The 533,673-nt window shown below is 57.1% G+C and overlaps 46 protein-coding genes, 8 long non-coding RNA genes and 21 other non-coding genes across 130 annotated transcripts in view; 43 read left to right on the forward strand and 32 right to left on the reverse strand.

Annotated features, from left to right (window-relative positions):
• Positions 1-44,258: 44,258 nt before the first annotated feature.
• On the reverse strand, positions 44,259-44,331 carry TRNAV-CAC (transfer RNA valine (anticodon CAC)). Its single transcript has one exon. It is a non-coding gene; the product is annotated as a tRNA-Val (tRNA).
• Positions 44,332-44,788: 457 nt separating this feature from the next.
• TRNAL-CAA (transfer RNA leucine (anticodon CAA)) lies at positions 44,789-44,896 on the reverse strand. The gene is made up of 2 exons: positions 44,859-44,896; positions 44,789-44,834 (listed from the first exon to the last, which is right to left on the reverse strand). It is a non-coding gene; the product is annotated as a tRNA-Leu (tRNA).
• A 211-nt stretch (positions 44,897-45,107) lies between these two features.
• TRNAK-CUU (transfer RNA lysine (anticodon CUU)) lies at positions 45,108-45,180 on the reverse strand. Its single transcript has one exon. It is a non-coding gene; the product is annotated as a tRNA-Lys (tRNA).
• Positions 45,181-45,579: 399 nt separating this feature from the next.
• On the forward strand, positions 45,580-45,652 carry TRNAV-CAC (transfer RNA valine (anticodon CAC)). The gene has a single exon. It is a non-coding gene; the product is annotated as a tRNA-Val (tRNA).
• Positions 45,653-45,876: 224 nt separating this feature from the next.
• On the reverse strand, positions 45,877-45,948 carry TRNAE-UUC (transfer RNA glutamic acid (anticodon UUC)). Its single transcript has one exon. It is a non-coding gene; the product is annotated as a tRNA-Glu (tRNA).
• Positions 45,949-46,522: 574 nt separating this feature from the next.
• TRNAE-UUC (transfer RNA glutamic acid (anticodon UUC)) lies at positions 46,523-46,594 on the forward strand. The gene has a single exon. It is a non-coding gene; the product is annotated as a tRNA-Glu (tRNA).
• Positions 46,595-46,963: 369 nt separating this feature from the next.
• TRNAV-AAC (transfer RNA valine (anticodon AAC)) lies at positions 46,964-47,036 on the forward strand. Its single transcript has one exon. It is a non-coding gene; the product is annotated as a tRNA-Val (tRNA).
• A 378-nt stretch (positions 47,037-47,414) lies between these two features.
• On the forward strand, positions 47,415-47,487 carry TRNAV-CAC (transfer RNA valine (anticodon CAC)). Its single transcript has one exon. It is a non-coding gene; the product is annotated as a tRNA-Val (tRNA).
• A 428-nt stretch (positions 47,488-47,915) lies between these two features.
• On the forward strand, positions 47,916-47,988 carry TRNAV-AAC (transfer RNA valine (anticodon AAC)). Its single transcript has one exon. It is a non-coding gene; the product is annotated as a tRNA-Val (tRNA).
• Positions 47,989-48,391: 403 nt separating this feature from the next.
• TRNAV-CAC (transfer RNA valine (anticodon CAC)) lies at positions 48,392-48,464 on the forward strand. The gene has a single exon. It is a non-coding gene; the product is annotated as a tRNA-Val (tRNA).
• Positions 48,465-50,484: 2,020 nt separating this feature from the next.
• On the forward strand, positions 50,485-50,556 carry TRNAE-CUC (transfer RNA glutamic acid (anticodon CUC)). Its single transcript has one exon. It is a non-coding gene; the product is annotated as a tRNA-Glu (tRNA).
• A 316-nt stretch (positions 50,557-50,872) lies between these two features.
• On the forward strand, positions 50,873-50,945 carry TRNAK-CUU (transfer RNA lysine (anticodon CUU)). The gene has a single exon. It is a non-coding gene; the product is annotated as a tRNA-Lys (tRNA).
• A 2,225-nt stretch (positions 50,946-53,170) lies between these two features.
• TRNAK-CUU (transfer RNA lysine (anticodon CUU)) lies at positions 53,171-53,243 on the forward strand. Its single transcript has one exon. It is a non-coding gene; the product is annotated as a tRNA-Lys (tRNA).
• Positions 53,244-56,030: 2,787 nt separating this feature from the next.
• Positions 56,031-70,607, forward strand: LOC106049931 (E3 ubiquitin-protein ligase TRIM7-like). 4 transcript variants are annotated; one of them, XM_066986730.1, is made up of 9 exons: positions 57,460-57,690; positions 59,691-60,117; positions 60,901-60,996; positions 61,725-61,955; positions 64,040-64,062; positions 64,719-64,834; positions 65,628-65,663; positions 65,834-65,906; positions 67,768-67,905. In XM_066986730.1, exons 1-8 carry the CDS (start codon positions 57,635-57,637, stop codon positions 65,878-65,880), a joined length of 1,032 nt encoding a protein of 343 aa, XP_066842831.1. In that variant the 5' UTR covers positions 57,460-57,634; the 3' UTR covers positions 65,881-65,906; positions 67,768-67,905. The 4 variants fall into 4 exon arrangements, with proteins under 4 accessions (XP_066842830.1, XP_066842829.1, XP_066842831.1 ...); XM_066986729.1 differs by lacking the exons at positions 57,460-57,690; positions 65,834-65,906 and adding an exon at positions 56,031-56,051 and having other exon boundaries at positions 67,768-70,607; XM_066986728.1 differs by lacking the exons at positions 57,460-57,690; positions 65,834-65,906 and adding an exon at positions 57,379-57,431 and having other exon boundaries at positions 67,768-70,607.
• On the reverse strand, positions 56,057-59,796 carry LOC106049933 (uncharacterized). The gene is made up of 4 exons (XR_007160257.2): positions 59,517-59,796; positions 59,307-59,398; positions 56,923-56,975; positions 56,057-56,229 (listed from the first exon to the last, which is right to left on the reverse strand). It is a non-coding gene; the product is annotated as an uncharacterized lncRNA (long non-coding RNA).
• An 814-nt stretch (positions 70,608-71,421) lies between the features above and the next one.
• Positions 71,422-71,494, forward strand: TRNAT-UGU (transfer RNA threonine (anticodon UGU)). Its single transcript has one exon. It is a non-coding gene; the product is annotated as a tRNA-Thr (tRNA).
• A 164-nt stretch (positions 71,495-71,658) lies between these two features.
• Positions 71,659-71,730, forward strand: TRNAP-UGG (transfer RNA proline (anticodon UGG)). The gene has a single exon. It is a non-coding gene; the product is annotated as a tRNA-Pro (tRNA).
• Positions 71,731-72,948: 1,218 nt separating this feature from the next.
• On the forward strand, positions 72,949-73,021 carry TRNAV-AAC (transfer RNA valine (anticodon AAC)). The gene has a single exon. It is a non-coding gene; the product is annotated as a tRNA-Val (tRNA).
• Positions 73,022-73,394: 373 nt separating this feature from the next.
• On the reverse strand, positions 73,395-73,476 carry TRNAL-AAG (transfer RNA leucine (anticodon AAG)). Its single transcript has one exon. It is a non-coding gene; the product is annotated as a tRNA-Leu (tRNA).
• A 938-nt stretch (positions 73,477-74,414) lies between these two features.
• TRNAT-UGU (transfer RNA threonine (anticodon UGU)) lies at positions 74,415-74,487 on the forward strand. The gene has a single exon. It is a non-coding gene; the product is annotated as a tRNA-Thr (tRNA).
• A 948-nt stretch (positions 74,488-75,435) lies between these two features.
• TRNAN-GUU (transfer RNA asparagine (anticodon GUU)) lies at positions 75,436-75,509 on the forward strand. Its single transcript has one exon. It is a non-coding gene; the product is annotated as a tRNA-Asn (tRNA).
• Positions 75,510-76,851: 1,342 nt separating this feature from the next.
• Positions 76,852-82,428, reverse strand: IL4I1 (interleukin 4 induced 1). 2 transcript variants are annotated; one of them, XM_048055390.2, is made up of 7 exons: positions 82,331-82,428; positions 80,479-80,693; positions 79,724-79,836; positions 79,167-79,368; positions 78,716-78,784; positions 78,197-78,333; positions 76,852-78,003 (listed from the first exon to the last, which is right to left on the reverse strand). In XM_048055390.2, the coding sequence occupies exons 1-7, from the start codon at positions 82,341-82,343 to the stop codon at positions 77,175-77,177; spliced, it is 1,578 nt and encodes a 525-aa protein (XP_047911347.1). In that variant the 5' UTR covers positions 82,344-82,428; the 3' UTR covers positions 76,852-77,174. The 2 variants fall into 2 exon arrangements, with proteins under 2 accessions (XP_047911347.1, XP_066842811.1); XM_066986710.1 differs by lacking the exon at positions 82,331-82,428 and having other exon boundaries at positions 80,479-81,374.
• Positions 82,429-87,523: 5,095 nt separating this feature from the next.
• Positions 87,524-87,946, forward strand: LOC136788319 (uncharacterized). The gene has a single exon (XM_066986605.1). The coding sequence runs from the start codon at positions 87,524-87,526 to the stop codon at positions 87,944-87,946; it is 423 nt and encodes a 140-aa protein (XP_066842706.1).
• Positions 87,947-88,138: 192 nt separating this feature from the next.
• LOC136788396 (uncharacterized) lies at positions 88,139-92,339 on the reverse strand. The gene is made up of 2 exons (XR_010827192.1): positions 92,201-92,339; positions 88,139-90,311 (listed from the first exon to the last, which is right to left on the reverse strand). It is a non-coding gene; the product is annotated as an uncharacterized lncRNA (long non-coding RNA).
• On the reverse strand, positions 88,584-88,655 carry TRNAE-CUC (transfer RNA glutamic acid (anticodon CUC)). The gene has a single exon. It is a non-coding gene; the product is annotated as a tRNA-Glu (tRNA).
• On the forward strand, positions 88,908-95,536 carry LOC106049926 (zinc finger protein CKR1-like). 5 transcript variants are annotated; one of them, XM_066986732.1, is made up of 3 exons: positions 88,908-89,841; positions 93,313-93,442; positions 93,862-95,536. In XM_066986732.1, exons 1-3 carry the CDS (start codon positions 89,308-89,310, stop codon positions 95,232-95,234), a joined length of 2,037 nt encoding a protein of 678 aa, XP_066842833.1. In that variant the 5' UTR covers positions 88,908-89,307; the 3' UTR covers positions 95,235-95,536. The 5 variants fall into 5 exon arrangements, with proteins under 5 accessions (XP_066842833.1, XP_047911354.2, XP_047911353.2 ...); XM_048055397.2 differs by lacking the exon at positions 88,908-89,841 and adding an exon at positions 90,598-90,706 and having other exon boundaries at positions 93,288-93,442; positions 93,859-95,536; XM_048055396.2 differs by lacking the exon at positions 88,908-89,841 and adding an exon at positions 92,273-92,412 and having other exon boundaries at positions 93,288-93,442; positions 93,859-95,536.
• On the reverse strand, positions 88,989-89,096 carry TRNAL-CAA (transfer RNA leucine (anticodon CAA)). Its single transcript has 2 exons — positions 89,059-89,096; positions 88,989-89,034 (listed from the first exon to the last, which is right to left on the reverse strand). It is a non-coding gene; the product is annotated as a tRNA-Leu (tRNA).
• A 346-nt stretch (positions 95,537-95,882) lies between the features above and the next one.
• Positions 95,883-101,101, reverse strand: LOC106049927 (zinc finger protein 135). 3 transcript variants are annotated; one of them, XM_066986681.1, is made up of 5 exons: positions 100,813-101,101; positions 100,356-100,475; positions 99,151-99,259; positions 98,883-98,981; positions 95,883-98,443 (listed from the first exon to the last, which is right to left on the reverse strand). In XM_066986681.1, exons 3-5 carry the CDS (start codon positions 99,236-99,238, stop codon positions 96,468-96,470), a joined length of 2,163 nt encoding a protein of 720 aa, XP_066842782.1. In that variant the 5' UTR covers positions 99,239-99,259; positions 100,356-100,475; positions 100,813-101,101; the 3' UTR covers positions 95,883-96,467. The 3 variants fall into 3 exon arrangements, with proteins under 3 accessions (XP_066842782.1, XP_047911327.2, XP_047911329.2); XM_048055370.2 differs by having other exon boundaries at positions 99,151-99,261; positions 100,357-100,472; positions 100,813-101,098; XM_048055372.2 differs by lacking the exons at positions 100,356-100,475; positions 100,813-101,101 and adding an exon at positions 99,371-99,474 and having other exon boundaries at positions 99,151-99,261.
• Positions 101,102-103,965: 2,864 nt separating this feature from the next.
• Positions 103,966-111,348, forward strand: LOC106049932 (E3 ubiquitin-protein ligase TRIM7). The gene is made up of 7 exons (XM_066986708.1): positions 103,966-104,568; positions 106,924-107,010; positions 107,112-107,339; positions 107,975-107,997; positions 108,395-108,510; positions 108,897-108,929; positions 109,754-111,348. Exons 1-7 carry the CDS (start codon positions 104,056-104,058, stop codon positions 110,278-110,280), a joined length of 1,527 nt encoding a protein of 508 aa, XP_066842809.1. The 5' UTR covers positions 103,966-104,055; the 3' UTR covers positions 110,281-111,348.
• Positions 111,349-112,461: 1,113 nt separating this feature from the next.
• Positions 112,462-121,191, reverse strand: ZNF692 (zinc finger protein 692). Of its 2 annotated transcripts, none has more exons than XM_066986694.1 (12): positions 121,128-121,191; positions 119,746-119,943; positions 119,602-119,633; positions 118,755-119,165; positions 118,186-118,234; positions 117,829-117,975; positions 117,411-117,539; positions 114,800-114,862; positions 114,499-114,577; positions 113,941-114,055; positions 113,568-113,667; positions 112,462-113,130 (listed from the first exon to the last, which is right to left on the reverse strand). In XM_066986694.1, the coding sequence occupies exons 2-12, from the start codon at positions 119,931-119,933 to the stop codon at positions 112,782-112,784; spliced, it is 1,662 nt and encodes a 553-aa protein (XP_066842795.1). In that variant the 5' UTR covers positions 119,934-119,943; positions 121,128-121,191; the 3' UTR covers positions 112,462-112,781. The 2 variants fall into 2 exon arrangements, with proteins under 2 accessions (XP_066842795.1, XP_066842794.1); XM_066986693.1 differs by lacking the exon at positions 121,128-121,191 and adding an exon at positions 120,990-121,120.
• Positions 121,192-122,198: 1,007 nt separating this feature from the next.
• LOC106049928 (killer cell lectin-like receptor subfamily B member 1B allele C) lies at positions 122,199-125,351 on the reverse strand. Of its 2 annotated transcripts, none has more exons than XM_048055409.2 (6): positions 125,237-125,351; positions 123,363-123,485; positions 123,146-123,277; positions 122,876-123,030; positions 122,521-122,636; positions 122,199-122,413 (listed from the first exon to the last, which is right to left on the reverse strand). In XM_048055409.2, exons 2-6 carry the CDS (start codon positions 123,427-123,429, stop codon positions 122,290-122,292), a joined length of 594 nt encoding a protein of 197 aa, XP_047911366.2. In that variant the 5' UTR covers positions 123,430-123,485; positions 125,237-125,351; the 3' UTR covers positions 122,199-122,289. The 2 variants fall into 2 exon arrangements, with proteins under 2 accessions (XP_047911366.2, XP_013057811.3); XM_013202357.3 differs by lacking the exon at positions 125,237-125,351 and adding an exon at positions 123,876-124,970.
• Positions 125,352-126,598: 1,247 nt separating this feature from the next.
• Positions 126,599-130,284, forward strand: LOC106049925 (early activation antigen CD69-like). Its single transcript, XM_013202354.3, has 6 exons — positions 126,599-126,712; positions 127,381-127,578; positions 127,793-127,876; positions 128,313-128,488; positions 128,630-128,730; positions 128,866-130,284. The coding sequence occupies exons 2-6, from the start codon at positions 127,389-127,391 to the stop codon at positions 129,038-129,040; spliced, it is 726 nt and encodes a 241-aa protein (XP_013057808.3). The 5' UTR covers positions 126,599-126,712; positions 127,381-127,388; the 3' UTR covers positions 129,041-130,284.
• Positions 130,285-131,476: 1,192 nt separating this feature from the next.
• On the forward strand, positions 131,477-137,301 carry LOC136788376 (killer cell lectin-like receptor subfamily B member 1B allele B). Its single transcript, XM_066986843.1, has 6 exons — positions 131,477-133,524; positions 134,836-134,934; positions 135,313-135,441; positions 135,755-135,909; positions 136,348-136,466; positions 136,849-137,301. Exons 1-6 carry the CDS (start codon positions 133,440-133,442, stop codon positions 137,042-137,044), a joined length of 783 nt encoding a protein of 260 aa, XP_066842944.1. The 5' UTR covers positions 131,477-133,439; the 3' UTR covers positions 137,045-137,301.
• A 5,659-nt stretch (positions 137,302-142,960) lies between these two features.
• LOC136788378 (killer cell lectin-like receptor subfamily B member 1B allele B) lies at positions 142,961-147,169 on the forward strand. The gene is made up of 6 exons (XM_066986845.1): positions 142,961-144,005; positions 145,000-145,098; positions 145,489-145,617; positions 145,941-146,095; positions 146,472-146,590; positions 146,971-147,169. Exons 1-6 carry the CDS (start codon positions 143,933-143,935, stop codon positions 147,164-147,166), a joined length of 771 nt encoding a protein of 256 aa, XP_066842946.1. The 5' UTR covers positions 142,961-143,932; the 3' UTR covers positions 147,167-147,169.
• Positions 147,170-147,255: 86 nt separating this feature from the next.
• On the reverse strand, positions 147,256-189,600 carry LOC125181876 (C-type lectin domain family 2 member B-like). 7 transcript variants are annotated; one of them, XM_066986866.1, is made up of 7 exons: positions 189,463-189,597; positions 173,014-173,223; positions 160,762-160,924; positions 160,318-160,428; positions 148,554-148,735; positions 148,069-148,172; positions 147,256-147,773 (listed from the first exon to the last, which is right to left on the reverse strand). In XM_066986866.1, exons 3-7 carry the CDS (start codon positions 160,847-160,849, stop codon positions 147,632-147,634), a joined length of 627 nt encoding a protein of 208 aa, XP_066842967.1. In that variant the 5' UTR covers positions 160,850-160,924; positions 173,014-173,223; positions 189,463-189,597; the 3' UTR covers positions 147,256-147,631. The 7 variants fall into 7 exon arrangements, with proteins under 7 accessions (XP_066842967.1, XP_066842966.1, XP_066842964.1 ...); XM_066986865.1 differs by lacking the exon at positions 148,554-148,735 and adding an exon at positions 159,819-160,000 and having other exon boundaries at positions 189,463-189,593; XM_066986863.1 differs by lacking the exons at positions 160,318-160,428; positions 160,762-160,924 and adding exons at positions 149,053-149,163; positions 149,499-149,661 and having other exon boundaries at positions 189,463-189,589.
• LOC136788375 (killer cell lectin-like receptor subfamily B member 1B allele B) lies at positions 154,108-158,217 on the forward strand. Its single transcript, XM_066986842.1, has 6 exons — positions 154,108-154,588; positions 155,914-156,012; positions 156,395-156,523; positions 156,837-156,991; positions 157,382-157,500; positions 157,883-158,217. The coding sequence occupies exons 1-6, from the start codon at positions 154,504-154,506 to the stop codon at positions 158,076-158,078; spliced, it is 783 nt and encodes a 260-aa protein (XP_066842943.1). The 5' UTR covers positions 154,108-154,503; the 3' UTR covers positions 158,079-158,217.
• Positions 175,809-179,713, forward strand: LOC136788379 (killer cell lectin-like receptor subfamily B member 1B allele B). The gene is made up of 6 exons (XM_066986849.1): positions 175,809-176,138; positions 177,459-177,557; positions 177,939-178,067; positions 178,381-178,535; positions 178,974-179,092; positions 179,473-179,713. Exons 1-6 carry the CDS (start codon positions 176,054-176,056, stop codon positions 179,651-179,653), a joined length of 768 nt encoding a protein of 255 aa, XP_066842950.1. The 5' UTR covers positions 175,809-176,053; the 3' UTR covers positions 179,654-179,713.
• Positions 189,601-190,450: 850 nt separating the features above from the next.
• LOC106029346 (C-type lectin domain family 2 member D-like) lies at positions 190,451-195,540 on the forward strand. Of its 8 annotated transcripts, none has more exons than XM_066986876.1 (7): positions 190,451-190,469; positions 192,251-192,476; positions 192,850-192,903; positions 193,325-193,417; positions 193,825-194,000; positions 194,112-194,215; positions 194,511-195,540. In XM_066986876.1, exons 2-7 carry the CDS (start codon positions 192,452-192,454, stop codon positions 194,650-194,652), a joined length of 594 nt encoding a protein of 197 aa, XP_066842977.1. In that variant the 5' UTR covers positions 190,451-190,469; positions 192,251-192,451; the 3' UTR covers positions 194,653-195,540. The 8 variants fall into 8 exon arrangements, with proteins under 8 accessions (XP_066842977.1, XP_013026076.2, XP_047912212.1 ...); XM_013170622.3 differs by lacking the exon at positions 190,451-190,469 and adding an exon at positions 190,476-190,914 and having other exon boundaries at positions 192,850-192,970; XM_048056255.2 differs by lacking the exon at positions 190,451-190,469 and adding an exon at positions 190,476-190,914 and having other exon boundaries at positions 192,850-192,950.
• Positions 194,177-201,657, reverse strand: LOC125181495 (killer cell lectin-like receptor subfamily B member 1A). Of its 2 annotated transcripts, none has more exons than XM_066986873.1 (7): positions 200,055-201,657; positions 199,725-199,971; positions 198,014-198,805; positions 197,207-197,296; positions 196,787-196,930; positions 196,290-196,444; positions 194,177-195,991 (listed from the first exon to the last, which is right to left on the reverse strand). In XM_066986873.1, the coding sequence occupies exons 3-7, from the start codon at positions 198,090-198,092 to the stop codon at positions 195,872-195,874; spliced, it is 588 nt and encodes a 195-aa protein (XP_066842974.1). In that variant the 5' UTR covers positions 198,093-198,805; positions 199,725-199,971; positions 200,055-201,657; the 3' UTR covers positions 194,177-195,871. The 2 variants fall into 2 exon arrangements, with proteins under 2 accessions (XP_066842974.1, XP_066842973.1); XM_066986872.1 differs by having other exon boundaries at positions 197,207-197,445.
• A 3,229-nt stretch (positions 201,658-204,886) lies between these two features.
• LOC106029345 (C-type lectin domain family 2 member B-like) lies at positions 204,887-209,446 on the forward strand. The gene is made up of 6 exons (XM_066986860.1): positions 204,887-205,067; positions 206,892-207,054; positions 207,315-207,425; positions 207,767-207,948; positions 208,322-208,425; positions 208,721-209,446. Exons 2-6 carry the CDS (start codon positions 206,967-206,969, stop codon positions 208,860-208,862), a joined length of 627 nt encoding a protein of 208 aa, XP_066842961.1. The 5' UTR covers positions 204,887-205,067; positions 206,892-206,966; the 3' UTR covers positions 208,863-209,446.
• Positions 209,312-214,623, reverse strand: LOC125181494 (killer cell lectin-like receptor subfamily B member 1B allele B). The gene is given in 7 exon segments (XM_066986606.1): positions 209,312-209,918; positions 210,299-210,417; positions 210,856-210,969; positions 210,971-211,011; positions 211,335-211,463; positions 211,870-211,968; positions 212,889-214,623. Coding segments are annotated over 7 exon segments (771 nt in total). The 5' UTR covers positions 212,962-214,623; the 3' UTR covers positions 209,312-209,722.
• A 1,399-nt stretch (positions 214,624-216,022) lies between these two features.
• Positions 216,023-224,425, forward strand: LOC106029343 (C-type lectin domain family 2 member B-like). Of its 4 annotated transcripts, XM_066986829.1 has the most exons (6): positions 216,034-216,405; positions 217,127-217,218; positions 218,383-218,481; positions 219,009-219,181; positions 219,590-219,696; positions 220,009-224,425. In XM_066986829.1, exons 1-6 carry the CDS (start codon positions 216,149-216,151, stop codon positions 220,172-220,174), a joined length of 894 nt encoding a protein of 297 aa, XP_066842930.1. In that variant the 5' UTR covers positions 216,034-216,148; the 3' UTR covers positions 220,175-224,425. The 4 variants fall into 4 exon arrangements, with proteins under 4 accessions (XP_066842932.1, XP_066842931.1, XP_066842930.1 ...); XM_066986831.1 differs by lacking the exon at positions 219,590-219,696 and having other exon boundaries at positions 216,023-216,405; XM_066986830.1 differs by lacking the exon at positions 220,009-224,425 and having other exon boundaries at positions 216,025-216,405; positions 219,590-219,702.
• On the reverse strand, positions 221,932-227,330 carry LOC106029344 (C-type lectin domain family 2 member D-like). 3 transcript variants are annotated; one of them, XM_066986883.1, is made up of 6 exons: positions 227,012-227,330; positions 226,003-226,171; positions 223,645-223,761; positions 223,309-223,466; positions 223,091-223,200; positions 221,932-222,993 (listed from the first exon to the last, which is right to left on the reverse strand). In XM_066986883.1, exons 2-6 carry the CDS (start codon positions 226,052-226,054, stop codon positions 222,876-222,878), a joined length of 555 nt encoding a protein of 184 aa, XP_066842984.1. In that variant the 5' UTR covers positions 226,055-226,171; positions 227,012-227,330; the 3' UTR covers positions 221,932-222,875. The 3 variants fall into 3 exon arrangements, with proteins under 3 accessions (XP_066842984.1, XP_066842982.1, XP_066842985.1); XM_066986881.1 differs by lacking the exon at positions 227,012-227,330 and adding an exon at positions 226,772-226,873; XM_066986884.1 differs by lacking the exon at positions 227,012-227,330 and adding an exon at positions 226,768-226,853.
• Positions 227,331-227,869: 539 nt separating this feature from the next.
• On the reverse strand, positions 227,870-231,543 carry LOC106029341 (E3 ubiquitin-protein ligase TRIM7). The gene is made up of 3 exons (XM_013170610.3): positions 231,424-231,543; positions 230,613-230,711; positions 227,870-229,625 (listed from the first exon to the last, which is right to left on the reverse strand). The coding sequence occupies exons 2-3, from the start codon at positions 230,686-230,688 to the stop codon at positions 229,114-229,116; spliced, it is 588 nt and encodes a 195-aa protein (XP_013026064.3). The 5' UTR covers positions 230,689-230,711; positions 231,424-231,543; the 3' UTR covers positions 227,870-229,113.
• Positions 231,544-231,997: 454 nt separating this feature from the next.
• LOC106029347 (E3 ubiquitin-protein ligase TRIM11-like) lies at positions 231,998-238,725 on the forward strand. Of its 8 annotated transcripts, XM_066986805.1 has the most exons (9): positions 232,126-232,265; positions 232,531-232,623; positions 232,703-232,793; positions 232,898-232,965; positions 233,135-233,347; positions 233,450-233,472; positions 233,693-233,796; positions 233,877-233,936; positions 234,031-234,239. In XM_066986805.1, the coding sequence occupies exons 1-9, from the start codon at positions 232,194-232,196 to the stop codon at positions 234,237-234,239; spliced, it is 933 nt and encodes a 310-aa protein (XP_066842906.1). In that variant the 5' UTR covers positions 232,126-232,193. The 8 variants fall into 8 exon arrangements, with proteins under 8 accessions (XP_066842904.1, XP_066842903.1, XP_066842907.1 ...); XM_066986800.1 differs by lacking the exons at positions 233,450-233,472; positions 234,031-234,239 and adding an exon at positions 237,224-238,725 and having other exon boundaries at positions 232,531-232,626; positions 232,718-232,793; XM_066986799.1 differs by lacking the exons at positions 233,450-233,472; positions 234,031-234,239 and adding an exon at positions 237,224-238,725.
• A 1,322-nt stretch (positions 238,726-240,047) lies between these two features.
• On the reverse strand, positions 240,048-243,806 carry LOC136788394 (uncharacterized). 2 transcript variants are annotated; one of them, XR_010827190.1, is made up of 3 exons: positions 242,776-243,806; positions 241,911-242,543; positions 240,048-241,406 (listed from the first exon to the last, which is right to left on the reverse strand). It is a non-coding gene; the product is annotated as an uncharacterized lncRNA (long non-coding RNA). The 2 variants fall into 2 exon arrangements; XR_010827189.1 differs by having other exon boundaries at positions 241,911-242,013; positions 242,776-243,796.
• Positions 243,807-245,224: 1,418 nt separating this feature from the next.
• Positions 245,225-251,376, reverse strand: MGAT1 (alpha-1,3-mannosyl-glycoprotein 2-beta-N-acetylglucosaminyltransferase). Of its 5 annotated transcripts, none has more exons than XM_066986759.1 (3): positions 250,814-251,376; positions 249,543-249,706; positions 245,225-246,985 (listed from the first exon to the last, which is right to left on the reverse strand). In XM_066986759.1, the coding sequence occupies exon 3, from the start codon at positions 246,942-246,944 to the stop codon at positions 245,598-245,600; it is 1,347 nt and encodes a 448-aa protein (XP_066842860.1). In that variant the 5' UTR covers positions 246,945-246,985; positions 249,543-249,706; positions 250,814-251,376; the 3' UTR covers positions 245,225-245,597. The 5 variants fall into 5 exon arrangements, with proteins under 5 accessions (XP_066842860.1, XP_066842861.1, XP_066842859.1 ...); XM_066986760.1 differs by having other exon boundaries at positions 250,802-251,376; XM_066986758.1 differs by lacking the exon at positions 250,814-251,376 and adding an exon at positions 250,546-250,658.
• Positions 250,484-254,806, forward strand: POLR1H (RNA polymerase I subunit H). Its single transcript, XM_066986607.1, has 6 exons — positions 250,484-250,541; positions 251,454-251,548; positions 253,227-253,359; positions 253,466-253,569; positions 254,369-254,478; positions 254,611-254,806. Exons 1-6 carry the CDS (start codon positions 250,484-250,486, stop codon positions 254,633-254,635), a joined length of 525 nt encoding a protein of 174 aa, XP_066842708.1. The 3' UTR covers positions 254,636-254,806.
• A 1,198-nt stretch (positions 254,807-256,004) lies between these two features.
• On the forward strand, positions 256,005-260,130 carry PPP1R11 (protein phosphatase 1 regulatory inhibitor subunit 11). Of its 3 annotated transcripts, none has more exons than XM_066986822.1 (4): positions 256,005-256,239; positions 257,627-257,735; positions 258,891-259,240; positions 259,326-260,130. In XM_066986822.1, the coding sequence occupies exons 1-4, from the start codon at positions 256,171-256,173 to the stop codon at positions 259,461-259,463; spliced, it is 666 nt and encodes a 221-aa protein (XP_066842923.1). In that variant the 5' UTR covers positions 256,005-256,170; the 3' UTR covers positions 259,464-260,130. The 3 variants fall into 3 exon arrangements, with proteins under 3 accessions (XP_066842923.1, XP_066842921.1, XP_066842922.1); XM_066986821.1 differs by having other exon boundaries at positions 256,014-256,239; positions 258,891-259,012; positions 259,115-260,130; XM_066986820.1 differs by having other exon boundaries at positions 256,013-256,239; positions 258,891-260,130.
• Positions 260,131-268,463: 8,333 nt separating this feature from the next.
• TRIM39 (tripartite motif containing 39) lies at positions 268,464-279,668 on the reverse strand. Its single transcript, XM_066986737.1, is given in 10 exon segments — positions 268,464-268,555; positions 268,558-269,028; positions 270,886-270,927; positions 270,930-271,003; positions 271,123-271,145; positions 272,593-272,823; positions 272,911-273,006; positions 275,946-276,169; positions 276,172-278,474; positions 279,592-279,668. Coding segments are annotated over 9 exon segments (1,425 nt in total). The 5' UTR covers positions 276,359-278,474; positions 279,592-279,668; the 3' UTR covers positions 268,464-268,478.
• Positions 279,669-279,705: 37 nt separating this feature from the next.
• On the forward strand, positions 279,706-281,319 carry RPP21 (ribonuclease P/MRP subunit p21). Of its 2 annotated transcripts, XM_066986890.1 has the most exons (5): positions 279,706-279,854; positions 280,535-280,626; positions 280,730-280,800; positions 280,912-281,016; positions 281,182-281,319. In XM_066986890.1, exons 1-5 carry the CDS (start codon positions 279,732-279,734, stop codon positions 281,208-281,210), a joined length of 420 nt encoding a protein of 139 aa, XP_066842991.1. In that variant the 5' UTR covers positions 279,706-279,731; the 3' UTR covers positions 281,211-281,319. The 2 variants fall into 2 exon arrangements, with proteins under 2 accessions (XP_066842991.1, XP_066842992.1); XM_066986891.1 differs by lacking the exons at positions 280,535-280,626; positions 280,730-280,800 and having other exon boundaries at positions 279,728-279,854.
• On the reverse strand, positions 281,287-289,253 carry GNL1 (G protein nucleolar 1 (putative)). Its single transcript, XM_066986608.1, is given in 19 exon segments — positions 281,287-281,588; positions 282,449-282,466; positions 282,469-282,498; positions 282,501-282,587; positions 282,664-282,725; positions 282,727-282,809; positions 282,885-282,949; positions 282,952-283,065; positions 283,862-283,997; positions 283,999-284,068; positions 285,916-286,012; positions 286,094-286,163; positions 286,165-286,198; positions 286,200-286,285; positions 286,390-286,461; positions 287,428-287,603; positions 287,683-287,812; positions 287,862-288,007; positions 289,097-289,253. Coding segments are annotated over 19 exon segments (1,746 nt in total). The 5' UTR covers positions 289,173-289,253; the 3' UTR covers positions 281,287-281,394.
• A 51-nt stretch (positions 289,254-289,304) lies between these two features.
• On the forward strand, positions 289,305-304,647 carry ABCF1 (ATP binding cassette subfamily F member 1). The gene is made up of 26 exons (XM_066986901.1): positions 289,305-289,560; positions 290,282-290,328; positions 290,431-290,517; positions 290,768-290,900; positions 291,079-291,122; positions 292,235-292,336; positions 292,432-292,506; positions 292,602-292,673; positions 292,773-292,847; positions 293,462-293,557; positions 293,658-293,780; positions 294,279-294,379; positions 294,465-294,550; positions 294,634-294,773; positions 294,848-294,996; positions 295,080-295,163; positions 295,439-295,563; positions 295,651-295,763; positions 295,874-296,045; positions 297,313-297,387; positions 298,443-298,513; positions 299,840-299,872; positions 300,279-300,447; positions 302,306-302,370; positions 303,211-303,283; positions 303,377-304,647. Exons 1-26 carry the CDS (start codon positions 289,320-289,322, stop codon positions 303,541-303,543), a joined length of 2,718 nt encoding a protein of 905 aa, XP_066843002.1. The 5' UTR covers positions 289,305-289,319; the 3' UTR covers positions 303,544-304,647.
• Positions 304,443-328,328, reverse strand: PPP1R10 (protein phosphatase 1 regulatory subunit 10). Of its 3 annotated transcripts, XM_066986664.1 has the most exons (20): positions 328,238-328,328; positions 327,086-327,735; positions 322,553-322,670; positions 322,377-322,463; positions 322,148-322,283; positions 321,099-321,150; positions 320,911-320,988; positions 320,655-320,825; positions 319,357-319,459; positions 319,160-319,269; positions 318,963-319,063; positions 318,716-318,863; positions 318,488-318,643; positions 317,262-317,508; positions 315,172-315,247; positions 314,575-314,805; positions 314,200-314,311; positions 311,684-311,785; positions 309,178-309,613; positions 304,443-306,649 (listed from the first exon to the last, which is right to left on the reverse strand). In XM_066986664.1, the coding sequence occupies exons 3-20, from the start codon at positions 322,657-322,659 to the stop codon at positions 306,334-306,336; spliced, it is 2,769 nt and encodes a 922-aa protein (XP_066842765.1). In that variant the 5' UTR covers positions 322,660-322,670; positions 327,086-327,735; positions 328,238-328,328; the 3' UTR covers positions 304,443-306,333. The 3 variants fall into 3 exon arrangements, with proteins under 3 accessions (XP_066842765.1, XP_066842766.1, XP_066842767.1); XM_066986665.1 differs by lacking the exons at positions 327,086-327,735; positions 328,238-328,328 and adding an exon at positions 325,335-325,410; XM_066986666.1 differs by lacking the exons at positions 314,575-314,805; positions 328,238-328,328 and having other exon boundaries at positions 327,086-328,024.
• On the reverse strand, positions 308,018-309,168 carry LOC136788399 (uncharacterized). Its single transcript, XR_010827195.1, has 2 exons — positions 308,496-309,168; positions 308,018-308,444 (listed from the first exon to the last, which is right to left on the reverse strand). It is a non-coding gene; the product is annotated as an uncharacterized lncRNA (long non-coding RNA).
• A 354-nt stretch (positions 328,329-328,682) lies between the features above and the next one.
• Positions 328,683-330,767, forward strand: MRPS18B (mitochondrial ribosomal protein S18B). 3 transcript variants are annotated; one of them, XM_066986833.1, is made up of 7 exons: positions 328,683-328,840; positions 329,375-329,486; positions 329,612-329,709; positions 330,008-330,076; positions 330,189-330,255; positions 330,334-330,393; positions 330,485-330,767. In XM_066986833.1, the coding sequence occupies exons 1-7, from the start codon at positions 328,760-328,762 to the stop codon at positions 330,724-330,726; spliced, it is 729 nt and encodes a 242-aa protein (XP_066842934.1). In that variant the 5' UTR covers positions 328,683-328,759; the 3' UTR covers positions 330,727-330,767. The 3 variants fall into 3 exon arrangements, with proteins under 3 accessions (XP_066842934.1, XP_066842936.1, XP_066842935.1); XM_066986834.1 differs by having other exon boundaries at positions 328,704-328,840; positions 329,384-329,486; XM_066986835.1 differs by lacking the exon at positions 330,008-330,076.
• A 637-nt stretch (positions 330,768-331,404) lies between these two features.
• On the forward strand, positions 331,405-339,340 carry ATAT1 (alpha tubulin acetyltransferase 1). Of its 3 annotated transcripts, XM_066986763.1 has the most exons (10): positions 331,438-331,653; positions 333,213-333,273; positions 333,383-333,474; positions 333,598-333,658; positions 333,787-333,900; positions 334,900-335,001; positions 336,201-336,246; positions 336,674-336,745; positions 336,831-337,017; positions 338,577-338,738. In XM_066986763.1, the coding sequence occupies exons 1-10, from the start codon at positions 331,556-331,558 to the stop codon at positions 338,599-338,601; spliced, it is 858 nt and encodes a 285-aa protein (XP_066842864.1). In that variant the 5' UTR covers positions 331,438-331,555; the 3' UTR covers positions 338,602-338,738. The 3 variants fall into 3 exon arrangements, with proteins under 3 accessions (XP_066842863.1, XP_066842865.1, XP_066842864.1); XM_066986764.1 differs by lacking the exon at positions 336,674-336,745 and having other exon boundaries at positions 331,436-331,653; XM_066986762.1 differs by lacking the exons at positions 336,674-336,745; positions 336,831-337,017 and having other exon boundaries at positions 331,405-331,653; positions 338,577-339,340.
• Positions 339,341-339,536: 196 nt separating this feature from the next.
• On the forward strand, positions 339,537-344,159 carry C35H6orf136 (chromosome 35 C6orf136 homolog). The gene is made up of 6 exons (XM_066986609.1): positions 339,537-339,912; positions 340,933-341,246; positions 342,685-342,773; positions 342,897-343,097; positions 343,753-343,822; positions 343,921-344,159. The coding sequence occupies exons 1-6, from the start codon at positions 339,537-339,539 to the stop codon at positions 344,122-344,124; spliced, it is 1,254 nt and encodes a 417-aa protein (XP_066842710.1). The 3' UTR covers positions 344,125-344,159.
• On the reverse strand, positions 344,154-367,910 carry DHX16 (DEAH-box helicase 16). Of its 2 annotated transcripts, none has more exons than XM_066986663.1 (20): positions 367,665-367,910; positions 366,890-367,113; positions 365,396-365,549; positions 364,289-364,345; positions 363,945-364,199; positions 362,245-362,469; positions 360,522-360,710; positions 359,426-359,536; positions 358,868-358,983; positions 357,648-357,858; positions 355,896-355,994; positions 354,307-354,459; positions 353,183-353,323; positions 351,808-351,970; positions 350,846-350,964; positions 350,510-350,577; positions 349,626-349,788; positions 347,392-347,553; positions 345,241-345,414; positions 344,154-344,444 (listed from the first exon to the last, which is right to left on the reverse strand). In XM_066986663.1, exons 1-20 carry the CDS (start codon positions 367,884-367,886, stop codon positions 344,316-344,318), a joined length of 3,135 nt encoding a protein of 1,044 aa, XP_066842764.1. In that variant the 5' UTR covers positions 367,887-367,910; the 3' UTR covers positions 344,154-344,315. The 2 variants fall into 2 exon arrangements, with proteins under 2 accessions (XP_066842764.1, XP_066842763.1); XM_066986662.1 differs by having other exon boundaries at positions 366,890-367,125; positions 367,665-367,909.
• A 212-nt stretch (positions 367,911-368,122) lies between these two features.
• PPP1R18 (protein phosphatase 1 regulatory subunit 18) lies at positions 368,123-373,572 on the reverse strand. Its single transcript, XM_066986679.1, has 3 exons — positions 371,983-373,572; positions 369,930-370,134; positions 368,123-369,183 (listed from the first exon to the last, which is right to left on the reverse strand). Exons 1-3 carry the CDS (start codon positions 372,769-372,771, stop codon positions 369,164-369,166), a joined length of 1,014 nt encoding a protein of 337 aa, XP_066842780.1. The 5' UTR covers positions 372,772-373,572; the 3' UTR covers positions 368,123-369,163.
• A 6,386-nt stretch (positions 373,573-379,958) lies between these two features.
• Positions 379,959-383,102, forward strand: LOC125181603 (loricrin-like). The gene is made up of 2 exons (XM_066986668.1): positions 379,959-380,132; positions 381,037-383,102. Exons 1-2 carry the CDS (start codon positions 380,051-380,053, stop codon positions 383,040-383,042), a joined length of 2,088 nt encoding a protein of 695 aa, XP_066842769.1. The 5' UTR covers positions 379,959-380,050; the 3' UTR covers positions 383,043-383,102.
• Positions 383,103-384,272: 1,170 nt separating this feature from the next.
• LOC136788387 (eukaryotic translation initiation factor 3 subunit F-like) lies at positions 384,273-385,669 on the forward strand. The gene is made up of 2 exons (XM_066986892.1): positions 384,273-384,407; positions 385,206-385,669. The coding sequence occupies exons 1-2, from the start codon at positions 384,341-384,343 to the stop codon at positions 385,532-385,534; spliced, it is 396 nt and encodes a 131-aa protein (XP_066842993.1). The 5' UTR covers positions 384,273-384,340; the 3' UTR covers positions 385,535-385,669.
• Positions 385,670-387,113: 1,444 nt separating this feature from the next.
• On the forward strand, positions 387,114-388,827 carry LOC136788406 (uncharacterized). The gene is made up of 2 exons (XR_010827202.1): positions 387,114-387,409; positions 387,899-388,827. It is a non-coding gene; the product is annotated as an uncharacterized lncRNA (long non-coding RNA).
• A 157-nt stretch (positions 388,828-388,984) lies between these two features.
• LOC136788323 (5E5 antigen-like) lies at positions 388,985-392,229 on the reverse strand. The gene is made up of 4 exons (XM_066986610.1): positions 392,130-392,229; positions 391,164-391,402; positions 389,364-390,626; positions 388,985-389,291 (listed from the first exon to the last, which is right to left on the reverse strand). The coding sequence occupies exons 1-3, from the start codon at positions 392,227-392,229 to the stop codon at positions 389,781-389,783; spliced, it is 1,185 nt and encodes a 394-aa protein (XP_066842711.1). The 3' UTR covers positions 388,985-389,291; positions 389,364-389,780.
• A 322-nt stretch (positions 392,230-392,551) lies between these two features.
• On the reverse strand, positions 392,552-395,849 carry LOC136788324 (putative surface-exposed virulence protein BigA). Its single transcript, XM_066986611.1, has 4 exons — positions 395,100-395,849; positions 393,682-395,020; positions 393,446-393,546; positions 392,552-392,712 (listed from the first exon to the last, which is right to left on the reverse strand). Exons 1-4 carry the CDS (start codon positions 395,847-395,849, stop codon positions 392,638-392,640), a joined length of 2,265 nt encoding a protein of 754 aa, XP_066842712.1. The 3' UTR covers positions 392,552-392,637.
• A 253-nt stretch (positions 395,850-396,102) lies between these two features.
• Positions 396,103-415,952, reverse strand: VARS2 (valyl-tRNA synthetase 2, mitochondrial). Its single transcript, XM_066986612.1, is given in 28 exon segments — positions 396,103-396,503; positions 398,414-398,554; positions 398,722-398,845; positions 399,598-399,794; positions 400,603-400,714; positions 400,812-401,012; positions 402,858-403,053; positions 403,099-403,225; positions 403,331-403,409; positions 403,516-403,584; positions 404,397-404,501; positions 404,606-404,731; positions 404,822-404,892; positions 406,510-406,615; positions 406,657-406,711; positions 407,843-407,919; positions 408,003-408,084; positions 408,183-408,286; positions 409,379-409,404; positions 409,407-409,505; positions 410,123-410,213; positions 410,587-410,675; positions 413,147-413,258; positions 413,340-413,459; positions 413,558-413,639; positions 414,132-414,229; positions 414,720-414,786; positions 415,591-415,952. Coding segments are annotated over 28 exon segments (3,519 nt in total).
• Positions 415,953-418,347: 2,395 nt separating this feature from the next.
• On the forward strand, positions 418,348-428,760 carry GTF2H4 (general transcription factor IIH subunit 4). Its single transcript, XM_066986613.1, is given in 17 exon segments — positions 418,348-418,502; positions 419,360-419,428; positions 419,430-419,480; positions 419,703-419,807; positions 421,050-421,117; positions 421,120-421,180; positions 422,152-422,248; positions 422,360-422,416; positions 423,200-423,307; positions 423,409-423,477; positions 424,555-424,638; positions 426,557-426,620; positions 426,623-426,688; positions 426,781-426,911; positions 427,536-427,583; positions 427,700-427,778; positions 428,469-428,760. Coding segments are annotated over 17 exon segments (1,485 nt in total). The 3' UTR covers positions 428,642-428,760.
• Positions 428,761-433,710: 4,950 nt separating this feature from the next.
• LOC136788393 (uncharacterized) lies at positions 433,711-434,573 on the forward strand. The gene is made up of 2 exons (XR_010827188.1): positions 433,711-433,905; positions 434,330-434,573. It is a non-coding gene; the product is annotated as an uncharacterized lncRNA (long non-coding RNA).
• A 2,529-nt stretch (positions 434,574-437,102) lies between these two features.
• On the reverse strand, positions 437,103-439,941 carry LOC136788370 (protein S100-A9-like). 2 transcript variants are annotated; one of them, XM_066986836.1, is made up of 4 exons: positions 439,841-439,941; positions 439,662-439,732; positions 438,507-438,685; positions 437,103-437,429 (listed from the first exon to the last, which is right to left on the reverse strand). In XM_066986836.1, the coding sequence occupies exons 2-4, from the start codon at positions 439,702-439,704 to the stop codon at positions 437,118-437,120; spliced, it is 534 nt and encodes a 177-aa protein (XP_066842937.1). In that variant the 5' UTR covers positions 439,705-439,732; positions 439,841-439,941; the 3' UTR covers positions 437,103-437,117. The 2 variants fall into 2 exon arrangements, with proteins under 2 accessions (XP_066842937.1, XP_066842938.1); XM_066986837.1 differs by having other exon boundaries at positions 439,662-439,729; positions 439,841-439,905.
• Positions 439,942-445,072: 5,131 nt separating this feature from the next.
• On the forward strand, positions 445,073-446,873 carry LOC136788404 (uncharacterized). The gene is made up of 3 exons (XR_010827200.1): positions 445,073-445,181; positions 446,534-446,670; positions 446,761-446,873. It is a non-coding gene; the product is annotated as an uncharacterized lncRNA (long non-coding RNA).
• Positions 446,874-447,087: 214 nt separating this feature from the next.
• Positions 447,088-450,783, forward strand: LOC136788327 (C-type lectin domain family 2 member B-like). The gene is made up of 4 exons (XM_066986614.1): positions 447,088-447,092; positions 447,752-447,905; positions 449,195-449,298; positions 450,675-450,783. Exons 1-4 carry the CDS (start codon positions 447,088-447,090, stop codon positions 450,781-450,783), a joined length of 372 nt encoding a protein of 123 aa, XP_066842715.1.
• Positions 450,784-464,563: 13,780 nt separating this feature from the next.
• Positions 464,564-466,564, reverse strand: LOC136788398 (uncharacterized). The gene is made up of 2 exons (XR_010827194.1): positions 465,435-466,564; positions 464,564-464,613 (listed from the first exon to the last, which is right to left on the reverse strand). It is a non-coding gene; the product is annotated as an uncharacterized lncRNA (long non-coding RNA).
• Positions 466,565-470,990: 4,426 nt separating this feature from the next.
• DDR1 (discoidin domain receptor tyrosine kinase 1) lies at positions 470,991-495,797 on the forward strand. Its single transcript, XM_066986900.1, is given in 25 exon segments — positions 470,991-471,063; positions 474,116-474,178; positions 475,703-475,795; positions 477,079-477,181; positions 478,203-478,431; positions 479,098-479,245; positions 480,692-480,794; positions 481,714-481,900; positions 482,628-482,756; positions 482,758-482,875; positions 483,846-483,968; positions 484,300-484,457; positions 484,572-484,684; positions 484,686-484,747; positions 486,266-486,373; positions 486,486-486,649; positions 486,797-486,843; positions 486,845-486,922; positions 489,312-489,457; positions 489,460-489,478; positions 491,531-491,718; positions 491,721-491,764; positions 493,972-494,088; positions 494,715-494,742; positions 495,517-495,797. Coding segments are annotated over 23 exon segments (2,637 nt in total). The 5' UTR covers positions 470,991-471,063; positions 474,116-474,178; positions 475,703-475,713; the 3' UTR covers positions 495,660-495,797.
• Positions 495,798-506,998: 11,201 nt separating this feature from the next.
• On the reverse strand, positions 506,999-530,302 carry LOC106029562 (zinc finger protein 420-like). The gene is made up of 4 exons (XM_066986902.1): positions 530,219-530,302; positions 528,105-528,230; positions 524,913-526,015; positions 506,999-508,904 (listed from the first exon to the last, which is right to left on the reverse strand). The coding sequence occupies exons 2-4, from the start codon at positions 528,202-528,204 to the stop codon at positions 507,138-507,140; spliced, it is 2,970 nt and encodes a 989-aa protein (XP_066843003.1). The 5' UTR covers positions 528,205-528,230; positions 530,219-530,302; the 3' UTR covers positions 506,999-507,137.
• A 32-nt stretch (positions 530,303-530,334) lies between these two features.
• Positions 530,335-533,673, forward strand: part of LOC125181578 (zinc finger protein 271-like) — a 5,451-nt gene continuing 2,112 nt past the window's right edge. For both annotated transcript variants that reach the window (XM_066986682.1, XM_066986683.1), the window contains exons 1-3: positions 530,335-530,424; positions 531,642-531,742; positions 532,647-532,721. In XM_066986682.1, the coding sequence (XP_066842783.1) occupies positions 531,709-531,742; positions 532,647-532,721 (109 nt within the window). In that variant the 5' untranslated portion in view covers positions 530,335-530,424; positions 531,642-531,708. The remainder of the gene's footprint in view (positions 530,425-531,641; positions 531,743-532,646; positions 532,722-533,673) is intronic.

The following is a 533,673-nucleotide window of genomic DNA, read 5'->3' on the forward strand; positions in this document are numbered from 1 at the left end:
GAAATGGCAATGAAAGAAAAAAAAAGAAAAAAAAAGTCTAAACTATTACCCATTCCTCTGCTCTGCAATGCTCACTGGAATTTATGAATTTATGGCTGTGTTGCACCTAAAGTCAACACATTCGATCTGCTCTGTTGCAATTTCCCCCAAGCTATTTCTCCCTGCCTCTCCCTTGCGTGCATTTCTTGCAGGAAAGGGTAGAAGCGGAGAGGCAGAAGGTCGTGGCCGAAATCAAGCAGCTGCACCAGTTCGTGGAGCGACAGGAGCAGCTCCTCTTGGGCCAGCTTGCAAAGCTGGACCAGGAGATCGTGAGGAGGCAGGAGGAGAACACGGCCAAGCTCTCGGAGGAGATCTCCTCCGTGGGCGAGCAGATCCGTGAGCTGGAAGAGAAGTGTCAGCAGCCAGCGTACCAACTCCTGCAGGTGAGAGCCCCGGGGCAGACTGCTGGCCTTCAACATCACCGCTGTCACCAGCCCAGGGGGCAAATTCATCCTAAATGCTCCTTTTAAACTATTATCCTTCAAAGCTTTTTAAAAAAAATGAAATAAGTTTCTTTTCTTCAATGGCCCAGCTGTCCGTCTGAACATTTTAACCCAAGCCCAATTTATTTAAATCACTACTTAACGATGATGGCTATGGCACTCATCCATCTGACTGGACGTGCCTACATGCAGAAAGATGGTCTAAATCCCAACAATACAGCGTGGAGAAACAAAAAGCAGTGCCTAGCTGTGGCTCATCTCCTCCTTAAGTAGTCATCAAACCAGGCACCTGAGCCCAGCTGCAGGCTCTGGTTAACTCCTGCTTTCAAACAGCTGGCTATGCCAAAGCAGTAGTGTGCATTAGCAATAGTAACACCCGTGCCCCAGGAGAAGGGACACGGAGGGTGATGGCAGGTAACTACAACGAGCAGCTCGTTCAATGGTGCTGCCATGACCTCGCCAAACCCCGCAGCACATCTGCAAACAGCGTGCAGGCAATGCAGTACTATTTTAGACCCGTCAGTTTAGAGTGATTTTTAAACCTCTCTGTTGGAGAACAGCGACAGAGCTGAGCCAAATCTCCAACTGATCGCGCATCCCTGCTGTTTGCTGGAGCCTTCACCTGCACTTTTCATCCCACTGAGCGTCGTGACTGAGCATAGACGCCATGGACCGAGATGCAAAAGCCTTTAGGACTTGCTGACTGCTTCGAGTTTTCCTACCTTTCTGCCGACAAGAAGGCAATAATCTCATCAACGGGTGAGATAACCTAATCGATGCACAACGGTGGCAATTTCTACGGTATCTCATTTACAAAGAGCTCAACAAGTCCCCGCACGAGTCCTCCAAGTCCACAGGAGCCTCGACTGACTAGGTGGCATGCAAACACATCTCTCCGTGCCTAAAGCCAAGAGAAAGAAATCCTTCCCAAGCAGAGCTGGCTTCAGCCTCTCCTTGAGCAAGAGCCTCGGGCTGAGCTGGTGCCTAAGGGCAAGTTGGGCATGGAAGAAGGAAGCCAGAGGGGCTGGAGGCTGCTCGCCAAGCACTTGGCAGCTTGCCTGGCACTGCATGGCGGCAGCGGTTTGGGCTAGGCAAAGCAATTGGAGAGCTGTGCCTTTGGTGCTGCGCAAAGGTTTCTTTGCGTGAGGCGCTGAATGGCAAGGGGCCAAGTGGCAAGAAGCAAGTGGCTCCTTTGCAGCGTGCTCTCGGGCTTGTCTCTTGCTGCCACTTGCTGGCCATGCCGCTGGCAGCTGGCAACGGCCAAGAGCCCGCAAACAGCCCCTCCCCCCGTGCTCCCTGGATAGCCGAGGGGGTAGGGCCAGCGCACGCAGTGGTTGGGGGCCCGGGTTCAAGACCCGGCCAGGGAGGTAACGTTTTCCTCCCCCGACACCCTCCTCTCCCTTTTCACAAACTCACCCCTCACCCAAAAAACACACGCTTCCACAACTTCCCTTCCCCTCCACGGCCTTTTGCAGCGCGCCTCTTCACAACCCACGCACGCTTCGCTTTTGCTCACCGCTCCACGCACCACAACCGCCCACCTTGCACCAGCCTCACCTCTTTTACTTACCAAAGCGCCCGTGCTAAATGCCGACAAAGAAAGAAAATACAAGCAAATCGCCCAAAGCGCGCCGTCACACGCGGGGGGAACTCGGGCAGGTGCTGCACATTTCCCATTAGTTAAGGGGAAGGTCTGTTTCGCGCAGTGGGCTGTGCTTGTGACAACCGCTGCAAGACCTGGGAGAGATTGGAAACGCTTGCAAGAATATTTGTAATATTTCTTTTTCCAAAAAGGGGGAATACAGAAGAAAATAAGATAAAAATAAAAAATAAAATAGAAATAAAAAACGAAAATAAAAATAAAATCAAGTAAAGGAAAATAAAAATAAAATCAAGTAAAGGAAAATAAAAATAAAATCATGTAAAGTAAAATAAAGTAAAATAAAATAAAAGTAAAAGAAAATACATAGTTGATATACATAATACATATATGTATACATATACACGTAGATGCATAATATACAATAAAATACATATTCCCTGACTTACCTGCTTCTGGTGTTGGTGTGTATCTTTCCCTGCTGTTCAGAGGTCTGCAGCATTTTAGGTACAAAGATTACAGTCCATGGCAAATGCTCTCTGCCAGCACCTTCGGCCTAGAAATGGCAATGAAAGAAAAAAAAGAAAAAAAAAGTCTAAACTATTACCCATTCCTCTGCTCTGCAATGCTCACTGGAATTTATGAATTAATGGCTGTGTTGCACCTAAAGTCAACACATTCGATCTGCTCTGTTGCAATTTCCCCCAAGCTATTTCTCCCTGCCTCTCCCTTGCGTGCATTTTTTGCAGGAAAGGGTAGAAGCGGAGAGGCAGAAGGTCGTGGCCGAAATCAAGCAGCTGCACCAGTTCGTGGAGCGACAGGAGCAGCTCCTCTTGGGCCAGCTTGCAAAGCTGGACCAGGAGATCGTGAGGAGGCAGGAGGAGAACACGGCCAAGCTCTCGGAGGAGATCTCCTCCGTGGGCGAGCAGATCCGTGAGCTGGAAGAGAAGTGTCAGCAGCCAGCGTACGAACTCCTGCAGGTGAGAGCCCCGGGGCAGACTGCTGGCCTTCAACATCACCGCTGTCACCAGCCCAGGGGGCAAATTCATCCTAAATGCTCCTTTTAAACTATTATCCTTCAAAGCTTTTTAAAAAAAATGAAATAAGTTTCTTTTCTTCAATGGCCCAGCTGTCCGTCTGAACATTTTAACCCAAGCCCAATTTATTTAAATCACTACTTAACGATGATGGCTATGGCACTCATCCATCTGACTGGACGTGCCTACATGCAGAAAGATGGTCTAAATCCCAACAATACAGCGTGGAGAAACAAAAAGCAGTGCCTAGCTGTGGCTCATCTCCTCCTTAAGTAGTCATCAAACCAGGCTACCTGAGCCCAGCTGCAGGCTCTGCTTAACTCCTGCTTTCAAACAGCTGGCTATGCCAAAGCAGTAGTGTGCATTAGCAATAGTAACACCCGTGCGCCAGGGGAAGGGACACGGAGGGTGATGGCAGGTAACTACAACGAGCAGCTCGTTCAATGGTGCTGCCATGACCTCGCCAAACCCCGCAGCACATCTGCAAACAGCGTGCAGGCAATGCAGTACTATTTTAGACCCGTCAGTTTAGAGTGATTTTTAAACCTCTCTGTTGGAGAACAGCGACAGAGCTGAGCCAAATCTCCAACTGATCGCGCATCCCTGCTGTTTGCTGGAGCCTTCACCTGCACTTTTCATCCCACTGAGCGTCGTGACTGAGCATAGACGCCGTGGACCGAGATGCAAAAGCCTTTAGGACTTGCTGACTGCTTCGAGTTTTCCTACCTTTCTGCCGACAAGAAGGCAATAATCTCATCAACGGGTGAGATAACCTAATCGATGCACAACGGTGGCAATTTCTACGGTATCTCATTTACAAAGAGCTCAACAAGTCCCCGCACGAGTCCTCCAAGTCCACAGGAGCCTCGAGTGACTAGGTGGCATGCAAACACATCTGTCCGTGCCTAAAGCCAAGAGAAAGAAATCCTTCCCAAGCAGAGCTGGCTTCAGCCTCTCCTTGAGCAAGAGCCTCGGGCTGAGCTGGTGCCTAAGGGCAAGTTGGGCATGGAAGAAGGAAGCCAGAGGGGCTGGAGGCTGCTCGCCAAGCACTTGGCAGCTTGCCTGGCACTGCGTGGCGGCAGCGGTTTGGGCTAGGCAAAGCAATTGGAGAGCTGTGCCTTTGGTGCTGCGCAAAGGTTTCTTTGCGTGAGGCGCTGAATGGCAAGGGGCCAAGTGGCAAGAAGCAAGTGGCTCCTTTGCAGCGTGCTCTCGGGCTTGTCTCTTGCTGCCACTTGCTGGCCATGCCGCTGGCGGCTGGCAACGGCCAAGAGCCCGCAAACAGCCCCTCCCCCCGTGCTCCCTGGATAGCCGAGTGGTCAAGAAACGGCACGCACAAAGCCGGCGGCGCGGGTTCGATTCCCGTCCAGGGAGGTAACGTTTTCCTCCCCCGACACCCTCCTCTCCCTTTTCACAAACTCGCCCCTCACCCAAAAAACACACGCTTCCACAACTTCCCTTCCCCTCCACGGCCTTTTGCAGCGCGCCTCTTCACAACCCACACACGCTTCGCTTTTGCTCAACGCTCCACGCACCACAACCGCCCACCTTGCACCAGCCTCACCTCTTTTACTTACCAAAGCGCCCGTGCTAAATGCCGACAAAGAAAGAAAATACAAGCAAATCGCCCAAAGCGCGCCGTCACACGCGGGGGGAACTCGGGCAGGTGCTGCACATTTCCCATTAGTTAAGGGGAAGGTCTGTTTCGCGCAGTGGGCTGTGCTTGTGACAACCGCTGCAAGACCTGGGAGAGATTGGAAACGCTTGCAAGAATATTTGTAATATTTCTTTTTCCAAAAAGGGGGAATACAGAAGAAAATAAGATAAAAATAAAAAATAAAATAGAAATAAAAAACGAAAATAAAAATAAAATCAAGTAAAGGAAAATAAAAATAAAATCAAGTAAAGGAAAATAAAAATAAAATCATGTAAAGTAAAATAAAGTAAAATAAAATAAAAGTAAAAGAAAATACATAGTTGATATACATAATACATATATGTATACATATACACGTAGATGCATAATATACAATAAAATACATATTCCCTGACTTACCTGCTTCTGGTGTTGGTGTGTATCTTTCCCTGCTGTTCAGAGGTCTGCAGCATTTTAGGTACAAAGATTACAGTCCATGGCAAATGCTCTCTGCCAGCACCTTCGGCCTAGAAATGGCAATGAAAGAAAAAAAAGAAAAAAAAAGTCTAAACTATTACCCATTCCTCTGCTCTGCAATGCTCACTGGAATTTATGAATTAATGGCTGTGTTGCACCTAAAGTCAACACATTCGATCTGCTCTGTTGCAATTTCCCCCAAGCTATTTCTCCCTGCCTCTCCCTTGCGTGCATTTTTTGCAGGAAAGGGTAGAAGCGGAGAGGCAGAAGGTCGTGGCCGAAATCAAGCAGCTGCACCAGTTCGTGGAGCGACAGGAGCAGCTCCTCTTGGGCCAGCTTGCAAAGCTGGACCAGGAGATCGTGAGGAGGCAGGAGGAGAACACGGCCAAGCTCTCGGAGGAGATCTCCTCCGTGGGCGAGCAGATCCGTGAGCTGGAAGAGAAGTGTCAGCAGCCAGCGTACGAACTCCTGCAGGTGAGAGCCCCGGGGCAGACTGCTGGCCTTCAACATCACCGCTGTCACCAGCCCAGGGGGCAAATTCATCCTAAATGCTCCTTTTAAACTATTATCCTTCAAAGCTTTTTAAAAAAAATGAAATAAGTTTCTTTTCTTCAATGGCCCAGCTGTCCGTCTGAACATTTTAACCCAAGCCCAATTTATTTAAATCACTACTTAACGATGATGGCTATGGCACTCATCCATCTGACTGGACGTGCCTACATGCAGAAAGATGGTCTAAATCCCAACAATACAGCGTGGAGAAACAAAAAGCAGTGCCTAGCTGTGGCTCATCTCCTCCTTAAGTAGTCATCAAACCAGGCTACCTGAGCCCAGCTGCAGGCTCTGCTTAACTCCTGCTTTCAAACAGCTGGCTATGCCAAAGCAGTAGTGTGCATTAGCAATAGTAACACCCGTGCGCCAGGGGAAGGGACACGGAGGGTGATGGCAGGTAACTACAACGAGCAGCTCGTTCAATGGTGCTGCCATGACCTCGCCAAACCCCGCAGCACATCTGCAAACAGCGTGCAGGCAATGCAGTACTATTTTAGACCCGTCAGTTTAGAGTGATTTTTAAACCTCTCTGTTGGAGAACAGCGACAGAGCTGAGCCAAATCTCCAACTGATCGCGCATCCCTGCTGTTTGCTGGAGCCTTCACCTGCACTTTTCATCCCACTGAGCGTCGTGACTGAGCATAGACGCCGTGGACCGAGATGCAAAAGCCTTTAGGACTTGCTGACTGCTTCGAGTTTTCCTACCTTTCTGCCGACAAGAAGGCAATAATCTCATCAACGGGTGAGATAACCTAATCGATGCACAACGGTGGCAATTTCTACGGTATCTCATTTACAAAGAGCTCAACAAGTCCCCGCACGAGTCCTCCAAGTCCACAGGAGCCTCGAGTGACTAGGTGGCATGCAAACACATCTGTCCGTGCCTAAAGCCAAGAGAAAGAAATCCTTCCCAAGCAGAGCTGGCTTCAGCCTCTCCTTGAGCAAGAGCCTCGGGCTGAGCTGGTGCCTAAGGGCAAGTTGGGCATGGAAGAAGGAAGCCAGAGGGGCTGGAGGCTGCTCGCCAAGCACTTGGCAGCTTGCCTGGCACTGCGTGGCGGCAGCGGTTTGGGCTAGGCAAAGCAATTGGAGAGCTGTGCCTTTGGTGCTGCGCAAAGGTTTCTTTGCGTGAGGCGCTGAATGGCAAGGGGCCAAGTGGCAAGAAGCAAGTGGCTCCTTTGCAGCGTGCTCTCGGGCTTGTCTCTTGCTGCCACTTGCTGGCCATGCTGCTGGCGGCTGGCAACGGCCAAGAGCCCGCAAACAGCCCCTCCCCCCGTGCTCCCTGGATAGCCGAGGGGGTAGGGCCAGCGCACGCAGTGGTTGGGGGCCCGGGTTCAAGACCCGGCCAGGGAGGTAACGTTTTCCTCCCCGGACACCCTCCTCTCCCTTTTCACAAACTCGCCCCTCACCCAAAAAACACACGCTTCCACAACTTCCCTTCCCCTCCACGGCCTTTTGCAGCGCGCCTCTTCACAACCCACGCACGCTTCGCTTTTGCTCACCGCTCCACGCACCACAACCGCCCACCTTGCACCAGCCTCACCTCTTTTACTTACCAAAGCGCCCGTGCTAAATGCCGACAAAGAAAGAAAATACAAGCAAATCGCCCAAAGCGCGCCGTCACACGCGGGGGGAACTCGGGCAGGTGCTGCACATTTCCCATTAGTTAAGGGGAAGGTCTGTTTCACGCAGTGGGCTGTGCTTGTGACAACCGCTGCAAGACCTGGGAGAGATTGGAAACGCTTGCAAGAATATTTGTAATATTTCTTTTTCCAAAAAGGGGGAATACAGAAGAAAATAAGATAAAAATAAAAAATAAAATAGAAATAAAAAACGAAAATAAAAATAAAATCAAGTAAAGAAAAATAAAAATAAAATCAAGTAAAGGAAAATAAAAATAAAATCATGTAAAGTAAAATAAAGTAAAATAAAATAAAAGTAAAAGAAAATACATAGTTGATATACATAATACATATATGTATACATATACACGTAGATGCATAATATACAATAAAATACATATTCCCTGACTTACCTGCTTCTGGTGTTGGTGTGTATCTTTCCCTGCTGTTCAGAGGTCTGCAGCATTTTAGGTACAAAGATTACAGTCCATGGCAAATGCTCTCTGCCAGCACCTTCGGCCTAGAAATGGCAATGAAAGAAAAAAAAGAAAAAAAAAGTCTAAACTATTACCCATTCCTCTGCTCTGCAATGCTCACTGGAATTTATGAATTAATGGCTGTGTTGCACCTAAAGTCAACACATTCGATCTGCTCTGTTGCAATTTCCCCCAAGCTATTTCTCCCTGCCTCTCCCTTGCGTGCATTTTTTGCAGGAAAGGGTAGAAGCGGAGAGGCAGAAGGTCGTGGCCGAAATCAAGCAGCTGCACCAGTTCGTGGAGCGACAGGAGCAGCTCCTCTTGGGCCAGCTTGCAAAGCTGGACCAGGAGATCGTGAGGAGGCAGGAGGAGAACACGGCCAAGCTCTCGGAGGAGATCTCCTCCGTGGGCGAGCAGATCCGTGAGCTGGAAGAGAAGTGTCAGCAGCCAGCGTACGAACTCCTGCAGGTGAGAGCCCCGGGGCAGACTGCTGGCCTTCAACATCACCGCTGTCACCAGCCCAGGGGGCAAATTCATCCTAAATGCTCCTTTTAAACTATTATCCTTCAAAGCTTTTTAAAAAAAATGAAATAAGTTTCTTTTCTTCAATGGCCCAGCTGTCCGTCTGAACATTTTAACCCAAGCCCAATTTATTTAAATCACTACTTAACGATGATGGCTATGGCACTCATCCATCTGACTGGACGTGCCTACATGCAGAAAGATGGTCTAAATCCCAACAATACAGCGTGGAGAAACAAAAAGCAGTGCCTAGCTGTGGCTCATCTCCTCCTTAAGTAGTCATCAAACCAGGCTACCTGAGCCCAGCTGCAGGCTCTGCTTAACTCCTGCTTTCAAACAGCTGGCTATGCCAAAGCAGTAGTGTGCATTAGCAATAGTAACACCCGTGCGCCAGGGGAAGGGACACGGAGGGTGATGGCAGGTAACTACAACGAGCAGCTCGTTCAATGGTGCTGCCATGACCTCGCCAAACCCCGCAGCACATCTGCAAACAGCGTGCAGGCAATGCAGTACTATTTTAGACCCGTCAGTTTAGAGTGATTTTTAAACCTCTCTGTTGGAGAACAGCGACAGAGCTGAGCCAAATCTCCAACTGATCGCGCATCCCTGCTGTTTGCTGGAGCCTTCACCTGCACTTTTCATCCCACTGAGCGTCGTGACTGAGCATAGACGCCGTGGACCGAGATGCAAAAGCCTTTAGGACTTGCTGACTGCTTCGAGTTTTCCTACCTTTCTGCCGACAAGAAGGCAATAATCTCATCAACGGGTGAGATAACCTAATCGATGCACAACGGTGGCAATTTCTACGGTATCTCATTTACAAAGAGCTCAACAAGTCCCCGCACGAGTCCTCCAAGTCCACAGGAGCCTCGAGTGACTAGGTGGCATGCAAACACATCTCTCCGTGCCTAAAGCCAAGAGAAAGAAATCCTTCCCAAGCAGAGCTGGCTTCAGCCTCTCCTTGAGCAAGAGCCTCGGGCTGAGCTGGTGCCTAAGGGCAAGTTGGGCATGGAAGAAGGAAGCCAGAGGGGCTGGAGGCTGCTCGCCAAGCACTTGGCAGCTTGCCTGGCACTGCGTGGCGGCAGCGGTTTGGGCTAGGCAAAGCAATTGGAGAGCTGTGCCTTTGGTGCTGCGCAAAGGTTTCTTTGCGTGAGGCGCTGAATGGCAAGGGGCCAAGTGGCAAGAAGCAAGTGGCTCCTTTGCAGCGTGCTCTCGGGCTTGTCTCTTGCTGCCACTTGCTGGCCATGCCGCTGGCGGCTGGCAACGGCCAAGAGCCCGCAAACAGCCCTTCCCCCCGTGTTCCCTGGATAGCCGAGTGGTCAAGAAACGGCACGCACAAAGCCGGCGGCGCGGGTTCGATTCCCGGCCAGGGAGGTAACGTTTTCCTCCCCCGACACCCTCCTCTCCCTTTTCACAAACTCGCCCCTCACCCAAAAAACACACGCTTCCACAACTTCCCTTCCCCTCCACGGCCTTTTGCAGCGCGCCTCTTCACAACCCACGCACGCTTCGCTTTTGCTCAACGCTCCACGCACCACAACCGCCCACCTTGCACCAGCCTCACCTCTTTTACTTACCAAAGCGCCCGTGCTAAATGCCGACAAAGAAAGAAAATACAAGCAAATCGCCCAAAGCGCGCCGTCACACGCGGGGGGAACTCGGGCAGGTGCTGCACATTTCCCATTAGTTAAGGGGAAGGTCTGTTTCACGCAGTGGGCTGTGCTTGTGACAACCGCTGCAAGACCTGGGAGAGATTGGAAACGCTTGCAAGAATATTTGTAATATTTCTTTTTCCAAAAAGGGGGAATACAGAAGAAAATAAGATAAAAATAAAAAATAAAATAGAAATAAAAAACGAAAATAAAAATAAAATCAAGTAAAGAAAAATAAAAATAAAATCAAGTAAAGGAAAATAAAAATAAAATCATGTAAAGTAAAATAAAGTAAAATAAAATAAAAGTAAAAGAAAATACATAGTTGATATACATAATACATATATGTATACATATACACGTAGATGCATAATATACAATAAAATACATATTCCCTGACTTACCTGCTTCTGGTGTTGGTGTGTATCTTTCCCTGCTGTTCAGAGGTCTGCAGCATTTTAGGTACAAAGATTACAGTCCATGGCAAATGCTCTCTGCCAGCACCTTCGGCCTAGAAATGGCAATGAAAGAAAAAAAAGAAAAAAAAAGTCTAAACTATTACCCATTCCTCTGCTCTGCAATGCTCACTGGAATTTATGAATTAATGGCTGTGTTGCACCTAAAGTCAACACATTCGATCTGCTCTGTTGCAATTTCCCCCAAGCTATTTCTCCCTGCCTCTCCCTTGCGTGCATTTTTTGCAGGAAAGGGTAGAAGCGGAGAGGCAGAAGGTCGTGGCCGAAATCAAGCAGCTGCACCAGTTCGTGGAGCGACAGGAGCAGCTCCTCTTGGGCCAGCTTGCAAAGCTGGACCAGGAGATCGTGAGGAGGCAGGAGGAGAACACGGCCAAGCTCTCGGAGGAGATCTCCTCCGTGGGCGAGCAGATCCGTGAGCTGGAAGAGAAGTGTCAGCAGCCAGCGTACGAACTCCTGCAGGTGAGAGCCCCGGGGCAGACTGCTGGCCTTCAACATCACCGCTGTCACCAGCCCAGGGGGCAAATTCATCCTAAATGCTCCTTTTAAACTATTATCCTTCAAAGCTTTTTAAAAAAAATGAAATAAGTTTCTTTTCTTCAATGGCCCAGCTGTCCGTCTGAACATTTTAACCCAAGCCCAATTTATTTAAATCACTACTTAACGATGATGGCTATGGCACTCATCCATCTGACTGGACGTGCCTACATGCAGAAAGATGGTCTAAATCCCAACAATACAGCGTGGAGAAACAAAAAGCAGTGCCTAGCTGTGGCTCATCTCCTCCTTAAGTAGTCATCAAACCAGGCTACCTGAGCCCAGCTGCAGGCTCTGCTTAACTCCTGCTTTCAAACAGCTGGCTATGCCAAAGCAGTAGTGTGCATTAGCAATAGTAACACCCGTGCGCCAGGGGAAGGGACACGGAGGGTGATGGCAGGTAACTACAACGAGCAGCTCGTTCAATGGTGCTGCCATGACCTCGCCAAACCCCGCAGCACATCTGCAAACAGCGTGCAGGCAATGCAGTACTATTTTAGACCCGTCAGTTTAGAGTGATTTTTAAACCTCTCTGTTGGAGAACAGCGACAGAGCTGAGCCAAATCTCCAACTGATCGCGCATCCCTGCTGTTTGCTGGAGCCTTCACCTGCACTTTTCATCCCACTGAGCGTCGTGACTGAGCATAGACGCCGTGGACCGAGATGCAAAAGCCTTTAGGACTTGCTGACTGCTTCGAGTTTTCCTACCTTTCTGCCGACAAGAAGGCAATAATCTCATCAACGGGTGAGATAACCTAATCGATGCACAACGGTGGCAATTTCTACGGTATCTCATTTACAAAGAGCTCAACAAGTCCCCGCACGAGTCCTCCAAGTCCACAGGAGCCTCGACTGACTAGGTGGCATGCAAACACATCTGTCCGTGCCTAAAGCCAAGAGAAAGAAATCCTTCCCAAGCAGAGCTGGCTTCAGCCTCTCCTTGAGCAAGAGCCTCGGGCTGAGCTGGTGCCTAAGGGCAAGTTGGGCATGGAAGAAGGAAGCCAGAGGGGCTGGAGGCTGCTCGCCAAGCACTTGGCAGCTTGCCTGGCACTGCGTGGCGGCAGCGGTTTGGGCTAGGCAAAGCAATTGGAGAGCTGTGCCTTTGGTGCTGCGCAAAGGTTTCTTTGCGTGAGGCGCTGAATGGCAAGGGGCCAAGTGGCAAGAAGCAAGTGGCTCCTTTGCAGCGTGCTCTCGGGCTTGTCTCTTGCTGCCACTTGCTGGCCATGCCGCTGGCGGCTGGCAACGGCCAAGAGCCCGCAAACAGCCCTTCCCCCCGTGTTCCCTGGATAGCCGAGTGGTCAAGAAACGGCACGCACAAAGCCGGCGGCGCGGGTTCGATTCCCGGCCAGGGAGGTAACGTTTTCCTCCCCCGACACCCTCCTCTCCCTTTTCACAAACTCGCCCCTCACCCAAAAAACACACGCTTCCACAACTTCCCTTCCCCTCCACGGCCTTTTGCAGCGCGCCTCTTCACAACCCACGCACGCTTCGCTTTTGCTCAACGCTCCACGCACCACAACCGCCCACCTTGCACCAGCCTCACCTCTTTTACTTACCAAAGCGCCCGTGCTAAATGCCGACAAAGAAAGAAAATACAAGCAAATCGCCCAAAGCGCGCCGTCACACGCGGGGGGAACTCGGGCAGGTGCTGCACATTTCCCATTAGTTAAGGGGAAGGTCTGTTTCACGCAGTGGGCTGTGCTTGTGACAACCGCTGCAAGACCTGGGAGAGATTGGAAACGCTTGCAAGAATATTTGTAATATTTCTTTTTCCAAAAAGGGGGAATACAGAAGAAAATAAGATAAAAATAAAAAATAAAATAGAAATAAAAAACGAAAATAAAAATAAAATCAAGTAAAGAAAAATAAAAATAAAATCAAGTAAAGGAAAATAAAAATAAAATCATGTAAAGTAAAATAAAGTAAAATAAAATAAAAGTAAAAGAAAATACATAGTTGATATACATAATACATATATGTATACATATACACGTAGATGCATAATATACAATAAAATACATATTCCCTGACTTACCTGCTTCTGGTGTTGGTGTGTATCTTTCCCTGCTGTTCAGAGGTCTGCAGCATTTTAGGTACAAAGATTACAGTCCATGGCAAATGCTCTCTGCCAGCACCTTCGGCCTAGAAATGGCAATGAAAGAAAAAAAAGAAAAAAAAAGTCTAAACTATTACCCATTCCTCTGCTCTGCAATGCTCACTGGAATTTATGAATTAATGGCTGTGTTGCACCTAAAGTCAACACATTCGATCTGCTCTGTTGCAATTTCCCCCAAGCTATTTCTCCCTGCCTCTCCCTTGCGTGCATTTTTTGCAGGAAAGGGTAGAAGCGGAGAGGCAGAAGGTCGTGGCCGAAATCAAGCAGCTGCACCAGTTCGTGGAGCGACAGGAGCAGCTCCTCTTGGGCCAGCTTGCAAAGCTGGACCAGGAGATCGTGAGGAGGCAGGAGGAGAACACGGCCAAGCTCTCGGAGGAGATCTCCTCCGTGGGCGAGCAGATCCGTGAGCTGGAAGAGAAGTGTCAGCAGCCAGCGTACGAACTCCTGCAGGTGAGAGCCCCGGGGCAGACTGCTGGCCTTCAACATCACCGCTGTCACCAGCCCAGGGGGCAAATTCATCCTAAATGCTCCTTTTAAACTATTATCCTTCAAAGCTTTTTAAAAAAAATGAAATAAGTTTCTTTTCTTCAATGGCCCAGCTGTCCGTCTGAACATTTTAACCCAAGCCCAATTTATTTAAATCACTACTTAACGATGATGGCTATGGCACTCATCCATCTGACTGGACGTGCCTACATGCAGAAAGATGGTCTAAATCCCAACAATACAGCGTGGAGAAACAAAAAGCAGTGCCTAGCTGTGGCTCATCTCCTCCTTAAGTAGTCATCAAACCAGGCTACCTGAGCCCAGCTGCAGGCTCTGCTTAACTCCTGCTTTCAAACAGCTGGCTATGCCAAAGCAGTAGTGTGCATTAGCAATAGTAACACCCGTGCGCCAGGGGAAGGGACACGGAGGGTGATGGCAGGTAACTACAACGAGCAGCTCGTTCAATGGTGCTGCCATGACCTCGCCAAACCCCGCAGCACATCTGCAAACAGCGTGCAGGCAATGCAGTACTATTTTAGACCCGTCAGTTTAGAGTGATTTTTAAACCTCTCTGTTGGAGAACAGCGACAGAGCTGAGCCAAATCTCCAACTGATCGCGCATCCCTGCTGTTTGCTGGAGCCTTCACCTGCACTTTTCATCCCACTGAGCGTCGTGACTGAGCATAGACGCCGTGGACCGAGATGCAAAAGCCTTTAGGACTTGCTGACTGCTTCGAGTTTTCCTACCTTTCTGCCGACAAGAAGGCAATAATCTCATCAACGGGTGAGATAACCTAATCGATGCACAACGGTGGCAATTTCTACGGTATCTCATTTACAAAGAGCTCAACAAGTCCCCGCACGAGTCCTCCAAGTCCACAGGAGCCTCGACTGACTAGGTGGCATGCAAACACATCTGTCCGTGCCTAAAGCCAAGAGAAAGAAATCCTTCCCAAGCAGAGCTGGCTTCAGCCTCTCCTTGAGCAAGAGCCTCGGGCTGAGCTGGTGCCTAAGGGCAAGTTGGGCATGGAAGAAGGAAGCCAGAGGGGCTGGAGGCTGCTCGCCAAGCACTTGGCAGCTTGCCTGGCACTGCGTGGCGGCAGCGGTTTGGGCTAGGCAAAGCAATTGGAGAGCTGTGCCTTTGGTGCTGCGCAAAGGTTTCTTTGCGTGAGGCGCTGAATGGCAAGGGGCCAAGTGGCAAGAAGCAAGTGGCTCCTTTGCAGCGTGCTCTCGGGCTTGTCTCTTGCTGCCACTTGCTGGCCATGCCGCTGGCGGCTGGCAACGGCCAAGAGCCCGCAAACAGCCCCTCCCCCCGTGCTCCCTGGATAGCCGAGTGGTCAAGAAACGGCACGCACAAAGCCGGCGGCGCGGGTTCGATTCCCGGCCAGGGAGGTAACGTTTTCCTCCCCCGACACCCTCCTCTCCCTTTTCACAAACTCGCCCCTCACCCAAAAAACACACGCTTCCACAACTTCCCTTCCCCTCCACGGCCTTTTGCAGCGCGCCTCTTCACAACCCACGCACGCTTCGCTTTTGCTCAACGCTCCACGCACCACAACCGCCCACCTTGCACCAGCCTCACCTCTTTTACTTACCAAAGCGCCCGTGCTAAATGCCGACAAAGAAAGAAAATACAAGCAAATCGCCCAAAGCGCGCCGTCACACGCGGGGGGAACTCGGGCAGGTGCTGCACATTTCCCATTAGTTAAGGGGAAGGTCTGTTTCGCGCAGTGGGCTGTGCTTGTGACAACCGCTGCAAGACCTGGGAGAGATTGGAAACGCTTGCAAGAATATTTGTAATATTTCTTTTTCCAAAAAGGGGGAATACAGAAGAAAATAAGATAAAAATAAAAAATAAAATAGAAATAAAAAACGAAAATAAAAATAAAATCAAGTAAAGAAAAATAAAAATAAAATCAAGTAAAGGAAAATAAAAATAAAATCATGTAAAGTAAAATAAAGTAAAATAAAATAAAAGTAAAAGAAAATACATAGTTGATATACATAATACATATATGTATACATATACACGTAGATGCATAATATACAATAAAATACATATTCCCTGACTTACCTGCTTCTGGTGTTGGTGTGTATCTTTCCCTGCTGTTCAGAGGTCTGCAGCATTTTAGGTACAAAGATTACAGTCCATGGCAAATGCTCTCTGCCAGCACCTTCGGCCTAGAAATGGCAATGAAAGAAAAAAAAGAAAAAAAAAGTCTAAACTATTACCCATTCCTCTGCTCTGCAATGCTCACTGGAATTTATGAATTAATGGCTGTGTTGCACCTAAAGTCAACACATTCGATCTGCTCTGTTGCAATTTCCCCCAAGCTATTTCTCCCTGCCTCTCCCTTGCGTGCATTTTTTGCAGGAAAGGGTAGAAGCGGAGAGGCAGAAGGTCGTGGCCGAAATCAAGCAGCTGCACCAGTTCGTGGAGCGACAGGAGCAGCTCCTCTTGGGCCAGCTTGCAAAGCTGGACCAGGAGATCGTGAGGAGGCAGGAGGAGAACACGGCCAAGCTCTCGGAGGAGATCTCCTCCGTGGGCGAGCAGATCCGTGAGCTGGAAGAGAAGTGTCAGCAGCCAGCGTACGAACTCCTGCAGGTGAGAGCCCCGGGGCAGACTGCTGGCCTTCAACATCACCGCTGTCACCAGCCCAGGGGGCAAATTCATCCTAAATGCTCCTTTTAAACTATTATCCTTCAAAGCTTTTTAAAAAAAATGAAATAAGTTTCTTTTCTTCAATGGCCCAGCTGTCCGTCTGAACATTTTAACCCAAGCCCAATTTATTTAAATCACTACTTAACGATGATGGCTATGGCACTCATCCATCTGACTGGACGTGCCTACATGCAGAAAGATGGTCTAAATCCCAACAATACAGCGTGGAGAAACAAAAAGCAGTGCCTAGCTGTGGCTCATCTCCTCCTTAAGTAGTCATCAAACCAGGCTACCTGAGCCCAGCTGCAGGCTCTGCTTAACTCCTGCTTTCAAACAGCTGGCTATGCCAAAGCAGTAGTGTGCATTAGCAATAGTAACACCCGTGCGCCAGGAGAAGGGACACGGAGGGTGATGGCAGGTAACTACAACGAGCAGCTCGTTCAATGGTGCTGCCATGACCTCGCCAAACCCCGCAGCACATCTGCAAACAGCGTGCAGGCAATGCAGTACTATTTTAGACCCGTCAGTTTAGAGTGATTTTTAAACCTCTCTGTTGGAGAACAGCGACAGAGCTGAGCCAAATCTCCAACTGATCGCGCATCCCTGCTGTTTGCTGGAGCCTTCACCTGCACTTTTCATCCCACTGAGCGTCGTGACTGAGCATAGACGCCGTGGACCGAGATGCAAAAGCCTTTAGGACTTGCTGACTGCTTCGAGTTTTCCTACCTTTCTGCCGACAAGAAGGCAATAATCTCATCAACGGGTGAGATAACCTAATCGATGCACAACGGTGGCAATTTCTACGGTATCTCATTTACAAAGAGCTCAACAAGTCCCCGCACGAGTCCTCCAAGTCCACAGGAGCCTCGACTGACTAGGTGGCATGCAAACACATCTGTCCGTGCCTAAAGCCAAGAGAAAGAAATCCTTCCCAAGCAGAGCTGGCTTCAGCCTCTCCTTGAGCAAGAGCCTCGGGCTGAGCTGGTGCCTAAGGGCAAGTTGGGCATGGAAGAAGGAAGCCAGAGGGGCTGGAGGCTGCTCGCCAAGCACTTGGCAGCTTGCCTGGCACTGCGTGGCGGCAGCGGTTTGGGCTAGGCAAAGCAATTGGAGAGCTGTGCCTTTGGTGCTGCGCAAAGGTTTCTTTGCGTGAGGCGCTGAATGGCAAGGGGCCAAGTGGCAAGAAGCAAGTGGCTCCTTTGCAGCGTGCTCTCGGGCTTGTCTCTTGCTGCCACTTGCTGGCCATGCTGCTGGCGGCTGGCAACGGCCAAGAGCCCGCAAACAGCCCCTCCCCCCGTGCTCCCTGGATAGCCGAGGGGGTAGGGCCAGCGCACGCAGTGGTTGGGGGCCCGGGTTCAAGACCCGGCCAGGGAGGTAACGTTTTCCTCCCCCGACACCCTCCTCTCCCTTTTCACAAACTCGCCCCTCACCCAAAAAACACACGCTTCCACAACTTCCCTTCCCCTCCACGGCCTTTTGCAGCGCGCCTCTTCACAACCCACGCACGCTTCGCTTTTGCTCAACGCTCCACGCACCACAACCGCCCACCTTGCACCAGCCTCACCTCTTTTACTTACCAAAGCGCCCGTGCTAAATGCCGACAAAGAAAGAAAATACAAGCAAATCGCCCAAAGCGCGCCGTCACACGCGGGGGGAACTCGGGCAGGTGCTGCACATTTCCCATTAGTTAAGGGGAAGGTCTGTTTCGCGCAGTGGGCTGTGCTTGTGACAACCGCTGCAAGACCTGGGAGAGATTGGAAACGCTTGCAAGAATATTTGTAATATTTCTTTTTCCAAAAAGGGGGAATACAGAAGAAAATAAGATAAAAATAAAAAAAAAATAGAAATAAAAAACGAAAATAAAAATAAAATCAAGTAAAGGAAAATAAAAATAAAATCAAGTAAAGGAAAATAAAAATAAAATCATGTAAAGTAAAATAAAGTAAAATAAAATAAAAGTAAAAGAAAATACATAGTTGATATACATAATACATATATGTATACATATACACGTAGATGCATAATATACAATAAAATACATATTCCCTGACTTACCTGCTTCTGGTGTTGGTGTGTATCTTTCCCTGCTGTTCAGAGGTCTGCAGCATTTTAGGTACAAAGATTACAGTCCATGGCAAATGCTCTCTGCCAGCACCTTCGGCCTAGAAATGGCAATGAAAGAAAAAAAAGAAAAAAAAAGTCTAAACTATTACCCATTCCTCTGCTCTGCAATGCTCACTGGAATTTATGAATTAATGGCTGTGTTGCACCTAAAGTCAACACATTCGATCTGCTCTGTTGCAATTTCCCCCAAGCTATTTCTCCCTGCCTCTCCCTTGCGTGCATTTTTTGCAGGAAAGGGTAGAAGCGGAGAGGCAGAAGGTCGTGGCCGAAATCAAGCAGCTGCACCAGTTCGTGGAGCGACAGGAGCAGCTCCTCTTGGGCCAGCTTGCAAAGCTGGACCAGGAGATCGTGAGGAGGCAGGAGGAGAACACGGCCAAGCTCTCGGAGGAGATCTCCTCCGTGGGCGAGCAGATCCGTGAGCTGGAAGAGAAGTGTCAGCAGCCAGCGTACGAACTCCTGCAGGTGAGAGCCCCGGGGCAGACTGCTGGCCTTCAACATCACCGCTGTCACCAGCCCAGGGGGCAAATTCATCCTAAATGCTCCTTTTAAACTATTATCCTTCAAAGCTTTTTAAAAAAAATGAAATAAGTTTCTTTTCTTCAATGGCCCAGCTGTCCGTCTGAACATTTTAACCCAAGCCCAATTTATTTAAATCACTACTTAACGATGATGGCTATGGCACTCATCCATCTGACTGGACGTGCCTACATGCAGAAAGATGGTCTAAATCCCAACAATACAGCGTGGAGAAACAAAAAGCAGTGCCTAGCTGTGGCTCATCTCCTCCTTAAGTAGTCATCAAACCAGGCTACCTGAGCCCAGCTGCAGGCTCTGCTTAACTCCTGCTTTCAAACAGCTGGCTATGCCAAAGCAGTAGTGTGCATTAGCAATAGTAACACCCGTGCGCCAGGAGAAGGGACACGGAGGGTGATGGCAGGTAACTACAACGAGCAGCTCGTTCAATGGTGCTGCCATGACCTCGCCAAACCCCGCAGCACATCTGCAAACAGCGTGCAGGCAATGCAGTACTATTTTAGACCCGTCAGTTTAGAGTGATTTTTAAACCTCTCTGTTGGAGAACAGCGACAGAGCTGAGCCAAATCTCCAACTGATCGCGCATCCCTGCTGTTTGCTGGAGCCTTCACCTGCACTTTTCATCCCACTGAGCGTCGTGACTGAGCATAGACGCCGTGGACCGAGATGCAAAAGCCTTTAGGACTTGCTGACTGCTTCGAGTTTTCCTACCTTTCTGCCGACAAGAAGGCAATAATCTCATCAACGGGTGAGATAACCTAATCGATGCACAACGGTGGCAATTTCTACGGTATCTCATTTACAAAGAGCTCAACAAGTCCCCGCACGAGTCCTCCAAGTCCACAGGAGCCTCGACTGACTAGGTGGCATGCAAACACATCTGTCCGTGCCTAAAGCCAAGAGAAAGAAATCCTTCCCAAGCAGAGCTGGCTTCAGCCTCTCCTTGAGCAAGAGCCTCGGGCTGAGCTGGTGCCTAAGGGCAAGTTGGGCATGGAAGAAGGAAGCCAGAGGGGCTGGAGGCTGCTCGCCAAGCACTTGGCAGCTTGCCTGGCACTGCGTGGCGGCAGCGGTTTGGGCTAGGCAAAGCAATTGGAGAGCTGTGCCTTTGGTGCTGCGCAAAGGTTTCTTTGCGTGAGGCGCTGAATGGCAAGGGGCCAAGTGGCAAGAAGCAAGTGGCTCCTTTGCAGCGTGCTCTCGGGCTTGTCTCTTGCTGCCACTTGCTGGCCATGCCGCTGGCGGCTGGCAACGGCCAAGAGCCCGCAAACAGCCCCTCCCCCCGTGCTCCCTGGATAGCCGAGGGGTCAAGAAACGGCAGCGCACTCAGCCGGCGGCCCGGGTTCAAGACCCGGCCAGGGAGGTAACGTTTTCCTCCCCGGACACCCTCCTCTCCCTTTTCACAAACTCGCCCCTCACCCAAAAAACACACGCTTCCACAACTTCCCTTCCCCTCCACGGCCTTTTGCAGCGCGCCTCTTCACAACCCACGCACGCTTCGCTTTTGCTCAACGCTCCACGCACCACAACCGCCCACCTTGCACCAGCCTCACCTCTTTTACTTACCAAAGCGCCCGTGCTAAATGCCGACAAAGAAAGAAAATACAAGCAAATCGCCCAAAGCGCGCCGTCACACGCGGGGGGAACTCGGGCAGGTGCTGCACATTTCCCATTAGTTAAGGGGAAGGTCTGTTTCGCGCAGTGGGCTGTGCTTGTGACAACCGCTGCAAGACCTGGGAGAGATTGGAAACGCTTGCAAGAATATTTGTAATATTTCTTTTTCCAAAAAGGGGGAATACAGAAGAAAATAAGATAAAAATAAAAAATAAAATAGAAATAAAAAACGAAAATAAAAATAAAATCAAGTAAAGGAAAATAAAAATAAAATCAAGTAAAGGAAAATAAAAATAAAATCATGTAAAGTAAAATAAAGTAAAATAAAATAAAAGTAAAAGAAAATACATAGTTGATATACATAATACATATATGTATACATATACACGTAGATGCATAATATACAATAAAATACATATTCCCTGACTTACCTGCTTCTGGTGTTGGTGTGTATCTTTCCCTGCTGTTCAGAGGTCTGCAGCATTTTAGGTACAAAGATTACAGTCCATGGCAAATGCTCTCTGCCAGCACCTTCGGCCTAGAAATGGCAATGAAAGAAAAAAAAAGAAAAAAAAAGTCTAAACTATTACCCATTCCTCTGCTCTGCAATGCTCACTGGAATTTATGAATTTATGGCTGTGTTGCACCTAAAGTCAACACATTCGATCTGCTCTGTTGCAATTTCCCCCAAGCTATTTCTCCCTGCCTCTCCCTTGCGTGCATTTTTTGCAGGAAAGGGTAGAAGCGGAGAGGCAGAAGGTCGTGGCCGAAATCAAGCAGCTGCACCAGTTCGTGGAGCGACAGGAGCAGCTCCTCTTGGGCCAGCTTGCAAAGCTGGACCAGGAGATCGTGAGGAGGCAGGAGGAGAACACGGCCAAGCTCTCGGAGGAGATCTCCTCCGTGGGCGAGCAGATCCGTGAGCTGGAAGAGAAGTGTCAGCAGCCAGCGTACGAACTCCTGCAGGTGAGAGCCCCGGGGCAGACTGCTGGCCTTCAACATCACCGCTGTCACCAGCCCAGGGGGCAAATTCATCCTAAATGCTCCTTTTAAACTATTATCCTTCAAAGCTTTTTAAAAAAAATGAAATAAGTTTCTTTTCTTCAATGGCCCAGCTGTCCGTCTGAACATTTTAACCCAAGCCCAATTTATTTAAATCACTACTTAACGATGATGGCTATGGCACTCATCCATCTGACTGGACGTGCCTACATGCAGAAAGATGGTCTAAATCCCAACAATACAGCGTGGAGAAACAAAAAGCAGTGCCTAGCTGTGGCTCATCTCCTCCTTAAGTAGTCATCAAACCAGGCTACCTGAGCCCAGCTGCAGGCTCTGCTTAACTCCTGCTTTCAAACAGCTGGCTATGCCAAAGCAGTAGTGTGCATTAGCAATAGTAACACCCGTGCGCCAGGAGAAGGGACACGGAGGGTGATGGCAGGTAACTACAACGAGCAGCTCGTTCAATGGTGCTGCCATGACCTCGCCAAACCCCGCAGCACATCTGCAAACAGCGTGCAGGCAATGCAGTACTATTTTAGACCCGTCAGTTTAGAGTGATTTTTAAACCTCTCTGTTGGAGAACAGCGACAGAGCTGAGCCAAATCTCCAACTGATCGCGCATCCCTGCTGTTTGCTGGAGCCTTCACCTGCACTTTTCATCCCACTGAGCGTCGTGACTGAGCATAGACGCCGTGGACCGAGATGCAAAAGCCTTTAGGACTTGCTGACTGCTTCGAGTTTTCCTACCTTTCTGCCGACAAGAAGGCAATAATCTCATCAACGGGTGAGATAACCTAATCGATGCACAACGGTGGCAATTTCTACGGTATCTCATTTACAAAGAGCTCAACAAGTCCCCGCACGAGTCCTCCAAGTCCACAGGAGCCTCGACTGACTAGGTGGCATGCAAACACATCTGTCCGTGCCTAAAGCCAAGAGAAAGAAATCCTTCCCAAGCAGAGCTGGCTTCAGCCTCTCCTTGAGCAAGAGCCTCGGGCTGAGCTGGTGCCTAAGGGCAAGTTGGGCATGGAAGAAGGAAGCCAGAGGGGCTGGAGGCTGCTCGCCAAGCACTTGGCAGCTTGCCTGGCACTGCGTGGCGGCAGCGGTTTGGGCTAGGCAAAGCAATTGGAGAGCTGTGGCTTTGGTGCTGCGCAAAGGTTTCTTTGCGTGAGGCGCTGAATGGCAAGGGGCCAAGTGGCAAGAAGCAAGTGGCTCCTTTGCAGCGTGCTCTCGGGCTTGTCTCTTGCTGCCACTTGCTGGCCATGCCGCTGGCGGCTGGCAACGGCCAAGAGCCCGCAAACAGCCCCTCCCCCCGTGCTCCCTGGATAGCCGAGGGGGTAGGGCCAGCGCACGCAGTGGTTGGGGGCCCGGGTTCAAGACCCGGCCAGGGAGGTAACGTTTTCCTCCCCCGACACCCTCCTCTCCCTTTTCACAAACTCGCCCCTCACCCAAAAAACACACGCTTCCACAACTTCCCTTCCCCTCCACGGCCTTTTGCAGCGCGCCTCTTCACAACCCACGCACGCTTCGCTTTTGCTCAACGCTCCACGCACCACAACCGCCCACCTTGCACCAGCCTCACCTCTTTTACTTACCAAAGCGCCCGTGCTAAATGCCGACAAAGAAAGAAAATACAAGCAAATCGCCCAAAGCGCGCCGTCACACGCGGGGGGAACTCGGGCAGGTGCTGCACATTTCCCATTAGTTAAGGGGAAGGTCTGTTTCGCGCAGTGGGCTGTGCTTGTGACAACCGCTGCAAGACCTGGGAGAGATTGGAAACGCTTGCAAGAATATTTGTAATATTTCTTTTTCCAAAAAGGGGGAATACAGAAGAAAATAAGATAAAAATAAAAAATAAAATAGAAATAAAAAACGAAAATAAAAATAAAATCAAGTAAAGGAAAATAAAAATAAAATCAAGTAAAGGAAAATAAAAATAAAATCATGTAAAGTAAAATAAAGTAAAATAAAATAAAAGTAAAAGAAAATACATAGTTGATATACATAATACATATATGTATACATATACACGTAGATGCATAATATACAATAAAATACATATTCCCTGACTTACCTGCTTCTGGTGTTGGTGTGTATCTTTCCCTGCTGTTCAGAGGTCTGCAGCATTTTAGGTACAAAGATTACAGTCCATGGCAAATGCTCTCTGCCAGCACCTTCGGCCTAGAAATGGCAATGAAAGAAAAAAAAAGAAAAAAAAAGTCTAAACTATTACCCATTCCTCTGCTCTGCAATGCTCACTGGAATTTATGAATTTATGGCTGTGTTGCACCTAAAGTCAACACATTCGATCTGCTCTGTTGCAATTTCCCCCAAGCTATTTCTCCCTGCCTCTCCCTTGCGTGCATTTTTTGCAGGAAAGGGTAGAAGCGGAGAGGCAGAAGGTCGTGGCCGAAATCAAGCAGCTGCACCAGTTCGTGGAGCGACAGGAGCAGCTCCTCTTGGGCCAGCTTGCAAAGCTGGACCAGGAGATCGTGAGGAGGCAGGAGGAGAACACGGCCAAGCTCTCGGAGGAGATCTCCTCCGTGGGCGAGCAGATCCGTGAGCTGGAAGAGAAGTGTCAGCAGCCAGCGTACGAACTCCTGCAGGTGAGAGCCCCGGGGCAGACTGCTGGCCTTCAACATCACCGCTGTCACCAGCCCAGGGGGCAAATTCATCCTAAATGCTCCTTTTAAACTATTATCCTTCAAAGCTTTTTAAAAAAAATGAAATAAGTTTCTTTTCTTCAATGGCCCAGCTGTCCGTCTGAACATTTTAACCCAAGCCCAATTTATTTAAATCACTACTTAACGATGATGGCTATGGCACTCATCCATCTGACTGGACGTGCCTACATGCAGAAAGATGGTCTAAATCCCAACAATACAGCGTGGAGAAACAAAAAGCAGTGCCTAGCTGTGGCTCATCTCCTCCTTAAGTAGTCATCAAACCAGGCTACCTGAGCCCAGCTGCAGGCTCTGCTTAACTCCTGCTTTCAAACAGCTGGCTATGCCAAAGCAGTAGTGTGCATTAGCAATAGTAACACCCGTGCGCCAGGAGAAGGGACACGGAGGGTGATGGCAGGTAACTACAACGAGCAGCTCGTTCAATGGTGCTGCCATGACCTCGCCAAACCCCGCAGCACATCTGCAAACAGCGTGCAGGCAATGCAGTACTATTTTAGACCCGTCAGTTTAGAGTGATTTTTAAACCTCTCTGTTGGAGAACAGCGACAGAGCTGAGCCAAATCTCCAACTGATCGCGCATCCCTGCTGTTTGCTGGAGCCTTCACCTGCACTTTTCATCCCACTGAGCGTCGTGACTGAGCATAGACGCCGTGGACCGAGATGCAAAAGCCTTTAGGACTTGCTGACTGCTTCGAGTTTTCCTACCTTTCTGCCGACAAGAAGGCAATAATCTCATCAACGGGTGAGATAACCTAATCGATGCACAACGGTGGCAATTTCTACGGTATCTCATTTACAAAGAGCTCAACAAGTCCCCGCACGAGTCCTCCAAGTCCACAGGAGCCTCGACTGACTAGGTGGCATGCAAACACATCTGTCCGTGCCTAAAGCCAAGAGAAAGAAATCCTTCCCAAGCAGAGCTGGCTTCAGCCTCTCCTTGAGCAAGAGCCTCGGGCTGAGCTGGTGCCTAAGGGCAAGTTGGGCATGGAAGAAGGAAGCCAGAGGGGCTGGAGGCTGCTCGCCAAGCACTTGGCAGCTTGCCTGGCACTGCGTGGCGGCAGCGGTTTGGGCTAGGCAAAGCAATTGGAGAGCTGTGCCTTTGGTGCTGCGCAAAGGTTTCTTTGCGTGAGGCGCTGAATGGCAAGGGGCCAAGTGGCAAGAAGCAAGTGGCTCCTTTGCAGCGTGCTCTCGGGCTTGTCTCTTGCTGCCACTTGCTGGCCATGCTGCTGGCGGCTGGCAACGGCCAAGAGCCCGCAAACAGCCCCTCCCCCCGTGCTCCCTGGATAGCCGAGGGGGTAGGGCCAGCGCACGCAGTGGTTGGGGGCCCGGGTTCAAGACCCGGCCAGGGAGGTAACGTTTTCCTCCCCCGACACCCTCCTCTCCCTTTTCACAAACTCACCCCTCACCCAAAAAACACACGCTTCCACAACTTCCCTTCCCCTCCACGGCCTTTTGCAGCGCGCCTCTTCACAACCCACGCACGCTTCGCTTTTGCTCAACGCTCCACGCACCACAACCGCCCACCTTGCACCAGCCTCACCTCTTTTACTTACCAAAGCGCCCGTGCTAAATGCCGACAAAGAAAGAAAATACAAGCAAATCGCCCAAAGCGCGCCGTCACACGCGGGGGGAACTCGGGCAGGTGCTGCACATTTCCCATTAGTTAAGGGGAAGGTCTGTTTCGCGCAGTGGGCTGTGCTTGTGACAACCGCTGCAAGACCTGGGAGAGATTGGAAACGCTTGCAAGAATATTTGTAATATTTCTTTTTCCAAAAAGGGGGAATACAGAAGAAAATAAGATAAAAATAAAAAATAAAATAGAAATAAAAAACGAAAATAAAAATAAAATCAAGTAAAGAAAAATAAAAATAAAATCAAGTAAAGGAAAATAAAAATAAAATCATGTAAAGTAAAATAAAGTAAAATAAAATAAAAGTAAAAGAAAATACATAGTTGATATACATAATACATATATGTATACATATACACGTAGATGCATAATATACAATAAAATACATATTCCCTGACTTACCTGCTTCTGGTGTTGGTGTGTATCTTTCCCTGCTGTTCAGAGGTCTGCAGCATTTTAGGTACAAAGATTACAGTCCATGGCAAATGCTCTCTGCCAGCACCTTCGGCCTAGAAATGGCAATGAAAGAAAAAAAAGAAAAAAAAAGTCTAAACTATTACCCATTCCTCTGCTCTGCAATGCTCACTGGAATTTATGAATTTATGGCTGTGTTGCACCTAAAGTCAACACATTCGATCTGCTCTGTTGCAATTTCCCCCAAGCTATTTCTCCCTGCCTCTCCCTTGCGTGCATTTTTTGCAGGAAAGGGTAGAAGCGGAGAGGCAGAAGGTCGTGGCCGAAATCAAGCAGCTGCACCAGTTCGTGGAGCGACAGGAGCAGCTCCTCTTGGGCCAGCTTGCAAAGCTGGACCAGGAGATCGTGAGGAGGCAGGAGGAGAACACGGCCAAGCTCTCGGAGGAGATCTCCTCCGTGGGCGAGCAGATCCGTGAGCTGGAAGAGAAGTGTCAGCAGCCAGCGTACGAACTCCTGCAGGTGAGAGCCCCGGGGCAGACTGCTGGCCTTCAACATCACCGCTGTCACCAGCCCAGGGGGCAAATTCATCCTAAATGCTCCTTTTAAACTATTATCCTTCAAAGCTTTTTAAAAAAAATGAAATAAGTTTCTTTTCTTCAATGGCCCAGCTGTCCGTCTGAACATTTTAACCCAAGCCCAATTTATTTAAATCACTACTTAACGATGATGGCTATGGCACTCATCCATCTGACTGGACGTGCCTACATGCAGAAAGATGGTCTAAATCCCAACAATACAGCGTGGAGAAACAAAAAGCAGTGCCTAGCTGTGGCTCATCTCCTCCTTAAGTAGTCATCAAACCAGGCTACCTGAGCCCAGCTGCAGGCTCTGCTTAACTCCTGCTTTCAAACAGCTGGCTATGCCAAAGCAGTAGTGTGCATTAGCAATAGTAACACCCGTGCGCCAGGAGAAGGGACACGGAGGGTGATGGCAGGTAACTACAACGAGCAGCTCGTTCAATGGTGCTGCCATGACCTCGCCAAACCCCGCAGCACATCTGCAAACAGCGTGCAGGCAATGCAGTACTATTTTAGACCCGTCAGTTTAGAGTGATTTTTAAACCTCTCTGTTGGAGAACAGCGACAGAGCTGAGCCAAATCTCCAACTGATCGCGCATCCCTGCTGTTTGCTGGAGCCTTCACCTGCACTTTTCATCCCACTGAGCGTCGTGACTGAGCATAGACGCCGTGGACCGAGATGCAAAAGCCTTTAGGACTTGCTGACTGCTTCGAGTTTTCCTACCTTTCTGCCGACAAGAAGGCAATAATCTCATCAACGGGTGAGATAACCTAATCGATGCACAACGGTGGCAATTTCTACGGTATCTCATTTACAAAGAGCTCAACAAGTCCCCGCACGAGTCCTCCAAGTCCACAGGAGCCTCGACTGACTAGGTGGCATGCAAACACATCTGTCCGTGCCTAAAGCCAAGAGAAAGAAATCCTTCCCAAGCAGAGCTGGCTTCAGCCTCTCCTTGAGCAAGAGCCTCGGGCTGAGCTGGTGCCTAAGGGCAAGTTGGGCATGGAAGAAGGAAGCCAGAGGGGCTGGAGGCTGCTCGCCAAGCACTTGGCAGCTTGCCTGGCACTGCGTGGCGGCAGCGGTTTGGGCTAGGCAAAGCAATTGGAGAGCTGTGCCTTTGGTGCTGCGCAAAGGTTTCTTTGCGTGAGGCGCTGAATGGCAAGGGGCCAAGTGGCAAGAAGCAAGTGGCTCCTTTGCAGCGTGCTCTCGGGCTTGTCTCTTGCTGCCACTTGCTGGCCATGCCGCTGGCGGCTGGCAACGGCCAAGAGCCCGCAAACAGCCCCTCCCCCCGTGCTCCCTGGATAGCCGAGGGGTTAAGACGCAGCGCTCTCAACGAAGAGGCCCGGGTTCAAGACCCGGCCAGGGAGGTAACGTTTTCCTCCCCCGACACCCTCCTCTCCCTTTTCACAAACTCGCCCCTCACCCAAAAAACACACGCTTCCACAACTTCCCTTCCCCTCCACGGCCTTTTGCAGCGCGCCTCTTCACAACCCACGCACGCTTCGCTTTTGCTCAACGCTCCACGCACCACAACCGCCCACCTTGCACCAGCCTCACCTCTTTTACTTACCAAAGCGCCCGTGCTAAATGCCGACAAAGAAAGAAAATACAAGCAAATCGCCCAAAGCGCGCCGTCACACGCGGGGGGAACTCGGGCAGGTGCTGCACATTTCCCATTAGTTAAGGGGAAGGTCTGTTTCGCGCAGTGGGCTGTGCTTGTGACAACCGCTGCAAGACCTGGGAGAGATTGGAAACGCTTGCAAGAATATTTGTAATATTTCTTTTTCCAAAAAGGGGGAATACAGAAGAAAATAAGATAAAAATAAAAAATAAAATAGAAATAAAAAACGAAAATAAAAATAAAATCAAGTAAAGAAAAATAAAAATAAAATCAAGTAAAGGAAAATAAAAATAAAATCATGTAAAGTAAAATAAAGTAAAATAAAATAAAAGTAAAAGAAAATACATAGTTGATATACATAATACATATATGTATACATATACACGTAGATGCATAATATACAATAAAATACATATTCCCTGACTTACCTGCTTCTGGTGTTGGTGTGTATCTTTCCCTGCTGTTCAGAGGTCTGCAGCATTTTAGGTACAAAGATTACAGTCCATGGCAAATGCTCTCTGCCAGCACCTTCGGCCTAGAAATGGCAATGAAAGAAAAAAAAGAAAAAAAAAGTCTAAACTATTACCCATTCCTCTGCTCTGCAATGCTCACTGGAATTTATGAATTAATGGCTGTGTTGCACCTAAAGTCAACACATTCGATCTGCTCTGTTGCAATTTCCCCCAAGCTATTTCTCCCTGCCTCTCCCTTGCGTGCATTTTTTGCAGGAAAGGGTAGAAGCGGAGAGGCAGAAGGTCGTGGCCGAAATCAAGCAGCTGCACCAGTTCGTGGAGCGACAGGAGCAGCTCCTCTTGGGCCAGCTTGCAAAGCTGGACCAGGAGATCGTGAGGAGGCAGGAGGAGAACACGGCCAAGCTCTCGGAGGAGATCTCCTCCGTGGGCGAGCAGATCCGTGAGCTGGAAGAGAAGTGTCAGCAGCCAGCGTACGAACTCCTGCAGGTGAGAGCCCCGGGGCAGACTGCTGGCCTTCAACATCACCGCTGTCACCAGCCCAGGGGGCAAATTCATCCTAAATGCTCCTTTTAAACTATTATCCTTCAAAGCTTTTTAAAAAAAATGAAATAAGTTTCTTTTCTTCAATGGCCCAGCTGTCCGTCTGAACATTTTAACCCAAGCCCAATTTATTTAAATCACTACTTAACGATGATGGCTATGGCACTCATCCATCTGACTGGACGTGCCTACATGCAGAAAGATGGTCTAAATCCCAACAATACAGCGTGGAGAAACAAAAAGCAGTGCCTAGCTGTGGCTCATCTCCTCCTTAAGTAGTCATCAAACCAGGCTACCTGAGCCCAGCTGCAGGCTCTGCTTAACTCCTGCTTTCAAACAGCTGGCTATGCCAAAGCAGTAGTGTGCATTAGCAATAGTAACACCCGTGCGCCAGGAGAAGGGACACGGAGGGTGATGGCAGGTAACTACAACGAGCAGCTCGTTCAATGGTGCTGCCATGACCTCGCCAAACCCCGCAGCACATCTGCAAACAGCGTGCAGGCAATGCAGTACTATTTTAGACCCGTCAGTTTAGAGTGATTTTTAAACCTCTCTGTTGGAGAACAGCGACAGAGCTGAGCCAAATCTCCAACTGATCGCGCATCCCTGCTGTTTGCTGGAGCCTTCACCTGCACTTTTCATCCCACTGAGCGTCGTGACTGAGCATAGACGCCGTGGACCGAGATGCAAAAGCCTTTAGGACTTGCTGACTGCTTCGAGTTTTCCTACCTTTCTGCCGACAAGAAGGCAATAATCTCATCAACGGGTGAGATAACCTAATCGATGCACAACGGTGGCAATTTCTACGGTATCTCATTTACAAAGAGCTCAACAAGTCCCCGCACGAGTCCTCCAAGTCCACAGGAGCCTCGACTGACTAGGTGGCATGCAAACACATCTGTCCGTGCCTAAAGCCAAGAGAAAGAAATCCTTCCCAAGCAGAGCTGGCTTCAGCCTCTCCTTGAGCAAGAGCCTCGGGCTGAGCTGGTGCCTAAGGGCAAGTTGGGCATGGAAGAAGGAAGCCAGAGGGGCTGGAGGCTGCTCGCCAAGCACTTGGCAGCTTGCCTGGCACTGCGTGGCGGCAGCGGTTTGGGCTAGGCAAAGCAATTGGAGAGCTGTGCCTTTGGTGCTGCGCAAAGGTTTCTTTGCGTGAGGCGCTGAATGGCAAGGGGCCAAGTGGCAAGAAGCAAGTGGCTCCTTTGCAGCGTGCTCTCGGGCTTGTCTCTTGCTGCCACTTGCTGGCCATGCCGCTGGCGGCTGGCAACGGCCAAGAGCCCTCAAACAGCCCCTCCCCCCGTGCTCCCTGGATAGCCGAGGGGTTAAGACGCAGCGCTCTCAACGAAGGGCCCGGGTTCAAGACCCGGCCAGGGAGGTAACGTTTTCCTCCCCGGACACCCTCCTCTCCCTTTTCACAAACTCGCCCCTCACCCAAAAAACACACGCTTCCACAACTTCCCTTCCCCTCCACGGCCTTTTGCAGCGCGCCTCTTCACAACCCACGCACGCTTCGCTTTTGCTCAACGCTCCACGCACCACAACCGCCCACCTTGCACCAGCCTCACCTCTTTTACTTACCAAAGCGCCCATGCTAAATGCCGACAAAGAAAGAAAATACAAGCAAATCGCCCAAAGCGCGCCGTCACACGCGGGGGGAACTCGGGCAGGTGCTGCACATTTCCCATTAGTTAAGGGGAAGGTCTGTTTCGCGCAGTGGGCTGTGCTTGTGACAACCGCTGCAAGACCTGGGAGAGATTGGAAACGCTTGCAAGAATATTTGTAATATTTCTTTTTCCAAAAAGGGGGAATACAGAAGAAAATAAGATAAAAATAAAAAATAAAATAGAAATAAAAAACGAAAATAAAAATAAAATCAAGTAAAGGAAAATAAAAATAAAATCAAGTAAAGGAAAATAAAAATAAAATCATGTAAAGTAAAATAAAGTAAAATAAAATAAAAGTAAAAGAAAATACATAGTTGATATACATAATACATATATGTATACATATACACGTAGATGCATAATATACAATAAAATACATATTCCCTGACTTACCTGCTTCTGGTGTTGGTGTGTATCTTTCCCTGCTGTTCAGAGGTCTGCAGCATTTTAGGTACAAAGATTACAGTCCATGGCAAATGCTCTCTGCCAGCACCTTCGGCCTAGAAATGGCAATGAAAGAAAAAAAAGAAAAAAAAAGTCTAAACTATTACCCATTCCTCTGCTCTGCAATGCTCACTGGAATTTATGAATTTATGGCTGTGTTGCACCTAAAGTCAACACATTCGATCTGCTCTGTTGCAATTTCCCCCAAGCTATTTCTCCCTGCCTCTCCCTTGCGTGCATTTTTTGCAGGAAAGGGTAGAAGCGGAGAGGCAGAAGGTCGTGGCCGAAATCAAGCAGCTGCACCAGTTCGTGGAGCGACAGGAGCAGCTCCTCTTGGGCCAGCTTGCAAAGCTGGACCAGGAGATCGTGAGGAGGCAGGAGGAGAACACGGCCAAGCTCTCGGAGGAGATCTCCTCCGTGGGCGAGCAGATCCGTGAGCTGGAAGAGAAGTGTCAGCAGCCAGCGTACGAACTCCTGCAGGTGAGAGCCCCGGGGAAGACTGCTGGCCTTCAACATCACCGCTGTCACCAGCCCAGGGGGCAAATTCATCCTAAATGCTCCTTTTAAACTATTATCCTTCAAAGCTTTTTAAAAAAAATGAAATAAGTTTCTTTTCTTCAATGGCCCAGCTGTCCGTCTGAACATTTTAACCCAAGCCCAATTTATTTAAATCACTACTTAACGATGATGGCTATGGCACTCATCCATCTGACTGGACGTGCCTACATGCAGAAAGATGGTCTAAATCCCAACAATACAGCGTGGAGAAACAAAAAGCAGTGCCTAGCTGTGGCTCATCTCCTCCTTAAGTAGTCATCAAACCAGGCTACCTGAGCCCAGCTGCAGGCTCTGCTTAACTCCTGCTTTCAAACAGCTGGCTATGCCAAAGCAGTAGTGTGCATTAGCAATAGTAACACCCGTGCGCCAGGGGAAGGGACACGGAGGGTGATGGCAGGTAACTACAACGAGCAGCTCGTTCAATGGTGCTGCCATGACCTCGCCAAACCCCGCAGCACATCTGCAAACAGCGTGCAGGCAATGCAGTACTATTTTAGACCCGTCAGTTTAGAGTGATTTTTAAACCTCTCTGTTGGAGAACAGCGACAGAGCTGAGCCAAATCTCCAACTGATCGCGCATCCCTGCTGTTTGCTGGAGCCTTCACCTGCACTTTTCATCCCACTGAGCGTCGTGACTGAGCATAGACGCCGTGGACCGAGATGCAAAAGCCTTTAGGACTTGCTGACTGCTTCGAGTTTTCCTACCTTTCTGCCGACAAGAAGGCAATAATCTCATCAACGGGTGAGATAACCTAATCGATGCACAACGGTGGCAATTTCTACGGTATCTCATTTACAAAGAGCTCAACAAGTCCCCGCACGAGTCCTCCAAGTCCACAGGAGCCTCGACTGACTAGGTGGCATGCAAACACATCTGTCCGTGCCTAAAGCCAAGAGAAAGAAATCCTTCCCAAGCAGAGCTGGCTTCAGCCTCTCCTTGAGCAAGAGCCTCGGGCTGAGCTGGTGCCTAAGGGCAAGTTGGGCATGGAAGAAGGAAGCCAGAGGGGCTGGAGGCTGCTCGCCAAGCACTTGGCAGCTTGCCTGGCACTGCGTGGCGGCAGCGGTTTGGGCTAGGCAAAGCAATTGGAGAGCTGTGCCTTTGGTGCTGCGCAAAGGTTTCTTTGCGTGAGGCGCTGAATGGCAAGGGGCCAAGTGGCAAGAAGCAAGTGGCTCCTTTGCAGCGTGCTCTCGGGCTTGTCTCTTGCTGCCACTTGCTGGCCATGCCGCTGGCGGCTGGCAACGGCCAAGAGCCCGCAAACAGCCCCTCCCCCCGTGCTCCCTGGATAGCCGAGTGGTCAAGAAACGGCACGCACAAAGCCGGCGGCGCGGGTTCGATTCCCGGCCAGGGAGGTAACGTTTTCCTCCCCCGACACCCTCCTCTCCCTTTTCACAAACTCACCCCTCACCCAAAAAACACACGCTTCCACAACTTCCCTTCCCCTCCACGGCCTTTTGCAGCGCGCCTCTTCACAACCCACGCACGCTTCGCTTTTGCTCAACGCTCCACGCACCACAACCGCCCACCTTGCACCAGCCTCACCTCTTTTACTTACCAAAGCGCCCGTGCTAAATGCCGACAAAGAAAGAAAATACAAGCAAATCGCCCAAAGCGCGCCGTCACACGCGGGGGGAACTCGGGCAGGTGCTGCACATTTCCCATTAGTTAAGGGGAAGGTCTGTTTCGCGCAGTGGGCTGTGCTTGTGACAACCGCTGCAAGACCTGGGAGAGATTGGAAACGCTTGCAAGAATATTTGTAATATTTCTTTTTCCAAAAAGGGGGAATACAGAAGAAAATAAGATAAAAATAAAAAATAAAATAGAAATAAAAAATGAAAATAAAAAAAAATCGAGTAAAGGAAAATAAAAATAAAATCAAGTAAAGGAAAATAAAGTAAAATAAAATAAAAGTAAAAGAAAATACATAGTTGATATACATAATACATATATGTATACATATACACGTAGATGCATAATATACAATAAAATACATATTCCCTGACTTACCTGCTTCTGGTGTTGGTGTGTATCTTTCCCTGCTGTTCAGAGGTCTGCAGCATTTTAGGTACAAAGATTACAGTCCATGGCAAATGCTCTCTGCCAGCACCTTCGGCCTAGAAATGGCAATGAAAGAAAAAAAAAGAAAAAAAAAGTCTAAACTATTACCCATTCCTCTGCTCTGCAATGCTCACTGGAATTTATGAATTAATGGCTGTGTTGCACCTAAAGTCAACACATTCGATCTGCTCTGTTGCAATTTCCCCCAAGCTATTTCTCCCTGCCTCTCCCTTGCGTGCATTTTTTGCAGGAAAGGGTAGAAGCGGAGAGGCAGAAGGTCGTGGCCGAAATCAAGCAGCTGCACCAGTTCGTGGAGCGACAGGAGCAGCTCCTCTTGGGCCAGCTTGCAAAGCTGGACCAGGAGATCGTGAGGAGGCAGGAGGAGAACACGGCCAAGCTCTCGGAGGAGATCTCCTCCGTGGGCGAGCAGATCCGTGAGCTGGAAGAGAAGTGTCAGCAGCCAGCGTACGAACTCCTGCAGGTGAGAGCCCCGGGGCAGACTGCTGGCCTTCAACATCACCGCTGTCACCAGCCCAGGGGGCAAATTCATCCTAAATGCTCCTTTTAAACTATTATCCTTCAAAGCTTTTTAAAAAAAATGAAATAAGTTTCTTTTCTTCAATGGCCCAGCTGTCCGTCTGAACATTTTAACCCAAGCCCAATTTATTTAAATCACTACTTAACGATGATGGCTATGGCACTCATCCATCTGACTGGACGTGCCTACATGCAGAAAGATGGTCTAAATCCCAACAATACAGCGTGGAGAAACAAAAAGCAGTGCCTAGCTGTGGCTCATCTCCTCCTTAAGTAGTCATCAAACCAGGCTACCTGAGCCCAGCTGCAGGCTCTGCTTAACTCCTGCTTTCAAACAGCTGGCTATGCCAAAGCAGTAGTGTGCATTAGCAATAGTAACACCCGTGCCCCAGGAGAAGGGACACGGAGGGTGATGGCAGGTAACTACAACGAGCAGCTCGTTCAATGGTGCTGCCATGACCTCGCCAAACCCCGCAGCACATCTGCAAACAGCGTGCAGGCAATGCAGTACTATTTTAGACCCGTCAGTTTAGAGTGATTTTTAAACCTCTCTGTTGGAGAACAGCGACAGAGCTGAGCCAAATCTCCAACTGATCGCGCATCCCTGCTGTTTGCTGGAGCCTTCACCTGCACTTTTCATCCCACTGAGCGTCGTGACTGAGCATAGACGCCGTGGACCGAGATGCAAAAGCCTTTAGGACTTGCTGACTGCTTCGAGTTTTCCTACCTTTCTGCCGACAAGAAGGCAATAATCTCATCAACGGGTGAGATAACCTAATCGATGCACAACGGTGGCAATTTCTACGGTATCTCATTTACAAAGAGCTCAACAAGTCCCCGCACGAGTCCTCCAAGTCCACAGGAGCCTCGAGTGACTAGGTGGCATGCAAACACATCTCTCCGTGCCTAAAGCCAAGAGAAAGAAATCCTTCCCAAGCAGAGCTGGCTTCAGCCTCTCCTTGAGCAAGAGCCTCGGGCTGAGCTGGTGCCTAAGGGCAAGTTGGGCATGGAAGAAGGAAGCCAGAGGGGCTGGAGGCTGCTCGCCAAGCACTTGGCAGCTTGCCTGGCACTGCGTGGCGGCAGCGGTTTGGGCTAGGCAAAGCAATTGGAGAGCTGTGCCTTTGGTGCTGCGCAAAGGTTTCTTTGCGTGAGGCGCTGAATGGCAAGGGGCCAAGTGGCAAGAAGCAAGTGGCTCCTTTGCAGCGTGCTCTCGGGCTTGTCTCTTGCTGCCACTTGCTGGCCATGCCGCTGGCGGCTGGCAACGGCCAAGAGCCCGCAAACAGCCCCTCCCCCCGTGCTCCCTGGATAGCCGAGGGGGTAGGGCCAGCGCACGCAGTGGTTGGGGGCCCGGGTTCAAGACCCGTCCAGGGAGGTAACGTTTTCCTCCCCCGACACCCTCCTCTCCCTTTTCACAAACTCACCCCTCACCCAAAAAACACACGCTTCCACAACTTCCCTTCCCCTCCACGGCCTTTTGCAGCGCGCCTCTTCACAACCCACGCACGCTTCGCTTTTGCTCACCGCTCCACGCACCACAACCGCCCACCTTGCACCAGCCTCACCTCTTTTACTTACCAAAGCGCCCGTGCTAAATGCCGACAAAGAAAGAAAATACAAGCAAATCGCCCAAAGCGCGCCGTCACACGCGGGGGGAACTCGGGCACGTGCTGCACATTTCCCATTAGTTAAGGGGAAGGTCTGTTTCGCGCAGTGGGCTGTGCTTGTGACAACCGCTGCAAGACCTGGGAGAGATTGGAAACGCTTGCAAGAATATTTGTAATATTTCTTTTTCCAAAAAGGGGGAATACAGAAGAAAATAAGATAAAAATAAAAAATAAAATAGAAATAAAAAACGAAAATAAAAATAAAATCAAGTAAAGAAAAATAAAAATAAAATCAAGTAAAGGAAAATAAAAATAAAATCATGTAAAGTAAAATAAAGTAAAATAAAATAAAAGTAAAAGAAAATACATAGTTGATATACATAATACATATATGTATACATATACACGTAGATGCATAATATACAATAAAATACATATTCCCTGACTTACCTGCTTCTGGTGTTGGTGTGTATCTTTCCCTGCTGTTCAGAGGTCTGCAGCATTTTAGGTACAAAGATTACAGTCCATGGCAAATGCTCTCTGCCAGCACCTTCGGCCTAGAAATGGCAATGAAAGAAAAAAAAGAAAAAAAAAGTCTAAACTATTACCCATTCCTCTGCTCTGCAATGCTCACTGGAATTTATGAATTAATGGCTGTGTTGCACCTAAAGTCAACACATTCGATCTGCTCTGTTGCAATTTCCCCCAAGCTATTTCTCCCTGCCTCTCCCTTGCGTGCATTTTTTGCAGGAAAGGGTAGAAGCGGAGAGGCAGAAGGTCGTGGCCGAAATCAAGCAGCTGCACCAGTTCGTGGAGCGACAGGAGCAGCTCCTCTTGGGCCAGCTTGCAAAGCTGGACCAGGAGATCGTGAGGAGGCAGGAGGAGAACACGGCCAAGCTCTCGGAGGAGATCTCCTCCGTGGGCGAGCAGATCCGTGAGCTGGAAGAGAAGTGTCAGCAGCCAGCGTACGAACTCCTGCAGGTGAGAGCCCCGGGGCAGACTGCTGGCCTTCAACATCACCGCTGTCACCAGCCCAGGGGGCAAATTCATCCTAAATGCTCCTTTTAAACTATTATCCTTCAAAGCTTTTTAAAAAAAATGAAATAAGTTTCTTTTCTTCAATGGCCCAGCTGTCCGTCTGAACATTTTAACCCAAGCCCAATTTATTTAAATCACTACTTAACGATGATGGCTATGGCACTCATCCATCTGACTGGACGTGCCTACATGCAGAAAGATGGTCTAAATCCCAACAATACAGCGTGGAGAAACAAAAAGCAGTGCCTAGCTGTGGCTCATCTCCTCCTTAAGTAGTCATCAAACCAGGCTACCTGAGCCCAGCTGCAGGCTCTGCTTAACTCCTGCTTTCAAACAGCTGGCTATGCCAAAGCAGTAGTGTGCATTAGCAATAGTAACACCCGTGCCCCAGGGGAAGGGACACGGAGGGTGATGGCAGGTAACTACAACGAGCAGCTCGTTCAATGGTGCTGCCATGACCTCGCCAAACCCCGCAGCACATCTGCAAACAGCGTGCAGGCAATGCAGTACTATTTTAGACCCGTCAGTTTAGAGTGATTTTTAAACCTCTCTGTTGGAGAACAGCGACAGAGCTGAGCCAAATCTCCAACTGATCGCGCATCCCTGCTGTTTGCTGGAGCCTTCACCTGCACTTTTCATCCCACTGAGCGTCGTGACTGAGCATAGACGCCGTGGACCGAGATGCAAAAGCCTTTAGGACTTGCTGACTGCTTCGAGTTTTCCTACCTTTCTGCCGACAAGAAGGCAATAATCTCATCAACGGGTGAGATAACCTAATCGATGCACAACGGTGGCAATTTCTACGGTATCTCATTTACAAAGAGCTCAACAAGTCCCCGCACGAGTCCTCCAAGTCCACAGGAGCCTCGAGTGACTAGGTGGCACGCAAACACATCTGTCCGTGCCTAAAGCCAAGAGAAAGAAATCCTTCCCAAGCAGAGCTGGCTTCAGCCTCTCCTTGAGCAAGAGCCTCGGGCTGAGCTGGTGCCTAAGGGCAAGTTGGGCATGGAAGAAGGAAGCCAGAGGGGCTGGAGGCTGCTCGCCAAGCACTTGGCAGCTTGCCTGGCACTGCGTGGCGGCAGCGGTTTGGGCTAGGCAAAGCAATTGGAGAGCTGTGCCTTTGGTGCTGCGCAAAGGTTTCTTTGCGTGAGGCGCTGAATGGCAAGGGGCCAAGTGGCAAGAAGCAAGTGGCTCCTTTGCAGCGTGCTCTCGGGCTTGTCTCTTGCTGCCACTTGCTGGCCATGCCGCTGGCGGCTGGCAACGGCCAAGAGCCCTCAAACAGCCCCTCCCCCCGTGCTCCCTGGATAGCCAAGGGGTTAGGATGCAGCGCTCTCAACGAAGAGGCCCGGGTAAAGACCCGTCCAGGGAGGTCACCTTTTCCTCCCCCGACACCCTCCTTTGTTTTTCCCAAACTCGCCCCTGCCCCAAAAAACACACGCTTCCACAACTTCCCTTCCCCTCCACGGCCTTTTGCAGCGCGCCTCTTCACAACCCACGCACGCTTCGCTTTTGCTCACCGCTCCACGCACCACAACCGCCCACCTTGCACCAGCCTCACCTCTTTTACTTACCAAAGCGCCCATGCTAAATGCCGACAAAGAAAGAAAATACAAGCAAATCGCCCAAAGCGCGCCGTCACACGCGGGGGGAACTCGGGCAGGTGCTGCACATTTCCCATTAGTTAAGGGGAAGGTCTGTTTCGCGCAGTGGGCTGTGCTTGTGACAACCGCTGCAAGACCTGGGAGAGATTGGAAACGCTTGCAAGAATATTTGTAATATTTCTTTTTCCAAAAAGGGGGAATACAGAAGAAAATAAGATAAAAATAAAAAATAAAATAGAAATAAAAAACGAAAATAAAAATAAAATCAAGTAAAGAAAAATAAAAATAAAATCAAGTAAAGGAAAATAAAAATAAAATCATGTAAAGTAAAATAAAGTAAAATAAAATAAAAGTAAAAGAAAATACATAGTTGATATACATAATACATATATGTATACATATACACGTAGATGCATAATATACAATAAAATACATATTCCCTGACTTACCTGCTTCTGGTGTTGGTGTGTATCTTTCCCTGCTGTTCAGAGGTCTGCAGCATTTTAGGTACAAAGATTACAGTCCATGGCAAATGCTCTCTGCCAACACCTTCGGCCTAGAAATGGCAATGAAAGAAAAAAAAGAAAAAAAAAGTCTAAACTATTACCCATTCCTCTGCTCTGCAATGTCACTGGAATTTATGAATTAATGGCTGTGTTGCACCTAAAGTCAACACATTCGATCTGCTCTGTTGCAATTTCCCCCAAGCTATTTCTCCCTGCCTCTCCCTTGCGTGCATTTTTTGCAGGAAAGGGTAGAAGCGGAGAGGCAGAAGGTCGTGGCCGAAATCAAGCAGCTGCACCAGTTCGTGGAGCGACAGGAGCAGCTCCTCTTGGGCCAGCTTGCAAAGCTGGACCAGGAGATCGTGAGGAGGCAGGAGGAGAACACGGCCAAGCTCTCGGAGGAGATCTCCTCCGTGGGCGAGCAGATCCGTGAGCTGGAAGAGAAGTGTCAGCAGCCAGCGTACGAACTCCTGCAGGTGAGAGCCCCGGGGCAGACTGCTGGCCTTCAACATCACCGCTGTCACCAGCCCAGGGGGCAAATTCATCCTAAATGCTCCTTTTAAACTATTATCCTTCAAAGCTTTTTAAAAAAAATGAAATAAGTTTCTTTTCTTCAATGGCCCAGCTGTCCGTCTGAACATTTTAACCCAAGCCCAATTTATTTAAATCACTACTTAACGATGATGGCTATGGCACTCATCCATCTGACTGGACGTGCCTACATGCAGAAAGATGGTCTAAATCCCAACAATACAGCGTGGAGAAACAAAAAGCAGTGCCTAGCTGTGGCTCATCTCCTCCTTAAGTAGTCATCAAACCAGGCTACCTGAGCCCAGCTGCAGGCTCTGCTTAACTCCTGCTTTCAAACAGCTGGCTATGCCAAAGCAGTAGTGTGCATTAGCAATAGTAACACCCGTGCCCCAGGGGAAGGGACACGGAGGGTGATGGCAGGTAACTACAACGAGCAGCTCGTTCAATGGTGCTGCCATGACCTCGCCAAACCCTGCAGCACATCTGCAAACAGCGTGCAGGCAATGCAGTACTATTTTAGACCCGTCATTTTAGAGTGGTTGCCTGAGGTCACCCCAAGGCAGCCTCTTGTTGTTTATTGTCAGGTTGATGTTGCTCTGTCCTAATGCTCCTTCTCTAATCCTTTCCTTGTAGGACAGCAGGAACATCCTGAGCAGGTTTGTGGCTTCTCCCACACGTTATTACGATGTTAATGTTGTTTATTTCTACGGTGGTGACACTGATGGACTCCAAAATCCCAGTCCCATATGACCCTCCCAGAGACTGCATAGACACATAGGATAAAGCTAGGACACTGCAAAAAGTGCCCTGGTCCCAGTTGGATCCTGAAGACCAGGAAAAGCTGTCAGACGTCCACCATAAATTACAACCCAGCAGCTAAAACTATCCGGGTGTTTAAACACCCAGGAGTGCATTTGGGTGAAAGGGGAACTTGAGTATGAACTTCCACCCCTATAATTGACCTCTTTGTGAATAATGCTCTTTGGACATGGACCAGGAAGGTGGGTTATTTTAAAGGTAAAACCAGGCAAGGAAAGGCATCTTTTATTGTTTGTATTTCCCTTGATGTAGAGCATTGCTGATCGTGAGAGAAGCTCTTCACTGCTTGGTGTTTGGGACAAAATAGTGCTCTGGGTCAGCAGATGCTTCTTGGGGAGTTCATTAATGACTACCCTAGTACCCGTCCTTTGCTCCAGCCCCACTATTATTTCTTTGTAATAAATCCCACTTGAAAATCAGTCAGAAATTCTCATCATGAGAATAAGAAGCAAAGGCAGTATTATGAGCCAGCTTTCCTTTCCTTCCAGGCTTGAGAGAGAGAGCGCCCAGAAGCCACTGGAGGCATCGCCTGAGCTGGCTGAGACACCCACCAGTCTTCCCCAGAAGAACGTTGCCCTCAAGGAGATGCTGATGAAATTTCAAGGTAGAGAGGAACCGGGGAGGAGAGGGCTGGAGGTTGCACCTGGGTCTGTTTGCAGTGGATTTCAGGAAGATCTCAGCAGAGTAGAAGTCCTGGTGCAATGTCACAAAGAGATACCTCCAACATGCCCCGTGTATTAGCATAGCAAGGTGCAATTACTCTGGCTGATTGCATGAGGGAGGACGAATTTGCCTCCTGGCAGGACCTGGGGAGCCAGGTCAGCGTTGGGATGCCTGTGGGATGTCACGTGGAGTCCTGCACAGCAGCAGCTCTCCTAACAAGGTGAACGTTGCAAACATTTCCCTGTGAAGCTGCTGGGAACATTGGTGATCTTAAAAAAACAAAGATCATGGGACAATGGAGGATTCCTGTCTTCTTTTCAATGGCCTGGAGACTACCAGAAAAAAAATATCCACACTTCAAAGCCTTGCTTTTCTAGATCAATTTCCCTTCGTGCAGTCACATTTCTCTTCCTTTTCTTTGCTCATGGGCATAAAACAATTCTTCCATCACTCCAGCAAACAAGGAGAGCCCCTGGACTGGGAGCTGGAGTGTCCCAGTCAAGCCAGGCTGGGGAAAATAGACATTACATAGACAAAACATGACGTTAAGGTCATTTAGGACCATGCCTCTGATGCTCATCTTCTCTTTGTCCTCAGTAAGCCTGACGCTGGATCCGGAGACGGCGCATCCCCGGCTGGTCCTGTCCGAGGATCGCAAACGCGTGAGATGGGAAGACACCCGCCAGCCCGTGCCCGATAACCCCAAACGCTTCGATTCATCCCGCTGCGTGCTGGGCTGCGAGGGTTTCAGCACAGGGAGGTACTACTGGGAGGTGGAGGTGGGTGACGGGGAAGCCTGGGCCGTTGGGGTGGCCAAAGAGTCGGTGAGGAGGAAAGGACGGATCAGCGTCAAGCCCGAGGTGGGCATCTGGGCGGTGGGGCAATGTGGGAGCCAGTACCAGGCTCTCACCTGTCCTACCAGCCCCATCTCGCTGCTTGCTGCCCCCAGGGTGATTGGGATTTACCTGGACTACGAGGCAGGGCGCGTGGCATTTTTCGACTCCCACAACCAGGCGCCCATCTTCACCTACCCGCCGACATCCTTTGCAGGGGAGCAAATCCTCCCTCTGCTCTGCCTGGGGAGGGGGTGCCAGTTCACCCTGTCCCCCTGACCCTCCCCATGCCTCAAGTCTCACTCACCCAAATCTGGGGACACGGTGGGGTCTCATCACCCCAGAGATGGCTTTTGAAGGCATGAAGAAAACCTCTCTGTTGGAGAACAGCGACAGAGCTGAGCCAAATCTCCAACTGATCGCGCATCCCTGCTGTTTGCTGGAGCCTTCACCTGCACTTTTCATCCCACTGAGCGTCGTGACTGAGCATAGACGCCGTGGACCGAGATGCAAAAGCCTTTAGGACTTGCTGACTGCTTCGAGTTTTCCTACCTTTCTGCCGACAAGAAGGCAATAATCTCATCAACGGGTGAGATAACCTAATCGATGCACAACGGTGGCAATTTCTACGGTATCTCATTTACAAAGAGCTCAACAAGTCCCCGCACGAGTCCTCCAAGTCCACAGGAGCCTCGACTGACTAGGTGGCACGCAAACACATCTGTCCGTGCCTAAAGCCAAGAGAAAGAAATCCTTCCCAAGCAGAGCTGGCTTCAGCCTCTCCTTGAGCAAGAGCCTCGGGCTGAGCTGGTGCCTAAGGGCAAGTTGGGCATGGAAGAAGGAAGCCAGAGGGGCTGGAGGCTGCTCGCCAAGCACTTGGCAGCTTGCCTGGCACTGCGTGGCGGCAGCGGTTTGGGCTAGGCAAAGCAATTGGAGAGCTGTGGCTTTGGTACTGCGCAAAGGTTTCTTTGCGTGAGGCGCTGAATGGCAAGGGGCCAAGTGGCAAGAAGCAAGTGGCTCCTTTGCAGCGTGCTCTCGGGCTTGTCTCTTGCTGCCACTTGCTGGCCATGCCGCTGGCGGCTGGCAACAGCCAAGAGCCCTCAAACAGCCCCTCCCCCCGTGCTCCCTGGATAGCCAAGGGGTTAGGATGCAGCGCTCTCAACGAAGAGGCCCGGGTTCAAGACCCGGCCAGGGAGGTCACCTTTTCCTCCCCCGACACCCTCCTCTCCCTTTTCACAAACTCGCCCCTCACCCAAAAAACACACGCTTCCACAACTTCCCTTCCCCTCCACGGCCTTTTGCAGCGCGCCTCTTCACAACCCACGCACGCTTCGCTTTTGCTCAACGCTCCACGCACCACAACCGCCCACCTTGCACCAGCCTCACCTCTTTTACTTACCAAAGCGCCCGTGCTAAATGCCGACAAAGAAAGAAAATACAAGCAAATCGCCCAAAGCGCGCCGTCACACGCGGGGGGAACTCGGGCACGTGCTGCACATTTCCCATTAGTTAAGGGGAAGGTCTGTTTCGCGCAGTGGGCTGTGCTTGTGACAACCGCTGCAAGACCTGGGAGAGATTGGAAACGCTTGCAAGAATATTTGTAATATTTCTTTTTCCAAAAAGGGGGAATACAGAAGAAAATAAAATAGAATATAGAAGAATATAAAGAATATATAAAGAATATAAAGAATATAAAAGAATATAGAAGAATATAAAGAATATAAAGTAAAGAATATAAAGTAAAATGAATAAATTAAAGTAAAAACGAAGTAAAACAAAGTTAAATAAAGTAAAATAAAGTAAAATAAAATAAAATATATATAAAACATTAAAATATAGTAAAATAAAATAAAATATATATAAAATACAGGGGAAATATAAGGTGTTTCTGCCCGGTTTCGAACCGGGGACCTTTCGCGTGTGAGGCGAACGTGATAACCACTACACTACAGAAACTCTCCTGCCTAGTTTGTTTCCCTGCCCGCACCCTGGCATGACCCTACCTCCTTCCAGCACCTAAATCGGACCCCGGGCACCCCCAAAAACCTCCTCTCTCTCAACAACAACAACAACAAAAAACGGATTCCTCTCCCAAAAAAACACTTTTTAAAAGCAATTTGGCTTGCAGAAAGTCAAAGTGCATAGTGCAAAGCCCCCCCTTAAAGCAAAATTGCTTTAAGTGAGTAGTTTGCTCAAAAGAAGCTTGCTGAATACGAGAGAATTGAAAATAAAAGTGAAAGAACCCTTTTTCGGCAGTTCCCAGCCCAAGGCGGAGCCCAGCTTTGGGGAAAACTCCCTTTAGTCAGCCATTTGCGGTCAGAAATCATGCAGCACCGGGGGATTTTCGGTCTCATGGTGAAATGAGCATTTCTTTGGGGAAAATAACTGAAAAAAAAAAATAATAAAATATGTGTGTCAGGAGTGGGATTTGAACCCACGCCTCCATTCGGAGACCAGAATACCCAGCTGTGGGAAGGCAGAGTCTTGAGTCTGGCGCCTTAGACCACTCGGCCATCCTGACTGTGATAAGCGTAGGGCTTAAATGGGATTATAAAGACCTTAAAAATTAATTTAGAGGGTTTTTTTTTTTGTTGTTGTTGGTTTTTTTTCCCCCTTCTTTTTTCTTTCTTCGTGGGGTTTCGTGGTGATTCGTCACTAGTGCGGGCACTGGGAAATCGGGGATGGTTTTCAGCTGATAGCTTGTGAAAATAAAGAAAATAAAGGAATGCAGGCGCCCAACGTGGGGCTCGAACCCACGACCCTGAGATTAAGAGTCTCATGCTCTACCGACTGAGCTAGCCGGGCCCTTGCTTTTAATCCTTTTCATCCTTATTTTGGTGATGGTTTCCGGTGTTTCAGCCTCCTTTTCTTCAATGTTCTCACAGATCTGCTACAAAGAAAAAAAAAAAAAAGCACAAAGATTCTTTGGAAGGACTGAAAACTCCCCTCACCCTTCCCCAGCAGGTGATTTATGCATTTTTTTTTAACACCCTATAATTAATTAAAAATGGGATCGGCCGGGAAGGACCACATAAATAAAACTCTTCCTGCTTGGATGAATAATAGCATTAGGAGCACGTAGGTGCCTTTTGATGTGTAATCTTAGGAAAAAGTCTTATTTTTTTCTTTTGTCACATTTTTAGCCCAAATCAAATTTGGTGTCTAGGTGAGGGGAGAGGGAGGGCAAAGGGCTTAAAACATAGGGTTTCTGTAGTGTAGTGGTTATCACGTTCGCCTCACACGCGAAAGGTCCCCGGTTCAAAACTGGGCAGAAACACTGTAAAAATCTTAATATTTATTGTTTTTCTTGTCCTTTAAGCTGGTCAGGAGGTCGAAAAGCCAGGGCTGCAAATAAAATCTCTACTTACAGCACAAGTTTGAGGCAGATCATGAGTTTATGCTTGGATATTTTCCTTGGGGTCACGGTGGCAGGTGGGGCAGGGAATATCAGTGCAACCAGAATTTAAAAATATAGATTAATTAGGGAAAATAAATACTCTTTTCCCTGACCGGGAATCGAACCCGGGCCGCGGCGGTGAAAGCGCCGAATCCTAGCCACTAGACCACCAGGGAGCCGATGTCTTGTTTTATTATCCCAGTCTCATCTTTTATTGTTGCACAGTTTTGACAACATCTGAGGGGGTTTGTGATAGCACCGGTGTCAGCTGCCGGGCTCTGAGCGAAGCTCCCAGGGTGAGATAAATCCCTGGGATCGAGGATGAAAAGCCATTAAAAAAAAAATTTCCACCCATTCTTTTGCACAAATTCATAGCACTGTGCCCTCCACCCCAAAATTCCTCGCATGAACCCAATAGAAGCTGCTTTGCTCAGCATCCCCCTGAGATGACTTCCCAGGCTCTTAATCCGGACAGAATTAAGTAAAAAAAAAATAAAAAAGAGCCTAAAAAGCACATGCAAATGGTGTGGGACACAGGGGGGCAGCCCTGACTGTGATTCTTGCAGGGTCTTGATTGCATCGAGGACAGAACCAAGCCACTAAAGGTTTGGCCAGGTGCTTGCATATCACCTTTTGTAAGGATAATAAATAAAATAGAAAAAAAAAATATATATATATATATATATATATATATATATATATATAAAAATAGCAAAATTGATTAAAACAATTATGATGTTACAATATCTCTCCCTGGTGGTCTAGTGGCTAGGATCCGGCGCTTTCACCGCCGTGGCCCGGGTTCGATTCCCGGTCAGGGAAAGCAAAGTCTGAGAAAAAAATCAGAATTTTTCCTGTTCCCTCTTTTCCTCCCCTCTGGCAGAGGGGACCCCTCCGGACTTCTCTGCAAATTGGTGTGGAAAGTATTCCCCTTAGTTTCCATCATCGGTGTGGAAAGCATTCCCCTTAGTTTCCATCCTCATGTTGCTGCTTTGGGGCTTTGTCCAAAATAAAACTGTTTCTTGCTCTTTTTCCCAAACTTGGCTGGTTGTAAAAATGGTCTTTTTTCTAAAGCTAATAGCAAATCCGAGGGGTTCAGTGAAGAATTGCGGTAGTAAAGGAGCTGGAAAAGCTGGAGGAGAACTGGGTGCATCCTACCAGAATTATGGCATTTTTTAGGCTATTTTATGTGTTTCTGTAGTGTAGTGGTTATCACGTTCGCCTAACACGCGAAAGGCCCCTGGTTCGAAACCAGGCAGAAACAACTTTTATGGGACTTTCTTCAGTTTTCAAGGGTCTCCCTGCTTTTCTCCCTCCATCACCTCCTGCACCAAAGCAGGGCTTGCAAACACCAGAGCAGCGATGAGGAAAATCCAAACTCTAAACCAGCCATAATGCACAGCAAACTTTTCCTTTTCAACCGCACGTATTTATTTAACTCTAAAGAGTTGCATATGCATGTTATGTGTAGAAATGCAGTGTCTTTTTATTATTATTATTATATTTTTCAGGCAAATCTGTGTCTTTTGGCAGAGCTGAGCCCTTTGCTTTGCTCGGGCTGTTGGCGTGGATGAAGGAAAAGGAAACCCAATGGCAATGGGGTGGCTATAGGGGAAATGGGGCACATGATTTTCTTCACCCGGTTTCTGTAGTGTAGTGGTTATCACGTTCGCCTCACACGCGAAAGGTCCCCGGTTCGAAACCGGGCAGAAACAACTTTTAAGGGACTTTCTTCAGTTTTCAAAGGTCTCTCTGCTTTTCTCCCTCCTTCACCTCTTGCACCAAAGCAGGGCTTGCAAGCACAGGGCAGAGACGAGGAAAATCAAAGCTCTAACATATTTCATTTCTTTGCTGTTCAGTACAGCAAAGCCTTCATTTTCTCCACCTCCACCATGCACACATTGATCCACAACATCTTCTGGATGCGTGTGAACATCTCCGTGATGCTGTATAAATGTCTGTGTGTAGCATGGGTGTAAATGTTGTGCCCTGCTCCTTGAAAACATGGCCAGGGGCTGAACACAAGAGCTGACTCCTTTGCTGTGAGCGCGGAGGAGCCAAGGCATAATGGAAGCTCTGCAAAACCTGTGCAGATGGACCTTGGGATATTGGAGAAATGAGTCAAAATCTACCTACACATCCAGTTTCTGTAGTGTAGTGGTTATCACATTCGCCTAACACGCGAAAGGTCCCTGGTTCGAAACCAGGCAGAAACATGGTTCTATTCATTTTTTTTATTTTTGAATGCATCCTGTGGATTTTCTCCATCCTTCAACTCCTGCACCAAGGCAGGGCTTGCAAAGGCAGAGAGAGGGAAGAAGGGAAACCCAAAATCTAAAGCAGCTTGTCCTCACTGTCGTTCTGCACAGCACATCCTTCATTTTCTGCACATCGTTAATACTGACCTCTCAAGAGATGAGTATGTATGATAGCTCTATAAATGCAGTGTCTTGTTAAAAAAAATAAATAAATAAAGCATAAAAGAAGCATGAATTGTCAAGAACAGAAGTGAAAGCCCTTGCTTTGCATGTAGTTTTAGTGCAGATAAACCTAAAATAAACCCAGCGCAAACAGGCTTCAGGCTATTGCAGAAATAGGGGAATATACATGTTCCATCCAGTTTCTGTAGTGTAGTGGTTATCACGTTCGCCTCACACGCGAAAGGTCCCCGGTTCGAAACCGGGCAGAAACACCCCTTTTCCTACTCTCCTCGAGTTTTTTACACCCCTCTCTATAATATGATTGTGCATTTTAATAATTTAATAATTTCCATTCCCACCCTGCTGCTTGGCAAGGTTTTCAGGGATGCTGTTTTGGCAGCCAAGAGAAAGGGTCGTTCTTGCACGAGCTGCTTCGGAGGCTCCCAATCCCTTCTTCTGCTCCCCACCGGTTCAGATAAAGAAGATTTTGTGCTGCTGTGTCCTCAGCTCACACAGCTGATACTCCAAACCCGTAAGCTAATGTGGGAAGACCGACTGCCCAGCTGAGGGCACTAATGAGGGCTAACAACCCTGACCAGCCCCACCTCAGACCCCTCAAGCCATGCCCATGCCTCAGGGGCTCTACTTAAGCTCAGTGGTGGAGGGTTCATCCTTTTTCAAGCTGCTTTGATGAAGTATCTGTGTATGGCTGTGGATCCTGCTGCTCCACCCCATGGGCTGCCTTTATGGCTGTCTCTGTCCTTCTTCCCATCCTAAGGTACAGTGCAGCCACCCCAAACAGAGGTAAGGATTATCCAGCACTGGAGGTCATGCCAAGGGGGCAGAGTTTTTTGGCTGTCTATTGGTGAATAATGTGGTGCCATCCCCACATAACATAGGTTTCCTTCTTGGGATGCTGCTATTTCTTTGGCCTAAATCACCTTAACCTTGCTAGGAACCCACAAAGCTTTTTGTATCTTCCTCCTGTGTTTTTATTCTTATACTCAGCTTCTCCCTTGCCCAGGTAAAGTTTCTTCCCATGTTCATCCCAGGGCTCAGCTCAATTCCTGGACATCACCCCCAAATTTATGGTTCTGCTGTGTCAAAACTGAGCAGTGAATCTGCTCCAGTTTCCCTGAGCATATTTTGCATTTACTCATGGCCCATATAAGCTAAAAAAAAAAAAAAACTGAGAGTGGGTGAAGGGGGGAGACTTTGCAGTCATGCATTCCTGCTCCTGGATGCATGTATTTGTTTTTTGGGACATGACCTTGAATAGCAGCCAAAAATTTCAGGCTCCACATTCAATTAACTCTCTGGAGCACAGCTCCTTGTCATTAAACGTGGATTTTCCCCTCCTTGCTGCATCTATGCTGACCCACATTTCCATGTAGCTTTTGTTAAAGTCCTTTGCTCTTCATATTTCCATTCTTCCAGGAATTTAGGCATAGTCTGGAGAGTGAAAATGTAGTATTTTTTCTGTTGAACTGCTTTCAATCTCCTACAGTCATATTTCTATTCTACATGTAGATTCATTCTAATATGATGTTAGTTGTGGCATATAAGGAGTAAAACTGAATTTTTTTCTAGAAATGGGGGTTTCTCTGTAAAATGTGATCTAGCAGTAGGAGAGAGTCCTGTGTAGTGACTGAACTTTGTTCATCTTCCAGTAACAACACAGGAAAAATGCCTAAAGAACAGGCGAAATCAGTAAGTGGACTGAAATTCTTGTGAATGTCAAGGATTAAACTGATCCCCTTACCAGAAATCTATGGTCCACTGTTGTGCATCTTTCCATAGAGCTGCTGAGGCAGCAGTTACGTGCTTATTTTCACCCTTATCACCTCCAAGAAATGGAGGGATCTGGGGTTCCTGGGGTGCTTCCAACTGAATTGAATGCATCAAGATGAATCCAGCGGCTGGCTGGGAATGCCTTCGGTCTCCTACTGAAGCAGACAAACCCCATGTGTTTGGGGACACTAGGGGGTAGGAAAAAAACATTTGGTGGCTTCGGGACCTTCTGGGATATCCCAGGAGAGCAGAAGGACTCCCAGGTGTTGGAGAAGCCACCGCTGGATGGCAGCAGAAGATAAACCCAAGGGCCTGCTTGCTTGGGAGGATTTTCCCATGCAGATCCCAAAGGAAGGAGGAGGAAAATAGCCGCCGCATTCAGCGCGGAGCTGCTTTTTTTTTGCTCTCAGATCGGTAAAAGGCAGCGCCGAGTCCCCCAAATTAAAGCACCGGGCATTACCTTTACTCCATATTAAATGCGGGCAACTTGCCTTACGGCGCTCCCTGGTGGTCTAGTGGCTAGGATTCGGCGCTCTCACCGCCGCGGCCCGGGTTCGATTCCCGGTCAGGGAAAAACCGAATTCTCTGTTTTCATTTTTCTTTTTTTATGTACCCCCTGCTAATACAATACGAAGCATCTCGGTCTTCGCCGCCTCTGAGCTCTGCTGCGGGGTCTTCCCCCGGCGTGGGCGCATAACCCGGCTGCACGTTTCCCCCGGGCAGAGCAAAGTACACTTGGCACTGCAGCAGGCACGGCAAAAAAAGCGAAACAAACCCAGCAATCCAGAGCTTTTCCTGCTGTTTTCTGGTTCCTGCTGCAATCCTGTATCCTCCCACCTCCCTATGCCTATTGCACAGGTTCTAGTTTCCAAAACAGCCAAACCAGGTGGCCCGGCTAGCTCAGTCGGTAGAGCATGAGACTCTTAATCTCAGGGTCGTGGGTTCGAGCCCCACGTTGGGCGATGAGTTTTAACACTTTCCCTCACGTTTTGCAAAAGAAAAAGTATCTGGGGCTGTTTTGTGAAACTCTCGGCCAACTCCATCCACAGCCCCCAAAATGAGAAATGTCTAAAAAGAGCTAAGAGGTGCCTCTCTGCTTAATCAATTTGCTCAGTGTCACACAGGGATATTTGGGTTGTTCTTCCCTTTTTCCAGGAGGAAAATGCCTTTTAATCATCCCTCTTTCTCACCCCTTCCACCACTTTCTTCTCATTTCCCCTTCAAAATTTTCCTTCATCCCCTGGCATTGCAGAGTGAATCCTACTCATTTCCTTAACCTCTACCACTGCTTCATATATATATAAACATATATATATAACTATTATTATTATTATTATTATTATTACTGCTTTATGTTGTTTTTGAGTCATGTAAACCTCTCCAGCCTGGAAGTGGTTTGGAAACAGGAGGGCATCCAGCCATATAGAAACAGTGGGGTCCTGTAGTAGGTGTTACTTGCTGGTACCGATAAAAATAAATTCCAGGGAACCCACATTCTTCAATTCTTCAAGAAATATATATATATATATATACACACACACCCTGTTTCCATATATGTAATATCATAGATTGTGAGCATCTTTTTTGATTTGAAACAGCCTTTTGCTCAACATTGTATGGAAAAGCACAGCAAAGAGTCGAGATAAGAACAAGTTGAGGTTTTGGGCCAGCAAAGCATTGCACCGTGCTCCTCTCCGGAGTTCTCTGGACCAGTGGATCCCAGCAAGAACCCAGCACTGCAAGAGCTTCTTCCACTCACTTCTGGCTGCCTGGAGGAGTTAAGCTTGGCTTCATGCTTGAAGAAATGTAGGTGTTATCGGGATTTGTGCCGTCAGCCCAAGCACAGCTGCATAAACATTGTGCTGGGTTGATACAGGTGAAGCCAAAGCACTCAGAAGTCACTTGGAGCAGGTAGGCAGGATTCTTGGAATCACGTCCTAATTAAACATGTAATTCTTTCAGGCCATAATCTTGTAATTTAAGCCCTCCAGAACAGAGATCTGACCATGGCCATGGGGCTCTGCACGAGCCACGTTTCCCAAGCACAAGAGGTGCACGAGTTGGGTGGGTTTCTTGAGCACTTCTGGCTGCTCACTTCATGCAAAAACTGCTGGGGATTGTCAAGTGGGTTTTCAGGCTGCAGGCTTTGGCTTGCAAGGCACTGAGATGAAAAAGATTTGGTTCTTCCATGTGCCATGCATGAGCTAGATCAGCTAAGGAAAAGGTGGATAAGGTAAAATTGAAACAACAAAAATACAGGTGAGAAAATGGGAAGTGCTGAAGCTTTTGTTTTTTTGCAAATTCCTGCTTGCTAGCTTAGGACAAAGAGGATCCAGGATCAATTGAAGGTTTCCCGGCATTGGTCTGGGTCCGTCCTTGTTTTTTTTCAGTCTTTTTGTTCCACGAAAAAAAATGCAGAAGTCACAATGAGATTAAATGTGATGCAGAACAGGGAGGGGGATAGAGAGACGGTTTGCTTTTTGCCCAAAGTGGATGATGCTCGCACATCTACCCCTTTTATTGGTGTTTGCATATTAAAAATAGATATAAAAAATCAAGTAATGGGGCTCCAAAAGCAAAGGGCTGCCCAGGTTGCAGTGACAGCAGAGAAAGGCTCTAGGCTTGCATGCAGGTCTAGTGAATCTGGGTTTTTCCTATGGAGATAACCCAGGGCTCACTGCAAAGCGGGGAGCTGGGGGGTTTCTCTGCACAGAGGGAGATTAAAGGGTCTGAGAGCCTGCAGGGACTCACCCAGGGAACAAATATCTACATGTCCTGGAAGGACGACCGGAGCTCTGTGAGCTGTTTGCCCAGGTGTGAGCAGAAGCATTGTTCCCACCAAACAATATCCCCCGGTGGCTCTGAGGTCGTTCAGGTCCTGGCTCGGCCCAAGCAAGGGGAAACATCATATAAAGGCAGTGGGGATGTGAAGACAGGATGCTCAGACCTCGGAGCACGACCCCGGTAAGGGACCTTATTTGGGGGTTTTATTCTGGGGTTTCTGCTGCAGCACATCTTCATCCTGCTGCTCTTTGTGTCATTCTGATGCACCCTCTAAATACCCTGGGGAAGAGCTTCTGCTTAATCTTCCCATTTTAAAACTCGAAAATTTTCTCTTCTTTTCATTAAATCAGTACCAAATTCACTTTTTGCGTGAGAAAAAGAGCAGAAATAACCTCCCAAACAAGCCCGGCTAGCTCAGTCGGTAGAGCATGAGACTCTTAATCTCAGGGTCGTGGGTTCGAGCCCCACGTTGGGCGGCTGAATTTCCTCTCTTAATTTACATTTTTCCAAACAGCTTTATCTGTAGGTATGGAAAACCACCGTTGCTATCTCTAAGCAAGAGAGGGAATTATCTTAAGAAATAGAAATGTGATTTTTTTGCTTGTAAAACCAATTTTATTTTTCCAGACAGATTTTTTTTCCCCCCCAATTCAAGAAAAAGCAAGGAATTTATTTCTCATCAGGAGCAAATAGTTCAAGGTGGGAAAGGCAGTAAACAAACTGGAGGTGTGTGTGGGAGGGAATTAGATAATAACCAAGTGCAAAATGAATTAGCTGGGGAATCTGATGCAGAAAAGTTGTCCAGTGCAGTAATTTTTCTCCCCAAATGAAGTCCCCCAGCAAAATTCATTGTATTGTTATTTATATATAGATTTATACTTTTATATTTTTGTATGTTAAAATTATATTTTATGTCTTATATATATTTATATTTATTATTATGTATATTTTAGATTTTCAGGACTGGAAATGTGTTATCTGACCCCTGCAGTGATATTCTCTTGTTTAGCAAAGAAAATAAGTTTTTTGGGGCCCTCTTATGCAGATATGGGTTGTCGATGATTTTTTTTTTAACTACAGTGATGACTTATCTCACCTTGAAGAAAAGATTTGCATGAGAGAAGTGGCTGAAAGTTTTCTCCCGGCACAGCAATTTAATTGGAAATAGGTTTTGGAAAGGCTAAAAATAGGTGTTTAGAGCAGAAAATGCATTAGAAATGTATTGAGGATCTGTCTGATGCTGCCTTGAAAACAAAGATATTGAAGTAATGGAGCAGGAAGGTGGAATTGCCTGTATTTCAGGGTATTTATGTGCTGGGAGATTCTCTAATAATGTACTTCAAATTTCTCTACTTTTTGCCCCCAAAGGGACATCACAAACACCTGTACCTTGTTTTTTGATCTGCTTTGCCCTTGCTAAAGGGCTGATCATCCATGATCATGAAGGTGCTTTTCGTGGGGCTAACCCTTGTCCTGTGCATCGGAGTGGGTAAGTGGAGGGCTGCAGTGAAATTGGATTTAATTGGGGCAGGAGAAGATCTGGTGGCGGTCGGAGGCATCTTGTTGAGCTCTTGATGCCTGCAGTGCTTTTTCTGTGTGCACTGGACGTTCTCAGGTCTGAATCTATGATCTCTCAAGGGCAACGTCTGCAGTTTTCCCAATCTCTTGAATCATCCCACTCTAAAAATTACTTTCTCTCCTCTGTATTCCCAGCAGAGCTATTAAATGCAAAGAGATCTCCTCTGGGCCAGGAGCTTCAGCTGTAGGTAGCTGGATCCTGGGCGAGATGTGAAACCTGCTTTATCCTGGAGAGCTGTTGGGATGGTCTTATTTTATATTATCCTCTTTCAGCCAGATGAATCCACCCCAAAGCCCATGTTTGAATTCATTCTCCGTGGGTCTGTGGTTTGATTTTTTCACATCTGGCTGGAAAAGTCTAAATTGGGTTGTGTCCATAGGCACCATCTGCCTCTCCTACACGAGGATTATCCTTAGAGGGTCTGGAAGCAAAGGTGATGCTTGCACCCTTCCCTAGTGGTCTCTAAATCATCTCTGGGGTCACCACTATCTTGTCCTAGGGCCACTTGGAGCAAAGTTCTCCATGGTCGTACAGAATAGGTTCATTGCTCCTTGTGTCTTCTCCATCCACTGCAGTCGAGGCTCTTCAGTGCAAAGTCTGCAAGTACAAGCTCCCCTTACTCGGATGCTTCCGTGGGGCAAACGAAACCACCTGCGAGCGGAGAGAGAAATGTGCCATCATTAAAACCTCCCTAGGTAGGTGGGGAGGGTCAAAATTGCATATTTTTGGTTCAGACTGGGTCTTGCGTATCTGCCTGCCTTTGGGAATCCAGGTTGATTTGGAGAATGAAGGAGGGTGCAATATGGAGGCAAATGTGGGAAAGGGCGATAGCAAGGGGTCAAATATCTTAGTGGAGGTTGCTTTATGTTTGCTTTAAAAACCACCTTTTTTAGGTGAAGGAGATAATCTCCCACAGAAGCCATGTGAATTTCCTCTGGTGCCTTTTTTAGTATTTTTCTCCTAATTAATCCAAGCAAGATGATTATTTGGATGAGCTGTTTAAGGGGCTGACTTCTTGCCTGGCAAGAAGCCCCCCACTGATTTTTTTTTTTCCTTCGTTTAAAGCTGGTTTCTAACCGTGGCTTCTCTCTACAGGGAAGGTGACCCTCTACTACCAGCAAGGCTGCACCTCCGCGATGAACTGCGGCCGGGCACGGGCAGCCGATGTCGAATCCCGCCTGACATCCCACTACTCCTGCTGCGAGACCGACCTCTGCAATGAGGAGTGGGATGAGGACCCCACAGATTAGCCCTCGGTGGGGTCAGGATGAGGTCTACCAGCCCTTTCGATGCTCCGAGCCCTCGATTTCATCCTGAGCAAATATTGCCCTAAATTGGGACGGTTGGACGCGGTCTGTCTGCCCGCAGGGCTTCCCGGCGTGTCTGGCCTGATTCTGTTTCAGCTCTAGCAATAAACCTGCGGGCCTATAATTGGCAGCCGAATTTGGCTCGTGTGCATGTTTTCCTTCTCCAGACACTCCTACTAACAGCCCTTCAGCCTCAGCATTCCTGGTGGTCCCGAACATAATCCTGGCACTAAAACCCCAAGGGCAGGCCAAGGTGCTTTCCCCTGCTTGCATCCCATTTCTCCTAGCTGGGAATTTCCCTTTGAAGCTTTATCTAGCACTGACTTTTGCAAACAAGAGCATCAGGGAGCTGCTGGATGCCGAGAGGAATAGAGGACATGTACACCTGATAGACACAGGTATTTATTTCACCCTGAATTCCTTCATTTGCCAAGAGATGTTGAGTCATCCACCTAATACAGACAGGTAAAAGGACTTCAGGAGGCACCAAAATCCTGCTGTTGACTTCAGATAAAATCTGAAGGGGTGGCTGGAGCTGTTGTGGACACTTGCAGTCCCTGAGAACAGCCAAAGGCCCTGAAGAAGAGAGGATAATGCATGATGGGCAGTATTAAAATAAATGGGTTTCTTTTTTTAGCCTTATCCCCACCTCTGACAGCAAAAATATTATGGTGGGAGGAGAAAACATAATTATAGTGTGGAGTTCGTGTAACAGTGGAGATCCAGCTGTTATCACTGCTCTAGAAAAATAGGTATTTGGGACATTTTATTTCTTCTTACAGCACAAGGGAGAGGCAAAAAGGGCAAAGTTTTTGTCTGATGCATTGGTAACTGGGAATCTCAATGTTGTGAGCAGTCATTTAGCTAAGTAGTAGATCATTTAAAAAAAAAATGGGGATAAAATCATGGCCACTGCATTGGGCAGCAGAGGGAAAGAATGTTCCTTGTGATTATTACCCCCTTGAGGAGTTTGTTTTGTAGCTGCCTGCAGAAATTTCGTGGTGGCTTGGTGTTATAGGGTCTTTTTCCTTGGGTGGATACAGGTATCCTGCTTCTGGAGCCAGTTTCAACTTCCAATCTGTTCCTGGAGTGAGAAGTTTGGAGGAAAATCCTTCCAGCCTTGGGACTGAGAGCAAGTCTCTGTCCATCCAGCTTTGTTGCTGGCTCCAGTTTTGGGGTGAGAAGGGGCAACTCCATTGCAGGGCAGTGATTGCACGCATGTCCTACCTGCAAGCATGGGCATGAGAGCTTCAATGTGCTTGGACCCACCTAATATAGGATGAAACGTCAGGATGCTCATTTTGGTTTGGTACCAAAAAGACCTGCAAGAAAACATGATATCAGGATTGAACTTTCCTTCCCTTACTTGAACCCTGCTGTTTGGGATGCCCAAACCTCTCTTTACCCTAAGCAAGCCACCCATGGAGGGTGGAGGTGTCCTGCAGGAGATGTTTCTGCCCTTTTTTTGCAGTTTTTTTGCAGGGTGCTGCCCCAGATATGAGCTTGAATCATTCAATGTCAGGAAGAGATGAAAGATCTCACTCCTCCTTGGTTCCTCACATCTCTGGGCATCGGAGAGGGTTAAATAGGGTGCAGAGACCCTCTGGACAGGGTTTGGGTTTGGAGACAGGTGGAGGGAGGTGCTGGAAATGTGATCCTGGCTCTGGGCAGGGAAAAACGCTTTGGCACGGGGGGGGAGAGCAGAGCTGGGGAGGAGGAGGAGGGAAGAAGAGCGGTGGGTGCCCAGGATAGCTGCAAATGGGGGAGGGGAAGGAATGGTAAGTGAGACGGGGGATGACAGGGGACAAACGGGGAGACTGAGGGCTGGAAAGGGGCAGGAGCTGAGAGGCGTTGAAATCTCCGTGGTGTCCAGGGCTTGGGCTGGTTTCCTCCATCGCAGTGGCCAGCAGTGGTCCCACGCTGCCTCCTGCTGTGCCCCTGGGTGCTGGGACCCCTTGGGATCCCTGCTAACACCTTCCAGATGCAAAAGGCTGGGAGATTTGGGAGGACACCCCTTTCCTACACCTCTGTTGCGAGGTACGTGGGGGCTCAGATGGGATTTGGGCACAGGGAGGGCAGTGGGATGTTTGTCTGTCTGTCTGCTTTTCCTGTTCCCAACAGGCTGCTCATTTTTTTCCATCAAGGTGTCTCACTATTTTTCCTTTTTTCTTCTCTTCCTCTTTTCTCCTCCTTTCCTACTTTTGCAGCTCCAGAGTGTGGATTGCTCAGCAGCTCATGGGCCACCACCTCTTCCTTTCCATAGATTTAAGATGAAAAATATATACGTGGCACAGGAAAAAAATATCAATACAGTTGTTTGTTTATAGATCAGCAGAAATGCTAGCTGGAAGAGAAAGCAAGTTCCAGCCCATAGGGAGTGATGTGGGTATGAATAAAAATCAATATATATGAGAATTAGAAGAACACTTACTGAGGTGGAAATCCCTTTCCCTTAGGGAACTGCACACATAACTTGGTATTTATTGCATTTATAGGGATGTATGTGTGTACATATATATATGCACCCATATATATATATATACAAGCTTGTGTGAATATATACATATAAATATATATGTATTCTGCCGTTCTCCTGAGTCATTTGTTGTGTGTTATTTCTGTTCACAAACTAACGTGGGTCATAGCAAGCATAGGTATGTAGATTTTATTTTCCAACAAGAAGTGGGATTCCTTACCAAAAGTCCAAGAAAGCCCAGCACAGAGTTTAAACCAACCTGAAAAAGTGCATTTCTAGTTCCAAATGAGCAAGTCTGGAATAGAGTAAATGAAAACTTTGGCTCCTGCTTTGCAGCTGTCACCCAATGCTGGGATATGCATTCACCATAAAAACTTTAACATTGCAAAAAAAATCAAGTGGAGGCTGGATGCCTCTCATCAGGGGTTTTCCCCAACTGTAAAGGCATCAGGATGAACTCCATCCCTGTTATAAATCAGAAACCCTTTGCAGAACCCTGGCATCAGGGCAAGATTTATTTTACCAATGCAATGTCTGGGGTTGGGGTTCGTTTCCCCCTGGCTCCACACATCTCCAAGGGAAGAATCTCAGCTTGGAGATGTCAGCTCAGCTGGCCTGCCTTGGTCATGAGCTGGCTTGTATGGATAGGATCACTTGACCTGTTTTCGTGTCCTCATTAGGAAAAGATGAATCACCCCCCAGAAGTGCCTACTTCTCTGTGTTTTTGTTAATGTGAACCCAAATAACAAGATTTTATTAACCTTTTACCTCCCTTCTCCCTAACAAGAGCTTTGGTGAGCTGCTTGTGTGGAGACAGCCATAATATGGACAATCCCCAACCTGCAAACCCACCCAGGAAAGGCCATATATAATCATTCCCCATTAATGTAAGGCTTTGAAAGTTTAACATGGGATTCCTAGAAGGCAAAAAAACTGTTTTTGAGACGCAGGATCCCCCCATCCAGTGCATAATCTTTATGGATTTAGGAAACTTATTGCCAGATTTTGATACAGACTTTGTATCTCTGTATTCCCTTTCTCCTGTTGCTTTTTATGGCCCCTGTTGAGCCCTGGAGCTCAACCAAGTCATCTGAAGCACTAGAGGGTGAAATGGGGCTCTAACAAGAGCTCAGATGGTTAGCTGGATCGGGGCCTAGAGCAGCTGCTAAACACCCACCTCGGGACTCGGATCTTGCATTTTGCACTGGCTCGGCCAGAAGGCAAAGAGATCTGACGTCAGCATCTGTGTCCTGAACAGTTTCCCTTTTCCTGGAGGGAAAAAAAAAAAAAAAAACACAACAAAAAACACACACAAGGAGCTTAGATGCAATGTTTTTTGGAGGAGCAGAGAGCCGGGCTGTCTTCTTGCTGTGTTTTTTTTTCCTACCTCTACGTTGTGCCCTAAAGCTGAGGTCTTCATTACCGGTTTAAAGAAACCGAACACTGCAGAAGTGACCTCGGGCGGCGGGCTTGTTCCAGGAAAAGGAACGCCCACACAGGGCCGGGTGCCAAGCATTCATGCTCTGCGTCCAACCCCGCTGAAATCAGTCTTTGCCCGCAGGAGAGAGGCCATGGCGGCGATGTTCCTGCCCGGCAATCTCCAGGACGAAGCCACTTGCTCCGTCTGCCTGGAGTTCTTCAAAGACCCCGTGTCCATTGAGTGCGGGCACAACTTCTGCCGGGCGTGCATCATCAAGAGCTGGAAGGACCTGGAGATGGACTTCCCCTGCCCGCAGTGCAGGGAGGTTTTCCAGCAGAAGAGCTTCAGGCCCAACCGGCAGCTGGCAAACATGGCCGAGATCATCAGCCAGTTCGCCCTCCGCGGGGCCAAGGGGGCCGAGGAGGACGGGCTGTGCGTGAAGCACAGGGAAGCCCTGAAGCTCTACTGCAAGGACGACCGCAGGACCATCTGCGTGGTGTGCGACAGGTCCCGGGAGCACCGGCCTCACGCCGTGGTGCCCGTCGACGAGGCGTCCGAGGAGTACAAGGTAGTTGTCTTGGCTGTTTGTCTGCCCACCCTCCTGGTGTCCGTGTGGTCCTTTCCACCTCCGTCTCACTGTTTGTCCTCACTCGAGGCCCTGAGATGCCACCTGGACGGGGTCTCCCCAACCTCGGTGCAGGGAAATGTTGAACCCTGCGAGGAGCCGGGTGCTGCTTTCTCCCTCAAATTCCAAGAACTTGGAAAATCCCCCTCTTGTCTAGATAACCCAAACCTCTCGTGCATTACTGCTCTGCAGAAGGGAGAGGGCAGAGTGGTGGAAAAACTGCTCCTGTGAAAGCTCCAGGCTTGAGCCATGCTGCCGACAGCCCCCGCGGGCACCCACCTCATTGGCAGAGCAAACACCCACGTCTATTTTGGGTGCAGGCAGGTAGCCAAAGACATTGCCTGAAAGCAAGGTTGAGTTCGTGTCAGGAGCAAAGCTTGCCGAGGTGTGGACGCAGCATGAAAGCAGCCCACGTACCCTCCCTTTGCATCCTCCGTCTCCCCTCGGAGGTTTCTTTGTGCTCGCTGCAAGCACGCGAGCTTGTGGCTGCCACCGAGGGCTGCGAACATGGGTGCCCAGCTGCACGTGGGCAGAGCTGAGCTAGCAAATTCCCCCAGTGAAAGGTTTTTGTTTGTTTTTTTTTCCTTGCAATCCTGTTTGCATTTGCATGGCTGGAAGAACAAATTGTGCGCAGGCAGAATAAGATAGTAAAAAATAAATAAATAAAAAATAGCAGTAATAAGGAAAAGCAACAAAATGGTAATATCTTCGTGCTTTGTTTCCTAGGAGAAAATCCAGGGCCGCTTAGATTTCCTGAAAAAGGAGAGGCAAGAGCTGCTGGAATTTAAAGTGAACGATGATAAGAAAACGCAGGAGCTTTTGGTGCGTGCAGTGCAATGCTCCAGGGTCGTGGGGATGAGGGTCTGGGTTGGGATGCTTGGAGGGGGCTAGGGTATGTTGAACACTCCCGTCCTGTACAGCCTTGTCTGTGCTTTCAGAGAGTGCATTCATTGGGGTAAATCCTTCCCATTTGCCCCTGGGTTTTGTCTCAGAGGGGATTTGGTCTACTTCGGATGACGATCCAAGCAGGACCTGGGATTTTGACAGAGCTCCCAAGCAGGAGATGATGGGGAGGCAGGGACTGGGGTTTATCTGACAATGTAGATGCCCCCAGAGAGGGAAAAATCTGGATGTGATCAGGTTTTCCTACACAACCCCTTCTCCCAATTTGGGCTGTGGGAGCAGCAGGTGATGACAGGGACTGGGGAAACCTCTTGGGCACCATCAACACTTGGAGAGTGTTGCTTGAGTCGCTACCACCCCAGGAGAGAAAAGGAAAGCCCAACTGTTCAATGCAGAAGGGAAAAAACACCTGATATCTTCCATGGTGGTGAGACACCTGCCCCAGGTGTGGTTTTTTTTTTAACTCAGTGCTGAACAAAAATCATTTCATATGGAGCAGGGAGATGAAGAGATACAATAAGGTCTTGCACTAGCTGAATGCTGTTGACTTCAAGCCTCCATCACTCAGCAATGTGATGTCACATGGGAAAAAACAAGCCACCCTTTTTCTAATTTTTTTTTTTTTTTTTGTGATTTTTCACTCCCAGAAAACCATTGAGAACGAGCGGCAGAAGCTGCTGGTGGAGTTCGAGGGGCTACGGCAGTTCCTGCACGACCAGGAGCACATCCTCTTGGGGCAGCTGGAGAAGATGGAGAAGAGCATTGCCAAAAGGCAGAACGAGAACATCTCTGACCTCTCCAAGGAGATCACGCTCCTCAACAAGCTCATCACAGAGCTGGAGGAGAAAATCCAGCAGCCCATGCTCGAGTTCCTCAAGGTGAGGTGTTTGCAATGAAATGAGCATTCAAGTTTGAGTCTTGACATCCCTATCACCTTTATTTTAATGTGTTATTGGAGCCTGTAGAGGTGGTTTGAGGATATTTGTCCTTTTTAAGGGCTTTTCTTTTGCACCTTTAATGAACAGATAGTGCATGGCAGTGTCTGAGTGCCCCAGGCTCTGTTAAAATAACAGAACAACTATCTTTGGCTGAGAAACATCCTGAAAAAGAGGTGTGCTTTTCATATTTAATAACCTTGGATAAATCTTCCTGCCGTAAATTTCTCTGGACCTTTCTATCACCCATAAATTCCTGTTCTGAGCCATGTCAAACCTGAATTAGACCTTGCATGACCAGCCACCACAGTGGTACTGCCTGGATCCTTACACCTTTTGCAAATCCTGGCTTTGATGGGTTTTCAAGGCACAAGGTTTTGTGGCTTGCCAAGTTACAGACGTCCGCTCCTCTAGCTTAACGGAACTGGCGAGGGCTCAGGATGGAGTCTGTGGGGAGGCACGTGGAGCCCAGCAGGACACAAATCCTCACCAATTATCACAGCGGAGCCCTGGCTGCAAAAGGTTGGCTGGGACCTGAAAACAGAGAGGGGGTTTTCTGGTCAAAATGAGCGATTACAAACCTGGAAGGCATGAAGAAGAGAGCAGATGGAGTCCAGGCTTGGGTTGCATTGCAAAGAAGCTACCCCAGCCTTCTGTGTTACCCAAATTCTCCTTTCCCATTGATGTGGGATTCGAAAATCTAATCCAAACTGCCCACCCCAAAACCAGGCAGCCCAGTTCCTCACCAAATGGCAAAAGGTTAATGGGCGTCCTTTTAATTGCTCATGACTTTAATTAGAGTAGGTATATGGTGCGCACACAGATCTGCTTGCTGAGATGATACTTGCTGTGCAAGATTTCTTTCTTTTAAATCAAAACCAGATTTTCAAGCTCTGCTCTTTCAACCAAATCAATTGTCCCCTTTTGCTCCTCTATTTAAATTCAGCTGCGTGCCATATGGTTGCTTAAATTTATTTTTCTGTATTAAACAGCCTTTGTCAGAGTGGGACAGAGAGCGACCCATCCGACTCCCAAATATTTTGGGGTGAAATTCCCCCAGTGGGGTTAAATTCCCCTCCAAGCACACGGGGTTAAACTCCCTCCCAGGCAGCATTGAGAGCACTGTAAATATTTGCAGAGCTTAAGCAGGGTGATGGCTCCAGTACTTGGCCATGGGTGAGAAATTTCACATGGTCTTTGCTCAGCCCCCACCAATGCACATGAAAACAATCCTATAACAATAGGTGATTTTTTATTTTTTTCCTAAAAGGTCACATTGGAAATCCTCAGCCATCCCAAGAGTCCTTTCCCATTCCCTCATTATGGCTTTCTGTTGCCTTGGGAGTGGGTCTGATGTGCTTTCCGTGGTTTATGCCTTTTTTTTTACATTATTTCAAAGCGATCAGAAGGGGCAAATAAATAGGGCTGAGCACAGTTTTCATCCCTGTGAATTTTCTCCAAGCAGCAACTAGGTAGTAAGGGTATTTCAACCTATAATTTGCCTCCATAATTAACCCTTCCCGAGGGCAAATAATTTCACCCCATGGAGATATCTGTCCCAGGATGGGACAAATCAACCCTTGGAGACACCCTAAACTCTTGGTGGTGACTACATCATGGGAGACCAGGTATCTCCAGATATTAGGGAGAAATGGGTGTGCAAGATGAATGCAGACCTCCAAAGGCAACCTTCCAACCCAAACCACATCACAACTACAGGCAAAAAGCTGGAATATTGTACATTGTACAATATTGTACAATAATGTACATTTGCAAGGCTGCTTGCTCCCCCCAGAAACAGCTGGGTCTTTAGTTGCTGCAGACATTTGGGTGGGATTTGGTGGGTCTGTGGTCCTCTGGAGCTGAAAGCAAACATTTGGGACATGGATCCATGCCTGCTTGTTGCAGCCATAAGGGATGGGATGTCCTGGATAGGTTTGATGAAGGGGAATTGCTCGCACCGGGCCATATGGGACATAGCATGGGTTGCACAGGTATTTCACTCCGTCTCTCTTTTTCCTTTCTAGGATGTAATGAGCATCATAAGCAGGTATGGAGCACTGCTTCTCCCCTTCTTCTATGTTTTCTTTTCCCCTCCAGCCCTGTTTAAAGGTCACTGCTCGCAGTCCAGATGCCAGAGAGGGGCACCAGGGTAGACCTGGATAAAGCTCTGGGTCCAGCTTTTTGGAAAAGAGCATTATCACAAATTCTTTTCCTAGCAGAAAGCTTCTTCAAATGTCAAATGAGACCAGAACCCTTGAAGTGATTTATTTCTGATCCATAATTCACCCCAGGGCAATGGTTTGGGCACTGCTTAAGCCCTAAAAGCTGTAGTAGGAGCAGCTAGGTGGGGGTAACGTAGCACTGACACACTTTACAACCAGACAAGGGGATTTAACAGGGTGACATGCAAACCCTGGTGTCCTCAGCCTGCATGAGGTTCACCTAAATCACTCAGATTTGGGATCTGCCCCTTCTGGCAGCCAGAAATCACCTGCACGTGTGATGGGAGAAGAGGAGGTGAATGCACCAGGGCCACGCTAGACCATGATGGAAGTCATTCTCCAGACTTGCCACCAAATTATCTGCAGTTCCTCCCTTCTAACAAGATTTGGGGTGGGCATTGCACGTTGCCAGCTACAAATAAAAGAAGAAAGAGGGGGAATAGCAACGATTTCCTTCCTGCTTTCTCTTTTTTCTTTGCAGAAGTGACGATGTGAAGAGCCACAAGCCTGTACCTGTGTGCACAGATATGAAAATGCACGTCTGCAATTTCTCTCTCAAGACCGTCGTCCTTGAGAAAGTCTTAAAGAAATTCAAAGGTACGTGGAAACGAAACCGGGGGGGTTTTAAATAGGCCTGGCCTTTAGCAGAAAGGGCTGAGGAGTGCTGGGGATGCTGCAGATGTCTTGAGGCGCCTTAGCACATGCCTGGCCAGTGGTACCAAAATAGGAGAATAAATTATGTTGGAAGGGACTTCTGGAGATGTGAAAGGACAGAAGAGACGCCAGGGTCACAAGTGAAGAAGATAAAGGGTTTATTTCAAAGAGGAACAAAAAGATGAACCTGAGCACATCCATTTTAGGACAAACAGCCCACGTTTTGCAGCTCCAATAGCCAGGCTTTGCATTTAAAACCCAACCCCTTGCAGCAGCGCAGCAAAGCCACGAGATGGTGCTGAGGGATTTGGAAAGAAACCGAAGGGCAGGAGAACCAGAAAGAGCAGGTCTGAAAGAAAAAAATCCCTAAATGCAAATTATGCCCGAGAGCAATAATAATAGGCAAGGATTGTGCTGGAAGGTCACACGTCATAGTACAACGAGGAGAACAAAATATTGCAGGGCACAATAACAAAATATTTTTAATAAATCCTTTAATAAAATAGGATATTATTATACTCCCTTTTAAAACAATAAATACATAAATCTACTTAGCAGGAATTTCCCCTCTTGCTTGTCCCCATTGCACAAACTGGCTGGGAGCTGGGATGCTCCATTCTCAGCACTTGCTTCTAGCTGAACGTGGCGTGGGTGTAAATGTCCCCGTAAAGGAGATTTTACATTTTTTTCCTGTCTTTCTCTACTTTGCCATTTACTGCCTGTCTCTTCTTTTCAGAAAACCTGCGGGATGAACTGGGAAGAGGTGAAAAAGGTAAAAGGCAAATGGTTAGGGAATAGCACCCTGGAGCAAAGACTTGAAATTGTGGTTGTAATTTGCAAAGCTGGTTTTGCAAAGCCAAAGAGAGCGGGGAAAAAAAAAAGAGAAAAAGGCACTCTTTTTTTTTTTTTTTTTTTAATTTCTTCTCTCTCAATGATTTTCAGATCCAGCCTGCTCAGTTCAAGAGTCAAAAGCCGATTTTTCTAGCTGACGCCGGGGATCTGACAGCTAAGCTAGGTCCTTTCTGCCTCTTTACACTTAACAAACCTACAGTGTGGAACACACAGAACAGATTTTGAACCCCCCCAAAAAATAGATTCATGCCCTTTCCAGCCACAACCTGCTTTAATTCTGCCATATTTGCTCTGTGGCCAGGTTTCAGAGCAAGCTGTGGTTGGCGTCTTATTTCCTCCAGAGTTTGGGATGGAGAAGGTGTGGATGCTCCACGATCTTCTCCAGTGCAAAGTCAAGTGATTTAAAGTCCTGCTGAAAGCTGTTGGAATCATGGCTGTGGGCAGATGGCCTCTTTCAGATGGTGTCAGGAGGAAAAATTGCTCACTGGCTCCTCAGGGAGAGCAAAGGAGCAGGTTCACATGAGAAGTCGTGGATTTTCATCCACTCAAACCATGTGAGTTGGCCCAGATTGACTCTTTAAATGATGAACCTGGCTGGTTTTCCCCCAAAATGTTACAGGGGGCATCTGTTGTTTTGCTGGTGGTGGTGAGGTTGAGAAAAAACAGGAAAACACAGCTATGGGCTCTGCAGCCTTGAGCCCTCTGACTTTGCACTGTGGTGGGTGTGGGGCACACCCTAAAAATCAACCCCTGTCCTCCAGCTGGCTTGGCCATAACGCAAGGGTCGCATAGCTAGAGTTCTGCCAGCAAAGCCCTCTTGTTGCAGAGAAGGCTTATTCTTGCTTTTAAGGTGGTGTTTTTCAGCATGGGGCTTGCAAACCCCTTGGGGAAGGCGCAAGAGGACGTTGGTTGGATCCTCTCCAAGCGCAATCCAGCTGAGAGGGGCCAGGGTCTGCCCACAAACCTCCCCAGCCCCATCCTGAAAAATGCCGAGGGGTTGGCAAAGCAAAAAATAAGGAAGGTTGGCAACGACTGCTTAAAAGCAACACGGCAGAACAACCCTTGCTGCATGTCCAGGGTGGTGTGTGTGCATGTGTAGAGGTAGAACTTGGCTGGTGCAGTTGCACTTTCCCCCTAACTTTTGTGAATGGACACACACTCTTTGAAAGCACCTCTCTCGTGTTCTGATATAATAGTGCAGCACATAGGACATGTTATTTTAAAGCCAATCGCCCTTTTTTTTTTTTTTAATTTTTATTTCTTTGAAGAGGAATCTGCTGCTTGATCTTTGAAGGAAAAAAAGAAACCTTTCTGTGTTGTCACTTTTCCAACACCTATGAAATGCCATGGAGCTTTCAACCACATCATGGATCTTTTTGGACTTCATATCAAATTTTCAAGCCTCAAATTAATGAATCTTGATAGAGCATAAGGGCCTTTAGCTAAAGAAACTCTGGCACAAAATCCACCATGTTTCTGCTCTTTATGTCCCATCTTGGAGGCCCCCAAAGCCACAAAGGGTCTCGTTCAGACACGGCGACTTTGCTGACTACAACCACAATTTGAGGTCACTAAAGTGCTCACGGTTTCCTTTGAGCTTGATTTTGGAAGGGGAAAAGACATTAGGATCAAAGTTCATCTACATGCATGCTCTGTTTGGGCTGCTTGGATGTGACAAGGTGTGTAAAGGTGCCCTTAGGTCACGGCTTTCTATGGGAATGTGTCATTGCGGGGCAGTTTGGGGAAAGATACTCAAAAATTTATCAGATAGGGGGGTGCATATAACCCATCTTGTGTTGTACATTAGATAAACCAGAAACAAAAAGAAGAAACAAAAATATCAATATCTTTTTTGGGAAAAAAAAAGGCTTGATCTAAGGTCCATTTTTACTGTATATAATTACTAATTATTTGCATGTGGTTTCACCATGGTTCAGCAACCAATAAGCACATCCTCAGTCCTTGGCTTTTTGTTTCATAAATCCTTGCTGAGTTACTATCACTGTAACTGCTGTCACCAACAGAGGACCTGACCCTGGACCCCGAATCGGCGAACCACCTCCTCATCCTCTCCGCGGATCTCAAGAGCGTGAGGATGGGCTGCAGGAAACAGGAGCTGCCCGACAACCCCAAGAGATTCGACACGAACTCACGGGTCCTGGCTAGCACGGGCTTCAAGTCGGGAAGACATTACTGGGAGGTTGAGGTGGGGGCCTCGGACGGTTGGGCCTTCGGGGTGGCCAAGGAGTCCGTCAGGAGGAAAGGGCTGACGCAGTTTTCCCCTGAAGAAGGGATCTGGGCAGTGCAGCAAAATGGAGGCCGCTACTGGGCGGTCACCTCGCCCCAACGCACGCCGCTGTGCCTCAGCCAGAAACTCAACAAGGTCAGGGTGTACCTGGATTACGAAGGGGAAGAAGTGTCCTTCTACAACGCTGACAACATGCAGCACATCTTCACCTTCAATGTTGCCTTCCAGGAAAAGGTGTTCCCCCTCTTTTCTGTTTGTTCCACGGTTACGTACATCAAACTGTGCCCCTGAAACATCTCATGGGCTTTGCTTGGGGCCTCTATCCATGGTTGAGGCCTGGTGGGCCACGATGAGCACAAGGAACTCTCAAAACAACCATGCAGCCTGGGTCCTCACTATATGGGGACCATATATCAAATCAGCTTAAAACAGAGAATAGCTATTAAAACCTAAAGCTATTATAATCAGCTGTCCCCAGCAGTTTGCAGCCACCATCTTAAACCTATCCCTGAAGCAATCCAACTCCTCAGCGAGAAGGAAACCACTGGTAGCTGGATTGGGGCTCCGAGTCTGATAACAGACGGGTATCTTTTTTTCTTGGGTGGGTCTAAGGATGGATATTATGACTGGGGTGTGGAAGTTTTGGAGTAGAACTCCCCTTTGAAAGCATCATTGCCTCAAAAATGAAATATTCAGTGGGTAAGGGTCCTGTGGGAAAGGTGAAGAGAGTGGGCAGGACACTTTGGACTTCCATCCAAAGCCAGAAAAAGGAAAGCTCCTTTCTGTTTGATCAAGTAACATCAACTGGAAAGCTCAGCTGGGGGTTTTGCCTCTTTCCTTCTTGCTGGGAAGAAAAGCCCCACAGTAAAGGGCAGGTTACTTATTTTAGGTTCTCCTTCTAAAATTTGGTATAATGCACTCCAAAGCCTGTTTTGTGCTGTCTCGTTGGTGGTCTCATCTGCCCTGGGTGATCTGAACCGTGTGGCCACAAAGATCTGACCTCTCCTGGATAGATACCATGGCCCTTGGGTTGCTTTTTCCATTGGCTTGTATTAGTGCCCTCTGCTTTGTTTCTCTGTCCATGGCCCTTCTGGGCAGGTAGTGCTGCTATTCTGCAAAAGGCCAAAAAAACACAAAAACAAACAAACAAAAAAAAAAAAGTGCTTTTCTTGGGAAGCAACAAATGTTAACATTTCTCAGGTGTGTTTGACCTGCAACACCTGTTTTTCTGAATTGTGGTGCTCCTGTGTAGCTCCTCCAGAGCTCCCCTCTCTGCCAGAAAAATGCCATTTGCAAAATAACGTGGTAAGGTTACTTTTCTCGTAGCGATGTGGTGCTGAACCTCCTTTATTTCCTCAGTCTCTGTTTACATCTCACCAAAATCACCCATTTATCTTCACTTTGTTTTTCTTTTTCATGGAAGTCCTCATTCTTTGCCAAGACAGCAAATGCTCAACCTGTGGCTTCGTTTGTCCTCTGTTGCTTTTGCCAAGACAAAAGAGTACCTAAAAGATAATAAGTAGCAGTCTGAACAGATCAAAAATATGGTTTCTGGGTTTGAGGCATTATTATTATTATTATTTATTTTTTTTGGAAAACATGTTAACAGCTGCCCCCCAGTTAATCAAGAACAGAATTTCCTGGCCAGCTTTAGGATGAGAAAAAGACATTTCTATGGAAAGCTGATCTTAATATGGACTCAAACCTGCTGGCAAACCCCTGGTCAACACCAATACCAAGAAATTATGGGTTGAACAAGTGCATTTACCATGTCTTTGGGTTTCTTGGAAGTTGTGTCCTTGGTTATGAAGATGTGCTGTCGATCAAAGGCCACCTTAGAAAGATTTCTGTGGCCCAAATTGTGCAAAGAGTGTCATAAAACCCCAGAGAGAGCAGAAATTGAGAGAATCCACAAGAAAACATCTCTGTGTTGTTTCCTCAGTGGAGAGGTGCTTTGGTGCTTTTTTTTTTTTTTCCCCAGGTGTACAGGATTATCTTCCCAATGCATCATTAGAAGCTTTTTCTATGCACAGCTGAGCCCTCAGCTCTGTCCCAGGTAATGGAAATTTGACCAGTGACTACTGGAGATGAAGCACAATCCATTTCCTCTGAGGTGCATTAATGCAGGTGAATTTAAGATGCCTTTCCATTAGTCATAAAAAGAGCTGAGGATGACCAGCCGAGGTGTGACCATCTCATTTTTTTTTTGGCTGCAGAGTTTTTTCCCATCCTGAGAGTCTTTTTTTTTTTTAATTATTATTTATTTTTAATGAGTTTGGCTTTAAATACACATCATTTAAAGCTGCAGCAGCTCTTGAATAAGTGAGCAAAATGCCTGGATTTTCTAAGCTCTGTCCACTGCAGAAGCGATGCAGCTGTAGAGGTAAAAATACCAGCAAAATAGCAATCCCTGGAATAAAAAAGGTAATAGCAGGAGACGTGGGATTTGTTTTATTGCAACTTGGTGTTTTTCCTATCTGTACATGAGAAATGCTGCTTTTCCCTCAAAATGTGCAAAATCCTGTGGGAAGCAAAAACGTTGCATAAATGGATTTGAAAGCTTCCAAGTTGTTCCTAGGCTGCGTGCTGCAAATAAAATGTGAAGGTGCTACCCGAGCTCAGCTTCCGTTTATTATTCCCAACTGCAAAGGGTCTGGAGTATATCAAAGTTGTGGGCTGAAGGGCTGCCCTGCCCAGAATTTGGAACGGGGTATAGGGAAATAATTTAATAGTAGCATGTGTGTGTATATGTATTTATATATATATTGTGTGTGTATGTATATATATAGCGGGCATACATATAGAGGGCTTTTCCACATCTGTTTGTGTGAAATACAAACCCAGTGTTTACATATTCCCTCTAATAGGAGTGCAATAAAGAAATGACATTAAAGACCTAGAAATTTTTTGCAGAAGGGGGAGAGGTGGGCATGTCTACCTGAGCTATTCCAGCAGCGACGTGGAGGTTTTTTTCATTGCCTGCATTTCAGCCAAATCCACTCAAATAAATACATAAATAAATAATCATTACCTGCATTTTAGCCAAATCCACACAAATAAATAGATAAATAAATTCTGCAAGTGCTACTCCAGTAGTGACGTGGAGGTTTTTTCTTTGCCTGCATTTTAGCCCAATCCACTCAAATAAATAAATAATTGAATAGATAAATAAGTAAATTAATTAATTAATTAATTAACTAATTCTGCAGGTGCCATTGTGTTGGGGTGCATAACATACCGGTGATTTTTGGGGTGTGCATCTCTCCTTGCTGCTGCAGTTTGTCCTCATGTTTAGAGTCAATTCTAACTAGAAGAGGATGGTGCTGAGAGGGGGTTTGAGGCAGAGGAAAAGGCTTTGGGGAGCATTTTGAAGGGGAAAGGCTGCGCGATGCTGTCTGCAGACGTCTGCAGGACTGCCTTCCGCAGTCCTGGCTCCATAGCTCAGGGGTTAGAGCACTGGTCTTGTAAACCAGGGGTCGCGAGTTCAAATCTCGCTGGGGCCTCTTTCCTTTAGCTTTTTTATATATTTATTATTTTCCTCTTCCCCGGGGGCGCCCCCGGCTCCATCCCGTTTTCATCCCCGCTGGGAAGGAGGAAAGGGGTGCAGGACAGAACCGCTGAATGAGCACAGCACCAAAAGCCTCACCGGGAACACTTCAAACAGCTCGGCTCGTTGGTCTAGGGGTATGATTCTCGCTTTGGGTGCGAGAGGTCCCGGGTTCAAATCCCGGACGAGCCCTCCTTTTACTTTTTTTTTTTTTCCCTCACCTATTTTCTCCCTCCCCCTTTTCTTCTCTCTCTCTCTCTCTTTTTTTTTTTCTTAATTATTATTATTTTTCTCCCTTTCGCAGCTCTTTTGGAGTCCCCTCCGAGCTTTTTCTCGCTGCAAAGGGGCACTGCAGCTTGCTGGGGGAGACACATAAAGTGAGTTAAAAAAAAAAAAAAAAAAGGAAAACAAAAAAATGGACCTTTTCACTCACCGAATCCCCGGATTTTCCCTGTTACTCGCAAATTAACCCTTCCCTGCTCATACCTTGCATCACCCTCTCAAACAACATGCGTGTACACACACGTAAAAAAAAAGGTGATTGCTTTTCTTTTTTTTTTTTTTTTTTTTTGGTTTTGCTCCTTCCAGCTGGCTGCATGAATCTCAGAGTTTGTGCACACCAACATAGAAATCCAGCAGTTTGTACCACGTAAGAGCCGCATATAAGCACTCCAGATCTTTCCGTCGTGGGCTGTTCCTCTCTGCTGAATTTGGCTCAGTCCCCGGGGGTAATAAAAGAAAACTTATTAATAGAAACCATGAATAAGCAGCTCCTGCTGGGTGTAACCCTAGAGAGAGTAATAAAAATCGGAGTTGTTCAGGAGCTGCGGTAAATCAAGGTCAGGACAGGAGGTGTGTAAGCAAAATGGGGTAATAAGAAATAAGAGAATTTATTTTTTCCACCGGAGGAACACAGAAAGCGTTGGCTCATTTTAACTCCTTTGCAGAAGAAGGACGTGAAAGAGGTAGTTGCATTATAATCCTCTCTTTTTTTCCCATAAGAAATATGCTATTATTTCTCAAGCAATCTGCAGGGAGCAATGAAGGATATAAAGTTACTCAAGGAGGGGTGCAAAATGCACACAATAACCGAGGGCTTGCGTGCGCACGCCCTCGCCAATGCAAGCCTTGCAAGAAGGTGGAGACTGCACGGGGATAACGACCAGAAATCGTGGAAAATAACACGAAACTAATGCAAAATAGTAAGAAAACAATGCAAAATAATAAGAAAATAATGCAAAAAAAAATGCAAAAGGAAAAAGATTTAATCAGTTTGGAACTTGGATCAGTTTGGAACTCGGATCAATTTGGAACTTTGATCAATTCGGAACTTTGATCAATTTGGAACTCAATTTGGGGGGTTGCAGGAGGCTGGGGAGGGCGTTATAGCGAGTATACCTCCCCAAGTGGGTTTCTGTAGTGTAGTGGTTATCACGTTCGCCTAACACGCGAAAGGTCCCCGGTTCGAGACCGGGCAGAAACACCTCGTTTTTATCCTTCCCCTGCGTAAAAATCGATTTAGGCAGTGCCAAAAACCTCCAGTTTTTGACCCAAACGCCGTTTTCTTGCAAGCTGTCCTGTGAAACGCACCCAGATAAGGAGAAGTGATTGAAGGCTCTTTTTTATTTTATTTTAATTTTTTTTTTCTGGCTTCTTTTGCATTTTGCTTCCCTGTAAAACGGGGAAGGAGGCAGCTCCAGGGTGTCTCTGCAGGGATGGGAGATTAAAATGAGGTGGGAAAGCGGGAGAGGAAGCAGTCAGCGAATGAACGGCTTGATTTCCCTGCGGAGAGGGGAGGGGAAGAGACAAGGAGGACAAGGATAAGGGAGAAAAATGGATATTAAAGAAAATATCCTTGGCAGCGGTGGGATTCGAACCCACGCCCCCGAAGAGACTGGAGCCTTAATCCAGCGCCTTAGACCGCTCGGCCACGCTACCTCGGTGTTTGGGCTCCCTGCACCTTCCTCTGCTGTCGGGCTCCTTCCTCATCCTCACCTTCATCTTCATCCTCACCTTCATCTTCATCCTCATCCTCATTCCTATCCCCATCCCACCCCCCACTAAATGGAAATAAAGCTGGGAAGGATTTCAGGGCTGGTTGGGGCTCAGAGGGGTGCTTCTCGAGGGACATATATTTTTGGGTCCTTTTGGTATTCTGAAAACCGGCTGTTTTTGTCTGGGAAGGGGACACAGAGCTGTCACCCCACAAGAATAAATAGGAATGGGGTATAGAACATGGAGAAGGAATAAGGAAAAAGTCCTGCAAAGAAAAGAGGGAAGAGGCAGAGCTCCCCTTCCTGCATGCACCCAGATAGCAAAGATCTGGGGAAAAAGAGCCCTGGATCTCATCCCCTTTTACCCAGGTCCCACAGGAGAGCATGGTTTCAGGTGCTGCTTAATCCCATCTGACCCCGCATCGCTCCGCCCCATCTGCCCACCCTCAGGGCCACATTCGTGCCCTTTCCTTTGCATCAGATCCGGAGTTCTTGCAACTTCAGGCCAGCCAGACCAGCCGAATCACCCATCTCCCATATCAACTGTTCTGAGAGTAAATAAATCCTGTCTCTAATCCTTACCAGCAGGTTATATGTTATTTTTTTTCATCCTTTTTTTCCAAAGATGAAGGCAACGGCAGCGCCGTGGAAGAGGCAGCTTTTATTTTCTTGCAAAACCTTTTCCTTCATCCCAATCACATGGTGGCATCCACAAAGATCCCATCTGCAGGTGCAAGAAACGAGAGGATGCAGAGTCACAAGACAGAGTGAATTCACCTTTAAATGCATTTCTTTTATCAGTTGCATTCACCAGACTTAGAGTGGCACAGTGGGGGTGCTCAGCTTTTGGGGTGAAAAGGGAAAAAAATGATGCTTTACCATGGCTCCATAGCTCAGGGGTTAGAGCACTGGTCTTGTAAACCAGGGGTCGTGAGTTCAAATCTCACTGGGGCCTCCCCGGGCTTGGCTTTTTACCCCTCATTTGGGAAAATGAGGGGTAAACCACCAAGAAATGGGGTTTTCCAGCTCTGCCATAAAAAGTTGCTCCTCTAGGGAGCAGGAGGTGGAGAAAAAAGCAATGTCCTGGTGGTTTTCTGGGGGCTGTGTGCGGCTGGATATTGGGGTTTGGCTTCTGTCACTGGTGGGTCTGGAGGTTTGGGGTGGGATTGGAGGCTTGGGGTCTTATTGCGGGAGCATCCGAGACCCCAATGTTCAGCCCCATCCCTTCTCCTTCCCATTTCCCAGCCCACCCCATGAAAATTTGGAGATGGGCTTTGTGGAGGCAGCAGCACTGGCCTTAAATAGGAGCAAGTGTGATCATGGATAGCCCCTTTTTGGGGTGATTTACACATTATTTCTCGTGCCAACCAATCCCTATAAAACCCACAGGTGCCAACAGATGCTGCAGATGATTTTGGGCAGGGATTTAGGTTTTTTTGGGGGTGTCATTATTTTCTGGTGTCACTTTGAAAACTCTCTGGCTGCGATTTCTGCTGCTTGGTTTGGCCAAAATAATAAAGGTGATTTGGGGGTTGCTTTTCCTTCATGGAGAAGGTGAAGGAAGGGGGAAGCTGTTGCAGGAAATGGGGTCGAGCCCTGGGGGACCCAACCCCAGTTCTAGGGGGGGTAGCAAACAGCATCCCATGTTTCTGTGCTTATCACATTCACCTGACACAGAAAAAGCTCAAAACCAGGCAGAAACGTTAATATTATCTTTGCTTTTTTTTAATCCTTGCAAGGATGTTTTAATTATTTTTTTAATTTTGGAGCCACAGACCTTTCTATCATCACATTTTCCAAGACCAAACCAGGACCTCATGCTGATGAAGCATCCCTAATTCCCAAACACACTCTGACCAAATGCCTTGGCATCATTTTTCTGTGTTTTCAACAGTTTTCCCATGTCTCTGTGGCGCAATCGGTTAGCGCGTTCGGCTGTTAACCGAAAGGTTGGTGGTTCAAGCCCACCCAGGGACGTAGAAGGGCTCTTTTGGAAAACAACTGCACAGAGGACAGAGGCTGCTAATTAACGCTCATTATTCTAAGGAGCCGCACACGGAATCCCCCCACCCCTCCCCAGTGGCTCGAGGGATTTATTTAAGCCCAGCCCTGGTTATTTGGGCACTTGGCTCTGGGGTAGTGTATATGTTATGGGACTTTATCTTGCTTGGGGTGGATACAAAGCCCTTCAGGAGCCACCAATTCTTGCTGTGTCCTGATATAATACCCATGACAAGGGCCTGCAGGTTGGAGTTAGGCTGAAAATGCGAGCCTAAAGGTTAAATAAAGCATCTGCTTTTGCTAAAACAATTTTGGGGAGAATTGAGTTAATTTACCCCTAAAGGATGGGAACAACACGTGAGAAACAAAATCAGAAGTGCTGCAACAAAACAAGCAGGTGCAATCTCCCTCTTTTCTCCCTTTTTGCAGTGCTTCAAGTTTTAAATATACTTTTCTTAATGAAATTGATACTCCACATCGTGGCCAGCTCTTTTCTGAGCTCATGAAGGTGCTGATGACCTTTTTGGCCCAATTTCTGCCGTGACACAACCCCTCACTTGCTCTGATTTGAGAGTACATGCATGTTATTGCATTAGACTGAAAGAGCGAGTTTGCATCCCTCATCGTGCTGCTTATCTTGGTACAGCACGGTTATTTGTTATAGCTCTTGAGGAGGTGGAGGAAAGCGGCTATCAATTAGCAATGGAGTTCTGCATTTCAAAGCATTATTGATTGTGGTTGGGTCTTGCCCAGTCTTCCTAAAAGCACTCTGAGCTCATTGCAAGGAGCCTCCTGGCCTTTTATGCAAATGCAGCTGGTGTAAATCTTTGTTTTGCCTTTTATTTATTTATCAACATCCTTCCAATAATCTGAAAAGACACAGATTGAGTTTGCAAAGCTACAAAACTTAGAACAAGAGTCACTACAGAAAGAAGAAACTACTGAAAATCAATTTGCCTATCTGGGTGCATAGGCTGTACAGCTCCTGGGCTTGCTCTTTATGTTCACGTTGTTAAATTTATTTGTATAATGAAGTGTTGGCCATGCTTTTAGCTCAGCTGGCAAGAGATTAGAAGGTTAGAAGAGGCCATGGAGGCAGAGATCATCCTGACTCTGGTACCCATGGGGGATTTGGAGCAGTTGTGTTGGGCTACAAAGGAGAAAATGGCTCAGAAGCAATGAATTAGCTCCCAGATCCTGGAAAGAGAGCAAGACCCAGATGAAGGGTGGTGGGTTTCTAAATGGCTGAAGGAAGGCGAGACGAAGGGAGGCCAAGACCTCTCTCTACTGGGAGATGGAAGCACCTGAGACAAGGGGCTGAGAAATACCGGCATTTATTCTGTCTTAGTCATTCCCTGAAGTATTGTATACATAAATAAATCAGAATATACCACAGCACACCTGAGCAGGGGTAATATCGAGTCATGAAACCTACGAAGAGATTACTTCTTGTATTCCCTTTTCACCTCATAAGTGTTTAACCAGGTAGCTATTAGTCTTTTGTCTGAGGACAGACACTTTTTTACAGTTTTTGTTTTCTTTGCTGCTGCAGAGTTGGAAAGAGGAAACCCTGGGAAGAGGTTTGTGCCACCAAGAATGAATTCAAAGCATGCTGGTGGCATGTAGTAAGGTTGGAGCGTCTCACAGCTCATCCTTCTCCAAGAAATCCTCCAGCAGCTCCTCGTTTTCGCTGAGCGTCCGGACCTCGTTGTCGTCATGGATGTTGCTTGCGGCCCTCACGGCGGCTTTCATGGAGGTATCGATCCAGGCGTGAGGCTGGGCAGCGTGCTCTCCCGCGAAATGCACCCTGCCCTCATGCTCAAAGAGAGCCCGCGAGAAGTCGGTGAACTGGTAAGGGGTGAAGGCCGCAAATGCCCCCATTGAGTGCTTGTCCAGCTGCCACTTCTTTATCACGTACTGGCTGCAGGTGCGCTGCAGGTACTCCTTTCTCACCTGGTGGATGTCCGCCAGGTCCTGGAGCACCACGTCCAGGCACTTTTCATCCGTGAGGGGCAGGAAGAACGTGGAGTCATCGTTCCAGGTGTAGGAGGCTATGATCACCCCTACCCCACTGGAGAAGTTGTGGCTGGGGTAGTAGATAAACCTGGAAGGGCGGTCAGTGATGGAGTGCCCTCCTCGAATGCCATCCTTCTCCCAGAACTTCTCAGTGCAAGCCAACACTATTTTGGAGGCACTTGCATAGTGGATGGAGCGAAGGGCATGGGTCTTGGGAGAAGAGAGAGGTGGGAAGAATTGGATATGCCTGGTGGCTTTGGCAGACGAAGTGACGAGGACGTAATCTGCATTTGCTATACTCGGGACCAGGGTGTCCGGAGCACGGTAAAACACCTGGACTTTGCCTCCCTCCGTCATGATTTTCTCCACCGTGCAGTTGAATTTGACGACATCTGGCAGGGCTTCATGGAAGGCTTTAGGCAGTTGGTCAAAACCCCCTGTGATTTCGTCAAAGCTGAAAGGAAGAAAAGGGAGGTGAGGGAAAGATGATGAGTTTCAGTAAATGTAAAACCTGACTTCTCCTAGAGGTAATAACAAAGCTTGGAATTAGGATTCTCATCCGATGTCTAAATGCCACTGAAATTTTCTCTTCCAGTGGCTTTCTGTGGACAAGCACAAAATAGAGTTTCCTATAAGAGACACCTTACCTTTTCTCATCAGAGAAGATATCAAAATCCCACAGCGAGGCAAGGAAAGACAGATAAAATCCGGAGTCCTCATTCAACAAGTCACCGATCATCTGAACAGCTCCTCGGCTCAGATTTCCTACTTTGATCAAATATTCCTAGAAAGGCCAGGAAGAAAACAGGGCCTGTTTTTATTACCTCAGGCAGTGCGTGCATCCCCTATATACCCCAAGGCAAAATTCATGCCCTGTTGCTTGATACTCCATCTGATTACAAGACCCACGATGGAGGAACATGAGGAGAGAGAAGCTTCTCTCCTCTTTGAAAATAAGACAACTCTAACAACTCCTTGCAAGTCATGATTGCTTTTTCTATCTTTTTTTTTTTTTTTTTTTTTTTTTTTTTAAGCAGAAGGCAGAATTGGTTAGGAAAAAATCACTTTAAAGTGTTGACAGAGGAAGGGACTAGGGCACTTCAGACCCTTTCTTCAAGAAGTTTTATCATCAGCAGGGAAATTAAATTTATTCTCAAGCCACTAACCTTGGTGGAGAAGGAGTCATATTTTGTCAGATATTCCTTGCAGTCCATAGTCTGGAAATTTTTGAAAGCCTGGAGAGGAAATATTAATATACTCATGAGAGAAAACACATTTCCCAAAGCATTGCCCCCTGCTCTGTTCTGGTAGGATTCGTCCAGGGCATTCAGTCCTAGGGATTTAGGAACCCTGGGGCTGGGCTAGAGCTAGCAGATCCTGCCCCACCTTTTAGGAATTTATTTCTTGGCGTGGCATTTTCTATTTCCTCCAACTCCTGGTGAATTCTTCCCAGAGAAATGAAGGCGTATGAAAAGACTCTGCATTCAGCTAGCCTAGATTCTTTCTGCTTTTCACTCCAAAAAGACCATAATCTTCCCCAAATATGATGGCAGGTGAGGGTACACTGTTACCCAGAGGGATGGGTGCTAGTGCAATCCCTTCCTTGTGGCCACGTACCTTATGTAGTGCCTCCCTATAAAGCTGGCTGGCACTTTTGCCCCTCTCTGAGGGATGCAGTGTGTAGTTTAGGATGTTGGGGTTTCTATCCACTTCCCCGGCTCTCACCCGGACGCCATTCACAAAGTACCAGGTGTTGTTGTCTGTGAGGAGGAATGGGTTTAGCTTCAGGTTGAACTGCCTAATAAATTCACGGACCAGCCTAGAAAAGAGAAGAGGAATAGGGAGGTGCTTGCAAACACCCAAACCCTGCCACTGAAGCATTAAAAACCTGGAAAGGAAACTTTCTCATCGACCATGGGAAAGCCCCTATGTCCCTTTGTAAGTGCAGATAGGCATTATCATCTTTGATAATTGTCAAAATTATCAAACACATGTGGCCAAGTGTTTTTTTGGCCATTTTTATGCAGCTGCTAAGCTCTGGGGGAGAGATGGGGGAAATAGCTTTTTCCTCCTGCTCTTCTCCATCCATTTCCAAGCACAAATCCTTGGCCTCGTCTCCATCCTCAGCCTCGTTCCTCCTCTTTTCGGGGCATGGAAGGAGGACACCACCTTACCTGTGCTTGCCTGGCAGGCGCATGGCTCCCAGCTCCACGTACCAGTCCTGTCCCTCCTCTCGGTAGGTCCTGATCCGTCCCCCGATCCGATTGCTGATTTCCAAAATGGTAACCTGAAAAGCAATTTGGGGTGGAGGTTGCAGGTTTTCAGGCTTTGGGGATTTCATGCAAACCAAGCAAGCTCACAGGCAAGCAGTGTGTGTGTCCCATGGAGCAGGATAGGTCCCCTCCAAATAACAAAAGCGCTGTCTGTAGGTCCAAAATGCTTTGTGTTGGCCAAGATCCCCTCTGCCTACAGCACAGTCCCTAATTTCTGCATCACATTTGTGCACCCACTCTCTGCTGAAAGAGTCCTAGCGTTGGTTCAGCTGCTCGATGTGCTAGAAGGGTTTGGAAAACAGCCAGAGAAAGGCAGATCGTGTCTTTCCCACCTCCAAACCCCTCAGAAAGAGAGAAACAAGCACCCAACAGACACAATCTCTTTACTTTTTGCTGCTTGCATTCATTTGGGGGAACATCTGAATGAGCTGCTTTGCATATACCTTCACTTTTTTCCCCCCCATCGCCTCTTGTCCTTGCTTGTAGTTTTGAAAATCGCTCCTGAATCAAGGGAAATTCCTGGAGCCTGCTCGTTTTTCTTTCCTTCCCCCACCACTGCATCCACTCCTGCATTTATTCCCCCTGAAAATAAATTTATTTCCCTCTCCAGGCTGGAAATTCCTTACAGTAGGAAAATAAGATGTGCTGTCGCTCACCTTGTGGCCGGCATCATGGAGCAGCTTCGCTGCCGTAAGTCCGCTTATTCCTGCACCGACAATGACCACATTTGCTGGCTTAGTTGCACGTCCTAGCCCATGCTTGACTATATACAGTAGCTCCTCGTAGTCTTCGTCGTGAAGACAATATTCAGGGAAAGACGAAAATCTCTTGGCACTTACGAGCCCCACGAGCAGGAGGATTTGGAAGAGGACTAGGGAAGGAAGAAAAGAAGAGAGGAAAATAATGCAACAAAGACGCTCGGCAATCAGCATGCAAGTTCATTCCTGAGAGCCAGGGAGGGAGGTGGCAGCACAAACCGGTGCCCAAACCTCAAAGAGGAATGAGCAGCAAATCATTTTTCAAATCCACTTGCGCGATTGTGAAATCCATGGCATCAGCAAGGCTCTCACAACCACAGCCAGATGTCAAGCAGGGCCAGTGAATGCAAATTTTGTTTCAAGGAAAAAAGCAAGCCCGGAGAGATTTTATTTCATATGTTCTACTTGTATAGCTCTTGTAGTGAGTTTCCAAAATGAGTTTGACATTTTTGAATAAGCTCGAAAGGCGCCGTAATGAGGAATGGTAATTAAATTGCATACATGTGCAAGGAATTAAGGAAGTTTATTAAAAATATATTGTTGTGCTAACTGCCCTGTCCCTTGTCTCTGTGACATCACAATTTTAATGCACTAATATTGTCTTCTCCCACCACCACACTATTACATTAGAAATAGGAAGAGATTATCTATATTAGGTAGATGATGACAGGTGATGGGAAAGGAAGCTTGGTGACCAGAAACCACGCTGATTCTTTCTAATTTTTGTTGTTTCTAGTCTCAAAAATAGCTACAGGATAGCTTTCATTTTCTTTTCCTTCCCCCAGCTGTTGCTAGTTTCCTTCCAGGGAAAAAGAGGAAGGGAGAGAGAAAAAAAAAAAATAAGCTTTTGAAACCACACCTTGAGTAATTCTTATTCATAGGGAAAATCCCTCTTGGAATCGCTGCTTTTGTTGGATCAGCCCCAGGTCTGCCGACAATCTGGGACAAAATGCAGCTGCTGCAAATGAGCCTCAGAGCTGTTGGAAGCAGGACTTTCTATCCACCTCCCTGACGATGCTGATTGTGGCCATAAAATAAAGAATTAGAAAGCACCTGCTATGTTTAGGCCGTTGATCAACAGGCCTGCCATCCTAAAGCATGGCAGGAAGTGGTATCGTCCTAAGAAAATTGCGTTAACCTTCTTGATGCAATGTTGCCACTGCCCTGGGCAGCCTTGAGGACCAGGGACGTTGTCTTGAGTTGTGGTTTTGGTGGGCTGTGTAGCAGCAAAGAGATAGTAGTTGGTTTTGTTGCCTCCATCCCACCCAACGTGACCACCCCAACTAGCCCTGGCCGATGCAGAAGGCAAAGGAGATCCTCTGGATGGAGATCGGGGTCCCCATGGGAGGAGAGCAAGCATGTTGGGGCGAGCTCTTGGAACCATCTGCTGGATTTTCGCCTTCCACCAGCCCTTATGGTGGGGCTGGAGCTGGAGAAACAGCGAATGTGATGCAAGGAGGTGTCCTTCAGGAAGGTCCCCGGGGGAAGCTGAGCTTGCAGATGGGTTTCCATCGCTCCCTACGCACCTGGGCACGTCCCAGTCCCCTTGCAAGGGAGATCTCCCACTGCCAGGGCAAGTTCAACAGGATCATGAAATACTTTTGCTGGAGAAACAGAGATTTGAGGCTGGTGCCCTCAGGAGGTGATACAAAAGGCACCCACCAGACACAGGCAAACCCAGCCACCGAAGACAAAAGGAAAGCAGGAGAAAGCAGCACGACACCCCAAAGTCCAGAGGAGAATCACTCACCTGCCCCAGCCATGGTTCCTGGAGGAAGACAAGTCTTCCGCTGAGATTAGCTTTCATTTTATACCCCGGCTTAAAAAAAAAAAAAAAAGAGGTAACACAGCGGTGGTGGCTCAAAAAAAAATCTGCCAATCAGTTCACCCCGGAAGAGAGCAATGTGTGGTATGCCATAAGAAGGGAAAGAAGCAATTACATGTACACTCAGTTCCCCTGTATGTTTTTTTTTTTTTTTTTACTCCCTGCTTTTGCCACCTCTTTGGTCATGAGCCATCAATTTACGGGACGTTATGGGAAGCATTGTGATCGTCAGAACAGACAAAGGGTGACCGCACCCTTCTCTGTGGTGAACAGGGAGCTTCCTACTGGGAGAATATCTGGCTTGGGTTTTTTTCCCCTATACTGCAGCCCCCATAAAGTATACTTAGATATTATCATTCATCTCTCGCCGCATGGAGACCTGCAAGGTAACATCCAAAATATCCTTTCTGGTGGTATTTCCACGTGGTAGTTCATCGATCTCACACTCTTAATTACTGCATAATTTTGGTTATGTTGATCCTGGCCCTGTTAGCATAGAGGGAACCAAGAGATGCCTGAAATGGTAAAAACACTGAGTTGTAATGGTATTTTTTTTTCCATAATCAAGAACTTTGCCTAGCTAAGAGACCATACACCATAAACCAGCCCAAGAAAAGGTCCCTCAGCTGGTTCATCACGCCTTGGTATGGATGGACTCCAATCTTGGCACCTTGACTGGACATCTCCTTAAAAATAATGATAATAAACCCACAGCAGACTACTTTTGCCCTATAAACTTGGTCTTTTCCTTCGTCTTATGCCTAACCTCTGCCTTTTCCAGTCAACGGGGCGATTTGCTGTTTCAGTTACAGAAACAAAACGCAGAACCGGTACTTCCCAGTCTTGTGGCCCTTGGGGTGAGCTCAGCACTGGGTAGAAGCAATCCCCTTTGCTGGGACTTCCTTGCAAAACCGCTTTGCTGGAAGAGCCCTGCAAGCCTTGCTAGTGATTGAGTCATCTTAGTGTTTTTTTCATGTTAAAAACCTCCCATTTGTCTTCTGCAGTGCTTTCGGTTCTCCTTGTGCTGCACCAACTACATGCAACCAAGCAGAAGTGACAGTAAATCATTCCCTACTGCTATTAAAAGTCTGGCTTTTAGATTTTCGAGTGTATTTCCCTGGCCATCGAGACAGGGAGGCTGAGAGCTTGGTGTGGCTTTGTCTGGTCCTCTCTCTGGCTTCTTTCAGTACTGCTTTTTTTTTTTTTTTTTTTTTTTTTGTTCTTCCTTGATTGCAACAGTTGGAGTCTCCTGCACCGAGCTGACCTCATCACCATGCATTTTCCCACCCTAATCTCAACAATATTGCAGGTTTCTCTGAGGTTTAAGCAGAATTTAGAAGAATTGTGGTAAGGGGGTTGGGGCTCTGGTGCTGGCGCTCACCCGTGCTGTTATGTTGGTCAAAATTAAGGCTCTAAATACAGCCTCAAAAGAGTAAATTGTGGATCCATGGGGTAAAACATGGATCAGGGGTGGGTGTTGAGTGGGCTTTCCATATGTTACCCCATTCACGAAGTCAAATTTGGGGGATGTTTTAAATTATGATCCCACTGGATGAGCTTGCAGGCTTTCTGGGACCAGTGCTTATAAAATTCCTTAAGCATGGATAAGAAAATTGTGGAATTGCTTGGGTACAAAAGGAACTTAAAGCCCATCTGGTTCCAGCCCCCTGCCATGGTCAAGGACACACTCTCCTGGACCAGGTTGCTCCAAGCCCCATCCAACCTGGCCTTGAACTCTTCCAAGGACAGGACATTCAACAGCTTTCCTGGGCAACTCGTTCCAGTGCCTCACCGCCCTCTGAGTAAAGAATTTCTTCCTCATATCTTACCTAAATCCACCCTTTTTTTTGTTTAAAGCCATTACTCCTTGTCATCACGCTTCCTGATGAAGACTCACTCCTGAAGCTCCCCTTTAGGTGTGGGGAGGCTGCTCTCTTCTCAGGACTAAATAACCCCAAATTTCTCAGCTTTTCTTCAAAAGAGAGGTGCTCCAGCCCTCTGATCATCCCTGTGATTTCCTCTGGACCCATTCTAACAGGTCCATGTCCTTCTTGTGTTGAGGTCCTCATGGGTTGATGACCAGGGTGCAATCTTTGTCATGCAGCAGGAATTAGAGAAGAGATTTGCATCTGTGAGTTCTCTTGCTTCGTATGAACTTGTCACGTAGCTACAAGAGTTTTGCAACGCTGTGCTCAAAGGGTCTTCCTGGAAGAAGGCAGGGTGTGCGTTTTTCCCTGTAAAAGTCATCGTTGTGGCAAGCTGGATATTTCCTGGTGCTCTTTCTTCTTCCTGTCCCTGCAGCAGCCCCGTCATGGAGATTTAATCTTCCCCAACACCATATCCTCAGTGTCACTTCTGGGATTGCCAATGAAGTTCATAGTGCTTTTAAAACAGCCTCAGACCTTGGCTATGCCCCCAAAGTGGTGTTTTTTAACAAAATTCCAACAAACATCTCTGCCTGCTGGCACGTCAAGACAAGACTACAAATTAAGTCTTTGCAACCAGCTTTATGTCCACAAGTTCCTTTCTGTTCCCATTAAAACTGGATGAGGAATGCCCAAGGTTAATTTCCTTCTAAGAAAAATGAAAGAATTGCATGCTTTTCTTCCATTTCTTTTCTTCCATGTCTTTTCTTTTTCCATTTCTTGCTTCTTTGGGCTTTTTGGCCCAGAGCACATCCCCATTTAAGAAAATCCACCCACTTGCCTCTTCCAAATGTTAAACCCAAATCAAATGCATCATCATCATCATCATCATCATCATCATCATCATCATCATCATCATTATTGTTATTATTATTATTATTGCAAACCACAGCTGATTTTGTCTTGGTTTTTCTCTACTTGCAATCCCCAGGCTGTTTTCTTGACACCTACTGGCATCTATGATGGCAGCCCACAACACGAGGCGTCTGCTAAATGAAGCAACGACTTCTTGAGTGATTTGAGAACGTGACGAAACCAGCACTTACCCGTGTTCCCAGGACTGACAGATTTTTCGAGGGCGGTTTGTTTTGATAAGGCAGAGCTTAGCGCATGTCCTAGCAAGTCGCTTTATGATGGGCCTCAAATAACAGGTTTTATTGTCTGGGGATAAGCAGCTCGCTATTAATTGCAAAAGGAGTTCCTCCCATGTTCCTGCTTCCGTGAGGATTACTGGAAGTCCAGCTTCCACCTGAAACTTGAGGCTTGGAGAGGGACAGCCGAGGGAAAGACAACCCTATTGAATCAGCCAGGATAGGATGGGGAAAAAAAGGGTCCATTACTTGGGCCCTGGTGTCAGTGGGTTTCTTCCTTCTCGTTACAGTGACCTCTTTGTCCTGGGGTGTTGAGTAAGAAGTCAGAGGAATGGTGCAAAGTAGAGAACTTCGCTTAAAAAATGAAATTTTAAATTGCTTCATTCTCTCATGCAACTGCTTGGCTTGGCTTTGCTCCCCGCATTGCAGCTCTGGGTATTTATGGGGGAGGAACCACCATGAGGCCATAGGAAGGAAATGAGTGATCTAAAGGGAATTTGGATAAATTAGAAGGGAGAAGAATTATTTTAACCAGCCAGGCTGCAGGAGGGGATGAGCAGAGGCCCCAAGGGCTGTGATGCTGCAGCTGCTTGCGCTGTGGGTTTGTGGGACATATGGGAAAAGCTCTTTATTTGTGCCCAGGGAGCATATTCTAAATTTATGACACCCCAAAAAAATGATTAAGCTTGGGGGGGGGATTTCGTGCAAATACCAGCTCACTGCTTTACGATGGGGATTTCCCATCAATAGGCAAAGGTGAGAAAAGGTGTATGAGAAGTAGGATTGGCATCCATGCTTCCATTCCCAGACCAGAAATCCCCAGGGAAGGCCAGGCAGAGCCTCGAGTCTGGTGCTTTGGACTGTGCATCCATCCTGGCACTGCCCACTTGTGTTTTACACCCATTTATTTTCCCCTCCAGCTCTTTGCTGACATCTATCTCACACTAATTTCTGCTTCTCGCGAGCAAGAATTTATATTGAGTTACTGCTCCGAGTCAGCAAACAGAACTGGGACAATAGGATATATTCTAAGGGCTTTTTTTTTTCAGGGCTGAAATGCAATTTGCAGGTGCTAAAGCAGCATCAAATACCCAGAGCATTGGGTAGGGTGAAGAAATAATTCTATTCTTCTAAATAATTGCCTTATGGTTTTAACAGTGCTGTTTTTGTTTTGTTTTGTTTTGGTTTTTTTTTTTTGAGAGAGAAACTCAGGTTTTGGAGAGTTTGGAGTTGGAGCAGGACATAGCACGCAGGGGGATTTGAGCATCTAAGAAAATATAGGTGATGAGCATGTGCATTTGCATGCGGGTATGAAAAAGGAGCTGCGCTGGAGAGGAAAAACCTGGGGATTGTATTGGGCTTAAGTGGCAAGGTTTTGGGAGCAGGTAGAAGAGGGTGGATGGGGCGGAAATTGGTTTTGGTTTGCTTTGAGTTCCCACTGCTGCAACCTGTTATTAGCGGGCAATAAATTCCATTCACCAGCTTTCTGCTGAGTCTGTTTTGCTCGTGCCAGCAATCACTTGAGTGATCTCCCTGATTTAGTAAGGCTCGGCTAGCCCCGGAGCTTAGCTGGCCATTGCTGTGAAACCACCATAGGTGGATCTGGGTGGACTCATTAAGTAATTAGTCATCGCCTTCCAGCTGGCAGGCAGATTTGCTGGCGGTTTGAGCCAAGGAAAGATGTTCTTCCAAAGAATTTTCTTTTCCTTCGTTTCCTGCTCGCCCTGAAATCTCCCATGGCATGTGCTGCACGTACGGAGCAAACGTTTGGGGATGGGGTTGGTATTCCTGCCCCCACCCCAAAAATAAATGCTAATTTTTGATAAGTGGAAGATTTGTGCTGCGATTTGCACTACTATTGTGGTTTAATATCACGGTGGGGTCAAAGGGGTGAGGGACACGGGGGGTCTTGAGGTCTTTTGGGGTCCCATTATACCTGGGGGTCCCGGGGGGGGCAGTGACCTGCATCATTCTATTGTGAAGTGTTGGGGGCATTGTTCTCTTGGCCAATGGGGGGCTCCATCCTGTCCCTAATTTGCTTAAAAGGGGGTGGGCAGAGGTATTGGCAGGTTCGAGGGCTCCAGGCAGGGCAGGGTTGAGCCATGGTGTCTGCTGGGGGAAGAAAGAGATCCCAAAGGAGGAGACAACCCCGGCAAAGGAGGAGGCAAAAGAATCACGCTAGAAGGCCTCCATCCAAGCCCAGGAAGCCCCATGGGAAGGCGAAGCGGAAACCCACAAAGCCACAGAAGAAAGTGGCCATGAAAGGCTCCTTCGACCTCATCAGTGCCAAGGCGCTCAACCAGATGAAGCGAGACGGCAAGCTCCTGTCCCCCGAGGCCAAGGGGCTCATGGTGCGCTTCCTGCAGGACGTCTACAAGCAGGTGTCGAAGGAGGCCGACCGGCTGCGGAGGGAGAGCCGCCACCCCATCGCCGGCCCCACGCACGTCCAAGCCGCCCTCCGCCGCGTGATGCCGAAGCGATTCAGGCACGCGACAACCAGCGTGGCCGCACGAAGCGGGCACTAAAAGCAAGACCCTCCCTTCTTTAACCCCTCGGGAGCAAGATCCAAAGCCCAAAGGAGAGGGATTAAAAACCAGAAAAGCTGCTGGGAAGACCTGTGCGACCACCAGCGTATGGTGGAGAGATTGCAGGGAAGGAAGTATTAAAATCGGCATTGCAATAAAGCACAAACTTAGCAGCATTTGGTGGTGTCAGAGTTGTTTGTTTGTTTTTGTTGGTTTTTTTTTATCATGAGGTTCACAATTTCATTAATGAGAAGCTGTAGGTGTTATGTTAGAAACCTCAGGGCTTCCATCCTCATTGCTGCAAGGCGATGCTTATATATACCGGAGTCTATATAAATTCCTGATGATTTAAATGGCTGTGTGCAGGAAAAATGTCACAACACCCTAAACTGCCCCAGGATAGCGGTGGTGCTAGCCCGGCCCTGCCCTTGTCAGGATATTAAAGCAGTGATTCTTCGAAAGAAAAATCAGCCCGACCACGCATCCGCTTTCAGAGGGTAAATGTGAGTGCGTGCTTCTAGGGTTGAATTTGAGGAGAAAAAAAAAAAAAAGATTAATAATAATAAAAAAAATCTATTGTGGTTGTTATAAAAAATAAAATAAAAAAACTTTTGGAGTTGGGGGGGAAAAAATGAGTTTCCCTGACCGGGAATCGAACCCGGGCCGCGGCGGTGAGAGCGCCGAATCCTAACCACTAGACCACCAGGGAAGCGCTGGGGAGACCTTTACGGCGCGGCCCCACGCGTGACCCCGTCGCGGGGGGACCCCAGCCCACGGGGGGGGGGGGGGCGGTTTGTCCCCCCCGTCAGCCGGGACCCCCCCAAAGCAGCGTGTCCCCACCCCGTTTTCTCGTCGTAACCCACCCGTGCTTTCTGCCCACGCGCGGGTGCAAAGGGCTGGGCGGGCAAACGGGAACAGGAGCAAGTTTTAGCGCCGGAAAAAATAAAAAAATAAAAAAAAAGGGGGGGAAAATCGGCCTTTTTTTCCCCAAATCGCGTGCAGGAGCTCTCGAAAATTATTAAGATCGCAAAGGAAAAAGGTGTGTCAGAAGTGGGATTTGAACCCACGCCTCCATTCGGAGACCAGAAAACCCCAGGGAGGGAAAGCAGAGCCTTGAGTCTGGCGCCTTAGACCACTCGGCCATCCTGACACCCGCATGAGCCTTCCTCCCCCTCCTCATCCTCAAGAATTAACTTTCAAAATGAGCAAGCGGGTCTGGAGGGGAGGTTTTTTGGGGCTTTTCTTGAGATTAAGCCGTGTAAATGCATATATATTATATGTATTTTAGATATATGTGTGTGTTTTTATACATTTCTGTATTTTCTTTGCCCTAATTGCGGGTTTTCCTGGCTCAGCTCTTTATGCAAATTACGCATAATGTCACAGGAGCCCTGTCTCACCCAGCCAACCCCGGGCTGCGGTGTCGAGCCCTCATTTGCCTACGCCCACCCCTAAAAAAGCTCTGGGACACCCCTGCAGCGAGGACCACCGAGGCCAAAGGCGACCCCATGGCGGCGGCCACCAAGAAACGAGGGCAGCCTCCAAGAAAGAGGAGGAGGAGGAAGCAGGAAACCCAGCAGACAAAGCCTCCCCTTAACCAGAGAAGGTCGAGGCGCTGGAAACCAGTTCCCAAGGGATTCAATTCCCGGTTGAAGAAGAAATCCAGCAAGAGGTGCATCTCCAGGCTGGCCAGCCGCACGCCACCGGCAGCCGGGCGCATGTCGGTCAGGGCGAAGAGGTTGATGAAATCCTCCATGGGCATCCTCTGCAAGGGGCTGGTGAGCGAGGCAGACCGCTGGAGGAAGCAGCGCCGCGGGTCCTTCATCGGCACCTCGGAGCTGCGGGCTGCCGTGGGCAAAGTCACGGGACGAGGTGGCGCGAGGTTTCCTTCCCTCGTGCCCCGCAGGTCTTCTTGCACGAGTTGAATAACGCCTCTCGCCACGATGCCTTGCCTCTTCTCCCTCGTTTCAAGCCCAGGGAAAAGAAGAAAGAAAAAGGGGGAAGGAGAAGTAGAAAAAAAAAAAAAAAAAAGAATAAATTCAGAGCTTTTCCCCACACTCTTGGTTCAAGAGCATTCCTGCAGGGATGGCCACCAAGCCTAGCACCCCGTGATGCCAACGCGGGGGATATTTGGGGTTGGCTCCTGGGTGGGAGCATCTTCAGCATCCTGCAGATGTGGGGTGACACAAATCAGCTTGCCACGATGCTGGTGGGAGACCACGAAATGCTCCGAAGAGCCTCCGGTGGGAGCTGCGACCACACCAAATGTCTGGCTGGGGGCTGGAAGCCCCACTGGGGACATTTGGAAGCAGGGTGATTGCTCCTGGACATCCTGAAGTCACATTTGTCCCGGCGTGGTAGTGAGCTGGGGAGAGAAATGATGTTTTTTGCCCACGATTCTCTTTATTTAGGGCTGGGCTTATGGGTTTGGCGTGATTTTGCAGAGGCTGTAGGAGATGGGACAGGGGTTCAGCAGCCAAGGCCAGTGTCTGGAGCTCCCTAACCACGTTCCCCAGACAAATCCCAATGAATGTAGAGCCTAAATGTGAAAATATATGGGAAAAGGAGCACGCAGCACCTGGGGAGAAGTCCCAGGTGTTTTCCTTTCCTCCTTTTTTTTTTTTTTTTTTTTTTTCTGGGTTATTTAAGCCACTTTCTCAGCTGTGCAAGGGCTGCTTGAGAGGGATCTTGTAGCTGAGTCTTGAAGCTTTGGTGCCCAGATCTTCTCATCCAGCTCCAGGCAAGAAGAGATCCCACCAGGTAAAGCAGAAAACTGGGTGCTTTTGGGGAGCCCCTACGAGATTTGGGGGCTCTGGTGGAGAGAGGAAGCCCCAAGGCTCCCTACAGCCCATCTCCTTCCACCACTGCCCCAGAAAATACAGGGCATGGGGCATTCTGCCTTCTTGAACCACCTGAAAAACAGTTTTGGGGTCTCCCCGTGCCCTCTCATGGAGCTACGTGCAAGGACTGGTGCCCCCCTCTCTGCTCCTTGCACTGGTCCCAGTATGGGGACTGAACTGGGATGTAGGGCAGCCCATGTGGGTCTCTTCCTCCCTCCCCGCGCCCATCACCCGGAGGCTCTGGCTTTGGGGCAGAGAGCAGCCCCTTGGCCTCAATGGACCTGGGCATGGTGGGGATGAGGGTAGAGATCCCCCAAAACTGGGGCTTGGTCCCCTTGGGGTCATCCATCTGCTGCTGAGGAGGGATGGAGAGGGGAGAAGAAGGGGGGGGAGGCTGCAGCAGTTGGCTCTGGGGAGGAAGGGGTTAAACGCCTATGCGTTGGGGGGGGGGGGGCAGGATTTAGGATAATCCCCCAGCCTCGAGCTCTTGGTGAGGGAAATTAAAAGAAAAATCGCTGCTTTCCCACCCAGGGAGGGGTTAAATCACAAAAAAATAATAATAATTAAAAAAATAATAATTTAAACTTTTTTTTTTTGGGGGGGGGGGCAAGCTGTTTTTGCCAACCACGTGATGAAAAGGGGGGGGGTCTGGTGTGGTGTCCCCCACTGAGCCCTGATGTCCTCGGGGTGACAATGGGACCGGTGTCCCCATAAGCACCAGATGCCACCCAGCTCCATATCTTGCCCCCCAATTCTCCCCCAAAAACCAATTTTTGGGGGTGCTGCCCCCTCTTTGGGGGGGTCCTGGGCCGTATGGCACACAATGGGACCTGTGGTGCCCCCCCTTAATATGTGGGACCTGTCCCATATGCCGGGACCCCATAGCCAAACCGTGCCCCCCCACACACCCTGCAGTCTCCTTTAAAATCCCAGTTGCCCCCCAGTACACCCCAGTTCACCCTGAGCCCCTTCCCCATTTTATCCTTCCTCTTACAGACCCCAAAAGGTGAGGGGAAAAGCAGCTTTTCCTTTCCTAGATCCCATCCCTTTACAATTTTATCACAACCCCCCCCAGCTTCGGGTCCCCATTTCCAGGTGAAAACCCCAATTTCTTGCCCCCAGCTCCCATCCCCGATACCGGCAGAGCAACCCCCCCGTGTGCCCCTTGTCCCACCTCACCCCATTCCCCCGCTGCACCCCAAGCTTGCAAAACCCTAAACCCCCCCCCCACACCTCGATGACCCAGGAAGGAGGGATTTCGGCCGGGCCGACGAGCTGGGGGGTCCCCCAAAAAACCCTTTGGAGATGCTTGGGGAAAGGAGGTGACGGAGCGGGACCTGTGGCCGTCCCTGGGTGTCCCCCCCCCGGGTATTTGGGGACAGTGGGATGGGGGGGGGAGCCGGGTTTGGGTTACCTCTAGAGGGCTCTGGGTAAGAGCTGAGCTTGTTCTTGGCGTCTCCTTTCTGCCGGATGCCGGCTTGGGCTTCCGGAGCAAAGCCATGCCCGGCATCGCCTCCATTGTGCCCCGCTGTCGGGGGGGGGTTCTGCGCACCCCAATAACACCCTAAAAAGCAGGGGGGTGTCGATGGGGGGGACGTTTCCCCCAGCGAAGGGCAGAGATTGCAGGTAACGGGGTGTAAAGGGGGCGATTTGGGGAAGGGAGGAGGCCGCGCGCGGGTCCTGAGCCGCGTCGGGGCTTGCAGGATGCGGCCCTCGGGGGTGCTCACTGGGAGCGGCGGCTTCTTTTTGGGGGAGAGGATGGGGGACCCCCGGTTAGTGGGATGTGGCCACCCCCCCAGTGTGCTGTCACGCCAGGAGGGCCGATTCCCAGTGGGATGGGGACTGGGGGAACTGGGATGGTGGGAGGGGAGGAAGGCAGAGGTTGCTGCGGGATGTGGTTTGGTGGAAAAATGGGGGGGGGGGGAAACAGGCAGCAGGGCGAAATAATTTTTTGGGGAAAGATTTTGAGGGCGACATTTTATTATGGGGAGGGCTGTGCTGGGATATGGGGAGGGAAATGGAATTATTATGGGGGGGGAAATGGAATTATTATGGGGGGGGAAATGGAATTATTATGGGGGGGGAAATGGAATTATTATGGGGGGGGAAATGGAATTATTATGGGGGGGGAAATGGAATTATTATGGGGAGGGAAATGGAATTATTATGGGGAGGGAAATGGAATTATTATGGGGAGGGAAATGGAATTATTATGGGGAGAGCTCTGCCTCCCAAACCTCCTTTGCCCCTTTGCAGCTGTCTGCAAAAGCTCCCATTTCATCATTTCTCCCCCCAAATCCCTCTCGAGGCAATGGGGACCCTCCTGCTCCCCCGTCCCCAAGCAGGCTGGGGTTTAATCCTGCGGGGGGGACCCTGCGTGCGCTGCAAGAGGGAGGGAGAAAACCCCAAATTCAGCCCAGAAAAAAAAGCATCAAAACCCCAAGCGAGGAGCGTTTCTGGGGGGGATTTCTCCCCGTTTTAGGGATTTCTCTTCCCCGCAGGAGGTTTTGAGGAGCCGTGAGCGAGGTCGGGAGGCACAAACCTTTGCTCCCGTGGCCCCCGCGCGCCATGGAGCCCTGGGTGATACTGGACCAGCGGCAGAAGGCGCTGTACCGGGACGTGATGCAGGAGAGCTACGAAACGCTGATGTCCCTTGGTAAAACAACCCCCCCCAGATCCCCTTTTTTTTTCCTCCTCAGACACCCCCCTGCCTTTTCACCCTGCCCCATTTTTATTTTTTTTCCCCTTCCCAAAAGGCAAGGAAGCGGGACGGGAACGGGGCGGAGGAATCCAGGCAGGTTTCAAGGGGGATTTCCCCAAAACCCCAGCATTTTCCTTAATTTTTAATTTTAAAACAGGAAAATATTGTGGGTCTCTGCATGTTATTTAACTGAAAAACAGCTCGTGGGGTACTCGTGCGTATCCGTGTCCCCAGTTCCTTCCTCCTCTCTTCCTCCCCTTCGGGACGCCGGATTTATAGGGGAAACCTGCTCCATCCATTTAAATGCCCCCCCCCTTGCTCCAGTCGAGGCCATGCTCTCCCCTTTTTTCCCCCCCCGCCAATCTCCCCAGCAGCACAGGGGCTGGTGAGCGAAAAAGCAGCGGAGGAAGGCGCCGCGGAGCAGATCCCCGAGGAGCTCGAAGAGCGCCCGTCCCACAGCCCGGAGAGGGCCAAAACCCTGGGCTCCAACAGGAGGAAAACCAAACGGCCCGACAAAGCCGTGCCTCACGGCATCGCGAAGACGCCCAAAACCACCCCGGCCCCGAAATTAGACTGCGCGAAGCCTCTCTGCGGGGCGAGCAGCAAGGGCTCGGCGCGGGAGCGGCCGTTCGGCTGCGCCGACTGCGGCAAGAGCTTCCCGTGGGCTTCGCACCTGGAGCGGCACCGGCGGGTGCACACGGGCGAGCGCCCCTTCGGCTGTCCGGAGTGCGGCGAGACCTACAGCCAAAGCTCCCACCTCCTCCAGCACCGCCGCACCCACGCCAGCGACCGGCCCCACAAATGCGGCGAGTGCGGCAAGCGTTTCGCCGGGGCGGCCGAGCTGGCGGCGCACGGCCGGGGCCACGCGGCCGACAAGCCCCACAAATGCGGCGACTGCGGCAAAGGCTTCGTCTGGGCCTCCCACCTGGCCCGCCACCGGCGCGTCCACACCGGCGAGAAACCCTTCGGCTGCCCCGAGTGCGGCGAAGCTTTCACCCAAGGCTCGCACCTCGCCAAGCACCGCCGCAGCCACACGGGCGAGCGGCCCCACCGGTGCCCGGCGTGCGGCAAGACTTTTTGCCAAAGCTCCGACCTGGCTCGCCACCGCCGCACCCACCTGGGCAAGAAAGCTTTGCGCTGCGGGGACTGCGGCAAGCTTTTCCGAGCGGGGCCGGCGCTGGCCAGGCACCAACGGTGCCACCGGCAAGAGCGCGTCCACCGCTGCAGCGACTGCGGGAAGGGTTTCGTTTGGGCGTCCCACCTGGAGCGGCACCGGCGCGTCCACACGGGCGAGCGCCCCTTCCCCTGCGGCAGCTGCGGCGAGAGCTTCGCCCAGAAAGCCCACCTCCTCCAGCACCGCAAAACCCACTCCCCCGACCGGCCCTATAAGTGCGGCGAGTGCGGGAAGCGTTTCGGGGAGGCCCCCCCTTTCCTCGCCCACCAGCGGGGCCACGCAGCCCAAAAGAGCTACATGTGCGGCGAGTGCGGCAAGGGCTTCGCCTGGGCGTCCCACCTGGAGCGCCACCGCCGCGTCCACACCGGGGAGAAACCCTACGAGTGCCCCGAGTGCGGCGAAGCCTTCAGCCAGAGCTCCCACCTCACCAAGCACCGCCGCAGCCACCTCCCCAAGGTGGATTTCTCACCGGCAAGGACCTGGCTGGCGGAGGAAATGTCCCCCCCCGCTGCGCCCCACTGCGTCGGGGGGTTGGCAGAGTCGCCCGGAGCCAGCAGCGGCGAGGAGCAATGAAGGACCCTGAGCGCCCCAAAAGAAAGCTTTGGGATGGGGACAAGACCAAGGGACAGCAAGTGACGCTTTTCAGGAGGGTGGCGGGGCTGCTCCACGGGGTTTTATCCTTCCTGATGTCTCCTAGAAGCCATGGGGGAAACGTTGCCTGCACCCTTGGTGGAGGGGACTCCAAAAAGGGACATTTCTGGGGGGACACGAAGCCCCTTCCCGGGGGACACACGGTGCCCTTCTCCGCTTGGAAGGGCTGACGCGGATTGCTGGGGCTGTCCTTGTGCCAAAATACGCGGTTATTTGTGCCTGCTCCTTCGGGTCTGCTTTTTGGGGCTGGAGACGGGGACACGGTGGGGATAAACCAGACCCCGAGGGTGCAGCAAGCGGGGAGGGAGGTTTGAGGGGGGATGGGAAAGAGGGGGAAAAAAAAAGGGAGCCCCATTCCCCATAGCCACCTGTGCCTGGCTCTCCTTGCACCACAACCCCAAACCCCATCGGTGCTCCTGGTGGGAAACGCGTGGAGGGGTTTTAAAGCACACGGACCCTATGGGATGTGGCTGGGGATGGATCCTACGGGGAAAAAATCCCCGGGCAGGAGCTGGGCTTGCTGGGGAAATCGTGCTCCGGGGACAAAAGACGCCGAGACACACGGAGAGGTGTTTTTGGTGAACTACCCTCTATTTTATTACCTGCTAAGCCGGCCTCTCCATCCCTGCCCGAGCCCCTGGCACATCCCAAACCGGCTTTGGCGTGACCCAAGCGTATTTTGGGGCGGTTGGGGCAGGTCCCCTCGGCTCTTTCCTGAGCCGTTTCTCCCCAAAATCCCCAGGCAGCAGGGGGTTCCCCCAGTGAACCCTGTTTTGTTTTTTTTTTTTTTTGCTGCTGGGTCCCCTCCCATGCACCCGAACCCCCCCCAAAATGGAAGATGGAGAGGGTTATAGGGGGATCATCTCCTCACTGTGCTCAGTGATCACCCAGCCCTCCCCAAATCCACCCCCCACCCCGCTCTCCCTCTGTGTGCCCCCTCTCCCTACCTCCACATCACCCCCCCACTTCCATCCTAACCCCCCCCCACGTGCCAGGGTGTCCTAGACCCCCTCCCCAGCTCCCAAACAGCCCCTTTGCACCCCTTGCCAGGGGATGGGGGGGGGACAGGCGAGCCCCCCACCCCAGCACCGGGGCGTCCCCAAAGGCAGAGGGTGGCTCTGTCCCCCCCCACACACCCCAAATTTTGACTCCGTCTCAGGAGCTGGGGGGAGGCAGGGACGCCCAAGGCTCTTGGGGGGCTGTGGCATCACTTTGCAGGGCGTCCCCCTCCCCAGGCCTCCACGCCACGCTGGGGGGCAGGAGAGCTTTGGCAGCCCAGCCCCTGGGGGCCGTGGAGGAGGAGGAGGAGGAGGAGGAGGAGGAAGGCACTGGGTGCTGCTGGAAAATGGAGCCGGTCTCCTCCGGCCAGAGCTCGGGGGGTGTTGGCGTGCCCCCCGCCGGCCTCTCTCCTTCCCACCACGAGGGCGGCAGCAAGGAGAGGCTGCTGCGGCCCCCGCTGCCGGCGGCATGCAGTCGTTGGTGAGCAGCCAGGGCGGTGGCGAGGCCGAAGGCTTTGCCGCACTCGGGGCAGACGTGGCGCTTCTCGGGGCCGCCCTGGGCATGGGCCCGCTGGTGCCGGTTGCGGTGCGAGCTGCGGCCGAAGCGCTTGCCGCAGTGGGCGCAGGAGAAGGGCTTCTCGCCGGTGTGGGTGAGCCGGTGCCGGTCGTAGTGGGAGCTCCAAGCGAAACCCTTGCCGCAGACGCCGCACTGGTAGGGTTTCTCGCCGCGGTGGAGCCGCCGGTGCCTCTCCAAGCTGGCCGGGGTGCTGAACCCCTTCCCGCACTCGGGGCAGGCGTGGGGCCGGCCCGGTTGGGCGGCATGGGTGCGGCGGTGGGCCAGCAAAGTGGAGCTGACGGCGAAGCTCTTGCCGCAGTCGCCGCAGCGGTACGGCCGCTCGCCCGTGTGCACCCGCCGGTGCCGCTCCAGGTGGGAGCTGACGGCGAAGGCTCGCCCGCATTCCCCGCAGCGGAAAGGTTTCTCCCCGGTGTGGACGCGCCGATGGCGCTCCAGGTGCGAGACCCAGCCGAAACTCTTGCCGCAAGCCCCGCAGGGGTAGGGTTTTCCTCCAGCGCCGCTCTCCCCGGCGCACGGTTTGGCAGCCTCGCCGCTTTGCTGCTGCCGGGCGTGCGTGCGCCGGTGCTTGGCCAGGGCCGAGCCCCAACGGAAGCAGCGTTTGCAATCCGGGCAGGGGTAGGGCCGCTCGCCGGTGTGGACGCGCTGGTGCTTGAGGAGGTTGGAGCTGTGGCCGAAGCTTTTGCCGCACTGCTCGCAGCGGTAGGGCCGCGGCGGGCTGCCGGCGGGCTCGTCCCCGGCCGGCGGCGTCTGGGTGCCCTTGTGCTTGAAGCGCTGCGGGTCCGTCTGGTGGTTGAGGCGCTTGCCGCAGTCGGCGCATTTCTGGGGGGGCGGCGGCGGCGGGGGCTCTTCCTCCTCCTCCTCGCCGTCCTCCTCCTCCTCGGAGGCGGCGGCGTGGGTGCGCATGTGGCGGTCGAGGTGGGAGCTCCAAGCGAAGGCTCGCCCGCACTCGGCGCACTGGAAGGGCTTCTCGCCCGTGTGGATGCGCCGGTGGCGCTCGAGGTGGGAGCTCCAGGCGAAGGCTTTCCCGCACACCCCGCACTCATAGGGCTTCCCACCCAGGTGGCTCTTCTGGTGGCGGTCGAGAGCCCCCGGGTCGGCGAAGCTGCGGCCGCACTGGGGGCACCGGTTGGGTTTTTCCCCGCCGGGAGCGTGGGTGCGCTGGTGGGTGAGCAGCGAGGAGCTGACGCTGAAGCGGCGGCCGCAGTCGGGGCAGGCGTAGGGCCGCTCGCCCGTGTGGACCCGCTGGTGGATGGTGAGGTCGGAGCGCTGGATGAAGCCCTTGCCGCAGTCGGGGCACTCGTGCGGGCGGTCGCCGCTGTGGATTTTTTGGTGTTTCACCAGGGCCGACTTGTGGCTGAAGCTCTTGCCGCACTCGCCGCACGTGTTGCTGGGCTGGGGGTCCCGCTGCGGCGGCGGCGCTTCCCCGCTCCTGCCCGCCTTCGCCGCGGCCTCGGCCGGGCTCGAGGGATGCTCCTCACCCGTGGGTTTTGCAGCTTCGGGCTCTTTCTCAGCAGTTTCTTCTCGGGTGGGTTCCTGCTCCGCTCGTGCTCCGTCCTCTGTGGGGCACAGGGAAAGACAGACAGGACCCAGGCAGGAGATTTTGTCTCTGCCGGGGCTGGGGAGATGAAATGGAGGGCAGGGAGGGATTCCTCCTCGTTTTATTTCACACCTTCTTCTGGGGAAGCATCTCCGTGGGAGCTGATCCCCATCCCACCCCCCTGCCACCAGCATTAATGCAGTAATTAAATCACCGTCACCTCCACCGCACCGCCATTTCTCTCTGGGCCACCCTAAAAAATGCCTCTTCCTCTCGGCTGACTGCAAAGGGGCTTTGGCATTGCCATTTCGTCCAGGACATCCCACTGGCATTGCAGTCTGGCCGTCCCAGCATCTTTCTCCCCAAAACGGAGATGTCCACAGGTAGGTGAAAGCCACCAGCAGGAGCCAACCCCAAGGTTTTTTGTGCCACGATCAAGGCGCAGTGCGGGGGCTCACCTCCAGACGGGGCGTCCTTGGGTATGTGGAGATCCAGGGCTGTTGGTTCATCCTCGTGGGCCAGGCGGGACAGCAGGTCGGGCTTGGAAACGGGGAATTCTGGAAAAAAAAGGAGGGGGAGAAACACGGATCAGCAGGGCTCACCCTCCCCAGGAGCCCCCCAGCCCCTCGCACGAAGACGAGCGGATCCAGCGAGCCAGATCCTGTGCCCCTCCCCAGATATTTTGCCCATCCCCAAATTTTCTCCATTATTTTGGGGTCTCCTCACCCAGCGCCATCAGCGTCTCGTAGCTCTCCTGCATCACGTCGCGATACAGCGCTCGCTGTCGCGGGTCCAGCAGCACGTAGGGCTCCATGGCCGGCGTCGCGAGCCCCCCCCCTGCAACGAGGAGGTGACACCACCGTCAGCAGAGCCCGGCGTCGCATTCGGCAACAACCAAACCCCAAGGATTTGCATGCAACCACCCCCCCCGCCCCGTTTTATTAACCTGTGGATTCTCTGCTGGCTGATAGAAAGGCTGAGCCTTCACTGCATCGCAAAAATGGGGACGAGTGGCTAATAAACCTCTGTCCCTTAACCCACCACTTATTTTCCCAGATCTTTCAGCATGATTCTTAAAAAAGAAAAAAGAAAAAAAGAATAAACCCCATTCCATTAAGAACACACATTTCAGTAACCTGCAGACAACATCCTCACCCTAAAACAAACTGACATATCACTTATCACTAGAGATGCATTTTTTTTTACTGCACAAGCAGACTCTACACTCAATAACTCAGCTAAATCCTTTTTTATTTTTTATTTTTAATATAGGTAAAGGTATTTTTTTTTCTGAGGAATGCAGACAATTAGGTTAGAAGCACTTAAATCTGAGTGGCTGAATTACTGGATGCAAGAGTTTGCTTTCTAGTAGGTGGAACAGGTCCAAGAAACGCTCCGTGCACACTTTTCAGTGCACACGCTTTCACAGCAGCGTTCGGGTGATTTTTTCACTCAAATCTTATCAAAGTTAATTCCTACTGTACCAAATCCTGAAATCCTGAGTGCTCCTCCACAGGTTCCTTCAACTTCATCAAGACTCCTGCCCCAAACTTTCCAGAAATGCCCCCCCCCCCCCCAAAACACACAGCAATTGCTCCCCACCCCTGCAAAAAGGATTAATGAGATATTTCTCTACCACGCCCCGAGGAGCCATAAATTTCGGGTGCTCAGCACCGTCTCTAACCACGCTGGGGGAAAAATGAGACTTTTCCCAAGCGGAGGAACCAGGTTTGGCGCTCTCCGCTGCAAAACCATTTAAAAAAATCAAATTGCTCCCACTCCTCCCTCCTTTCGCTCATCCTCCTCTGCGAGCAGCATTTAGGATCCCGCTTTATTTCTATTTTCCAGCTGCTGTAGCTGCAGAGGATGGAGAAGGGAGGACTGATGGGGAGACAAGAAAGAAAGATTTGGGGCAGGCTGTACCCGACTTACTGATGTCAGGAATAAAAGGGCGATTTCAGGCGCACACCGCGGATCCCTCCTACATTTTTTTTTTTCCCTGGCAGTTCATCCTGCTTCATTTATTTTCCCCGGGTGGTTTTTCCATCCTGCTAAAAAAAAAAATAAAACAAAAGGGGGGGATCAGCACTATCAGCACTCAAAGGCACCCGAACGAGACGCGAAATGAATCCCACCCCGTGCAAACAAAACAAGGGGGAAGGACGGAGGGACGCCAGCACCTCCAGAAAGACAATGGGAAGAGCTTTTTTTTTTTTTTTTTTTTTTTAACAGGGATGGAGAGCATCTGGCGAGCTGAGTGTGCGGGTGGCGAGGTGGATGGGCTGGGAGGGGAGAAGAAAGGAAGGACGGAGGGGAGAAGGAAGGGGGATGGAAAAGGAGCCATTTTACACTCCCGCTCTGCATCCAAAGACCAAGCCTCCCCGTTACCTGTGGTCTCCGGCTTGGGAGGTGCTGGCGACAAAGCCTGGAGGTGCCCCACTTTCTGCCCCCCACCCTGCCTTGAAAAAAAAACCCTTCTTCTCCCCCAAAAACACAGCACAGAGGGGCAGGGGGCTGGGTGTCCCCCCCCGGGGTGCGAGGGCCACAGGGAGCGGTGGCCGCCAGCCCAGCCCCTCCGCTATCCTGGGCAATAAGAGAGTTAAAAAAAAAAAAAAAAAAAAAAAAAGGAAGGAAGGAAGGAATTAAAAAAAAAAAGAGAGAGAGAGAGAAGGGAAAAGAGCTCTGCACAATTGCCAGGGCCCTCTGGCGGCAATAGCTACGGCATGGGCGGAAATAGAAATCTAAAAAAATCCTTTGGGAGAAAAAAAAAAAAAAAAAAAGGGGGAAAAAAAAAGCCAAATAAAAAAATCGTGCGGACGCACAGTTTCCCTTGCAACACCTCCCCAAAATAACAACACATCTGGATGCACAATGTCACCAGCAAAATCAGAGCAGTTCTTTGGCTGGCAGCCACTTTCACCCCCATGATGCAGCCAGCATGGTTTGAGGAGAAACAGTGAGATATTCTTCCCAAAATTATAGAAAATATGACAATTTTGGGGTCCCACAGTGACATTTCCTCATGAATGGCTGTAGTTCACAGCGGAGCTCCTCACTGCAGGCCTCTGCCAGCCCAAAGCAGGACCCCCTGAATTTATGGGTGATAAATCTGTTAGGGACCACTTTGAGGGCAAATATCCTAAATTTGGAGATAGGGGAAGGTATCGTGGGACATTTTAGCAAACCTGGAGTGAAGGGAACGGGGCAGCAGCTGTCCCAATTCTTTCCAAGGGCCTCTTCTGTGGAGAAAAGGGGGGGGATCTGTCAATGGGGACAGCTGCATGCATATCCTGCTGGCAAGGAGCACAGTTCTGATGTGTTTAAGAGCCCTGTGAGGATTTAGGGGCTCGCAGAAGCTGCAAAATGGCCCCATTCCCCCTTTCAGCCACACAGGTGTTGTTTTTTTTTTGGGGGGGGGGGGGGCATCCTCAAAGGACCCATCACCGTGGCAATGGCTGCCCTCGCCCAAGATGGACACCGGAGTCTCATTCCCCCCAGGGGACCATCTTGAGCAAGGCTTTCCTCAAGCAAAAGGGAGGAAGCAGCCATCTCGCCCTACTCGCCCCGACGGCCCTTTAGGGAGGGGGAGGCCGCAGCCATCTTCTCCTTTTGCCCTGCCTGAGGGCGAGGCGGCCATTTTGGAAAAGGGCACAGGGACGCCATTTTGGAAGCGGGCACGGCGCCGCCATTTTTTAAGCGGGCACCTCCTCCCTGAGGAGATCCCAACACGCAGGCCCCAAATCTGCAGTTTTTCACCCCAAATTCTAGCCCACCCCATCCAAACCACCACCAGAAAGTAACCTCTCCCGCAGCTACTTCCTCCTCAGAGCAAATTTCACCAGAGACAGTGAGGAAAATGTAAAGAAAGGCAGGGAAATCGTGGTATTAAATCCTCCATCTGTCTCATGCATCTCCCACAAAATAAAAGGTCCACAGGGAGTTTCTCCAACTTTTACTTTGCAATCTTTAATCATTTGCACAGGGAACCTGGTTGCTGGGTGACAGGGATGCAAACCTAGTGCCAAATTTCCCCAAAAGACTTAATTTTGAGGTGAAACAGGATACCCCAAGAGTCTGCTGTGACCCAGCATGGCTCCAAACGCTCCTCGCTGGACATGGTGTCTCCTTTTGTTATAAATAAAAGCTGGTTTAAAAATGACAGAAAGCAAAGCCAAGGCATGCAAATGGCTTACAGTACTATTAAGGCTTAATTACATCTGTGAAGATGCGTTTGAAATTAAATGTCACTGGGGTGGTTGGGGCAGGTTTCGAGCACCCACCTCAACACTCCAGGATGCTTCTCTGCGCCATAGGCACCCCAAAACCGGGACCTCGCTGGCATCAGGGCCAATTAACCTCTTTTAATTTTCCATCCCAAAAAAAACATGCTTTCCCTCCGGCATTTCCTGTGGTGCCAACTGAGGGGAAAAAATCAAGAAAAAATGGAAGAATGTGACAGCGGAAGAGGGGAACAGCTCCGGCCCCACGTGCCCTGTGGTGACACTGTCGGCAAAGAACCCTGAACATCAAAAAAAAAATTAAAATTGCCAGTGTCAAGTCTACCAAAGTCACTTTGTAGTTGGAAGTTGAGACACAAAGACGATAATTGTGATTACTAATGCGTGAGTTAATAGTAGCTGTTTCACAGGGACGGGTTAAGATGTGGATAAATTGACGTGCATTTGAAGAGTATTTTCAGGGAGTGAATGGAGCATTTGGGGACTGTGGAGCTGGATGCAGCATGATGCTACACTATAGACACCAAGTTGCTGGGGGGGTGTGTGCACATCTTGTATAGACCCTATAGACACTAAGGCATGCCCCCTCAGCACCCTATAGGGACAGAGGCATTCCCCTCTCCCCATATCATATAGGGACCCCCCCTCAGCACGCTATAAGAAGCCATGCATACACCCCGCCACCAGCACCTTAGTGTCTATAGGGTGCTGTGTGTATGCATGGCTTCTATAGACCCTATAGTCACTAAGGTGCTAGAGGGGGGGGATGTGCAGGGCTTCTATAGACCCTATAGACACTAAGGTGCTGGGGGGGATGTGCATGGCTCCTATAGACCCTATAGACTCTAAGGTGCTCAGGGGGGATGTGCAGGGCTTCTATAAACCCTATAGACACTAAAGTGCTGTGTGCATGACTTCTATAGACCCTATAGGCACTAAGGTGCTCGGGGGGGGATGTGCATGGCTCCTATAGCCCCTATAGGCGCTAAAGCACACACCCCCAGAACCATATAGGGTCAGAGGCATGTTCCCCACACCCACCACCCTACAAGGCTCCAGCACCCTATAAACGACCCCAAATCTCTTCCAAATTCCCCTCAATAGGGGTCCTTAGGGTCCCCCCCCCCGACTCTATAGGCACCAAACCGCCCCGCCCCCCCTCACGGCCCCGCCCCCCTCACCCCCGCTAAGCCCCGCCCCTCCCCCTCCGCGCAGGCGCACTCCCCCTCCCGCCGGCACCCCCCCGCGCACCGCGCATGCTCGGCACCGCCCCCTCGCGGCACGCATGCGCGGCCCCGCCCCCGGCGGCCGGCAGTCGGGGCGGCGGCGCGGAGGGGAGCGGAGCTCGGAGCGCAGCGCTGCTCGTGGGCGGAGGGGGGGGGGCGAGTCCGGCATGGAGGCGCCGCCAGCTCCCCCCGCCGTGCCGCCGGCTCCCTGCAGCGCCGCCCGCAGCCTGCAGGACGAGCTGACGTGCCCGGTGTGCCTGGAGTACTTCACCGACCCGGTGCTGGTGGCCGAGTGCGGCCATAATTTCTGCCGGGCCTGCGTGACCCAGTGCTGGGAGGACTCGGCGCGGCGCCTCTGCTGCCCGCAGTGCCGGGAACCGGTGCCGCAGCGGCTCTTCCGCCCCAACCGCTCCCTCGGCAACATCGTCCACATCGTCCGCCAGCTTGGGCTGCCCCCCGGCCCCGCCGAGCCGCCTCCGGGGCCTCCCGCCCCTTCTCCGCCTCTGCCCGCCGCAGCTCCGCCGGGTCCCCCGGGGCCTCCGCGGTGTCCCCGGCACGGTGAACCCCTGCGGCTCTTCTGCGTTCAGGACCGCCGGGCCGTCTGCGTGGTCTGCCACCTCTCCCGGGAGCACCGCACCCACACCGTGCTGCCCGCCGAGGAGGCGGCGCACGCCGCCGAGGTGAGCGGGGGGAGCACCCTAGGGGCACCCCACAACCACCGTGGGAGGGGGGGGTGCAACGGGGAACACCCCCCGGGGTGTACTTGGGGTCTCCTGGGGGCGAGGGTGCGGTGGGGGGCTCGGTAGAGGAGCCCCCCTGTACCCTAACAAAAAGGGGGGTGCAGCGAGGATCCTATTTTTGGTGTAATAGGGCCTGTTGGGGGTGGGGGGTGCGATAAGGATCCCCCTTTCTGTGAAGGGGAAGCACCCCTGTTCAACGTGGGGGTGTAACACGGGCACCCCACGTGGAGCAGCGCACCTTGAATCCCATGGGACCCCCCCCTTACACGCACAGCGCAGTCTAAAAGGGGCCCCCCCCAGGTTTCAGATGCAATAGGGAGCTTTTACAGGGGATATGGAACCCACAACTCACATCTATGTAGGGCGTAGTGCTCTGGGGCTGCCCCCCCGTGCATAATGGGGACCCCCACAGGGCTGTTGGGATTTATTGGGGACCCTTTTCCAGGGTGGGTGCTGCCCCACGCGGTGGGGCAGGATATGGGGAGCAATAGGGTCCCAAAAGCCCCCCCCCAAGGTGGGGAAATCTTGGGGTGAGGGCTGACCTCGTGCAGTAGGATAGGGCCGGGGGGGGCGGGGAACGTCCCCCATTCAAAATGGAGCTGGGTTTAACTGGGAGGATACTGGGAGGGTCTGTGCTGCTGCGGGGCTGGCTGGTTGTGCCTCCCGTGCAAAGTAACACTGGGATGAAGTGGCACGGGGTCGCCTTTGTGCGGGTGTGAGTGTGCAAAATAACGCCAGGCACCCCAAAATCCTCACCTGCCACGTCCCCGTGCAGAAATCCCCCTGGAGCAAACGTGGAGCTGGCCCCCTTAGGATGGGGGTAGGTTTTTTTTTCCAGTATTGAGCGTGATGTGGGGCAAAAACGCAGCAGGAATCCCGCAGGAGAGCTTTTTTTTTTCCCCTGCAAATAAAAGAAAAAAAAAACAACAGCCCAGGGCGGTCGGGGAACGTGACGCAGGGCGAATACGCAGGCGGACCTCAGCCAGCACCACCGTGGTGGAGAAGGGGACGCTCCTCGTTACCCTTGGGGAGGGCTTTTTGGTGAGAATAACGAGGGATTTGGGGGCGGGCGAGCTGAAAGCGAGCGGCCAGGCCTCGTTTCTCGGTCGGGGAGGAGAAAAAAGCAAGATGCCGGCCGGGCAGCGGGCGCTTACTGCGCAGCGGCAGCTGGAGGAGGAGGAAGGGGAGGGTGGCACCGGGGAGATCTTGCACCACAGAGCGTTAAAACCACCCGATAATTCTTACAATTCCCGTTTTTATACCGTTTTTTTGTGCTGGTTTTTTTTTTTTTGAACCAGATCGAGCGCAGGGTCTTTTCCATCTTCACCCCTGGGGGGGGGTTTAGGGGGAAGCTGGAGCTCGAGCCGACGTCGCCGCTCACCCCAAATTTGGGATCTTGTCCTTTTTTAGCACGGCGACATCTCTAGGCAGCTCCACCGTCGTCGAGCGCTGCCCTGTTTTTTTTTTTTGCCTTGTTAATCTGCCTTTGTGCTTTTTTTTAAAAAAAAAAATGGTTTCCCATCAGGCGCAGCCTGCAACCTGCGCCCTGTTTTTCTGCCCTTGGCTTTAATCTCGCTCCCAAACCGTGCGTTACCACGCGGTGCTGGGCGGCGAGCCCGCGTTCGTGCGCTCGCTCGCCGCACAGCACGTAGCAAAAACCCTTTTTTTAGGGTTTTATTTCCCCTAAAAGACCTGCCGCGGCGTCTTCCGTGCCGCTTTTCATTCAGCGTTGCTAGGAGCTGCTTCGTCGGGGGGGGGTCAAGTGACTTAAACGAGGCCGGGCGCTGCGGTTTGTTTTGCATTAAGCCCTTAACGAACTTAGTGTGGCGGCCAAAATCCCCCCCCCCCAGACCCCGATGGGGCTGGGAGGTGAAAGCTGATCCCTGCGGAAGGATTTTTTTTTGGTGGGGGGGTGGGACTTGGCGGTTTGCATTTACAGGGAGCTAAAAACTGGTTTATTTCCCCCACCCCGTGCTCGTTTCTCTTTTTTCTTCCTGCTGTGCCTGGCTCTGAGCTGCTCAAGCTGCTTTTTAGTGTTTTTTTTTTTTTTTTGGACCTGGCTTTCTTGGTATGCCCAAAACAAAAGGGTGAGGGTAATAGGGTGAGAGGGAGGATGTGGTGCAGAGCTGGTTTCACCCCAGTTTGGGTTAATGGTGCCTTCAGCTGCAAAAAAACACCGCGTTTGATGAAATTTAGCCACGTGTGGCTGCAGGACCGGAGGGAATCCCCTGCCATCTCTTTCCTCCGTGTTCCCAATCCCCCCGAAATTCTCATCAGATCTCTTCTGCCTTCCAGGAGGTGCCGCAGGAACACTTGAGCTCCCTGCGGAAAGGGCGCGAAGAAGCCAAGGCTGAGAGGGAGAGGCAGAGCGAAGACTTGCTGGTGAGCGCCTTCGGGGGGTGAGGGACTTCCCAAAACCTTCCCCAGCCCCCCCGGGGCCGCCTGTCTCACGCAGCTTTTCCCCTCTGCTGGGGTTTTTGCAGAAGCAGACGGAAGTGGAGAGGCAGAAGATCGTGGCCGAGTGCAAGGAGCTGCGAGGCTTCCTGGAGGAGAAGGAGCAGCTCCTGCTGTCCCGCCTGGAGGAGCTGGACAGGGACATCGTGAAGAGGAGAGACGAGAGCGTCTCCAGGCTCTCCGAGGAGATCGCCCAGCTCGATAAGCTGCTGGGGGAGCAGGGAGGAGAAAACGGCCCAGGAAACCAGTCCGGGCAGGTGAGACTCTCGGGACGTGTCCTCCCAGCCTGGAGGTTATGGTATAGAAGGCTGTAAAACTCCAAAGAGCTCGGGTCCGGCACCCTTGGGGTAAAAAAAAGCCCCGTAACGGAGACCGCAGGGTGGCGACGTGCTCTGCTGGGGAGCAGTTTTGGGGTTGGGGCTCTTAATCACCTCTGAGTAATGCGAAGTTTTTTCCCCGACCTCCTGCAGAGCTGCTGTGCTCATCTTCTGCCCCCTCCCAAAACTCCCCACAGCTGTGGGGATAAAACTGACCCTCAAAAATCTTTTTTTTGGCCCTTTTTGGTGCCAGGGACTAAAAAAGAATATCAGATCTCCCAGATACTTGTTCGTCTCTTAATGCATCACCACGGTGAGCTCCTGAATCTCGGCAGCTTGATGGCAGTCGCGATTTTTCTTAATTTTTAAGATTTGTGGGTTTGTTTTTCCCCCCCCCCGCTCACCCTAAAAAGGAAAAAGGGGGTGAAAAACACAAATTCCGCCGTTCCTGTGAGTCCCTCTGGTCCCTGCCCTTGAAACGGCAGCTGGGAGCTGACCCCTTAAGCAGGAGGGTTGTTTTTGGGGTGGATTTTGGAGGTTGTGGGACTGACTGAGGCTTCTTTTCCCCTCTCCAGGTTGTCACCACGGCTGGGAGCAGGTGAGCGAACTGGGCCCTTGCTGGGTTAACTGGGAGGTTCGGCCCCCACCCGAGCGTCACCCTCAGGGCAAAACCCAAATCTTTTGGGGGTTTTGTGGCAGGGCGCGCGTGAGCGTCCCGCTGAGGAGTAACTCGGTCCCTGAAGGACCTCAGGAGGTCTCCGGTCCAAACAGGACCGGTATCAAAAGCAGGATCGGGGCTGAACCCAGCCGAGGTGCGGAGATCCCCCCCACATCTCCCATTTTCCTCGTACTGGGCAGCCCCAAACTGGTCCCAGTCCTCCCGAGGACGCACGGAGGGGAGGAATCATCCAACGCGAAACCCGAGCGCGTTCCTTCCTTGCCCGCGCGTCGGAGGTTTATCCGGGGGATCCTAATGCTGCTTTCTCCTCCCCCAGCTTCGAGAGCTGGATGTTTTGCAAGCCGGAGGCTGGCTTTGCCGAGCTGGAGAAGAAACTCAAGAGCTTTTCCCAGAAGAGCGCGGTGCTGAAAGAGGTCTTGCTGGAGTTCAAGGGTGAGCACTAGAGGAAAAAACAAACAAAAAAACCCAAAAAACGTCCTTTAAAAGTGTTTCCCCTGTGCTTAATTCGACTTAAAAGACGGCTGGAGCTGTGCTCTTGTTTATTTTCTCCCTTGGGCTTATTGGGAAGAGCTTCGGGGGAGAGCTTTTATTGTTCGAGGAGCTTCTCGTTGCGAAAAAAAAAAAAAAAAAAAAAAGGAAAAGCTCTCTTTGCTCGAAAATCACATTTCCTTTGGGTTTCTGCCCGGAAGCTTGTTGTGGGTTCGCGCAGTCGTGTTCGGTGGCTTGCCGCGAGGCAGGCAGCAAGGACGCGTGCTCGTAGGTAGTCCTCGAGGATTGCCCACGCGTAAAGGAACCTAAATTTCTTTCTTTTCCCGCAGAGAACCTTCGGTTTGAGTTGGAGAACGATACAGGTGAGCAGTTCGGCTTTTTTTGGGTGGGGGGGGAGTCTGACCTTTATTTTTGCAACTCTGAACTCGATTTCAGCTTCTCAGAGGGGGAAAATCTTTGAGGTAAGGCCTTCGAGCTAGCCTGAGAGGCCAGGAGAGGAGAAAACTATTGCTGGTGCTGCTGAAGAAGGGGCAAAGAAACGAATCCAGCTGCTGGAAGAGCCCAGGAGAGGCACAGTTCTCAAATTTATTAGGAAACTGCAGGGTTAAGAGGACTCCTGAGCTGATCTGCTCTGTCCCGAGCACGGAGACCTTTGGCACGGCTCGTGGGGGGTTGATTTTTGCTCCGAGGCGGACTTTGAAACCTCCGCGTTCGGTTCGGGGATGGAGCTGCAGTCTCCCCGCCTGGCTGCGTGGTGGCGGGGAAAGGAGAGGCCCGAATTGAGCAGCCTCTGCTCCTCCCGTCTCGGGGCGGCCCTCAGGATCTGCAGCCCCGGTTCCTCCCAGGGCAAGAAAAGCGGCCCTTAAACCCGAGGATATTTATGCTCTTTCCTCTCGGGCACCGGCTAAAAATGTCCATTTTTTGCCCAGAATTTTCTATTCTGGGGTCAGCCAGCCCCGGGCTGGCAGGCTTGCAGGCTGGCACGCCCAAATTTCTCTGTTTTTAATTACTGGGGGGGGGGCTTGACCTTTGCTCCCACGTGGCTTTTTGTGCTTAAAGCCGCCTGAGGTGACGTCCCCGCTGCTGTTTGGGGACATAAATCCCAATCCACGTGGTGGGGGGGGGGGGGTTGGAAAGGGCTTTTTTTTTCTTCTCGCAGGTGCTCACGTCCCCCGTCTCTTTCCAGGTGATCTCTCTCTGGATCCGGACACGGCCAACCCTTACCTGGTGCTGTCGGAGGACAAGAGGAGCGTGCGGCTCAGGAGTGCCCCCCAGGAGCTGCCGGCCAACCCCAAGAGATTCGATTACTCCTTCTGCGTCCTGGCGGCCGAGGGTTTCGTAGCTGGGAGGCATTACTGGGAGGTGGAGGTGGGCGATGGGGAGAGCTGGGTGCTGGGGGCGGCCCGCGAGTCGGTGCGGAGGAAGGAGAAAATCGACTTCGCTCCCGAGGAGGGGATCTGGGCGGTGGGGTTGAACTGGAAGGGGAAGAATTGGGATCAGTACCAGGCTTTCACCTCCCCGGAGACGCCCCTGTCCCTGTGCGAGAGGCCCAGGAAGATCGGGGTGTACCTGGACTACGAAGGCGGGTGGGTGGCGTTCTACAACGCCGATAACATGGCTCCCATCTTCACCTTCACGGCCGCTTTCACCGAGAAGATCTTTCCTTTCTTCTGGCTCTTCTATGTGGGCTCCTCGCTCTCCCTTTGCAATTGACCTGTCCGGTTTCTTTCTTTCCCCCCCAAAACCCCTCTCCCCCGAGGTGACCTGCAAGTAGTGCCCCGACCCCGTTCCCTTTTTCCCCTTGCTTTCAGACAAAAAAGCCCCGAAACTCGTCCGCGTCCCTAGTTCAGCTTTGGGGGTTTCCTCTTTTTTTCCCCTTGTTCTTGCATTTAAAAACTTCAGGTCTCTTTTACCCCGAAAAAAGGTTTTTCTGGAGGGGGGCATCAACCGTCGAGGGTGGACAAACCCGGCTGCTTCAGTAGCCCCCCCGTATAGGGTTTTCTCCTCTTCACTCGCGCTCCGGCCCGCTCTGTAAGCAGCCCTCTTTTCCTTTTTGTCGTCTGAAGTTGGCCGCCCCCGTGGCAAACCGGGGAGAAAAAGCTCCCTTGGGGGGGGTTTCTCGCTTCCTGCCTTCAGCCGTAGCAAAGCCGCCTGCTTCGTGCACCCCCGGAAAGCTCTCGAGGGCTAGAAAAAAAAACCTGTGTGAGGAGGAAAGGTCCCGTACCCAACCCCTGGTTTTCTGACACCGTTGCTCTGCAGGTCACCTTTTTAGCATTTTTCCGCCCCCCCACCTCCCATCCTCGCTTCTCCCTTCCCCGGGAAGGGGCCGAGCCTGTCTTTTGCTGCCACTAGAGAGCAAAAAACCCCCCCCCCGCGATCTTTTTTCCCCCCCCTCCCCGCCCTTCCTGTTGTTGCCGAGGGTTTTGTAGGGCCGAGCGCTGGGATCCCGCGGCCCAGGAGCGAGGCAGGGCGAGCTCGGGGTGCCGGCCGCCGACCCAAAAAAGCCGTGGCGAGAGCCGTGGGCGTGCTGCCGAGCCGGAGTCTCCGTGCGCCCAGGTTTTGGGGTCGGATTTGGGGGATTTTGGTCCCAGTGCAGGTGGGGAAGTGGGGGGGAGGAGGGGGGGGGAGAAAGCCTCGTTTTAGGTGTGATCTCGCGCGTGCTTACGAAACCCCTGCCGGCCCTCGTGTGACCCCGCGATGCTGTTATGTCTCTTTGCCCTGTTACTCTGTTTAGTGGGGAAATAAAAGTTGCTGTGCAAAAGTTAAAAAAAAAAAAAACAATCCAGCGACTCCTGCCGTGGTTTTTGGTGCCCGACGGATGGGACAGGAGGGAAAAACCGCTCTCCGTGGGCGTGCTGCTGCTGTCTTCTCCCTTCCACGGTGAGCAAATGGAGCTGGGGTGGCCTCTCCTCCAGGGGTGGGGGCTTTTTGAAGCCCCCCCATCTCCTGCTTCCTGTTTAAAACCTCAAAAACCTCAGCTCCCCCCCAGGCATGGGGGATTTTTATTGGGGGTGCGTGCAGCACCTGGCGCTCGGAGGCTTCAGCGCCGCACAGGGGCTGAGTTAAATATTCAACATTATTGCCCAAAGATGTAAATTTTAAGGGGGGGGGGACACTTTGGGGGCTCTTTTTTGGGCCTCAAGCTGTGTTTCTGCTGCTGTGGGACTGGAAGAGCTCCTGCCACGGTGCTGTTCAGCTCTACGTGGGGCTCAGCATCCCCCCCTTGCTGCTCCTCCTGGGAAAGGAGAGGCCAAAGTGAGCCCTAATTCTGACAGATTTGGGTCTAGCTGCTTAATATATTTCACCAAGCCCCCCCCCCCCCCCGGGAGCGTCTCATCGCTGTAGGATGGATCCTGTATCCCGAAACGAGAAGTTCCTGGAGATTTTACGCTGTTTTTTGGGGGGCCCGGGCTGAATTTCTACAACCAGCCCCATTTCAAGTACCGCGGATGCTCCAGCAGCCCCTTTCCACATCAGAAAGAGAGAAACCTGCACCAAAATAAACTTCTATCCTTAAATACACCTTTTTTTCCCCCAGCTTTCTTGGGCTGAGGATCTTCTAGGATACGTAAATACTGCGATTACTGCTGGGCTTGGGGGGGAAAAAAAGGGAAAAATACAGAAAAGGTGCAGGGAGCTGCAGTTTTCAAGCCCTGTGGGATAAGTTGGGGAGGGTAGAGCTTGCTGAAGCTCAACAATCAACGATTTTTAACAGGGCCTACAAAAACGTGCCCCTAATTACCATGTCGTGGCCAAAACCAATCCAGTCTGGATCCCCTCCAGCAACCTTTGGCTTCCCAGCCTAAATTTTATTGCCCTGAACAGCGACAACCTTTGGCCTTGGAAATAAAAACCCGTGCAAAGTCGGCGCCCCAGCGGAGCGGGGAATTTGTATGATTTTATACAAAACGACTCTTTATTGAGGATCCTGCCGTGGAAATCGGGCAAGGAGGGGATGGGGCGATGAGGGGAAGTCCTTGCTGGAGGAGCAGGGAAGCCCCTCTGCCAACAGGTCCTGGTTTGGCCCCTTGGTTTTCGGCGCTGGGACACGAGGTCGGTGCCTCCTGGAGGATCCGGCTTCATTTTCGGCCCCCGTGCTCCTCCAAGGAGGGTCTGGTCCCGTTGACAGGACTGGAGGATGAGTCCTGATAGGAATTTTGCTACCGACCTTGTCCCTCATCCAGCATCACCCAGATTCTGCCCAAAACCCGCTGTTATTCAGCCAAGGCGGTGACAGGAGGCGGCTGCTCCTTGCTTTTCTCCTCTTCGCCTCGACCGTCCCCGCCTGGGAGCTCCACGTGCTCTGCGGCAAAGGCACCGGGCGCCTCCGTGTGCCCCATCCCAGTCCCCAGGAGGCTCGGAGGTGAGGACGGCATGGCTTGGGGGGGTCCGCTGGGGGCTTCGGGGTGGCTTTTGCTCTTGTGGGCAGTGACGTTGTCCCTCTTCTCGAATTTCTTGCCGCAGATGTCGCAGGAGAACTGGTAGAAGGAGTCGGCGTCGTGCTTCTTCATGTGCCAGTTGAGGGAGGCTTTCTGGCGGCAGGTGAAGCCGCAGATCTCGCACCTAGGAGAAAACAGGATGGGGTGTAACAGGAAAAAAAAAAAACTACACGGGAATAAAGCAGGGAAGAAGCGGAAAGAGCATTTCTATTCGTGCTCAGGGAGCAGAGCCATCCCCTGGTGAGTGCAGAGGGAGCTCGGCTCTGTCGCATCTTGATGCTGCAATTTTTATCAGCTGAGCAACGTCAGGGCCGCGCTAGCCGGCTCTGCGTGGCTTCAGCACACCCTAGAGGGAAGGAAATGCATTGCTCTCATGAAAACCCTAACGAAAAACCTAATCTGAGCTTCTTCCGATCAACCCCATGCCTGCGCCCTGAACTTTGCATCGAGGTGCCGTTCGCTGGAGCAGGAAACCCGATGTGGAGCAGGAAACCCGATGTGGAGCAGCGCTGATGCCAGCGAGGTAATCCCAAATCCCTAACGGATGGGATTGGAACTCACTGGAGGGGCTTCTCCCCCGTGTGGATGCGCCTGTGGATGATCAGGTTGCTGCTGGTGCGGAAGGAGCGGGCGCAGAACTCGCAGATGTAGTCCCGCTTGTCTGCAAGGCAGAAGAAAAAAAAAAATGGTTTAGGGGCTGCTCCAGCCTCGAAGAGGAACCAGGATGCTTTTGGGACGTATTTTAGGAGCCAGGATGCTTTGCCAGCACAAAAACAGAGATGAATGAGAGACGGAGAGACCTCCGGAGTGGAAAACAAACTGATGTGGTAGCCTACAAGGTGACCGGGTCAGGAAAAGGAGCAAATAGGAGGTGGGTATGGTCAGGAGCAGCCCAGGAAAGGCCTCTAACAAGGGATGGAGGCAGCTGGCTCACCGCTGTGCAGCTTCTCGTGCTCCTTGAGGTGCTTCTTGAAGTTGAAGGACTTGCCGCAGCTGGGCTCCGAGCAGGTGAAGGTCTTCTGGTGAACGTGCTGGTACTTCTTGTGGTGCTGCCGTTTGGGGGGGGGGGAAAGGACAGGAGTTAGGATCGCCAGCCCGACCAAGCCCTCGCCAAGAACCTGCACTTGGAGGAAGCCCCGTGGCATCTTCTAACTGCAATATTCATCTCCTTGATCCAAAGGAGAAGGTGGGACTTGAAGCAGTCCCCTGGCTGCCAGGCACCGAGCTGCTGGTTAACATACAGAGTCACGAATTCCTGCTTAAAAAAAGTTTGGACAAGCCAGGATGTCCAAATCCAGCTCCGAGAAGAGCTGAGGTGTCAAAAATTGAGCTCAAGAGACAAAAATCTGGCTCACTTCCAGTTCAGAGGTGGCCACGCAGAGGCTCAAAGCAGGGAGCAGGAGGGACGAACGCGCTCAGCCGAACCTCGCGTGCACGGAAAAGGGGATTTGGGCCAAAATGCTCCCTCCCACCCCACCACCACAGGCCTCACGTTCAGGTACTGGCGGTTGGAGAAGATCTTGCCACAGCCTTCGAAGTCGCACAGGAGGATTTCGCGTTTCGCTGCCTTCCTGGAAGAGAGGGGAAAATCAGGGGTGAGCGAGGAGAGCTGAGAAGGCAGCGGATCTCCCTCCTTCCCCCATCTTTTCTATCCATCAGAAGCTTAATATTAGCCAAATAAGAGCCTCCCACCACAGCAAGAGCTGCTGGAGGGACAGAAAAGTGTCCCACCACGTGGCCCAAAAGGGCCAATCTGCACCTTCTCGTCCTCCCCTTCCCAGGGCCCTCGCTACCTGATCCTCTTGGGGCCGATCTGGGCCACGTCCTCGTCGCACGACCGCGTTCGCCGCTTGCAGCTGGAAGAGGAAAGAAAAGTCTTGAGCGAGGCTCTTGTCCCCAACGTCCCTTCTCCTTGCCTCAACACGGAGCTGAGGAGCTGGAAAGCAGTCACAGTTGATGGCTTCCAAAAAGACCACGGCATTCAAACCATCCTTTGGACAACTCTTCCTCTTTCCCTTCTAACATTAGAAAGTCTAAAAAACTTTAGAAAGCCACTTAAATATTCCTCCCCCCCTCGCAGCAGGCAACGAAGTTAACAAACGCACCTTTCAGACACTGTAAATAGAAATATAATCTTTATTATTCGTTACAAAGTCTTTAACAGGGTTTTGGAAGTGTCCTAGTACGTTTACGATTGTCGTCGTCCTAGTGTCAACCTCACTGATTGCTCGTTCCCATCAACGTAGATTTGAGCTAGGCTTTTTTTTTTTGGCTTTATCCATGGCTTTGTGGAAGGAGCAGCTATTCTTGGCTGATGTCCTGCAATTAGAGAGAGAGATTTTAAAAAAAAAAAAGGTATGTTTTTCTGGGGCAAGACATAGAGATTGTTCATAGATGGCCACGCCAAGCTGCATCTGAATAAAAGCACGGGCTGGGCATCTTTGTCTACAATCTCCTCTAAGAGTTTTTATCAGCTCAGGATGGCATTACCGTAGGGCAGCGAGAAGAGGCTGTGCAGGATGAACCATCTTTTCCTCTTAAAACAGTCTTTGATCTCCATTCTTCCAGTTGCTGCTACAAAACTGGAAAAAAAAAAAAAAAGGCAAACTTTCTAAGTCCGAGGACGACATCTGTAATCAAACCCATCCTTTAAGCCTTCAAAAGCTCACCACTGACCTAAAGGTTAGTTTGGAGGGGTGTTAAAAGCTTCCCCACCCCCCTTCCTGCACAGGCAGGTCAGGGTCTACTTTTATCAGCCACATCTGAAAATCCCAAGAGGTTTTTGGGTCAAACTTGAGGAACCGAAGTACTTTTTGGAGGTTTGAACGTGAGGGTGACAAGTGGGGAGCGTGCAGAACCCCAAAATACCACAGAGGTGTGAAAAAATCCCTCTCTTACTTCACTTTTGGTGTCAACAAGAGACCAGCTAAACCAAACCTTTCCTGTCAAATTGAATTTGAGTGCTTGGTGCCCCTTGGTGTAACCCAAAAAGGAGAGAAGAAAAGCAAGTGCCAGATTTACCATTCCATTTCGCTTTCTGGAACGACTTTTTGGGAACACATCCTCTCTTCCAGCAAACTGCTAGGTGGCTTCTGAGCTCCTGCAAGAGACAGGAAGGGCGTTGAGAACCAAAATGAAGTGGTAATAGCATGCCAAAGCGAAAAATAAATACAAAAACCTTTGTGGAAGCGTGCAATACTTACCTGCTAAGGTTTGGGGGGGTGCGTTTTGGTGTCTTCTCTCAAGGGCACACAAAGGTAAGAGCAGCTAAGTGGTCGCTCCAGCTAACTCCAAATAAAAAGTTGTGTGTTTTTTTTTTTTAATGCCCTTGTATTGGAAGAAAATCCAGAAAGGTGATGGATGACTCCTTGTGTGTCAGACCCGAGAGGCAAAGCACGGGCCCATCCCTTTGGCACAGCATCAAGACCAACCCTCACAGAGGTGGACGGGATGTTCTTGCTTAAAGGCGCCTGGAACTGAGCAACTACTTGACCTCCTGTCTTATTTAGAGTGAAAAATGGAATTTTGAGCCCATGTGGCTGGGGAGGAGTGGCTAAAACATAACTCGGCCTCAAACAAAGGTAACGAGTGCTTGCAAATTAAACAATTGTGGTCCTTAGAAGGATGTCCTTAGGCCAACGCTTGAGGCTGGCAGTGCTGCCATCGCTGTGGGCTCCGTTTCGTTTATGGTGACAACACAGTGACGTTTCTGACAGCCAAGAAGCACGGCCACACGTGTGGATGACAAAAACCAAGCAACACTGCCCTGTGCGTAGAGATAAAACGCGGGATTCTGGGCCGTATAGAACCATATGGACGGTCCCTGTGCCTGTGCGAGGAGAGGAGGGATTGCACGCATGGATTGCAAACTTCTAGCAAGGCCAGGCTGCTTGGAGGCTGTAGGGAGGTGGAAGAAGGTCTTCACCACCAACCAGACCACCTCCAGTGGTTCTGGAGGTGGTTCTCCCCCTCTGGGGGCCACCACATCCCTGCTCCATGGCCACCCACGGTCGGGGCCAGCTCCAGGCTGGGTGCTGAAGCACCCAAAGCAGCAGGCACATGCGTGGCCACAGGGGGGACATGGTGGATGACCCCCTCCCAGCAAGACCAGTGGCCAGACCCCTCCTCTCAAGCTCCAGCACAAGATGAGGCCAGGTGACAGCACCGAGCAGCTCTGCCCCGGTGAGGATTAAACCCTGATGCCATCTCCCCATCGTGCACTTTGTCACCTCCCTTTGCAAACATGCAGCCCTCTCCCTGAAAGACCTCAGGGCTTGAACTTCATTTATTCTTACAACTTTTGGGTCGCTTTCCATATGGTTTCTCAGCCCAGAAAGCAGCAGCATGTCCAAGGTGCCCCCAAATGCTCATTCAGTAGCCACCGCCGTGGTCTTCCCCGCTCACCTGACTCGCCCACCCCTCTCCTCTGCTGGGCTGGAGTCGATCGGGCTCGGCTCGCTCAGGCTCTGATCCTCTTTCACGGGTTTCTTACGGGATTTTGGCTGGCTTTGGCGTCTCTGCAGCTCCGAGTCGCTGGAGGAGAAGAGAGACATGGGATGGGCAAGATGGTTTAGGTGGTTGGGCGCAGATGGGCCCCATTGGGCACGGTTGGCCACCGTTGGGCAAGGTTGGGGCCCCGTTGGCCGCTGTTGGGGCACGGTTGGGCCCCATTGACCATGGTTGGGGCACGGTTGGCCGCTCTTGGCCACCACTGGGCCCTGTTGACCATGGTTGGGGCCCGTTGACCACGATTGGGGTATGGTTGGGCCCCATTGGCCACTGTTGGGGCACGGTTGGCCACCAGCCTCTAAGCACTCCTCACCTGTCCAGAGAAGGGTGGTAGTTCTCATCACGCAGGTCATCGGTGTAGGCAAGGTCATCTTCCTCGACAAAGTCCTCGTCCTCCTCTTCCTCCTCTTCTTCCTGAGACGCGCTGCCCTGCTCCGGTTTCTCCTCCAACACGGGTGTGCTGCCGGAATGCAACGGCCAAAGTCAGCTCTGCTATGACCCAGCGGTAATTTTATTACGGAAACTTCGTTAAACAGCGGCGCTGCTGTCACAGGGTGCCACGGGTGCAAAGAGCTCAAGGATGATTGGGTCCAGGTGCAACCTTCAGCTCAGGAAACCCCAATTTTTGGCGTTTTGCACTGGGGGAGAACCGCACAGGGCCACCACTCACCTCTCATGATCTGGTCCTGTAGCTGCTGTCTCTGTCTGCCCTCGTGGAGCTGTGAGGAAATAAAAGGAGCGGTGGTAAGGTAAGGCAGGGCTCTTTCACCCGAGGTCTCGGAGATGCAGAGGAAGGAGGACAGGATTTGGCAGCAGGACCGGGGAACCTGCCGGTGTTGGAAAGCCGATTGTGCCCTTCTGCTGGCCAAGTCACTCCAAAATCCTCTCCTGGAAGTTCAACCTCTTGAGTAGCAAACAAAGGAAAGAAAAAGGTTTCCTCCTTGATCTTCGGTCTGGCTAAACGGAGAAACTTCCGAGAGCTCTACCTACGTGGGGTCAGCAAGATCTTCTGCTTTGGGACTACAAGAGACTTAGGACCACCCAAAGATGATCTACTTTTGGACTACAAGAGACTTGGGACCACCCAAAGATCTTCTGCCTTGGGACTACAAGAGACTTGGGACCACCCAAAGGTCTTCTACTTTGGGACTAAAAGAGGCCAACAGTGAAATGAGAGCAGAGAACGGGAGCCCACCTTCCTCCCAGGTGAAGACGAGGAGGAACACCACCCAACCTCACCTGCGTCGCTACTTTCACCCGCCTCTTCCCTCTGGTTTCCATCGCCAGCGGGTGACCAAGCTGCCACCTCCGGTTCAGCACCGTCCTTCCTGGGGCCGGATTCGTCCACCTTGGTCTCGGCAGCGAGCCCTGCCCGCCGCAACGACCGCCGGCGCCCGGGGACCGGTGGGGAGCTGCGCCCCGAATCCTCCTCGGTGACTCCCCACGGCTGCTGGCCATCGGCCACGGTGGGGACGCCCCAGGAGAAGCTGTGTCCGGCCACGCACTCCCACACCAGCTGGGCTGGGCTGCCCAAGGCTGGGGGCTTCACATCGGGGACGAAGCCGCACTCCTGGCCGTGGCCGTGGGACAGGACGACCAGGCGCTGTAAGGCATCGGTGTGGAGAAGGCTGGGTTCTGGGGTGTTTGGTCCTGGGTTTGGGCATAAAAAGCAAGCAATTCGGTGATAAACAGCTCCAAAAATTTGACTTCTAGGTTGATTTTGGTTCTGTGAATCCAGGTAAGGATTTTCTGGTGGTGGGACAACGTCAAAGGTCTCCTTCTACCATCTCCCCACCTCCAACCTCCTGGTGTCCCCATCGCATGAGCACCCTCACAGCTGCTTCTTCCCTTCTTCCACAACCCCAAAACCTCACACAGACCCCAAAAAGCAGCTGGGGGAGGGGACCAACATCCCAAACAATCCAACGTAGCAAGAGCCACCCCCCTGGCGACCCCACTGGCGGCCGCATCTCCTCCCACGAAAGCACATCATGCAATGCGAATTTTCACAATAAATGCCTTTTGGATGAAAAAATATGAAAGAAAACGTAGATGCGGGGTAGCCAAGGGGAAAAAAGGCACCTACCTGGGCTCAAAACACAACCCTGGGAGCTGTACCTGCGAAAGGAGGAGGCAGCGTGATCTACCTGAAGGTTGCCCGACCCCAAAGGTTGCCCGACCCCAAAGGTTTTTAAGGCTACTTTGGGGGTTTCTCGGTGGACCTACGGACCTGTCGAGGAGGAATTTGGCCAGCTGGGAGTGCAGGGCGAAGCCCAGCTGCTCCTTGAGGCGACACCACTGCTCCAGGTGGCCCCCCAGGCGGATGCGGCACTTGCTGCGGCGGGCGTCCAGCTCCCGGCGCTTCTGCCTGCGGACGCAGTCGGGGGCCCGCTGGCGGCCCGGGCGGCCGGGATCCATCGGGGGGAGTCTAGGGGGGGATAAGGGGGTGAGGAAGGGGCTGGGGTGAGAGGGGCATTGGGGCGATGGGGGGGTGGGGAGAGAGGGACGGGGGTGAGGAGATAATGGGAGGGGGATGGGGAGGGATGGGGGGACAGGGGGGTGAGGAGATGGGGAGAGGGGGCCAAGGAGGGATGGGGGAGAGGGAGATGGGGGGGACAGGGGGCTGGGGAGAGGGGGAGATGGGGCCAAGGAGGAATGGGGGAGAGGGAGATGGGGGGGACAGGGGGGTGAGGAGACGGGGAGAGGGGGACAGGGGGGTGAGGAGATGGTGGAAGGGGGTTGGGGAGGGATGGGGGGGACAAGGGGGTGAGGAGATGGGGAGAGAGGGACAGGGAGGGATGGGGGAGAGGGAGTTGGGGGGGAGAGGGGGGCGAGGAGAGGGGGAGATGGGGCCAAGGAGGAATGGGGGGGACAGGGGCGTGGGGAGAGGGGGACAGGGAGGGCTGGGGGGGGCTGGGGGGGGTCAGGAGGGGGGAGAGGGAGGTGGGGAGAGGGGGACAGGGGGGTGGGGAGGGAGCGGGGGAGAGGGGGCCGGGGATATGGGGTCAGGGGCTGGGGGCTCGGGGGGGGGGGGGGGGGTCACGGGTCCAGGGAGACCCCGAAGGGCAGGAGGGCGCCCCCCCAGCTGCTTAAGCCCCGCCCCCTCCGGACCACACCCCTCTAGGCCCCGCCCCCATCCTCTTGACCCCGCCCCCACCGCATCCCTTCGCGTTGCCCCGACCCTGATTGGCCACGCCCACCCCCGTAGCCCCGCCCACTCCTCCTTTTGGCCACGCCCCATCGCCAAACCCCTCCCGCTCTGTCGCAAACCACGCCCCCTTCCCACAAGCCACGCCCCCTCACCCACTAGCCCCGCCTCCCCGCTTCCCGCCATTTCCCCTCGCGACGCCCCCCGCCCCCCCCCCCGGCCCGACCCCGCTCCCGCCGCCGCTCCTTAAAGCGGGCCCCGCAGCGGGAGAGGCGGGGCCATGATGGAGAAGGGGCCAAGCTCCGGTGAGCCGCCGGGACCCGCACCGGAGCCTCCTCGCCCGCCGCTCAGCCCGCTCCGCCGGGCCCTTCTCCACCGTAACCCGAGGGGGACCCACCCTTGGGGCCGTGCCCCCTTTAAGAGCCGAGAACCAACCCCCCCCCCCCGCCCCCCCCATCGCTCACACTGCTCAGGGACCGGCACAAAATGGCGGACGGCCCGCTTCCGCCTCCCCGCCGCCGCGCATGCGCCTTGCGCCGCGCCCGCCCGGCCTGAAGCCGAGTCCCGCGCGCAGGGGCTGACGGGGGTTGTAGTCCTGGGCCCTGTAATGGCGGAGGCCTGAGGCTTCTCCAAGGGGCTGAAATAGGGGTAAATATTCCCAATTTCGGGCATTTGGGTGTGAAATATTCCACATTACGTGCAATTTAGGCGTCATCACTGCCAGTTTTGGGTGGGAAGCTCTTCAAGAGCAGTCATGAGGCAGTGTCTGCCTCCCTCCCCAGCAGCCTGCCCCACACCACTCCTTTTTTGACCAAATTGCTCCTTTCTCACTTTTTTCTAACCTCAACTTATTTTGCACGCAGGTCAGGTCCCCGGTACAGCTCTTGGCATCGTTACAAAGGCGGGAGCAACAAATATCTTCAAATACGGCTTTTTTTTCCCCACCACTTTCCGTCTCCTTCCTCCCCTCCCAGTTCTCCTCAGGGGATTTCATTGCTTTTAGGACGGCTTCTTCCCCCCCCCAGAGGACTCTTGAAGTTGTCAGAGGCAACTTTTCCTGTTTTATATACATTTAATACACCCAAAGGAGTTGCCACCTCAAAATACAGAAAATGAATCATAGTGCTTCAGTACGCCCACGTTCATTGTGGTTTATACCCCTGGGGATTTTTTTTGCCAGAAACCCTGGGAAAACATCGGCCTGCGCAACCCCAATCCTATAAACCACCAGCCACAACGAGGAGAAGGTGGCCAAGGGCTACAGAAAGAAAAAAAGGCATTTATTCTGCAGGTGGGATGAGCTCCAGCTCCTCTGGAGCTCACAGGGTCGGGGTTGCACAAGCCGACGTTTTCATAGGATTTCTGGGGAAAAAAGGAAAAAAAAAAAAAAAAAAAAGCTGCCTTTTCACCTGCCTTTTCACCTGCCTCCCCAAAATCCCAGAACCTCATTTCCCCCTCTTCACACCAGCCATCCCTTCCAAAATACCCCCTGCACGCTGAAATTACAGCAGCCCTAGCAGAGAACACGAAGCCCACAGGGGTGAGACTTTATTTTGAAAGCAAAGTGGATTCTTTTTTGTTCTTTTTTTTTTTTTTTCCCAAGTGGCCGCCCAATTTCTGCCCCGCTCAGAGCAGGACGGCCTCTTTCTGGCAGATCCACGCCAAGGCGGAGCCGCAGGTTTCGGAGATGATCCTGTCCTCCCTCAGCACCCCGCAGGCTCCGCTGGCGTTCAGGGTGCTCAGGTTGAACCTGAGGGTGCAAGAGAGAGCCCGTGTCACCTCCCGAGGGTCCCCGAGGGGACATCGGAGGTGTCCCCCCCGCCACCCGTCCCCTCCAGGCCTCTCCTAGGCTCTCACCGGCTCTGGTCCAGGCGGGAGCCATCCAGCCAGGTCCAACCCGTCCCCACGGAGGGCCGGGAGAGGCCGATCCAGAAGTAGCGCGTGGGTTTCTGTACGACTCGATTTAGGAAGTCCTACAAAGGGAAGCGGGCTGGTGACTACGGTGTCGTCGCTTGCCGTCCCCAAAACAGGCTCCCCCCCCCAAAGCCAGGATCCCCGCTGGCATCCCCAACGCTAGCCCAGAGGTTTGGGCACCCATCCTTGCACCCTATGGGCGCAGACCCCAAATTTCTGGGTGTCTCCGAGCGCCACCAGCCCCTCGGGTGCAATCCTGAGCCCCGTCCCACGTCCCCGCCGGCGTCGGCCCCGTTACCAGCTCGCCCTGGTCCTCTGGCACCAGCAGCTGGGCGCTCTGACGGCTGCAGTTCTCCCGGCTCTCCCTCCAGGAGCTGCTCTTGCTGGCGACCCAAAAACACTTGCTCCTGTGCAGCGTCCACCCCACGGGACAGAGCTTGCAGCCCCCACCGTCTGCAGACAGACGGACAGACGGACAGACGGCCACGCGTACGGCCCCGCCACAGCGCCACGGGGTGGGTGATAGCCGGGTTCAGACATGGGGGATGCGATATTTTAGGGGGGTTACCTCCGGGGGGGCACAGGCTCGTCCTCAGCCCCAGGTGGCTGCAGTCCAGGGTGGCAAAGCTTTGTCCCCGCGACGCGTTCCCGCACCCCACGGCCCCCGGGGGCCGTTGCCTCTCCACCAGCAGCCAAGACACTGGGGGAGAGGGACACTGAGCCCAAACGGGGGTGTCCCCAGTCCGCAGCACCCCCAAAAAGGACACCCATGGGTGTCAACTCACCGCATATCACAAAGGACAGCACCAGAACGGTCATCAGGGCCCCGAGGAGGCAGCGGGGGGTTCGCATGGGGATGCGAATCCAACGTGGGGCAAACCCCGTCTCGGGGTCTTTCGTGGCAGGTCCTGCAGTCAGGGGAAGGGACACAAACGGAGAAGTGGGGGGGCCCGAGAGCATCTGTCCCCCCAATCCCCTGTCCCAGGGGGTGCCCCAAAGTCCCTCTGCTCCTTTTCTTCAGAGCAAAAGGGTTTTGGGGTTGTAGCCAAGCCTGATGGCATCAGGATAGGAGCAAAATGGGGGCGCCAGCAGCCAGCGTCTGGGTGCCGGGGGGTGTCCAAAAATCACAGGCAAGCGTCCCCCCCCCAAGCCCCCTCTCAGTTTCCCCAGCTTGAACGACTCTCTGCGACCCCAAGAGCTGCGCCACCCCGGTTCTTCCCCTGCCAAGCAATCGCCACCCGGGGTATCCTCTCGCCACCACAAGCCCGTGGTGGGGACGGAGGACCGGACCCCGCTACCTGCGTCCCGGAGGGGTCCCGGCCTCTCCGCAGCACCCCGCTTGCATCGCCTGTCCAAGGCCATGTAGCCATCCTCATCCTCCATGGCGTGGAGGAGTCGGGAGGACACGCGGCAGGCGCAGGGGACGCGACGGGGTCCGGAGGACAGGAAACCAAAACGCTCAGAGCTGCACTGGTGAAGTGCGAACCAGCGGCGGGGCCGGAGCTTCCTGCCACAGCTCTCGGCCCTTCAATGCCCCTGAAAGCTTTTGGGGTCACCAGCACCCTCGCCTGGTGCCCAGGGGAGGGGCACAAGGTCCTCCTGCCTCCTCCAGGCTCACGGCCCACCCTGTAAATGACATCCCTAATGAGAAGGTAGGGGCAGACTTGGGCCTTACGCTATCTCACGGCCAAAAAAAAAGGTGCTTTTGTGTCTTTTATCATTTTACCCCATCTTTGTGCAAGCCCAGATAAATCCCTTTGACGGATACAAGGCATTGCTTCGTTGTGATTCCAGTAAGAAAGGCACGCGTGCTTGAAAGCAGCTAAGAAAGTGTCTTATTCATTTATTTATTTGCATTTTTTTATTAACACCAGCATCTTCACTGCTCTGCCAGGTGCTGGCAGAAGCCTTTGCTCAGCCCCTGCCTGCGCACAGCTTTCCTGCTGTGTTCTTCCAGGATTTTCTTGCAACAAAACAAAAACAAAACAAAACAGATAAATAAACCACAGTTCTTTGTTCTCCCTGTTGCTATAGGAAGCCACAGCTACAGATTGGCTTTTCACGCCGTGAAAAATCATCTTGATCATCTGGGATTTTTTGTCGCCCTGTCTCCCCCTTGCCCTCTCCACCCTCAAGGAAAAAAAAAAACAATAATAATAATCCTGTGTTGAGGGGAAAAAAGGCTATTTGGACATGCACCCTAAAGGATATGCGCCCTAAAGGGTATGCGCCCTAAACGATATGCACCCTAAACGATATGCACCCTAAAGGATACGCACCCTAAAGGGTATGCGCTCTATGGCCAACCAGACCTCAAAGAGCCTCAAAAACGTGAGTTTTGCCCCGAGAAGAGGGGAGTTGAAGCCACATTTCCGTGCTCCCCCCGCTTTGAAGGAAAGTTTCATCAGCCCAGCTGAGAAAAAAAAATGCTGCATCCGGAGCTTTCACCATTATTCCTCCCCCCCCCCCCCCTCCCAGCCCCCGCTCCGCGGGGATGTTGAAAATCTTCCCGTGAGCTGGGTTTCTTCAACAAAAGTAACAGTGATTTTGTTACTTCCTCTTTTGGCACCAGGATAACATCATTAAGAGAACTCCAAGCGGCGAGCAGTGAGCTTTTGAGTTATTTCAGTTTACCGATTTATTTATTTATTTATCTTACCTATGCGTCGTGAGGGCGTAGTCAGGGCAGGGATTGGTTAATACGGCGACAGCTGAGCCACAGACACGGGATCATAAAAGTGCTGGTGTTCTTCCTGCCCCCCCCCCAATTCATTAAATCTCCTCGCAGCCAAGAATTCAAAACGCTCCAGGGGAAGACACGCTGCTCTTAGGGTAAGTCCACGTCCGAGCAGCAAAATTTGGGGCTGCCTGAGCAAGCAACGCTCGGCTAGGGGCTGAAACGGGGAGGGAAGGAGCAGCGAGCCACGGCGGGCTTCCCAACTTTTTTCTTTCATTTTTTTAAAAGTTTTTTTTATTGATTGATTTGTTCCTTTGCCTGTTTTCCCACCCTCTTTGTCTCTTTCTCGCCTTTCTTTTCGCGTTTGCACTTCTTTTTTCACGTTCTCCTCTCGCTCTCTCCCTCTCTTTTTAACGCCGAAACTTTGCACCCGATGAGCTCACGCGGCACCGCGGCTCCGTGAGGAGAGCCACGAAAGCCTCACGTTCCTCCCCAGAACGCTTCCTTTTCAGCTGGCTTTATTAAAGTTTCCGCTGTCGCAGTGCTATGTGAATTTTCTTGCAGTTCCCCTTCTCCTTCCCCCCCCCCCCCCCCGGTGCCTTCACCCCGTGACTCTTCCTGTCCCCTCTCCCTTCCTTTCTCCGCGCCGATATCTCGCACCGGTGGGATGGGCACCGGGCAGGCTTTTTGGGTGGGTGAGGACAGGCTCTGAATTTTACCATGCAGCCACCTCTAAATCCAGCCAGAGGTCCCCAGACATGTGCAGGTGCCTTCGGAGGACACGCATCAGCCCTGCGAGCTCTCCCCATCCTCCCAAGACCCCGGAGCTACGGGGTACCGTACAGCAGAGGTCCCCCAAATGCTTCCTTTCCCTCTCCTTTCTCACACTTCATCCATCTCCAGCCCTCACGGAGCAATGGAACCACCTCTCTGCCATCTCCTCTGCTTGCTCATGTTCCCAATTCCGGTGCAAAAACCATTTTTGTTCCGCGATACCGAGTTTAGCCCAAGGGCACGTGCACAGCATGAGTTCGTCGCCTGTCCTGCTCAGACACTGAACGCTGAGAGGGTCACTTGTTTTGTACACATTATTAGTAGTAGTGCTATTACCATTATTATTCTTTTCCCTTCTTTTCTGTCCTAATAAACCGTCCCTATCTCAACCCGCAGGCTTCTTTTTTTTTTTTCTGATTCTCTCCCCCACCCCAGAGAGGGGGGGGAATGGTGTGAGCTCAGCGCAGTGCCGAGCTTTGGAATGGGTTAAAGTGCTGTGACGCGGGATCACAGTCCGGTGCTGCTGCCCCTCGCCGTCTGATTCATAAGCTTTGGAATGGGTTAAACTACTGTGACGTAGGATCACAGTCCGATGCTGCTGCTGCCCCTCGCCGTCTGATTTATAAGAGTCGGTGCACAAGCACAAGTCACTAAGTGACTACGACTTTGTGCGCTGCTGGGGAAGTAAGTCCGCGTCCGAGCAGCAAAATTCGGGGCCGGCTGAGCAAGCAACGCTCAGCCAGGGGCTGAGATGGGTAGGGAAGGAGCAGCCAGCCAGGGCGGATTTCCCAACTTTTTTCTTTCTTTTTTAAGATTTTTTTGTTTTTGTTGTTCCTTTGCCCTCTCCCGTTTTTCCACCCTCTTTCAATTCTTTGCCTCTTTCTCGCCTTTCTTTTTTTGCGTTTGTGGTGGTTTTTTCTCATTCTCCTCTCGTTCTCTCCCCTTTTTTTAATGCCCAAACTGCGCCGGGTGAGCTCACGTGTCGCAGCGTGTCCTTGAGGAGAGCCATAAAATCCGCACGTTGCCCGAATTGTTCCTTTTCAGCTGGCTTTATTGAAGCTTCTGCAGCCACAAGGGCTGTGTGAATTTTCTTGCAGATGTTGGAAAGTCCTTCCAAGTTCTTCTTTTCTGGAGATATTCAACCCCCCCCCCGGGTGGGATCCTGCACGATATGCTTGGTGTTTCTCATGGGTGCACACTGCTGGAGCTACGGGGCCAAGCCCCGCGGCGCTGCTGTCTGCAGCCGACCAGGGCTCGCTCCTTCAGCCTCGCTTTTCCATCTCATCACCTCGCTTGCTGGGCTTGTAGGGGAGGGGAACCACGTCCAAGCCTTGCCTTGTATGTTTTTTCAGCAACACCGATGCCTTCTGATGTGCTAAGCCCTGACGGATCGCTGAACACTATGGTGCAAGACGAGGAGAGTGGACTCACCTCCCGCTACGAGGACCCGGACCAGCCCCAGGACCCCCAGGACACGGTGGTGCCCCTCCACCCAGAGATGCCCACGGATGCTGCGCCCACGGGCAGCAACAGGACCCGAAGATGCCTGGGTGAGTGCGGGGCCAACACCCAGCTGGGCTCTGAGCTGTCCTCCTGCCGCTGCAGCACGTGTAGGGGTGAACCCCATGCCAAGGAGGAGGGGAACGGGGTCGCAGGGGTGCCCATGATCCCCCTGGCATCGCCTTCTGGTCATGCTGGTGATGCGAGGGCTGTGCTGCTGTGGGACAGCACCGTCCTCACCACAAATATTTCCTTCTGCTGCAGGAAAAATGTGCACAGCCAGAGAACTGTGTGTCCTGGCCGGAATTTTGATCCTGATGTTCTTTTTTCTCTTTGCTGGGCTATCAGGTAAGGGCAGAGTGGCCGCCTCCATCCCACCCCTCTACACAGAGCTGGCTGTGCCACCTACAGCTGGGTTATAGAACCAGCCGGGGTTGCAACTGGATGATCTGTAAGGTCCCTTCCAACCCGAGCCATTCTATGCAAAGACCTGTGAGATCATCCAGCCCAACCTTTAACAAGTCCACCACTAAACCATGCTACTGAGTTCTACACCTACAAGTTTCTTGAAGACCTGTAGGGATCGTGACTCAACCACTTCCCTGGGCAGCCTATTCCAATGCCACAACCCCTTCAGTAAAGAAATTTCTCCTAATACACAACCTCAACCTCCCTTGGCTCCACTTGGGAGAATTTCCCCTTGTCTTACCGCTTGGGGTTGGGAGAAGACCCCGATCCCCGCGTTGCTATAAGCTCATTTAAGGTCCTCTTTGCTCTGCAACAGCTGTGCTCGGGCAGAAGGCAGCCCCGGTGCTGGCGTGCCCTTACGAATGGGTTGGGTACCGCAACGTCTGCTACTACCTGTCGGGGCGGCAGGAGCAAGGCAGCTGGAACTGGAGCCAGGAGCAGTGCACGACACACGGGGCCTCGCTGGCCACGGTGACGAGGGACTGGGAATTGGTGAGTGCAGGGTGATGGGTGGCTGTGGGGCTGGGACAGCCGGGCGGGATGTCCCGCAGCGGGGCAGCGAGTCCCGTGGGGCTGACGGGAGCGTGGTGCTCCAGCAGCTTCTGACCATCTGCCTCTCTCCTTGCCGCCCAGAACTTTCTGAGACAGCTAAAAGACAGCGCGGATTCCTGGCTTGGGCTGCGGAGACAGGGAGAGCGCCTGCTGTGTGTGGATGGCAGCCCCTTCAAGGAGACGTGAGTTCTGCGAGCGGGCAGAGCCCAGCGGCTCCGGTGTGCTGGGACCATGCCTTGCAGGCAGCCCTGGCCATGCACTGCTGCCGGAGGGCACGGGGAGTGGTGAGGTTGCAGTGTCATTCCTTGTCGTCGCAGGTTCCTGGTGCAGGGCCATGCAGAGTGCGTCTACTTGAATGGCGAGGACGTGGCGACCTCAAGCTGTCAGCAGAGCCGGCCATATATCTGCAGCAAGGCTGTGGGGGCAGCTCCTGAGAATGGTGGCGGAGAAAGGACCTTCCCCGTGCTGGACACTGGCGGCTCCTCTCATTGATGAAGGGCGATGCTCTCCAGCAATCCTTTAAAGGGTTTGTGTCCCTGGTTTTGAGGTCAGAACTGAAGGTCGATGACTAAGGGGGGAACTGTGAGATGCAAGAGGTGCTGGCTAACATCAGAGCTGAACAAGACCCAAACCTTATGGACCAGACCTGGGGCTGCTGTTCTCCACAGCAGCTGGAAGAGCATCGACAACACCACACTTTGTTGTGCCCCTTGGCACTTGTTATTATTTATATATGGGCTAAATGATTTTTCAAGGTACCTTCCAATTCCTAACATCCTGTTATTCTGTGAAATGTATTTATATACTTATATACCTGCATATGTTCCGTTCCCATGGCCTTAGGGACAGTTTCTCAGGGGATCCCAGCCTTGAGCAGAAGGAATTTTGCTCTCCTGAAGTTCAGGGTCCTGACTCTGATTTTGCCAGACCCATATTCCTCAGGATCACAAACTCCACCAGAGCATGGTCGCCACCAGGCAATCGTAACCTCTGTAATGCTGTCTTCCACTTTGCTGAGCACCAGGTCTAGTAAGGCTTCACCTTGTGTCGGTCCGTCTATTACCTGGACCAGGACGTTGTCCTCAACAGACGCCAGGAATCTCCTGGATTGTCTGGAACCCGCCGTGCTGCTATCCTAGCAGATATCCGGGTGGTTGAAATCCCCCATCAGGACAAGAGCTTCTGAGCCCAACAGTTCTTGCAGCTGAAGGAAGAAGCTCTCACCAACATACTCATCAGGTGGCCTGTAGCAGACCCCAACCACTAGACATCCTTTACCAGGCCGATCCTTGATTTTCACCCACGAGCTCTCAACCTGGTCATGGCTGTTTCTCAGGCACAGCTCTTCACAACCTATCCAATTCCTAACACAGGGAGCAACTACTCCCCTCCTTCCTCCCTTCTGAACAGTTTGTAGCCATCAACAGACACACTCCAGTCATGGGAATCATCCCACCAGGTTTCCGTGATCTACATCCATGGTTCCCTACTAGCACGGTGGCCTCCAACTCCTCCTGTTTGTCACCCATACTGCGTGCATTGGTGTAAATGCACCTCAGCTGGGCCACCTTTTGGGAGGGAGAAGAACCTGCTCTAGTGGTTGGCATCCCTGCCCGGAGCAGGGGGGTTGAAACCAGATGATCTTTAAGGTGCTTTTCAACTCAGGCCATTCTATGATTCTGTGATACGTAAACATGTTTTATTTAAATATATGAAAATAAATATTTATATATATATATATATATATAGTCTGATTGAAAAGGTGAATAGAAAAAGCTTCTGGGGGTGACTTGTAGGCAAGCGATGTCTTGCAAGCAAGTGGTGTTGCTTGATGGAAACGGCAGGTGGCAACATCCCCACGAGGCTGCCGGGGCCAGCCCTCTTGGCAGAGCCCCAAGGTCACTCGCTCTCAGTCCAAACATGCTCACCCGGTGCTTGCTCTGTAGCTGCTATGGTGCTGTGTTTGGGATTTAGGAGGAGAACGATGGTGATACCTCGCTGATGTGGCTGGCCGGGGTCAGGGGACCGGCTTCTCGGAGGGCATCGGTCAGCGGGTGGTGAGCAATTGCATTGTGCATCACTTGTTTTGTATACATTAGTAGTAGTAGTACTGTTACCATTATTAGTATTATTATCCTTTCTTTTCTGTCCTAATAAACTGTCTCTGTCTCAACCCACAGGCTTTCATTTTTTTTCTGATTCTCTGCCCAATCCCAGAGAGAGGGAGGGGGGAAGGTGAGCGAACGGCTGTGTGGTGCTGAGCTGCCAGACAGGTTAAATCACAACAGTCCTTTTGGTGCCCAACGTGGGGCAAACACAACACTCTGTCATAGAATCACAGAACCATTAGTGTTGGAAAAGACCTCCGAGACCAGCTCGTCCATGTGTCCCCCTACCACCAATGTCACCCACTAAACCACGTCCCTAAGCATCACGTCCAACCTTTCCTTAAACACCCCCAGGGACGGTGACTCCACCACCTCCCTGGGGAACCATTTCCAATGCCTGACCGCTCTTTCTGAGATGAAATGTCTCCTCATTTCTAACCTGAACCTCCCCTGGGGCGACTTTCCTTCAGATCCTACCACTAATTATCTATGAGAAGAGGCAGACCCCCAGCCTCCCACACCTTCCTTTCAGGTAGTTGTAGGGAGCCATAAGGTCTCCCCTGAGCCTCCTCTTCTCCAGACTGAACAACCCCAGTGCCCTCAGCCACTCCTCACAGAACTTCTGTTCCAGGCCCTTCACCATCGTGAGGTATTGAGGTGTCTTCCATGAAGTGCGGGGCCCAAAACTGAACACAGCACTCGAGGTGCAGCCTCACCAGCGCAGAGCACAGGGGGACGATCACCTCCCTGCTCCTGCTGGCTGCACCATTCCTGCCACAGGCCAGGATGCCGCTGGCCTTTGTGGCCGCCTGGGCACACAGCTTCTCCAGAAGAATGCTGTGGGAGACAGTGCCAAAGGCCTTGCTGAAGTCTAGGCAGACTACGCCAACGGCCTTTCCCTCATCCGCCAGGCGGGTCACCCGGTCGTAGCGGGGGATGAGGTTGGTCAGGCATGGTTGCCTTTCATGAACCCATGCCGACTGGGCCTGATCCCCTGGTGGTCTTGCACGTGTGATTGCATTCAAGATGACCTGTTGCATCCACCACCTCTCCTGGCACCGAGGCCAGGCTCACAGGCCTGTAGCTCCCCGGGTCCTAGAGGGGAAGACATATGAGGAGCGGCCGAGGTCACTTGGCCTGTTTAACCTGGAAAGGAGGAGGCTGAAGGGAGACCTCATCACAGCCTACAGCTTCCTCACAAGGGGGAAAGGAGGGGCAGGCACCCTTCTATTCTCTTTAGTGACTAGCGATAGGACCCGAGGGAATGGAGTCAAGCTGAGACAGGGGAGGTTCAGGCTGGACAGCAGGAAGAGGTTCTTCACCGAGAGGGTTGTCACGCACTGCAACAGGCTCCCCAGCTCCTGAACTCGAGGGGACGAGGAGCGTGGTTTCTGGTGGTTTGGGTCAATTGTCCCAGCTGTGCTCCTCCGGGGGACACAGAGGAAAGGAGAAAGCTTTGGCACAGCGCAGACACAGCTCAGACACACACAGAGCGTGGTGTTGTCGATGCTCTGCCATCTGCTGTGGAGAACAGCAGCCCCAGGTCTGGTCCGTAAGGTCTGGGTCACGTTCAGCTCTGACGTTAGCCAGCATCTCTTGCACCTCATGGTTCCCCCCTTAGTCATCGACCTTCAGTTCTGACCTCAAAACCAAAAATAACTCAAAAGCTCACTGCTCGCCACTTGGAGTTCTCTTAATGATGTTATCCTGGTGTCAAAAGAGGAAGAGGAGCAAATCTGTGTTACTTTTGTTGAAGAAACCCAGCTCACGGGAAGATTTTTAACACCCCCCGCGGCGGGGGCAGGTGGGGGAAAGGAATAATGGCAAAAGCTCCGGATGCAGCATTTTTTTCTCAGCTGATGAAACTTCCCTGCAAAGGGGGAGCCGCGGAAATGTGGCTTCAACTCCCCTCTTCTTGGGGCAAAACTCACGTTTTTGAGGCTCTTTGAGGTCTGGTTGGCACTAGGGCGCATATCCTTTAGGGTGCGTATCCTTTAGGGTGCATATCCAAACAGCCATTTTTCCCCTCAATACAGGATTATTTATTTATTTTTTTTTCCTTGGGGGTGCAGAGGGCAAGGGGGAGATGGGGAGACGACAACTGCTAGTTGGTCAAGATGGTTTTTCACAGTGTGAAAAGCCAATCTGTAGCTGTGGCTCGCTGTAGCAACAGGAAAAAGAAACAACAGGTTTTTTTGTTTGTTTCTTTGTTTGTCTTTTTGGTTTCGTTTGGTTTGTTTTTGGTTTTTTTTTTTTTGTAAAAAAATCCTGGAAGAACACAGCAGGAAAGCTGTGCACAGGCAGGGGTTGAGCAAAGGCTTCTGCCAGCACCTGGCAAAGCAGTGAAGACAGGATTAAATGCTGGCGTTAATAAAAAAAAATAATAAAAAAAAGTAATTAAAAAATAAACACTTTCTTAGCTGCTTTCTAGCAGGTGTGCCTTTCTTACTGGAATCAGTACGAAGAAGCGCCCTGTGCACATCAAGGGGATTTGTCGGGGCCCACACAAGGATGGGGTGAAACAATAAAAGATACAAAAGGGTGGGCCGTGAGCCTGGAGGAGGCAGGAGGACCTTGTGCCCCTCCCCTGGACACCAGGCGAGGGTGCTGGTGACCCCAAAAGCTTTCAGGGGCATTGAACGGCCGAGAGCTGTGGCAGGAAGCTCCGGCCCCACCGCTGGTTCGCACTTCACCAGTGCAGCTCTGAGCGTTTTGGTTTCCTGTCCTCCGGACCCCGTCGCGTCCCCTCCGCCTGCCGCGTGTCCTCCCGACTCCTCCACGCCATGGAGGATGAGGATGGCTACATGGCCTTGGACAGGCGATGCAAGCGGGGTGCTGCGGAGAGGCCGGGACCCCTCCGGGACGCAGGTAGCGGGGTCCGGTCCTCCGTCCCCACCACGGGCTTGTGGTGGCGAGAGGATACCCCGGGTGGCGATTGCTTGGCAGGGGAAGAACCGGGGTGGTGCAGCTCTTGGGGTCGCAGAGAGTCGTTCAAGCTGGGGAAACTGAGAGGGGGCTTGGGGGGGGGACGCTTGCCTGTGATTTTTGGACACCCCCCGGCACGCAGACGCTGGCTGCTGGCGCCCCCGTTTTGCTCCCATCCTGCTGGCGTCGGGCTCGGCTGCATCCCCCAAAACCCTTTTGCCCTGAAGAAAAGGAGCAGAGGGACTTTGGGGCATCGCCTGGGACAGGGGGTGACGGATGCTCTCGGCCCCCCTCAATTCTCCTTTTGTGTCCCTTCCCCTGACTGCAGGACCTGCCACGAAAGACCTCGAGACAGGGGGGTCAGCACCAGGCTGGGTTCGATCACACCATTCCCCCCCTCTCTGGGATGGGGGAGAGAATCAGAAAAATGAAGCCTGTGGGTTGAGATAGAGACAGTTTATTAGGACAGAAAAGAAAGGAAAAGAATAATAATGGTAATAGCACTACTACAAATATTGTGTACAAAACAAGTGACCCTCTCAGCGTTCAGTGTCTGAGCAGGACAGGCGACGAACTCATGCTGTGCACACGTCCTTGGGCTAAGCTCGGTATCGTGGAACAAAAATGGTTTTTGCACCGGAATTGGGAACATGAGCAAGCAGAGGAGATGGCAGAGAGGTGGTTCCATTGCTCCGTGAGGGCTGGAGATGGATGAAGTGTGAGAAAGGAGAGAGAAAGGAAGCATTTGGGGGACCTCTGCTGTATGGTACCCCCTTGCACGGCAAAGTGCTCAGCAGTACACCCCCATTTTCTAGAACCATAACGTTGCTGTGTGGTACCCACTGGTGTAACTGGGAAACCGCAGCCCGGCTTCTCCCCGTCCCCTCCAAGCTCCTGGAGGCTTTGCTCCAGCCAAAGCTTCCCCACGTTGAGCAGCGGGACCCATGCAAGGAGGGTCCTGTGGTGGGAGATGCAAAGAGAAGGTTGCGATCGTTGGGTTTTCACTTGTTTTTTTGGTTTTTGTGGAGGTAGCAAAGCAGCTGTCAAGTTCTGCTCAAACAGAGGGGCTCTATTTTATTTTATTATTTTATTATATTTTGTTATATTTTATTATATTTTACTATTTCATATGTATTAATTAATTTATTTATTTTATTGATTTATTTAATATTATTTCATTTCATTTCATTTCACTGTATTTAAATTTTAATTTACAAGAAAGTACTTTCTGAACAAAACCATGGCCTCTTTCAGCTCCCGCCGCGTGCCCACGGTGGCACGGAGTCCTCCTGAAGCTGAGTGGATTGAGCCACGTGGTGCTGCTGGTGCTGCTGGCAGTGCTCAGCGTGCAGGGTGAGTAAAACCCAAGCGACCACAAGGGAAATTGTTCTCTTTTTTTTTTTATCCCCAAGGGGAGGTCAGGGTTTTATCCCAGCAACCATCTCCATTTGGATGGGGACAATTTTGCCCCATGCGGATGCCACGGGACGCATCCAACAAGTGTAAATCCCCTCTGAAATCGAACCAACAAACAAAAACCACAAAAAAAAGGCTTTTAAAACAAGGGTGGAGGACACAAGCAACATTTTTATGCTATTGAAGAAGTTGGGTGCAATCATGACCAAAAAAGGAGGTTGCACAATAGCTTGGGGAACCCAACTCAGCCCTGCTCGGTTTTCACAGCGTTGCCTCCAAACACCCTCAATCTCACCCCAAAATTTTGCCTCCAAGTTTTTCAGAAGGCGCCGATGCCTCCGAGTGCTCTGCAGAGCAAGAGCGAGGCCGGGGGAAGGAGCAGGACGGATGCGTGCGTGATTCGCTCCCTGCTGCACTACGTCTGCCGCTGGAACGGCTCCGCAGGTAACCCCTTCCCCGGGGGGGTCCCCGGGGTGGGATGGGTGCCCCCGGGGGGCTACGAGCCTGGCTTGCTGTCGATGATCATGGCGAGGAAGAGCTCGTTTTGCTGATCATCTCCAGCCTCTGTGGGCCTCCAGGAGGAGAAGACACCTCTCCGCCTTCACCGAGCTTGCCCCACCATGGTCCTCCTCGTGGTGGATGAGTGGGAAAAGCGGGCAGGAAAAATAGAGAGCCCCACTCCCCGGTGCCTCTTGGCTTGGTTGAGCGAGACCTCGAGCACTTTTTGGGGTTTCTCACAGCTCCGTCTCCTCTCCAGGCCACGGGGGCTGCAAGCTGTGCCCCCAGTCTTGGCAGCTTTTTGGGGACCAGTGCTACCAGGTTCCCAAATCGAGTGGGACTTGGATGCAAGGCAAAAAAGACTGTGAAAGTCGGGGGTCCCATCTGGCCGTGCTCCGAAACACCGCCGATATGGTAAGTGCAGAGTGGAGAAGGCTTGAAAAGGACCCAAAAGTCCTTGATTTTGGTGGGTAGAGGGGCAAACACGGCCCCGGAGCTGCTGGGTGGCGGCAGGAGGCTTGGTAGCTCCGAGCCACCTCGTGCTAAGGGCTGGGAATGGGGCTGAATCACCACCTAAAGGGCTTTGGAGGCCTCTTCCCACCTTTGGCACGGGAGGAAGGAGGGACACGGAGCTCGGGGGGAGCCTTTGGTGTCTCAGGCTCTGAATTTAAGCTCTTTCCACCCACTGAGCTGCCTTCAGAGCAGGCAGCGAGGCAGCACCCAAGGCATGGGTGGTGTTTAGGGCCCGTCTCTTTGAGGATGAACCAAATGGGTTCAAAAAGCCGGCTTTGCACCCCAACGAGCCTCTTGCTGAAGGCCCCCGGAAGCCACCGCTCCTCTCCCATTTCCCAGGAGCACTTAAATGAGAGGATCCTGCAGGGCAGCAAGGAGAAGCTAACAGTGTGGATCGGATTAAAGGCAACCAACAACACATGGAAATGGGTGGACAACTCCTCCTTCGATGCCACCACGTGAGTACAGCTGCAACCCGCGGTGTGTGGAGCAGCTTTGACCCATTTCAGCCCCAAGATCTCCAATATTTGGTGTCCGCAACAGCCTTGTAATCCCCCAGCAAGGCTTTTTGTAGCCCAAAGGTTGGCTGTACGGAGGACTCTAACCCAACATCTCATCACACCTATGCAGCCAACGTGGTTTTAATGCCCTGGGCATGCTCCAGTGGAGGAAGGAGCCAGATGTTAGTGCAAGCACTGCAATGTGCACGCGCATCTGGGCAAGCCCGCAGCAAGAAGCCACCTGGAGCCCAGTGAGACAGGCTGGGGGAGAAGCTCCCGTTGCCCCCTCTCCCAAGAGGAAAAGGAGCTGCTTTTGGGTGCTGATGGTTTTGGTTTGCAGGTTCAGTTCCCTTTGGAATGTGGAGAACGGCTGTGCGACCTTCAGAGACAAGAGGCTGGAAGATGATGGCTGTGAAAGCGACCACAAGTGGGTTTGCCAGAAAGAAGCTTTCCATCTCCTTTCAAAGACTGCAGGAGACGGAGAGCTGTGCGATGTCTGCCCCGAAAAGCCCAGCCTGCAGGATGCTTGCTGCTAATATTTGGGGTGAAGCCAATCCTCCTTGTTACAGCTCTGCGAGGAATTTCAGGGTTTGAACCCAACCAAGCACAGCCGAGAGTATCAGTGTAGGCTTTGGTGCAATTAGCTTCCAATTTATATTTTTTTTATTAAAAAATCCATCCAGATATGTACATCCAGACTGTATCTGTTCCAATCTTACTTTGTCCTCCTTCCTATAGGAAGTGTAGAGTAAAAAAATAGCACAATTCCATAGCACATCAGATTCATAGGTTTCAGGTTTGTTATTACAAACATGCCTTTTGGAAATGTAGAAAAAAAATAAAACACAATTTTCTGCTGTACAATCAGAGAGACAAACAGGAATGTTGCTCATTTGAATACAGAAGATTGACCAAGCCTGCACGAATCTGAGCAGAAAGGAAACTCAGCAATACAGTTGCTGCAAAGATGCAGATTTAAGTAAGCTTTTACCGTTTTTTTGTGCTGTTTTATCTTGTGGCTCTGGTATGAGCTGCATTCTTCCTTTTCATTCCCTCCCAGGAAAAACACAAAGAAAGCAGCCAGCTGCCTTAGCTAGAAGAGAGACTGGGAAAGCCCTCCCAAAGAAACGAACAGGACAAAAAAAAAAAAAAAAAAAAAAAAAAAAACAGATGGAAATGTTTAAAAACAGCTTAATAAAAAAATACCCTAGGAGTTCTAAACATCTGCAAGAAAATTCACACGGCCCTTGAGGCAGCAGAAGCTTCAATAAAGCCAGCTGAAAAGGAACAATTTGGGCAACGTGGGTTTTTTTTTTTTTGGCTCTTCTCACAGAAACACACGAGTGGCATGTGAGCTCACTGGGTGTGCAGTTTTGGCATTAAAAAAGAGAACGAGAGGAGAATGAGAAAAAAACAGCGCAAACGTGAAAAGAAAGGTGAGAAAGAGACACAGAGGGTGGAAAAACGGGAGAGGGCAAAGGAACAAAAAAAATCTTAAGGAAAAAAAAAAAAAGAAAGAAGATGGAAACCCGCCCTGGGTGGTTGCTCCTTCCCTCCCCATCTCAGCCCCTAGCCGAGTGTTGCTTGCTCAGCCGACCCCAAATTTTCCTGCTCAGATGTGGACTTACCCTAAGAGCAGTGTGTCTACTCCTGGTGTCTTACGTCTTCTTGCTTCCGCTCCAGTTGAATGAATGAGAGGATAGACACTGCTCGTGCAGGAGTGTCACCTAAGAGCAAGGGGAGGGGTATCGCTCAGCCTATGATCCTGCAGAAGAGCAGAAGTAGGAACGCCTCTCTTGACCGAAAAGGCAAAAGAAGTCAAAACCTCCCTGGTTGGCGCTTGAACTTCTATTTTAAATGTTTTGCTGTTGACAAAAGAGGAAGGAAAACAACCTTCTGGGTTTTTTTATTGAAGAAACCCAGTGGGAGGAATATAAGGAATATATGCTCCTCATCCCGGACACCCCTTGGCACAGCTCTTGGAGGCACAGGAGCTCTGCAGGACATGCAGCACATGATGAGAAGGCATTGGAAGTAGTTTTCCATCAAATGCCGTGTATTCAGGCCAAAGAAATGCTTTTAAAGCAGCAGAAAAACAGAGCACCAAATTCCTCTGCAGTCAAGGCAGGAAGTGTTTCTAGAAATTTGGTTTTTGTTGTCCTTCAAAAATGTCAAATTTTGCAAGAAAGCCATCTTTCAGATGATTTTTATTTTAAGCTAGAGCAGCGTCACTTCACACTTGGCTTTGAAAGAGCACCATTAGGCTGGCCACAGTCTTTAAAAAATATCGCTTTGATGGAGAAAAAAGGTTTTTTGCATGTGCTGGGTGGCAGCTTTATAGCTGGTTTGTTCCCTGCAAGCACAAATGTATTTTGCCCAGCTCAATTCCCCTGCTCTCTGCCCTTTGCAAACCCAAACCTGAATTTTAATCCGCTCATTTTTGAAGTTTTCCAGAATTAGGACCCATGCCTGGAGGGAGCTTTGGCTGAGCTGGAACAAAGCCTCCGTGATCCGGAGCAGGAGTAGTATTTGTGTAGTGCTCCCTCTACCGGAGAAAATAAGATAATAATAATGTGCTTTGGGTTCGGAGAGGTGGTTTGAGGTGGGCAAATAAAAAAGGGATTTATAGGTTAGTTTTGGGCAGCTGCAGTCCCAAATGAGAGAGGATGGACCAGGAAAGAAGGGGTGGGCCACTGGGATGGACCAAGCCCTGGGTTTTGGCTGAAGGATGGGGTTTGGAGGAGGAAACTATTTACAAAAAAAAAAAAAAAAAAAAAAAAAGATTGGATGCAAAATTATTTGAAAACAAAAATCAACAAAAATCCTTTCAACAAAAACCCTTTTTGTTGAAAGGATGCCTAAAAATCCCCAACATGAATTTGCACAGACACAAAACGTAGGCAAAGGATAACGGGATGGACGCATCCTTTCTGCTGTGCCCTAGGATCCCTGTTTGGGGCTGTCTGGTAGAGAATGATGATTTCTCATCTCCTTTGTTTGACCAAAAAACATCGTTCAGAGCAAAGCCACATCCTCCGCTGCCTCGCAGAGCAGGAGGGAGAGCAGGGCGCTGCTGCAGGAGGAAACCTCAGGGCTTCAGTTGTTTTCCCCAGCCTAAGAGGGGACAAGAAGGGCCTGGGGGGTCCGTGCCATGATGAGGGGAGCCGTCACCTAGTTGGCATTGGTTGCTGAGTGAAGGTGTTGATTGGTGTTGGTTGATTGGCATTGGTTGGTGAATGAACTCACCCCGGAGGCTTGTGCAACCCCTTCTCCATGAAAACCTCCTCTCCATCATTAATTCCACCAATTTTGGTCCTCTCCACCCCGAACAGAGCCAAACTCTGCTTTCTGTGCAATTCACAATTTTTTGCTCCCTTCTGTCTTTATATTTTTCCTCTTCCACCTTCTGGAGCCCTTCCAAGATCCCAGGAAGGCAGAAGATGGTGTGAGCCTTGGTGGGGGCATCCTGCATGGCCAACAACCTGTCCATGAGTGGAAGTAAAGGGAGGGAAGGGGGAAAAATGAGTTTAGATCTGTTTGGAGATGGGACGGGATGGAGAGAAAGGGAGAAGAAAATGTAGAAATTAAAAAAAAATAATAAAAAATAAAATGAAGGTGCTCAGCCATGGGGTGAAAAGGAGCAAAAATAGAACAGCGCAAAAAGGAATGCTAGGTATTAAAAGATAGAATCATAGAATATGCCAAGTTGGAAGGGACCCATAAATGAAAATAAAGAATAAAAATAGGAAGAAAATTTCATCCTGGCTTGGATGTCTTGCTGCTGCAAAGTGCTTTAGTATGAAAAGAATCTCTCTTGGGGGTTATTTAAAAGATAAAGCCAAGAGTCCAAGAGAAAGCAAGAAAATTCAAAAGGCCAGACTCAGGAAGAGCTGCGAACAGAGAGGCCTGGTTGTTCTGGGGTTTGATGGCTTAAAAATTAAACAAAGACATAAAACAAAACGAGGTGTTGATCTGTTACATATTGTCGTGGATGAGTTTCTGAAAAGGTGCTAAAGCACCGGCTGCTGCAGCTGCGGGGAACATTTTTAGAATCATAGACTCGCAGAATATCCCGAGCTGGAAGGGACCCATAAGGATCATCAAGTCCAACTCCTGGCACCACACAGGTCTACCCAAAATTTTAGACCATGTGACTAAGTGCACAGTCCAAACGCTTCTTAAATTCAGACAGGCTTGGTGCAGTGAGTACTTCACTGGGGAGCCTGTTCCAGTGTGCGACCACCCTCTCTGTGAAGAGCCTCTTCCTGATGTCCAGCCTAAACTTCCCCTGCCTCAGCTCAGGAGTTCCTTCTCTTCTCTATTTTTCTTTTTTCTCTTCTCTTCTTTTCCCTTCCCCATGCACCGAAATAGAAATCATTTTAGACGATAATTCTGACACCAAATATGCCAACAGAAAAACCATGGCTCAAAGTCAATTGGGACAACTGGAAAGTTGCGCAACCAGCAGTCGCGCACCATCAGAGTGGCAACCCTGGATGAGAAAAAAACTAAATGCCCATGTGGCATAAGAAACCAAAACACAGAAAAAAAACATCACCCCCAATTTGTGGGGGGAATTAAATACCCCCCCTGCAATCACAATTCTCCCCCTGCAATTAGAGTTTTCCTCTTGCAATTAGAGTTTTCCCCCTGCAATTTCCCCCCCCCAAGCAATTAATTCCCCCCTGCAATTAATTTTTCCCCTCTAATTAGCTTTTCCCCCTGCAATTAATTCCCCCCTTTGCAATTTATTTTTTCCACTTGCAATTTTTTTCCCCCCTGCAATTGATTCTCCCCCGCTTGATTTTCCCTCCTTTACAACTGAGTTTTTCACTACAATTCATTTTTTTCACCCTGCAACTCATTTTTTCCCCTTGCAATTCACTTTTTCCATCCTGCAAATCATTTTTTTCCACCCTGCAACTCATTTTTTCCCCTTGCAATTCATTCTCCCCCCATTTCCAAGCCTGAACCCCCCCCCCAGCCCCGTACCTGTGTCCTGCTGATGGGAGCACTGCGCGCTCTCCTGCTGTGTGAAGTGCGAAGCCTTGTGTCAAAAAAACTTTTTTCTGAGGGATTTTCCAGAGGATCCAGCTGGCGACAGGGCCGTGCAGTAGGTGGGGAGATGTCCACGAGCCCCATTTGAGCTGCTGCTCAAGCAGCTGCTCTCCTGGCCCACTTCCAGCTCTGCTCTCGCCACCTTCACCCCATGGGGGTTGCTCTAAATGTATATGTATATATTTATATATATAGTATATATTTATATAGTATTTTAATCATAGAATTAATATATTATTTATAGGATTTAATATATATATCATAGAATTATAGATATATACACATAGTATTTACATAGTATTATACAGAGATATATATGCACATAGTGCTTAGATAGATATACACATAATATTTATATATATAGTATTTATATATATATCCATATTTATATAGAGATATGCATAGAATTTATATCTATGTAATATCTATATATGCTATTTTAATTAATATAGGAAATCAATTCATAAAATTATATAAATATTATATATTATATATTAATTATCTATTATATTCTTATATTTATATATTATATGTATTTTACATATATAATATATATTATATATTGTATTATATATTATATACTATTATATATAGGTAGTGTTTTTATATGTATAGGCAGTATTTTTATATATGTAGTATTTTTCTATATATACACATAGTATTTCTATATATACATGTAGTATTTCTATATATTAATGTAGTGTCTGTATATACACACACAGTGTTTATATATATAGGGTTTTATATAAATATGTGTAGTGTTTTATATATCTATATAAATGCTACATATATAGAGATGTATAGCATTTATATAGAAATATATACAGCATATAAATATATAAATGATAGAATTAGTGTGTGAATCAGCGCAGGCAGCAGGAACAACCCCAGACTTGTGGCTGAAGTTAAACGAGCAGCTTGAGTCTTATCACCTTGCCAAACGGGGAATCCCTGAACGGAGGCACCCAAGCGGAGGCCCAGGAGTGGAGGCCCACGAGCGGAGGCAGCCAAGCGGGGACGCAGGAACTGCTGAACAGGGCCGACGCGAGGAGATCACCAGCCTGCTGGTTTCACCTGGCTGTACCACGGATTTGCACTGGTGCAGTTTTTACACACACACATATATATACAAACACATATATGTAACATATGACATATAGAATATATCAAATGCACGCAAGGGGAAAAATGCAAAGAAAAAGGTGCAGTTAAGCTGTCAAAAATAGGTGGGTTTGCGATTAAGCTATCCCCCAAAGGTGTTGCCATTAAGCAATCAGAAAATAGGTGCTTGGGAAATTAAATTATCCAAAAAAAGGTTTCTCCAATCAAGCAATCAAAAAGGAGGTTCTTGCAATCAAACTATCCAAAATAAGTCTTGCAATTAAGTTATCTGAGTGCCGGTTTTTACAAAAAAAAAAAAAAAAATTTTTTTTATTATTTTTTTGCAAACTATGGTCAGGATGGAGGCAGAGCCTTGTGCAGCCTTTGTTGTTGTGTGTTCTTTTTTTTAGCGCTGTGCAGAAAGAGAAATGTAAAAGCTCACCGCAGAAAATCGAGTACAAAACTTTCCGTGAGGTCAATGAGATCTGAAGGCAGAGTAACAACGAACAGCAAAATGGACTGGTGGTGCTTTTTCCCCAGTCCTAGGAATTGTCAGTTGCTCCATGCAGCAGAGGCTAGGTCAAGCTGGCATAAGAAAATAAAATTAAACATCACGATAATATATATATATATAAAAATTTGCTGCAGAAAATAGGAAAGGAAAAAAAAAAACCTCTTCTGCCTCTTCTGGTGCAAAAGTTATGGGATAAATTACTTGGCATGGAAGAAAAAGTGATAAACTACAATCAAAACCATCCCCTTCCAGCTTTTGGGTAACACCGACGCCCAAGCCGTAGTCCGGGGAAGACCCACCAAATATCACCTTTCTCCTCCTTCCCTGACTATCCGCTGGTACGTGTTGGCCTTCCCCCCCGCCCCAATAAAAAACAAAACAAAACAAAAAAAACCACTCATTTAAGAGCTTTTATTTTGTCTTTTTCACCACTCTGCTCTCCTGGTAGCTCAGCACCACAGTGCTTGCTGCGATCGCTAAAGCCAAAAGGTGTTTCTGCACCTCGAGAGGTGCGACATCCTCCTGCCTCAAGGCCGTCTGCCTACATGCCAGCCTTCAGTTGAAAGGAAAGGCTATATCTAGAAAGGCTATATCTAGAAAGGAAAGGATATATCTAGATATCTATAAAAAAAAGACGAAAAAAAGCCATTTCCTGGCGCTGGACGCAGGCGCAAGAAGGTTGGTCACAACGCAAAGGTTGCCCAGGGACTTTGTTTCTCCTGGGACGCTTCTGCAGGCTGGCGAGCTGACCATGGCTGGGGAAATTATTTACGTCGATTTAAGGCAGCCCGGAGGGCGCTCTTCGCCTGCCGAGAGGCATCACAGTAAGTGCGATTTTGGGCGGTGGGCGCTCACGGCGAGCTTCGTTTCCTCCAGGAAGAGCTGGCGCTTGGGTCCGCTCACGTCTTGGCCAAGAAACACGGCCAAACGCCGGTTGGGTTGCGGGGTTGATCCCGGTTCGTGCGGGCAACGAAAGGAAGGAAGGAAAGAAGGAAGGACGGGGGAGAAGGAAGCTTGCAAACGGCCAGAGCTTGAACGATTTCGCTGCCGGGGCTGCTCTGCCCGCAGCAAAAATCAGCCCCAACGCCAGTGAATGGAAGTCAAAGCTTGGTGAAACGCACCCAGGACCCTGGGGGAAAGGAGATCTGGAGGGACCCGAGTCCCACCAGCCACCATCTGCTCTAAATGAGGCCAATTTCCCAAGGGTTTGGGTCTGTCCCCCCTGCTCTTGAGGACCCCCACCGCCTCCCAGAACACCTGGAGGTGACGGCCTCACTTCCGAGCCCAACCTCTGTACCCAGCCTCCAACAGGAGCAAAGCCCGCCACCGGGACTCCTTCCCCACTGGGACCCACTGGTGCAACTGGGAAGCCGCAGCCCAGCTTCTCCCCATCCCCTCCAAGCTCCTGGAGGCTTTGCTCCAGCCAAAGACGCCCCACGGCAAGCGGCGGGACCCATGATAAGGGGTTCCTGGGGTGGGAGATGCAACCAGAAGTTTGCAGCCATTGGGGTTTTGCCTGTTTTGGGGGGGGGGGGGGGGGGGGGGGGGGGGGGCGGTTGTGGAGGTAGCAAAGCAGCCATTAAGTTCTGCTCAAACAGGGATCTATTTAATTTTATTTGATTGTTATGTTATGTCATGTTATGTTATGTTATATTGTTATATTATTTCATATTATTTCATTTCATTTTATATTATTTCATTATTTCATTTCATTTCATTTCATTTCGTTTCGTTTCATTTAATTTCGTTTCGTTTCGTTTCGTTTTAATTTTATTTTACAAGAAAGTACTTTCTGAACAAAACCACGGACTCTTTCAGCTCCCTCCGCATGCCCATGGTGGCACGGAGTCCTCCTGAAGCTGAGTGGGCTGGGCTACCTGGTGCTGCTGGTGCTGGTGGCAGTGCTTAGCGTGCAGGGTGAGTAAAACCCGACCGTAAACACATCCAAAACACAGCAAGCACAAGGGAAATTTTTCTTTGATGGTTTTTTTTTCCCGAAAGGGGGGTCAGGGTTTTATCCCAGTGACCATCTCCATTTGGATAGGGACAATTTTGCCCCACGAGATGCATCCAACAAGAGTAAATCCCCTCTGAAAACAAAACAACAAACAAAAACCACAAAAAAAGGCTTTTAAAGCAAGGGTGGAGGACACAAGCAACATTTTTATGCTATTGAAGAAGTTGGGTGCAATCATGACCAAAAAAGGAGGTTGCACAATGGCTCGGGGAACCCAGCTCAGCCCTGCTCGGTTTTCACAGCGTTGCCTCCAAACACCCTCAATCTCACATCAAAATTTTGCCTCCAAGTTTTTCAGAAGGCGCCGATGCCTCCGAGCGCTCCGCAGAACAAGAGCGAGGCCGGGGGAAGGAGCAGGACGGAGGCGTGCGTGATTCCCTCCCTGCTGCGCTACGTCTGCCGCTGGAACGGCTCTGCAGGTAACCCCTTCCCCGGGGGGGTCCCCGGGGTGGGATGGGTGCCCCCGGGGGGCTACGAGCCTGGCTTGCTGTCAATGATCATGGCGAGGAAGAGCTCGTTTTGCTGATCATCTCCAGCCTCTGTGGGCCTCCTGGAGGAGAAGACACCTCTCCGCCTTCACCGAGCTTGCCCCACCATGGTCCTCCTCGTGGTGGATGGGTGGGAAAAGCGGGCAGGAAAAATTTGGGAGGGGAGACAGCCCCCCTCCCCGGTGCCTCTTGGCTTGGTTGAGCGAGACCTCAAGCACTTTTTAGGGTTTCTCACAGCTCCGTCTCCTCTCCAGGCCATGGGGGCTGCAAGCTGTGCCCCCAGTCTTGGCAGCTTTTTGGGGACCAGTGCTACCAGATTCCCAAATCGAGTGGGACTTGGATGCAAGGCAAAAAAGACTGCGAAAGTCGGGGGTCCCATCTGGCCGTGCTCCGAAACACCGCCGATATGGTAAGTGCAGAGTGGAGAAGGCTTGAAAAGGATCTGAAGTCCTTGGTAGCTCCGAGCCACCTCGTGCTAAGGGGTGGGAATGGGGCTGAATCACCACCTAAAGGGCTTTGGAGGCCCCTTCCCACCTTTGGCACGGGAGGAAGGAGGGACACGGAGCTCGGGGGGAGCCTTTGGTGTCTCAGGCTCTGAATTTAAGCTCTTTCCACCCACTGAGCTGCCTTCAGAGCAGGCAGTGAGGCAGCACCTAAGGCACGGGTGGTGTTTAGGGCCCGTCTCTTTGAGGATGAACCAAATGGGTTCAAAAAGCCGGCTTTGCACCCCAACGAGCCTCTTGCTGAAGGCCCCCGGAAGCCACCGCTCCTCTCCCATTTCCCAGGAGCACTTAAATGAGAGGATCCAGCAGGACAGCAAGGAGAAGCTAACGGTGTGGATCGGATTAAAGGCATCCAACTACAGATGGAAATGGGTGGACAACTCCTTCTTCGACGCCACCACGTGAGTACAGCTGCAACGCTCGGTGTGTGGAGCAGCTTTGACCCATTTCAGCCCCAAGATCTCCAATATTTGGTGTCCGCAACAGCCTTGTAATCCCCCGGCAAGGCTTTATAGCCCAAAGGTTGGCTGTACGGAGGACTCTAACCCAACATCTCATCACACCTATACAGCCAACGTGGTTTCAATGCCCTGGGCATGCTCCGGTGGAGGAAGGAGCCAGATGTTAGTGGAAGCACAGCAATGTGCACGCGCATCTGGGCAAGCCCGCAGCAAGAAGCCACCTGGAGCCCAGTGAGACAGGCTGGGGGAGAAGCTCCCATTGCCCCCTCTCCCAAGAGGAAAAGGAGCTGCTTTTGGGTGCTGATGGTTTTGGTTTGCAGGTTCAGTTCCCTTCCGAGTGTGGAGAACGGCTGCGCGACCTTCAAAGACAAGAGGCTGGAGGACGATTGCTGTGAGTGCAATCACAAGTGGGTTTGCCAGACAGAACCTTTCCATCTCCTTTCAAAGACTGCAGGAGACGGAGAGCTGTGCGGTGCCTGCCCTGAAAAGCCCAGCCTGCAGGATGCTTGCTGCTAATATTTGGGGTGAAGCCAACCCTCCTCGTTACGGCTCTGCGAGGAATTTCAGGGTTTGAACCCAACCAAGCACAAATGAGACTATCAGTTTATGGACTGGTAGAGTTAGCTTACAGTTTATTTTTTTAATTAAGAAAAACATACAAATTTGTACATCCTGACTGTTCCAGTCTTGCCTTATCCTCCTTCCAATAGGAAGTGTATAGTAAAAAAACAGCATAATTCCATAGTATATCAGATATATAAAAGATATATAAAAGACTCAATTTTCTGCTGTACAATCAGAGACAGAAACAGGAATGTTGCTGTCTTGAGTACAAAAGATTGACTGAGCCTGCAAGAATCTGACCATAAAGCAAACTCAGCAATACTGTTGCGGTAAAAAGCAGATTTAAGTAAGTTTTTACCAATGTTTGTGCTATTTTATCTTGTGGTACTGTCACGATCTTTATGTTTATGGGATCTTTTATTTGGGGTAAATCTTTTGCCTCCAGAGGACGTAGTTGTTGGGTCTGCTGCAGATCCAGTATTTCTCCGTGTGGCAGAGGGCTGAGCTGATCTTCTCCTGGTTTAGGTATGCACAATCGCCACCTCCCCACATCTCAAACCTGCAACGCAGACACTCTTGAGTGAGCAGAAGGGAGGAAAGTAGGAAAACTACCCTAAAAACTGGAAGAAAAGCCGGGATTTCCTCTCCTGGGAAGGTCAGAAGGGGCAGTGTTCAATGTTTAATAGGGGTTCAGAGCACAGCATCCTTGGTCCACCCAAGCTTCTCGTGGTAAACCAGGGCTGCGGTGACAGGAGAAGGTCCCTGTCCCAAAAGAGGCCATCCCAGACCCTATAAGAACTCCTGCCCTAATTGCCAACCTGAAGCACCCAACCCCAACAGGCGGAGATACTGACCAGGTGTTGAAGGCTGTGCCGTTGGTCCACCTCCACTGGCCGTCGCCTTCCTTGTGCAGCCCGAACCAGTGGTTTGCTTGGCCCCTGTAGTGCTTGATGAAAGCCTTTAGAGAAAAAAAAAAAAAAAAAAAGGGGGTTTTGGGTGATCCTGTCTTCCCAAAACACTACTCAGCCAGGTTCCACCTCCAGGCTGCAGAGCACCTTGCGATAGGAAGGTGATTTCATTTGAGAGATGTGAATATTCTACAATTTCACAGAAAAAGGAAGCCCCCAAAGCTCAGGACAGCACCCAGCTGGACGTAGGGAGGGGGTTTTGGAGAAAATAATGTGATATTGCTCATCCCCCAGCCTGGGCTGTTGCTTTCCCCAGGGCATCTTCTCCTGGCTTTGTCAGTGGGTGAAATTCGGGGGAAAATGGGTTTTTGGTCTGGTCCCACACATTTTCCACATCAGAGCTGGCGTGGGGGCTCGTGCCCAGTTCTCACCAGTTCGTCCAGGCTGTCTATGGAGGTCAGGGAGGCTTCCAAGGCCTTGCACTTTTCCAAGCTGGTGTTCCAGTTGGTTTCATTCTCTGAGAAATAGTAGCACTTGCCTTGGAAGCCGATCCACATGTCTGGGCACACGTGGGAGAATTGGGGATGTGATGAGTGAGACTGCGGCTGCACAACTGGAAAAGGAGAAAAACAAGCAGGTTAGATACATGGACAGCCACAATAAAAAAAAAAATGCATTTTTTGTAATTATGTGTATTCCCCTCCAGCAAATGTAGGGGGGTTGGGATGCGCCAAGATGGGGCACCCCCTTGGAAAGGTTGAGTAGAGCCTGGTTTAGGGGGCAAAAGGGGGTGCCCCATGAAGCAGGCTCAGTGCTATGCTTGGGGGGGGCTTCTCATCCCGCTGGAAAAACCCCGGAATTCCCCACTCCATCCCCAGAACAGGTCCCTGGCCCATCTCCCTGCCGTGGGGATGCTCCGGTGGGACTCACCAACCAAGGCCACCAGCAGAACGATGACAAGGACACTCAGCACCACACACAGTGGAGCGAGGAGCCTTTGTACATGATGGCATTTCCTTCCCATCCCATGGGGGCTGCAGTCTGGTGGAGAAGAGAGCAGGAGATGTGGGCTGGGTCTTTGCACCCCCCATTTGCCCATTTTCTGCTGGATCCACGGTTGATCCTATAGCCCCCCCACCCCCTTTGGGATAGGAGCTCCCTTTGTTGGTTCCTCGTGGCAAGAGTAGGTTTTGGCAAGGCTTGGAGCTGCTGCGTGGCCTCTGAAGGCACCTGCACTTGTTTGAGGTCCTCCAGATGGATTTAGAGGTGGCTGCATGGTAAAATTCAGAGCCTGTCCTCACCCACCCAAAAACCCAGACCGGTGCCCATCCCACCAGTGCCCACCAGAGATACATCTCACTTTCCCCCAGCATTACCGCATTTGTATTGTTTTTCCTCATCTCTTGGAGGGTTCAGCACTTCTTCTTGGTCGGGGTGAGTATTTTCACAGGCTCCTTTCCCCATGGCAGTCAAGAAAGTGTCGGGTCTCACTGATCACATCCACCCGTCCTGTCCTGATGCCACAACTGCCGGAGCACGCTGTGATAGCAAGGAGAGGGTTGAGTGCTGGGGGGCCAGCAAAGCCCCCTAGGTGTGAGGAGTTGTGGGGACCTGGGGGGATATGGGGAAAACGTGGGTGGGGAGGGGGCTTGTGGTCTGTTGGAGGGAAAGGGAGGGGAGATGGAGAAGGGGGGGGAGAGGGAGAGCGGGGGGGGGGGGGGAGGGAGAGCGGGGGGGGGGGGGGGGAAGGGAGAGCGGGGGGGGGGAAAGGGAGAGCGGGGGGGGGAAGGGAGAGCGGGGGGGGGGAAGGGAGAGAGGGGGAAAAAAGGGAGAGAAATGGAGCATGAAAAAGAGAAAAGAAAGAAAGAGACAGAAGTTTAAACTGACTTTAAATCCCCAAAGAAATTAAAAGAAAAATACTGCCTATCAGCACTCAAAGCTCAAAGGGAGTTAAGTGTCTGGGACATGACACCCTCCCCCAAGTGGCTTCAGCCCAGCAAGCAAGAGGGAAGCTGAATTTGGAAAAAAACAGAGGAGGAAATAAGCCAGCAGCTGGTCTTGCTGACATTCTTGGTGTGCAGCCATCCCTCATCTCAGTTCCCCCTGCAATCTTTTCTGCTGGCTGCTGTTCAAACAGAGCAGCTCTGGTCCCACAGATCTTTGGCACTGTTATTTATTGGAAAATAATCAACAAGGAAGGACTCTGTCCCACCTGGATGATGGATTTATTGTTAAACCAAACATCTAGGAGTAAGCTCTTAAGGAGAAAGGATTTGGTTTCGAGTGAATACAGCAGCACGCAGGGAAAAATTGCAGGAGGAACATTCAGTGCTGGGGGTCGTGCTGGGAAACAGAGTTCCGGAAGAAGTTTTAGGATTCAATTTGGTAGGGGGGAATAAAAAGTGGTAATAAGGGTGGGCTGCAGGTACCCCAAACTCTGTAGGACAAAGCCTGGCTCAGCTTCAAAGTTGGCTGGCGTGAGCTAAAACTACCCAAACCCAACTGAGCACGTCTTTCGTAACCAAAAATGTCAGTTTCTGAGACCAAAAAGGAAACCGATAGTAAACCACGATTTTGTTTCTCCATTCCAAGAGAAGAAATTCTCCTCTTCTTTTGGTTAGGCTTCCATTTTGTAACAACTGTAAAATTAACCAAAATTCCCTTGAAAAAAGCACACAGGGTTTTGCACCCTGCAGGCTCAAAGCAGCCTGAGCTTGTACCCAGGTTTTATCCCTCTCCCCACAGTCTGTTTTTTTTTACCGCAGCTCCCCCCAGATGATTAATCCTACTGTTTATTATTATTATTATTATTATTTGCTTCATTTCACCTTTATTCTTCTTTTCATTCCCTCCCAGGAAAAACACAAAGAAAGCAGCCAGCTGCCTTAGCTAGAAGAGAGACCGGGAAAGCCCTCCCAAAGAAACAAACAGAAAAAAAAACAAACAAACAAACAAATTTTTAAAAACAGCTTAAAAAAAAACCCTAGGAGTTCTAAACATCTGCAAGAAAATTCACATGGCCCTGGAGGCAGCAGAAGCTTCAACAAAGACAGCTGAAAAGGAACACTTTGGGCAACGTAGGTTTTTTTTTTTTGGCTCTTCTCACAGAAACACACGAGTGGCATGCAAGCTCACTGGATGCGCAGTTTTGGCATTACGAAAGGGAGAGAATGAGAGGAGAATGAGAAAAAAACAGCGCAAACGCGAAAAGAAAGGTGAGAAAGAGACAACGAGGGTGGAAAAACGGGAGAGGGCAAAGGAATAAAAGAAGTCTTAAAGGAAAAAAAGAAAGAAGATGGAAACCCACCCTGACTGGCTGCTCCTTCCCTCCCCATTTCAGCCCCTAGCCGAGCGTTGCTTGCTCAGCTGGACCCAAATTTTCCTGCTCAGATGTGGACTTACCCTAAGAGCAGTGTGTCTAGTCCTGGTGTCTTAGGTCTTCTTGCTTCTGCTCCAACTAAATGAATGAGAGGAGTAGACACTGCTCGTGCCGGTGTCACCTAAGAGCAAGGGGAGGGGTATCGCCCAGCCTATGATCCTGCAGAAGAGCAGAAGTAGGAACGCCTCTCTTGACCGAAAAGGCAAAATGACTCAAAACCTCACTGGCTGCCACTTGAACATATGTTATAAATGTTTTCCTGTTAGCAAAAGAGGAAGGAAAGCAACCTTCTGTTACTTTTATTGAAGAAACACAGTGGGAGGAGTTTAAGGCCCCCGGGGGTAGTAATGCTGCATGTACTGCAGTAACACTGAAAGCACCAATACCACGTTTTTTTGTTTACGTGGCGAGGTTTCAGTAGCAGGCCTCCATGTCCCAAAGGGCATCGAGACCCATACGATGCAGCCGAGTCTCTGCACATTTGGGGGACCTGAAGGACCCTGCCAGGAGCACGAGGGATGGAGCCGATGGGGAAAAATGCTTGGGGGGGGAGGGAGGATGAAATCATCTGGGCAGCAAAGAGCTAAATGGGCGTGATTTGCACAGCACTGAGCAAGATAACCACAACCTTTTTGAGGAAACTCAGTGATAAGGAGGCGGAGCAAGCGGCTGTGTGCATTTGTGTGCCCTTGGCTGCCTTCCCTTCAGATAATCAGAGAATCATTAAGGCGAGAAAAGACCCCCAAGATGGAGGCCCACCCATCCCCCTACCACCAATGTCACCCACTAAACCATGTCCCCAAGCACCATGTCCAACCTTTCCTTGAACACCCCCAGGGACGGTGACTCCACCACCTCCCTGGGGAACCCGTCCCAATGCCTGACCACTCTTTCTGAGAAGAAATGTCTCCTCATTTCCAACCTGAACATCATTGGAGTCATTGGAGTCCTGCACCCTACTTGAAAAAAGCACACACATTGGTGGGTTTTGCACCCTGCAGGCTCAAAGCAGCCTGAGCTTGTACCCAGGTTTTATCCGTCTCCCCCCTCTCCCAGTCAACTTTTTTACTGCAGCTCCCCCCAGATTATTAATCCTGTTTATTATTATATTTTTGCTTCATTTCACCTTTATTCTTCTTTTCATTCCCTCCCAGAAAAAAGCACAAAGAAAGAAGCCAGCTGCCTTAGCTAGAAGACAGACTGGGAAAGCCCTCCCCCCCCCCAAAAAAAAAAAAAAATCAGCAAAACCAGATGGAAATGTTTACAAGCAGCTAAAACCCTCCTTAGCAGTTCTAAACATCTGCAAGAAGATTCACACAGCCCTTGTAGTAGCACAAGCTTCAATAAAGACAGCTGAAAAGGACCAATTTGGGCAATGTGGGGTTTTTTTTGGCTCTTCTCACAGACACAGGAGTAGTGTGCAAGCTCACGAGGTGCAGTTTTGGCATTAAAAAAAGAGAGAGAACAAGAGGAGAATGAGAAAAAAGCGTGCAAATGTGAAAAGAAATGCAAGAAAGAGACAAAGAGGTTGGAAAGGCAGGAGAGGGCAAAGGAACAACAGCAACAACAACAAAAAAAAACTTAAAGAAGAAAATGAAAGAGAAAAGATGGGAAACCCGCCCTGTCTGGCTGCTCCTTCCCTTCCCATTTCAGCCCCTAGCCCCGTGTTGCTTGCTCAGCCAGCCCCAAATTTTGCTGCTCGGACGTGGACTTACCCTAAGAGCAGTGTTTCGAGTGCTGGTGTGTTTTGTCTTCTTGATTGCGCAGAGATTTAATGAGTCGGAGGGAAGCACAGCAGCCCAGATCATATGGTCCCATGTGTCAGTTATCACCTTTAACCAATCCCTGCCACGACTGCACAGACGAACGCCCTCACGACATGTATGGAAATAAATAAAAATAAACTCAAATAACTCAAAAGCTCACTGCTCGCCGCTTGGAGTTCTCTTAATGATGTTATCCTGGTGCCAAGTGAGGAAGAGGAGCAAATCTGTGTTACTTTTGTTGAAGAAACCCAGCTCACGGGAAGATTTTTAACATCCCCTGGGGTGGGAGCAGAGGGAGGGAAATATAATGGTGAAAGCTCCGGATGCAGCATTTTTTTCTCAGCTGGATTCATGAAAACTTCCTGCAAAGGGGGGCCGCGGAAATGTGGCTTTAACTCCCCTCTTCTTGGGGCAAAACTCACGAGGCTCTTTGAGGTCTGGTTGGCTGTTGGGTGCTTATCCTTTAGGGTGCATATCCAAATAGCCATTTTTCCCCTCAATACAGGATTATCAAATTTTTTTTTTATTTTCCTTGGGGGTGCAGAGGGCAGAGGGAGATGGGGAGACAACAACTGCTAGTTGGTCAAGATGGTTTTTCACAGTGTGAAAAGCCAATCTGTAGCTGTGGCTCGCTGTAGCAACAGGAAAAAGAAACAACAGGTTTTTTTGTTTGTTTCTTTGTTTGTTTGTTTGTTTTTTTTTTTTTTTGTAAAAAAATCCTGGAAGAACACAGCAGGAAAGCTGTGCACAGGCAGGGGTTGAGCAAAGGCTTCTGCCAGCACCTGGCAAAGCAGTGAAGACAGGATTAAATGCTGGCGTTAATAAAAAAAAAAAATAATAAAAAAAGTAATTAAAAAATAAACACTTTCTTAGCTGCTTTCTAGCAGGTGTGCCTTTCTTACTGGAATCAGTACGAAGAAGCGCCCTGTGCACATCAAGGGGATTTGTCGGGGCCCACACAAGGATGGGGTAAAACAATAAAAGATACAAAAGGGTGGGCCGTGAGCCTGGAGGAGGCAGGAGGACCTTGTGCCCCTCCCCTGGACACCAGGCGAGGGTGCTGGTGACCCCAAAAGCTTTCAGGGGCATTGAACGGCCGAGAGCTGTGGCAGGAAGCTCCGGCCCCGCCGCTGGTTCGCACTTCACCAGTGCAGCTCTGAGCGTTTTGGTTTCCTGTCCTCCGGACCCCGTCGCGTCCCCTCCGCCTGCCGCGTGTCCTCCCGACTCCTCCACGCCATGGAGGATGAGGATGGCTACATGGCCTTGGACAGGCGATGCAAGCGGGGTGCTGCGGAGAGGCCGGGACCCCTCCGGGACGCAGGTAGCGGGGTCCGGTCCTCCGTCCCCACCACGGGCTTGTGGTGGCGAGAGGATACCCCGGGTGGCGATTGCTTGGCAGGGGAAGAACCGGGGTGGCGCAGCTCTTGGGGTCGCAGAGAGTCGTTCAAGCTGGGGAAACTGAGAGGGGGCTTGGGAGGGACGCTTGCCTGTGATTTTTGGACACTCCCAGGCACGCAGACGCTGGCTGCTGGTGCCCCCGTTTCGCTCCCATCCTGCTGCCGTCAGGCTTGGCTGCATCCCCCAAAACCCTTTTGCCCTGAAGAAGAGGAGCAGAGGGACTTTGGGCACCCCCCGGGACAGGGGATTGGGGGGACAGATGCTCTCGGCCCCCCCACTTCTCCTTTTGTGTCCCTTCCCCTGACTGCAGGACCTGCCACGAAAGACCTCAAGACAGGGGGGTCAGCACCAGGCTGGGTTCGATCACACCATTCCTCCCCCTCTCTGGGATGGGGGAGAGAATCAGAAAAAAAAATGAAGCCTGCGGGTTGAGATAGAGACAGTTTATTAGGACAGAAAAGAAAGGAAAAGAATAATAATGGTAATAGCACTACTACTAATAATGTGTACAAAACAAGTGACCCTCTCAGCGTTCAGTGTCTGAGCAGGACAGGCGACGAACTCATGCTGTGCACACGTCCTTGGGCTAAGCTCGGTATCGTGGAACAAAAATGGTTTTTGCACCGGAATTGGGAACATGAGCAAGCAGAGGAGATGGCAGAGAGGTGGTTCCATTGCTCCGTGAGGGCTGGAGATGGATGAAGTGTGAGAAAGGAGAGAGAAAGGAAGCATTTGGGGGACCTCTGCTGTATGGTACCCCCCTTGCACGGCAAAGTGCTCGGCAGTACCCCCCCATTTTCTAGAACCATAACGTTGCTGTGTGGTACCCACTGGTGTAACTGGGAAACCGCAGCCCGGCTTCTCCTCGTCCCCTCCAAGCTCCTGGAGGCTTTGCTCCAGCCAAAGCTTCCCCACGTTGAGCAGCGGGACCCACGCAAGGAGGGTCCTGTGGTGGGAGATGCAAAGAGAAGGTTGCGATCGTTGGGTTTTCACTTGGTTTTTTGTTTTTTGTGGAGGTAGCAAAGCAGCTGTCAAGTTCTGCTCAAACAGAGGGGCTCTATTTTATTTTATGATTTCATTATATTTCGTTATATTTTATTATATTTTACTATTTCATATGTATTAATTGATTTATTTATTTTATTGATTTATTTAATATTATTTTATTTCATTTCATTTCATTTCACTGTATTTAAATTTTAATTTACAAAGAAAGTACTTTCTGAACAAAACCATGGCCTCTTTCAGCTTCCGCCGCGTGCCCACGGTGGCACGGAGTCCTCCTGAAGCTGAGTGGATTGAGCCACGTGGTGCTGCTGGTGCTGCTGGCAGTGCTCAGCGTGCAGGGTGAGTAAAACCCAAGCGACCACAAGGGAAATTGTTCTTTTTTTTTTTTTTTTCCCCCAAGGGGAGGTCAGGGTTTTATCCCAGCAACCATCTCCATTTGGATGGGGACAATTTTGCCCCATGCGGATGCCACGGGACGCATCCAACAAGAGTAAATCCCCTCTGAAATCGAACCAACAAACAAAAACCACAAAAAAAAAGGCTTTTAAAGCAAGGGTGGAGGACACAAGCAACATTTTTATGCTATTGAAGAAGTTGGGTGCAATCATGACCAAAAAAGGAGGTTGCACAATAGCTTGGGGAACCCAACTCAGCCCTGCTCGGTTTTCACAGCGTTGCCTCAAAACACCCTCAATCTCACCCCCAAATTTTTGCCTCCAAGTTTTTCAGAAGGCACCGATGCCTCCAAGCGCTCCGCAGAACAAGAGCGAGGCCGGGGGAAGGAGCAGGATGGAGGCGTGCGTGATTCCCTCCCTGCTGCGCTACGTCTGCCGCTGGAACGGCTCCGCAGGTAACCCCTTCCCCGGGGGGGTCCCCGGGGTGGGATGGGTGCCCCCGGGGTGCTACGAGCCTGGCTTGGTGTTGATGATCATGGCGAGGAAGAGCTCGTTTTGCTGATCATCTCCAGCCTCCATGGGCCTCCTGGAGGAGAAGACACCTCTCCGCCTTCACCGAGCTTGCCCCACCATGGTCCTCCTCGTGGTGGATGAGTGGGAAAAGTGGGCAGGAAGAATAGAGAGCCCCCCTCCCCGGTGCCTCTTGGCTTGGTTGAGCGAGACCTCGAGCACTTTTTAGGGTTTCTCACAGCTCCGTCTCCTCTCCAGGCCACGGGGGCTGCAAGCTGTGCCCCCAGTCTCGGCAGCTTTTTGGGGACCAGTGCTACCAGCTTTCCAAGTCGAGTGGGACTTGGATGCAAGGCAAAAAAGACTGCGAAAGTTGGGGGTCCCATCTGGCCGTGCTCCGAAACACCGCCGATATGGTATGTGCAGAGTGGAGAAGGCTTGAAAAGGACCCAAAAGTCCTTGGTTTTGGTGGGTAGAGGGGCAAAAACTGCCCCAGAGCTCCAAGCCACCTCGTGCTAAGGGGTGGGAATGGGGCTGAATTGCCACCTAAAGGGCTTTGGAGGCCCCTTCCCACCTTTGGCATGGGAGGAAGGAGGGACACGGAGCTCGGGGGGAGCCTTTGGTGTCTCAGGCTCTGAATTTAAGCTCTTTCCACCCACTGAGCGAGGCAGCACTCAAGGCACGGGTGGTGTTTAGGGCCCGTCTCTTTGAGGATGAACCAAATGGGTTCAAAAAGCCGGCTTGGCACCCCACCGAGCCTCTTGCTGAAGGCCCCCGGAAGCCACCGCTCCTCTCCCATTTCCCAGGAGCACTTAAATGAGAGGATCCAGCAGGACAGCAAGGAGAAGCTAACGGTGTGGATCGGATTAAAGGCATCCAACTACAGATGGAAATGGGTGGACAACTCCTCCTTCGACGCCACCACGTGAGTACAGCTGCAACGCTCGGTGTGTGGAGCAGTTTTGCTCCATTTCAGCCCCAAGATCTCCAATATTTGGTGTCCGCAACAGCCTTGTAATCCCCCAGCAAGGCTTTTTGTAGCCCAAAGGTTGGCTGTACGGAGGACTCTAACCCAACATCTCATCACACCTATGCAGCCAACGTGGTTTCAATGCCCTGGGCATGCTCCAGTGGACGAAGGAGCCAGATGTTAGTGCAAGCACAGCAATGTGCACGCGCATCTGGGCAAGCCCGCAGCAAGAAGCCACCTGGAGCCCAGTGAGGCAGGCTGGGGGAGAAGCTCCCATTGCCCCCTCTCCAAAGAGGAAAAGGAGCTGCTTTTGGGTGCTGATGGTTTTGGTTTGCAGGTTCAGTTCCCTTCCGAGTGTGGAGAACGGCTGCGCGACCTTCAGAGACAAGAGGCTGGATTACGATGGCTGTGAAAGCGACCACAAGTGGGTTTGCCAGACAGAACCTTTCCATCTCCTTTTAAAGACTGCAGGAGACGGAGAGCTGTGCGGTGCCTGCCCCGAAAAGCCCAGCCTGCAGGATGCTTGCTGCTAATATTTGGGGTGAAGCCAACCCTCCTCGTTACGGCTCTGCGAGGAATTTCAGGGTTTGAACCCAACCAAGCACAGCCGAGAGTATCAGTGTAGGCTCTGGTGTAATTAGCTTCCAATTTCACAGAAGCACAATTTATGTTTTGTAATTAAAGGAAAATATTTTTTATTAAAAAATCCATCCAAATATGTACATCCAGACTGTATCTGTTCCAGTCTTACCTTGTCCTCCTTCCAATAGGCAGTGTATAGTAAAAAAATAGCATAACTCCATAGCAAATCAGATTCGCAGGTTTATTGTGTATTATTATAAAAATGCCTTTTGCAAGTGTAGAAAAATATAAAACAATTTTCTGCTGTACAATCAGAGTGTTGTACAAACAGGAGTGTTGCTGACCTGAGTAGAATCATAGAATAGAATCATAGAATATACCTTACTCTGCAGGCCCTGCACAGGTCTACCCAAAAATTCAGACAATATGACTAAGAGCACAGTACAAGCGCTTCTTAAACCCCCACAGGCTTGGTAGAGTAGAGCGGGACTGACCAGCGATGCGGTGCTTGATGCACCCCAGGGTATGGTTGCCCCTCCTGGCTGCCAGGGCACCCTGCTGGCTCATGTTTAGCTTGCTGTCAACTAAAACACCCAGATCCCTCTTGTGGCTGGACACTACATATGATTGACTGAGCCTGCAAGAATCTGAGCAGAAAGCAAACTCAGCAATACTGTTGCAGTAAAAAGCAGATTTAAGTAAGTTTTTACCAATGTTTGTGCTATTTTATCTTGCGGCACTGGCACAAGCTTTATGTTTATGGAATCTTTTATTCGGGGTAAATCTTTTGCCTCCACTCAACGTAGTTGTTGGGTCGGCTGCAGATCCAGTATTTCTCCGTGTGGCAGAGGGCTGAGCTGATCTTCTCCTGGTTTAGGTACGCACAAGGGCCACCTCCCCGCACCACAAACCTGCAATGCAGACACTCAAGAGTGAGCAGAAGGGAGGAAAGTAGGAAAATTATCCTAAAACCTGGAAGAAAAGCTGGGATTTCCTTGCCTGGGAAGGTCAGAATGGGCAGTGCTCAATATTTAATAGGGGTTCAGAGCACAGCATCCTCGGTCCGCCCCAAGCTTCCCGTGGTAAACCAGGGCTGCGGTGACAGGAGAAGGTCCCTGTCCCAAAAGAGGTCATCCCAGATCCTATAAGAACTCCTACCCTAATTGCCGACCCAAAGCACCCAACCCCAACAGGCGGAGGGACTGACCCATTGTTGAAGGCTGTGCCGTTGGTCCACCTCCACTGGCCGTCGCCTTCCTCGTGCAGCCCGAACCAGGAGTTTGCTTGGCCCTTGTAGCGCACGATGAAATCCTTTAGAGCAAAAAAAACAAATGGGTTTTAGGTGATCCCATCTTCCCCAAACACAACTCAGCCAGGTTCCACCTCCAGGCTGCAGAGCACCTTGCAATAGGAAGGTGATTTCATTTGAGAGATGTGAATATTCTACAATTTCACGGAAAAAGGAAGCTCCTTGAGGGCAAAGCTCAGGACAGCACCCAGCTGGACGTAGGGAGGGAGTTTTGGAGAAAATAATGTGATATTGCTCATCCCCCAGCCCGGGCTGTTGCTTTTGCCAGGGCATCTTCTCCTGGCTTTGTCAGTGGGTGAAATTTGGGGAAAATGGGTTTTTGGTCTGGTCCCACACATTTTCCACACCAGAGCTGGCGTGGGGGCTTGTGCCCAGTTCTCACCAGTTCGTCCAGGCTGTCTATGGAGGTCAGGGAGGCTTCCAAGGCCTTGCATTTTTCCAAGCTGGTGTTCCAGTTGCTTTTATTTTCTGAGAAATAGTAGCACTTGCCTTGGAAGCCTATCCACGTGTCTGGGCACACGTGGGAGAATTGGGGATGTGATGAGCGAGACTGCAGCTGCACAACTGCAAAAGGAGAAAAACAAGCAGATGAGATGCATGGACAGCCACAATAAAAAAAAAAATGCATTTTTTTAATTATATGTATTCCCCTCCAGCAAATGTAGGGGGGTTGGGATGTGCCAAGATGGGGCACCCCCTTGGAAAGGTTGAGTAGAGCCTGGAGAAAAGGGGGACAAAAGGGGGTGCCCCATGAAGCAGGCTCAGTGCTATGCTTGGGGGGCTTCTCATCCTGCTGGGAAAGCCCTGGAATTCCCCACTCCACCCCCAGAACAGGTCCCTGGCCCATCTCCCTGCCATGGGGATGCTCCGGTGGGACTCACCAATCAAGGCCACCAGCAGAACGACGACAAGGACACTCAGCACCACACACAGTGGAGCGAGAAGCCTTTGTACATGACGGCATTTCCTTCCCATCCCATGGGGGCTGGAGTCTGGTGGAGAAGAGAGCAGGAGATGTGGGCTGGGTCTTTCCACTCCCCCCATTTGCCCTCTTTCTGCTGAATCCACGGTTGATCCTATAGCCCTCCCCCTTGGGATAGGAGCTCCCTTTGTTGGTTCCTCGTGGCAAGAGTAGGTTTTGGCAAGGCTTGGAGCTGCTGCGTGGCCTCTGAAGGCACCTGCACTTGTTTGAGGTCCTCCAGATGGATTTAGAGGTGGCTGCATGGTAAAATTCAGAGCCTGTCCTCACCCACCCAAAAACCCTGACCGGTGCCCATCCCACCAGTGCCCCACCGGAGCCAGATCTCACTTTCCCCCAGCATTACCGCATTTGTATCGTTTTTCCTCATCTCTTGGAGGGTTCAGCACTTCTTCTTGGTTGGGATGAGTATTTTCACAGGCTCCTTTCCCCATGGCAGTCAAGAAAGTGTCAGGTCTCACTGATCACATCCGCCCATCCTGTCGTGATGCCACAACTGCCGGAGCTCGCTGTGATAGCAAGGAGAGGGTTGAGTGCTGGGGGGCCAGCAAAGCCCCCCTGGTGTGGGGAGTTCTGGTGACCTGGGGGGATATGGGGAAAACGTGGGTGGGGAGAGGGCTTGTGGTCTGTTGGAGGGAAGGGGGGACGGGGGGACGGGGGGACGGGGGGACGGGGGGACGGGGGGACGGGGGGACGGGGGGACGGGGGGACGGGGGGACGGGGGGACGGGGGGACGGGGGGACGGGGGGACGGGGGGACGGGGGGACGGGGGACGGGGGGACGGGGGGACGGGGGGACGGGGGGACGGGGGGACGGGGGGACGGGGGGACGGGGGGACGGGGGACGGGGGGACGGGGAGACGGGGGGACGGGGAGACGACGGGGGACGGGGGGACGGGGAGACGGGGGGACGGGGAGACGGGGGGACGGGGAGACGGGGGGACGGGGGAGACGGGGGGACGGGGAGACGGGGGGACGGGGAGACGGGGGGACGGGGAGACGGGGGGACGGGGAGACGGGGGGACGGGGAGACGGGGGACGGGGAGACGGAAGGACGGGGAGACGGAAGGACGGGGAGACGGAAGGACGGGGAGACGGAAGGACGGGGAGACGGAAGGACGGGGAGACGGAAGGACGGGGAGACGGAAGGACGGGGAGACGGAAGGACGGGGAGACGGAAGGACGGGGAGACGGAAGGACGGGGAGACGGAAGGACGGGGAGACGGAAGGACGGGGAGACGGAAGGACGGGGAGACGGAAGGACGGGGAGACGGAAGGACGGGGAGACGGAAGGACGGGGAGACGGAAGGACGGGGAGACGGAAGGACGGGGAGACGGAAGGACGGGGAGACGGAAGGACGGGGAGACGGAAGGACGGGGAGACGGAAGGACGGGGAGACGGAAGGACGGGGAGACGGAAGGACGGGGAGACGGAAGGACGGGGAGACGGAAGGACGGGGAGACGGAAGGACGGGGAGACGGAAGGACGGGGAGACGGAAGGACGGGGAGACGGAAGGACGGGGAGACGGAAGGACGGGGAGACGGAAGGACGGGGAGACGGAAGGACGGGGAGACGGAAGGACGGGGAGACGGAAGGACGGGGAGACGGAAGGACGGGGAGACGGAAGGACGGGGAGACGGAAGGACGGGGAGACGGAAGGACGGGGAGACGGAAGGACGGGGAGACGGAAGGACGGGGAGACGGAAGGACGGGGAGACGGAAGGACGGGGAGACGGAAGGACGGGGAGACGGAAGGACGGGGAGACGGAAGGACGGGGAGACGGAAGGACGGGGAGACGGAAGGACGGGGAGACGGAAGGACGGGGAGACGGAAGGACGGGGAGACGGAAGGACGGGGAGACGGAAGGACGGGGAGACGGAAGGACGGGGAGACGGAAGGACGGGGAGACGGAAGGACGGGGAGACGGAAGGACGGGGAGACGGAAGGACGGGGAGACGGAAGGACGGGGAGACGGAAGGACGGGGAGACGGAAGGACGGGGAGACGGAAGGACGGGGAGACGGAAGGACGGGGAGACGGAAGGACGGGGAGACGGAAGGACGGGGAGACGGAAGGACGGGGAGACGGAAGGACGGGGAGACGGAAGGACGGGGAGACGGAAGGACGGGGAGACGGAAGGACGGGGAGACGGAAGGACGGGGAGACGGAAGGACGGGGAGACGGAAGGACGGGGAGACGGAAGGACGGGGAGACGGAAGGACGGGGAGACGGAAGGACGGGGAGACGGAAGGACGGGGAGACGGAAGGACGGGGAGACGGAAGGACGGGGAGACGGAAGGACGGGGAGACGGAAGGACGGGGAGACGGAAGGACGGGGAGACGGAAGGACGGGGAGACGGAAGGACGGGGAGACGGAAGGACGGGGAGACGGAAGGACGGGGAGACGGAAGGACGGGGAGACGGAAGGACGGGGAGACGGAAGGACGGGGAGACGGAAGGACGGGGAGACGGAAGGACGGGGAGACGGAAGGACGGGGAGACGGAAGGACGGGGAGACGGAAGGACGGGGAGACGGAAGGACGGGGAGACGGAAGGACGGGGAGACGGAAGGACGGGGAGACGGAAGGACGGGGAGACGGAAGGACGGGGAGACGGAAGGACGGGGAGACGGAAGGACGGGGAGACGGAAGGACGGGGAGACGGAAGGACGGGGAGACGGAAGACGGAGGACGGGGAGACGGAGGACGGGGAGACGGAAGGACGGGGAGACGGAAGGACGGGGAGACGGAAGGACGGGGAGACGGAAGGACGGGGAGACGGAAGGACGGGGAGACGGAAGGACGGAGACGGAAGGACGGGGAGACGGAAGGACGGGGAGACGGAAGGACGGGGAGACGGAAGGACGGGGAGACGGAAGGACGGGGAGACGGAAGGACGGGGAGACGGAAGGACGGGGAGACGGAAGGACGGGGAGACGGAAGGACGGGGAGACGGAAGGACGGGGAGACGGAAGGACGGGGAGACGGAAGGACGGGGAGACGGAAGGACGGGGAGACGGAAGGACGGGGAGACGGAAGGACGGGGAGACGGAAGGACGGGGAGACGGAAGGACGGGGAGACGGAAGGACGGGGAGACGGAAGGACGGGGAGACGGAAGGACGGGGAGACGGAAGGACGGGGAGACGGAAGGACGGGGAGACGGAAGGACGGGGAGACGGAAGGACGGGGAGACGGAAGGACGGGGAGACGGAAGGACGGGGAGACGGAAGGACGGGGAGACGGAAGGACGGGGAGACGGAAGGACGGGGAGACGGAAGGACGGGGAGACGGAAGGACGGGGAGACGGAAGGACGGGGAGACGGAAGGACGGGGAGACGGAAGGACGGGGAGACGGAAGGACGGGGAGACGGAAGGACGGGGAGACGGAAGGACGGGGAGACGGAAGGACGGGGAGACGGAAGGACGGGGAGACGGAAGGACGGGGAGACGGAAGGACGGGGAGACGGAAGGACGGGGAGACGGAAGGACGGGGAGACGGAAGGACGGGGAGACGGAAGGACGGGGAGACGGAAGGACGGGGAGACGGAAGGACGGGGAGACGGAAGGACGGGGAGACGGAAGGACGGGGAGACGGAAGGACGGGGAGACGGAAGGACGGGGAGACGGAAGGACGGGGAGACGGAAGGACGGGGAGACGGAAGGACGGGGAGACGGAAGGACGGGGAGACGGAAGGACGGGGAGACGGAAGGACGGGGAGACGGAAGGACGGGGAGACGGAAGGACGGGGAGACGGAAGGACGGGGAGACGGAAAGGACGGGGAGACGGAAGGACGGGGAGACGGAAGGACGGGGAGACGGAAGGACGGGGAGACGGAAGGACGGGGAGACGGAAGGACGGGGAGACGGAAGGACGGGGAGACGGAAGGACGGGGAGACGGAAGGACGGGGAGACGGAAGGACGGGGAGACGGAAGGACGGGGAGACGGAAGGACGGGGAGACGGAAGGACGGGGAGACGGAAGGACGGGGAGACGGAAGGACGGGGAGACGGAAGGACGGGGAGACGGAAGGACGGGGAGACGGAAGGACGGGGAGACGGAAGGACGGGGAGACGGAAGGACGGGGAGACGGAAGGACGGGGAGACGGAAGGACGGGGAGACGGAAGGACGGGGAGACGGAAGGACGGGGAGACGGAAGGACGGGGAGACGGAAGGACGGGGAGACGGAAGGACGGGGAGACGGAAGGACGGGGAGACGGAAGGACGGGGAGACGGAAGGACGGGGAGACGGAAGGACGGGGAGACGGAAGGACGGGGAGACGGAAGGACGGGGAGACGGAAGGACGGGGAGACGGAAGGACGGGGAGACGGAAGGACGGGGAGACGGAAGGACGGGGAGACGGAAGGACGGGGAGACGGAAGGACGGGGAGACGGAAGGACGGGGAGACGGAAGGACGGGGAGACGGAAGGACGGGGAGACGGAAGGACGGGGAGACGGAAGGACGGGGAGACGGAAGGACGGGGAGACGGAAGGACGGGGAGACGGAAGGACGGGGAGACGGAAGGACGGGGAGACGGAAGGACGGGGAGACGGAAGGACGGGGAGACGGAAGGACGGGGAGACGGAAGGACGGGGAGACGGAAGGACGGGGAGACGGAAGGACGGGGAGACGGAAGGACGGGGAGACGGAAGGACGGGGAGACGGAAGGACGGGGAGACGGAAGGACGGGGAGACGGAAGGACGGGGAGACGGAAGGACGGGGAGACGGAAGGACGGGGAGACGGAAGGACGGGGAGACGGAAGGACGGGGAGACGGAAGGACGGGGAGACGGAAGGACGGGGAGACGGAAGGACGGGGAGACGGAAGGACGGGGAGACGGAAGGACGGGGAGACGGAAGGACGGGGAGACGGAAGGACGGGGAGACGGAAGGACGGGGAGACGGAAGGACGGGGAGACGGAAGGACGGGGAGACGGAAGGACGGGGAGACGGAAGGACGGGGAGACGGAAGGACGGGGAGACGGAAGGACGGGGAGACGGAAGGACGGGGAGACGGAAGGACGGGGAGACGGAAGGACGGGGAGACGGAAGGACGGGGAGACGGAAGGACGGGGAGACGGAAGGACGGGGAGACGGAAGGACGGGGAGACGGAAGGACGGGGAGACGGAAGGACGGGGAGACGGAAGGACGGGGAGACGGAAGGACGGGGAGACGGAAGGACGGGGAGACGGAAGGACGGGGAGACGGAAGGACGGGGAGACGGAAGGACGGGGAGACGGAAGGACGGGGAGACGGAAGGACGGGGAGACGGAAGGACGGGGAGACGGAAGGACGGGGAGACGGAAGGACGGGGAGACGGAAGGACGGGGAGACGGAAGGACGGGGAGACGGAAGGACGGGGAGACGGAAGGACGGGGAGACGGAAGGACGGGGAGACGGAAGGACGGGGAGACGGAAGGACGGGGAGACGGAAGGACGGGGAGACGGAAGGACGGGGAGACGGAAGGACGGGGAGACGGAAGGACGGGGAGACGGAAGGACGGGGAGACGGAAGGACGGGGAGACGGAAGGACGGGGAGACGGAAGGACGGGGAGACGGAAGGACGGGGAGACGGAAGGACGGGGAGACGGAAGGACGGGGAGACGGAAGGACGGGGAGACGGAAGGACGGGGAGACGGAAGGACGGGGAGACGGAAGGACGGGGAGACGGAAGGACGGGGAGACGGAAGGACGGGGAGACGGAAGGACGGGGAGACGGAAGGACGGGGAGACGGAAGGACGGGGAGACGGAAGGACGGGGAGACGGAAGGACGGGGAGACGGAAGGACGGGGAGACGGAAGGACGGGGAGACGGAAGGACGGGGAGACGGAAGGACGGGGAGACGGAAGGACGGGGAGACGGAAGGACGGGGAGACGGAAGGACGGGGAGACGGAAGGACGGGGAGACGGAAGGACGGGGAGACGGAAGGACGGGGAGACGGAAGGACGGGGAGACGGAAGGACGGGGAGACGGAAGGACGGGGAGACGGAAGGACGGGGAGACGGAAGGACGGGGAGACGGAAGGACGGGGAGACGGAAGGACGGGGAGACGGAAGGACGGGGAGACGGAAGGACGGGGAGACGGAAGGACGGGGAGACGGAAGGACGGGGAGACGGAAGGACGGGGAGACGGAAGGACGGGGAGACGGAAGGACGGGGAGACGGAAGGACGGGGAGACGGAAGGACGGGGAGACGGAAGGACGGGGAGACGGAAGGACGGGGAGACGGAAGGACGGGGAGACGGAAGGACGGGGAGACGGAAGGACGGGGAGACGGAAGGACGGGGAGACGGAAGGACGGGGAGACGGAAGGACGGGGAGACGGAAGGACGGGGAGACGGAAGGACGGGGAGACGGAAGGACGGGGAGACGGAAGGACGGGGAGACGGAAGGACGGGGAGACGGAAGGACGGGGAGACGGAAGGACGGGGAGACGGAAGGACGGGGAGACGGAAGGACGGGGAGACGGAAGGACGGGGAGACGGAAGGACGGGGAGACGGAAGGACGGGGAGACGGAAGGACGGGGAGACGGAAGGACGGGGAGACGGAAGGACGGGGAGACGGAAGGACGGGGAGACGGAAGGACGGGGAGACGGAAGGACGGGGAGACGGAAGGACGGGGAGACGGAAGGACGGGGAGACGGAAGGACGGGGAGACGGAAGGACGGGGAGACGGAAGGACGGGGAGACGGAAGGACGGGGAGACGGAAGGACGGGGAGACGGAAGGACGGGGAGACGGAAGGACGGGGAGACGGAAGGACGGGGAGACGGAAGGACGGGGAGACGGAAGGACGGGGAGACGGAAGGACGGGGAGACGGAAGGACGGGGAGACGGAAGGACGGGGAGACGGAAGGACGGGGAGACGGAAGGACGGGGAGACGGAAGGACGGGGAGACGGAAGGACGGGGAGACGGAAGGACGGGGAGACGGAAGGACGGGGAGACGGAAGGACGGGGAGACGGAAGGACGGGGAGACGGAAGGACGGGGAGACGGAAGGACGGGGAGACGGGGAGACGGAAGGACGGGGAGACGGAAGGACGGGGAGACGGAAGGACGGGGAGACGGAAGGACGGGGAGACGGAAGGACGGGGAGACGGAAGGACGGGGAGACGGAAGGACGGGGAGACGGAAGGACGGGGAGACGGAAGGACGGGGAGACGGAAGGACGGGGAGACGGAAGGACGGGGAGACGGAAGGACGGGGAGACGGAAGGACGGGGAGACGGAAGGACGGGGAGACGGAAGGACGGGGAGACGGAAGGACGGGGAGACGGAAGGACGGGGAGACGGAAGGACGGGGAGACGGAAGGACGGGGAGACGGAAGGACGGGGAGACGGAAGGACGGGGAGACGGAAGGACGGGGAGACGGAAGGACGGGGAGACGGAAGGACGGGGAGACGGAAGGACGGGGAGACGGAAGGACGGGGAGACGGAAGGACGGGGAGACGGAAGGACGGGGAGACGGAAGGACGGGGAGACGGAAGGACGGGGAGACGGAAGGACGGGGAGACGGAAGGACGGGGAGACGGAAGGACGGGGAGACGGAAGGACGGGGAGACGGAAGGACGGGGAGACGGAAGGACGGGGAGACGGAAGGACGGGGAGACGGAAGGACGGGGAGACGGAAGGACGGGGAGACGGAAGGACGGGGAGACGGAAGGACGGGGAGACGGAAGGACGGGGAGACGGAAGGACGGGGAGACGGAAGGACGGGGAGACGGAAGGACGGGGAGACGGAAGGACGGGGAGACGGAAGGACGGGGAGACGGAAGGACGGGGAGACGGAAGGACGGGGAGACGGAAGGACGGGGAGACGGAAGGACGGGGAGACGGAAGGACGGGGAGACGGAAGGACGGGGAGACGGAAGGACGGGGAGACGGAAGGACGGGGAGACGGAAGGACGGGGAGACGGAAGGACGGGGAGACGGAAGGACGGGGAGACGGAAGGACGGGGAGACGGAAGGACGGGGAGACGGAAGGACGGGGAGACGGAAGGACGGGGAGACGGAAGGACGGGGAGACGGAAGGACGGGGAGACGGAAGGACGGGGAGACGGAAGGACGGGGAGACGGAAGGACGGGGAGACGGAAGGACGGGGAGACGGAAGGACGGGGAGACGGAAGGACGGGGAGACGGAAGGACGGGGAGACGGAAGGACGGGGAGACGGAAGGACGGGGAGACGGAAGGACGGGGAGACGGAAGGACGGGGAGACGGAAGGACGGGGAGACGGAAGGACGGGGAGACGGAAGGACGGGGAGACGGAAGGACGGGGAGACGGAAGGACGGGGGGAGACGGGGAGACGGAAGGACGGGGAGACGGAAGGACGGGGAGACGGAAGGACGGGGAGACGGAAGGACGGGGAGACGGAAGGACGGGGAGACGGAAGGACGGGGAGACGGAAGGACGGGGAGACGGAAGGACGGGGAGACGGAAGGACGGGGAGACGGAAGGACGGGGAGACGGAAGGACGGGGAGACGGAAGGACGGGGAGACGGAAGGACGGGGAGACGGAAGGACGGGGAGACGGAAGGACGGGGAGACGGAAGGACGGGGAGACGGAAGGACGGGGAGACGGAAGGACGGGGAGACGGAAGGACGGGGAGACGGAAGGACGGGGAGACGGAAGGACGGGGAGACGGAAGGACGGGGAGACGGAAGGACGGGGAGACGGAAGGACGGGGAGACGGAAGGACGGGGAGACGGAAGGACGGGGAGACGGAAGGACGGGGAGACGGAAGGACGGGGAGACGGAAGGACGGGGAGACGGAAGGACGGGGAGACGGAAGGACGGGGAGACGGAAGGACGGGGAGACGGAAGGACGGGGAGACGGAAGGACGGGGAGACGGAAGGACGGGGAGACGGAAGGACGGGGAGACGGAAGGACGGGGAGACGGAAGGACGGGGAGACGGAAGGACGGGGAGACGGAAGGACGGGGAGACGGAAGGACGGGGAGACGGAAGGACGGGGAGACGGAAGGACGGGGAGACGGAAGGACGGGGAGACGGAAGGACGGGGAGACGGAAGGACGGGGAGACGGAAGGACGGGGAGACGGAAGGACGGGGAGACGGAAGGACGGGGAGACGGAAGGACGGGGAGACGGAAGGACGGGGAGACGGAAGGACGGGGAGACGGAAGGACGGGGAGACGGAAGGACGGGGAGACGGAAGGACGGGGAGACGGAAGGACGGGGAGACGGAAGGACGGGGAGACGGAAGGACGGGGAGACGGAAGGACGGGGAGACGGAAGGACGGGGAGACGGAAGGACGGGGAGACGGAAGGACGGGGAGACGGAAGGACGGGGAGACGGAAGGACGGGGAGACGGAAGGACGGGGAGACGGAAGGACGGGGAGACGGAAGGACGGGGAGACGGAAGGACGGGGAGACGGAAGGACGGGGAGACGGAAGGACGGGGAGACGGAAGGACGGGGAGACGGAAGGACGGGGAGACGGAAGGACGGGGAGACGGAAGGACGGGGAGACGGAAGGACGGGGAGACGGAAGGACGGGGAGACGGAAGGACGGGGAGAGACGGGGAGAGGAAGGGGGAGACGGAAGGACGGGGAGACGGAAGGACGGGGAGACGGAAGGACGGGGAGACGGAAGGACGGGGAGACGGAAGGACGGGGAGACGGAAGGACGGGGAGACGGAAGGACGGGGAGACGGAAGGACGGGGAGACGGAAGGACGGGGAGACGGAAGGACGGGGAGACGGAAGGACGGGGAGACGGAAGGACGGGGAGACGGAAGGACGGGGAGACGGAAGGACGGGGAGACGGAAGGACGGGGAGACGGAAGGACGGGGAGACGGAAGGACGGGGAGACGGAAGGACGGGGAGACGGAAGGACGGGGAGACGGAAGGACGGGGAGACGGAAGGACGGGGAGACGGAAGGACGGGGAGACGGAAGGACGGGGAGACGGAAGGACGGGGAGACGGAAGGACGGGGAGACGGAAGGACGGGGAGACGGAAGGACGGGGAGACGGAAGGACGGGGAGACGGAAGGACGGGGAGACGGAAGGACGGGGAGACGGAAGGACGGGGAGACGGAAGGACGGGGAGACGGAAGGACGGGGAGACGGAAGGACGGGGAGACGGAAGGACGGGGAGACGGAAGGACGGGGAGACGGAAGGACGGGGAGACGGAAGGACGGGGAGACGGAAGGACGGGGAGACGGAAGGACGGGGAAGACGGACGGAAGGACGGGGAGACGGAAGGACGGGGAGGGAGACGGAAGGACGGGGAGACGGAAGGACGGGGAGACGGAAGGACGGGGAGACGGAAGGACGGGGAGACGGAAGGACGGGGAGACGGAAGGACGGGGAGACGGAAGGACGGGGAGACGGAAGGACGGGGAGACGGAAGGACGGGGAGACGGAAGGACGGGGAGACGGAAGGACGGGGAGACGGAAGGACGGGGAGACGGAAGGACGGGGAGACGGAAGGACGGGGAGACGGAAGGACGGGGAGACGGAAGGACGGGGAGACGGAAGGACGGGGAGAAGGAAGGACGGGGAGAAGGAAGGACGGGGAGAAGGAAGGACGGGGAGAAGGAAGGACGGGGAGAAGGAAGGACGGGGAGAAGGAAGGACGGGGAGAAGGAAGGACGGGGAGAAGGAAGGACGGGGAGAAGGAAGGACGGGGAGAAGGAAGGACGGGGAGAAGGAAGGACGGGGAGAAGGAAGGACGGGGAGAAGGAAGGACGGGGAGAAGGAAGGACGGGGAGAAGGAAGGACGGGGAGAAGGAAGGACGGGGAGAAGGAAGGACGGGGAGAAGGAAGGACGGGGAGAAGGAAGGACGGGGAGAAGGAAGGACGGGGAGAAGGAAGGACGGGGAGAAGGAAGGACGGGGAGAAGGAAGGACGGGGAGAAGGAAGGACGGGGAGAAGGAAGGACGGGGAGAAGGAAGGACGGGGAGAAGGAAGGACGGGGAGAAGGAAGGGGAGAAGGAAGGACAAGATTAAGAAAGAAAGAGAGAAGGAAAAGAGAGAAAGAAATGGAGCAAGAAAAAGAGAAAAGAAAGAAAAAGACAGATGTTTAAACTGACTTTAAATCCCAAAAGAAATTAAAAGAAAAATACTGCCTATCAGCACTCAAAGCTCAAAGGGAGTTAAGTGTCTGGGACATGATGCCCTCCCCGAAGTGGCTTCAGCCCAGCAAGCAAGAGGGAAGCTGAATTTGAGAAAAAAACTGGTGTACACATGTAAATATGTCAGCAGCTGGCCTTGCTGACATTCTTGGTTCCCAAACACCCATTATGCCAGTTCCCCCTGCAATCTTTTCTGAGCAAAGGATGTGCTGTCCGCTGTTCAAACAAAGCAACTCTTGTGCCATGTACTTTGTCACTGCTGGTGGAAAACAATCAAGAAGCAAGGATTTTGCCACACCTGGCTGACAGGTTTGCTGTAGCAATAAAGTTCTAGCAATAAGCTCTTGAGGAGGAGAAAGGATTTGGTTTCGAGCGAATACAGCAGCACGCAGGGAAAAATTGCAGGAGGAAAATTCAGTGCTAGGGGTCATGCGGGGAAATAGTGTTTTGGAAGATGTTTTAGGATTCAGTTTGGCAGGGGGGAATAAAAAGTGGTAATAAGGGTGGGCTGCAGGTACCCCAAACTCCGTAGGACAAAGCCTGGCTCAGCTTCAAAGTTGGCTGGCGTGAGCTAAAACCACCCAAACCCAACTGAGCACTGCTTTGAAAACCAAAAATGTCAGTTTCTGAGACCAAAAAGTAAACCGATAGTAAACCACGATTTTGTTTCTCCATTCCAAGAGAAGAAATTCTCATCTTCTTTTGGTTAGGCTTCCATTTTGTAACAATTGTAAAATTAACCAAAATTCCCTTGAAAAAAGCACACAGGGTTTTGAACCCTGCAGGCTCAAAGCAGCCTGAGCTTGTACCCAGGTTTTATCCCTCTTCTCCCCAGTCTGCTTTTTTACTGCAGCTCCCCCCAGATTATTAATTCTACTGATTAATACTATTCTTTCACCTTTATTCTTCTTTTCATTCCCTCCCAGAAAAAGCACAAAGAAAGCAGCCAGCTGCTTTAGCTAGAAGAGAGACTGGGAAAGCCCTCCCAAAGAAACAAACAGAACAAACAAACAAACAAACAAAACAAAACAAAAAAACAGATGGAAATGTTTAAAAACAGATTAAAAAAAACCATAGGAGTTCTAAATATCTGCAAGAAAATTCACACAGCCCTGGAGGCAACAGAAGCTTCAATAAAGCCAGCTGAAAAGGAACAATTTGGGCAACGTGGGTTTTTTTTTTGGCTCTTCTCACACAAACACGAGTGGCATGCAAGCTCACTGGATGCGCAGTTTTGGCATTAAGAAAGGGAGAGAATGAGAGGAGAAAGAAAAAAACAGCGCAAACGCAAAAAGAAAGGCGAGAAAGAGACAAAGAGGCTGGAAAAACGGGAGAGGGCAAAGGAACAAAAAAAATCTTAAGGAAAAAAAGAAAGAAAGAAGATGGAAACCCGCCCTGGGTGGCTACTCTTTTCCTCCCCATTTCAGCCCCTAGCCGAGCGTTGCTTGCTCAGATGGCCCCAAATTTTTCTGCTCAGATGTGGACTTACCCTAACAGCAGCCTCTCTGCTCCTCGTGGCTTATGTCATCCTGTTCGTTGAGCAGCGTCCTGTATGAGCGAGGGAGGGGCAGCACTCAGCCTGTCAAGGGCTGTTGCAGCAGCAGCGTCACGTAACAGCGACGGAGGGGCAGCACTCAGCCTGCAAAGGGCTGTTGGAGCAGGAACGCCTTCAGAAATAGTCCTCTCTTGACCGATAAGGCTAAAGAAGTCAAAACCTCCCTGGTTGGCGCTTGAACTTCTGTTTTAAATGTTTTGCTGTTGACAAAAGAGGAAGGATAGCAACCTTCTCTTTTTTTTATTGAAGAAACCCAGTGGGAGGAATATAAGGAATATATGCCCCTCATCCCGGACACCCCTTGGCATTGCAAATTGCTCCCTAAATGTGGTGTACTGCGGCTGCGTTGCTAGGGGGTCGTCTCTAGTCGCACGGAGGGTGTAAATGCACCTCAGCTGGGCCACCTTTTGGGAGGGAGAAGAACCTGCTCTAGTGGTTGGCATCCCTGCCCGGAGCTGGGGGGTTGAAACCAGATGATCTTTAAGGTGCTTTTCAACTCAGGCCATTCTATGATTCTGTGATACGTAAACATGTTTTATTTAAATATATGAAAATAAATATTTTTATATATATATATATATATATAGTCTGATTGAAAAGGTGAATAGAAAAAGCTTCTGGGGGTGACTTGTAGGCAAGCGATGTCTTGCAAGCAAGTGGTGTTGCTTGATGGAAACGGCAGGTGGCAACATCCCCACGAGGCTGCCGGAGCCAGCCCTCTTGGCAGAGCCTCAAGGTCACTCGCTCTCAGTCCAAACATGCTCACCCGGTGCTCGCTCTGTAGCTGCTATGGTGCTGTGTTTGGGATGTAGGAGGAGAACGATGGTGATACCTCGCTGATGTGGCTGGCCGGTGTCGGGGGACTGGCTTCTCGGAGGGCATCGGTCAGCGGGTGGTGAGCAATTGCATTGTGCATCGCTTGTTTTGTATACATTAGTAGTAGTAGCACTATTACCATTATTATTATTATTATTATCCTTTCTTTTCTGTCCTAATAAACTGTCTCTATCTCAACCCACAGGCTTTCATTTTTTTTCTGATTCTCTGCCCGATCCCAGAGAGAGGGAGGAGGGAAGGTGAGCGAATGGCTGTGTGGTGCTGAGCTGCCGGCTGGGTTAAAACACAACAGTCCTTTTGGTGCCCAACGTGGGGCAAACACAACACTGTCATAGAATTACAGAATCATTAGTGTTGGAAAGGACCTCCAAGACCAGCTCGTCCATGTGTCCCCCTACCACCAACGTCACCCACTAAACCACGTCCCTAAGCACCACGTCCAACCTTTCCTTAAACACCCCCAGGGACGGTGACTCCACCACCTCCCTGGGGAACCATTTCCAATGCCTGACCGCTCTTTCTGAGATGAAATGTCTCCTCATTTCTAACCTGAACCTCCCCTGGGGCGACTTTCCTTCAGATCCTACCACTAATTATCTATGAGAAGAGGCCGACCCCCAGCTTCCCACACCTTCCTTTCAGGTAGTTGTAGGGAGCCATAAGGTCTCCCCTGAGCCTCCTCTTCTCCAGACTGAACAACCCCAGTGCCCTCAGCCACTCCTCACAGAACTTCTGTTCCAGGCCCTTCACCATCGTGAGGTATTGAGGTGTCTTTCATGAAGTGCGGGGCCCAAAACTGAACACAGCACTCGAGGTGCAGCCTCACCAGCGCAGAGCACAGGGGGACGATCACCTCCCTGCTCCTGCTGGCTGCACCATTCCTGCTACAGGCCAGGATGCCGCTGGCCTTCGTGGCCACCTGGGCACGCAGCTTCTCCAGAAGAATGCTGTGGGAGACCATGCCAAAGGCCTTGCTGAAGTCTAGGCAGACTACGCCAACGGCCTTTCCCTCATCCGCCAGGCGGGTCACCCGGTCGTAGCGGGGGATGAGGTTGGTCAGGCATGGTTGCCTTTCATGAACCCATGCCGACTCGGCCTGATCCCCTGGTGGTCTTGCACGTGTGATTGCATTCAAGATGACCTGTTGCATCCACCACCTCTCCTGGCACCGAGGCCAGGCTGACAGGCCTGTAGCTCCCCGGGTCCTAGAGGGGAAGACATATGAGGAGCGGCCGAGGTCACTTGGCCTGTTTAACCTGGAAAGGAGGAGGCTGAAGGGAGACCTCATCACAGCCTACAGCTTCCTCACAAGGGGGAAAGGAGGGGCAGGCACCCTTCTATTCTCTTTAGTGACTAGCGATAGGACCCGAGGGAATGGAGTCAAGCTGAGACAGGGGAGGTTCAGGCTGGACAGCAGGAAGAGGTTCTTCACCGAGAGGGTTGTCACGCACTGCAACGGGCTCCCCAGCTCCTGAACTCGAGGGGACGAGGAGCGTGGTTTCTGGTGGTTTGGGTCAATTGTCCCAGCTGTGCTCCTCCGGGGGACACAGAGGAAAGGAGAAAGCTTTGGCACAGCGCAGACACAGCTCAGACACACACAGAGCGTGGTGTTGTCGATGCTCTGCCATCTGCTGTGGAGAACAGCAGCCCCAGGTCTGGTCCGTAAGGTTTGGGTCACGTTCAGCTCTGACGTTAGCCAGCATCTCTTGCATCTCATGGTTCCCCCCTTAGTCATCGACCTTCAGTTCTGACCTCAAAACCAGGGACACAAACGCTTTGTGTTGGTTTTACCTTCCTAGGCAGCTGAATTCCACCACAACCGCTCTCTCACTGCCCCTCCTTAGAATAGGAGGGCCCACACAAGGATGGGGTAAAACAATAAAAGATACAAAAGGGTGGGCCATGAGCCTGGAGGAGGCAGGAGGACCTTGTGCCCCTCCCCTGGACACCAGGCGAGGGTGCTGGTGACCCCAAAAGCTTTCAGGGGCATTGAACGGCCGAGAGCTGTGGCAGGAAGCTCCGGCCCCGTCGCTGGTTCGCACTTCACCAGTGCAGCTCTGAGCGTTTTGGTTTCCTGTCCTCCGGACCCCGTCGCGTCCCCTCCGCCTGCCGCGTGTCCTCCCGACTCCTCCACGCCATGGAGGATGAGGATGGCTACATGGCCTTGGACAGGCGATGCAAGCGGGGTGCTGCGGAGAGGCCGGGACCCCTCCGGGACGCAGGTAGCGGGGTCCAGTCCTCCGTCCCCACCACGGGTTTGTGGTGGCGAGAGGATACCCCGGGTGGCGATTGCTTGGCGGGGGAAGAACCGGGGTGGCGCAGCTCTTGGGGTCGCAGAGAGTCGTTCAAGCTGGGGAAACTGAGAGGGAGCTTGGGGGGGGGACGCTTGCCTGTGATTTTTGGACAACCCCCGGCACGCAGACGCTGGCTGCTGGTGCCCCCATTTCGCTCCCATCCTGCCGCCGTCGGGCTCGGCTGCATCCCCCAAAACCCTTTTGCCCTGAAGAAGAGGAGCAGAGGGACTTTGGGCACCCCCCAGGACAGGGGATTGGGGGGACAGATGCTCTCGGGCCCCCCCACTTCTCCTTTTGTGTCCCTTCCCCTGACTGCAGGACCTGCCACGAAAGACCTCAAGACAGGGGGGTCAGCACCAGGCTGGGTTCGATCACACCATTCCCCCCCTCTCTGGGATGGGGGAGAGAATCAGAAAAAAAAATGAAGCCTGCGGGTTGAGATAGAGACAGTTTATTAGGACAGAAAAGAAAGGAAAAGAATAATAATGGTAATAGCACTACTATGAATAATGTGTACAAAACAAGTGACCCTCTCAGCGTTCAGTGTCTGAGCAGGACAGGCGACGAACTCATGCTGTGCACACGTCCTTGGGCTAAGCTCGGTATCGTGGAACAAAAATGGTTTTTGCACCGGAATTGGGAACATGAGCAAGCAGAGGAGATGGCAGAGAGGTGGTTCCATTGCTCTGTGAGGGCTGGAGATGGATGAAGTGTGAGAAAGGAGAGAGAAAGGAAGCATTTGGGGGACGTCTGCTGTATGGTACCCCCTTGCACGGCAAAGTGCTGGGCAGTACACCCCCATTTTCTAGAATCATAACGTTGCTGTGTGGTACCCACTGGTGTAACTGGGAAACCGCAGCCCAGCTTCTCCCTGTCCCCTCTAAGCTCCTGGAGGCTTTGCTCCAGCCAAAGCTTCCCCACGTTGAGCAGTGGGACCCACGCAAGGAGGGTGCTGTGGTGGGAGATGCAAAGAGAAGGTTGCGATCGTTGGGTTTTCACTTGGTTTTTTGTTTTTTGTGGAGGTAGCAAAGCAGCTGTCAAGTTCTGCTCAAACAGAGGGGCTCTATTTTATTTTATTATTTCATTATATTTCATTATATTTTATTATATTTTACTATTTCATATGTATTAATTAATTTATTTATTTTATTGATTTATTTAATATTATTTCATTTCATTTCATTTCACTGTATTGAAATTTTAATTTACAAGAAAGTACTTTCTGAACAAAACCATGGCCTCTTTCAGCTTCCGCCGCGTGCCCACGGTGGCACGGAGTCCTCCTGAAGCTGAGTGGATTGAGCCACGTGGTGCTGCTGGTGCTGCTGGCAGTGCTCAGCGTGCAGGGTGAGTAAAACCCAAGCAAGCACAAGGGAAATTGTTGTTTTTTTTTTTTTTTTTTTCCCCAGGGGAGGTCAGGGTTTTATCCCAGCAACCATCTCCATTTGGATGGGGACAATTTTGCCCCATGCGGATGCCACGGGACGCATCCAACAAGAGTAAATCCCCTCTGAAATCGAACCAACAAACAAAAACCACAAAAAAAAGGCTTTTAAAACAAGGGTGGAGGACACAAGTAACATTTTTATGCTATTGAAGAAGTTGGGTGCAATCATGACCAAAAAAGGAGGTTGCACAATAGCTCGGGGAACCCAACTCAGCCCTGCTCGGTTTTCACAGTGTTGCCGCCAAACACCCTCAATCTCACCCCAAAATTTTGCCTCCAAGTTTTTCAGAAGGCGCCAATGCCTCCGAGTGCTCTGCAGAGCAAGAGCGAGGCCGGGGGAAGGAGCAGGACGGATGCGTGCGTGATTCGCTCCCTGCTGCGCTACGTCTGCCGCTGGAACGGCTCTGCAGGTAACCCCTTCCCCGGGGGGGTCCCCGGGGTGGGATGGGTGCCCCCGGGGGGCTACGAGCCTGGCTTGCTGTCGATGATCATGGCGAGGAAGAGCTCGTTTTGCTGATCATCTCCAGCCTCTGTGGGCCTCCAGGAGGAGAAGGCACCTCTCCGCCTTCACCGAGCTTGCCCCACCATGGTCCTCCTCGTGGTGTATGGGTGGGAAAAGCGGGCAGGAAAAATAGAGAGCCCCACTCCCCGGTGCCTCTTGGCTTGGTTGAGCGAGACCTCGAGCACTTTTTGGGGTTTCTCACAGCTCCGTCTCCTCTCCAGGCCACGGGGGCTGCAAGCTGTGCCCCCAGTCTTGGCAGCTTTTTGGGGACCAGTGCTACCAGGTTCCCAAATCGAGTGGGACTTGGATGCAAGGCAAAAAAGACTGCGAAAGTCGGGGGTCCCATCTGGCCGTGCTCCGAAACACCGCCGATATGGTAAGTGCAGAGTGGAGAAGGCTTGAAAAGGACCCAAAAGTCCTTGGTTTTGGTGGGTAGAGGGGCAAACACGGCCCCGGAGCTGCTGGGTGGCGGCAGGAGGCTTGGTAGCTCCGAGCCACCTCGTGCTAAGGGGTGGGAATGGGGCTGAATCACCACCTAAAGGGCTTTGGAGGCCTCTTCCCACCTTTGGCACGGGAGGAAGGAGGGACACGGAGCTCGGGGGGAGCCTTTGGTGTCTCAGGCTCTGAATTTAAGCTCTTTCCACCCACTGAGCTGCCTTCAGAGCAGGCAGCGAGGCAGCACCCAAGGCATGGGTGGTGTTTAGGGCCCGTCTCTTTGAGGATGAACCAAATGGGTTCAAAAAGCCGGCTTTGCACCCCAACGAGCCTCTTGCTGAAGGCCCCCGGAAGCCACCGCTCCTCTCCCATTTCCCAGGAGCACTTAAATGAGAGGATCCTGCAGGGCAGCAAGGAGAAGCTAACAGTGTGGATCGGATTAAAGGCATCCAACTACACATGGAAATGGGTGGACAACTCCTCCTTCGATGCCACCACGTGAGTACAGCTGCAACCCGCGGTGTGTGGAGCAGCTTTGACCCATTTCAGCCCCAAGATCTCCAATATTTGGTGTCTGCAACAGCCTTGTAATCCCCCAGCAAGGCTTTATAGCCCTAAAGTTGGCTGTACGGAGGACTCTAACCCAACATCTCATCACACCTATGCAGCCAACGTGGTTTCAATGCCCTGGGCATGCTCCAGTGGAGGAAGGAGCCAGATGTTAGTGCAAGCACAGCAATGTGCATGCGCATCTGGGCAAGCCTGCAGCAAGAAGCCACCTGGAGCCCAGTGAGACAGGCTGGGGGAGAAGCTCCCAATGCCCCCTCCCCCAAGAGGAAAAGGAGCTGCTTTTGGGTGCTGATGGTTTTGCTTTGCAGGTTCAGTTCCCTTCGGAATTCAGAGAATGGCTGTGCGACCTTCAGAGACAAGAGGCTGGAAGATGATGGCTGTGAAAGCGACCACAAGTGGGTTTGCCAGAAAGAACCTTTCCATCTCCTTTCAAAGACTGCAGGAGATGCAGAGCTGTGCGATGCCTGCCCCGAAAAGCCCAGCCTGTAGGATGCTTGCTGCTAATATTTGGGGTGAAGCCAATCCTCCTTGTTACGGCTCTGTGAGGAATTTCAGGGTTTGACCCCAACCAAGCACAGCCGAGAGTATCAGTGTAGGCTTTGGTGCAATTAGCTTCCAATTTATATTTTTTTTATTAAAAAATCCATCCAGATATGTACATCCAGACTGTATCTGTTCCAATCTTACCTTGTCCTCCTTCTTATAGGAAGTGTATAGTAAAAAAATAGCAGAATTCCATAACACATCAGATTCATAGGTTTCAGGTTCGTTATTACAAACATGCCTTTTGGAAATGTAGAAAAAAAAATAAAACACAATTTTCTGCTGTACAATCAGAGAGACAAACAGGAATGTTGCTCATTTGAATACAGAAGATTGACCAAGCCTACAAGAATCTGAGCAGAAAGGAAACTCAGCAATACAGTTGCTGCAAAGATGCAGATTTAAGTAAGCTTTTACCATTTTTTTGTGGTATTTTATCTTGTGGCTCTGGTATTGTTAGCGTTCATGAAGACACATAATCCACAAAGTGATTATATGAAGGTGCTTTATTAGGCGCCGGAAGTTAGGGGCATGCCTGCCCAAATCTAACTTCATCTGATTTGTTCTCTTAGTTCTCTCTCTGGTGGTCGTCCGGGTGGTCGTCGGGATGAAGTAAGATGTCTTCATCAGAGTTGAACTTTTTAACCTTTCCTTTTCACGCATGCTCTCTGAGCCCTTGGTCTCAGTCCAAACCGCAAGGTTGGTTTGACCCAGTTCCCAGAGTCCAAGAAGCCCCAGTTATCTAGATGTCTTGCAAATTGAGCATTCTTTTAATCCTCCTTACTCCTCATCATGAATTGGTGCATTCTCCCTTGCACATATATTTTGTATCTTCCAAGCGCAGCCTCGGAACAGTACATCGCAAATGTAACATACTAAACAATATTGTATTATTTCTTCTTCTATTACTAACATTTCCCCCCTTTGAAAGCATTTCACTCCTTTCGAGGAGGGCAAATGCTTTCACTAACTAACTAAAATATTTTACACTCAGTGCTCACCAATAATATAACCACGGAAAATTACATCATTAAGAATCAAGAAAATTACAAAGATTAGGATTGTCACAACATTTCATAAGTCCACCACTTCTGCTTTATGTTACGTTCACTCTTCTGGTTGGGTTCACTTGATCTGAAACTGATCTTGTCTATTCGGTTTTCATTCCATTTCACCTCCTGGGTTCCTCAGATTCTTTCTCTGAAATCCAAAGTCGTTAGATGCCAGTGGAGGATATTGAGGATGTGGTTCCATTTGCCGAGCAATAGTTTGCATCACTGTCCGGTTCCAGGTTGTCTTCCTTAGAATCAGACTTTTCAGCATTATAAATGTTAACCAAATTAGTACCCCTACAATCACCAATATAATTATTGTCTCCAGTAAGGACTTAACCCAATTACTAATATTCCATCAGCTAAAAATTTTATCCAACCAGCTTGTTGTCATATCTTTCTCTTCCTGTTCTGCATCTTGTTCCACTCGAGCCAGTTGTTCTATGTCATGTTCTACATCAATAGTCACATTTGGAATGTGGATGCAGCAATGATCAATATGATCTTTTAGAAATCCACATACTCCATGTTCCTTTAATAACAGTGTATCTAATGCCAATCGATTTTGTAGCACCATTTTAGTTGTAGATTGTAGTTGGATATTAAGGTCTCTAAAGCCTTCTTTTGTGGCTCTCGTGCCTACTCACTTGTCCTGTAAGTTTATAAATCATTTCCCTATTTCGATAAGTAGCTACCTTTGCAAATAGAGGTTCTAATGCCCAATTGAATTTTACTCCATCCGAGGGTTCATGCCATATATCTTCATCTGCCCCTTCTTCTAAACTTCTTTTTGCCCTACTAATTTGTAGGGTTTCCAACTTTCCCTTAAAAGGAGACTTTTTCCATATTGGACGCAGTGTGGGGAGGGAGTCCTAGAGTTCTTTCTTTTACTTCCCCATCTATCGGCGGGTGTGTAGTCCAAGTTCCATTACTGGCTGCCCATACAAATTGTCCTGGACTTTTTATGGTACTATAGCTACAACCCACTGCGACTTGACTAGCCTGGCTATTTCTTTCCGAATTGTACTTAATTCCTCGGCAAGCACATCCTGCCCTAAGAGCTATCAATACCGGAAGTAAGTGCTCAACATCTTCATTATTACTGTCGCAAGTATATTTCTTCTCACAAGTCCACCAAGCTTTGTTGACTCTTGTCTACCACTACTGTCAACCCAGCTTACTGTATAAAACTGATCAGTTCCATTCTGCTTTCCCTGCCATTTAATACACCATGATGTATTCCCTCCATACTGGAATTTCTGCAATAAACTTACTGTCCAATCACTATCCCACCCTTTCATTCCTTTTGGCTCATTTTTCTCTTGACATTCCCAAACAATCTTTTCTCTAACTCCTTCTACTACACGTAGTTCATCGTAATAACACTGTCCCACATTCTTAAATCTGCCTATCGTTATGAAATGGTAGTTCTTCTTCTTTTCACATTCAGACCTTGATGTTGGGGGCTCAGTTTCCTATAGTATTGTGTAACATTTATCCTCTCTAGAACTTTCACTTCTTTACATTGAATTGTTTCATTTCCTTTTACTTGGGGCAGTGGCAGGTGGTTATTATACCCCACTCAAGCGGGTCCCCCGTTGCTTTTGGGATGGGCAAACAAGCAGTAATTCTATCAGTTCCTTTCATTATGGCAAAATCTTTAATCAATCCTACCAGTAAATTCTCTGATGGTTGCCTAGGTGGGATCTGTACCACTTGTGTCCATGGTGCCTGGCCCTCTCTTTTTCTTCTAGATCCTTTTCAGTGGGCTACCAATATTCCTTTATCCAATTTCGGATATACCAATATCTCTCTTATCCCGTAATCTGTGCTATTTTCATGTGTTACCACGCACCGGTAGTTTCCTTTGTTGACTTTAGTAACACTAAACAGGGTTAAGGTGGTAGCTCCTCTCAGTTGTTGGCCCAATTCTATGGTTATACTTACGTACGCCTTCCCCTCCCATCCAGCCTTCAATCCTGTATTGTCCCTAGTTGTGTCTACGTATATTTCCTGGCTCTGTCCGGAGTCATTTATTTTTTTCCCAGACCACCTGTAGAGAGCTAATTGTTATTGGTTTACTGTTGTGCATTCCACATTCCAAAGTAACATTTTCTCCTCTGAATATTTCCTCTTTCTTATATTTTTCTGGTATTTCTAGGAACCCAATTACAAGGTATTTACACAAAACAATTACTGTTATCGTTACTGTTGTTAAGAACCCCAACATTGTATGGTTATACGCGCTTCATCTGTAGTTTTGTATCTCCGATTGCTCGCACTGACCAAAATTCGGGAACCTTTTTCACCCAAGTATAATGAATCCAAGCATCCACCCCTTCTAACCTTTACAGCTGTAAAAGTAGTCAATAATACTTGATAAGGTCCGGCCCACCGTTCTCTCAGGGGTTCTTCATTCCAGTTTTTAATGTACACTCGGTCACCTGGCTGAATGTCGTGGACAGGATTTTCCAGTGCCAACGGTCGGTTCCACACCAGAACACTTTGAAGTTGAGCTAAAGTTTTACCAAGAGACAATACATAATTATAAACATCCTGGCTCCCTGTTATATGCATATTAGGATTTGGTTCTGGGGATTCATAAGGCTTTCCACACATAATCTCGTATGGGCTTACTGACATTCCATTCCTTGGCTTTATCCTTATTCTCAGTAAGGCTATAGGCAAAGCTTGTGGCCATTGTATTTTGGCTTCCTGGCAGATTTTACTGATCTGTCCCTTTAGAGTTTGGTTCATCCTTTCTACCTGTCCACTAGATTGGGGTCTCCATGCAGTATGTAAATTCCAAGAAATTCCTAATAGCCGACTTACGTCTTTAACCACAGATGCAACAAAGTGGGGTCCCCTATCCGAGGATATTCCTAATGGTACCCCAAACCTCGGAATGGTTTCCCGCAGTAACTATTTTACTGTCTCTTTAGCTTGATTGGTGCGACAGGGAAGGGCTTCTGGCCATCTGAAAAAGGTGTCAACCCCTACTAACAAATACCTATATCCCCTAGTCCTAGGTAACTCTACAAAATCAACTTGCCAGTAATCTCCTGGTTCTATTCCTACTCTAACTCTTCCCATTTCAGCATGTTTTCTTGCTACTGGATTATTTTTCAGACAAATCTCACACTTTGACATTACTGATTTTGCCATTGTTAACATATGTGTAGAGATAATGCTACGTTTTAAAATGTTACCATTGCCTCTGCACCCCAGTGACACTCATTATGTCTTGTCTGAAGTATTTCTCGCATCACCAAGGGGGGTATTACTACCTGGCCCACAGCAGTTACATACCGTCCATCAGAGTTCTTTCGGGCCTTTAGGAGATGTGCTAATTTCTCATCCTCTAGTGAATATCTTGGTTCCTTGGGAAGATTAAGACAAGTGGGGCCTACCTTGAGTGGTACCAAAGCCATTACATTCCACACCTCCCGAGCAATTTGTCGAGCTGCTCGATCTGCCAGCCGATTCCCTTCTGATATTTTCAAGGTTCCTCCTTGATGAGCTTTACAGTGCATAATAGCCACTTGTTTTGGTTTTTGTACCGCATTTATCAAATTTAACACCTCCTCTTGATATCTTATATTGGCTCCTTGTGAGGACAACAGCCCTCTTTCTTTCCATAATGCTCCATGAACATGGACTACTCCAAAAGCATACTTTGAATCTGTCCAAATATTTACCATCTTCCCTTTACTCAGTTCCAGTGCTCGAGGTAGGGCTATCAGTTCCGCTCGCTGTGCTGATGTTTCAGGTGGTAAAGGTTTTGCTTCGATTACTGTCTTCAGGGTTGTTACTGCATACCCTGCATATCGTGTTCCATTCTCCGCAAACCTACTACCATCAGTAAAAAGTTCCCAGTCATACCTTTCAAGGGGTACATCCTTCAAATCCTCGCGGCTCGCATGGGTATGTTCGATTATTTCCACACAATTGTGTTCCAACGGTCCTTCTTCTGGAACAGTTCCTAGAAATACTGCTGAATTTAACAGGTTAGTTGTTTTCAAGGTTACGTCATCTTGTTCAGTTAGTATTGCCTGATATTTCATCATTCGGCTGGGTGATAACCAGTGGCCCCCCTTTTGTTCTAAAACAGTTGTTACCATATGTGGTACAAAAACTTCAATATGTTTTCCCATTTGAAGGCAAATAATTTTCTACTATCTTTATCAAGAGGTATGCAAAAGAAGGCATCCTTTAAATCTATCACAGTAAACCATTTATATATCTCTCTCACAGATGTTAACAATGTGTAAGGATTAGCCACTACCGGGTGAATGTCCTTTGTTATTTCATTTATTGCTCTAAGATCTTGTACCAATCTATACTCACCATTCGGCTTCCTTACTGGAAAAATTGGAGTATTGTATTCCGATTTACATTCTTCCAGAATCTGATGTTTGAGAAATTTGTCAATAATTTTCACTGTCCCCTGCCTAGCTTCTATCTTAAGTGGATATTGTTTGATTCGAACAGGTTTGGCTCCTTCCTTTAATTCCACCTTTACCGGTTGTGCCAGTTTCGACTTCCCTGGTATATCTGTTTCCCATACTGTTGGTATAACTGCATTTTCTACTTCTCTTGGAATATTAACAAAGGGTTTATCTTTGATCATTAGGATTTGTCCTACTTTGGACTCAGGTACCTTCATTATTAATTCTCCATCCTCAAAGGTTATTGTTGCATCTAATTTAGCTAATAGATCCCGTCCCAAGAGTGGAATCGGGCATTCTGGTACATACAAAAATTCATGGGTTAGTTCCTTACCCCCAAAACGCAAATCAAGGGGTTGTAAGAATGGCCGTTCCTCCTCCTTCCCTGTGGCTCCAATTATTGTAGTTGTCTTAGTTCCCAATCGTCCTTTTAAACTATTTAACACTGAATATGTTGCTCCTCTTACATTTACAGACTAATTAACACAGAGAAAGAAGCTCCTGTAACCAACAACAACAAAAATTCAAGCCTCTCTCTTCGTTTCCTAGCTTTATTTCAACTAGTGGACCTGCTAGGGTAGATGCCCCAGGTCCCCGTCATTTCTGACTGTTGTAAGTTTATCCTGCAGCCTAAGACAAATTCTTTCTGATATCAGGGGCCGATTGCCCTAGAAAGAGGCTAGCCAATTGCCTCTGTTTGTTTTCTGAAGCCAGGTCCAAATTTTCTGTCTTTTTTTTTTTTTTTTCCATTGCATTTCAAAGTTGGTCCAAAAATTCAAAAATTCCATAGGGTTTTCTTTTGGACCTTGTTGGAACAGATTCTCAATTCCCAATTTAACCAGATTTTGGTATTTACATAATTTCCGGGGTGGTAAGGGTCTGGGGGGGGGGGGTCGGTCAGGGGAATGCAATGGTTGAAAGTTCCCTGAGCGGTCCCATTGGCAATCTGAGCTCACACATGAACTCAGGTTGTTTTAAGAGTTAGCTGCTTTTCTGTTTCCATGACAACTCTCTCCCGGACCCATCATGGTCCCTCCGCCCCAGAGGGCTCACACCGCGATTTTGAGATCTCAGCCTCGGGTTGAGGCGGAACTATTAACATTCCTACATCCTCTTCCCCTGCTCATTCAACTTCAAACAGCTCTGTTAAATACTACATGCCACACAGCCTTTAACACCTTCAACAACCCTTTTAACACTTCCTTTATCTTCACATGCCACACAGCCTTTAACACCTTCAACAACCCTTTTAACACTTCCTTTATCTTCCTCCAGCCTGTACTTTTCTAATGCCAACACCAAAGGCTCAGTCAGGGACCAACTTAATTCCATACCTTTTCCCTCCAAGATGCTGAAACAACATATCAGTATACAACATTTCATCCTATTTTCCTTCTCTCCTCAAAAACAACATTAATTGCAAGACACTGTTATAGTCGATTGATCCATAAAGTGGCCATTTAGTTTATATAGTGGCCACAATTGATTGCAATACTTAGTGGAAATCCTCTTGCTTTCCGCGCCCCCCCCCACTCCCCCTTCCGACAATATCCTTGCAATGTGCCAATATACACCCAAGGAGGCTTTCTTTAAAACGTCTTTGTTTTGGATATTACCCATTTCCTTGATTTCCCATTCCCTTTTATTTATTTATATTAATTACTGTCCCTTGTTTCAATTTCCACGCAAACCTTTTTATTGCAGGTTTTTACTATGTTTTCCTAGTCTTCTCAAATGTCCCAATTCTCTGGGATTAAACTCCACATACAAACTTCACTATTTCAGATTATTAATGAGCCCCGTTCCAATCATAAATCCACAGGACTTCGGAAAAACACCTGAAGCACTCAGCCTTCCGTCTTCTAGACAAACAATACCACCTTTTCCACAAAATTTACATTTCAACAAGGCCGAATTTCAAGCCGAATGCTAATTTTTCTCATGCACTTTGTTAGTAAGCCTACACAAAACAAGGAATCACTCCTGTGTATCCATCAAGATGGGGGTTTAAAAGGTATTGAGGCCTAAATAAATTCGCTCTCCCCCTTCTTACCAAATTCCCAGGGCTCAGGCCCGAACCACCAAAGAAGTGGCTCTCCGTTCTACCGCTTTGATAATCAGTCAGCCCCCCCTCCCCCGATACTTGGGAAACTGACCAAACACCACCGCAAATATACCGAAACTTTTAAACTGTTACTTAGATAATGCTCCCACCTTCCTCGTTGTCACACTCAAAACATTTAAGAACGAAACAGGATTGCAAGATGCACCGCCGGGCCCGTGTATTGGGCACCACCAATCAACATTTGGATAAAACAGCACTTCTTTTCGGTCTGTCATGCGCTTCGTTCGTCTCCGGCCGCTCCCCTCGCGGAGAATACGGAACCGCGGATCGGAACTCCGCACTCACTTCGCAGCGATGCTGCGTCTCACTCACAACACAATCACGCAATCACACAGAGAGGCCCCTTGCACTCTCGCTCACAAAATAACATTAATTGTAAGATAGTATTGTACTGTAAGGTTCCGTTTTCTGGCCAACTTTCTTGATCTTCTAGTTCATACTGTGGCCACCAAACATTACAGTAATCAACCAGTTTACCCTTTCGTAACTCCTGCCCGAAACACCCCTCCTTCCAGTGTGCTAGTAAACAGCCCAAAGGGGAGGATCGCGGTACCGAAGCATTACCGCCCAGAATACTTTTAAGTTTTTCCATTATCAGCTATAGCTTTTACCAAACCGAACCAGATGCTGAGCCTGCAGCAAAACCAGACCACTGATGCTGAACCTGCAGCGCTTTCGCGACTGTCTGACGGACGGCGCCTAGGCTTACCACGGGAATTCCCTAGCCCAACCGTGCGTGGCTTTCGCCGCGTCTGACCGGCAGGCTCCCAGACCAGATCGGTACCGATTACCAGAAAGCGCCTTTTTCTTACCCTTTCAGAGGTACGTTGTGAGCAGCGGGGGTCGGTCGCGGCCGATGGCTCCCCGAGAAACTGCTCGGTGCCGGCTGGAGCGTGATCAGTTCGCGAGCCGCCTCAGCAGTGCCCACGAGGTCCCATCTGGGTCGCCAAAATGTTAGCGTTCATGAAAACACATAATCCACAAAGTGATTATATGAAGGTGCTTTATTAGGCGCCGGAAGTTAGGGGCATGCCTGCCCAAATCTAACTTCGTCTGATTTGTTCTCTTCGTTCTCTTTTATCTCCTAAGATACTACATATGCATTAGGTTTCACAACTCATCTATGCATATTCATTTCCTAGCTCCGCCTAGCCTCGCTTCGTATGCTAATTATCTTATCAGTCCTTCTGCGCTTGCGTACTACTCTCTGGTGGTCGTCCGGGTGGTCGTCGGGATGAAGTAAGATGTCTTCATCAGAGTTGAACTTTTTAACCTTTCCTTTTCACGCATGCTCTCTGAGCCCTTGGTCTCAGTCCAAACCGCAAGGTTGGTTTGACCCAGTTCCCAGAGTCCAAGAAGCCCCAGTTATCTAGATGTCTTGCAAATTGAGCATTCTTTTAATCCTCCTTACTCCTCATCATGAATTGGTGCATTCTCCCTTGCACATATATTTTGTATCTTCCAAGCGCAGCCTCGGAACAGTACATCGCAAATGTAACATACTAAACAATATTGTATTATTTCTTCTTCTATTACTAACAGTATGAGCTGCATTCTTCCTTTTCATTCCCTCCCAGGAAAAACACAAAGAAAGCAGCCAGCTGCCTTAGCTAGAAAAGAGACTGGGAAAGCCCTCCCAAAGAAACGAACAGGACAAAAAAAAAAAAAAACAGATGGAAATGTTTAAAAACAGCTTAATAAAAACAAACCCTAGGAGTTCTAAACATCTGCAAGAAAATTCACACGGCCCTTGAGGCAGCAGAAGCTTCAATAAAGCCAGCTGAAAAGGAACAATTTGGGCAACGTGCGTTTTTTTTTTTTGGCTCTTCTCGCAGAAACACACGAGTGGCATGTGAGCTCACTGGGTGTGCAGTTTTGGCATTCAAAAAGAGAGAGAACGAGAGGAGAATGAGAAAAAAACAGCGCAAACGTGAAAAGAAAAGCGAGAATGAGACAACGAGGGTGGAAAAACGGGAGAGGGCAAAGGAACAAAAAAAACTTAGGAAAAAAAGAAAGAAAGAAGATGGAAACCCGCCCTGACTGGCTGCTCCTTCCCTCCCCATCTCAGCCCCTAGCCGAGTGTTGCTTGCTCAGCCGACCCCAAATTTTTCTGCTCAGATGTGGACTTACCCTAAGAGCAGTGTGTCTACTCCTGGTGTCTTACGTCTTCTTGCTTCTGCTCCAGTTCAATGAATGAGAGGAGTAGACACTGCTCGTGCCGGAGTGTCACCTAAGAGCAAGGGGAGGGGTATGGCTCAGCCTATGAGCCTGCAGAAGAGCAGAAGTAGGAACGCCTCTCTTGACCAAAAAGGCAAAACAAGTCAAAACCTCCCTGGTTGGTGCTTGAACTTCTGTTTTAAATGTTTTGCTGTTGACAAAAGAGGAAGGAAAACAACCTTCTGTTTTTTTTTATTGAAGAAACCCAGTGGGAGGAATATAAGGAATATATGCTCCTCATCCCCGACACCCCTTGGCATTGCAAATTGCTCCCTAAAGTCCCCCAAAATGTATTATTATTTTTTTCCCCAGGCATGTCCCAGCACCTCTGTGGTTAAAGGCGGCTGTGCTGCTGCTGCCCAGTCTCCTCCCAGTCTCAGCCATGATTGTTCAGAGCATCCAGGGCGAGTTCTGCCCGTGCCAGCAGGGTGTGGCTTTCTCGCTGGACCAAAACCCGGTTGTTTTGCCCCAGAAAATTATTGCGTGCCGTGTTGTTCCTAATCTCTCTTCTCCCTGATTCCTCCAATGCTGCGTGAGTGGGGACGTTACCAAAGGTGTGGATCAGCGATCGGTGTGCTGAGAAACCTTTTTTTTTTTTTCCCCTTCTAAATACTCCCCCTGCTCTAACCACTCCCCCTTGATAATGACGATATTTAGGAGAAGTGGCCAAAAAATAAAAATAAAAATAAAAACCTTTTTTCTTTAAGCAAATATTTTCCTTTGACCTCGCGGAGCTAAAAATAAATGGGAGGCTGCTGCCTAGAGCTGTCGTAAGAGAGAAAACCACCAGCTTTCCGGTACAAAACATCTTATTTCTGCCCGCTTACTTCTGGCTGTCGAGCCCAGAAGCAGCTTTGTTTTCCTGTCTTCTTTCCTTTGTTTTCGTCTGAGACAGAGAGGCACCAGCAGTGCCAAATAATGTAAATAACCTTTTTTTTTTTTTCTGATGCTGGTGGGGGCAGAGAGTACTTGCTTTGTGCCCATGACTCGGAGGCAGCTACGGACACCCCGCGCTTGCTGATTTTTATTCTCTAAGCAGACACCGCAGAGTCTTTGCTGTTTTTCTGTAGGAGTTTCATGGAGCTGGAAAAAAAAAACAAAACAAAACAACAAAAAAAAAAACGCTGTGGGCAGATTGTGCTGCCATCCTCGGGAACTTTTTACATTTTTGGCAACAGGGCTCAAAGCCCCACGGGCAACCCAGCCTCTGTCCACTCAGTTCTGTGGCAATGCCACGTCTCGGCACGGGGTTGAAAAGCCTCCAGCTGGTCCGCAGAGGGTCGAAAAGCCTTGAGTCGAAGAGCCGGGGAGCTGAAATTGGGTTTCCAGATACCTGCACGTGCTGCCCTTCCCTTGGACCAAGCGGTGAGCTACAGGGACGCGAGCCCTGCGAGGTTTGGGCAAAGAATGTCTGAGCCTAATTCCAGGGATTTTTTGAGCTAAAAACAAAAGAAGGGAGTTAACCTGTGCAGCTGCACAGTGACCAGCTGGAGTAATTTATTAAACCACCATTTGCTTGCCAGCAGCTAATTTAATTTAATGGGGGGGGAGGAGAGTGCCTGCAGAATGTGCTGGAGGATGCGGGTGAGCTACGATTTGGGCACAGGGCGGCTGCTGCTGCTGGGTGGATTTGGCTTATCCGAGCTGTTGTGTTGAGCTTATGGGGCAAGATTTGGGGAGCAGGGGGTGCCCACGAAGGAGCAGCAATGATGAAGAGTTAGGGACCAGCCTCAACCCCATTCCCCTGCCCAGCTCATGGGGAGCAGGTAGAAGAGGGTGGATGGGGCGGAATTTGGTTTTGTTTTGCTTTTAGCCCTCCCTGCTGCAGTCTGTTATTAGCAGGCAATAAATTACAATCTGTCTGTGCTGAGGCTGTTTTCGCTGTGTTGGTGATCCTTTCTCCTTTTCTCAACCCTTGAGCTTTCTTTTCATCCTATTTTCTCCCTCATCCCTTTGAGGATGGGGAGCAGGAGCAGCCTGATGGAGCCGAGCTGCCCATCAGCACCAAACAACCAGGCATGGGGTTTCTGTCCTTTTTTTTTTTTTTTTTTCGCTTGGATTCCTCTTTCCTGGACAAAGAGCCTTTGTTTTCCTTGCCACGTGTTTGGTGAGGGTGCTGCTGGATCAGGCAGTAAATTCCCTTCCCACTGGAGCCATGAAACTGAGACCAGAGTTTGCTCCTACTGATTTCAGCGTCCTATCTGATGTGAAAACAGCCTTTATTGCCTTTCTTTTTTTTTTTTTTTTCCTCCAAAACACACCAAGCTGTAGTCTGGAGCAGGAGCAATTTGGCTTTTGGGGACGAGTTGGTGCTGAGGAGGGTGGCAAAGAGCTGCTGCAAGGCAGCAAAGCTCTGCCTAGGTCCAACTTTATCCAAAATGGAGCAATTAAAACACAAACAAACAAAAAAAAAATACAACTTTTTATTCTTCCCCGTGGAAATAAAGAGCCAGCCTGGTTTTGCCTGGAAAATTCTTGTTGTGAACTGAAGGAGAAAAAACAACCAGATGTTCTGGATCTGCGCAGTGTTTTGCCTCTGTTTACAGAAAACAATCAGCTGGGCTTTGTTCAGCACACCTGGAGGCTCTTCCTTTAAAAAGCCTGAGCTCTTTTTGAGATGCAAATGATTCGGTGGCAATAGCTTCATCTGTGGGTTTCTTGTTTTATTGTTAGTTTTTCTTTTTCATTTATGTATTTTCAGTTGTGAGCTGGGACATTTTCTGCAGCCTGTGGGGTTGAACGAAGCTTGGGGTAAATATAAACAGCAAGAAATGAGGATGTTTTCCCGTGGACTTTAAGAAAACGGTGTGTCCGGGCCTAAAATAGCATTTCGGATATTTTTTACAAGAACTGGCTGGAAAACAAAAACAAAAACAGAACAGGAAAGAAAGTGACTTTGAGGATGGCAGAAGCCCTTCCTGATGCAGGTAAATAACCCCCATGCCCTTTTCTTAGGGGTTTTAGGGGGTTGCCCTGCATGCAATGGGTGGTTTGGGGGTTGCTCGGATTTTGGGGTTATGTTGCTCAAGTGGGTTCTGGTGGGCTGTCAAGTGGAGTGGGGGCTGGAGCCAAAAAAACGTTGAAGAAATGGGGAAGTTATTGGGACAGCACTTCCCCACGACAAACAGAAGGTGCTGAAATGGTTTCCTGGCTTGGATAAGGGGATGAGCTGCTGCTGCTGCCTTTGGGCTGGCCCTAATGGGTGCAGAGGGGTGTGTGGGGCCAGATCCTGCTCACGGGGCCAGGCAGGAGGTAGAGGGGCTCCTCCACGTCCTTACCAGCCCCTTGGCTTTGGTGCAGGTGAGGACCCCGCTGCTGCGATGATGCCCCCGCGCCGAGGAGCGAAGGAGATGAGTGAGCACCGGTCCTGTTTTGGGGACGCCGCGGTGCTTCTGGAGGTCGTGGCAGGGCTTAGAGCTACGTGGGCATAATTTAATTTAATTAAAATAGCTGGGGAGAGGGGCGTAAGGAAGGGAAAGCTGTGAGAGGCATGGGCTGGCCCGAGCTGTGGGTGTGGGTGCAATGCCCGTCTCCAGAGCTCAAAGGGGATGGAGGTGATGCAATGAGCTCAGGCAGCCCTAAAAAAACTCGGAGGCCAACGGCAGCCTCTGAGCTGAGCCTTTTCCCCCTGATATGTGCTTTCTGGGTGTATTTTCAGGTGCTGGGGGGAATAGAGGGGCAGTGGGGAGCTCGGGGGGGCTCTTGGAGGCGCTCGCACCCTGTGTTTGCTGACCGTGCCTCTCCTCCATGCTCTGTTGCCTTGTTCTCCCTCCAGCTTTTAGCCTCAAGTGCCTTAAGGACAAAATGGTCCCCATCGGGGTCACCGTGCTCGTGGCAGCGTTGCTGATCTCCGTCATTGCCCTGGCAGGTAAGAGGATGGAGGTGGCCCCCCCAAAATCCTCTCCTCCCCTTTAGAAAACCCAGCAGTGAGCATGGGGCAGGGGCTGGGCATGGGATGCCAAGGGAAAACCTGGAAGGGGAAAAAATTTGTCCCTAAAGGGGCCAAAACAGCCCCGAAACACTCAGCTCCAGGAGGAAGCTGCGGAAAGACCTTTATGGAGAGGGAAGGAGGTGTTTATTTCAGCCCCAAGTGGCTTCTGGAGCTGAAAATGAATATTTTGAACGTGAACAGGAAAATGAAAACGACAGAAATAAAATGAGAAGTGAAAATGAACGTGTTTTTTTAACACGAGGGGTTGGACCTCACAAATCATCACCACCGATTAAAATACACCGGGCAAGGGTTTCACCAGAACTCCTCCTGCTTATTTCCAGCCAGGAAATGTCCGTCCTGCCCCTCTCCCATCCTTCCCAGCTGCTCGGAGAACGGCATCGGGTTCGGGGAGAAATGCTTCTACTTCGTGGAGGAGGAGGCCGACTGGAACAGGAGCCAGAGCTTCTGCCTTTCCCGACGAGCCCAGCTGGCCACCATCGACAGCCAGGAGGACTTGGTTAAATGAGGGATTTGCCGGCTGCTGGGGTGGCTTTTTGGGAAGCAGCTGTGGGGTTCCTTGGAGGGTGTCAGGTGAAGATGGGCACAACATTTCTTTTTTGCTTTCCAGCACTTCCTATTGCGCTACGGGCGTGCTTTGCACTACTGGGTCGGTCTGCAACGGGAGGGATCCAACCCCTGGAGATGGTTCAACGGGTCTCTCTTCAACAACCTGTACGTCCTGGCTTCTTTTTCTTATTGTTTTTTTAATGGGCTGGGAGCAATTAACCGCCCCTTTTTCTAATGCTTGGTCTTCGCGAAGCAGCTTGTGGATGCAGAGGGCATCCCTGGATGAACCCATATGGGATCGAGCAACCAAAAATATTCCTTCCTTCGTGGAAGGAGGCAGATTTGGCTTTGCATGGGGGTCATTGTCCGCTGGAAAGGATTCTTCCTGCCCCTTCCAGCACCGTTTGCTTGTATGGGAGATGCTCAGCCCCTTGACTTCTCCTGCTGCTGCTCTGTGCAGGTTCGATATCCGGGGCAATGGCCAATGTGCCTACATCAACCTCGACGGGGTCAGCAGCGACTGGTGCTCCCAGCTGAAGTATTCGGTCTGCAGCCACCCCTTGAAGAGCCCCAGGGGAGCGTGGAGGGGAGGAGAGCCCTGAGCTGCCCCCGCAGCATCCTCCTGAGTCCTGGAGTCGCCTCCGAATTTCCACCGTGAAGATGACGAAGAGAAAGCTGCTATCATTAAACCCCCTTGTGTAGGGTTCCTGACGGTACATTATTTAAAAAAAAAAACAAGTCTTAATTTATTTTAACTTCAGCTTGCAGAAGTAGAAACTCCTCGAAGCAACAGCGTGGAGCTCTGGGATCAAAGGATCCTTCAACCGCTGGTGTCTTTGCGGCAGTTGCAGAGAGACTTGGGAATACCCAAGAGGTTTGGAAAAAATATTTGTCCAGCACTCTGAAGCTTAATCCTGAGGGCTTGGTGCCCTTGTTTGGGGGATTCAGAGGTAGGGGGAGAAAGGGAAAGCAGAGGAGTGAAGCAGAGCTGGGAGAAGCCACCAGCCTTGAAGCTCTGGAGCTGCTTTTTGGCATCCCGGTGCCGTGTCCCATCCCGTTTGTGCCTTGTCGTGGCTCCCTCGGGCGAAGCTGTGCTTAAATCTTGGTGGCCTCTTTCTGGCAAATCCAGTGCAACGGCGTGCCGCACGTGTGGGAGCGGAGCTGCCCCTTCCACATCGATGCACAGGCGTTCGCCCTCCTTTCCCCCATCACCTGCAGCCTGGGGAGCACCGTAAGCACGATTTTAATCAGCCCAACAAAAAGCGCTTGGATGCTGCTTCCAGCAGCAACGTTTCAGTTCATCAGATGTTTTTTTTCCCCAAAAAAGACCCTTAAAACGAGTCAGCTGTTCAGCTTGGAGCGTACCACCCCGTTTGCCTCCTGTTTCTCCAGAGAAAGCAATTTTCCAGCTTCTGCCCCACAAAAAATCACTCGTTTCTCCTCCCCACACACCATCTGCTTTGTCTAATAAATATTTATCTCTCCCAAAAGCTCTTCTTTTTTTTTTTTTTTTTTTTAATATCGGAGACACTGTGGCTACAGCAGGACCCCAGCTGCAAAATATCCTGGATTGGGGCATCTCATTTTAACTAGTTGAAATTTCCCTGCCTGAAATCGCAGGGAAAATACGTAGGAAAAATGCTTTAATCGCTTCTTCCTCCCCTTGCCGAGCAGCTGGGGGCTGTGGACCTGCACTGCCCAAATTTCATTTGCTCCCCACCAGCTCTGGAAGGATTTCTGGGGGAGTTTGCTGTTGAGGAATGGGATGAGCAACCCAAATTTCCCCCGGGATGGGGTTTTTGCACCGGGCTCGGGAACAACTCACAAATCATCCTGCAAAGGGGATCCATCCATCCACGTCCACCCCTCGCCCTGAGTCGGGATGGTGCTGAGTCCCATCCAGCTCCCCGCTATTTCTTTGCTCATGGCCCCGATGAAATCCTAGGGAAAGAGGAGGTGGGTCCCTTTCCCCCTTTTTCCCCCCCTTTTCTTCCCCCCTTCTCCCCCTTTTCTTCCCCCCTTTTTCTCCCTTTTCCCCCCCTTCACCCCTCTTTTCTCCCCCTTCTCTTATTTTATTATTTTATTATTATTTTATTATTTTATTACTATTATTTCCCCCCTCTATTATTATTATTTATTTTTCCCCGACATCCGTTTGTCTCTGCAATCCGGGCAGGCAGCACCAGCTGCAAAAATGTATCCGATTTGGGGTCGCGATGCTTCCTCTTTGGTCCTTTACCTTCTCCTCCACGCTCTTCAGCATCACCAGCTCTGCCCTCCTGTCCTTGCAGTCACCTCCTGCCTCTTTCCAGGGCAGGGTTTTTGCAGAAATCCGGTAGCATTTGGTGGCGAAGGGTTGCCAGCCCGTAGGGCAGAGCCAGCAGCCCTCGGCACCTGGGGCAGGGGTTGGGGATGTGAGCTGGGTAAGGGGCAAAGCTGGGGGACCCCTCCCCAGGACCCTCCCAAGCTTTTCTCAACCCCCTGGGTGTTGTTTTTTTTTTTTTAGGGGAAAAAAAATCTTTATGAGAACTGGGGGGAAAGCCGGGGTTGGAGGGATAGGAGCAGAGGTTGAAGGTACAAAGAGGGGTGCACGGAGAGGGGAAGGATAAAGGTGACAACACCGACGGAAAGCAGCAGGGTGGAGGGGTCCGGGGGGGCTTTCCCTCGCCGTCGTGCCCCGTTTTCTGCGTGGAGGGGCCCAAAGCAAGCCAGCACCCCCCTAACAGCGTGGGCTACCTGGTGCCTGGTGGCTCTCAGCCTCGCACAGCCGCTCTCTGAGCCCCAGCTGGAAGCAGTTCAGGGAGCGGTTGGAGCTGGAGGTGCCCTTGCCTGGGCAGGGTTCCCAGGAGCATGAACCAGTGGGGTTGAGGCCGTTTCCATCTGAAATTAGGGGGGCGGGATGGGTTTGACCCCAGGATTGCAAGCAGCGGGGTGAAACCCTTGCGCGGAGCCACCCTCGGGGTGGGATGGAGCAAGGTGCTGCCTGGGGGAGCAGGGATTTGTGGCAGCACAGGCATCAAACCCACAAAAAAAACCAGCCTGGTGGGGCCAGGAGCTGTTTTCTTGCTCTAAATACAGGCGAAATACGGAGCTGCCATGGCTTTTGGGGGGGATTTGATTTGTCTTCCCCCCACCCCACGGCACCCCGCCGCTCACCGTGTCGCTGCAGCAGCCACAGCACGATGCCTGCCAGGACGGCAGCCCCAATCCATCCGGCTCCCAGTATCGCCCAGTACCACCGGCGACCTGCAATGGGACCCAGACTAGGCGCGAAAACCGCATCGTTGCCGTCCCTGCCTTGTTTTAACGCCCTTTGGTTTGGTGTCCGCGTCATGGGGACGGTCACGTCTGTCACCCCCCTCGCCCTGCATCCTCCAAGGCGGCTTGGAGGGGAGCTGAGAAGCGAAAAATAAACACCCACAAGCTGCCTCCCTCGCTTGGCCGAGGCGATGAGCAGCAGCTCAGCTCCTCTGCACCCCGTGCTGCACCTGGGAGGGGGTTTGGGGGGTCCTGGCTCAAGGGAAGAACACAAAATTAAGCCTTGGGGTGCTCAAAGCCACGATTTCTGCTTGGTTGCACCCCGCCTGCAGAAGCCCTTGAGCTACGTAAGGAAGGGGAGCGTGCAAAAGCTCTGCAGGTAGCGGTGTCCTCGGGGGAATCCTCCTTGCAGCACGTTTCCCCCCCTCGTTTCTGAGAGATTTGGGGAAAGAAATCTGCTCGTGCAGCAGCTCTGAGCCTTAGCGGAGGCGGGCAGCAAACATCCTCGAGGAAAATGAGGATTTGGGCTGGAAAAAACCCTTTTCTCCCTGTGTTTTCCCCCCGTTAGGGTCCAGCAGCTCCGGGCTGGCATCAGGGACACCACCAGCACCGTTTGTAGGGCGTCCAGCCCACCTCCCCTAAAAGATATAGGGCCAAAGCCCAGAGGGACCCCAGCACCCACGGGTACGAAGCAAATCCACTCACCGGGAGGCTTTGGGAGCTGTGGGATGCCACCGGGACCCTGTGGCATCTCCAGGTCGGTGTAAACCGTTGTCACCGCCATCGCCGGCGGTCCCCAGGGAGCAGCAGAGCCAGGTCCAGGGGCAGAAAAACGAAATTATTATTATTTTTTTTTTTAATTATTTTTTCCTGGAGTTTAAGCTGGGTGAAGCGGCGCTGGGTGTCTGAGCCTCGCCTGCCGCCCTCTGCTCCTCGACCTGCTGCGGCCGCCCACAAAAAGCGGTTTCCAAAAGCGAAGCAGCCTCTGAGAGGTGCAAAAGGAAGGGCATATTGTTTAATTAGCATTAATTTTTTAAAAAAAAAAAAAAAAAGAAATATCAAAATAGAAAACATTAAAAAAGCAATAGCAACCCCTTCTTCGCTGGGAGAGGAGGGTCAGGGCAGGGCTTTCATCTCATTTATTATTATTTTTTAATGCAATTATCTTCTTGCATAGAGGTTTCTGCACCTTGGCACCAAGCTGGGGAGGGGACCGGGGGGGTAACGGGTGCTGCTCGCCCCCGCTGTGTCCCCACACCCCTCCACCACTTGCTGCAGCCCCAATTTTAATTCAGCTCCTGTCTCCTCCGGGCAAACCCCTCCATCCTCTAAGGGATGAGCATAATTCCCTTTTCCATGCAATTATCCCCAAAATTCCACTTCATGATCACTACCTCTCCCTTTCCCACCTTTGGAGGTGAGGATAAAACCTTGGAGGGGGGAGGGGGAAGAAGAAGCAGAAGCCACCAGTGCTCAGTCCCTCGGCCTCCAGCACCCCTGCAAGCCAGGGACAGGTATAAGAGACAGGTATTTTAGCAAAAATAAATATAATGAAATAGACTTTAGGGTAGAATTTGTGCGGCTGCTCCCTCTCTAACATTTTTTGCACAAGTGCTGCAAAAATGTGTCGTTGTCCCCCCCCAGCTGCAGCAGCCTGTGGTTTAGCACCTTTTCAGAACCTCATCCACAAGATGTAACAGATCAACACCTCGTTTTGTTTTGTGTCTTCTTTTTTTTTTAATTTTTAAGCCATCAAACCCCAAACCTCCCTGTCCTCAGCTCTTCCTGCCTCTGGGCTTTTGAATTTTCTTGGTTTCTCTTGGATTCTGCGCTTTCTCTCGTAAATAACCCCCAAGCGAATTTCTTTTCATGCTAAAGCACTTTGCAGCAGCAAGAAATCCAAGCCAGGATGAAATTTCCTTCCCATTTTTATTTTTTATTTTAATCTATGGGTCCCTTCCAACTCAGGATACTCTACGATTCTGTTTTTTAATTAATTCCTAGCATCCCTTTTTGCTCTGATTTATTTTTGCTCCTTTTCACCCCATAGTTTAGCACCTTCATTTAATTTAATTTAATTTAATTTAATTTAATTTTGATTTATTTTATTTTATTTTATTCTTTTATTTTATTTTATTTTATTTTATTCTATTTTTCATTTTATTTTATTATTTTATTCCTGCATTTTCTTCTCCCTTTCTCCTATTCTCACAAATGCTGGGCAAGCACGAAGAGATGCTTCACCCCAAACATCACCCCTATCATCGTCCTTCATTTAGATGGCTGGGGCTTTGGAGGCGCAAAATTTACATTTTCCATAAATTTCTTCAGCAAAAAATATTCCCATATTTGGGAATATGGGCAGTGAAGAGCCACCTCATTACGAAGGTTGGATGTAATGATTTCATCAACGAACCTTGCTGGATTTATCAGCCAAATTCAGGTTTGAGATATCCGAGCCCACGTCGCAGCCTCTCCACCCCAACTATTGCTCCAGAGAAAAGAGTACAAGGGTTGCAGAGCAAAGTGGTGGAAACGTCTCCTCTGTTTGGGGTGGAGAGGACCAAAATTGGTGGAATTAATGACGGAGAGGAGGTTTTCATGGAGAAGGGGTTGCACAAGCCTCCGTGGTTGGTGGTGGTGAACCAGCTGGAGAAATGCTCCTGGGGAAGAAAGGGGTGAAAAACCTGCAACTTTTCCCACTTTTACTGCCACCCATCCCAAAATCCAAAACACCTTCACTCACCAACCAACGCCAACTAGGTGACGGCTCCCATCATCGCAGCACGGACCCCCCCAGGCCTTTCTCGTCCCCTCTTAGGCTGGGGAAAACAACTGAAGCCCTGAGGTTTCCTCCTGCAGCAGCGCCCTGCTCTCCCTCCTGCTCTGCGAGGCAGCGGAGGATGTGGCTTTGCTCTGCACGATGTTTTTTGGTCAAACAAAGCAGATGAGAAATCATCATTCTCTACCAGACAGCCCCAAACGGGGATCCTAGGGCGCAGCAGAAAGGATGCGTCCATCCCATTACCCTTTGCCTACATTTTGTGTCTGTGCAAATTCATGTTGGGGATTTTTTAGGCGTCCTTTCAACACCCAAAATTTTGGTTCAAATTATTTTGCATCCAATGTGTGTTTTTTTTTTTTTTTTTTGTAAATTGTTTCCTCCTCCAAACCCCATCCTTCAGCCAAAACCCAGGGCTTGGTCCATCCCAGTGGCCCACCCCTTCTTTTCTGGTCCATCCCCTCTCTTTTGGGGCTGCAGCTGCCCAAAACTAACCTACAAACCCCCTTTTTATTCGACCACCCCAAACACAACCTTTCTGAACCCAAAACACATTATTATTATCTTATTTTCTCCGATAGAGGGAGTACTACACAAATACTACTCCTGCTCTGGATCACGGAAGCTTTGTTCCAGCTGAGCCAAAGCTCCCTCCAGGCATGGGTCCCAATTCTGGAAAACTTCAAAAATGACCGGATTAAAATTCAGGTTTGGGTTTGCAAAGGGCAAGGAGTAGGGGAATTGAGCTGGGCAAAATACATTTGTGCTTGCAGGGAGCAAACCAGCTATAAAGCTGCCGCCCAGCACGTGCAAAAAACGTTTTCCTCCATAAAAGTGATGTTTTCACCAGTCTGTGGCCAACCTAAAGGTGCTCTTTCAAAGCCAAGTGTGAAGTGACGCTGCTCTAGCTTTAAAAAAAAATAAAAAAAAATTTTGAAAGATGGTTTTCTTGCAAAATTTGTCATTTTTGAAGGAAATGGGGGTTGGACCTGATAATTCCTTGAGGTCCCTTCCAACCCTTACAATTCTGTGATTCTGTGAAAACAAAAAGCAAATTTCTAGAGACACCTCCTGCCTTGACTGCAGAGGGATTTGGTGCTCCGTTTATCTGCTGGTTTAAAAGCATTTCTCTGGCCTGAATATATGGCATTTGATGGAAAGCTTCCAGTGCCTTCTCATCGTGTGCTGCATGTTCTGCAGAGCTCCTGTGCCTCCAAGAGCTGCCCACAGCTTCAGCTGGGAGAAAACGTGTTTTTGCAAACGGGCAGGTGTCCGTTTCCAATGGAAATGTGTGCTTCCATTTTTATTTTTATTTTTTGGCCACTCCTCCTAAATATCATCATTAGCAAGGGGGAGTGGTTAGAGCAGGGGCAGTATTTAGAAGGGGAAAAAAAAAAAAAAAGGTTTCTCAGCACACCGATCGCTGATCCACACCTTTGGTAACATCCCCACTCACGCAGCATTGGAGGAATCAGGGAGAAGAGAGATTAGGAACAACAGGGCACGCAATAATTTCCTGAGGCAAAACAACCGGGTTCTGGTCCAGCGAGAAAGCCACACCCTGCTGGCATGGGCAGAACTCGCCCTGGATGCTCTGAACAATCATGGCTGAGACTGGGAGGAGACTTGGCAGCAGCAGCACAGCCGCCTTTAACCACAGAGGTGCTGGGACATGCCTGGGGAAAAAAATAATAATACATTTTGGGGGACTTTAGGGAGCAATTTGCAATGTCAAGGGGTGTCCGGGATGAGGAGCACGGTTCTTGTTGTCTCTGGGTGCTTTGTGCTTATTTTGCTGGGGCAATGTTAAATGAATGACCACGGTGGGAATGGATTTTGGGGTGCCGGGACAATGCCTTTGATTGGGAGGGTGCTGGGGTCTTGGGGACTCTCTACCACCAAGAAGAGGTTGGAGACCCACCCCTGTGCAAGGTGAGGAAGCTCAAGATGGAAAATGCTGGATGCTCAAGGTGAAAGGACCTCGATTTGGGAGCTCTCCTCCTCCTTCTGCACTCAACCAGGTGGCTCTACAGTGCCGTGGTGGAGGTTTCAATGAACGTTAGATGCTCTTGCGACAAGAATGAAAGCAGCAAGACCTGGTCGTGTCCTGTGTAATGACCACAAAGGGCTTGTTTTTCAGTCCTAGACCAACTGGTCCAGGGCAAGAAACCTGTGGCCATCTACCGATGGCTTTGCTGTCACATCTACCCATGCAGAAATGATTTTCATGCCCCTTCCCATAGGGTGGTGGGCTGAGACCTATCCTGGCACCTTACCGATAGGATCTTGTGTGTCCGTGACACAGAAAGGAGGTGGGATGGGGATCCTGCTCCAGCAGCTTTCAGTCCTTCTCCCCCTATACTTTGTGGGAAGCTCAAAAACCTGGCTGGGCTCAGCCAGCTCGAAGCAGGTGATGGATTCAACCCCGGCCCTAAAACCAGTGCGTTCCCCCTTTCCCAAGAAATGAACATGGTTGTGCTCTCAGTGCCCCAGTGGAGAGCTTTCCAATGGGCAAAAATGCAGTGAAAAGAGGGGGAAAGCACCAAAATGTATCCCAAAGGGTTGGCAGTGCCAAGCTGCCCCTGGATGCTGGAAATTCTGTGGAAGGCTGAGCCATATCCTCTACGCAACTACCATGATGAGCTGTATCCTCTTTGAAACTATCTGAAAGGAAGTTGTGGTGAGCTGGGGGTCGGCCTCTTTTCACAGATAATTAACGATAGCACTAGAGGAAATGGCTTCAAGTTGTAGTAGGGGAGGTTCAGGTTGGAAATTAGGAGACATTTTTTCCTCAGAAAGGGTGATTAGGACTTGGAAAAGGTTGCTCAGGGAGGTGTTGCAGTGACCATGAGATGGTGGAGTTCAGGATCTGATGTGGCAGGAGCAGAGTACCGAGCAGAATCACAACCCTGGACTTCAGCAGGGCCGATTTTGGCCTTCGCAAGCATTTGCTAGAGGATATCCCATGGGACAGGGTACTTGAAGGAAAAGGGGCCCAGGATAGCTGGTTAGCATTCAAGGACTGCTTCTTCTGAGCTCAAGATCAGAGCATCTCGACAGGTAGGAAGTCAGGAAAGAGAGACAGGAGACGGGCAGGTTAACCTGCATGATTAACCAGGGAACTGCTGGGCAAACTTGAGTGGAAGAGGAGAGTCTAAAGGTGATGGAAGGAGGGGCTGGTCACATGGGAGGAATATAAGGTTGTTGTCAGATACTGTAGGGAGGCAACTAGGAAAGCTAAGGCCTCCCTAGAATTAAACCTTACGAGAGGGGTCAAGGACAACAAAAGGGCAATACGTCACAGATAAAACTAACACTAGAGGCATTGTAGGCCCACTTTGCTTCACCAAGGGGAAGTTGTGCTCGACCAACCTGACAGCCTTTTATGAGGACATGACTGGGTGGATAGATGACGGTAAAGCAGTGGACGTGGCCTGTCTTGATTTCAGTAAAGCCTCTGACACCGTTTCCCACGGCATCTCAGCAGCTAAACTGAGGAAGTGTGGTCTGGACGATGGGGTAGTGAGGTGAACTGGCTGAAGGGAAGAAGCCAGGGGGTTGTGGTCAATGGGACGGAGTCGAGTTGGAGGCCTGTATCTAGTGGGGTCCCTCAGGGGTCTGTACTGGGAGACCTCGACAGGTTGGGGAATTGGGCAGGGAGACCCTACAACTACCTGAAAGGAAGGTGTGGGAAGCTGGGGGTCGGCCTCTTCTCACAGATAGCTAGTGATAGGACCCGAAGGAACGGCCTCAAGGTGTGCCAGGGGAGGTTCAGGTTGGAAATGAGGAGACATTTCTTCTCAGAAAGAGTGGTCAGGCATTGGGACGGGTTGCCCAGGGAGGTGGTGGAGTCACCGTCCCTGGGGGTGTTCAAGGAAAGCTTGAACGTGGTGCTTAGGGACATGGTTTAGTGGGTGACACTGGTGGTAGGGGGATGGGTGGGCCTCCATCTTGGGGATCTTTTCCCGCCTTGATGATTGATTCTTTGATTATCTGAACGGAAAGCAACAGTCAGACAAGAGCGCACGAATGCACACGGCCGCTTGCTCCGCCTCCTTTCCACTGAGTTTCCCCAAAATGTTGTGGTTTTCTTGCTCAGTGCTGTGCAAGTCACACCCATTTAACTTTTTGCTGCCCGGATGGTTTCATCCTCCCTCCCCCAGCACACTTTTCCCCATCTGATCCATCCCTCGTGCTCCTGGCAGGGTCTTTCAAGTTCCCCAAATGTGCAGAGACTCGGCTGCATCGTATGGGGCTCTATGTCCTTCGGGACGTGGAGTCCTGCTACTGAAACCCTGCCACGTAAACCCACAACAGATGGAGACAGGCTCCCCTTTCTGAGCCTCCAACCATGTGTTTGCACATCCCAAGGGGGAAAATCATCTTGATCTCCTGGGAGTCGTCCTTGCCCCATCTCCCCTTTGCCCTCTGCACCCACAAGTGAAAAAAAAAAAAAAAAAAAAAAAAAAAAAAAGATAATCCTGTTTTGAGGGGGCAAAAGGTTATTTTGGGCAGCCAACCAGACCTCAATCACCCTCAGAAACTTGAGTTTTGCCCCAGTGAGTCAAAGCCACATTACCACAGCCCCCGCTTTGCATGCAAGCCTTTGCAAGCCAGCTCAGACAAAAAAACGTTGTACTGTATAATGCAGCATTACTCCCCCGCGGGGGCCTTAAATTCCCCCCACGGGGGCCTTATATTCCCCCTAGTGGGTTTCTTCGATAAAAAAAAAAAAAAACAGAAGGTTGCTTTCCTTCCTCTTTTGTCAACAGGAAAACTTTTAAAACAGAAGTTCAAGCGCTAACCAGGGAGGTTTTTGACTTCTTTTGCTTTATCGGTCAAGAGGACTATATCTGAAGGCGTTCCCACTGCAACAGCCCTTGACAGGCTGAGTGCTGCTCCTCCCTCGCTGCTACACAACCCTGCTCAACGAACAGGATGACATAAGCCACAAGGAGCAGAGAGGCTGCTTTTACGGTAAGTCCACGTCTGAACACAAAAATTTGGGGCCAGCTGAGCAAGCAACGCTCAGCTAGGGGCTGAAATGGGGAGGGAAGGAGCAGCCAGTCAGGGCGGGTTTCCATCTTCTTTCTTTCTTTTTTTCCTTTAAGATTTTTTTGTATTACTTTGCCCTCTCCTGTTTTTCCACCCTCTTTGTCTCTTTCTCTTCTTTTTTTTTGCATTTGTGCTGGTTTTTTTTCCTCATTCTCCTCTCATTCTCTCTCTTTTTTAATGCCAAAACTGCTCACCCAGTGAGCTTGCATGCCACTCATGTATTTCTGTGAGAACAGCCAAAAAAAAACCCCACATTGCCCAAACTGTTCCTTTTCAGCTGGCTTTGTTGAAGCTTCTGCTACCCCAAGGGCTGTATGAATTTTCTTGCAGATATTTAGAACTCCTAGCTGTTTGTTTTTTTAAGCTGTTTTTAAACATTTCCATCTGTTTTTGCTGTTTTTTCTTTCTGTTTGTTACTTTGGGAGGGCTTTCCCAGTTATATAGCTAAAGCAGCTAAAGCAGCTGGCTGCTTTCTTTGTGCTTTTTCTGGGAGGGAATGGAAAGAAGAATAAAGGTGAAATGAAGCAAAAAATAATATTGATCAGTATAATTAATAATCTGGGGGGAGCTGAAGTAAAAAAGCAGACTTGGGGGGAGAGGGATAAAACCTGGGTACAAGCTCAGGCTGCTTTGAGTCTACAGGGTGCAAAACCCACCAAGGTGTGTGCTTTTTTCAAGGCAATTTTGGTTAATTTTACAGTTGTTACAAAATGGAAGCTTAACCAAAAGAAGAAGAGAAGCTCTTCTCTTGAAATGGAGAAACAAAAGCATGCAGCTATCGGTTTCCCTATTTGTCTCAGAAACTGACATTTTTGGTTACCAAAGCAGTGCTCAGTTGGGTTTGGGTGGTTTTAGCTCACGCCAGCCAACTTTGAAGCTGAGCCAGGCTTTGTCCTATGGAGTTTGGGGTACCTGCAGCCCACCCTTATTACAAATTTTTATTCCCCCCTGCCAAATTCAATCCTAAAACGTCTTCCAAAACTCTATTTCCCAGCATGACCCCCAGCACTGAATGTTCGTCCTGCAATTTTTTCCCTGCGTGCTGCTGTATTCACTCGAAACCAAAACCTTTCTCCTTAAGAGCTTACTCCTAGATGTTTGGTTTAACAATAAATCCATCATCCAGGTGGGGCAGAGTCCTTCCTTGTTGATTATTTTCCAACAACAGTGCCAAAGATCTGTGGGACAAAGCTGCTCTGTTTGAACAGCAACCAGCATGCTCTTTGCTCAGAAAACACTGCAGGGGGAACTGAGATAAGGGATGGATGCACACCAAGAATGTCAGCAAGACCAGCTGCTGGCTTATTTCCTCCTCTGTATTTTTTTAAATTCAGCTTCCTGCTTACTTGCTGGGCTGAAGCCACTTGGGGGAGGGCGTCATGTCCCAGACAGCTCAACTCCCTTTGAGCTTTGAGTACTGATAGGCAGTATTTTTCTTTTAATTTCTTTTAGTATTTAAAGTCAGTTTAAACTTCTGTCTTTCTCTTTTCTCTTTGTCCTTTTCTTTCTCTTTTTTTTCCTTCTCTTTCTTTATCTTTTTCTTTTCTTTCTCTTTCTCCCTTTCTTTCTCCCTTTCTTTCTGCCTTTCTTTCTCCCATCGCTTCACCCTTTCTCCGTTCCCCTGCAGCAGACCACAAGCCCTCTCCCCACCCACATTTTCCCCACGTCCGCTCCAGATCCCTGTAAGTCTTCACACCCGGGGCTTTCCTGGCCCCCCAACACTCAGCTCTCCCCTTGCTATTGCAGTGTGCTCGGGCAGCTGCGGCCAGAGCACTGTTTACGTGGATGTGATCGGTGAGACACGACATTTGCTTGCCAGCCATGGGGAAAGGAGCCCAAGAAAAAACACACCCCAACAAACAAGAAATGCTGAACCCTCCAGGAGACGAGGAAAAACAATACAAATGGGGTAATGCTGGGGGAAAGCGAGATCTGGCTCCGGTGGGGCACTGGTGGGATGGGCACTGGACAGGGTTTTTGGGTGGGTGAGGACAGGCTCTGAATTTTACCATGCAGCCACCTCTAAATCCATCTGGAGGACCTCAAAGAAGGGAGCTCCTATCCCAAAGGGGGTGGGGGGGCTATAGGATCAACCGTGGATCCAGCAGAAAATGGGCAAATGGGGGGTGCAAAGACCCAGCCCACATCTCCTGCTCTCTTCTCCACCAGACTCCAGCCCCCATGGGATGGAAAGGAAATGTCGTCGTGTACAAGGGCTCCTCGCTCCACTGTGTGTGGTGCTGAGTGTCCTTGTCGTCATTCTGCTTGTGGCCTTGATTGGTGAGTCCCCCTGGAGCATCCCCACGACAAGGAGATGGGCCAGGGACCTGTTCTGGGGGTGGAGCGGGGAATTCCAGGGTTTTCCCAGCAGGATGAGAAGACCCCCAAGCATAGCACTGAGCCTGCTTCATGGGGCACCCCCTTTTGTCCCCTAAACCAGGCTCTACTCAACCTTTCCAAGGGGGTGCCCCATCTTGGCACATCCCAACCCCCCTACATTTGCTGGAGGGGTATACGTATAATTAAAAAAATGTAATTTTTTTTTATTTATATTTTTTTAAATTTTGTTTTTTATTGTGGCTGTCCGTGCATCTCACCTGCTCATTTTTCTCCTTTTCCAGTTGTGCAGCCGCAGTCTCACTCATCACATCCCCAATTCTCCCACGTGTGCCCAGACACGTGGATTGGCTTCCAAGGCAAGTGCTACTATTTCTCAGAGAATGAAACCAACTGGAAGACCAGCTTGGAAAAGTGCAAGGCCTTGGAAGCCTCCCTGACCTCCATAGACAGCCTGGAGGAACTGGTGAGAACTGGGCACGAGCCCCCACGCCAGCTCTGGTGTGGAAAATGTGTGGGACCAGACCAAAAACCCATTTTCCCCCAAATTTCACCCACTGACAAAGCCAGGAGAAGATGCCCTGGGGAAAGCAACAGCCTGGGCTGGGGGATGAGCAATATCACGTTATTTTCTCCAAAACTCCCTCCCTATGTCCAGCTGGGTGCTGTCTTGAGCTTTGGGGGCTTCATTTTTCTGTGAAATTGTAGAATATTCACATCTCTCAAATGAAATCACCTTCCCATCGCAAGGTGCTCTGCAGCCTGGAGGTGGAACCTGGCTGAGTTGTGTTTGGGGAAGATGGGATCACCTAAAACCAATTTGTTTTTTTGCTCTAAAGGGTTTCATCATGCGCTACAAGGGCCAAGGAAACCACTGGTTTGGGCTGCATGAGGAAGGCAATGGCCAGTGGAGGTGGACCAACGGCACAGCCTTCAACACCTGGTCAGTATCTCCGCCTGTTGGGGTTGGGTGTTTCGGGTTGGCAATTAGGGTAGGAGTTCTTATAGGGTCTGGGATGGCCTCTTTTGGGACGGGGACCTTCTCCTGTCACCGCAGCCCTGGTTTTCCACGAGAAGCTTGGGTAGACCAAGGATGCTGCGCTCTGAACCCCTATTAAACATTGAACACTGCCCCTTCTAACCTTCCCAGGAGAGGAGATCCCAGCTTTTCTTCCAGTTTTTAGGGTAGTTTTCCTACTTTCCTCCCTTCTGCTCACTCAAGAGTGTCTGCGTTGCAGGTTTGAGATGCGGGGAGGTGGCCCTTGTGCGTACCTAAACCAGGAGAAGATCAGCTCAGCCCTCTGCCACACGGAGAAATACTGGATCTGCAGCAGACCCAACAACTACGTCCTCTGGAGGCAAAAGATTTACCCCGAATAAAAGATTCCATAAACATAAAGCTTGTGCCAGTGCCGCAAGATAAAATAGCACAAACATTGGTAAAAACTTACTTAAATCTGCTTTTTACTGCAACAGTATTGCTGAGTTTACTTTCTGCTCAGATTCTGGCAGGCTCAGTCAATCATATGTAGTGTCCAGCCACAAGAGGGATCTGGGTGTTTTATTTGGCCTCAAGCTGAACATGAGCCAGCAGGGTGCCCTGGCAGCCAGGAGGGGCAACCATACCCTGGGGTGCATCAAGCACCGCATCGCTGGTTGGTCCCGCTCTACTCTACCAAGCCTGTAGGGGTTTAAGAAGCGTTTGGATTGTGCTCTTAGTCATATGGTCTGAATTTTTGGGTAGACCTGTGTGGGGCCTGCAGAGTAAGGGATATTCTATGATTCTATTCTATGATTCTACTCAAGTCAGCAACATTCCTTTTTGTACAACACTCTGATTGTACAGCAGAGAAACAGCACAGCAGAGAGCAACACTCTGATTGTACAGCAGTAAATTGTTTTATATTTTTCTACACTTGCAAAAGGCATTTTTATAATAATACACAATAAACCTGCGAATCTGATTTGCTATGGAGTTATGCTATTTTTTTACTATACACTGCCTATTGGAAGGAGGACAAGGTAAGACTGGAACAGATACAGTCTGGATGTACATATTTTGATGGATTTTTTAATAAAAAATATTTTCCTTTAATTACAAAACATAAATTGTGATTCTATGAAATTGGAAGCTAATTACACCAGAGCCTACACTGATACTCTCGGCTGTGCTTGGTTGGGTTCAAACCCTGAAATTCCTCACAGAGCCGTAACAAGGAGGATTGGCTTCACCCCAAATATTAGCAGCAAGCATCCTGCAGGGTGGGCTTTTCGGGGCAGGCATCGCAGAGCTCTCCGTCTCCTGCAGTCTTTGAAAGGAGATGGAAAGGTTCTTTCTGGCAAACCCACTTGTGGTCGCCTCCACAGCCATCGTAATCCAGCCTCTTGTCTTTGAAGGTCGCGCAGCCGTTCTCCACATTCCGAAGGGAACTGAACCTGAAACCCAAAACCATCAGCACCCAAAAGCAGCTCCTTTTCCTCTTGGGAGAGGGGGCAACAGGAGCTTCTCCCCCAGCCTGTCTCACTGGGCTCCAGGTGGCTTCTTGCTGCGGGCTTGCCCAGATGCGCGTGCACATTGCTGTGCTTGCACTAACATCTGGCTCCTTCCTCCACTGGAGCATGCCCAGGGCATTGAAACCACGTGGGCTGCATAGGTGTGATGAGATGTTGGGTTAGAGTCCTCCGTACACCCAACTTTAGGGCTATAAAGCCTTGCTGGGGGATTACAAGGCTGTCGCAGACACCAAATATTGGAGATCTTGGGGCTGAAATGGAGCAAAGCTGCTCCACACACCGCGGGTTGCAGCTGTACTCACGTGGTGGCATCGAAGGAGGAGTTGTCCACCCATTTCCATGTGTTGTTGGTTGCCTTTAATCCGATCCACACCGTTAGCTTCTCCTTGCTGTCCTGCAGGATCCTCTCATTTAAGTGCTCCTGGGAAATGGGAGAGGAGCGGTGGCTTCCAAGGGCCTTCAGCAAGAGGCTCGTTGGGGTGCAAAGCCGGCTTTTTGAACCCATTTGGTTCATCCTCAAAGAGACGGGCCCTAAACACCACCCATGCCTTGGGTGCTGCCCCGCTGCCTGCTCTGAAGGCAGCTCAGTGGGTGGAAAGAGCTTAAATTCAGAGCCTGAGACACCGAAGGCTCACCCTGAGCTCCATGTCCCTCCTTCCTCCTGTGCCAAATGTGGGAAGAGGCCTCCAAAGCCCTTTAGGTGGTGATTCAGCCCCGTTCCCACCCCTTAGCACGAGGTGGCTTGGAGCTACCAAGCCTCCTGCCGCCACCCAGCAGCTCCGGGGCAGTTTTTGCCCCTCTACCCACCAAAACCGAGGACTTTCGGGTGCTTTTCAAGCCTTCTCCACTCTGCACTTACCATATCGGCGGTGTTTCGGAGCACGGCCAGATGGGACCCCCGACTTTCGCAGTCTTTTTTGCCTTGCATCCAATTCCCACTCGACTTGGAAAGCTGGTAGCACTGGTCCCCGAAAAAGCTGCCAAGACTGGGGGCACAGCTTGCAGCCCCCGTGGCCTGGAGAGGAGACGGAGCTGTGAGACACCCCAAAAAGTGCTTGAGGTCTCACTCAACCGAGTCAAGAGGCACCGGGGAGGGGGGCTCTCTCCCCTCCCAAATTTTTCCTGCCCACTTTTCCCACCCATCCACCACGAGGAGGACCATGGTGGGGCAAGCTCGGTGAAGGCGGAGAGGTGCCTCCTCCTCCTGGAGGCCCACGGAGACTGGAGATGATCAGCAAAACGAGCTCTTCCTCGCCATGCTCATCGACACCAAGCCAGGCTCGTAGCCCCCCGGGGGCACCCATCCCACCCCGGGGACCCCCCTGGGGAAGGGGTTACCTGCGGAGCCGTTCCAGCGGCAGACGTAGCGCAGCAGGGAGGGAATCACGCACGCCTCCGTCCTGCTCCTTCCCCCGGCCTCGCTCTTGTTCTGCGGAGCGCTCGGAGGCATCGGTGCCTTCTGAAAAACTAGGAGGCAAAATTTTGGGGTGAGATCGAGGGTGTTTGGGGGCAACACTGTGAAAACCGAGCAGGGCTGAGTTGAGTTCCCCAAGCTATTGTGCAACCTCCTTTTCTGGTCATGATTGCACCCAACTTTTGAAATAGCATAAAAATGTTGCTTGTGTCCTCCACCCTTGCTTTAAAAGCCTTTTTTTTCATGGTTTTGTGTTTGTTGTTTTGTTTTCAGAGGGGATTTACTCTTGTTGGATGCATCTTGTGGGGCAAAATTCTCCCAAATGGTGACGGCTCCTGGGATAAAACCCTGACCTCCCCTTCGCGAAAAAAAAAAAAAAAAAAAAAAAAAAACAACCAAAGAACAATTTCCCTTGTGCTTGCTTGGTTTTAAATGTGTTTACGAGCGGGTTTTACTCACCCTGCACGCTGAGCACCGCCACCAGCACCAGCAGCACCAGGTGGCCCAGCCCGCTCAGCTTCAGGAGGACTCCGTGCCACCGTGGGCACGCGGCGGAAGCTGAAAGAGTCCGTGGTTTTGTTCAGAAAGTACTTTCTTGTAAAATAAAATTAAAATACAGTGAAATGAAATAATATGAAATAAAATACATCAACAAAATAAATTAATATCATATCACATCACATCATATCATATCATATCATAATAAAATAAAATAAAATAGAGCCCCTCTGCTTGAACAGAACTTGACGGCTGCTTTGCTACCTCCACGGAAACAAAAAAAAACAAGTGAAAACTCAACGATCGCAACCTTCTCTTTACATCTCCCACCCCAGGACCCTCCTTGCATGGGTCCCGCTGCTCAATGTGGGGCGGCTTTGGTTGGAGCAAAGCCTCCAGGAGCTTGGAGGGGACGGGGAGAAGCTGGGCTGCGGCTTCCCAGTTGCACCAGTGGGTCCCAGTGGGGAAGGAGTCCTGGCGGTGGGCTTTGCTCCCGTTGGAGGCTGGGTACAGAGGTTGGGCTCAGAAGTGAGGCCGTCACCTCCAGGTGCTCTGGGAGGCGGTGGGGGTCCTCAAGAGCAGGGGGGACAGACCCAAACCCTTGGGAAATTGGCCTCATTTAGAGCAGATGTTGGCCGGTGGGACTCGGGTCCCTCCAGCCCTCCTCTCCACCAGGGTCCTAGGCACATTTCACCAAGCTTCGACTTCCATCCGCTGGCGTCGGGGCTGATTTTTGCTGCGGGCAGAGCAGCCCCGGCAGCGAAATCGTTCAAGCTCTGGCCGTTTGCAAGCTTCCTTCTCCCCCGTCCTTCCTTCTTTCCTTCCTTCCTTTCGTTGCCCGCACGAAGCGGGATCAACCCCGCAACCCAACCGGCGTTTGGCCGTGTTTCTTGGCCAAGACGCGAGCAGACCCAAGCGCCAGCTCTTCCTGGAGGAAACGAAGCTCGCCGTGAGCGCCCACCGCCCAAAATCGCACTTACTGTGATGCCTCTCGGCAGGCGAAGAGCCCCCTCCGGGCTGCCTTAAATCGGCGTAAATAATTTCCCCAGCCATGGTCAGCTCGCCAGCCTGCAGAAGCGTCCCAGGAGTGGCAAAGTCCCCGGGCAACCTTTGCGTTGTGACCAACCTTCTTGCGCCTGCGTCCAGCGCCAGGAAATGGCTTTTTTTCAGTCTTTTTTTTTTTTTTTTTTATAGATATCTAGATATATCCTACAGCCTTTTCCCATCAATTGAAGGCTGGCATGCAGGATGACAGCCTCGAGGCAGGAGGATGTCGCACCTCTGGAGGTGCAGAAACACCTTTTGGCTTTAGCGATCGCAGCAAGCACTGCGGTGCTGAGCTGCCAGGAGAGCAGAGTGGTGAAAAAGACAAAATAAAAGCCCTTAAATAAGTTTTTTTTATAACGGGGGGCAGGCCAGCGCGTACCAGCGGATAGTCAGGGAAGGAGGAGAAAGGTGATATTTGGTGGGTCTTCCCTGGAATACGGCTTGGGCATCGGTTGCGTGTAACCCAAAAGCTGGAAGGGGATGGTTTTGATTGTAATTTATCACTTTTTCTTCCATGCCAAGTAATTTATCCCATAACTTTTGCACCAGAAGAGGCAGAGAGGTTTTTTTTTTTTCCTTGCCTATTTTCTGCAGCAAATTTATGTATGTGTATGTATAATCTTGATGTTTAATTTTATTTTCTTATGCCAGCTTGACCTAGCCTCTGCTGCATGGAGAAACTGGCAATTCCTACGACTGGGGAAAAAGCACCACCAGTCCATTTTGCTGTTCGTTGTTACTCTGCCTTCAGATCTCATTGACCTCATGGAAAGTTTTGCACTCGATTTTCTGCGGTGAGCAGTCAGAACCGCTTTTACATTTCTCTTTCTGCACAGCGCTAAAAAAAAAACCACACAACAACAAAGGCTGCACAAGGCTCTGCCTCCATCCTGACCATAGCTTGCAAAAAAATAAAAAAATAAATTAATTAAAAAGTGGTGGTTTTTTTTTCTTTTTTTTTTTTTTTTTGTAAAAACCTGCATTCAGATAACTTAATTGCAAGACTTATTTTGGATAGCTTGATTGCAAGAACCTCCTTTTTGATTGCTTGATTGGAGAAACACCTTTTTTTTGGATAATTTAATTTCCCAAGCACCTATTTTCTGATTGCTTAATGGCAACACCTTTGGGGGATAGCTTAATCGCAAACCCACCTATTTTTGACAGCTTAATTGCACCATTTTCTTTGCATTTTTCCGCTTGTGTGCATTTGCCTGGCAATCCCATTCCTTGGAGGCAGGAAGGGATAGAAATCTGCATATTTTTGCATAGGATCGGAGGCATTAAGGAGAGAGGGCACAGCCCAAATAGGCGTTGTTGGAACAAGTCAGCTTCAGAGCGAGTTTCTGGGAAAACAGAAACCAGCAACGGTCCAAGGACAACACCCCAAGCCACTCCTAGAGCAAAATATACATTATCTATACATGCAGTACCTCTATCCAAACTGCATACATACTTGCAAATATAAATACGAATATGTAAGATAAAATTATATGTAAGTATATAAACATTTAAAAGTAAATATATAAATATATATAAAGTAAATATATAAATAGATACAAATATATATGTTTATGCTTATGAATATATCATATGGGTATGCTTATATATATAATTTATATGATATATAAAATTTGCATTATATATATCATATGTTGCATATATATAATTTATAATATATATATTTATATAAATATAAACATACACATATATAAAACATACTGCATACATACAACTTAGAGAGAATATATAGTATGCAGTATATGCACCCTGCATATATACTGCTTATACTATATTTATTTCATGTATTTCTATATGTTACTACATCTATGTAGTACGTGTATAGTATGTATGCAGTGTGTATATATATATGCACTACATGTATGTATTATACATGCATACTACATATATATAATATGTATATGGTACATATACATTGAGTGCACATGTATTTCCTACAAGTTACTACCAGGAAATATGCAAGTTTCCTAGAAATTACCTAAAAAATCCTACAAATTACCACTAGTATGCATATATACTATATAAATATATATGTGTGTTTGTATATTTGTGTGTGTGTGTGTGTGTAAAAACTGCACCAGTGCAAATCCTTGGTACAGCCAGGTGAAACCAGCAGGCTGGTGATCTCCTCGCGTCAGCCCTGTTCAGCGGTTCCTGCGTCCCCGCTTGGCTGCCTCCGCTCGTGGGCCTCCACTCCTGGGCCTCCGCTTGGGTGCCTCCGTTCAGGGATTCCCCGTTTGGCAAGGTGACAAGACTCAAGCTGCTCGTTTAACTTCAGCCACAAGTCTGGGGTTGTTCCTGTATATATTTCTATATAAATGCTATACATCTCTATATATGTAGTATTTATATAGATATATAAAACACTACACATATTTATATAAAACCCTATATATATAAACACTGTGTGTGTATATACAGACACTACATTAATATATAGAAATACTACATGTATATATAGAAATATTATGTGTATATATAGAAAAATACTGCATATATAAAAATACTGCATATACATATATAAACACTACCTATATATATTAAATTCTATGAATTGAATACATATTTTAATTCTCTGATTAAAATAGTATATATAGATATTACATATATAGAGAGAAAAATTCTGTGTATGTGTAAATCTGAATGTGTATATATATATATAAATACTGTGTATATATCTCTATAAATATTATGTGTATATCTCTATATAAACACTATGTGCATATATCTCTATATAAATACTGTGTATATCTCTATATAAACACTGTGCATATATCTCTATATAAACACTATGTGTATATATCTATGATTCTATGATATAAAAGCTATGTGTATATATATAAATACTATATAGAGAGAATACTACATATTATATAGGGAGAAATAGTACATATATCGTATGTATATACGTGTATATACGTATATACTTAGTCACATGGTCTGAACTTTTGGGTAGACCTGTGCGGTATCAAGAGTTGGACTTGATGATCCTTAAGGGTCCCTTCCAACTCAGGATATTCTATGATTCTATGATTCTATATATATATATAGAAAAATACTACGTATATATAAATTACTACATATATATAAAAACAGTACATATATATTAAATTCTATAAATTAAATATATCTATATAAATTCTATGATTAAAATGCTATATAAATATATATTATGTATATAAATAGATACATATCTATTTATAGCAACCCCCATGGGGTGAAGGTGGCGAGAGCAGAGCTGGAGGGGGGGCCAGGAGAGCAGCTGCTTCCTGCTCGAAAGGGGCTCGTGGGCATCTCCCCACCAGCTGCACGGCCCCGTCGCCAGCTGGATCCTCTGGAAAATCCCCCAGAAAAAAAGGTTTATTTGACACAAGGCTTCGCACTTCACACAGCAGGAGAGCGCGCAGTGCTCCCACCGGCAGGACACAGGTACGGGGCTGGGGGGGGGGGGTTCGGGCTTGGAAGTGGGGGGAGAACGAATTGCAAGGGGAAAAAAATGAGTTGCAGGGGGAAAAAAAAAAAAATGAACTGCAGGGTGAAAAGATCAATTGCAAGGGAAGGGGAATCAATTATGGGGGGGGGGGAATCAATTGCAGGGGGAAAAAAATAATTGCAAGTGGAAAAAAATTAATTGCAAACGGTGGAATTAATTGCTGGGTGGAATTAATTGCTGGGGGAAAGCTCTAATTGCAAAAGGAAAACTCTGATTGCAGGGGGAGAATTGTGATTGCGGGGGGGGGGGATTTAATTCCCCCCACAAATTGGGGGTGATGTTTTGTTTTTTTTTCTGTGTTTTGTTTTCTTACGCCACGTGGACATTTAATTTTCTTCTCATCCAGGACTGCCGCTCTGATGGTGCGCGACTGCTGGTTGGCGGGGGGCGAAGGGGGGGATTGATTTTGGTGCTGAATGGAACAAAATTCTTCCTTTTGCAAAGCCTTCACCCATCCCCGGCAAGGCTGAGGTGTAAAGGCAGTGTAAAATTATCAGAGGGAGAGGAAATCGCGCTTTTTCTTTGAATCGTTGCAATGAGTTTGGCTTGAGCTTGGATGGACCTCGAAGACGACCACGATTTGAGAACCAGAGAGCCCCCCCAAAAAACGTGTCCTTGGGTCACAGCTTCTGATGGGTGAAATTTTCTGGTTTTCAGGTGCCCCATCGCCACCCCACCTGCATCTCCCAAAATGAAGGAAATGAGGGAATATCCCGGCTTTTTGGGCACGGAAAGAAGCAAGCGGGGAGGTAACTGCAGAGCACTGGCCCGAACAAGGCTTTCTTCTGCCTTCTATAATCTGAGAACAAAAACAAGCTGATGTAAGGGTGACGGGGTGGTAAGAAAAACTGAGTCTTGGGTTTTCTAGCACTTCCCTCAAGGGGAAATTTTTTGTAGCTCAGCAAGCACCAGGTGGAATTTTGCTAAGCAGTCACATTTTGGAAGATTTTAGTTATGAATCCTCCGTGAGTCAGTGTTTCTTTTGTGTCTTCACCCCCTGGTTCTCAATTAAAGAATAAAGAGATGTTGGTAGAGATATTGGTAGAGAAGAAGGGTGAAAAGACCAAAAAAAAGAGCGTGGCATTAGATAAATTAGCATAATATTAACGAACCTCTGCCTTCCTTTCTTCAACACTGCCTTATTTTGGTTCAGTTGACTGTTCCTCCCATCTCCACCATCCTCTTGGTAGACCAAAGCAGGTGGGAAAGGGGATTTGGGGTCTTTCCAGTTGTCCCAATTGACTTTGAGCCATGGTTTTTCTATTGGCATATTTGGTGTCGGAATTATCGTCTAAAATGATTTCTATTTCGGTGCACGGGGAAGGGAAAAGAAGAGAGGGAAGGAGGGCTTGTTGCATGAGATGTGGTTCATGTGATGACACGCAAGGAGGAGGAAGCGAAGGCAAACCCCATAGCAAACAGAAGTTTCTTTGAGCAGAGGTTAAGATAAGAGCGTGTTCGAGATCAGAAGACCCAGCGATGGGCTGAGCGTGACTCAAGTCATTGCAAGACCCAAAGCATCTCGGTTCGGGTTGCGAAAGAAGTCCCTCGAGCTGTAATGACAGAAATTCAAACGAAATCGCTTGTGCGTATGGTGCAATGCCCACAGGCATTACAGAGCAGAGGTTTGCAGCTAGAGCTGGGGAAAAGACAATGTTCCCCTCCTAAAGAAGAGTATCCAAGAAGGAAAAACCCATGATTTTATTCCTCATGGGGAAGAATTCAAAACTTCTTGCTGTTTCTCACCCCAAGTGAAAGTGAGTACACCCAACGTAGGGGAGAGACTGACCCCTTCCTCTTCCTCCTTGAGCAAAAAGAGGCAAAAAACACCTTTGGGGTCAATTCCCTGGACCTGGAGTGTGCTGTTGCCCTCGGTGCTCCCATGAAGATGTTGAGGGTCTCTTCTCCTGCAGGTTCCAGCCTGGAGATGAAGCCGGGGGCACGCGTTGCCTGCCAGGTCACCGTGGCAGTGGTGTTCCTGGTTCTGCTCGTCACCGCCATCGCTTTTGCAGGTGAGTGTCGAGGTGCTCATCACAGGGACAACGTCTCTGTGCCCTCCCCAAGACGCTTTGGGTCATTGCACTTGTGCCAAGTCCATCTCCGTGCTCCTGACGAAGACAAAATCAAGGCCAGGAGGTGTCCCCTCCAGGTGAGGGACATTTCAATGAGTGCAGAAACCCTTCTCCAGAAAGCCAAACCCATCTCCTCTGCGGCATCATTCTTTAAAAAACAGATCGTCAGACTTTACCCAAAAAGTTTTTTTTTTTTGGTAAAGAAGGGGCTGCTGGTTGGCCAAGCATCAAGAGATGTTGGCACAAGTCCCACCAAGCCAAGAAGGCTGCAGGAACAAGAGAAACGCTTTCTCTCTGCTTTGCCCATCGCTGCTTTGGCATTAATGATGGATAGCGATACCTTAGGGCACGTTTGGGCATAGGACTTTTTGGAAATCCTCCTAAAACCCGCGTCCTTGGTGGCCTGTTTTCTGCTTTGAAAGTACAGCCCCCACACTTCCTGCCCCCCTTTGCTCTATCCATGACAGTGCACGCTTTTCAACCTCGACCCCAGCCCTGTGCTCGGTGTCCGTTCGACTGGATCGGGTATAGAGGAAAATGCTACCATTTTTCGGAGGCTGAGAGGAACTGGACGTCCAGCCAGGACAACTGCTCAGCTCTCGGTGCTTCCCTGGCCATGTTCGACAGCGTGGAAGACTTGGTATGGAGCCCCCCAGAAAAGCCACCACCGTTTTTGCCACCTTTTGGTTTCCTTGCCTGCTATTTCAGTATCTTCTTCCCAGTCCTGGGGAGAGGAGATGGGGAAAATGGTTGTTTTATGGGTCTTCTCCTCGAGCTTCTCACCAAAGCCAACCAATGCAAGACCTGTAGCAAAAAGGGGAAAAAAAGAAAAAAAAAAAAAAGGAAAAAAAAATTCTAGACAACAGTGAAGTAGGTCTCTGCCTTAAAGATTATTGTTTTTTGGTAACAGACTGAATAATTCAAGCACCAAAGGAGCGCAGGCAACTCATAAAATGTAGATTATTGGTTGGAGGGAGGTTTCTACAATGACTTGCTGGGCATGTCCCAAAACCCTGAGAGCTGCCCTAAAGTCTTTGGTCTTTTCCAGAGCTTCACAATGAGATATAAAGGCATCTCGGAGCATTGGGTTGGCCTTTCGCGGGAAGGGGAGGAGCAACCATGGAAATGGGTGAACCACTCACGTCCGTCCCACCTGTGAGTCTGGGGGGTTTTCGTCATTATCGTGCTGGCTGTTGGTTCTCCGGCCCTGAAACTTGCGTTTCTTCTGGGATTCGGGACCAGCTCTAGAGGTGGATCCAGAGGTAGCGGTGGGGCGATGAGACCTGGAGAGGGCCACGTTGCTTCCACAGCCGTTCTTTGCTTTTCCCTTTGAGTTGAGAGGTGGAAGCGGGGCCAAAACGCTGTTAGATTCCTACTTTTGGTTATTTTTTGTTCTCCTTGGACTATCATCAGTGTGATTTTTCTCCCTTTTCCCGTCTGAGGCCGGCTGTTTCTTCTGCCCTTCAGGTTTCAGGTCCAAGGAGGTGGCTTCTGTGCCTACCTGGGTGACACCGGGCTCCGCTCCTCCCAGTGCAGCACGGAGAGGAACTGGGTTTGCACCAAGCCCGCGCTGAACAGCCCAGGCAAAGGCAACAAGACGAGACGAGCTCAAAACCTTTGCATCAGCTCCTAAACACCCGAAACAAACAGGGGAAACGAGACAAAAGCTCGGAAACTTTGAAGGAAACTCAGGGGGGGAATTCAGCCGGAAACTGCTGAATAGGAACTAAAGTTACTATTTAAATTTGCAACCCAATTTTGCCACACAGTGGCCGACAGCTGATGATTTCTCACGGCAGCACAGTCATACGTGGCAATGACTCATTCGCAACGGCACTGAAACGAAATTTCAGAGCACCAGAGAAGTCACAACGCTGCCAGCGAGACCATGCGTGTGCGCGCGGAGGATTCACTCTAAGGAGACATCAACATGCAGCCCTGCACAGGGGAAAAAAAAGGTCGAATGGCATCGGATTTGAGTTTTTCCTAATTTTTGGCAAGTTAAATCAGCAGTTTTCAAGCTTGCTCGGCTGGGAAAAGCTTTCCAGTTCCTTATGAGCACGTGGAAACGGTGCAAGGATGGACCTCCAAGGATTTTCTGGAATCTTTTGCTTTGGGAATCTTTGGCTTTTAGGGTCTGCAGGTGAAACATGGGACATTTGCACGGCTAACTCCATCCTGGGAAGACGTTTTTTGAGGAGCACCTCAGCTCGGAGATGGCTGGTGAAGGTGTGACGGTGAGGATTGTAGGGTTTTTAGCAGCGCTTTTATTTTTGGTTGTATCTGGAAAAAAAATAGCATGAGAAACAGACTCCGGGAGCTTCAAGACCTGGCTCCTCCCAGCAAGCAGCCATCTCCAAATCAAGTCCACCAGTGCCACCTCCAGGACTGGGGACATAGAAGCAAATCCCCTGGAGGAGCCTCCTCGTACAAACACCTCGTGAGAAACGCGACCTTTTAGCCTTGCCTGGCTTGACGTCGACTCGATCCTGTATTTTGAGGGCTTTCGACGCACTTTGAGCTGTTTGCAAGATTTTCACGAGATGAGGTGCCGTCGGAACCGGTGAGCAACGTGTTCGGTAATGAGTAACGACGTTGTAATTACTTCTCAAAAACAGAGCCAGCCTTAATCTGGGGTTTTCTGTTCTCTCATTATTTTGCACACTGAGAGCTACAGCCTGCATGCCTCTCCTGCTACACGCATGCACCAAATGTTGTCATTAAGTCTCTCTTCCTCAAACATAGGTAATTTAGCTTTAACTTGCTCTTGCAGCCCAAACTGGGAGAATTTTGCAGCGATGAACTTGATGCATTGCCTCTAGCTAAGCGCATAAATTCAAGGTTTGTTGTTATTCCTCCATCCGTTACAGGCAGGGCAATTCCATGCAATAAAAATGTACTTTTGGTTAACAAATCCAATTCACTGGCCTGAAATATTGCAAAAACCTGTTCACTAAGGTGCCACTTCCTGCTGTTGCAGTCTTTCCTCCAGACTTCACACACCTAAATGTCAGGAAGTCTGGTTTAGGTCAGCAAAGAACGAGGAGTTCCTGCACAAAACCCTTCTGCATCCCACCCTGAAGCATCATTTAGCATTGTTGAGCTCTTCCAGGATCCAAAAGCAGAGAATTTCTTATTTTTTTGGTAAAGATTATCTGCTTTTTCTCTAAGGTGCTGTCCTAAAAGCAAGATTTGGGTGAACTGCAGTGAAGTGTCCTGGGTTTTCTTAGGAAATGCTTAATATTTTCAGGAGATGTGGCACAGGATGTAGCTGTGGTCTTACAATGAGGGAGTTTTCATGGAAGGGCAAGAAAGGAGTGGGGTAACACTGTCACCTCACAGTGGATCTCAGGGTAACGCAAGAGGAAAAAATAAAAGTCAGAGCCAGGCTTCAAAAAAATATATTTTATTTGGAAATCACATATAAACGAAAACAGCACACAGAAAAACACTGCCGATAAAGTGCAAAGACACAGAGGAGCAGAAAAGCAAGAGAAAGGCACCGTTTTCCTCCACAGGCAGCGTTTGAAATTAACGTAGACCTGACACCAGACTGCCTCCACAATCCAGCCTGGGAGGCATTGAAATGTTTGTTCAAGTACAGGAGGAACTGCAAGCACGAGAAGTTGCTCCTTGTTAAAGCAACTCACCCGCTACTCGCATTTCTCAGGCTAGCACCAGCAGAGGTGATGGGTTACAGCTGCTTCCTCCCCAAGCAGGACCTCAGGGACCTCAGCCCAGGGCAACGAGGTTGGAACTAGACAATCCTGAAGCCTTCTTCCAGCCCAAACCATTTCCAGGATCGTGTGTTTTGAAATATTCCCATCCACCCTGCGATATCTTCTGCCTACGCACAATACTGATATCTCTTTCGCAAAACACTGTGTTTTAAAATGCCCCTCCGTTATAAAAGTTAGCACCTCGCCCTGTGCTAAAAAAGTGCAAATTCCTTGAGGAAAGAGTTTTAAAATCTAAAAATGAAATGGGAGTGCCTGTTGGCAGTTGGACAACGTACTACATCGCTGCTTTTCCTGATGCAACCTTGCCTCTGCTATCAATCTTAATGCTAGGCATCGATAAAGACGAAGCAAAAATGTAGTGCAGAAGAGGCTGAGATGACAAAAACGTTTCGCAGAAGCAAGGAAACTCGCTGGTTGGAGACAGAAAACGTGAAAAGGCTCCAAAAGCGCGTCAGCTGTGACAAAACGCCACCTGCAGGCCTGAGAAATGAACCCTGGGCCTTGTCCCGCGATGTCAAGTTCTCGAAACGTCCGCCAGGGCACCAAGATGTGAGGTATTTTCTGCGCGACCCGGAGGCGCCGTGTCTGCTGGCCTCAGGGCTGCCTGCTCTGCGGCTTGGTGCAGATCCAGTGCCGCTCGCCGCTGCTGCGAGCGCTGGTGACTTTTTGGTCGTTCAAGAAAGCGAAGTCCTCGCCTCCTCCGACGAGAAACCTGCAGGGGAGGCAGTGGGGGGGTGAGCTTCCCGCACGCTTCCTGCCTCCTCGCCCCAAAAATCCCCCCCCCGGCGCGCACGGCACGACGGACTCACAACGAGCTGTTGAATTTGGTCCCATCTTCCCACTCCCAGCGCTGCCTCGGGTTTTGGCGGCTCAGCCCGATCCAGTGGTCAGGAAAACCTTTGTAGCGCAGCACGAAGTCCTGAGAGCAGAGGGGGAGCAGGGTCGCACGTCACCCCCAGATCTCTGCCCCCTCCTCCCCCCCCCCCCAAAAAAAAAAAGGGGCCAGGAGAAAACCCCCCAGTCTCACCAGCTCGTCCTTGGACTGGATCACGGCCAAGCTGGCGCGGCGCGTGTGGCAGTCATCCCGACTCGACGTCCAGTTCCTTTCCACTTCGGAGAAGTAGAAACATTTCCCCTCGAACCCGATCCACAAAGGGGGGCAGGAATACGCATGTTGAGAGAGCCCTAAGGAAAAATACATCGAGGGGTTTGGAGGAGCAAAGAAGGGGGTAGTCCTTGGGGCAGCTGGGTTGGATACGGGCTCCCCCTCCATGCACCGAGCCCCCCCCCCCCTTTTTTTTTTCCCCCCGTCCTGCAGCTGGGGCCGCAGGGCAGAGCCACAAAACCACCTGGGAACACTCACAGATGATAATGGGGAGGAAAAGCAGCGCCCCTCCTACAACGTTGGCGACGAGGGCGACAAGCAGGTATTGCTTCCAGAGCGCAGCTCTTCCCTCCTTACGCTTAGCAGTAAAAAGATCTGCAACGAAAAGTGTGCGGGGGGGAGAAGTCAGGGGTCCCAGCGCTGTGCAGACCCCTGGCAGCGGGGCTGAGAGAGGCTAGGCCCTCCCCACCCCCTGCGGGTGATGTTGGTGCGAGGGGGACGGCTGGACCTCCACGGAATCACAGAACGTTAGGGACTGGAAGGAACCTTGGAAGATCATCTACAGGCCAATCCCCCGATGGAGCAGGAGCACCTAAACCACGTCACGCAGGAGTTTTTGAATATCTCCAGGGAAGGAGACTCCACGACCCCCCCGGGAAGCCTGTTCCATGCTCTGTCACCCTCACCCTAAAAAGATTTCGTCTCATATTTAAGCGGCACCTCCTATGTTCCCGCTTGCACCCACTGCCCCTTGTCCCATCATCGGCTGGCTCCACCCTCCCGACACTCGCCCCTTCCGTATTTTTGAACATCTGCTCTTTTTTTGAAGTGGAAAATTCCACTAACCTCGCATATTCAAAAGCCATCGCGTGCTATAGAAGTGGGGAGTGCATTAAGCAGGTAAGCAGAAGGGCCCGCCGTCCCGAAATAAGGAGGACAGCTAAGAAAAACAGGATGAGGAGTACGAGATCGGTAAAAACAAAAGTCACGAGCCCTCTAGTCACGAGAAAAGGTGGTAAGAAAAAAAAAAGAAAGAAAAGAAATTTAGGGCGGGTCAAATAAAATCGTACATATATGGTATAGAAGCGCGTCAAGGAGGTTGTGAACCTGCAGCACTCAGCAAGTAAGTAAACAGGGGAGAAAGGTGTCGGGTAATACAGAATAGAAGGTTACGATGAACTTTCACTGTGAGCTCCTGCTCGCAGGACGCCCGCCATTGCAATCGCGACTCGAATAGCTTCAGAGAAGATCCCGTCTGAAAATACTATTGAGATTTTATGGAGATTTTTCTCACAGCGCCGTCAGCAAACTTGCTATTCCCTCATCCAAGTCATCGAGGAATGTATTAAACAACACCGGTCCCAGTACCGGCCCCTGAGGGACTCCACTAGATGCAGGCCTCCAAAACTCGACTCCGTCCCATCAACCGCATCCTCTGACAACAGCTAACCAACCATCCTGGGCCCCTTTTCCTTCAAGTACCCTGTTCCGTGGGATTTCCTCTAGCAAATGCTTGAAAAGGCCAAAGTCGGCCCTGCTGAAGTCCAGGGTTTGCGATCCTCTGCTCCTGCCACAAGAGATCCTGAACTACACCATCTCGTGGCCGCTGCAACCACGGCTGCCCTCAACCTTCACCGCTTCGACCAGACCCTCCTTGTTCGTGAGGGCAAGCTCCCCGTCCTCTGTCACTGCCGCTAGATCACAGCCTCCTGGCCGAACGCGGATTTCTAACTCCTCCTGCTTATTCCCCGCGCTACGTGCGCTGGTGTCCAGGCGCTTCGGGGAGCGAGCCGAGCACGCCGATTTCACCCTAGGGATCTTCATCGCTGCTAGGGCGCTGCCCCACCGCTGCAAGCCTGGCTACAACTCTCCCCTCTTCGGATCTAGTTTAAAGCTTTGCAAACGAGCCCTGCTAATTGCTGTCCTAGAACCCTTTTACCCCTGCGAGATAAACCTTTCTCTTGCGTTAGTTGTGTCTTATAAAATCAGCCATAAACAAAGAACCCAAAGTCCTGCCTGTAGCACCAGTCACGGAGCCAAGCGTTTATGGACCGGATCCTTCTATTCCATCCCACGCCATCGCCCCGGGATGGAAGGAGGGAAGAGAAAAGGACTTCTGCCCCAGACTCTTTCACCAACCACCCCAAGGCCTTGAAGTCACAGACTGTGATCTCACAGACTGCCAAGAGTCGGTGCAGAGGCCCCGTGTAACTGCCGCAACGGCTGCACACCGCTGCCGGCCCCTCCCTGCTCACGGCACTCCCCTCCCAGAGGTTGTTTGCAGTCACAGGACGTGCGCGCAGTCACCGGGGCCCTGGAGACATCTCCTCCTCGTCAGCCTCTCTCGTGAAAGCTGCTGGGCGCGGCCCGGTCGCGCCGCTCTCCCGGGCCACGCGCGGTGAAGCAAGTGCCTGAAATCCCCCCTGTAACTCACGATCGGGCGCTGGGGCTGCAGCTGCACCGGCTCCGAGGCTGCAACCTCGGCTACTGACCTCCACCTCGGAGGTCTTCTGCAGCCTCAGTGACTCTCCGATTCCCCACGGATCTGTCGCCCTTCAAACAGGGAAAGATCCTTACCCGAAACCCACTTCTTCACGCTTGTCCCAATGCACCTACCCTCCAACACAGAGTCGTTGTCCGCGTTATTGTTCTCCTCCAGGCTCAGCATCACAGCCGTATCTCAGGAGCCCCCCCTCAGCAGCCTCCCAGGGCCAAAATCGCCAAGGGTCCTCCGAGGGCAGCTTGCGGCTGGGAATGCAGCACCCTGGGGGAGGCGCAACGGAGGCTGCAGAGAAGAAAGAACGGAGAAAGGCAGAAAAGACGCGAAAGTGAGAAAGGAAACGTGTGGGGAGGTGACGCCGCGGTGAAAAGGTCACGTAGGGAGGCTCCGGGGGCTGGGAGGGGCCGGGAGAAAACCAGGAACACAGCCTGAGGAAAGGGGAGGCCAAGTTTGGCTGCCTATAGCACCCCAATCCCAGCATCAATCCCGATCTCAGCATTAATCCCAATCTCAGCAGCTATCCCAATCCCAACCCCCATCTCGATTCTAGCCCCAACCCCAAATCCAGCCCCAAGCCCGACTCCAGAACCAATCCCAATCCACAGGCCCCCAGCCCAATCCCCCCCAGCCCCCCAGCCCAATCCCCATCCCAGCCCTAATCCCAGCCCCAATCCGTCCCAGCCCCAAAACCCAATCCCAGCCCCCATCCCGAGCCCGAGCCCAGCCCCGGACCTAATCCCAACCCAAACCCCCTCCCGACCCCGGCCCTAATCCCAACGCCAACCTTAATCCCAGCCCCAATCCCAACGCCAACCTTAATCCCAGCCCCAATCCCAACGCCAACCTTAACCCCAGCCCCAATCCCAATCCCCTGCCGCTACCCACGAGGTCCTAGGCCGCAGCCCGAACAAACGGAACCGCACACTGCGGACCTCCACCCTGCGTCCTGCAAGTCCACGCCTCATATCCGGCCGGAGCCGGCCGGAGCCGGCTTATAAAGCGGTGGGCGGGGCTTATCGGGGCGGGACTTCCGGCCCCCCCCCGAGCCCTTAAAAGGGCTACACAAAATGTGGACCCCCCCCCCCCCCCCCCCACCTGCAACGCTCCCCCCAAACCCGAACTCACCGGGCGCCGGCGGTCCCTGTCGCGGTCCCCATCCCTGCCGCGATCCCGATCCCCGTCGCGATCCCGATCCCCGTCGCGATCCCGATCCCCGTCGCGATCGCGGCCCCGCGGAGGTCCCGAGGGTCCCGCTGCCTCCGCGGCGGCGCAGAGCGGACGAAGGGAGCGGTGACAGCAGCTCCACGCGCTCACCCGCGCGCAACGCTGCAAGAACGCGCGTAGAGCGGTAGAAAAAAAGGCAAAAAAAAGCCAAAAAAAAAAAAAAAGCGATTTTTTTTTCCCCGTCCCGCTCCATAACGACAGCATCCACGCTAGGAGCGGGAAGCTCGCAGGCGGGAGCCAATCAGCAGCAGGCAAGGGCGGGACAACGGAGCCGGCCAGCCAATCAGCGCCCGGAGCGAGACGCCCCGCCCCCGTGGCCGCTGTGAGGGGAGCCCGCGGCCGCCATTTTGTGGGGGGCGTTTTGGAGCTTTTATTTTATTTATTTATTTTTTTCCCGTTAAATCACAACCCAAACGTATTCCGCCCACACACTTCCTCCTTCTAACAATAAAACCTGTTAATTTGGGTCTGAACCCAGTGATATTCGCACATTAATTGCTCAAAAAAAAAAAAAAAAATTACAGTGGGAAAAACAGTGAAAGGGAGGAGAGGGGCAAATTCCTGTGAAAAAAAAAAGATTTTAAACAATATCAATTAAAACTCAATTCTGTTATCAGGGAGCTGCAGGTGGTATTTAAGCGAATTCTGCTGAAATTAGGACAATAGTATTAGAGTTCTGCTGAAATTCAGGAGTTTAATTAGGTGTGGAATTCAGCATGGGTTTGGGGGGAAAAACAAAGATTTCAGCTCAACACCAGCTCGGTAAAACTATTAACACGCTTTTAATAACCCTAAAACCCGCAACTTTCAGCTGAGACTGGGGGTTCCGGCTCAAACCGCCACGAGACCCAAAACCTCCCAGATTTAACCCGTAACAGAGACATCGGACCCGAGGCAGACCCACGAGCGGTGGAAATCACTCCAAATCCTGAAGAAAATTATTATTAATAAATAATAGTCATAATCATAAAAGGAGGTGAGGCAGACCCACAAGCTACACGTGGTGGAAATGTCCCCAAATCCTGAAGAAATAATAATAATAGCAATAATAATAAAATGAGGTAAGGCAGACCCACGAGCTACGGGGTGGTGGAAATCACCCCAAATCCTGAAGAAAAATAAAAACAATAAAAATAAAAACAATAAAAATAAAAATAAAATAAAAATAAAATAAAAATAAAATTAAATTAAATTAAATAAAAATAAAATAAAAAAAAATAAAAATAAAAATAAAAATAAAATAAAAATAAAAATCTAGCAGACCCATGAGCTACAGGCAATGGAAATCACCCCAAATCCTGAAAAAATAATAATAATAATATTGATAACAATAATAAAATGAAGTGAGGGAGACTCATGAGCTATGGGTGATGGAAATCACCCCAAATCTTGAAGAAATTATTATCATTATTATTATTATTATTTTACGAGGTGAGACAGACCCATGGGCTATGGGTGATGGAAATAACCCCAAATCCTGAAGAAGAAGAAAAAAATAATAATAAAATGAGGTGAGGCAGACTCATGAGCTATGGGCGATGGAAATCACCCCAAATCCTGAAGAAATTATTATCATTATTATTATTATTTTACGAGGTGAGGCAGACCCGTGAGCTACAGGTGATGGAAATCACCCCAAATCCTGAAGAAAAAAATAAAAAAAATAAAAATAAAATGAGGTGAGGCAGACCCGTGAGCTACGGGTGATGGAAATCACCCCAAATCCTGAAGAAATTATTATCATTATTATTATTATTTTACGAGGTGAGACAGACCCATGGGCTACGGGTGATGGAAATAACCCCAAATCCTGAAGAAAAAAATAAAAAAATAATAATAAAATGAGGTGAGGCAGACCCGTAAGCTACGGGTGATGGAAATCACCCCAAATCCTGAAGAAAAAAATAAAAATAATAATAAAATGAGGTGAGGTGCGTTGAGGAGCGTTTCCATTTCTCCTGGAAGCACCGAAACGGTTTCGGGGGGACCCCGTCGCCGCCCCGTCAGCCCCTGGGGGGCAGCTTGATGGTGGAGAGCAGCACGCAGAAGTAGGGGAAGACCCTCTCGCCGCTGAAGGAGGCCACGCGGAAGGTGAAGACGCGCCGGCGGGTGCCGAGGGCGTAAAACGAGACCTGCCCCACCTCGTAGTCCAAGTAGACCCCGATCTCCCCGCCGTGGAGCGGGACGGAGGTGTTGGAGGGAGCCGTGAGGGCCACGCAGAGCTCGTCGTACTTCTGCAAGCCCCAGATCTCGGCGTTGGGTTTGAAGAGGATCCGGCCTTTCCTCCGCACCGATTCCCGAGCCACCCCCACGGTCCAGAAGCGCCCGCTCGCCTCCACCTCCCAGTAGTGGCGGCCCGAGGTGAAGCCCTGGCTGCCCAACATGCACGGATCCGTGTCGAAACGGCCCGGGCCCGCTGGCCACCGGCGCCCCGGTCTGCCCCAGGTGGCCTCCTTGAGGTCCTCGGAGAGGATCACCTCGGGGCCGGCCGTGGTCGGATCCAGGGTCACATCCACTGGAAAGGAAAAGAGAGAAGGAGTCGGGAACAAACGCGAGCACAGAGGATGAACTGCCCCCCAAAATCCGCTCCCGTTGCTTGTTTTTCAAGGAGAAAGGGAGAGGAGATGGAGGCACAAGGATGTGGAGGGCCTCCAGGTGAGGCTGGAGGTGGAGAACTTCCAGGTAAGGCTGGAGGTGAAGGTGCAAGGAGGTGGAGAACGTATAGGTGAGGTTGGAGATGGAGGACCTCCAGGTGAGGCTGGAGGTGGAGAACCCAGGAGATGGAGGTACAAGGAGGTGGAGAACTACCAGGTGAGGCTGGAGATGGAGGACCCAGGAGGTGGAAGACTTCCAGGTGAGGTTGGAGATGGAGAAACCAGGAGATGGAGGACCTCCAGGTGAGGCTGGAGATGGAGAACACAAGAGATGGAGGCACAAGGAGGTGGAGAACCTCCAGATGAGGCTGGAGATGGAGGTGCCAGGAGGTGGAGGATCTCCAGGTGAGGTTGGAGATGGAGGACCCAGGAGGTGGAAGGCACAAGGAGGTGGAGAACCTCTAGCTGAGGATGGAAATGGAGGCACAAGAAGATGGAGGACCTCCAGGTGAGGCTGGAGATGGAGGGCACAAGAAGCTGGAGAACCTCTAGGTGAGGATGAAGATGGAAGTGCAAGGAGGTTGGGGAGCTCCAGGTGAGGTTGAAGATGGAGGCACAAGGAGTTGGAGGACCTCCAGGTGAGGTTGAAGATAGAGAAACCAGAAGATGGAGGACCTCCAAGCGAGGCTGGAGACAGAGGATCTCCAGATAAGGCTGGAGATAGAGGCATGAGAAGGTGGAGGACCTCCAGGCGAGGCTGGAGATGGAGGAACAAGGACAAGGAGGTGGAGGTTCTCCAGGCGAGGCTGGAACTGGAGGAGCCTCACCCCCAACAGACCTCTCAGCCGACGGAGCCCAGAAGACACCAGAAATTGGTGCTTGGCTCCTCTTCGACCATTTTCTGTTACCTTGAAACTGTTTCGCTGCGTTGTAGTCCACAGCCAAGTCCCACGTGCACGGCCGGGGTTTGAGGCAGAAAGCCATCGCGCCCACCGTGTCCTCTCTTCCTGTCCAGAAGAGCCAAAAGAAGGGAAAAAAAAAAAAAGAATAAAATAAAATTACCCCACATAATTGGCTCATCCACCATCCGTAGTCAAAACGATCGAAAAAAATTGCTATTTTTCTCCAGCAGCCATCAAGGAGCCTGGTTTATTTATGGCAAAACCCACAGATTTAATCTCTCAGATTAAATCAGATTAAATCCCTCGACTCCCTCTCACTACGAAGGGAACACAAGGAGTGAGCCCGGACAGAGCGATCTACCGCCCAGATATGATTTATACCCCAAAATTTCCCCCTTCTTGGGTCAATTCAGCGATGAATCTGCCTTAAACCCACCCCTGCCTTCTCCCTGCTCTTTGGGCAACAAAATTGAACTCGTTTTATTTCAGAGGAGCAAGAAACGTCCTTAAAAATCGAGCTAAGCTGACTCCGAGTCTCCCGAGAAAAGCATTTTGTGAGAAATGTTGCCAGAAGTGGAGAAATTTGCTTCCAGCCCCAGGGAAAAAGCGTGCACGGGGAGATAAGGGCTGGCACCGAAGGCTTCGAATCCCTCTTTTGAAGCCCAAAGCGGGGCTTTGCCCACAAACAAACGAGGGCCTGCGGTAAACGGCCGCAGTTCTGAGCTGGAAAACGGTAATAAAAGCCCCAAATAGTTGCAGAAACGCTACAAAGCTCAAAAAAAAAAAAAAAGGAAAAAAAAAAAAAAGCCAGACCCACCTTGCAGCGCTGGGATTTTCTCCTCTCTCAAAACTTTTTGGTTTATTCTTGGCCGTTTCCAGCGCTGTTTTGGGGTTCCTCCGGCTGCTTTTTCCCCCCACTTGTTTCCCCTCGCTTGGTTTTTCCCCCGTTAGGGTTTTTTCCCCCCCGTTTCTCTGGCAGAGGCTCAGCGAAAGCTCAGTCCCGTCTCTGTCCCCGCCAGCTTTTATCAGCCGGGGAGGGAGGAGAGCCCCAATCTCCCGGCTGCAGACGGGGCCACGACGCGCGCAGCCGCCTCCTGCCCACTCCGATTGTGCCCTTTCCTCCGCTTCACGGCTGCGTTTTATTTTTTCGATGCATTTATGAGGTTACGGAGGGAAAAAAAGAGGGAAAAAAACGAGAGAGAAGGTGCTAAAAACGCGTGTTCTTGCACCGAAGCAGAAAGGAGGAATTTGGTGAACCGGCTGCATTTCCATCAGAGGGCAAAGCCTGGAAACGCGACGATTTAGTAAAACACGTGCTTAAAAGTTGTCTGGGGGCAGGATGAGGATGCCAAACGCTGCTCTTCCCACCCGGGGAAGGTGGCGCCGGGATAATGGGAACACCCCGGGGCGGATCGCGGGAGGGCGGCTTCGCCCCGCGCCGCTGCGAACCTCCGGCGACGCAGCATGGCAGCGGCGAGAAGCCTCCGCGCCGAGGCCGACCGCACGCAGCATTTCCTCGCCGCCGCCTCCTGGCTCTGAAGAAACCCCGCGGGGCGAAAATCCTCCGGGTTGAGGCTGTCGGTGGCAATGGGCGAGCGGCTGCGGGCTCCGGCCGCGAAGCTTTTTGGGAAACACGAGGAGGAGGAGGCCGCCGGGGAGGTGAGGCCGGCTGCGGGCATCCCGTTGGGTTTCTCCTCCCTGAGTTCGGCGGCTGGACGAGCCTGGCGCAAAGAGAAAATATTTTCGTTTTCTGCTGCAAAAGCAAAAAGATTCGGCTCCTTACAAGAAGCGGAAACCCGGAGCCGATTCCAGAGACGGATTTTTGGGAGCTGCTTTCCTCTCCCAGATAATTTAGGATTTTAAAGCCAACAAGCCAAGCTGATCGCTTCATTATTTTTATTTTATTTTTTTGGGGTATATTCAGGAGAAAATCCAATCTCATCTACAATCTCTACGGAAAGTGTTGGCAGAGTTCCTGGAATGGAGGGCGGCCGACGAGAAGCGCCGCCAGGACTACCTGGTAAGGGCCCCTTGGTGCTTCAGCAGCTCCGATGGGTGCTTTGGTTTTTTTTTTTTCTTTTTTTTTTCCTCTTTTTCTGACCGAAACGCAGGGGAACATCCCCGCGACGCGCCCTGCAAAGCCCCACACCCGGTCGGGCCCGACCGCGCGGATCCCGGGCAGGTTTGGTGAGTGCTGCCTCCGCGCCCAGCTGTGATTCCGTGCGCACCCGCACATCAGCCTTTCAAATCGCTTTAATTAACGGCATCGCTCCTTTAACTTCCGTATCAAGCCCCAAAAAGGAAGTTTATTCGTAAGGAATTAAAACTTTCCCCTCGACGCTCGCTTTCCAAGGCTCTGGTTTGTATTTTTTTTTTCCGCTAACTATAAAGAAAGAGTGGTGATGAGAGGGGGAAAAGAGCACTTTGTCCTTAGCTTAAAAAGGAGGAAAAATAAAAAGAAATGAGGTCTGGGGGGGCGACGCGCGGTGGCGGGGGGGGGAGGTTTCCTCTCCCGCTTCCTTCCCCAGGAGACGAGCGAGGCCGAACGGCGGCGCGTCGGCGGCGAGTTCGAGCGGCTGCGCCGGCTGCTGGACGAGAAGGAGCGCGGGGTGCTGCGGCGCCTGGCCGAGCTCGACGCTGCCTTCGAGGCCGCCCAGGCGGAAAAAGCCTCGCGGCTGGCCGAGGAGATCGCGCGGCTCCACGGCCTCATCGGGCAGCTGGAGGCCGGGCGCCTGCCCCAGGTGAGGCTCCCGCTCGCCAGGCCGAAGGCGAAGCCCCCGGAAAACCGCACGCGGGGTCCTTAACCCCATTTTCCCCCCCCCCCCCCCCCCCCCCCCTTTTAGGATACCGGGAGCAGCCTGAGCAGGTAACGTGGCGCCCCGTCGCTTCCTCACCTCATCGCCCCGCTTCGAAGCCAACAAAACCCCAAAGCTTCACCCTTCAGGGACGAAACCAGCGCCACCACTTCCACTTTCCGCTTTCTGAGCGCTGCGAAACCCTCAGCCCCCAGCATTTCGGGTTTGTTACCCGCGCGGGTTTAGCCCCATCCCTCACGCCGAGTCCGCCTCTGTCGTTTCTCTCCCCAGCTGGAACGAAGCGAGGCTGCAGCTTCCCCCCGAGCTGGAAAAGAGCCTGCGCTCCTGCCGCCGCCAGCACGCTGCCCTCGAGGAGGCTCTGAAAGAACTGCGAGGTAATTTTAGGAGGAAAAGGGGCTTGGGGGAAGGAGGCAGCGACTGAGGCGCATCCACCACCCTGCCTCCTTCCTTCCAGACCCAGGGAGATCCAAACCGAGGCCGGGAACGGGGAAAACCCTGAGCACGGAGGAAAAGGGTAAGGCAGCTATTAGTATTATTTTTTAAAGCTTTTCTTCTTACTTCAGCTTTTCCTGGGCTTTGCCTCTGACCTGCGCGGGGTCTCCCCTCAGCAAAAGGGACTCCAGATCCCGGCTCGGCCCCCCCGCAGGTTTTGGCAGACAGAAAAAGCGTGCGGTGGGACGAGGAGCAGGCTAAGGGCAGAGAGCCCCGGCGATGCGAGGAGGAGGAGGAGGCGCCGGGAGCCCTGGGCTGCGAGGGGGCCGCCCCGCGGCGGTGCTCGTGGGAGGTGGAGGAGAAGGCGCGGATCGGCGGACTCTGAGAGGGATCCCGCCTCTTGGGACGGCCCCCCCCGCCCCTTTCTCAGCCGTAAATGGGGTTTTAAACCGGCATTTTTCCGTGCAGGTGGTGGGTTTGTTAAAAAAAAAAAAAAGAAAAAAAAAAGGGCAATTTATTGATTCTTTTCTCCTTCCCGGTTGTTGTGCAAGGGGCCGGAGGGGGGGGGAGGAGGGAAGGAGTTGGGTCCCGCTGCCGCGGCGGACCGGATTGAGAACTGCGCCCGGCAGGTCCGTCCCGCACATAAAGGAGGTACGGACCTGATTGAGAACCCCGCGCGGGGCTGCGCGGCGGCGCGCTCCCTGCTCCGCCGCCCCGAGGTCTCCGGGCTCCGCCGGTGGAGGAGCCGCCGCCGGAGCCGCCGCCGTTCCCCCGGGGCTCTTTGGAGGGACCGCGGGCGGCGCCTCCCTCCCTGCACCCCGCGCGAACAGCCCCTCTGCTGAGCTCTCTGGGGTGGCTCTTAAAAGAGCCTTTGGGTTTAAGGTTTTATTGCTTTCTCCGCCGCGCTCCTAACGCTCCTCCTCAGCCGCCGCCGCTGCTGTCTCCGGGCGCTCGGTTGCCTCCGGACCCTCGGCCGCCGGTTCCGCCGGTGCCGCCGCGGCCTTGCCCCGCGGTCTCCTCGGCTTCTTCAGCCGCTGCGGGGTGGCTTTGACAGCGCGCCTCGGGCCCTTCGTCTTCCCCGCGGGGCGCTGGCGGGTTTCGCCGGCCGCCCTCCCGCGCCGCGCGGCTCCCTCCACGCGCTCCTTACCGACGCGACCGATACGGAACGAGCCGGCGATGCCCGTGCCGGTCACACGCTGCAGGAGCCCCTTGGTGACCAAAGCGCCGAGCGCCGCCTTGAGGCGGCCGCCGTTCCTCACCACATCGTATCCCTCGGTGGCCAGCGTCTTCTTGATGAGAGCCAGCGAGGCGCCTTTGCGAGCCGTGGAGACGCAGACGGCGCGGAGGATGAGGTCCGACAGCGACGGCCGCCCCCGCTTCTTCGGCAGCTGCACCTCTAAGGCCGCCCGGGAGGTGGAAGGCTGGGACAGCGCGTTGCCCCGAGGCATGGCCGGTGCCCTTACCGCTGCCGGCGCCCCCGCACGCCGGCTTCGAGGCGCCGCTCCCCCCCGCTCCGCTCGGCGCCGCTCCCGCTCTCGCCGCCGCCGAACTCCGACTGCGGGGTGGCGGGGCCCCCGCGGCCCCTTTATATAGCACCGGGCCGGACGGAACCGAATCAACGTCCCCCCCCTCTCCCCTCATCCCCCCTCCCCTCCCCGGCGGACGCAACAGGGTCAACCGCCGCGCGCCCCCTCCCCCCCCCCTCCCGAGCTGGGCTCCCGCTGCCTCCAAAAAGCATTTTTCCACCCAAAAAACGGGTATTTCCCCCCAAAAAACGCATCCCCTAGTCCTGGGAAGGGAACAGCCAGAGGCAGGTTCACCCCTTCTCCATAGCTCCCCGGCGGTACAGCTCCAGAAAAGCTGTTTTTTTTTTTTTCCCCCGGCTCCAGAAAAGCCGAGTGAAAGTCTCCTAAAACGCAGGAATTTGCCCCAAAAAGCCAAACCACGGCGGCAAACATCCGGCAGGTGCAACACATCCTTGCCCCAAGACACCGGAACTCCAAGACCCGTTTATAAGTGAAAAATAAACCTCACGTAAGAAGTGACGCTGGCTTGCTTCCGCATGCAATTTAATTTCCTTCTGGAAATTAAAAAGTAGAGATGGACAGAAATAACAGTTTCTGGAGGAATATTTTCATCCAGCACGGCTCTGGATTCCCCTGCTGCCCCTTGCAAGCTGGGCTCCCTCTTGGGAGGGAGAAGTAGCTGAAGCAACCAAGATTTAATTAAGCTTGAAATTAGCATCCTGTTGATTAAAGCCCTGTGCCAGGCGTTTCCTGGAGGAAAGGAAAGGAAAAAATGAAAAAGGGAAAAGGAAAAGGGAAAAGGAAAGGAAAACGGAAAAGGAAAGGGAAAATGAAAGGGAAAACGGAAAGGAAAGGAACTATCTTTTTCCTTTCCATTTTTTTTTTCTGCCTCGAGATCTGCCAGGATTTCTTTCCCTTTCTTATTTTTAATTTTATTTTTTTTCCGTTTTCTCGCGCCCCATCACCGCGCACCAACGGCCCCTCGAGTCCCCCCCAGCGCGTGTGCGGCGCGGGAAAGGGGATCAGAAGCTCCTCCTCCTATTGGCTGCCCGCCGAGCTGAGCTTTCCTATTGGCTGCGTGCGACCAACCAATGAGAACGCGCCTTTCCGATCCGTTAAGGTGAGCCTAGCTCGGCCCCTCCGGCCCCGCCTCTCAATGGGGCGCTTTTGGGGTTTATTAACGGGATTTTGCAGCATTTTTATTATTCTATTTATATTTTATTTATATTTTATTTCTATTTTATTTTTATTTTTATTTTTATTTATTTTTATTTAATTTTAATTTTAGTTTTTATTTTTATTTAATTTAATTTTATTTTATTCTATTTTTAGCAAATGCCCGCTGGGTTTTTGCATCGCTCCTGCCTCTTTTTACCCTCGCTGCGAGCCAACTCCGGGGAGCTGCTGTGGTTTGCCTGGGGAAAAAAAAACAAAGCAGATTAATTTGGGGCTCAGACCCTGGTTGTTTTTACAACCCTGTTTGAGAACACTGCAGTTATTTTACTTTTTTATCAGTGCAATTCGTAACTGTCAAAACCTCTGGATAAGACTTTAAAAAAAAAAAAAAAGGTTACGATCTCTACACGTGAATATTCCACATCAGAAACCCTTGTTCAGTTTGGTTCACTGAATAAATTATTAAATAAATGAATTTATCGCATTCTTTTTTTGGGAAAAAAGAGCCTGACGGCCTCAGCTCAAGGCCGCCGTAACGCCGCCTCCAGCTCGAAACCCTCGCAGCGCTTCTCCTTCCTCTCCCTTTTCGCTTCCGACTTGGGTGGGGTTTATTTCTTTCTTTATTTTTTTTTTCTTTCGCTTTAAACCCCGCTGCATTTACTTCCAGGAAAACCAGCGCCCGAGGCCCCTCGGCGCGGGGCGTTCCTCCGCCTGGCCCCGACAACTCCGACGGATCACAGCCGAGGGAAAGGCTGCGAGAAACCTCCGGGACGAAGCCGACCTGCGCCGTCTGCTTGGATTTCTTCCGCTGGCCCGTGATGCTCCTGGCCCAAAAATTGACTTCCCTTAAAGCTCAGCCCCAAAAATTGATTTCCCTTAAAGCTCAGCCCCAAAAATTGACTTCCCTTAAAGCTCGGCCCCAAAAATTGATTTCCCTTAAAACTCGGCCCCAAAAATTGATTTCCCTTAAAGCTCGGCCCCAAAAATTGACTTCCCTTAAAGCTCGGCCCCAAAAATTGATTTCTCTTAAAGCTCAGCCCCCAAAATTGACCTCCCTCAAAGCTCGGCCCCAAAAATTGACTTCCCTTAAAGCTCAGCCCCAAATTCTCCCTTCCCACCACGGGGCGAAGCCCTCTGCCTTCCCTCCCGGCATCCGAGAGAGAAAATTGGGCTGAAACGCTGCAGTTTGTAGGGTTTTGAGCGAGTTTGGAGGAAGCGGGAGGGGCGGCAGCGGGAAACGAGGGCGGTTTAAACCCCAGCGCCCACACCAGGGGGGGAAAAAAGGGGGCCCCAAAAGGGGCTCACAGATGGAGGGAGGGAAAAGGGGGGGGTGTTTAATGGGGCGGGGGGGCTTTTTAGGGGGATTTCGGGAGTTCGTACAGCTCAGCCAAGAAGAGGAGCCCGATGGGTGAGCCGAACGGCCCCCCTAAAAACCCGATTTTTAGGGTTTTTTTTGCACGCAAACAGAGCCTGAGCGTCTTTTTCCTTTCCTCCCCCCCAGGATTCCAGCATCGCCCCGAGCAGGTACCGGGGGGTTTCTCTCCGCTGGGCAAAAATCGTCGCTGGGAGCACGGCTTCGAGATGCCACTTCTGGGCCGAAACCCTCTGTTTTGGGGCACAAAACGCCGCTACTTTGGGGCCACAAAAAACAACTCCACTTTGGGGCAAAAATCCCTCTAATTTGGGGCATAAAATCCTCTGTTTTGGGGGCACAAAGCTCCTCTACTTTGGGGTGTGCCCAAAAACCCTTCTATTTTGGGGCAAAAAAAAAAAACTATTTTAGGGGCACAAAGCTCCTCTACTTTGGGGCACAAAACTCCTCTATTTCTGGGGGCACACAAAACCTCTACTTTGAGGCAAAAAAATCCTCTACTTTGGGGGCACAAAAAGCCCTCTATTTTTGGGGCACAAAAAACCCTCTATTTTAGGGGCACAAAAAACCCTCTATTTTGGGGGCTTAAAAAAATCTCTATTTTTGGGGCACAGAACTCTATTTTGGGGGCATGAAGCTCCTCTATTTTTGGGGCACAACCTCCCCTATTTTTGGGCCCCAAACCCCTCTATTTTGGGGCACAAAAAAAAAAAAAAAGAAAAACACAACAACTCTACTTTGGGGCCATAAAACCCTCTATTCTGGGGCTATAAAACCCTCTATTTTGGGGCACAAAATCCTCTATTTTTGGGCCATAAAATCCTCTATTTTTGGGGCACAAAACTCCGCTATATTTCGCTTTCCCCCTGGATTTGCAGCACACTGGGGGTGGGGGATTTGGGATTTCCTGGCCAGGAGCCGCGGCGTTAAATTCTGATTTTTTCCCCCCAACGAGGAGCACGGAGCGGAGGCTGCGGCCGCTGGAGCTCGAAGCGGAGCTCGAGGACTTCTCCCAGAAGAACAACGCCCTGGCGCGCGGCGGTGGAGCGGCTCAAAGGTGTCTGGAGGGGAAAATGGGGGGAAAAGCGGTGATTTAATGAGCGGCAAACGAAGCCTGGGCCGGGGGGCAGGCATCCCAAGAGCTTGCAAAATTTGGTTGGAAAGTCCGAATGCACCAAACACCCGTTAATTGAAAAAAAAAATAATCAATTTTCACCCTAGAGACCCATTACAGCACCCTTAAGGGATGGAGAGCTGCGGGTGGGAGGTGCAGACTATTAATTAGCAATTAAATCAGGGTATTAATGAGGTGCGGAGGGAGCTGGGTGCCCCAGCTGTACCACGGGGTTGTTCTCCAACCCTCTTTATGTCCAGAAGAGGTGGGGAAGGAGCGGCCGGATGCAGGGGTGTAAATCTCCGGGGTCTTCTCTGCTTCCAGATGTCCTGGCTTGCTCCCTGGAGGAAGACCTGGAGGGATACCAGAAAGGTAAATCCTGCTTCAGTGGCACGTTTAGACCCCACGTTCCAGTGCAATAATCAATATTCGGAGCTGATAATTGGGTTCAGCTCCCAGAGCTGATAATCTGAATCTGGAGCAAGATTTGGAGCTGACAATTGGGTTCAGCTCCCAGAGCTGATAATCTGGAGCAAGATTTGGAGCTGACAATTGGGTTCAGCTCCCAGAGCTCATAATCTGGAGCAAGATTTGGAGCTGACAATTGGGTTCAGCTCCCAGAGCTCATAATCTGGAGCAAGATTTGGAGCTGATAATTGGGTTCAGCTCCCAGAGCTGATAATCTGAATCTGGAGCAATATTTGGAGCTGATAATTGGGTTCAGCTCCCAGAGCTGATAATCTGGAGCAAGATTTGGAGTTGATAATTGGGTTCAACTCCCAGAGCTGATAATCTGGAGCAAGATTTGGAGTTGATAATTGGGTTCTACTCCCAGAGCTGATAATCTGGAGCAAGATTTGGAGCTGACAATTGAGTTCAGCTCCCAGAGTTGATAATCTGGAGCAAGATTTGGAGCTGATAATTGGGTTCAGCTCCCAGAGCTGATAATCTGGAGCAAGATTTGGAGCTGATAGTTGGGTTCAGCTCCCAGAGCTGATAATCTGGAGCAAGATTTGGAGCTGATAATTGGGTTCAGCTCCCAGAGCTGATAATCTGGAGCAAGATTTGGAGCCGATGCTCTAGTGCAAAATCCAGGGCTGATATTCTGGAGTGATATTCGGAACAGGTGCAACACCCAGAGCTGATAGAATACGCAATATTTGGAGCTGATAATTGGGTTCGACACCCAGAGCTGATGATTTGGAGCACTATTTGGAGCTGACGCCCTTGTACAACACCCAGAGCTGATATTTGGAACTGATAATTGGGTTCAAGACCCAGGGCTGATATTGGGGTGCAATATTTGGAGCTGATAATTGGGTTCAACTCCCAAAACCGATATTCCGGTGCAATATTTGAAGCTGATGCTTCAGTGCAACACCCGGAACTGGTGTTCTGGAGCGATATTTGGAGCTGAGAATCGGGTTCAACTTCCAGAGCTACGTTTTGCCCCTAAAAATCCCCCAAACCCTCACATTTTGCCCCCAAACCGACTCCCCGGGACTTCTCCCCACCGCCACCTCCTGCCCACCTTGGCAGAAGTCCCCACGCACGCAGCCCCCGAGCTCAATAAACCACGCTAAAAAACCATCCCCAGCCCCATTTGGTTTTTCTTTCACCCCTCTTTTCGATGCGGAAAGGATTCACCCCACTTAAATTTCACCCTCCTGCTCCACGCCAGGTTTGGACAGACCCAAAACTCCCCTTAAATGCAAGGTAACGGACCCAAAACTCCCCTTAAATGCAAGGGAACGGACCCAAAACTCAACGCAATTGCTTTGAGTTTCAGAATTTGCCGAAATAAGTCCTAAAACCTGCAAATAGGGGAAATATCCTCAGCTCCCACAGCTATGGTTTCCCTCGCTTCGCATCTCCCACCTTCGCCGTAGGAAAAGCCGCGCCAAGATTCCCATTTTCATTTTAATATTTTACAGAAGGAGGAGGGGAAAAAAAAAAAGCACTTTCCCAGAGAAAATGTTAAATCAAGTCTGTTTGAGGGAAAAATCCACCTCTTGCTTGTGCTTTTAGTATCCTGGAAGAAGAAACTGGTGCTGAATGAGAGCTTCTAATTAGGACTGAGAGCAAAAGGTGGGGGAAAAAAAAAAAAGAAAATGAGGTCCCAAAGCTCAGCACCGGGGGGGTTTCCCCGCCTGGAGCATCCTGATATCAAGCTCCTGGCATTTTCTGTGTAGCACTGTGGCCATTTGGGCCAAAATTGTGGTTTTTTTTCTCCAGTATTTTGACGATTCTGGCCTCCAGGCTGACCAGGATGCCCTCCTCCTCCTCCTGCAGGCGTCGCAGCTCTGCCCTCCGCAGGTTCTGGTGGATTTCTCGAACTCTCAGATTATTTCCCACTAGCACTTGCTTGGAAAAGGGCGGAAAAACAGAAAAAAAAGGAAAAAAGAAGGAATTAGCACGTTTGTCCGCACATTCAGCCTCTCTTGGTGGGTTTTCTCTCTAGGCTGAGGCATGCACCTCCCAGCTGTCCCCTTCCTTGGGGAGTTTTTTCACTATTTTGTTAAAAAAAAGGATCAGGAGCTGGTTCATCATCACCTGGAACATCAGATTCTCCACAGGAGCAGGCACAGGGACGGTCAAATCCTTCCCAGCACAGCACTGAGCCCAGGTCAGGTCACACCCAGCCAGGTGCAACCTCGTGCATAGCCAAAAAATGGGGAGAAATGCCCCCAAAAAGGAAAAATTCGGTATGGAGGAGATATTAGATGTGTTGTAGTTTTTTTTTTAATTATTATTTTAAAGTGAAAAAATCCGTTTATGGATTGTGAACTCACACAGCCCTGAAAAGAAGGTTTTCTCACCAGAAAAAAAAAAAGGGGGGGATTTATAATAAAGTTTTCCGCTTCTTACCTGGTAATCCCGCGCAGCTTGCTGGAGGGGGACAAGGCTCTGGCGCAGCGCTGATAACACAGCTCCACCCTGGGGGAAAATCCTTTAAAAGCCGCCTCAGGCCCTGGAAAAGCAAATTCATTTATTTTCCCCATTAAAATGGGTATTGCCCGGAGCTGTATTACAGTAAACGCGTGTGGATATTGGGTGGAATTAGCGTGAGATCGGGGCTATTTGCTATACTGATATTTTAAGGGGGTTTTACAAGGTAACAGATGCCCAGAGACAGGAGGAAAGGCAATTATTAAGGGGAAAACTGTGAGATTTAACGGAAATTTATGGGATTGAATGGAAAATAAACACCACGAGGGTGGGTAAATGCGGTAACAGGGACCCAGAGCCCTCAGGGATCCCTTCCGTGGATCTGGTCCGAGGTCGGAGCGGGGAACATCGGGGGAAAGGTCCCCTGGCACCTCCCCAAGCGCCAGCCTGGGGCCGGGGAGGGGACTCGGGTTATTTTTAGCTTGAGCCGAGCGCTTTTAACCCACGGAGAAGAAATTGTATAAAAACCACGTCCTGTTTCTGCCTGGGTTGCTCGGGGCCTTCACACGGCGCCACGATCATCGCTGGCATGCGGGGACAGGGTTTTGTCACCTGTGAGTGAATGGGAGGGGAAGGAGCAGGCTCAAGGGAGGAAAATAAAACATCTCGAGACAGCAGGAGGGCATTATTCCAGTTAAAGCACGTAATAAATTGCTCTCATCGCCGGCTGGTTGGGGTGGGGCCAACAGCCCAGGACTCAGCAGGGTTACAACCCTCCTCGCAGCCCAAATTGCTCTGCATGCTCACCTCCTTGCTGTGCCCCGCTCCCAAAAACCCAGCTTACCGGGCTAGGAGAGAGCGCAAAACCCCAGCAGAGGCACCGAGGAGGGCGGCCGGTTTCATCCCCAGGGCCCCAACAACTTAAATCAGGCCATCGACAAGCCGCAGCGGCGCGGATCAGCGCCAAACCGAAATTACAGCCCGGCGCGGCCTCGGTCGCGGAGGATTTGTAATTCACTCTTCTCCACGAGGTAGTTTTTTCCATCAGGCTGCTTTCAAAACTTAAGAGGTTGTTACAGCACGCCTTCTGGCACAAGCAACGCGCTTCCACCACGCCATCCAACGGCTCCCCACGTGAATAAATTAAAGCGCTTCTTGGCAGCGCCGTGCTCTGACAACAGACGAGCTCCTGAGGCTCTCGTTTCTTCCCCTTTTCACCACAAAAGTTTCGCAGAGCTTCAACTCGTAAGTCCACGCATCAAAGCCAAAACAAACACCAAACAAGCGCAAACAAAAGAAAAAGCTGCCCGTCTGCACAGCTCCGCAGGCCCTGAGTCAGCTCGCTGGCGCTGACCCCGCGCCGCCGCAGGGAAAAAAAAAAAAAATTAGACTCTTTTTCTCTGAATGCACCTCACCAGCCTCACATCGGCAGCTTCGACAGCAACCCGCTTGGCGTGGCGGGCGCACAGCCCCCAGGCTTCGAGCAGAGCCAGGAGGTGAACCTCGCAGCCCACCTGCAACGCCGCCAGGGCGGCCGCGTGGATCCCAAAGCCCCCCAGCAGCCTGCGAAGGAACGCCGCAGGGAGCCGCAAAAACGAGCGCTTCTGGGAAAAACGAAGCTTTTTACGCAGCGCCGAGGCCCGAGGAGCCGGAGATGTCGGAGAAGGCTTTAACGCAGATTTTTTAGCTGCTTTTTTAACAGGCACCGCCTGCGCCTCCACCACCTGCTTCACCCTCGCCATGGCTTCCACCACCAGAATGACCCCGAACCCCCGCCGCGCTGCCTTTTATAGGCGCCAGGCTCCCTCTGATTGGCCGCTGCCCCCACAGCGGCGCCCCCATTGGTCGCTCCACCACCCGGCGGCTCCCCCCTCCCGCCCGGCCCTCCGGAGCGGACCTGATTGAAGACCGCGAGCGAACGAAGCGCGGCGGGCAATGGGGGGAGCGGACCTGAGTGAGGACTGCGCCGCTGCTTCCCCCCCCCCCCCCCCCCCCCCCAGTGGCCGCTCGGAAGCGTTGAAATTGTTTTTTTTTTCATTTTTGCTCGTTTTCGGGGGGTTTTTAGCGAAAAAGGCAGGAGGGGGGAAGGACGGGATTGCAGGGGACGCCGGTTAAATGTGGGATCTCTATAAAAAATAGACGGGGTTGCCCCCAAAATGGGCTCAAAAGGCTCATTTTGGGCTGCAGCGGGTAAACGATCTAAATTTACGAGTTCCCCCTCAAACCGAGTGAATAAAATTTACTCAGAAATTCACCCCTAACCGCAGCTCCTGGCCAAACCGCGGCTGCAAGGCTGCGCGCCCTCCCTGCCTCATCCCCGGGGGTGTTTTCTGCTAATTAATTTATTTTATTTGCGCCTTTCCCTGGCACAGGAAACCCCAAGCTGGAGGCGGGGGGGGGGGGAAATCGCTGCGGCCTTTTCGGTGCCCCCAGCGCCTCCCGCCCCTCTTCTCGCGCCACCCGGGGTGAGAAAAGAGCCCCAAATATCCCCCAAAAAATCACCCCGATTTAACCCAAAGCCCGTTGGGGAGCAGCAAACCCCCAGCTCGCTGCATCAGTTTCCCCTCCCTAGTTTCACCCCTTCACCCGGTCCCTCCCGCTGCCCTTTCCCCCTCTTTTTATCCCAATTTAATCGTTCCATTTCGTAACCTTCCCTGCTCCAAAAACAGGCGTTTTTTTCCCTAAAAAAAAAAACAAACCAAGCAGGATGTTTTTCTCGTCCCAAACCCTCACCGCCCGCTTCAGCACGGGGCAAACCCCCGGGCCTCAACAAAGCCACGGCTCGGGGTTTATTGAAAATAACATTAAATAAAAAAAAGGGGGCTTTCGTAAAATAAAAAGGGCTTTCGTAAAATAAAAAGGGCTTTTTGGCCGCAGAAATGACGCCCCCCAGACCCAAATATAAATCCTCCATGCAAAAAGGACGGTGCAGAACGTATAGAACGTATAGTGGGGTGTAGGACGGGGCAGATAGAGCGAGGGGAGCAGGATATAGGGCACGGCCCCGTGTATATGGGATCCAGGCCATACGAAATATAGGGACCAGAGCGCAGAGCCTGATGCAGGTCCCAGACCATATGGGGCTTAAAAGATAGCACCGAGGCCCTATAGGCACATATAGGGACCCGGCCCTACATATAGGGACCGTGACCCCAGGTCAGTTGACCCATATAGACCAGTTTATGGCCCGTAGCGCCCGGGCAATATAGGGCCCAGGCCATATATAGCCCAATATAGGGCCCAGGACGCACCGCGAGCCGCAGCGAAACAACAAAAAAATCGAGGCTTTTGGGTTTGTTTTCTGTTTTTTTGTTGGTGTTTTCTTTTTCCTTTTATTCTGGAAAATAATTTCGGGCGGCGGCGGCGCTGCTCCGGCTGTCAACGCAGAGCCCCGGTTTGGGGTAAATCCCCGTGGATTTGGGTGCAGGGACGTTTCCCCCTTTGCTCCCGTCCTCCCCCCGAAAAAATAAACTTGGGGGAGGGGTGGCACGAGGCGGCTGCCCCCCCCCAAAAATTAAGTCCCAGGGGTGGCGCGAGGCAAGGTGGCTGCCCCCCGCGCGGCTAAAACCTTCCCCACCCGGAAAAAAAAAAAACACCAAAAAAAAAAGAAAAAAAAGCAAATTAGGGGGAAATAACCCCCCCAAAAAAAGAGGATAAACGGAGCCGCTAACTCCAGCTGGGGTCGTAGCCCGTCCAGTCCGAGGGGGGCGCGAGGTAGACGCGCCGGCCGCGGTAGACGAAGCTGACGATGCCGCGGTAGCCGGCGCGGGGCACGCCGGATTTGAGGTCGTCCATGAGCCCCAGGGCTTTGGCGAAGGCTTTGAAGGAGTCGCGGCCGGTGTACTGCACGCGGACGGTGCCCAGCTCCCGGCGCTGGTTGCCCTGCAGCTCCTCCACCCGCACCTCGGGCGCCGCGTAGACGCGGGGCAGGAAGGAGCGCTCGTACTCCTCCTTTTTGAGGTAGGAGAGGTCCAGCCGGGTGAAAGGCACGAAGCGGTCGTTGAGCTTGATGAACTTCAGGTACTGGTCGAAAAACTGCCCGTGGCTCACCCCTTTGCGGCCGAAAGTCATGGTGCGCGACACCTCGGGGCGGATGCACGAGCGGCCCCGCCGCTGCTCGGGCTGCCGCATCCAATCGTCCCAAAAAGCCCGCGGCCACTTGGGCTCCAGCTCGTCCCACAGCTCGGCGAGGAGGAGCCAGCCCAAACCGGGGAAGAAATCGGTGCGGTAGAGCAGCTCGGCCTGCCCGGCGTCCACCATCTGCTCCTTGCCGTTGTCGTTCCAAGCCGAGACGCACCAGAGGCTGCGGTCGGCGAGGAGGAGCGGGAAGGCGGCCTGGAAATACTCGAAGAAATCCGGGGCCACTTCCAGATCGTCCTCCACCACGATGGCGGCGCGGTAGCGGAAGGTGCGGAAGACCTGGCCCAGCGCCCAGCGGTAGTGCCGAGCGATTTTGTAATAGCCCTGGAACTTTCGGTGCTCGGGCGGCACCGCGACGTCGCCGAGCTCGGGCTGCCGGATGTGCGCCACGGCGTCGCCGTACGAGGCGATGACCCGCGCCGTCTCGGCGTGCCCGCAGTCCTGGCTGACGATGACGGGGAAGCGTTGGGCCGAGGGCCGGTAGCGCAGGAGTTTATCCAGGCACCGGCGCACCGTGCTGCGGTCGCAAGCCATCACCAGCACCGGCAGCACCGTGGTGGCGGCGGCGTTATCGGGCGCCGGGGGGGACGGGGAAGGGGCTGGGGGTTTCGTCGCGGAGCGGCGGCGGTTCCAGAGCCCGCTGTAGCGGTGGATTTGGCGCAGGAGCTCCTTCTGGCGCTCCAGCTCGGCCTCGGCATCCTGCGCCAGGCGGATCACCTCCTCCGTCAGGCGGCCGCGCTCGGCGGCGGAGGAAGAGGAGGAGGAGGAGGAGGCCGGGCCGGGCGGGCGGCTCCAGAGGAAGAGGAGGAGGAGGCCGTTCCAGGCGACGAAGAGCGCCGCCCCCCACAGCACCAGGCTGCTCTTCTTCAGCATCCTTCACCCGCGCCGCCGCCGCTCACTCCGCCGCCATGGACCTGTAGGGGGGGGACACGCACGAGGGGTTAGCGAGCCCTAAAAGCCCACCCCAATTTGGGAAACCCCATAAAAAGGGGGAAAAAGTGATTTTAGGGGGGGACGAGGCACTGGGAAAAGCTCACTCTGCCACCATGGACCTGCGGGGGGACACGCACACGAGGGTTTTGAGCCCCAAAAGCCCACCCCAATCCGGGAAACCCCATAAAAAGAGGGGAAAAGTGATTTAAGGGGGGGACAACGCAGCAGGAAAAGCTCACTGCGCCGAAACGGACCTGGAAGAGGGGTAAGCGAGCCCCAAAAGCCCACCCCAATTTGGGAAACCCCATAAAAAGGGGGAAAAAGTGATTTTAGGGGGGGACGAGGCAGCAGGAAAAGCTCATTCTGCCGCCATGGACATGCAGGGGGACATGCACGAGGGGTTAGCGAGCCCTAAAAGCCCACCCCAATTCGGTCAACCCCATAAAAAGGGGGAAAAAGTGATTTTAGGGGGGGACGAGGCAGCAGGAAAAGCTCACTGCGCCACCACGGACCTGGAAGAGGGGTTAGCGAGCCCTAAAAGCCCACCCCAATTTAGGCAACCCCATAAAAAGGGGGGAAAAAGTGATTTTAGGGGGGGACGAGGCAGCAGGAAAAGCTCACTGCGCTGCCACAGACCTGTGGGGGGACACACACGAGGGTTTTGAGCCCCAAAAGCCCATCCCAATTTGGGCAACCCCATAAAAAGGGGGGGGGAAAAGGGATTTTAGGGGGGACGCGAGGCAGCGGGAGAAGCTCAGCCCCCCCAAAAAGCCCCTTTTAGGCCCCCCGGCACCACGAGGGCAGCGGCGGCCGGAGGAAACCCCGAGAGGAAGCGAAACCGAACTCACCCGGGAGCCTCCCCCCCCACCCCGAGAGAGACGTGGCGCCGAGGCCGGGCGGGGGGGGGAAAAAAGGCAAAAAAAAGGGCAAAACACCAAAAAAATAAAGTCTAAATAAATGAAATAAGGCCGAAAAAAGGGCCGAGATCCCCGGCGCGGGGCCGAACCCCCACTCGGAGGCGAGGGGCAGAGTCCGCTCGGGGGAAACATTAACCCAGCGGGGTTGGGTTCGGGAGGAGGGAAGGAAACGGGGGCCAGTTTGGGGTGAAAAAGGGGGAAAAAAGGATTTAAAAAAAAAAAAAAAGGCCAAAGCGAAGCCCCCCGAAGCTTCCCGGGGCCGCGTCCCGCGCGAGTTTTTACTCACCCGGCTCCTGCCGGCGGAGGGAACACGTCAGCAAGGGGAGGGAAGGGGCGGAGAGGGGGGGGAAAGAGGGGAAAAAACAAATAAAAAGGGGGGAAAAATAAAAAAGGGGGGGGAAATAAATAAAAAGGGGGGAAAATAAGCAGATAAAGGATTGTTCAACCCCCGCGGGGGGAGGCGGCCCCGGCAGCTCAAGGGTTAACGGCACAGGGCCGGAAAAGAGGGGGAAAAAGGGAAAAAGGGGGGGAAAAAGGAAAAAAAAAGGGAGGTGTGAGCGCGGGGAGGGGGAGGGAGGCCGCTCGGTGCCGGGGGTTGCGCCCCGATCCCGAAGGGAGGGGGTCGGGGTGACCCCAACGCCCCCCTCGTGCTAAAAAAAGGGGGGAAAAGGTTAAAAAAAATAGCTAAAAAATCCCCAAATTCACCCTTATTTGGGGTCCCTGAGGAAGTAAAGCAGCCCCCGGGGGGGGGATTAACCCCCCGCAGGGTTATAGGGTCGCCGCAAACCCGTAGGGGAAAAAGCAGCGTACCTGTAGGGGGTGGGGGGGGGGAAAGCAGGCGGCGTCGCTATCGGCCAGCCCCCAAAATCGCCTTTTTTTGGCTCAAAAAGGGGCCGGCGAGGACGAGGGGGAAGAGGCGTCGGCGCTGAGTAAGCACGGCCGGGGATTTTCCCTGCCCTCGCGCCCGCCCGGGGAAGGGGGATTAGGGCCGGCGGGCTCCCGCCCGCCCCAAACGGCACGAGAACCTCGTTCCGGCCACCCCCAAATCCTTCGTTTTTTTCACCCAAATCGGGCAACGGGGCACCGCGGGGTCCCGGGACGGGGAAACTTCCCGGGACGGCCCGAGGGAGCGGCGTAAATCAGCGGCGGCATCGGGAAATCCCAAACGATTCCCCCTTTTCTCCCCTCGTTTTTGTATTTTTCCCCCCAGTCCTTTCTGTTTTGCTTCAGGAACGAGGGAAAATAAAGCAATTTTCGCCGGATTTGGGCAAAACAGAGAGATTCAAGTTCTTTTTTTTCTGCTCGTCCAGGCTCTTCACGCAGAGCCTAAAGCCGGAGCTCGATACGAACACCTGAACGGGGTCCGAGGCATCCCATAAATTAAAAAACACTCAATTAATAAGAAATTTAATATTTAATTTTGCATTTTTTGGGGGGGGCGTAGCTTTTTTCGCGAGGTTCTCGACGGCGGGTTTTTGCCGCACCGCCGTCGAGCCCCCGTTTCCCTAAAAATCCCGATTTTTTCCCCCCGTTTTACGAGGGATTAAACCCGTTCCGGGACGGGGAAAGCGAGGAAAACGTTTCCTTTTTGGGGAAAAAAAAGGAAAAATTTGGCGCTTACCTGGCTGCGGGGCCAGGGGGAGGGGGGTCGCTGGGGTCCACCCCCCCCCCCCTTTTTCAGGGCCCCCCCAAGGGCTCGATCCCTCGGGGTTTTGGGGCGAGGGCTCGCTGCGGGGTCGGCTGGGAGCTGCGGGCTCTGCTGCCTCCGTCCGGCCGTGGCAAGCTCTAAAAAGTGGGGAAAAAAAAAAAAAAAAAGGAAAAAAGAGGGAGAAAAGTTAAAAAGTTGGGTTATTTTCGCGCAGGAGCCCCCTCAAGCCCTTCTTCCTCCTGTCCCCCAAATCCCTCGGGCATGGTGCGGCCCCAAAACGTCCCTACGGGATAAATCGGCCCCAAAATATCCCTTTGGGGTAATAAATTGGTCCCAAAATGTCCCTTTGGGGTAATAAATTGGCCCCAAAACACCCCCATGGGATAAATTGGCCCCAAAACATCCATATGGGATAAAACGGCCCCAAAATGTCCCCATGGGATAATAAATTGGCCCAAAAATGTCCCCATGGCATCAATCGGCCCCAAAATATCCCCCAATATACCCCCCCCCGGTATCCCCATAGGGAAAAAAGGGGTAAAAGAAGGGGAAAAAGGGAAAAGGGTGAAAAAAGAGGGGAAAAGGGAAAAGAAAAAGGGAAGAAAAGGGGAAATGGGGAAGAAAAGGGGAAAAGGAGCCCCCGTAAATCCCCATAGGGAATAAGGGAGAACCCCCCAGCCCCCATAGAGGGGACAGGGGAGGGCGCCTGGTATTCAAATGGGGCAAAAGAGGGGAAAAAAGAGGGAAAGAGGGGAAAAGTGGGGAAAAATGAGGAAAATAAAGGGGAAAAAGGAAAAAGGAGGAAAAAAGGGAAAAAGGAGGGAAAAAGGAGGGGGAAAAAGGGGGAAGGGGTAAAAGGGCCCCCCAAGCCCCTGGAGGGTATAGGGGAGCCCCCCGGCCCTATAGGGCCCGCTATGGGGGGGGTCCCGGCCCCCCTCAGCCCCGGCCCCCCCCGCCCCGGGCCCCGCTCCGGTACCGCGGCGCCTCCCGGCAGCTGCCGCCACTTCCGCCCCGCCGCGCCGGAAGCGACGCCATGGCAACGGCGAGGCCCCGCCCCCAGCCCTAAGCCCCGCCCCCAACCCGCGCCCTCGCCCTCAAGCCACGCCCCCAGCCCTCAAGCCACGCCCCCAGCCCTCAAGCCACGCCCCCAGCGGTGCCTCCCCTTCAATCCCCCCCCCCCCCCCCCCCCCGCTAAAAACAGCTTTTAAAACCCATTTTTTCACGAAACGGACCCAAAATTTCACCTGAGGCCCGCGCCACGCTGCGGAGCGGAGCCGGCGACGCCCCCAGCGCGGCCACGGAGCGATTTTTGCCCCCCAATTTGGATAAATTTAGCCAAGTTGGATGAAAGAAAACGGTTAAATTAAGCGATTTGGGGAGTTTTCAAATTTTTTTGCCCCATTTCATCGCTCCCCACCCCTCCTGCCGCTGAGCTCAGAGATTATCGTCTAATTACGGGCTAATTAATCAACGTAACGCCGCATTTTCAGCGCTTCACGGTGAAAATCCTCCATCATCAGCACCAGCGCAAACTCCAATTTCCCAAATGAAACAAAAATCAACTCCGAAACACTAAATCTGGGGCCACAAGCTGCGATTTTGGTCCATTTTGGTGGAGAAAACACCGTTTAGAGGCTGCGCCTGCGCGCTCCCCCATCAACCCCCACTGCTTCCTGCAGAAAACCCGCCCTAACCGCGCTAACTCCCTTCCCACCGCCACCATTAAATAATAATTAATTATTTAATAAATAAACGTAATTAATTTTGGAAATAAAGGCGGTTTGCGGGGCGTCGTTTCGAAGGGAGAGGCGCGTTTTGCCGGCGAACTCCCGCAGGGGGTTCCCGCCGCGCCTCCCCGCCGCCATTTTGTGGCTAGGCGGTGAGGGGGGGCAGGATGTGACGTAGCGGAAGGGGGCGGGGCGACGCGAGGCGGCCGCTCTGGGCAGCGTGGAGGACGTTGGACTTGTCTGCTCCGGGCGGTGGGGGGCTGTGGGGGGCTTATGGGGGGCTATGGGGTATGGGGGGGGGGGCAAAAGGGGGAGCTGAGGGGGTGGGGGGCGGTGGGGAGGGGAATGGGGGGTGGTTGGAGGGGTGTAATGGGGGGAGGGGGGTGATGGGGGAGATTTGGGGGAAATGGGGGGATTTGGGGGTGATGGGGGGCCAATGGGGGGTGATTAGGGGTAATGGGGGGGAATGGGGGAGATTTGGGGGAAATGGGAGGGATTTGGGGGTGATGGGGGGCCAATGGGGGGTGATTAGGGGTAATGGGGGGGAATGGGGGAGATTTGGGGGAAAGGGGGGGGATTTGGGGGTGATGGGGGGCAATGGGGGGTGATTAGGGGGTAATGGGGGGGAATGGGGGAGATTTGGGGGAAATGGGGGGGATTTGGGGGTGGTGGGGGGCAAGAGGGGGGTGGTTGGGGGCAATGGGGGGGATTTGGGGCGATTAGGGGTAATGGGGGGACAATAGGGGGATGTTTTGGGGTGATTGGGGGTGACTGGGGGCAATAGGGGTGATTTGGGGTGATGGGGGGCAATAGGGGGGTAGTTGGGGGGATTAGGGGGTGAATGGGGGCAATGGGGGAGCACTGGGGGGGATTTGGTGGCACTGGGGGGTGATTTGGGGTGATCGGGAGCGATTGGGGGTAATGGGGGAGATTTGGGGTGATTGGGGGCAGTAAGGGGGCAATAGGGGTGATTTGGGGCTATTTGGGACTGTTTGGGGCAATGGGGGTGATTTGGGGTGATTAGGGGCAATTGGAGGGTAGTTGGGGCAGTGGGGGGTGATTTGGGGTAATTAGGGGTAATGGGGGGCAATAGGGAGATGTTTTGGGGTGACTGGGGGCAATGGGGGGTGATCGACAGCATTGGGGGGTGATTTGGGGCAATTGAGGGTGATTGGGGGCAATAGGGGGGATTTGGGGTGATTTTGGACAATGGGGGGGCAATGGGGGGGTGATTTGGGGCAATGGAGGAATGATTTGGGGTGATGGGGGGCAATGGGGGCGACTGGGGGCAATAGGGGAGGATTTGGGGTGATTGAGGGCAATGGGAGGTGATTTGGGGGCACTGAGGGCACTGGGGGGGTGACTTGGGGTGTTGGGGGGATGATTTGGGGTGACTGGGGGCAATTTGGGGTTGATTGAGGGCAATGGGGGGGATTTGGGGGTGATTGGGGGCAATGGGGGGCAATTTGGGGCACTGGGGGGCTGATTTGGGGTGGTTAGGGGCAATTAGGGGCTGACTGGGGGCACTGGGGGCTGATTTGGGGTAATCGGGGGCAATGGGGGGGGCAGTTTGGGGCACTGGGGGGGCGATTGGGGGCAATGAGGGGGGTGGATTTGGGGCGATTGGGGGCAATGGGGGGGTGATTTGGGGAGGATTTGGGGGAAATGGGGGAGGATTTGGGGGTAATGGGGGAGGATTTGGGGCGACTTGGGGTAATGGGGGGGCAATAGGGGATGTTTTGGGGGGATTTGGGGCAACGGGGGGGATTTGGGGCAATTTGGGGGGGGGGGGATTTGGGGGCGTACGGAGGGCTATCGCGCAGCAGGAGGAGGGATTTGGGGTGCTGGGGCTAACGGGGCCAAAAGACAAGGATGGGGGGGGGGTAACGGGGGGGAATTAACCCCATAACCCCCCCCGTGTCCCCCCCAGCCATGGAGGCGCCCCCCGTCGTGCTTCCAGTCCTGCCTGGATTTCTGCCCCGAGTGCGGCTCTGTCCTGCCCCGGCCGGGGCCCCTCAGCGCCGTGCGCTGCCCCCGCTGCGCCTTCGCCCTCGACATCGCCGGTGGGGAGTTGTTTGTTTTTTGGGGGGGGGGGCACCTTGGAACCCCCCAGACCCTTTCGACACCCCCTGACCCTAAATTTTTGCCCCCTCCCCTCCCTTGGTGCAGATTTTGAGGGCAGGGCCGTGCGCACCACCCTCGAGTTCAACCGCCTGGAGGCCGCGGGGGGGGGGCGAATGCCCGATCCTGCACCCCAAGCGGAGGGGCCGGTGGTGAGTTTGGGGGGGCACCCCAAATCCCCCCCCCCAGAAAAAAAAAAACCCGCCCTGAAACCCCATTGGGATGGCTGGAAACCCCCCCCAGAATGCGACCCCTACCCCCAAAATCCCCCTGGGATGGGTTTGAAGCCCCCCATTTTGGGACCCCCACCCCAAAATCCCCCTGGGATCCCTATAAAGCCCCCCAAATTCGGGACCCCCACCCCAAAATCCCCCCGGGATCCCTATAAAGCCCCCCATTTTGGGACCCCCACCCCAAAATCCCATTTTGGGTTATAAAGCCCCCCATTTTGGGACCCCCACCCCAAAATCCCATTGGGTTGGGTATAAAGCCCCCCATTTTGGGACCCCCACCCCAAAATCCCCCTGGGATGGGTATAAAGCCCCCATATTGAGACCCCCACCCCAAAATCCCCCGGGATGCCTATAAAGCCCCCCATTTTGGGACCCCCACCCCAAAATCCCCCTGGGATGGGTATAAAGCCCCCCATATTGAGACCCCCACCCCAAAATCCCCTTTTGATGCCTATAAAGCCCCCCATTTTGGGACCCCCACCCCAAAATCCCCCTGGGATCCCTATAAAGCCCCCCCATTTTGGCACCCCCACCCCAAACCCCCCCCCCAATCCCCATAAAGCCCCCCCCCGACACCACCTCTACCCCAAACCCCCCCCGGGATGCCATCCCCAACCCCATAACCACCCCACGCGGGGTTCAAACCCCTTCAGGAGCCGGATTTGGGGGGTCGCAGCCTCAGAGCCCCCCAAATTTTTATTTTGGGGGGGGGGTCCAGGTGGAGCGGCGCTGCCCCCGCTGCGGCCACGAGGGCATGGCCTACCACACGCGGCAGATGCGCTCGGCCGACGAGGGCCAGACCGTCTTCTACACCTGCACCCGCTGCCGGTGAGGGACCCCCCTCCAAAAAAATCCCCCCCGTAACGGGGACCCCCCAAAAAAGCGGGGACCCCCCCCCAAAAAAGCAGGGACCCCCCCGAAGAGTCTCGCCCCATAACCACCCCCTTCCTCTCTTTGCAGGTTTCAGGAGAAGGAGGATTCGTGATGGGGATATTTCCCCCCGCCGTGAATATTTGCCCCTCCATGAATATTTGCCCCCCTCACGTCGATATTTGCCCCCCCTCTCCGTCAGTATTTGCCCTTTCTGTGGTGTTATTTGCCCCGCGCCCCTCCCCGGAGGGGTAATAAAAGCCCCCATGGGGCCGTTTTTAGGGTTGTTGGGAGAGTCTCAATAGCCCCCCTGCCCAAAAATGCCCCCCGCCACAATCTGCCCCCTTCACCCCTATTTACCCCCCCCAAATTGCACCCTTACCTCATATTTACCCCCTAAGACCCTTAACTGCCCCTTTGACACCTCAATTGCCCCCTTACCTCATATTTACCCCCCTACCTCTTTAATTGCCCCCTGAGCTGCCCCCCCGGCCACCAACTGCCCCCATACCCTGTATTTACCCCTCCCAAGCTCCTTAACTGCCCCTTTGACACCTGAATTGCCCCCCTACCCCCCTATTTACCCCCGAAAGCCCCTTAACTGCCCCTTTGACACCCCTCCAGCCCTAAATCACCCCCCTACCTCTTTAATTGCCCCCTGAGCTGCTCCCCCGGCCACAAACTGCCCCCATACCCTGTATTTACCCCCCCAAGCCCCTTAACTGCCCCTTTGACACCTGAGTTGCCCCCCTCACCCCCTATTTACCCCCAAGCCCCTTAACTGCCCCTTTGACACCCCCCAACCTCTTTAATTGCCCCCTGAGCTGTCTCCCCCGGCCACCAACTGCCCCCATACCCTGTATTTACCCCTCCCAAGCTCCTTAACTGCCCCTTTGACACCTGAATTGCCCCCTTACCCCCTATTTACCCCCGAAAGGCCCTTAACTGCCCCTTTGACACCCCTCCAGCACTAAATCACCCCCCTACCTCTTTAATTGCCCCCTGAGCTGCCCCCCGGCCACAAACTGCCCCCATACCCTGTATTTACCCCAAGCCCCTTAACTGCCCCTTTGACACCCCCCAACCTCTTTAATTACCCCCTGAGCTGCCCCCCAGGCCACCAACTGCCCCCTTTGTCCCTATTTACCCCCCAAGCCTCTTAACTGCCCCTTTGACACCCGAGTTGCCCCCCCACCCCCTATTTACCCCTCAAGACCCTTAATTGCCCCCAAATCCCCTTAATTTCCCCTAAAAAAAAAAAAATCCCCCAAAAAATCTTAATTGTTTCCCTCAAAACATTAATTGCCCCCCTATTCCCTTAATTACCCCCCACACCCCCTTAGTTCCCCTCTCCTTAGCCGGTATCTGCCCCTTTAAGAACCCCCGCCCCAAGGCTCCGAGCATGCGCACTCCGCGCCGTACGGCGGAAGCGCCGCGCGTAGGGGACCACATTGAGGAACGGGCCGACCGGAAGTGCCCCACCGGAAGTGTCCGCGGTGGGGGGGACCGGCGGAAGCGCTGCACCGCGGGCTCGGTACCGGGGACGGGGGGCGGCACCGGAAGCGGAAGCGGCGAGGCCTCGGCCCGGCCCTTCCCGGCCCGTGACGGGGCCTCGGCGGCGGCGGCGGCCCCGGGGGCCGGGCTGGGGCCATGGCGGAGACGGCGGAAAGCGGCGGCTGCGGCACCGCCACCGTCACCGAGACCGGCACCGCCGAGCCGGTGGGGGGCCGTAATTACCGGGAGGGGCTTTAATTAACGGGGGGGGCTTAATTACCGGGAGAGGGGCCTTAATTACCGGGGCGGGGCCTTAATTACCGGGGGGAGGGCCATAATTAACGGGGGGCTTTAGTTACCGGGGGAGGGGGCCTTAATTAACGGGGGAGTGGCCTTAATTAACGGGGGAGGGGCCTTAATTAAGGGGGAGGCCTTAATTACCGGGGGAGGGGCCTTAATTAACGGGAGGGAGGCCTTTAATTACCGGGGGAGGGGCCTTAATTAACGGGGGGCTTTAATTACCGGGGAAGGGGGGCCTTAATTATCGGGGGGCGGGGGCTTTAGTTACCGGGGGATGGGCCCCAATTAACGGGGGGGCTCAACGGGGGGAGGGGCGTTAATTAACGGGGGCCTTAATTACCGGGGGAGGGGGACTTAATTACCGGGGAGCAAATTAATTAACGGGGTGGCTTTAATTATCGGGGGAGGGGCCTTAATTATCGGGGGAGGGGCATAATTAACCGGGGGGAGCCTTAATTAACGGGGGAGGGGCCTTATTTACCGGGGGAGGGGCCTTAATTAACGGGGAGAGGGCCTTCATTACCGGGGGGGGCCTTAATTACTGGAGAGGTGGGCCTTAATTACCGCGGGAGGGGCCTTAAATAACGGGAGGGGGGCTTAATTATCAAAGGGGGGGCTTAAAATACTGTGAGGGCCTTAATTACCGGAGGGGGGGCCTTAATTACTTGGGGGGGGGGCTTTTATTACCGGGGGGAGGGGGGCTTAATTACTGGAGGGGGTGGTTAAATACTGGGGGGCTTAATTAACTGGAGGGGGCCTTAATTAACCGGAGGGGGGCTTAATTAAGGGGGAGGGGGCTTTAATTACCTTGGGGGGGCTTTAATTACCTTAGGGAGGGGCTTTAAAGACCCGGGGGGGGGGCTTTAATTGCAGGAGGGGGCTTTAAATGGGGGGGGGGGTTAATTAACGGGGGGCCTTAATTACCCGAAGGGGGGGCTTTGATTAATGGGGTGGGGGGGGTTAATTACCGGGATGGGGCTGTGAATAACGAGGGTGGTGGGGGGGGGGTGTTAAATGGGGAGCGGTGATTAAATATGGGGGGGGGGGGATAATTTTGGGGGGGGGGGGGGCTGTAAGGGCCAGGGGGTGGCAAAAAATGGGGAGGGGGGGCAATAAATGGGAAGGGGGGGCAAAAAATGGGGGGGGGGAAATAAATGGGGGGGGGGCTTTTAAATGAGGTTTTAGGGAGGGGCTGTAAATTAGGGGGCAATAAAACCCCCCGGGGGGGGGGTAATTAAGCCCTGGGGGGGGGGTAATTAAGCCCCGGGGGGGGTAATTAAGCCCGGGGGGGGTTAATTACGCCCCCCCCCAGGAGAACCGCAGCCTGACGCTGAAGCTGCGCAAGCGGAAGCCGGACAAGAAGGTGGAGTGGGCGAGCGGCACCGTGGACAACGAGCACCTGGGCCGCCGCTCCTCCAAGTGTGAGCGCCCCCCCCAAAAAAAATCGGCCCCGGCCCCCCCCCCCAAAAAATCGGCCCCGACCCCCCAAATTGTCCCTGACCCCCCCAAATCGGCCCCGACCCCCCCATTTCCCCCTGATCCCCAAATTTTCCCCAATACCCCCCAAATTATCCCCAGCCCCCCAAATTGTCCCCAGCCCCCCATTTCCCTCCTGACCCCCCCAAAATTGTCCCCCAGCCCCCCATTTTCCCCCTGACCCCCCCATTTTCCCCCTGTCGCCCCCAAATTAGCCCCAGCCCCCCCCAAATTAGCCCCAGGCCCCCCAAATTAGCCCAGGCCCCCCATTTCCCCCCTGCCCCCCCCAAATTGTCCCCAAGCCCCCTAAATTGTCCCCAGCCCCCCTTTTTGTCCCCCAGCCCCCCATTTCCCCCTGACCCCCCATTTCCCCCTGCCGCCCCCAAATTTTCCCCAACCCCCCCATTTCCCCCCTGACCCCCCCAAATTGTCCCTCAACCCCATTTCCCCCCAACACCCCCAAATCGTCCCCGAACCCCCATTTCCCCCCCAACACCCCCCAAATCGTCCCCGAACCCCCCCATTTCCCCCCAACACCCCCCAAATCGTCCCCAACCCCCCCATTTTCCCCCTGACCCCCCGAAATTATCCCCAGCCCCCCAAATTGTCTCCAGCCCCCCCATTTCCCCCTGAACCCCTAAATTTGTCCCCCAACCCCCCTTTTTGTCCCCTAGCCCCCCCATTTCCCCCCCTGACCCCCCCCATTTCCCCCTGCCGCCCCCAAATTGTCCCCAACCCCCCATTTCCCCCCCCTGACCCCCCCAAATCGTCCCCAGCCCCCCATTTCCCCCCTGACCCCCAAATCGTCCCCAGCCCCCCCATTTCCCCCCTGACCCCCCAAACCGTCCCCAACCCCCCCATTTTCCCCCTGACCCCTCCCGAAATTATCCCCAGCCCCCCCATTTCCCCCCGACCCCCAAATTTCCCCCCAACACCCCCCCCCAAATTGTCCCCAGCCCCCCAAATTTCCCCCCCCCAACACCCCCCCCAAATTATCCCCAGCCCCCCCATTTCCCCCCTGACCCCCCCAAAATTGTCCCCAGCCCCCCCATTTCCCCCCTGACCCCCCCCAAAATTGTCCCTGTCCCCCCCCCCCGCAGGCTGCTGCATCTACGAGAAGCCGCGGGCGTTCGGGGAGAGCTCGACGGAGAGCTCGGAGGACGAGGAAGAGGAGGAGGAGGAGGACGACGACGAAGGCTGCGGCAACGTGCACTGCGTGCGGGGCCACAAACGGGGCCGGGGGCGGCGGGGAGGGGGGGGACAACGGGGGCGGCGCCGGGGGGGGGGGACCCCCAAACGTTGCCCCCGGGGACTCCGGGGCCCCGGCCCCGATGGAGCACTGAGCGGCCCCCGCGGATGCCCCGAACAGCAGGATCCCGACCCCAAACCTCGGAATCCTGACCCCAAACATCGAGATCCCGACCCCAAACATCAGGATCCTGACCCTAAACATCGAGATCCCGACCCTAAACATCGAGAATTCAGACCCCAAACATCGGATCCTGACCCCAAACATCGAGATCCCGACCCCAAACCATCGGATCCTGACCCTAAACATCGAGATCCCGACCCCAAACCTCGGAATTCTGACCCCAAACATCAAGATCCTGATCCCCAAAAATGGGATCCTGACCCCAAACATCGAGATCCTGACCCCAAAAATCGGATCCTGACCCTAAACGTCAAGATCAGGACCCCAAGCATCGGATCCCGACCCCAAACATCGGATCCCGACCCTAAACATCGAGGTCCCGACCCCAAACATCGGAATTCTGACCCCAAGCATCGAGATCCTGAACCCAAACATCGGATTCCGACCATAAACATCAAGATCCTGACCCCAAACCTCGGAATTCTGACCCCAAACATCGGATCCTGACCCTAAACATCGAGATCCTGACCCTGAACATAGGAATTCTGACCCCAGACGTCGAGATCCCGACCCCAAACATTGGAATTCTGACCCCAAACATCGGATCCTGACCCTAAACATCAAGATCCCGACCCCAAACAAGATTCTGACCGTGAACATCAGAATCCGGACCCCAAACCTCGGATCCCAACCTCAAACTTTGGCATTCTGACCCCAAACCTCCGGATCCCGACCCCAAACCTCGGAATTCTGACCCCAAACCTTGGATCCTGACCCTAAACATCAAAATCCCGACCCCAAACATCGGAATCCTGACCCCAAACCTCGCATCCTGCCCCCCCGTCGGATCTCAGTCCCCCCCCGGCACTGACTTTGGGTTTGTCACCCCCCCCCTCCGTCCCCATTTCCACCCCAAACTCCGGCTTCCAGCCCCAAATATCACCTTGGGGGGCGGCCCCAACCCCGAATGTCGGCTCGTGGCTTCACCTTAACCCCCCCAATTTCTCCTGACCCCCCCCCAAAATTTTCCTGACCCCCCCACCTCCACCACGTTCGCTGTGGGGCTGCCCCCAGCCCCAAATCTTGACCCCAACCCCAAATACCCCCTATCCCCACCTTACTGAAGGGGGGGGACACTCCTGCCCCCAAGGGGGTATTTTTGGGGCTGGGGGGGGATTTGCCCCCCCAAATCATTCCCCCCTTCACCCATTCCCCATGGCACCTGTGGGCATTAAAGGTGGCACCGAGCGCTTGTGGGGTGCGGGGAGATGGCGTTTATTGGGGGGGGGGCTTCACCCCGGGGAGGGGGAGGGGGGCGGCTGCCGGGGCCCCCCCCCCCCGCCCCCGAGGGTCCTCGTCGGGCGGCGGCGTGGAGCGGGGGGGCGGTGTCGGCTCGGAGCTGGGCCCCCAGGCTGCGGGGAGAGGGGAGAGAGGTGGTTAATGGGGGGGGGGGAAGGGAAAAAAGGGGGAAAAGGGAAAAAAGGGGGGAAATGGGAAAAAAGGGGGGGAAACGGTACTGAAATGGGGGCAATAGCAAAAAAAATGGGGGGAAAAGGGCAGAAAATGGGGGGAAAAGGGCAATAAAATGAGGAAAAAGGGAAAAATGGGGAAAAAAGGAAAAAATGGGGGAAAAACGGCTCTAAAATGGGTGGGGAAAGGCAAAAAATGGGGGGGGGAAGGCAAAAAGGGGGAGCACAGGCACTAAAATGGGGAAAAAGGGAAAAAATGGGAAAAAAAGCAAAAAATGGGGGGAAAACGGCTCTAAAATGGGGGGGGGAAGGGCAAAAAGGGAGCACAGGCAATGAAATGGGGAAAAAGGGAAAAAATGGGGAAAAAGCATAAAAATGGAGGGGGAAAACGGCTCTAAAATGGGGGGGGGAAGGGCAAAAAAGGGAGCACAGGCAATGAAATGGGGAAAAAGGGAAAAAAATGGGAAAAAGCATAAAAATGGAGGGGGAAAACATGGAGGGAAAATGCACTAAAATGGGGAAAAATGGCAAGAAATGGGAGGGAAAAGGCACTAAAATGGGGGAAAAAAGGGCAAAAAATGGGGGAAAACAGCTCTAAAATAGGGGAAAATGTGGCAAAAAGTGGGGGAAAAGGGTAAAAAATGGGGGAAAGGGCTCTAAAATGGGGGGAAAATGGCTCTAAAACGGGGGGAAAATGGCAAAAAATTGGAGAAAAGGCACTAAAATGAGGGAAAGGGGAAAAAATGGGGGAAAGGCTCTAAAATGGGGGGAAAGGTGCTGAAACAATGAGGATAATTTCACCGAAACACAAAAAAAAGTCACCAAAATGGGGGAAAAGGCACCAAAATGGACAAGAAAAGACACTAAAAGGGGGGAAAAGGGACAAAGATGGGGAAAAAGCACCAAAACAAGGAGGATGATGTCATCAAGACAGAAAAAGTCCTCAAAACAAGGGGGAAAGGCACCAAAATAAGGTGGAAAACACCAAAATGAGGGGAAAATCACCAAAACAAGGGAAAAAACACTAGAAAGAATGGAAAAACACTAAAACGGGGGGAAAAAAACACCAAAAAGAGGGGGAAAGCCTCAAAACAAGGGGAAAATCCTAAAATTGGGGGGAAAGGCACAAAAATAAGGGGGAAAACACCAAAACGAGAGGGGAAAATCACCCAAAAAAGGTGAATAAACACCAAAATAATTGGGGAAAATCACCAAAACAAGAGGAAAAAAATACCAAAAAGAGAGGAAAAACACTAAAAAGAGGGGAAAGACACTAAAATGGGGGGAAAAGCACCAAAATAAGGGGTAGAATCACCAAAACAAGGGGAAAAACATTAAATTGAGGGGAAAAAAGCACCAAAACAAGGGGAATAATCACCAAAACAAGGGGTAGAAATCACCAAAACAAGGGGAAAAACATTAAATCAAGGGGAAAAAAGCACCAAAACAAGGGGAAAATCACAAAATTAAGGGGGAAAACATTAAATTGAGGGGGAAAGACACCAAAATAAGGGGGAAAAGCACCAAAACAAGGGGAAAATTCACCTAAAACAAGGGGAAAACAACACAAAAACAAGGGGAAAAAACACCAGAACAAGGGGGGAAAAACACCAAAACAAGGGGGAAAAGCACCAAAATTAGGGAAAAAACACGAAAACAAGGGGAAAAATCAGCAAAATGAGGGGAAAAGCACCAAAACAAGGGAAAAAAAACATGAAAACAAGGGGAAAAATCACCAAAACAAGGGGAAAAGCACCAAAACTAGGGGGAAAAAACACAAAAACAAGGGGAAAAACCATGAAAACAAGGGGAAAAATCACCAAAATGAGGGGGAAAAGCACCAAAACAAGGGGAAAAAGCACCAAAATGAGGGGGAAAAGCACCAGAATTACAAGGGGGAAAAACATGAAAACAAGGGGAAAAATCAGCAAAATGAGGGGAAAAGCACCAAAACAAGGGGGAAAAAACACCAAAACAAGGGAAAAAAATACACCAAAACAAGGGGGAAAAGCACCAAAACAAGGGGGAAAAGCACCAAAACAAGGGGAAAAGCACCAAAACAAGGGGGAAAAGCACCAAAACAAGGGGGAAAAGCAGCAAAACAAGGAAAAAACACCAAAATTATGGAAAAAACACGAAAACAAGGGGGGAAAGCACCAAAACAAGGGAAAAAATCCATCAAAATTAAGGGAAAAAAACACGAAAACAAGGGGAAAAAATCACCAAAATGAGGGGAAAAGCACCAGAATTATGGAAAAAAAAACACGAAAACAAGGGGAAAAATCAGCAAAATGAGGGGAAAAGCACCAAAACAAGGGAAAAATCACAAGGGGAAAAACCACTAAAACAAGGGGGAAAAAAACACTAAAATTATGGAAAAAACATGAAAACAAGGGGGAAAAGCACCAAAACAAGGGGGAAAAGCACCAAAACAAGGGGAAAAAGCACCAAAATGAGGGGAAAAACACCAAAATGAGGGGAAAAGCACCAAAACAAGGGGGAAAAGCATGAAAACAAGGGGAAAAATCAGGAAAATGAGGGGAAAAGCACCAAAACAAGGGGGAAAAAACCATGAAAATAAGGGGAAAAATCAGGAAAATGAGGGGAAAAGCACCAAAACAAGGGAAAAAAACACCAAAACAAGGGGGAAAAGCAGCAAAATTATGGAAAAAACACGAAAACAAGGGGAAAAAAGCACCAAAACAAGGGGAAAAAGCACCAAAACAAGGGGGAAAACCATGAAAACAAGGGAAAAAACCACGAAAACAAGGGAAAAAAGCCACCAAAACAAGGGGCCGGGGCCGTCCCCAGGCCACGTCAGGCGGTGTCACCCCAGGGCGAGCGCGTCACCGCGGGGGGCACGCGAAAATGCCACCCGGCCGGCTGTCACCCCGAAATATCGTCACCCAGCAATGTCACCCGGCCGGCCGTCACCCCGAAATCGTCACCCAGCAATGTCACCCGGCCGGGTGTCACCCCAAAATCGTCACCCAGCAATGTCACCCGGCCGGCCGGCCCGCACGTGAGCCCTGGGTGTCGTGTCCCCCCCCCGGGGACAGGGGCGGGTGTCACCGCGGGGCCAGCAGCGGGTCAAGGAAGGTGACAAAAAGGTCCCTGGGGACCTGGGGGTGTCCCCCCACCCCCCCGACCCCTCCGACCCCCCAAAATCCCCCCCCCAGTGCCCCAAATCCCCCCCCCGGTGTCCCCACGCTCCCTAACCCCCCCCCCAAAGTCCCCTAACCCTTTAATCCCCCCTGAAATCCCCCATATCCCCCTTAACCCCCCAAAGCCCCCCCCCCCAAACCCCCTTTAACCCCCAAAAACCCCCTTAAATCCCCCCTCAAAAACCCCCTTTAACCCCTTTAAGTCCCCCAAACCCCCTTTAAGTCCCCCAAACCCCCTTAAACCCCCCAAAAACTCCCTCTTAAACCCCCAAACCCCCTTCAACATTCCAAAAACTCTCCTTTAACCCCCCAACCCCCTTAAGCCCCCAAACCCCCAAACTCCCTTTAAAACCCCACAAAACCCCCCCCCAAACTCCCCCTTAAAGCCCCACAAAACCCCTTAAACCTCCCCAAACCCCCTTTAACCCCCAAATCCCCCCAACCCCCTTTAAACCCCCCAACACCCCCTTAAACCCCCTAGCATCCCCAAAACTCCCCCTAACAATTCCCCTTAAACATCCCCCAAACCCCCTTTAAGCCCCCCAAACCCTTTAGCATCCCCAAAACTCCCCCTTAAGCCCCCCAAAATCCCCTTAAAACCCCCCAACACCCCCTTTAACCCCCAAGCTCCCTTTAACATCCCCAAAACTACCCCTTAACCCCCCAATTCCCCATAAACATCTCCCAAACCCCCTTTAACATCCCCCAAACTACCCCTTAAGCCCCCAAACATCCCCCAAACCCCCTTAAACCCCCCAAACCCCCTTTACCTCCCCCAAACCCCCTTCGACTCCCCCAAACTCCCCCTTAAGCCCCCCCAAAGCCCCCCCAACCCCTTAACCCCCTCAAACCCCCCGAACCCCCTTAAACTCCCTTTAACCCCCCAAAACCCCCTTAAACATCCCCCAAACCCCCTTAAACATCCCCAAACCCCTTTATCTCCCCCAAACCCCCTTCGACTCCCCCCAAACTCCCCTCTAAGCCCCCCCAAAGCTCCCCCCAAACCCCTTAAACTCCCTTTAAGCCCCCAAACCCCCTTCAACTCCCCCAAACTCCCCCTTAAGCCCCCCCAAACCCCCTTTAACATCCCCCAAACCCCTTAAGCCCCCAAACCCCCTTTAACATCCCCCAAACCCCCTTAAGCCCCCCAAACCCCCTTTAAGCCCCCCAAACCCCCTTTACCTCCCCCAAACCCACTTCGACTCCCCCGAACTCCCCCTTAAGCCCCCCAAACCCCCAACTCCCTTTAACCCCCAAAACCCCCCTTTAACATCCCCAAACTCCCCCTTAAACATCCCCAAACCCCTTTAACATCCCCCAAACCCCCTTAAACTCCCCCAAACTCCCCTTAAGCCCCCAAACCCCAAACATCCCCCAAACCCCTTAACCCCCCCAAAACTCCCTTAAGCCCCCCAAACCCCCTTAAACATCCCCAAACTCCCCTTAAGCCCCCCAAACCCCCTTTAACATCCCCCAAACCCCTTAACCCCCCCCAAACTCCCCTTTTAAGCCCCCCAAACCCCTTTAACATCCCCCAAACCCCCTTTAACTCCCCCAAACCCCCTCAAACATCCCCAAACCCCTTTACCTCCCCAAACCCCCTTCGACTCCCCCCAAACTCCCCCTTAAGCCCCCCCAACCCCCTTTAACATCCCCCAAACCCCCTTAAACCCCCCCAAACCCCCTTTATCATCCCCCAAACCCCCTTTATCTCCCCCAAAGCCCCTTCGACTCCCCCAACCTCCCCCTTAAGCCCCCCAACCCCCCTGAGCCCCCAAACCCCCCAAACCCAACCCCTCACCTGCAGCGCTGCGTCCTCCTCCCCGACCTCTTCTCCCTCGCCTTCTCCTCCTCCTCCTCCTCCTCCTCTTCCTCCTCCTTCCCGGGACCCTCGGCGGCGGCGGCGGCCACCAGGCGCTGGGCGATGCGAGCCTCGACGGCCAAGGCCACCGAGGTGCGAAGGCGGCGCCGGGGCCAGCGGCGGTGGCAGCGGGGGCAGGGGACGGGGTCCCCGGGGGGACGCAGCGGCGGCAGCAGCCGTGCTCGCAGCCCAGCAGCACCGGGTCCCGCAGGGGCCCCCCGCAGCCCACGCAGCGGGTGGCCGAGGCCAGGAGGGCCAAGGGCCCCCGCCGCGGGGGGCGCGGGGACGACGGGGACATCTCTGGGGACCTTCGGGGACGAGGACGAGGACGAGGAGGAGGAGGAGGAGGAGGAGGAAGGACGAGGCCGGCGGCGGGAACGGGGTTAGGGTGTGGCCCTCGAACGGGGTGGGGAAGGGCGGGGAGATGGAGGGGGTGGGGATACCTGGGGGGGGGCACTGGGGGGGTTGGGACATGGGGGGCACGGGGGAACACATAGGGGGCATGGGGGGACAGAGGAGGGACATGGGGGGGGGACACGGGGGGACACGGGGGGACATGGGGGGGACATGGGGGGGACAGAGAGGGACATGGGGGGGACATGGGAGGACACGGGGGGACATGGGGGGCATGGGGGGACATGGGGGGACAGAGGGACATGGGAGGGACACAGAGGGATAGAGAAGGGCATGGGGGGGACATGGGGGGACACAGAGGGGGCATGGGGGGGCACGAGGGGACATGGGGGGGCATGGTGGGGACACAGAGGGACATGGGGGGGGACATTGGGGGGGTTGGGACACATAGGGGGCATGGGGGGGGACACAGAAGGGACATGGGGGGGACACAGAAGGGCATGGGGGGGACAGGGAGGGACATGGGGGGGCATGGGGGGGACAGAGGGGGACACAGAGGGACATGGGGGGACACAGAAGGGACATTGGGGGGACATGGGGGGACATGGGGGGGACACAGAAGGACATGGGGGGGACACGAGGGGACATGGGGGGGGACACAGAAGGGCATGGGGGGGGACACGAGGGGATGTGGGTGGACATGGGGGGGACATGGGGGGACATTGGGGGGCTGGGACACGTGTGGGGACGTGGAGGGACGTGGGGGGGACACAGAAGGACATGGGGAGGACACAGAAGGGAACACAGAGGGACATTGGGGGGACACAGAAGGGACATGGGGGGGGACATGGGGGGGACACGGGGGGACACGAGGGGATGTGGATGGACATGGGGGGGACATTGGGGGGGCTGGGACACGTGTGGGGACATGGGGGGGACATGGGGGGGACACACAGAAGGACATGGGGGGGACATGGGGGGATATGGGGGGGTTGGGGACATGTGGGGACGTGGAGGGACGTGGGGGGGACACAGAAGGACATGGGGGGGACAAAGAAGGGACATGGGGGGACATGTGGGGGACACGGGGGGACATGGGGGGACACAGAGGGACATGGGGGGACATGGGGGGGACACAGAGGGACATGGGGGAGGGACATGGGGGGGACACAGAGGGACATGGGGGGGACATGGGGGGGACACAGAAGGGACATGGGGGGGACATGGAGGGGATGTGGATGGACATGGGGGAGGACATAGAAGGGACACGGGGGGACACAGGACACAGAAGGGCATGGGGGGACATGTGGGGACACACGGAGGGACAGAGAAGGGCATGGGGGGGACACAGAAGGGACACGGGGGGGACATGGGGGGGACAAAGAAGGGACATGGGGGGGACACAGAGGGACACAGAAGGGCATGGGGGGACAGGGAGGGACATGGGGGGGACACAGAAGGGCATGGGGGGGACACAGAAGGGCATGGGGGGGACACAGAGGGGATGTGGATGGACATGGGGGGGACATGGGGGGAAATTGGGGGGCTGGGACACGTGTGGGGACATGAAGGGACATGGGGGGGACACAGAAGGACATGGGGGGGACATGGGGGTGACACGGAGGGACAGAGAAGGGCATGGGGGGGACATGGGGAAGGGACACAGAGGGACACGGGGGGACATGGGGGGAACACAGAGGGACATGGGGGGGACATGGGGGGGACACAGAAGGGCATGGGGGGGACACAGAGGGGATGTGGATGGACATGGGGGGGACATGGGGGGGGGGTGGGGGGGGGCTGGGACACGTGTGGGGACATGAAGGGACATGGGGGGACACAGAAGGACATGGGGGGGACATGGGGGTGACATGGGGAGGGACATGAGAAGGGACATGGGGGGGACATGGGGGGAACACAGAGGGACACGGGGGGACATGGGGGGGACACAGAAGGGCGTGGGGGGGACATGGGGGGAGTTGGGACACGAGGGGATGTGGATGGACACACGGGGGGACATGGGGGTGACACAGAATGACATGGGGGAGTCGGGACATGTGGGGCCACAGAGGGACGTGGGGGGGCCACAGAAGGACACGTGGGGGGGCCACGAGTGGGGGGTGAACGGACACTGGGGGGACCACAGAGCGACATGGGGGGGGCAACTGGGACACACGGGGGCCACAGGGGGGCCAGACACGGGGCCAGCGAGGGCCACAACCCAACCCGGGGGGTGGGGGGGGGGGCACAAACCCAGAGGGGGCCCCCCCCTTTGGTCTCGGGGCGCGGCACCGGGGGCAGGTCCCGGCACGGGTTTTTATTTTTTTTTTTTTTAGGGCCGGCGCCGTAAACAGCCCCAGGGGCGCGTGCGCGAAGCTGGGGGGGGGGCCTTCCTCCTCCTCCTCCTCCTCCTCCTCACCCCGGGGGGGGCACAGAGGGCTGGGGGGGGGAAAGGGGGGGGTACGCTCTCACTCCCAGTCGGTGGGCGAGCGGATGACGAGGGGCGCGGCGTTTTTCCTGCCGGCCCTGATGCCGGGGTAAAAAGGGGCCAGATCTTTTCGGTGAAGGTGGCGCTGAAGGTGTAGATGTGCGAGCGGTCGGTGACGTTGTAGAAGGCCACCTCGCCCTCCTCGTAGTCCACGAAGACCCCCACCCTTTTGGGCTTCACCCGCAGGCTCAGCGGCGTGAAGGGGCTGGTGGTGGCCGCGTACTTGTCCCCGTTCCAGAGCCTCACCCGCCAGTAGCCGGCCTCCGGCAGCGGCGTGGTGGGCTCGCCCTTGCGGCTCACCGAGTCCTTGCACACCCCCAGGGCCCAGTGGGTTTTGTCGCCCACCTCCACCTCCCAGTAGTGGCGCCCCGACGTGAAGCCCTGAGCCCCCAGGACGCACGGGTAGACGGTGAAGCGGCGCGGGCTCTCCGGCACCTCGCGGGCCCGGCACTCGACGAAACGCACGCTCTTCAGGTCGTCCGACAGCAGGAGGTTGGGGTGGGCGGTGGCGGGGTCCAGCGTCACGTCGCCTTGGTTTTTTTTTGGGGGGGGGGGAGGAATTGATAAGGGGTCACGGGAAGGGGGTTTTGGGGGGTTTTGGGGGGGTTTTGGGGGGTTTTGGGGGTTTGAGGGGGTTTTAGGGGGATTTGGGGAGGGTTTGGGGGGCGGGAGGGGGGTAAAAGGGATGGGAGAGGGGTTTTGGGGGTCAGGAGGGGGGTTTGGGGGGTTTGGAGGGCGGGAGGGGGGTAAAAGGGATGGGAGAGGGGTTTTGGGGGGCAGGAGGGGGGTTTGGGGGGGGGTTTGGGGGTTTTGGGGGGTTTGAGGGGGGTTTTAGGGGGATTTGGGGGGTTTGGGGGGCGGGAGGGGGGGGGGGTAAAAGGGATGGGAGAGGGGTTTTGGGGGGCAGGAGGGGGGTTTTGTGGGGTTTTGTGGGGTTTGAGGGGGTAAAAGGGATGGGAGAGGGGTTTTGGGGGGGGGGGCGGGAGGGGGGGTTTGGGGGGGTTTTGGGGGGTTTTGGGGGGTTTGGGGGATGGGAGGGGGGTTTGGGGGGCAGGGGGGTAAAAGGGATGGGAGAGGGGTTTTGGGGGGCAGGGAGGGGGGGTTTGGGGGGGGGGTTTTGGGGGGTTTGGGGGGTGGGAGGGGGGTTTGGGGGCGGGAGGGGGGTTTGGGGGGCGGGAGGGGGGTAAAAGGGATGGGAGAGGGGTTTTGGGGGGCAGGAGGGGGGGTTTGGGGGGGGGTTTGGGGGGGTTTTGGGGGGTTTGGGGGGTGGGAGGGGGGTTTGGGGGCGGGAGGGGGGTTTTGGGGGGTGGGAGGAGGTTTGGGGGCGGGAGATGGGGTTTGGGGGGCGGGAGAGGGGGTTTGGGGGGCGGGAGAGGGGGTTTGGGGGCGGGGAGAGGGGGTTTGGGGGGCGGGGAGAGGGGTTTGGGGGCGGGGAGAGGGGTTTGGGGGGCGGGAGAGGGGGTTTTCGGGGCAGGAAAGGGGGTTAAAAGGGATAGGAGAGGGGTTTGGGGGGACGGGAGGGGGTTTGGGGGCGGGAGAGGGGGTTTTGCGGGGGTGGGAGTGGGTTTGGGGGCAGGAGAGGGGGTTTGGGGGGTGGGAGAGGGGAGTTTGGGGGGTGGGAGAGGGTTTGGGGGCAGGAGATGGGGTTTGGGGGGCGGGAGAGGGGGTTTTGGGGGGTTTGGGGGGCAGGAGGGGAGGTTTTGGGGTGGCAGGGGGGTTGGGGGGTGGGAGGGGTTTGGGGGGGGTGGGAGGGGGTTTTCGGGGCGGGAGAGGGGGTTAAAAGGGATGGGAGAGGGGTTTGGGGGGGACGGGGAGGGGTTTTGGGGTTGGGAGGGGGGTTTTGCGGGGGTGGGAGTGGGTTTGGGGGCAGGAGAGGGGGTTTGGGGGGCGGGAAAGGGGGGTAAAAGGGATGGGAGAGGGTTTGAGGGGACAGGAGAGGGGTCAAAGGGGCTGGGAGAGGAGTTTGGGGGGATGGGAGGGGGGGTCAAAGGTTTGGGAGAGGGGTCGGGGGGCAGGAATGGGGTTTTTAGGGATAGGAGGGGGGTCAAAGGGATGGGAGAGGGCACAAAGGGGATGGGACAAGGCACAAAGGGGACAGAAAAGGGGTCGGGGGGACGGGAGAGGGGTCAAAGGGGGTGGGAGAGGGGTCAAAGGGGACAGAAAAGGTCGGGGGGACGGGAGAGGGGTTGGGGGGGGTGGGAGAGGGGTCAAAGGGGTGGGGAAAGGATCAGAGGAGACGGGGGGGCACAAAGGGGACGGGAGAGGGGTCAGGAGAGGGCTCAAGGGGACGGGAGAGGATTTGGGGGGGGACGGGGAGAGGGCTCGGGGGGGGGACGGGAGGGGGGTTTTGGGGGCGGGAGAGGGGTTTGGGGGCGCGGGCGGCTCACCGAGGAGGCGCCGGGCGATCTTGCGCAGGGCGAAGTACTGCCGGGGAAGCCGCCGAAATTCTTCTCCAGCTCGCTGGGCACCGAGGCCGGCTCAGCCCCCGCCGCCGCCGCCTCGCACCTGGGGGGGGACACGCAGAGCTCGGGGGGGGGGGCGTCCCGCAGGGCACCCCCGAAAAGGCCTTTTTCCGCCCCAAAATCGGAGCTGGGGGGGGGTCGAGAGGCCGGCGCGGTGCTTACCTGGCCAGGGTGTCCTTGATGTCCTGAAGGGGGGAAGCAGAAAAAATGGGGGGGGGCGGGGGGGAGGTTTAGGCGTGAGAGATCCCCGAAAATAGGGCACGGGGGTGGGATCGGGTCCGACTGCGGTGCTCCTGGGCGAGATCCCAGGCCCCGGCCCCGATCCCAGTCCCGACCTCACGCCCGGTGTCAGTCCGGTCCCCGTCATCCCAGTCCTGGAGATCCCGTCCCCCAAAAACGACCCCGTTCTTGATGACCCCATCCCTGAGCAACCACCCCACTCCTGGTGCTCCCAACCCCAAAAAACGACCCCATTCCCAGGGGTCCCCTCCCCACACAATGACCCCATTCCTGCTGACCCCAACCCCAAACAACGACCCCATTCCTGGAGATCCCCTCCCCAAGCACTGATCCCAAAATTCTTGGTGGTCCCATTCCCAAGCATTGATCCTGTCCCTGGAGATCCTGTCCCCAACAGTCCCCTCCCCAAACAACGACCCCATTCCTGCTGATCCCATCCCAAACAACGACCCCATTCCTGCTGATCCTATCCCCAAACAACAATCCCATCCCTGCTCATCCCGCCCCCAAACAATGATCCCATTCCTGATGATCCTACCCCCAAGCATTGATCCTGTCCCTGGAGATCCCGTCCCCAACAATCCCCTCCCCAAACAACGACCCCATTCCTGATGATCCCAACCCCAAACAACGACCCCATTCCTGGTGGTCCCAACCCCAAACAGTGATCCCATTTTTGATGACCCCATCCCTGAGCAACCACCCCATTCCTGGTGCTCCCAACCCCAAAAAATGACCCCGTTCCCAGGGGTCCCCTCCCCACACAACGACCCCATTCCTGCTGATCCCGTTCCCAAACAAGAATCCCATTCCTGGTGGTCCTGTCCCCAAGCATTGATCCTGTCCCTGGAGACCCTGTCCCCAACAATCCCATTCCCACACAACGATCCCATTCCTGCCGCTCTCCTCCCCAAACAACGACCCCATTCCTGGTGGTTCCAACCCCAAACAGTGATCCCATTCCTGCTGATCCTATCCCCAAACAACAATCCCATCCCTGCTCATCCCACCCCCAAACAATGATCCCATTCCTGATGATCCTACCCCCAAGCATTGATCCTGTCCCTGGAGATCCCGTCCCCAACAATCCCCTCCCCAAACAACGACCCCATTCCTGCTGATCCCATTCCCAGACAACGACCCCATTCTTGATGACCCCATCCCTGAGCAACCACCCCATTCCCGGTGCTCCCAACCCCAAAAAATGACCCCGTTCCTGACGATCCCCTCCCCACACAACGATCCCATTCCTGCTGGTCCCATCCCCAAACACTGATCCCGTTCCTGCCGATCCCATCCCCAAACAACGCCCCCATCCCTGCCGATCCCACCCCAATTCCCCCACCCCAATTCCACCCCACCCCGGCCCCAAAACCTGTCCCCGGGTCCCACCTTGAGCATCTCGGCCCCCGGCTGCAGGCACTTCTCCTCCAGCTCGGCCACGAGGGCGCCCAGCGCCCGCCGCTGCTCCCCGAGGAGCGCCAGGTTGGCGTGGAGCCGCTGGAGGATCTCGCGCTCCTCTTCCTCCAGGCGCCCCAGCAGCAGCCGCTCCTCTTCCTCCAGCAGCTGGTGAAGCTCCTGGAACTCGCGGGCGATGCGCTCCCGCCTCAAAGCCACCTTCCTCTGCCGGGGACGGGGCCCGTGAGAGCCTCGGGACCCTAAAACCCCGTCCCCGGGGTGTCCCCCCCCCAAAAAAAACCCCGCACTTGCCTTGAGCTCGCCGGGTTTCTTCTCCTCCCGCGCTCGGCAGCTGGCCACGGCTTGGAGCCTGCGCTCCAGAGGCTCCAGGAAACGTTGCAGCTTTTCCTGAAATAGGGGGAAAAAAATAAAAAAAAAAGGGGGATGGGGGCGAGGGAGGGGAAGGTCGAAGCCTCCCCTCGCTGATAAAGGGCGGGGGAGATAGCAAAATTGCCCCGCAAACAGCCTCCGGGATGGGTTTTGGGGCTGAAAAATAGAGAAAAGGAGGAAATGGGGCCAGAAATCCCTCCATAAACACCCTCCAAGAACGGTTTTGGGGCTTAAAATAGAGAGAGGGAGACAATGGTGCCAGAAAACCCTCCATAAACAGCCCCATGGAGAGGTTTTGGGGCTGAAAACAGAGAAAAGGAGGAAATGGGGCCAGAAATCCCTCCCTAAACCCCTTCCAAGAACAGTTTTGGGGCTGAAAATAGAGAGAGGGAGAAAATGGGGCCATAAATCCTTCCCTAAACCCCCTCCAAGAACGGTTTTGGGGCTGAAAACGGAGGCAGGAAGAAAATGGTGCCAGAAAACCCTCTATAAACAGTCCCATGGAGAAGTTTTGGGGCTGAAAACTGAGAAAAGGAGGAAACGGTGCCATAAATCCTTCCCTAAACCCTCCAAGAACGGTTTTGGGGCTGAAAGCGGAGACAGGGAGGAGGTGATACCAAAATTGCCCTGCAAACAGCCTCCGGGATGGGTTTTGGGGCTGAAAATAGAGAAAAGGAGGAAATGGGGCCAGAAAACCCTCCATAAACACCCTCCAAGAACGGTTTTGGGGCTGGAAACAGGGAGAGGGAGGAAATGGGGCCAGAAAACCCTCCATAAACAGCCCCATGGAGAGGTTTTGGGGCTGAAAACTGAGAAAAGGAGGAAATGGGGCCAGAAATCCCTCCCTAAACCCCTTCCAAGAACAGTTTTGGGGCTGAAAACGGAGATGGGGAGGAGGTGATGCCAAAATTGCCCCGCAAACGGCCTCTGGGATGGGTTTTGGGGCTGGAAACAGGGAGAGGGAGGAAATGGGGCCAGAAATCCCTCCATAAACAGCCCCACGGAGAGGTTTTGGGGCTGAAAACTGAGAAAAGGAGAAAATGGTGTCAAAAATCCCTCCCTAAACCCCTTCCAAGAACGGTTTTGGGGCTGAAAATAGAGAGAGGGAGAAAATGGTGCCAAAAATCCTTCCCTAAACCCCCCTCCAAGAATGGTTTTAGGGCTGAAAACAGAGGCAAGGAGGAAACGGTGCCAAAATTCCCCCATAAACAGCCCCGAGGGGAGGGTTTGGAGCTGAGCCCCGTCAACGGGCTCTGCAAAAATAAACAGAGCTGGGGATAAACCACGGCTGAAACCCGGCCAAAAACGGTCCCGGGGAAAGAATTTGGGGCTGAAAAGGTAAAAGGGGGGGGAAGTGCTGCCCCGAAACCCCCTGCGGATGGCCTCGCGGAGGGGTTTGGGGCTAAAAGTAGGGACAGGGAGACCTCGGTGCCTGAAATCCCGATGTAAATGGCAGCGGGGGGAGGGTTCGGGGCTGAAACCCATCGAAAGGGGCTGGAAAAGGGAGACAGCCCCAGCCCAAAGCTGTCCCCAGGTGGTTTTGGGGAGGAATTGGGCTGAAAATAAGGAGAAACCACGACCAAGTCCCTCTGTGAATGGCCCCAAAAGGAAGATTTGGGGCTGAGCCCCATCAAAAGGGGCTGAGAAGTGGAGATGGGGACGAGCCACAGCCCAAATCTGTCCCCAAATGATTTTGGGGAAGAATTGGGCTGAAAATAAAGACGAGGCACGACCAAACCCCTCTACAATTGGCCCCAAAACGAAGATTTGGGGCTGAAAAATGGGGATGGGGAGGAACCACAGCCCAAACCCATCTCCAGGTGGATTTGGGGAAGAATTGGGCTGAAAATAAGGACAAACCACGACCAAATCTCTAGGAATGGCCCCCAAAAGAAGATTTGGGGCTGAAAACAAGGAGATGGAGATGAGCCACAGCCCAAACCCATCTCCAGGTGCTTTTGGGGAAGAATTGGGCTGAAAATAAAGACAAGGCACGAGCAAAGCCCTCTATGAATGTCCCCAAAACGAAGATTTGGGGCTGAAAAAAAGGAGATGGGGATGAGCCACACCCCAAATCCAGCTCCAGTTGGCTTTGGGGAAGAATTGGGGCTGAAAATGGAGACAAACCACGACCAAACCCTTCTATAAATGGCCCCAAAAGAAGATTTGGGGCTGAGCCCCATGAAAACGGGCTGAAAAATGGAGATGGGGACGAGCCACAGCCCAAGCCCATCTCCAGGTGATTTTGGGGAAGAATCTGGGGCTGAAAATAAAGACAAGGCACGACCAAACCCCTCTATGAACGTCCCCAAAACGAAGATTTGGGGCTGAAAAAAAGGAGATGGGGATGAGCCACACCCCAAATCCAGCTCCAGTTGGCTTTGGGGAAGAATCTGGGGCTGAAAATGGAGACAAACCACGACCAAACCCATCTATAAATGGCCCCAAAAAGAAGATTTGGGGCTGAGCCCCATGAAAAAGGGCTGAAAAATGGAGAAGGGGACAAGCCACAGCCCAAGCCCATCTCCAGGTGCTTTTGGGGAAAAATTGGGCTGAAAATAAAGACAAGGCACGACCAAATCTCTATGAACGTCCCCAAAACAAAGATTTGGGGCTGAAAAAAAGGAGATGGGGATGAGCCACACCCCAAATCCAGCTCCAGGTGGCTTTGGGGAAGAACTGAGCTGAAAATGGAGAAAAACCACGACCGAACCCTTCTACGAACGGCCCCACAAAGAAGACTTGGGGCTGAAAACGGAGACAGGGCCGAGCCGCGCCCCCAAATCCACCTCCAGCTGCCTTCGGGGAAGGCCCCAAAGCTGAAAACGGAGCTGAGCCGCAACCCAACCCCACCTTGAGGACCGTTTCGGGGCCGAATCGGGGGTCACAGACCGGGTCGGGAAGCAGCGAGCGCCCCCAAAACCCCACGTAGCGACCCCAATAATGTCCCCCCTCACCTTATACTCGCGGGCCGCCTCCTCCAGGGGCACCAGGCGGTGGGCGCGGTGGGCGCAGGAGATCTCGCAGGCCAGGCAGGCGGGGGCTTGGTCGTCGCGGCAGAAGCGGGCCAGGGCTTGGCCGTGCGCGGGGCAGCAGAGCTCGTCGCGGGCCTTGCGTTTGGCGGCTCGGAGCTGCCGGGCGGCCTCCACCATGTTGGCGAGCTGGCGGTTGGGGCGCAGGCGCGGCGGCGCGAGGTCTTGCGGCAGACGGGGCAGGGGAAGTCGCGGGCCAGCTCGGCCCACCAGCGGGTGATGCAGGAGCGGCAGAAGTTGTGGCCGCACTCGAGGAGGACCGGGTCGCGCAGGTAGCCCAGGCACACCGAGCAGCTCGCCTCCACCCGCAGCGTCTCCAGCGGGTCGGCGGACGCCATGGCGAGGCCGGAAGCGGGGTTTTGACGGGGGGGGGGGGGGGAAAGGGATGGATTCGGGCGAGAAAATGAAAGGTTTTCGGCGTCGGGAGGTGAGAAAATGGCCGCACGGCTTCGAAGGTGTTTTGAGGGCGAAACGGCTCAATTCGGTCAAAGCCGCGGTGTGATTTGGGAAGGAAAGGGCCACCGTGGTTCAAAAGCGCTTTTGGGGGAAAAACAGCTCGATTCCGTCAAAGCCACAGTGTGATTTGGGGAGGAAAGGGCCACCGTGGTGTCAAGGAGGTTTTGGGGGAAAACCGGCTCGATTCTGTCAAAGCCACCGCGTCATTTTGGCAAGAAGGTTCCAAAGTGGATTCAAAGCGGTTTTAGGGGAAAACTGGCTTGATTCAGGCAAAAAAAAAATAAAAGATTTTCGGGGTCGGGAGGCGCTACAATGGCCACACGGCTTCGAAGGTGTTTTGAGGGCGAAACGGCTCAATTCGGTCAAAGCCGCGGTGTGATTTTGGAAGGAAAGGGCCACCCTGGTTCAAAAGCGCTTTTGGGGGAAAAACAGCTCAATTCCGTCAAAGCCACCGCGGGATTTTGGAAGGAAAGGGCCACCGTGGTGTCAAGGAGGTTTTGGGGGAAAACCAGCTCGATTCTGTCAAAGCCACTGCGTCATTTTGGCAAGAAGGTTCCAAAGTGGATTCAAAGCGGTTTTGGGGGAAAACTGGCTTGATTCAGGCAAAAAAAAAATAAAAGATTTTCGGGGTTGGGAGGCGCCAAAATGGCCACACGGCTTCGAAGGTGTTTTGAGGGCGAAACGGCTCAATTCGGTCAAAGCCGCGGTGTGATTTTGGAAGGAAAGGGCCACCCTGGTTCAAAAGCGCTTTTGGGGGAAAAACAGCTCGATTCCGTCAAAGCCACAGTGTGATTTGGGGAGGAAAGGGCCACCGTGGTGTCAAGGAGGTTTTGGGGGAAAACCGGCTCGATTCTGTCAAAGCCACCGCGTCATTTTGGCAAGAAGGTTCCAAAGTGGATTCAAAGCGGTTTTAGGGGAAAACTGGCTTGATTCAGGCAAAAAAAAATAAAAGATTTTCGGGGTCGGGAGGCGCCAAAATGGCCACACGGCTTCGAAGGTGTTTTGAGGGCGAAACAGCTCAATTCGGTCAAAGCCGTGGTATGATTTTGGAAGGAAAAGGCCACCGTGGTTTGAAAGCACTTTTGGGGGAAAAACAGCTGGATTCTGTCAAAGCCACCGCGTCATTTTGGAAGGAAGGTTCCAAAGCGGATTCAAAGTGGTTTTTGGGGAAAAAAGCTCGATTCTGTCAAAGCCGCAGTGTGATTTTGGAAGGAAAGGGCCACCGTGGTTCGAAAGCGCTTTTGGGGGAAAAACAGCTCGATTCTGTCAAAGCCACCACGGGATTTTGGGAGGAAGGTTCCAAAGCGGATTCAAAGCGGTTTTGGGGAGAAAACGGCCGGGTTCCGTCCGGGCGATGACGTCATTTGGGGGCGAGGGCGGCGGCGGCGTTCTGGGGGAAAATCCGCTCAGTTTGGGGAAAATCTGCCTGATTTTGGGGAAAATCCGCTCGGTTTTGGGGAAAATCCGCCCGATTTCAGGGAAAATCCTCTCGGTTTTGGGGAAAATCCACTTGGTTTTGGTGAAAATCCACCCGATTTCAGGGAAAATCCGCTCGGTTTCGGGGAAAATCCACCCGATTTCGGGGAAAATCCGCTCGGTTTTGGGGAAAATCCACCCGATTTCAGGGAAAATCCGCTCCGTTTTGGGAAAATCCACCCACTTTTGGGGAAAATCCGCTCGGTTTCGGGGAAAATCCGCTCGGTTTTGGGAAAATCCGCTCAGTTTTGAGAAAATCCACTCGGTTCTGGGGAAAATCCACCCGATTTTGGGGAAAATCCACCCGGTTTGGGGAAAATCCACCCAATTTTGGGGAAAATCCGCTCGGTTCTGGGGAAAATCCACCCGATTTCAGGGAAAATCCACTTGGTTTTGGGAAAAATCCACCCAATTTTGGGGAAAAATCTGCTCGGTTTGGGGAAAATCGACTGGGTTTTGGGAAAATCCGCCCAATTTGGGGAAAATCCACTCGGTTTTGGGGTCGTGCCGGTGAGAGGAGCCCTGTAGGAGAGACCGTATGGAAAAGGCCCTATAGGGGAACTGTCCACAGGGGGTGCCCTATAGGAACGGGGCTGGCCCCAAATTCCCACAGGGGAGCCCTAAAAGGGGCCCTATAGGGGACGTCCATAGGGGACACCCTATGGGAAGGGGGCTGGGCCCAGAGTCCCATCAGGAAGCCCCTAAAGAAACCCTATAGGGGACATCTATACGGGACACCCTATAGTGGACCCCATAGGAAGGGGTTGTGCTGAGAGTCCCACAGGGAAGACCCTAAAGGAAATAAGGCCCTATAGGAGACACCCTATAGGAAAGGGGCTGGGCCAAGATCCCCACAGGGAAGCGCCTAAAGAAACCCTATAGGGGACACCCCATAGGGGACCCCTATAGGAAGGGGGCTGGGCCCAGATTCCTATAGGGGAACCCTAAAAGGGACCCTATAGGGGACATCCATAGGGGACACTCTATAGGGGACACCCTATTGGAAGGGGGTTGTGCCCAGATTCCCACAGGGAAGCCCTAAAAGGGGCCCTATAGGGGACATCCACAGTGGACACCCTATAGGGGACACTCTATAGGAAGGGGGCTGGGCCCAGATCCCCATAGGGAGGCCCTACAAGGAACCCTATAGGGGACTTCCATGGGGACACCCCATAGGGGGACATCCCATAGGGCCCTATAGGGGACATCTATAGGGGACACACTATAGGGGACACACTATAGGGCCCTATAGGGGACATCTATAGGGGACACACTATAGGGGACACACTATAGGGCCCTATAGGGGTCATCTACAGGGGACACCCCATAGGGCCCTATAGGGGTCATCTACAGGGGACACCCCATAGGGGACACCCTATTGAGCCCTATAGGGGACATCTACAGGGGACACCCCATAGGGGACACCCCATAGGGCCCTATAGGGGACATCTATAGGGGGCGCCCCACAGGAGACGCCCCATAGGGGCCCCTATAGGAAGGGGCCGTGCCGGCAGCCCCACAGCGGCGCCCCTACAGGGACGGGGGCGTACAGGAGCCCTATAGCTCTGTAGGGCCGCTATAGGGCCCGGTCCCTATAGGGGCCGCCGGCGCCCCCCCCTTCCCCCCCGCCCTCACTCACCGCCGCCACACTCTCCCCGCCGCCGGAAGTGTCGGAGCGATCGGCGCCGGAAGTGACGGAGCGAAGCCTGCCCGGCGCCTGGCGGAAGTGACCTGAGGTCGCTCTTCACTCGCCCCGCCCCCTCAGGGCCGAGGGGACCAATGGGGAGCGTCGGCCCCGCCCACCCGGGGCGGCGCAGCCAATGGGAAGCGGGGCCGGCGGCGATGGCGGCGGCGCCGGTGCGGGACCGCGAGGCGCTGCAGCGGCTCAACTTCCTGTTCCAGGTGGGGGGCCTTGGGGGGCCCTATAGGGGGGTTTGGGGGGCCCTATAGGGGCTGGGGAGGGTGCAGGGGGGCTGTGGGGGGTTTTGGGCTCCTATGGAGGCCAGGGATGAATTGGGGGGGGGGGAAGGGGGGACTATGGGAGGGGTTTTGGGGTCCTATAGGGGGTTTTGGGGGTCCTATAGGAGGGTTTGGGGGTCCTAGAGGGGCTGGGGAGGATTCAGGGCGGGCTGTGGGGGGTTTGGGGTCCTATGGGGGCCAGGGATGAATTGGGGGGGGGAAAGGGGGATTTGGGGGCTCCAGTGGTGGTTTGGGGGTCCTATAGGGGATTTTGGGGGTTCTATAGGGGATCTTGGGGGTCCTAGAGGGGCTGGGGAGGATGCAGGAGGGGCTGGGGGGGGTTGGGGTCCTATGGGGGCCAGGGATGAATGGGGGGGAAAGGGGGGACTATGGGGGGGGTTGGGGTCCTAAAGGGGCTGGGGAGGATTTGGGGAGGCTGTGGGTGGGATCGGGGGGGCTCCTGGGGTGGGTTTTGGGGCCCTACGGGACCGGGGAGGACCTCCTTGGGGGGACAAAGAGCGGGTTATGGGGCCACCCATATGGGCCGTGAGGCGTGTTGAGGGCGCGTAGGGCGCTATGGGGTGTCCCTGACCCCCCCCCCAACCCCCCCAAATCGTCCCCAGGCCGCCCACTGGGTGCTCCCCCACAGCCCGGCCCTCGCCCGCTTCTACTGCAGCACCCAGCGCACGGCCGCGCGCCGCCTGGTCCTGCGCATGTGAGATTTTGGGGTCCCCAAATTTGGGGGGTCCCCAAATTTTGGGGGTTGGGGGGGGGGCTCTTTATAGGGCCCTGACCCCCCCTCCTTTTATCCCCTCTAGGGCCCCAGCGGTGAAACGCGCTGTGTGCCGCCGCTGCTGCTCCCTGCTGCTGGGCTGCCAACGGCTGCGGGGTGTGTGTGCGGGCCCCCATAAAGCGTGGGGGGTAAATTTGGGGAGGGGGGGGCGTAATTTTGGGGTGAGAGTGCCAGATTTTGGGACTTTTCCGGCCCCGTGTCCCGCAGGGGGAGGCCAGCCCCGCACCGTGCTGCGCTGCTGGGCCTGCGGCCACCACCGCCGCCTCCTCTGCCCGCCCAGGCCACGCCCCCGCCGCCGGGACACGCCCCCAGGTGCGTAAAGGGGGCGGGGCTTGGGGCAGTTATGAATGGGGTATGGGTGGCAGGGGGCGGGGCTTCGGCAAAACTGAGCTCTCATTGGGTGAGGGTAGCGCTGGGGGTGGGGCTTAGTGCGTGGGGGTGTTAAAGGGGGCGGGGCAATGGTGTCACTTCACGCAGGCCACGCCCCCGAGTCCGGCCCTGCCTGAGTTCTACCCGGCAACAGCGTGGCGACGCGGCTCCCCATTGGCTGGCTGTGGTTTGCAAGAACCAATCGGAAGCCGGTTGCGGAAATAAAGCTCTTTATTCTATACACGAGACTGTAGTGATGTGCACCTGGGCCTCCTCCCATTGGCCCGCCCCCCAGAAAAGGGGCGGGGCTAACACTCATCCTCACCCAGGAGGGCAAAGGGATTGGCTGCCGTGCTGCCGGGGGCGGGGCTTCCCCGGGCCCCGCCTCCTCCCCGCTGTCCCCCTCCTCCTCCTCCTCAGAGGTGGAGCCCCCGGGGGGGCGCCCCGGTTTTCGGGGTCCCTTTGGTCCTGCAGGGCCGCCAGCGCCGCCGTGTCGGGGTGCTGCTCCCAGTGCTCTGCGGGAAGATGGGGGGGGTGAGGGACCCCAAAAGGGGGAGCTGGGACCCCAAAAAGGGTTCGGGACCCCAAAAATGGAGCCAGGACCCCAAAAAGGGGGCCAGGACCCCAAAAAAGGGGGCCAGGACCCCAAAAACCCCACCCCAAAATGACCCCGAGGTCCCCTGGGTGCTCCCAATGCTTTGGGGACAGAAGGGGGGACATGAGGGGACCCCAAAAGGGAGTTAGGACCCCAAAAAAGGGGCCAGGACCCCAAAAAAAAACCCCACCCCAAAATGACCCCGAGGTTCCCTGGGTGCCCCCAGTGCTTTGGGGACAGAAGGGGGGACATGAGGGGACCCCAAAAGGAGGCTGGGACCCCAAAAAGGGGACTTGGACTCCAGAAAAGGGGCTGGGACCCCAAAAACCCCACCCAAAAATGACCCCGAGGTCCCTTGGGTGCTCCCATTGCACTGGGAATAGAAAGGGGGGACATGAGGGGACCCCAAAAGGGGGCTGGGACCCTAAAAGTAGGGCCAGAACCCCAAAAGGGGGCTGGGACCCCAGAAACCCACCCCAAAATGACCCCAAGCTCCCCTGGGTGCTCCCTGTGCTCTGGTGTTAGAAGGGGGAGACATAAGGGGACCCCAAAAGGCAGTTAGGACCCCAAAAATGGGGCCAGGACCCCAAGAAAGGGGGCTGGGACCCCAAAAACCCCACCCAAAAATGAGTCCGAGGTCCCCTGGGTGCTCCCATTGCTCTGGGGACAGAAGAGAAGCACATAAAGGAACCCCAAAAACGAGGTTAGGACCCCAAAAAGGGAGCTGGGACCCCAAAACCCCCACCCCGGGAAGGCTCCCCCGTATTTTCGGGCGCTCACCCTTCTGCGCGGCGTAGCCGGGGGCCGCAGGCAGAGGCGGAGGCGCCCTCGGCCGCCAGGCGCAGGATGCTGTTGGCCGCCCGGTAGACGTCGTTGCGAGCCGCCTTGGCCGTCTTGTAGCCGCGCTTCTCCGCCCAGGCTACGAATAAAAAATAACTATAAATAACTTTAAAAAGCCCCGATTCTGCCGGAATTCGCCCTGAAAATGCGCCTACCCTCGCAGATGTCCCAGGCGGTCCAGCCGGCGGCAGAGCTGGGGGGCGCAGCTGGAGGAGATCGGGGAGGGGAGGCGCGAGGCCAGGTAGCCCACGGCCGAGTAGGGCTCCTGCAGCTGCGAGATGGGGTAGACGCCCGCCAGCACCTTGGGGGGGGGGGGGAAGGGTGAAATTTGGGGGGAAAAAGGGTAAATTTGAAAAGGGGAGGGAAGGGAAGGGGCTCACCTGCAGGGCCGGGGGGCGCGGGAGGGGAAGACGAGGCCGGGGCAGTCGCAGAGGCGGACGCGGGGGTGAGGAAGTGGGTCTGGAAGTAGCGGGTGCGCCCGGGGGCCCGCGAGACGCTCACGGCGCTGCGCCCCACCAGCGCGTTCAGCACCGACGACTTCCCCGCATTGGGCAGGCCTGGGGGGGGGGGGGGGGGGGGCGGGGGGGGGGCTGTAGGCCCCGCTCCTCGCGGCCCAGGCCCCGCCCCCCCCCTCGCAGGCCCAGGCCCCCGCCCCCTCGCGGCCCAGGCCCCGCCCCCTCGCGTGGGCCCAGGCCCCGCCCCCTCGCGGCCCAGGCCCCGCCCCCCTCGCGGCCCAGGCCCCGCCCCTCGCGGCCCAGGCCCCGCCCCCTCGCGGCCCAGGCCCCGCCCCCTCGCGGCCCAGGCCCCGCCCCCTCGCGGCCCAGGCCCCGCCCCCTCGCGGCCCAGGCCCCGCCCCTCGCGGCCCAGGCCCCGCCCCCTCGCGGCCCAGGCCCCGCCCCCTCGCGGCCCAGGCCCCGCCCCCTCGCGGCCCAGGCCCCGCCCCCTCGCGGCCCAGGCCCCGCCCCTCGCGGCCCAGGCCCCGCCCCTCGCGGCCCAGGCCCCGCCTTCGCGGCCCAGGCCCCGCCCCTCGCGGCCCAGGCCCCGCCCCCGCGGCCCAGGCCCCGCCCCCTCGCGGCCCAGGCCCCCCCTCGCGGCCCAGGCCCCGCCCTCGCGGCCCAGGGCCCTCGCGGCCCAGCCCTCGCGGCCCAGGGCCCGCCCCCTCGCGGCCCAGGCCCCGCCCCTCGCGGCCCAGCGGCCCAGGCCCCGCCCCTCGCGGCCCAGGCCCCGCCCCCTCGCGGCCCAGGCCCCGCCCCTCGCGGCCCAGGCCGCCCCCTCGCGGCCCAGGCCCCGCCCTCGCGGCTTGCCCCTCCTCCCCCAGGCCCCGCCCCCTCCTCCCCCAGGCCCCGCCCTCACCGACGCAGCCCAGGGTGAGCACCCCGTGGCGGTAGCGCTCCCACTGCCTGGGCGGCCCCGCGGGGCCGTCCTCGGCGGCGTCACCGGCGTCATCGTCATCGTCCCCCCCGGCGGCGGCCTCCTGCTCTTCCTCTTCCTCCTCCTCCTCTTCCTCCTCGCCCCGGGCCGCCGCTCGCTCCAGGCGGGCCCGCCAGCTGCTCAGGTCCACTGCGGGGAGGGGGGCAGCGTGGGGCGGGTGCTGGCACCCCACGGGGCCACCCTACAGCACCCACGGGGCCACGGGACGCCCCCCAGCGCCCCCACAGCCCCCCTACGGCACCGCCGGGCACCCCGAGGTGCCGCCATACCCATATGGCCGCCCTACAGCACCTATAGGACTAGAGAATGCCCTATACGGCCCCGCTACAGCACTCCAAAACACCCCACAGCCCCTATATGGCCACCCTATACCACCTATAGGACGCCCTAACGCAACCCCACGGCCACCCTACAGCATCTATAGGACCACAAAACACTCTACAGCACCTATATGGCCACCCTACAGCGCCTACAGGACCACAGGACACCCTGAAGCACCCACACACCCACCCTACACCACTTATAGGACCACAGCACACCCTAAAGCACCCACACAGCCACACTACAGCACCTATAGGACCACAGGACACCCTACAGCACCCCATGACACCCCATAGCCCCTATATGGCCACCCTATACCACCTACAGGACCACAAGACATCCTACAGCACCCATATGTCCACCCTACAGGACCTATAGGACCACAGGACACCCCACAGCACCCTCATGACCACCCTACAGCACCTATAGGACCACAGAATACTCTAAAACACCCACCCAACCAACCTACAGTGCCTACAGGACCACAGGACACCCTAAAGCACCCATATGGCCACCCTACAGCATCTATAGGAGCACAAAACACCCTAAAGCACTCACACAGCCATCCTACAACACCTATAGAACCGCAAGACACCCTAAAGCATTTATGCAGCCACACTACAGCACCTACAAGACCACAAGACACCCTACAGCATCCATACAACCACCCTACGGCACCTATAGGACCACAGGACATCCTAAAGCATCCATATGGTCACCCTACAGCTCCTATAGGACCACAGGACATCCTAAAGCACCCACGCGGCCACCCTACAGCACCTAAAGGACCACAGAACACCCCACAGCACTCTCATAGCCACCCTACAGCACCTATAGGACCGCAGGACACCCTAAAGCACCCACACAGCCACCCTACAGCACCTATAGGACCACAGAATACTCTAAAACACCCACACAACCAACCTACAGCGCCTATAGGACCACAGCACACCCCACAGCACCCATATGGCCACCCTACACCACCTATAGGACCACTAGACACCCTAAAGCACCCCTATTGCCACCTTACAGCACCCACAGGACCACAGGACACTCTAAAGCACCCATAGCACTAAAGGATGCCCTACACGGCCCCACTACAGCACCCCAAAACACCCCATAACCCCTACAAGACCACCCTATACCATCTACAGGACGCCCTACAGCACCCATACAACCACCCTACAGCCCCTGTAAGACTGCAGGACACCCTAAAGCACCCGTATGATCCCCCTACGCCACCCATAGAACTACAAAACACCCTGAAGTACCCCTATAGCAACTGTACGGCACCTATAAGACCACAGGACACCGTCCAGCACCCATATGGCCACCCTACAGCACCCCACGGTCCCCCTACAGCACCTATAGGACCACAGACCACCCTACAGCACCCCCACAGCCCCACTACAGCACCCCAGAACACCCCACAGCCCCTATATGGCCCCCCTACAGCACCTATAGGACCACGGGACACCCCGACCCCCCCTCCACCCCCCCAGCACCCCCACCCCGCCCCGAAGCTAAGCAGGGCCCGCCCCGCGCTGCTCGCGGATGGGAGACCCGAGTCGCCCCCTCCCCCCAGCACCCGGGGGCACCCCGAAAAACACCCAAAAAATAAAAAACCCCAAAAAACTTTTGGGGTCCCCGCTCACCTTCGCCCCCCACGATGCTCTCGCAGGCCTCCAGCAGCTGCCAGGGCCCCACGGCGCGTCCCCAACCCCCCCCCTCGCCGCTGCCGCCGCTGCAACCCTATTTGGGGACGAAACGACGCGGGTTTGGGACCGCCTCACCCCAAAAGTGGATTTTCGGGGTCCTTTTTCAGGTCCCTACCTGCGTTTTGGGGCCGTCGGGGGGAGGAGGTGAAGGGGACGATGCGGGCGGAGGGGAAGCGGGCGCGCAGGGAGGCGGCTCCAGGCGGTGGCGACGGCGGGGGGTGAGGTCCACCTTGTTCAGGACCAGCACCAGCCCCTTGCCCAGCTCCTCCGTCACGTGCGCCGCCAGCGCCGGGGGCACGTTCAGCGCCTGCGGTGGGTTTTTTTGGGGAAAAAAACCAAAATTAGAAGCGTGGGGGTCTGTAGGAGGGTTTCAGCCCGCCCCCAACCCCTCCGCGGGGCGGGCGCGCTCACCGGGTGCCGGGCGTCCGTGATGAGCAGGATGACGTCCGACATCTCCAGCACGCGCCACAGCTGGCGCCACGTCTGTTCGGGGGGCAAAAGAGCGGGTTTTTCCCTCAAATAGAGTTTTTTTTTGGTCATCCCCAAACCCTTTTTGCGTCCTTAAGTCATCCGCACCGCTAAACGTACCCCAAAATGTATCATTTTGGGGCCAATATCTTGTTTTTCCCCTTATTTTCTTTCCTTACCTCACTGTTTTCTACGTCGGCTCTTTCCGGAGTTCTTCGAAACCCCCAAAAATCCCCCAAATACCCTCAACGCCCCAAAAACCCCCAAATCCCCTCGCCCCGCTTCCCCCAAACCTTTCCAAAACTCCCTCAATGCCCCAACCCCCCCCAAATCCCCTCAACACCCCCAGAAATCCCTCAAGTCTCCACACCCCGCTACCCCCAAACCTTTCCAAAACAGCCAAAATCCCCGAAACCGCCCCAACACCCCCCAAACCCCCACCAAATCCCCTCACCCCACTCCTCCCCGACCTTTTCACCCCACTCCTCCCAAACCTTTTCAAAACCCCAAAGCCCCCCAAACGCCCCTGACATCCCCCAAAACCCCCCATCTCCTCACCCCGCTCCTCCCAAACCTTTCCAAAACCCCCAAACCTCCCCCAAATCCCCTTGACACTCCCCAAAAAACCCCCCAACCCCCCCCCCCCCCCGACGCCCCCAAACCCCCCCAAATCTCCTCACCCCGCTCCTCCCAAGCCCCCTGATACCCCAAAACCTCCCCCAAATCCCCTTGACGCCCCCTAAAACCCCCCCAAACCCCCCTCAGTGCCCCCAAAACTCCCCCCCAAATCCCCTTGACACCCCCCAAAACCCCCCCAACCCCCCCCAAAACCCTCCTCAACACCCCCAAAACCACCCCAAATCCCCCTCAACCCCCCCCAACCCCTCACATTCCCTCCTCCCACCCTTCCCCTAAACCCCCCCCGCATTCCCAACCCCCCCCCAGCACCCCTAAAACCCCCTTTTTCCGCCCCAAACCCACCTCCAGGTTGTGCTCGAAGGGCGCCACGTCGCCGCCGTCGTCGTCACCGTCCCCGTCACCGTCCCGTCGCCCCCGCAGGGCCCCGAGGAAAGCCCCGAAAGCCGCCTCCTCCCGGACCCGCAGCTCCTCGGGGCTCATCCCGTAGCTCCAGGGCGGCCGGCGGGGAAAATCCAACCCTGATCGCCAAAAATCTTAACTCCCGGACCTCCTCCCGCCCCTAAAACCCCCTTTTTTCACCCCGTTTTCTGCTCTCACCCGGCCCGTAGACGGCGTTGGGGTCGAGCTCGAGCGCGGTTTCGGGGAGCAGCTCCACCAGCTCCTCCTGCGCCCGGCGCCGCCGCCGCGCCAGCGCCTCGGCCCGCGGCCCCCGAGCTGCAGCCGGAACCTACGAAGGATTTAGGGTCTCGGGGGTGCTCTGGGGGTCCCGTCGGCACCCCCGGGGGGGTTTTGAGGTACCTGGTGGGGTCATGGCGGCGGGGGGGAGCGGCCGGGTCGCCCGTGTCGGCTGGGGGAGCGTCGCTGCCCCGCTCCCGGCTCCCGCTGCGGCTGTCGGGGTGGGGCTCCGGCCCCGCGGGGGCATCTGGGGAGGGAAGGGAGGCTGATCCCAAACCTCCCGGGTCCCCCAAAGTACCCCCCGGGACCCTCAACCCCCCCTCCAGGACCTCCAGCCCCCACCCCAGACCACCAAAGCCCCTTTCTGGGGGGCCCTGACTCCCATACACTGACCCCCAACCCCCAAACCCCAACTCCCAGCCCCCAAATCCCCAGATCCCCGACAACCCAGACCCCAAACCCCCCGACCTCTTGAGTCCCAGCTCCTAGACCCCCCCCCAAGCTCCCAGACCCCCCCCAAAGACCCCCAAACCCCCCTGAGCCCACCAAACCCTCCGCAAAACCGCCTTCAGAACCCCCATACCTCAACTACTGACCCCCCAAAACCCCCCAGGACCCCCCAACCTCCCCATGATGCACTAAAAAGCCCCTGGGACTCCCACCCCCTCCAGGACCCCCAAAAGCCCCTAAAGCACCCCCAACCCCCCAGAACCCCCAAAAGCCCCCAGAGCACCCCCAAAGGCCCTGGATTCCCCCCCCCCAAAAGCCCCTTGGGTCGCCCCCAAGAGGCCTCAAAGCCCCCAGGACTCCCCCAGAAGGCCCCGAGACCCCCCTAGAAACCCCTGAGACCACCCCAAAACCCCCAAAGCACCCCCCAAACCCCCAGGACTCCCCAAAACACCCCAGGACCCTCCCCCATAAGGCCCCAAAGGCCCCCTCCCCCCTCCCCCAAAACCCCTCCCAACTCCCCCTCCCCAAAATCCCCTAAGGCCCCCCAAACCCCCAAGGACACCCCCAAAAGCCCCCAAAGCCCTCCCAGAACCCCCCAAAGCCCCCCAAGTTCCCCGAAGCCCCCTGGACACCCCCAAACCTCCCCGAAGTCCCCCCCAAAGCCCCCAGGACTCCCCCAAAAGCCCCCGAAGCCCCCTAAAAACCCCTCAAAGCCCCCCAAACCCCTGGGGGTTCCCCAAAAGCCCCCGGGACCCCCGAAACCCCTCGAGGCCCCCAAAAATTCCCCGAAGCCCCCTAAAAGCCCCCGAAGCTGCCTAAAAAGCCCTCAAAGGCCCCCAAAAGTACTCAAAGCCCCCCCAAAAAAGACCCCCCCGCTCCCCCTCACCGCCCCGCCGCCGCTCCCGCTTCTCCCGCAGCTGCAGCCGCTTCTGCTTGGCGCTGAACGGCCGCTTGCGGGGCATGCCGGGAAGCTTCGGGGGCGGGGCCCGCTTCGGCCAATGGGAGCGCGCTCTGGAGGCACGTGGCCGCACGCGGGCCAATGGGAGGGCGGGGAGAGGGAGACTGGAGGTCAGCCAATGGGAGGCGAGAGCACCTCAGGGAGGGGAGGGATGAAGGGGAGGGAGGGCCAATGGGAGGGAGGCTCGCCTCACGAGGGGGGCGGGACTTCGAGGCAGGCAGCCAACGGGGGAGGCGGAGCGCCCCGGAGGACCGGAAGAGCCGGGAGGCGCTCTGGTCTCGTCTCGCTGGCCGCGCAGGCGCAGTGCGCAGGCGCCCGGCCATGCCGAAGGGAGCTCGGCCGCCGGCGGGGGCCCGGCAGGAGGAATGGCGGGGGGGAGGGCGAGGGGCACGGTGAGGCCGGGGGAGGGCCGGGGGGGATCGGGGGGGGGGCGGTCCTGAGGGGGGTTGGGTGCGGGAGGGGAGCCCTAGGGGGGAGGGGGGCTTAAAGGGGGAGGGAGGGGGTCTGGGGGGAGGGGCAGGGGATCCCTATGGGGGGAGCGAGGGGGGGGTAAAAAGGGGGTTGGGTCCCTATGGGGGGGGGGGGGCAGGGGGTCCCTATGGGGGGGGGGCAGGGGGGTCCCGGGGGGTGAGGAGGGGGAGGGGAGCACGGGGAGGGGGAGGGGAGGGGGTTGGGGGGTGAGGAGGGGGGAGGGGAGCACGGGGAGGGGGAGGGGAGGGGGTTGGGGGGTGAGGAGTGGGGAGGGGAGCACGGGGAGGGGGAGGGGAGGGGAGGGGTTGGGGGGGTGAGGAGGGGGGGAGGGAGTACGGGGAGGGGGAGGGGAGGGGGTTGGGGGGGTGAGGAGGGGGAGGGGAGCACGGGGGGGTGAGGGGAGGGGGTTGGGGGGTGAGGAGGGGAGGGGAGCACGGGGGTGAGGGGAGGGGGTTGGGGGGTGAGGAGGGGGAGGGGAGTACGGGGAGGGGGAGGGGAGAGGGTTGGGGGGGTGAGGAGGGGGTGGGGAGCACGGGGAGGGAGGGGAGGGGGTTGGGGGGGGCTGGGGGATCCCTGGGGGGGTGGGGGTGGATCCCGGGGGGTTCCGTGCCGCTGACCCCGTTCTTCCCCCTCCGTCCCCAGAGCAACCGGTGAAGAAGGGCCGGAAGGACCGGCGGGGCAAGAAATCGGTGAGCTCCGCCCCCTGACCTCTGACCCCTGACCTCTGACCCCTGGCCTTGGCCCCAAGGCTGACCTCTGACCTTTGACACCCCCCCCCCCAACCCCAAAAGTTCTTCGAGGAGCTGGCGGAGGACGAGAAGCTGGCCCCCCCCAGCGAGGCCCCGCAGGCGCCTGAGAAGGAAGGGCAGCCCCAGCAGGTTCGTTAGCGTCGTGTTAATTAGGGGGGGCGGGGCCAAAGGGGGTGGGGCAAGAAGGGGGAGGAGCCAAAGGGGCGTGGCCAAAAGGGGGTGGAGCCAAAGGGGGTGGGGGGAGAATGGGTGGAGTCAGAGGGGGTGGGGCCAGAAGGGTGGGGTCGGGGGGGGCTGGGAGAAAAGGTGGCTTTCCGGGGTCCTTAAGGGGGTAATTAGTGGGCTAATTAGCGGGGTAATTAACGATCCCCCCACCCAGGCCTCCCGGCGGAAGCAGCGGGAGCGGCGCAGGGAGCGGCGGCGCCCCGGGGCCGAGCCCGAGCCCGAGGAGGAGGAGCTGAGCCGGCGGCTGCGGGAGCTGGCGGCCCCCAGCCGCGAGGAGGAGGACGAGGAGGAGGAGGAAGGTGAGGCCGAAGGCTCCCCCCACCCCCCCCCCCCCCAACCTCCGGGAGCAGCGAGTCCCGCCTAGAGCGGCCCCCCAGCCTGGGGGGGGCCGCTCTAGGCAGCGGGCGCAGCTCTATGGTCTGTCGCTGACGCCCCCCCCTTTCTATATTTTTTTTTTGGGGTCCCCCCCCCAGCGCCGCCCCCGAGGAGAGGGGGGGAGGAGGAGGAAGGTGAGTGGGGGAGGGGAAGGAGACAAAAATACTGGGGGGGGGACCCCAAATATCAGAGGGAGGGGACCCTAATTGTCGGGGGGGTGGGGCAAAAATATTGGGGGGGACCCCAAATGTCAGGGGGGGGACAAAAATGTTGGGAGGGGACCCCAAATATTGGGGGGAGAGGATCCTAAATATTGGGGGGGGCAAAAATGTTGGGGGGGACCCCAAATGTCGGGGGGAGGGGACCCTAAATATCAGGACCCCAAATATCGGGGGGAACCCCAAATGTCGGGGGGGGGGGCAAAAATATTTGGGGGGGACCCCAAATGTCTTGGAGGGGGGATAAAAATGTTTGGGGGGGACCCTAAATGTTTGGGGGGGACCCCAAATGTCGGGGGGGATCCCAAATGTGGGGGGTGTCAAAAATGTTGGGGGGACCCCAATATCAGGGGGGGCCCCAAATGTCTGGGGAGGGGGACAAAAATGTGGGGGGGACCCCAAATATCAGGGAGCACCCCAAATGTTGGGGGGGGTAAAAATATTTGGGGGGGACCCCAAATATTGGGGGGGGGACACCCCAAATGTGTGGGGGGGGGGCAAAAATGTTGGGGGGGAGACCCCAAATATCGGGGGCAGGGGACTTTAAATATCGGGGGGGGCCACAAATGTCTTGGGGGGGGTAAAAATATTGGGGGGGACCCCAAATATCAGGGGGAAGGGACTAAATACCGGGGGGGACCCGGTATGGGGGGGAGGGAACCCCAAATATTGGGGGGGACCCCAAATATCAGGGAGAGGAAACCCTAAATATTGGGGGGGGGGGAACCCGAAATCAGGAGAGGAAAATCGGGGGTAAAAAGCCAGAATTTGGGTAAAACCAGGGATATCCTACAGCTGGGAGAAGGGGTCAAGGGGGGGGGGGGGGGGCCTAAAACCCTAAAAGGGGGAGCGGGGTGGGAAAAGGGGCCCCAAAATGGGGGAGAATCCGTCAAAACGGGGAAGAATCCGTCAAAATGGGGAAAATCTTCTCAAAACGGAGGGAATCGGGTCAAAATAGGGGGGTTTTGGGGAGACCCAAAAACGGGGCGAAAAAAGGCGGTTTTGGGGTTTTTGGGGGTTTGTCGTAGGGCGGCAACGTCTTCGCGGCGCTGAGCCAGGAGCAGAGCGAGGAGGAGGAGGAGGAGGAGGAGGCCGAAGGGCCCCGGCCGGGCAAAGGCAGGAGCACCAAGGTGGGGGGGGGGGGACACGGGGGGGTCAAGAACCCTAAAAATATAGGGTTTTTTTTTTGGGGCGGGGGGCGCAAACGGCCCTATTTTCGTGGCAGGTCCGGCAGGAGGAAGAGGAGGAGGGGAGGAAGAAGAAGAGCCGCAAGGACGAGAGGAACAAGGGCAGGAAGCCGGTGAGGGGGGGCGCGTTTAGGGCCGGGGGGGCACATTTAGGGTCGGGGGGACCCCGAAAGGGGGGTCTGACCCCATAAATCCCCCCCACACACAGCAGGGGAAAGCCCCCAAGGAGGAGGAGGAGGATGAAGGCTCCGAGGAAGACGCCGGCCCCAAAGGGGGGAAAGTGAGACCGGAAGGGGGGCGGCCCTATAAAAAAGCCCTACAATTTTTGTTGGAGGGGGGTGGGGGGCAAATTTGACCCCAAATTTCCCCCCCCCCCCAGAACAAATTTGCGGCTCTGGGGGATGACGATGAGGAAGAGGAGGAGGCCGAAGAGCGCCGGAAGGGCGACGAGGCTGTAAGGGGGGGAGGGATTTTGGGGGTCAGGGGGGGATTTTGGGGGTCAGGGGGGGATTTTGGGGGTCAGGGGGGGATTTTGGGGGTCAGGGGGAGGATTTTGGGGATTGGGGGGAGGATTTTGGGGTTGGGGGGATTTTGGGTCAGAGGGGATTTTGGGGCCTGGGGGGTGATTTTGGGGTCGGGGGGGTTGGGGGTTTGGGGGGGTGATTTTGGGGGTTGGGGAGGGATTTTGGGGGTTGGGGAGGATTTAGGGGTCTGGGGGGGCGATTTTGGGGTCTGGGGGGGTTTGGGGTTGGGGGAGGATTTTGGGGTGGGGATTTTGGGGTGGGGGGGTTGGGGTTGGAGGGGACTTGGGGATTTGGGGGATGATTTTGGGATCGGGAGGATTTGGGGGTTTGGGGGGGGGAATTTTGGGGTCGGGGGGATTGGGGTTTGGGAGTTTGGGGGGGAATTTTGGGGTTGGGGGGTTGGGGTCGGGGGGGGGATTTTGGGGTCGGGGGGGATTTTGGGGTCGGGGGAGGATTTTGGGGTCTGGGGGGGAGGATTTTGGGGTGTGTGTGGGGATTTTGGGGTGGGGGGAGGGCTCCTGATGCCCCCCCCCCTTCCCCCCAGGTCTCCGAGGAGGAGGAGGAGGAGGAGGAGGCCGGGAGGAAGGCTGAGCCCGACGCCCGCGTGAGCAAAAAAGAGAAAAAGAAGCTCAAAAAGCAGGTGGGCGGGGCTTAGCCCCGGGTGGGCGGGGCTTGGGGACGAGTGGGCGGGGCTATGCAAATGAGGGGGTGGGGCTAAACGTCTTGGCTCCGCCCCCCAGATGGAGTATGAGCGGCAGGTGGCCACCATGAAGGCGGCGGCGGCGGGCGAGAACGACTTCTCCGTGTCCCAGGCCGAGCTCTCCTCGCGCCAGGCCATGCTGGAGAACGCCTCCGACATCAAGGTGACCCCTTTTGGGGCAAAAACAGCCCTTTTTGGGGCAAAACCGCCCCTTTTTTGGGGTAAAAATGCCCCTTTTTGGGGCAAAAATCACCCCGCCGGGTGCCCCGGTAGTTCGTTAGGGTGGCTTCCCCCTCCGCGGTTTTTTTGGGTTTAAATAGCGGGAACGGGGGTGTGTTTTAAAAAATAAAGGGTTTGGGGTCGCGGGTTTATAGCGGGGGCATCCCGTTAATGGTTTAGGGTCGGGGCTGGGCGCTGTTTTCCTTCAAAAAGCCCCAAATTTGGGGGCGTTTCACGGGGAAAGCGGCGCAAAATTGAATTTCGCCCTTTTCGCTGCGGAACGACGCGGAATTAGGTTGCGACGTCGGCGCTGGGAGCCCCCTTGGGACGAAATTAAGGGGGATTCGGGGTTCCGCGGTGTGACGGGAAGGGGAAATGGGGTCGCTGGGGGGGGGGTTTTGGGGTCCCCTGACCCCCCCCTTCCCCCTTGTCCCCCCCGCAGCTGGAGAAGTTCAGCATCTCGGCGCACGGCAAGGAGCTCTTCGTCAACGCCGACCTCTACATCGTGGCCGGCCGCCGCTACGGCCTTGTGGGGCCCAACGGGTGAGGGGATGATTCAGGACCGTGGGCGAGGGGGGGCATAAAAAACCCCCAAAAATGGATTTTTAACCCCGTTCCTCGCCGCCAGGAAGGGCAAGACGACGCTGCTGAAGCACATCGCCAACCGCGCGCTCAGCATCCCCCCCAACATCGACGTGCTGCTCTGCGAGCAAGGTGAGCCCCCCGAAAGCCCCGAAACCCTCAAGAACTCCCCCTCAAAACCCCAAAATCTTCTTTTTTCCCCCCAAAAAAAAAAGAGGTGGTGGCCGACGACACGCCGGCGGTGCAGGCAGTGCTGCGCGCCGACACCAAGCGGCTGCGCCTGCTGGAGGAGGAGAAGCGGCTGCAGGCGCTGCTGGAAGCGGGCGACGACGGCGCTGCCGAGCGCCTCGAGAAGGTTTTTTGGGGCGGGGGGGACCCCGGGGAACCCCGTGGGGACCCCAAAAAAAAACCCCAAACCCCTCCCCATAGGTGTACGAGGAGCTGCGGGTGATCGGGGCGGCCGCCGCCGAGGCCAAAGCGCGCCGGATCCTCGCCGGTTTGGGTTTCAACCCCGAGATGCAAAACCGAGCCACCAGGAAGTTTTCGGGGGGGTGGCGCATGAGGGTGTCCCTGGCCCGGTAAGGGGATGTAACGGGGTCGGGGGGGGGGGCGTGATTTTGGGGTGAAACCCCCCCCCGAAAGTGACGCTCGCGCCCCGCAGGGCGCTGTTCATGGAGCCGACGCTGCTGATGCTGGACGAGCCCACCAACCACCTGGACCTGAACGCCGTCATCTGGCTCAACAAGTGAGGGGAAAAGGGCCCCGATTTGGGGCCGGGAGGGGGCCGGGAAGCGGCGTCCCCAAATGGGGGGGGCGATCCTAAAAAGGGGGGTGGCCCTAAAGGGGTTTTTTTTTGGGGGGGGGGGAGGTTGGGAAAAGCGGCGTTTTCTTCGCGCGGCGTTTTCTTCGCGGGGCGGCTTCGCGCGCGGGGCATCCCCTTTGCGGGGCGTCCCCTCGGTCGGGGGGGGCTCTTAACGACCCCAAAGCACCCCAAAATTTCCCTGTCCCCCCCCTTTTTAGCTACCTGCAGACCTGGAAGAAGACGCTGCTGGTGGTGTCCCACGACCAAGGTTTCCTCGACGACGTCTGCACCGACATCGTCCACCTCGACGCCCAGCGCCTCTTCTACTACCGGGGCAACTACAGTGCGTGGTGGTGGGGGGGGGGGGGCAAACGGGGCTCCTCGGGGTAATTTTTGGGGTAAAAAAGCCTCTTTTTCGGTCCCCCCGCAGTGACCTTTAAGAAGATGTACCAGCAGAAGCAGAAGGAGCTGCTGAAGCAGTTCGAGAAGCAGGAGAAGAAGCTGCGCGACCTCAAAGCCGGCGGCAAATCCACGAAGCAAGCGGTGAGCCGAGGCTGGGGGGGGGGGGTCCCGAGCCGTAAATCCCACCCCCCCGACCCCCTTGGGATCCTTGTGAGCCCCCCCCGACCCCTCGGCGGCCCCGAAATCTGTAGGAGAAGCAGACGAAGGAGGCGCTGACCCGCAAGCAGCAGAAGTGCCGGCGGCGGACGGCGGCCGAGGAGGCGGCCGAGGTGCCGGAGCTGCTCAAGCGCCCGCGCGAGTACACCGTGCGCTTCACCTTCCCCAACCCGCCCCCCCTCAGCCCCCCCATCCTCGGCCTCCACGGTCAGCACCCCCCCGGGGGCCTGCGGGGGGGGGAATTGGGGGGGCGTGGGGCACGGTTTGGGGGGGGGTTTGGGGGCGTTATGGGGGAACTGGGGGTGGTTTTGGGGCGTTACGGGGGAACTGGGGGCACGTTTGGAGGTGTTACGGGGGAACTGGGGGGATTTGGGGGGACAGGGGGCACATTTTTGGGGGGGGTTTGGGGGGGGTTGGGGGTGTTATGGGGGAACTGGGGGCACGTTTGGGGGCGTTACGGGGGAACTGGGGGCATTTGGGGGCGATTTGGGGGGGCAGGGGGCACATTTTGGGGTGGTTTGGGGGGGGTTTGGGGGCGTTACGGGGGAACTGGGGGTGGTTTGGGGGGGGCGTGGGGCACGTTTTGGGGTGGCTTGGGGGGGGTTGGGGGCATTGGGGGAAACTGGGGGCATTTGGGGGCGGTTTGGAAGGGGTTATGAGGCGTTTTAGGGACAATTGGGGGGGTGTGGGACACGTTTTGGGGGGGGTTGGGGGTGTTATGGGGGAACTGGGGGTACGTTTGGGGGGGTTTGGGTGTGCTATGGGGGAACTGGGGGCGGTTTGGGGGCGATTTGGGGGGGTGGGGGGCGGGGTTTGGGGGCGTTATGGGGGAACTGGGGGCATTTGGGGGCAGTTTGGGGGGGCAGGGGGCACTCTGGGGACAAATTGAGGGGGCAGGGGGCACGTTTTGGGGTGGTTTGGGGGGCGTTGGGGGGAGGGGCATTTGGGGGCGGTTTGGGGGGGTTATGAGGCGTTTTGGGGACAATTGGGGGGGTGTGGGACACGTTTTGGGGGGGTTGGGGGCGTTATGGGGGAACTAGGGGGCACGTTTGGGGGCGTTATGGAGGAACTGGGGGCATTTGGGGGAGATTTGGGGGGGCAGGGGGCACGTTTTGGGGTGGTTTGGGGGCGTTGGGGGGAACTGGGGGCATTTGGGGGCAGTTTGGGGGGGCAGGGGGCACGGTTTGGGATGGTTTGGGGGGGTTAGGGGGGACCTGGGGACATTTGGGGGTGTTTTGGGGGGCATGGGGAGCTTTGAGGACAATTGGAGGGGTTTTAGGGACAATTGGGGGGGGTATGGGGCAATTGGGGGGGCTATGGGGCAATTATAGGGACAATTGGGGGGGGTGGGAAAATCTGGGGGCATTAGGGGGCAATTAGGTGGGACATGGGGGCAGTTGGGGGGCGTTTTGGGGTCCGGGGGAATTTGGGGGGGCCCCGATTCCGCCCCCCCCCAGCCCCTTTGTGGCCCCAGGCGTCGATTTCGGCTACGAGGGGCAGGAGCTGCTCTTCCGCAACCTCGACTTCGGCATCGACATGGACTCGCGGGGTGAGTCCCGGCGTCAACGCGGGCACAGGGCGGGCCCTACAAAAACAAACGGGGGCCCTCCGGCACCCCCGGGAGGGGGCAAGGCCCTGCAGGAGCGGAGAGGGGGGGAGAGACCCTACAAAAACAGGGGACGTGGGGGGGGAGACCCTATAAAAACAGGGAATATAGGGTGGGAGACGCTATAAAAACATAGGATACAGGGTGAGAGACCCTACAAAAACAGGCAATACTGGGTGGGAGACCTTACAAAAATAGGGAATATTGGTTGGGAGACTCTAGAAAAACATGGAATGTGGGGGGGGGAGACCTTATAAACACAGGGAATATAGAGTGGGAGACCCTATAAAAATATGGAGTATAGGGTGGGTGGGAGATCCTATAAAAACAGGGAATACTGGGTGGGAGACCCTACAAAAACATGGAGTATAGGGTGGGTGTGGGAGACTCTACAAAAACAGGGAATACTGGATGGGAGACCCTACAAAAACATGGAATATAGGGTGGGTGGGAGACCCTATAAAAACAGGGAATATAGGGTGGGAGACCCTGTAAAAACATGGAATACAGGGTGGGAGACCCTACAAAAACATGGAGTATAGGGTGGGTGTGGGAGACCCTACAAAAACAGGAAATACTGAGTGGGAGACCCTACAAAAACAGGGAATATTGGTTGGGAGACCCTATAAAAACATGGAATATTGGTTGGGAGACCCTACAAAAACACGGAATGTGGAGTAGGAGACCCTATAAAAACATGGAATGCGAGGTGAGGCACCCTGCAATAACAAAGCTTGGGTGTAGCCTGTAACAACACTGAATTAGTAGGCCCTACAGTAACACAGGGTGGAGTCTCGGCGTAAACAAAGCCACACGACCCTACAATAACAGCAGGGTTTTGCACGGCTCCTACGACGAAACGCGGAGGTTTGGGGGAACCCTATAAATCAACGGGGTTTGTCGGAGACCCTACGCTAACGGGGGGGGGGGCCCTGGGAGACCCTACAATAACAAAGGGCACCGGGGGGCCCCCCCGTGACGTGTTTGTGCCCCCCCAGTTTGCATCGTGGGCCCCAACGGCGTGGGCAAGAGCACGCTGCTGCTGCTGCTGACGGGGCAGCTGACGCCGGTACGGACACCCCAAAAAGGGCCGGGAACCCCAAAAAGAGGGGACGGGACCCCAAAAAGAGGGGACGGGACCCCAAAAAGGGGCTGGGACCCCAAAAAAAGGGATGGATACCCCAAAAAAGGGGCTGGGAATCCTAAAAAAGGGGCTGGGAACCCCAAAAAGGGCTGGGAACCCCCAAAAAAAGGGCTGGGAACCCCAAAAAAGGGCTGGGAACCCCAAAAAGGGCTGGGAACCTAAAAAAGGGACTGGGAACCCCCAAAAAGGGACGGGAACCCCCAAAAAGGGACGGGAACCCAAAAAAAAGGGGACGGAACACCAAAAAAGGGGCTGGGACCCCAAAAAGGGGCTGGGACCCCCAAAAAAGGGCTGGACACCCCCAAAAAAAGGGGACGGGACCCCAAAAAAAGGGCTGGGAACCCCCAGAGAAAGGGCTGGGAACCCCCCAAAAAAAGGGATGGACATCCCCATAAAGGGGACGGGACCCCAAAAAAGGGGCGGGAACCCTATAAAAGGGCCAGGAACCCCGAAAAAAGGGGCTGGGAAACCCAAAAAGGGCCAGGAACCCTAAAAAAGGGCTGGGAACCCACCAAAAAGGGCTAGGAACCCCCAAAAAAGGGCCGGGAACCCCAAAAAAGGGGCTGGGAACCCTAAAAAAAGGGCTGGGAACCCCCAAAAGAGGGATGGACACCCCCAAAAACGGGATGGACACCCCCAAAAAGGGGCGGGAACCCCAAAAAGGGCCGGGAACCCTAAAAAAGGGCCGGGAACCCCAAAAAGAGGGGACGGGACCCCAAAAAGGGGCTGGGAACCCTAAAAAGGACTGGGAACCCCCCCCAAAAAGGGGACGGGAACCCCCAAAAAAAGGGCTGGGAACCCCCCAAAAAAGGGCCAGGAACCCCAAGAAGGGGACAGGACCCCAAAAAGGGCTGGGAACCCCCCAAAAAGGGCTGGGAACCCTAAAAAAGGGGCTGGGAACCCTAAAAAAAGGGCTGGGAACGCCAAAAAGGGATGGGAACCCAAAAAAAAGGGGCTGGGACCCCCAAAAAAGGGCTGGGAACCCCCAGAAAAGGGCTGGGAACCCCCAAAAAAGGGCCGGGAACCCCAAAAAAGGGGCTGGGAACCCCCAAAAAAGGGGCGGGAACCCCAAAAAAAGGCCGGGACCGCCCCAAAAAAAGGAGGGATTTGGGGTTTTGGGGAGGGGGCTGGGGGATTGGGGCCCCCCTGGGAAGCCGAGGGGGTTTTGGGGGACCCCTGGGATGTTGGGGGGGGGGTGGGGGGCAGGATTTTGGGGACCCCCCCCCCCCCACCGACCCCATTCTCTTGCAGACGCGGGGGGAGATGCGCAGGAACCACCGGCTGGTAAGGGGGGGGGCTTTGGGGGCGTGGCCTCTAGTGGGCGTGGCCTCCACGGGGGCGGGGCTTGTGTGGGCGGGGCACCTGGGGGCGGGGTTTCTATGGGGGCGGGGCTTACGGGGGCGGGGCTTTTGGGGGAAAGGGGGCGGGGCTACAACAAGGGGGTGTGGCTTTACGATGGGGGCGTGGCCTGAACTGAAGGGGGCGTGGCTTCCCAGAAAAGGGGCGTGGCTTCCCAGAAAAGGGGCGTGGCTTCCCAGAAAAGGGGCGTGGTTTCACCAGCTGCCCTCCCGCACCACCACCCCCGCCAACCTGAACCGGGGGGGGGGGTGGGTGGGTGGGGCAAAGGGGGCGGGGCCTCCGGCTTGGCCCCGCCCCTAACCCCGCCCCCCCGGCCCCACCCCCCCCGCAGAAGGTGGGCTTCTTCAACCAGCAGGCGGCCGAGCAGCTGCGGCTGCAGGAGACGGCGGCCGAGTACCTGCAGCGCGGCTTCAACCTCCCCCACCAGGACGCCCGCAAGTGCCTGGGGCGCTTCGGCCTCGAGGGCCACGCCCACACCCTGCAGATCGCCAAGCTGTCCGGTGAGGGGGGGGGGAAGGGGGCGGGGGGCGTTGTCAGAGCGAAGGGGGCGGGGTTAGAGGGCTGGAGGCAGAGCTTGTACCCCCACACGCCCCCCGAGATAGGTTAAGGGGGAGGAGAGGGGTTGCGTAGGGCTGGGGGGGGGGTGTGGTTTATTGGGGTGGGGTGTGGTTTATCGGGGGGTGGTTTGTTTGGGGGGCGGTTTGTGGGGGGGTGGTTTATTGGGGGTGGCTTATTGGGGGCTGGGGTTTATTTGGGGGGTGGTTTATTGGGGGTGTGGTTTATTGGGGGTGTGGTTTGGGGGTGTGGTTTATTTGGGGGTGTGGTTTATTCAGGGCGTAGCTTATTGGGGGCGTGGCTTGGTGGTGGTTTGTTGGGGGTGTGGTTTGTTGGGGGTGTGGTTTATTGGGGGTGTGGTTTATTTGGGGTGGTTTATTTGGGGTGTGGTTTATTGGGGTGTGGTTTATTGGGGTGTGGTTTGTTGGTGTGGTTTGTTGGGGGGTGGTTTATTGGGGTGGTTTATTTGGGGGGTGGTTTATTGGGGGGTTTGTTGGGGTGTGGTTTATTGGGGGTGTGGTTTGTTGGGGGTGGTTTGTTGGGGGTGTGGCTTGGAGGTGGTTTGTTGGGGTGTGGTTTATTTGGGGTGTGGTTTATTTGGGGTGTGGTTTATTTGGGGGGTGGTTTATTGGGGGTGGTTTATTGGGGGCGTGGCTTATTGGGGTGGTTTATTGGGGTGGTTTATTGGGGGCGTGGTTTATTCGAGGCGTGGTTTATTGGGGGGCATGTTTTTTTGGGGCGTGTTTTTTTTGGGGGCGTGTTTTGGGGCTGTGGCTTGGAGGTGGTTTGTTGGGGGTGTGGTTTGTTGGGGGTGTGGTTTGTTGGGGGGTGGTTTATTGGGGTGGTTTATTTGGGGGGTGGTTTATTGGGGGGTTTGTTGGGGTGTGGTTTATTGGGGGTGTGGTTTGTTGGGGGTGGTTTGTTGGGGGTGTGGCTTGGAGGTGGTTTGTTGGGGTGTGGTTTATTTGGGGTGTGGTTTATTTGGGGTGTGGTTTATTTGGGGGGTGGTTTATTGGGGGGTGGTTTATTGGGGGCGTGGCTTATTGGGGTGGTTTATTGGGGTGGTTTATTGGGGGCGTGGTTTATTGGAGGCGTGGTTTATTGGGGGGCATGTTTTTTTTGGGGGCGTGTTTTTTTGGGGCTGTGGCTTGGAGGTGGTTTGTTGGGGGCGTGGTTTATTTGGGGGGTGTGGTTTATTGGGGTGTGGTTTATTTGGGGGGTGTGGTTTATTGGGGGTGGTTTATTGGGGGGGTGGTTTGTTGGGGGGTGGTTTGTTGGGGGGGTGGTTTGTGGGGGGGGTGCCTTGGAGGTGGTTTGTTGGGGGTGTGGTTTATTTGGGGGGTGGTTTATTTGGGGGGTGGTTTATTTGGGGGGTGTGGTTTATTGGGTGTGGTTTATTGGGGGGTGGTTTGTTGGGGGTGTGGTTTGTGGGGGGGGTGCCTTGGAGGTGGTTTGTTGGGGGTGTGGTTTATTTGGGGTGTGGTTTATTTGGGGTGTGGTTTATTTGGGGGGTGGTTTATTTGGGGGGTGTGGTTTATTGGGTGTGGTTTGTTGGGGGGTGGTTTGTTGGGGGTGTGGTTTGTGGGGGGGGTGCCTTGGAGGTGGTTTGTTGGGGGTGTGGTTTATTGGGGTGGTTTATTGGGGGTGTGGTTTATTGGGGGGCTGGTTTGGGGGGTGTGGTTTATTGGGGGTGTGGTTTATTTGGGGGTGTGGTTTATCGGGGTATGGTTTATCGGGGGTGGGGTCTCTCGGGTGGGGGCGGGGTTTCTGTGGCTCTAAGCCCCGCCCCCTTCCCCCCCGCAGGGGGGCAGAAGGCCCGGGTGGTGTTTGCGGAGCTGGCGTGCCGTGAGCCCGACGTCCTCATCCTGGTGAGCGCGGGGAGGGGCCCGGGGACAGCGGGGGGGTCCCCAGCGGGGTCCTGGGGACAGCGGGGGGGACACTGGGGGTCCCCAATGGGGTCCTGGGGACACTGGGGGGTCCCCAACAGGGTCCTGGGGACAGCGGGGGGTCCTTTGGGGGTCCCCAGTGGGGTCCTGGGGCCATCAGGGGGTTGTGGGGACATTGGGGGTCCCCAACAGGGTCCTGGGGACATTGGGGGGGGGTCCTGGGGACATTGGGGGGTCCCAATGAGGTCCTGGGGCCATCAGGGGGTCATGGGGACATTGGGGGGGGGGTCTCCAATAGGGTCCTGGGGACATTGGGGGGTCCTGGGGCCATTGTGGGGTCCCCAGTGGGGTCCTGGGGACATTGGGGGGGGGTCGTGGGGACATTGGAGGGTCCCCAATGGGGTCCTGGGGCCATCACGGGGTCCTGGGGACATTGTGGGGTCCCCAGTGGGGTCCTGGGGACATTGGGGGGGACACTGGGGGTCTCCAAGGGGGTCCTGGGGACATCGGGGGGTCCTTTGGGGGTCCCCAATGGGGATGGGGTCCTGGGGACATTGGGGGGGGTCTCCAATAGGGTTTTGGGGACATCGGGGGGTCCTTTGGGGGTCCCCAAGGGGGTCCTGGGGACATTGTGGGGTTCCCAGTGGGGTCCTGGGGACATCGGGGGGCCCTTTGGGGGTCTCCAAGGGGGTCCTGCGGACATCGGGGGGTCCTTTGGGGGTCCCCAGCGGGGTCCCGGGGACACTGGGGGGGTCGCGGGGACATTGGGGGGGGGTCCCCAACGTGCTCCCCGAGCCGCCCCCCCCGTCCCCGTCCCCTCAGGACGAGCCCACCAACAACCTGGACATCGAGTCCATCGACGCCTTGGCCGACGCCATCAACGAGTACCGGGGAGGTGAGGAGGCGGGGGGGGTGGCGTGACGTCACCGTGACGTCACCGTGATGTCACGGTGACATCACGGTGACGTCACGGCCCCCCCCCCCGCAGCCGTCATCGTGGTGAGCCACGACGCCCGGCTGATCACGGAGACGGCGTGCCAGCTGTGGGTGGTGGAGGAGCAGGGCCTGAGCCAGATCGACGGCGACTTCGACGACTACAAGCGCGAGGTGCTCGAGGCCCTGGGGGAGGTCGTCATCAGCCGCCCCCGCGAGTGAGGGGGCGCCCCGGGGCCGGGGGGTGGGGGGTGGGGAGCGAGGGGACGGCGGCTGCGCTCCCCCCCCCCACAAACCCCGACCTTTTCCCTTCCTCCCTCGCGGGTTCGGGGCAATAAAACGGGAGCGGCACAAGAGCGGCTGCGTGGCGCGGTCGGAGTTAACGGGGTGGGGGGGGGGTATTCACATCTCGGGGGGGTGCAGGGACCCCAAAAAGCCCCTCATGGGGACCCCGTTAGCCTCTGTGGGGTCCCCGTGAACCCTCGTGGGGTCCCCAGAACCTCCAAACTCTCTCCTGGCTGATGGCGCAACCGTGGCCATCAGTAGGTTCCAGAGTTAACGCGGGTGTATTCACCTCTCGTGGGGTGCAGGGACGGGGGCTGGACCCCAAAAACCCCCTCATGGGGACCCCGTTATCCTCCGCGGGGTCCCCGTTAGCCCTTGTGGGGTCCCCGTTCCCTCCAAACCCTCCCCTGGCTGGCAGCACGGCCGTGGCCGTCAGTAGGTTCCAGAGTTAACACGGGGGTATTCACATATTAGGGAGGGCATGGATGGGGTTTGGACCCCATAAACCCCCTGTGGGAACCCCATTATCTTCTGTGGGGTCCCCATTGTGCTTTGTGGGGACCCCGTAACCCCAAACCCTCTCCTGGCTGCCGGCACAACCCCAGCCATCACTAGGTTCCAGAGTTAACGCGGGTGTTTTCACATATTCGGGGCTGCAGCGAAGGTGTCTGGACCCCATAAACCCCTCATGGGGACCCCATTATCCTCTGTGGGGTCCCCGTTACCCTTTATGGGGACCCCAAACCCCCTCCTGGCCCCGGCCCTCAGTAGGCTCCAGAGTTAACGCGACACGGAAGGGCGCCAAACCCCAATTAACGCTCGGCGACGGGCTCGGCTCTTTTCCAACAGTTTATTACTAATGTACAAAATATACAAAAGGGGGGGGCGGGCGCTGCCCCCCCCGGCCAAGTTTTCACAGAAAACAGCATCCGGCGCGGCCTCCCCCACCCCCACCCCCCCCCTCCAAAAAAAAAACCCAAAATATTCTTTTTTCCCCCCAAAAAAAAGAATAAACATGAGAGCGGCGCAGCCCCGGGCGGCGGCGTGTGTCGCACGTGTGTCTGGGACCCCAGGCGCAAGGAGAGGAGAAAGGGGGGGGGAGGGGGTAAAAAGGGGGGGCAAAGAAAGGTGGGGGGGAGGATTTGGGGGTGCCGGGGAGGGGGGCACCCCCAAAAGTGGGAGGAGGGGGGGGGATTTGCCCCCAGCAGGGGCAGGTTTGTGCCCTGGGGGGGGTGTTTGCGCCCTGCTGGGGGGGGATTTGCCCCTCCTAGGGGGGTATTTGCCACTGCTGGGGGCTATTTGCCCCTCCTGGGGGGGGGTATTTGCCCCTCCGGGGGGGGGTATTTTCAATGCTGGGGGGGATTTGGCCCCACTGGGGGGGGTATTTTGATGCTGCTGGGGGGTATTTGCCCCCGCTGGGAGGTATTTGCCCCCGTGGGGGGGTGTTTTCACTGCTGGGGGGGTATTAGTGCAGTACTAGGAGAGTATTTGCCCCCCCCCGTGGTTATTTGCCCCCGGGGAGTGGGGTAATTGATGTCCCGGGGCAGTTTCTTGCCCCCCCCCCCCCCCAAGGGGGGAGTTTTGCCTGGAGATGGATCCGATTTACCCCCGAGGGGGGGGGCATTCTGGCCCCCGAGCTGGGATCTTTTTGCCCCTGGGGGGGTTATTTACACCCCGGCAGCGGGGGTTTTGCCCCCTCAGGGGTATTTACAGCCCGTGGCGGGGGGGGAGATTTGGGCCCTGGAGTAGAAGAGTTTTGCCCCAGGAGGAGGAAAAACACCCGGGCAGGGGGCATTTACACCCGGGGGGGGCATTTACACCCCTGACAAGGGCAATTACACCCCTGCAGCAGCATTTGCACCCTGGGGGGGGTATTTGTACACTGGGGGGGGGTAAATTTGCCCTGGCCGGGGTAGTTACCCCCTTGTGGGGAGGGGAGGAAAGGGATTTACCCCCCCCCCCAGAGGGGTATTAGCACCCAGGGGAGGGGTATTTACCCCTACAAGGGGGTATTAGTGCCTGGCAGGGGGGGTATTTTTGCCCAGGGGGGGGTATTTTGTTACCCCCCGGTAGGGGGATGTGCGCCTGAGAGCCTGGGGGGGGGGGAGGCAATTACCCGCTGCCAGGGGTATTTAGTCCCTGTGGGGGGGGCATGTGCAGTCCATGGGGGGCAGTTACACCCCGCGGGGGGGCAGTTACGCCCTGCAGGGGGCAGTTACGCTGTGCTGGGGGGGGTAGTTACGCCCTGCAGGGGGTAGTTACACCCTGGGAGGGTTATTTATGCCCTACAGGGGGGTATTTATGCCCTGGGGGGGTTATTTATGCTCTGTAGGGGGGTATTTATGCCCTGGGGGGTGTATTTAAGCCCTACAGGGAGGCATTTCTGCCCTGGAGGGGGCTATTAATGCCCTGTAGGGGGTTCTTTGTGCCCTGCAGGGGTATTTACGCCCTGCTGGGGGGGGGTATTTATGCCCTGGTGGGGGTATTTATGCCCTGGAGGGAGTATTTGTGCCCTGGAGGGGGGTAGTTAAGCACTGCAGGGGGGTATTAACACCCTGCAGGGGGTATTTATGCCCTGGGGGGGGTATTAGCACCCTGCAGGGGGTATTTATGCCCTGGGGGGGTATTAACACCCTGCAAGGGGGTATTTACGCCCCACAGGGGGGTATTTATTCCCTGCTGGGGTACTTATGCCCTGGAGGGGGGGGTATTTACGCCCCGCAGGGGTTACTTGCGCCCTGATTTTGGGGTGAAATTAGGGGGGGGGGGGGGGGGAGGTGGGATTCGGTGCCGGGGCGTCATGGAGGCCTCACAGAAGCCATAAAAGTGGCGGCTGCAGCGCGAGTCCGAGAGGAGGAGGAGGAGGAAGAGGAGGAGGAAGAGGAGGAGGAGGAGGAGTGAGGGCGGCGCGGGAGGAAGGGCGGCGGCGGGCGCTACGGCAGCGGCGGCCCGTTGACGCCGGGGTGGTAGAAGGCACAGTTGTTCTCGTACCTGCAGCTGCCCTTCAGCATGAAGTGGCGACACACGGCGCGGCTCGACATGTCTGCGTGAGAGAAAACGGGGGGGGGGGGGCGCGTCAGGCGCCGGCGCCCCCCCGGCGGCCCCCCGGCGGCGGTGGCGGCCCTGGGGGAGGACGAGGACGAGGAGGAGGAGGAGGAGGAGGAGGAGGAGGAAGAAGGGGGGTGGGGGGGGGACGCACACACGGGGTGGGCTCCGGCTTTCGGCCCTGCGCTGGCGTTGGGGGGGAATGGGGGGGGCCGTGGGGCGGCGCAATGGGGCCCCACGGTGCCCCTCGGCTCCCCGGGTTTTGCCCCAAAAAGGCCTTCGAGGGGGGGCAGGGGAAGCGGCTGCGGGGTGGGGTTGGAGCCGGGGGGGCGCCCCCCAAAAGGGTCCTGGCCCTGCCCTGACTCCTGCTGCCTCCGCCGGGGGGCCGGGGGCCGCTTGGGGGGCAGCCCCATGGTGCCCCCGCTCCCTGCCCCGTAGCCTGGCAGCGGGGCTGGCCCCTCCTCGTGGCCCGCTGGGGGCTGCGGGCGGTGGAACTACAATTCCCAGCGTGCTTTGTGGCAGCTGGAGCTCCCAGCGTGCCTTGCGGCCCCATCCCTGAAGTGCTGGGTGCGGGACTACAACTCCCAGCATCCCCCACTGCCTCCTCTAGAGCCGCTGGGGTCAGGACTACAACTCCCAGCATCCCCCACTGCCTCCTCTAGAGCTGCTGGGGGCAGGACTACAACTCCCAGCATCCCCCACTGCCTCCTCTAGAGCTGCTGGGGGCAGGACTACAACTCCCAGCATCCCCCACTGCCTCCTCTAGAGCTGCTGGGGGCAGAACTACAACTCCCAGCATGCCCTGCTGCCCTCCCGTAGCCACAGGAGAGCAGAACTACAACTCCCAGCATTCCTTGCAGCCTCTTCTAGACCAGCTGGGGGCGGGACTACAGCTCCCAGCGTGCCCTGCTGCCACGATAGAGCCATGTTAAGCTTAAGCAGGCCACGCTGCCCCTTCTAGAAGTGACTTGGAATGGGACTACAACTCCCAGCATGCCTTGCTGCCTCTTCTAGAGCAGCTGGCAGTAGGACTACAACTCCCAGCATGCCCTGCTGCCTCTCCTAGATCCCCTGAGGGCAGGACTACAGCTCCCAGCATGCCTTGCTGCCATGCTAGAGCCCCCAGCCGGCGCCCCTGCTGGCCTACAACTCCCAGCATGCCTCACTGCCCTCCCAAGTGTTGGCCTACAACTCCCAGCAGGCCTCAGGGCCAACCCTACGCCCACCAGGAGGCACCGCAGGACTCCCAGCATGCCCTGCTGCCTGCCCTGGGGCTGCTGAGCGTGGGACTACAACTCCCAGCACGCCTTGCTGCCACGCTAGAGGCCTTGGCAAGCTTCACAAGGCCTCCCCAGCCCTCCTCGTGCTGGCCTACAGCTCCCAGCATTCCCCGCTGCCTTTTCTGGAGCCAGCTTGAAGCTGGACTACACCTCCCAGCATGCCCTGCTGCTTCTGGAGCCGTCTTGATGCTGGACTACGGCTCCCAGCATGCCCTGCGGCCTGATCTGGAGCCGCCTCCGTGCTGGACTACAACTCCCAGCACACCCTGGAACCCGTGGGGGCAGGACTCCACTTCCCAGCATGCCTTGCTGCCTGTTCTGGAGGCCGCTAGGTGCCAGACTACAACTCCCAGCATGCCTTGCTCCTTCTCCTAGAGCCACCAGGACTCAGGACTACAACTCCCAGCCTGCCCCACTGCCTCTTCTAGAGGCCTTTAGGTGGACTACACCTCCCAGCATGCTTCACGGCCTGGTCTAGAACCACCAGGGGGAGGACTCCACTTCCCAGCATGCCTCACTCCCACTCCTAGAGCCATGGGGGCAGGACTACACCTCCCAGAATGCCTCACTGCCTGCCCTAGATGCCACTAGGTGCAGGACTACACCTCCCAGCATGCCCTGCTGCCTCTTCTGGAGGCCTCTAGATGGACTACACCTCCCAGCATGCCTCACGGCCTGCTCTAGAGCCACCGGGGCCGGGACTACACCTCCCAGCATGCCCTCCAGGCGCAGGACTACAACTCCCAGCCTGCCCCGCTGCCCCTCCGGCTCCCTGCCCGCCCTGCAGCCGCCGCCGGGGCCCGGGGGGGGGCCCCTGGAGCCCCTTGGGGGGGGCCCCCAAAACCCCTTGGGCTGCCCAAAAACCCCTTGGGGGGGGGCCTAAAACCCCTTAGGGGGGCCTCAAAGCCCCGGGGGGGGCCCTAAAACCCCTTGGGGGGGCCCTAGAGCCCCATGGGGGGCCGGCGCCAGTCGGGGCCGCGCCCCCAGGGCCCGGGGGCTCGAGGGGCTGCAGCGGGTGGGGGGGTTCCCCGGCGGGCCCGTGGCCGCCCCCCCGCCAGCGGGGCAGGAAGGGCGGGGGGGGGCGGCGGCGGGGGCGGCGAGGGAGCCCCCACCGGCCCCTCCCATGCCGGCGGCGGCCCCCCGGGCCCCGGGGGGGGGGGAGGGCCGCCCCAAAGCCAGGCCCCCCCGCCGCCGCCGCCGCCGCAGCCCCCCCGCGAGGGCGGCGCCGGCGCCCCCCCGCATTTACCTCCTCCGTGGCCTCCGCCGTGGCCCCGGGGGTGCTCGCCGGGGTGGCCCCGCGGGTGCTCGCCGGGGTGGCCTCTGCCGTGCTCGCCGCCGTGGCCGCCGTGGCCCCCGTGGCCGCCGGAGGGGCCCCGGCCGCCGCCGCCGCCACCGGGGGGGCCCCCATTGCGCCCCCCGCCGCCGCCGCGGGCCCGGTAGGGGGCTTCGTTGCCGCCGCCGCGGCCACGGGCCCGGTGGAAGGGGCCACCGCCGCCGCCGCCACCACGCATGGGCCCCCCCCCCGCCGCCGCCGTGGGGGCTGCCCCGTAAGCCGCCGCCGCCGCCGTCAGGGGGGTCCCAGAAGTCGCCGCCGCCGCGCTGCTGCTGCGGGGGGGGCGGCCCCAAAAGGCGGGGGCCGCCCGGGAGCGGGGGCAGGCCGGGGCCCCCGCCGCCGTGAGGTCCTGAAAGAAAAAAGGGAGGGGGGGAAAAAGGGTTAGTGGGGGGGTTTGGGGTGTTAAAGGGGGCATTTGGGGGGCCTAAAGGGGGGTTTAGGGTCGGGGAGGGGGGATTTGGGGTGCGGAAAAGGGTGTTTGGGGGTCCTAAAGGGGCTTTTGGGGTTCGAAAAAGGCTGTTTGGGGGTCCTAAGGGGGCTTTTGGGTCCGAAAAAGGGTATTTGGGGGTCCTAAGGGGGCTTTTGGGTCCCGAAAAAGGGTATTTGGGGGTCCTAAGGGGGCTTTTGGGTCCCAAAGGGGGGATTTGGGTCCCGAAAAAGGCTGTTTGGGGGTCCTAAAGGGGCTTTTGGGGTCCAAAAAAGGGTGTTTTGGGGTCCTAAAGGGGCTTTTGGGTCCCAAAGGGGGCATTTGGGGGTCCTAAAGGGGCTTTTGGGGTCTGAAAAAGGCTGCTTGGGGGTCCTAAAGAGGCTTTTGGGTCCCAAAAGAGGGATTTGGGGTCCAAAAAAGGGTGTTTGGGGGTCCTAAAGGGGCTTTTGGGGTCCGAAAAAGGCTGTTTGGGGGTCCTAAAGGGGCTTTCGGGTCCCAAACGGGGGGATTTGGGGTCTGAAAAAGGGTGTTTTGGGGTCCTAAAGGGGCTTTTGGGTCCCAAAGGGGGCATTTGGGGGTCCTAAAGGGGCTTTTGGGTCCCAAACGGGGAATTTGGGGTCCTCAAGTGGGGTTATTCTGGTCCTAAAGGGAGGGTATTTGGGTCCTAATGGGAAGTTTTGGGGTCCTACAGCAGGGGTTTGGGGTCCTAAAGCTGAGGTTGCGTGGTCCTAAAGGGGGATTTGGCATGGCGGAGGGAGCGTTGGGGTCCTAAAGGGGGTATTTGGGGACCTAAAGGGGGATTCTGGGGGTCCTAAAGGGGCGTATTTGGGTCCTAAAGGGGATTTGGAGGTCCAAAAGGAGAATATTCGGGATTAGAGAGGGGTACTTGGGGTCCTAAAGGGGGTTTTGGGGTCCTACAGCAGAGGCTGTGGGGTCCTAAAAGGGGATTTAGGGTCTAAAACGGGGATTTGGGGTCCTAAAGCAGGTTCTGGGGACCTAAAGGGGGGTTGGGGATCCTAAAGAGGGTATTTGGGGGTCCTAAAAGGGAGTATTCGGGTCCTAAAGGGGTGATTTGGGGGACCTGAAGGGGGTATTCAGGTCCTAGGAGCAGGGGTTTGGGGTCATAAAGGGGAGTTTTGGGTCCTAAAATGGGGATTTGGCAGCAGGAAGGGGGGTTTCGGGTCCTAAAGGGAGGTTTTGGGGTCCTCAAGGGAGTATTCGGGGTCCTAAAGAGGGGTATTCAGGTCCTAAGGGGTGTATTTGGGGTCCTAAGGGGAGGTATTTGGGTCCTAAAGGATGTTTTAGGGACCTGAAGGGGGGTATTCAGGTCCTAAAGAGGGATTTGGGGGCGGGAAGGAGAGATTTGGGGACCTAAAGGGGGTTTTGGGGTCCTAAAGGGGGGTATTCAGGTCCTGAAGGGGGTTTTGGGGTCCTAAATGGGGATTGGGGGTCCTAAATGGGGGGTTCTGCAGTCCCAAAGGGGGGTATTCAAGGTCTTAAAAGGGGATATTCGGGATTGGGGAGGGGGATTTGGGGTCCTAAAGGGAGGTTTTCGGGTCCTAAAAGGGGTATTTGGGGACCTAAAGGGGGTATTTGGGGACCTAAAGAGTACTTTTGGGGTCCTTAAGGGGGGATTTGAGGTCTAAAAGGCATATTTGGAGGACCTAAAGGAGGTTTTGGGGTCTTAAAGGGGACATTTGGGGGTCCTAAAGGGGGGATTCGTGATTGGAGTGGGGGATTTGGGGTCCTAAAGAGGGTATTCAGGGTCCTAAAGAGGGTTTTTGTGATTGGGGAGTAGGATTTTTGGCCCTAAAGAGGGATTGGGGGGTCCTAAAGGGGGATTTTGGGATTGGGGAGCGGGATTTTGGGTCCTAAAGGGGGATTTGGGGTTCCTAAAGGGGTTCAGGGAGAGGTTCTGGGGGTCCTAAAGGGGGATTTGGGGATTGGGGAGGGGGATTTGGGGTCAGGCCCCCCCCTCGGAGCGCCCCTTACCTGGCATGGGGCCCGGGCCCCCCGGCGGGAAGTGCTGCATGGCTTTGGGGCCGGGCGCGAAGCCGTTGGCCATGGGGCCGGGACCCAGCAATCCGTGGGGCACTGCGGGGAGGGGGGGGAGATTAGTGAGGAGGGGGTGGTGCCACCCCAAAAGAGGGGTTTTGGGGTCCCTAACAGCACCTGGAGCTTGTCCCCTATAAAAGGGGACCACAAAACCCCACAGTGTTACCCCAAAAAAGGGGTTTTGGGGTCCCAAACAGAGTTCTGAGCTTGTCCCCTATAAAAGGGGACCCCAAAACCCCACAGTGTTACCCCAAAAAAGGGGTTTTGGGGTCCCTAACAGAGTTCTGAGCTTGTCCCCTATAAAAGGCGACCCCAAAACCCCCCAGTGTCACCCCAAAAGTAGGGTTTTGAGGTCCCTAACAGGGTCCGGAGCTTGTCCCCTATAAAAGGGGACCCCAAAAAACCCCTGGTGTCACCCCAAAAGAGGGGTTTGGGGGTCCCTAACAGCACCCGGAGCTTGTCCCCTACAAAAGGGGACCCCAAAACCCTACGGTACCACCCCAAAAGTGGGGTTATGGGGTCCCTAACAGCACCCAGAGGTTGTCCCCTATAAAAGGGGACCCCAAAACCCCCCAGTGTTACCCCAAAAGAGGGGTTATGGGGTCCCTAACAGGGTCCTGTGACCTTGTCCCCTATAAAAGGGGACCCCAAAACCCCCAGTCTCACCCCAAAAAAGGGGGTTTGGGGTCCCCAGTAGGGCCCGGAGCTTGTCCCCAAAACGAGGGGACCCCAAAACCCTACGGTGTCACCCCAAAAGTCGGGTTTTGGGGTCCCCAGCAGGGTCCTGAGCTTGTCCCCAAAACGAGGGGACCCCAAAACCCCTCGGTGTCACCCCCCAGGCATCCTGTCAGCGGGGTCCCCAAGCTTTGGGGTGCCCCATGCCCCCCCCCTTGTCACCCTACATCCCCCTCGTATCACCCCAAAGCCCCCCCCCCCCCGTCACCCCAAATCCCCCCCCGTGCCACCCCCGTCCCCAAACCAAGGTGACAGCCGCGTCACCCCCAGGCAGGGGGCGAAGACCCCAAAAGGTGTCCCCAAAAGGCCAGGGGGACCCCAAAGTGTCCCCAAAAGGCCATGGGGACCCCGCTGTCCCCCCCGTGTCCCCCCCCCGGCACAGGGACGGGTCCCTGGCGGTGTCCCCGATGTCACCGCAGGGGACAGGACCCGGAGAGGGTCCCCGAGTTGTGGGGACCCCAATAACCCGTCCCGTCACCCCAAAAAGCAGCCTCAGAGCCCCCCCGAAGTGCCACGGGGTTTGTCACTTGTCCCCAAACCCCTGCGGCCCCCCCCCTCCCCCCCCCCCGTGTCACCCCCGGGATGTCCCCAAAGCAAGGGGAAGGTGGCACGTCCCCAAAACGGAGGCGACCCCGAATGTCACCCCTGGGGACCCCAAATGTCACCCTAAAGCACAGGACATCACCTGGGGGGTGTCCCCAAGGCCAGGGGACCCCAAATGTCACCCCCAGGGACCCCAAATGTCACCTGGAGGCTGTCCCCAAGGCCAGAGGACCCCAAATGTCACCCCCGGGGACCCCAAATGTCACCTCGAGGTGCAGGACATCACCTGGAGGATGTCCCCAAGGTGAGGGGACCCCAAATGTCACCCCCGGGGACCCCAAATGTCACCCTAAGGCACAGGACATCACCTGGAGGGTGTCCCCAAGCAGAGGGGATCCCAAATGTCACCCCCAGGGACCCCAAATGTCACCCCAAGGCACAGGACATCACCTGGGGGGTGTCCCCAGGGCCAGGGGACCCCAAATGTCACTCCAGGTGACCCCAAAAGTCACCCCCAGGGACCCCAAATGTCGCCCCAAGGCACAGGACATCACCTGGGGGGTGTCCCCAGGGCCAGGGGACCCCAAATGTCACCCCGGGGACCCCAAATGTCGCCCCCAGGGACCCCAAATGTCACCCCAAGGCACAGGACATCACCTGGGGGGTGTCCCCAGGGCCAGGGGACCCCAAATGTCGCCCCCAGGGACCCCAAATGTCACCCTAAGGCACAGGACATCACCTGGGGGGTGTCCCCAAGGCCAGGGGACCCCAAATGTCACTCCAGGGGACCCCAAAAGTCACCCCCAGGGACCCCAAATGTCACCCCAAGGCAGAGGACATCACGTGGAGGGTGTCCCCAAGCAGAGGGGACCCCAAAACCACCCGAGGGACAACAACACGGGGGCCCAAACCTTGGGGACACCCCAATCTCCGCGAAAGGGTCCCTAAAAGCGTCCCCAAAGCGCCCCCAAACCCCACAGGACCCCCCCGGTGTCGCTCGGAGGCGGCGCCCCCCCCCCAAAGCCACGTGGGCCAGGAACCGGCCCCAAAACCACCCCCGGAGCCCCCTTTTTCGGGGGGTGGCGATTTGGAGGGAAACGGGGTGGGGGGGCAGGGCCCCGACCCTATAAATGACCCCAAAAGAACGGGGGGGTGCGAGGGGGGGGGAAGCCCACCTCCGGAGGGTCCCGGCGGCTGCCCCTGCAGGTTCCCGAGGAGGTGTTTGATTTTCTCCGAGTAATCCGGCTGCTTCAGCAGCTCCTCCGCCTTGTGGTTGTTAGGGCCGCCCTACAGGATCGAAAACAAATTGGGGGGGGGAAAAATAAATAAATCGTCACGGGGAACGGCCCTAAAACCCCCCCCCAAAACCCCAAACCGCCCCCCCCGCCCCCTTCCAACGCCGCCGCCGCCGCCCCCTCCCCCTTTTTTTCTCTAGGGTTTTCTTTTTGGTTTTGGGGTGCGTCCCCCCCCCTTTTTCTGTTGTTTTTTTATTTTTTGGGGTGTGCCCCCCCCCCCCCCATCATTCCCCGCCCCCTCCCCGCGCCGTTTACCATGATGGAGGTGAGGATCTCCTGCATGTTGATGGGGGCGGCGGGCGCCGGGCCCTGCGGGGTCTTGCCCGCCCCCACGCTCCCCATCAGGTTGGCCAGCACCGGGGGGAGCTTGGAACCCCCCCCGGGGGCCTCCGGGACCGGCGAGGAGGAGGAGGAGGAGGAGGAGGCGCAGCCGCCGCCGGGCTCGGGTCCTCCGTCGGGGTAGGGGCCCTCCTCGGCGGAGCAGTCCTGGGGAGGGCAGAGATCGGGGCGGGGGGGGGCGGGTTTTAGGGGGTTTCGGGGGGGTTTTAGGGGATATTTTTTTTTTTTAGGGGATTTGGGTTTTTTTTTTAGGGCATTTGGGGGGTTTTTAGGGCATTTGGGTGGTTTTTAGGGCATTTAGGAGATTTTTAGGGGATTTGGGTTTCTTTTTTAGGGGATTTGTTTTTTTTTTTTTTAGGGGATTTGGGGTTTTTAAGGGCATTTGTTTTTGTTTTTTTTTTAAGGGGATTTGGGGGGGGGTTTAGGGGATTTGGGGGGGGGGGGTTTGGGGTTTTTTTCGGGGGGTCCCTGCTGTGGCGGCGCGGCGGGGAGCGGCGCGGCTCGGCGGCTCACCTCGTCCAGCGGGATCAGCTTGGGGGGCAGCGGCTCGTAGGGCTCCAGGTCGGGCTCGTGGGGGCTGTCCGGGACCCTATAAAGGGGGGGGGGAAAAAGGCTCGTCAGCCCTCGGTCGATCCCCTCAGTGGATCCCAACCCCTCCCCCAGGGGATCCCAACCCCCCCCCAGAACATCCTCACCACCCCGAAGGGGACCCCAACCACCCCCCAGAGGATCCCAGCCACCCCCCCAGGCGTGTTCCCGATCCCCGCCCGCCTGCTCGAGATCCCAAAGGATTCCCCTAAAGGATCCCCCAGGATCCCGGGAGAGTCGAGGCCCCGCCATCGGCCTCCCCCCCAGATTTAGGATCCCTCTGGATCCGCAGGGATCCGGTTGCCCGAAGCCCCCCTCCGTGGTTCTACGTCCCCACTGGGAGATTTGGGCCCCGGAATCTGGTTCGGGATTCCCCCCCCACCCCCATGGGATCACGGCCTCCGGATCCTCGCAGATCCCAAGGGATCCCAGCTCTGGATCCCCAGCGACCCCACAAGATTCAGGCCCCATCACTCTGCCCCCCCACACACTCCTTCAGATCCCCCAAGCTCTGGGATCCGCTGACTCCACACCCTTGGGATCCAGGCTCCTTTAAGGGGATCGGGGATCTGCCCTGCCCCCCCCCCAGCAGATCCCCAGGAATCCCGAGGATCCACACCCCATAACCACCCCCCAAACCCCACAGCAAGGATCCACAGGATCCCGCAGGACCCCTCACAGCAGGGCTCAGGGTGCCCCCAGCCATTCAGGGGCCCTGCTGCCCAGTGGATCCCAAAGGATCCTGAGGGATCCGGGCCCCAGAGAGTTCCCCCCAGGCTCTGGGTTCCTTAGGGCTGCCATGGGATCTGGCCTCCCCCAGTGGATCCTCCCGCTGGATTTGAGGAAACCCCCGGTGACCCCAAGGGATCAGGGATCCAGGGATCCACTCCACAACCCCCAGCCTCCAGGAACCCTCCAGATCCACCCCAAGCAGCCCTGGGGGGTGAATCCAGCCTCCCCCAGTAGATCCTCCCCCTGGATTTGAGAACCCCCCGGTGATCCCAAGGGATCAGGGATCTACTCCGCAACCCCAACCCAGCCCCCAGGATCCCTCTGGATCCACTCCAAACGGCCCTGGGGGTGGATCCGGCTTCCCCCAGTGGATCCTCCCCCAGTGGATCCGAGGAACTCCCGGTGGTCCTGAGGGACCAGGGATCCAGGGATCCACTCCACGACCCCCAGCCTACATGATCCCTCCAGATCCACCTCAAACAGCCCTGGGGGGTGGATCTGCCCCCCCCCCCCCCAGTGGATCCTCCCCCAGTGATCCCGAGGGATCGGGGATCCAGGGATCCACTCCACAACCCCCAGCCTCCAGGATTCCTCCAGATCCACCCCAAACAGCCCTGGGGGGTGGATCCGGCCTCCCCCAGTGGATCCTCCCACTGCATTTGAGGAACCCCCGGTGATCCCAAGGAATCAGGGATCCAGGGATCCACTCCACGACCCCCAGCCTCCGGGATCCCTCCAGATCCACCCCAAACAGCCCTGGGGGGTAGATCCGGCCTCCCCCAGTGGATTTGAGGAACCTCCAGTGATCCCAAGGGATCAGGGATCCACTCCACAACCCCCAGCCCCCAGGATCCCTCTGGATCCACCTCAAACAGCCCTGGGGGGGGATCCAGTATCCCCCAGTGGATCTGGCCTCCCCCAGTGGATCCTCCCCCAGTGGACTTGAGGAACCCCCGATGATCCCGAGGGATCGGGGATCCAGGGATCCACTCCACAACCCTGAGCCCCCAGGATCCCTCTGGATCCACCTCAAACAGCCCTGGGGGGTGGATCCGGCCTTCCCCAGTGGATCCTCCCCCAGTGGATCCTCCATCTGGATTTGAGGAACCCCTGGTTATCCCGAGGGATCACGGATCCAGGGATCCACTCCACAACCCCCAGCCTCCGGGATCCCTCCGGATCCGCCCCAAACCCCTCCAGGGAGTGGCGAATCCGTCCCGAAACGACCCCGGGATCCTCCGGGAAGGGGCGAGAAGAGGGATCGAGGGGGGGGATCCGCTCACCGATCCTTGGAGAGGAAGATCTCCTGCAGGATCCCCTTCTCCCGCTCGGCCTGGGTGAAGCGCTCGCGGCTGCCGCTGCCCGGCACGACGAGGGGCGCGGGGAGCTCGAGGAGCTTGGGGTAGACCCAGGGCACCTTCTCCTCCATGGCGTCGTGGCTGAGGCGGCGCGCCGTCTCGAAGGCCTCGCGGTCCTTCAGCATCTCCCGCTTGGCCGCCTCGCCGAAGTCCTTGATCTTGTTGACGTTGACTGTGGGGCGGGAACGGGGTCAGCGGCGCGGGGATTAACGGGGTCAGGGCCGCGGGGGCAGCGGGGTGAGGGACGCGGGGGCAGCGGGGTGAGGGACGCGGGGTTAGGGACACGGGGACAGCAGGGAAAGGGACGTGGGGGCAGCGGGGTGAGGGGCACAGGGATAACGGGGTAAGGGACGCAGGGGCAACGGGGTCAGGGGCACGGGGACAATGGGGTTAGGGGCACGGGGACAGCAGGGAAAGGGACGTGGGGACAGCAGGGTGAGAGACGTGGGGGCAAGGAGGAAAGGGACAGGGGGACAATGGGGTCAGGGACACGAGGGCAATGGGGTCAGGGATGTGGGGACAGTGAGGAAAGGGACAGGGGAAAGCAGGAAAAGGGACACGGGGACAATGGGGTCAGGGACACGAGGGCAACGGGGTCAGGGATGTGGGGACAGTGAGGAAAGGGACATGGGGACAATGGGGTGAGGGGCACAGGGACAGCAGGAAAAGGGACGTGGGGACAACGGGGTCAGGGGCATGGGGATAGCAAAGAAAAGGGACATGGGGACAATGGGGTCAGGGACGTGGGGACAGTGAGGAAAGGGACGCAGGGGCAACGGGGTCAGGGGCACGGGGACAGTGAGGAAAGGGACACGGGGACAATGGGGTGAGGGACACGGGGACAGCAGGAAAAGGGATGTGGGGACAGCGGGGTGAGGGACGCGGGCACAAGGAGGAAAGGGAGACAGGGACAATGGGGTTAGGGACACGGGGACAGCAAGGAAAGGGACGTGGGGAGAATGGGGTGAGGAACGCGGGGACAGCAGAAAAAGGGACATGGGGACAATAGGGTCAGGGGCACGGGGACAGCAGGAAAAGGGACGTGGGGCCAACGGGGTCAGGGGCACGGGATCAGGGACGCGGGGGCAGAGAGGAACGGGACACGGGGGCAACGGGGTCAGGGCCGCGGGGCCGCACTTTTTGGGGCTCACCTCGCTCGGTCTCGTCCAGCTCGAAGTAGAAGTACTCCCGCAGCTTGCCCTCGTCCGCCCAGCTCACCGTTTTCTTCTTCCGCCCTTTTTTCGTCAGCTGCGCCCCCTCGGCGGGGCTCTCGGCCGCTTTGGCTTCGCCTCCCGGTTCCGCCGAGCCTTTTGGGGTCAGGGATTGAGCACCGCGGGGTCGCCACAGGCCCCGGGAGCCGCTTTCGGGGTCGCGCTCACCTGGATCGAGAGGCTCCGGCACCTCCACCGCCGGCACCGGCGTGCCCGGCCGCTCCGTCTCCATCGGCTCCGAGGCGGCGGCGGGCTCGGGGGAGGAAGGTTTGGCAGAGCTGCTTTCGGTCGCCGGCTTCCCCTCGAAAGGACTGGGCTGAAAACGGGGTTGTGGGGGGAAAAAAGGGGGATTTTAGGGTTTCGCATCACCCCCGCGAGCCCTTTCAGCTCTCGGCCAGCCCCGAAACCTCCTTACTTTGGCCGCCGTGGGGGACAGCACCTTCTTTTTCTTCTTGATTTTGATCCCGGGGATGGGAGCGGAGTTGAGGGCGTCGAGGAAACCGAGCCCCTCCATGGCTAAAAAAAAAAAAAGGGGGGGAAATAAAAGGGTTATCCCAAAAAGATCGGGGCCGCCCCGCCGGCCCCGGCCCCGTTTGCGCGCCCCCCACTCACGCTGCGGGGGGATGATTTTCACTTTGATCTCCTTGGTGGCGTTGGGGGTGGTGTTGAGGGGTTTGTATTTCTTCTCGGCGGGGGGGTTGTCGCCGGGGAGGGACGAGGCGCTGCGGGATAAAGGGGTGGAGGTGAGGAACGGCCCCAAAAACGCACCCCAAAGCCCCCCCGGGAGGCCGAAAGCCCCCCGGACTCACTTTTGCCTCTTGATGGGCATGGGCTTCAGGTTGTATTTGTCGGCCGCCGAGGAGGAGTTGGCTTTCTTGGAGGGGGCGAGCGAAGGGGTCTCCATCTCCAGCCCTGCGCGGAGCCAGCGTTAGTGGGGGACGGGGCGGGGTGTTGGGAGCTTCCCATGGCCTCTGAAACCCCTAAAAACTGCATCCCAGCCCCCAAAACCCCTAAAACCTGCATGCTGACCCCCAAAACCTGCATCTCAACCCCCAAAACCCAACAAAACCTCCATCCCCGACCCTGAAAACCCCTAAAACCAGCATCCTGACCCCTAAAACCTGCACCCCCGACCCCTAAAACCCCTAAAACCTGCATCCCCCAACCCCTAAACCCCATAAAGCCTGTGTTCCCTGACCCCTAAACCCCCATCCTTTTATCCCTAAACCCTCAAAACCCCCATCCCATTACCCGTAAAACCCCTAAAACCCCCAAAACCGGCATCCCATCACCCCTAAAACCCCTAAAACCTGCATCCCCTGATTCCTAAAATCCCTACCCCATGACCCCTAAACCGCCCCAAACCCCCAAAACCTGCATCCCCTGACCCCAAAACCCCCACCCCACTACCCCTAAACCCGTAAAACCCCCATCCCACTACCCCTAGACCCCCAAAACCCCCATCCCACTACCCCTAGACCCCCAAAACCCCCACCCCATTACCCCAAAACCCCCAAAACCCACACCCCATTACCCCAAAACCCCCAAAACCCCCACCCCATTACCCCAAAACCCCCAAAACCCCCACCCCATTACCCCAAAACCCCCAAAACCCCCACCCCATTACCCCAAAACCCCCAAAACCCCCACCCCATTACCCCAAAACCCCCGAAACCCCCAACCCCATTACCCCAAAACCCCCAAAACCCCCACCCCATTACCCCTAAACCCTTAAAACCCCCATCCCATTACCCCTAAACCCCCGAAACCCCCATCCCATTACCCCTAAACCCTTAAAACCCCCATCCCATTGCCCCTAAACCCCCGAAACCCCCACCCCATTACCCCAAAACCCCCATCCCATTGCCCCTAAACCCTTAAAACCCCCATCCTATTACCCCTAGACCCCCAAAACCCCCATCCCATTACCCCTAGACCCCCAAAACCCCCATCCCATTGCCCCTAAACCCCCGAAACCCCCATCTCATTACCCCTAAACCCCCAAAACCCCCACTCGATGACCCCCAAAACCTCCAACCCCCCCCTAAAACCCCCCAAAACCCCAAACCCCACAGCCCCAAACGGGGCGGGGGGGGCCGAACCCTACCGGTGGAGCGGAACTTGGCGTGGCTGGGGGCGGTGGTGCGCAGGGATTTGGGTTTCTCCCTCTTCTTCTCGGGCGCCTCCTCGGCTTTCGCCTCCGATTTGGCCTCCTGGGGTTTCTCCTGGACGGGCGTTTTGCTTTTACTTTCCTCTTTCCGCTTCTTTTTGTCCCGTTCTGGGGGGGGAAAAAGGGGAAAATGAGTCTCGGGGGGGGGGTTTGGGAACAAGGGGGGGGAATAGGGAACGGGGTCGGGGCTCACCTGCGGGCTGGGCGCTGCTCTGGGAGCGGATGACGCCCATCCAGTCGCTGACCAGGATGGAGGCGAGGCGGCGAAGCTCTGGGGGGACGGGGAGAGGGGTTAGGGGGGGTCCTGGGGGGGTTTTGGGGTGGTTTGGGGGGGTTTCGGGGAGGGTTTTGGGGTTTTGGGGAGGGGGCGCTGCCGCTCACCTTCGTCGTCGCTCGATTTGCTGAGCTGCTTCACCAGCTTGGCGGTGTTGTTCTGGGAGAGGGGGGAGAGGGTGATGGGGGGTCACAAAAACCTCCCCAGGGGGGCACAAAAACCTCCCCAGGGGGGCACAGACCACCCCGGGGGGGACAAAACCCTCCCTCGGGGGACAAAAACCACCCCAGGGGGCACAAAGAGCACCTGGGGGGTCACAAATCTCCCCAGAGGAGACCCGAAATCACCCCGGGGGAACCCAAACCACCCCGGGGGGGACAAAAACCTCCCTGGGGGGACATAAACCACCCTGGGGGGGGGGAAAGACCACCCGGGGGGGGCAGAAAGACCACTGGGGGACACACAACGACCACCCCAGGGGCACAAAGTACCCCTGGGGGGACAAAAACTACCCTAGGGGACACACAGACTGCCCTGGGGGGGGCAAAAACCTCCCTGGGGGGACACAGACCACCCTAGGGGGGTTCAAAACCACCCCGGGGGGGCCAAAAACCATCCCGGGGGGACAAAGACCACTGGGGGGGACACAAAAACCACCCCAGGGAGGCCAAAACCACCCTGAGGGGGCACAAAACCCACTTGGGGGGCCCCAAAGCACCCCAAGGGGGCCCCAAAGCACCCCAGGGGGGGCAAAAACCATCTGGGGGACCCAAAAACCACGCCGGGGAGGCCAAAAACCGCTGGGGGGGACCTCAAAGCACCACTGGGGGGGGCACAAACCACCCCAGGGGGGACAAAGACCACCGGAGGAGACCCAAAAACCAGCCCGGGGAAGGCCAAAACCACCCCAAGGGGGCCAAAAACCACCCCAAAGGGGCGCAAAAACCACTTGGGGGGGCACCCAAAGCACCCGGGGGGGGCCAAAACCACCACAGAGGGGACAAAGCCCACTGGAAGGGACCCAAAAACCACCCTGGGGAGGCCAAAAACCACCCCGAGAGGACATAAAAACCACTGGGGGGGCCCCAAAGCACCCCAGGGGGGCCCAAAAAATTCCTGGGGGGGGCCAAAAAATCCCGGGGGGGGCTTCTCTCACCTGTTTGAGGTGGTCCACGGTGAGGGGCAGGTGCTGCAGGGTGAGCAGGATCTGCTGCAGGAAGGGGACGTTGTTGGAGGCCTTGGAGCTGGTGAGCCAGGTGTTGAGGAGCTTGTAGCCCCCCACCCGGATAAATCTGGGGGAGGGAGAGAAAAATAAATAAAAATTCGTTAAAACAGCTCCCCCGGGGAGGAGTTTTGGCTCGGGAGGGGGTGTGGGGGGGTCTTACTTGGCGAGGATGTCGTGCGCCCGCGTCTGCAGGAGGATGTTCAGGTAGATGCAGCGGCTCACCAGCTTCTGCGAGTCCTTCATCAGGCTGGGGGGGGGGAAAAAGGGGGCGTGAGACCCCCTTTTTGGGGTCGGGGGGGGGGCACGGGGAGGGGGCAGGACGGGGCCGGGACTCACTTGAAGATTTTGGTGATGCCCTCGGTGCTCTTGACCTCGCCATCGCGGCCCAGGAAGCAGTCCAAGCCCTTGAGGAGCTCCTTGGGGTCGATGGGGCCGGAGCCCATGGCAAAAAGCCCTAAAAAAAAAAAGAGAAAAAAGGGGGATTAGGGCGAGGATGAGGATGGTACGAACCCCCCCCCCCTCATTTCGCTGACGACCCCCACCCCAAAAGACAAAAACATCAACGGAACCACTCACACACATCCGCTTAGAGGACAAAAAACAAGGTTTTTTGCCCCAAAATGCCATTTTCCCTACAAAAACGTAGCCATGATGCACGGGGGGGTCCACGGGACGCCCCAAAATGACACCATCGGAGCCAGCATCAACCCCAAACCCAACCCCCAAAAAGCTTCCAGAAGCTGGTTTGGGGCTCGGGGGGCCGCTGGTCCCCGGGGGACAAAACCCTAATGGGGTGCCCCGACCCCACGGGCGGCTTAAGGTCTTGATCTCACACCCCAAAAGCCCCCTTTTGGCCCCAAAAGCGCCTTTTTCAGCCCAAAAGCCCCCCTTTTTGCCCCCAAAAGCCCCCTTTTCAGCCCAAAAGCCCCCCTTTTAGGCCCAAAAAGCCTCCTTTTGCGCCAAAAGCCCCCTTTTTGGCCCCAAAAGGCCCTCTTTTCGCTCCAAAATTCCCCTTTCGGCCCCAAAATTCCCCCTTTTCACCCCAAAACGACGGGTCCGAAGGTTGCAGCGGGGGCGAACGGATCCATCCCGTAATGTTTCACCACGGGGACTCCCGGTGTCCCCCAATCCCCCATTTCTCGCCCCAAAAAGCGCCCCTAAAGCAGCACCGGGGCCGCCGTGCGTCACCCTGGCCATGTAATTAATGGCCGAGGCTGTAATTAAGCCTAATTAGCACTCGTTAAGCCAAGCTAGCTCAGCTCCAAAGGGGTTTTTTCCCCCTCTGTCCCTTTTTGGGGTGCTCACACCCCATTAATGACCCGGCCCTGCCCTCGATCCGAGGGGATTTCGGCCTGGCTGACGTCAAGCCGCCTCCTAATTAGCGCTAATTAAGAGCTTCACCGGCTTACTGCCGCCCTCGTTACGTGCGGGGTTGGCTAACGAAGGGGAACCAGGAGGAAACACGGCCCTAAGGAAGGCCAGGAAGAATTCAGTGTGGTTCTTTTTTTTAATCTTTTGGGGTTTTTTGGGGGGTAAAACCCCAAAGCCCCTCCAATTAATGAGCCAAATTAACGAGCCGCGCTTCGTTAAGCCTCGTGGTAAAGGATACAGGCGGCGGAGCCCCTCGCCGGCCACGGCCCCCTCTGCAAAGACACAAGAAAAGTTAAAATCCAGCACAAAAAACCCTAAAAGTGTTCCTCCCCCGCTGAAAAAACGGGGGTGGGGACGAGTTTAACCCAAACCGGGGCTTTTTAACCTAAAATTTAGGGGTTTAGGGGGGCCGACAGCGGTCGCGCCCCCGTGTTCGGGGTCCCTGGGGGCCGCGGCCCTGTTTGGGGGGGAATTTTCCACCTGGAAAATGCCCTAAAATGAGAAATTTGGGGGGGTTACCCCCATTTTTAGGGTGGTTTCCCCCATTTTTAGGGTTTTTCCCCCCACTTTTGGGGGGTTTTCCCCGTTTTTAGGGGGGTTTCACCCCTTTTTAGGGTTTTTTCCCCCATTTGGGGCGATTTTCCCCCCTTTTTAGGGTTTTTCCCCCATTTTCAGGGGCAGGCACAGAAGCCAACACCAAGCACAGCCCCACCACCACCAAGGGGGGGGGCAAAAACACCACTGGGGGCCCCAAAATGACCCCAAACCCCCCAAAACGGGGGAAATCACCCCTGGGGGGGCAAATCACCCTTGGGGGGGCAAATCCCCCCCAGGCCCTGGCCAGGGGGTTTGGCTCAGCCTGGCCCCACCTCACCCCATTTTTTAGGCCTTTTTTTGCCCGTTTTTCCCCCAAAACGCTCAGTTTGGGGACACAAACACCCCCCCCCCCCGACCCCCCGCCAACAACAGGAACCACCAAAATCCCCGTTTCTGCCTTTTCCAGCCCGGTTTTGCCCGATCCCGAGCCGGAGGCCGGGCTGCAAAACCGCCTCACCCCACAGAGAAAGGGGGGGGACCCCAAAAAATGGGGCTGGGGGGGGCACGGGGGCTGCCCCCCCATTTCGCTCCCACCCCCCTTGGGAAATGCTACCACTGCGCCGGGAGGGGCTCTGCCGGTATTTTGGGGCGAAATATTTTAAAAAGATTAAAAAAAGGGAAGGAATATCGAATTTTGGGCACTTTTTAACCAAAATCCTTCGGATTCGGGCTCTTTTTAACCAAAATCCTTCGGATTCGGGCTCTTTTTAACCAAAATCAGGTGCTGAGGGTCTGCCACGGGAGCCGTTGCTGCGCGGAGGAGGGCGATGGCAGAGAGAAAAAGATCAAAAGATATCAAAAATTATTAAAAGATACCTAAAAGTATATCAAATATATTAAATATATATATAAATGTAAAAAAATATATACAAAATGTATAAAAATATATATAAAAATGTCTAAAAATACTTATAAAGATGTATAAAAATACATATAAATTTATAAAAATACATGTAAATATACAAAAATACATATAAACATATAAAAATATATATATAAATGTATAAAAACCTATTAAAAATATAAAAAATATACAAAAGTATAAAAAATATCTAAAATATATTACAAACACACTAAAAAATATTAAAAAGGGGGGAAGTAAATTAAATTTTAGGAACAAAGGTTGTGAAATGTTTGGTTTTTGGCTTACCCGGCGGGTTGTGGCTGTTCCCCTCCCTTTTGCTGGTTAAAAAAAAAGGCAAAAACGGTCAAAAACGAGGCTGGGGGAGGCTGAGCCCCCAGCCCCAAAAAAGGGTATTTTGGGGGGTCTGGGGGGGGGGGCACGGCCCGGTGGTAGCATTTCCCTCGTGGCGCAAGAAATCCCGGGTTGCGAGACGGCTGGCGGGGGAGAAAATAGGGAAAAAAAATTAATAAATGGTTAAAAACGTTTAAAAATATAGTTTTTGGGGTCGGGGGGGTGGGGGGCAAAGGCTGGATCCTAAAAGGTGCCGGGGTCCTGCAGACAAAAGCAGGGGGGGTGGTTAAAAGGGGGGGGGGGGGGGGGGGGGGGGGTCTTGGGGGATTTGGGGGGGTCTTGGGAAGGGGGGGTCTTAGGAAGGGGGGGGGGGGGAAGGGGGGGGGGGGGGGAAGGGGGGCCCCCCCCCCGGGCGAGGGCGGCCGCAGTGGGAGGGGTTTTGCTGGGAGCGGCGGCAGCACGGGCAGGGCCTCGGGGAGGCCCCCGGCGCCATTTTAAGCGGAAAAAGAAGGATTTTGGGGTCGGGGGGTTAGGCGAGAAAACAAAGAGAGGGGAGACAATAAAAAAAGAAAAATACGGGTTTAAGAGCGACAGCACGACCCCCCCCCCCCCCCCCCATGTCCGTAATCCTATTTTTTTTCCGCCCTACACCAAAAAAAAAAAACAAAAAAATCAAGTTAAATCCAAAGGGGGGTCCCAAAAGAAGGGGGGGGGGGGGGAGCGAAACCGAGCCCGGAGGGGGGGGAGCGGGGGGCGAGAAACCTGCAAGGAAATAAATAAAAAATAAGGGAAAAAATAAAAGAGAAGCAAGAGGGGACAAAGAGCGGGCGCGCGGCCGCGCCATGTTGGGGCCGAGCGCGTGCGGAGCGTCGTTTTTTTTTTAAAGCCACCTTTTTTTCCCCCCCCCGCCCCGTTTTTGGGGCATTTTCTCCTCGTTTTTAAACCCCAAACGGGTCATTTTTAGGCCTAAAAACCTGCCTAGCAATCTTTATTGCTAGATTGCAACCGCGAATTCCCACCACCACCACCACCCCCCCCTCCAATCTCCCAGCACCATTTTGGGGTTTTTTTTTTACCCTCCCCACCCCGTCCACCCGACGCCATTTCCCCACGCGCAAAAAAAAATCCTAAAAAAAAAATAATTGGAATTTAAAAAAACAAAAAAAAAAGGATTAAATCAACAAAATTCCAACATTTCGAATTTAAATTAAAACCCGCAGAGCTCGCTCCCGCCCCGGCGCTGCCTACCTCGGCGCAGCCCCCTCGCCCCTTAAAAAAAATAAAAAATAATAATATAAAAAAAAAAAAAGCTGCCGCAATCTTTATGTACAGATTGCTCCCTTTTTCGGCCCAAAAAACTGGGGTCTCCCACACAAAAAAAAGCGAGTTTTTGGGCTCAAAAACACCGCCAGCTTTTGCGTGGGAGCTCATGAACCCTTCAGCAAGCGCCCGGAGCTCGCTACGTGCTCCTTTTTTTCCCCCCCTAAACCTTATTTTTTTTCCTTTTTTTCGGTGTTTTTTTTTTCTTTTTTAACCAAAACGCCCCCGATTTTAAGGGTAAACCACCTGAAACGAAGCCTAAAACGCCCTCCTCGAACCACACACTCGGGGGCTCTTCCTCCCCTCCTTTGGCACCAAGGAGGGCTTCTTTTTTTTGGGGCGCTTTTGCCCCTTTTTCGGGGCTTTTTGTAAAAGGCAACACTTACTATCCAATTTTTTTTCTCGGCGACAGCGCTTCAAGGTTTGGATTTTGGCATTAGTGGTGTATTAGCGAAAAAAATTCTTTGTTTTTGCTCATGGCTTTAAAAAAGAAAAAAAAATACAGCAACTTTTTTTTTTTTCTCTCCTGGTGGTGGTCCTTGGTTTTGTTTTTTTTTTTTTGTATTTATGTTTTTTTTGTTTTTTTTTTGGAGGAGGGAGAGAGGAAGGAGGTAAATTGCGTATTTCTGTCGAGCTAAACCTTGGGGGGTGGGGGGGGAAAAAAACCAAAAAAAAAAGTTGCTTTTTCCCAAAAAGAAAAAAAAAAGAGAAAAATCTGATCGAGGAAAGGGAGGGGGGTAAAGGAAAGGGGAGGGGGGGGGAGAGGTTTGTTTGTTTTGGGGGGAAAGAGAGGGAATTATGTTTAAGTGGCGAAGTTTCCTTCACAAAGGAGAGTTTGCGACGGCTTCCCCAAGACGGTCCGAGGCTTTTTTTTTTTTTGGGTTGATTTTTGGGGTCTTCGGGGGCAGCAGGGGGGGGTTCGCTTTGGTATTTTGGTCCCCGGGCTTTTCTCGTGGCAAAGGCGACGGCGGTTTTTTGAGATTTTTTTTGTTTTGTTTTGTTTTTTTTTTTGTTTCTCTCTCGAGAGCAGCCAAACCTGGAGCGGGGAGAACAAGCGAGGGGGAAGGGGGGACACGACAGTGAGTAAAAATCGAAATTAAAAGGAAAAATAATAATAATTAAAAAAAAAAAAAACACGACACGATTAGCAGTCAGCATCCCCGGCGTGGCTTTAAAATTAATGGGGCGGGGTGAGAAATAAAAAAATAAACGACGGGAAGCGTCGTTTGAAGGCTGTGAAAGCCGGAAGAGGGGATTCGGGGCATTTTTAGAGGGTTTTCTCCTCAGTTCTGAGGTAATAAAAGCCTGGAAGCCCTCCCCCCCACCCCCCCCCGCGTGGCTAAAAGGGGGGGAACGCGCTAGAAGGGGGGGGGGGGGGGGCCGCCGCTTGGTGAGGGGGAAAAGAACGCTGGCCCTACAGTGGGGGGGGGTGGCCCCGGGGCCCTCCGCAGCCCGGGAGGGGGGGCGCGGAGCCCCCCCCGCCGCTGCCCGCCGCCCCCGCCGCCCCGCCGCCCCCGCAGCGGGAGCTCTGTACTCACCTCTAACCAGACCCCAGAATGGCGGCGGGGCGGCGCGGGCGGCGCCTTTTATACCCGGCCCCGCCCGCCGGCGCGCGCCGCCCGGCCACGCCCCCCTCCCGCCCGCCCTTCACGAGCCGCCGCGCGACCTTGAGGCCGGCGGCGCGTGCGCGGAGGGGGAGGGGGCCCGGCGCGGCGCGCATGCGCGGCCGACGCCCGCTATTGTTCCCCGGGCCGTGTGGCGCAGTTTTTATTCGGGGGCGCGCAGTGCGCATGCCCGGGGAGCAGCTCCCCTCCCTTCACCGCAATCCGCGCACGCGCACTGTCTGTTTTCCGTTTTTCTATCTTTTTTTAGTCAATAATCGGCGTAAAGCCCTGGGGGGCTCCTGAGGGGAGGAAAAGGAAATGAAACAAGGAGAAACAAACCTGCTGGAAGGGATATTAAAAGAAGGGCGGGCGACTTTCAACCTTGCCGTACAACAAAATGGCGGCCCCCACGCCCCTCCCTCGCCGCGCCCTGCGCATGCGCGCGGCGGCGGCAAGATGGCGCTGGGCGGGGGCCTGGCGCTGCTGCGGGCGGCGGCGGGGGCCCTGCGGGGACCGGGGCGGCCGCTGTGGGGCCAGGTGAGGCCGGGGGGGGACCGGGGAGGGGGCCCCGGGGCTTCACGGGGCCGGGGGGGGCCGCGGGGGCCGCGGATGTGGCGTCAGCGCGCTGCCCACGTGCGGCCGTGACGTCACGCGGCGGGCCCCGCCCGGGCCGCGTGACGTCAGCGGCGGGGTTACATCATCTCTTGTTTATTTGCTTGTTTATTTATCTATTTATTTATTTGACCGGGTTTGCTAAGGTGGAGGGAGGCTGAGGGGGGCGTGGTGACGTCAGAGTGGGCGTGGTTATGTCACAGCGGGCGTTATGATGTCTCAGCGGGTGTTATGATGTCACCAGGGCTTGCTGACGTCATCGCGCGCCCCGCGTGACGTCACACGGGGGCTTCTGAAGTCACCGCCGTCGTCCCCCAGCAAGTCCCACGACGTCACAGCCCTAAAATGCCCCCCTGCCCCGTGACGTCACCGCCACCCTAGGGTGCCCCCCCCATGACGTCACCACCACCTTAGGGTGCCCCCCCATGACGTCACGGCCCCCCCCTCCCATGTCCCCAGGGTGTCCCCGGTGTCCCCCCGTCGAGGCCCTGCAGCGCCGAGGCGCCCCCCAAGCCCTCTGAGCCCCCGTCACCCTACAAGGAGAAGCCCTGGGAGTACCTGGAGAGCGCAGGTACGGGGGGCTGTCCCTAAATTTTGGGGTCTTCCCCCAAATTTTAGGGGGGGTTTCCCCAATTTTGGGGTGTCCCCAATGTTGGGGTGACCCCGATCTGAGGTCCTCTGCCCCCTCCCCCGCAGAGTACCAGGAGGCGTATGGGGACAAACCCGTCTGGTTCGGCTACCGGCGCCACCACAAGGGCGCCGTCCCGCCCCGGCACACCCGGAAGGCCTGTCTGGTGAGTGGGGGGGGGACTGGGAGGGACTGGGATGACTGGGAAGGACTGGGAGGGGGCTGGGGGACTCTGGGAAGGACCTGGGGGGAATTGGGCGGGGACCTGGGAGGAATTGGGGGGACCTGGGGGACAGTGGGGGACACTAAAGGGGACCTGGGAGGCATTGGGAGGGACGTGGGGGGAACTGGGGGACACTGGGAGAGAACTGGGGGGAACTGGAAGGGCACTGGGGGACATTGGGAAGGAACTGGGGGACACTGGGCAGGAACTGGGGGCAATTCCTGGCGTTTTCTCCTCCCAGCGCAAGGGGAAGCGGGTGGGGAACCCGTGCCCCATCTGCCGGGACCGCCACCTCTTCGTGGATTTTCGGGTGAGATTTAAGGGAATTTGGGAGCGGGGGGAACCCCCTTACCCCTTCCTCCCCCTCTCCCCCTCCTCTTTCTTCCCCTCTCATCCTCCTCTTCCTCTCTCCCTCCCCGCAGAACGTGAAGCTCCTGGACCAGTTCATCTGCCCCCACTCGGGCTCCATCTTCCACCCCACCCACACAGGTGAGGCGGCACCCGTGGGTGCTGCGGGGACGCCCTGACGGCCTCGGACACCCGTTACCCCTCCGCTTCCCTCCCCAGGGGTCTGCATGAAGCAGCACAAGCTCTTGCTGAAGGCCATCGCGCAGGCACAGGACCACGGTGAGGCACGGCACCCCCGAGGGACAGCACCCGAAGGTGCCAGCACCCATGGGTGCCCTCCCGAGGCCTTTAACCCCACTTCTCCTCGCAGGCCTGCTGTGGCTGCGCATCCCCTTCGTGCCGGTGCCTCAGGACGACTTCGCCGCCCGGCCCCCGGCCGTGGGGAAGACGCCGCCGGCCCCGCAGCTGACGGCCGGCCGCGCCTGGTACCCGTGGTACGACTGGCAGCAGCCGCCCCCCGACGCCGTCGCCCGCCTCAGGCGTCTCTACAAGGACTACCTCCGGCAGGAGGAGGGCGGCCCGGCCCCGGGAGGAGCCCCCGAGGCTCAGTGAAGGGCTCGGAGGGGGGAATAAAGCGGCTGCCGCCCCGCTGAGTGCGCTCCTTTGTTGGCAGGAGCGAGGGGAAACAGGGCACAAAATGGCGGCCGGGCGCACAAAATGGCGGCCGCGCTCACAAAATGGCGGCCGTCTTCTTCGTCGGGGAGCTAAGGGGGCGGGGCTTGTTGCTAAGGGGTTGCTAGGGGGCGGGGCTTGATGCTAGGGGCGGGGATTGGTTGGGGAGGGGTTGCTAGGGGCGGGGCTTGGTGGAAAGGTTGCTAGGGGGCGTGGATTGGTTGGAAAGGGGTGGTTAGGGGGCGTGGATTGGTTGGTGGGGTTGCTAGGGGTGGGGCTTGTTGCTAGGGGCGGGGTTTGGGTGAAGGTTGCTAAGGGGCGGGGCTTATTGGTAAAGGACTGCTAGGGGGCCGGGGATGGTTGCTAAGGGGCGGGATTTGGTTGCTAAGGGGCCGGGGTGGTTGCTAAGGGGCGGGGCTTATCGGTAAAGGGTTGCTAGGGGGCGGGTGGTTGCTGGGGGCGGGGCTTGTTGCTAAGGGGTTGCTAAGGGGCGGGAGCTTATTGGTAAAGGGTTGCTAGGGGGCCGGGGTGGTTGCTAAGGGGCGGGACTTGGTTGCTAAGGGTTGCTAAGGGGCGGGAGCTGGTTGCTAAGGGGCGGGGCTTCCCTTGCGAGGGGTGGGCTGCGGTTGGCCCAGCGGCCCGGGGGGGTGGGCGTGGCCCGTTGCTAAGGGCGGTTGCTAAGGGCCGGGCCTGGCGCCGGCCGGGCCTGGCGGCGGCGGCGGCAGCACCGACGAGGCCCGGGGCCAGGCCCGGCGGCGGCGGCGGGGCCATGGAGTTCCCGTTCGACGTGGCGGCCGTGCTGGGCGAGCGCGTCTCCGTGGTGGACCAGCACCTGCGGCCCGCCGGGCGCCGCGGGCCCGCCCATCGGTACCGGGCCGTGGGCCTAGGCCTTAGGCTCGGGCCTGGTCTGGGCCCGCCCGGTGCATGCTGGGAAAAGGGGGGGGGTGGAGGCCAGGGGCATGCTGGGAAAGGAGCAACGGGCCAGGGCGGTTAACGGGGGCTGGCTGCGGGGCATGCTGGGAAGGGTGGAGACCCATTGGCCTCACCCCAGGGCATTCTGGGAAGGATGGAGGCCCGTTGGCCTCGCCCCAAGGCATTCTGGGAAACATGGAGGCCCCCATTGGCCCTCCCGAAGGCATTCTGGGAAGGATGGAGGCCCGTTGGCCTCACCACAAAGCATTCTGGGAACAATGGAGGCCCATTGGCCCTGCCCCAGTGCATTCTGGGAGGAATGGAGGCCTGTTGGCCTCACCCCAGGGCATTCTGGGAAACATGGAGGCCCATTGGCCTCACCCCAGGGCATTCTGGGAAGGATGGAGGCCTGTTGGCCTCACCACAAAGCATTCTGGGAAACATGGAGGCCCCCATTGGCCCTCCTGAAGGCATTCTGGGAAGGATGGAGGCCTGTTGGCCTCACCCCAGTGCATTCTGGGAACAATGGAGGCCTGTTGGCACTGCCCCAGGGCATTCTGTGAAGAGTGGAGGCCCGTTGGCCTCGCCCTGGTGCATTCTGGGAAAAGTGAAGACCCATTGGCCTTGCCCCAGTGCATTCTGGGAAGGATGGAGGCCCATTGGCCTCACCCCAGTGCATTGTGGGAAAGATGGAGGCCCCATTGGCCCTTCCAAAGGAATTCTGGGAAGGATGGAGGCCTGTTGGCCTCACCCTGGTGAATTCTGGGAAAAGTGGAGGCCCATAGGCCTTGCCCCAAGGCATCGTGGGAAGGATGGAGGCCCATTGGCCCTGCCCCAGTGCGTTCTGGGAGGAAGAGAGGCCTGTTGGCATCACCCTGGACCATTATGGGAAAGATGGAGGCCCCTTGGCCTCACCCCAGTGCATTCTGGGAATAATGGAGGCCTGTTGGCCTCACCCTGGTGAATTCTGGGAAGGATGGAGGCCTGTTGGCCTCACCCCGGGGTATTATGGGAAAAGTGAAGGCCCATTGGCATCACCCCAGTGCATTATGGGAAGGACGGAGGCCCACTGGCCTCACCCCAGGGCATGCTGGGAAGGATGGAGGCCCAGTGGCCTTACCCCAAGGCATTCTGGGAAACATGGAGGCCCCCACTGGCCCTCCAGAAGGCGTTCTGGGAAGGATGGAGGCCTGTTGGCCTCACCCCGGTGCATTATGGGAACGATGGAAGCCCATAGGCCTTGCCCCAAGGCATTGTGGGAAAGATGGAGGCCAGTTGGCCTCACCCCAGGGCATTCTGGGAAGGATGGAGGCCCACTGGCCTCATCCCGGTGCATTGTGGGAAGGACGGAGGCCTGTTGTCCTCACCCCGGTGCATTCTGGGAAAAGTGGAGGCCTGTTGGCCTCCCCCCAGTGCATTCTGGGAAGGATGAAGGCTCTCTGGCCTCCCCCCGGTGCATGCTGGGTAGCCACCATGGCCGCCCACTGACCCCCCCCCCCCCCCAAATGCCGCAGGGGGGACCTGGAGCAGCAGCTGCGGACGGTGATCGACGAGCTGGGCAAAGCCTCCGCCAAGGTACTGGGGCGGGGGGGGGGGGGAATAAAAACGGGGCAAAAAAAGGCAAAATCGGGTCATAACGTTGCCCCCCCCCCCCCCCCTTTTATTTTTTGTCCCCCCCCCGCAGGCTCAAGGGCTGCCGGCCCCCGTCACCAGCGCGGCGCGCATGGAGACCAACCGCCACGTCCTCTACATCCTGCGGGACGCCGACGGACGGGGGTGAGCGGGGGCAACGTCCCCCCCCCTTTATGGGGAGGGGGCTCAGCAACCCCCCCGACCCCTTTTTGCCCCCCCCGATCCCTTTTTGCCCCCCCCGACCCCTTTTAACCCCCCCCCCCCCAGGACCACCAAAGCGGCGGTGATCGGGTTCCTCAAGGTGGGCTACAAGAAACTCTTCCTCCTGGTGAGTTTTTTTGGGGGGGTTTTGGGGTCGTATCCCCCCGTATATGGCCGTATAGCCCCCTTATATGGCCGTGCCCCCCCCCTTATGGCCGTGCCCCCCCCCCACGTGGCTGTGGACCCCCCCCCCAGGACCACAGCGGGGCGCACAACGAAGCGGAGCCGCTCTGCGTCCTCGACTTCTACGTCCACGAGTCGCTGCAGCGGCACGGCTACGGCAGGGAGCTCTTCCAGCACATGCTGAAGGTGCCCGGGGGGGGGACAAAAATGACCCGGGGGGGGGCAAAAATGACCCGGGGGGGGGCAAAATGACCCGGGAGGGGGGCAAAAGGCCCCGGGGGGGGGGAAAGGGACCTGGAGGGGCTTGAAAATAACCCGAGGGGGCTCAAAAGTGAGCCCAAAATGACCCTGGGGGGGGGCAAAAATGAGCCGGGGGGGGCAAAAGTGACCTGGGGGGCCCCAAAAATGATCCGGGGGGGGCAAAATGACCCGGGGGGGGGGGCAAAAGGCCCCGGGGGGGGGGGCGGGACCTGGAGGGGCTTGAAAATAACCCGAGGGGGCTCAAAAGTGAGCCCAAAATGACCCAAGGGGGCCCAAAATGGCCTTGGGGGGGGGCAAAATGACCGGGGAGGGGCAAAAGTGACCCGGGGGGGGGCAAAAATGACCCTGGGGGGGCAAAAGTGACAAAATGACCCGGGGCGGGGGGGGAAAGGGACCTGGAGGGGCTTGAAAATAACCCGAGGGGGCTCAAAAGTGAGCCCAAAATGACCCAAGGGGGCCCAAAATGACAAAATGACACGGGGGGGGGGGCTGAAAAGGACACGGGGGGGGCAAAAGTGACCCTGGGGGGGACAAAATGACCCGGGGAAAAGGGACCTGGAGGGGCTTGAAAATAACCCGAGGGGGCTCAAAAGTGAGCCAAAATGAACCCGGGGGGGGGGCAAAATTGACCCAGGGGGCCCCAAAAATGACCCAAGGAGCCCAAAAATGATCCGGGGGGGGGCAAAAATGATCGGGGGGGGGGGGGGGGCTAAAAATGACCCGGGGGGGGCCATAAATGACCGGGGGGGGCCCCAAAAGTGACAGAGAGGGCCCCGACCCAAAGGGCCCCAAAAACGACCCAAAGGGCCCCAAAAATGACCCCAGGGAGCCCCAAAATCCCCGGGGGGGCCCCAAAACGCCCCGGGGGGGACCCCAAAACGCCCCGTGGGGGGGTCCCAAAACTGTCCCCCCCCCCCGGGTCAGAGCGAGCGGCTGGAGCCGTGGCGCCTGGCCGTCGACCGCCCCTCGGAGAAGCTGCTCGCCTTCCTGCGCAAGCACTACGGCCTCTGCCACCCCATCCCGCAGGTGCGTTTGGGGTCAGCCCCCAACCCCATAACCCTTTTTGGGGTCCCCGACCCCCCCCCCTTCATCTTTTCGGGGCTCTTTCCCCTCCCCACGTTCTTTTTCGGGGGGGCTCTTTGTCCCTGATAACGCCCCAGAGAGCAGCAAACAGCTTCAAAGCTTCGTTTATTTGGGGTAAAGTTATAGGATTCGCCCCAAAAAGCCCCCAAAGCTTGGCCCCTCGCGCCCCAAAAAATCCCTGAAAATGCCCCAAAAAGGAGTAAATGACTCCAAAATTTGCCCCCAAAGGGGTATTGGTCCCTGATTATACCCCAAAGGGGAGCAAACAGCTTCAAGGCTTCATTTATTTGGGGTAAAGTTATAGGATTCGCCCCAAAAAGCCCCAAAGGCTGGCCTCACACCCCAAAAAATCCCTAAAAATGCTCCCAAAAAACCCAAATCCTGGCCTTTCACCCCCAAAATCCCTGAAAATGCCCCAAAATGGAGTAAATGACTCCAAAATTTGCCCCCAAAAGGGGTATTGGTCCCTGATTATACCCCAAAGAGGAGAAAACGGCTTCAAGGCTTCATTTATTTGGGGTAAAGTTGTAGGATTCGCCCCAAAAAGCCCCAAAGGCTGGCCTCACACCCCAAAAAATCCCTAAAAATGTCCCCAAAAAACCCAAATCCTGGCCTTTCATCCCCAAAAATCCCTGAAAATGCCCCAAAAGGAGTAACTCACTCCAAAATTTGCCCCCCAAAGGGGTATTGGTCCCTGATTATACCCCAAAGAGGAGAAAACGGCTTCAAGGCTTCATTTATTTGGGGTAAAGTTATAGGATTCACCCCCAAAAAGCCCCAAAGGCTGGCCTCACACCCCCAAATATCCCAGAAAATGCCCCCAAAAGGGGCAAACACACCAAGATTTGACCCCAAAAAGGGGCAAATGCCCCAAAATTTGACCCCAAAGAGGGGTAAACTCCTCCGAGATTTGCCCCCCTTTATAGGGCCGACCCCAAAACGGGACAAAAACCCCCAAACTTCGCCCCCGTATGGTCCCGAACCCCACAAGGACCCCTTGGGGTTGTTTTTTTGGGGGGTAAAAACCCACAAATTCTGCCCCATGGGGGTGCAGAGCTCCGAAACCGCCCCGGGGGTGGGGGGAAAAACCCTATTAATTTTTTTGGGATCGCCGCCCCCACGTCCCCCTTTTTCCCGTTTAGGTGAACAACTTCGTCATCTTCGAGGGCTTCTTCAGCAACCAGCCGGGTGAGCGGGGTGGGGTTGTAGGGGATTTAGGGGGGGTTATAGGGGATTTAGGGGGGTTTAGGGGATTTAGGGGTTATAGGGGATTTAGGGGTTGTAGGGGATTTAGGGAGGTTTAGGGGATTTAGGGCTTATAGGAGACTTAGGGAGGGGTTTAGGGGATTTAGGGGGGTGTAGGGGATTTAGGGGGTTGTAGGGGATTTAGGGGTTGTAGGGGATTTAGGGGGGTGTAGGGGATTTAGGGGGGTTATAGGGGATTTAGGGGTTGTAGGGGATTTAGGGCGGTTTAGGGGTTATGGGGATTTAGGGGGGTTGTACGGGATTTAAGGAGTTATAGGGGATTTAGGGGGGGTTATAGGGGATTTAGGGGTTATAGGGGATTTAGGGGGGTTATAGGGGCACCCCCACCCTATAACCCTACCCCTTGCAGCCCCCCAGCGCCGCCCACCCCAAAAACGCCCGGAGGAGGAGATCAAACCCTACTCCTTACCGGAGCGCGACTGTAAGGCGCGGGACCGGGGTTGGGGGGGGGGGGTTTTGTGTCGTCCCCACCCCCCACCCCATTATTTTATGGGGCCGCCCCGTAGTTTTAAGGGAAGAAGCGGAGCCCCCCTGGCCCTTCAACCTGACGGCGGGGCGCGCGGGGGGGTCCCCGGTGCGGGGCAGCCTGCGCCCCTTCCTGGCCGAGCGGGGGCCGCGGCGGCCTGCGGGGACGGACGGCGCCGACCCCATAAGGACCCTCAACGGCGAGGGCGAGCGGCAGCGCCGCGCCAGGCGAGTTTTGGGGGCGTTTATTGGGTTTTGGGGTCTTTTATGGGGTTTTGGGGGTCGTTTATTGGGTTTTGGAGTCTTTTACTGGGTTTTGGGGTCTTCTATTGCGTTTCGGGATCGTTTATTGGGTTTTGGGGGCGTTTATTGGGTTTCGGAATCTTTAATTGGGTTTTGGTGGCGTTTATTGGGTTTTGGGGGCCTTTATTGCGTTTGGGGGTGTTCATTGGGTTTCGGGGTCTTTTATTGGGTTTTAGGGGCGTTAATTGGGTTTTGGGGCCTTTTATTGGGTTTTGGGGGCGTTTATTAGGTTTTGGGGGCGTTTATTGGGTTCTGGGGGCGTTTATTGGGTTTCAGGGTCTTTCATTCGGTTTGGGGGTCTTTTATTGGGTTTGGGGGCGTTTATTGGGTTTCGGGGTCTTTTATTGGGTTTTAGGGGCGTTTATTGGGTTTTGGGGTCTTTTATTGGGTTTTGAGAGCGTTTATTGGGTTTTGGGGGCATTGGGTTTGGGGGGCATTTATTGGGTTTTGGGGGCATTTACTGTGTTTCGGGGTCTTTTCTTGGGTTTTGGAGGCGTTTATTGGGTTTCAGGGATGTTTATTGGGTTTCGGCGTCTTTTATTGGGTTTCGGCGTCTTTTATTGGGTTTCAGGGGCGTTTATTGGGTTTCGGGGGCGTTTATTGGGTTTCGGGGGCGTTTATAGGCTTTTTTTTTATATAGGCTTTTCTTTTCCTTTTATAGGGTTTTGGGTTTTTTTTTTGTAGGTTTTGGTTTTTTTTTTGTAGGGTTGGGGTATTTTTGTAGGGTTTTAGGTTTGTTTTGTTGGGTTTTCGGGTCTCTCGTTGGGTTTTGGGGTCTCTCGTTGGGTTTTATTGTTCTTTTCATTGGGTTTTGGGGTCTCGTTGGGTTTTTGGGTCTCTCATTGGGTTTTTGGGGTCTCTCGCTGGGTTTCAGTGTTTTTTTCATTGGGTTTTCGGGTCTTTCATTGGGTTTTATTGCTTTTCTCATTGGGTTTTGGGGTCTCTCGTTGGGTTTTATTGTTTTTTTCATTGGGTTTTCGGGTCTTTCATTGGGTTTTATTGTCTATTTTCGCTGCGTTTTTGGGTCTCTCGTTGGGTTTTCGGTGTTTATTATTGGGTTGTGGAGTCTTACTGGATTTTGTTTTTTTGGGGGGGGGGTTGGGTCTTATTTATTGGATATTGGGGTCTCTTATTGGGTTTGGGTTTTATTTGTTGGGTTTTCGGGTCTTTTATTGGGCTTTGGGGTTTTCTATTGGGCTTTGGGGTCTTTTATTGGGTTTTGGGTTTTATTTATTGGGCTTCGGGGTTTTTTATCGGGTTTTGTTTTTTTTTGCCTCTCATTTTGGTCTCTCATTGGGGTTTCGGTCTTTTATTGGGGTTTGGGTTCTTTTATTGGGGTTTTGGGGTCTTTTATTGGGGTTTGGGGTCTTTTATTGGGGTTTTGGGGTCTTTTTGTTAGGTTTTGGTTTTTCTTTGCTGGGCTTTGGGGTTTTTTATCGGGTTTTGGTTTTTTTTGCCTCATTTTCCTCCTCCTCTCCCCGCAGCTCCCTCGGCCGGGCTGGCCACTGAGCCCGACGCCGGGTCCCCCCCGACCCCACAGAGGGGATTTGGGGGGCCCTGGGGGGTCTGGTCCCTCCCACGGCCCCCCATGGGTGCTCGCCCCCCCCGTGGGTGCCCGTCCCCCCCCGTGGGTGCCCGTCCCCACCCCACTGCCCCCGTGGGTGCCTGTCCCTGCCCCATAAGTTTTGGGGGTGCCTTTCCCTGCCCCGTGGGTGCTTGTCCTCCCCCCCCAGCACCCATGTGTGCCCTTCCTCACCCCGTGGGTGCCCTTCCCAGCCCCATGGGTGCCAATCCCCACCCCGTGGGTGCCTCCCCTTGCCCTGTGGGTGCCTCTCCCTGCCCCATGGGTGCCCATCCCCGCCCCCCAGCACCCATGGCTGCCAATCCCCACCCTGTGGGTGCTGCCCCTCCCCCCCCAGCACCCATGGGTGCCCCTCCCCACCCCGTGGGTGCCTGTCCCCGCCCCATAGGTGCCTCTCCCCACCCCCCAGCACGCGTGGGTGCCCTTCCCCACCCCGTAGGTGCCAAAACCCAACCCCGTGGGTGCTGCCCCTCCCCCCCAGCACCCATGGGTGCCCTTCCCCACCCTGTGGGTGCCCTTTCCCGCCCCGTGGGTGCTGCCCCTCCCCCCTCAGCACCCATGGGTGCCCTTCCCCGCCCCGTGGGTGTTGCCCCTCCCCCCCCGACCACGTGGGTGCCGCCCCTCCCCCCCCGTTCGTTACCGTTTCAATAAAGCCGCTCCCTCTTTGGTTTCCCGCGTTTTCTCCGTGCGCGCCGTGACGTCACGGGAGGGGGCGTGGCCTCGAAGCGCCACGCCCCTTTAACCACGCCCCCCTCCAATACGCGCCGCGGGGTGCTGCGGGGCCACGCCCACGGGGCGCTGCCAATCAGCCAAGCCCCGCCCCCCCTCCGCTCCCATTGGCCGCCTCTCGCGAAGCGAATGAATGAGCCCCACCGCGCATGCGCGCCTCCCCCCCTCCCTCCCCCCGCCTCCCTCCCACCGCGCATGCGCCCCCACCCTCCCCTCCCGGTCACCTTCCGGAGCCTCCCGCCGCTTTCGCCGCGCCTGCGGCGTGTGCGCGCCGCCCCCCCCCCGCCCCACCGGCGGCGCATGCGCGCCGGGCCCCGGCGGCGCCGCGCATGCGCAGGCCGCTCGCCGGCTGGCTGAGGAGAGGCGAGGGGGGCAGCGGGGCGGTTCCGCCAATGTTCCGGCACGGCCCCGCCGCCGCCGGCCTCCGCCTCCTGCCCGCCTGGCCCGGGGCCGCCGCCTCCTGGGCCGGGCCGGGCCCCCAGCGCCGCCGTTACCGGGCCAGGCCGCAGGTGAGGGCGGCGGTGGGGGCGGGGCGGCGGAAATGGTGGGGCCGCGAGGGGGGCGGGGCTATGCAAATGGAGCGCGGGGGTGGGCGTGGTTATGTAAATGCGGCGGGGTGTGGGCGGGGTTATGCAAATAGGGGGTCGGGGAGGGGGGGGCTGTGGGGTGGTGTGTATGGGGAGCGGGGGCGGGGTTATGCAAATGAGGCGGGGAATGGGGCGGGGCTATGGAAATGAGGGGGCGGGGCTGAGCGTGAGGAGGGGTCCGGCTGAGGGCCCTGTGGGGCGGTTCTGGACCCCATAGGGCAGCCCCAGCCCCCTGTGGGTCAGCCCCCCCCCGCTATGGGGCAGCCCCACACCCTCCTATAGGGCCACCCCACACCCCGCTATAGGGCCGCCCCCCACCCTCCTATAGGGCAGCCCCACACCGTGCTATAGGGCAGCCCCACACCGTGCTATAGGGCAGCCCCACACCCTCCTATAGGGCAGCCCCATATCCCCCCCTGCTATGGGGCAGCCCCACACCCCCATGGTGCAGCCCCACACCCTGCTATAGGGCAGCCCCATACCCCTCCCCTGCCATGGGGCAGCCCCACACCTCCACGGTGCGGCCCCACACCCTGCTATGGGGCAGCCCCCACCCCCATGGCGTATCCCCACCTTGCTATGGGGCAGCCCCCCACACCCTGCTATAGGGCAGCCCCACACCCCCATGGTGCATCCCCCCACCCCACTATAGGGCAGCCCCCCACCCCTATGGCGTATCCCCACCCTGCTATAGGGCAGCCCCACATCCCACTTTAGGGCAACCCCATACCCCCATGGTGCAGCCCCACACCCCACTATGGGGCAGCCCTACACCCCCGTGGTGCAGTCCCACACCCCTATGGGGCCGCCCCACACCCCCATGGTGCATCCCCCCACCCTCCTATGGGGCAGCCCCCCACCCTCCTATAGAGCAACCCCAAACCTTCTGTGGGGCCGCCCCCCACCCCGCTACGGGGCCGCCCCACACCCCGCGTCCCGCAGGACCCTCAGCCGGGCCGAGGCCGCTGCTCGCTGCTCCCGCTCCTTCCCCCTCCGCCACCGCCGCTGCCGCCGCCTCCTCCGCCGCCCCCCCGGGCGCCCCCGGGCTCCCCCGGCCCGTTCCCCCGCCGCCCCCCGGCTCCCCGAAACCCGGACCCCGATCCCGATCCCACCGGAGGGAACCGTCCTCGACGCCGCTGCCGTCCTCCTGCTTCGAGCCCCCCGAACCCCGCGCCTCGCCCCCGGCGGCCCCCCAGGCCCCCCCGCCCGGCATGGAGCAGCACCTGGCCCTCATGCACCAGAAGCTGCGGCACGAGGTAAAAGCTCAGCAGGCGACCCCAAAAGGCGCCCCGAAAGTGTGTCGTGTGTCCCCGCCCCCACCAACGGTTGCGGGGTTTGGGGGGCTCCGGGCCTGGGCGCTGGGGGGGGGGGGGGGCGTAAAGGGGGTGGGGTGGTTTTGGGGTGGGTTTGGGGTGCTGGGTGTACCCATAAAGGGGGCGGGGTGGTTCTGGGGTGGTTTTGGGGTGGGTTTGGGGTCCTGGGTGCCCCTATAAAGGGCATGGGTTGGGTTTGGGGTGGTTTTGGGTGCCCCTATAAAGGGGGTGGGGTGGTTTTGGGGTGGTTTTGGGGTGGTTTTGGGGTCCTGGGTGTCCCCATAAAGGGACTGGAGTGGTTTTGGGGTGGTTCTGGGGTCCTGGCTGCCCCTATAAAGGGGTGGGGGTGGTTTCTTGGATGGTTTTGGGGTCCTGAGTGCCCCCATAAAGGGGGTGGGGTGGGGTTTTGGGGTCCAGCGAGGTGGGTGACGAGGCTGGGGGAATCCCCAGTGCTTTTGGGGCCGGTTTGGGGTTTCGGTTGTGGGTTGGGGCCGCACGGGGAGGGCAGTGACGGGGTTTGGGGTCCGGCCCTTGGGCGCTTGTCCCCTGTCGATGACACCAGGGTGGCCTCGGGGCTCTGTCCCCGTCCCCTTTTCCTGTCCCCGTCCCCTTTTCCTGTCCCCGTCCCCTTTTCCTGTCCCCGTCCCTTTTCCTGTCCCCGTCCCCTTTTCCTGTCCCCGTCCCCCTTTTCCTGTCCCCATTCCTTTTCCTGTCCCCGTCGCCCATTTCCTGTCCCCTTCCCATTTCCTGTCCCCGTCCCCTCTTTTCCTGTCCCCGTCCCCCATTTCCTGTCCCCGTCCCCCATTTCCTGTCCCCCGTCCCCTTTTCCTGTCCCCGTCCCCTTTTCCTGTCCCCGTCCCCCTTTTCCTGTCCCCGTCGCCCATTTCCTGTCCCCGTCGCCCATTTCCTGTCCCCTTCCCATTTCCTGTCCCCTTCCCATTTCCTGTCCCCGTCCCCCATTTCCTGTCCCCGTCCCCCATTTCCTGTCCCCGTCCCCCATTTCCTGTCCCCGTCCCCATTTCCTGTCCCCGTCCCCTTTTCCTGTCCCCCTCCCCTTTTCCTGTCCCCGTCCCCTTTTCCTGTCCCCCTCCCCCTTTTCCTGTCCCCGTCCCCTGTCCCCGTCCCCATTTCCTGTCCCCGTCCCCTTTTCCTGTCCCCCTCCCCTTTTCCTGTCCCCCTCCCCTTTTCCTGTTCCCGTCCCCATTTCCTGTCCCCATTTCCTGTCCCCCTCCCCATTTCCTGTCCCCCTCCCCATTTCCTGTCCCCTCCCCTTTTCCTGTCCCCGTCCCCTTTTCCTGTTCCCGTCCCCTTTTCCTGTCCCCTTTTCCTGTCCCCCTCCCCTTTTCCTGTCCCCGTCCCCTCTTTTCCCGTCCCCCCCCAGCTCCCCAACTTCTTCCTCAAGATCCCCGACTACGCCCTCTACTCCCCGGACGTCGGGTTCGTCAACCGCCCCCTGCGCCTCCGCACGCGGTGAGGACCCCCAAAACCCCCCCGAAACCCCCCCCAAAACCCCCCAAACCCCATCTCCGCGGGGGCCCGCCGACTCCCTCCGGGGAAGCGAGGTGACGTCCCCGCGTCCCCGCGTCCCCGCAGGGGCCGGGCCATGTACCAGGTGGCCGTGGCCCTTTGCCGCGCCGCCGCCTGGGGCTACTTCGCCAGCCTGCGCCTGGAGGTGCTGGCCCTCACCCAGCACCCCGAGGACTGGAGCATCCGCGCCCGCTGGCGCCTCACGGGGCTGCCCTTCCACCTCTGCCTGCTGCGCTTCTACCGCCGCGACAAGCGCGAGCTGCTGCGGTCAGCACCCCGCTGTCCCCTCTTGTCCCCCATTGTCCCCTTTTGTCCCCTTCTCCTCCTCTTTTGGCCCCCTCTCGTCCCCTTTTGGCCCCCTCTCCTCCCCTTTTGGCCCCTCTCGTCCCCGTTTGTCCCCTTTTGCCCCCCTTTCGTCCCCTCCCGGCACCCTTGGTCGTCGCCGCAGCCCTCGGGGGGGGGGGGGGTTTAGCGCCGTGTCCCCTCGGCCGTTGTCACCGCGTCCCCGTTGTCACCGCGTCCCCGCTGCCACCGCAGACCCGACAGCCCCAGGACCGCGGCCCCGCTCCCCCCCATGTTCCCTCTCCCCCCATGTCCCCTCTGCCACCGAGGTCCCCACCCCTGTCCCCCCTTGTCCTGCAGCTCCCTGCCCCCCTGTCCCCAAATCTTGTCCCCACACCCCATTGTCCCCAAACCCCATTGTCCCCAAACCCCATTGTCCCCACACGCCCCCCCTCCCCGTCCCCACCGCTCCCCGGGTCGGGCTCCCAGCCCCGCGTCCCCAAATCCCTGTCACTTCCCAGGGTGGGATCCCAACCCCCTGTCCCCAACGTCCCCATGTCCCCAACATCCCCCTCAACGCCCCCACGTCCCCAACGTCCCCCCCGTGTCCCCGCATCGTCCCCGTGTCCCCCCCCCCCAGGTCCTACGACGCCTTCTCCACCTTCTTCCTCGACTCCCACGGCCTCATCCGCTGCCACCACGTGGACAAGGTAAGGGAGGGGACCCCAGGGGACACGAGGGGACATCGCCGGGCCCCTCCTGCCCCTCCCAAACCCCCCCCTTTTTTTTTTTTTTGACCCCCCCCCAGCTGATGCCGGCCCCCCCGGCCGTGTCCGAGGCCAAGAAGCTGCTGGTGGCGGCGGCGGCGGTGGCGGCGGCGGCGGGGCTGGCCGAACCGGGGACGGGGCCGGCGCTGCGCCTCGCCCTCAAGCCCCGGGACCCCCGGGACCCCCGGGGGCTGCATGAAACCACCCCCCTTTCCCCCCCGGGACTCCCCCCCCCCATAACTTAATGTACAGAATAAAAAAGAAATCTATGGGATCGTTTCCCCGAGGGGCGCTGCGGAGGCGACCCCAAGAGCCTTTTTGTCACCCAAAGCTGCGTTCGGGACACTCGGGGTCCCCCGGGACGTCCCCGCGCCCCACCCCGTGTCCTCAAAGCCCCCAGGGACGTCCCCGCGTCCCCTCCCCGCGCCCCCGGGGCTCAGCCCAGCTCCTCCCGGCTCTTGCCCACTTTTTTGGGCATCTTGCGGGCGCCGGCGTCCTCCAGCTCCTTGGCCTGGTAGTAGTGCGGGGCCACCTCCAGCAGCCAGGCGCTGTCGATCTCGATCACCTGGGGACAGGGACGAGGACGGGAGGGGGACAGGCAGGGTCACCGGGGGGTCCCCGGTGCTGCCCCGGGTCCCTAAAACCCCAAAAGTGCCACCCCCGTCCCCGTCCCACCGCCCTCCTCGTCCCCGTACCCCGTGCGGTTATCCCCGTGGGCCATGCCGTTATCCCCGTAACCGCACCCCTCAGCCCACCGCGGTGTCCCCAGCCTTGTCTCCTTTATGTCCCCATGTCCCTAAAACCCCACAGTGCCACCCCGTCCCCGTCCCACCGCCCTCCTCGTCCCCATAACCATGTTATCCCCGTACCTGTGCCGTTATCCCCATACCCGTGCGGTTATCCCCATAACCACACCCCTCAGCCCACCGCGGTGTCCCCAGCCCCATCCCCTTTTGTCCCCATGTCCCTAAAACCCCAAAGTGCCACCCCATCCCCGTCCCACCACCTTCCTTGTCCCCATAACCATGTGGTCATCCCCATAACCGTGCGGTTATCCTGTACCCGTGCCATTATCCCCGTAACCGTGCCGTTAGCCCCGTAACCATGCGGGTATCACCGTAACCGCACCCCGCAGCCCACCGCAGTGTCCCCAGCCCCGTCCCCTTTATGTCCCCATGTCCCTAAAACCCCAAAATGCCACCCCATCCCCATCCCACCGCCCTCCTCGTCCCCATAACCATACGGTTATCCCCGTACCCATGCCGTTAGCCCCGTACCCGTGCGGTTATCCCCGTAACCGCACCCCTCGGCCCACCGCGGTGTCCCCAGCCCCGTCCCCTTTTTGTCCCCGCGGCCCCCACCTGCCGCATGAACTCCTTGGTGGTGAAGACGAGCTCGTGGTAGAGCACCCAGCGGGGCTGCTCCTCGAAGAGGGAGCTGTTGGGGTGCACGAACACCGTCTGCTGGTGCTTCACCGTCCGGTAGCCGCCCCGCGTCAGCCGCGCCGTGTGGTAGAAGAAGCCGGCGGTGATGGCCTGGGGAGGGGGGGAATGGGGGGGGGCATTACGGGGGGGGGAATGGGGGGGTCCCGAGGGGGGAAATGGGGGTCCTGGGGGAGCCAGGAGGGGGGAAATGGGGGCCTGAGGGGGAAAATGTGGGTCCTGGGGGGGAAACGGAGGCCTGAGGGGGGAAATGGGGGTCCTGGGGGGGGAAATGGGGTCCTGGGGGGGGAAATGGGGTCCTGGGGGAGCCAGGAGGGAGGAAATGGGGTCTTGGGGGGAAAATGGGGTCCCAGGGGGGAAAATGGGGGTCCTGAGGGGGGAAATGGGGTCCCGGGTGGGAAATGGGCGCCCTGGGGAGGGGAAATGGGGATCCTGGGGGACCCAGGAGGGGGAAATGGGGGTCCTGGGGGGGGACCCAGGACGGGGGAAACGGGGGTCCCAAAGGGAGAAATGGGGTCATGGAGGGGGAAATGGGGTCCTGGGGAGGGAAATGGGGGTCCTGGAGGGGAAATGGGGTCCTGGGGGACCCAAGAGGGGAGAAATGGGGGTCCCAAGGGGGGAAATGGGGTCATGGGGGACCAAGGAGTAGGGTAACGGGGGTCCCAAGGGGGGAAATGGGGGTCCTGGGGGAGCCAGGAGGGGGGAAATATGGGTCCCGAGGGGGAAAATGGGGTCTTGGGGCTGAAAGTGGGGTCCTAGGGGGAGAAATAGGGGTCCTGAGGGGGGAAATGGGGGCATTTGGGGGGAAATGAGGTTCCCAAAGGGGGAAATGGGGGTCCCGGGGGAGCCAGGAGGGCGGAAATTGGGGTCCCGAGGGGAGAAATGGGCGTCCTGGGGAGGGGGAATGGGGGTCCTTGGCGGGGGAAATGGGGTCCTTGGGGGGGAAATGGGGGGTCCCAAGGGGGAAATGGAGGTCCCGAGTGGGGAAATGGGGTCCTAGGGGGAAAAATAGGGGTCCTGAGGGGGGAAATGGGGGCGTTTGGGGGGAAATGAGGTTCCCAAAGGGGGAAATGGGGTCCTGGGGGGACCCAGGAGGGGGGAAATGGGGGTCCCGAGGGGGGAAAGGGGGGTCCTGAGGGACCCAGGAGGGGGGAAACAGGGGCCCCAAAGGGTCCCTGGAGGGGAAATAGGGGCCCAAGAGTGTCCCTGGAGGGGAAATGAGGGGGTTCCTGGGGGGATCTCAGAGGGTCCCAGGAGGGGAAATGGGACCCCGAAGGGGGAAATGTGGGCCCTAAAAAACTCCAAGGGGAATTCGGGGTCCTGGAGGGGGGCTCCCAAAGGGTCCTGGGGAGACCCGGGGGTCCCTGGGTGGGGTTTTCGGGGTCTTTGGGTGGGTTTTTTGGGGTCCCTGGGTGTGGTCTTTGGAGTCCCTGGGTGGGGTTTTTGGGGTCCCGGAGTAGGTTTTTGGAGTCCCTCGGTGGGTTTTTGAGGTCCCTCAGTGGGGTTTTGGGGTCTTTGGGTGGGTTTTTGGGATCCCTGGGTGGGGATTTTGGGGTCCCTCTGTAGGTTTTTGGAGTCCCTCGGTGGGGTTTTGGGGTCACTCGGTGGGGTTTTGGAGTCCCTGGGTGGGTTTTTGGGATCCCTGGGTGGGGTTTTGGGGGGTCCCTGAGTAGGTTTTCTGGAGTCCCCTGCTGGGTTTTTGGGGTCCCTCAGTGGGTTTTGGGGTCTCTGGGTGGGTTTTTTGGGGGTCCCTGGGTGGGGTCTTTGGAGTCCCAGGGTGGGGTTTTGGGGGTCCCTTGATGGGGTTTTTGGGGTCCCTGGGTGGGGTTTCGGGGTCCCTGGGTGGGGTTTTTGGGGTCCCTCGATGGGGTTTTTGGGGTCCCTGGGTGGTTTTTTTTGGGGGGGGGGGTCCTTCAATGAGTTTTTTGGGGTCCCTGGGTGGGTTTTTGGGGTCCCTCGGTGGGGTTTTGGGATCCCTGGGTGGGGTTTTTGGGGTCTCTGCCTGTTTTTTTTTTGGGTGGGTGGATCCCTGGGTTGTTTTTTTTTTTGGGGGGGGGGTTGCGGGGGCACCTTGCGGACAGGGACGAGGTCTCCGGCGCAGGAGGAGGGGGCGATCTCGACGCGCTCCATCAGCCCCTCCAGCTGCTCCCGCACGTCCCGCGCCCGCCGCAGCGACCGCGCCTGCACGAAGTGCTCGTAGCACCACTGCACCGAGTGCCCGCTCGCCACCCACTGCGGGGACACGGGGACACGGAGAGGGACATGGGGACAATAAGGGACATGGGGACAATAAGGGACACGGGGACGTGGGGACATGGGGACAGGGAGAGGGACACAGGGACAATAAGGGACATGGGGACACGGGGACGTGGGGACAGGGAGAGGGACACGGGGACAGTAAGGGACACAGGGACATGGGGACATGGGGACAGGGAGAGGGACATGGGGACAGGGAGAGGGACATGGGGACAGGGAGAGGGACATGGGGACAATAAGGGACACGGGGGCATGGGGACAGGGAGAGGGACATGGGGACACGGGGACAGCAGGGGACACAAGGACATGGGGACAGGGAGAGGGACATGGGGACAATAAGGGACATGGGGACAATAAGGGACACGGGGACGTGGGGACATGGGGACAGGGAGAGGGACACGGGGACAATAAGGGACATGGGGACACGGGGACGTGGGGACAGGGAGAGGGACACGGGGACAGTAAGGGACACAGGGACATGGGGACATGGGGACAGGGAGAGGGACATGGGGACAGGGAGAGGGACATGGGGACAATAAGGGACACGGGGACATGGGGACAGGGAGAGGGACATGGGGACATGGGGACAATAAGGGACATGGGGACATGGGGACAGCAGGGGACACAGGGACATGGGGACAGGGAGAGGGACATGAGGACAGGGACATGGGGACAATAAGGGACGTGGGGACATGGGGACAGGGAGAGGGACATGGGGACAATAAGGGACATGGGGACACGGGGACGTGGGGACATGGGGACAGGGAGAGGGACATGGGGACAATAAGGGACATGGGGACATGGGGACAGGGAGAGGGACATGGGGACAATAAGGGACACGGGGGCATGGGGACAGGGAGAGGGACACGGGGACAACAAGGGACAGGGGGACACGGGGACAGCAGGGGACAGCAGGGGAGACAGGGACAAGGGGACAAGGGGATGGGGACGTGGGGACAGCAGGGGGAACGGGGACACGAAGGAGATGGGGACATGGGACACGGGGACACAGGAGGGGACAAAGACAGGACAGGTCAGAACCTGGACCTGGATCCCCCAGGCCACCCCAAACACCCGTCCCCACGTCCCCAGGACAGCCCATTCCCCCCACCTGTGTCCCCAAGGTGTCCCCAAGTGACCCCAGAGTGTCCCCAAGCATCCCCGGTGTCCCCAAAGTGTCCCCAGAGCATCCCTAAAGTGTCCCCAAAACATCCCCAGTGTCCCAAAGTGTCCCCAAGGCATCCCCAAGCATCCTAAAGTGTCTCCAAACATCCCCAAAGCATCCCCAGTGTCCCCACAGTGTCCCCAAGCGTCTCCAAAGTGTCCCCAAGCGTCCCCAAGCATCCTCAAAGCGTCCCAAAGCATCCCCAGTGTCCCCAAAGTGTCCCCAAGTGTCCTCAAAGCACCTCCAGTGTCCCCAAAGCATTCCAAAGCATCCCCAGTGTCCCCAAGCAACCCCCAAGCAACCCCAAGTGTCCCCAAGTGTCCCCAAAGTGTCCCCAAGCATCCTCAAAGCGTCCCAAAGCATCCCCAGTGTCCCCAGCCGTCCCCAAAGCATTCCCAAAGTGTCCCCAAGCAACCCCAAAGTGTCCCCAAACAGCCCCCAAGCACCTCCAGTGTCCCCCAAAGTATCCCCAAACATCCCCAAACATCCCCAAAACGTCCCCAACGTGTCCCTAAAGTGTCCCCAAGTGTCCTCAAAGCATCTCCAGTGTCCCCAAAGCATCCCAAAGCATTCCCAAAGTGTCCCCAAACATCCCCCAAGCACCTCCAGTGTCCCCCAAAGTATCCCCAAACATCCCCAAAACGTCCCCAACGTGTCCCCAAAGTGTCCCCAAGTGTCCCCAAAGCATCTCCAGTGTCCCCAAAGCATCTCCAGTGTCCCCAAAGCATCCCAAAGCATTCCCAAAGTGTCCCCAAGCAACCCCGAAATGTCCCCAAACAACCCCCAAGCACCTCCAGTGTCCCCCAAAGTATCCCCAAAGTGTCCCCAACATGTCCCCAACGTGTCCCCAAGCGTCCCCAACCGTCCCCCAGCCCCGCCGTGCCTGGTTGTAGACGTTGAGCAGCACGAGGTGGTCCCCGCCGGGCACGTGGAAGCCGACGCGGGCGCTGTCGGCGTGCAGCACCTTGTCCTTGGGCCGGTAGAAGACGGCGTTGTTCACCGACAGCATGGCCGCCACCGTCAGCACCTCCTCCGTGCACCCGTACCTGCGCGGGGACGGCAGCGGGGCGCCTTGGGGACAGCCCCGGGGCACCTCGGGGACAGGCCCGGGGCGCCCCGTGGTGTGGGGATGGCACCGGGGCACCTTGGGGACAGTCCTGGGGCACCCCATGGTGTGGGGACGGCACCATGGCACCTTGGGGAAAGGCCTGGGGCACCCCATGGCGTGAGGATGGCACCGTGGCACCTTGGGGACAGTCCCGGGGCACCCCGTGGTGTGGGGATGGCACCGTGGCACCTTGGGGACAGGCCCAGGGCACCTTGGGGACAGCCCCGGGGCACCCCGTGGTGTGGGGATGGCACCGGGGCACCTTGGGGACAGTCCCGGGGCACCTCGGGGACAGCCCCGGGGCACCCCGTGGCGTGGGGATGGCACCGGGGCACCCTAGGGATGGCCCCGGGGCACCCATGGGGACAGTACGGGATGGGGATGTCACCGAGGGGATGTCACCAAGGGGATGGGGACACCGAAGGGTTGGGGACACCGAGGGGTTGGGGACACCGAGGGGTTGGGGATGTCACCAAGAGGACGGGGACACCATCAAGGGGATGGGGATGTCACCAAGAGGACATCACCGAGGGGACGGGGACACCCACGGTGGGGCCAGGGGTGACATCGGGGCACCGGGACACCCAGGGGACACCCGGGGGACACCCAGGGGACACCAGGGGACAGGGGACACCCAGAGGACACCAGGGGACACTCACTGCTCCGAGGCCAGGATCATCTTGGCCAGCATGGGCTCCACGGGCAGCTCCGCCATGCGCCGGCCCAGCTGGGGACAGCGCGGGGACACCGTCAGGGGACCAGTGCTCCCAGTAACCCCGCCCCAGTGCTCCCAGTAACCCTGCCCCGGCGCCCCCAGTTCCTCCCAGTGCTCCCGGTACCGTGGTGAGCTCACCCACAGGATCCAACACCACCACCCCACTCCCTCCCAGTGCTCCCAGTACCAACGCGACCCCACCCACAGGGTCCAGCCCCACCACCCCAGTCCCCCCTGGTGCCCCCCAGTCCCTCCCAGTCCCTCCCAGTGCTCCCAGTACCGTGGTGAGCTCGCCCAGGTGGTTGAGGGCGCCCAGGGCGTAGAGCTGCTCCAGCGCCAGCACCAGCGTCTCGTGGGGCGGCGGGTCCAGGAAGTCGAAGTGGATCAGGTCGTTGATGCCTGGGGACGGGGACGTCACCCGCCGCTACCCCGGGGGGATGTCCCCACCCCAAAACGTCCCCCGTGTTCCTCAGGCCCTGCCCCGAGGTCCGTCCTGTCCCCAAATGTCCCCAAATGTGCCCTAAAAGTGCCCAAGATGTCCCGAACGCCCCCCGAGATGCCTCCTAAGATGCCCCAAAGCCCCCTGAGATGCCCCAAAGCCCCCCGAGATGCCTCCTAAAATACCCTAATGGCCCCAAAGATGCCCCAAAGCCCCCTGAGATGCCCCAAAGCCCCCTGAGATGCCTCCTGAGACACCCTGATGGCCTCTAGGATGCCCCAAAGCCCCCCTGAGATGCCACCTGAGATACCCTAATGGCCCTTAGGATACCCCAAAGCCCCCCTAGATGCCTCTTAGGACACCCTGATGTCCCCTAGGGTGCCCCAAAGCCCCCCTTAGATGCCTCCTGAGATGCCCCAAAGCCCCCCTAGATGCCTCCTGAGACCCCATGATGGCCTCTAGGATGCCCTAAAGCCCCCTGAGATGCCCCAAAGCCCCCCGAGATGCCTCCTGAGATACCCTAATGGCCCTTAGGATACCCCAAAGCCCCGAGATGCCCCAAAGCCCCCCGAGATGCCTCCTAAGACACCTTGATGGCCCTTAGGATACCCCAAAGCCCCCCTAGATGCCTCCTGAGACACCCTAATGGCCCTTAGGATGCCCCAAAGCCCCCCTAGATGCCTCCTAGGACACCCTGACGCCCCCTAAGATGCCCCAAAGCCCCCTGAGATGCTCCAAACGCCCCCCAAGGACGTCCCTCCGGGTCCCCGGCCTCCCGACCCACCCCCATCCCCGGGTCTCACCGAGGCTCTTGAGCAGCAGGACGAGGGCGCCCAGGTCGGCGCGCTGGATTTCGGGCACCGGCGTCTCCTCCAGCTCATGCTGGAAGGCCCAGGCCGTGTAGAGGCGGAAACATTTCCCCGGGGCCACCCGGCCCGCCCGGCCCGCCCGCTGGTTCGCCGAGGCCTGCGGGCACCGGCACCTGGCGTCACCCACGGGGGACGTGGGGACACGGGGAGGGACATGGGGACACCAGGGGACAGGGGACACCAGGGGACAGGGGACACCAGGGGCAGGGGACACGGGGATGTAAGGATATAGGGTCTACGGGGTGTGGGGACGTGGGGATATAAGGATGTGGGGACATGGGGACTAGGATGTGGGGACATTGGGGACGTGGGGACGTGGGGACCAAGGGATGTGGGGACATGGGGACCACGGAATGTGGGGACGTGGGGACACAGGGACCTGGGGACACAGGGACCTGGGGACATGGGGACACAGGGATGCAAGGACATGGGGACACGGGGACCAAGGAAAGTGGGGACACTGGGACCAAAGGATGTGGGGACATGGGGACCTAAGGACCTGGGGACATGGGGACTAAGAGATACGGGGACACTGGGGACGTGGGGACCAAGGGGATGTGGGGACATGAGGATATAAGGACCTGGGGACAGGGGGACCAAGGGACAGGGGGACCTGGACACCAAGGGATTTGGGGACAGGAGGACCTGGGCACCAAGTGACACGGTGACACGGTGCCGTATGGCTCTGGGACACGGGGACAACGGGACGGGGACCATGGGGACATGGGGACGGGATCCGTGGGGACACGAGGACGAAGGCCATAGGGAAACGGGGACGGGATCCATGGGGACAAAGAGACAGGGTCCATGGGGACATGGGGACGGGGTCCGTGGGGACACGAGGACGAAGGCCATAGGGAAATGGGGATGGGGCCATGGGGCCATGGGGACCGGGGCCATGGGGACACGAGGACGAGGTCCATGGGGAAATGGGGACGAGGTCCATGGGGAAATGGGGACAGGGACCATGGGGACACGAGGACAGGGTCTGTGGGGACACGGGGATGAGGTCCATGGGGACACAAGGATGAGGTCCATGGGGACACAGGGACGGGGACCATGGGGACACGAGGACAAGGTCCCTGGGGACACAAAGACGAGGTCCATGGGGAAATGGGGATGAGGTCTGTGGGGACAAAGGGACGAGGTCCATGGGGACACGAGGACAAGGTCCATGGGGAAATGGGGACGAGGTCTGTGGGGACAAAGGGACGGGGTCCATGGGGAAACGGGGACGGGGACCATGGGGACACGGGGACAGGGGCCATGGGGCCACGGGGCCGGGGGCCGGGGGGCCACGGGGCCGTACCCGGGAGCAGGGGGTGACGACGAGGGACTCCATGCCGGTGCGGGCGCTGTAGCTCTTCTGCTTGCAGAAGCCGGGGTCCAGCACGTAGACGATGCCGTCGATGGTCACCGACGTCTCCGCGATGTTGGTGGCCACCACCACCTGGGGGCGGGGACCTCGTGGGACACGCCCCCCCCGCCCCCACCCCCTTCTGCCCCGCCCGGGGCACGCCCTGCTAAGCCCCGCCCCCTTGAGCCCACCCAGACCTACCCCGGGAGCCCCACCCCCGTGCCCCGCCCTCTTAAGCCCCACCTCCATCGACTCCACCCCCTTGGACCCCACCCTATTAGGCTCCACCCCCTCCGATCTCCACCCTATTAGGCTCCACCCCCCTCTGACCCCACCCTATTAGGCTCCACCCCTTTACTACCACCCAATCAGGCCCTGCCCCATTAAGCCCCTCCCCCTTAAGCCCCACCCAAACCCCATCAGCTCCACCCCCTTAAGCTCCACCCCCTTAGACCCCACCCTATTAGGCTCCACCCCCCAATCAGACCCCACCCCATTAAGTCCCACCCCTCGGGCTCCGCCCTAATAGACCCCACCCTGTTAGGCTCCACCCCTCCAACCCCGCCCTATTAGGCTCCACCCCCTTAGACCCCACCCCCTTAGACCCCACCCTAGTAGGCTCCACCTCCCTCAGACCCCACCCTAATAGGCTCCACCCCTTAATCAGACCCCACCCTCTTAGGCTCCACCCCCTCGGACCCCACCCCATTAGGCTCCACCCCCTAATCAAACCCCACCCAATTAAGCCCCGCCCCTCCGACCACACCCTATCAGACCCCACCTCCCTCAGACCCCACCCTATTAGGCTCCACCCCCTCCGACCACACCCTATTAGACTCCACCCCCTAACCAGACCCCACCCTATTAGGCTCCACCCCCTCCGACCCCACCCCATTAGGCCCCACCCCCTCGAACCCCACCCCATTAGACCCCGCCCCCTCGCACCCCACCCCGTTAGGCTCCACCCCCTCCTACCCAGCCCTCCCAGGCCCCGCCCCCTCCCAGGCCCCGCCCCCTCCCGAGGCCCCGCCCCTTCCCGAGGCCCCGCCCCCCCCTCTTAAAGGGGCGGCGCGCACCTTGCGGGCTCCGGGCGGGGTGGGTTCGAAGATGCGCGCCTGCATGTCGGAGGGGAGGTTGGCGTAGATGGGCAGCACCAGCAGCTCGGCCAGCTTGGAGCCCAGGCGGCGGCAGCGCTCCTGCAGCAGCTCCACGCACGCCTCGATCTCCTCCTGCCGCGGGGGACAGCCCCGGGGGGCGTCAGGGACAGCGGGGGGGCGCGGGGACACTCAGGGACAGCGGGGGCACCGGGGGCACGGGGACATCGGGGACATGGGGACACTCGGGGACATCGGGGGCGCGGGGACGCTTGGGGACGTCAGGGACATCAGGGGCACGGGGATGCTCAGGGATGTCGGGGGCATGGGGACATCGGGGACATGGGGACACTCGGGGACATCAGGGGCATGGGGACACTCGGGGACAGCAGGGGCATGGGGACACTCGGGGACAGCAGGGGCACCAGGGGCACGGGGACATCGGGGGCACCAGGGGCATGGGGACACTCAGGGACATCAGGGACACCAGAGGCACAGGGACATAAGGGACACCGGGGGCACGGGGACATCAGGGACAGCGGGGGCACGGGGACACTCGGGGACATCAGGGACACCGGGGGCACGGGGACGCTCGGGGACACCGGGGGCATGGGGACACTCAGGGGCATGGGGACATGGGGACACTCGGGGACATCAGGGGCATGAGGACACTCGGGGACAGCAGGGGCACCAGGGGCACGGGGACATCGGGGGCACCAGGAACACCAGGGGCACGGGGACATCAAGGACACCGGGGGCACGGGGACATCAGGGACACCGGGGGCACGGGGACACTCGGGGATGTCGGGGGCATGGGGACACTCGGGGACACCGGGGACACTCAGGGATGTCGGGGACATGGGGACACTCGGGGACATCAGGGACACCAGGGGCATGGGGACACTGGGGACATGGGGACACTTGGGGACATCGGGGGCATGGGGACACTCGGGGACATCAGGGAGACGGGGGGCACCAGGGGCATGGGGACATCAGGGACATGGGGACACTTGGGGACATTGGGGGCATGGGGACACCTGGATGGACAGGGGCACCGTGGTGATGGGGACACCTAGGGGACATCAGGGACACCAGGGGCACGGGGACACCTGGACATATGGGGACACCATGGACACGAGGAGGATGGGGACACCGAGGGGACACCAGGGGCATGGGGACACTCGGGGACAGCGGGGACACCAGGAGGATGGGGACACCTGGATGGACGGGGACACCATGGACACAGGGAGGACCGGGGACACCCGTGGTGATGGGGACACCCAGGGGACACCCCGGGGACATCAGGGACGCCGGGGACACCCAGGGGACATTCAGGGACATCAGGGACGCTGGGGGCACGGGGACGCTTGGGGACACTGGCGGCACCCAGGTGACACCAGGGACACGAGGGCGGCACGGACGGCGCGGACGCAGCGCGGCGGCAGGGGGGTGACACCGGCCGCCCCCTCCCACACGCCACCGAGGTCGTCCCCGGGGGGCTGGGGTGACGGGGGGGGGGGAGGGGACCCCCAGGGGGGTGACACGGGGGGTGACACGGGGGTGGCACCCACCTGGCCGGTGAGGAAGACGAGGATGTCCCCGGGGGGCTGGGTGACGTGGATCTGCAGCACCGACACCACGCACGCCTCCAGGTAGTCGGCCTCGGGCGCCTGCGGGGGGGGACACGGGGGAGGGGGACACGGGGGTGGGGACACGGAGGGGGGGACACGGGGGGTGGGGACATCAGCACCCGGTGTCCCCGAGTCCCTCTGTCCCCTCCCTGAGGTGGCGTCCCCCCGTCCCTCAGCGCCACGCCTTCTCTGGGCCCCGTGGCGACCCCACGGCGCCTGGCGTCCCTGTGTCCCCCCGTGTCCCCCCCGTGTCCCCCCAGTGTCCCCCCCGTGTTCCCCCCGTGTCCCCATATCCCCCCCCGGTCCCCTTGTCCCCACATCCCCCCTGTCCCCCAATGTCCCCGTGTCCCCTCGTCTCCCCATGTCCCCCTGTCCCCCTGATGTCCCCCCACGCCCCCGTGTCCCCCAATGTCCCCGTGTCCCCCAATGTCCCCCTGGGTCCCATAATGTCCTCGTGTCCCCAGTGTCCACGTGTCCCCATGTCCCCCAATGTCCCTTTGTCCCCCAGTGTTCCCAGGTCCCCCCATGTCCCCGTGTCCCCATGTCCCCATCTCCCCCGTGTCCCCGTGTCCCCCAACGCCCCCAACATCCCCGTGTCCCCCAACATCCCCCTGTCCCCATCCCTGTCCCCATGTCCCCCTGTGTCCATGTCCCCCAACGCCCCCAACGTCCCCGTGTCCCCCAACGCCCCCATGTCCCCCAATGTCCCCATGTCCCCCAATGTCCCCATGTCCCTGTGTTCCCGAACACCCCCAACGTCCCCATGTCCCCCAATGTCCCCAACGTCCCCGAACGTCCCCATGTCCCCCAATGTCCCCCCGTGTCCCCCAATGTCCCCCAACATCCCCAACGTCCCCATGTCCCCCAACATCACTATGTCCCCATGTCCCCCAACGGCCCCAACATCCCTGTGTCCCCCAATGTCCCCGTGTCCCCATGTCCCCCAGTGTCCCCATTTCCCCCCGTGTCCCCATCTCCCCATCTCCCCCCGTGTCCCTGTGTCCCCCAATGCCCCCAATGTCCCCCATCGTCCCCAACATCCCCGTGTCCCCCAATGTCCCCGTGTCGCCATGTCCCCGTGTCCCCCAATGTCCCCGTGTCCCCATGTCCCCGTGTCCCCCAGTGTCCCCATCTCCCCCCGTGTCCCCGTGTCCCCCAATGCCCCCAACGTCCCCGTGTCCCTCAACGTCCCTGTGTCCCCATGTCCCCATCTCCCCCCATGTCCCCCTGTCCCCGTGTCCCCCAACGCCCCCAACGTCCCTGTGTCCCCCAATGTCCCCGTGTCCCCCAACACCCCCAACATCCCCATGTCCCCTATCGTCCCCATGTCCCCGTGTCCCCGTATCCCCCCATGTCCCCATGTCCCCCAACGCCCCCAACATCCCCATGTCCCCCCATGTCCCTGTGTCCCCAACGTCCCCGTGTCCCCCAGTGTCCCCATCTCCCCCTGTGTCCCCATCTCCCCCTGTGTCTCCGTGTTCCCCAACGCCCCCAAGGTCCCCATGTCCCCCAATGTCCCCATGTTCCCATCTCCCCCCATGTCCCCCAACATCCCCATGTCCCCCCGTGTCCCTGTGTCCCCAACGTCCCCGTGTCCCCCAATGTCCCTGTGTCCCCATGACCCCCAACATCCCCATGTCCCCCAACGTCCCCGTGTCCCCCCGTCCCCCCGGGTCCCCCCCCGCGCCCCACCTTGGTGTAGTAGATGTCGACGGGGAAGCGCCGCCCGGGGATGCGGAAGACGGGCGCGTGGTCGAAGAAGGCGGAGAAGCGCTGCGTGTCCAGCGTGGCCGAGGCCACCAGCACCTTCAGCTGCGGCCGGAACCGCGCGATGTCCTTGATCAGCCCGAACAGCACGTCCGTGTGCAGCGTGCGCTCGTGCGCCTCGTCCACCATGATCACGCTGCCGGGGGGGGACGCGGGGGGACAGGGGGGGACACGGGGGGACATGGGGGGACATGGGGGGACATGGGGACACAGGGGGATACAGGGACACGGGGGGACATGGGGACACGGGGGGACATGGGGACACGGGGGGACATGGGGACATAGGGGGACATGGGGACATGGGGACACGGGGGAATATGGGGGGACATGGGGGGGTACGGGGTCACGGGGGGATACAGGGGACACGGGGACATGGGGGAACATGGGGACACGGGGGGACAAGAGGACATCGGGGGAGATGGGGACACGGGAGGACATGGGGATGTTGGGGGACGTGGGGACACGGGGGGACACGGGGGGGTATGGAGACATGGGGGGACATGGGGACATAGGGGGACACGGGGACATGGGGGGACACGGGGACACGGGAGGACATGGGGATGGGGATGGGGATAGACATAGGGACAGACATGGGGACATGGGGACACGGGGACATAGGGGGACACGGGGGGATACGGGGACATGGGGACACGGGGACATGGGGACACGGGGGGGGTACGGGGACACGGAGGGATACAGGGGGACACAGGGACATTGGGGGACAAGAGGACATTGGGGGAGATGGGGACACGGGGGGACATAGGGATGTTGGGGGACACAGGGACACGGGGGGACACGGGGGGACATGACGGGGACAGGGTGACCGCACCAAGGCCAAGAGGGGACAGCGAGGGGACAGCAATCAGACGAAGGACGAGGCCAGCGCACCCTTACGTCCCCAAACCCGCGCCCCCGGTGTCCCCGGTGTCCCCAAAGCCCCTTCTACCCAAGTGCCACCAACCCCCCAACGTCCCCCCCGCCACCACCCTGCTGCCTCTCCCCCGACACCCCCACACCCACATCAACCCCGACGCCCCCTTCAGTCCCCCCAGCGTCCCCGGTGTCCCCTCGCGTCCCCGGTGTCCCCTCGCGTCCCCCAATGTCCCCCGGTGTCCCCCGATGTCCGCCGGTGTCCCCAAGGCCACCTGTAGGAGCCGAGGTCGGGCTCGGTGAGGAACTCCCGCAGCAGCATCCCGTCCGTCATGTACTTGAGCACCGTCCGCTCCGACGTGCAGTCCTCGAAGCGGATGCTGTACCCCACCTGGGGACGGGGACGCGTCACCCGGGGGTCCCCGACGTCCCCTCACCCCCCCCCCAGCGTCCCCCACGGTGCCCCTTCGGTCGTTCGGGGTCCCCAAATGCCCCCCGGGGGACCCTAAAAAAGGGGACGGGTCCCCCGGAGCGGGTCGCGGCCCTGGGGTCTTCAGGATTGGGGGCGCGTCCCCGAGGTCCCCGAGGACAAGGACGTGTCCCCGAGGTCCCCCCGGGGGGTCCCCAAAACGGGGGACACGTGTCCCCAGGGTCCTTAAGGTGTGGGACGCGTGTCCCTTTAGACGGGGACACGACCCCAAAATCCCCCCCTGGGGCCACCCAAGCCGCCCCTTGGGGCGCCCTGTGTCCCCGTGTCCCCCCCCCACCCCCCGATGTCCCCACGTGTCCCCAAGTGTCCCCAAGTGTCCCCAGGCGTCCCCCCCCCGCCTCACCTCGTTGCCCAGCTTGGTGCCCATCTCGACGGCGACCCGGGCGGCCACGCTCATGGCGGCCACGCGCCGCGGCTGCGTGATCCCGATCTTCAGCCCCTGCCGCGTGTAGCCCTGGGGGGGGGGGGACACCGGGATGGGGGGGGGGGTTGGGGACAGCTCGGGGGGGTCCCCCTGCCCCCTACCGCCCCCCCAGCTCCTTCCTATTGCCCCCCCCCCCATGCCCCCTTATTTGCCCCCCAGCTCCCCTATCCCCCCAGCGTCCCCTATAAACTCCCAGCGCCCTATTGCCCCCCCCAGCCCCATTATTCGCCCCCCACCTCCCTTATCTGCCCCCCAACCCCTTTATCTACCCCTCTAATTTCCTCCCTATTGCCCCCAAACCCCATTATTTACCCCCTACCCCTTTATCTGCCCCTCTAATTTCCTCTCTACTACCCCCAACGCCCCAAAACCCCCACATTTACCCCCCCAGCACCCCCCAACCCCTTTATCTACCCCTCCAACTTCCTCCCTGTTGCCCCCAATGTCCCCAAATACCCTAATTTACCCCCCCACCTCCCTTATCTATCCCCCAACCCCTTTATCTACCCTTCTAATTTCCTCCCTATTGCCCCCGATGCCCCAAAACCCCCTCATTTACCCCATCACCCCCCAACCCCTTTATCTACCCCTCTTATTTCATCCCTATTGCCCCTGATGCCCCAAAACCCCCTCATTTACCCCCCCATCACCCCCCAACCCCTTTATCTACCCCTCTAATTTCCTCCCTATTGCCCCCGATGCCCCCAAACCCCCTCATTTTCCCCCACATCACCCCCCAATCCCTTTATCTACCCCTCTAATTTCTTCCTTATTGCCCCCGACGCCCCCAAACCCCCTCATTTACCCCCCCAGCACCCACCCGATGCCCCCCAACCCCTTTATCTACCCCTCCAACTTCCTCCCTGTTGCCCCCAATGCCCCAAAATCCTCTAATCTACCCCCCTACCCCTTTATCTACCCCTCTAATTTCCTCCCTATTGCCCCCGATGCCCCCAAACCCCCTCATTTCCCCCCCATCACCCCCCCGACGCCCCCCCAAGCCCGTCGCCCTCACCTCCTCGTGCAGGTACTGGGGGATCTGGGTGGTTTTCCCCGAGCCCGTCTCGCCCTCGATGACCAGGATCTGGTGGCGGGCGACGGCGGCCACCAGCTCGTCGCGGTAGGGGAAGATGGGGAGGCTGCGGCGCACCTCCTGCGCCGACTGCCGACGCCGCTCCGCCTCCGGCACCGCCGCCGGCGCCTCCTGCGGCCCCGATGTCACCGACGGCCCCATGGACCCCTCCCCGTCATCGCCCCGGGTCACCTCCGAAGCCCCTTTGTACCCTTTGCCACCCCAAATCACCTCTTGCCACCTAAATCCCCTCTTTTCCACCCCAAATCCCCTCTTGGCCAACCCAAATCCCCTCTTGGCCACCCCAAATCCCCTCTTGGCCACCCCAAATCCCCTCTTGGCCACCCCAAATCCCTTCTTTTCCAGCCCAAATCCCCTCTTGGCCAACCCAAATCCCCTCTTAGCCACCCCAAATCCACTCGTGGCCACCCCAAATTTCCTCTTTGCTACCCCAAATTCCCTCTTTACTATCCCAAATCCACTCTTGGCCAACCCCAAACCCCTCCTAGCCAACCCCAAACCCCTCCTGGCCAACCCAAATCCCCTCTCGGCCACCCCAAATTCCCTCTTGACTGCCCCAAATCCCCTCTTTACTACCTCAAATCCACTCTCGGCCAACCCAAATTCCCTCTTGGCCAACCCAAATCCACTCTTGGCCAACCCAAATTCCCTCTTGGCTACTCCAAATCCCCGCTTTGCCACCCCTAGATCCCCTCCAGCACCCCAAATCCCCTATTTATGGCATCCAGGATCCCCAAAACTCTCCTCCGACACCCCAAATCCCCTCTTGGCCACCTAAATCCCCTCTTTTCCACCCCAAATCTCCTCTTGGCCAACCCAAATCGCCTCTTGGCCACCTAAATCCCTTCTTTTCCAGCCCAAATCCCCTTTTGGCCAACCCAAATCCCCTCTTAGCCACCCCAAATCCACTCGTGGCCACCCCAAATTTCCTCTTTGCTACCCCAAATTCCCTCTTTACTACCCCAAATCCCCTCTTGGCCAACCCAAATCCCCTCTTAGCCACCCCAAATCCACTCTTAGCCACCCCAAATTTCCTCTTGGCCAACCCAAATTCCCTCTTGGCCAACCCAAATCCACTCTTGGCTACCCCAAATCCCTGCTTCGCCACCCCTAGATCCCCTCCAGCACCACAAATCCCCTATTTATGGCATCCAGGATCCCCAAAACTCTTCTCCGACACCCCAAATCCCCTCTCGGCCACCTAATTCCCTTCTTTTCCACCCCAAATCCCCTCTTGGCCACCCCAAATCCCCTCTTCGCTACCCCTATTCCCCTCTTGTCCACCCCTAGATCCCCTCCAGCACCCCAAATCCCCTATTTATGGTCCCCAGCACCCCGAAAACCCCCTCCAGCACCCCAAATCCCCCCTGCATCACTCCCAGGTGCCTCCCAGTGCCCCTGGGACCCCCTCCAGCACCCCAAATCCCCCCTCCATCACTCCCAGATGACCCCCAGCACCCCTGGGACCCCCTCCAGCACCCCAAATCCCCCCTCCATCACTCCCAGATGACCCCCAGCACCCCTGGGACCCCCTCCAGCACCCCAAATCCCCCCTCCATCATTCCCAGGTGCCTCCCAGCACCCCGGGACCCCCTCCAGCACCCCAAATCCCCTCTCCATCACCCCAACCCCCCCCCAAGCCCACCTTGTCGGGCTCGGTGCCCTGCATCTGCACGGCACTGACGAACTGGATCATCTCGTCCTCCTCCAGCACGAAGTCGTAGTCGCGGGAGGGCTGGCGGCGGGCGGCGTCGCGCGCCCCGAACCGCAGGGCGGCCGCCCCCATGCGCTCCTCCTCCCAGCGCCGCTGCTCGTCCCGCGGGGCCAAGCGCTCCTCTTCCGTCCCCGGCTCCTCGCGTTCCGGGATTTTCTACGGGAAGGGGTAAAAAGTGAGAAAATGACCCAAAATCGGCGCAGCTGGGGCTTTGATGGGGGTGGAAGAGCAGCGAAAACGCCGCAGAAAAGGCGTGTTCCAGGGTTTTGCTATGGTGAAAGACATGAAAGCGACCCAAAACTCACGCATCCCATGGATTTTCTGCGCCAAGAGCCCCCAAACCACTCCAAAACCCAGTCATCCTACGGATCTCCTGTGCTGAAACCCTCAAACCACCCCAAACCCACTCATCCCATGCATTTTCTGTGCCAAGGGCCCCCAAACCACCCCCAAACCCACCCACCCCATGGATTTTCCGTGCTGAGAACCCCCGAACCACCCCAAAACCCACTCGCGCCACGGATTTTCTACGCCAAGAGCCCCAAAACCACCCTAAAACCCACCCGCCCCATGGATTTTCTGCACCGAGAGACCCCAAACTACCCCAAAACCTACACATCCCTTGGGTTTTCTGTGCCAAGAGACCCCAAACCATCCCAACACATACAAATCCCATGGATTTTCTGCGCCAAGAACCCCAAAACCACTTTGAAAGCTACTCATCCTGTCGATTTTTGATGCCGTGAGCCCCCAAACCACCCCAAGACCCACTCATCCCATGGATTTTTTGTGCCAAGAGCCCCCAAACCACCTTGAAACCCACATATCCCTTGGGTTTTCGTTGCTGAGAGCTCTAAAACCACCCCAAAACCCACTCACCCCATGGATTTTTTGTGCCAAGAGCCCCCAAACCACCTTGAAACCCACATATCCCTTGGGTTTTCGTTGCTGAGAGCTTTAAAACCACCCCAAAACCCACTCACCCCATGGATTTTTTGTGCCAAGAGCCCCCAAACCACCTTGAAACCCACATATCCCTTGGGTTTTCATTGCTGAGAGCCCCCAAACCACCCCAAAACCCACTCATCCCATGGATTTTCCGTGCCGAGAGCCCCCAAACCACCCCAAAACATACAAACCCCATAGACTTTACGCGCCAAGAACCCCCAAACCACCTTGAAGCCTACTCACCCCATGGATTTTCTTTGCCTAGAGCCCCCAGCCTACCTTGAAATCCACCCATCCACTCACCCCATGGATTTTCTGTGCCGAGAGCCCCCAAACCACCCCAAAACATACAAACCCCACGGATTTTCTTCGCCTAGAGCCCCCAACCTACCTCGAAATCCCCTCACCCCATGGATTTTCTGCGCCGAGAGCCCCCAAACCACCCCAATAACCACTCATCCCATGGATTTTCCATGCCAAGGGCCCCCAAACCACCCCAAAACCCACTCACCCCATGGATTTTCTGTGCCGAGAGCCCCCAAACCACCCCAATAACCACTCATCCCATGGATTTTCTGTGCCGAGAGCCCCCAAACCACCCCAAAACCCACCCACCCCATGGATTTTCCGTGCTGAGAACCCCCAAAACCCCCCAAAACCCCCCCAAACCCCCTTCTTCCCACCTTCCCCCGCGTCTCCTCGGGCATGTAGTAGCGGTTGCTCTTCTCCAGCTTCTCCTTCTCGCCTGCCCGCTTGTACTCGCGCGCCAGGTCCCGCACGCGCCGCTTGTACTCGAGCTCGCGCCGCTCGGCGCCCGTCAGCGTCTCCTCCCCGAAGAGATATTCCTCGTCGGCGATCTCCGCCTCCAGCTCCTCGAGTTTATCCCGCTCCCTCTTGGCCAAATATTCCCGGCGGGATTTCTTCCGCAGCTCGGGGACCTGGGGACGAGCGGGGAAGGGGTTTGCGGGGTGGTAGGGTTCCTGGGGGGGGACACACGTCCCCTCGACAGGGAGTTTCGGGGGCTCACCATGGTTTTTTGGTCTTCTTCGGCGACTTTGAGGCGTTTCTGAGCTTCTTCGTAAGCCTGGGGAGGAGAGGGAAAGGGAGGGAGAAGGGGATCAAGGGGACGGATTTGGTTAAGGAGAGAAAAAAACCCTAATAAGACCCAAAAAACGTCAGGTCGCACACCCAGGGACCCCAAATCTTAAGCGGGAGGTGGGTGAGAGCCCCCAGTCCAAAGAAGAGACCCTAAAATCCCAACCAGGACCCCCAGTCCCAACCAGAGACCCCCAAAATCCCATCCAAAAACACCCAGTTCCAACCACAGACACTCGAAATCCCACCCAGGAGCCCCAAAATCCCATCCACAAGCCCCAAAATCCCATCCAGGAGCCCCAGTGTCAACCAGAAACACCCAAAAACCCATCCAGGAGCCCCCAAATCCCATCCAGGAGTCCCAGTCTCAAGCAGAGACCCCCAAAATCCTATCCAGGAGCCCCCAAATCCCATCCAGGAGCCCCCAAATGCCATCCAGGAGCCCTAATCCCAACCAGAGACCCCCCCAAATCCCATCCGAGACCCCCAAAATCCCATCCCGGAGTCCCAGTCTCAACGAGAAGCACCCAAAATCCCATCCAGGAGGCCCAAAATCCCATCCAGGAGCCCCAATCCCAACCAGAGACCCCCAAAATCCGAACCAGAGACCCCCAAAACCCCATCCAGGACCCCTAGTCCCAAGCAGAGGCCCCCAAAATCCCATCCAAGAGCCCCAGAATCCCATCCAGGAGCCCCGATCCCAACCAGCGACCCCCAAATCCCACCCAAGGACCCCAAACCCACTCCAACGACCCCCCAACTCCCCCCAGACGCCCCAAATCCCACCCAAGGACCCCAAACCTACTCCAGTGACCCCCAAATCCCACCCAAGGACCCCAAAGGCCACCCAAGGACCCCAAAGGCCACCTAAGGACCCCAAAACTCACCCCGAAAACCCCCAGAAGCTCATCGGGACGCCCCCGCGACTCCCCCAAACCCCCCTAAAGGAACCAAAACCCACCCCAGGGACTCCACAACCCACACGGGGGACCCCAAAACGCCCCCCTGACCCCATAAGGACCCCTCCCGGGGGGGGCACCTTGGCGTCGGGGCGGGCGAGGACGTGGCGGGTGCGGTCGCGGTCGCGGCGGCGGAGGCGCTCGGCGAAGGCGTCCCGTTCCTCCAGGTCCCGCAGGCGCTCGCGCTCCGACGCTTCCCATTCCGCCTCCGGCTCCTCGGGGGGTTCCGGAGCCCTGTAAAAGGGGGGACCCCAAAAGTTTCGGAGGGTCCCGGATCAAAGGGAGGACCCCGAAAGGGTTAGGAAGAGAGGGAGACGTCCGTGGGTTTTGGACGGGGTGAGAAACCCTAAAAGGTGGGGAGGAAAGGAGCCGAAAAGGTAAAGGGGAGCCTAAAAGTTTAAGGGGACCCCAAAAGCTCAGGGGAATCCTAAAAGTTCAAGGGTGACCCCAAAAGTTTAAGGGGGACCCCAAAAGTTTAAGGGGACCCTAAAAGTTTAAGGGGACCTCAAAAGTTCAAGGAGACCCTAAAAGTTCACGGGGGACCCCAAAACTTTAAGGGATCACCAAAAGTTTAAGGGGATCCTAAGAGTTTAAGGGGATCCTAAGAGTTTAAGGGGACCCCAAAAGGCTGGAAGGGGACTTGACATTGGAAGGGGGACCCCAAAGAGCCCCCAATAACTGGGGGGGACCCCAATAACCTGGGGGAAAACCGATAACTGGGGGGGATCCCAAACACTGGAGGGACCCCAACAGCCATGGGGGACCCCAATAACCATGAAAGGACCCCAATAACCAGGGGAAACCCCAATAACTGGGGGGACCCCAATAACCTGGGAGGGGCCCCAATTAATGGGGGGGACCCCAATTAATGAGATCAGCCCTCATAAACAAGGGGGGGACCCCAATAATGGGGTCAGACCCAATAACTGGGGGGACCTCAATAACTTGGGGGGGACCCCAATAACCAGGGGGGGTCTAATTAATGGGGGGGGACCCCAATTAATGGGGTCAGACCCCAATAACCTAGAGGGGCCCAATTAATGGGGGGGGCCCCGATAGCCATGGGGGGACCCCAATAATGGGGTCAGATCCCAATAACAGGGGGGGGAGGACCCCAATTAATAGGCTCAGACCCCGATAACGGGGGTGGGCATCAATTAATGTGGATCAGACCCCAAAAACTGGGGGGACCCCAATAGCAGGGGGGGACCCCAAAACCAAGGGGGGACCCCCAATAATGGGGTCAGATCCCAATAACGGGGGGGGGAGGACCCCAATTAATAGGGTCAGACCCCAATAACTGGGGTGGGCATCAATTAATGGGGGTCAGACCCCAATAACCGGGGGGACCCCAATAACAGGGGGGGGACCCCAAAGCCAAGGGGGGGACCCCCAATAATGGGGTCAGATCCCAATAACGGGGGGGGGGAGGACCCCAATTAATAGGGTCAGACCCCAATAACGGGGGTGGGCGTCAATTAATGGGGGTCAGACCCCAATAACCGGGGGGACCCCAATAATGGGGGGGGACCCCAATAACCGGGGGGACCCCCCAAAAACCGGGGGCTACTCACGGGGCCGGCGGCGGGGGCGAGGGGCTGCTGGAGGCCTCGGGGGACTCGGAGCGGCGGCGCCGGAGGTGGTGGCGGCGGCGGCGGCGGGCGGCGGCCATGTCGGGGGCGGGGCCGGGCCCGGGCCCCGCCTCCTCGTCGCTCTCCACCAATCGGTAGCCTTGGCTGCGCCGCTGCAGCTCCAGCGCCGCCCGCTCGGCCGCGCGGCCGGGGGGCTCCCGGGGGGGCTCCCGGGGGACCTGGGGGGGGGGGAAAGCGTCAGGGAACGGCCCCTGGGCGAGGCCACGCCCCCTTGGTGAGGCCACGCCCCCTGGGCGAGGCCACGCCCCCCTGGGTGAGGCCACGCCCCCTAAACGTGGCCACGCCCCCCCCCCCAATAACCACCCCCAGCATTGGTTGTCCCCCTCTGCCTCGGCGCTGCTCTGGCCCGCAAGCCCCGCCCACTCTCAAAGAGGCCACGCCCCCCTCGTGTGAAGCCCCGCCCACCACCCTACAGGCCACGCCCACCTCCCCATAAGCCCCGCCCCCAGCCCCATAGCCCCTCCCACTCCCTCAAGCCCCGCCCACTCCCTCAAGCCCCGCCCACTCCGCAAGCCCCGCCCACTCCGCAAGCCCCGCCCACCCAAGCCCCTCCCCCACCCCACCACCCCCTCCCTCCTCTTCCTCCCCCAAGCCCCGCCCCCGCTTCCTCCTTCCCAAACCACGCCCCCCCCGCCGAGGCCCCGCCCACCGGAAGCCCCTCCCGCTTTAAGCCCCGCCCCCCGGAAGCCCCGCCCACCTTCCCCCAGAGCTCCCTGGCGAAGGCCCGCACGCGCGGCTCCTCCACCCGCAGCGCCTCGGTGTCGCGCAGCCGCTCCAGCAGCTCCTCGGCGCTGCGGCTCCGCCGGGCCAGCGCCACCAGGAAGGCGGGGACGTGGCGGCCGCTGAGCCCCAGCAGCTCCTGCAGCTCCCCGGACACCCAGCGCTCCAGCGCCGCCTGCCCGCCCCCCGCCGCCGCCATCACGAGAGGCCGCCGCAGGCTGCGCATGCGCCGCCCCCCTCCCCCGCCCCTTTCGCGGCGCCGCGCGCACGCGCGGCGCTCTCCGCCGCTACCGTAATACCTCGTGTAGGCGCGCAAAGCTGCTCGACCGTAAAAACCGAGCGCCCCCCCCCCCCCCCCCCCGCTGTAAATCCGACCCCCCCCGTACCGTAAAGACCGACCCCAACCCCCGCCGTGTCACCCCCCGACTCGTCACGGCCACCATCGTCTCTTTTTTATTGTCGTTTTTCAGGGTACAGGACCGCAGGCTGCGTTGCTACGGCGACAGGGATATGCCATGGCTTCGTTGCCATAGCAACAGGACTAGGCCGCAGGCTGCATCTCCATAGTAACAGGACCAGGCCTTGGGCTTGGTTTCCATAGCAACAGAACCAGGCCGCAGGCTTCGTTTCCATGGCAACATCACCAGGCCTCTGGCTTCGTTTCCATAGCAACAGGACCAGGCCGCAGGCTTGGTTTCCATAGCAACAGAACCAGGCCGCAGGCTTCGTTTCCATGGCAACATCACCAGGCCTCTGGCTTCGTTTCCATAGCAACAGGACCAGGCCGCAGGCTTGGTTTCCACGGTGACAACACCAGGCCTCAGGCTTCATTTCCATGGCAACAACACCAGGCCCCAGGCTTCGTTTCCATAGCAACAAGACCAGGCCGCAGGCTGCGGCCTACCCCTGCCGGCCATTTTGTGCCCCCTCACCCTCCTCTTCCTCGCTCCCCCCCCCCATCGTCCCCTCTCCCCCCCCCCCCCCAAACCGCATCATGAAGCCCCCCCAGCCCCCCCCAAATAAACCAGGAAGCCCCGCCTCCCTCCGTGGCCCCGCCTACAAAAAAAGGCCCCGCCCACAAGCCCCCCCCCCCCCCCATTACCCCCCCCCTCCATTAATACTGCTTGGCTTTGGCCCCAGTTGGCCCAGTCACAAACTGGGCCTGGCCCAGTTCCTAACTGGGCCACCTCCGGCTGACCCAATACTGACAAATCCCCCCCCCCAGCTATAAAAAGCCCTTAATTAGGTTAAAAACCTCGTTAAGGAAAATCCCCCCCCTCCCCACCCCCCCCCACCCCCGATGCTGCTAATTTAAAAAAAAGCTATAAAAAAAGGGGGGGGGGGGGGGAGCTGGCAGCCCCCCCCCCCCAGCCACGTCTTGGGGTCGGGGTCCGTGCGTCCTGCCCCGCTGTGTGGGGGGGGGTCCTGCCCCGTTAGGGGGGGTCCCACCGGCGAGACCCCCCCCCAGGGCTGGGGTTACCGCCGGCAGGACTCGTCTGGAGGGGGGGGGGGGGGGGGGAACAGGGGTGAGCGCCTCAGAAACCCCCCGGGACTCCCCCTCAAATCCCTCCAGGGACACTGAGACACCCCCCCCCCCCCCCCCAGGGCACCCCAATACCTCCCTGGGCCCCCCCCAGCTCTCCCAGAGGACGCTGGGCCCCCCAAAATCCCTCAGGGCACCCCAGGACCCCCCCAAAAAAAGCCCCCAGGGGACCCTGACCCCCCCCAAAGGACCCTAACCCCCCCCCAAGGGACCCTAACCCCCCCCCAAGGGACCCTAAACCCCCCTAGGGGTCCCTAAACCCCCCCCAGCGGACCCTAAACCCCCCCCAGCGGATCCTAAACCCTCCCAGGACCCTTCTGCCCCCCCAGGGGACCCTGAAACCCCCCCAAAAACCCCTCAGGACCCCCTCTGAGAACCCTGAGACCTCCCCCAAACCCCCCTAGGGACCCCCAGCCCCCCCCAGCCCCCCCAACCCCCCCCCTAGGGACCCCCAGCCCCCCCCCAACCCCCCCTCAAAACCCCCTAAGGACCCCAAGCCCCCTAAAAACCCCCCTCAAACCCCCCTAGGGACCCCCAGCCCCCCCAAACCCCCCCTCCAAACCCCCCCAGGGACCTCCAGCCCCCCCCAGCCCCCCCCCCCAAACCCCCTATGGACCCCCAGCCCCCCCAACCCCCCCCCAGAGACCCCCAGCCCCCCCCAAAACCCCCCCCAGGGACCCCCCCCCAGCACCCACTCACCCACAAGCAGGGCGCGGGCCCGCAGCCCCCCCGGCAGCCCCCGTGCCAGGGGGGGGTCGTCTTCGTCCTCCTCTTCCTCGGGGGGCCCGGGGGGGGCCGGGGGGGGCGAGGGCTCCTCGGGGGGGCCCCAGGCCGCCAGCAGAGCCCCCTCGGAGGGGTAGCAGAAGGTGCGCTCCAGCTCCCGCTCGCTGAACCAGATCTTCAGCTGGGGGGGGACACGGGGGGGTTGGGGACGTTTTGGGGACATTTGGGGATGTTTTGGGGATGTTTTGGGGGTTTGGGACGTTTTGGGGACATTTTGGGACGTTTTGGGGACGTTTTGGGGACGTTTGGGGGACGTTTGGGGGACGTTTGGGGGGGTGGGACGTTTTGGGGATGTTTGGGGACGTTTTGGGGACGTTTTGGGGGGTTTGGGGACGTTTGGGGGACATTTTTGGGACGTTTTGGGACATTTTGGGGACATGTTGGGACATTTTGGGACATTTTGGGACACCATGAAGACCCCATGGGGATGGGGATGGCATGGGAGAGGGACCCGGGGGGGTCAGCATGGGGTTGGGGACGGTTTGGGGACATTTGGGACGTTTTTGGGACATTTGGGGACGTTTTTGGGACGTTTTGGGGTCGTTTTGGGGGTTTGGGGATGTTTTGGGGACATTTTGGGGCGTTTGGGGACGTTTGGGGGACGTTTGGGGGACGTTTGGGGGACATTTTGGGGACGTTTTGGGGTTTTGGGGGCACCCAGAAGACCCCATGGGGATGGGGATGCCGTGGGACAGGGACCGGGGGGGGGGTCAGCAGGGGGTTGGGGACGTTTTGGGGACATTTTTGGGATGTTTTGGGGGACATTTTGGGACATTTTGGGGTTTTGGGGACACCCAGAAGACCCCACAGGGATGGGGATGCTCCGGGGACAGGGGGTGGCTTGGGGACATCGTGGGGACGTGGATGCCACGGGGGTGGGGACACCACGGGGGCGGGGACACCCTAAAAACGGGGTCACCGTGGGGTTGGGGACACCGCGGGGACAGGGACACCGCGGGGACCAACAGTGACGTGCCCCCCCCCCATAAGGATTCCCATGGCAATTAATCCCCTCCCGGCTTAATCGCAATTAACGGGAGGCTATTAACGAGCGGGGGGGTGGGGGTGGGGGGGGTCACGCGGCCCTATAGGGAGCGGGGGATGGGAAGCGGAAGGGGGAGGGGGGCAGGGGACCCCCGTGTCCCTGCCCTGCCACCACCGCAACCGCTTCCTTCCCCCCCCCCCCCCCACCCCGTGTGGGTTCCTGTTTTTGGGGTGCCCCAAAGGATTCTGGGTAATGGGGGGGAGTGAGGGGGGGGCCAACCGCCAGCCCCCGCTGCCCCCCCCCACCCCCCAAAAAAATTGGGGGACCGGAGAGGGGGTACAGGGCGGCGAGGATGGGGACAGAGATGGGGACACGGGGGTGTCAGGGAGGGGACAGGGACAAGGGGGGGCGTGGCATGGGATGGGGACAAGGGGGGGGGCGGGGGGGGACATGGGGGGGTCCAGGAAGGGATGGGGACAAGGATGGGGACGGGGGGGTGGGCAAAAGGGGACAAAGATGGGGACGGGGATGGGGGAACCGGCAAGGGACGGGGATGGGGACAGCGGCCACTGAGGGGACGGGGACGAAGGGGACAAGGATGGGGACGGGAAGGTCCAGGAGGGGACAGGGACCAGGGACGGGGGGGGGGGCGTCCAGGAGATGGGGGGGCTCGGGGACATGGGACGGGCTTGGGGACATGGGATGGGGACACGGGATGGGGTTGGGGACACGGGACAGGGTTGGGGACATGGGATGGGGACACGGGATGGGGTTGGGGACACGGGATGGGGACACGGGACGGGGATGGGGACAGGGACAGGGACATGGGGATGGGGTTGGGGACATGGGGATGGGGACACGGAGGAGGACCTCAGGGGACATCGGGGGGGGCACAAAAGGCACCACGAGGGGACCCGGGATGGCTCGGGGGGACACGGGGGGACACGGGGCGGGGGACACGGGGGGGGGACGCGGGGACCCTACCTTCTTGCGGTGGGGGTCGTTCTTGGCCAGGCAGGAGCGGGGCAGGGCCAGGTAGCCGCCGATGACCTGGATCTCCTCGGCCGTGGGGTACCGCTTCTTGGGGGGCCCCGGGGGGGCGGCGGGGGGCGCGGGAGGCGCGGCAGGAGCCGGGGACCCCCCCTCGGCGGTCCCCCCGCGCCGGGGCCGCACTGTGATGGTGTTGCCGCTGCGGCGTTGAAGGGCCGGGTGGGCCGGCGGCGGGGGGCCGGGCTCGCGGCGGGGAGCCCCTCGCATGGCCGCCGGCCCGCTGGGCCCCCCCGGCGTTGGGCCCTCCCCGGCGCCGCCCTCCGCACGCCCCTGCGCGGGCGTCACGGCCGACGGGGGCGTCACGGCCACCGGGGGTGTCGCCGATGGGGGTGAGGGCGTCATGGCTGCCGTTGAGGGCGTCATGGCCGCCGTTGAGGGCGTCATGGCCGCCGTAGGCCTCGCGGCCGCCGTTGAGGGTGTCGTGGACGTTGTCGAGGGCGTCATGGCTGTCGTTGAGGGTGTCATGGACACTGAAGGTGTCGTGGACGTTGAGGATGTCATGGACGTCGTTGAGGGCGTCATGGCCGCTGTTGAGGGCGTCATGGCCGCCGTAGGCCTCGTGGCTGCCGTTGAGGGCGTTATGGACGTTGTTGAGGGCGTCATGGCCACCGTTGAGGGCGTCGTGGCCGTTGAAGGTGTCACGGCCGTTGAGGACGTCACGGCCACCGTTGAGGGCGTCACGGCCGCCGTAGGCCTCACGGCCGTTGTTGAGGCTGTCGTCATGGCCGCCGTGGTGGCCCCCCCACCTCCCCTGCCCGTCCCCTGTCCCTCAGCTGTCCCCACACCCTCGTGGCCACCCGCCGTCCCCCCCCGGCCCTCGGCCACCTTCCAGGACCTCACCAGCCCCCTCACCGTCCCCTCGGCCGTCCCCAGCTCCTTGCTCGGGCCACCAGATGTCACGGGGCTGGTGGCCACCTCGGGGGGCTTGGGGACAGCCGCCTGATGGCCCTCGGCTGTCCCCTGTCCCTCGGCTGTCCCCAAGCCCTTCGTTGTCACCTGGCCCTCAGCTGTCCCCAAGCTGGTGGCCAACCCTTGGCCCTTGCCCACCCTACAGCCCTCGGATGTCCCCTGTCCCCCAACCGTCCCCTGTCCCTTCACCGAGCCCCACCCCCTGACTGTCCCCAAGCCCTTAAGTGTCCCCCGTGCCCCAGCTGTCCCCAACCCCTTGGTTGTCCCCTGTCCCTCCGCCGTCCCCGCGCTGGTGGCCACCCCTTCCCCCTTGCCCGTCCCGAGGGTCTCCACCGTCCCCTGTCCCTCAACTGTCCCCAAGCCCTCGCTTGTCCCCAAACCTTCAACTGTCCCCAAACCCTCAACTGTCCCCAAACCTTCAGCTGTCCCCCGTTTCTCGGTTGTCCCCCGTCCCTCAATTGTCCCCAAACCCTTGCTTGTCCCCAAACCCTCAACTGTCCCCTGTCCCTCAACTGTCCCCAACCCCTTTTTTGTCCCCAAACCCTCAATTGTCCCCCTTCCCTCACTTGCCCCCAACCCCTCAACTGTCCCCAACCCCTCCCTGGTCCCCCCGCCCTCGTTGTCCCCCACCCCCCCTCCCACCCCTTGTCCCCCTCCGACCCCCCGTCCCCCGGTCCCCTCTCCGTCCCCGTCCCCCCGCTCGGGGGAGCTCTCGGGGACCCCCTCGGTGCTGAGCGAGCGGCCGGGGGGCCGGGGGGCAAAGCGGCCGAGCAGGCGGCTGACGCGCCCCCCCGGGACCGCGGTGGCGGGGGTCTCCTCGCCGGCCCCGCACTTCTCCAAACCCTCGGCGCTCCGGCTCAGCCCCGGGGCCAACGCCGCCGCCGGGACCCCCCCTCCGGTCCCTCGGGACCCCCCCGGGCCCCCCGTTTTGGCCCGGCGCCGTTCCAGCAGCTCCCGTTTCCAGGGGGGGAGCTGCGCTGCCCGCTCCCGCTGCTCCCGCTCCCGGCGCCGTGCCGCCTCCTCCTCGCGCCGCCGCCTCTCCAGGAGCTGCAGCTTCCAGCCCGGCACCGCCATCGCTGCGGGGTCACCGGGGGTTGGGGTGAAGGGTTTGGGGTCACCGGGGGTTGGGGTGAAGGGTTTGGGGTCAACGGGGATTGGGGGTGGAGGATTTGGGGTCAACGGGGATTGGGGGTGGAGGATTTGGGGTCAACGGGGGTTGGGGGTGGAGGGTTTGGGGTCAACGGGGGTTGGGGGCGGAGGGTTTGGGGTCAACGGGGGTTGGGGTGAAGGGTTTGGGGTCAACGGGGGTTGGGGGTGAAGGGTTTGGGGTCAACGGGGATTGGGGGTGAAGGATTTGGGGTCAACGGAGGTTGGGGGTGGAGGATTTGGGGTCAACGGGGGTTGGGGGTGGAGGATTTGGGGTCAACAGGGGTTGGGGATGGAGGATTTGGGGTCAAAAGGGGTTGGGGTGGAGGATTTGGGGTCAACGGGGGTTGGGGGTGGAAGATTTGGGGTCAACGGGGATTGGGGGAGGAACGTTTGGGGTCAACAGGGATTGGGGGTGAAGGGTTTGGGGTCAACAAGAGTGGGGGTGAAGGGTTTGGGGTCTATGGGGGTTGGGGGTGAAAGGTTTGGGGTCAACAGGGGTTGGGGGTGAAGGGTTTGGGGTCAACAAGAGTGGGGGTGAAGGGTTTGGGGTCAACGGGGGTTGGGGTGAAGGGTTTGGGGTCATCAACGATTGGGATGAAGGTTTTGGGGTCATCAAGGTTTGGGATGAAGGTGTGGGAGATTATGGGGATGGAGGTTTTGGGGCTACCAAGGAAGGGGATGAAGGTTTTGGGGTCAACAAGAGTGAGGGTGAAGGGTTTGGGGTCATCAAGGGTGGGGGTGAAGGGTTTGGGGTCATCAGGGATGGGGAGGAAGGGTTTGGGGTCATTGAGGAAAGGGACGTAGGTTTTGGGGCTACCAAGGATGGTGGGACCACCAGGGATGGGGATGGTGGGGCCACCAAGGATTGGGACGGAGGTTTTGGGGTCACCAGGGATGGGGGTGAAGGTATTGGGACTTACGGGGGTGAAGGTTTTGGGGTCACCACGGGTGGGGGTGAAGGGTTTGGGGCCATCAAGGGTTGGGATGAAGGTTTTGGGGTCACCAAGGAAGGGGATGAAATTTTGGGGGCTACCAAGGATTAGGATGAAGGTTTTGGGGTCACCGGGGATGGGGGGCCACCAGGGATGGGGGTTTTGGGGCCACCAGGGATGGGGACAAGGGCCACGAGGATGGGGACAAGAGCCACCAGGAGGGGGACAAGGGCCACTATAACAGGGACAAGGGCCACCGGGATGAGGACGAGGGCCACCAGGACAGGACAAGGGCCACCAGGATGGGGACAGGGATGATGGAACCACCGGGGATGGGGACAAGGGCCACCAGGAGGGGACAGGGACCACCAAGATAGGGATGAGGGCCACCAGGATGGGGACAGGGACCACCAGGAAGGGACAAGGGCCACCAGGAGGGGACAAGGGCCACCAGGAGGGGGACAGGGACCACTATAACAGGGACAGAGGCCACCAGGAAGGGACAGGGGCCACCAGGATGGGGACGGGGACCACTATAACAGGGACAAGGGCCACCAGGATGGGGATGGAGGCCACCAGAATGGGACAGGGACCACCAGGAGGGGACAGGGGCCACCAAGATAGGGATGAGGGCCACCAGGATGGGGACAGGGACCACCAGGAGGGGACAGGAACCACTATAACAGGGACAGTGACCACCAGGAGGGGACAGGGGCCACCAAGATAGGGATGAGGGCCACCAGGATGGGGACAGGGACCACCAGGAGGGGAAAAGGGCCACTATAACAGGGACAAGGGCCACCAGGATGGGGACAGGAACCACTGGGAGGGGACAGAGACCACTATAACAGGGACAAGGGCCACCAGGATGGGGACAGGGGCCACCAGGATGGGGACAGGGACAACTATATCAGGTACAAGGGCCACCAGGATGGGGCAAGGGCCACCAGGATGGGGATGGGGACCACTATAAGAAGGACAAAGGCCACCAGGATGGGACAAGGGCCACCAGGATGGGGACAGGGACCACTGTAACAGGGACAAGGGCCACCAGGAGGGGACGGGGGCCACCAGGATGGGGACGGGGGCCACCGTGGCCACCGGGATGGGGCCAGGGGCCACCAGGGCCACCAGGAGGGGACGGGGGCCACCAGGACGGGGCCGGGGGCCACCAACCCGGGACTCCCGCAGCCAAACCGGATGCTCGGCAGCGTGGCGGCACCCGGGGGGGGGGGGGGGACACAAAACTGGGGGGTGGGGGGGGGGACACTGTGACAACGGGACCCCCCCTCCCCTCCCCCCCTCTTCCCCTCCCCCCCCCCCCAAATTTTAGCCTGGGGGGGGGGTCCCCAAAACCCTCCCCCCCCCCCCCCTACATCCAGGGCGTGCCTTGGGAGGGGGGGGGGGGGGGCACCCTGAACGCCCCTCCTTTGTCGGGGAAAGCCGGGGAGGGGAAAAATTTGGGGACCCCCCCCCCTCCCCCCGGGACCCCCCCGGGACCCCCCCCCGCCCCCTGCCCCCCCCCGGCCCCCCCCCCCTGCCCCCCCCCCGCCCCGTAACTCACCGGCGGGGAGCGGCGGGACCCGGAGCTGCGGCGGCGGCTTGGGGGGGGGGGGGGGGGGGGGGGGATAAAAGCGGCTTTTCCCCCGAGGGGGGGGGACACAGGCGGCGCCCCCCCCCTTCGTTCCCCGCCCTTGGACGCGGGGGGGGGTTAAAAAAAAAAAAAAATTTAATTTTTATTTTTTTTTAAGGGGGGGGGGGGCGGGGTTTTAACGCCCAAAAAAATCCGCCCGGAACCCTGCGGGGGGGGGGGGGGAAGCATCCGGGGGGGGGCCGCGGGCATCCGGGGGGGAGGGGGGGGGCCGAGGGGGGGGGGTCCTGAGCCCAGCTGGGGACCCCCGACCCCTGCCCGCCCCCCCCCCCCCGGGATGGGTGGGGGGGGGTCCTTTGTGTGCGGGAGGAAAAGGGGAGGGGGGGGGAGGGGAAAAAAAAAAAAAAGGGGGGGGGGGGGGGGGCGATGGGGGGGGCGATGGGGGGAGGGGTTTTGGGGGGGGAGGGGTTTGGGGGGGTGGGGTTTGGGGGGAGGGGTTTGGGGGGGGGGGCGGGGTTTGTTGTTGTAGGGTCGCCCGCGCAGCGCCACCGTGGGGTCGTGGGGGGGTGGCGCAGGGCTAAGGGGGGGGGATTTGGGGTTTGTTCCCCCCCCGGACCCCCTCGGGACCCCCCCAAGACCCCCCCGACTCCCCAGGATCCTCCTTGACCCCCCAGGACCCTCCTTGACCCCCCAGGACCCTCCTTGACCCCCCGGGACCCTCCTAAACCCACCCAGGACCCCCCCTAAATCCCCCCAAACACCGTAGATCCCCCAAGACCCCCCCCCCCCCCCAGATCCCCCAATTCCCCCCCTGCCCCCCCCCAGACTCCCCTTAACCCCCCCCCCCCCAACACGCTTGGGACCCCCCCCAACCCCCCCCACCGATCCCAAGACCCCCCCCAAAAAATCCCAAGACCCCCCCAAATCCCAAGACCCCCCCCAAATCCTAAGCCCCCCCCCAAAAAATCCCAAGACCCCCCCCCCAAATCCCAATACCCCCCCCCAGATCCCTGGGACCCCCCCAAATCCCAAGACGCCCCCCCGAAAAAATCCCAAGCCTCCCCTCCCAGATCCCTGGGACCCCCCCCAAAAAAAATCCCAAGACCACCCCCAAATCCCAAGACCCCCCCCCAAAAAAAATCCCAAGACCCCCTCCCAGATCCCTGAGACCCCCCCCCAAAAAAAATCCCAAGACCACCCCAAATCCCAAGACCCCCCACCAAATATCCCAAGACGCCCCCCCCAAAAAAAATCCCAAGACCCCCCCCAAAAAATCCCAAGACCCCCCCCCAAAAAAATCCCAAGACCACCCCCAAATCCCAAGACCCCCCCCCCAAAAAAAATCCCAAGACCCCCCCCAAAAAATCCCAAGACCCCCAATCCCTGGGACCACCCCAAATCCCTGGGATCCCCCCAAATCCCAATCCCGCCCCAAATCCCAATCCCGCCCCCAAATCCCTGCCCCCCCCCGCCCCGTTAATCCTGCCCCCCCCCCCCCCCTTTAATCTCCGGCTTCCGGGCGTCGGGGCCCCGCCCGCGGTGACCAATTTTTTGGGGGGGGGGGACGGGGACGGGGCACGGGGCCAGGGGGACGGGGCCACCCCGCGTCCTCCGTCCCCACCCCAGCCCCAGGGGACCCCACCCTGGGCGCTGCCGGAGCCGCCCTGGCCCCAATCCGGGGGGGGGGGGGGGGGGGGCACGAGTCCGGGGGGGGGACACGGGGGCTGTCCCCAAAAGGGACACGGGCCCTTGGTGGCCTTGGGGTGACCCTAAAGGGAACTTGGGGTCCCCAGAGGGGACACGGGCACTTGGTGGCCCTGGGGTGGTCCTAAAGGGAATTTGGGGTCCCCAAAGGGGTCTTGGGTGCTTGGTGGCCCCCAGGTGGCCCCAAAAGGGACATGGGCATTTGGTGGCCCCCAGGTGGCCCCAAAAAGGACACGGGCACTTGGTGGCCTTGGGGTGGCCCTAAATGGAATTTGGGGTCCCCAAAGGGGTCTTGGGTGCTTGGTGGCCTTGAGGTGGCCCTAAAAGGGGCATGGGCATTTGGTGGCCCCCAGGTGGCCCCAAAAGGGACACGGGCACTTGGTGGCCTTGGGGTGGCCCTAAATGGAATTTGGGGTCCCCAAAGGGGTCTTGCTTGGTGGCCTTGAGGTGGTGGCCCCCAGGTGGCCCCAAAGGGGCCTTGGGTACTTGGTGGCCTTGGGGTGGCCCAAAAGGGCACTTGGGGTCCCCAAAGGGGTCTTGGGTGGTTGGTGGCCTTGGGGTGGCCCTAAAGGGCAATTGGTGGTCCCCAGGTGGCCCCAGAGGGGACACGGGCACTTGGTGGCCTTGGGGTGGCCCTAAAGGGAATTTGGGGTCCCCAAAGGGGTCTTGGGTGCTTGGTGGCCTTGAGGTGACCCTAAAGGGCAATTGGTGGTCCCCAGGTGGCCCCAAAGGGGACATGGGCACTTGGTGGCCTTGGGGTGGCCCTAAAGGGCACTTGGGGTCCCCAAAGGGGCCTTGGGTACTTGGTGGCCTTGGGGTGGCCCTAAAGGGCACTTGGGGTCCCCAAAGGGGTCTTGGGTGCTTGGTGGCCTTGGGGTGGCCCTAAAGGGCACTTGGGGTCCCCAAAGGGGTCTTGGGTGCTTGGTGGCCTTGGGGTGGCCCAAAAGGGCACTTGGGGTCCCCAAAGGGGTCTTAGGAACTTGGTAGCCCTGAGGTGGCCCCAAAGGGGTCTTGGGGTCCCCAGGTGGCCCCAAAGGGGTCTTGGGTGCTCGGTGGCCTTGGGGTGGCCCTAAAGGGCACTTGGGATCCCCAAAGGGGTCTTGGGTGCTTGGTGATCCCCAGGTGGCCCCAAAAGGGTCTTGGCCACTTGGTGGCCCTGAGATGTCCCCAACGGGGTCTTGGGCACTTGGTGACCTTGAGGTGGCCCCAAAGGGGTCTTGGGCATGTGGTGGCTCTGGGATGTCCCCAAAAGGCACCGGTGACCCCCAGGTGTCCCCAAAGGTGACATGGGCACCCAGTGACCCCAATGGGTCCCCAAAAGGGACATGGGCACTTGGTGACCCTGGGATGTCCCCAAAGGACACCAGTGACCCCAATGGGGACACGGGCACATGGTGGCCCTGGGATGTCCCCAAAAGGCACCGGTGACCCCCAGGTGTCCCCAAAGGTGCCACCTCCGGAGGGGGACACGGGCACAGGTGACCCCCGATACCACTGGGGGACGGGGGGGACACATCGGGGTCCCGGGGGGGACACGTCGGGGTCCCCGGTGTCCCCCGGGGGGGACAGGGGCGGCCGGGTGGCCCTGCCAAGCGGGTCAAGCCCGGTGACTCAGGTGTCCCCCGCCGTCCCCTCCCCGGGCGGTGGCACCCAAGGGTGCCCCACCCCGCCCCGGCCCCTATTTAAGGCCGTCCCCGGCGTCCCCGCGGTGTCCCCGATGTCCCCGACGGCCCTGGCCATGGCCGGGCCCCGGCTGCCCTCGGCCCTCGGGCTCCTGCTGCTCTGCCTCTGCCTGCCAGGTGGGACTGGGAGGGACTGGGAGGGACTGGGAGGGACTGGGAGAGACTGGGAGGCTGCTGGGGGGCACTGGGAGGGACTGGGAAGGGACTGGGAGGGTGTTGGGGGGCACTGGGAGGGACTGGGAAGGGACTGGGAGAGACTGGGAGGGTGCTGGGGGGCACTGGGAGGGACTGGGAAGGGACTGGGAGAGACTGGGAAGGGACTGGGAGAGACTGGGAAGGGACTGGAAGGGTGTTGGGGGACACTGGGAAGGACTGGCAGAAACTGGGAGAGACTAGAAGGGACTGGGAAGGGACTGGGAAGGGACTGGGAGGGATTGGGAGAGACTTGGAAGGGACTGGGAGGGACTGGGAGAGACAGGGAGAGATTGGGAAGGGACTGGGAGAAACTGGGAAGGGACTGAGAAAGACTGGGAAGGGACAGGGAGGGACCGGGAGAGACTGGGGGAGAATGGGAAGGAAACTGGGGGGACTGGGAGGAACTGGAGGTGACTGGCAAGGACCGGGATGGGGACTGGGAGGGACTGGGAGTGACTGAGAAGAACTGGGATGGAGACTGTGAGGGACTGGAAGTAAAGCCTAGATGGATGGGGAGGGACTGGGCTGGGAACTGGGAGGGACCGGGATGGGAACTGGGAGGGACCAGGATGGGAACTGGGAGGGACTGGAAAGGGAACTGGGAGGGGCTGGGCTGGGGATTGGACAAACTGGGAGGGACTGGGGTGGGAACTGGGAGAAAAAGAGATGGGTGGGAACGGACTGGGATGGGGACTGGGAAGGGCTGGGATGGACTGGGGTGATCTGGGAAGGACTGGAATAGACTGGAAAGGATTGGGATGAACTGGGATGGACTGGGATGAACTGGGAAGGACTGGGATGACCCCCCCTATGATCCCCCCCCCAGATCCAGGCGCTGCTGACGACTGCGACTCGGGATCCCGCTTGGCCCCGCTGATGGCCGGAGTGGATCCCTGCAAGGATCCCGCGGGATTCCTCAGCCCCCAGCTGCCCGGAGACGGGGCCGGATCCCCCGGGGGATCCTACAGCGACTCAGGATCTTATGGGGGCGGCCCGGGATCCTCTGGAGGATCGGGATCCTACGGGATCAGCTCGGGATCCTATGGGGGCAGCTCGGGATCCTCTGGAGGATCGGGATCCTACGGGATCAACTCAGGATCCTACGGGGGTAGCTCGGGATCCTACGGGGGATCGGGATCCTACGGGGGATCGGGAGCATTCCCAGGACGAGGGAGCGGATCGGGATCCTACGTGTCCCCGGGATCGAGCGGAGGCAAGCCGGGATCCTATGGCAGCAGGCCGGGATCTCCCGGGGACGGCTCGGGATCATTTGTCTCGCCGGGATCCGGTGGGCCGCCAGGATCCTACGGACTGGTGCCCTACGGGAGTGGATTCGGATCGGGGAGCTACGGCCCGCAAGGGGGAAGCGGATCGGGATCCTATGGGGGATCCAGTTCAGGAGCCTATGGAAGCGGCTCAGGATCGGGCAGACCGGGATCCCAAGGGGGATTTGGATCTGGATCGGGATCGGGCAGACCGGGATCCCAAGGGGGATTTGGATCCGGATCAGGATCAGGCAGACCAGGATCCCAAGGGGGATTTGGATCCGGATCAGGATCAGGCAGACCAGGATCCCAAGGGGGATTTGGATCGGGATCGGGCAGGCCTGGATCCCAAGGGGGATTTGGATCAGGATCAGGATCAGGCAGACCGGGATCCCAAGGGGGATTTGGATCCGGATCGGGATCAGGCAGACCAGGATCCCAAGGGGGATTTGGATCGGGATCGGGCAGGCCTGGATCCCAAGGGGGATTTGGATCAGGATCAGGATCAGGATCAGGCAGACCTGGATCCCAAGGGGGAAGTGGATCGGGATCAGGCAGACCTGGATCCCACGGGGGAAGCGGATCGGGATCAGGCAGACCTGGATCCCAAGGGGGATTTGGATCAGGATCAGGATCAGGATCAGGCAGACCTGGATCCCAAGGGGGATTTGGATCAGGATCAGGATCAGGCAGACCTGGATCCCATGGGGGAAGCGGATCGGGATCGGGCAGACCTGGATCCCAGGGGGGCAGCGGGTCCCAAGGAGGCAGCGGATCGGGATCCTATGGGGGCAGCTCAGGATCCTACGGGGGCAGCTCAGGATCCTATGGAGGCAGCTCAGGATCCTACGGGCTCCCTGAGTCCTACGGGGATGATTCGGGTTTCTACGGGGGATCAGGATCCTACGGGGGGGATTCGGGGTCCTACGGGGGTGGATCAGGGTCCTATGGGGGCGGATCAGGATCTTATGGGGGTGGATCGGGATCCCATGGGAGACCAGGATCCTATGGGAGACCGGGATCCTACGGGGGTGGATCGGGATCCTATGGGGGATCGGGGTCCTATGGGGGTGGATCAGGGTCCTACGGGGGTGGATCGGGATCTTATGGGGGAGCAGGACCTTATGGGGTTGGATCAGGCTCCTATGGAGGATCAGGATCCTACGGGGGTGGATCAGGATCCTATGGGGGGTCGGGATCTTATGGGGGAGCGGGATCTTATGGGGGATTGGGCTCCTACGGGGGGTCGGGGTCCCAGGGGGGCTCCCAGCGCCCCGTGTACAAGAACCCCGGGATCCCCTTCGTGCCGGGGCTGCGGGATCCGGCCCGGATCGGGGGCTACATCCCCGTGCGCCGCGGCCCCACCACGGGATCGGGATCCGCTCACGGCTCCGGCGCGGGATCCAGCTCGGGGACGGCGACCGGGACCTACGGCTCGGGATCCCAAGGGGGATCCCAAGGGGGATCCCAAGGGGGATCCGGGGGAGGATCCGGGGGGGGATCTGGGGCGGGATCCGGGACGGGATCTGACCAAGCCCAGTCCGGCTGCGGGGGCTGTGATGAGTAGGGGGCACCCGGAGCCCCCCCAGTCCCGCTCACGCACCCCAATAAAGTCCTTGCAGCTCGGCACCGGCCTCGTCCTTGTCCCCACGCGTGTCCCCATGGCCACACGTGTCCCCAACGTGTCCCCACACGTGTCCCCAACATGTCCCCACACGTGTCCCCAACATGTCCCCACGTGTCCCCGCACGTCCTGGCACCGGCTGAGCTGGCGGGGCCGGTCCGCACCCACGCCCGGGGACAGGGACGTCAGGGACGGGACGGGGACGCCCACGGGGATGGGAATGGGGTCATCGGGGTGGGACATCAGGGATGGGACGGGGACGCCAACTGGGGTAGGAATGGGGACACCGGGGTGGGACACTGGGGATGGGATGGGGATGCCAACTAGGACAGGAATGGGGACACCAGGATGGGGACACCCACAGGGACAGGAATGGGGACATGGGGATGGGGACTTCGGGGACAGGACGGGGACTTTGGGGCCATAAAGGGGACACCCGCAAGGACAGGGATGGGGACACCTGGGACCAGTATGGTCCCATAGGGGCCAGCCTGAGCCCTACACGGAGGAGTGTGAGCCCTAAAGGCACCGGTATGGCCCCACAGACACCAGTATGAACCCTAAAAGACCATTAAGCCCCCAAAGGGACTGGTGGGAGCACTATAGGGACCAGTAAGACCCCATAGGAACCAGTAGAAGCCCCATAGGCACCAGTAGGAGACCTATAGGAACCAGTATGGCCCTACAGAGACCAGTGGAAGCCCTACAGAGACAAGTACAATGCCATGGAGACCAGTAGGAGCCCTATAGGAACCAGTATGGCCCTATGGGGACCAGTAGGAGCCCTACAGAGACAAGTACAGCCCCATAGGGACCAGTAGAAGCCCCATAGGGACCAATAGAAACCCCAAAGGCACTAGTAGGAACCCTACAAAGACCAGTATGGCCCTACGGGGACCAGTGGGAGCCCTATAGGGACAAGTAGGAGACCTAAAGACACCAGTAGGAGCCCTACAGAGACCAGTATGGCCCCACAGGGACCAGTAGGAGCACTATAGGGACACATACAGCCCTACAGGGACCAGTATGGCCCCATAGGGCCCAGTAGGGCCCCAAGAGGGCCCTTGGGACCAGGACCAGCTCCATCCCCGTGCCACCCCGGTCCCCACCCTACTGTGGGCGGCCGCACCCAGGCTGGGCCGAAAACAGGGGCGGGGGGGGGGAGGGGGGCACCTCCCGGCCGCCCTTAAAACCAGTGCTCCCAGTGCACCCAGTGCTCCCCGCGCTCCCCAGCAGCACCCATGGGTGCTCCCAGGCCCCTCGGCATCCTGCTCTGTCTGCTCGCCCTGCTGGGGCCCGGCCGGCTCGGTAGGTTCCCAGTCCCCTCCCCAGTCCGGGTCCCCAAACTGGTCTGGGGTGGGGACAGGGGGGACATGGGGACCGTCCCTAAACTGGGATGGAGACAGCCGGGTCCGCAAACTGGTCTGGGATGGGGATAAGGGGACAGGGACACCTGGGTCCCCAAAAGGGTCTGGGATGGGGACAGGGGGATGGGGACACTGGGGTCCCCAAACTGGTCTGGGGTGGGCACGGGGGGACCTGGGACCCATCCCTAAACTGGGATGGGGACAGCCGGGTCCCTAAACTGGTCTGGGGTGGGGACAAGGGGATGTGGATACTGGGGGCCCCTCTGGGACTTGGGGTGGAGACAGGGGGACCTGGGACCTTGTGTCCCCAAAGGGATTTGGGATGGGGACAAGGGGATGGGGACACCGGGGTCCCCAAATGGGGTCAGGGATGGGGACACTGGGGTCCCCAAACTGGCTTGGGTTGGGGACAAGGGGATGGGGACACCGGGTCCTTGTGTCCCCAAAGAGATTTGGGATGGGGACAAGGGGATGGGGACACCGGGGTCCCCAAAGGGGTCTGGGACAGGGACACCGGGGTCCCTAAAGGGGTTGGGGACAAGGGGATGGGGACACCGGGGTCCCCAAAGGGGTCTGGGACAGGGACACCGGGGTCCCTAAAGGGGTCGGGGACAGGGACACCGGGGTCCCCAAAGGGGTCTGGGACAGGGACACCGGGGTCCCTAAAGGGGTCAGGGATGGGGACAAGGGGATTGGGACGCTGGGGTCCCCGTCCCCATCGCTGTCCCCGTGTCCCCAGGCGCCAGCGCCCGCAGCCTGCCCGCCACCATCCCCCCCACCGTCCCGGCCCCCGCCCCCACCGGTGTCCCCACCGGTGTCCCCACCACTGTCCCCGTCACCGTCCCCGCCACCGTCCCCGCCACCACCCCGGGGCCGCCGCTGGAGGAAGACGAGGAGGACGACGAAGAGGAGGAGGAGGAGGCCGAAGGCCGCGTGATGGAGGCCCTGGGGCGCCTGGCGGCGGCCCTACAGAGCCCCCGGCGCCGCGGGGGGGCCGTCCCCGAACCCCTCCTGGAGCTGGTCCCCGAGCTCCGCGACCTCCTGGCCCCCGCCCGCAGCCCCGCCTGAGCCCCCCCCCCCCCGGCCCCCCAATTTTTTGGGGGGGGACACGAGGGGGGTGGGGGGGTCGTATGTGTGACCCCCCCCCCCCCCCAAGGACCTCCGGCTGCGTGCCCGGTGCTCAATAAAATGTTTCGGACCCCCCCCCATGCGGGTGCTCGAGTGCTGCGGGGTGGGGGCTACGGGGGCCTGTGGGGGCCGGGCTATAGGGGACGAGCTATAGGGGAGGAGTTATAGGGGAGGCTATAGGGGAGGCTATAGGGGATGAGTTATAGGGGAGGATATAGGGGCCAGGCTATAGGGGAAGGTGTAGGGGATGAGCTATAGGGGAGGGTAAAGGGGCCAGGCTGTAGGGGATGAGCTATAGGGGAAGCTATAGGGGACGAGCTATAGGGGAGGAGTTATAGGGGAGGCTATAGAGGAGGCTATAGGGGAGGCTATAGGGGATGAGTTATAGGGGAGGATATAGGGGCCAGGCTATAGGGGAAGGTATAGGGGATGAGCTATAGGGGAGGGTAAAGGGGCCAGGCTGTAGGGGATGAGCTATAGGGGAGGCTATAGGGGATGAGCTATAGGGGACAAGATATAGGAGAGGATATAGGGGCTGGGCTATAGGGGAGGCCAGAGGGACCGGGCTGCTATAGTGGAGGCTATAGGGGACAAGCTATAGGGGCTGGGCTATAGGGGACAAGCTATAGGGGATGAGCTATAAGGGATGAGCTATAGGGGAGGCTATAGGGGCTGGACTATGGGTGAGGATACAGGGGACAAGCTATAGGGGCTGGGCTATAGGGGGGGCTACAGGGGATGAGCTATAGGGAAGGCTATGGGGACAAGATATAGGGGACAAGCTATAGGGGAGGCTAGAGGGGAGGCTAGAGGGACCGGGCTATAGGGGAGGCTATAGGGACTGGGCTGTAGGGGAGGATATAGGGGCTGGGCTATAGCGGAGTCTCTAGGGTCTAGGCTATAGGGGAGGCTAGAGGGACCAAGCTATAGGGGAGGCTAGAAGTGTTGGGCTATAGGGGAGGCTGTACAGGTTGAGCTATAGGGGAGGCTCTAGGGGTGAGGCTATAGGGACCGGGCTATAGGGGAGGGTATAGGAACCAGGCTATAGGGGCCAAGCTATAGGGGAGGCTATAGGGACTGGGGTATAAGTGAAGGGGCATATAGGGGCAGGACATACAGGAGCAATACATATAGGGGCAGGGCGTACAGGGGCTGAGCATATAGGGGCTGGGCATATAGGGGCAGAACATATGGGGCAGGACATATAGGGGCAGTACATATGGGGCAGGGCATATAGTGGCTGAGCATATAGGGGCTGGATGTAGAGGGGCTGGGCATATAGGGGCAGGACATGTAGGGGCAGGACATCTAGGGGCAGGACATCTAGGGGCAGGACGTATAGGGGCAGGACGTGTAGGGGCAGGATGTATAGGGGCAGGACGTATAGGGGCAGGGTATATAGGGGCAGGACGTATAGGGACAGGACGTATAGGGGCAGGACGTATAGGGGCAGGATGTATAGGGGCAGGGTATATAGGGGCAGGATGTATAGGGACAGGACCTATAGGGGCAGGATGTATAGGGGCAGGACGTATAGGGGCAGGACGTGTAGGAGCAGGACGTACAGGGGCCCTGACTCACCAGCCGCCGCGTCCCCAGGACCGGCTGAGCCGGTGGGGCCGGATCCTGCCCCTGCACCCAGGGGGAAAAGTGTGGGGGGGGACACCCAAGGGTGGGGGTGGCCCCGGCCCCCACCACCCCCCCCCGACCCCACCCAGCCCCGGGGGCACCTATAAGAGCCCAGTGCTCCCAGTGCTGCGCCCCGTGCTGCTCCCAGTGCTCCCAGTGCTGCACTGGGGCTGCTGCTGACCCAAGGTATGGCTGCTGGGCTGGGGGCGGGGGGACACTGGGGGGAAGTGGGAGGGTACTGGGTGGAACTGGGGGGCAGTGGGGGGAACTGGGAGGGCACTGGGGGGCATTGGGGGGAACTGGGGGGGCACTGGGTGGAACTGGGGGTGCTGGGAGGAACTGGGAGGGCACTGGGGGGAATTGGGGGGCACTGTGTGAAATCTAGGGGGCACTGGGGAGCACTGGGGGTAACTGGTGGGGCACTGGTGACACTGGGGGGGCACTGGGGGGCACTGGGGGACTCCATGGGTCTGGGTCGCTATGGCTGGGGGGTACTGGGGGGAACTGGGGGGCACTGGGGGGAATTAGGGGGGCACTGGGTGAAACTGGGGGGGCACTGGAGGGAGCTGGGGGGCACTGGGTGGAACTGGGAGGCACTGGGTGACACTGGGGGTCCTAATAGGTTTGGGGTCACCCCAGGCACCCCCTGACCCCCCCCTTTTGCCCCCCCCCCAGCATGTCCGAGCGCCGACCCACGCCCCCCCCCCAGCCGCGTCCCCCCCCCTCGGAAGACCCCCCCGAGCCCCGGAGCCCCCCCGACCCCGAGGAGCCCGGCATCCCCGTGGCCCCTTGGCCCCCCCTGCCCAAGTGGGAGGACAACGGGGACGACAGCGGGGACAACAGCGGGGACAACAGCGGGGACAACAGCGGGGACAACAGCGGGGACAAGGCCAAGCCCCCCCCGAGGCGCGAGGAGACGCGGGGGGGCCGCCCCTGAGCTGCCCCATGGAGCCCCGGTCCTATAAACGGCCCCATGAAGAGCCACGACCTCCCTGGTCCCATAAATGACCCCAAGAAGAGCCACGACCTCCCTGGTCCTATAAATGTCCCCGTGAAGAGCCACCACCACCCAGATGTCCCTAAGAAGAGCCACCAGCACCCCGGTCCTATAAATGTCCCTAAGAAGAGCCACCACTGCCCCGGTCCCACAAATGACCCCAAGAAGAGCCACGACCTCCCTGGTCCCATAAATGACCCTAAGAAGAGCCACCACCACCATGGTCCTATAAATGTCCCTAAGAAGAACCACAACCTCCCCGGTCCCATAAATGACCCTAAGAAGAGCCACCACCACCACGGTCCTATAAATGTCCCTAAGAAGAACCACAACCTCCCCGGTCCCATGAATGACCCCAAGAAGAGCCACGACCTCCCTGATCCTACAGATGTCCCTAAGAAGAGCCACGACCTCCCTGGTCCCATAAATGACCCTAAGAAGAGCCACCACCACCACGGTCCTATAAATGTCCCCGTGAAGAGCCGCGACTGCCTTGGTCCTACAGATGACCCTAAGAAGAACCACCACTGTTCTGGTCCTATAAACGACCCCAAGAAGAGCCCGTGTCCCCGTCCCCGTCCCCAATTAAAGGTTTTCCCCCGGTCCCGCTCCTGGTGCTCTCTTGGGGTCGGGGTGGCCGGGACCTGGCGCTCATGACAACGGGGACGGGACAAAGGGACCAGGCGTGACACTGCTTCCACCTTTAGTGGGGACACGGGGACAGGACGGGGACACGGGGACGGGGATGGGGGATGGGGACACGGGGACGGGGATGGGGACACGGGGACAGGGATGGGGACATGGGGATGGGGACAAGGGGACGGGATGGGGACAGGGACATTGGGATGGGGACACGGGGATGGGGACACGGGGACAGGGATGGGGACACGGGGATGGGATGGGGACAGGGACATTGGGATGGGGACACAGGGTGGGGATGGGAACAGGGCAGGGACATTGGGATGGGGACACGGGGACACCACGGGGTTGGGGACACGGGGACGGGGCCACGGGGCCACCACGGGTTCCGTCCCTACGACAGGTCCAGCAGCTCCTCCGAGTGTCCCCAACCTGCAGAGGGGACACGGTGAGGGACGGGGCCGTGTCCCCGCGTGTCCCCCCCCGTCCCCGCTGTCCCCATACCGCGGCTGCCGCTGTCCCCGATGTCCCCAAGGTCCTCCTCGCTCCAGCTCCTCCCCGCGCTCCTCGGACACCCCCGGCACCGGGGACGTGTCCCCAGTCCTCGGGGACGTGTCCCCAATCCTCGGGACCACGTCCCCAGCCTTCGGGGAAATGTCCCCAGTCCTTGGGGACGTCCTTGGGGACCCGTCCCCGGTCTTTGGGGCCACATCCCCGGTCCTTGGGGACCTGTCTCAGGTCCTTCAGGTCCTTGGGGACGTGTCCCCGGTCCTTGGGGACGTGACCCCAAACCTTGGGGACGTGACCCTGGTCCTTGGGGACGTGACCCTGATCCTTCAGGTCCTTGGGAACGTGTCCCCAACCCTTGGGGCCACATCCCAGGTCCTTGGGGACGCGTCCCCGGTCTTTGGGGCCACATCCTCAGTCCTTGGGGCCACGTCCCCAGTCCTCGGGGACCCATCCCTGGTCCTTGGGGACCTGTCCCCAACCCCTGGGGACGCGTCCCCGGTCTTTGGGGCCACATCTCCGGTCCTCGGGGCCACGACCCCAATCCTTGGGGACGTGTCCCCAGTCCTTGGGGACCCATCTCAGGTCCTTCAGGTCCTTGGGGACCCATCCCTGGCCCTTGGGGACCCGTCCCTGTCCCTTGGGGACGTGTCCCCAACCCTTGGGGCCACATCCCCGGTCCTTGGGGACCCGTCCCCAGTCCTTCGGGTCCTTGGGGACGCGTCCCCGGTCTTTGGGGCCACATCCCCAGTCCTTGGGGCCACATCCCTGGTCCTTGGGGACGTGTCCCCAGTCCTTGGGGACGTGTCCCCAATCCTTGGGGACCCATCCCTGGACCTTGGGGACGTGTCCCCAATCCTTGGGGACCCATCCCTGGACCTTGGGGTCCTGTCCCCAGTCCTTGGGGACCCGATCCTGGTCCTTGGGGTCCTGTCCCCAGTCCTTGGGGACCCATCCCTGGACCTTGGGGACCCATCCCCAATCTTTGGGGACCCATTCCCGGTCCTTGGGGTCCTGTCCCCAGTCCTTGGGGTCCTGTCCCCAATCCTTGGGGACCCGTCCCCGGTCCTTGGGGCATTGTCCCCGAGCTGGGGGGTGGCCCCGATGTCCCCGAGCCAGCGGGTGGCCCTGGGGACATCGTTGTCCCCAAGGAGCCGGGTGGCAGCAGGTGCAGCAAGCGGAGCAGCGAGGCCAGCGCCTGTCCCCAGGGCTGCTTGGGGACGGGGACGGGGACACCGGCGGGGCCGCGCTCGGCCGAGGCTGTAGGGAGGTGGCACGGGGGGGGGGGGACAAGTCCCTTTGTGTCCCCACGGCCCCTCCGTGCCACATCCCCGTGTCCCCAATGTCCCCCCATGTCCCCCATGTCCCCAGTGTCCCCAATGTCCCCCCGACGTCCCCAATGTTCCCACATGTCCCCAATCCCCCCCCATGTCCCCAATGTCCCCCCCGTCCTCTCTTGTCCCCCCATGTCCTCCAGTGTCCCCAATGTCCCCCCATGTCCCCAGTGTCCCCCCATGTCCCCAATGTCCCCTCGTGTCCCCCAATGTCCCCCCATGTCCCCTATATCCCCCCATGTCCCCCCATGTCCCCCATGTCCCCAGTGTCCCCCCATGTCCCCCCATGTCCCCAATGTCCCCTTGTGTCCCCCAAGGTCCCCCCATGTCCCCCCATGTCCCCCATGTCCCCAACTGTCCCCTATATCCCCCCCATGTCCCCCCATGTCCCCCCATGTCCCCCAATGTTCCCCATGTCCCCCCAAGTCCCCAAATGTCCCCCATGTCCCCCCCGTCCCCTCACCCCCGAGCAGCAGCAGCGTCCCCAAGGCCACCACGAGTGTCCCCGTCGCCCCCATGGTGCCACCTGCCCCCCCCCCCCCGCCCCGGCACCCCCGTTTATAGGCAGGGGACGGGGACGTCCCCTGGGAGGGGACACGGCCGTGCCCGGGGTGGGGACAAAGGGGGGGACCTTTGCCAGGTCCGGTGACAATGGCCGGGCCGCCACGTCCCCGTCCCAGTGTCCCCAGTGTCCCCAACCCCCTCCAACGTCCCCACCCCACCCCCCATATTGTCCCCTGAACCCCCCCCCGTCCCCAAGGACCCCAACACCTCCCGGTGGCCCCGGTCCTTGCTGTCCCCTTCCAGTGACCCCAAGGTCCCCAATCCTACCCCGATGTCCCCAAGGTCCTTGGTGTCCCCTTCCAGTGTCCCCAAGGTCCCCAAACCTACCCCAATGTCCCCAAGGTCCTTGGTGTCCCCAATCCTTCAGTGTCCCCAATGTCCCCAAGCTCCTTGGTGTCGCCCAGTGTCCCCAAAACCTCCCCAGTGTCCCCAACCTCCTTGGTGTCCCCCGTGTCCCCAAGCTCCTTGGTGTCCCCAAACCTCCCCAGTGTCCCCAAGCTCCCTGGTGTCCCCAGTGTCCCCAAGCTCCTTGATGTCCCCAAACCTCCCCAGTGTCCCCAAGCTCCCTGGTGTCCCCAGTCCTCCGGTGTCCCCAATGTCCCCAAGCTCCTTGGTGTCCCCCAGTGTCCCCAAAGCCTCCTGTGTCCCCAAGCTCCCTGGTGTCCCCCAGTCCTTCAGTGTCCCCTGTGTCCCCAATGTCCCCAAGCTCCTTGATGTCCCCCAGTGTCCCCAAACTCTTTGGTGTCCCCTGTGTCCCCAAACCCTCCTGTGTCCCCCAGCTCCTTGGTGTCCCCCGGTGTCCCCAAACCCTCCCCAGTGTCCCCCAGTGTCCCCTGTGTCCCCAAGCTCCTTGGTGTCCCCAAACCGTCCCCAACGTCCCCAAGCTCTTTGGTGTCCCCAATCCTTCGGTGTCCCCAATGTCCCCGAACTCTTCGACGTCCCCCAGTGTCCCCAAACCCTCCCATGTCCCCAAGTTCTTCGGTGTCCCCAACGTCCCCAAACTCTTCGACGTCCCCCAGTGTCCCCAAACCCCTCCCCAACCTCCTTGGTGTCCCCCAGTGTCCCCAGTGCCCCCCCCCCCGGTTCCCCGTCCCCATGGCCACCCCGTGGTGCCACCCTGGGGACAACAATGGGGCTTTGTCCCCGTGTCCCCATCCCCGGGGCGGGGGGGACAAGCCCGGGCAGGCCGGTGGCCACCAGCCGTGACGTCCCCGTCCCCGTCCCCCCCCCCCAACGGGGCCACCAAGGGACGCAGACGGGCGCGGTGCCGAGCTGTTTTATTTGGGGGGGGGTCACGGGGTGGGGGGTCATGGGGGGGGGTCGTCCCTTGTCCCCTGTGTCCCCCCCCCCCCCCGGTGTCACCCGGGGGTCCCTCAGGGGAAGGATTCGGCCGCGGGGACGGGGAAGGCGGCGGAGCTGATGACGAACACCTTGACGTAATGCACGGCCTGGGGGGGGGGCACGGGGGGCTAGGTGAACCCCCCCCCCCCTCCCTCGGGGACCCTCAGGGGGCTTGGACCCCCCCTGTGTGACCCCCCCCCAAAAAAGTGCCCAGGAACCCCCCGCGTCACCCACCCCAAAAAAGGTCCAGGATCCCCCTTGTTCCCCCCCCCCCCAAAAAGGGTCTGGGACCCCCCCAAAAGTGCCGAGGACCCCCCTTGTCCCCCACCCCCCAAAAAAGGGTTTGGGACCCCCCCCTTGTGCCCCCCCAAAAAAGGGTTCAGGATCCCCCCTTGCCCCCCCCCAAAAAAGGTTCCCTGAACCCACTTGTCCCCCCCCCCAAAAAACACCCCCCAAAAAAGACCCCCCCAAGGACCCCCCCAAAAAGACCCCCCTTCAAGGACCCCCCCTTTCAAGGACCCCCCCCAAGGACCCCTCCCCAAAGGCCCCCCCCCAAAGGCCCCCCCCAAGGACCTCCCTCATAAAGACCCCCCCCAAGGACCCCCCCCAAAAAAAGACCCCCTCATGTCCTCCCCCCCAAAAAGACCCCCCCAAGAACCCACTCCAAAAAGACCCCCCCCAAAAAAGACCCCCTCCAAGGACCCCCCCCAGGATCCCCCCCCCAAAAAGGACCCCCCCCAAAAAAAGACCTCCCCAAGGTCCCCCCCCAAAAAGACCCCCCCCAAGGACCCCCCCCCCAAAAAGACCCCCCCCGTGCCCCCCCCCAAGGCCCCCCCTTACCGCGAAGACGCCGGCGAGGAGGAGGAGGGCGAGGAGGAGGCAGACGAGGGCGAGGAAGACCAGGGGGCAGCCGGGGGGGGGCGTCTGGGGCTGGGGGGCGCCTGCGGGGGGGGGGGGGGAGGGGGCGGGGTCAACCATAGGCCACGCCCACAGAGGCCACGCCCCCTTAGACCACGCCCCCAATCGGTCACACCCGATAGGCCACGCCCCCAAAAGGCCACGCCCCCCCGGCTTACCTGGAGCCTCGCCTCGGCTGCCGCCCCCCTCTCTGGGCACGTCCTCGGTGACATCATCGGTGACGTCATCGGTGATGTCATCGGTGAGGTCATCGCCTGGGCGGCCGGGTTCCTTGAGGGCGGCAGGGGGCTGCCCCTCCCCCGCGCTGACGTCACCCGTGATGTCACCCCCAGCTGTGACGTCATCCTCGGCGCTGACGTCACGCATGACGTCACCCTCGGCACTGACGTCACGGCCAGCGGGGGCTCCCGGGGGGAAGGAGGTGACATCGACGCCCGGGATGGCACCAAGCTCCGCCCCCCACGTGACATCATCGGTGACGTCACCCGCCAGGGCGATGTCATGCCCGGCACCGCCCCCCGGGGTGAAGGAAGTGACGTCATCGTCAAGCGTGACGTCATCGATGGCGTCGTTCCAAGCAGCGGCGCCACCTCCGGCAGTGTCCCCAGGGAAAAAGGAAGTGACGTCATTCGCGCCGGTGACGTCATCGGCGAGGTCAACATCCGGCTTAACCTCTCGGCCAGCCGCCCCTCCCGGCAGGGAGGAAGTGACGTCATCCTTGACGTCATCCTTGGCGATGACGTCACCAGTGAGAAGAGCCCCAGGTGCAGAAGGAGCGACGCCTTCCCCCCCGATGACGTCATCGGTGAGGTCACCGCTGGGGATGACGTCACCAGCTGTGACGTCATCGGCACGGGCGTCCCTGGCGGGGGAGGGAAGGGCCCTGCTGATGATGTCATCGGTGAGGTCATTTGCGGGCATGACGTCACCAATGAGCTCCTCCCCAGGAAGGGAGGAAGTGACGTCATCACCCCTAAAGATGTCCCCACCGATGACGTCATTACTTCCAGGGATGGCGTCATTGCTTCCGGGGATGACGTCATTACTTCCAGTGATGACGTCATCACTTCCAGGGATGACGTCACCCCCAAAGACGTCCCCACCCATGACGTCACCACTTCCCGGGATGACGTCATCGATTCCCGGGATGACGTCACCCCCAAAGATGTCCCTGCCAATGACATCATCGCTTCCGTGGATGACATCATCACTTCTGTGGATGACGTCATCGCTTCCAGGGATGATGTCACCGGCGACGTCATCCCCGGGGATGGAGGAAATGACATCAGCCATGGCGATGATGTCACCGGTGAGGTCATCTTTGCTGCTGACGTCACGGCTGATGTCGCCCCCAGCCAACAAGGAAGTGACGTCACCGTCAGCCTCGGGGACAGCGGAGGGGCCGCCCCCGCCCGCGATGACGTCGCCGGGGGGAGCAGCGGTGACGTCAGCGGTGGTGACATCAGCAGTGACGTCATCGCCGGGGACGTCCTCGTCCTCCGCCGGGGGGGGCCGTCACCGTGATGGTGATGCCACCAGCGGCGCACGTGTCCCCGATGTCCCCATTGTCCCCAACCCCAATGTCCCCAATGTCCCCGACCCTGATGTCCCCATTATCCCCGACCCCATTGTCCCTGTCCCTATTGTCCCCAACCCCATTGTCCCCAACGCCTCTTGGGGCTGTGACATCCCTGTCCCCAATGTCCCCAACCCCAATGTCCCCAACCCCAATGTCCCCGGCCCCAATGTCCCCGACCCCAATGTCCCCAACGTCCCTGACCCCGATGTCCCCAACGTCCTTGACCCCGATGTCCCCAACGTCCTTGACCCCGATGTCCCCAACGTCCCTTGGGGCGGTGACATCCCCGCCCCCAACTTCCCCGCTGTCCCCAAGGCCACCCTCGTCCCCGCCGTCCCTTCGGGGCGGCACCTCCCTGATGTCACTGTCCCCAACGCCCCTCGAGGAGGTGGCGCTCCTGTCCCCGGGGTCCCTGTCCCCAGCATCCTTGTCCCCAGCGTCCCTTGGGGTGGTGACATCCCTGTCCCCAACATCCTTGTCCCCAACGTCCTTGTCCCCAATGTCCCTCAGGGCTGCCACCTCCGTGTCCCCAATGTCCTTGTCCCAAATGTCCCCTGGGATGGGGACACCCCTGTCCCCGGTGTCCCCTGGAGCGGGGACGTCCTTGTCCCCAACGTCCTTGTCCCCATCGTCCTTGTCCCCATCGTCCTTGTCCCCACTGTCCCTTAGGGCTGAGATCTGCGTGTCCCCAACGCCCTTGACCCCAACGTCCTTGTCCCCAATGTCCCTTAGGGCCAACACCTGCATGTCCCCAACATCCTTGTCCCCAAAGCCCTTGTCCCCAGCGTCCCTTAGGGTCGGGACGTCCCCGTCCCCAAAGCCCTCGTCCCCGATGTCCCCAACGTCCTCGTCCCCAGGAATGTCCCCGTTGTCCTTGCCCACTTTGGGGACACCGACGTCCCCAACCACGTCCCTTGGGGCTGGGACATCCCCGTCCCCAGTGTCCCTTGGGGCCACCACGTCCCTGTCCCCAACGTCCCTTAGGGCCGTGACATCTTTGTCACCCCCGTCCCCAATGTCCCCAATGTCCCCGAACGTCCCCAATGTCCCCAACGTCCCCAATGTCCCCGGTGTCCCCAATGTCCCCAACGTCCCCAATGTCCTCAATGTCCCCGATGTCCCTGGTGTCCCCAACGTCCCCAACGTCCCCAATGTCCTCGTCGGCCGGCGCCGCGGTGACGGTGATGGTGATGCCACCAGCCCAGGGGGTGACGGTGACCGCGGGGACACCGGGGGTGGCCCCGTCCCCCTCGGGGACCCCCCCGGGCTGTCCCCAAGGAGGTCGGGGACCCGCTGTGGGGCCGGCGGTGACGTCCCCGCTGGTGGCCGCCGCTGTCACCTCCCCGGGGAGGGGACACGGGGGGGTGGTGCGCGAGCCCCCCTCGGCCATGGGGCAGGGACCTAGGGGGGGGACAGAGGGGAGGGGGACGTCACGGGGGTGGTGGCACAGGGACTGGGGGACACCATTAGGGACGGGGGGACCCCAGGAGGGACCCCAAAAGAGTCGGGGGGACCCCAATAGGGACAGGGGGACCCCAATAGGGACGGGGGGAGGACACGGGGATGGGGGACCCCAATAGGGACAGGGAGACCCCGATAGCGGTGGGGGGACCCCAATAGGGACGGGGCACCCCGAGAGGGACGGGGGGACACGGGAGGGACCCCAATAGGGACAGGGGGACCCCAGGAGGGATGGGGGGACCCCAATAGGGTTGGGGGGGACACAGGAGGGACAGGGGGGACCCCAATAGGGACAGGGGACACAGGATTTGGGGGGGGGACCCCAATAAGGGGGGACAGGAGGGGGACACGTGGTGGGGTCCTGGGTGTACCTGACGCCCTGAGGGCCGCTTTCGGGGTCCCAAGGCCGATTTCGGGGTCCTGAGGCCGATTTTGGGGTCCAAAAACAGGATTTCAGGTCCCGGTGCTGTTTTTTTTTAGGATCCTGTTGGGATTCGGGGGGTCCTGGCGCTGCTTTTGGGGTCCTGCTGCGGGTTTACAACATCCCAGGGGTGGTTTTGGGGTCCTGCTGCGGGTTTTGGGGTCCTGGAGTCACTTTTGGGGTGCCCCCTCAGGCTCCCGGGGCCGCTTTTGGGGTCCGCATCACAACATCAGCGCCGGAGCTGCCGCTTTTGGGGTAAAATATCCAGGTTTGGGGTCCTGGTATTGGGCTGGGGGCTTACAGGCTCCTGGTGCTGCTTCCGTGGTCCCAATCCAGATTTTGGGGTGCCGTTTTCGGGGTGCAGCTTTTAGGGTCCCCGTTTTAGGGTCACAGACCGTCGGAGGATCCCGGCGCTGGTTTCGGGGTCCCGGAGCCGGTTTTGGGGTGCCCCGACCGCGTTCAAAATCCCAGCGTCAGTTTCGGGGTCCTGGGGTCCTGGTCCTGGTCCTTTTTTGGGGTCCTGGTCCAACTTTTGGGGTGCCACGGCCAGTTTTGGGGTGCCAAAAGCCCCTTTTGGGGTTCTTCAGCGCCTTTTGGGGTCCTGGTCCCACTTTCGGGGTCCCTCAGCGCCTTTTGGGGTTCTCCAGCCCCTTTTGGGGTCCCGGTCCCACTTTTAGGGTTCCTCAGCCCCTTTTAGGGTTCTTCAGCCCCTTTTGGGGTCCTGGTCCCACTTTTGGGGTTCTTCAGCCCCTTTTGGGGTCCTGGTCCCACTTTCAGGGTTCCTCAGTCCCTTTTGGGGTTCTTCAGCCCGTTTTGGGGTCCCCCAGGCCGTTTCGGAGCCGCTCCCAGTTTCGGGGTCCCTCTTTAGGGTCCCAGCGCCGTTTCGGGGTCCCGCTGCGGGTGCCGGGGGGGGGCGGCGCCAGCGGCTCCCAGCAGCCCCTGCCCGGCCCCGCTGCTATTTCGGGGCCGGCGGTGCCTGGGGGACGCTGAACCAGATCCGACAGCGGGGGGACGGGGGCGGGGGGGGCGGCACTGGGATGCCGGGGCCCCCCCTGAAACACTTGGATCCCCCCCCACAAAACCCCTGGGCCCCCCCCCCAGAACATGATCCCCCTCCCAAACCACCTGGGCCCCCCCCCAAATACCTGGGGTCCCCCCAAAGCACCTGAGACCCCCCCCAAATCCTCTGCCCCCCCCCAAAACATCTTGGCCCCCCCCCCCCCAAAACCTGGTGCCCCCCCCAAACCACTTGGGGCCCCCCCAAAACCCCTGGGGCCCCCCCAAAACATCCTGCCCCCCCCCCCAACGTTTAGGAACCCCCCCAATATCTGAGACACCCCCACCCCAATATCTGGGACCCCCCCCCCGCCCCCTCCCCTCCACCCCCAATGATTTGGGGGGGCCGAGCTGAGACCCCCCCAGCCCCTGCCCCCCCCCATGAGAATAACGAGGCGGGGGCTCGTTATGGGGTTTTTTATGGGGTTTATTGGGGGCCGGCTGCGTCCTCGGGGGGGCCCAGGGCTTGCAGGGCCTGGGCCAGGCGGGCGAGCTCGGCCTGGATGCTGGCAACCTGGGGGGGGGGCATAGATGTGGGGGCGTTAATTAGGGCAGCGCTAACGAGGGGGGCACAGGCACCCCCCCCCCAAGCAAGAAAACGCACTAACGAAGCCCCTCCCCGTTAGCAAAATGCCCTCAATTTGGTCTAATTATGGGGATTAGCGCTAACTAGGGTTGTACCTGACGCTGCTGGGAGGGGGGGGGCGGCGTCGGCCCCCCCCGGGGCGAGGGCCTGGAGGCGGCGCTGGAGGCTGCGGCTGCGGGCGCTGAGCCGGGCGCGCTCGGCCGAGGGCTCCACCAGGCCCTGGGGGGGACAGGGGGGGTCCCCCAAACATCCCATAATGCCCCTGGGGTCCTCCAGCATCCCATAATGCCCCAGGGTCCCCCCAATATCCCATAATGCCCCTGGGGTCCTCCAGCATCCCATAATGCCCCTGGGGTCCCCCAACATCCCATAATGCCCCTGGGGTCACCCCCAAATCCCACAGTGCCCCTGGGGTCCTCCACCATCCCATAATGCCCTGGGGTCCTCCAGCATCCCACAATGCCCCTGGGGTCCTCCAGCATCCCATAATGCCCCAGGGTCCCTCCAATATCCCATAATGCCCCTGGGGTCCTCCAGCATCCCATAATGCCCTGGGGTCACCCCCAAATCCCACAGTGCCCCTGGGGTCCTCCACCATCCCATAATGCCCTGGGGTCCTCCAGCATCCCACAATGCCCTGGGGTCACCCCCAAATCCCACAATGCCCCTGGGGTCCTCCACCATCCCATAATGCCCTGGGGTCACCCCCAAATCCCACAATGCCCCTGGGGTCCTCCAGCATCCCACAATGCCCCTTGGGGTCACCCCCAAATCCCACAATGCCCCTGGGGTCCTCCAGCATCCCACAATGCCCCTTGGGGTCACCCCCAAATCCCACAATGCCCCTGGGGTCCTCCAGCATCCCATAATGCCCCAAGGTCCCCCCAATATCCCACAAGGCCCTGGGGTCCCCCAACATCCCATAATGCCCCCGGGGGTCCCTCAGTATCCCACAATGCCCCGGGGCCCACCTGCAGGCAGACGTAGACGTGGGTGCCGGGGCCGGCCGGGGCCCCCACCCAACCGGGCCCCAGCTCTGGCTCCGCCCCCTGCGCTGGCTCTGCCCCCTGGGGGAGGAGCCTCAGCGGCCCCGCCTGCGCCAGGGCTTGGAGGGTGGGGCCCAGCTCCTCCAGCGCCTCCCTCGTCTCCTCCGGGCACCGCACGGCCACTGCGCACAGCATGCTGGGATAGCCCTGCCTCCAACACGGCTGCCCCACCAATCACCTTCCTCCCCGCGGGATAGCCCCGCCTCCAAGATGGCCGCCCAACCAACCACCTTCATACCCCTGGGCTAGTCCGCCTCCAAGATGGCCGCCCAACCAACCACCTTCAAGTCCTGCCTCCAAGATGGCTGCCCCACCAATCACCTTCATGTCCCACCTCCAAGATGGCCGCCCCACCAACCACCTTCATTTCCCACTTCCAAGATGGCTGCCCAACCAACCACCTTCATGTCCCGCCCCCACGATGGCTGCTCCACCAATCACCTTCCTCCCCGCGGGATAGCCCCGCCTCCAACATGGCCGCCTCTAGTGGGAACCATCATTTTAGGTGCTCCCTAGCAACCACCCCTTACACCCCAGTGCATGCTGGGACATGTAGTCCCATAGCCCTGGCCACCATCTTGAGGCCCCATCGGCCATCTTGGGCCTCGACGCCCCCCATTCCCATCAGCCCCCAGCCTCCATCTTGAGGCCCTGTCGGCCATCTTGGGCCTCAATAACCTCTACTTCTGTCGGCCATCTTGGGCCTTGACGCCCTCCCCTCCTGTCAGCCATCTTGGGCCTTGATGCCCCTGTCAGCCATCTTGGGCCTCAATGCTCCCGTCAGACATCTTGGGCCTCAATGCTCCTGTCGGCCATCTTGGGCCTCGACGCCCTCCACTCCCTCCCATATCCCGTCAGCCTCACCGTGCCCCGACGCCCCCCGCCCCGTCTCCCTCCCCGTCGGCCATCTTGAGCCCCGGCGGCACTCACCGGGCGGCCGCGCGGCGCCGAGGCGGAAGGTTTCCCGGAGAGCCCGCACGGCCCTGGCCACCTCCCGCATGGCCTCCACCTCGGCCTCCACCTTGGGGCAGCACCAGTGGGCCTGGGGAGGGGGCAAAAAACGAATTAGGATGGGTGAAGAAGGGAGGGGAGCACCCAAAGGACCCCCCCCCCAGCCCCCGGCACGGCGCGGCACCCACCAGGATGGCGGCGTCGGGGAAGGGGGCGAGGCAGATGGTGGGGGAGGCCGGGGAGGCCCGGGGCAGGCGCTGCCACAGCTCCTCGGCCAGGAAGGGGGCGAAGGGGGCGAGGAGGCGCAGCCCCAGCTCGGCGCAGCTCAGCAGCGTCTGGTGCGTCTCGGCGGCCTCCCCGGGCCCGCGCAGCACCGGCTTGGTGGCCTCCTGCGGGACGGACGGACGGACGGAGGTTAAAGGGAGGCCGGAGGGATGGACGGAGGCCAAAATGGGGTGAGGCCGGGAGGTTTTTGGGGAGAAACAAGAGGTTGGATGGACGGACAGACGGACGTGGTCAAGGGTGGGTAAAGGTCAATGACGAGAGGATGGACAGACAGACGGAGGTCGAGGGGAGGCTGGATGGACAGATGGAGGCCAAAATGGGGTGAGGCACAGAGGGTTTTTGGGGAGAAACAAGAGGTTGGGTGGACAGACAGACGGACGTGGTCAAGGGTGGGTAAAGGTCAACGATGAGAGGCCGGACAGACAGACAGATGGACAGAGGAGGTCGAGGGGAGGCCGGACAGATGGACGGAGGCCAAAATGGGGTGAGGCACACAGGGATTCTTGGGGAGAAACAAGAGGTTGGGTGGACAGACAGACAGACGTGGTCAAGGGTGGATAAAGGTCAATGATAAGTAGGATGGACGGACAGACGGACACGGACATGTGGCCTCAAAGAGACACAACAGGTTGGGCGGGACGGACGGACAGACGGACGCGCTCATTGAGGTGAGGCCGGGCTGACGTCAGGGCTCGAGGAAGCCCGGCGGACGGACAGACAGACACCGGCACCCGGTTAAAGGCGGGGTCGGGTGGGACAGACGGACGGACAGCCTCAACAGGATGTAAGCAATGTCCAGGGTGACGCAAGGGGTGGGGTGGGACAGACGGACGGGTGAGGTCAACAGGGGGAGGCTGGGCCCGGGAAGATCTGATGAGCAGGGCTGGACGGACAGACGGACAGGGTCAACCAGGCGGAAAGGGGTTGGGTTTAATGGTCAAGGAGCTACAACAGGTTGGGCGGGACGGACAGACGGACACGGTCACGGAGGTGGGAAGGGGTTGGGTTCAAAGAGCTACGAGGAGTTGAGTAGGACGGACAGACGGACAGGGTCAGCGAGGTGAAGATGGGCTGGGTGGGATGGACAGATGGACACGGTCAACGAGGTGAAGATGGGTTGGGTTCGGAGAACTATGAGAAGCTGGGTGGGACGGACAGACGGACAGGGTCAATCAGGTCAAGATGGGTTGGGTTCAACGTTCAAAGAGCTACAAGGAATTGGGTAGGACGGACAGACGGACATGGTCAATGACGTGGAAATGGGTTGGGTTCAACGTTCAAGGAGCTACGAGGAGCTGCGTAGGACGGACAGACGGACATGGTCATGGAGATGAAGATGAGTTGGGTTCAACGTTCAAAGAACTATCAAGGAATTGGGTGGGACAGACAGACGGACATGGTCAACCAGGTCAAGATGGGTTGGGTTCAACGTTCAAAGAGCTACAAGGAATTGGGTAGGACAGACGGACACGGTCAACGAAGTGGAAATGGGTTGGGTTCAACGTTCAAGGAGCTATGAGGAGTTGAGTAGGACGGACAGACGGACACGGTCAACGAGGTGAAGATGGGTTGGGTTCAATATTTAAAGAGCTACGAGAAGTTGAGTAGGGACGGACAGACGGACATGGTCATGGAGATGAAGATGGGTTGGGTTCAACGTTCAAAGAACTATCAAGGAATTGGGTGGGATGGACAGACGGACACGGTCAACCAGGTCAAGATGGGTTGGGTTCAACGTTCAAAGAACTACAAGGAGCTGGGTAGGACGGACAGACGGACACAGTCAACGAGGTGGAAACGAGCTGGGTTCAAAGATCTACAAGGAGCTGGGTAGGACGGACAGACGGCCCCGCTCAACGGCGCACAACTGAGCCCGACACCCTTGGAGGCATAAAAGGACAGACGGACGACCCCAGGACGGACGGACGGACGGACGGACGGCCACCCACCAGGTAGACGTCGCAGAAGGAGCGCAGCCAGAAGTGGTGGGCGGCGGCCACGGCCCCGTGCACCTCCAGCGCCTCCATGCGCCGCCCGTACTCGCCCGCCGCCCGCGCCAGCCGGCTCAGCACCCAGCGGTCCATGGGGCTCCGCGGCGCCGCCTGACGAGGAAGAGGAGGAGGAGGAAGGCACATTATTACGGCGCTGGGGGGGGGTCTTTAGGGTGTCCCCCCCCCCCCTTTTTATTACCTCCTCGGGGGGCCGGGGACGAAGTCGGGCCCCAGCGCGGCGAGGACGAACTTGACGGCGTTCCAGACCTTGTTGCAGAAGTGGCGGTAGCTCAGGACCGTGGCCACGTCCAGGCGGATGTCGTCACCTGGGGGGGGGCGTAGGGGGTGTTTTTTTATGGGGGGGGGACACACACGCTCACGGGGTGCCCCCCCAGGGGGACACGGGGATGGGGTCCCCACCCGGTGCTCACCGTGGGCGTTGTGGGAGCACAGCGCCATGCGCAGCGCGTCCGTGCCGCACTCGGGGATGCCGTGGGGGAACTGGCGCCTCTGGGGGGGGACACACAAAGGTTTGGGGGGTCACGAAGGTCTGGGGGGGTCACGCAGGGGTTTGGGGGGGTCACAGAAAGGTTTTGGGGGGGGTCCCAGGTCCCACCTGGCCCTCTGAGGCCACCGCGAGCTCGTGGGGGTCGAGGTTGCTGCGCTGGAGCTTCTCCTGCAGCTCCTGCAAGACAGGAGACCCTACAATAATAAACAAATCTTTTCCGTCTTTGGGAGACCCTGCGATAACAAACCAAGGCAGAAAAGATTTGTTTGTTATCGTAGGGTCTCCCAGAAAGAGAGAGAAAATAACTGTTTGTTATTGCAGGGTCTCCCAAGAAGGAAGAAGAACTACTTGTTATTGTAGGGTCTCTTAAAGAAGGAAAAGGGATCGGGAGACCCTACAATAACAATTCTTTTCTGTCTTTGGGAGACCCTACAATAACAAACAACAACAGAAAAGGTTTGTTATTGTAGGGTCTGCCAAGAGAGAAAGAAGAACTGCTTGTTATTGTAGGGTCTCCCAAGAAGGCAGACAAACTGCTTGTTATTGTACGGTCTCTTAAGGAGGAAAAAGAATTGGGAGACCCTACAATAACAGACAATTCTTTTTTGTCTTTGGGTGACGCTACAATAACAAACAAAAGCGGAAAAGGTTTGTTATTGTAGGGTTTCCAAGAAAATGAGAAGAACGGCTTGTTATTGTAGGATCTCTTCAGAAAGGAAGAAGAATTGGGAGATCCTACAATAACAAACGACTCTTTTTTGCTTTTGGGAGACCCTACAATAACAAAGACGGAGAAGAACCGTTCGTTATTGTACGGTTTCCCCAAGAAACGAGAACTATTTGTTGTTGTAGGGTCTCCCGAGCAAGAAAGAAGAACTTCTTGTTAGTGTAGGGTCTCCCAAGGGAGAAGACTGTTGTAGGGTCTCCCAGGGCGGCCCTTTGTTATTGTAGGGTCTCCCAGGGCAGCCCTTTGTTATTGTAGGACCTACCTGAAGGGAAGCACCCGCGATGATGTCCTGGGGGTCGATGACGTTCCCCAGGGACTTGCTCATCTTGCGCCCTTGGGCGTCGCGCACCAGCGAGTGCAGCAGCACCTGGAAGGGGTGGAAATAATGCCGGGGGGGGCCCTGGGGACCCCAAGGGGACCCCAAAGGGCCGGGGGGACCCCAAAAAGTTGGGGGGGGACCCCAAAAGGTACCTGGGAGAAGGGCAGGCGCCCCGTCAGCTCCTGGCCCAGCATGACCATGCGCGCCACCCAGAAGAAGAGGAGGTCGCTGCCCGTCTCCAGCACGCTCGTGGGGTAAAAACGCCGCAGGTCGGGGGTCTGGGGGGGGGGGACACGGGGGGGGGTGACGGGGGGGGGACACTGGGGGGGTCGCGTCCCACCCCACCGCCCCCCGGGGGCAGCGCTCACCTCGTCGGGCCAGCCCAGCGCGGCGAAGGGGAAGAGGGCGGAGGAGAACCAAGTGTCCAGGACGTCGGGGTCTGGGGGGGTGGGGGGCGTAAAAATATTGGGGGGGGGCCCCCAAGGGTATGGGGGGTCCCCAAGGAACTTAGAGCCAAGGAAGGGGGCGTCTGGGGGGGTTGTGGGGGTGATAGGGGTGCTGGGGGGGGAATTGGGGTGCTAGGGGGGTATTGGGGTGGTGGGGGGAATTGGGGGTGGTTTTTGGGGGGCTGGGGGGCTCCTGGGGGAGATGGGGGGTGCTGGGGGGGAAATTGGGGTGGTTTTGGGGTTGTTTGGGGACAAAATTGGGGTGCTGGGGGCTTCTGGGGGGTTGTGGGGGTGATATGAGGTGCTGGGGTGGGTTTTGGGGCGCTGGGGAGCACTTTTGGGGCCCTGGGGGGAATTGGGGTGCTGGGGGTGTTTTTGGGGGTGCTGGGGGGTAATTGGGGTGCTGGGGGTGGGTTTTGGGGTGCTGGGGGGCAATTTGGGGGCGCTGGGGGGGAAATTGGGGTGGTTTTGGGGTTGTTTGGGGACAAAATTGGGGTGCTGGGGGGCTTTTGGGGGGGTTGTAAGGGTGATATGGGGTGCTGGGGGTGGGTTTTGGGGTGCTGGGGGGCAATTTGGGGGCGCTGGGGGGAATTGGGGTGCTGGGGGTGGGTTTTGGGGTGCTGGGGGGAAAATTGGAGTGGTTTTGGGGTTGTTTGGGGACAAAATTGGGGTGCTGGGGGGCTTCTGGGGGGGTTGTGGGGGTGATATGAGGTGCTGGGGTGGGTTTTGGGGCGCTGGGGAGCACTTTTGGGGTGCTGGGGGCACTTTTGGGGCCCTAGGGGGAATTGGGGTGCTGGGGGTGTTTTTTTGGGGGTGCTGGGGGGGTAATTGGGGTGCTGGGGGTGGGTTTTGGGGTGCTGGGGGGCAATTTGGGGGCACTGGGGGGGGGGGAAATTGGGGTGGTTTTGGGGTTGTTTGGGGATAAAATTGGGGTGCTGGGGGGCTTTTGGGGGGTTGTAAGGGTGATATGGGGTGCTGGGGGTGGGTTTTGGGGTGCTGGGGGGCAATTTGGGGGCGCTGGGGGGAATTGGGGTGCTGGGGGTGCGTTTTGGGGTGCTGGGGGGCAATTTGGGGGCACCGGGGGGAAGTTGGGGCACTGGGGGGCACTTTTGGGGTGCTGGGGGCACTTTTGGGGCCCTAAGGGGGAATTGGGGTGCTGGGGGTGTTTTTTGGGGGTGCTGGGGGGGTAATTGGGGTGCTGGGGGGGTTGTAGGGGTGATGTGGGGTGTTGGGGGGCACTTTTAGGGTGCTGGGGGAGAAATTGGGGTGGTTTTGGGGCTGCTTCAGGACAAAATTGGGGCGTGGGGGTGGTTATGGGGGGGGTTATGGGGGTGATTTGGGGTGCTGGGGTGGGTTTTGGGGCGCTGGGGGGCAATTTGGGGGCACTCGGGGAAATTGGGGTGGTTTTGGGGTTGTTTGGGGACAAAATTGGGGTGCTGGGGGGCTTTTGGGGGGGGGGGTTATGGGGGTGATATGGGGTGCTGGGGTGGGTTTTGGGGTGCTGGGGGGCACTTTTGGGGCCCTGGGGGGAATTGGGGTGCTGGGGGGGGGTAATTTTTTTTGGGGGGGGTGCTGGGGGGGGTAATTTTTTGGGGGGGGGGGGGCTTCACCTTGCTGGAGCTGGACGTCGGCGGGGGGGCAGCGGCAGGCGCGGGCGGCGGCGGCGCGGGCTTCGTCCTCGCTGCGCCCCACGACCCAGAGCCCCCGGGGGGTCGCCTTCGGGGTGGGGGTCGTCGCCTTCGGGGGGGGGCCCCCACCCGGTACGCCGGCACCCGGTGCCCCCACCACAGCTGCCGCGAGAGGCACCAGTCCCTGCCAAAATTGGGGGGGGGGGGGGGAATTGGGGACCCCGGGGGATTTGGGGACCCCCGGGGGGATTTGGGGGCACCTGGGGGCACTCGGGGGGGGATTTGGGGTTATCCAGGGGGGATCTGGGGGCACCTGGGGGGATTTAGGGAAACGGGGGGGGGGATTTGGGACCCCCCGGGGGGATCTGGGGGCACCCAGGGGGATTTGGGGGCATGCAGGGGGTATTTGGGGACCCCCCGGAGGGATTTGGGGGCACTAAGGGGGATTTAGGGGCACCTGGGGGATTTAACGACCACCCCCAGGGGATTTAGGGGCACCCAAGGGGATTTGGGGACCCCCCCCGGGGGATTTAGGGGCACTAAGGGGGATTTGGGGGCATTTGGGGGCACCCGGAGGGATTTGGGGGCATCCAAGGGGGATTTGGGGACCCCCCAGGGGGACTGGGGGCACCTGGGGGGCTTCAGGGACCCCCCAGGGGGATTTGGGGTCACTCGGGGGGGATTTGGGGACCCCCCAGGGGGATTTAGGGGCGTCCAGGGGGATTTGGGGGCACCTGGACGGATTTGGGGTCATCCAGGGGGATTTGGGGACCCCCCCAGGGGATTTAGGGGCACCTGGGGGGATTTAGGAAAATGGGGGGGGGGGATTTGGGGTCCCCCCAGGGGGATTTAGGGGCACCTGGAGGGATTTGCCCCCCCCCACCCCCAGGGGATTTAGGGGCACCCAGAGGGATTTGGGGGCATTTGGGGGCACCCAGGGGGATTTGGGGACCCCCCCCAGGGGGATTTGGGGGCATCCAGGGGGGATTTGGGGAACCCCCAGGGGATTTAGGGGCACCCAGGGGGATTTGGGGACCCCCCAGGGGGATTTGGGGGCATCCAGGGGGGATTTGGGGACCCCCCCAAGGGATTTAGGGGCACCCAGAGGAATTTGGGGGCATTTGGGGACCCCCCAGGGGGATTTAGGGTCACTTGGGTGGATTTGGGGGCATCCAGGGGGACTTGGGGACACCCGGGGGAGGATTTAGGGACCCCCGGGGAGGATTTAGGGGCACCCAGGGGGATTTGGGGACACCCCGAAGAATTTGGGGACCCCCGGGGGGATTTAGGGCCGCCCCCCCGCGCCGCCCCTCACCCCGCGTTGTCCATCCACGTCTTCCAGTTCTTCTCGTGGAATTTGGGGACGAGCTGGAGGCGCCCCGACGTCACCGCCTGGGGGAGGGGACGCGGGGGGTCAGGGGACAGTTATCGGGGTGCCCCCCCCCCCAAATAACGTGTGTCCCCCCCCGCGTCACCTCGCGGGCGCGCTGCGCCATCTCCCGGCACCGCAGGAACCACTGGCTCTTGAGCAGGTACTCGATGACGTCCCCCGAGCGGCTGCGGGGACACCGAGGCCAGCTCCGTGTCCCCGAGGGGGTTGGGGACGCGTCGGGGGGGGGCGCTTGGGGACGTTTTTTTTGGGGGGGGGGGGTTACCTGCAGAGGGGCAGCGTCATGGGGTGGTCCCGGGAGCCGCGGTACAGCCCCCGCTCGGCCAGCGCCGCCACCACCCGCTCGCGGGCCTCGAAGCGGTGCACGCCCTGGGGACGCGGGGACGCGGTGGGGACGCGGGCGGGGACACAGGGGGGACACGGGGGGACACGGGGACGGAGTTTGGGGACGTGGGGACGGAGATTGGGAACACGGGGCCACCCGGGGGCCACCCGGGGGCCACCGAGGGGATGCCAGGGGACACGGAGGGGACACAGAGGGGACCCCAGGGGACAGGAGGGGGACACAAGGGGACACGGGGGGGATACAGGGGGACACGAGGGGACCCCAGGTGGCCCCAGGGGACACCGAGGGGACACGGAGGGGACCCCAGGGGACACCGAGGGGACACGGGGGGGACATGAGGAGGACACGAGGGGACCCCAGGGGACACTGAGAGGACACAGGGGGGACACGAGGGGGACCCCAGGTGGCCCCAGGGGACACTGAGGGGACACGAGAGGACCCCAGGGGACACAGGGGGGACCCCAGGGGACACTGAGGGGACACAGGGGGACACTGAGAGGCCATGGGGGGGCCACAAGGGGACCCCAGGTGGCCCCAGGGGACAGGAGGGGACATGAGGGGACACGGGGGGACCCCAGGGCACATGGAGGGGACATGAGGGGGTCACGAGGGGCCACGAGGGGACCCCAGGTGGCCCCAGGGGACACTGAGGGGACACGGGGGGACCCCAGGGGACACTGAAGGGGACCCCAGGGGACATGCAGGGGACACTGAGAGGACCCCGGGGGACACAAGGGGACATAGGGGGGAATACAGAGGGGACCCCAGGGGCCATGAGGGGACCCCAGGGGACAAGAGGGGACCCCAGGGGACCCCAGGTGGCCCCAGGGGACACTGAGGGGCCACGAGGGGACCCCAGGGGACAGGAGGGGACACGGGGGGACCCCAGAGGACACGGAGAGGGACATGAGGTGACCCCAGGTGACCCTAGGGGACACTGAGGGGACACGAGGGGACCCCAAGTGACCCCAGGTGGCCCCAGGGGACACTGAGGGGCCACGAGGGGGCCACGAGGGGACCCCAGGTGACCCTAGGGGACACGGGGGGACACTGAGGGGACACGGGGGGACATGAGGGGACACCGAGGGGCCACCGAGGGCCCCGGGGGGCCCTACCTGCAGCCACCCCCCCCCGGGGGCCGCATGGTGCCATCGTCCCCGATGACGCCGAGCCGTGGCAGCCCGTGGGCGCGCGCCAGCGCCAGGTCGGGGTGGCCGTGCCCCGGCGTCACCTTCACCGCCCCTGGGGACGCGGGGACAGCGTGGCGGCCCCGCCCCCGCCCCCAGCGCCCCCCCAGACCGGGACCAGTTCCCCCCCCCCAAACCGGTCCCAGTCCCATTCACCCCCCCCGACCCCATGCTGGCCCCGCTCCCAGTCCCATCAACCCTCTGACCCCCACACTGGTCCCAGTTCTCCACCCAAACTGGTCCCAGTCCCGCCCACCCCCGACACCCCATCCTATACTGGTGCCAGTGCTCCCCCACAACTGGTCCCAGTCTCTCCCCTGACCCCATACTGGCCCCAGCGCCCCCCATACTGGCTCCAGCCCCTCCCCCAGCCCCATACTGGTCCCAGTTCCTCCCCCGACCCCATACTGGTCCCAGCACCTCCCATACTGGTCCCAGTCCCTCCCCTAGCCCCATACTGGTCCCAGCCCCCCCATACTGGGCCCAGTCCCTCCCCTGGCCCCAGCCCCCCATACTGGTCCCAGTCCCTCCCTCGGCCCCATACTGGTCCCAGCCCCCATACTGGTCCCAGTGCCCTCCCATACTGGTCCCAGTCCTCCCCTCCCATACTGGTCCCAGCCCCCATACTGGTCCCAGCGCCCCCCCATACTGGTCCCAGTCCCGTCCCAGTACCGGTGCCTCGGTCGGGCTCCACGCTGGGGTCGGTGATCACAGGCAGCAGCCGCCCGGTGAACGGGTGCCGGAGGTGGCGGCCATGGAGATGCTGGGGGGGGGGGCGTGGTCACAACAGGCCCCGCCCCCACAAGCCCCGCCCCCTTAAACAGGCCCCGCCCCCCAAAAGACCCCACCCACTACATTAAGAGTACCCGGGCCCCACCCACCGCATTGCCCCTTTAAGACCACCCAGGCCCCCACCCACACAAGCCCCGCCCCCTGCCGTGAAGCCCCGCCCCTTTCCAGACGCCCCGCCCCTTCGCTAAGCCCCGCCCCCTGGCCTCAAAGCCCCGCCCCCTGGGGCAACCCCTCCCCTCCCTGGACTCACCCAAAGGCCCCGCCCACCAACCACGCCCACTGGAGCCACGCCCACTGGAGCCACGCCCACCGAAGCCACGCCCACCGAGGCCCCGCCCCCTCACCGTGTACCGGGGGTCCTCGGGGTGCACGGCCACGGCCACGTCCCCCAGCATGGTCTCGGGGCGCGTGGTGGCCACCGGCAGCTCCAGGCCTGGGGGGGGGGACAGGGGACACGGCGGGGACACGTTGGGGACACGTCTGGGGACACGGCGGGGACACGTCTGGGGCACGGCGGGGACACGGTGGGGACACTTTTGGGGACAGGGGACATGTTTGGGGACACGTTGGGGGCACGGTGGGGACATGTCGGGGACATGGGGACACGTTGGGGACACGGGGACACGGTGGGGACATGTTGGGGACATGTCGGGGACATGGGAACACGTTGGGGACACGTCAGGGACACGGGGACATGTTTGGGGACACGTTGGGGGCACGGTGGGGACATGTCGGGGACATGGGGACACGTTGGGGACACGTTGGGGACACGGGGACATGTTTGGGGACACGTTGGGGGCACGGTGGGGACATGTTTGGGGACAGGGGACACGGTGGGGACATGTTGGGGACATGTTGGGGACATGGGGACACGTTGGGGACACGGGGACACGGTGGGGACACTTTTGGGGACATGGGGACATGTTTGGGGACACGTTGGGGGCACGGTGGGGACACGTTTGGGGACAGGGGACACATTTGGGGACACGTTTGGGGACAGGTGACACGGTGGGGACACGGTGGGGACACTTTTGGGGACAGGGACACGTTTGGGGACACGGTGGGGACATGGGGACACGGTGGGGACGTGTTGGGGACATGTTCGGGGACATGGGAACACGTTGGGGACATGTTGGGGACACGGTGGGGACGTGTTGGGGACATGTCGGGGACACGGGAACACGTTTGGGGGCAGGGAACACAGTGGGGACACGGGGACACGTTTGGGGACACGTTAGGGGCACGGTGGGGACATGTTGGGAACATAGGGACACGGTGGGGACATGGGGACACGTCGGGGACACCTTGGGGACATGTTTGGGGACAGGGGACATGTTTGGGGACACATTAGGGGCACGGTGAGGACATGTTGGGGACAAGAGACATGGTGGGGACATGTTTGGGGACAGGGGACACGTTTGGGGACATGTTGGGGACACGTTTGGGGACAGATGACACGGTGGCCACACGGTGGGGACACGTTTGGGGACAGGGGACACGTTTGGGGACACGTTGGGGACACGTTTGGGGACAGGTGACACGGTGGGGACACTTTTGGGGACAGGGGACATGTTTGGGGACATGTTGGGGACATGTGACACAGTGGGGACACATTTGGGGACATGTTTGGGGACAGGGGACACGGTGGGGACATGTTGGGGACATGTCTGGGGACACGGCGAGGACATGGTGGGGGCAGGGGACACGTTTGGGGGCAGGGAACACAGTGGGGACACGGGGACACGTTTGGGGACACGTTAGGGGCACGGTGGGGACATGTTAGGGACATAGGGACACGGTGGGGACATGGGGACACGTCGGGGACACCTTGGGGACATGTTTGGGGACAGGGGACACGTTTGGGGACATGTTAGGGGCATGGTGGGGACATATTTGGGGACAAGAGACATGGTGGGGACATGTTTGGGGACAGGGGACACGTTTGGGGACATGTTGGGGACACGTTTGGGGACAGATGACACGGTGGCCACACGGTGGGGACACTTTTGGGGACAGGGGACACGTTTGGGGACACGTTGGGGACATGTCTGGGGACACGGTGGGGACACGGTGGGGACACGTTTGGGGACAGGGGACACGGTGAAGACATGGGGACACATCGGGGACATGTTTGGGGACACGTTTGGGGACATGGTGGGGACATGTTGGGGACACGTCTGGGGACACGGCGAGGACATGGTGGGGGCAGGGGACATGTTTGGGGACACGTTAGGGGCACGGTGGGGACATGCTTGGGGACATGGGGACACGGTTTGGGGACAGGGGACACCTTGGGGACACGTTTGGGGACAGGGGACACGTTTGGGGACACGTTAGGGGCATGGTGGGGACACGTTTGGGGACAGGGGACATGGTGAGGACAGGGCACACGTTTGGGGACACATTAGGGGCACGGTGGGGACATGCTCGGGGACATGGGGACACGTTTGGGGACAGGGGACACCTTGGGGACACACCAAAGACACGTTTGGGGACACGTTAGGGGCACGGTGGGGACACGTTTGGGGATATGTTTGGGGACAGGAGACACGTCTGGGGACACGTTGGGGACAGGGGACGTGGCGGAGACATGGTGGGGACAGGGGACACGTGGAGAGGGTGGGGGGCAAGGGAGCGTGGGGGAGGGGACACCAGGGGAGAGGGGACACCGAGGGGACACCAAGGTGACACCCTGGGGACCCCAAAGGGCCACCAAGTGCCACCGAGGGCCACCAAGGGAAGGCAAAACCCCAAGGGGACCCCAAAGGGACGCCAAGCGACCCCAAAGGGACCCCCAGGGGGACAAGGGGACACTGGGGGACCCCCTAGGGGACACTGGGGACCCCCGGGTGACACCCAGGTGACACCGAGGTGACACCGAGGTGACACCGGGACCCCCCTCACCGTCGTCCCCCTCCACGGGGTACGCGAAGCTGACGAGGACGCCGAAGGTGACGGGCTGGGGGCAGCCGGGGACGCGCAGCGCCGTGGGGCCCGCCAGCGCCCGCGGCTCCACCTGCGGGGTCCCAAACGACGTCGGGGACAATTCGGGGACAATTTGGGGACAATTTGGGGACATTTGGGGACGGGGCCTCACCTCCACGTCGGCCACGGCGGAGCGCAGGGCGCACGACCAGTTGACCAAGCGCCGCGCGCGCCGCACCAGCCCGGCCCCGTGGAGCCGCACGAAGGCCTCGGTCACCGCCCGCGAGAAGCCCTGGGGGGGGGACAGGGGGACATGGGGACATCGTGGGGACACCCCGGGGACACCCTGGGGACATTTAGGGGACGGGGGGGACAAGGGGCCGCGCTCACGGGGTCCATGGTGAAGACGCGGCGGCTCCAGTCCAGCGACGCCCCCAGCGCCCGCAGCTGCTGCAGGATGGCGGCGCCGTGGCTGCGGGGGGGGGTCCCCAAAGTGTCACCTCCCCCCATGAGGGGGTCCCCAAAGTGTCACCTCCCCCCCAGGGGGTCCCCAAAGTGTCACCTCCCCCACCGAGGGGTCCCCAAAGTGTCACCTCCCCCCCCCCCCGGGGGGAGGTCCCCAAACCCCAACCGTGTCCCCAAACCCTTCCCGTTGTCCCCAAACCGCGTCCCCCATCCCATCCCCATGTCCCCGTGTCCCCAACCCCCGTCCCCGTGTCCCCAACCCCATTCCCATGTCCCCAACCCCTTCCTGGTGCCCCCCACCCCGTCCCCGTGTCCCCAACCTGTCCCCGTGTCCCCAACGTGTCCCCATGTCCCCAACCCCTTGTCCCCCGTCCCCGTGACCCCAACCATGTCCCCAACCCTGTCCCTGTGTTCCCCAAGCCATGTCCCCAACGTGTCCCCCACCCCTGTCCCCAACGTGTCCCCAACGTGTCCCCATGTCCCCAAGGTGTCCCCTCACCGCTCCTTCCAGGCCCAGACCTCGTCCAGGAACTGGGCCCTGCCCAGCTCCTGCCGCCGCTGCCCCCGCTGCTGCCACAGCCAGCGCTCCACCACCGCCTGGGGACACGGGGGGGGACGTCGGGGACATGGGGGCGTTGGGGACACCGGGGGGCATCGGGGACGTTGGGGACATCACAGACATCAAGGGGGGACACCGGGGGGGACGTTGGGGACACTGGGGGGCGTTGGGGACACTGGGGGGAACATTGGGGACATTGGGGGGCGTTGGGGACATGGGGGGCAGCAGGGGGGACGCTGGGGACATCGGGGACACCGGGGGCGTTGGGGACATCGGGGAGGGGACGTTGGGGACATCAAGGGGGGACAGCGGGGGGGACATTGGGGACAGCGGGGGGGGGCGTTGGGGACATCGGGGTGGGCGCTGGGGACATCGGGGGGGGGACACTGGGGACATTGGGGACACCGGGGGGCGTTGGGGACACTTAGGGACATTGGGGACATTGAGGGGGGGGACACTGGGGACACGGGGGGGACACTGGGGACACGGGGGGACACTGGGGACACGGGGGGGACGCGGGGGGCTCACCTGGGTGGCGATGCCGGCGTGGTCGGTGCCGGGCAGCCAGAGCACGGCCCAGCCCTGCATGCGCCGCCTGCCCCCCCCCCCAGCGTTAGGGCCTGGGGGGCACCCGGCGACCCCCCCGAAACCCACAGAGCCCCCCCCAAACCGGCGACCCCCCAAAAACCCAAAGACCCCCCCCCCAAAAAACCGAGGAACCCCCCCCCCAAAACCCAAAGACCCCCCCAAAAGCCGAAGACCCCCCCCCCCAAAAACCCGAGGAACCCCCCAAAACCCAAAGACCCCCCCCCCAAACCCAAAGACCCCCCCAAAAAACCCGAGGAACCCCCCAAAACCCAGCGACCCCCCCCCCCAAAAACCCACAAAGCCCCCCCAAAAATCCCAAGGACCCCCCCAAAACCCACAGAGCCCCCCCCAAAAACCCCAAAGACCCCCCAAAAACCCCACAGAGCCCCCCAAAACCCGAGGACCCCCCTAAAACCCCAAAGACCCCCCCCAAAAACCCATGAGGGCACCCCGACCCCCCCCCCAAAACCCCCTCCAACCCCCCAAACCCCCCCAAACCCCCTCCAACCCCCAAACCCCCCCAACCCCCCTCCCTTCACCCCCCCCCCCCTTCTCCCCCCTCCCCCCAAAAACCCCAAATCCCCGTTTTTCCCCGAAAAAACCCCAAATCCCCCCTCCCCCCCAAAAAACCCCAAAACCCCCCTTTTCCCCCCAAAAACCCCAAATCCCCCTTTTCCCCCTTTTCCCCCTCCAACCCCCCCAACCCCCCCTCCCTTCACCCCCAGCCCCCCCCTTCCCCCCCCCCACCCCCCCCCAAAAACCCCAAAACCCCCTTTTTCCCCCCAAACCCACCCCCCCCCCCCCCACTGACCAGCGCACCAGGGCGTCCTGCAGCGCCACGCCGAGCGCGTGCCCCGCGTGGAGCCGCCCGGTGACGTTGGGGGGGGGCAGCACCAGGCTCAGCGCCCGGCCCCCCTTTCGGGGTCCCCCCCCTTCTTTTAGGGTCTCCGCTTTTCGGGGTCCCCCCCGCGACCCCAAATCCTCCGGGGGGGGCGCGAAGAAGCGGCGCCGCTCCCACCAGGCCCCCCAGGCCGCCTCCACGTAGCGGGGGCTGTACGAGGCCGGCAGGGGCCCCCCGTGGCTGAACCCCAAAAATTCCGTCACGGGGGGGGGCCCCAAAACCCCCCCGACCCCATAAACCCCCCCGACCCCGTAACCCCCCCCCGACCCCATAACCCCCCCGACCCCAAACCCCCCCGACCCCGTAACCCCCCCGACCCCGTAACCCCCCCCGACCCCGTAACCCCCCCCGACCCCGTAACCCCCCCCGACCCCGTAACCCCCCCCCGACCCCGTAACCCCCCCGACCCCCTAACCCCCCCGACCCCGTAACCCCCCCCCCCGACCCCGTAACCCCCCCCGACCCCAAACCCACCCCCGACCCCGTAACCCCCCCGACCCCGTAACCCCCCCGACCCCGTAACCCCCCGACCCCGTAACCCCCCCGACCCCGTAACCCCCCCGACCCCATAAACCCCCCCGACCCCAAACCCACCCCCCGACCCCGTAACCCCCCCGACCCCGTAACCCCCCCCCGACCCCGTAACCCCCCCGACCCCAAAACCCCCCCGACCCCGCCCCCCCCCCGACCCCCGTAACCCCCGACCCAAGCCCCCCCCCGACCCCGGCCCCCCCGACCCCCGTAACCCCCCCCCGACCCCATGACCCCTCGGCCCCCCGTACCCCCGCCCCCCCCGACCCGTGGCCCCCCCCCCTTTTACCCTTCTTGCCGTCGGGGCCCAGCGGCTGCCGGTACTCCAGCACCGGTTTGGGGGTCCAGGCTTTCGGGGGGGCGAGGGGGCTGCAAAACCAGTAAAGACCAATATAAACCAGTAAAGACCAATATAAACCAGTAAAAACCAGTATAAACCAGTAACACCCCCAGCAATGAGCCCCCCGTCCCGGTGTTCCCCCTACGTGGTCCCAAATCTCTCCTGAGCCTCCCGGTGCCCCCCCCCCAGTTCCTCCCAGTTGCTCCCAGTTGCTCCCAGTGCCCCCCAGTTCCCTCCCAGTGCCCCCCAGTTCATCCCAGTTACCCCCCAGCTCCTCCCAGTTGCTCCCGGTGCCCTCCCAGTTCATCCCAGTGCCCCCCACCTCCTCCCAGTCTCCCTCAGTGCCCCCCAGTTCATCCCAGTTCCCCCCCAGCTCCTCCCAGTTGCTCCCAGTGCCCTCCCAGTTCCTCCCAGTGCCCCCCAGTTCATCCCAATGCCACCCCCAGTTCCTCGCAGTCGCTCCCAGTGCCCTTCCAGTTCCTCCCAGTTGACCCCAGTGCCCCCCCAGCTCCTCCCAGTTCATCCCAGTGCCCCCCCAACTCCTCCCAGTCAGCCCCAAGCCCTTCTCCCAGTTGTCTGCGCCCCCCCAGTACCTCCCAGTTGCTCCCAGTCTACTCCCAGTGCCCCCAGTCCATGCTCAGCCCCTCCCCAGTGTCCCCCGTTCCCCTCCCAGTTACTCCCAGTCCCTCCCAGCACCCCCGAGCCCCTTCCCAGTAGCTCCCCATCCCCTCCCAGTGCCCCCCAGTCCCCCCCAATCCCCTCCCAGTTGCTCCCAGTCCCTCCCAGTCCCCCTAATCCTCTCCTAGTGCCCTCCAGCCCACCCCAGACCCCTCCCAGTTGCTCCCAGTGCCCCCAGTCCCCCCAAAGCCTCCCAGTCGCTCCCGGGCCCCTCCCAGTTGCTCCCGGGCCCCTCCCAGTGTCCCCCAGGCCCCTCCCAGTTGCTCCCAGGCCCCTCCCAGTGTCCCCCAGGCCCCTCCCAGTGTCCCCCAGGCCCCTCCCAGTGCACCCCAGGCCCCTCCCAGTGCACCCCAGGTCCCTCTCAATCCCCTCCCAGCGCCCCCAATCCCCTCCCCTTCCCTCCCAGTTGCTCCCAGTCCCCTCCCAGTGCCCCCATTCCCCCCCAATCCCTCCCAGTCCCCTCCCAATTGCTCCCAGCTCCCTCCCAGTAGCCCCCCCAGACCTTCCCAATCCCCTCCCAATGCCCCCCAGTCCCCCCCAATCCCTCCCAGTCCCCCCCCCCCAGTGCCCCCCAGTTGCTCCCAGTCCCCTCCCAGTAGCCCCTAGCCCCCTCCCAGTAGCCCCCAATCCCTCCCAGCGCCCACCAACGCCCCCAACCCCCTCCCAGTCCCCCCCAGTCCCTCCCAGTGCCCACCCAGCGCCCCCCAAACCCCCTCCCAGTCCCCCCCAATCCCTCCCAGTCCCTCCCAGTCCCCTCCCAGTGCCCCCCAGTCCCCTCCCAGAAGCCCCCAGTCCCTCCCAGTGCCCACCCAGCGCCCCCCAACCCCCTCCCAGTCCCTCCCAGTCCCCTCCCAGTGCCCCCCAGCCCCCCCCACCTGCTCCCCGCCGCCCCCCATCGCCTCCCGCTCCCTCCGCAGCCGCCGCCGCTCCTCCTTGTGGTGCCGGGCGCGGAGCCGGGCCTGCTCCGGACCGGGACCGGAACCGGGACCGGAACCGGGACCGGAACCGGGACCGGAACCGGGAACCGGAACCGGAACCGGGACCGGAACCGGGACCGGGGGGCCGGGCGGCAGCACCGGGCCCGGCTCCCCCGGGCCACCCGCAGGGCCCGGGGCACCATGGGCGCCGCCATGATGGGGGCTGCCGGAAGCCGCCCCCCCGCACGTGACCGGAAACCGCGATCACGTGACCCCGGCCGCCTGCACGCTCCTCCACTGGAGGAGCTGAGGGGGCGTGGCTTCGGTGGAGGGGGCGTGGCCCGGCGCGAGGCGAGGCGGGAAATCGGGGGGCGTGGCCAGGGGGCGTGGCCTCGCCGCTCGGCCGGGGGGAGCGCGCGCGCGGTGAGGAGCGGGGAGGGGAGGGGGGAGCGGGGAAGGGGGGGGGCAATAAGGGGGGGTCTGGGGGCATCAAGGGGGGCTGGGGGCATCAAGGGGGGCTGGGGGGGTATTAAGGGGGGGCTGGGGTTACAGGGGGAGGGCCCTGGGGGGCAGCTGAGGCGCTGGGGGAGGGGAATTGGGGGGTGGGGGGCATTTGGGGGCTTAAGGGGGTATTAAAGGGGGCTGGGGGCAATAAGGGGGGTCTTGGGGCAATAAGGGGGACTGGGGGTAATAAGGGGGCTGGGGCAATAGGGGAGGGCCCTGGGGGGCATCTGAGGCGCTGGGGGGGGAATGGGGGGGAATGGGGGGGGGTTATGGGGGCAATAAGGGGGGTCTTGGGGCAGTAAGGGGGGGTCTTGGGGCAATAATGGGGGGTCTTAGGGCAATAAGGGGGGTCTGGGGGCAATAAGGGGGGTCTGGGGGCAATAAGGGGGGCTGGGGTAATAGGGGGAGGGCCCTGGGGGGGCATTTGAGGCACCGGGGGGGGGAATGGGGGGTTGGGGGACTTTATAGGGGCAATAAGGGGGGGGCTGGGGCAATAAGGGGGGTCTCGGGGCAATAGGGGGGGTCTTGGGGCAATAAGGGGGGGTTAGGGCAATAAGGGGGGCTGGGGCAATAAGGGGGGCTGGGGGATGCTCGGGGGGCTCAGCCCCCCGCTGACACTCCTCCCCATCTCCCCCCAGGTCACCCCATTTTTTTGGGGGGGGGGGTTTCCCCGAGGAGCGTGTGTAGGGGGGGGGGGGTGAGGATGGAGGCGCCCCCGGCTGCAGCGGGGGCAGCTGCAGTGCAAGAACCTGCACGAGTTCCTGCGGGGGCTCAGCCCCCGTGCTCGACCGCCTCTACGGGCACCCCGCCACCTGCCTGGCCGTCTTCCGGTGAGCCCCCGACGCCCCCCCCCCCAAAAAAAAAAAATCCCCCCCCCTAAAATCCCCTCACTCCCAAAAAAATCCCCATTTTTTCCCCCAAATCCCCCCTTTTCCCCCCCACAAAATCCCCCCTTTCCCCCTAGAGGTTTGGGGGTGGGTTTTTTTTTTAGGGGGGGGTCCGGGGGTCCGTGTGCCCCCCCCTGACCCGCTGGGTGGGGGGGGGGTCCCCAGGGAGCTGCCGGGGCTGGCGCAGACGGGGGTGATGCGGATGCTGTTCGTGGAGCAGCCCCTGCCCCAGGCGGCCGTCGCCCTCTGGGTCAAGAAGGAGCACAGCAAGTGGGTGGGGGGGGGGCACGGGGGGGGGGATTTGGGGGTTGGGGGGGGTTGGGGGGCCCTGGGGGGGGGATTTGGGGGGTTTGGGGGGGGGGGTTAGGGAGGCCCTGGGGGGGGATTTGGGGGGCTTGGGGGGGGCTGGGGGGATTTGGGGGTTTGGGGCGGGGTTTGAGGGCCCTGGAGGGGGATTTGGGGGATCTAAGGGGGTTATTGGGGGGCTGGGGGGGATTTGGGGGGCCCCGGGGGGGTTTTTGGGGGGTTTGGGGTGGGGTTGGGCGCCCTGGGGGGATTTGGGGGTCTAAGGGGGTTATTGGGGGGGCTTGGGGGGGCAAAAAGTCATTTGGGGGGGATGGGGGGGATTGGGGGGATTGGGGGGATTTGGGGGGTTAGGGGGCCCTGGGGGGGATTTGGGGGGTCTAAAGGGGTTACTGGGGGGATTTGGGGGGCTTGGGGGGGGGGTTGGAGGGCCCTGGGGGGGGATTTGGGGGGTTTGGGGGGGGGGGTTGGGGGGGCTGGGGGGGGTTGGGGGCCCCGGGGGGGGATTTGGGGGGTTTGGGGGGGTTAGGGGGCCCTGGGGGGATTTGGGGGCCTAAGGGGGTTATTGGGGGGCTTGGGGGGGCAAAAAGTCATTTGGGGGGGATGGGGGGATTGGGGGGGGATTTGGGGGGTTAGGGGCCCTGGGGGGATTTGGGGGTTTGGGGGGGGGGGGTTAGGGGGGCCCTGGGGGGGGATTTGGGGGGTTTTGGGGGGGCTGGGGGGGGGGTTGGGGGCCCTGGGGGGGATTTGGGGGGTTTGAGGGGGGTTAGGGGGCCCTGGGGGGATTTGGGGGTCTAAGGGGGTTATTGGGGGGCTTGGGGGGGCCAAGAAGTCATTTGGGGGGGCTGGGGGGATTTGGGGGGCCCTGGGGGGGGGGGTTGGGGGGTTTGGGGGGGGGGGTTGGAGGGCCCTAGGGGGGGATTTGGGGGTCTGAGGGGGGTTATTAGGGGGATTTGGGGGGCTTGGGGGGGGCATTTGGGGGGATTGGGGGGGCAAGAAGTTATTTGGGGGGGGGCTGGGGGGATTTGGGGGGGCGTTGGGGGCCCATGGGGGGGCATTTGGGGGGACCTGGGGGGTTTGAGGGGGGCTGGGGGGCGTTGGGGGGATTTGGGGGGATTGGGGGGTCCCATGGACTTGGAGGGGAACCTTTATTTGGGGGGGGGCTCCCGGTGGTGACGGGGGGGGTTTTTTTGGGGTGCCCCCCCCCAGGGAGCAGGAGGCCAACCGGGAGGTGCTGCTGGCGCTGCGCCTGTGGCACCCCCACACCCTGCCGGGGGGCTGCCGGGGGTCACCCTGCACCCCGCCTTCCGCCACAACCTGCGGGTGGCCCTGCTGGGGGGTGAGTTGGGGGGGGGGGGGGGCAATTGGGGGGGGCTGGGGGGGCAATTGGGGGGCTGCGGGGGGGGATAAGGGGGGGTTTGGGGGCGGTAAGGGGGGTTTTGGGGGGGGGGTTTGGGGGGATAAGGGGGGGCTAGGGGGGGATGGGGGGTAAGAAAGGGGTCATGGGGGGGTAATGGGGGGGTAATGGGGGTGGGGGGGCAATAAGGGGGGGGCGGGGGGGCAAGTGGGGGGGTTGGGGGGGGATAAGGGGGGTTTGGGGGCGGTAAGGGGGGGTTTGGGGGTTTGGGGGATAAGGGGGGCTAGGGGGGGATGGGTGGGTAAGAAAGGGGTCGTGGGGGGGCCATGGGGGGGGTAATGGGGGTGGGGGGGCAATAAAGGGGGGCGGAGGGGGCAATTGGGGGGGTTGGGGGGGGATAAGGGGGGGTTTGGGGGCAGTAAGGGGGCATTTGGGGAGGGTTTAGGGGGCTGGGGGGGTAAGAAAGGGGTCATGGGGGGGCCACAGGGGGGTAATGGGGGTGGGGGGGCAATTGGGGGGGTTGTGGGGGGCAATTAAGGAGTGGGGGGTAATAGGGGGGTTTGGGGGGCAATTGGGGGGGTTAGGGGGGATAAGGGGGGTTCGGGGGGGTTAAGGGGGTAAGAAAAGGGTCATGGGGGGGCCATGGGGGGTAATGGGGGTGGGGGGGCATAAGGGGGGCTGGGGGGGACAATTGGGGGAGCTGGGGGGTTACAGGGGCAGAAGGGGTAATAAGGGGGGGGCTAAGGGGGGTATTTAGGGGGCTCGGGGCAATAGCGGGGGGGTTTGGGGGGCAATTGGGGGGGGGGCTACACGATGTAATAGGGCTCGATGGGGGGGACCCCATAAAACAGCGCTGACGGAGGGGGAACTCATGAAGGGGGGGCAGATTCGGAGTGGGGGGCACGGGGGGGTCTCCCCTTGCCCCCCCCCAATTTTTTTTGGGGGGGGGTCGCAGGGGGCGGCCTGGTGGGACGCCGGCAGCCAGCTGGGGCCCGACAAGCACGCGCGCGCCGTGCCCGCCCTGGACAAATACGCCGAGGAACGGTGGGAGGTACCCGGGGGGTCCCCGGGGGGGGGGGGGGGTCCCGGGGGGGGGTCCCGGGGGGCTCATGGGGCCGCGCCCCCCCCAGGTGATCCTGCATTTCATGGTGGGGTCGCCCAGCGCCGCCGTCAGCCAGGACCTGGCCCAGCTGCTGGTGCAGGCGGGGCTGATGAAGAGGTAAAAATGGGGGGGGGGGGGGGGGTTATGGGGGGGGGGGGATTTTGGGGGGCTGGGGGGGGGTTGGGGGGGGGATTGGGGGGGGATTGGGGGGGGGGGGGTTACAGGGGGGTTGGGGGGATTTAGGGGGGGGGGGTTACAGGGGGTTTGGGGGCTTTGGGGAGCCCCAAGGGGGGGGGAGTTTTGGGGGCTGGGGAGGGCATTTTTGGGGTGGGGGGGGGATTTTGGGGGGGTTGGGGGGATTTTGGGGGTGTTTGGGGGGAATTGGGGGGTTACAGGGGGTTTGGGGGGTTTACAGGGGGTTTGGGGGCTTTGGGGAGCCCCAAGGGGGAGTTTTTGGGGGCGGGGGGGGCATTTTTGGGTGCTGGGGGGGGGTTGGGGGGGATTTGGGGGTTTCGGGGGGGGGGTTACAGGGGGTTTGGGGGGGTTTGGGGGGGGGGTTTGGGGGGGGGGATTTGGGGGGGGTTGGGGGCTTTGGTGAGCCCCAGGGGGGATTTTTGGGTTGGAGGGGGCACTTTTGGGGGGGGGGGGGGTTGGGGGCTGCGGGGGGGGTATTGGGGTTTTAGGGGAATATTGGGGTCCCAGGAGGGAATTTTTTTGGGGGGGGGGGCATTGGGGTTTTAGTAGGATTTTGGGGTCCTGGTGGGATTTGGGGCCTCGTGCATCCCAAAAACGGCTCCCCACAGCCCCCGAAAGATGGGGGGGGCACCGGGGGGGGGTTCCCCGATACGGGGGGGTCCCCCCCAATTTTTGGGGTCCCCCCCAATTTTTGGGGTCCCGCAGCGAGGGGGGGAGGCGCCGTGCATCACCTCAGCGGGCTTCCAGTTCCTGCTCCTCGACACCCCCGCGCAGCTCTGGTACTTCGTCCTGCAGTACCTGCGGGGCGCCGAGGTGAGGGGGGCCCCCCGGACCCTAAAAGCCCCCCCCCCCTTTATGTGGGACCCCCCTTTATTGTGGGACCCCCCCTTTTTATGGGACCCCCCCCCAAAAAGGCGCGCGGGATGGACCTGGTGGAGATCCTGGCCTTCCTCTTCCAGCTCAGCTTCTCCACGCTGGGCAAGGTGGGGGCTGGGGGGGGGTTGGGGTTTTGGGGGGGATTTGGGGTTTGGGGGGGGATTGGGGTTTTGGGGGGGGGGGGTTTGGGGTTTGGGGGGGGATTTGGGGTTTTGGGGGGGATTGGGGGGGATTTGGGGTTGGTTGGGGGGGATTTGGGGGGGATTTGGGGGGGAAATGGGGGGAATTGGGGTTATTGGGGGGAAATGGGGGGGAATTGGGGTTATTGGGGGGGTTTGGGGGCAGATTTGGGGGAAATGGGGGTTTTGGGGGGGGGGGATTTGGGGGGGATTTGGGGTTGGTTGGGGGGATTTGGGGGGATTTGGGGGGAAATGAGGGGGATTTGGGGGGACTGGGGGGAATTAGGGTTATTGGGGGGAAATGGGGGGGGTGGGGTTATTGGGGGGGTTTGGGGGGGGATTGGGGGTTTTGGGGGGGGATTTGGGGTTTGGGGGGGATTGGGGGGATTGGGGGTTGGTTGGGGGGGATTTGGGGGAAATGGGGGTATTGGGGGGGAAATGGGGGGAATTGGCGTTATTGGGGGGTTTTGGGGGGGGATTTGGGGTTTTGGGGGGGATTTGGGGTTGGGGGGGATTTGGGGGGTTTGGGAGGGGATTTGGGGTTATTGGGGGGAAATGGGGGGGATTTGGGGGGACTGGGGGGATTTGGAGGAATTGGGGGGATTTGGGGGGACTGGGGGGGATTTTGGGGGGAAATGAGGGGGATTTGGGGGTTGGGGGGATTTGGGGGGGTTGGTGGGGATTTGGGGGGAATTGGGGTTGTTGCGGGGGAATTGGGGGGAACTGGGGGGAAGCTGGTTGGGAACTGGGGGTTGGGGGGGATCCGGGGGGAACTGGGACGGAGCTGTGGGTTACTGGGAGGTACTGGGGCAAAACTGGGAAGTTAGTGGGGAGAAACGGGGGGACTGGGGGTTACTGGGGGGAGGTGGGGGTTACTGGGGGGCTGGGGGATTAGTGGGGGAAACCGGGAGGGAACTGGGAGGGAGCAGGGGGTAACGGGGAGGGACTGGGGGGGAACTGGGGGTAACTGGGAGGAACTGGGAGTAACTGGGCGCGCGCCCCCAGGACTACTCGGTGGAGGGGATGAGCGAGTCGCTGCTCACCTTCCTGCAGCACCTGCGCGAGTTCGGGCTGGTCTTCCAGAGGAAGGTGGCGGGGGGGGGGGCAGGGGGGGGCAGGGGGGACGGGGGGGACGGGGACACCCCCGGCTGGGAACCGTCCCCGTGTCCCCACCCCCCGTCTTCGTCCGCGTCCCTCGTCCCCTTGTGTCGTTTTTGTCCCTTTCTGTCGTTTTTGTCCCCAGTTCGGTCCCCGTCTGTCCCCGTTCCCTTGTCCCCAGCCTCGTCCCCTTTTGTTTGTCCCCAGCCTTGTCCCCCCCATTTCCTTGTCCCCTTTTATTTCCTTGTCCCCATTTCCTTGTCCCCATTTCCCTGTCCCCATTTCCCTGTCCCCCCCCATTTCCGTGTCCCCATTTCCTTGTCCCCTTTTCCTTCTGTCCCCATTTCCCTGCCCCCATTTCCCCGTCCCTATTTCCCCGTCCCCAGCCTTGTCCCCTTTTATTTCCGTCCCCAACCTTGTCCCCCCCATTTCCTTGTCCCCATTTCCATGTCCCCATTTCCTTGTCCCCAACCTTGTCCCCTTTTCCTTCTGCCCCCAATCTCGACCCCATTCCTCGTCCCTATTTCCCTGTCCCCGACCTTGTCCCCATCCCTTTCCTTGCCCCCAATCCTGTCCCTATTTCCTTGTCCCCTCCATTTCCCTGTCCCTATTTGCCTGTCCCCGTCCTTGTCCCCATTTCCTTCTCCCCAACCTTGTCCCCATCCCTTTCCTTGTCCCCCCCATTTCCTTGTCCCCAACCTTGTCCCCTCCGTTTCCTTGTCCCTATTTCCCTGTCCCATCCTTGTCCCCATCCCTTTTGTTGTCCCCAATCCTGTCCCCATTTCCTTGTCCCCCCCATTTCCCCGTCCCTATTTCCCCGTCCCCATCCTTGTCCCCTTTTATTTCCATCCCTAACCTTGTCCCCCCCATTTCCTTGTCCCTATTTCCCTGTCCCCAACCGTGTCCCTATTTTCCTGTCCCAACCTTGTCCCCATCCCTTTCCTCATCCCCAGTCTTGTCCCCATTTCCTTGTCCTCTCCATTTCCCTGTCTGTATTTCCCTGTCCCCATCCCTTTACTTGTCCCTAATCTTGTCCCCATTTCCTTGTCCCCATTTCCTTGTCCCCGTCCCTTTCCTTGTCCCTATTTCCCTGTCCCCAACCTTGTCCCCATCCCTTTCCCTGTCCCCAGCCTTGTCCCCATTTATTTCCGTCCCCAGCCTTGTCCCCCCCATTTCCCTGTCCCCATTTCCCTGTCCCCATTTCCCTGTCCCCATCCTTGTCCCCTTTTATTTCTGTCCCTATTTCCTTGTCCCCCCCATTTCCTTGTCCCCATTTCCTTGTCCCCTCCATTTCCCTGTTCCTATTTCCTTGTCCCCTTTTATTTCTGTCCCCAGCCTCGTCCCCCCCATTTCCGTGTCCCTATTTCCCTGTCCCCAACCTTGTCCCCATCCCTTTCCCCGTCCCCAGCCTTGTCCCCCCCATTTCCTTGTCCCCATTTCCTTGTCCCCATCCCTTTCCCTGTCCCTATTTCCCTTTCCTCATCCTTGTCCCCCCCCATTTCCATGTCCCCATTTCCTTGTCCCCAACCTTGTCCCCTTTTATTTCTGCCCCCATTTCCCTGTCCCTATTTCCCAGTCCCCATCCTTGTCCCCTTTTATTTCCTTGTCCCCTTTTATTTCCTTGTCCCCTTTTATTTCCTTGTTGTCCCCTTTTATTTCCTTGTCGTCCCCATTTCCTTGTCCCCTTTTATCTCTGTCCCCATTTCCGTGTCCCCCCCATTTCCCTGTCCCCAACCTTGTCCCCTTTTCCTTCTGCCCCCAATCTCGCCCCCATTTCCCTGCCCCATTTCCCTGCCCCCAACCTCGCCCCCTTCCCATTTCCCCCCCGACCTCCTTTATATTCCCCCCTCCCTCTCCTTATCCCCGTCCCCGTCCCGCTAACCGCCCCCCCGTGTTTCCCCCCCCCCAGCGCAAATCCCGCCGCTTCTACCCGACCCGCCTGGCCATCGCCCTGGCCTCGGGGACATCGGGGACCCCCCGGACCCCGACACCCGCGGCTTCGTCCTCGTGGAGACCAACTACCGCATCTACGCCTACACCGGTGGGCACGGCGACCCCCCCCGACGCGTGTCACCCCCGGGGGCTTCAGACGGGACCGTGACCCCCCTCGGTGTCTCGGTGTCCCCCCCGTAGATTCGGAGCTGCAGATCGCCCTCATCGCCCTCTTCTCCGAGCTCCTCTATCGCTTCCCCAACCTGGTGGTGGCGCAGGTGACGAGGGACAGCGTGCAGGCGGCCATCGCCAACGGCATCACGGCCGACCAGGTGGGCTGGGGGGGGATTTGGGGTGGGTTTGGGGGGTCCCAGGGGGAACTGGGGGGTCTCAGGGGGGTATTGGGGTGTCCCTGGGGGGTATTGGGGTGTCCCTGGGGGTATTGGGGTGCAGGCGGCCATCGCCAACGGCATCACGGCCGACCAGGTGGGCCGGGGGGATTTGGGGGGGGGGTTCGGGGGGAATTGGGGGCTCCCAGGGGGAATTGGGGGCTCCCAGGGGGAATTGGGGGTCCCAGGTGGGAATTGGGGGGTCCCAGGTGGGAATTGGGGGGTCCCAGGGGGGAATTGGGGGGTATTGGGGTGTCCCTGGGGGTATTGGGGGGCATTGGGGTGCAGGCGGCCATCGCCAACGGGATCACGGCCGACCAGGTGGGCCGGGGGGGCCGGGGGGGGGATTTGGGGGGGTTTGGGGGGTCCCGGGGGGATTTGGGGGGTCTCAGGGGGAATTGGGGGGTATTGGGGTGTCCCTGGGGGTATTGGGGTGCTCCGAAGTATTGGGGTGCCCTCAGGAGTGGGCTGTTGGGGTGCCGGGGTGGGGGCTTTGGGGTGCCCCATAGGACTTTGGGGTGCCCCCTGGGGGTACCGGGACCCCCCCATTTATACCCCCCCCCCCAGATCATCCACTTCCTCCGCACCCGGGCGCACCCCATCATGGCCAAGCAGGTGAGCGGCGGGGGGGGGGGGGGACACGGGGGTGGGGGTCCCCCGGCGGGGGGGTGGGGTCCCCACGTCCCCTCTCCTTGGGGACCCCAACCCCACGGTGTCCCCCGCCCCCCCAGACCCCCGTGCTGCCCCCCACCATCACCGACCAGATCCGCCTCTGGGAGCTGGAGCGGGACCGGCTGCGCTTCTCCGAGGGTGAGGGGGGGGGTCCCCAAAATCCCCCCAGGGGGTCCCCAAAATCCCCAGGGTGTCCCCAACCCCTCCCCCAAGGGGATCCCCGACATCCTGGGGGTCCCCAACCCCCTCAGAGTGTCCCCAACCCCCCAGGGGGTCCCTTCTGTGCCCCCCCCCCCCTCCCCCCGGGTCCCCAAAGGGTGGTGGCTTCCCTGGGGGGTGTCCCTAAGGGGGGTGGCTCCCCAAAAGGGGGTGTCCCCAAAGTGGGGTGTCCCCAAGGGGTGGTGGCTTCCCTGGGGGGGTGTCCCCAAAGTGGGGCGGCTTCCCTGGGGGGTGTCCCCAAAGGGGGTGGCGGCTTCTTTGGGGGGTGTCCCCAAAGGGTGGTGGCTCCCCAAAAGGGGATGTCCCCAAAGTGGGGTGTCCCCAAAGGGTGGTGGCTTCCCTGGGGGGTGTCCCTAAGGGGGGGTGGTTCCCCAAAGGGGTGTCCCCAAAGTGGGGTGTCCCCAAGGGGTGGTGGCTTCCCTGGGGGTGTCCCCAAAGGGTGGTGGCTTCCTTGGGGGGTGTCCCCAAAGTGGGGTGTCCCCAAAGGGGTGGTGGCTTCCTTGGGGGGTGTCCCCAAGGGGTTGGTGGCACCTCTTGGGGGACACCCCCAAGCAGAAGCAGCCTCGCTGACCCCCCCCTCCCCGTGTTGTCCCCCCCTTCGTCCCCCAGGGGTGCTGTACAACCAGTTCCTGTCGCAGGTGGACTTCGAGGTGCTGCGGGACCACGCGCGGGCGCTGGGGGTGCTGGTCTTCGAGAACCCCGGGCGCCGCCTGATGGTGGTCACCCCCGGGGGCCACCCCGACGTCAAACGCTTCTGGAAGCGGCAGAAGCACAGCGCCTAAAGCCCCGCGTCCCTCCCTCCCCCCTCCCAAAAAAACCCAGCCCCACAAATCCCAATCCCACGTGTTTTTTTTTGTAAGGTGGGTTTTTTTTTAAGTGTAAATAAAGGAGTTTTGAGGCACCCGCTGCGGTGGGGAGGGGGGCGAATGAAGGGTGGGGGGTGGCCGCAGGGAGGGGGAAACAAAGCTCCCGCACCGCAGGCCCCAGATCCCAGTTCTCCCAGTATCCACCTCTGGATCCCGGTCCCCCCAGTAGCCGGTTTCTGGACCCCAGTCTCCCATCAAAAGCTTTTAATTATTTAAAAAAAACAAACGATCAAAAAAAAAACAATAAATCTTAACGTTTCTTCGCCCTTAAGGGCTCAAGCGGCAGAGCAGGTGAGGTCAAAAGGTCCCCTTAACCTGAAATATTAAGATTTTAAAATTAAAAAGGAAGGAAGCGCGCACGCGCTTATCGTCAGGGATAGGTTTTGGGGGAAAAAACGCGAGTTTAGGACAAAACCCGCCGCCGGTGGCGGCGGCGCCCCACGGACGGAGCCGCCTCCCGCAGCTCCGACCCCGATCGCGGCCGCTCCGCATCTGGGGGCGCCGCCGCCGCCGCCCCCTTTATATAGGGCGGGGCCGGACGCGGCCGAGTCAGCCGCGCCGCGGGCTTCAATCAGGTCCGACCGCGCCCCTTGCACGCACGGGGCCGCGCGGCCGCGGTTCTCAACCAGGTCCGCTCCCAGCCGGCCCGGCCGAGGGGAGGGGAGGAGCCCCTGCCCCTGCCCCCAAGAAGAGGGGAAAAGAGGCGAAAAAGACGTTCTTAGGATCTGCAACGCCTGCCTGTGAAGATTCAGGAGATATAATGCATAAGAAATAATACATAAGAAATATAAGATTCAGGAGTTATAATATATAAGAAATAATACATAAGAAATAATAAGATTCAAGAGATAGAATATATAAGAAATACTAAGATTCAAGAGATATATAAGAAATCATATATAAGAAATATAAGATTCAAGAGATATATAAGAAATAATAAGATTCAAGAGATAGATAAGAAATCATAAGATTCAAGAGATAGATAAGAAATCGTATATAAGAAATATAAGATTCAAGAGATATAATATATAAGAAATAATATGTAAGAAATATAAGATTCAAGAGTTATATAAGAAATAATACATAAGAAATAATAAGATTCAAGAGATATATAAGAAATATAAGAAATACAAGATTCAAGAGATACAATATATAAGAAATAATATATAAGAAATAATAAGATTCAAGAGACGTAATATATAGGAAATATAAGATTCAAGAGATATATATGAGATAATATATAAGAAATATAAGATTCAAGAGTTATAATATATAAGAAATAATACGTAAGAAATAATAAGATTCAAGAGATATATAAGAATTATAAGAAATACAAGATTCAAGAGATATAATATATAAGAAATAATAAGATTCAAGAGATATATAAGAAATAATACATAAGAAATAATAAGATTCAAGAGATATATAAGAAATAATGCCCTCAATGCCCTTTAAAACTTGCTCAGCCCTCGAGTGCTCAGGCAATTAGACCCGGGGGGGGGCTAATTATCATGGAATATCTTAAAATTGAAGGGATCTTAAAAAAATCCAGTTCTAACTTGCCTACCACGAGGTAGACAAAGACTTCAACGAAATGCTTATTTTTGGGGGGGGCAGAAAAAGGGGTTTTCAGTGAATAAAAACCGCCGCAGGAGCGATCCCGGTCCCCCCCGGCACATCCTTCCGTCTCCCAGTCCCCCCAGTAAGCGGCTCCGGATCCCAGTCCCCCTGAGGAGATAAAAGAGGCGACCCCGGCGGCTTCTCCCCGCCGCCGGATCCGCAGCAGGGACAGGACGAGACCCCTGGCGAAACCTTCCCCGAAAGGCCCCGGGGGACGCGCGAGAGGCATCTGGACAATGCCTCGTTGAGATAATTCCGCGTTTCTGGAGCTCTGAACCTCATCAGGTGCAGGGCTGGGGGGGGGGAGGAGGAAGGGAACAGAGCTCGGATCCCAGTCTCCAGATCCCAGTCCTCCCAGTATCCCCACCACCAGTCGCTGCCCGTGTCCCAGTCCCTCCAGTACCCGGCCTCTGCATCCCAGCGCTCCCAGTCCTCCTCTACACCCAAAACCTCACCCGTAACCCCCCCTTGACCCCCCTTTCCTGTAAAAATGGGGAAAAAAAAAGGCAAAAAAATTTGGACAACTCTAGCTCTCACCATCGCCACCCCAAAAGCACCGGTTCCCAAACCTTCATCAACTCCTAATTGGCCTGAGTAAGATAAAATCGGCCTCCCTGCGAGGTTTTTTTTTTTCCACGCAGAAGCTGCCTTCGGGTCCTCCAGAAATAAATTTGGGGTCCCCGTCCCCCATCGAACGCCCCCCCGTAAATCCCCGTTAAGTTTCGGGGAGGCTCCGGCAGCCGGAATGCGGCACCCCCAAAAGCTCCCGCACCCTCAACAGTTTAATTGCGTTTAAAGAAGAAACAGGCAAAGAGATCTTTTTTTTTTTTTCGTTAGGAGTTATAAAAAAATAAATGCGTTTTTAACCCCTTGGAGGGAAAAAAATTGAAATTTTACCCCCCCCGTACCCCCGTTTTATCCCGTTTTTCCTTTTTCTGCCCGTTTTATCCCGTTCCCCGCCCTGCCCCCCCCTTTCTGCAGCTCCAGAGCACCCAATTATCCCATCCCCCCCCCCCCAATTCCCCCCCCCCCCCCCCCAGGCCCTTGCAGAGGGAGATCTGAAGGGCGTCTGCTGCCAGCACCCCGGGGGGGGCCAGGCAGGGCGGTGAATCAGCGGCGCCCGGGTGGTGCTCAGCCTGCGCCGGGCTCGGAGCAGGCGGCTGCGGCACCCGGCTGGGCAGGTGGGGACCCCCCCAGTACTGGGGAGGGAACTGGGACCAGTATGGGAGGGAACTGGGAGCGGTATGGGAGGGCTTGGGGAACTGGGAGTGGGGCACGGGGGTGCTGGGACCAGTTTTGGGGGTGCTGGGACCGGTATGGGAGGGCTTGGGGGAACTAGGGCAGGGGGTGAGGGACCAGTTTGGGAACTGGGACGGTATGGGAGGGCCCCAGGGGGCTGGGAGAGGCAGGGACCAGGGGGTGCTGGGGACCAGTATTTGGGGGAAGGGAAGGGCACTGGGACCAGTTTGGAGGGAACTGGGAGCGGGTATGGGAGGGAACTGGGACCAGTATGGGAGGGAACTGGGACCGGTATGGGAGGGCCCGAGGGGGCTGGGAGTGGGGCATGGGGGGTGCTGGGACCAGTTTTGGGGTGCTGGGAGCAATACAGGAGGGCTTGGGTGGAACTGGGAGAAGGGCAGGGGGTGCTGGGACCAGTTTGGAGGGAACTGGGACCTGGGAGGGTATGGGAGGGCTTGGGGGAACTAGTGGGGCACGGGGGTGCTGGGACCAGTTTGGGGGGAGGAGCCCCAGGGGGACTGGGAGCAAGGCAGGGGGGTGCTGGGACCAGTTTTGGAGGTGCTGGGACCAGTATGGGAAGGGCTATGGGGGAACGGGGGCTGGGAGCGGGGCAGGGGGTGCTGGGACCAGTTTGGGGTGAACTGGGACCAGTATGGGAGGGCTTGGGGGACTGGGAGAAGGGCAGGGGGGTGCTGGGACCAGTTTGGAGGGAACTGGGACCAGTATGGGAGGGAACTGGGAGCGGTATGGGAGGGCTTGGGGGAACTGGAGTGGGGCAGGGGGGTGCTGGGACCAGTTTTGGGGTGCTGGGAGCAATATAGGAGGGCCTGCGTGGGACTGGGAGAAGGGCAGGGGGTGCTGGGACCAGTTTGGAGGGAACTGGGACCAGTTTGGAGGGAACTGGGACCAGTATGGGAGGGAACTGGGACCGGTATGGGACGGGCAAGGGGGAACTGGGAGCGGGGGCAGGGGGGGTGCTGGGACCAGTATGGGAGGGACCTTGGGGGAACAATGGGGAGGGCAAGGGGTGACTGGGACCAGTTTGGGGGAACTGGGACCAGTATGGGAGGGCCTGGGTGGAACTGGAGCAGGGCAGGGGTTGCTGGGACCAGTTTGGGGGGGAGCTGGGACCACTATGGGAGGGAACTGGGGCGGTATGGGGGGGCTTGGGGGACTGGCAGTGGCACAGGGGGGTGCTGGGACCAGTTTGGGGGGGTGCTGGGACCAGTTTGAGGGTTGATGGAACCAATATGGGAGGGCCTGGGAGGGTCTGGGACCAGTTTGGGGGGAACTGGGACCAGTATGGGAGGGAACTGGGACCAGTATGGGAGGGTCTGGGGGGGGGGGGGGCTGGGAGCAGGGCAGGGGGTGCTGGGACCAATTTGGGGGGTGCTGGGACCAGTTTGGAGGGAACTGGGACCAGTTTGGGGGACGCTGGGAGCGATTCAGCCTGGGCAGGGTGCTGGGACCAGTTTGGGGTGCATACTGGGACCAGTCTGGGGTGCATACTGGGACCAGTTTGGGGTGCTGGGGGGGGTCTCGTTGCAGGCACCTTGGCGCTGCGGGGCCATGGGGCAGAGGCAGGCGGCTGCGGCCCCCCCGGCCCCCATCGGTGGGTCGGTGACGGGGGGACTGGGAGGGACTGGGAGGGACTGGGAGGGACTGGGGGGGGGGGGGGGACAGCGGGGACTGGGGGGGGACAGAGGGGACAAGGGGGGGGGTAACGGGGGGGGGGATGAAGGGCATGGGGGGGGCAGAATGGGGACAGGGAAGGGGGGGGGGAAGGGGGGGTGGGGGGGGGGGCTGGACCCAAAATTAATGGGGGTGGGGGGGGACATGGGGGGGACACGGGGGGGACATGGGGGGGACATGGGGGGGACACGGGGGGGACACGGGGGGGGACAAGGGGGGGACACGGGGGGGACACGGGGGGGACACGGGGGGGACATGGGGGGGGACATGGGGGGACATGGGGGGACCACGGGGGGGGTCACAGGGAAATGGGGGGGGGCAGTGATGGGGGGGGGGACATGGGGTGCTGGCTCATGGGGGGGGGGGCGAAAATGGGGGGCACCTGGCGCTGACACCTGCAATCCCCCTGTCCCCGTGTCCCCCCCCCCCCCCCCAAAAAATGTCCCCAAGTGTCCCCAGTGCCCCCGGCGCCCCCCCCGGAGGAGGCGTCCCCCCTGGAGCAGGGGCTGCACGCCGTGGTGGGCACCTTCTACCGGTACGCGGGGGCGCCGGGGGGGGGCGGCGAGCCCAGCCTGGACCCCCGCGCCTTCCAGGGGCTGCTGCGCCGCGAGCTGGGCCACCAGCTGAGCGTGAGTGGCCACCGAGGGACCCCCCCCCCCCGCCCCCGGCCACCCCCCGGACCCCCGGCCCCGGGGTCCCCAGGGGGGGCCTCGACATGTCCCCAAGTCCCCACGTCCCCGGTCCCGTGGCCCCATGGCCCCAGGGGGGGCCCCAGGGTGTCCCCCCCCCAAGTGTCCCCGTGTCCCCAGCCACCCCCCACACGTCCCATGTCCCCAAGTGTCCCCATGTCCCCAGCCCCCCTCCCAAGTGTCCCCGTGTCCCCAGGGGGCCCCCCCAAGTGTCCCCCATGTCCCCAGCCCCACACGTCCCCATGACCCCGTGTCCCCATGTCCCACTCCCGCGTGTCCCCATGTCCCCAGGGCGCCCCTCCAAGTGTCCCCACGTCCCCCATGTCCCACTCCCGCGTGTCCCCACGTTCCCCCCCCCCCGCAGGACACGGGGCACCCCGAGGCGGTGGCCGCCATCTTCGCGCTGCTGGACGCCAACGGGGACCGGCGCATCTCCTTCGCCGAGTACTGGCAGCTGGTGGCCTGGCTGTGCCACGTCCTGCGGCACCGGCACTACGGCGCCGCCGCCCCCCCGGGGCCCCCCCTGCCCCCCCGACGGCGACCCCGCTGCTTGGGGGCTCGGGGCGGAGCAATAAAGAGACCCCCCCCCCCGAGGGGGGCGTGCAGCGGGACCAGCGCATGGGGGGGGGTTGCCCGGAGAAGTTACGGGGTCCCGTCATTGGAGATGGCCAAGGTTGGGTTGGATGGGGCTTTGGGTGTGGGAGGAGATGAAATTGGGGGTGTTCCATCACTGGAGATGGTCAAAGTTGGGTTGGACGGGCTTTGGGTGTGGGAGGAGATGAAATTGGGGACGTCCCATCATTGGAGATGCTCAAAGTTGGGTTGGATGAGGCATGGGACGAGACGAAATTGGGGATGTCCTGTCATTGGAGGTGGCCAAAGTTGGGTTCTACGGGGTTGGGTGCTGGAGAAGATGAAATTGGGGACGTCCCGTCATTGGAGATGGCCAAGGTTGGGGGAGGAAGATGAAATTGGGGACGTCCCGTCATTGGAGATGCTCAAAGTTGGGTTGGATGAGGCTTTGGGTGTGGGACAAGATGAAATTGGGGATGTCCTGTCATTGGAGGTGGCCAAAGTTGGGTTCTATGGGGCTTTGGGTGCTGGAGAAGATGAAATTGGGGACGTGCCCCGTCATTGGAGATGGCCAAGGTTGGGTTGGACGGGGCTTTGGGTGTTGGTGAAGATGAAATTGGGGACGTCCCGTCATTGGAGATGCTCAAAGTTGGGTTGGATGAGGCTTTGGGTGTGGGACAAGACGAAATTGGGGATGTCCCGTCATTGGAGGTGGCCAAAGTTGGGTTCTCCGGGGCTTTGGGTGCTGGAGAAGATGAAATTGGGGATGTCCCATCACTGGAGATCACCAAAGTTGGGTTGGACGGGGTTTTGGGTGTGGGAGAGTACGAAACTGGGGATGTTCCGTCATTGGAGTTGACTGAGGTTGGGTTGGATGGGGTTTTGGGTGTGGGAGATGATGAAACTGGGGACGTCCCATCACTGGAGATGCTCAAAGTTGGGTTGGATGGGTTTTTTTGGGTGTGGGACAAGACAAAATTGGGGATGTCCCGTCACTGGAGTTGACTGAGGTTGGGTTGGATGAAGCTTTGGGTGCTGGAGAAGACGAAATTGGGGCTGTCCCGTCATTGGAGATGGCCAAGGTTGGGTTCTACGGGGTTTTGGGTGCTGGAGAAGACAAAATTGGGGATGTCCCATCATTGGAGATGACCAAAGTTGGGTTGGACGGGGTTTGGGGTCTTGGAGAAGATGAAATTGGGGGCCGTTCCGTCACTGGAGTTGACCGAGGTCGGGTTGGACGGGGTCTTGGGTGCTGGAGAAGACAAAATTGGGGCCGTTCCATCCTGGTGTCGCGGCTGGAGCCGGAGGGGGAGCTGGGGGGGCCGGAGCCCAGCGACTCCAAGGAGTGGGAGACCCTCGGGGTGGCCCCCGCGGGTGACGTGTCCCCGTTGTCCCCCCTCCCCTAATTTCTCTTCGTTCCTCTGACTGTCCCCATTCTCTCCCCGTTCCCCGTTTTGGCTTCGTTTTCCCAATTTCCCCCGTTTTCTCCCCGTTCCCCTGTTTTCTCCTCTTTCTCCCCATTTCCTCCCCCATTCCCCGTTTTGGCTTCGTTTTCCCAGTTCTGAACCCTGTGGGGCAGGCCCCTATGGGACAGGACCCTATAGGGCAGACCCTATGGGACAGGACCCCATGGGCAGGACCCTATGGGGCTGAACCCTATGGGACAGGACCCTATAGGGCAGGACCCTATGGGACAGGACCCCACAGGGCAGGACCCTATGGGGCTGAACCCTATGGGGCAGGACCCTATGGGGAAAGACCCTATAGTGTCCCCACGGGACAGGACCCTATGGGGCAGAACCCTATGGGGCAGTCCCCTATGGGGCAGGACCCTATGAGGCAGTGTCCCTATGGAACATGACCCTATGGGGCAGGACCCTATGGGGCAGAACCCTATGGGGCAGTGTCCCCATGGGACAGGACCTTTTGGGGCAGGCCCCTATGGGACAGGACCCTATGGGGCAGAACCCTATGGAGCAGTGTCCCCATGGGACAGGACCTTTTGGGGCTGGACCCTATGGGGCAGAACCCCATGGGGCAGGCCCCTATGGGGCAGGACCCTATAGGGCAGGACCCTATGGGGCAGTGTCCCCATGGGACAGGACCCTATAGGGCAGAACCCTATGGGACAGGACCCTATGGGGGAAAGACCCTATGGGGCAGTGTCCCCACGGGACAGGACCCTATGGGGCTGAACCCTATGGGGCAGGACCCTATGGGGAAAGACCCTATGGGGCAGTGTCCCCACAGGACAGGACCCTATGGGGCAGGACCCTATGGGACAGGACCCTATGGGGGAAAGACCCTATGGGGCAGTGTCCCCATGGGACAGGACCCTATGGGACAGGACCCTATAGGGCAGAGCCCTATGGGACAGGACCCCATGGGGCAGGACCCTACGGGGCAGGACCCTATAGGGCAGGACCCTATGGGGCAGTGTCCCTATGGAACATGACCCTATGGGGCAGAACCCTATGGGACAAGACCCCATGGGACAGGACCCTATGGGGCTGAACCCTATGGGGCAGGACCCTATGGGGGAAAGACCCTATGGGGCAGTGTCCCCATGGGACAGGACCCTATGGGGCAGCCCCCCCACGTGTCCCCCAGCCCCCCCCCCCCCCCCCCATGCACCGGGCTCGCTGCAAGCCCCCCTCGGGGGGGGGGGGGGGGGGTCTCTTTATTGCTCCGCCCCGAGCCCCCCAGCAGCGGGGTCGCCGTCGGGGGGCAGGGGGGGCCCCCGGGGGGGCGGCGGCGCCGTAGTGCCGGTGCCGCAGGACGTGGCACAGCCAGGCCACCAGCTGCCAGTACTCGGCGAAGGAGATGCGCCGGTCCCCGTTGGCGTCCAGCAGTGCGAAGATGGCGGCCACCGCCTCGGGGTGCCCCGTGTCCTGCGGGGGGGGGACGTGGGGACACGTGGGAGTGGGACGTGGGGACGTGGGGACACTTGGAGGGGCGCCCTGGGGACACGGGGACACGCGGGAGTGGGACATGGGGACACGGGGGTCATGGGGACTTGTGGGGCTGGGGGACACGGGGACACTTGGGGGGGGCACCCTGGGGACACGGGGACACTTGGAGGGGTGGCATGGGGACACGGGGACATGGGGACTTGTGGGGCTGGGGACACGGGGACACTTGGGGGGGTGGCATGGGGACATGGGGACATGGGGACGTGTGGGGCTGGGGACACGGGGACACATGGAGGGGCACCCTGGGGACATGGGGACACGCGGGAGTGGGACATGGGGACACGGGGTCATGGGGACGTGTGGGGCTGGGGACACGGGGACACTTGGGGGGGCCCCCTGGGGACACGGGGGACGCTTGGAGGGGTGGCATGGGGACATGGGGACATGGGGACGTGTGGGGCTGGGGACACGGGGACACTTGGGGGGGCCCCCTGGAGACACGGGGACACTTGGAGGGACATGGGATGTGTGGGGCTGGGGACACGGGGACACTTGGGGGGGCCCCCTGGGGACACGGGGACACTTGGAGGGGTGGCATGGGGACATGGGGACATGGGGACGTGTGGGGCTGGGGACACGGGGACACGTGGAGGGGCACCCTGGGGACGTGGGGACACGCGGGAGTGGGACATGGGGACACGGGGTCATGGGGACGTGTGGGGCTGGGGACATGGGGACACTTGGGGGGGCCCCCCTGGGGACACGGGTACACGTGGAGGGGTGGCATGGGGACATGGGGACATGGGACGTGTGGGGCTGGGGGACACGGGGACACTTGGGGGGGCCCCCTGGGGCCATGGGGACACTTGGAGGGACATGGGATGTGTGGGGCTGGGGACATGGGGGACACTTGGGGGCCCCCCCTGGGGCCATGGGGCCACGGGACCGGGGACGTGGGGACTTGGGGACATGTCGAGGCCCCCCCTGGGACCCCGGGGCCGGGGGGGTCCGGGGGGTGGCCAGGGCCGGGGGGGGGGTCCCTCGGTGGCCACTCACGCTCAGCTGGTGGCCCAGCTCGCGGCGCAGCAGCCCCTGGAAGGCGCGGGGGTCCAGGCTGGGCTCGCCGCCCCCCCCCGGCGCCCCCGCGTACCGGTAGAAGGTGCCCACCACGGCGTGCAGCCCCCGCTCCAGGGGGGACGCCTCCTCCGGGGGGGGCGCCGGGGGCACTGGGGACACTTGGGGACATTGGGGGGGGGGGGGGGGGGGACATGGGGACAGGGGGACACGGAGGGGTGGGCATGATCCCGATGTCCCCGTGACCCCATAATCCCATGCCCATGCCCCCCCACGTCCCCATGTCCCCCCATGTCCCCATGCCCCCAGTATCCCCAGTGTCCCCCCATGTCCCCAATGTCCCATGTCCCCATGTCCCCATATCTCCATGCCCCCAGTAGCCCCGGTAGCCCCAGTATCCCCATGTCCCCATATCTCCATGCCCCCAGTAGCCCCAGTAGCCCCCCCCATGTCCCCATATCTCCATGCCCCCAGTAGCCCCCCCAGTATCCCCATGTCCCCATATCTCCATGCCCCCAGTAGCCCCAGTAGCCCCAGTAGCCCCATGTCCCCATATCTCCATGCCCCCAGTAGCCCCAGTAGCCCCAGTATCCCCATGTCCCCATATCTCCATGCCCCCAGTAGCCCCAGTAGCCCCAGTATCCCCATGTCTCCGTATCTCCATGCCCCCAGTATCCCCCCCATGTCCCCAGTATCTCCATTTCCCCATGTCCCCATGTCCCCAGTGTCCCCAGTGCCCCCACTACCCCAGTATCCCCAGTACCCCCACTGCTCCCAGTGTCCCCAGCATACCCAGTACCCCCAGTACCCCCAGTGTCCCCATATCTCCACGTCCCCATGTCCCCAGTACCCCCAGTACCCCCAGTATCCCCAGTGCCCCCAGTACCCCCAGTATTCCCAGTATCCCAATGTCCCCTATGCCCCCAGTGCCCCCCAGTATCCCCAGTGCCCCCAGTGCTCCCAGTAACCCCAGTATTCCCAGTATCCCAATGTCCCCTATACCCCCAGTGCCCCCAGTACCCCCAGTACCCCCCAGTGCCCCCAGTACCCCCAGTATTCCCAGTATCCCAATGTCCCCTATACCCCCAGTGCCCCCAGTGCCCCCAGTGCCCCCAGTGCTCCCAGTATCCCCAGTACCGCTGGGCTCCAGGGACTTTTCCGCCCCCTGGCTCTGCCCCATGGCCCCCGGCCGCCCTAACGAGGCGCTGCTGTAACGAGAGACCCCATTACCGGCCTCGTCGCCCCAGTGCTCCCAGTTCCCCCCCCCAGTTCCCCCAGCGCCCTCCCAGTGCTCCCAGTGCCCTCCCAGTGCTCACCAGGCCTCTCCCAAGGGCACCCCGGGGACATTTCGGGGCCACGTGGCCCCGGCTATTCCCGGCCACCGTCCCCTCCCCGGGGCGACACCGGACACCCGGCCGCCTCGCAGCACTCTCGGCCCCAAAACCGCCCCAATTCGCCCCAAGAAGCCCCGGCCGGGGACGCCCAGCCGTGAATTTTTGGGGCAAATTCCGGAGGTTTTCGCTCCGACAGCAGCAAAGCCCCGGGGTGCGCTGAGCAGCAACCCCGGGATTATCGCAACCCTTTTCCCCCCCCAAAAATTGCCCATTTCCACGCTTTTTTTTTTTTTTTCCCCTTAATTTCCACCCCCCGCTGCCGTTTTTTGGCCTCGTTTTTCCCCAAAATCCACGCTTTTCAACCCAAACACCTCCGCGCCCTCCCAGCCGCCCTACAAGGGGGTGCAATGGGGGGGGGGCAGCCCTCCTGGGGGGGGACACCCCTCTCCGCCCCCTTTTCCTGCTTTTTTTCCCCCCATTTCTTTCGGAGCAACCTCCTGGGGGGGGGGGGGGGGAGGGGGAGGAAACCCCCCCAAAAACCGCTGCCCCCCCCCCCCCCCGGCACCGCGCAGCCGCCCCCGCCGGAAACTCGAGGCCGCGAACGGGCGCCGAAGGCTCCGGAAACGGCGCTGGGGGGACGGGGCCCCCCTGGGAAAAAGGGGGGGCCCCGAGGAGGGGGGGGGGGGGGCAGCAGGATGGGACAGCGTGGGTGTGAGGTGGGGGGGGGGGGGGGCGTTGGGTCCTTGCAGATTTGCGTCAGGTCCTTGCAGATCCGCGCTGCATCCTTGCAGGCGACGCATCCTTGCAGCTGTGCATTGCACCTTTGCAGATGTGCATCGGGCCTTTGCAAATCCCCGTTGCATCCTTGCAAATCCCCCCCTTGCAAACCCTGCAAATCCTCGTTGCAACCTTGCAAATCCCCCTTGCAACCTTGCAAATCCCCGTTGCAACCTTGCGAATCCCCGTTGCAACCTTGCGAATCCCCGTTGCATCCTTGCAAATCCCCCTTGCATCCTTGTAAATCCCCCTTGCAACCTTGCGAATCCCCCTTGCAACCCTTGCAAATCCCCGTTGCATCCTTGCGAATCCCCGCTGCATCCTTGCAAATCCCCGTTGCAACCTTGCGAATCCCCGTTGCATCCTTGCAAATTCCCCTTGCATCCTTGTAAATCCCCCTTGCAACCTTGCGAATCCCCCTTGCACCCTTGCAAATGCCCGTTGCATCCTTGCGAATCCCCGCTGCATCCTTGCAAATCCCCGTTGCATCCTTGCGAATCCCCCTTGCATCCTTGCAAATCCCCCTTGCAACCTTGCAAATCCCCGTTGCATCCTCGCAAGCCTGCACTGGGTTCTTGCAAATCCACTTTGCGTCCTTGCAGACGTTGCATCCTTGCAGACGTTGCATCCTTGCAGGTCCACATTGCAGCCTTGCAAAACCCCGTTGCGTCCTTGCAAGCCTGCGCTGGGTTCTTGCAAATCCCCCTTGCATCCTTGCAGAGCCATGTTGTGCTGTTGCAGACCTGCTTTGGATTCTTGCAAATCCACGTTGCGTCCTTGCAGACGTTGCATCCTTGCAGGTCCACGTTGCATCCTTGCACATTTGCATTGCATCCTTGCACATTTGCATTGCATCCTTGCAAACCCCTGTTGCATCCTTGCAAACCCCTGTTGCATCCTTGCAAGCCCCTGTTGCATCCTTGCAAACCCCCTGCTGCATCTTTGCAGATCCCTGTTGCATCTTTGCAGATCCCTGTTGCATCCTTGCAGATCCCTGTTGTGTCCTTGCAGATCCACATTGCACCTTTGCAAATCTGCGCTGCATCCCTGCGGGTTTGCATTGCTTTCTTGCAACTCCCCGCTGCATCCTTGCAAGTCTGCATTGCGTTCCTTGCAAATCTGCATTGCATCCTTGCAGGTCTGCATTGGGTCCTTGCAGATCTGCATTGGGTTCTTACAGCTCTTGCAAAAACCGCCTTGCATCCTTGCAAATCCCCCTTGCGTTCTTGCAGGCCGGCGTTGGATCCTTGCAGATCCCCACTGCATCCTTGCGAATCTGCATCGGATCTTTGCAGATCCGTGCTGCGCCCTTGCAGATCTGCACCGTGCCCTTGCATCCTTGCAGTCGACGTTGCATCCTTGCAAATCCACGTTGCCTCCTTGCAGATCCACGCCGGATCCTTCCAGCTGCACCCCGGATCCCTTGCAGATCTGTACCGGATCCTCCGAAATTCCCGAGGGCTCCTTGCGAATCTTTTTGCTTGCAAATCCCCCCTGCAAATCCGCGCTGGATCCTTGCAAAGTCGCCCCGCGCCCTTGCAGATCCACCTCGCCTCTTCGGAAACCACCACTGGGTCCTTGTGGATCTGCAGCGGATCCTTGCAGATCTGTGCTGCCTCCTCGCACGCCCGCATCGCATCCTGGAAGCCTTAAATCCGTGTTGCACGCTGCAAATCCGTCTTGCATCCTTGCAAGTCCACGTGGTTTCCTTGCAAAGCCACCCTGGATCTTTTGATCTTTGCAAACCCACCCCGAATCCTTGCAGATCCGTGCTGCGTCCTTGCAAATTCGCACTGCGTCCTTGCAAATCGTTGCAAACTTGCATTGCATCCTTGCGAATCCACGCTGCATCCTTGCAAATTCATGATGCATTTCTGCAAATCCACATTGCACCCTTGCAAATCTACATTGCGTCCTTGCAAATTCATGATGCGTCCTTGCAAATTCGTGTTGCATCCTTGCAAATTCATGATGCATCCTTGCAAATTCGTGACGCGTCCTTGCAAATTCATGACGCATCCTTGCAAACTCATGACGCATCCTTGCAAACTTGCATTGCATCCTTGCAAAATGTGCATCGGATCCTTGCACATCCGCACCGGATCCTTGCAAATCCGCGTTGCTTCCTCGGAAATCCTCGTTGCATCCTTGCAAAATCCCTGCTGCACCCTTGCAAATCCGCACTGTATCCTTGCAATTGCATCCTTGCAAACCCGCATTGCATCTTTGCAAAACGCGTGTTGCATCCTTGCAAAATTCGTGATGCATCCTTGCAAAATTCGTGTTGCATCCTTGCAAGTTCGTGTTGCATCCTTGCAAATTCGTGATGCATCCTTGCAAATTCACGATGCGTCCTTGCAAATTCAATGACGCATCCTTGCAAACTCATGACGCATCCTTGCAAACTTGCATTGCATCCTTGCAAAATGTGCATTGGATTCGTGCACATCCGCACCGGATCCTTGCAAATCCGCGTTGCTTCCTCGGAAATCCGCGTTGCATCCTTGCAAAATCCCTGCTGCGCCCTTGCAAATCCGCACTGTATCCTTGCAATTGCATCCCTTGCAAACCCGCATTGCATCTTTGCAAAACGCGTGTTGCATCCTTGCAAAAATTTGTGTTGCATCCTTGCAAATTTGTGTTGCATCCTTGCAAAATTCGTGTTGCATCCTTGCAAAATTTGTGTTGCATCCTTGCAAATTCGCGATGCATCCTTGCAAAATTCGTGTTGCATCCTTGCAAATTCGTGTTGCATCCTTGCAAATTCGTGATGCATCCTTACAAAATTCCTGTTGCATCCTTGCAAGTCCGAGTTGCATCCTTGCAAGCCCTTGCAAACTGGCACTGCCTCATTGCGCCCTTGCAAATCCGCGCCGCGCGCCTGCAAATCCACGCTGCACCCTTGCAAACCTGTCTCGCATCCCTGCAAAATTCGTGTCGCGTCCTTGCTGCAAATCCACGCCGCGTCGTTGCAAACTTGCATTGCATCCTTGCAAACTTGCATTGCATCCTTGCAAATCTGCATTGCATCCTTGCGAACTTGCATTGCATCCTTGCAAACTTGCATTGCATCCTTGCAAGCTTGCCTTGCATCCTTGCGAATCCGTGCAAACTTGCACCGATTCGTTGCAAAATCCGCGCTGCCTCCTTGCAAAAACCCCTCAGGATTTTCCCCTCTCCTTTATTTATTTTTTTTTTGAGGAGAAAACCCCCTTTTCCAGGAGCGCGGCGGCGCGGGGCCTCCAGGTGGAGCCACCGCACCGCGCAGCTCCGCCGACAAAAAAAAAGTTTCGCAATCGATCAACAAAGCCCCAAAACCGCATTTTCCGCCTCCCCGGCACCGATCCGGGCATTATTCACCCCAAAAAATAAAAGCACCCAGGGACGCGCGGCGGCCTGGGCAGAAATGCCATTTTCCTGCTATTTTAAGCGACCGGAAAATTAAAAAACAAAAAAAAAAATGCGGATTTTTGCTTTATTTATCGCCGCGCATCTTCCCTTGGGGGGGGGGGGGGGGGGGAAGTTCACCGAAACCCCCCGAAATCTCCCCAAATTCATTCCAAAACCCGCCGGGATTTCCCAGCCGGAGCCCCAAACCCCCGCTCGCTGCCTCATTCCGGGAACTTTTCGGGCTCCAAATGAGCAAATCCCGCCCCAAAAAAAGGCCCCCCCCGACGGTTTCGAAGGAGCATTCGAGGCCGGAGACGCCATTTCCTGGAAAATCGGCATTTTTGGGGCTTTTTTTTTTTTTTTTTCCCCCATTTTTTATCACCCCCCCCCCCCAGGCGTGGGATGCAGCATCCCCCCCCCCCCCGGGCAGCAGCACCCCCAAAACCCCTCTTTTTAACCCCAAAAAAAGCATCGTCTCGCGCCCCGAAAGCCACATCACTCACCCCGCAGGCCCAAAATAGCAACGTTTTGCCCCAAAATAGCAACGTTTCACCCCAAAATGCCCCCTCCCGCCGCCGCAGGGAGGGGAACACCTGTTTGGGGTGAAAAGCGGCGGTTTAGGGGCCGGCTTTAACCCTTCTTTTTTGCTATTTTCACCCCCAGTGCTTTGCATGCCAGACAGGGTTATTTTTAGCGGACAACCCCAAAACCTCCTTTTTTCCCCCCAAATCCCCTTTTTCCCTAAAAACCTCCCTGGTTCCCCGAAAACCTCATTTTTTCCCCCAAAAACCTGATTTTTCTCCCAAAACCCAAACCCCACAAAGCAATCCCAAAACCTCCACCCTCACAAATGTCCCCCAAAACCCCTTTTTTTCCCCAAAAAAAACGCCCCCCCCCCCCTTCCCCCCCTTGCACTCTGCGGGTCCTTTCTCACCCGCTTCCCCCCCCCCCCCCCGGAAAGGGCGATTTGGGCGATTTTGGGGCAGTTTACGGATTTTTTGCCTTTTTTGGGGGATCCGGAGCCTTGGGGGGGCCCAAATTTGGGGGGGTGGGGGGCGGGGACGGGTCCCACTTCCGGGGGGGTCCGGGGGGGGGCCGTGGTTTCCCCGCCGCCAGCAGCTGCGCCGACGTCCGCAGGGCTCGGGGCAGTTTTGGGGTAAGTTCCTGCAGTTTTGGGTCTGCTGGGGGGGGTCTTGTTATTTTTTTTAAGGGGGGGCGTCCAGTGGGGGTGGGGGGGCACCCAACCCGCATCCCGGGGGAGGGGGGGGAAGTGGAGCTGGAGCGGGTCCAGTTTTGGGGTGAAATCGGTGGTTTTGGGGAAAAACTTTTGGTTTTCGGGGGAAAATAGCTCTTTGTAAAGAAATATATATTTTTTTCCTTGCAAACAGCACCTTTTTGGTGAAATTTACCCTTGGGGAAATTAATGGGTTTGGGGTTTTGGAGAATTTGGCTTTTTTTTGGAGATCTTTCCCTTTTTTCTTTCCTTTTTTTTTTTAACGAGAAATGGCTGAATTCTGTTTATTTTTTTTTTTAGAAATCTCCCCTCTTTTTTAGAGAAATTTCACATTTTTTTGGGGAAAACAGCCTCCTTTCTGGATAAACAGCCCCTTTTTTATAAAATCTGGGCTTTTGGGGAGAGAAATCGCCTTTTTTTTGGATGGATTTCGTTATTTTCAGAGAAATCCCCCCCTTTTTTTGAGATATGTCCCCATTTTTTGGAGAAATCTCCCCAAATTTTACGTGAAATCTCCCTTTTTTGGAGAAATCCTCGCCCTTTTTTGGAGAAATCTCCCGTTTTTGGAGAAATCTCCATCTTTTTTAGAGAAATCTGCCCCTTTTCAAAGAAATAGCTCCTTTGGGTGAAATCTCCACTTTTTAGGGCAAAACCTCCCGATTTTGGGAGAAACCTGCCCTTTTTTCGATGAAATCTCCCCTTTTTGAGTGAAATCTCCCCATTTGGGGGTGAAATCTCCCCATTTGGGGGCAAAATCTCCCTGTTTGAGGGCAAAATCTCCCAATTTTGGGACAAAATCTCCCATTTTTGCCCCAAATCTCCCATTTTTTAAAGAGAAATCTCTGCGTCGGGGGAGAAACCTGCGATTTTCTTTAGCAAAACGCCCACTTTTCGTGAAATATCCCCTTTTTGCAAACCATTTTGGGGGAAAAACCTCATTTTACCACCGAAACCTTTTCCTTCGCAAGAATTTTTTGGCCAAACCAACTCGTTTTTCTCCGTCGTTTTTAATGCGTTTTGCGAAAACCATCCTTTTCGTCACTTTTAACAAAAATCCCCCATTTTTCCACCAAAAATAAACCCCTTATCCCTAAAAACCCTTACCCCCCCAAAACCCCTCACCCATTGCAAGAACATTTTGGCAGAAACAATTCATTTCCTACATCTCTTTTAACAGAAATCACCTTTTTTTCCCCCAACCCCCTTTTCCTCACCATTTCACCCCCCAAATCCTCTTTCACCCCCCCCCCAAAACCCCTAAATTTTTTTTTTAGCGCCCGCTGACCTTTTTTTTTACCCCAAACCGAGAACGTGACGACGGAGGGGGATCGAAACCCCCAAAAAGAGGGAAACCGCCCCAAAACGGCGCCGCAGCTGATGGAGGCCCCGGGGGCGCGGCGGCGGCCCCCAGGTATTGGGGGGGGGTCCAAGGGGGGGTCCCGGAGGAGCGACCCCAAAAATGTCCCGATTGACCCCAAAATGACAGCGGGGTCTGCCGCAGGCCGGATCCTGGTGGTCGCCGCCGCCGCCGGGCTCGTGGCGGGCGCCGCCGCCGCCGCCGCCGTGCTGGCAGGTGCGGGGAGGGGGTTTTGGGGTGAAAAAGGGGGTTTTGGGTCAGTGGGGGGGCAATGGGGTGGAGGGGGGAATGGGGTGGGGGGGGGGGGGTTATGGGGTGGAGGGGGGAGGGTGGGGGGGTAATGGGGTGGGGGTGGGGGGAGGTTGGGCCCCCGCGAGGGAGGAGGAGGGGGGTTTTGGGGTGAAAAAGGGGGGTTTTGGGTCAGTGGGGGGGCAATGGGGTGGAGGGGGGAATGGGGTGGGGGTGGGGGGAATGGGGTGAGGGGGGGGTTATGGGGTGGGGGGGTAATGGGGTGGGGGGGATGGGGTGGGGGGGTAATGGGGTGGGGGGTAATGGGGTGGGGGGGATGTGGGGACCCCGCGTGGGAGCAGAAGGGGGATTTTGGGTGGAAAAAGGGCGGATTTGGGTCAACGGGGGGATGTCACATGGGGGGGGGGGGGGGGCACCGAGCGGTTCGGGCGGTGGGGAAGGGTTTTGGGGTGGGAAAAGCGCGATTCGGGATTCCCCCTCCCCATTATCGGGACCCCCTCCCCATTTCGGGACCCCCTCCCCATTATGGGACCCCCTCCCCATTATGGGACCCCCCCATTTATGGGACCCCCCCCATTTATGGGACCCCCTCCCCATCTCGGTACCCCCCTCCCCACTTCAGAACCCCTCTCCCCATTTATGGGATCTCCCTCCCATTTTGGGACCCCCTCCCCATTTCGGGACCCCCTCCCCATTTCGGGACCCCCCCCCATTTATGGGACCCCCCCCCATTTATGGGACCCCCTCCCCATTTCGGTACCCCCCTCCCCACTTCAGCACCCCTCTCCCCGTTTATGGGATCCCCCGCCCCGTTTATGGGATCTCCCTTCCCCCCTTTCCCCCCCCCGTCCCCGTTTTGGGTTGAAAAGCGGCCTTTTTGGCGCAGCGGCGGGGCCGGGGGCTGCGGCTGCCCCCGGGGCTGGCTGGGTTTCGGGGGGCGCTGCTACCTCTTCTCGGAGGAGGAGGGCAACTGGAGCCGCGGGCTGGGGCGCTGCCGGGACCTGGGGGTCCCTCACCCCCTCGACAGCCCCGAGGAGAAGGTGGGGACACGGGGGGGGATTTGGGGGATTTGGGGGATTATTTGGGGACACGGGGGGGGGATTTGGGGGATTTGGGGGATTATTTGGGGACACGGGGCGGGATTTGGGGACGTGGGTGGTGGGGGTGCGGTGGTGTCCCTCTTCCCTGTGGCCCCACGATCCTATATCCCCGTGACCCCAAATCCCAATGTCCCCACAACCCCATAGCCCCCTGCCCCCATGGGGTCCCCACGTCCCTGTAACCCCATGGGAGCCCCAAAACCCCCTGACCCCATGAGGTCCCCAAAACCCCCTGACCCCATGAGGTCCCCACGTCCCCATAACCCCATGGGGTCCCCATGCCCCTGTAACCCCCTGGGGTCCCTGTGCCCCTGTAACCCCCTGGGATCCCCAAGTCCCCATAACCCCATGGGGTCCCCATAACCTCCTGGGGTCCCTGTGCCCCCTGACCCCATGGGGTCCCCATTGCCCCATAACCCCATGGGGTCCCCATAACCCTGTGGGGTCCCCATGCCCCTGTAACCCCCTGGGGTCCCTGTGCCCCCGTAACCCCCTGGGATCCCCAAGTCCCCATAACCCCATGGGGTCCCCGTGTCCCCCATAACCCCATGGGGTCCCCATGTCCCCATAACCCCATGGGGTCCCCATAACCTCCTGGGGTCCCTGTGCCCCCTGACCCCATGGGGTCCCCATGTCCCCATAACCCCGTGGGGTCCCCATAACCCTGTGGGGTCCCCATAACCCCCTGACCCCATGGGGTCCCTGTGTCCCCATAACCCTGTGGGGTCCCCATAACCCCCTGACCCTATGGGGTCCCTGTGTCCCCATAACCCCATGGGGTCCCCATAACCCTGTGGGGTCCCCATAACGCCCTGACCCTATGGGGTCCCTGTGTCCCCATAACCCCGTGGGGTCCCCATAACCCCCTGACCCTATGGGGTCCCTGTGTCCCCATAACCCCGTGGGGTCCCCATGTCCCTGTGGGGTCCCCATGTCCCCCTGACCCCATGGGGTCCCCAGGGCCCCATAACCCCGTGGGGTCCCCATAACCCCATGGGGTCACCGTGTCCCTGTGGGGTCCCCGTGCCCCCTGACCCCATAACCCCATGGGGTCCCTGTGTCCCTGCGGGGTCGCCGTGCCCCCTGACCCCATAACCCTATAAGGTCCCCATAACCCCATGGGGTCCCCACGTCCCCCCGACCCCATAACCCCATGGGGTCCCCACGTCCCCCCGACCCCATAACCCCGTGGGGTCGCCGCGCCCCCGCCCTGACCCCGGTGTCCCCAGGGGCTGCTGACCCGCCACCAGGGCAGCCCCCACCACTGGGTGGGGCTGAGGAGGGACCCCCACCGGGGCTGGCACTGGGCCAACGGCTCCCGCTCCCCGCCCTGGTGAGAGGCCCGGGGGGGACGGGGGGGGGGACCGGGGAGGAGGCCGAGGGGTGGAGGCCGAGGAGGGACGGAGGAGGAGGGAGGGAGGATGGAGGACGGGTGGAGGCCGAGGGACAGAGGACGAGGAGGATGAAGGAAGGAGGACAGAGGAGGGATGGAGGACAAGGGATGGAGGCCGAGGGAGGGAGGATGAGGGAGGCCGAGGAGGGATGGAGGAGGAGGAGGGATGGAGGAGGAGGAGGGAGGACGAGGGACGGAGGACGAGGGATGGAGGACAGAGGATGGAGGAGGAGGAGGAGGGCTGGAGGAGGAGGGCTGGAGGACAAATGGAGGATGAGGGACGGAGGACGGATGGAGGATGAGGGATGGAGGCCGAGGAGGGATGGAGGAGGATGGAGGGCTGGAGGACAAAGGATGGAGGACGGATGGAGGACGAGGGATGGAGGACGGGTGGAGGCCGAGGGATGGAGGAGGATGGAGGACGAGGAGGGATGGAGGAGGATGGAGGACGAGGGAGGGAGGATGGAGGATGAGGCACGGAGGATGAGGGCTGGAGGAGGGGTGGAGGCTGAGGGAGGAGGATGAGGGAGGCCGAGGGAGGGATGGAGGAGGAGGGAGGGAGGATGGAGGACGGAGGACGGAGGATGGAGGATGAGGGAAGGGAGGATGGAGGAGGGGTGGAGGAGGAGGGCTGGAGGACGAGGGAGGGAGGATGGAGGACGGATGGAGGACGAGGGACGGAGGACGAGGGACGGAGGATGAGGAGGGATGGAGGACGAGGAAGGACGGAGGACGAGGGAGGGAGGATGGAGGAGGGCTGGAGGAGGAGGGCTGGAGGACGAAGGATGGAGGATGGTGGACGGATGGAGGACGAGGGATGGAGGCCGAGGAGGGATGGAGGAGGATGGAGGATGGAGGATGAGGGAGGGAGGATGGAGGAGGGATGGAAGAGGGATGGAGGATGGGTGGAAGATGGATGGAGGACAAGGGATGGAGGCCGAGGGAGGGAGGATGAGGGAGGACGAGGAGGGATGGAGGAAGGCTGGAAGAGGGCTGGAGGATGGAGGAGGATGAGGGCTGGAGGACGGATGGAGGACGAGGGTTGGGGGATGAGGGATGGAGGCCGGGGGAGGGAGAAACGGAGGCTGAAGAGGGAGGGAGGAGGGACGGAGGAGGAATTGGGAGGACGGAGGGAGGGGTGAAGGGGAGGCTGGAGGAGGGCTGGGAAGAATGGAGGCCGAGGGAGGGGGGAGGACGAGGAGGGATGGAGGAGGGGGGTGGATGGAGGCCGAGGGATGGAGGCTGCGGAGGCCCACCCGATGAGGCCGCGGAGGCTCAGACCCCGCCTGTCCTCCCCTCCCGGTCTCCTCCGGCAGGTTCGAGGTGCGAGGCCAGGCCGAGTGCGCCTACCTGGGGGCCGGGGAGGTCGGGACGGCCAGCTGCGCCTCCGAGAAGCACTGGATCTGCGCGCGGCGACCCCAATAAAGGCCGACCCCGACAGAGGCCGTCCCCGATAGAGGCCGACCCCGATAGAGGCCGTCCCCGATAAGGGCCAACCCTAATAGAGGCCAACCCCGACAGAGGCTGACCCCAATAGAGGCCGACCCCAATAGAGGCTGACCTCAGTAAGGGCCGATCCCAATAGAGGCTGACCCTAATAAGGGCTGACCCTAATAGAGGCTGACCCCTATAGAGGCCGACCCCATTAGAGGCAGACCCCATTAGAGACTGACCTCAATGAAGGCTGACCCCGAGAGAGGCCGTCCCCAGTAAGGGCTGACCCCAATAGAGGCTGACCCCAATAAGGGCTGACCTCAATGAAGGCTGACCCTGATAGAGGCCGACCCCAATAGAGGCCGACCCCAATAAGGCCTGACCCCAATGAAGGCCAACCTCGATGAAGGCCGACCACAATAGAGGCCGACCCCAATGGAAGTCGACCCCAACAAGGGCTGACCCCAATAGAGGCTGACCTCAGTAAGGGCTGACCCCAATAAGGGTCGACCCCAATAGAGGCCGACCCCAATAGAGGCTGACCCCAATAGAGGCTGACCCCAATAGAGGCTGATCCCAATAGAGGCTGACCCCAACGCAGGCTGACCCCTTATTGGGGTCGACCCCAATGAGAGCCATCCCCATAAGAGGCTGACCCCAATAGAGACCAACTCCCGATAGAGGCTGACCTCAATAGAGGCCGACCCCGATAGAGGCTGACCTCAATAAGGGCCGGCCCCAATAGAGACTGACCTCAGTGAAGGCCGACCCCGATAGAGGCCGACCCCAATAAGGGCTGACCCCAATAGAGGCCAGCCCCAGTAGAGGCCAAGCTCAACAGAGGCCAAGTTCAACAGAGGCCAACCCCAATAAAGGTCAACCCCCGCAGAGGCCAACCCCAATAAAAGTCAACCCCAATAGAGGCTGACCCCAATAAGGGCTGACCTCAGTGGAGGCCGACCCCGATAGAGGCCGACCCCAATAAGGGCTGACCCCAATGGAGGCCAGCCCCAGTGGAGGCCAAGCTCAATAGAGGCCAACCCCAATAGAGGCTGACCCCAATAAGGGCTGACCTCAATGGAGGCCGACCCCAATAGAGGCCGACCCCGATAGAGGCCGACCCCGATAGAGGCCGCCCCTAGAGCAGGAGGGCGTCGCGGCGGCACAGCCAGCGCAGCTCGGCCCCGCAGCTCTCCAGCGCCGTGCGCCCCCGCCGCAGCACCCCGCAGTCCCGGCCCTGGCCCCCGCGCAGCCCCGGCCTGCGGGAGAGCGGGGGGGGGTCAGGAGGGAGGGGGGACGGACCCCAAAATGGGGGGATGGAAACCCTAAAAGATGGGGGGGGGATCCTAAAGGGTGGGGAGAGGGATCCTAAAGGGGGGGAGGGGGAAACCCTAAAGGGTGTGGGGGGACCCTAAGAGGTGGGGAGGGGGAAACCCTAATAAGTGGGGAGGGGGAAACCCTAATAGTTGGGGAGGGGAACCCTAAAGGTGGGGAGGGGAACCCTAAAAGGTGGGGAGGGGGAGAACCTAATAGGTGGGGAGGGGGAGACCCTAATAGGTGGGGAGGGGGAGACCCTAATAGGTGGGGAGGGGGAAGCCCTAATAGGTGGGGAGGGGGAAGCCCTAAAAGGTGGGGAGGGGGAAGCCCTAAAGGTTGGGGAGGGAAACCCTAAAAGATGGGGAGGGGGATCCTAAAGGGTGGGGAGGGGGAAACCCTAAAGGGTGTGGGGGGACCCTAATAGGTGGGGAGGGGGAAACCTAAAAGGTGGGGAGGGGGATCCTAAAGGGTGGGGAGGGGACCCTAAATGGTGGGGAGGGGGAAACCCTAAAGGGTGGGGAGGGGAAACCAAGTGGGGGACCCCAAGTGATGGGAAGGGGGAAATCCTAAAGGGTGGGGAGGGAAACCCTAAATAGTGGGGAGGGAAACCCTAAAGGGTGGGGAGGGAGAAACCCTAAAAGACCAGGAGGGGGATCCTAAATGGTGGGGAGGGGGACCCCAAATTGGGGGAGGGGGACCCCACTCACGGGGGGGGGCTGCTGGGAGCCGTCGGGCCAGAGCCAGGCGCGGCCGCGGGGGCTGAAGCGCAGCCCCAGCCACACGGGGTTGGGGTCGCGCGCGAGGCCCTCCAGGGAACCCTAAAAAAAGGGGGGGAATAAAAGGAGGGGGGGTCAGGGGCTGCACCCCAACACCCCCACCCCCCCACACCTGAACGGGGGGGGCACACCCCTAAAACCCCCTCCGACGGGGTCATCACCCCCCAATACCCCCAAATCCCCCAATAATGGGATTTTTGGGGTGCCGCCCCCCCAAAAAATCCCCTAAATCCCCCCCGAAATTCCCCCAAATCCCCCAATAATTGATTTTTTTAAAGGGGGGGCACGTGGGATGCCCCAAATCCCCCAATAATCGATATTTCGGGGGGGGGGGGGCACTGATTTTTTGGGTGCCGCCACCCCCGAAATCCCCCAAATTCCCCCAAATCCCCCCAAAGGACACCCGTGGGACCCCCCCCCCCCTTAATTAAGGACACCCGTGGGACCCCCCTTTAATTAAGGACACCCGTGGGACCCCCATTAATTCGGGACACCCATGGGACCCCCCTTTAATTAAGGACACCCGTGGGACCCCCCTTAATTTAGGACACCCGTGGGACCCCCCTTTAATTCAAGACACTCGTGGGACCCCCCCTTAATTAAGGACACTCGTGGGACCCCCCCTTAATTAAGGACACCCGTGGGACCCCCCCCTTTAATTCAAGACACTCGTGGGACCCCCTTAATTTAGGACACTCGTGGGACCCCCCTTTAATTAAGGACACCCGTGGGACCCCCCTTTAATTCAATACACTCGTGGGACCCCCCTTAATTAAGGACACCCGTGGGACCCCCCTTTAATTAAGGACACCCGTGGGACACCCCCCCTTAATTCAAGACACTCGTGGGACCCCCCCTTAATTAAGGACACCCGTGGGACCCCCCCTTAATTCAATACACTCGTGGGACCCCCCCTTAATTAAGGACACCCGTGGCCCCCCCATTAATTCAGGACACTCGTGGGACCCCCCCCCTTAATTAAGGACACCCGTGGGACCCCCCCCCTTAATTTAGGACACGTGTGGGACCCCCCCCTTAATTTGGGACACCCGTGGGACCCCCTTAATTTAGGACACCCGTGGGACCCCCCCCTTAATTTAGGACACCCGTGGGACCCCCCCCCTTAATTAAGGACACTCGTGGGACCCCCACCCTTAATTAAGGACACCCGTGGGACCCCCCCCCTTAATTTAGGACACCCGTGGGACCCCCCTTAATTTAGGACACCCGTGGGACCCCCTTTAATTAAGGACACCCGTGGGACACCCCCTTAATTAAGGACACCCGTGGGACCCCCCTTAATTTAGGACACGTGTGGGACCCCCCTTAATTTAGGACACCCGTGGGACCCCCCTTAATTTAGGACACCCGTGGGACCCCCCTTAATTTAGGACACCCGTGGGACCCCCCTTAATTTAGGACACCCGTGGGACCCCCCCCCCTTAATTAAGGACACCTGTGGGACCCCCCCTTAATTAAGGACACCCGTGGGACCCCCCTTAATTCAAGACACTCGTGGGACCCCCCCCTTAATTAAGGACACCCGTGGCCCCCCCCCTTAATTAAGGACACCCGTGGGACCCCCCCTTAATTAAGGACACCCGTGGGACCCCCCTTAATTCGGGACACCCGTGGGACCCCCCCCCAATTAAGGACACCCGTGGGACCCCCCCCTTAATTAAGGACACCCGTGGGACCCCCCTTTAATTAAGGACACTCGTGGGACCCCCCCCCTTAATTTAGGACACCCGTGGGACCCCCCCCACCCAATTTAGGACACCCGTGGGACCCCCCCCTTAACCCAGAACACTCGTGGGCCCCCCCCTCACCACCCCCCCCTTAACGCAACACCCCCACGGGACCCCCCCCCCTTAACACCCCCCCCACCCCCCCCCAACACGCGTGGGTGCCCCCCCCCCCCCTCACCGCCTCCTCCAGGTGCGGGGGCCACGAGCGCCCCCCCCCTCGCGGAGCAGTCGCGGGCGGCCCCGTCCCAGCCCCGCGCGACCGCGGACAGGAGGTAGCAGGAGCCCCCCCGGGGGGTCCAGCCGGGGGGCAGAGGCCGCAGGGGCCCCCCCCGGCCCCCGGGCACAGCCCCCCCGCAGCGCCGCCGCCAGCTCCGCCGCGCTCCCGTTGCAGCCCCCCGGGGGCACGGCGCCGCCGGCGGGGGGGCGCGGGGGGCGCCCGAAACCTGGGCACGGACAGAGCCGGGTCAGACCCCCCCCCCATCGCCCCCCCCCCCCCCTTTTTTACCCCATTTTCACCAATTTTCCCATTTTCCCCCCCCCCATTTCCCGTTTTTACCCATTTTCGCCCTTTCTTTACCCATTTTCGCCCTTTCTTTACCCATTTTTGCCCCTTTTTTACCCATTTTCGCCCTTTCTTTACCCATTTTCGCCCATTTTTCCCCCATTTTCGCCCATTTTTCCCCCATTTCCCCCCCATTTTTACCTATTTCCCCCCATTTTCACCGACTTCTCCCCTTTTTCCCCCATTTCACCCCCTTTTCCCCCATTTCACCCCCTTTTCCCCCGTTTCCACTTTTTACCCATTTTCGCCCTTTCTTTACCCATTTTCGCCCTTTCTTTACCCATTTTTGCCCCTTTTTACCCATTTTCACCCTTTCTTTACCCATTTTCGCCCATTTTTCCCCCATTTTCGCCCCTTTTTACCCATTTTCGCCCCTTTTTTACCCATTTTCGCCCTTTCTTTACCCATTTTCGCCCATTTTTTACCCATTTTCGCCCATTTTTCCCCCATTTTCCCCACATTTTCACCAATTTCCCCCAATTTTCCCCCATTTTTACCGATTTCCCCCCATTTTCACCGACTTCTCCCCTTTTTCCCCCATTTTCACCCCCTTTTCCCCCCGTTTCCACTTTTTACCCATTTTCGCCCTTTCTTTACCCATTTTCACCCTTTTTCCCCCATTTCCCCCACATTTTCACCAATTTCCCCCAATTTTCCCCCATTTTTACCGATTTCCCCCATTTTCACCGACTTCTCCCCTTTTTCCCCCATTTCACCCCCCTTTTTCCCCCGTTTCCACTTTTTACCCATTTTCGCCCTTCCTCCCCCCGTTTTTACCCATTTTCACCAACTTTCCCCCAATTTTCCACCATTTTAACCCATTTTCCCTAACTTTTCCCCCCTTTTCCCCCATTTCACCCCTTTTTTCCTCCTTTCCCCCCTTTTCCCCCCTTTTCCCTTTTTACCCCTTTTTGTCCATTTTTTACCCATTTTCGCCCTTTTTTACCCATTTTTCGCCCTTTTTTCCCCATTTTTCATCAATTTTCACCAGCTTTCCCCCATTTTTACCCATTTTCCCCCATTTTCACCACTTTTTTCCCCTTTTTCCCCCCTTTTCCCCCCATTTTCCTTTTTACTCCTTGTTTCCCATTTTTTACCCGTTTTTGGCTCTTTTCCCCCATTTTTCCCTTATTTTCACCAACTTTCCCCCTATTTTCCCCCATTTTTACCCATTTTCACCAACTTCTCCCCTTTTTCCCCCCTTTCACCCATTTTTTCCCCATTTCCCCCCTTTTTACCCCCATTTCCCCTTTTTACCCATTTTCGCCTTTTTTTAACCCATTTTTGCCCTGTTTTCCCCCCATTTTACCCCATTTTCGCCTTTTTCCACCCATTTTCACCAGCTTTTCCCCCATTTTTACCCATTTTCACCAACTTCTCCCCCTTTTCCCCCATTTCACCCCCTTTCCGCCCCCATTTCCCCTTTTTACCCATTTTCACCCTTTTATTACCCATTTTCGCCCTTTTTCCCCCATTTTTCCCAATTTTCCCCCGTTTTCACCAACTTTTCCCCCCATTTTCACCAACTTTCCCCCAATATTTCCCCCAGCCCCCCCATTTTCCCCCTTTTTCCCAATTCCCCCATTTTTTCCCCATTTCCCCATTTTTTACCAATTTCCTCCTTTTTTTCCCCATTTTCCACCCCTTTACCCCCCCCTTTTTCCCATTTTCGCCCTTTTTCCCCCCATTTCTCCTCCCCCCCCATTTTGGGGACCCCCCGGCAGGCGTCAAACGGCCCCAGCCGCCGCCTCCCCGCGGGGGCGGGGGTGCGAAAATCCCCGGAAACGGTGATTCAGCCCCAAACGGGCGCCGCGCACGTGCCCCTATAGGGTCACCCCCCGCCCCCATAGGGCCTGTTTATAGGGTCACCCCCTAGGAACCCCCCCTTATAGGATTTCCCCCCAAACCCCCCCCATAAGCCCCCTTTTATGGGATTTCCCCCCAGGACCCCTCCCCAGGACCCCCCCACCCCATAACCCCCCCCCATAAGACCCCCCTTATAGGATTTCCCCCATAACCCCCCCCCATAAGCCCCCTTCTATAGGATTTCCCCCCAAAACCTCCCCAAAAGACCCCCCCAAAAGGATTTCCCCCCCAGAGCCCCCCCCCCCCACGACCCCCCCACCCCATAACCCCCCCCCCATAAGACCCCCCTTATAGGATTTCCCCCATAACCCCCCCCCATAAGCCCCCTTTTATAGGATTTCTCCCCCAGGACCCCTCCCCACGACCTCCCCGCGACCCCCCGACCCCACGACCCCCCCACCCCATAACCCCCCAGAAGCCCCCCCTCTTATAGGATTTCCCCCATAACCCCCCCCATAAGCCCCCTTTCTATAGGATTTCCCCCCAAAACACCCCCAAAAGACCCCCCCAATAGGATTTCCCCCAGAGCCCCCCACGACCCCCTCACCCCATAACCCCCCCCATATAGGATTTCCCCCATACCCCCCCCATAACCCCCCTTTTATAGGATTTCCCCCCAGGACCCCTCCCCATAACCCCCCCCCACGACCCCCCCACCCCATAAGCCCCCAGAAGCCCCCCTCTTATAGGATTTCCCCCATACCCCCCATAATCCCCCCTTTATAGGATTTCCCCTCCAGGACCCCTCCCCACGACCCCCCCACCCCATAACCCCCAGAACCCCCCCCCTTATAGGATTCCCCATAACCCCCCCATAAGCCCCCCTTCTATAGGATTTCCCCCCAAAACCTCCCCAAAAGACCCCCCCCCAATAGGATTTCCCCCCCAGGACCCTCCCCACGACCCCCCCACCCCATAACCCCCCCATAACCCCCCCCTTATAGGATTTCCCCCATACCCCCCCCCATAACCCCCCTTTTATAGGATTTCCCCCCAGGACCCTCCCCATAACACCCCCACGACCCCCCCACCCCATAACCCCCCCCAGAACCCCCTCTTATAGGATTCCCCCATAACCCCCCCATAAGCCCCCCTTCTATAGGATTTCCCCCAAAACCTCCCCAGAAGACCCCCCAATAGGATTTCCCCCCCAAGCCCCCCCACGACCCCCCCCACCCCATAACCCCCCCAGAAGCCCCCCCCCCATATAGGATTTCCCCCATAACCCCCCCCCATAAGCCCCCTTTTATAGGATTTCCCCCATAACCCCCCCATAACCCCCCTTTTATAGGATTTCCCCCCCAGGACCCTCCCCATAACCCCCCTACGCCCACCCCCACCCCATAACCCCCCCCATATAGGATTTCCCCCATAACCCCCCCAGAAGCCCCCCTTTTATGGGATTTCCCCCCAGAACCCCTCCCCACGACCCCCCCACCCCATAACCCCCCCATAAGACCCCCTTTTTTATAGGATTTCCCCCATAACCCCCCCCCCATAACCCCCCTTTTACAGGATTTCCCCCATAACCCCCCCCCGTAAGCCCCCCTTTTATAGGATGTCCCCCCACGACCCCTCCCCATGACCCCCCCCACGACCCCCCCACCCCATAACCCCCCCCATAAGACCCCCCCTTATAGGATTCCCCCATAACCCCCCCATAAGCCCCCTTTTTATAGGATTTCCCCCCAAACTTCCCCAGAAGACCCCCCCCATAGGATTTCCCCCCAGAGCCCCCCCCCCCCGACCCCCCACCCCATAACCCCCCCATAACCCCCCCCCCCTTATAGGATTTCCCCCATAACCCCCCCACAAGCCCCCCTTTTATGGGATTTCCCCCCAGGACCCCCCTCCCCGAGCCCCCCCACCCCATAACCCCCCCATAAGCCCCCTTTTATAGGATTTCCCCCCAAAACCTCCCCAAAAGACCCCCCCCAATAGGATTTCCCCCCCAAGCCCCCCCCCCACGACCCCCCACCCCATAAACCCCCCCATAACCCCCCTCTTATAGGATTTCCCCCATAACCCCCCCCATAACCCCCCCTTTTATAGGATTTCCCCCCAGGACCCTCCCCATAACCCCCCCACGACCCCCCACCCCATAACGCCCCCCCCCATAACCCCCCTCTTATAGGATTTCCCCCATAACCCCCCCATAACCCCCCTTCTATAGGATTTCCCCCATAACCCCCCCCAGAAGCCCCCCTTTTATGGGATTTCCCCCCAGAGCCCCCCCCCCACGATCCCCCCACCCCATAACGCCCCCAGAAGCCCCCCTCTTATAGGATTTCCCCCAAACCCCCCCCATAACCCCCCCCCCCTTTTATAGGATTTCTCCCCCAGGACCCCTCCCCACGACCCCCCCACCCCATAACCCCCCCCCCCATAACCCCCCTCTTATAGGATTTCCCCCATAACCCCCCCATAACCCCCCCCTTCTATAGGATTTCCCCCCAAAACCTCCCCAAAAGACCCCCCCAATAGGATTTCCTCCCCAGGACCCCCCCCCCCCACGACCCCCCCACCCCATAACCCCCCCCCTTATAGGATTTCCCCCATAACCCCCCCATAACCCCCCCTTTTATAGGATTTCCCCCCCCACGACCCCTCCCCACGACCCCCCCAAGACCCCCTCACCCCATAACCCCCCCCATAACCCCCCCCTTTTATAGGATTTCCCCCCAGGACCCCTCCCCACGACCCCCCCATACCCCCCCACCCCATACCCCCCATACCCCCCCATAACCCCCCCATAACCCCCCCCATACCCCCCCACCCCATACCCCCCACCCCATACCCCCCCCATACCCCCCCATACCCCCCCACCCCATACCCCCCGCCCCCCCACTCACCCAGCGCCCCCAGCGCTCCGATGGCCGCCCCCAGCAGCAGCCCCCCGCCAGGGCCAGGCCGGGGCTCGGGGGGCAGCGGCGGGGGCTGCGCCCTGGGGGGGGGGCGGGGGGGGGGGGTGAGGGGGGCTGCTGCCCCCCTGCATCCCCCCGGCCTTCAGCCTCCTCTTCCTCATCCTCCACCCCCGTCGTCCTCATCTTCATCCTCAGCCCCAGCCTCGCCTTCATCCTCCACCCCCCTCCTCCTCCTCCTCCTTCCTCCTCCCTCCTCCTCCTCCCTTATCCTTCATCCTTCCTCATCTTCCTCCTTCCTCCTCCCTCCTCCTCCTCCTCCTCCTCTTCCTCCCTCCTGATCCTTCATCCTTCCTCCTCTTCCTCCTCCATCCCTTATCCTTCCTCCTTCCTCCTCTTCCTCCTGCCCTCCCTGATCCTTCATCCTCCCTCCTCTTCCTCCTCCATCCCATATCCTTCATCCTCCCCCATCCTCCTCTTCCTCGTCCCTCCCTCCTCCTTCCTCCTCCCTCCCTTATCCTTCATCCTTCCTCTTCCTCCTCCCTCCCTTATCCTTCATCCTCCCTCCTCTTCCTCCTCCCTCCTCCTCCTCCCTCCCTTATCCTTCATCCTTCCTCCTCTTCCTCCTCCCTCCTCTTCCTCCTCCATCTCTTATCCGTCATCCTCCCTCCCTTATCCTTCATCCTTCCTCCTCTTCCTCCTCCCTCCTCCTCCATCCCTGATCCTTCCTCCTCCCTACTCCTCCCTCCCTTATCCTTCATCCTTCCTAATCTTCCTCCTTCCTCCTCCCTCCTCCTCCTCCCTTATCCTTCCTCCTCCCTCCTCTTCCTCCTCCCTCCTCCTCCTCCCTTATCCTTCATCCTTCCTCCTCTTCCTCCTCCATCCCTCCTCCTTCCTCCTCCCTCCTCTTCCTCCTCCATCCCTGATCCTTCATCCTTCCTCCTCTTCCTCCTCCCTCCCTTACTCTCCATCCTTCCTCCTCCTCTTCCTCCTCCTTCCTTCCTGATCCTTCATCCTCCTCCTCTTCCTCCTCCCTCCCTCCTCCTTCATCCTCCCTCCTCCTCCTCCTCCATCCCTGATCCTTCATCCTCCCTCCTCTTCCTCCTCCCTCCTCCTCCTCCCTGATCCTTCCTCCTCCCTCCTCTTCCTCCTCCCTCCCTTATCCCTCATCCTCCTTCCTCCTCCTCCTCCTCCTCCTCCATCCCTGATCCTTCATCCTCCTCCTCTTCCTCCCTCCCTTATCCTTCATCCTCCCTCCTCTTCCTCCTCTCTCGCTTATCCTTCATCCTCCTTCCTCCTCCTCCCTCCCTCCTCTTCCTCCATCCCTCATCCTTCATCCTCCCTCCTCTTCCTCCTCCCTCCTGATCCTTCATCCTCCCTCCCTTACTCTCCATCCTTCCTCCTCCTCTTCCTCCTCCCTCCCTGATCCTTCATCCTTCCTCCTCTTCCTCCTCCATCCCTGATCCTTCATCCTCCTTCCTCCTCCTCCTCCTCCTCCATCCCTTAACCTTCATCCTCCCTCCTCCTCCCTCCTCTTCCTCCTCCCTCCCTGATCCTTCATCCTCCCTCCTCTTCCTCCTCCATCCCTCCTCCTTCCTCCTCCCTCCTCTTCCTCCTCCCTCCCTGATCCTTCATCCTCCCTCCTCTTCCTCCTCCATCCCATGTCCTTCATCCTCCCCCGTCCTCCTCTTCCTCCTCCCTCCCTCCCTTATCCTTCATCCTCCTTCCTCCTCCTCCTCCTCCCTCCCTCCTCTTCTTCCATCCCTCATCCTTCATCCTCCCTCCTCTTCCTCCTCCCTCCCTGATCCTTCATCCTCCCTCCCTGATCCTTCATCCTCCCTCCCTTACTCTCCATCCTTCCTCCTCCTCCTCCTCCTCCCTCCTCCTCCTCCCTCCCTCCTCCTTCCTCCCCCCCTCCTCCTCCTCCCCAGCCCCACCTGTGCCGGGGGTCCCGGCGACCCCCCTGAGCTCGGCGTACACCACCGCCTCCTCGCCCGTGCCCGCTGCCATCGTCGTCCCCGTGTCCCCCCCCGTGTCCCCCCCCGTGTCCCCCCCGTGTCCCCCCCCCCGGGTGTCACCTCCCCCCCGGTGAATCACGGCCCCCAAAGCGTTGGGGGGATTACCCCAAAACGGCCGCTTTCGCACCTTTTCCACCCAAAAAAACATGGCTGGGAGGTGACTCACAGCCGCGGGGCCTCGTTAGCGGGCTTGGCCGGGCCTTAATTAACCGGTGGGGGTTGATTGACTGCTTGGGGGGGGTTAATGAACCGTTTGGGGGGTAATTAACCATTTGGGGGGCTTAATGAACCGTTTGGGGGGGTAATTAACCATCTGGGGGGCTTAATGAACCATTAGGGGGGTAATTAACCATCTGGGGGGCTTAATGAACCATTAGGGGGCTTAACTGCTTGGACGGGGGGTTAATTAACCATTTTGGGGCTTAATTAACTGCTTTAGGGGGGCTTAATTAACTATTTGGGGGTAATTAACCATTTGGGGGCTTAGTGAACCATTAGGGGGGCTTAACTGCTTGGAGGGGGGTTAATTAACCATTTTGGGGCTTAATTAACTGCTCTGGGGCTTAATTAACAATTTGGGGGGGGTAATTAGCCATTTGGGGGGCTTAATGGACAGTTGGGGGCTGAATGAAACATCTGGGGGGCTTGACTGCTTTGGGGGGCTTAATTAACCATTTGGGCGCTTAATTAACTGCTCTGGGGGCTTAATTAACAATTTGGGGGGGTAATTAGCATTTGGGGGGCTTAATTAACCATTTGGGCGCTTAATTAACTGCTCTGGGGGGCTTAATTAACTATTTGGGGGGTAATTGACAATTTGGGGGGCTTAATGAACCATTAGGGGGGCTTAACTGCTTGGAGAGGGGTTAATTAACCATTTGCGCGCTTAATTAACTGCTCTGGGGGGCTTAATTAACAATTTGGGGGGGTAATTAACCATTTGGGGGGTTTAATGAACCAGTTGGGGGCTGAATGAAACATCTGGGGGCTTGACTGCTTTGGGGGGCTTAATTAACCATTTGGGCGCTTAATTAACTGCTCTAGGGGGCTTAATTAACTATTTGGGGGGTAATTAACCATTTGGGGGCTTAGTGAACCATTAGGGGGCTTAACTGCTTGGAGGGGGGTTAATTAACCATTTTGGGGCTTAATTAACTGCTTTAGGGAGGCTTAATTAACCATTTGGGGGGCTTAATTAACTGCTTTGGGGGGCTTAATTAACAGGGTTATTGAGCTTGATTGACAGGTTGGGAGAGCTTAATTGGAGGGGCCACGAAGCTTAATTAGCAGGGTGAATAGTGGCTAATTAGCAGCACTGCTAGAGCTTAATTAGGGGGGGTTAGCAGAGCCTAATTAACGGGACAAGTTGATGGGGTTATTAAGGGTAATTAACAGGGTCTTGCACAGACCCCTTTGTGGCTGGGGCCTTTGGGCCTTGTTAATGAGCTCGGGGCCTCGTTAACGACCCCAGGTCCTCATTAATGACCCCCAGGTCCTCGTTAACGACCCAGGGGCCTAATTAGCAGCCCCCAACCCTCATTAGCGACCCCAGGACGCCGAGGTCCTTCAAGACCCCGAGTCCTTGGGGTCACCCGGGGGTCCCTGGGCCCTTGGGGGCACTTTTGGGGCCCCTTGGGGACATTTTGGGGTTGTGGGGACACTTTTGGGGTTGTGGGGACATTTTGGGGTTGTGGGGACACATTTAGGGCCTTAGGGACACTTTTGGGGTCCCTTGGGGACATTTTTGGGTCCACGAGGACACATTTAGGGCCCCCTGGGTACCCTTTTGGGGTTGTGGGGGCACATTTAGGGCCTCAGGGACGCTTTTAGGGGCCTCGGGGACACTTTTGGGGCCTCAGGGGCACTTTTTGGGCCCCTTGGGGACACTTTTAGGGCTTGGGGTCACTTTGGTGGTCTTGGGGACACATTTAGGGCCTTAGGGACACTTTCGGGGCCCCTTCGGGACAGCTCTTTTAGGGGCCTTGGGGACACATTTAGGGCCTTGGTGGCACTTTTGGGGCCTCTTGGGGACACTTGTGGGGTTGTGGGGATATTTTTGGAGCCTTAGGGGCACTTTTGGGGCCTTGGGGACACCTTTGGGGCCTTGGGGACACATTTAGGACCTTAGGGACACTTTTAGGGGCCTTGGGGACACTTGTGGGGTTGTGGGGATATTTTGGGGGCCTTAGGGGCACTTTTAGGGCCCCTTGGGGACACATTTAGGGCCTTGGGGACACTTTTGGGGCCTTGGGGGCACTTTTGGGGCCTCTTGGGGACCCTTTCGGGGTTGTGGGGACATTTTTGGGGCCCCTTGGGGCCACATTTAGGGCCTTGGGGACACTTTTAGGGCTCCTTGGGGACACTTTTGGGGCCTTAGGGGCACTTTTAGGGCCCCTTGGGGACACTTTTAGGGCCACGGGGCCACATTTAGGACCTTGGGGACCCTTTTGGGGTTGTGGGGACACTTTGGGGGCCACATCCTGCCCCCTCAGGGTGGTCCCAGGTCCTCGGGGACATTTGGGGGTGGCTTCAAGATCCCAAACCCTCGGGGTCCCCCATTGTCCCATACGTCCCCCATGTCCCCCCCCGAATGTCCCCAAAAAAACAACGGGGCCACGTCCGCTCCTTTTTGTCACCGATTTATTGTCACCCGCACCCGTCCCCCGCCGTCACCTGCGGGAAGAGCCAGCCGAGAGGTGAGCCGAGACCCCAAAATCCCCTTTTCTCACCCCAAAACGGCGTCCCCGTGTCGGGATGTCACCCCAAGGGGGGGCGGCTGCGTTTTGGGGGCGCAGCCGTCCCCACGACGGGGCGTCCCCGGGGTCCTCTGCCTCCGGCTCTTACGCGGGGGCCGCGGGGGGGCCCCCACGCCTTTGTGGGAGGGGTGGGCTCGGGGTGTCCCCAAAATGTCCCCAAACCCCCCCCCCCCATGTCCCCAAATCCCCTCCCATGTCCCCAAATCCCCCCGATGTCCCCAAATCCCCCAAAAACGTCCTAACCCACCCCAAAATATCCCCAAACCACCCCCAAATGTCCCCAAACATGTCCCCACACCCCTCCAAAAAATGTCCCCAAATCCCCCCAAAATTGTCCCCAAACCCCCCAAATCCCCAAATCCCCCCAAAATGTCCCCAAATCCCCCCAAAATGTCCCCAAATCCCCCAAAATGTCCCCAAATCCCCACCAAAATTGTCCCCAAACCCCCCAAAATCCCCAAATCCCCCCAAAATGTCCCCAAACCCCCCCAAAATGTCCCCAAACCCCCCACAATGTCCCCAAACCCGCCCAAAATGTCCCCAAACCCGCCCAAAATGTCCCCAAATCCCCCCAAAATGTCCCCAAACCCGCCCAAAATGTCCCCAAATCCCCCAAAATGTCCCCAAATCCCCCAAAAATCTCCCCAAAATGTCCCCAACCCCCCCAAAATGTCCCCAAACCCCACCCCATAAGCAGCACAACCCTATAAAAGCCCCCGGAGAATCCCCCCCCTTTACCTGCCCCAGCTCCGCTTCACCCGGGACCTATAGGGGAAAAAACCAAGCCAGCGTGGGGAGGGGGCCCTATAGGGGGGATCTATAGGGGACGCCCCCCTATAGGGGCTGTGGGGGCTGTCGTATACCGGGGGCGCCAGGGGGCGCCCCCGGCCGTAGGTCGCCCCCTCCTCGCTCTGGCCCCGGCCCCCGATGGGGGGGCGCACGGGGGAGCGCCGCCCGGTGGGGGGAGAGGGGCTCTATAGGGTCCAGCCCCTATATATCCCCTATATACCACTCCAGACACCCCCATATACCCCCCCAGCCACCCCAATACACCCCCAATTTCCCCCCCAGCCACCCCTATATACCCCCATACCCCCCCAGACACCCCTATACCCACCGTACCCCCCTATTTAACACCTCGGGACACCCCATCTCCTATATATCCCCTACATTTCCCCTATAGACCCCCTGTTTTCCCCTATATATCCCCCATTTTCCCCTGTATTTCCCCCATGTTCCCCCCCAGCCACCCCTATGTACCCCCAATTTCCCCTCCAGACACCCCAATATATCCAATATATACCCCTATACCCGCCATACCCCATATATAGCACCCCAGGCCTCCCCCATCCCCTATAGATCCCCTATTTTCCCCTATATTTCCCCCATATACCCCCAGCAACCCCTATACACCCCCAATTTCCCCCCCCAGCCACCCTTATGTGCCCCTATATCCCCCCATACCCCCCTATACCCACCGTACCCCCTACATAACACCCCATGCCTCCCCCATCCCCTATAGATCCCCTATTTTCCCCTATATTTCCCCCATATTCCCCCCAGCCGCCCCTATACACCCCCAATTTCCTTCCCAGCCACCCCTACGTACCCCCACGCCCCCCTATACCCACCATACCCCCCATATAACACCCCATCCCCTATATATCCCCTATATTTCCCCTATAGATCCCCTATTTTCCCTTATATTTCCCCCATATCCTCCCCGAGCCGCCCCTATACACCCCCAATTCCCCCCAGCCTCCCCTAGGAGCCCCCAATTCTCCCCCATTCCCCCATATACCCCCATATATCCCCTATGGACCCCCTATGGACCCCCTATGGACCCCCTATGGCCGCCCCCACTCCTCCCTCACCTTCCCCTGCCCGCTCCTAAGATGGCGGCGGCCGCGAGGGGCTAGGCCACGCCCATCGCCCACCGCCCCGCCCACGGCCGCCTCCCATTGGCTGCGCGCCGCGAGATTGACAGGGAGCGGGAGAGGGGCAGGGAGGAGCTGGAGGGGGCGTGGCTTGGAGGAAGGGGGCGTGGCTTGGAGGAAGGGGGCGTGGTTTGGGGAAGGGGGCGTGGTTTGGGGAAAGGGGGCGTGGTCTTGGGCTCTGCGGGGGAGGGGCTGGGGATAATGGGAGTGAAAATGGGTGATATTGGTTAATGATGGGGTTAATGGGCAATTAGCGCTAATAATGGGGAAATAAGGGGGAAATAAGGGGGAATAATGGGAAATAAGGGGGAATAATGGGGAAATAATGGGGAATAATGGGGAAATAATGGCTAATAATGGAAAAAAATGGGGAATAATGGGGAAATAATTGCTAATAATGGGGAAATAATGGGGAATAATGGGGAAATAATGGGGAATAATGGGGAATAGCGGCTAATAATGGGGAATTACCCCAAATAATGGGGAAATAATGGCTGATAATGGGGAAATAACTGCAAATAATGGGAAATATCAGCTGATGATGTGGATAATAATAGGAAAAAGTATAATAATGGCCAATAATAGGAAAAATGGCTAATAATGGAAAATAATGGCTAATAATGGATAAATAACTGCAAATAATAGGGAAATAACTGCAAATAATGGGAAAGAGCGGCTGATAATGGGGGAATAATGGCTAATAATGGGGAAAGAATGGTTAATTATGGGGAAATAATGGCTAAGAATGGGAAATATTGGCTAATCATGGGGAAATAATGGCTAAGAATGGGAAATATTGGCTAATCATGGGGAAATAATGACTAATAATGGGGAAATAACTGCCAATAATGGGGAATAACTGCCAATAATGGGGAATAACTACAAATGATGGGGAAATATTGGCAAATAAAATGCATATAGGTACAAATAATGGTTAATAACGAGAAAATGACTGCTAATAATGGGGAATAACTGCTAAAAATGAGGAAATAACTGCGAATTATAGAGAAATAACTGCTAATAATGAGGAATAACTGCTAATAATGGGGAAATAGTGGCTAATAATGGGGAATAACTGCTAATATTGGGGAAATAACTGCTAATTTTAGAGAAATAACGGCTAATAATGGGCAAATAACGGCTAATAATGGGGAATAACTGCTAATAATGGGGAAATAGCTGCTAATTTTAGAGAAATAACGGCTAATAATGGGAATAACTGCGAATTATGTAGAAATAACTGCTAATAACGGGGAAATAACTGCTAATAATGAGCAATAACTGCTAATAATGGGGAATAACGGCTAATAATGGGGAAATAACTGCTAATTTTAGAGAAATAACTGCTAATAATGGACAAATAACTGCTAATAATGGGCAATAACTGCTAATAATGGGGAAATAACTGCTAATTTTAGAGAAATAACGGCTAATAATGGGAATAACTGCTAATAATGGGGAAATAACTGGTAATTTTAGAGAAAAAACTGCTAATAATGGGCAATAACTGCTAATAATGGAGAATAACTGCTAATAACGGGTAATAACTGCTAATAACGGGGAATAACTACTAATAATGGGGAAATAACTGCTAATTTTAGAGAAATAATTGCTAATAATGGGCAAATAACGGCTAATAATGGGGAATAACTGCTAATATTGGGGAAATAACTGCTAATTTTAGAGAAATAACGGCTAATAATGGGAATAACTGCTAATAATGGGGAAATAACTGGTAATTTTAGAGAAAAAACTGCTAATAATGGGCAATAACTGCTAATAACGGGGAAATAACTGCTAATTTTAGAGAAATAACGGCTAATAATGGGCAATAACTGCTAATAACGGGGAAATAACTGCTAATTTTAGAGAAATAACGGCTAATAATGGGCAATAACTGCAAATAACGGGGAATAACTGCTAATAACGGGGAATAACTGCTAATAATGGGGAAATAACTGCTAATTTTAGATAAATAACTGCTAATAATGGGCAAATAACGGCTAATAATGGGGAATACGCGCTAATAACGGGGAAAAAACTGCAAATAATGGACCAAAAGCGCCCTAAAAGCGGAGAAATTGAGGCAAATCGGTGTGAGAGCGACTCCAAAAGCTGGAATTTCCCCCCCCCCTTCCCATCCCCCCCCAGCTGTTCCCCCCCTGCAGCTGTTGCCCCCCCCCACCCCCCGACAGCTGTTGGGGGGGGGGGGACACAAAGGGGGGGGCGCAAAAAGGAAGGGGGGGACAAAGAGAGGGGGAGGTGACACAAAGGGGGGGGGCACATCCTATTTGTCCCCCCCCCCCGGGTATTTTTAGCCCCCCCAGACGTGCGGTCATCGCTCAGCCACGCGAAAAGGGGGGGGTGCCAAGAGGGGGGGGGGGGGCAGGCGCCTGGAGCCCCCCCCCCCAAATTTTTGGGACCCCACCCACCCCGGCCTGCCCGGGCAGGGCGCTGGCACCCAAAATGGGAGCGCCCCCCCCAGGGCAGCTGTTGCGGGGGGGGGGGGGGCAAAGGGTTTTCCGGGGGCCCCCAAAAAGGGCGGTTTTCGGGATTTCCCCCCCAAAAAAAAGCAGTTTCGAGGAACCCCCCCAAAGGTATTTTCAAGGGGATCACCCCAAAAAGAAGTTCCAAGGGGACCCCCAAATTGGGGGGGGGGGCAAAAATGGGGATTTTAGGGCCGCTAAAAGTGGTTTCGAGCGTCCCCAAAAAAGGGAAAATCTGGGGGGACCCCAAAAATGAGGGAAAAGGGGTTTCAAGGTGCCCCCCCAAAAAGCGCTATTTTTCCCCAAAAAAATAGGGTTTTGGGGGAGTTTTGGGGGAACCCCAAAAAAGAGTTTCGAGGTGCCCCAAAAAAGCGCTATATTCCCCCAAAAATAGGGTTTTGGGGGAGTTTTGGGGGAACCCCAAAAATGAGGGGTTCCCCCAGAAAAAGGTGGTTTCAAGGTGCCCCAAAAATGCACTATATCCCCCCCAAAAATAGGGTTTTGGGGGAAACCCCAAAAAGAGAGTTTCGAGGCTGCCCCAAAAAAGCAATATATCCCCCAAAAAATAGGGTTTTGGGGGAGTTTTGGGGAAACCCCAAAAAAGAGTTTCGAGGTGCCCCAAAAAAGCAATATATCCCCCCAAAAATAGGGTTTCGGGGGAGTTTTGGGGAAACCCCAAAAATGAGTTTCGAGGTGCCCCGAAAAATCGTGATATCCCCCCCCAAAAATAGGGTTTTGGGGGAGTTTTGGGGAACCCCAAAAAAAGAGTTTCGAGGTGCCCCAAAAAAGCAATATATCCCCCCAAAAATAGGGTTTTGGGGGAGTTTTGGGGAACCCCAAAAAAGAGTTTCGAGGTGCCCCAAAAAGCACTATATTCCCCCAAAAATAGGGTTTTGGGGGAGTTTTGGGGGAACCCCAAAAATGAGTTTCAAGGTCCCCCAAAAAAGCATGATATCCCCCCAAAATTAGGGTTTTGGGGGAGTTTTGGGGGAACCCCAAAAAAAGAGTTTCAAGGTCCCCCAAAAAAGCATGATATCCCCCCAAAATTAGGGTTTCGGGGGAGTTTTGGGGGGAAACCCCAAAAATGAGTTTCAAGGTGCCCCAAAAAATGCTATATTCCCCCAAAAATAGGGTTTTGGGGGAGTTTTGCGGGGAACCCCCAAAAAGAGTTTTGAGGTGCCCCAAAAAAGCGCTATATTCCCCCAAAAATAGGGTTTTGGGGGACTTTTGGGGAAACCCCAAAAAAGAGTTTCAAGGTGCCCCAAAAAAGCGTGATTTCCCCCCAAAAATAGGGTTTTGGGGTAGTCTTGGGGAGCCCCCAAAAAAAAGAGTTTCAAGGGCGCCCCCAAAATTTTGGGGTTGAGGGGTCCAAAAATTGGGGTCAAACGTCCCCAAAAAGGTGTTTTCAGCCCCCCCCCCCCAAAAAAAAAAGGTTTCGAGGTTGCCCAAAAACGCGGTTTTTAGGGGTCCAAATGGGAGTTTCGAGGCTCCCCCCCAAAAAAAAGGCGGGAAAAGGGATTTTCGAGGGACCTTTTTTTTTTTTAATTTTGAGGGGCTCCCCCCCCAAAAAAGGGGAGATTTTGGGGACCCCAAAATTCGCTTTTTTTTTTGGGGGGGGGGGTGCTCCGGGGCCCCCCCCCTAAAAAAAACCCCAAAAAATCCGTTTCGAGGCCCCCCCAAAAGTGGATTTTTTTTGTAGGGGGGGGTGGAGCTTGGGGGGTCCCCCCCCCCAATTATTTTGGGGGGGGGTCCCCGGGGGGGGGTCCCCGGGGGCCCCCCCATAGGGCACCCACGCGCCGGGCTCCCAAGCCCCCTTGCGGCACCCCCGCCCCCTGGGGGGGGGGGGGGAGGGAGGGGAGGGGGAGGGGGGAGGGGAGGGGGGAGCGGGGGGGGGAGGATCCAGGAGCCGGGGGCTGCGGCGAGGAGGAGGCGAGGAGGAGAGAGGTGGGCACTGGGGGGCACTGGGGGGCACTGGGAGGGCACTGGGGGGCAGTGGGGGGCAGTGGGGGGAACTGGGAGGGCACTGGGGGGCAGTGGGGGGCAACTGGGAGGGCACTGGGAGGCACTGGGGGGCAACTGGGAGGCACTGGGAGGCAGTGGGAGTGTACTGGGGGACACTGGGGGGCAACTGGGAGGCACTGGGAGGCAGTGGGGGTGTACTGGGGGACACTGGGGGGCACTGGGAGGCACTGGGGGGCACTGGGAGGCACTGGGGGAACTGGGAGGCAACTGGGAGGCACTGGGAGGCAGTGGGGGTGTACTGGGGGACACTGGGGGACAACTGGGAGGCACTGGGAGGGCACTGGGGGGCACTGGGGGGAACTGGGAGGGCACTGGGAGGCACTGGGAATCACTGGGAGGCACTGGGAGGCAGAGAGGTTGTACTGGGGGGCACTGGGAGTCACTGGGGGGCAACTGGGAGGGCACTGGGGGGCACTGGGTCACACCGGGGGACACTGGGAGGGCACTGGGCGGCACTGGGGGGCAACTGGGAGGCACTAGGAGGCAGTGGGGGTGTATTGGGGGAACTGGGAGGCACTGGGGGGAACTGGGAGGCATAGGTGGACACTGGGTCACACTGGCGGGCAACTGGGAGGGCACCGGGGGACACTGGGTCACACTGGGGGGTAACTGGAAGGGCACTGGGGGCACTGGGAGGGCACTGGGAGGCACTGGGGGGGCACTGGGGGAACTGGGCAGCAACTGGAGGCACTGGGCAGCAACTGGGAGGCACTGGGAGTCACTGGGGGCACTGGGAAGAAACTGAGAGGCACTGGGTCACACTGGGAGGCACTGGGGGGCAACTGGGACTCACTGGGAGGCACTGGGGGGCAACTGAGAGGCACCATGGGGGCACTGGGGGGCACTGGGAGTTACTGGGGGGAACTGGGAGGGCACTGAGTCAAACTGGGGGGCAACTGGGACGCACCATGAGGGCACTGGGGGGAACTGGGAGGCACTGGGGGGCAACTGGGAGGCACTGGGAGAGGGCGGGGGGGGGGGGCGGCACTGGGGTATTTTGGGGGTATTTGGGGGAAATTGGGGGAATTTTGGGGGGGGGGGGGGTTCAGGGGGATTTAAGCAGGGGCATTTTGGGGTGGTTTTGGGGCATTTTTGGAGGTTGTTCTGGGGGCATTTTGGGGCATTTTGGGGGTATTTGGGGGCATTTTGGGGTATTTTGGGGTATTTGGGGGCATTTTGGTGATGTTTTGGGGTATTTGGGGGGAATAGAAGGGGGGTGCATTTAGAGAAGGGAGGTTCATTTTGGGAGTGGTTTTGGGAGCATTTGGGGTGTTTGGGGGATGTTTTGGAGCATTTGGGCGTTTTGGGGTATTTTTGGGGTTGTTTTGAGAGGTGGGGAGCATGTTTTAGGAGTGTTCAGGGGATTTCGGGTCATTTGGGGTGGTTTTGGGGTATTTGGGGTGTTTGGGGATGTTTTGGGGGAATTGGGGGCATTTTTGGGAGTGTTCAGGGGATTTAGGGTCATTTTTGGGGTGGTTTTTGGGCATTTTGGGGTTGTTCTGGGGCATTTTGGGGTATTTTGGGGTTGTTTGGGGTATTTGGGGGCATTTTGGGGATATTTTGGATATTTTGGAGGGAATTGGGGGCATTTTTGGGGGGGTTCAGGGGATTTAGGGTCATTTTGGGGTGGTTTTGGGGCATTTTGGGGTTGTTTTGGGGTATTTTGGGGCATTTTGGGGGCATTTTGGGGTATTTTGGGGCATTTTTGGGGGTCTCAGAGCAGTTTTTGCCCCCCCCTCCAGCACAAGCCAGCCCTATAGGTTCTATACAGCCCCCTCTAGCGGCACCTATAGCCCCCCCCCAACCCTATAGGGAGCTCCTTCCCCACCCACCCCTATAGCCGCCTGCCTACGGCCTCCCTATAGCCCCCCACGGCCCTATAGGCTCCTGCCGTACGGCGCCATATAGCTTCTGCAGCTCCTCGGGCACCTATAGATCTATAGGCTCTAACCCCACAGCCTCTCCTCCCCCTCTGCATACGGTGTTTACCCTATGGACACGGGGGCCGTATAGCCACGGGGCACCTATAGAGCACATTGCCCCTCTCTGCACACCCTATGAAGGACGTATAGGGCGCCTATAGGATCAGCTGAAGCCGTTACGTGGGGCTGTATAGATTTGTGTAGGAGCTCCGGGAAATCTATACGTCCCTTTACCCACACCCCTCTATACGTACTCGTATAGGTGCCGTACATATAGGATTATGGCCCATACTGTGCCATATTTACATTATATATAGTGTTTCTGTGTATATACGTGCACATATATACACGTATAGGGGCAGTGGTCCAATGCATACATAAATATATACGTTCATCTATATGTAAATGCACTTATACATGTAATAGAGGAACATATATATACGTTCACAGGGAATCTATACTGCACCTCATTTGATTCGTGACCATATACGTGTCTATATGGGTGTGTATAGGGTGCGAGCCCATGTACCCCGGTGAACACACACCTATATAAACGTATAGGTGCGTGTGACTATATAGGGGACCGCGTGTACTTGTACACCTATACGTCCACACGCACGTACACGTGAGCACGTGTTTCTATAGGGGGCCATATATACATAAGCGGGGGCGTATACGTGCCCGTGAGCTACGTTATGGACATAGGGGCACGTATGGAGGCGCACGGTGTAGGGGGGTCTCTGTACGTGCTATATACATCCCCATACGTGCCCCTGTGTGCAGATCGGGGCCTATACGTGTGCACGCGTCTACGTATACACCAAGCCAGGCATCTATAGGGTCCCTATAGCACCTATAGGGTCATCAGAAGGGCCCCTATAGGGTCATCGGTAGGGCCCCTATAGCACCTATAGGGCCGTCGGCAGGGCCCCTGTAGGGCCATCGGGGGGGGGAGGAGCCCCTATAGCACCTATAGGGCCATGGGGGGGTGGGGGGGGGGGACCCTATAGGGCCGTCGGGGGGCCCCTATAGCGCCCCATAGGTCCCTATAGGTGCTCCCATAGGCGCCGCCTGGCCGACCCCGGGGGAGAGGCCGCCGCAGGATCCGGCCCGAGGTGCGTGTCGTCGCGTGTCACCACATGTCGTGGCGTGTCGCGATGCGTCGTGGCGTGTCGTCACGTGTCACGACATGCAGCGTGTCGTCACGTGTCGTGGCGTGTCGTCGTATGTCACGACATGTTGTAGCGTGTCGTGATGTGTCGTGGTGTTGTCGTGTGTCGTGACATGTCGTAGCGTGGCGTGATATGTCATGGTGTGTTGTCGCGTGTCACGACATGCAGCACGTCGTCACGTGTCATGGCGTGTATGTCACATGTCATACATGTCGTAGCATGTCACGATAGGTCACGATGTGCGTCACGACGTGTCGTAGCATGTTGTGATGTGCCACGGCGTGTTGTCGCATGTCACAACGCGTCGTAGTATGTCGTGATATATTGTTATGTGTTGTCACGTGTCGCGACATGTAGCATGTCACGATGTGTCCCGATGTCGTGTGTCACATGTCGTAGCGTGTCATGGTGCCGTCGCATGTCACGACATGTCGTAGCGTGTCGTGGTGTGTCATGGCGTGTTATCACATGTCACGACATGTCGCGTGTCGTGGTGTGTCATGATGATGTCACGTGTCACGACATGTCGTCACGTCGTTGTATGTCGTGGTGTGTCGTCACATGTCGTATGTCATGACATGACGTCACGTGTCGGGGGGGGTGATGCCCCCCCCCCCCAGCTGCCGTTTCCCATCAGCCACAGCTGGGGGAGGGGGGGGCGCATTCCAGCAGTGCATTGTGGGAGCAGGTGCTGGGGGGGTGGGGGCACTGGGGGCCCTCCCGCTGCTCCCAGTTCCCTCCCAGTGCTCCCAGTCCCCTCCCAGCCCCCTCCCAGTCCTCCCAGTTCCCTCCCAGTGCCCCTCCCAGTGCCCCCAGGCCCCTCCCAAAGCCCCCAGGCCCCCCTCCCAGTGCTCCCAGCCCCCTCCCAGTCCCCTCCCAGCCCCCTCCCAGTGCTCCCAGTCCCCTCCCAGCCCCCTCCCAGTCCTCCCAGTTCCCTCCCAGTGCCCCTCCCAGTGCCCCCCAGGCCCCTCCCAAAGCCCCCAGCCCCCCCTCCCAGTGCTCCCAGCCCCCTCCCAGTCCCCTCCCAGCCCCCTCCAGTGCTCCCAGTCCCCTCCCAGTCCTCCCAGTCTCCTCCCAGTCCCCCTCCCATTGCTCCCAGTGCACTCCCAGCCCCCTCCCAGCGCACCCATCCCCTCTCCCTGTGCTCCCAATTCCCTCCCAGCCCCCTCCCAGTCCCCTCCCAGCTCCCTCCCAGTGCTCCCAGTCCCCTCCCAGTCCTCCTAGTTCCCTCCCAGTGCCCCTCCCAGTGCCCCCAAGCCCCTCCCAAAGCCCCCAGTCCCCCTCCCAGTGCTCCCAGTCCCCTCCCAGCCCCCCTCCCAGCCCCCTCCCAGTGCTCCCAGCCCCCCTCCCAGTCCTCCCAGTCCTCCCAGTCCCCTCCCAGCCCCCTCCCATTGCTCCCAGTGCCCCCCCCCAGTGTCCCCAGCCCCCCTCCCAGTGCTCCCAGTGACCCCAGTTGTCCCCACCCAGGTGCCAGGGCCATGGGGGGCCTCCCGCTGCCCCTCCCCCTCCTGCTGCTGGCGGCGGGGGCCCGGGCGGGGGCCGGGCTGCACCTGGACCTGGGTGAGACCCCGGCCCTATAGGGGCCATAGGGGGCTATAGGGGGCTATAGGGGCCACGGGGGGCTATAGGGGGCGTGGGGGCGCTGGGCCCTATGGGGTGTATGGGGTCGGGGGGGGTGTAGGGGTGGGAGGGGGTCCCGTGGGCTGTGGGTCCCCTATAGGGGTATATAGGGGCGTTACGGGCTCTGGGTCCCCTATAGGGTGTATAGGGGCTCTGTGTGCCGCGGGTCCCCTATAGCGCCCATATGGGATGGGAGGGCTGTAGGGGGTGGGTAGGGGGTACACGGGGTTGTAGGTCCCCCTATAGGGTCCCTATAGGGTGGGAGAACTATAGGGGGTGGGTGGGGGGTTACAGGGGGCTGTGGGTCCCATATATAGGGTCCCTATAGGGTGGAAGGACTATAGGGGGTGAGTAGGGGGTACAGGGGGTTGTGGGTCCCCTATAGGGCCCCTATAGGGTGGGAGGGCTCTAGGGGGCGGGTAGGGGGTACAGGGGGCTGTGGTTCCCCTATAGGGACCCTATAGGGCGGGAGGGCTCCAGGGGGGCTATAGGGGCACCGTGGGACCCACGCAGGGCAGGAGCCCTGTGGAGCTGGCGGTCTATAGGGGACGTGTAAGTCGTATATAGGGGCCGCGTGGGTGTCCCCTCTGACCGTCGTGCGCGTGTCCCTCTGTCCCCAACGTCCCTCTGTCCCCTATGTCCCCATATGTCCCCATACGCCCCTGTATCCCCTATGTCCCCCATATGTCCCCATGTCCCCTGTACGTCCCCGTGTCCCTATGTCCCCTATACGTCCCCGTGTCCCCCCACATCCACATGTCCCCTATGTCCCCCCTACGTCCCCATATGTCCCCCGTGTCCCCTATGTCCCCCTTATGTCCCCATGTCCCCTATACATCCCTGTGTCCCCTATGTCCCCTATACGTCCCCATGTCCCCCCCACATCCCCATGTCTCCTATGTCCCCCGTGTACCCTCTGTCCCCATACGTCCCCGTGTCCCCTATATGTCCCCGTGTCCCCTATGTCTCCCATACGTCCCCGTGTCCCCTATGTCCCCCATACGTCCCCGTCTCCCTATACGTCCCCGTGTCCCCTATGTCCCCTATACGACCCCATGTCCCCTCTGTCCCCAACGTCCCCGTGTCCCCCCACATCCCCATGTCCCCTATGTCCCCCCTACGTCCCTATATGTCCCCCCTACGTCCCCATATGTCCCCCGTGTCCCCCATGTCCCCCATACGTCCCCTATACGTCCCCTATACGTCCCCTATACGTCCCCCAGGCCGCTGCCGCTTCGCGCTGGGCATGGAGGACGGCTCCATCCCCGACAGCCGCCTCTCGGCCTCCAGCGCCTGGTCCGACTCCACCGCCGCCCGCCACGGCCGGTGAGCCCAGTATGCACCAGTACAACCCAGTACGGCCCGGCGCCCCGCATAGCGGCCCCTCCCCGTTGTCCCCATTTTGTCCCCAATGTCCCCGTGGGGTCCCCAGTGTCACCGCGGGGTCCCCGTCCCGGAGCTGGCGCTGCTCACCATAGCCAGGGAGCCCCAGTATGGACCAGTATGGACCAGTGCCCACACCCAGCACTGCCCCGTGATGCCCTGGGTGTCCCCATGTCCCTCTGTCCCCCTGGGAATCTCCCTGTCCCCAGGTGTCCCCATGTCCCCAGGTGACCCCACAATGTCCCCATGTCCCCAGGTGTCCCCGTGTCCCCGGGTGACCCCACGTCCCCAAGATGTCCCCGTACCCCCCGCATGTCCCCCATCCCTGGTGTCCCCAAGGTGTCCCCATGTCCCCCACGTGTCCCCAACCCCGATGTCCCCAAGACGTCCCCGTGTCCCCAAGACGTCCCCATCCCCGGTGTCCCCATTCCCCAGGACATCCCCATGTGCCCCCAACCCCGATGTCCCCAAGACGTCCCCGTGTCCCCAAGATGTCCCCATCCCTGGTGTCCCCATTCCCCTCGGACATCCCCACGTGTCCCCATCCCCGATGTCCCCAAGACGTCCCCGTGTCCCCAAGACGTCCCCGTGTCCCCAAGATGTCCCCATCCCCGGTGTCCCCATTCCCCTAGGACATCCCCACGTGTCCCATCCCCAATGTCCCCAAGAGGTCCCCAAGTCCCCACATGTCCCCAATCCCCCGTGTCCCCATGTCCCCCAGGGTGTCCCCATGTCCCCCACGTGTCCCCAACCCCGATGTCCCCAAGACGTCCCCGTGTCCCCAAGACGTCCCCATCCCCGGTGTCCCCATTCCCCCAGGACATCCCCATGTGCCCCCAACCCCAATGTCCCCAAGACGTCCCCGTGTCCCCAAGATGTCCCCATCCCCAGTGTCCCCATTCCCCTAGGACATCCCCACGTGTCCCCAACCCCGATGTCCCCAAGACGTCCCCCGTGTCCCCAGGCTGGGCCGCAGCGACGGGGACGGCGCGTGGTGCCCCGCGGGCCCAGTGTTCCCGGCCGAGGAGGAGTTCCTGGAGGTGGACCTGGGCCGCCTGCACCTGGTGACACTGGTGGGGACACAGGGACGCCACGCGGGGGGACACGGCCGGGAGTTCGCCCGCGCCTACCGCCTGCGCTACAGCCGCGACCGGCGCCGCTGGCTGCGATGGCGCGACCGCTGGGGCACCGAGGTGACACTGGGGACATCGGGGACATTGGGGACATCGGGGACATTGGGGACGTCGGGGACATCGGGGACGTCGGGGACATCGGGGACGTTGGGGACATTGGGGACACTGAGGACACCGTGGGGATGTGGGTGGCACGGGGGGACCTTGGGGATGTGGGGGTGGGGAGGTGACACGGGGGAACTTGGGGACACTCTGAGGGCACCATGGGGACCTTGGGGACAGCCTGGGGACCTTGGGGACACCCTCAGGGTCTTAGGGACACCCTGGGGACCTTGGGGACACCTTTGGGATTTGGGGACACCTTGGGGATTTGGGGACACATTGGGGCATTTGGGGGATTCTGGGGACACCTCAAGGGTCTTGGGGATATATTGTGGCTTTGGGGACATTTTGGGGACCTTGGGGACACCACTGGGATTTGGGGACACCTTGGGGGTCTTGGGGACACCTTGGGGGTCTTGGGGACACCACTGGGGTTTGGGAACACCTTTGGGATTTGGGGACACCTTTGGGATTTGGGGACACATTGGGGCGTTCGGGGGATTTTGGGGCCACCATGGGGGCCTTGGGGCCACCTTTGGGATTTTGGGGCCACCTCGGGGGTCTTGCGGCCACCTCGGGGCCCTTGTGGCCACCTCGGGGACCTTGTGGCCGCCGTTGCCGCAGGAGATCGGGGGCAACGAGGACCCGGCGGGGGTGGTGCTGAAGGACCTGGCCCCCCCCCCGGTGGCGCGGGCGCTGCGCGTCTACCCCCGGGCCCCCCGTGCCATGAGCGTCTGCCTGCGCCTCGAGCTCTACGGCTGCCCCTGGGACGGTCAGTGCCACCGCGTCACCCCGTGTCACCTCGGGTCACCTCGGGTCACCCCATGTCACCTCGTGTCACCCCGTGTCACCTCGGGTCACCCCGGGTCACCTGGGGCCACCTCGGGTCACCCGTGCCACTCTGGGTCACCCTGGGCCACCCTGTGTCACCTCAGGTCACCTCGGGTCACCCCGTGTCACCTCATGTCACCTCGGGTCACCCGTGCCACCCTGGGTCACCCTGGGCCACCCTGTGTCACCTCGGGTCACCTCGGGTCACCCTGTGTCACCTCATGTCACCTGGGTCACCCCAGGTCACCCCATGTCACCCCATGCCACCCTGGGTCACCCTGGGACACCCTGTGTCACCTCGGGTCACCTCATGTCACCTCGGGTCACCCCATGTCACCCTGGGTCACCTCGAGTCACCTTGTGTCACCCCATGTCACCCCGTGTCACCTTGTGTCACCTCATGTCACCCCGGGTCACCCCGGGTTAGCTCAGGTCACCTCGGAGCACCTCATGTCACCTCATGTCACCTCGGGTCACCCCAGGTCACCCCATGTCACCCCATGTCACCCGCGCCACCCTGGGTCACCCTGTGTCACCTCGGGTCACCTCATGTCACCTCGGGTCACCCCATGTCACCCCATGTCACCCTGGGTCACCTCGTGTCATCCTGGGTCACCCCATGTCACCCCGTGTCAACTTGTGTCACCCCATGTCACCTCGGGTCACCCCATGCCACCCTGGGTCACCTCACGTCACCTCAGGTCACCCTGTGTCACTTCAGGTCACCACATGTCACCTTGTGTCACCCCAGCTTACCTCAGGTCACCCTGGGTCACCCCATGTCACCTCGTGTCACCCTGTGTCACCTCAGGTCACCCTGGGTCACCCTGGGTCACCCTGTGTCACCTCGGGTCACCCTGGGTCACCCCATGTCACCCTGGGTCACCTCAGGTCACTGTGGGTCCCTCAGGTCACCCCGGGTCACCCTGTGTCACCCTGGGTCACCTCGTGTCACCTCATGTCACCCTGGGTCACCTCATGTCACCTCAGGTCACCCCGGGTCACCCTGGGTCACCCTGTATCATGTCGTGTCACCCTGTGTCACCCCATGTCACCCTGGGTCACCTCAGGTCACCTTGGGTCACCCCAGGTCACCTCGTGCCACCCCGAGACCCCCTGTGTCACCCTGTGTCACCCGGGTCACCTCGGGCCACCCCGGGCCACCCTGTGTCACCTCGGGTCACCTTGGGTCACCTGGGGTCACCCCTTGTCACCCTGTGTCACCCTACACCACCCGATGTCACCCCATGCCACCCCACGCCACCCGATGCCACCCCCTCCCCCCATGTCCCCCCACCCCGCTGGGTGTCCCCAGGGCTCCCCTGTCCCCGTGTCCCCACCCCCCCGCCCCCGTGGTGGCCCCGCGGTGACGTGTCCCCGTCCCCAGCCGGGCTCCTGTCCTACACGGCGCCGCGGGGACACGTCATGGCCCTCGGCCCCGCGCCCGTCGTCCTCAACGACTCCACCTACGACGGTGACAGCGCCGGCCCGTGAGTCCCTAAATGTCCCCAAATGTCCCCAGGGACCCCCCACTCCCACCCCGGTCCCATAAGTCTGGCCCCAAAGCGGCCCCAAAGCGGCCCCAAAGTGCCCCTGGGTCCCCTCCGGGTGTCCCGAGTGGTCCTCAAGTTGTCCCCAGTGTCCCCAAATTGTCCCCAAGTGTCCCCAAATTGTCCCCAAGGGTCCCCAAGCCATCCTCCAGTGTCCCCAAAACATCCTCAAGGGTCCCCAAACCATCCCCAGTGTCCCTAAATTGTCCCCAAGGGGCCCCCAGTACATCCCCAGTGTCCCTAGATTGTCCCCAGGTGTCCCCAAATTGTCCCCAAGTGTCCCCAAACTGTTCCCAAGTGTCCTCAGCCAGCCTTGGCTAACCCAAGGTGTCCCTAAACCATCCCCAGTGTCCCCAAACTGCCCCCAAATGTCCCCAAACCATCCCCCAAGTGTCCCCAAACTGTCCCCAAGCAGGCTTCAACTGGGTGGGATGGGGGCACCCCCACATTGGGTGCCCCTGGCGGGGTCCCCAGATGTCCCTTTTGGGGTTCCAATGGGTGGGATGGGGTCACCCCCATCTGGGTGTCCTTTGTGGGGCCCCCAAATGTCCCTGGTGGGGTCCCCAAGCGTCCCTTTTGGGGTCCCAATGGGTGTTATGGGGTCACCCCCATATCTGGGTGTCCCTTTCGGGGTCCCCGAATGTCCCTTTTGGGGTCCCAATGGGTGGGATGGGGTCACCCCTGTTCCCAGGTATCCTTTTTGGGGTCCCCAAATGTCCCTGCTGGAGTCCCAACGGGTGTTATGGGGTCACCCCCATATCCGGGTGTCCCTCTTGGGGTCCCATCGGGTGTCAGGGGGGGTCTCCCCGACCCGGGGGTGCCCTGGGGGTGACGGGGGTGCCCCCCCCGGTGTCCCCAGGCTGCTTTTTGGGGGGCTGGGGCAGCTGGCGGACGGGGTGCTGGGGCTGGACGACTTCGCCCGCAGCCGCGAGCGGCGCTTGTGGCCCGGCTACGACTACGTGGGCTGGCGGCGGCCCCCCGGCCCCCGGCCCCGCCTGGAGCTCGAGTTCGAGTTCGAGCGGCCCCGAGCCTTCCGCGCCATGCAGGTGCCCCGCAGCATGCTGGGAGGGTGGAGCGGGGGCGGGATTAGGGGGTGGGGGGCGGGATTAGGGCGGGGGGTGGTGGGATTAGGGCTGGGGGGGTGGGATTGGGGTGGGAGGTGATGGGATTAGGGTGATGGTGGGGCAGGGGGCGGTGGGATTGGGGTGAGGGGGTGGGATTAGGGTGGGAGGTGGGGGGATTAGGGTGATGGGATTGGGGTGAGGAGGTGGGATTGGGAGGGGAGCGGGATTGGGGTGATGGTGGGGCACGGGATGGTGGGATTGGGGCGGGAAGGGGTGGGATTAGGGTGATGGTAGGGCAGTGGATGACGGGATGGGGATGACGGTGGGAAGGGGTGGTGGGATTGGGGGCTGGGGGGGTGGGATTGGGGTGATGGTGGGGCAGGGGATGGTGGGACTGGGGTGGGAGGTGGGATTGGAGCTGGAGGGGTGGGATTGGGACAGGAGACAATGGGATTGGGGCAGGAATTATGGGATTGGGGCAGGAGATGATGGGATTAGGGCAGTGGACAATGGGATCGGGGCCACGGCGACGCGGGCAGCGGTGATCCAGGGGATTACGGGACCAACGGCAGTGGTGTTCCTGGGGGAGGTGGGACCAATGGGTGCCCCAGGTCCTCACGGGGGACCCCCCCCGGGTGCCCCCGGGACCCCATGGGACCCCCCCGGGGACCTGACGGCCCCCCCCCCCCCCCACCTTGGGTGCCCCCAGGTGCACTGCAACAACATGCAGGCGCGGGGGGTGAGCGTCTTCGCCGAGGTGGCATGCCGCTTCAAGCGCAGCCTGGCCGCCCCCTGGGACCCCACCCCGGCCACCCACAGCCCGGGGGGGGGCCCTCAGGGACCCCCGGGCCCGCTCGGTCACCGTCCCCCTGGGGGGGCGCCAGGCCCGCTTCATCCAGTGCCACTTCTTCTTCGCCGGGGAGTGGATGCTCTTCAGCGAGATCTCCTTCGTCTCGGGTGGGTCCTCGGCGCGCGGGGTGGGGCCTGAGGAGATGCCGGGGGGGGGGCTGGGGGTAATCCCAGCGGGGTGTGGGGTGGCAGGGTGGACGGTGGGGTCAATGGGGGGACAATGGGGTCGTTGGGTGGACAGTGGGGTCATTGGTTGGGTGGTGGGGTCACTGGTTGGATTATGGGGTCACTGGTTGGACAATAGGGTCACTGGTTGGATTATGGGGTCATTGGTTGGGTGGTGGGGTCACTGGTTGGATTATGGGGTCATTGGTTGGGTGGTGGGGTCATTGGTTGGTCAATGGGGTCATTGGTTGGACAGTAGGGTCATTGGTTGGGTGGCGGGGTCACTGGTTGGATTATGGGGTCATTGGTTGGGTGGTGGGGACATTGGTGGGATGATGGGGACATTGGTGAGATGATGAGGTCATTGGGTGGGCGGTGGGGTCATCGGTTGGATTATGGGGTGGTTGGCTGGGTAATGGGGTGGTTGGTTGGGTTTTGGGGTCATTGGTTGGGTGATGGGGTCTTTGGTTGGGTGGTGGGGTCACTGGTTGGATTATGGGGTGGTTGGTTGGGTGGTGGGCATGTTGGGTGGGTGGTGGGGTCGTTGGTTGGGTGGTGGGTGGTGGGGATGTTGGGTGGGTGGTGGGGTCGTTGGTTGGGTGGTCGGGTCATTGGTTGGACAAGGGGGTCATTGGTTGGTCAATGGGGTCATCGGTTGAGGTTTTGGGGTCATTGGTTGGGTGTTGGGGTCATCGGTTGGGCGATGAGGTCATTGGTTGGGTTTTGGGGTCATCGGTTGGGTTTTGGGGTCATCGGTTGGGTGTTGGGGTCCTTGGTTGGATGGTGGGTCATTGGTTGGCCGTTGGGTGTTGGCCAATGAGAAGACCGATTGCTCAATGACTCGGGGGTCCCGGCCACGCCCCCCCCATTGCCCCCCCCCCCGTTGACGTCCCGTGGGGCTCTCCTCCCGCAGAGGTGGTGGAGGAGGGGCTGGGCGCCAGCGGGTGGCCCCCGGCCGCCCCCCCGGACCCCTCCCTGGAGAACGGGGGCGTCCCGGAGGACCCCTGGGACACGGCCACCAACGGCACCACCCCAGGTAGGGCGGGGCTTGAGGGGGCGGGGCTTAAATGGGCGGGGATTAAGGGATTAAGGGGGTGGGATTAAGGGGGTGGGGATTAAGGGGGTGGGGATTGGGGATTAAATGGGTGGGGATTAATGGGGCAGGGATTAAGGGGGGTGGGGATAAGGGGGTGGGGATTAAGGGGGTGGGGACTAAAGGGGTGGGGATTAAAGGGGTGGGGATTAAGGGGGTGGGGATTAAGGGGGTGGGGATTAAGGGGTGGGGGTTAAGGGTGGTGGGGATTAAAGGGATGGGGATTAAGGAGGCGTGGCTCTGGTGTGGCCCCGCCCACCGCCCCCTCCCGCAGGGGTCCCCGGGGAGCCCAGGGCAGGCCAACCGGTGGCCAAGGCCGACCACAGCCCCGCCTCCATCCTGATTGGCTGCCTGGTGGCCATCATCCTGCTCCTATTGGCCGTCATCATCCTCATCCTCTGGCGGCAGCACTGGAGGAAGATCCTGGGGAAGGTGAGCGGGGTGGGGGGGGGGAATGGGGCAAACTGGGAGCACCCCCCCCAGTACCAGAGGGGTACTGGGAGGGACTGGGAGGGACCGGTGGGCAACTGGAGGCGGCACCCGTAGGCGCAGCGGCGCCCCTCGGAGGACGAGCTGCGGGTGCAGCTCTCGGTGCCCGGTGACACCGTGGTCATCAACAACGCCACGGGGGCGGGCCGGGGACCCCCCGCTACGAGCGCATCCCCCCCGGGCAGGGGAGTACCAGGAGCCCACGCGGCCGGCGCCGCCCCCGGCGCCCCCGGGCATGGTGAGGAGGAGGAGGAGGGTGAGGGTGGGGGGGGGGGGGTGGAGGAAGGGTGGGGGGAGGTGGTGGGGAGGTGGGAGGATGGTGGGGAGATGGTGGGGAAGTGGTGGGGAGGTGGTGGGGAGATGGGGAGATGGTGGGGAGATGGTGGGGAGGTGGATGGGGAGATGGGGAGATGGTGGGGAGATGGTGGGGAGATGGTGGGGAGATGGTGGGGTGGTGGGGAGGTGGTGGGGAGAAGGTGGGAAGATGGGAGGATGGATGGGGAGATGGTGGGGAGGTGGGGAGGATGGAGGGGAGATGGTGGGGAGGTGGGAGGGTGGATGGGGAGGTGGTGGGATGGATGGTGGGGAGGTGGGAGGATGGATGGGGAGATGGTGGGATGGGGAGATGGTGGGAGATGGGAGGATGGGTGGGGAGATGGTGGAGAGGTGGGAAGATGGGGAGATGGGGAGATGGTGGGGAGATGGTGGGATGGATGGGAAGATGGTGGGATGGATGGGGAGATGGTGGGGAGATGGTGGGATGAGTGGGGAGATGGCGGGGAGGTGGGAGGATGGGTAGGGAGATGGATGTTGGGATGGGGAGATGGTGGGGAGGTGGGAGGATGGATGGGGAGATGGTGGGGAGATGGTGGGGAGATGGTGAGGTGGGAGGATGGATGGGGAGATGGTGGGAGGGACGGGGAGATGGGAGGATGGATGGGGAGATGGTGGAGAGATGGGAGGATGGGTGGGGAGATGGTGGGGAGATGGGAGGATGGGTGGGGAGATGGTGGGCTGGTGGGGAGATGGTGGGCTGGTGGGAGGATGGGTGGGGAGAGGATGGGTGGGGAGATGGGAGGATGGGTGGGGAGATGGGAGGATGGTGGGGGAGATGGTGGGGACGTGGGAGGGAGATGGGAGGATGGGTGGGGAGAGGTGGAAGGATGGATGGGGAGATGGTGGGATGGATGGTGGGGAGGTGGGAGGATGGTGGGGAGATGGTGGGATGGGTGGGGAGATGGGGAGATGGTGGGGAGGTGGGAGGGATGGACAGGGAGATGGTGGGGAGATGGTGGGGAGGTTGGTGGAGAGGTGGGAGGATGGATGGGGAGATGGTGGGATGGATGGTGGGGAGATGGGAGGATGGTGGGGAGGTGGTGGGGAGGTGGGAGGATGGGTGGGGAGATGGATGATGGGATGGGGAGATGGTGGGAGATAGGGAGATGGTGGGGAGGTGGTGGAGAGATGGTGGGGAAATGGAGGGAGGGAGGGAGGGAGAGAAGGGGAGAGGGAGGGATGGGGAGATGGGTGGGGAGCTGGAGGGAGCCCCCGGAGACAGACGGGCAGAGCAGGGGAGAGACGGCGGGAGGGAGGGGAGAGGGGGGAGAGGGAGGGAGACCACGGGGGGAGGGAAGGAAGAGAAGGAGGGGAGGGGTGAGGGAGGGGAGAGGGAGAGGGAGGGAGGGAGAGGGACAGGATGGCCCCGCCCCCTCACCTGGCCACGCCCCCTCACCTGGCCCCGCCCCCTGCAGCGCCCCTGGCCAACCCGGCCTATCGCCTGCTGCTGGCCACCTACGCCCAGCCAATGGGAGGCCTCGCCCGCGCCCCGCCCGACGGGGCCAAGCCAATCAACACGGACGGTAAGGGAGGGGAGGAATCCACGCCCCCTTTCGGCCCCCGCCCACCTCCGCGGCTGGCCACGCCCCCTTCCGGGGGAAGCCCCGCCCACTCTGACCCCCCCCCCCCTTACAGGAATGGGCGGGGCCGGGGCCTACGCCGAGGCTGACGTCACCGGAGGCTCCGCCTACTCCCTGGCTGGCCCCGCCCCCGGCCCCGCCCCCAGCCCCACCCTCCCCGCCTTCCCCCGCCGCCGCCTGCGCTTCCGGGAGAAGCTGGGGGAGGGGCAGTTCGGAGAGGTAAGCCACGCCCCCCCGCAAGCCACGCCCCCACGGAGGCCACGCCCCACGGAGGCCACGCCCCCCACGCCGAGGCCACGCCCCCACACCGAGGCCACGCCCCCACGCCGAGGCCACGCCCCCCTGAGGCCCCGCCCCCCCCCCCAGGTGCTGCTGTGCGAGGTGGAGGACCCCCAGGCGCTGCCCCCCTCGCCCGCCCCCCGACCTGCCCCGGGGGCGCCCCCTGCTGGTGGCCGTCAAGGTGCTGCGCCCCGACGCCACCAAGAACGCCAGGTGGGGGGGGGGGGGGGGGGGCACGGGGGGGGGACATGGGGGGGCATGGGGGGGGGGGGGGGGGCATGGTGGGGGCATGGGGGGGGCACCCCCGGGGGGCGGGGGGTGATGTGGGGGGGCTATGGGGAGAGTAATGGGGGGGGTGGGGGGGGTGGGTGGGGGGTGAGGGGGGGCAATGGGGGGGATGGGGGGATAATGGGGGGGTAATTGGGGTAATGGGGGGTAACTGGGGGTAATGGGGGGTAAGGGGGGGTAATTTTGGGGTAATGGGGGGATAATTAGGCAAAATAGGGGGTAATTGGGGGGTAAGGGGGTAATGGGGAGGTAATTGGGGGTAATGGGGGGTAATTAGGCAAAATGGGGGGTAATGGGGGGGGTAAGGGGGGTAATGGGGAGGTAATTGGGGGTAATGGGGGTAATTAGGCAAAATGGGGGGTAAGGGGGGAAAGGGGGGGTAATGGGGAGGTAATGGGGGGTAATGGGGGGTAATTAGGCAAAATGGGGGGTAATGGGGGGGGAAAGGGGGGGGTAATGGGGAGGTAATTGGGGGTAATGGGGGGTAATTAGGCAAAATGGGGGGTAAGGGGGAGTAAGGGGGGGTAATGGGGAGTAGTGGGGGGGGTAATGGGAGGGTAATGGGGGGTAATTAGGGAGGTAATGGGGGGTAATGGGGGTTTAAATGGGGTAATGGGGGGGTAACTGGGAGTAATGGGGGGTAATTAGGCAAAATGGGGGGTAATTGGGGGTAATGGGGGGGTAATGGGGGGTAATTTGGGGGTAATGGGGGGGATAATTAGGCAAAATAGGGGGGTAAGGGGGGGTAAGGGGGGGGGTAATGGGGAGGTAATTGGGGGGTAATGGGGGGTAATTAGGCAAAATGGGGGGTAAGGGGGGGGTAATGGGGGGTAATGGGGAGGTAATTTGGGGGTAATGGGGGGATAATTAGGCAAAATGGGGGGTAAGGGGGAGTAAGGGGGGTAATGGGGAGTAGTGGGGGGTAATGGGAGGGGAATGGGGGGTAATGGGGGGTAATGGGGAGTAGTGGGGGTTTAAATGGGGTAATGGGGGGGTAACTGGGAGTAATGGGGGGTAATTAGGCAAAATGGGGGGTAATTGGGGGTAATGGGGGGGTAAGGGGGGTAATTTGGGGGTAATGGGGGGATAATTAGGCAAAATAGGGGGTAATTGGGGGGTAAGGGGGGTAATGGGGAGTAGTGGGGGGTAATGGGAGGGGAATGGGGGGTAATGGGGGGGTAATGGGGAGTAGTGGGGGTTTAAATGGGGTAATGGGGGGGTAACTGGGGGTAATGGGGGGTAATTAGGCAAAATGGGGGGTAATTGGGGGTAACGGGGGGGGGGGTAAGGGGGGGGGTAATTTGGGGGTACTGGGGGGATAATTAGGCAAAATAGGGGGTAATTGGGGGGTAAGGGGGGTAATGGGGAGTAGTGGGGGGGGGGTAATGGGAGGGGAATGGGGGGTAATGGGGGGGTACATGGGGAGTAGTGGGGGTTTAAATGGGGTAATGGGGGGTAACTGGGGGTAATGGGGGGTAATTAGGCAAAATGGGGGGTAATGGGGGGAAAGGGGGGCAATGGGGGGGCAATGGGGGTTATGGGGAGTAATGGGGGGGCAATGGGGGGGCAATGGGGGGGTAATGGGGGGTAATTGGGGTATAATGGGGGAGTAATGGGGAGTAATGGGGTACGATGGGGGGTTAAGGGGGCTAATGGGGGGGTAATGGGGTGTAATGGGGGTAATGGGGTGCAAGGGGTGTAATTGGGGGTAATGGGGGGTAATGGGGTGCATTGGGGGAGCTATGGGGGGGTAATGGGGGCTAACTGGGGGGTAATGGGGGAAAGGGGGGTAATTGGGGGTAATGGGGTGCAATGGGGGGCTAATGGGGGGCTAATGGGGTGAAATGGGGGGCTAATGGGGTGAAATGGGGGGTAAAGGGGGTAATGGGGGAGTAATGGGGTGTAAGGGGGGGTAATGGGGTGTAATGGGGGGGTAATGGGGGTGAAATGGGGGTGCAAGAGGGGGTAATGGTGAAGTGATGGGGGAAATGGGGGTAATGGGGGGGTAATGGGGTGTGGGGGGTAATGGGGTGTAGGGGGGGGTAATGGGGCGTAAGTGGGGTAATGGAGGGGCAATTGGGGGCAAGGGGGGAATGGGGGGAAATGGGGGTAATGGGGTGCATGGGGGGGGGTAATGGGGTGTAAGGGGGGTAATGGGGTGTAGGGGGTAATGGGGAGTAATGGGGGTAATGGGGGGTAATGGGATGCAATGGGGGGGTATTGGGGTGCAAGGGGTGCAATGGGGGGTGAAATAGGGGGGATACCAGGTGGAAGGGGGTCTCACCACCCCCCCCGGGGTCCCCGGTGGGCGCAGGCGGGACTTCCTGCAGGAGGCGCGCACCCTGGGGCGCCTGCGGGACCCCAACATCGTGCGGCTGCTGGGGGTGTGCGCGGGGGCGGGGCCGCTCTGCATCATCACCGAGTACATGGAGCACGGCGACCTGCACCAGTTCCTGGGGGGCCCCGCGGCCCCGCCCTCAGGTGGGACACGCCCCCTCGCAGACCACGCCCCCTACTGGGGCCACGCCCCTTATAAGCCACGCCCCCCCAGACCGCGCCCCCTCCCGGCTCCCACCCCCCTACGGTGCCGCCCCGCTGGGTGCTGCCCCTTTAAATCCAGCCACGCCCCTTCCCTTTAGCCACGCCCCCCTCCCTTTAGCCACGCCCCCTCCCTTTAGCCACGCCCCCTCCCTTTAGCCACGCCCCTTCCCTTTAGCCACGCCCCTTCCCTTTAGCCACGCCCCTCCCTTTAGCCACGCCCCTTCCCTTTAGCCACGCCCCCTCCCTTTAGCCACGCCTCCTTCACTTTAGCCACGCCCCCTCCCTTTAGCCACGCCTCCTTCCTTTAGCCACGCCCCTTCCCTTTAGCCACGCCCCCTCCCTTTAGCCACGCCCCCTCCCTTTAGCCACGCCTCCTTCACTTTAGCCACGCCCCTTCCCTTTAGCCACGCCCTCCTTTAGCCACGCCCCTTCCCTTTAGCCACGCCCTCCCTTTAGCCACGCCTCCTTCACTTTAGCCACGCCCCTTTCCGTAAGCCCCTCCCCCTTCACTTTAGCCCCTCCCCTTCCCTTTACACCCCAACCCTTTGGCTCCTCCCCTCCCTTTAGCCCCGCCCCCTTTACTTTAGCCCCGCCCCCTTTACTTTAGCCCCACCCCTTTACTTTAGCCCCACCCCCTTTACTTTGGCCCCGCCCCCTTTACTTTAGCCCCGCCCCTTTACTTTAGCCCCTCCCCCTTTACTTTAGCCCCGCCCCCTTTGTTTTAGCCCCGCCCCCTTTACTTTAGCCCCTCCCCCTTTACTTTAGCCCCTCCCCTTTACTTTAGCCCCGCCCCCTTTACTCTAGCCCCACTCCCCTTCCCTTCAGCCCCTCCCCATCCCCACACCCCCATTCCCCGTAACCCCGCCCCTCCACGACCCCGCCCTCTCTGGCCACGCCCCTCCCTGACCCCACCCTTCCTGACCACGCCCCCTCATTGACCACGCCCCCTCTGACCACGCCCATCCCTGACCTCCTCCCTCCTTTACCCCTCCCTCCCGGGCCCCCTCCCTCCCTTACCACGCCCCCATTGACCACACCCCTCCAACCACGCCCCCATGGCCCCTCCCCTTTGACCACGCCCCCATTAGCCCCTCCCACCTCTGACCACGCCCCCGTTGACCACGCCCCCTCCGACTACACCTCTCCCTGACCCCTCTCCTTCCCTTACCGTACCCCCCATTGACCACACCCCCTCCAACCACGCCCCCCAATGACCCCTCCCCCTTTGACCACGCCCCCATTAGCCCCTCCCACACTCTGACCACGCCCCCGTTAACCACGCCCCCTCCGACTACACCTCTCTCTGACCCCTCTCCTTCCCTTACCGTACCCCCCATTGACCACACCCCCTCCAACCACGCCCCCAATGGCCCCTCCCTTTGACCACGCCCCCATTAGCCCCTCCCACCTCTGACCACGCCCCCCATTGACCACACCCAAGTGACCACACCCCCATGTGACCACACCCCCTCCGGCTACACACCTCTCCCCTGACCCCTCCCTCCCTTACCCTACCCCCCATTGACCACACCCCCTCCAACCACGCCCCCAATGGCCCCTCCCCTTTGACCACGCCCACATTAGCCCCTCCCACCTCTGACCACGCCCCCCATTGACCACACCCACGTGACCACACCCCCGTGTGACCACTCCACCTCCGACTATGCCTCTCCCGGACCCCTTCCCTCCCTTACCGTTCCCCCCATTGACCACATCCCCTCCAACCATGCCCCCAATGGCCCCTCCCCCTTTGACCACGCCCCCATTAGCCCCTCCCACCTCTGACCACGCCCCCCATTGACCACACCCACGTGACCACACCCCCATGTGACCACACCCCCTCTGGCTACACCTCACCCTGACCACCCTCCGTCCCTTACCCTACCCCCCATTGACCACACCCCCTCTAACCACACCCCAATGACCCCTCCCCCTTTGACCACGCCCACGTTAGCCCCTCCCACCTCTCACCACGCCCCCCCTTTGGCCCAGCCTGGGCACCCTGCTCCACGTCGGGGCGCAGATCGCCTCGGGGATGCGCTTCCTGGCGGGGCTCAACTTCGTGCACCGCGACCTGGCCACGCGCAACTGCCTGGTGGGCGACGGCTTCACCGTCAAGGTGGCCGACTTCGGCATGAGCCGCCACCTCTACGCCGCCGACTACTACCGCGTGCGCGGCCGCGCCTGCTGCCCATCCGCTGGATGGCCTGGGAGTGCATCCTGATGGTAGCGGGCTGTGGGAAGGGTCAACGGGGGGCGGGAGGGGGGCGAGGGGGGAGTTTGGGAAGAGTTAAGGGGGTTTCGGGGAGGACTGGGTAGGGTGGAGGGGGTTTTGGGGTAGGTAATGGGGGTTAGGGTGACGTTGGGTAGAGTTAAGGGGATTTCGAGGAAGATAACGGGGGTTTGGGCAGAGTTAAGGGGATTTGGGGGTAGACAATGGGGGTTAGGGTAACTTTGGGAAGAGTTAAGGGGGTTTCGGGGAGGATTGGGTAGAGTTAAGGGGTTTTGGGGTAGGTAATGGGGGTTAGGGTGACGTTGGGTAGAGTTAAGGGGATTTCGGGGAAGATAACGGGGGTTTGGGTGGGATCGGGCAGAGTTAAGGGGATTTGGGGGAAGATAACGGGGGTTGGGGCAGAGTTAAGGGGATTTGGGGAAGATAATGGGAGTTTGTTTGGGATTGGGCAGAGTTAAGGGGATTTGGGGGAAGATAACGGGGGGTTGGGGCAGAGTTAAGGGGATCTGGGGGAAGATAACGGGGGTTGGGGCAGAGCTAAGGGGATTTGGGGGAAGATAACGGGGGTTGGGGCAGAGTTAAGGGGATTTGTGGGGGGATTGGGTAGAGTTAAGGGGATTTGGGGGCAGATAATGGGGGCCAGGGTGGCTTGGGAAGGGTTATTGGGGTGCGGGAGGGGGGCGAGGGGAGTTTGGGAAGAGTTAAGGGGGTTTCGGGGAGGATTGGGTAGGGTGGAGGGGGTTTTGGGGTAGGTAACGGGGGTTAGGGTGACGTTGGGTAGAGTTAAGGGGATTTGGGGGAAGATAACGGGGGTTGGGGCAGAGTTAAGGGGATTTGGGGGTAGACAATGGGGGTTAGGGTAACTTTGGGAAGAGTTAAGGGGTTTTGGGGAGGATTGGGTAGAGTTAAGGGGATTTGGGGGAAGATAACGGGGGTTGGGGCAGACTTAAGGGGATTTGGGGGAAGGTAACAGGGGTTTGGGTGGGATTTGGGAAGAGTTAAGGGGATTTGGGGACAGATAACAGGGGTTGGGGGCAGAGTTAAGGGGATTTGGGGGACGATAAAGGGGGTTGGGGTGGGATTAGGGAAGGGTTAAGGGGGCTTGGGGACAGATAATGGGGGTTTGGGGCAGAGTTAAGGGGATTTGGGGGAAGATAACGGGGGTTTGGGTGGGATTGGGCAGAGTTAAGGGGATTTGGGGGCAGATAATGGGGGCCGGGGTGGCTTGGGAAGGGTTAATGGGGTGCGGGAGGGGGCAAGGGGGAGTTTGGGAAGAGTTAAGGGGGTTTCGGGGAGGATTGGGTAGGGTGGAGGGGGTTTTGGGGTAGGTAACGGGGGTTAGGGTGACGTTGGGTAGAGTTAAGGGGATTTCGAGGAAGATAACGGGGGTTTGGGCAGAGTTAAGGGGATTTGGGGGTAGACAATGGGGGTTAGGGTAACTTTGGGAAGAGTTAAGGGGGTTTCGGGGAGGATTGGGTAGAGTTAAGGGGATTTCGGGGTAGATAATGGGAGTTAGGGTAACTTTGGGAAGAGTTAAGGGGGTTTGGGGGCAGATAATGGGGGTTAGGGTAACTTTGGGCAGAGTGAAGGGGATTTGGGGCCAGATAACAGGATTTGGGGCAGGACTGGGCAGAGTGAAGGGGATTTGGGGCCAGATAACGGGATTTGGGTCCGGCTTGGGCAGATTGAAGGGGATTTGGGGCCAGATAACGGGATTTGGGGCAGGGCTGGGCAGAGTGAAGGGGATTTGGGGCCAGATAACGGGATTTGGGTCCAGCTTGGGCAGAGTGAAGGGGATTTGGGGCCAGATAACGGGATTTGGGGCAGGACTGGGCAGAGTTAAGGGGATTTGGGGCCAGATAACGGGATTTGGGTCCGGCTTGGGCAGAGTGAAGGGGATTTGGGGCCAGATAACGGGATTTGGGGCAGGACTGGGCAGAGTGAAGGGGATTTGGGGCCAGATAACGGGGATTTGGGTCCGGCTTGGGCAGAGCGAAGGGGATTTGGGAGCACGGAAGTACCTGGGACATTTTGGGCGCAGTTAAGGGGATTTAGGGGGAACCGTGACCCAACCGGGCGGAGCTCGGCGAATTTTGGCTGCGGCTCGGGGATTGGCTGCCGGGGGGGGGGGGGGGGCGGGGCTTGGGTGGGCGTGTCCGGGGGGGGGGCGTGTCCACGTTTGTCCCCGCCCCCTTTCCAGGGGACCTTCACCCCGGCCAGCGACGCCTGGGCTTTCGGGGTGACGCTGTGGGAGGTGCTGACGCGGTGCCGCGAGCAGCCCTACGGGCGCCTGAGCGACGAGCAGGTCATCGCCAACGCGCCGGGCACCACTTCCGCGCCCAGGGCCGCCAGGTGGGCGCTGGGAGGCGCTGGGAGGGGACTGGGGGGCTGGGAGGGACTGGGAGGCACTGGGAGGGACTGGGAGGGGAGGGGCTGGGAGGGGACTGGGAGGGACTGGGAGGGGACTGGGGGGAGGCTGGGAGGGACTGGGAGGGGACTGGGAGGCACTGGGAGGGACTGGGAGGCACTGGGAGGGACTGGGAGGAGGCTGGAGGGCACTGGGAGGGACTGGGAGGAGGCTGGGAGGCACTGGGAGGGGACTGGGAGGGATTGGGAGGGGGCTGGAGGGCACTGGGAGGGATTGGGAGGAGGCTGGAGGGCACTGGGAGGGGACTGGGAGGCACTGGGAGGGACTGGGAGGAGGCTGGAGGGCACTGGGAGGGACTGGGAGGAGGCTGGGAGGCACTGGGAGGGGACTGGGAGGGATTGGGAGGAGGCTGGAGGGCACTGGGAGGGATTGGGAGGAGGCTGGAAGGCACTGGGAGGGGACTGGGAGGGATTGGGAGGGGGCTGGAGGGCACTGGGAGGGACTGGGAGGAGGCTGGAGGGCACTGGGAGGCACTGGGAGGAGGCTGGAAGGGCACTGGGAGGGATTGGGAGGAGGCTGGGAGGCACTGGGAGGGACTGGGAGGAGGCTGGAGGGCACTGGGAGGGCACTTGGAGAGACTGGGAGGAGGCTGGGAGGCGCTGGGAGGGACTGGGAGGAGGCTGGGAGGATGATGGAGGTCACTGGGAGGACTCTGGGGGGAACGAAGGGCTACTGGGAGGGACTGGGAAGCAACTGGGAGGGACTGGGAAGCAACTGGGGCATACCGGGAGGGCACCGGGAGCCCCCGGAATTACCTCTCACGGCCTCCCCGTCCCTCCCCCATGACCCGTGACGCCCCCGGCGACCTCTGACCTCCCCCGTGACCTCTGCCCCCCCCGTGACCTCTGACCTCCCCCGTGACCTCTGACCCCCCGGTGACCTCTGACCCCCACGCTGACCTCTGACCCCCCGGTGACCTCTGACCCCCCGGTGACCTCTGCCCCCCGGTGACCTCTGACCCCCCATGCTGACCTCTGACCCCCCCCCGGTGACCTCTGACCCCCCCGGTGACCTCTGACCCCCCACGCTGACCTCTGACCCCCCCGGTGACCTCTGACCCCCTGGTGACCTCTGACCCCCCACGCTGACCTCTGACCCCCCGGTGACCTCTGACCCCCCTGGTGACCTCTGACCCCCCACACTGACCTCTGACCCCCCCGGTGACCTCTGACCCCCCCCGGTGACCTCTGACCCCCCACGCTGACCTCTGACCCCCCGGTGACCTCTGACCCCCCCGTGACCTCTGACCCCCCCGGTGACCTCTGACCCCCCCGGTGACCTCTGACCCCCCCCGGTGACCTCTGACCCCCCGGTGACCCCAGGAGTACCTGCCCCGCCCCCCCGGCTGCCCCCCGGCGCTGCACGGGGTGATGCTGCGCTGCTGGGCCCGCGACGCCGCCGACCGCCCGTCCTTCGGCCTCCTGCACCGCCTCCTGCGCGACCGCGCCGGGCTGGCCTGAGCCTCCCCGGCCTCCCCCCCGGGGCCTTCCTCCGCCCCGCCTCCTCTTCCTCCCGCCGCCTCGTCTTCCTCCGTCGGCCTCCTCTGCCTCCCGCGGCCTCGTCTTCCTCGCCTGGCCTCCCTCCCCGGCCTCCTCTTTCCTTTTGGCCTCCCTCCCCGGCCTCCTCTTCCTTGCTCGGCCTCCTCACTGGGCCTCGCCTTCTTACTTCGTCCTCTCATCATCCTCATCTGCCTCCCTCAGCCTCCTCCTCTTCCTTGCTCGGCCTCCTCCCCCAGCCTCCTCTTCCTCCCTCCTTCCTCCCTCCGCCGGCCTCCTCCTTCAGCCTCCCTCTTGCCAGCGCCCTCCTTCGTCACCATCCTCATCCCCTCGTGCTTCAGCCTCCTCCTCCTCCTTCCTCCTCCTCCTTCAGCCTCCTCCTCCTTCAGCTTCCTCCTCCTTCGGCCTCCTCCTCCTCCTTCCTCCTCCTCCTTCCTTCCTCCTCCTCCTTCAGCCTCCTCCTCCTTCAGCCTCCTCCTCCTCCATCCTCCTCCTCCATCCTCCTCCTTCCTCCTCCTCCTTCATCCTCCCGTCAGCCTCCTTCCTCCTCCTCCTCCTCCTCATCCTTCATCACCATCCTCTTCCTCCAGCCTCCATCCTCCTCCTCCTCATCCTCCTTGCTCTTCATCCTCCCCTCGGCCTCCTTCCTTCCTCCTCCTCATCCTTCATCACCATCCTCTTCCTCCAGCCTCCATCCTCCTCCTCCAGCCTCCTCCTTCATCCTCCTCCTTCATCCTCCCGTCAGCCTCCTCCCTCCTCCTCCTCCTCCTCGTCCTTCATCACCATCCTCTTCCTCCAGCCTCCATCCTCCTCCTCCAGCCTCCTCCTTCATCCTCCTCCTTCATCCTCCCGTCAGCCTCCTCCCTCCTCCTCCTCCTCCTCATCCTTCATCACCATCCTCTTCCTCCAGCCTCCTCCTCCTCGTCATCATTCTCCTTGCTCTTCATCCCCCCCATCGGCCTCCTTCCTCCTCCTCCTCCTCTTTGTCCTTCATCACCATCCTCTTCCTCCAGCCTCCCTCCTCCTCCTTGTGACCTTCCTCGTCCTCCTCATCCTCCTCCTTGCTGTCCTCCTCCTCGTGACCTTCCTCCTCCTCCTCCTCTCCTCCTCCTCCTCCTCCTCCCCCCTCCCACGGGACCAGGGGGCTGGGGGCGTTAATTACCCCCCCGGCCCCGTTAACGAGGGGGAGCTGTCATTATTTGCGCCCTGCGGAGATTTGGACGCGAATACACGGCAGGCTTGGGGCTGCCGCTCTCTGCCTCCTCGGGGGACTCTGGGGACATTTGGGGACATCTGGGGGGGACCTGGGGTCACCTGGGGACGTTTGGGGTCGCTTGGGGAATTCGGGGTCACCTGGGGACGTTGGGGACATTTGGTGTCACCTGGGGGCATTTGGGGACACCTGGGGACATCGGGGGACATTTGGGGGGACCTGGGGTCACCTGGGGACGTTTGGGGTCGCTTGGAGGGAATTCGGGGTCACCTGGGGACGTTGGGGACATTTGGGGTCACCTGGGGGCATTTGGGGTCACCTGGGGACATTGGGGATGTTTGGGGTCACTTGGGGGAATTTGGGGACACCTGGGGACACTGGGGGACATTTGGGGTCACCTGGGGACGTTGGGGACATTTGGGGTCACCTGGGGACATTGGGGGATCTTTGGGTTCACCTGGGGGCATTTGGGGTCACCTGGGGACATTGGGGGACATTTGGGGTCACCTGGGGGCGTTTGGGGGACATTTGGGGTCGCCTGGGGACATTTAGGGGACATTTGGGGTCCCTTTGGGACCATTCGGGGCCATTTGGGGTCCCTTTGAGGCCATTTGGGGTCATTTTGGGTCCCTTTGGGGCCATTTTGAGGTCCCCTGGGGCCATTTGGGGTCCCTTTGAGGCCATTTGGGGTCATTTTGGGGACATTTGGGTCCTTTTGGGGTCCCTTTGGGGTCGTTTTGGGGCCATTTGGGGTCCTCTGGGGCCATTTGGGGTCCCTTTGGGGCAATTTGGGGTCACCTGGGGACGTTTGGGGTCGCTTGGGGGGAATTCGGGGTCACCTGGGGACGTTGGGGACATTTGGGGTCACCTGGGGGCATTTGGGGACACCTGGGGACATTTGGGGACACCTGGGACATCGGGGGACATTTGGGGGGGACCTGGGGTCACCTGGGGACGTTTGGGGTCGCTTGATTCGGGGTCACCTGGGGACATTGGGGACATTTGGGGTCGCTTGGGGGGAATTCGGGGTCACCTGGGGACGTTGGGGACATTTGGGGTCACCTGGGGGCGTTTGGGGTCACCTGGGGACATCGGGGGACATTTGGGGGGGACCTGGGGTCACCTGGGGACGTTTGGGGTCGCTTGGGGGGAATTTGGGGTCACTTGGGGACATTGGGGACATTTGGGGTCACCTGGGGGCATTTGGGGTCACCTGGGGACATCGGGGGACATTTGGGGGGGACCTGGGTCACCTGGGACGTTTGGGGTCGCTTGGGGAATTCGGGGTCACCTGGGGACGTTGGGGACATTTGGGGTCACCTGGGGGCATTTGGGGTCACCTGGGGACATCGGGGGACATTTGGGGGGGACCTGGGGTCACCTGGGACGTTTGGGGTCGCTTGGGGGAATTCGGGGTCACCTGGGGACGTTGGGGACATTTGGGGTCACCTGGGGGCATTTGGGGTCACCTGGGGACATTGGGGACATTTGGGGTCACCTGGAGACATTTGGGGGTCACCTGGGGACATCGGGGGACATCACCTGGGGACATTGGGGACATTTGGGGTCACCTGGGGACATTGGGGGGACATTTGGGGTCACCTGGGGGCGACTGGGGTCGCCTGGGGACATTTAGGGGACATTTGGGGTCCCTTTGGGACCATTCAGGGCCATTTGGGGTCCCTTTGAGGCCATTTGGGGTAATTTCGGGGCCATTTGGGGTCCTCTGGGGCCATTTTGGGGTCCCTTTGGGACAATTTGTGGTCCCTTTGGGGCCATTTGGGGTCATTTTGGGACCATCTGGGGCCATTTTGAGTCCCTTTGGGGCCATTTTGGGGGCACTTTGGGCAATTTGGGGCCATTTTGGGGCCATTTTGGGCCATTTTGGGGTCCCCTGGGGCCATTTGGGGTCCCTTTGGGGCCATTTGGGTCCCTTTTGAGGACATTTGGGGTCATTTTGGGGCCATTTGGGGTTACTTTGGGGTCCCTTTGGGGCCATTTGGGGTCATTTTGGGGACATTTGGGTCCTTTTGGAGTCCCTTTGGGGCCATTTTGGGGTCCCCTGGGGCCATTTGGATCCTTTTGGGGTCCCTTTGGTGTCATTTTGGGGCCTTTTGGGGTCCCTTTGGGGCAATTTGTGGTCCCTCTGGGGCCATTTGGGGTCATTTTGGACCATTTGGGCCACTATTTTTTGGGGCCATTTGGGGTCCCTTTGGGGCCATTTGGGTCCCTTTGAGGCCATTTGGGGTCATTTTGGGTCCCTTTGGGGCCATTTTGGGGTCCCCTGGGGCCATTTGGGGTCCCTTTGGGGCCATTTGGCTCCCTTTGAGGCCATTTTGGGTCCCTTTGGGGCCATTTTGAGGTCCCTTGGGGCCATTTGGGGTCCCTTTGAGGTCATTTGGGGTGGGGACATTTGGGTCCTTTTGGGGTCCCTTTGGGGTCGTTTTGGGGCCATTTGGGGTCCTCCCATTTTGGGGTCCCTTTGGGGCAATTTGTGGTCCCTTTGCCATTTGGGGTCCCCTGGGGCCATTTGGGGTCCCTTTGTCATTTTGGGGCCTTTCGGGGTCCCTTTGGGGCCGTTTGGGTCCCTTTGAGGCAATTTGGGGTAATTTTGGGGCCACTTGGGGGAGTCCCTTTGGGGCCATTTTTCCCCTGGGGCCATTTGAGGTCCCTTTGGGGCCATTTGGATCCTTTTGGGGTCCCTTTGGGGTCATTTTGGGGCCTTTCGGGGTCCCTTTGGGGCCGTTTGGGTCCCTTTGAGGCCATTTGGGGTCATTTTGGGTCCCTTTGGGGCCATTTTGAGGTCCCCTGGGGCCATTTGGGGTCCCTTTGAGGACATTTGGGGTCATTTTGGGGACATTTGGGTCCTTTTGGGGTCCCTTTGGGGTCATTTTGGGGCCATTTGGGGTCCTCTGGGGCCATTTGGGGTCCCTTTGGGGCCATTTGGGTCACTTTGAGGCCATTTGGGGTAATTTTGGGGCCACTTAGGGTCATTTTGGGGCCATTTGGGGTTATTTTGGGGTCCCTTTGGGGTCCTTTTGGGTCCCTTTGAGGCCATTTGGGGCCATTTTGGGGCCCTTTGGGTCCCTTTTGGGGTCCCTTTGGGCGCCCCCCAGTGCCACCGTCCCCCCCGGGGGTGTCCCCAAGGGGGTTGGGGGGGGGGGGAGGGGACACGTCCGCAGCCCCCCCGCGTGTCGCGCGCCCCCCCGGGCCCCCCCCGCGTGACGCAGGGCTCGGGAACGCGCCCCCCCCCCCCCCTCCCCCATTGCGCAACGCGGGGAAATCCCGGCCGTGACGTCACACGCGGGGGGGGGGGGGGCAGGAAGCTGGGGGGGGGGTATGGGGGCTATAGGGGAAGGGGATGGGGGGGGGGTCTGCGCCCCTATAGCCCCCCCCCCCGGGAGGCCCCCCCCGTGCCCCTATGGGCTCCTCCCTGCCCCTATATGGCCCCTATACGTGCCCCTATAACCCCCTATATGTACCCCTATAGCTATATGTGCCCCTATAGCCCCTATACACCCCTACAGCACCTATATGTTCCCCTATAGGCCTTATACATCCCCTATAGCCCCTATACACCCACCCCCCCCACGGCCCCTATATGTTCCCCTATAGCCCCTCACTACACGTGCCCCTAAAGCCCCCTATACGTGCCCCCATAGCCCCCTATATGTGCCCCCATAGCCCCCTATATGTGCCCCTATAGCCCCTATACACCCCCTACGGCCCCTATATGTTCCCCTATAGCCCCCACGCGCTCCCTTATAGGCCCCCGCCCGCCCCCTATAGCCCCCCCCCCGCGCAGCCCTGAGCTCCCTATAGCTGCCCCCTATAGCCCCCAGTGCAGCCCCTATAGCCCCAGAGCCCTTCATATCCCCCCTATAGCCCCCCCCGGACCCCCTATAGCCCCTCATACACGTCCTACAGACCCTCACGCACCCCCTATAGCCCCTCGTGCCCCCCTATAGCCCTGCCCTAAGCCCCCTATAGGCCCTACACCCCCCGTAACCCCCCTAAAGTCTATAGCCCCCCCCCCCCAAAGCCCTCCATATAGCCCACGCAGGCGGCTATAAGTCCCCAGAGCCCCCTGTACGGCCCCTATAGACCACTCCGCCCCCCCCCGAACAGCTCCCGGAGCCCCCTATGGCTGCCTGCAGCCTTCCACGTGTCCCTTATGGCTCCCCGAATGGCCCTATAGCCCCTACAGCCCCCCATACATCCCCTATAGCTCCCCGTACATCCCCTATACCCCCCGTACATCCCCTATAGCTCCCTGTACATCCCCTATACCCCCCCGTACACCCCCCGCATAGCCCCCTGTACTCCTCCAGCACCCCCAAACAGCTCCTATAGACCTCTACAGCCCCCTGCAGCACAGAATACAGACCCTATAGCTCCTCGTACAGCCCAACAGACCCCTATAGCCCGCATACCCCCTCTATACCCCTCCATACCTCCCTATACCCCCCTATTCCCCCCTATAGCCCCCCGTACCCCCTATAGCCTCCTCTTTACCCCCCTATAGCCCCTCGTAGCCCCCCTATAGCCCCTCCATACCCCCTATAGCCCCTCATAGCCCCCCTATAGCCCCCTATGGCCCCCATACACCGCCTATAGCCCCCATCCTCCCCCTGACGCCCCCATACAGCCCCTGTAGCCCCCTATATAGCCCCCATAGCCCCCTGTACACCCCCTATAGTTCCCTATATAGCCCCCATAGCCCTCCATACACCCCCTGTAGCCCCCTACATAGTCCCTTTAGCTCCCTACATAGCTCTCATACCCCCTATAGACCCCCCATAGGCCCTATATAGATCCTATAGCTCCCTATATAGCCCCCCGTACGCCCCCTATAGCCCTCCATACACCCCCTATATCCCCCTACATAGCCCCCATAGCCCCCTATATAGCCCCCATACCCACTATATAGCCCCCATACCCCCTGTAGACCCTATATACCCCCAAAATACCCCCTATATACCCCCTATATACCCCCCCATACACCCCTATAGCCCCCTACATAGCCCCCTACATAGCCCCCATACCCCCTACATAGCCCCCATACCCACTATATAGCCCCCATACCCCCTGTAGACCCTATATACCCCCTATATACCCCCTATATACCCCCTATATACCCCCCATACACCCCCTATATCCCCCTACATAGCCCCTATAGCCCCCTATATAGCCCCCATACCCACTATATAGCCCCCATACCCCCTGTAGACCCTATATACCCCCAAAATACCCCCTATATACCCCCTATATACCCCCATACACCCCTATAGCCCCTACATAGCCCCTATAGCCCCCTACATAGCCCCCATACCCACTATATAGCCCCCATACCCCCTGTAGACCCTATATACCCCCTATATACCCCCTATATACCCCCTATATACCCCCCCATACACCCCCTATAGCCCCCTACATAGCCCCCATACCCCCTATATAGCCCCCATACCCACTATATAGCCCCCATACCCCCTGTAGACCCTATATACCCCCAAAATACCCCCTATATACCCCCTATATACCCCGCATACATCCCCTATAGCCCCCTACATAGCCCCTATAGCCCCCTACATAGCCCCCATACCCACTATATAGCCCCCATATGCCCTGTAGACCCTATATACCCCCTATATACCCCCTATATACCCCCTATATACCCCTATATACCCCCCATACACCCCCTATAGCCCCCTACATAGCCCCTATAGCCCCCTACATAGCCCCCATACCCACTATATAGCCCCCATACCCCCTGTAGACCCTATATACCCCCTATATACCCCCTATATACCCCCTATATACCCCCTATATACCCCCTATATACCCCCCCATACACCCCCTATAGCCCCCTATAGCCCCCTATAGCCCCCTACATAGCCCCCATGCCCCCTATAGACCCTATATAGACCCTATATAGGCCCTATAGCCCCTATACACCCCCTATACCCCCCTATAGCCCCCCCAATCCTCCCCCTTTCCCCCCTCCCCTCCCCGTAGGGGCGGGGAAATCCCCGCCAGGCCACGCCCCCAGCCCCATGACCACGCCCCCCAGCCCCGTGACCACGCCCCCAGCCCCAAGCCCCCCCACGTGACCACGCCCCCCACTTCCGGCCCCCTCGCCTCGCGGCCACGCCCCCCTCCTCTCCCCTCACCCAATGGGAGCCGGCGCGGGGGGCGTGGCCTCGCCGGCCGCTATAAAAGCGGCGCCCAGGGCCGGCGGCCGCCATTTTGTGCCATGACAGCAGCGGCGGCGGCGGCACCAGCGGCGGCTCCGTTCCCGAGCGCGGCCTGGGGGGGCCCGGGGGGGCTGGCGCCGTCCCCCCCGCGTTATTTCACCTTCGACCCCCCCGCCGGGCCCACCGGAGCCCCCCGGCCCCGCCGCCGGCACCGCCGCGTCCTCTACCCGCCCGCCGTGAGTACCGCGGGCCTCGGGGCCTGGCCCTGAGGGGGTTTTTGGGGGGGCTGAGGGGGGGGGCCAGGCCTCACCCCCCCCCCTTTATACCCCTGGGACCCCGAATTTGGCCGGGGGGGGGGCAGGAAGCGGCTCATTTCCTGGAGGAGGGAGGGGGTGAGTCACGATCCGGCTGACTCACCCCCACGTGGAGCCCCGGGGGGGGGAGGCAGGCGTGGGTGGGGGGGGTGAAGGGGTTAATTATTGCCCCCCCCCCCGGGGCAGCATTCCTCCCCCGGGGGGCAATTAATTGCACTTAATGGGGGGGGTTATTACCCCCCGGATGGTTTTGGAAGCTAAGCAGGGTCGGGCAGGGTTTGCTCCTGGATGGGTTCCCTGTCGTGAGCTCTGGGAGTTGTAACCTGGGGGGGGGGGGGGGGGGGGAATTTTCCCCAAATTATGTTTTTTTTTCCCAAAAAATGAATTCCTAACCTGCGTGTGGGGGTTAATTATTGTTCCCCCCACACACACCAGGGCAGCATTTACCCCCCGGGGGCAATTAATTACACTTAATTGGGGGTTATTACCCCCGGATGGTCTTGGAAGCTAAGCAGGGTCCGGCCGGGTTTCCTCTTGGATGGGTTCCCTGACGTGATCTCTATGGGGTTGTAACCTGGGGGGGTGGAAACTACCAAATAATGATGTTTTTCCCCCAAAAAAATGAATTTCTAACCCCCCTTTTTTTCTTTTTTTTTCACCCCCTGTAGGTGCGACGGCCGCCCCCCACGGAGGAACCGAGCGCGGCGAAGCGCCTGCTGGTCCTGCTGCTGGCCGTGGTGGGCGCCCAGGTTTACAGCGCGCCGGGGGACGCGGCACCCATGGTGGTGGCACCCGACGCGGCCATGACCCCCCCGGTGACACCCGATGCGGCCGTGACCCCCCCGGTGGCACCCGACGCGGCCTTGAACGCCCCCCCCGGGGCCCGAGAGCCGCCCAGGACGGCGGTGACAACCTGCCCCCCCCAACGGGACCCTCGTAAGGACGCACGCGGGGGCACCCATGGGTGCCTCCTGCCCGCGGCTGCTGCTGCTATCGCCCACCCTGCACCCCCGCAACGGCACGGCCGAGGGTGCTGCCCGCTGAGGGGGCCACCCGGGACCCTCATCTGCTGTCGGGGCGACCCTACAAGACGTCACCAGCACCCCAGGGTGGCACCCAGCCACCCCGCTGCGACCTCGGGGCCGTGCCCGGTCGCGGTTGGACTGGTGGGAGCGACGCCGAGCACCCGTGGGTGCCCCCCGCCTCGCCCTCGGGGCGGCACCCTGCACCCCAGTGACATTTCGGGGCCGGACACTACAATATCAGGGCTGTGACAGCACCCAGCACCCCTTTGCGGGGTGTCCAGCACCCATGGGTGCCCCTACCTCACCCTCGGGGCCGTGAGGGTGCCCCTCAGCCTCGCCTCCCCTCCCCTCCCCCCAGTATTTATTTATTGTATTTATTTCCCGGTTATTTAACTGGGGGAATTATTTAATTGCGGGTTATTTAAGGCTATTTAATTTGGGGTTATTTAACGTGATTTCGGGGTTATTTATACAATAACTTATTTAACACGAGTCGCTGCCGTGTCGTCATTCGAGCTTCGCGTCACCCCACAAACCCTCCCCCCCAAAAAGGAAAAATTCACGTTTTCCGCCCCAAATTCCAGGCTTCGGGGGGGCAGAAGACCCTAAAAGAAAGCACCGTTTTGGGTAAAAAGCACCATTTTGGGTAAAAAGCACCGTTTTGGGTAGGAAAACACCACTTTTCATCGCGAGTCGGCCGTTTATTGAACCGGCCCGGGATACAAAGTCGAAGTCACACCAGAAAATAACAAAAAATGGCAAATTCTATCTTTTTTTTTTTTTTTTAAAAAAAAAGGGCTGAAATCAGCCTGGTTTGCTCCCGTTTTGGGTGTAGAAAGCGGGGAATTGGGCAAACCCAGCGCTGCGGCTCCCCACAAGGTAACAAATCGAGTCCAAAACGCGTTTCTCGGTGCTGGTTTCTTGTGCGGGTGGCCCGAATCTGGGCTTTTTCCCCCCAAATCCAGCAGGAGCGTCGCTGCGTGGCCGCGGGAGGGCCAAAACTTCGTGGACAAGACACAAAAAATCGGTATAAAATAACCCAAAATCGCAATTATCGTCCGTTGGTAGCAGACGGGCCTGCCACCCCCCACCCGCCCCCTAAAATAATCCACGTTGGGGCAGAAAAAGGGGGGAAAAAACCCCAAAAAAGCCCTTTTTCTGCTTCAGTTTCTGAACGTTCCCGAGTTTCTTTCGGGGACAGCCCCGGGAGATTTGGTAAATCCGCGAAAAGCACTGGGAGGGGGGAAAAATTGGGGGGGAAAAGGTCAAAAAAGGGAGCGGGGTGACCCCACAAAAAAGGGGGTGACCCCACAAAAAAGGGAACGGCCCCATAAAATGGGGCTGGCCCCCCAAAAAAAGGGGCTGGCCCCAAAAAATGGGGGTGACCCCACAAAATGGGGGACCCCGAGAGATGCCCCAGGGCGGGAACAGCCCGAGTCCTGCTGGAAATGTGCCTTTTTGCCGATTTTTACCCCAAAAAAAAGGGGCGGTGGGGCTGCGGGAGGGGAGTGGGGGGCGATGGGCGGGGTAGGGATGGGGAGGATGAGGATGGTGAGGGTGGGGATGAAGGGGACGAAGATGATGGGGATGGCGATGATGATGGGGATGAGGATTGGATGAAGATGGTGGTGGCGATGAAGATGATGGGGATGAAGATGATGGTGATGATGGCAACGATGATGGCTCTGGAGGTGAGGATGATGACGGGGATGAAGATGGGGGGCTGGAGGTGCTGGTGAGGATGATGATGATGGTGAGGATGACGATGGTGAGGACGATGAAGGGGAGGTGCCGATGGCGACGGCGAGGCTCATGGTGATGCCGAGGGCGAGGATGATGAAGATGACGATAATGGGGATGATGACGATGATGGGGATGATGATGATGATGGGTACGGAGAGGATGGAGGTGATGGTGAGGATGATGATGGGGGTGAGGATGATGATGACGGGGATGAAGGAGCTGATAACGGTGAGGACCGTGGCGGTGATGGTGAGGATGACGATGGGGATGATGGGGAGGATGATGAAGATGGGGATGGCGATGCTGATGCGGTGGTGAGGATGATGATGATGATGATGTGAAGATGGGGATGGAGATGCTGATGACGGTGGTGAGGATGATGATGGGGATGGGGACGATGATGACGGGGAAGATGATGAAGATGGGGGTGCTGGTAGTGATGGAGGTGAGGATGATGATGGTGGGGATGACGATGAAGGGGATGGAGCTGCTGATAGTGATGGCGGTGAGGATGATGATGGTGAGGCTCATGGTGATGAGGGTGATGAAGATGGGGATGGAGGTGCTGATAATGATGGAGGTGAGGATGATGATGGAGAGGATGAAGATGGGGATGGAGGGGATGACGGTGATGGAGAGGATGATGATGAAGGCGATGGAGATGCTGATAGTGATGGCGGTGACGATGATGATGATGACGGTTGGGGCTGACGATGATGAAGATGATGGTGAGGATGACGACAAAGGGGATGAAGGTGCCGATATTGGTGAGGATGATGATGACGGTTGGGGCTGACGATGATGAAGATGATGGTGAGGATGACAACGAAGGGGATGAAGGTGCCGATACTGGTGGATGATGATGGTGAGGCTCATCCTGACGACGGGGAGGATGACAAAGATGAGGATGGAGGCGCCAACAGTGACGGCGGTGAGGATGATGATGGTGAGGCTCATGGTGATGACGGCGCTGAGGATGCCGATGGGGCCGGAGGGGCCGATGCCGAGCCCGGTGAGGACACCGCCGCCGGGCCCCTTGTGCCCGAGCCCCCCCCGGGACCCCCGCTGGGGTCTCCCGGAGGTGGGGTGGGGGTGGGGGAGGGGGGAGGGGGTCCCGTCTCCCCGCCCCCGCTCAGTTGATGAGGGAGGAGGCCGGGGGGGCGCCCGGGGGGGAGGCGGCCGGGGGGAAGGCCGGGGGGGGGAAGGCGCGGGCCGGGAACGGGAGGGCCCAGGGCAGCTCCAGGGGGGGCAGGGGCAGGGCGGCGGGGGCGGCGGGGAACGGGGGCAGCGGGGGCGCGGGGAAGGCGCCGGGGGGGGCGGCGGCGGCGGCGGCGGGCCGGGGCGGCGTTGGCGGCGTTGGCCTTGGCCTTGTCCCCGGCGTGGGTGCGCTGGTGGCGGTTGAGGTGGGAGCTGCGGCTGAAGCACTTGGCGCACTCGGGGCACTTGTAGGGCTTCTCGCCGGTGTGCACGCGGCGGTGGATGGTGAGCTCGGAGCGCTGGATGAAGCTCTTGCCGCACTCGGGGCAGCCGTAGGGCTTCTCGCCCAGGTGGGTGCGCCGGTGGGTGAGGAGGTTGGAGGAGACGCTGAAGCACTTGGCGCACTCGGGGCACTTGTAGGGCTTCTCGCCGGTGTGCATGCGCCGGTGGATGGTCAGGTCCGACTTCTGGATGAAGCCCTTGCCGCAGTCGCCGCAGGCGTACGGCTTCTCCCCCGTGTGGATGCGCCGGTGCTTGACCAGCGCCGAGCGCTGCCCGAAGCCCTTCCCGCAGTCCCCGCACTTGTAGGGCTTCTCCGGCACTGCCGCCGCGCTTCCGCCGCCGCCCTCTTCCTCCTCCTCCTCCTCCTCCTCCTCGCACTCCTTGCCGCAATCGGGGCACTTGTGGGGCGGCCGCGCGGCGGCACGCGGCGGGGGGCGCCCGCCGGCGTGCGCCCGCTGGTGCTTGAGCAAGGCGGCGCCTTGGCCGAAGCAACGGCCGCACTCTTGGCACTTGTAGAGCCTCCCGTGCCGGTGGGCGGCCAAAAACCCTTCGAGGTGCTCCGGGCACCGGTACGCCGCCTGCTCGGCCGCGTGGATCTTGCGGTGCCGGTCGAGGTGGGAGCTGACGCTGAAGCTCTTGCCGCAGTCGCCGCAGGCGTAGGGCCGCTCGCCGGTGTGGACGCGTTGGTGCCGCTCCAGGTCGGAGCGTTGGATGAAGCCCTTGCCGCAGTCCCCGCAGGCGAAAGGCCGCTCGCCGGTGTGGATGCGCCGGTGCTGGGTCAGGTTGGAGCCGCGGCTGAAGCTCTTGCCGCAGTCCCCGCAGCGATGCGGCCGCTCGCCGCTGTGCGTCTTGCGGTGCTTGGAGAGCGCCGCGCGGTGCCCGAAACCCTTCCCGCACTCCGGGCACCGGTGCGGGGCGGCCGACGGAGGAACCCCACCGTCGGCCGCCGGGGGAGGCCGGCCACGGGGTTGAGGCCCCGAACGCCCCGCGACGCCGGCGTGGGTGCGCCGGTGCCGGTCGAGGTGGGAGCTGACGCTGAAGCTCTTGCCGCAGTCGCCGCACGGGTAGGGCCGCTCGCCGGTGTGGACGCGCCGATGCCGCTCCAGGTCGGAGCGCTGGATGAAGCCCTTGCCGCAGTCGCCGCACCGGTGCGGCCGCTCGCCGGTGTGGATCCGCCGGTGCTGGGCCAGGTTGGAGCCGCGGCTGAAGCCCTTGCCGCACTCCACGCACCGGTGCGGCTTCTCGGCGGCGGCGGCACCGGCGGCACCGCGGCACCGGCGGCCGCACTCGGGGCACCGCCGGGGTTTGGCGGCGGCGCCGCGGACGCATTCGGCGCACGGTGCCGGTGCCGCCGCCGCCGCCGTCTTCTTGCCGCGCCGTGGGGCTCTGCCGGTGGCTTCGGCCGGTGGCGGAGGGGACGGGGACACGCCGCCCGGTGACGCCTCCTCGGTGCCGCTGCCGGGGCCTTGAGGGGGGGGGGATGAGCCGTCAGAGACCCCCCCCCGGGGACCCCCGCTCGAGGTCCCAAAGTGCCGCCACCAAAAACGCCCCCGGTCCCTTTTCTACCCGTGTCCGAATTGTTGGGGGGGGGGGCTCTGGCCTCATTTTGGGGGGGGGGCTAGGCCTGAATTTGGGGGCCCAGGCCTGAATTTGGGGGCCCAACCCTGATCCTGTGCCCAAATTGAGGTCCCAGGCCTGAATTTGGGGGGCCCAGGCCTGAATTTGGGGCTCTCGCCCTGTTTCCGTGGGGGGTCCCAGGCCTGAATTTGGGGGCCCAGGCCTGGGGGGCCCAGGGCTGAATTTGGGGGCCCAACCCTGATCCTGTGCCCAAATTGAGGTCCCAAGGCTGAATTTGGGGGGCCCAGGCCTGAATTTGGGGGGGCCCAGGCCCGAATATGGGGCTCTCGCCCTGTTTCCGCGCCCAAATTGGGGGTCCCAGGCCTGAATTTGGGGGCCCCAGCCCTGAATTTGGGGGTCCTGTCCCTGATCCTGTGCCCAAACTGAGGTCCCAGGTCTGAATCTGGGGGGGTCCGGGACTGAATTCGGGGGAGCCCACCCTGAATTTGGGGTCCTATCCCTGATCCCGTGTCTGAATTTGGGGGCCCAGGCCTGAATCTGGGGGCCCAAGCCTGAATTTGGGGGGTATCACCCTGGCCAAATTGGGATCCCAGGCCTAAATTTGGTCTGGGGTCCCGTCCACGTTCCCATGCCCAAATTGAGGGGCCAGGCCTGAATTTGGGGCCCTATCCCTACTCCCATGCCCAAATTGGGGGGTCCCAGGCCTGAATTTTGGGGTCTCACCCTGTTCCTACGCCCAAATTGAGGGCCTCGGGCCTGAGTTTGGGGTCCCGTCCCTGATCCCATGCCCAACTTGGGGGTCTGAAGCCTAAAACTGGGGTCCCACCCCTGTTCCTGTGCCCAAATTGAGGGTCCCGGGCCTGAATTTGGGGTCCCATCTACGTCCCTGTGCCCAAACTGGGGGTCCCAGGCCTGAAACTGGGGTCCCACCCATGTTCCCATGCCCAATTTTGGGTTCCACCCCCCCCAATCTGGGGGTCTCACCCCGTTCCCATGCCCAAACTGGGGGTCCCAACCCGAAATTGGGGTCCCACCCACGTTCCCATGCCCAATTTTGGGTTCCCCCCCCCTCAATTTGGGGGTCTCACCCCGTTCCCATGCCCAAACTGGGGGTCCCAACCCGAAATTGGGGTCCCACCCACGTTCCCATGCCCAATTTTGGGTTCCCCCCCCCTCAATTTGGGGGTCTCACCCCGTTCCCATGCCCAAACTGGGGGTCCCAGGCCCGAAATCGGGCTCCCCCCATAATTTTGGGGTCTCACCCTGTCCCCCCCCCCAAACTCCACGCTTCCCACCCCAACCCCCCACCCAAATTTCAGCCCCCACCCCTCACCCCCCAAAATAAAAATTCGGGGGGGGGGGGGGGGGGGGGGGGTCTCCCCAGCCTCGGGGTCCCACCTCCGTCCCGGGGGGGTCTGGGGGCTCTCTTGCGGCCCCGCCGCGGCCCCCCCTGGCCCTGCTCCCGCACCAGCTCCCGCAGCATCTTCTCGACCTGGCTGCGCCCCGCGGTTTGTAGGATCAGCCCCAGCTGGCGCCGCAGGTCGGGGTGCAGGGACCCCCCCTCGCCCGAGCCCGAGCCCGCCGGCGCCGGCTGCGAGGGGGGGGCGGCCTCCGAGGGGCTGGGGTCGCAGTCGGCTTCGGCGCCTGACGAGGAGGGGAAAAGATCGCCCATCAAAAGCCCCGAAATTCACCCCAAAATTCATTCGCCCCCCCCCCCCCCAAAATTTCGCGCCTAAAATTTACCCCGAGAATTCGCTACCCCAAAAATTCATCCCCAGAATTCACTACCCCAAGAATTCCCCCCAAAAATTCAATACCCCCAAAAATTTACCCTAAAGATTCACCCCCTAAAATTCAATACCCCGAAAATTTGCCCCAAAGATTCACCCCTAAAATTCACTACCCCAAAAATTTGCCCCAAATACTCACCTCTAAAATTCACTACCCCTAAAATTCACTACCCCAAGACTTCACCCCAAAAATTCATCCCCAAAATTCACTACCCCAAGAATCCCCCCCAAAAATTCAATACCCCAAAAATTTGCCCCAAAATTTACCCCAAAAACTCAATACCTCAAAAATTTACCCCAAATATTCACCTCGAAAATTCACCACCCCGAGAATTCACTCCGAAAATTCACCCCAAAATTCAACCACCCCAAGAATTCACCCCAAAAATTCACTCACCCCAAAAATTTACCCCTAATGCTCACCTCTAAAATCCCATACCCTAAAAATTTACCCAAAAATTCGCCCCTAAAATTCACTCACCCCAAAAATTTGCCCCAAATACTCACCTCTGAAATTCACTACCCCTAAAATTCACTACCCCAAGACTTCACCCCAAAAATTCATCCCCACAATTCACTACCCCAAGAATCCCCCCCAAAAATTCAATGCCACAAAAATTTGCCCCAAAATTTACCCCAAAAACTCAATACCTCAAAAATTTACCCCAAATATTCACCTCGAAAATTCACCACCCCGAGAATTCACTCCGAAAATTCACCCCAAAATTCAACCACCCCAAGAATTCACCCCAAAAATTCACTCACCCCAAAAATTTACCCCTAATGCTCACCTCTAAAATCCCATACCCTAAAAATTTACCCAAAAATTCGCCCCTAAAATTCACTCACCCCAAAAATTTGCCCCAAATACTCACCTCTGAAATTCACTACCCCTAAAATTCACTACCCCAAGACTTCACCCCAAAAATTCATCCCCACAATTCACTACCCCAAGAATCCCCCCCAAAAATTCAATGCCACAAAAATTTGCCCCAAAATTTACCCCAAAAACTCAATACCTCAAAAATTTACCCCAAATATTCACCTCGAAAATTCACCACCCCGAGAATTCACTCCGAAAATTCACCCCAAAATTCAATCACCCCAAGAATTCACCCCAAAAATTCACTCACCCCAAAAATTTACCCCTAATGCTCACCTCTAAAATTCCATACCCTAAAAATTTACCCAAATACTCACCCCTAAAATTCACTCACCCCAAAAATTTACCCCAAATACTCACCTCTAAAATTCACTACCCCTAAAATTCACTACCCCAAGACTTCACCCCAAAAATTCATCCCTAAAATTCACTACCCCAAGAATTACCCCCAAAAATTCAATACCCCAAAAAATTTACCCTAAAGATTCACCCCCTAAAATTCAATACCCCGAAAATTTGCCCCAAAGATTCACCCCTAAAATTCCATACTCCAAAAATTTACCCAAAAATTCACCCCTAAAATTCACTCACCCCAAAAATTTACCCCAAATACTCACCTCTGAAATTCACTACCCCTAAAATTCACTACCCCAAGACTTCACCCCAAAAATTCATCCCCACAATTCACTACCCCAAGAATCCCCCCCAAAAATTCAATGCCACAAAAATTTACCCCAAAACTTACCCCAAAAACTCAATACCTCAAAAATTTACCCCAAATATTCACCTCGAAAATTCACCACCCCGAGAATTCACTCCGAAAATTCACCCCAAAATTCAATCACCCCAAGAATTCACCCCAAAAATTTACCCCAAAAATTTGCCCCGAAGATTCACCACTAAAATTCACTCACCCCTAAAATGTACCCCAAATACTCACTTCTAAAATTCACTATCCCTAAAATTCACTACCCCAAGACTTCACCCCAAAAATTCATCCCTAAAATTCACTACCCCAATAATCCCCCCAAAAAATTCAATGCCCCAAAAAATTTACCCTAAAGATTCACCCCCTAAAATTCAATACCCCGAATATTTGCCCCAAAATTTACCCCAAAAACTCAATACCTCAAAAATTTACCCCAAATATTCACCTCGAAAATTCACCACCCCGAGAATTCACCCTGGAAATTCACGCCCAAAATTCACTTGCCCCAAGAATTTACACCTAAAATTTACTCACCCCAAAAATTCAATACCCCAAGAATTTGCCCCAAGAATTCACCCCTAAAATCCATTATCCCAAAAATTCAATAGCCCAAAAATTCACCCCAAAAATTCACCCCTAAAATGCAATGCCCCAAAAATTTAATCCTAAAATTCACTACCTCAAAAATTCATCCCAAAAATTCACTCACCCCGAAAACTCACCCCAAAAATTAACTCCACCCCAGAACTTCACCCCAAAAAAAACACTACCCCCAAAAACTCACCCCAAAAATTCACTAACCCTAAAAACTCACCCCAAAAAACACTAACCCCAAAAACTCACACCAAAAAAACTCGCTACCCCAAACCGTCACCCTAAAAATTCACTAACCCCAAAAACTCACCCAAAAAAACACTCACCCCAAAAACTCACCCCAAAAAATCACCCCAAAAACTCACCCCAAAAAACTCGCTACCCCAAACCTTCACCCTAAAAATTCACTGACCCCAAAAACTCACCCCAAAAATTCACTGACCCCAAAAACTCACCCCAAAAACTCACCCCAAAAACTCACCCCAAAAAACTCGCTACCCCAAACCTTCACCCTAAAAATTCACTAACCCCAAAAACTCACCCCAAAAAAACACTAACCCCAGAAACTCACCCCAAAAATCACTACCCCCAAAAAATTCACCCCAAAAAATCACCCCAAAAACTCACCCCAAAAAACTCGCTACCCCAAACCTTCACCCTAAAAATTCACTGACCCCAAAAAAACTCACCCCAAAAATTCACTAACCCTAAAAACTCACCCCAAAAAACTCGCTACCCCAAACCTTCACCCTAAAAATTCACTAACCCCAAAAACTCACCCAAAAAAACACTAACCCCAAAAACTCACCCAAAAAACCCACCCCAAAAAACTCGCTACCCCAAACCTTCGCCCTAAAAATTCACTGACCCCAAAAACTCACCCCAAAAAAACACTAACCCCAAAAACTCACCCCAAAAACTCACCCCAAAAAACTCGCTACCCCAAACCTTCACCCTAAAAATTCACTAACCCCAAAAACTCACCCCAAAAAAACACCCACCCCAAAAACTCACCCCAAAAAACTCGCTACCCTAAACCTTCACCCTAAAAATTCACTAACCCCAAAAACTCACCCCAAAAAAACTCGCTACCCCAAACCTTCACCCTAAAAATTCACTAACCCCAAAAACTCACCCCAAAAAAACACTAGCCCCAAAAACTCACCCCAAGAACTCACCCCAAAAAACTCGCTACCCCAAACCTTCGCCCTAAAAATTCACTGACCCCAAAAAAACTCACCCCAAAAATTCACTAACCCTAAAAACTCACCCCAAAAAACTCGCTACCCCAAACCTTCACCCTAAAAATTCACTAACCCCAAAAACTCACCCCAAAAAAACACTAGCCCCAAAAACTCACCCCAAGAACTCACCCCAAAAACTCACCCCAAAAAACTCGCTACCCCAAACCTTCACCCTAAAAATTCACTGACCCCAAAAACTCACCCCAAAAAAACTCGCTACCCCAAACCTTCACCCTAAAAATTCACTCACCCCAAAAACTCACCCCAAAAAAACTCGCTACCCCAAACCTTCACCCTAAAAATTCACTAACCCCAAAAACTCACCCCAAAAAACTCGCTACCCCAAACCTTCACCCTAAAAATTCACTGACCCCAAAAAAACTCACCCCAAAAATTCACTAACCCCAAAAACTCACCCCAAAAAATCACTACCCCCAAAAAATTCACCCCAAAAAATCACCCCAAAAACTCACCCTAAAAAACTCGCTACCCCAAACCTTCACCCTAAAAATTCACTAACCCCAAAAACTCACCCCAAAAAAACACTAGCCCCAAAAACTCACCCCAAGAACTCACCCCAAAAACTCACCCCAAAAAACTCGCTACCCCAAACCTTCACCCTAAAAATTCACTGACCCCAAAAACTCACCCCAAAAAAACTCGCTACCCCAAACCTTCACCCTAAAAATTCACTCACCCCAAAAACTCACCCCAAAAAAACTCACTACCCCAAACCTTCACCCTAAAAATTCACTAACCCCAAAAACTCACCCCAAAAAACTCGCTACCCCAAACCTTCACCCTAAAAATTCACTGACCCCAAAAAAACTCACCCCAAAAATTCACTAACCCCAAAAACTCACCCCAAAAAATCACTACCCCCAAAAAATTCACCCCAAAAAATCACCCCAAAAACTCACCCTAAAAAACTCGCTACCCCAAACCTTCACCCTAAAAATTCACTAACCCCAAAAACTCACCCCAAAAAAACACTAGCCCCAAAAACTCACCCCAAAAACTCACCCCAAAAAACTCGCTACCCCAAACCTTCGCCCTAAAAATTCACTGACCCCAAAAAAACTCACCCCAAAAATTCACTAACCCTAAAAACTCACCCCAAAAAACTCGCTACCCCAAACCTTCACCCTAAAAATTCACTAACCCCAAAAACTCACCCAAAAAAACACTAACCCCAAAAACTCACCCCAAAAACCCACCCCAAAAAACTCGCTACCCCAAACCTTCGCCCTAAAAATTCACTGACCCCAAAAACTCACCCCAAAAAAACACTAGCCCCAAAAACTCACCCCAAAAACTCACCCCAAAAACTCACCCCAAAAAACTCGCTACCCCAAACCTTCACCCTAAAAATTCACTGACCCCAAAAAAACTCACCCCAAAAAATCACTCACCCCAAAAACTCACCCCAAAAAACTCGCTACCCCAAACCTTCACCCTAAAAATTCACTAACCCCAAAAACTCACCCAAAAAAACACTAATCCCAAAAACTCACCCCAAAAAATCACTACCCCCAAAAAATTCACCCCAAAAAATCACCCCAAAAACTCACCCCAAAAAACTCGCTACCCCAAACCTTCGCCCTAAAAATTCACTGACCCCAAAAACTCACCCCCAAAAAACACTAACCCCAAAAACTCACCCCAAAAACTCACCCCAAAAATTCACTAACCCTAAAAACTCACCCCAAAAAACTCGCTACCCCAAACCTTCGCCCTAAAAATTCACTGACCCCAAAAAAACTCACCCCAAAAATTCACTAACCCCAAAATCTCCCCCCGATTATTCGCTAACCCCCCCCAAAATTTTTGGGGTCGCCCCCCCCCCCCCCCCCCCAAACCCCAAAAACTCACCCGGCAGCATCCCGCGGCGCCGGTGGGACTCGGCGAAGGCGGTGATGCGGGGCCAGCTGATGGCGATCTCCTCCGCTGCCAACGGGGGGGGGGGGGGGGGCAGCCCAGACGCCACGGTGACGGGCTCTGCCCCCCCCCCCCCCCCCAAAACCCCAAATATCCCCCCCTCCCCAAAAAAAAAAATCCCCAAATTCCCCTTAAATCGCCCCAAAAACGCCCGGCGCCCCATTCCCGACCGTGTTTTTTTAATAGGGTTTTATAGGTTTTAGGGTTTTTTTTTTGGGGGGGGGGGGGGGGTACTTTTTTGGGGGGGGGGGGTGTTATGGGTGCCTGGGGGGGGTTGGGGGGTTTTGGGGGGTTTTGGGGGATTTTGGGGGTCCAGTGCCCCCCCCCTTATGGGGTTGGAACAGGGATTGAATGGGAAACGGCCGTTTTAGGGATTCGTAACGGTTTTGGGGTGAGAAGCGCCGTTTTCAGGCGAAAAGCGGGGATGGGATGGGAAACCCAACCCCCCCCCCCCCAAATATTGGGATTTGGGGTCCCCCCCCCCGCGCCCCTCACCCAAGGAGATGACGTTCTCGTAGTTCTCCTGCATGGTGCCGGGGGGTCCCGGGGGGGGGGGGCACGCGCGCGGCCCCTGCAACGGCAAAGCCCCGAAGGTGCCCCCATTATTTGGGGTCCCCAAACACTGCCCCATTATTTGGGGTCCCCAAGGAGATACCCCATTATTTGGGGTCCCCAAAAGCTGCCCAATTATTTGGGGTCCCCCAATAGATACCCCCTTATTTGGGGTCCCCAATAGATACCCCATTATTTGGGGTACCCAAGGATGCCCCCATTATTTGGGGTCCCCAAACACTGCCCCATTATTTGGGACCCCCCAGGGCTGCCCCATTATTTGGGGTCCCCAAAGATGCCCCCATTATTTGGGGTCCCCTGGAGATACCCCATTATTTGGGGTCCCCAAAGGCTGCCCCATTATTTGGGGTCCCCAAAGATTCCCCCATTATTTGGGGTCCCCAATAGATACCCCATTATTTGGGGTCCCCAAAGATTCCCCCATTATTTGGGGTCCCCCAGGAGATACCCCATTATTTGGCGTCCCCAAAGATGCCCCCATTATTTGGGGTCCCCTGGAGATACCCCATTATTTGGGGTCCCCCAGGAGATACCCCATTATTTGGGGTCCCCAAGGATGCCCCCATTATTTGGGGTCCCCAAAGGCTGCCCCATTATTTGGGGTCCCCCAATAGATACCCCATTATTTGGGGTACCCAAGGATGCCCCAATTATTTGGGGTCCCCCAGGGCTGCCCCATTATTTGGGGCCCCCAGTAGATACCCCATTATTTGGGGTCCCCAAAAGCTGCCCCATTATTTGGGACCCCCCAGGGCTGCCCCATTATTTGGGGTCCCCAAGAGATACCCCATTATTTGGGGTCCCCAAAGATTCCCCCATTATTTGGAGTCCCCAAGGATGCCCCCATTATTTGGGGTCCCCCAGTGGCTGCCCCATTACTTGGGACCCCCACGAACTACCCCGTTAATTGGGACCCCCCCCAAAACTACCCCACAATTTACCCCCCCCCAACTCCCCCATTACCTGCCCACCCCCCCCGAGCAGCTCCCCCATTAACGGGGCTCCCCAAAACCCCCCTTAACCCCCCCAGCCCCCCCCCCTTTATAGGATCACCCCAAAACCCTCCCTTAACCCCCCCAAAACCCGCCAAACCCCCCCCAAAATCCCCTTTAACCCCCCCAAACCCTCCTCTCTTTATAGGATCACCCCAAAACCCCCCCTAACCCCCCCAAAAAAAACAACCCCCCCCATTTATAGGATCACCCCCACCCCCCCCCTTTATAGGATCACCCCAAAATCCCCCCTTAACCCCCCCCAAAGCCCCCAAACCCCCCAACCCCCCCCCCAAACCCCCCCTTAATCCCCCCACCCACCCCCCCTACTTATAGGATCACCCCCAAACCCCCCCCTTAACCCCCCCAAAACCCTCCCTTGACCCCCCCCAAACCCCTCCCACTCTTTATAGGATCACCCCAAATCCCCCCCCCCATTTATAGGATCGCCCCCAAACCCCCCCTTAACCCCCCCAACCCCCCCCACTCTTTATAGGATCACCCCCAAACCCCCCCTTAACCTCTCCAACCCCCCCCCCCTTTTATAGGATCACCCCCAAATCCCCCCCCCTCTTTATAGGATCACCCCCAAACCCCCCCTTAACCTCTCCAACCCCCCCCCCATTTATAGGATCACCCCAAATCCCCCCCCCATTTATAGGATCGCCCCCAAACCCCCCCTTAACCCCCCCAACCCCCCCCCTCTTTATAGGATCACCCCAAAAATCCCCCCTTAACCCCTCCAACCCCCCCCCCCATTTATAGGATCACCCCCAAACCCCCCCCTTAACCCCCCCATTTAAATCCCCCCCCCCATTTATAGGATCACCCCAAACCCCCCCCCATTTATAGGATCACCCCCAAACCCCCCCCCATTTATAGGACCACCCCCACCCCCCCCTTTTTTCCCCTCCCCCCCCCCTTTTCCCCCCTCCCCCCCCCCGTGCCCCTCCCGGGGGCCCCTCCCCACTTACCTCGGGGTGGGGGGGGGGGATTTGGGATTTAGGGCCCCCCCCAAACAACAAAACCCCACAACCGGGGGCTCGGCGGCTCAGCCCCGGTCCCCGGTGCCGGTGGGGGCGGCTCCGCCGTGACCCGGATACAGAGCGGCTTCCTCCCCCCCCCCCCCCCCCCCCCCCCGCCTCCTCTTCCTCGCGGCCCCCCCTAGCGGCCCCGCCGCCCCCCCAGCCCCAGCCCCAAAGGAGATAAAGCCCTGGTCCTATGGGGGGGGGGGGGGGGGGGGGGGGGATGGGGAGGGGGGATGTGGGGGGGGGGGGGAGTTTGGGGGGGAATTTGGGGATTTGGGGGGGATGAAATGGGGGGGGAAATGGAGGATTTGGGGGGGTTTGGGGGGGTGAAATGGGGGGAAATGGGGGATTTGGGGGGGATTTGGGGGTTTTGGGGGGTTATGGGGGATTTGGGGGGGGCAATGTGGGATTTGGGGGGAATTGGGGGGATTTGGGGGATTTGGGGGGGGCAATGGGGGATTTGGGGGGTTTTGGGGGGGTTTATGGGGGGAAATGGGGGATTTGGGGTGGAAATGGGGGGAGAAATGGGGGATTTGGGGGGGATTTGGGGGGTTTGGGGGGGTTTATGGGGGGAAATGGGGGATTTGGGGGGGGATTTGGGGGGGAATGGGGGGGATGAAATGGGGGGGAAATGGGGGATTTGGGGGGGATTTGGGGGAGTTGGGGGGGGAAATGGGGGGGAAATGGGGGATTTGGGGGGGAATGGGGGATTTGGGGGGTTTGGGGGAGTTTGGGGGAAAATGGGGGGGAAATGGGGGATTTGGGGGGAATGGGGGATTTGGGGGGGAAACGGGGGATTTGGGGGGGATTTGAGGGGTTTTGGGGGGGAAATGGGGGATTTGGGGGGAAATGGGGGGAAAATGGGGGATTTGGGGGGATATGGGGCAGTTTGGGGGGGCTTTAGGGGGTTTTGGGGTGGGGGGGGAAATTTGGGGGGGGATTTGGGGGGGAAATGGGGATTTGGGGGATTTGGGGGAATTGGGGGGGGGCAATGGGGGATTTGGGGGTTTGGGGGGGATGAAATTGGGGGATTTGGGGGGTATTTGGGGGGTTTTGGGGGGATTTGGGGGATTTGGAGGGGGATTTGGGGGGGGATTTGGGGGGTTTGGAGGGGATTTGGGTTTTTTTTGGGGGGGGAAACGGGGGGAAATGGGGGATTTGGGGGGGCTTGGGGGAGTTTGGGGGCGAAATGGGGGATTTGGGGGAATTTGGGGGGTTTTGGGGGGGGAAATGGGGGTGAAATGGGGGATTTGGGGGGGATATGGGGCAGTTTGGGGGGCTTTGGGGGTTTTGGGGTGGTTTATGGGGGGGAAGGGGGGATTTGGGGGGGAAATGGGGGGTTTTGGGGGGAAATGGGGATTTGGGGGGGGGGATTTGGGGGGATTTGGGGAGTTTGGGGGGGATGGGGGATTGGGGGGGTTTGGAGGGGGATTTGGGGGGGAAATGGGGGATTTGGGGAATTTTTTTGGGGGGGGAAATGGGGGGAAATGGGGGATTTGGGGGGGATTTGGGGCAGTTTGGGGGGGCTTTGGGGGTTTTGGGGGGAAATGGGGGATTTGGGGGATTTGGGGGGTTTTGGGGGGGAATGGGGGATTTGGGGGAGTTTGGGGGGTTTGGGGGGGGTTATGGGGGGAAATTGGGGATTTGGGGGATATGGGGGGGTTATGGGGATTTGGGGGGCTTTGGGGGTAAAATGGGGGGGCAAATGGGGGATTTGGGGGGGATTTGGGGGAGTTTGGGGGGCAATGGGGGATTTGGGGGATTTGGGGGGCATTTGGAGGGTTTATGGGGGGAAATGGGGGATTTGGGGGGGGCTTGGGGGAGTTTGGGGGCGAAATGGGGGATTTGGGGGAATTTGGGGGTTTTGGGGGGTGAAATGGGGGGAAATGGGGGATTTGGGGGGGAAATGGGGCAGTTTGGGGGGGCTTTGGGGGAGTTTTGGGGGGGAAATGGGGGATTTGGGGGATTTGGGGGGGATTTGGGGGGGAATGGGGGATTTGGGGGGTTTATGGGGGGAAATGGGGGATTTGGGGGGATTTGGGGAGGGGGGCAATGGGGGATTTGGGGGATTTGGGGGGATTTGGGGGGGAAATGGGGGATTTGGGGGTTTGGGGGGAAAACGGGGGAATTTGGGGGGGATTTGGGGGGGAATTTGGGGGATTTGGGGGGTTTATGGGGGGAAATGGGGGATTTGGGGGGGATTTGGGGGGTTTTGGGGGGGAATGGGGGATTTGGGGGAGTTTGGGGGGTTTGGGGGGGGGGTTATGGGGGGAAATTGGGGATTTGGGGGGATATGGGGGGGTTATGGGGGATTTGCTTTGGGGGTAAAATGGGGGGGAAATGGGGGAGTTTTGGGGGGGGGGATTTGCATTTGGAGGGTTTTGGGGGGATGGGGGATTTGGGGGGATATGGGGGGTTTGGGGGATTTGGGGGGGATTTGGGGGATTTGGGGGGGGTTTATTGGGATTTGGGGGGGATTTTTTTTGGTTTATGGGGGGGAAATGCGGGATTTGGGGGGATTTGGGGGATTTTGGGGGGGGATTTGGGGTTTTTTGGGGGGGGAAACGGGGGGAAATGGGGGATTTGGGGGGTTTGGGGGAAAATGGGGGGGAATGGGGGATTTGGGGGGGTTTGGGGGGGTGAAATGGGGGGGGGATAATGGGGGATTTGGGGGGGGATTTGGGGGAGTTTGGGGGGGGAAATGGGGGATTTGGGGGAGTTTGGGGGCGAAATGGGGGATTTGGGGGGGATATGGGGCAGTTTGGGGGGGCTTTGGGGGTTCTGGGGTGGTTTATGGGGGGGAAGGGGGGATTTGGGGGGGAAATGGGGGAGTTTGGGGGATTTGGGGGAGTTTGGGGAGAAATGGGGGATTTGAGAAACGGAGGATTTGGGGGGATTTGGGGGCTTTTGGGGTGGTTTATGGGGGGAAATGGGGGATTTGGGGGAGAAATGGGGGATTTCGGGGGGTTTGGGGGGAAATGGGGGGGAAATGGGGGGGAAATGGGGGATTTGGGGGGGAAACGGGATTTGGGGGGGTTTATGGGGATTTGGGGGAGGTAAATGGGAGATTTGGGGGGTTTGGGAGGGAAACGGGGAAGGTTGGGGGGGGTTTTGGGGGGGTTACGGGGGATTTGGGGGATTTGGGGGATTTGGGGGGGGTTATGGGGGATATGGGGGGTTTGGGGGGGGAAATGGGCAAGAAGTGGGGGGCTGGGGGGAAATTGGGGGGGTTACGGGGGATTTGGGGGAATTTGGGGCTGTGGGGTTTTGAGGATTTGGGGTTTTCGGGGTGCATTTAGGGCCCCTTCATCTTTGCCCCCCCCCCCCCCAACTCCCCCTCCCACGTGGCAATGGGCCCCCCCCCCCCCCCCCCGCCCCCGACCCCTTTAGGAGGAAAACCCCCAAAATCCGGCTTTCTCACCCCAAAAACGGGGCGCAGGGAGAGGCGGGGGGCGCGCTGGGCTCTCGGCCACTTTATTCACCGTACAAACGCACCCCCCCCCCCCCCCCCCCAAAAAAAAAATCACCGCGCAGCCCGAAATCACCGGAAACGGCCCCAAATCCGTGCCCCCCCACCCCCACCCCCCCCCCAAGATTGGGGTCCCCAAATGCCCCCGCCCTACAGCGCGCCCCCAAAACGCCCCCGGTGCTGGGGGGGGGGGGGGGGTCCCGTGGAATTAAATATTTTTAAATATTTTAAATTAAAAAAAAAAAAGGGGGGGGGGGGGAGAAACCCCAAAACCTGCACGTTTCACCCCAAAATCGGTTTGGGGGGGGGGGGGGACACGGACGTGGGGGTGACACCCCTGGGAGTTTGGGGGATCCCGGTTAGGGGTGAGCTGGTTTGTAGGGGATCCGGTCTATAGGGGATCCTATATATAAGGGACTAGTGTGTATCCGGTCTGTATGGGATCTGTCTATCCGGTCTGTGGGATCTGTCTATAGGGGATCCGGTCTGTATGGGATCTGTCTATAGGGGATCCGGTCTGTATGGGAATCTGGTCTATAGGGGATCCGGTCTGTATGGGATCTGGTTTTTAGGGGATCCCATACATAGGAGATCCAGTCTATATGGGAATCTGGTCTATAGGGGATCCGGTATTTATGGGATCCGGTCTATAGGGGATCCCGTATATAGGGGGTCCACTATATATGGGAATCTGGTCTATGGGGAACCTGGTTTCTAGGGGATCCCGTATATAGGGGATCCACTATATATGGGAATCTGGTCTATATCTGGTTTCTAGGGGATCTGGTTTCTAGGGGATCCTGTATACAGGAGATCCACTATACACAGGAACCTGGTCTATAGGGGATCCGATATATACGGGATCTGGTTTATGGGGAATCCGGTTTCGGAGGGATCCGACATATACGGGATCTGGTTTACAGGGAATCCGGTTTAGAAGGGATCCTGTATATACGGGAGCCAATATATACGGAGTCCGACGCATAGGGGATCCAATATATAGGGGATCCAATATATAGGGGATCCAGTATATAGGGGATCCGATATATATAGGATCTGATATATACGGGATCTGATATATAATGGATCCGATATATAGGGGATCTGATATATAGGAGATCCATTATATAGAGGACCTAAAGTATATAGGATCCGATATATATGGGATCTGATATATAATGGATCCGATATATAGGGGATCTGATATATAGGGGATCTGATATATAGGGGATCTATTATATAGACGACCTAACGTATATGGGATCCGATATATAGGGGATCTGACATATACGGGGCCCGGTCCGCGTGGGATCGGGTTTTTGGGGTACCTGGTTTTTAGGGGATCCACTCTCCAGGGGATCTGGATTTTAGGGCGCCCAGTTTTTTAGGGGATCCATTTTTTTTAGGGGATCCGGGACTTCAGGGATCCGACCCCCCACCCCCCCACCCCCCACCCCCCACCCCCCCCCCCCCACCCCCCCATCGTTAAGGGGCCGGATCCGGCGGCGGCTCCCCCGGGCCCTTCTCCTCCCCGCGCCGCCGGCGCCGCGTGGCACCACCAGTAACACCAGTAACACCAGTAACACCGCCGGCACCAGCACCGGCAACGCCAGTAACACCACCAGCACCACCACTACTGGCACCACTGGCACCAGTATGAACACCACCGGCACCGGTACTACCACCGGCACCAGTACCACCAGCACTGCCACCACCACCATCACCACCAGTGGCACCAGTACCAGCACCACCAGTGGCACCAGCACCGAATCGTCGCCCGCATCCTGCCCGCGGCACCGCGCCACCACCGCACCCCTCTCCGCCGTGCCGTGCGGTACCAGTACCAGTAGTACCGGTACCAGTGCTAGTAGTACCGGTACCGGTGCTGGTGGTACCAGTGCCAGTAGTGCTGGTACCGGTGCAAATAGTACTGGTGCCAGTGCCAATAGTGCCGATACCGCTGCCAGTAGTGCCGATACCGCTGCCAGTAGTACCAGTACCAGTGCCAGTAGCACCAGTACCAGTGCCAGTAGTACCGGTACCGGTGCCAGTAGTACCGGTACCGGTGCCAGTAGCGCCGGTACCGGTGCCAGTAGTGACAGTACTGGTGCCAATAGTGCCGATACCGCTGCCAGTAGTGCCGATACTGGTGCCAGTAGTGCCAGTACCACTGCCAGTAGTGCCAGTACTGGTGCCAGTAGTACCGCTACCGCTGCCAGTAGTGCTGATACCGCTGCCAGTAGTACCGCTACCGCTGCCAGTAGTACCGATACCGGTGCCAGTAGTACCGATACCAGTGCCAGTAGTACCGATACCGCTGCCAGTAGTGCCGGTACCGGCGCCGATGGTCCCGGTGCTGGCGCCGGCGGTCCCGGCGCCGGCGGCGTGGGCGCGCTGGTGCTTGTGGAAGTGCAGGGTGCTGTTGAAGCTCTTTCCGCAGTGGCCGCAGACGTGGGGCTGCCCGCCGGCGTGGGTGCGCTGGTGCCGGTAGAGGTGCGAGGTGCGGCTGAAGCGCTTGCCGCAGTCGCCGCAGGCGTAGGGCCGCTCGCCGGTGTGGATGCGCCGGTGCCGCTCCCAGTGCGAGCTCCACGAGAAGCTCTTGCCGCAGTCGCCGCAGCGGTAGGGCTGCTCGCCGCCGTGCAGGCTGCGCCGGTGCCGGGCGTACTGCGCGCGGGCGCCGAAGGCCTTGCCGCAGTCCTCGCAGCGGTACGGCCCCTCGCCGAGGTGCAGCCGCTGGTGCTTGACCAGCGCCGGGCCGTCGCCGAAGCTCTTGCGGCACAGGGTGCACTTGTAGGGCCGCCGGCCGCGGTGGGTGCGCTGGTGCCGCTCGAAGTGGAGGGTGCTGCCGAAGCTGCGCCCGCAGTAGGTGCAGATGTAGGAGCGGCCGCCGGCGTGGCCGCGCTGGTGCCGGTAGAGGTGGGAGCTGCGGCCGAAGCGCTTGCCGCACTCGGGGCACTGGTAGGGCTTCTCGCCGGTGTGCACGCGCCGGTGCCGGGCGAGGTGGGAGCTCCAGGAGAAACCCTTCCCGCAGTGGGCGCACTCGAAGGGCGAGCGCCCGGCGCCGTGAAGCCGGCGGTGCGCCGCCAGCTCGGCGCCGCGGACGAAGGCTTCGCCGCACTCCTCGCACCGCTGCGGGGACCCCCGGCGGGCCGGCGACCCCCGGCGGGCCGGCGATCCCCGGCGGGCCGGCGACCCGCGGCGGGCCGTAGAGCCCCGCGACGCCCCGTTTTCGGCCCCGGGGCCGTCGGCGGCGTGGGCGCGTTGGTGGCGGCAGAGGTTGGAGGCGACGGCGAAGGTCTTGCCGCAGTGGAGGCAGGCGAAGGCGGGGCGCTCGGCGGCGGGCGGCGCGCGCCGGGCCTTGCCGAAGGCCGAGGGGCAGCCCAAGGGTTTGCGGGAGAAATTGGGGAGGGGGCCGGGGGGAGGAACCCCCCCGGGACCCCGCGGCGTCGCCACGGTCCAGCGGAGGGGCTCCGGAGGAGGCTCGGCGGCGGCGGCGGAGGTCGGGAGGAGGCCGGAGGTCGGGTCCGGAGGGGAGGCACGGGGCGGCGTGGAGGCTGCGGGGGCGGGGGGGGGGATTTGGGGTTGGTGGGGGGCGCAGCGGGTTTGGGGGGGTGGAGAACCCGACCTATGGGGTCAGGTTTTAAGGTCATGGGGGGTGGAGACCCCAACCTATAGGGTCAAGTCCTGGGGGGATGCAGACCCCATCCTATAGGGTCAGGTCATGGGGGGATGAAGACCCCGACCCATGGGATGAGGTCATGGGGGGATGGAGACCCCAATCTATAGGGTCAGGTCATGGGGGGATGGAGACCCCAACCTATAGGGTCAGGTCATGGGGGGATGAAGACCCCGACCCATGGGATGAGGTCATGGGGGGATGGAGACCCCAACCTATAGGGTCAGTCTCTGGGGGTGGAGACCCCAACCTATAGGGTCAGGTTTTGGGGTGACGAAGACCCCAACCCATGGTTTGAGGTCATGGGGGGATGGAGACCCCAATCTATAGGGTCAGGGTTTGGGGGGGTGAAGACCCCAACCCATGGTTTGAGGTCATGGGGGGATGGAGACCCCGACCCATGGGATGAGGTTTTGGGGGGATGGAGACCCCAACCTATAGGGTCAGTCTCTGGGGGATGGAGACCCCAACCTATAGGGTCAGGTCATGGGGGGATGGAGACCTCGACCCATGGGTTGAGGTCATGGGGGAATGGAGACCCCAATCTATAGGGTCAGGTTTGGGGGGATGCAGACCCCATCCTATAGGGTCAGGTTCTGGGGGGATGAAGACCCCAACCCATGGTTTGAGGTCATGGGGGGATGGAGACCCCAACCTATAGGGTCAGGTTTTGGGGGATGGAAACCCCAACCTATAGGGTCAGGTTATGGGGGGATGAAGACCCCAACCCATGGGATGAGGTTTTGGGGGGATGGAGACCCCAACCTATAGGGTCACGTTTTGGGGGGATGGAGACCCCAACCCATGGGATGAGGTTTTGGGGTGATGAAGACCCCATCCTATGGGGTCAAGTCATGGGGGGATGGAGACCCCAACCTATAGGGTCAGTCTCTAGGGGTGGAGACCCCAACCTATAGGGTCAGGTTTTGGGGGTATGAAGACCCCAACCCATGGGATGAGGTTTTGGGGGGATGGAGACCCCAATCTATAGGGTCAGGTTACGGGGGGATGGAGACCCCAACCCATGGGATGAGGTTTTGGGGTGATGAAGACCCCATCCTATAGGGTCAAGTCATGGGGGGATGGAGACCCCATCCTATAGGGTCAGGTTTTGGGGGGATGGAGACCCCAACCCATGGTTTGAGGTCATGGGGGGATGGAGATCCCGACCTATAGGGTCAGGTTTTGGGGGGATGGAGACCCCAACCCATGGGATGAGGTTTTGGGGAATGAAGACCCCATCCTATAGGGTCAGGTTTTGGGGGATGGAGACCCCAACCCATGGGGTCAGGTCATGGGATGAAGAGTCAGATTTGCAGACCCCGACCCATGGGGGTCATGGGGGGATGGAGACCCCAGTCTGTAGGGTCAGGGTTTGGGGGATGGAGACCCTATCCTATAGGGTCAGGTTTTGGGGTGACGAAGACCCCAACCCATGGTTTGGGTCATGATGGAGACCCCAACCCATGGGGGCATGGAGACCCCAATCTATAGGGTCAGGTTTGGGGGGATGAAGGGGATGAGGTCATGGGGGGATGAAGACCCCCCTATAGGGTCAGGTTTTGGGGGGATGAAGACCCCGACCATGGGATGAGGTTTTGGGGGATGGAGACCCCAATAGGGGTCTCTGGGGGAGGACCCCATCCTATTCAGGTCATGGGGGGGGATGAAGACCCCAACCTATGGGGGTGATGAAGACCCCATCCTATGGGGTCAAGTCATGGGGGGATGGAGACCCCAACCTATAGGGTCAGTCTCTAGGGGTGGAGACCCCAACCTATAGGGTCAGGTTTTGGGGGGATGAAGACCCCGACCCATGGGATGAGGTTTTGGGGGGATGGAGACCCCAATCTATAGGGTCAGGTTTTGGGGTGACGAAGACCCCAACCCATGGGGCCAGGTCCTGGGGGGACGCAGACCCCACCCCACGTGCCCCCCACCCCCCCCCACCCCCCCTCCCCACCTACCCTGCGCCGCGGGGGCCTCGTGGCCTTCGTCGTCCTCCTCCTCCTCGCCGGCCCCCCCCGGCCGCGGCCGCTCCCCGTCGGCAGCGCCCCCGGGCTCCATGGCGCCCCCCGCAGTCGGCGCCGTCCCTGCACCCCGAAACGTCACCATGGGGGGTGGGGGGGCTGGGGTCCTCCCCCCAGTTCCCAGCCCCAGTCCCAGTCCCCTCCCAGTTCCCAGCCCCAGGCCCAGTTCCCAATCCCAGTCCCGTTCCCAGTTCCCAGCCCCATTCCCAGTTCCCAGTCCTGTTCCCAGTTCCTGGTCCCCGTTCCCAGTTCCTGGTCTCCGTTCCCAGTTCCCACTCCCATTTCCCATTCCCAGTTCCCGCTCCTGCTCCCGTTCCCAGTTCCCGGTCCCAGTTCCCAGCCCAGTTCCCAGTTCCCAGTCCCACTCCCAGTTCCCAATCCCACTCCTGTTCCCAGTTCCCATTCCCAGTCCTGTTCCCAGTCCCAGTCCCAGTCCGGTCCCAGTCCCCATTCCCAGTTCCCAGTCCCAGTTCTCTTTCCCAGTCCATCCCAGTCCCTTTCCCAGTCCCTTTCCCAGCCCCGCTCCCAGTTCCCAGTCCCAATCCCGGTCCCAATCCCTTTCCCCGTTCCCTTTCCCAGTCCCGCTCCCAGTCCGTCCCAGCCCCGCTCCCTTTCCCAGTCCGTTCCCATTCCAGTCCTGGTTCTCCCCTCCCAGTCCATCCCAGTCCTGTTCCCAGTCCGTCCCAGTCCCGTTCCCAGTCCGTCCCAGTCCCGGTTCCCTTTCCCAGTCCCGTTCCCAGTCCCAGTCCCCCCCTCCCAGTCCGTCCCAGTCCCGGTTCCCTTTCCCAGTCCCGTTCCCAGTCCCAGTCCCCCCCTCCCAGTCCGTCCCAGTCCCAGTTCCCTTTCCCAGTCCCGTTCCCAGTCCCAGTAGCCCCCCCTCCCAGTCCGTCTCAGTCCTGGTTCCCTTTCCCAGTCCGGTTCCCAGTCCCTCCCAGTCCCATTCCCAGTCCCAGTCCCCCCCTCTCCCAGTCCGTCCCAGTCCCGGTTCCCTTTCCCAGTCCCGTTCCCGTTCTCAGTCCCAGTCCCTCCCTCCCAGTCCGTCCCAGTCCCGGTTCCCTTTCCCAGTCCCTGTTCCCAGTCCCTCCCAGTCCCGTTCCCAGTCCCAGTCCCCCCCCCTCCCAGTCCGTCCCAGTCCCGGTTCCCTTTCCCAGTCCCGTTCCCAGTCCCTCCCAGTCCTGTTCCCAGTCTATCCCAGTCCCAGTTCCCTTTCCCAGTCCCCGTTCCCAGTCCCTCCCAGTCCCGTTCCCAGTCCCAGTCCCCCCCCCTCCCAGTCCGTCCCAGTCCCGGTTCCCTTTCCCAGTCCCGTTCCCAGTCCCTCCCAGTCCTGTTCCCAGTCTATCCCAGTCCCAGTTCCCTTTCCCAGTCCCGTTCCCAGTCCCTCCCAGTCCCGTTCCCAGTCTGTCCCAGTCCCGGTTCCCTTTCCCAGTCCCGTTCCCAGTCCCTCCCAGTCCCGTTCCCAGTCTGTCCCAGTCCCGGTTCCCTTTCCCAGTCCTGTTCCCAGTCCCTCCCAGTCCCGTTCCCAGTCCCTCCCAGTCCCGTTCCCAGCCCCAGTCCCCCCCCTCCCAGTCCGTCCCAGTCCCGGTTCCCTTTCCCAGTCCCGTTCCCAGTCCCTGCCAGTCCCGTTCCCAGTCCCCCCCTCCCAGTCCGTCCCAGTCCCAGTTCCCTTTCCCAGTCCCGTTCCCAGTCCCAGTCCCCCCCTCCCAGTCCGTCCCAGTCCCAGTTCCCTTTCCCAGTCCCGTTCCCAGTCCCTGCCAGTCCCGTTCCCAGTCCCCCCCTCCCAGTCCGTCCCAGTCCCGGTTCCCTTCCCCCGTCCCCGTTCCCAGTCCCTCCCAGCCCCCCCCCCAGTCCCTCCCAGTCCCTCCCAGTCCCTCTCCCGGTCCCATTCCCAGTCCCTTTCCCTCTCCCAGTCCCCCCCCCTCCCCCTCCCAGCCCCCCCCCGCCCCATCCCCATCTCCCCCTCCCCCTCCCCCCCCCCCCCCCAGTCCCTCCCAGTCCCTCCCAGTCCCTCCCAGTGCCCCCCCCCCCCCCTCCCTCCCGCCTCCCCCACCGACCCCGCTGTGCCGGCGCTGCCCGGAGCCGCCCGGGCTCGGCCCCCCCCCTTCCTGGCGGGCCCCCCCCTTTCCTGCCGCCCCCCCCCCGAGCCCCCCCCCCCCTTCCTGCGGCCCCCCCCCGGCCGCTCCAGCCCCTTCCTGTGCCCCGCGTTACGGAGCCGGCGTGCAACGGAGCCGCCCCCGCAGCCCCGGGCCCGCAGCGGCAGGTAACGACCCCCCCCCCAATTAACCACCCCCCCCCCAATTAACCACCCCCCCCAATTCCTTAACCCCCCCCCCAAGCCGTTCTCCCCCCCCCAACCCGTTCTCCCCCCCCCCAATTCCTTAAATCCCCCCCCGATCCCTTAACCCCCCCCCCCAATTCCCGACACCCCCCCCCAAATTCACGACCCCCCCCCAAATTCACGACCCCCCCCCCAAATTCACGACCCCCCCCCAAAACTCACAACCCCCCCCCATCCCTTAACCCCCCCAAATATCCCTTGACCCCCCCCCATCCCGGTCCCCCCCCCCCCCCCCATCCCCCTCCCCATAATTTGGGCCCCCATCCCTGCAGGGCCCCCCCCCGCTTGGCTAATTGGGTTAATTGCCCCCCCCCCAATTATTTAATCGCCCCCTTAAACGCCCCCCCCATTTAATTCCCCCCCTTATCCACCCCCCCCATTTAATCACCCCGTATTTAATCACCCCCCCAATTAATCACCCCCCATTTAATCACCTCCATTTAATTACCCCCGTTTAATTACCCCCAATTTAATCACCCCCAATTAATCACCCCCAATTTAATCACCCCCAATTAATCACCCCCTTAATCAACCCCCCCACTTAATCCCCCTGTTATTTAATTACCCCATTTAACCCCCCCAAATTAATCCCCCCATTTAATCCCCCATTTACCCCCCATTTAATCACCCCCCCTTAATTACCCCCCTTATTCAACTACCCCCCAATTTAATACCCCCCCTTATTTAATCACCCCCCATTAATTAATCACCCCCCTTTATTTGATCACCCCCCCTTATTTAATCACCCCCCCTTACTTAATCACCCCCCCTTATTTAATCACCCCAATTTAACACCCCCCCTTTATTTAATCACCCCCCCATTTCATTACTCCCTCCTTTTAATTACTCCCCCCCTTTTTAATTACTCCCCCCCTTTTTAATTACTCCCCCCCTTTTTAATTACTCCCCCCAATTCCCCCCCATGACCCCCCCCCATTCCCACCATGCCCACCCCATTCCCACCACGCCCCCCCCATTCCCACCACGCCCCCCCAGTTCCCCCCAGGACCCCCCCATCCCCCCCACGACCCCCCCATCCTCACCGTGACCCCCCCCCCAGCAATAGGGACCCCCCCCTTTTATTTGGGGTCCCCCCCCCAACCAAGCAGACGGGGACCCCCCCACTCTTTGCCTTACAGGGGCCGGTGACCTCCGTTTGTCCCCCCCCGCCCCAAAAATTTCGGGGACCCCCCCCCCGAGGACACGATGCAGGAGAGCTACGAGAACGTCATCTCGCTGGGTGAGGGGCGCGCGTGGGGCTTGGGGGGGGGGGCACGGACCCAAAAGCGGGTTTTTTCACCCCAAAATCAAGCCGCCGCCTCGGCTCCCAGCGTTTTCCTCCCTCCCTTTTTGCTCGTTTTTTACATAAAAATAATTCAATTAAAGGGTTTGGCCCCAGCTGGTGGCTGGGGGGGGGGGGGCGGGGAAGAGGGAACAGAAATTGGGGGGGTTCGGGAAAATTCCCCAAATCCCCGAATCTAAGCTTAAATAAAGGGCGGGGGTCCCGGGTGCGGTTTGATCATTTTGGGGGATTCAACCCAAATTTATTGCCCATAATTGGGGTTTTGATGTAAATTTATCCCCCATAATTGGGGTTTTGACCCAAATTTATTGCCCATAATCGGGGTTTTGACCCAAATTTATCCCCTGTAATCGGGATTTTCACCCAAATTGATCCCCAATAAATGCCGATCAACCCAAATTTATCCCCCATAATCCGGATTTTGACCCAAATTGATCCCCAATAAATGCCGATCAACCCAAATTTATCCCCCGTAATCGGGATTTTCACCCAAATTGATCCCCAATAAATGCCGATCAACCCAAATATATCCCCCATAATCCGGATTTTGACCCAAATTGATCCCCAATAAATGCCGCTCAACCCAAATTTAATCCCCGTAATCGGGATTTTCACCCAAATTGATCCCCAATAAATGCCGATCAACCCAAATTTATCCCCCATAATGGGGATTTTGACCCAAATTTATCCCGGAAAAATGGAAGATTTGGGTCAAAGCCGAAGACGCGCGCATCGGGTTCTACCGGGGTCCTGCTGCCCGCGCTCCCGGTGTCACGTGTGGGCACGCGGCTATTTTTGGGGGAAAAAAAGCCGTAATTGGGACTCCAACTGTGTCCCCTAGCCGAGGAGATCGCCATCAGCTGGCCACGGATCACCGCCTTCGCCGAGTCGCATCGCCGCAGGGGGCTGGCGTCCGGTGAGTCCCGGCGCGGAACTCGACCGTTTTGGGGCTTTTCCGCAGAAATTTGGCACGTTGAGGTTGGGAGGGGGTTGCCCGGAGAAGTTACGGGGTCCCGACGTCGGGGGTGGCCAAGGTTGGGTTGGGCGGGGCTTTGGGTGCGGGAGAAGACGAAATTTGGGGATGTTCCATCATTGGAGATGCTCAAAGTTGGGTTGGACGGGGCTTTGGGTGCGGGAGAAGACGAAATTGGGGACGTCCCGTCATTGGGGGTGGTCAAGGTTGGGTTTGGTCATGCTTTGGGTGTTGGAGATGACGAGATTGGGGATGTTCCATCAACTGGAGGTGGCCAAAGTTGGCTTGGATGGGGTTTTGGGTGCTGGACAAGATGAAACTGGGGACGTCCCGTCATTGGAGGTTGGCCAAGGTTGGGTTTGGTCATGCTTTGGGTGCTGGAGAAGACGAAATTGGGGACGTCCCGCCATTGGGGGTGGCCAAGGTTGGGTTGGCGTTGAGCAGCCTCCTCTGGCAGAAGCCCCACCACGCCAATCCACCCAACCCAACCCAAGGCAACCAACCCAACCCAACCCTAACCCAGCCAACTCAACCCAACCCAACGCAACTCAACCCAACCCAACTCAACCCAACCCAACCCAACCTTAACCCAGCCAACTCAACCCAACCCAACTCAACCAACCCAACCCAACTCAACCCAACCCAACTCAACCCAACCCAACCCAACCCACCTCAACCAACCCAACACAACCCAACCCTAACCCAGCCAACTCAACCCAACCCAACCCAACTCAACCCAACCCAACCCAACGCAACCAACACAACCCAACCCAACCCACCTCAACCAAGCCAACCCAACCCACCTCAACAAACCCAACCCAACCAAACCAAACCCAAGCAACCCAACCCCACCCAACCCAACCCATCCTGGGCCTCCCCGGGGCGACGTGGGCGA

The sequence above is a fragment of the Anser cygnoides genome, chromosome 35 (assembly GCF_040182565.1).
Source record: "Anser cygnoides isolate HZ-2024a breed goose chromosome 35, Taihu_goose_T2T_genome, whole genome shotgun sequence".
Lineage (NCBI taxonomy): Eukaryota > Metazoa > Chordata > Aves > Anseriformes > Anatidae > Anser > Anser cygnoides.

Bases quoted from the DNA above. Each gene is read 5' to 3' on its own strand.
- LOC106049928 (XM_013202357.3), bottom strand. From the start codon at position 123,960: ATGGAGGATGAGGATGGCTACATGGCCTTGGACAGGCGATGCAAGCGG. The intron at 122,637-122,875 runs GTAACGGGGCCG...TTCCCTTTGTAG, and splicing joins CAGAGGACCAGGGCGAGCTG to GACTTCCTAAATCGAGTCGT. The intron at 122,414-122,520 runs GTGAGAGCCTAG...TTGCACCCTCAG, and splicing joins TCCCGCCTGGACCAGAGCCG to GTTCAACCTGAGCACCCTGA.
- LOC136788323 (XM_066986610.1), bottom strand. From the start codon at position 392,229: ATGGGAGGGTTTGGGGACACTGGGGGACGTCGAAGAGTTCGGGGACAT. The intron at 391,403-392,129 runs GTTTGGGGACAC...GGGACGTTGGAG, and splicing joins GCTTGGGGACGTTGGGGACG to GGGGTTGGGGACACTGGGGA. The intron at 390,627-391,163 runs GTGAGGGGACGG...ACCTCCCTACAG, and splicing joins GACGCTGCTGCTGCTCGGGG to CCTCGGCCGAGCGCGGCCCC.
- LOC136788376 (XM_066986843.1), top strand. From the start codon at position 133,440: ATGGAGGATGAGGATGGCTACATGGCCTTGGACAGGCGATGCAAGCGG. The intron at 133,525-134,835 runs GTAGCGGGGTCC...GGCCTCTTTCAG, and splicing joins GGGACCCCTCCGGGACGCAG to CTCCCGCCGCGTGCCCACGG. The intron at 136,467-136,848 runs GTGAGTACAGCT...TTTGGTTTGCAG, and splicing joins TCCTCCTTCGATGCCACCAC to GTTCAGTTCCCTTTGGAATG.
- PPP1R10 (XM_066986664.1), bottom strand. From the start codon at position 322,659: ATGGGCTCCGGCCCCATCGACCCCAAGGAGCTCCTCAAGGGCTTGGAC. The intron at 322,464-322,552 runs GTGAGTCCCGGC...CCCCCCCCCCAG, and splicing joins GGCATCACCAAAATCTTCAA to CCTGATGAAGGACTCGCAGA. The intron at 320,989-321,098 runs GTGAGCGGCAGC...CCGTCCCCCCAG, and splicing joins CAAATCGAGCGACGACGAAG to AGCTTCGCCGCCTCGCCTCC.
- MGAT1 (XM_066986759.1), bottom strand. From the start codon at position 246,944: ATGCTGAAGAAGAGCAGCCTGGTGCTGTGGGGGGCGGCGCTCTTCGTC.
- LOC106029347 (XM_066986799.1), top strand. From the start codon at position 232,194: ATGGGCGAGCGGCTGCGGGCTCCGGCCGCGAAGCTTTTTGGGAAACAC. The intron at 232,266-232,530 runs GTGAGGCCGGCT...GGGTATATTCAG, and splicing joins AGGAGGAGGCCGCCGGGGAG to GAGAAAATCCAATCTCATCT. The intron at 232,966-233,134 runs GTTTGTATTTTT...TTCCTTCCCCAG, and splicing joins GCTCGCTTTCCAAGGCTCTG to GAGACGAGCGAGGCCGAACG.
- LOC106049926 (XM_066986732.1), top strand. From the start codon at position 89,308: ATGCAAATTACGCATAATGTCACAGGAGCCCTGTCTCACCCAGCCAAC. The intron at 89,842-93,312 runs GTGCCCCGCAGG...GCCGTGAGCGAG, and splicing joins GCGCGAGGTTTCCTTCCCTC to GTCGGGAGGCACAAACCTTT. The intron at 93,443-93,861 runs GTAAAACAACCC...TCTCCCCAGCAG, and splicing joins CGAAACGCTGATGTCCCTTG to CACAGGGGCTGGTGAGCGAA.
- LOC106049925 (XM_013202354.3), top strand. From the start codon at position 127,389: ATGCCTTCTGATGTGCTAAGCCCTGACGGATCGCTGAACACTATGGTG. The intron at 127,579-127,792 runs GTGAGTGCGGGG...CTTCTGCTGCAG, and splicing joins CAGGACCCGAAGATGCCTGG to GAAAAATGTGCACAGCCAGA. The intron at 128,489-128,629 runs GTGAGTGCAGGG...CTTGCCGCCCAG, and splicing joins TGACGAGGGACTGGGAATTG to AACTTTCTGAGACAGCTAAA.
- LOC106049927 (XM_066986681.1), bottom strand. From the start codon at position 99,238: ATGGAGCCCTACGTGCTGCTGGACCCGCGACAGCGAGCGCTGTATCGC. The intron at 98,982-99,150 runs GTGAGGAGACCC...TTTTTTTTCCAG, and splicing joins CGAGACGCTGATGGCGCTGG to AATTCCCCGTTTCCAAGCCC. The intron at 98,444-98,882 runs GTGAGCCCCCGC...TGTGCCCCACAG, and splicing joins CAAGGACGCCCCGTCTGGAG to AGGACGGAGCACGAGCGGAG.
- C35H6orf136 (XM_066986609.1), top strand. From the start codon at position 339,537: ATGAGCCCCACCGCGCATGCGCGCCTCCCCCCCTCCCTCCCCCCGCCT. The intron at 339,913-340,932 runs GTGAGGGCGGCG...CGCGTCCCGCAG, and splicing joins GTTACCGGGCCAGGCCGCAG to GACCCTCAGCCGGGCCGAGG. The intron at 342,774-342,896 runs GTGAGGACCCCC...GCGTCCCCGCAG, and splicing joins CCCCTGCGCCTCCGCACGCG to GGGCCGGGCCATGTACCAGG.
- LOC136788327 (XM_066986614.1), top strand. The intron at 447,906-449,194 runs GTGGGGACACGG...CGGTGTCCCCAG, and splicing joins TCGACAGCCCCGAGGAGAAG to GGGCTGCTGACCCGCCACCA. The intron at 449,299-450,674 runs GTGAGAGGCCCG...CTCCTCCGGCAG, and splicing joins GGCTCCCGCTCCCCGCCCTG to GTTCGAGGTGCGAGGCCAGG.
- LOC125181603 (XM_066986668.1), top strand. From the start codon at position 380,051: ATGTCCCCGACGGCCCTGGCCATGGCCGGGCCCCGGCTGCCCTCGGCC. The intron at 380,133-381,036 runs GTGGGACTGGGA...TCCCCCCCCCAG, and splicing joins GCTCTGCCTCTGCCTGCCAG to ATCCAGGCGCTGCTGACGAC.
- LOC136788375 (XM_066986842.1), top strand. From the start codon at position 154,504: ATGGAGGATGAGGATGGCTACATGGCCTTGGACAGGCGATGCAAGCGG. The intron at 154,589-155,913 runs GTAGCGGGGTCC...GGCCTCTTTCAG, and splicing joins GGGACCCCTCCGGGACGCAG to CTTCCGCCGCGTGCCCACGG. The intron at 157,501-157,882 runs GTGAGTACAGCT...TTTGGTTTGCAG, and splicing joins TCCTCCTTCGACGCCACCAC to GTTCAGTTCCCTTCCGAGTG.
- LOC106029341 (XM_013170610.3), bottom strand. From the start codon at position 230,688: ATGGCTTTCTGCCTCAAACCCCGGCCGTGCACGTGGGACTTGGCTGTG. The intron at 229,626-230,612 runs GTAACAGAAAAT...TTTCCTTTCCAG, and splicing joins CGCAGCGAAACAGTTTCAAG to TGGATGTGACCCTGGATCCG.
- PPP1R18 (XM_066986679.1), bottom strand. From the start codon at position 372,771: ATGACGACAGCCTCAACAACGGCCGTGAGGCCTACGGCGGCCGTGACG. The intron at 370,135-371,982 runs GTAGGGTCCCCG...GTCCCCCCCCAG, and splicing joins ACGACCCCCACCGCAAGAAG to CTGAAGATCTGGTTCAGCGA. The intron at 369,184-369,929 runs GTGAGTGGGTGC...CCCCCCCTCCAG, and splicing joins GGCCCGCGCCCTGCTTGTGG to ACGAGTCCTGCCGGCGGTAA.
- LOC106029343 (XM_066986829.1), top strand. From the start codon at position 216,149: ATGTATATAAATAGATACATATCTATTTATAGCAACCCCCATGGGGTG. The intron at 217,219-218,382 runs GTAACTGCAGAG...CTTCTCCTGCAG, and splicing joins GGAAAGAAGCAAGCGGGGAG to GTTCCAGCCTGGAGATGAAG. The intron at 219,182-219,589 runs GTATGGAGCCCC...GGTCTTTTCCAG, and splicing joins TCGACAGCGTGGAAGACTTG to AGCTTCACAATGAGATATAA.
- LOC136788387 (XM_066986892.1), top strand. From the start codon at position 384,341: ATGGGTGCTCCCAGGCCCCTCGGCATCCTGCTCTGTCTGCTCGCCCTG. The intron at 384,408-385,205 runs GTAGGTTCCCAG...CCGTGTCCCCAG, and splicing joins GCTGGGGCCCGGCCGGCTCG to GCGCCAGCGCCCGCAGCCTG.
- LOC106029346 (XM_066986876.1), top strand. From the start codon at position 192,452: ATGGCAGAAGCCCTTCCTGATGCAG. The intron at 192,904-193,324 runs GTGAGCACCGGT...TTCTCCCTCCAG, and splicing joins CCGAGGAGCGAAGGAGATGA to CTTTTAGCCTCAAGTGCCTT. The intron at 193,418-193,824 runs GTAAGAGGATGG...GCTTATTTCCAG, and splicing joins CTCCGTCATTGCCCTGGCAG to CCAGGAAATGTCCGTCCTGC.
- DHX16 (XM_066986662.1), bottom strand. From the start codon at position 367,886: ATGGCGGCGGCGGGGGGCGGGCAGGCGGCGCTGGAGCGCTGGGTGTCC. The intron at 358,984-359,425 runs GTGAGGCGGGGG...CCCCGTCCCCAG, and splicing joins GCACCAAGCTGGGCAACGAG to GTGGGGTACAGCATCCGCTT. The intron at 347,554-349,625 runs GCACGGCGGGGC...GTGTCCCCGCAG, and splicing joins TGCTCAACGTCTACAACCAG to TGGGTGGCGAGCGGGCACTC.
- LOC106029345 (XM_066986860.1), top strand. From the start codon at position 206,967: ATGGGGAAAGGAGCCCAAGAAAAAACACACCCCAACAAACAAGAAATG. The intron at 207,055-207,314 runs GTAATGCTGGGG...CTTCTCCACCAG, and splicing joins GGAAAAACAATACAAATGGG to ACTCCAGCCCCCATGGGATG. The intron at 208,426-208,720 runs GTCAGTATCTCC...TCTGCGTTGCAG, and splicing joins GGCACAGCCTTCAACACCTG to GTTTGAGATGCGGGGAGGTG.
- RPP21 (XM_066986890.1), top strand. From the start codon at position 279,732: ATGGGGAGCGTCGGCCCCGCCCACCCGGGGCGGCGCAGCCAATGGGAA. The intron at 280,627-280,729 runs GTGAGATTTTGG...TATCCCCTCTAG, and splicing joins CGCCGCCTGGTCCTGCGCAT to GGCCCCAGCGGTGAAACGCG. The intron at 281,017-281,181 runs GTGCGTAAAGGG...CACTTCACGCAG, and splicing joins CCGCCGGGACACGCCCCCAG to GCCACGCCCCCGAGTCCGGC.
- LOC125181876 (XM_066986866.1), bottom strand. From the start codon at position 160,849: ATGGGGAAAGGAGCCTGTGAAAATACTCATCCCAACCAAGAAGAAGTG. The intron at 160,429-160,761 runs GTAATGCTGGGG...CTTCTCCACCAG, and splicing joins GGAAAAACGATACAAATGCG to ACTCCAGCCCCCATGGGATG. The intron at 147,774-148,068 runs GTCAGTATCTCC...TCTGCGTTGCAG, and splicing joins GGCACAGCCTTCAACACCTG to GTTTGAGATGTGGGGAGGTG.
- LOC136788324 (XM_066986611.1), bottom strand. From the start codon at position 395,849: ATGCAGGTGTTGGCCCTAAGGGACATTGGGGACAAGGACGTTGGGGTC. The intron at 395,021-395,099 runs GTTGGGGACAAT...CCCCCGGCGGAG, and splicing joins GGGACATTGGGGACATTGGG to GACGAGGACGTCCCCGGCGA. The intron at 392,713-393,445 runs GTAAGGGGGGGC...CCCCCCCCCCAG, and splicing joins TCCTCGCCGGCGTCTTCGCG to GCCGTGCATTACGTCAAGGT.
- PPP1R11 (XM_066986820.1), top strand. From the start codon at position 256,171: ATGGCGGAGACGGCGGAAAGCGGCGGCTGCGGCACCGCCACCGTCACC. The intron at 256,240-257,626 runs GTGGGGGGCCGT...GCCCCCCCCCAG, and splicing joins AGACCGGCACCGCCGAGCCG to GAGAACCGCAGCCTGACGCT. The intron at 257,736-258,890 runs GTGAGCGCCCCC...CCCCCCCCGCAG, and splicing joins GGGCCGCCGCTCCTCCAAGT to GCTGCTGCATCTACGAGAAG.
- LOC106029562 (XM_066986902.1), bottom strand. From the start codon at position 528,204: ATGGAGCCCGGGGGCGCTGCCGACGGGGAGCGGCCGCGGCCGGGGGGG. The intron at 526,016-528,104 runs GTAGGTGGGGAG...CCGCCCCCGCAG, and splicing joins CGAGGCCCCCGCGGCGCAGG to CCTCCACGCCGCCCCGTGCC. The intron at 508,905-524,912 runs GTCTGCGGCCAC...GCCGCCGCCGAG, and splicing joins ACGCCGGCGGGCAGCCCCAC to AAGCCGCACCGGTGCGTGGA.
- MRPS18B (XM_066986833.1), top strand. From the start codon at position 328,760: ATGGCGCTGGGCGGGGGCCTGGCGCTGCTGCGGGCGGCGGCGGGGGCC. The intron at 329,487-329,611 runs GTACGGGGGGCT...CCTCCCCCGCAG, and splicing joins GGAGTACCTGGAGAGCGCAG to AGTACCAGGAGGCGTATGGG. The intron at 330,256-330,333 runs GTGAGGCGGCAC...TTCCCTCCCCAG, and splicing joins CTTCCACCCCACCCACACAG to GGGTCTGCATGAAGCAGCAC.
- ZNF692 (XM_066986693.1), bottom strand. From the start codon at position 121,120: ATGGGGGGGGCGGGGGGGGGGGGTTGGTTCTCGGCTCTTAAAGGGGGC. The intron at 119,634-119,745 runs GTCCGTAGGTCC...CTCCTTTCGCAG, and splicing joins GCCAAATTCCTCCTCGACAG to GTACAGCTCCCAGGGTTGTG. The intron at 119,166-119,601 runs GTAGGTGCCTTT...GCCCAAACCCAG, and splicing joins GGGTTGTGTTTTGAGCCCAG to GACCAAACACCCCAGAACCC.
- ABCF1 (XM_066986901.1), top strand. From the start codon at position 289,320: ATGAAGGGGAGGGAGGGCCAATGGGAGGGAGGCTCGCCTCACGAGGGG. The intron at 290,901-291,078 runs AGGAGGAGGAAG...TTTTGGGGTCCC, and splicing joins CCGCGAGGAGGAGGACGAGG to CCCCCCAGCGCCGCCCCCGA. The intron at 292,674-292,772 runs GTGAGACCGGAA...CCCCCCCCCCAG, and splicing joins CCGGCCCCAAAGGGGGGAAA to AACAAATTTGCGGCTCTGGG.
- LOC106049932 (XM_066986708.1), top strand. From the start codon at position 104,056: ATGGAGGCGCCGCCAGCTCCCCCCGCCGTGCCGCCGGCTCCCTGCAGC. The intron at 104,569-106,923 runs GTGAGCGGGGGG...TCTGCCTTCCAG, and splicing joins AGGCGGCGCACGCCGCCGAG to GAGGTGCCGCAGGAACACTT. The intron at 107,340-107,974 runs GTGAGACTCTCG...TCCCCTCTCCAG, and splicing joins CAGGAAACCAGTCCGGGCAG to GTTGTCACCACGGCTGGGAG.
- IL4I1 (XM_066986710.1), bottom strand. From the start codon at position 80,754: ATGCTGATTGCCGAGCGTCTTTGTTGCATTATTTTCCTCTCTTCTTTT. The intron at 79,837-80,478 runs GTGAGCGACAGC...ATTGCTTTTCAG, and splicing joins TCCATGATGCCGGCCACAAG to GTTACCATTTTGGAAATCAG. The intron at 79,369-79,723 runs GTAAGGTGGTGT...TCTCTTTTCTAG, and splicing joins CGCCTGCCAGGCAAGCACAG to GCTGGTCCGTGAATTTATTA.
- LOC106029344 (XM_066986883.1), bottom strand. From the start codon at position 226,054: ATGCTGAGCCTGGAGGAGAACAATAACGCGGACAACGACTCTGTGTTG. The intron at 223,762-226,002 runs GTAGGTGCATTG...TTTTCGTTGCAG, and splicing joins CAACGACTCTGTGTTGGAGG to ATCTTTTTACTGCTAAGCGT. The intron at 223,201-223,308 runs GTGAGACTGGGG...CTCTGCTCTCAG, and splicing joins TCCAGTCCAAGGACGAGCTG to GACTTCGTGCTGCGCTACAA.
- LOC136788319 (XM_066986605.1), top strand. From the start codon at position 87,524: ATGGTGTCTGCTGGGGGAAGAAAGAGATCCCAAAGGAGGAGACAACCC.
- POLR1H (XM_066986607.1), top strand. From the start codon at position 250,484: ATGGGGGGGGTCCCGGCCCCCCTCAGCCCCGGCCCCCCCCGCCCCGGG. The intron at 253,360-253,465 runs GTGGGGAGTTGT...CCCTTGGTGCAG, and splicing joins CTTCGCCCTCGACATCGCCG to ATTTTGAGGGCAGGGCCGTG. The intron at 254,479-254,610 runs GTGAGGGACCCC...CTCTCTTTGCAG, and splicing joins TACACCTGCACCCGCTGCCG to GTTTCAGGAGAAGGAGGATT.
- ATAT1 (XM_066986762.1), top strand. From the start codon at position 331,556: ATGGAGTTCCCGTTCGACGTGGCGGCCGTGCTGGGCGAGCGCGTCTCC. The intron at 333,274-333,382 runs GTACTGGGGCGG...CCCCCCCCGCAG, and splicing joins TGGGCAAAGCCTCCGCCAAG to GCTCAAGGGCTGCCGGCCCC. The intron at 333,475-333,597 runs GTGAGCGGGGGC...CCCCCCCCCCAG, and splicing joins CGGGACGCCGACGGACGGGG to GACCACCAAAGCGGCGGTGA.
- LOC106049931 (XM_066986727.1), top strand. From the start codon at position 57,635: ATGCAAAAGGCTGGGAGATTTGGGAGGACACCCCTTTCCTACACCTCT. The intron at 57,691-59,690 runs GTACGTGGGGGC...CTTTGCCCGCAG, and splicing joins TCCTACACCTCTGTTGCGAG to GAGAGAGGCCATGGCGGCGA. The intron at 64,063-64,718 runs GTATGGAGCACT...TTTTCTTTGCAG, and splicing joins GTAATGAGCATCATAAGCAG to AAGTGACGATGTGAAGAGCC.
- LOC136788370 (XM_066986836.1), bottom strand. From the start codon at position 439,704: ATGGGGCAGAGCCAGGGGGCGGAAAAGTCCCTGGAGCCCAGCG. The intron at 438,686-439,661 runs GTACTGGGGATA...AATGTCCCCAAG, and splicing joins AAAGTCCCTGGAGCCCAGCG to TGTCCCCAGTGCCCCCGGCG. The intron at 437,430-438,506 runs GTGAGTGGCCAC...CCCCCCCCGCAG, and splicing joins AGCTGGGCCACCAGCTGAGC to GACACGGGGCACCCCGAGGC.
- LOC136788378 (XM_066986845.1), top strand. From the start codon at position 143,933: ATGGCTGGGGAAATTATTTACGTCGATTTAAGGCAGCCCGGAGGGCGC. The intron at 145,618-145,940 runs GTAACCCCTTCC...TCTCCTCTCCAG, and splicing joins CCGCTGGAACGGCTCTGCAG to GCCATGGGGGCTGCAAGCTG. The intron at 146,591-146,970 runs GTGAGTACAGCT...TTTGGTTTGCAG, and splicing joins TCCTTCTTCGACGCCACCAC to GTTCAGTTCCCTTCCGAGTG.
- LOC125181495 (XM_066986872.1), bottom strand. From the start codon at position 197,384: ATGACGCGGACACCAAACCAAAGGGCGTTAAAACAAGGCAGGGACGGC. The intron at 196,931-197,206 runs GTGAGCGGCGGG...CCCTAATTTCAG, and splicing joins GTGGCTGCTGCAGCGACACG to ATGGAAACGGCCTCAACCCC. The intron at 195,992-196,289 runs GTAAAGGACCAA...CTCTTTCCCTAG, and splicing joins TGAAGAGCGTGGAGGAGAAG to GATTTCATCGGGGCCATGAG.
- LOC136788379 (XM_066986849.1), top strand. From the start codon at position 176,054: ATGGAGGATGAGGATGGCTACATGGCCTTGGACAGGCGATGCAAGCGG. The intron at 178,536-178,973 runs GTAAGTGCAGAG...CCCATTTCCCAG, and splicing joins TCCGAAACACCGCCGATATG to GAGCACTTAAATGAGAGGAT. The intron at 179,093-179,472 runs GTGAGTACAGCT...TTTGCTTTGCAG, and splicing joins TCCTCCTTCGATGCCACCAC to GTTCAGTTCCCTTCGGAATT.